Source organism: Triticum aestivum, chromosome 7B (assembly GCF_018294505.1).
Source record: "Triticum aestivum cultivar Chinese Spring chromosome 7B, IWGSC CS RefSeq v2.1, whole genome shotgun sequence".
NCBI classification, from domain to species: Eukaryota; Viridiplantae; Streptophyta; class Magnoliopsida; order Poales; family Poaceae; genus Triticum; species Triticum aestivum.
In genome coordinates, this window is record NC_057813.1 from 375,306,851 (window position 1) to 375,883,566 (window position 576,716).

At 45.5% G+C, this 576,716-nt stretch overlaps 1 protein-coding gene across 1 annotated transcript; it reads left to right on the top strand.

Moving 5' to 3' along the window:
* Window positions 1–390,010: 390,010 nt before the first annotated feature.
* Window positions 390,011–395,378, top strand: LOC123158545 (transaldolase). The gene is made up of 13 exons (XM_044576485.1): window positions 390,011–390,185; window positions 390,288–390,402; window positions 390,504–390,582; window positions 390,675–390,750; window positions 390,848–390,931; window positions 391,007–391,111; window positions 392,572–392,652; window positions 392,744–392,808; window positions 393,613–393,682; window positions 393,763–393,840; window positions 394,628–394,725; window positions 394,811–394,946; window positions 395,062–395,378. Exons 1-13 carry the CDS (start codon window positions 390,129–390,131, stop codon window positions 395,206–395,208), a joined length of 1,191 nt encoding a protein of 396 aa, XP_044432420.1. The 5' UTR covers window positions 390,011–390,128; the 3' UTR covers window positions 395,209–395,378.
* The last annotated feature ends 181,338 nt before the right edge of the window (window positions 395,379–576,716 follow it).

Genomic DNA, 576,716 nt, shown 5'->3' on the forward strand with positions numbered 1-576,716 from the left:
CGCTCAACAGATCAGTCCCGCTTAGGATGGATTTGACCCACCATGTCTAAAATGCATTGAGCGTGATAACGCTACATCTGTTGCTAAATGTTCCACTGCTGCTACTGTTTCATTGTCTTCACCTACTGATGTAGTTACTAACCCCTCTGCGGAGGATACCACTGCTATTGCTGTTGAAAATGCTATGTTGAAGACATTGCTTGAAACAGGGATGTATAAGAGTCTGAAAGGGCATCAGACATTCTGCGATGTCCTCAAAAAGCAGATTCTGAACCGAAACCCTAGGAAAGAGGGTGTTGGGTTCGAGAGGAAAATGAATGTTGATGGCTCGTACTGGAAGCCTGAGCAGTACCCCAAAACCACATGGGTTGCTGCAAAGGAACCTTTAGTAGATCCATCCACTTTATCTGGCTTTACCTGTGCTAATCCTATTATCATTGATGAATCCTTTGATGCAAATTATAAGCTGTTCAAGAATCAGAATGGTGAAGTGTTTGCCAGGTATATTGGTACTAACTGTAGGAATGGACCACCTATGAAGAAGATCTGGGTACCTAAGCAGTACATTGAGAGTCTTCCTGTGAATGTCGTCATGACACCACCAAGGAAGAAGACAAACCCCAGACCTATAGCTTCATATGGCCCAAAGGCTTCATACAGATACAGGACTCACTTGAGTCACCCTAACGCCAATGTTTTGCAGGGAAATCATGCTTAGACTTATGAATATGAGCGTGTGTCTTCGAACCGCTATGTTCATAGGACTAAGAACTTTTCTGCTTATTCATATGAGTATCATTCATCTCCTGCAAGGCTATTTGCTAGGGCTCCAAAGCCAAAATTCTCAGATGCTGCACTTAGACTCATTGCTTCTAAGCCACCCTTGAAGATGTGGGTGGCAAAGAAGAACTAACTTTATTTTGCAGAGTACGGTCTCCAGCCAGCAATCAATGGCGTCCGATACTATTGCCGGGGACCTAAAACACATTAAGGACGCATGATAAAATGTCTTACTATATACATCACATCTGAATCGCTTACCTGTCATACTCTGTATCCTAATCTTGATCTAAGCTGTGACAATCCCTATATGTGCCAAATGCTTATGCTTCACAGCACTCTTGTGAAGCCTATCCTCCTAACTGCACTGTAGGGTACATCACCAAAAGCTTCAGAATGGATTATGGACAGTGGATGCACAAATCATATGACTGGTGATCGAAGTCTTCTCATGGACTCAACCTTACGTCCATCCGACAAGAGTCACATCACGTTTGCTGACACTGGTAAAAGCAAGGTATTGGGTCTAGGTAGAGTTGCAATCTCAAAGGATCAACACATGGATAAAGTGATGCTTGTTGAATCCCTTGGTTTCAACTTAATGTCTGTCTCAATGCTTTGTGACTTGAACATGATTGTGCTATTCGGAAAATATCACTGCCTTGTGCTAATGGAGTCTGACAAGTCTATAGTCTTTGAAGGGTATCGAAAAGATGATCTATACATGGTAGATTTCTCAACAGGTCCACAACTTGCCGTGTGTCTTCTTACAAAAGCTTCAGAATGCTAGCTTCTGGCATCGAAGGCTAGGGCATGCTGGCATGAGGAACTTGCACTCACTCGTCAAGAAGAAGCATGTCATAGGCATCGAAGGTGTCAAGTTCAAGAAGGATCATCTGTGTGGTGCCTGCGAAGCTGGAAAGATGACAAGGGCAAAGCACCCCTCGAAGACAATCATGACAACATCTCAACCCTTCGAGCTGTTACACATGGACTTATTTGGACCTACTCACTACTCCACCCTCACAACAACTGCTTGTCTCTATGGCTTCGTCATTGTTGATGACTACTCAAGATACACATGGGTTCATATAATTCTCTACAAGACTGAAGTTCAAGATGTCTTCAGATGCTTCGCCAATCGAGCAATGAACAATTATGGTGTGAAGATCAAGCATATCAGAAGTGATAATGGCACTGAATTCAAGAACACCGGACTTGATCTTTATCTGGATACAATGGGAATCACTCATGAGTTCTCTGCTCCATACACACCTCAGCAAAATGGCATCGTTGAACGCAAGAACAGAACCCTCATTGAGATGGCTCGAAAAATGCTCGATGAATATAAGACACCAAGAAAGTTCTGGCCTGAAGCTATTGATACAACATGTCACATCATCAACCGTGTCTACATCCATAAGCTTCTGAACAAAACATCCTATGAGCTCCTCACTGGCAAGAAGCCAAATGTCAGTTACTTCAGGGTATTTGGAGCAAAGTGCTGGATCAAGGACCCCCATCACAAGTCAAAATTTGCACCTAAGGCTCACGAAGGCTTCATGCTTGGCTATGGAAAGGACTCACACTCCTACAGAGTCTTCAACCTCTATCTCTACAAAATCGTTGAAACTGTGGATGTGAGATTTGATGAAACCAATGGTTCACAAAGAGAACTCCTGCCAAGTACACTAGATGAAGCTCCTCCAAGCGAATCTATCAAGCTGATGGGAACTGGTGAAATCATGCCTTCTGAAGCACAGCCTGAAGAGGAACTTATCATCTCTGCACCAAATCAACCTGAAGACAATGCTCAGACCGAAGACAATCCTTCCAATGATGACAATGATCAGCAAGAGCAAAGTCTTCGTCCTGTTCATCCTCGTGTTGCAAATGAAGTACAAATTGAGAAGATAATTGACAGCATCAATGCGCCTGGTCCACTCACTCGCTCAAGAGCAACACAGTTAGCAAACTTCTATGGGCACTTTTCATTTGTGTCAATATCAGAACCCAAGAAGGTTGCTGAAGCTTTTATGGAACCTGAATGGATTCAAGCTATGCAAGAAGAACTTCAACAGTTCAAGCTGAACAATGTTTGGGAACTTGTCAAGCGACCTGACCCTTGCAAGCATAACATTATTGGAACAAAATGGATATATCGAAACAAGCAAGATGAGCATGGTCAAGTCATCAGAAGCAAAGCACGTCTTGTGGCTCAAGGATATACTCAAGTAGAAGGAATTGACTTCGATGAAACATTTGCTCCTATGGCTAGGCTTGAAGCTATTCGCATACTGCTAGCCTACGCTAATCATCACAACATCTTGCTATATCAAATGGATGTGAAGAGTGCATTTCTCAATGGCAAGATTGAAGAAGAAGTATATGTAGCTCAACCACCTGGCTTTGAAGATCCAAAACATCCTGATATGGTGTAAAAGCTAAACAAAGCACTGTATGGCCTCAAACAAGCTCCTCGCGCATGGTATGATACAATCAAAGACTTCCTGAAGAGCAAAGGCTTCAAACCAGGATCCCTCGATCCCACTCTCTTCACAAAGACATATGATGGTGAACTGTTTGTGTGCCAAATATATGTGGATGACATAATCTTCGGCTGCACCAACCAGAAGTATACTGATGAGTTTGGGTACATGATGCAAGAGCAATATCAGATGTCCATCATGGGTGAGCTGAAGTTCTTCCTTGGTCTTCAAATTCGTCAGCAAAGGAATGGCATCTTCAAATCTCAAGAAAAATACCTCAAAGATTGTCTGAAGAAGTTTGGAATGGAAGACTGCAAAGGTTACATGACGCCAATGCCAGCCAAACACCATCTTGGTCTCGACGACAATGGTAAAGAGTTCGATCAAAAGGTATACCGCTCCATGATTGGTTCTTTACTTTATCTATGTGCATCTAGGCCAGATATTATGCCTAGTGTTTGCATGTGTGCTCGATTCCAAGCGGTACCAAAGGAATCGCATCACTTAGCTGTGAAGCGAATTCTTTGATATTTGGCTTACACCCCAACACTCGGATTATGGTATCCCAAGGGCTCAAAATTTGATTTGGTTGGATTCTCGGATGCTGATTATGCTGGTGACAAGGTGGATCGCAAGTCTACATCAGGCACATGTCACTTTTTGGGTCGATCACTTGTCTGTTGGTCTTCAAAGAAGCAGAACTATGTATCACTCTCAACTGCTGAATCTGAATACATTGCTGCTGGATCCTGTTGTGCTCAGCTTCTATGGATGAAGCAAACTCTCAAGGACTATGGCATCAATCTGAAACAAGTACCTCTCTTCTGCGATAACGAAAGTGCCATCAAGATAGCCAACAATCTAGTTCAGCACTCGAAGACAAAGCACATTGAAATTCGTCATCACTTTCTCAGAGATCATGTCATGAAGAAAGATATCGATATCATTCATGTCAACACTGAATAGCAACTGGCAGGTATCTTCACAAAGCCCTTGGATGAGAAAAGGTTTTGCAAGTTACGGTGTGAGCTAAATATCTTGGAATCCTCAAATATCCTGTGATCAGGCACACATCCTAACACTTATGCATGTTGATGACTTAGATGTGCAACACACAAAGTAATGTATATCTTCAATCAATGAAGACTTACACTCTGAGTGTGAAAACATTAACGTGGAATATGACTTCGGAGCGCCACGATAATTGTGCGCCGTGTCTGGGTCTAATACTTCCTATACGGTGGGTAACACCACCACCAAATTTCTCTGTTTGAAGTGTTTCACTCATGGCGTTATTTTTGCAATGACTTCGCATTTGGTTTGTCTTCAGTTTCAATTTATCTTCATGATTTTCTTCACTATGATGATTTGATTGCTTTCTGATATATATATATACAAGTGTTCTGTCCTCTATAGCATTCACTTATAGCTATGTCTTCAAGTTGAATCTTTTGAACTAAGTGAATGTCATCGAACCCTAACCTCTCTATGCTTTCAATCTCAAACTCTATCTATCCAAATCATATGCATTCTATTGAAACTGTCGAATGTCTTCTCTGCGTCCTAGTCAGCAGAAGGCACAGAGACAAACATTAAGTTTGTTTTAAATATCTCCTCTTTATTGTTGAAATCCGGAGAAGCCGGAACAACCATCCGACATGCCTGGCGGACGTGGGAACGTGGGACAACTCTGAGTATGTTGCATGCTTGCCACGTGCCCCTCAGATGTGAACCGCCAGGGGCACCAGCGTAATTGCGCTGTGCTGCACACCTACTTATAACTACTTGTCCCCTGCGGTAAAGAAATCCTTCTTCCACCTCTCCACCTCGTCAAAACCCTAGCGCCACTGCTAGCTCTCGACGACGCCGGCGACGAAGCGCTTAGCTGCCGCGACTTCTTCGACGTCGTCCTCACGCCGGCCGCGGACATCGTCCTCTCCGCCGTCGCCGTAGGTGTCCTCCGTCGCCAAGTTAGGGCACGGTGGGCTGAACTGCTTGGTCTCCTATTCATCCCATCTAGCAGTTCTTCGTGCGGAAATTATAACTCTATTTTTACCACCTTTTTGATCTTCAAGATTCATCCTATTTACCGAAAGTGGTTTCTGCCTATACGATGTTAGATCTATTCTGTCTGCATCTCATACTGCCTAGTCAATTCACTTAGATTACATATCAAGTTTGATTCCTCACTTGTACTTATTCTCGGATTGGTACAAATCTGGAACCAACTCACCCCATATAAGTGAATGTCTTCGCATCATGAGGTCAATGTCTTCAAACTGATTTATCTTCAAAATCTTCTGAGAATGCATATGACCTCTTCCCCTTCCCTCACATCTCTAATGCTGTCACAGGTACATGTCCGTGGGAGAATCCCTTGGTTCTCATAGTCTGCATTCGTTTGCAGAATACTTACAACATCACATTAATTCTCCTGAAGCCAGTTCCTGTTTGACCAGCAAGCGTAAGTCTCTGAAGCCTTTGAACACATTGAAGCCATTCAGTTTGAAGTTCATGGCTATAGAAAAATCAGCAAGGAAGGGTGGCAGACAGCGCCGAGAGGGAACATCCAAAGATCTGCCTGATGACCTAGCAGAGCTCTACAAGACAGATCCTCAAGAGACTTATCATCAGCGCAAGACACGAATCCAATGGATTCGATGCTATTGGGCTAAAGAATGGTTCAAGTACAAATTCGTGACCAAGGAATATGCAGAGAAAAATGCTATCAAGAGTCCTTGGGGGGATATACTCTATCGTGGCCTTCAACCCAAGAACAGAGCTAAAGCTATTGCACAAGGCTTCTATCCTTGCATGGTCCGTGGACCTCAGCCTAAGAACGCCGATCCCACATCATTACTCTGGTGTCGTGATGATGCTCTCTTCAAGCGAAACTTTCAGCATGCCAAGGCTTCGGCCAAAGAAAACAAGAAGTCATTGGGATTAGACTTCAACCCTGGTCCCTCTGCTCCCCGTGCCGACGGCTCTCATGATGCAGAACCTAATGTCATCGGCCCCTTCTCCAACCTCGATGGCCTCATCACCTACATCTTGGTCCAAGGTGCCAGGGTAGATCATTCTGATAATGATGCTGATACTGATGAAGCCCCAGCTCGTCCTCCAAAGCTGCAGAAGCAAAAGAAGCTAAAGGCTTCTAAATCAGCACCTCCAAAAACTTTACGTGCAAAGCCTCTGGCCACTGCACCTCCTGAAGCCAGTGTGTAGTCTGAAGATCAATCCCGTATCTCCAAGAAGACGGAGAAGAAAAAGCAAATTGTCAGGCATACTGATCAAACCTTGACTCCTGCTGCCATTCTGCGTGAAGAACCCATTGATCTGTCCAGTGATGAAGATCTTGCAGATGATGCCCTTGAGCAACTGATCAAGAGCAAGGAAGAAGCAGAGATCTTCAACAACCTGCCTCTCTTCGATGTGGCAATCATCCATAACTTCATTGATGAGTGGTTTGACACACCAAATCTCAGCTTTGAAGATCTGCAGCTTCCCATTGGCCTCATCGTCTCTTTCAATGGCGCCATTGCTTCCGAGCTAGCTCTCGCTCAGCGCATCGTTGAGCTGAAGAACAAAATTGATTATGAGAAGGCTCAGTTCAAGAAGCATGTGGCGAAGCTTAGTGTGCAAGATGTCAGAAACTTCAAGGTCATGCTGCATGAGCTTAAAGAAGCCTTTCTCAAGAAGCGCCAAGAAGCCCAAGGCTCCCGCGAGCGTATGAAGAGTTTGGCTGACAAGTGTGTGCTTGCCTACAATCAGGCTGAGAAGCGCAAGTCACTTGGTCGTCCTGGCATTGACCCCAGGATGGCAGCAAAGAAGAAGAAGCTCTCTACTGCCCAGCCTGCATCTTCAAGCCAAGAAGCACCTTGCATTGTCTTCCCAAGCAGCATGACTGGCTCGAAGCCAAAGGTCACGACAACTGCTTCAGAACAGAAGAAGACGAGGCCTGCTGAGGGAGTCCTGGACCAGGGGGTGTCCGGATAGCCGAACTATCATTGTTGGCCGGACTCCAAGACTATGAAGATACAAGATTGAAGACTTCGTCCCGTGTTCGGATGGGACTTTCCTTGGCGTGGAAGGCAAGCTTGGCAATACGGATATGTAGATCTCCTACCATTGTAACCGACTCTGTGTAACCCTAGCCCTCTCTGGTGTCTATATAAACCGGAGGGTTTTAGTCCATAGGACGAACAACAATCATACCATAGGCTAACTTCTAGGGTTTAGCCTCCTTGATCTCGTGGTAGATCTACTCTTGTACTACCCATATCATCAATATCAATCAAGCAGGAGTAGGGTTTTACCTCCATCGAGAGGGCCCGAACCTGGGTAAAAACATCGTGTCCGTTGTCTCCTATTACCATCCGCCTAGACGCACAGTTCGGGACCCCCTACCCGAGATCCGCCGGTTTTGACACCGACATTGGTGCTTTCATTGAGAGTTCCTTTGTGTCCTCGCTTATAGGCCCGATGGCTCCTTCGATCATCAACAACAACACGGTCCAGGGTGATACTTTTCTCCCCGGACAGATCTTTGTATTCGGCGGCTTTGCACTGCAGGCCAATTCGCTTGGCCATCTGGAGCAGATCGAAAGCTACGCCCCTGGCCATCAGGTCAGATTTGGAAGTTTGAACTACACGGCCGACATCCGCGGAGACTTGATCTTCGACGGATTCGAGCCACAGCCGAGCGCGCCGCACTGTCTCGATGGGCATGATTTAGCTCTGCTGCTGGACAGTGCCCTGGAGGCCGCACGAGAGTCCGCTCCAACCCTTAATCCGGAGCCGACTGCGCAGATCGAGGATCGGTGGCTAGACACCGTCTCAGGGGCTGCTACCTCTACGGTGATGGAGCCGAATACCGACCCTGTCCCTTGTTAAGCTCGTGACTCTGAGGTGCCGGACTCCTCGCCGGACTCCGAACCTCCCGCGCCCCTACCAATCGAATCTGATTGGGCGCCAATCATGGAGTTCACCGCTGCGGACATCTTTCAGCACTCGCCTTTTGGCGACATCCTGAATTCGCTAAAGTATCTCTCGTTATCAGGAGAGCCCTGGACGGACTACGGTCAGGATGGTTGGGATGCGGACAACGAAGAAATTCAAAGCCCACCCACCACCCACTTTGTAGCCACTGTCGACGATCTAACCGACATGCTAGACTTCGACTCCGAAGACATCGACGATATAGACGACGATGCCGGAGACGACCAAGAACCAGCGCCTATGGGGCATTGGAAGGCCACCTTGTCATACGACATATACATGGTGGACACCCCAAAGGATGGGAATGGCGATGGAACAACGGAGGAAGACCCCTCCAGGAAACAGCCTAAGCGCCGACGTCAGCGGCGCCGCTCTAAATCCCGCCACAGCAAGAATGGAGATTCCGGCACCAGAGACAATAACACCCCTGATAGTGCTGAAGACAACCCCCTCTAGCAAGATTCAGCATAGGAGGATGAAGAAGCCAGCCCTCACGAGAGAGTGGCAGACAAAGAGGTAGAGGACGATGATTACATGCCTCCCTCCGGAGACGAGGCAAGCCTCGACGACGACGAATTCATCGTGCCTGAGGATCCCGTCGAGCAAGAGCGTTTTAAACGCAGGCTTATGGCCACGGCAAGCAGCCTCAAGAAAAAGCAACAACAGCTTAGAGATGATCAAGATTTGCTAGCCGACAGATGGACCGAAGTCCTTGCGGCCGAAGAGTACGAACTCGAACGCCCCTCCAAAAGCTACCCTAAACGCAAGCTGCTGCCCCGATTAGAGGAGGAAGCATATAAACCCACATCACCAGCGCATAACACGGCCGACCGGCCACCTCGTGGCCACGACAGAGAGGCCTCCAGGCCCTCCACTAAAGCCGTACCTCGGCATCACTCGAAAAGTACAAAGCCACAGGGGAATGCACTGGACTTGCGAGACATATTGGAGGATAAGGCAAGACAATCAAGATCGATCTACGGATCGCGTGGGCGCCCCACGATGCGCAACGATGACCGTCGCGCCGAATACAACAACTCCGGCCGGGCCGAACACAGTAGACAAAGCTCGCTTGAGCTACGTCGTGATATAGCCCAATATAGAGGCGCCGCACACCCACTATGCTTCACAGACAAAGTAATGGATCATCAAATCCCCGAAGGGTTCAAACCCGTGAACATTGAATCCTACGATGGCACAATAGACCCCGCGGTTTGGATCGAAGACTATCTCCTTCATATCCACATGGCCCGCAGTGATGATCTCCACGCCATCAAATACCTCCCACTCAAGCTTAAAGGACCAGCTCGGCATTGGCTTAACAGCTTGCCAGCAGAATCAACTGGGTGTTGGGAGGACCTGGAAGCCGCATTCCTTGATAACTTCCAGGGCACATATGTGCGACCACCAGACGCCGATGACCTAAGCCACATAATTCAGCAGCCAGACGAATCGGCCAGACAATTCTGGACATGGTTCTTAACAAAGAAAAATCAAATCGTCGACTGTCTGGATGCAGAGGCCCTTGCAGCCTTCAAGCATAACATCCGTGACGAGTGGCTTACCCAGCACCTAGGACAGGAAAAGCCGAAATCCATGGCAGCCCTCACATCACTCATGACCCGCTTCTGCGCGGGAGAGGACAACTGGCTACCCCGCAGTAACAACCTCAGCAAAAATTCTGGCAGTCCGGATACCAAGGACCGCAATGGCAGGTCGCGTCGCAACAAGAACAAACGCCGCGTTAACAGCGATAATACCGAGGATACGGCAAACAACGCCGGATTCAGAGGCTCCAAACCCGGTCAGCGGAAAAAGCCATTCAAAAGAACTACTCCGGGTCCGTCCAATTTGGACCAAATACTCAACTGCTCGTGCCAGATACACGGCACCCCCGAAAAGCCAGCTAATCACACCAACATGGATTGTTGGGTATTCAAGAAGGCAGGCAAGTTAATTGCCGAAAACAATGACAAGGGGCTGCATAGAGATGACAAGGAAGAGACCCGTCCGTCGAATAATAGAGGACAGAAGGGTTTCCCCCCACAAGTGCGGACGGTGAACATGATATACGCAACCCACATACCCAAAAGGGAGCGGAAGCATGCACTCAGGGACGTATATGCGATGGAGCCAGTCGCCCCAAAGTTCAATCCATGGTCCTCCTGCCCGATCACATTTGATCGAAGGGACCACCCCACCAGCATCCACCATGGCGGGTTCGCCGCATTGGTTCTAGACCCAATCGTCGACGAATTTCACCTCACTAGAGTCCTGATGGACGGCGGCAACAGCCTGAACCTGCTTTACCAGGACACAGTGCGCAAGATGGGCATAGACGTGTCAAGGATTAAACCCACAAAGACGACCTTCAAGGGCGTCATACCAGGTGTAGAGGCCAATTGTACAGGCTCAGTGACACTGGAAGTGGTCTTCGGATCCCCGGATAACTTCCGAAGCGAGGAGTTAATCTTCGACATAGTTCCGTTCTGCAGGGGCTATCATGCACTGCTCGGACGAACCGCGTTTGCAAAGTTCAATGCGGTGCCGCACTACGCGTACCTCAAGATCAAGATGCCAGGCCCTCGAGGAGTCATCACGGTCAACGGAAACACTGAACGCTCCCTCCGAACGGAGGAACACACAACGACTCTCGCGGCAGAAGTGCAGAGCAGCCTCTTAAGGCAATTCTCGAGTCCGGCCGTTAAGCGACCGGACACTGCTAAGCGCGCCCGGAGTAACCTACAACAAGACCACCTGGCACGTTCCGAGCACGCGTAGCAATGCGGCCCCAACCCCAGCCCTTGCAAAATTGCAAAACCAGTACCTCGCGTACATCACTACACTCTGGAAATACCATGGGCAAAGGGGGAGGGGCACGACCACGGCAGGCCTAGAGTGCGGCTCAACCACACCAGGGGCTCCCAAGTGTGTCATCCTTTTTTTTCTTATCCTCAGGACTCCATTTACCAGAGGCCCTGTCCGGCAGTAGACCTGCCGAACTCACGATGCAACAACCAGGGAAGGAGAAAAGCTACGACGAGTATCCAGGTGGTCTCCATTATGAGCATTATACCTGTTTTATACACCATTCCACAGCCTACCCCTGGAGGGGGACATGCTAAATAGTTCCACCCCTTGCTTATTGCACTATTTGTATCGTTCTGCACTCAAGGCAGTATTTTTTGAATAAACAATGCATCGCTTTTTGCCTATAATTGCATTCCTTTCTTATACATATGTTCATTTATGACATGTTGCATTCGTACACTTTGGTACGGCTAAATACACCAGGGGCTTAAGTTCCCCACATCATGGTGTGATAAGTCCGAACACTTTCACAAGTGCGGCACCCCGAACTTATAGCATTATATGCATCGGGTCCGAATCATGTCTTGGGTCAATAGTTGGGTTTGCCCGGCTCCCATGTTTTGGTACCTTACGTTCCGTTATATCGGCTAAGGTAGCGCTGGGAGAACCACTGCGATTGTGCCCCAGTTGAGCTGGGCGAGCACCTCAGTGGAGAAAGCTAAAACTGACCGTCATGATGGGGCGAGAGCCGGTCGCTATTCGAGAGGTTTCTTCGAGTCCCTAAAGACTTATGCCGCTTAGAGCGAGGAACCGGCTTTGTCCGGCCCAGGCGTGGATAGCGCCCCAAATTCGGCCTTCTGAACACTAGGGGCTTCGCCGAAATTTAAAATTATAGAATTCTATGGCTAAGTGAGAGTGTTCAAGCATTATAAGTCCGGTTGCCTTGTTCGTTGTGTTGAGCGCCTCCCTAGATGGACCCAAAAATGGGAACAAGAGCGCTCAAGTTTATCGGGAACACCCCAGCACTCGTGGGATGGGGGCTGAAGCCGACGACTTGCCATCTCTCAGATTTGATAAACGGTCGCACAGAAGGTAATATTTTAAATTAACAAGTGTTGCTTAGCGCATATGAACAAAGTTTTCAGCGCATAGGATAACAAAATGTGATTCTACTCAAATATTACATCTTTGGAGCACTCACCCGCAATAATGCGGGCACCCTTCAGGACACCCTTATAATACATCTCAGGTGTGCGATACTCCTTGCCCGGCGGTGGCGCGTCCGTCACAAGCTTCTCAGCATCCATCCTGCCCCAGTGCACTTTAGCACGGGCAAGGGCCCGACGGGCACCTTCAATGCAGGCGGAGTGCTTGATGACTTCAACCCAGGGACACGCATCCACCAGCCGCCGCACCAGGCCGAAGTAGCTCCCAGGCATGGCCTCTTTGGGCCATAGCCCAACTATAAGGCCCTTCATGGCTTGTTCGGCCACCTTGTGGAGCTCGACCAGCTGCTTCAGCTGGTCGCTAAGGGGCATCGGATGTCCAGCCTCAGCATACTGAGACCAGAACACCTTCTCTGTCGAGCTCCCCTCCTTGGCTCTGTAGAAAGCGGCAGCATCGAACACGCTGCGGGGCAGATTTGCGAACGCTCCTGGAGAGCTCCGAATTCGGGTAAGTAACAGGTAATTCACTTTTACATGCTTGCTTTGCATGAAGAATGCCTTATCCGCCGCTATCTTCTTCAATGCCTCGATTTCCTGGAGGGCCTTGTGGGCTTCGGCCTTAGCGGCTTTGGCACTCTCAAGAGCCGACGCAAGTTCGGACTCTCGAGTCTTCGAGTCACGCTCCAAATTCTCATGTTTTTCCACGAGAGCTTGGAGCTCTTGTTGTACCTCCGCCACCCGCGCCTCCTGCTTCTCTCGCCCGGCGCGTTCCGCAGCCGCATTGCGTTCGGCAGCGGACACCGCCTCCTTCAGGGTCGCCACCTCGTTCGTAGCCCCTAGAGTACCCACGTTATCCTTGTCATTTCTCTTGCAACCAAATCCTTTTCTGTAAGGTACAACTTTAATATGGTGTTACTCACCTTCCTTGTCCTCGAGCTGCTTCTTGGCACGGCCGAGCTCGCTCTCGGACCGCTCGAGGCTCTGCTTCAAGGCATTAACCTCCGCAGTCAGTGCGGCAGAGGTCAGCAGCGCAGCCTGCATTCCCATATTGACATATTTTTGTTAAGACTCCTGCGTATATCTTTTTAGATCCTCAGTCTGGCTTTTCTTTCTGAACACCGAACCGAGCATCAGGGGCTACTGTCTATGCGGTACTATTTTACATATCTTAAAATTCTTACCTCAAAGCCTCTTAAAAGGCTGCTGCAGGCCTCGGTCAGCCCGCTCTTGGCGAGATGAACCTTCTGAATCACCGCACTCATGACAGTGCGGTGTTCCTCTTCGATGGAAGCGCCATTGAGCGCCTCCAGCAAGTTATCCGGCGCCTCCGGTTGGACGGAGGCCGCCGGTGTCACAGTCTTGCCCTTCTTACGAAGGGGCCGCCCGCTGGACTCCGGAACCACTACAGGTTTCGGTGCGGAGTCCGGTCCAAAGTCCGGGAGGTTGCCCTGCGGCACCTCCGGGGCCTCCTCCTCCTGGTGGGTCCCTTCCCGGGATCCCACCTCGGCGTCGTCAGCAGATTGAACTTGTGTAAATATTATTCTCTCTACGGTGGTATGTGGAATTTATTTTGCAGAGCCGGACACTATCCTGGTGTTCACAATCTTCTATGAAATTATTCGGAGGAAGAACCCGCCTTGCAATGCCGAAGACAATATGCGCGCCGGACTCATCGTCATTGAAGCCTGGTTCAGGGGCTACTGAGGGAGTCCTGGACTAGGGGGTGTCCGGATAGCCGAACTATCATCGTTGGCCGGACTCCAAGAGTATGAAGATACAAGATTGAAGACTTCGTCCCGTGTCCGGATGGGACTTTCCTTGGCGTGGAAGGCAAGCTTGGCAATACGGATATGTAGATCTCCTACCATTGTAACCGACTCTATGTAACCCTAGCCCTCTCCGGTGTCTATATAAACCGGTGGGTTTTAGTCCATAGGACGAACAACAATCATACCATAGGCTAACTTCTAGGGTTTAGCCTCCTTGATCTCGTGGTAGATCTACTCTTGTACTACCCATATCATCAATATCAATCAAGTAGGAGTAGGGTTTTACCTCTATCGAGAGTGCCCGAACCTGGGTAAAAACATCGTGTCCGTTGTCTCCTGTTACCATCCGCCTAGACGCACAGTTCGGGACCCCCTACCCGAGATCTGCCGGTTTTGACACCGACAGCTGCCGAGGCTGAAGCCAGAAAGAGGAAGCATACTGAAGCCTCTGATGCCGCTCCCTCCAAGAAGAAGCGCAAGACCAAGAAGAATAGGGCTGCTCCCACAGAGCCCTTGGTTGTTGAACCCATTTCAGTGGTTCGCCCTGCGTCTGAACATCAAGAAAGAAGGATGATAGTTCATGAGCCTGCTCCCACAGAGGCTCATGAAGCTGAAGACATTCCAGAAGCTGAAGACATTCCAGCAGCTGAACCCACCACTGCTGAAGACATTGGTCATGATGACAATGTTGAAGATGATGAAGTTCTTCCTCAGATCGAACACAACGTGGTATCATCGGCTGTTCTCACGAACAACGAACTCATCAGCATTGGTTGTCCTCTGACGCCAACTGCTCAGGATGCATCGTGGGCTGATCACCCACAGCAACAAGACTCCCCCAGTACTCCCCAACAAAAACAACACGCTACACCACCCGTGCAAGAAGAAGATGAAGACTTTGAGGCCCAGCCAACTCCATCTCCAAAGGCGTTGCCAGCATTTCGCAGGCTTCACAAAGGACAAAGGCCTCAAGCCCCTCTGTCAAGCGTTCCAGAAGGAGAAGTGCAACACCAACCTGTTGCACGTCAAATATTTTCTGAACTCACTCCAACTGTGAATGTCTCCGCGTCTGAAGCCCAAGCTGCTGAAGACATTCCGGCTGCATCAGCCGATGAAAATCAAGAAGACGTACGTGTTCCTGCTCCTCCCGTTAATGAAGAAGCTGTTCCTGATGTGAACGTGCTAGTGTCCGACCCTCCAGCTCGTCAAGTGGAGGTTGAAAATGTTGAAGCTGCCACCACCAACGCCAATGAAGCCAATGACATAGTCATGGCTGAAGCTAATGTGGAGCTTGAACCAACCAGTGTGCCTGAAGCCAATGACGCCACTGTTCCTGAAGCACCTGCTATGCAGCCAGAAGCCTCAGCTGTTGCCACTGCTCCTGTTCCGCCACCAAGGCCCCATACAATAGAGCAAGCATACAGTCATGGTCAGCTAACCACTGTCCGATGGCCCATTCTGGTACCTCTGCCTACTGCCTCTGGACCTCAATTTGATTATCATGTTGAGCATAGGCCTCAGATCCAGAAACCAAAGCCAAGATTGCCAAGGTTTCCAGGTACTGCAAACTCTCCATGGTCCTTCAATGCTAATGGCTTCAAAAGCCACAATACCTTCTTTGACAGCGCCAAGAACCCCTACTCAAAGCCAAGGATATCATCTGATCGGTTCTGGAGTTATCAGCAGCGAAGCTATTACTCCTGCGTTCTGTATGATCAAGGGCGCATTTTCCCTCATATGCGCCTCGATACTGAAGCCATTGCTGGACTGCCGTGCTTAGAAGAAGCACTTGACTGTTTTTGTGATGCTGGTCTGCTCAGTTTTGTGACAGACAAAGAACATTGGAATGAAGAACTTCTGCTTCAATTCTATGCTACCCTCCACATTCGCGGCTACAACAGAGATATCAAAACATGGGTTCTCGAGTGGATGACTGGAAATGTTCATCATGAAGCCAAAGCTCTTGACATCATTGAGCTTACTGGCCTAGTCACTCCAGGAGAGCTATATGAACCTGATTGTCAACTACACCGCAATGCACTGGAGAGCATCTTCCACAAGCCCGAACCCAACATGAGCCAGGTGTTGAGCATGATGAAGCCTTTGCCATCTGACGCTGAATATCCAACGGAGTTCTTTGTTGATGACCTTGAGTATCTGCCTCGCACCATATATCATATCATCAAGCGAACTCTATGGCCTATCAAAGGACATTCATCAGCGGCCAAGCTTGAAGGAGCCATGAAGACTTTGGTCTTCTACATCCTCAATGGCATCAGCTTCAATACTCAAGAATTCTTCATTAGGCAACTTGCTGCTTCTGGATCTGACCTTTTTGGTCTGAAGTTCTATGCTCCATGGGTCATGCGCCTCATCAAGCGACACTCATCTGTCAACTATCAACCCTCTGCTCGCAATAATCTGATCTTTTTACCAGAGGTTGACATGTTAGTTGAAGCCATATACTCTGACCCTGCCAAGAAGCCTCTTTGTCTTCAGAATGTCGAGCACCAAAGCGTCACTCAACCCATCGAAGGCGTCCAAGCAGCAACACGAATCTATCCAATGGATGGAAATACTCGTCTGCCTCATCGTGCACCTACTGAAGCCACTGAAAGCACCATTACACAAAGGCCTAAGAAGCGCTCTTGTGTTCTCAATGACCGAGAACTTCTTGTGGCACTTCATCAGAAACAAGATAAGCATCACTATTGGCTCAAGAGACAGATGCAAAGCCTCTTGGTGGATGTCAATCACATTCGAAACCTTGCCACCAAGAATGCATTTGTTGCTCATGAGACCTGCCCGCGATCATGGAAGAGTTTGACGTTGCTTAGTGCTGAAGCAGATCTTCAAGATGATGGCTTCAATGAAAGATTCAAGTTTGACTCCACTCCTCCACGGACTGCTGTCCTACGTCAAACTCCATCCTTTGAAGACTCTGACTATTCTTCCTCCACGGCAACTGTGAATGCCAAAGTGATCGATGATGAAGATGATGCTACTTCACCACCTCCTACTACAGCACGCATCGACACTGCACCAAGTACGTCTGCACCGCCAACCAACAACGACAACCCTGCTGCTTCACCTACTCACAAGGACGAGTAGATGCTCTATGTCTTCAAACCTTTTTGGTCATTCCTGACAAAAGGGGGAGAAGCGTATGAGTTGATAGTCTTCAAGCGGGTTCATATGGGCGGTTGCATTATATTTGGCCTCGTGCTTACAACTCTTGCTTTTGAAACATTTGGTTCTTTGAGTTGTAACACTTAAACTCGATGGTCGTCTGCTACTTATTTGTTTTACCGTGATGCGATGATAAATTCCGCATGTGCGATGATAACTTCCGCACTTAGATCATTCTGCAGACGTCCATTTTTCATTATGCATGTCATTCTACTTGCTATATCATTTCATGCATGATGAATTATCTGCATAAGTTGAAGAGGATCTCCACAAATACAACCTGCCATGTGCATTTGCATTCCAAAAGCAAATTACTTATATGCACATCTTCAGGGGGAGCCCTTGCTACTTATGAAGACAATACCCTATCCTTTACAATTTCACATACTTTATCCCCGTTGAAAACTTCAACCAGTTTGTCATCAATCACCAAAAAGGGGGAGATTGTAAGTGCATCTAGTGCCACCCCTAGTTGGTTTTGGAGTATTGACGACAAAGTTGGTTGAGGGACTAATGCGTTTGTGAGAATTGCAGGATAACACAGGTAGTGTCCCTCATTGATTCGGTTTACCTACCGGAGATGACCCCTAAAAATGTATGATGACATTGAAGACAAAGGTGGTATGTGAAGATATTCATATTGAAGACTATGACAAGAGAAGACATTGAGTGAAGACTATGGAGCGCGAAGACTATGTGTTTTCGTTGTTTCCTTTTCTTCTTTGTTGAGTCATAGGAACCACCATACTGTTAAGTGGGGTCCAAGTGAACTAAGTCAGAGTGACTGAAGTGATGCTCAACCCAAATCCTATGTCTTCGAGCGAAGACAATGAGAGCAAATCTCATCCAGAGCTGGATGAGTCAGCTTTGCTTGTAGCCCAAGTAAAGTTGCCGTGTGTGTTTGAAATCTGACCGTTGGAACACATGTCAGTTCCTTAGTGACCCAGGGTCATTTCGGACATATCAGGTCGGGTTGCCTTGTGGCTATAAATAGCCCACCCCCTACACCATAAATTGGTGGCTGCTCAGAGTTAGTGCACGGCTTTTGTCGTTTGAGAGCAACCCACCTCGAAGTCTTTGAGAGAGAGAAATCCTTGCGAGGACAAAGCCCAAACACCCAGAGCCAAAGAGTGTTAGGCATCACTGAAGTCTTTCTGTCTGTGTGACCTGAAGACTTATTACACTTGAGGACTGTGAATCCTCCAGCCAGTTAGGCGTCGCGTTCTGAGCATCCAAGAGTCATTGTGGATTGCTGGTGAACGAAGTCTGTGAAGGTTTGGAAGTCTACCTTGAAGACTTACCAGAGTGATTGGGCGAGGACTGGGTGTCCTTAGCTCAAGGGGAATAAGGTGAAGACGCGGTCTTCTGAGTTGAATCTCAGCCTCCCTAACCAGACGTACAGTTGTCACAGCAACTGGAACTGGTCCAACAAATCCTGTGTCTTCAACAAGTGACTGGTTCTATCCTCTCCCCTCCTTTACTTAAGTTTGTCTTCATGAAGTCATTGCCTATCTGTCGTATCTGTTTGACTTCATTGCCTGACCACTACTGTTGATTGGCTTCATACTATCTTCCATCCCGATCCTTACTACTTAGCTGCTATTAGTCCTGTACTTTCACATCATTGCATACTTGACTATGGCTTGCTTATGGTAGTTTATCTTCCGCTGCATATCAACTAGGTCATTTCTGTTGTTTGTCTTCGAAACTTCCAAGTTTTGAAGACTTCCATAAAAATCGCCTATTCACCCCCCTCTAGTCGATACTAGCACTTTCACTTTGATCACTCCATCAAAGCGTATATTTTGACCCCGAGATGCTTGCTCTAGTCCATGGAAGGATCACTGGAGCTAGCATACCTTTTAGCATCCTTAGGATCGACAAAACCTTTCTGATTGTATCACATACAACCTTTCCTTACGAAAACTGGTAAGGAAACTTGTTTTGACATCCATCTGCCAGATTTCACAAATGCAGCTAATGCTAACATGATTCCGACTGACTTAAGCATCGCTACGGATGAGAAAAATCTCATCGTAGTCAACTCCTTGAACTTGTGAAAAAACTCTTCGCCACAAGTCGAGCTTCATAGATGGTGACATTACCGTCCACGTCCGTCTTCTTCTTAAAGATCCATTTATCTCAATGGCTTGCCGATCATCGGGCAAGTCCACCAAAGTCTATGCTTTATTCTGATACATGGATCCTATCTCGGATTTCATGGCTTCTAACCATTTGTCGGAATATGGGGCCACCATCGCTTCTCCATAGCTCGCAGGTTCATTGTTGTCTAGCAACATGACCTTCAAGACAGAATTACTGTACCACTCTGAAGTAGTACGCATCCTTGTCACCCTACGAGGTACGGTAGTGATTTGATCTGAAACTTCATGATCACTATCATAAGCTTCTACTTCAATTGGTGTGGGCGCCACAGGAACAACTTCCTGTGCCCTGCTACACACTAGTTGAAGTGACGGTTCAATAACCTCATCAAGTCTCCACCATGCTCCCACTCAACTTACCGAGACAAACTTTTCCTCGAGAAAGGACCCGATTCAAGAAACAATCCCTATTGCTTTCGGATCTGAATTAGGAGGTATACCCAACTGTTTTGGGTGTCCTATGAAGATGCATTTTATTTGCTTTGGGTTCGAGCTTATCAACCTGAAACTTTTTCACATAAGCGTCGCAGCCCCAAACTTTTAAGAAACGACAACTTATGTTTCTCCAAACCATAGTTCAAACGGTGTCGTCTCAACGGAATTACGTGGTGCCCTATTAAAGTGAGTGCGGTTGTCTCTAATGCCTAACCCATGAACGATAGTGGTAATTCGATAAGAGACATCATGGTATGCACCATATCCAATAGGGTGCAACTATGATGTTCAGACACACCATCACACTATGGTGTTCCAGGTGGTATTAATTGTGAAACAATTTCCACAATGTCTTAATTGCGTGCCAAAGCTCGTAACTCAGATACTCATCTCTATGATCATATCATAGACATTTTATCCTCTTGTCACGATGATCTTCAACTTCACTCCGAAATTACTTGAACCATTCAACAATTCAGACTTGTGTTTCATCAAGTAAATATACTCAATCTACTCAAATCATCCGTGAAGTAAGAACATAACGATATCCACTGCGTGCCTCAGCACTCATTGGACTGCACACATCAAAATGTATTACCTCCAACAAGTTGCTTTCTTGTTCCATTTTACTAAAAATGAGGCTTTCAGTCATCTTGCCCATGTGGTATGATTTGCATGTCTCAAGTGATTCAAAATCAAGTGAGTCCAAACAGTCCATTTGCATGGAGTTTCTTCATGCATATACACCAATAGACATGGTTCGCATGTCTCAAACTTTTCAAAAACGAGTGAGTCCAAAGATCCATCAACATGGAGCTTCTTCATGCGTTCTATACCAATATGACTTACATGGCAGTGCCACAAGTAGGTGGTACTATCATTACTATCTTATATCTTTTGGCATGAACATGTGTATCACTACGATCGAGATTCAATAAACCATTCATTTTGAGTGCAAGACCATTGAGGTATTATACAAATAAACAGAGTAACCATTATTCTCCTTAAATGAATAACTGTATTGCGATTGGCATAATCCAATCATGTCTATGCTCAACGCAAACACCAAATAACAATTATTTAGGTTTAACACCAATCTCGATGGTAGAGGGAGCATGCGATGCTTGATCACATCAACCTTGGAAACACTTCCAACACATATCGTCAGCTCACCTTTAGCTAGTCTCCGTTTATTCCGTAGCTTTTATTTCGAGTTACTAACACTTAGCAACCGAACCGGTATCTAATACCCTGGTGCTACTAGGAGTACTAGTAAAGTACACATTAACATAATGTATATCCAATATACTTCTATCGACCTTGCCAGCCTTCTCATCTACCAAGTATCTAGGGTAATTCTGCTCCAGTGACTGTTCCCCTTATTACAGAAGCACTTAGTCTCGGGTATGGGTTCAACCTTGGGTTTCTTCACTAGAGCAGCAGCTGATTTGTCGTTTCATGAAGTATCCCTTCTTGCCCTTGCCCTTCTTGAAACTACTGGTTTCACTAACCATCAACAATTGATGCTCCTTCTTGATTTCTACTTTCGCGGTGTCAAACATCGCGAATATTTCAAGGATCATCATATCTATCCATGATATGTTATAGTTCATCATGAAGCTCTAGCAGCTTGGTGGCAATGACTTTGGAGAAACATCACTATCTCATCTGGAAGATCAACTCCCACTTGATTCAAGTGATTTTTGTACTTAGACAATCTGAGCACAAGCTCAACGATTGAGCTTTTCTCCCTTAGTTTGCATGCTAAGAAATTCGTCAGAGGTCTTATACCTCTTGACGTGGGCACGAGCCTGAAATCCCAATTTCAGCCCTCGAAACATCTCATATGTTCCGCGACGCTTCGAAATCGTCTTTGGTGCCTCAACTCTAAACCGTTTAACTAAACTATCACGTAGTTATCAAACGTGTATGTCAGATGTTCGCAACATCCACAGACGACGTTCGAGGTTCAACACACTGAGCGGTGTATTAAGGACATAAGCCTTCTACGAAGCAACAAGGACAATCCTCAGTTTACGGACCTAGTCCGCATAATCGCTACTATCAACTTTCAGCTAAATTTTTCTCTAGGAACATATCTGAAACGGTAGAACTAAAGCGCGAGCATTACGACATAATTTGCAAAGACATTTTGACTATGTTCAGGATAATTGAGTTCATCTTATGAACTCCCACTTATATAGATATCCCTCTAGTCATCTAAGTGATTACATGATCCGAGTCAACTAAGCCATGTCCGATCATCACGTGAGACGGACTAGTCAACGTCAGTGAACATCTTCATGTTGATCGTATCTTCTATACGACTCATGCTCGATGTCGGTGTCAAAACCGGCGGATCTCGGGTAGGGGGTCCCGAACTGTGCGTCTAGGCGGATGGTAACAGGAGACAAGGGACACGATGTTTTTACCCAGGTTCGGGCCCTCTCGATGGAGGTAAAACCCTACTCCTGCTTGATTGATATTGATGATATGGGTAGTACAAGAGTGGATCTACCATGAGATCAAGGAGGCTAAACCCTAGAAGCTAGCCTATGGTATGATTGTTGTTGTGTCCTATGGACTAAAACCCTCCGGTTTATATAGACACCGGAGAGGGCTAGGGTTACACAGAGCCGGTTACAATGGTAGGAGATCTACATATCCGTATCGCCAAGCTTACCTTCCACGCCAAGGAAAGTCCCATCCGGACACGGGACGAAGTCTTCAATCTTGTATCTTCATAGTCTTGGAGTCCGGCCGATGATGATAGTTCGGCTATCCGGACACCCCCTAGTCCAGGACTCTCTCAGTAGCCCCTGAACCAGGCTTCAATGACGACAAGTCCGGCATGCATATTGTCTTCGACATTGCAAGGCGGGTTCCTCCTCCGAATAATTCATAGAAGATTGTGAACACCAGGATAGTGTCCGGCTCTGTAAAATAAGTTCCACGTACCACCATAGAGAGAATAATATTTACACAAGTTCAATCTGCTGGCATATTTTGTGGCGTGATGTCACACCACAACCAGGCCCTTACTCGAATCGTTTTTATTATACCACCTCGGCGTGTTTAGCGAAGCAGTTTCCTTGGCACGTCTTGTCGAAGCAGAGATCGTGTTCCCTTTATTCCGGGATTCCCATCAATACGGACGTGGGTAACCCAACCGCGCCCGTTGCCACGCCCCCTCCATCGAAGGCGAGTTGGTCACGGGGACGGCTCTTGGTATTCTCCCTCTTTATAATGAGACCAAGGCCCGTTCCTTTTCTTCAATCCTCAATCGAATCCGCCCCTCGCCCTGAGTTCCAACGCCGAAGGCTCCAGATTCGGGCACTTCGGGCCTTCGACAATGTCTGGTTCCGACCTACAGGGCCGGTGGATGCCCTCCTCCGTCACGGAAGAGGACGTGCTAAAGCTGAGAGAAGCCAGGTACTTAACCTACGAGATTTCGCATAGGTTGCCTGCCCAAGGGCAAGTCATTCCTACTCCCGAGCCTGGTGAGAGCGTCGTGTTCGTGTCTCACCTCCATCGGGGTTTAGGCTTCCCGATGGATCCCTTCGTGAGGGGGCTCATGTTTTACTATGGGTTGGAATTCGACGACTTGGCTCCGGAGTCCATCCTCCACATCTCATCATTTATTGTCGTCTGCGAAGCCTTTCTCCGCACTACCCCTCACTTCGGTTTGTGGCTCAAAACCTTCAATGTGGAGCCGAAGATGATTGAGGGGCATCAGGCAGAGTGCGGCGGGGTGGTTATAAGCAAGAGGGCCGATGCTCCATGGCCCGAGGGCTCTTTTCAGGAGGAGCTCGGCTTGTGGCAACATGAGTGGTTCTACATCACCGCTCCCAGGGGCAGCAGGCAGAGGCCGCCGCCCGCCTTTCGCTCGGGCCCTCCACAACGGCTGACATCATGGGTCAACAAAGGGCTTGACTGGGGGCCGTCCAAGGACGTACCCCTATTGCAGGGCCGGATTCGAGACCTCCAAGAGAGGGAGATCAAATTGGTCGTAGTGACGCAGGTTATGCTGATTCAGCGTCTTCTGCCCTGCAAACATCGCCCCCTCCGCCTATGGGAATTCAATCCGGAGGGACCACGAGTTCTCCAACACTTCATGGGTACGACACCCGTGGAGATGTACAAACTGTTCTTCGGATCACAAGAGATGTGTCCGGACTTGACCGAGGACGCCGGCCTAAGCTGCAATCGCCCGGATACTCAAGTAAGTAGTCCTATGTCTGGACATACCGTTCGTTTATTTATCATGGATTTGCCTTTTTAACCAGCTATCCCCTAAACAGGAGTGGATAGTGCAAGCAAAACTGATACGGTGTCCGGCCCCCCTCTCGGAGACCATGCCGGATCCGGTGTTAGTCAAGATGCTGGAGGTTGCGCCTTCAGATGAGGGCGAAGGGGAAAACAGGAAAATTAGTGCCTCTGCTAAGGAGGCTCTCAAAGAAGGGGGGATCGAGAACCCCTCCCTCCAGGGGGAGAAGAGGACCGCTTCCGAAGATCCGAAGGCCAAGGCCTCAAAGCGGGGGAAGAAATCTTCATTGGAGGGTTCTGCGCCAGGAGAAGCCCCGGCCGCACTATTTCCCCAAGGGAATCAACCCTCCAGCGAGCCGTAAGTAGAGAAGGGAGCTTTGTAATAAGGGATATCCCTGTTTTTATTTCTAAGGATAACTGGAGTTCTTACCTTGTAGTTCGGATCTCAGCCCTTCTCAGCAGAGCTCATCTTCGGGGGATCTTTGTCCGGAGATGATGGAGAGCGAAATGCCTCCATCTGCCGCTCCGTCAGGCGGGGCGGACGACCTTGAGGTGTCGTCACGGAGGGTCTCCCCGAGTCCGGCGGGGCCGGAGAGTTTGGCACCAACTGGTGTACGGCCGGGGGAGCTGAAGGATCTGCTCGAGAGGGCGTCTATCTCAGAAGATCACCGCACATTAATGAGTGTGACGCCCGGGTAATCAAGCTACAGTAACTCTCGGGTAATTATGCCACGTCACCTCGATTATTGTCGATAATCTCGCATTAGTTCAGAACTGATTCAAATTCAAATTCAAAATCAAATCAAATGGTAAAAGTTTCCAAACTTTAAAACTAAAATGTTTGAGTTATGCCAAATAAAGCAGAGGTAATTTTGGTGAAGAGACCACACTTTAAAAAAATGTTTAAATACTATAAAATGTATAAAACGCAGCGAGAACAATTATTTAAATGCTTTTAAATAATAAACAATTACAAACTAATTTATTTTAGGTGCCAAGTTGATTGTGGTGGTGGCATATTGGTTAAGACTAATATAGGTGCAACTAATGTATTTTATAAAACTAGTGTATTTAAAATGTAAAATTAAAACAGAAAAGAAAAAGAAATAAAAACAAAATCCAAAAATAAATGAAATGGGGGGAGATAAATACACCCCTCCGCCCCCACTGGACCCTTGGCCAAACTGGGCCATGGCCCAGCCAGGCCGGCCCACGCCTCTGGCCTACTTAGGCCTCCCCACCACCGAACCCTAACTCGTAACCCCACCGACACCTCCCACATCCCCCCACGACCCCCACTCTCCCTCGTTCCCTCCCTGGGCCGTCACCCACTCACCCATAGGAGGGGCGCCCCCTGTTCGATCCCCTCCACCCCGTCGCCGGCGCCCACTCTGACGCCGTCCTCCTCGCCTCCTCCCCCTCCCGATCTGGGAGCCCCAACGCCGCGCCTGACCTGCCATTCGCCGCCCGGAGACCCCCCCGCTTCGCCGGACGCCTCGCAGCTCATCCGTCAAGCCCCCGCCGCGTCCTCCTCGTAGGCCAACGCCTGCTGACGCTGCGCCCGTCGCTCGTCGACCGCGCTGACGCCGCCTCACCGCCGGGATGCAACCGTCCCCGTCCTCCTCCCAACGACGCCCCGACGCCAACGCCGTTCGCCGTCGCTGCCACCTCGCCCCGCCGTCGCGTACCCCCTGCATCGGGCCTTCCCTTCAACGCGGGTGAGCAACCCCCGGTCGTCCTCCTCTCTCCGTGAAGCAGCCACCGCATCCCGCGGCTCCCCCCACCATGGCCACGGCCTAGCTGCGCTCGTGCCGCGCCGGCCACGCCCGACGCGCGCGCCCGCGCATCGCCTCCCTCTCCGGCCGTGCTCACACTCGCCCGTGGCTGTGCCCGATCGGCCTCCCTGCTTCGCCCCCGTTAACCCGCGCCCGATCTCTGAGCCACTGACAAGAGGGCCCCCACCCCCTGAACGTATTTATAAAAATAAAAATAAAAATAATTAATTAATTAATTAGAGAAATAATTAACTTAATTAATTCTGTTTAATTAAACTAAATAACTAACTAAACTAATTAAACATTAGTTATCTAATTAACTTGGTTAGTTAATTAGTATGATAGTGGGGCCCACCCCTAATTAATTCTGATTAGATTAAATTAATTTTGGATAATTAACATGTGTCTCTGACCAGTGGGACCCACTGGTCAAGTTGACCAGTCAACTCTGTTGACTGCTGACGTCAGCATGACATCATGCTGATGTCATTATTCCATTTTTGAATTAATTTAAATAACTAATTAAATTCTAGAAATTAATAAAATCTTTAGAAAATCATAACTTTTAATCCGTAACTCGGATTAAATTATTTTCAACATGAAAGTTGCTCAAAACGACGAGACGAATCCGGATACGCAGCCCGTTCGTCCGCCACACACCCCTAACATATCAAACCCGCAACTTTCCCCCTCCGGTTCATCTGTCAGAAAACACGAAACACCGGGAATACTTTCCCGGGATGTTTTCCCCCCTTCACCGGTATCACCTACTACCGCGTTAGGGCACACCGAACACCGCGTATTGCCTTGTTATATTTTGTGATGCTTTGTTTGCTCTGTATTCATTATTTCTTCCCCCTCTTCTCTCCGGTAGACTACGAGACCGACGCTGCTGCTGACCAGTTCGACTACGGAGTTGACGACCCCTCTCTCTTGCCAGAGCAACCAGGCAAGCCCCCCCTTTGATCACCAGATATCGCCTACTCTTCTCTATACTGCTTGCATTAGAGTAGTGTAGCATGTTACTGCTTTCCGTTAATCCTATTCTGATGCATAGCCTGTCATTGCTGCTACAGTCATTGATACCTTACCCGCAATCCTAAATGCTTAGTATAGGATGCTAGTGTTCCATCAGTGGCCCTACACTCTTGTCCGTCTGCCATGCTATACTACTGGGCCGTGATCACTTCGGGAGGTGATCACGGGCATATACGATATACTTTACACAGTTAGATTACCTGTGATACTGTTCGGAGATGGGGGCTGAAGGGGCAGGTGGCTCCATCCCGGTAGAGGTGGGCCTGGGTTCCCGACGGCCCCCGACTGTTACTTTGTGGCGGAGCGACAGGGCAGGTTGAGACCACCTAGGAGAGAGGTGGGCCTGGCCCTGTTCGGCGTTCGCGGATACTTAACACGCTTAACGAGATCTTGGTATTTGATCTGAGTTGGCTACGAGCTTATACGCACTAACCATCTACGCGGGAGTAGTTATGGGTATCCCGACGTCGTGGTATCAGCCGAAGCACTTCAGACGTCAGCGACGGAGCGGCGCGCGCCGGATTGGAACGTAAGCCTACTCTTGTATTAAGGGGGCTAGTTCTGCTTTCGGCCGCGTACGCAACGTGCAGGTGTGCTATGGGCGATGGGCCCAGACCCCTGTGCGCTTAGGTTTAGACCGGCGTGCTGGCCTCTCTGTTGTGCCTAGGTGGGGCTGCGACGTGTTGATCTTCCGCGGCCGGGCATGACCCAGGAAAGTGTGTCCGGCCAAATGGGATCGAGCGTGTTGGGTAAGTTGGTGCACCCCTGCAGGGAAGTTAATCTATTCGAATAGCCGTGATCTTCGGTAACAGGACGACTTGGAGTTGTACCTTGACCTTATGACAACTAGAACCGGATACTTAATAAAACACACCCTTCCAAGTTCCACAGACAACCCGGTGATCGCTTTTCTACAGGGCGACGAGGAGAGGATCGCCGGGTAGGATTATGCTATGCGATGCTACTTGGAGATGCTACTTGGAGATGCTACTTGGAGATGCTACTTGGAGGACTTCAATCTACTCTCTTCTACATGCTGCAAGACGGAGGCTGCCAGAAGCGTAGTCTTCGATAGGACTAGCTATCCCCCTCTTATTCTGGCATTCTGCAGTTCAGTCCACTGATATGGCCTCCTTACACATATACCCATGCATATGTAGTGTAGTTCCTTGCTTGCGAGTACTTTGGATGAGTACTCACGGTTGCTTTTCTCCCTCTTTTCCCCTTTCCCTTCTACCTGGTTGTCGCAACCAGATGCTGGAGCCCTGGAGCCAGACGCCACCGTCGACGACGACCCCTACTACACCGGAGGTGCCTACTACTACGTGCAGGCCGCTGACGACGACCAGGAGTAGTTTAGGAGGATCCCAGGCAGGAGGCCTGCGCCTCTTTCGATCTGTATCCCAGTTTGTGCTAGCCTTCTTAAGGCAAACTTGTTTAACTTATGTCTGTACTCAGATATTGTTGCTTCCGCTGACTTGTCTATGATCGAGCACTTGTATTCGAGCCCTCGAGGCCCCTGGCTTGTATTATGATGCTTGTATGACTTATTTATGCTTTAGAGTTGTGTTGTGATATCTTCCCGTGAGTCCCTGATCTTGATCGTACACATTTGCGTGCATGATTAGTGTACGATTGAATCGGGGGCGTCACAAGTTGGTATCAGAGCCGACTGCCTGTAGGAATCCCCCTTCCACACTCCTTGGCCGAAGTCGAGTCTAGACATTGCAAAACTTTTACTAACTTGGCTGTGTGCCTTACGGGCCCACGTCGCCATCGGGTGGTACTAGGATCTTTTACTCCTCGACCTTTACTCTGGGATTCTGAACTCTCTTTTATTCGGGTTAAACGATTTTTACAAAAATCTAACATTAGGTTCTCGAAAATACTTTCTCCCGGAGAGGCCCTTCAGTCCAGATGATCACCAACTGCACCAGAAGATTTCGAAGATACTCTCCGATTTTCTCTTGAGACCTTGTGCCCGTTGCCTTTGCAATTCCCTACCACTGAAATATCCCTATGGATAAATACTTACACCTGTCGTGCTTACTTTTATTCTCAGTCGATCTTGTTATTACAAGATACCCTGAGAACATTTTGTGCCTACTGCCTTGCAGTTCTTTGCCACCTGAATACCCCTAAGAATAACTTCTCGCACCTTCCGAGTATCCGCTCATCCCAGTTGTTCAGGTGTTTCACAAAAGTCTTTGAAATACTATTCAATCCTCCGAAATCCTTAGCAGCTTTATTGCTCTGCAAATACTTGTCTACTAGCATTATGGATGCTTCCCATATATCTGGCAATATTCACTAGTATCTTTTGACACCGTCATTTTGATCCTATTGATTCAACATGTGTGCGAATGCACACAATCATCTATCAACCCTTCTAACTTATCTTTCCGACTGAGACATCATTTTTGAACATGAGCTGGTTCTCGACCAAACTATTTGTCGCCAATTGTGCCTCTGGTTTATCCAACTTATCCATCCTTGGTCAGAGCGACTGCTTCTGATCTTTTGTTTTGGAAATCATAATTCCTTTGTTATCTAAGCATCGAATTATTCCGATGTTCTATAATATGATGCCCGTGCATTCTTTCTGGAATACCGATACTCACCTCAACTCCGTTGTGGATCGCCCGATCCATTGTTGGATTGCTATCCGACAGTGTCCTTCATATTCAATCACCTTGTGAGTTCTTCCCCTGATACATAGTGCCTTTGGTAAATTGTATCATGTGCTTGGCCAACCATGCTCTGCTTTCGAGCTGGTGGTATTTACTATTGAAGTTTGTGGTATATGTTCCTAAGATGCCCTGATGGGTTGAACCTACGCCTTCCCTAATCCGTGTGAACCCGAAAGATTACACGGGTCATATTTATCTGGTATTGCACCAGGTAAAAAAAACACTTTCAACAACTAATGTCATTTTCGAAATACGAGAGGTGAATGAAAGGTTATGCATTGAAGAAGTGGGAGTCGACCTTGAACTTTGTGTTCATGCCCATGGACATGATGTAGATCATATCATTAAAGCTTCTCTTAAGTTAATTATTCCCTTGGTATAAGTTCTTATATCTGGGATTTGGCCTTTTGCAATCGTGGTTCCGACCATGATCTCCTTGAAATACCATTTCTCGTGCAAGTTTAAGCACTTACCTTCTTTAGAGCAATACCCCAGTCTAAGCTCTACTTTGGACTATCGTCGAGTATTACCCCCTGGTATCTCGAGATTATCTTGGAACTGCATAACTCCTTATGAGTTCTTCATCAAGTACTACATTCTCACTGATTACAATTTTTCATGGGCTCTGAGTTATTGAACACTCAAAGACACCGATAACTGAACCGAGTCCGCTCTACGGTTCAACAACTCTTCAGCAAGCTTCTATAAGTACGAGTTTGTTACCCGATCACGCCATTCCTAGCCTGTTTGGCTATATCGTTGTCGTGACGAATTCTAACGGGGCTACCTGGTCCTTATTTTCGGAGAACCAATTTTCGACGATGAACTAACCTTACGTCGATTGTCCTCGTCATACCCTTTCACCTTAAACAACAAGTTTGAGTTCGAGTTTGTGTCGTAACGGTGGTTCCAATAACCTCTTGCTTCATCATTCCTTTGACTTGATGTCGTCGCTGATTGACTACATCTGCATGAAATCTCTCGACAATTGTGTCGTGATCATCATCAACCTTATGAGCTCTTCCAGGAATTCAATTGAATTCATGATGGGTAATACCATCCTTGCCCCTCGATGATTCCTGTTCTCATCGACCACTTTATTGCCTTCCGTTCAACACAACTTGTTCGTGTTTGGTGTAAACCTTGAGATCACTGCTACCCAGCAGTCGATCTTCCTTACCTCGGTAGTATTACCATCTCTTTTTGTCAAGAATGTGGTGAGAATTTCACCACCTCTTAATAATTCTTCATAACATAATACTTCTTGCCATCTTCATTCATTCCTTGGTCCCCGTATTGTTTTCAACCGGAATACCGACAATGGAGCTATGACGTGTGAATTCAAAACTTCTAACAACCCTATTGCTTTGAAGTGAATGGGCAATAGTTCATTCTAAGTCCTTCGCTAATTGAATCACCATTCTGACATTGGTTGTGCAACCCAACCCATATTTCGGGCGCACCTTTCAACCAATGTTTAATTGTGTATGTTTTCCTCGAGCATACTTCCTTATATCATTTGATCTGACAAATGTTATCTCCTTGTTCACTTAATGGTGGAAATCCATCTTTTGGGAATCTCGGTGAATTGCCGTTGAGTTCACCAGACACCTCCTTGTCCTCTCCTTGGGTTAATGATGGACTCTTGATAACGGAAATCACTTCATAGTTCATTTCCCCGAGAATCTTACAATGTCATCTCGTCCATTTGCGTTGCACCTTTTCTTCTCAGGTATCCTAAGTCTGAGGTATCCTGACACCAATCGGATCTGAATCTCGGTCAGATATGATGGATGGGACAACTTTCCAGGAGTTATGTTGTTTGTCCTTTGATGACCCGGTAACATGATGTCATGCCTAGCACCCCCCCCGGCTGGAGGACCTATCATTATAGATTCCTTTTCAGCAAGGTTATCCGTTCATCCATGGGGAAATTGTAAGACTTATTCTACAAGTTATTCCTGACGGATCCTTCGTGTTTCCAAAGTTTGATCTTCACCTGAAGACCATGTCAATGCTACCTCGAAGCATGTCAATGGTACTCCGATTTTCAACAGGAACATTTGAAGCACGATGCTAAATTTTGTTTATCATTTATCCTAACACCGTTGTATGGGTAATATCATGAGATTCCTCCCCCCTTACCTAAATGGTTGTCTACTTTATATCCTGTCATGGATATCTTGCTCTGCTTGTCCTTGGGAAGGATATACCCCTGATATATGTGTTTAAACACATTTTCCTTTCCATTATTTGGTTTAACCTTTCTTGTGATCTATATAATCTAAGCAGTAATAATTCACTGCGTAGGTAAAACACCTCGGTGTACAACTCTGACAGTGAGACCCTGTTTCTATTGTTGATGGCATTTCGGTAACCGCCGATGGATGAGAACTTTGCCTCTTGGCCCGCCTCGTTCAACGAGCAGGAAAATAGTTCTCTTCGTCCCTCGCCCTTGGTATCGACGTTGTCGCCGACATAATCGACAGGCTACCCCCCTGACATGCCTTGCTTGCATGATCACGCAAGACGTCTCCGCCCTTCCTACTTCTAACCCACATGGTGGGCCCATAACCCACAGGTCCACTGGATCGAAACCTGACTCTCCTGTACGACCCTGTTTCTAGTGGTTATTCCCCACGCTTGGCTTCGTATTTAATTCATGGGCCACCTTCCTAGTGCTCTATTATGGTATCAGACGCAATATTTACTGTCGCTACTCTGAACCCCTTTCTCACTCTGGTTCGGACTTCGAGCAACCACCTATCCGCTTGGAACCTCTTATTGTACCTTCGTACCTTACTCTCGATGTATTTTATATGTTCAACTCGAGAGATAATCTTATGCTCATTCATGGGTTAACCCCAGATTGTTTCCCTCATAAGCATTATGTCGTAGCCGAGCTGCCCCTTACCTATTCGTAAGTACGATGGAGATCCTGAAGAAAGGATGCTGACTTCATCATGATGACTGGAAGAAGAGTAATGAAGACATCAATGTAATGGATCGATCTCTTCGAGAAGAGCAACCAAGACCGAGAAGATTCGTTAGAGTTTCGTAACCAGATCTCCCCCTTACTCTCCCTCTTAAATCTCGGGACGAGATTTCTTGTAGTAGAGGAGAATTGTGACGCCCGGGTAATCAAGCTACAGTAACTCTCGGGTAATTATGCCACGTCACCTCGATTATTGTCGATAATCTCGCGTTAGTTCAGAACTGATTCAAATTCAAATTCAAAATCAAATCAAACGGTAAAAGTTTCCAAACTTTAAAACTAAAATGTTTGAGTTATGCCAAATAAAGCAAAGGTAATTTTGGTGAAGAGACCACACTTTAAAAAAATTGTTTAAATACTATAAAATGTATAAAACGCAGCGAGAACAATTATTTAAATGCTTTTAAATAATAAACAATTACAAACTAATTTATTTTAGGTGCCAAGTTGATTGTGGTGGTGGCATATTGGTTAACACTAATTTAGGTGCAACTAATGTATTTTATAAAACTAGTGTATTTAAAATGTAAAATTAAAACAGAAAAGAAAAGAAATAAAAACAAAATCCAAAAATAAATGAAATGGGGGGAGATAAATACACCCCTCCCCCCCACTGGACCCTTGGCCCAACTGGGCCATGGCCCAGCCAGGCCGGCCCACGCCTCTGGCCTACTTAGGCCTCCCCATCACCGAACCCTAACCCGTAACCCCACCGACACCTCCCACATCCCCCCACGATCCCCACTCTCCCTCGTTCCCTCCCTGCGCCGTCACCCACTCACCCATAGGAGGGGCGCCCCCTGTTCGATCCCCTCCACCCGACACCCCGTCGCCGGCGCCCACTCTGACGCCGTCCTCCTCGCCTCCTCCCCCTCCCGATCTGGGAGCCCCAACGCCGCGCCTGACCTGCCATTCGCCGCCCGGAGACCCCCCCCGCTTCGCCGGACGCCTCGCAGCTCATCCGTCAAGCCCCCGCCGCGTCCTCCTCATAGGCCAACGCCTGCTGACGCTGCGCCCGTCGCTCGTCGACCGCGCTGACGCCGCCTCACCGCCGGGATGCAACCGTCCCCGTCCTCCTCCCCAACGACGCCCCAACGCCAACGCCGTTCGCCGTCGCTGCCACCTCGCCCCGCCGTCGCGTACCCCCTGCATCGGGCCTTCCCTTCAACGCGGGTGAGCAACCCCCGGTCGTCCTCCTCTCTCCGTGAAGCAGCCACCGCATCCCGCGGCTCCCCCCACCATGGCCACGGCCTAGCTGCGCTCGTGCCGCGCCGGCCACGCCCGACGCGCGTGCCCGCGCATCGCCTTCCTCTCCGGCCGTGCTCACACTCGCCCGTGGCTGTGCCCGATCGGCCTCCCTGCTTCGCCCCCGTTAACCCGCGCCCGATCTCTGAGCCACTGACAAGAGGGCCCCCACCCCCTGAACGTATTTATAAAAATAAAATAAAAATAATTAATTAATTAATTAGAGAAATAATTAACTTAATTAATTCTGTTTAATTAAACTAAGTAACTAACTAAACTAATTAAACATTGGTTATCTAATTAACTTGGTTAGTTAATTAGTATGATAGTGGGGCCCACCCCTAATTAATTCTGATTAGATTAAATTAATTTTGGATAATTAACATGTGTCTCTGACCAGTGGGACCCACTGGTCAAGTTGACCAGTCAACTCTGTTGACGCTGACGTCAGCATGACATCATGCTGATGTCATTATTCCATTTTTGAATTAATTTAAATAATTAATTAAATTCCAGAAATTAATAAAATCTTTAGAAAATCATATCTTTTAATCCGTAACTCGGATTAAAATATTTGCAACATGAAAGTTGCTCAGAACGGCGAGACGAACCCGGATACGTAGCCCGTTCGTCCACCACACACCCCTAACATATCAAACCCGCAACTTTCCCCCTCCGGTTCATCTGTCAGAAAACACGAAACACCGGGAATACTTTCCCGGATGTTTTCCCCCCTTCACCGGTATCACCTACTACCGCGTTAGGGCACACCGAACACCGCGTATTGCCTTGTTATATTTTATGATGCTTTGTTTGCTCTGTATTCATTATTTCTTCCCCCTCTTCTCTCCGGTAGACTACGAGACCGACGCTGCTACTGACCAGTTCGACTGCGGAGTTGACGACCCCTCTCTCTTGCCAGAGCAACCAGGCAAGCCCCCCCTTTTGATCACCAGATATCGCCTACTCTTCTCTATACTGCTTGCATTAGAGTAGTGTAGCATGTTACTGCTTTCCGTTAATCCTATTCTGATGCATAGCCTATCATTGCTGCTACAGTCATTGATACCTTACCCGCAATCCTAAATGCTTAGTATAGGATGCTAGTGTTCCATCAGTGGCCCTACACTCTTGTCCGTCTGCCATGCTATACTACTGGGATGTGATCACTTCGGGAGGTGATCACGTGCATATACTATATACTTTACACTGTTACATTACGTGATACTGTACGGAGTTGGGGGCTGAAAGGACTGGTGGCTCCATCCCGGTAGAGGTGGGCCTGGGTTCCCGACGGTCCCCGACGGTTACTTTGTGGCGGAGCGACAGGGCAGGTTGAGACCACCTAGGAGAGAGGTGGGCCTGGCCCTGTTCGGCGTTCGCGGATACTTAACACGCTTAACGAGATCTTGGTATTTGATCTGAGTTGGCTACGAGCTTATACGCACTAACTATCTACGCGGGAGTAGTTATGGGTATCCCGACGTCGTGGTATCAGCCGAAGCACTTCAGACGTCAGCGACGTAGCGGCGCGCGCCGGATTGGAACGTAAGCCTGCTCTTGTATTAAGGGGGCTAGTTCTGCTTCCGGCCGCCCTCGCAACGTGCAGGTGTGCTATGGGCGATGGGCCCAGACCCCTGTGCGCTTAGGTTTAGACCGGCGTGCTGGCCTCTCTGTTTTGCCTAGGTGGGGCTGCGACGTGTTGATCTTCCGAGGCCGGGCATGACCCAGGAAAGTGTGTCCGGCCAAATGGGATCGAGCGTGTTGGGCTATGTGGTGCACCCCTGCAGGGAAGTTAATCTATTCGAATAGCCGTGATCTTCGGTAACAGGACGACTTGGAGTTGTACCTTGACCTTATGACAACTAGAACCGGATACTTAATAAAACACACCCTTCCAAGTTCCACAGACAACCCGGTGATCGCTTTTCTACAGGGCGACGAGGAGAGGATCGCCGGGTAGGATTATGCTATGCGATGCTACTTGGAGATGCTACTTGGAGATGCTACTTGGAGATGCTACTTGGAGGACTTCAATCTACTCTCTTCTACATGCTGCAAGACGGAGGCTGCCAGAAGCGTAGTCTTCGATAGGACTAGCTATCCCCCTCTTATTCTGGCATTCTGCAGTTCAGTCCACTGATATGGCCTCCTTACACATATACCCATGCATATGTAGTGTAGTTCCTTGCTTGCGAGTACTTTGGATGAGTACTCACGGTTGCTTTTCTCCCTCTTTTCCCCTTTCCCTTCTACCTGGTTGTCGCAACCAGATGCTGGAGCCCTGGAGCCAGACGCCACCGTCGACGACGATCCCTACTACACTGGAGGTGCCTACTACTACGTGCAGGCCGCTGACGACGACCAGGAGTAGTTTAGGAGGATCCCAGGCAGGAGGCCTGCGCCTCTTTCGATCTGTATCCCAGTTTGTGCTAGCCATCTTATGGCAACTTGTTTAACTTATGTCTGTACTCAGATATTGTTGCTTCCGCTGACTTGTCTATGATCGAGCACTTGTATTCGAGCCCTCGAGGCCCCTGGCTTGTATTATGATGCTTGTATGACTTATTTATGCTTTAGAGTTGTGTTGTGATATCTTCCCGTGAGTCCCTGATCTTGATCGTACACATTTGCGTGCATGATTAGTGTACGATTGAATCGGGGGCGTCACAATGAGTACGGTGATTGAAAGGATCTTATCCGCCGAGAGCGGGTTGCATGAGGCCGTCAGAAGTTTACTGACGGGGTTTGAGCTACGCAAAAAATGACATACCTTTTGACAGTTTTGCACATAGAGTGCGCCCTGTATAGATAGTATCCCCTGAGACTCGGTATGTTGTCGAAAGCGACGGCATGCCGAGGATCATAATCTCAGTTATAAAATGTCGCCTTTCCTATGTAGGTGGCGGATCGTGCGGTGGCCAGCCGGACTGATAGAGTTGCCGAGCTGAAGCGGCAACTTGACGTTGCGGATGCGGACATCGCGCTGGTCAATAAACGACTTGATGAGTCACAAGGTAGGTGGTTTCTCCGTGGTCACCTAGTAAGGGAGCTGATGCCCACTCCTTACAACATGTATGCTTAATGCAGATGGTGCCGCTGCTGTGGAATACCTTTGGGCAGAGCTTGCTCGAGCCAAGGAGCAAGCCAGAAAAAGTGATGCTGCTGCCTCGAAGGCAGCGGAGGAGCTAAAAGCCGAAAAGGCTGCTCACTGCCGAAGCAGGGAGGAGATGGCCGGAATGGCCGTGAAACTAAAAGATGCTACCGACCGCTACGAGGTTCTTGAAAGAGAACGCCAAGCAGAGCAAGGGGACCTGAAGAAGGCCACCGCCGAAGCCAAGGATGCCCGTTCTGCAATGCGGGCTATAAAGGAGGAACTGCGTCAGGCCGAAGACACTGCGGCTGGAAAGCCCTGTCTGCTGCATAGGAAGTTCATGGATCCGAAGTATGCTCAGTTGGGCCAGTTGTGGGGTGCGGAGGATCCTTATCTGAATTTGGCGGCGAGTGCGGCGGACGCAGTCATGCACTTCCGAAGCCAGAACGATCACAAAATGGAAGAGCTTTTTTGGTCTCAATTCCATAGTCCGGAGCGTCCACTTCCGTTGACCGATCGGTTGGCTGAGTGGGCTGAGCTGAATAGATTGTCCGGATTTGCCATGACGGATGTGGTGGCTCATCTGTGGCCAGAAAGGCCCAAGCCAAGGAGTTATTTTGGCTTATTGTAGCAATTCCTTGGGGCGGTGCCGCATATCAAGGCGTTGAAGCGGTCGGCATGCATAGAGGGTGCACGGATGGCTCTCGCCCGTGTCAAAACATACTGGGCAGAGATGGATGCCGCCGATGTTGCATCCCGGGATTCGGATAGAAGCCGATTACCCGCCGAGCACTATTTTGAGGAAGTCCTGCGGGGCGCTCGTTTAATAGAGTCGCAGTGCTCGAAAAATGCTATGTTCAAATGACATGTATGATTTGTAAAACCATATTTATAATATAATGGCTTTTTATACTTGTGCGTTCAAGTATTGAAATTCCTCCTGTGCGGCCGTTAATGTATATGTATATATAACCTGAAAGATGGCAGTCTTCGGCTTCAGCCCCCACGCACATGGTGCGGGGGTGTTTGCAAAAAAGTGCATTTTCACACTTAATCCAACATCTTGGTCCTGTAAAGGAGGTGGTAGCGTAGCAAACGAGGCAACCGGACTATAAAGCTTTATCACTTTCACTTAGCCATAGGAGTTTGAAGGTGGAGCTATGATATAGCCCCTAGGGGCACCGCGCTCTCCGAATTCGGGGCACGTATGTGCCTGACCGGGAAATGGTCCTTCGTCAAAGTGGAGGAATTCTAGACATTCCGGTAGTCGATCGAGTGGTTGACCAGTCTCTCGCTATATTATGACAGTCAGTTTTCGGCTTTCTCTACTGAGGTGCTCGCCTGGCCGAACCGGGGCACAATCGCAGTAGTTCTCCTGGTGCCGCGTTAGCCGATAATACGGAATGTAAGGCAGCAAAACACAGGAGCCGGGCAAACCCAACATTTGACCAAAGACATGATTCGGAGCTGATGCATATAAGGCCTAACTCGATACGCCGAACACTCCCTAAGGTATTCGGTCTTTATGAAAAACGGGCCGAACGATGCCCTGAGCCCCTAGTGTCCAGGTACGCGTGGAATCTTCTGACGCGGCTGATGCCAAAACGTCAGCCTCCTCCTTGGTTATGATAAGAAACCGGGGGATGTATAGCAACAAGAGACAGTAAAAAAGGTTTACGCAGGGTCTTAATTTGAAAAGAATCCTTGTAACGGGTCCCTGCTGCACGTCTGCGCCTATGTCTCCGTTGTGCTATATCCTGGACGGGTGTAGCACGTTGTTCATCTATAAAAGAGAAGAACTTAGTTTGAAAAAATATCGTGCAAAAAATGTATTTAAAACAGAGTATGATTTGGAAGATGAATAAAGTTGAGCTTTATTGGCTCTCATTGTTCATACGTGCAGCCCCTTGTAAAGAGGTATGCGGCTGGGAAGCCCCTTGTTTATTTATACCGGACTCGCCTAACCGTGTCCGAGGTCTGAATGACCTGTTTTTAGGGGCTTTGATCAGCAAGGCCGGATTAATGTGTGGCTGTCAAGGCAGTCTCACGTTTTTCGTGGTCGAGGAACACTCGGAGTTACCCTTTAATGAGATTATGCCGCGTGGACCAGACATTTTAAGTGTAAGAGACGCGTAATGCGGTATTGCGTTAAAGCGGGCGAAAGCTTCGCGACCCAGTAGTGCTTGATGGCTACTTTTGAATGGGGCGATATGGAAGGTTAGCTTTTCGCGATGGAAGTTGTCGGATGAACCGAACACAACCTCTAGTAGTACAGAGCCTGTACAATTAGCATAAAGGCCTGGCATCACTCCTTTGAAGGAAGTGCTGCTATGGCGAATTTTGGTAGGGTCTATCCCCATTCTGCGGATGGTGTCCTGGTATATCAGGTTTATATCACTGCCGCCATCCATTAGGACTTGTGTGAATTGTAGTCCGTCGATTATGGGATCCAATATCAAAGTAGTCCCTCCTGCATTTCGAATACTTCTGGAGTAATCCTGATGGTCAAAAGTAATTGGTTTTGACATCCAATTTCGGGACTCCGCTGGGGTGGACCGTGCGGCGCGTGCCGCACTATTTTTCCTTGTTATCACATGAAGTGAGTTCACTGTTTTGACTCCTAGTGGGAAAATCTTCTGTTTTCCGGCGCGCTGCTTGTGGAGTTCGTCATCGTCTTCGCTTGGTGTGTCGAGCCCCTTGTGTTCGGCGTTAAGTCGGCTGGACTGCTTGAAGACCCAACAATCTCTGTGGGTCTGGTTTGCAGGCTTCCCGGGGGTACTGTGGATTTGACATATCCTATCCAAGATTTTGTTTAGGTTGGATAGCTCGTCACTGTTGTCCTTAAGGGGTAGTGTTTTATTATTCGGCCGAGGGCTTTTAAACCCGGCGTTGACCGCCGTGCTATTTGGGCCATTTTCCTTATTCCGGCGCTGATTTTTTCTGCGTCGTGATTTCTCATTTCCATCCCTGACCTCGGATGTACTCGGGTCGCTGGTGCTGCATCTTGCCAGCCAGCTATCTTCCCCCGTGCAAAAGCGGGTCATGAGGCTTGTTAGCGTGGCCATTGTTCTTGGTTTTTCCTGGCCGAGGTGTCTGGCAAGCCATTCGTCTCGGACGTTATGTTTAAAGGCTGCTAAGGCTTCGGCGTCCGGACAGTCGACTATTTGGTTCTTTTTTGTGAGGAACCTGTTCCAGAATTTGCGTGCTGACTCTCCGGGCTGTTGAGTTATGTGACTTAAATCGTCTGCATCCGGAGGGCGGACATAAGTCCCCTGAAAATTTGCTCGAAACGCATCCTCGAGCTCTTCCCAACTTCCAATGGTATTTTTTGGGCGGCTTTTGAGCCAATGCCGAGCTGGCCCTTTGAGCTTGAGGGGTAGGTATTTTATGGCGTGGAGATCGTCTCCTCTAGCCATATGTATGTGTAGGATATAATCCTCAATCCAGACTCCGGGGTCTGTTGTTCCGTCATATGCCTCTATGTTTACGGGTTTGAATCCCGCTGGAAATTCATGATCCAGTACCTCATCGGTGAAACATAGTGGGTGTGTGGCGCCCCTGTATTTAGGTGTGCCGTTATCTTCGAACACTCGGCGTGTTGTGTTGCTTCCTGGAGCCTTCTTTTTTGGGCCATAGATGGACCTAACCGGGCCATCCTTTTTGCGAGGATCCTTATGTGGATCGTGTGCCGACTTGTGTGCGGCGTCGCTTGCCGCTCTTAGCCTGTCATCTGGTCGCCTATCCGGCCAGGCGGCCTCTTCGTTTTTTGACTGTGGGGGCTCTACGGCCTCCTCGTCAAATTCGGGCAACAGCTTGCACTTCGGGTAGCTCTTTCCTTGGTGACTATCGCCGTATTTATCTGCGGTCTTGAGTACTTTGCTCCATCTCATTCTGAGTACGTCTTCCGCTGTTTTGAGCTTCCGCTTCTGCTTCTTCAAACTTCTTGTAGTGGCGACGAGCCTTTTGTGAAGGTTCTTATGCTCCGGTGATGTGTCCGGCGTGAGATTGTCTGGACTGTTGTTTTTGCTGGGGATGGGTTGTTCGTCCATTTCATCCTGTTCGGATGGTTGCTTGGTGGCATGTTCGTCGTCCACTGGTTCGCCCTTCTCTACGGCTGGGTCAGTATGGGTGTTGTTGTTATCGAGGCGGGACTTTGGGCGGCGCTTGCGTCGCCGTTTTGGTTGTTTTTCGGGGGAATTATCCTTCGCCGCGTCCCATTGTTCCTCGTTATCGCTTCCTTTTGGTGTATCCACCATGTATACATCGTGAGTTGAGGTGGCTTTCCAATGCCCAGTAGGCGCTGGTTCTTGGTCGTCTCCGGCATCGTCGTCCATACCGTCTATGTCTTCGGAGTCGAAGTCTAGCATGTCGGTTAGATCGTCGACAGTGGCTGAAAGATCGTGGATGTCGCCTAGAGGGGGGGGGGGTGAATAGGCGTTTTAAAATAATTACGGTAGAGGCTCGAACAAATGCGGAATAAACCTAGCGGTTAATTTGTCAAGCACAAAACCTACAACAACTAGGCTCACCTATGTGCACCAACAACTTATGCTAAGCAAGGTAAGCAACAAAGTGATAGCAAGATATATGACAAATAACAATATGGCTATCACAAAGTAAAGTGCATAAGTAAAGGGCTCGGGTAAGAGATAACCGAGGCACGAGGAGACGATGATGTATCCCGAAGTTCACACCCTTGCGGATGCTAATCTCCGTTTGGAGCGGTGTGGAGGCACAATGCTCCCCAAGAAGCCACTAGGGCCACCGTAATCTCCTCACGCCCTCGCACAATGCAAGATGCCGTGATTCCACTAAGGGACCCTTGAGGGCGGTCACCGAACCCGTACAAATGGCGACCCTTGGGGGCGGTCACCGAACCCGTACACTTTGGCAACCCTTGGGGGCGGTCACCGGTACCCGTCAAATTGCTCGGGGCGATCTCCACAACCTAATTGGAGACCCCGACGCTTGCCCGGAGCTTTACACCACAATGATTGAGCTCCGAACACCACCAACCGACTAGGGGGCCCAAGCACCCAAGATAAACAAGCTCAAGGGCACCAAGCACCCAAGAGTAATAAGCTTCTCAACTTGTAACTTCCACGTATCACGTGGAGAACTCAAACCGATGCACCAAATGCAATGGCAAGGGCACACGGAGTGCCCAAGTCCTTCTCTCTCAAATCCCACCGAAGCAACTAATGCTAGGGAGGAAAATGAGAGGAAGAACAAGAAGGAGAACACCAAGAACTCCAAGAACTAGATCCAAGGGGCTCCCCTCACATAGAGGAGAAAGTGATTGGTGGAAATGTGGATCTAGATCTCCTCTCTCTTTTCCCTCAAAAACTAGCAAGAATCCATGGAGGGATTGAGAGTTAGCAAGCTCGAAGAAGGTCAACAATGGGGGAAGAACACGAGCTCAAAGGATAAGGTTGAATGGGGAAGAAGACCCCCTTTTATAGGAGCTCCCGAATCCAACCGTTATGCTCACAGCCCGCACAGAGCGGTACTACCGCTCCGAGGAGCGGTACTACCGCTAGGGCGGTAGAACCCCTTCGAAACACAACAGCGAGGAGGCAAAAAGGCCAAAAGAACCTTCGGAGCGGTAGTACCGCTCGACCTCACGGTACTACCGCTCGACCTCACGGTACTACCGCAAATGGTAGCGGTACTACTGCTTACGAGCGGTACTAAAAAAATACTTCTGTGCCTACTTCCGCTGAGCAAAACACGAGATTTTGGTCCGGAGCGGTACTACCGCTTAGGAGCCGCGGTAGTACTGCTCTGGTGCGGTACTACCGCTCCGGAGCCGCGGTAGTACCGCTCTGGAGCGGTAGTAAAAAATTACATCCGCTCTAGTCGCGGTAGTACCGCTGCAGCCTTTACCAAAACAACCACAACTTTTGCATCCGGACTCCGAATTCGATGAAACCAAGTTTGTTGGAAAGCTAGCGACAAGGGCTAACACAATCTTGAAAGAAATACCAATAATAAGCAAATGAGAGAAGGCCCAAAAGAAAATGGTGAGAACCCTTTCTCGGATAAGACCGGTAAAACCTCCAACACCGAAAACATCATAGAAGACGTATGCAAACTCCGTTTTCGATGAACTCAAGCTTGTCATCAAGATGACCAACAGCTCCAAATCTCACAAGGAGAAGAACCAAACAAGAACCAATAAAGATGATGCAAGGATGCAATGGTTTGAGCTCTCTACGAACGATACGATCAAGCAACTCATCGAGAGCCCCCTTTGATAGTACGGCAATCGATCCTATAAATCGGTCTCCCACAACTACCATGAGACCGGTAAAATAGAAAACCTATCAAGGGCAAACCTTTGCCTTGCACAAAATCCACTTGAGCTAGATGATGACGATCTACTCCTCCTCAAGATGGACCACCTTTCTTGATTGCGTTGGCTCGATGAAGACTAGTTGATTGCTCCCCCATACTCCACTATGGATGAGCCACTCTTCCGCTCATCTTCACAAGTCCATTGTCACCACAATGGACGGCAAGCTTCAAGCACTTGATCTCTTCGTGATACATCACTTGAACTTGCACACCTAACCTAACCCCACAAAGAACTCTCACGAAGACCATGGGTTAGCACACAAAGCGTAATGGACAATGCTTACCACACCATGGGATCACTTGATCCCTCGGTACATCTTGTGCGCTTTGTGTGTTGAATCTATCCAACTCTCTTCATTTGGATGATGTCTTGAAGGTGGACATGAATGATCACACAATCTTATTCTTCAAGACATGCTTGCAATAAGCTCAACACTCACATGACCAATCTTTGGATAATTCCTTAATAACACCTTGGTCAACTCATAAACTCCTTGAAACCAACACATGGACTTCAAGAAAAGCCTATGGACAAAATCTTCAGATATAACTCAAGGCAACCATTAGTCCATAGAGATTGCCATCAATTACCAAAACCAAACATGGGGGCACCGCATGTTCTTTCAGTGGCTACTAAGTGGGTGGTGGGTGGGCTTTGAATTTCTTCGTCGTCCGCATCCCAACCGTCCTGACCGCAGTCCGGCCAGGGCTCTCCTGATAACGAGATATATTTTAACGAATTCAGGATGTCGCCGAAAGGTGAGTGCTGAAAGATGTCCGCAGCGGTGAACTCCATGATCGGCGCCCAATCGGATTCGATTGGTAGGGGCGCGAGGGGTTCGGAGTCCGGTGAGGAGTCCGACACCTCGGAGTCACGAGCTTCACAAGGGACAAGGTCAGTATTCGGCTCCATTGCCGTAGAGGTTGCAGCCCCCGAGGCGGTGTCTAGCCACCCGTCCTCGATCTGCGCAGCCGACTCCGAATTGAGGGTCAGAGCGGACTCGTGTGCGGCCTCCAGGGCACTGTCCGGTAGTAGAGCTAAATCATGCCCATCGTGACAGTGCGGAATGCTCGGCTATGGCTTGAATCCATCGAAGATCAAGTCTCCGCGGATGTCAGCCGTGAAGTTCAGACTTCCAAATATGACCTGACGGCCAGGGGCATAGCTTTCGATCTGCTCCAGATGGCCAAGCGAATTGGCCCGCAGTGCAAAGCCGTCGAATACGAAGATCTGTCCGGGGAGAAAAGTCTCACCCTGGACTGCGTCATTGTGGTTGATGATCGAAGGAGCCATCGAGCCTATCAGCGACGACACAGAGGAACTCTCAATGAAAGCACCAATGTCGGTGTCAAAACCGGCGGATCTCGGGTAGGGGGTCTCGAACTGTGCATCTAGGCGGATGGTAACAGGAGACAAGGGACACGATGTTTTTACCCAGGTTCGGGCCCTCTCGACGGAGGTAAAACCCTACTCCTGCTTGATTGCTATTGATGATATGGGTAGTACAAGAGTGGATCTACCACGAGATCAAGGAGGCTAAACCCTGGAAGCTAGCCTATGGTATGATTGTTGTTGTGTCCTATGGACTAAAACCCTCCGGTTTATATAAACACCGGAGAGGGCTAGGGTTACACAGAGTCGGTTACAATGGTAGGAGATCTACATATCCGTATCGCCAAGCTTGCCTTCCACGCCAAGGAAAGTCCCATCCGGACACGGGACGAAGTCTTCAATCTTGTATCTTCGTAGTCTTGGAGTCCGGCCGATGATGATAGTTCGGCTATCCGGACACCCCCTAGTCCAGGACTCCCTCACTCGACCTTTCGGTCTTCCGTGTTCCGAGGCCATGTCTGTACATGCTAGGCTCGTCAAGTCAACCTAAGTGTATTGCGTGTGTAAATCTGGCTTACACCCGTTGCATGTGAACGTTAGAATCTATCACACCCGATCATCACGTGGTGCTTCGAAACGACGAACTTTCGCAATGGTGCACAGTTAGGGGGAACACTTTCTTGAAATTTTAATGAGGTATCATCTTATTTACTACCGTCGTTCTAAGCAAATAAGATGCATAAACATGATAAACATCACATGCAATCAAAAAAGTGACATGATATGGCCAATATCATTTTGCTCCTTTTGATCTCCATCTTCGGGGCTCCATGATCATCATCGTCACCGGCATGACACCATGATCTCCATCATCGTGTCTCCATGAAGTTTTCTCGCCAACTATCACTTCTACTACTATGGCTAACGGTTTAGCAATAAAGTAAAGTAATTACATGGCGTTGTTCATTGACACGCAGGTCATACAATAAATTAAGACAACTCCTATGGCTCCTGCCGGTTGTCATATTCATCGACATGCAAGTCGTGATTCCTATTACAAGAACATGATCAATCTCATACATCACATATCATTCATCACATTCTTTTTGGCCATATCACATCACATAGCATACCCTGCAAAAACAAGTTAGACGTCCTCTAATTGTTGTTTGCATGTTTTACGTGGCTGCTATGGGTTTCTAGCAAGAACGTTTCTTACCTACGCAAAAACCACAACATGATATGCCAATTGCTATTTACCCTTCATAAGGACCCTTTTCATCGAATCCGATCCGACTAAAGTGGGAGAGACTGGCACCCGCTAGCCACCTTATGCAACAAGTGCATGTCAGTCGATGGAACCTGTCTCACGTAGAGTACGTGTAAGGTCGGTCCGGGCCGCTTCATCCCACAATGCCGCTGAATCAAGATTGGACTAGTAACGGTAAGCATATTGAACAAAAATCAACGCCAACAACAACTTGTGTTTTACTCGTGCATAGAAACTATGCATAGACCTAGCTCATGATGCCACTGTTGGGGAATGTAGCAGAAATTCAAAATTTTCTACGCATCACCAAGATCAATCTATGGAGATACTAGCAAGGAGAGAGACGGGAGTGCATCTTCATACCCTTGAAGATCACTAAGTGGAAGTGTTACAAGAACGTGGTTGATGGAGTCGTACTCGCGGCGATTCAAATCGCGGAAGATCCGATCTAGCGCCGAACGGACGGCGCCTCCGTGTTCAACACACGTACAGCCCGGGGACGTCTCCTCCTTCTTGATCTAGCAAGGGGAGAGGAGAAATTGAGGGAGAGCTCCGGCAGCACGACGGCGTGGTGGTGGAGCTTGCAATTCTCCGGCAGAGCTTCGCCAAGCACTACGGAGGAGGAGGAGGTGTTGGGGAGGGAGAGGGCTGCGCCAGGGGCAAGGGTGAAGCTCCCATGCGCCTCCCCACTATATATAGGGGTGGAGGGGGCTGGTTTCTTGCCCTCCAAGTTCATTGGGGCGTTGGCAAAGGTGGGAGGAAAGAAATCCCATCATCTCCTTCCCCACCATTGTTATCCCCTTTTTTAGGGATCTTGATCTTATCCCTTCGGGATATGATCTTATTCCTTCTAATGGGGGATCTTGGTGCGCCTTGACCAGGGGTGTGGGGCCTTGCCCCCAGTACCCACGTTCATGTGGGTCCCCCATGCAGGTGCGCCCCACTCCGGAACCTTCTAGAACCTTCCCGGCACAATACCAAAAAATCCCGAACATTTTCCAGTGGCCAAAATAGGACTTCCCATATATAAATCTTTACCTCCGGACCATTCCGGAACTCCTCGTGATGTACGGATCTCATCCGGGACTCCGAACAACATTCAGTAACTGCACACTAATTCCCATAACAACTCTAGCGTCACCGAACCTTAAGTGTGTAGACCCTACGGGTTCGGGAATCATGTAGACATGACCGAGACAGCTCTCTGGCCAATAACCAACAGCGGGATCTGGATACCCATGTTGGCTCCCACATGTTCCACGATGATCTCATCGGATGAACCACGATGTCAAGGATTCAAGCAACCCCGTATACAATTCCTTTTGTCTACCGGTATAGTACTTGCCCGAGATTCGATCGTCGATATCCCGATACCTTGTTCAATCTCGTTACCGGCAAGTCTCTTTACTCGTTCCGTAACACATCATCCTGTGATCAACCCCTTGGTCAGATTGTGCACATTATGATAATGTCCTACCGAGTGGGCCCAGAGATACCTCTCCGTCACACGGAGTGACAAATTCCAGTCTCGATTTGTGCCAACTCAACAGACACTTTCGGAGATACCCGTAGTGTACCTTTATAGCCACCCAGTTACGTTGTGATGTTTGGTACACCCAAAGTATTCCTACGACATCCGGGAGTTGCACGATCTCATGGTCTAAGGAAATGATACTTGACATTAGAAAAGCTTTAGCATACGAACTACATGATCTTTGTGCTAGGCTTAGGATTGGGTCTTGTCCATCACATCATTATCCTAATGATGTGATCCCGTTATCAACGATATCCAATGTCCATGGTCAGGAAACCGTAACCATCTATTGATCAACGAGCTAGTCAACTAGAGGCTTACTAGGGACATGATGTTGTCTATGTATCCACACATGTATCTAAGTTTCCTATCAATACAATTATAGCATGGATAATAAACGATTATCATGAACAAGGAAATATAATAATAATAACTAATTTATTATTGCCTCTAGGGCATATTTCCAACAGAAATATCATCATGTCGAAGTCCGATGGCGCCGAGGTAGAGGACACCCTCGCCAAATGAAGAGTTGATGAAGATTGTGACATCGTGCCGATGTAACCGGCATCCACACCAGGTGTGAAGTCGATGTAGGCATACGATGACGCGTTGATGTAGACATCGTCCTCGTCGGATGAAGAGTTGATGTAGTTGAATGACCGCCAAGCCTGATGTTGGTGACGACGACACTGGCGAGGTTGATGAAGATGTGAGGATGATGGGTAACTCCTCCTCCGTCTTCTTTGGTGGCATCGGCCGCTCAACTCCGGATGCACTGAAATGAGAGGAATAAAAAGAGAGAGATTAAGAGAAGATGGTGTGTGTAGGCATGCCATTGAAGAAGATGGATACCGTGATTTTGATCTTCCCTTGTTGAGGTAGATGATGGCACGGCCTTAGATGTGCGCCTCCTCCTCCTTGCTTGTAGGTGGCTACACTTGTTCTCCTAGAAGATTCACACACAAGTCCGTCCCCGACGCCAATATGCTTAGTGTCTCGGCACGTCGTCTACAATCTTCACGGGCGCGTGCCTGGTTGCTGCCATCTTGAGCCTTGTTGTAGCGCGTACTACGTCGCTGCCGCCAAGTGTCTCATCGACTACATAGAGATGGCATCGAAGCTTCTTCTTCATGTGTACGTGAATATCATTTGCCCAGCTCTTGGGCGCGATGTGTCGCCGCTCTCAACTATGGTGTAGGTTGATGTTGGCAGGATGGAGATGGCGTCAGGCTGTAGGCTGGCAGCTTCGACGTGGTGGTGGTGGCGTAGATGGCGCCGGCTACAGGCCGGCAGCTCTGACATCATCGTGGCGGTGGTGATGGAGATAGCATCGGGCTTCAGGCCGGCAGCTCCAGTATCGTTGTGGCGGTGGTGATGGAGCCGGGCCGCACGCCGACATGGTGGAGATGGCTCCTGGCTGCACGTCGGCAGCTCTAACGTTGTCATATACTTGTTTGTGCACACGTATTAACGCTATATTTTTATAATTGACATGCACAAAATTACGACAAAATGTCGTTGAACAAATGCCCCCCACCGAGTCGAGTTCGAGCGCGAAGCGAACCGGACTCGGGTCGGTGAAAATTCTCAGTTCTCCAAAAGGGCGCATCAAGGAATAATAACAATGCAGCCTTAAGAAAAGAAAGATCCGGGCGCCATAGGCTACCTCACAGTGGAGACTTTGCAATATCTGTTTCAAAAAGCTAGAGATATTCAAATTCTGTATGCCAACTCGGCGAGTGGTGCAGTGTGATGCGCACCGCAGCCTCACCAGAGCTAGTACAAAACTGGTTTTGTGTATGTTGGGCTTAAAAGATTAAGATAAATACTCCGCAACAGCTTACCCAAGAGCTCTCATGGCACGGAGTTGATGTTTGCGAGACAATCAACTCAGCAATTCATCCAACCATCAACATCTGCTGTGATTTTTTTAAAGAACTTGCTCTCGCAGCAGCGAGGCAAGAATCGCCAAGTATACTCAGCAAAATGGAGTCTCGTGTACTTTGTTTCTTCTTAACTAGCTCTGATGGGGACAACTAGGTAAGGAACAGTGGATAAACACGCAGTAGCATGAAATCAACTATGATTAACCTTCCTCAATGCTTCCTGCTGCTTGTTCTACCATCAAGGCCGAGGACCATGAGGCTTGCACAAGCAAGTATATGTATCTCTTCATCAGGGTAATGAAGGTAAATACTGATGTTGCACAGCGCCGCGCCAGCGAGTGTGTTCGGTTGGCGGCGGCCGCGAGAACCTTTGCGCCCGAGTAGACCAACAACCCTGGTGTCGAGATAGCATCAAAGTTAGTTGTAGAATTCCCATCACATGTGCTTGTAGAAGTTATGACGAGAGCGGCTGCATTATCTTGACATTGCTACCATGATTAATGAAGTCAGAACTTGCTTGTGCGTATGAGGCACGTGCACGTCCCAACTTCTCTTCAACTCATACAAGAAGGAAGCGTCTGCATACAATGAGGCCATGTACACATGTATCCTGACGTCCTTCTCTTGACAGCCGTGCGGCGTCCGAAGGTATCAGTGGCAAGGGCGCGTCTTAGCGGTCACATTGGCGATGGGCGCGTCTTAGCGGGGCCGTGTGTATTGGTGCGGTGCACCCATCACTCAGCGTTAATTAGAATACCTAGGAGGCACTCCAAATTATGGCCGAGGAAGTGGATCTTCCAACATAAAGATGAGACTATGTCGGAGTCATGTATTAAGAATAGCGCAAGTGAATTCACTTGCATGACGAGGAACCTTGTTGTGACCATGTAGCAGCTATGGTGCCAGCCAACAATACAACCTCTCTTTTTTCTTCATTTGACAGCGAAATACCAATGCCGTGCCCTGGAGTAAATTTATCAATCTAGCCGTGACCGCAGTTGTCATGGTGCCAGCCGACTAAATTGAAGGTTTTCACAGATTCACATTGGTCGCACTGGCGCGTTGCACTGCTCCCATGAAGTTGATGCGTTGATGTAGATGAGATACTAGAAAGCCATTGGTGGGTCACCTCGTAATCATTGAGGCAATACCAAGACATTGTGGTTGAGGTAGAAAAAAAGTTCTACACCGGAATGACATCGGCGTGACCATAACAGAGAGTGCCGGAATAGACATCGGCTCTCGTTGTTGTTGTTGAAGATAAGGGTGCCAGAGTGTCGCGACGGTGTTGTAGGTGCACGGGTGTTGCTGCTACCAGTGCTAACAACATATGTTGATGTAGACCAATAGTACGCCAGAAAATCATCAGTGACATGGTGGACGCACTGGTGTTGCTGCCCCCAGTGTTGGTGAAGTTTGTGGGTGTAGATGATTTAATGCCGAGGTGTTGTCGGCAATGTCTCGGACAATGGGTTCGCTGCCTCCAATATTGAAGACATGTGCTACCTCCTGAGAATGCGTTGGTTTTCCCTTGAAGAGGGAAGGGTGATGCAGAAAAGTAGTGTAAGTATTTCCCTCAGTTTTTGAGAACCAAGGTATCAATCCAGTAGGAGACTACACTCAAATCCCTCGTACCTGCACAAACAAATAAGAACCTTGCAACCAACGCGATAAAGGGGTTGTCAATCCCTTCATAGCCACTTGCAAAAGTGAGATCTGATAGAGATAATAAGATAAATATTTTTAGTATTTTTATGATATAGATTGAAAAATAAAGATTGCAAAATAAAATAGATCGGAAACTTATATGATGAAAAAATAGACCCGGGGGCCATAGGTTTCACTAGTGGCTTCTCTCAAGATAACATAAGTATTACGATGGGTGAACAAATTAATGTTGAGCAATTGATAGAAAAGCGTATAGTTATGAGAATATCTAGGCATGATCATGTATATAGGCATCACGTCCGCGACAAGTAGATCGAAACGATTCTGCATCTACTACTATTACTCCACACATCAGCCGCTATCCAGCATGCATCTAGAGTATTAAGTTCATAAGAACAGAGTAACGCATTAGGCAAGATGACATGATGTAGAGGGATAAACTCAAGCAATATGATATAAATCCCATCTTTTCTCCTCGATGGCAACAATACAATACGTGCCTTGCTGCCCCTGCTGTCACTGGGAAAGGACACCGCAAGATTGAACCCAAAGCTAAGCACTTCTCCCATTGCAAGAAAGATCAATCTAGTAGGCCAAACCAAACTGATAATTCGAAGAGACTTACAAATCATACATAAAAGAATTCGGATGATATTCAAATATTGTTCATAGATAATCTTGATCATAAACCCACAATTCATCGGATATCGACAAACACACCGCAAAAAGAATTACATCGAATAGATCTCCAAGAAGATCGAGGAGAACTTTGTATTGCGATCCAAAGAGAGAGAAGAAGCCATCTAGCTAATAACTATGGACCTGAAGGTCTGAGGTAACTACTCACACATCATCGAAGCGGCCATGGTGTTGATGTAGAAGCCCTCCGTGATTGATTCCCCCTCCGATGGAGCACCGGAAAAGGCCCCAAGATGGGATCTCACGGGTACAGAAGGTTGTAGCGGTGGAAATAGGGTTTCGTGGTGCTCTCGGATGTTTTCAGGGTACATGAGTATATATAGGCGAAAGAAGTCGGTCAGGGGAGCCACGAGGGGCCCACGAGGGTGGGGGCGCGCCTACCCCCCTGGGCGCGCCTCCATGCCTCGTGGCCGCCTCGTTGCTTCCTTGACGTCCACTCCAAGTCTCCTGGATTGCGTTTGTTCCAAAAATGACTCTCCCGAAGGTTTCATTCCGTTTGGACTCCGTTTGATATTCCTTTTCTGCGAAACACTGAAATAGGCAAAAAATATCAATTTGGACTGGGCCTCCGGTTAATAGGTTAGTCCCAAAAATAGTATAAAAGTGTATAATAAAGCCCATTAAACATCCAAAACAGATAATATAATAGCATGGAACAATAAAAAGTTATAGATACGTTGGAGACGTATCAAGCATCCCCAAGCTTAATTCCTGCTCATCCTCGAGTAGGTAAATGATAAAAACGCAATTTTTGATGTGGAATACTACCTAGCATAATTCTCAATGTAATTTTCTTTATTGTGGCATGACTGTTCAGATCTGAAAGGTTCAAGACAAAAATTTAATATTGACATAAGAGTAATAATACTTCAAGCATACTAACAAAGTAATCATGTCTTCTCAAAATAACATGGCCAAAAAAAGTTATCCCTACAAAATCATATAGTCTGGCTATGCTCTATTTTCATCACATAAAATATTTAAATCATGCACAACCCTGGTTTTAGCCAAGCAATTGTTTCATACTTTAGTATTCTCAAACTTTTTCAATCTTCACGCAATACATGAGCGTGAGCCATGGACATAGCACTATAGGTGGAATAGGATGGTGGTTGTGGAGAAGACAAAAAAGGAGAAGATAGTCTCACATCAACTAGGCGTATCAACGGGCTATGGAGATGCCCATTAATAGATATCAATGTGAGTGAGTAGGGATTGCCATGCAACGGATGCACTAGAGCTATAAGTGTATGAAAGCTCATCAAAAGAAACTAAGTGGGTGTGCATCCAACTTGCTTGCTCACGAAGACCTAGGGCAATTTGAGGAAGCCCATCATTGGAATATACAAGCCAAGTTCTATAATGAAAAATTCCCACTAGCATATGAAGGTGACAACATAGGAGACTCTCTATCATGAAGATCATGGTGCTACTTTGAAGCACAAGTGTGGTAAAAGGATAGTAACATTGTCCCTTCTCTCTTTTTCTCTCATTTTTTTGGTGGGCTTCTTTGGCCTCTTTTTTTATTTGGGCTTCTTTGGCCTCTTTTATTTTTCATAAAGTCCGGAGACTCATCCCAACTTGTGAGGGAATCATTGCTTCCATCATCCTTTCCTCACATGGGACAATACTCTAATAATGAAGATCATCACACTTTTATCTACTTACAACTCAAGAATCTTAGAACAAAATATGACTCTATGTGGATGCCTCCGGCGGTGTACCGGGATAATGAATCAAGAGTGACATGTATGAAAGAATTATGAATGGTGGCTTTGCCACAAATACGATGTCAACTACATGATCATGCAAAACAATATGACAATGGTGAAGCGTGTCATAATAAACGTAACGGTGGAAAGCTGCATGGCAATATATCTCAGAATGGCTATGGAAATGCCATAATAGGTAGGTGTGGTGGCTGTTTTTAGGAAGGTATATGGTGGGTGTATGATACCGGCGAAAGTTGCGCGGTACAAGAGAGGCTAGCAATGGTGGAAGGGTGAGAGTGCGTATAATCCATGGACTCAACATTAGTCATGAAGAACTCACATACTTATTGCAAAAATCTACAAGTTATAAAAACAAAGTACTACACGCATGCTCCTAGGGGAAGGGTTGGTAGGAGTTAACCATCGCGTGATCCCGACCTCCACACATAAGAAAGACAATCAATAAATAAATCATGCTCCAACTTCATTCACATAACGGTTCACCATACGTGCATGCTACGGGAATCACAAACTTTTAACACAAGTATTCCTCAAATTCACAACTACTCAACTAGCATGACCCTAATATTACCATCCTCATATCTCAAAACAATCATCAAGTATCAAACTTCTCATAGTATTCAATGCACTTTATATGATAGTTTTTATTATACCTATCTTGGATGTTCATCATATTAGGACTAAAATTTTAACCCAAGCAATTACCATGCTGTTCTCAAGGACTCTTAAAATAATATAAAAAAGTGAAGTATGAGAGATCAATAATTTCTATAAAATAAAACCACCGCCGTGCTCTAAAAAGATATAAGTGAAGTACTAGAGCAAAATTATCTAGCTCAGAAGATATAAGTTAAGCACATAGAGTGTTCTAATAAATTCTGATTCATGTGTGTCTCTCCCAAAAGTTGTGTATAGCAAGGATGATTGTGGTAAACTAAAAGGCAAAGACTCAAATCATACAAGACGCTCCAAGCAAAACACATATCATGTGGTGAATAAAAATATAGCATCAAGTAAAGTTACCGATGGACGAAGACAAAAGAGGGGATGCCTTCCGGGGCATCCCCAAGCTTAGGCTTTTGGTTGTCCTTGAATTTTACCTTGGGGTGCCTTGAGCATCCCCAATCTTAGGCTCTTGCCACTCCTTATTCCATAATCTATCAAATCTTTACCCAAAAGCTTGAAAACTTCACAACACAAAACTCAACAGAAAATCTCATGAGCTCCGTTAGCGAAATAAAACAAACCACCACTTTAAGGTAATGTAATGAAATCATTCTTTATTTACATTGGTGTTAAACCTACTGTATTCCAACTTCTCTATGGTTCATACCCCCCGATACTAGCCATAGATTCATCAAAATAAGCAAACAACACACGAAAAACAGAATCTGTCAAAAACAGAACAGTCTGTAGCAATCTGTAACTTTCGAATACTTCTGGAACCCCAAAAATTCTACCAAAATAGGAAGTCCTATATAAATTGTTTATTAATCTTCTGCAAAAATTATCAACTGAAAAAAACGTTTCTGTGATTTATGAAAATTATTCTCGTGCGTGCAAAAGTTTCTGTTTTTCAGCAAGATCAAATTAACTATCACCCAAGAAGATCCTATAGGTTTTACTTGGCACAAACACTAATTAAAACATAAAAACACATCTAACCAGAGGCTAGATAAATTATTTGTTACTAAACAGGAACCAAAAAACAAAGAACAAAAATGAAATTGGGTTGCCTCCCAACAAGTGCTATCGTTTAACGCCCCTAGCTAGGCATAAAAGAGAGAATAGATCTAACTATTGCCATCTTTGGTATTCAATTATTCAATAGAACACTTATAACACTTAGGAGTTTCCTTCTTTTTATTAATGATTAAACTCCTAGGCAAGAAATCAAGAAATTCGTTTGTAGCAAAAGGTTCCTTAATGATAGCGAAAAAGCTGGGGTGAACACTTATTGATTTGAGATCCGCATTTTCCTTACTAGAAGACTCACCCTTATTTTTAGGAACATACATTAATTTGGCAATTTTGTTAGTAGGAGGATTTGGAGTATTTTTCACGGATGAAAAGGCAGGCCCTAAGTTGGTAATAATATCCTCAAGTTTACCGATTCTTGTGGAATCTTGATCTATTCTTTCGTTAACTATAAGTTCCTTTTCTTTAAAAAAATTCAGAGTAACTCCAACCTTAGATCCATATTGGGTAATTTGGTTGTGGATCTTTTATCCAAATTTTCAATGAACTCTACAGTGGCTACTTTATTTTCAATAATTTCAAGCCTTTGCATCACATGTTCCAAAGTTAAAACAGTTCCACTAACCAAAAGAGGTGGTGGACCAAACAAATCTATCCTAGCATTATAAGAATCAAAAGTATGGCTACCCAAGCAATTCCCTACGGTCATGGTATCAAGAATATATCGGTTCCAAGGAGTAACGCCTACATAAAAATTGCAAAGAAGAATGGAAGTAGATTGCTTCCTAGTAGATCTATTCTGAGCATTGCAAATTTTATGCCAAGCATCTTTTAGATTTTCTCCCTCCCTTTGTTTAAAATTAAGAACTTCATGATCGGGAGTACTAACAATGATAGAAGGACTAGCCATCACGGCAAACGCCAACACAAGAAGCAAGCAAAAAAGAGGCGAATGGGAAAAATAGGGCGAATAAAACGGCAAGGGTGAAGTGGGGGAGAGGAAAACGAGAGGCAAATGGCAAATAATGTAATGCGAGGGATATGAGTTTGTGATGGGTACTTGGTATGTCTTGACTTGTGCGTAGACTCCCGGCAATGGCGCCAGAAATCCTTCTTGCTACCTCTTGAGTATGTGTTAGTTTTCCCTTGAAGAGGAAAGGATGATGCAGCAACGTAGCATAAGTATTTCCCTCAGTTTTTGAGAACCAAGGTATCAATCCAGTAGGACACTACACTCAAATCCCTCGTACCTGCACAAACAAATAAGAACTTTGCAACCAACGCGATGAAGGGGTTGCCAATCCCTTCGCGGCCAGTTGCAAAAGTGAGATCTGATAGAGATAATAAGATAAATATTTTGGTATTTTTATGATATAGATTGGAAAGTAAAGATTGCAAAATAAAATAGATCAGAAACTTATATGATGGAAAATAGACCCGGGGGCCATAGTTTTCACTAGTGGCTTCTCTCAAGATAGCATAAGTATTACGATGGGTGAACAAATTAATGTCGAGCAATTGATAGAAAAGTGCATAGTTATGAGGATATCTAGGCATGATCATGTATATAGGCATCACGTCCGCGACAAGTAGACCGAAACGATTCTGCATCTACTACTATTACTCCACACATCGACCGCTATCCAGCATGCATCTAGAGTATTAAGTTCATAAGAACAGAGTAACACATTAGGCAAGATGACATGATATAGAGGGATAAACTCAAGCAATATGATATAAGCCCCATCTTTTTATCCTCGATGTCAAGAATACAATACGTGCCTTGCTTCCCCTGCTGTCACCGGGAAAGGACACCGCAAGATTGAACCCAAAGCTAAGCACTTCTCCCATTGCAAGAAAGATCAATCTAGTAGGCCAAACCAAGCCGATAATTCGAAGAGACTTGCAAATCATACATAAAAGAATCCAGAGGAGATTCAAATATTGTTCATAGAAAATCTTGATCATAAACCCACAATTCATCGAATCTCGACAAACACACCGTAAAAAGAATTACATCGAATAGATCTCCAAGAAGATCGAGGAGAACTTTGTATTGAGATCCAAAGAGAGATAAGAAGCCATCTTTCCCCAATAATAAAGCACGGATTGAGTCTCTCGGGTTCACCGACGCACACGTTTTGCAAAAAGCCCCCTAAGGTATTAAGTAATTAACCCGCAGTCTAGTAAATAATCGCAAAAAACGCTTTGTAATTCTGCCCCACCCATGGACACATTTGACAAAAAAACACCCCTGAGTTGAGCGCCGCACCTCACACCCCGATCTAGATTCACCGCCTCCGCACCGCTGGCTCGGATCCTCCGCTGCGCTGTCCTCCCTGCACCCCGGCCTGCCTCCCCTCCTCCGTGCCCTCCTTCTCGCGCCGATCGAGTCCTTCGCGCGCGGTTCACCGACGGTGAGGCCCAGGCCGCCGCGCTCCCGGCTCGCACTGGTCGGCTCAAGCGTGCGCCGCCGACAATGAAGGGCTGCTCAATAGGCTCGCGAAGGCTCTGGCCGTGGCCGCCGCGCTCTATGCCCTGACCCTGCTCGTCAATTATCAAGTTGAATCCACACCATTCCCATATATAAAGTCCCTCGATCTGGCCAGGGCGTGCTCGGGACCTCGATCTCAATGCAAGCGGGGCCGAGGCTCGGGCTGGGGCCGGTCGGGGTTCGGGATGGCGTGCCTCGATCTGGTTGCATCGTTCTTGGGACCTCAATCTCGGTGCAGGAGGGGGCTCATGCCTACCTTGATTCCCCGCCACCTGACGGCAAGGCTGCTCCTCCATGCAGAAGTTGAGCTTCTCCCGTAGCTAACCCAACTCCTCTTTGCAACCCGGGTCTCGCTCCACCACTGCCCCAACATGTGCTCCTGCGCCACCTATTCTATCTACAATGGATCTACTGCTCCTGGTCATCAGCCTGGGCAGGTTGCTTACTTTCTCACGGACACAGCGCCCCGACCGCGGATGCATGCTGATTGTCTGCATTTTTCTTGTCGAGTTGTTGCCATTTCGACCCGATGTTCAGAGCTGCAAAATTGTTGTGTTTAGGCATCGCTTCAGTCTTTGCTCCGCATGGGTTGTCATTGTCTCGTGTTCAGGCGTAAAGTTCAGTCGGATATTATGGCTGATGTATGTAGTTGTGATGGCTTAGTTTCTTGGATGGATGGCAGTCTCTTGTTATGCCAGATTCGACCAATGTCACGATCTAGGAGGCCATGGACCAGGACCGTGTCCTCACGCTCCAGTTCGATGAAGCTGTGGAGCTCATGCGGTGGTGGTCACATAGTCGGCGTACGTCCTGCTCATCTCAAGAACACCGAGGGTGCAAACTGCGCCTACATGGATCCATCACTTCTGAGTCGAGGTTCTCTGTCCCCGTCCTTGTGGCTCCAGCAACCTGTTGTTCAGTCTGTGTGTTCTAAATGCTTTTCCAACATCGATCAAGACATTACATGTTGTGGTGACTGTTATGACCGGCCGGACCTACGGCTGCAGGAGGCCCACCGGGCAATCTTAGCCCACAAGATATCTTAGTTTCTTTTATTTCATATCGTTTCTATATATACGACTTGTAAGACTATTTTGAGATTCAAGCAATAAGACTATTTCTATTGCCCGACTCCCAGAGGAGCCGGAACCCTAAAACCCTAGCCGCCCCCTGCCTTCACCGCCGCCACACGTGCCAGGACGGCGCCACGCCGCCACCTGCCGCGCTCAAGCCCTCGCCCTTCTCCCTCCTTTCCCTACAGCCTATGGCCAAGACCGAGCAGAACCCTAGCTCCTAACACCTTGGTATCAGCTACCTGGGTTTCGACCATGTCAGCGCCACCACCAATTCCGTCGCCACCCCCACCGTCGCCGCTGCCCACCAACTCCCCCACCGCCATTGCCACCACCTCCACCACCGCTGCTACATCATCGCCAAGCGCCACGGCCTTGCTGACCCTCCCGTCGACGCCGTTCGCCCCCAACCCCGGCACAATGCCGGGCCAGCCACCGCCTCCCGTCCAAAATTCGCCACCATCTCCTCCCCCCATGCCGAACCAGTTCTCCCCGGAGGCCATGGCCGGCGTGCTCAATGATCTGGTGGTCGCAGTCCAGGGCATCCGTCTATATTTGGCTAGCCCGTATGGGCCGCCAACGCTGCTACCTCCGGCCGTTCCCTCGGGACAGCCGGCACTACCGTGGTACCCCGTCCCCACGGCCATCGCCGGGGGCTACTGATACGTCTCCAATGTATCTATAATTTTTGATTGTTCCATGCTATTATATTGCCCCTTTTGGATGTTTATGGGCTTTATTTTACATATTTATATCATTTTTGGGACTAACCTACTAACCGGAGGCCCAGCCCGTATTGCTGTTTTTTTGCCTATTTTAGTATTTCGAAGAAAAGGAATATCAAACGGAGTCCAAACGGAATGAAACCTTCGGGAGCGTGATTTTTGGAACGAACATGATCCAGAGGACTTGGAGTGCAAGTCAAGAAGCAATTGAGGCGGCCAAGAGATAGGAGGGCGCGCCCCTGTCTCCTGGGCCCCTCAGGCGGCCACCGACGTACTTCTTCCTCCTATATATACCCACGTACCCTGAAAACATCCATGGAGCCAACGAAAAACAATTTCCGCCACCGTAACCTTCTGTATCCGCAAGATCCCATCTTGGAGCCTTCGCCGGCGCTCCGCCGGAGGGGGAATCGACCACGGAGGGCTTCTACATCAACACCATAGCCCCTCCGATGAGTTGTGAGTAGTTTACCGCAGACCTTCGTGTCCATAGTTATTAGCTAGATGGCTTCTTCTCTCCTTTTGGATCTCAATACCATGTTCTCCCCCTCTCTTGTGGAGATCTATTCGATGTAAACTCTTTTTGCGGTGTGTTTGTCGAGATCCGATGAATTGTGGGTTTATGATCAAGTTTATCTATGACAAATATTTGAATCTTCTCTGAATTCTTTTATGTATGATTGAGTTATCTTTGCAAGTCTCTTCGAATTATCAGTTTGGTTTGGCCTACTAGATTGATCTTTCTTGCCATGGGAGAAGTGCTTAGCTTTGGGTTCAATCTTGCGGTGTCCGTACCTAGTGACAGCAGGGGTTGCAAGGCACGTATTGTATTGTTGCCATCGAGGATAAAAAGATGGGGTTTATATCATATTGCTTGAGTTTATCCCTCTACATCATGCCATCTTTCTTAATGTGTTACTCTATTCTTTATGAGCTTAATACTCTAGATGCATGCTGGATAGCGGTCGATGTGTGGAGTAATAGTAGTAGATGCAGGCAGGTGTCGGTCTACTTATCACAGACGTGATGCCTATATACATGATCATGCCTAGATAATCTCATAATTATTCGCTTTTCTATCAATTGCTCGACAGTAATTTGTTCACCCACCGTAATACTTATGCTATCTTGAGATAAGCCACTAGTGAAACCTATGGCCCCCGGGTCTATCTTTTATCATATAAGCTTCAATCTACTTTTATTTGCATCTTTACTTTTTTGCATCTATATTATAAAATACCAAAAATATATTTATCTTATCATACTATCTCTATCAGATCCCACTTTTGCAAGTGGCCGTGAAGGGATTGACAACCCCTTTATTGCGTTGGTTGTGAGTTCTTTGTTTGTTTGTGTAGGTGCGTGGGACTTTTGAGGAGCCTCCTATTGGATTGATACCTTGGTTCTCAAAAACTGAGGGAAATACTTACGCTACTTTGTTGCATCACCCTTTCCCTTTCATGGAAAACCAACGCAAGCTCAAGACGTAGCAGCTACCTGTAGCTTCAACACCGCCCTGGCCCCAGTGGCCGATGCCTGCGCTCGCGGTGCCACCCACGCCGCCAGTAGCCGCCCAGGGCCTGCAGTGGCCGGCCTGGCCCGCGCCGCCCCCCACCTCCACTATAAAAAAAGACACATCTGTGACATTTTGGGCCGAACGAATTTTTTTTCTGTCATACATATGACACTTCTATGATGATAATTGTGACAAAACCCGGTATCATCATAGATGTGGTGGGCTCCTACTTCTATGACAAAAAATCATGACAAGAAATGGGCTTTTCGTCCTGGGCAGGCCGGAGACGCAGCTGCATGACATTCTTTGGGCCGTCCATGACGGAAAAAACCTGGTAGAAGCGAGGGGGAGGAAAATTCCAGGGAGTTGCCGATTACGGTGGGAGGTCGGGGGCCGAGCGATGCGCGTTTCTCTCGTACACGTCCGCGCGTCTGTGCGAGGCATTGGTTCTAACTGAACCCGAGCGAGGCGTTGGGCTCTAACTAAACCCGAGCGATTGCACTGCAGGCTACGCGTTACTGAACCCGAGCGATCGATCGATGGCTGTTAACTGAACCTGATGGAGCGATTCCTTCGCTACGACTGCTAACTGAAGCCGATCGATTGGATGAACAGTGAGCGTTGCAGGGGGGGGGGGCTTGGATGAATAGTGAGCGGTGGCGTTGCCTCTGGATGAACAGGACCCCGTGGTGTGGAGGGCTGGATGAACAGTATACGATGGAGGGGTGGCCGTGGAGGGGTGGTTGAACAGGACCCCGTGGTGTGGATGGCTGGATGAACAGTAGACGGTGGAGTGGTGGCCATGGAGGGGTGGTTGAACAGGACCCCGTGGTGTGGAGGGCTGGATGAACAGTAGATGATGGAGGGGTGCTCGTGGAGGGGTGGTTGAACAGTAGCCGGTGGAGTAGCGCGCGGTGGAGGCTGGATGAACAGGAGCCCGTGGAGGCTGGAGGAGGTCGACGGTAGCCCGTGGAGGCTGGAGGAGGTCGACGGTGGAGATGAACAGTATCCCGTGGAGTCCTGTTTTGCGGTACGCCACACCCCTCACGATGAATAGGACCCCAGTTTCGACCGTAGCGCTCCAACACAAGTCCGTTTTGTCCGTTTTGCGGTACGCCACACCCCTCCCGATCAACAGGACCCCCATTTCGACCGTAGGAGGTCCGTTTCCTCCGTTTTGCGGTACGCCAGGCCCCTCCCGATCAACATGATCTTGTTTAGAATGTGGCCGGTCGAACACAAGGCCGTTTCCACTGTTGTGCGGTACGCCAGGCCTCGTTTCCATCGCCTGTTCTGTCCAAGCCCTCCCAATGAACACGACCACACATTTCGTTCTGACCCAGCCGGTTGGCTCCCCATGAACACGACGACAATGTTGTTTCTCCGTTCCAACCCAGCCATGTACATATGCGCGAGTAGGCGTTTGAGACCCTGCCCGTATGTACGTACGTGGCTGTATTTTCTTTCTTGCACCCTCGCGGCTGTATGTACGTGTACATGCTACGTGCGCGCCTCTACTACGACACGTGCGCGCCTCTACATCGACCAGTATGTACGTACACGTTCGCGACCAGAATGACAATGCTACGTACGCTTCGACCAGGTGGGTCCCGACTGTCAGACACTTCCTTGCCTGCGAAGATGTAGCTGGTGGGTCCCAGCAGTAAGGGGGGCGAGTCGTTTTGTTTTTTTGCCCGGACGCACTTCCTTGCGTGCGAAGATGTAGCTGGTGGGTCCCAGTAGTCAGGGGGGCGAATCATTTTTTTGCCCGGATGCACTTCCTTGCGTGCGAAGATGTAGCTGGTGGGTCCCAGCAGTCAGGGGAGCGAATTGTTTTTTGCCCGGACGCACTTCCTTGCGTGCAAAGATGTAGCTGGTGGGTCCCAGCAGTCAGGGGGGCGAATCGTTTTTTTCGGACGCACTTCCTTGCGTGCGAAGATGTAGCTAGTGGGTCCCAGCAGACAGGGGGAAATGTTTTTTTCGCGAAATACGGTGGCCCGTCCGGTGGGTCCCCGCTGTCAGGTGGAGGAATAATTATTTTGCGCGTAATAAGGAGGCACTTCCTTGCTGCGGCCGTGGACCCAACTGTCAGCCCCTCCATGTACAGTCCACGTCCGATGGAAGCAATTCCTTGACCACATTGACCACGCCGCGCCGAGAGCACTAGGGCGGTGGACGACGGCGAGGCCTAGGAAGGGGACGACGTGGAGCCGGGGAAGATGCGGCAGTGGATGCCCATGCGTAGTGGAGTATGAGGGTACACTCGTTCGGCTGCGGTGTGAGGCTGCCGTCGCCGCAGAATAACAGGGGTGTAGGTGCGTAGAGGGATGGCCTGGACAGCGGTGGGAGTAGTAGGGGGCGGTGAGGCCTCCGCGGCATCACAGCCGGCCACGGGCGGCAGGAGCAGGCGGCACGACCGGTGCTGCTTTGGGCGGCTGGAGCAAGAAGACCAGAGGTTGAAGAAGCACTACGGCCGTTGGATGGACATCGTACGGTCACTAGAGCTAGAATCGTTCATATATTGACTAAAGTTGACAAAGGCCTCCATCGCAGTCAACTTAGTAGGCCCACAAGTCAGCCTCCCACCAAGGTTGGTCCCAGCTAGCAGGGGGTATTCATTTTTTGTGCATAATAAGGAGGCACTTCCGGTGGGTCCGAGCTGACAGCGGGGGGAACGTTTTTTTCGCGAAATACGGTGGCCCATCCTATGGGTCCCAGCAGTCAAGGGAAACATTTTTTTCGTGAAATACTGGTGGCCCGTCCGGTGGGTCCGTGCTGTCAGGTGGAGGAATAATTATTTTCCGCGTAATAAGGAGGCACTTCCTTGCGGTTGCCGTGGACCCAGCTGTCAGCCTCTCCACGTATAGTACTCTTCCGATGGAAGTCGGTCATTGCCGCATTGACCACGCCGCGCCGAGAGCACCACATCGGTGGACGACGGCGAGGCCTAGGAAGGGGACGACATGGAGCCGGGGAAGACGCGGGAGTGGAAGCCCGCGCGGAGAGGAGTAGGAGGGTTCACCGGTTCGGCTGCGGTGTGAGGCTGCCGTCGCCGCAGAATAACATGGGGTGTGGGTGAGTAGAGGGATGCCCTGGCCAACGGTGGGAGTAGTAGGGGGCGCTGAGGCCTGCGCAGCAGCACAGCCGGCCACGGGAGGCGGGAGCAGATGGTCCCGCCGGCGCTGCTTTAGCGGCTGGAGCAAGAAGATCAGAGATTGAAGAAACACGACGGCCGTTGGATTGACATCCAACGGTTACGTCTGCTAGAATCGTTTGTTGACGTAGTATATAATAACTAAAAAATCTTGCATACGCGTCAACTAAACAGGCCCACAAGTTAGACCACTCCCTCTTTTTTTAATAATTTTTATATAGCTCATGGCAACTTCTTATGCAATTTATCGCAGTCATTTTTTTAGTTGGCCAGGGCCAATTTCGCATATTTCTGTGGGTTCCAAACTATTTTTAATACCGAAATGTCGAGCCAGATTTAAAGTACTTTGAAGATATATTTAAATTAGGTTAATGCCCAGTGAAATAGGAATCTAAAAATGTGAAAAAAAATCAGAAATTATAAAGTAATTGCCAATTTGTCATCTGTTTTTATATTTACAACCCATTTCATATTACTTTCAAGATTTGCAGGCGTCTTGAAAGAGTTGCAGCCCATCAGGGCGTAGAAAAATAAGTAGGCCTGGATTGGGTATTCTTTAGAAAAAATAAACTGGGCTCATTTTCACAAAGAAAAAATAGCTGGGCTGATCACATGGTGAACATAAAATATAAGCCTGGGCTAGACGGGCCACAGCCCAGTTCAAACCCTGCTCCGTCTCAACAATACCAAACAAAAAAAATACTGCTCGAGTAGCTACGTCCCAGGTGTCAGCCGATCTTGTGCTGTTCTCTAGTCTATTGACTATATACGCTCACAATGTCGTGGGTCCCAGATGTCAGGAAAACACTAGGAGGAAGCATTTTATTTTTCCATACGCTGACGTGGTGGGCCCCTACTGTCATCCTCTCCACGTACTTCTGCCGATTCCTGTTGTTTGTTGACCATGTTGACAACGCGAGAGGGTGGCGCCGCAGCGAGCGCACCAAAGCGCGCGGAGGACGTCGGCGTTAACGATTTAGGAGACGGTGGGGCGGCGATGCATGCGCTGAGGCGCAGCCAGCCGTGGGAGGCGGAAGCAGGCGGCCCCGCTGGCGCTAGTTTGGTTTTGGCGGCTCGAGGAAGACAGGACTGAAGAAACACGACAGATTGTAAAAGTAGCAGGAGTACTTAACAATCTTAACTGAAACCAGCAGGGGCACTTAACAACCAAAGCTGAAAGTGGTATGAGTACTTATACAGGTTCAACCGTACAAAGCACGCCTCGAACAGTGCTACTTTGCCTACAGTTAACCAAGGGTGAGGCCGCCAAGCCGCAGGACAAGTCCCAGGCGCCACCCCGCGCATCCACAACCTTCTGAAAGCGGCTTCATCTCGCAACGTGGTCAATAAACAGGATATTCGCTTTAGAGCCATGGAAAAGCATGAACATAATCTTCTGTCTTATTCTCCAAGATGGACGGGCCTTCATTATTTGAGACCACCCATGAATAAGTATCTTTTCACTTCCAAGGGGAATTGAGTAGGTCGACATAAACATCATGTTGTGACCAAGCGCAAGTCTGACCCGACCATGGTCAGGCATCTGTATAGGAACAATAGAACTCGGCAGTTCCTGTTTCAAGAAGATCACAGCTGTAAAACTATGTATAAGCAATAGTTTATGAACAACATATATAACAGAAAATAGCTCGTACCATAAGTTTCTCGACACAGTTGGACCTGTTCAACGAGTGCAGCAGTGGCACACATATCCCACGTGGCCTTCCACCATTGAAACGCCCCGCAAGGACCTCAAGACGATCAATAAAGTGTAGGAACTTGTGGATGTCGATCCAGTCAACTTCAGTGCCATTAGTAACATCCGAGTTATTACAGAGTAACAAATGAGCAGACTGCTTAACTCTGAAAAAACCTACACGTGCCACCAATTATAAGAAAATCTTTGTTAGAAGTAGCATCTTCGTGAGAGACTCGTTGCTACTTCTAAAGTTAAATTGTGATTAGTTAGACATAATAGGTGGATTAAGAAGTAATCGAGGCAACAAGCAAGAACCAGATACAAAACTAACATGGATGAACAATTGGAACGACGTCGGGGTGGAAGATCACAGTGAAGATGAGACCAGGTTCTGCTATTTCCATCAACATTCGTGCGCCAACTTTCAGTCCGTAACACTTGAGAAAGTTTATCCAAGTTTGGCCATAAAAAAAGCAGCGATCTTCTTGGTTCATGAACCCAGCTCGGAAGTAATATCCATGGCTTGTCTTCACTGTGACCATTAAACTAGTGTATTTAGTTATGGCAAGGCCGAGCATCTTGAGTACATGTGTTCTGCCAGAGCAAATAATACACTGCAGGAAAAATAATATGAGAACACAACATGTTCAAGAAAACCCCACCCTCCCGGATAGAGAAGAGGATTCTAGGAACATACTGTGCGCATTTCAAAATGCTATGTTAGGATGAGAAGGAACAAGTGTGGCGTCTCGCCGAGGGCGCATAAATCTATAGGGTACTCGCACTTTGGGCACTGCAACTGAAATACACTAGATTCAGTACGAAGAAAAATGCATCAACGGCGGCGGCTGCCATCCTAGGATTACCTGCGACCAAGGGGCTTGGATTTATCGGGGATGGATGAAGAATTCGTACCTGGTTCTCCATGAGAAAACCCTATGCAATCGCCGAGCGAGGGTTTTCTCTGAACAAGCAGACGAGGGAGAAGGGGATTCAGGCCCAGTGAAATAGTGCCGCTTCGTCCGTCCAGCTTACTGCTAAAGCTGGAAAGGGGGGTTGTGATTTAACGGCTCATTGGGCATTACTGCGGTGCTACGACCGCGGTGTGTCTACCGTGAAGTTGTGCACTCTAATTTGTGCATATGGCACGTGGACCCCGTTGCCGGTTGCCCCACATATCAGCGAAAGGAAGTAGAAAGACAGGAGTAACTAGTTACACATAAATATATTTTTTGACAGAGAGATACTCCCTCTATAAAGAAATATACAAATCTTTTATATCACAGGCTCACCTTGCCGAGAAATATACTCCCTCTGCAACGCACGGGCATTATGGGGGTTCAACTTTTTTTATGGGGGTTCAACTGAGAATATAATACTCAGATAGGCTCACGGTTCTGGACTTTGGGCCACAGGCTGACCCTGCATGTTTGGGGGCCCATGTGTTCTACCTCAGCGCTTTTATATTGCAAGCGATCGGTACTGTGCTGGTTTTAGATGCTGTCGCAAGGCGAATACACAAAATTGAATAAAGCACGACAACTGTTGGAATGAAATCGAACGATAGTTCCTAACCAGCAATCAGAGTTGCAATTCTATCAACGATATAACATGTGATAAATAATACTGTCGTACTACTTATACGCACAGGACACTTGTTTCGCCATGCCAGATTATTACATCAAAATCTATCGAAGGATAGATCAGTTCGGCAGTTGTGTGCTGCTACTGAAGAATTTCAAAGTTGATTTGGACCAGCTCTCCTTGCCGAGAAAGTTCGAATTTGACATCATCCCCTACCGCAAGATATGATTTAGATTTGAACCTTGACCATCCTTTAGCATCAATCATCATGAGACCATCCTTTGTACTTACGGTATATTGAGCAGGTTCATTCACACCAAGGCTGCATGTGGTAAGAGAAACTTGGCCGCGGTCGCCCAGATTATTGAACGACTCCCTCGTTGCTCTAGGAATTCTCTGTTTGCAAACAAGAAGACATACCCAAACAGTTAGATCAACACAGTGAATCATGTGAAACAACATGGAAAGAAAAAAGAACGAAGCACTTGGGCGGCCAATGCTTATCAAGAAGGTGGACATGTCAGTTTTTGTAAGGACTTTGGTATATGAAGTGTGAACCGCAGCCCAGTCTGTTGCCGGTGAAACTGCACGGGCCGGACCAGATGCAAGTGCATGTGTTGGTGCAGGTGCCGAAGCCGCTGCTGCTGCCGGAGATGGTGCTCCTTGTAGAGCTGGTGCCGGTGTCGATGCCCGATCCTCCGGTAGATCAGACTGATCCGCTGACGCGGTCGGTGCCCAATCCTCAGCTGGATTAGACTGAGCTGCTGCCGCTGTCAGTGCTAGAGCAACTACCGGTGCTCGATCTGTGCGAGACAGCAGCGATCGTGTCTGGTCTGCTATGATCAGCTTTCTAACTTGACTAGGATCCGTGACCGTGATCCAGTTTTTTCTTCATTTCTTTTAAACGCGAAAAGGATTAATTGTGGCATTTTTGTTAAACCAAACTGCAGTTCATCATATGGATTCAGCTTGTACTCAGACAACTGACTGATCCAATTTTCCCCAGTAATATAAGTGATGGACAGTGCCTTCATTACTGACACGACATAAGAAGTGAAACCTGCAAACATAGCCACCGTAGAGCAAACCAAACGGTTTATTCTGTGATGAATGTCACATGGCAAAACCTGCATCGTAAAATTGTAGGAAAAGAAAGAAAACATGACATTAAATCAATAAGATTTAGACAATAAATCAATAAGATTTACTTGATGTGACACGAGTGAATCCTTACCAGGAAATCACTATGTTGAAGGACTAAACAGAAGATTGATCGTCCAACTACTTGTGGCATGCAGGGGCCCCGCCTACTCCCACAAGCAGGACAGTCCAAAGGTCGTGACAAATCGTATGGACCGAACATCCATGGGACTGGAAATCCTGGTGGGTGCGATAAACCCTGCAATGCATACATATATTGGAGTGTAACCATAATTGATAAACCGTCCTCACAAAAAATATGATCTGGATACTTCAGAATGTACAGACTGAATTGAGTGGACAGACATTAACATAGACCGTTCTCAGGACTGACCACACACCAAAAGCGGTAGTACTAATAAACAATACAGGGTTCACAAACACAAATCAAGTACTGAACAATAGTACTTACTACAGACAAGCAAAGTTGCACTAACTAAACTCTACAGACTATTTCTTGCCACCGACCTACGGGATGAACCCCGCATAACCGACTAGGCCATGGACTTCATGTGAGATGTCTACATGCACCATCACCATCTTGTCAACCTTGGAGAACCTAACAGAGTGGTCTTTCCACTCATAAACATGATGATGAAGACAGGCCGCATCAGATTTGTTGGGAAGCTTTACAAGAACCACACCCTTCATAATCGAAGGCACAGCCAGGAAATTGTTGTAGTCAAGTACAGCTTCGAGAACATGCCTGACAACAATGCTACAGGAAAACACTAGTTCAGGACACGTGGCGACAAGGACACAACAGCTGGATAGTTCAGTAGTAGAACTCATCATCAGGTCTTCCAGTTCACACGGCATGACTTTGAGAACTTCATCTCCACCGCGGACCTGGTTCTAATTCAAACAGAAACCATATTTTATTACTACCTCCATTCAAAAATATAAGATGATTTTCGATATTATACTCCATATATGACTACATATACACACAGAAATGAGTGAACAAAGACACTAGAACATGTCTTCAAAGGCATGAGAGCAGAGGGATTACATGCAATATCCATAACACAAGTTACTGAGGCAAATATACCCTCTTAAAAGGTAGCATTGATGTTCATAAAGTACTCCCTTCGTCCCAAAATTCTTGTCTTAGATTTGTCTAGATACGGACATATCAAGTCACATTTTAGTATTAGATACATCAGTATCTAGACAAATCTAAGACAAGAAAGTTGGGACAAAGGGAGTAGTTGAAAGTAATCTATAAGAAATCAGTGTCAACCTCTCGCATGTTTTGGTCAAAAGAAGAATTTAAAACCGTCATTTGGCACACTAAAATCACATGCAAGATCACCCAGAAAGTTGTACTACCAGTACTAGTACTGCGTGTTAGATGGAAAACACGATCAAGATCGAGAAAAAGATCGTCAACAAGAGACATTACCTGGACTTGCTTAATGAGGGATCCCGGAGAGGGGGTGCTTGGACAAGGCGATGGCTTTGAGCTTGTCTGCGGTAGTCTCGGCGGGGTGCTTGCGCTTCTTCGTACCATGAGCCTGTCGGATTTCGGGTTCCGGCAGACCCTTGAGGTTCGAACACTGGGTGCGCGCGGAGATTCGACCCCCTACCGACTCGTTCCTCACCGAACCGCAGGGACCTAAACTACCAAACTGAACAACACAAGAGACACAAGATTTATACTGGTTCAGGCCACCATTGCGGTGTAATACCCTACTCCAGTGTGTGGTGTGGTGGATTGCCTCTAGGGCTGATGATGAACAATACAAGGAAGAACAACCTCGCGAGGGTCTGTTCTTGGTTGGTGCTACTTGGCTCTCGGTTCGGTCTAGCTCTCTCTGCCTTCTGGATGCCTCTACCCTGGGGGTGGCTAGTCCTTATAGGCAAAGGCCCTGGGCCTCTTCCCAAATATTGAGTGGGAAGGGCGCCAACAATTGGCCATTTTGAAGGGGAACAGTGGGTACACTTATCCTGACTAAAGTTGGTCCTCGCCTGTCAAAGGCTCTGGTGGTGACGCCGGCTTGGGCTCCACAATGACTCCCTTCCGGCCGTTGGGCTGGTCTTGGTCTTGTTGCACCGAAATGGACGCCTTTGTCCGACGCTCTCGCCTGCGCTTGCCCCCCTTGCACCAAAGAGGAAAGGAGGACACTGCGCGGGCTGGCACCCGACTGACGCCCTTGGTCGTCATGGCTTGCGTCATGGGCAGCTCACGAGGTACCCCACCTTGAACTCTCCGCCTCCTCATGAGCCAGCCTGACGAGGCCACGCCTGAGGAAGCTCCTTGTCGTCCGCCCCGCGAGGCTTGGCCCCTCGCGAGGGTCTCGAGCTTGTGTTGATGAAGGTGTGCCGCGCTGGGCCTCCCTCGAGCCACGCCGCAGGCCGCAGGCAGGCAAGTCTGGGGACCCCCGTTCCCAGAACACCGACAGTAGACCCCGGGGCCACGGCGCGCCCGAGCTTGGCCGAGCAGAGAGGCGAAAGGGCAAGTGCGAAGCGTCGCGGGCCCTAACAGCCTGCGGCCTTGGGCGCCGCGTGGCGGTCGATTGGTTGGGGGTGGCTCCGCTTCCCCGCAATGCCTTGGTAACCGCACGGATTCAACAAGTCCCTGCATGCAAAGCGGGTCATGATTACCTGCGATCGTGGAGGTCGACGGTTGGCCTTCGCCGACTATAAGTACGAAACGGCGTGCGCCCTTCCAGTCTATCCCTTCTTGCTCCTCCTTCTTCTCCATGGCTCCACCAAGGAAGTTTTCGGCCGCAGAGAAAGGGAAAGCATGCCAGGTCGAGTCTTCCTCTCCATCGCCCAAGCGTGGTCGTGGTCGTCCTCGCAAGCATCCTGTGGCCTCCACGGCGGTCCCCCGCGGTCGCGGGGGTGGCTCTCCACACGGCGATGAGAGGCTGGCTATGGCCGGCGGGCGGGCTCCGGCCGCGCGTCTCCCGTGGCCGCGCCTTCATTCTGTAGAGATGCTGCCGGAGTTCATTGTGTGGGTGGTGGAGCCGGCTGGGACCCGGCTTCAGCTCCCTCGCTTCCTCCTGGGTGATCTCCCGGCTGGTGCCTTGGGTGGCCTCTGGCTCCAGGTGGATGGCTGCTGCAGCCGGGCCTCGTGGGCTTCGCTGGAGGTCTCCGCTGCAGGGAACCTGGCCCTGACCCGCGGCTGGCAGACATTTGCTCGCGCGCGCGGTCTTCGCCGCCGGTGCTCTCTGCACTTCAAGTTCGATGGCAACGCCACCCTCTACGTGAGGGTGTTTGGGGAAGATAGCCGCCGCGCGGGGTGCTGCCCTGAAGACGACGACCGCGGCCGGGGACTCGGCCTCGGCGAGGACGGAGAGGGCAGCGCGCGGGCGGTTGGCGACGCCCGTGACTCCTTAAGCTTCACCAGCTCTTCTTCAGGTAGCGAGCCTTCTAGCAGTGGCCGCGGCCAGCCTCCGCGCCGCCGCGCCTGCTTGGAGGGTGGCAGCGGGTCTGCTCATCGTCGCGCCCCGATGAAGCGCGAGAGGGAGTCCACCTGAGCTTCGGAGGCGGCTCAAGTCTTCCAAGAGGTCCGGTGCGGGGCGTGCTTTGCCCGCTTTTGCTCTTTTCTTTCCTTTCTCCTGCGCAAAAAGACAACAATGTGTGGCCCCGTGGGGGCACGTTTGGGTTAATGGTGTTAATCACCGTACTGCTTTTGTTATCCCGATGTTGTTCCTTTCCGTCGTGCGCCCACTTCGTATGTAATCCCTAGCTTCGGACGCGGGGCGACCGGCCCAGGCCCTGTATTCGCGTCGCGATGCCCGTGAGGCATGGTCCGGAGGGATGCTCAGGTAGCGGACCCGGGCCGTGAGAACTTGAGTGATAAGGGCGGGAACACTCGCGAGGGCTCCCGAGGCTTCCGCCTCGCGAGCCCCCGTGTCAGAGAAACCGAGGCAGGAGAGCGGAAAAAGTCAAAGAACCACATGCAAAAAGGTGGTGATAGTTTCGATAAGAACTCTGAATGGGAATGAACTACCCAACTGCAGAAAGCAAATAAAAAAGCCACGTCCGGCACCTAGTCTAGTCTTCGACGTCTTCTCACCAGCGCGGAGCTAAGTGCTGCCACTGGGCGTGGGAGGGAGCCCCAGGGCCTGAGGCCGGCACCCCTGAGACTCCGGGGCGTGTACAACCCCAACTCATTATTACATGAGAGTGTCACGGGCGGCGAGCTTCACAGGCGTTGGCCTTCTTCACAGGCTTCGGGCCTTTCTTCGGGGAAGCGAGCTTCACAGGCATTGGCCTTCCTCACAGGCTCCGAGCCCTTTCCAAAACGCGACAACTTCACAGGCATTCGCCTTCTTCACAGGCTCTGGGCCTTTTCCAAAATGCGACAGCTTCACAGGCATTTGCCTTCTTCACAGGCTCTGGGCCTTTTCCAAAACGCGACAGCTTCACAGGCATTCGCCTTCTTCACAGGCTCTAGGCCTTTCCCAAAAGATGAGCTTCACAGGCATTCGCCTTCTTCACAGGCTCTGGGCCTTTTCCAAAACGCGACAGCTTCACAGGCATTTGCCTTCTTCACAGGCTCTGGGCCTTTCCCAAAAGATGAGCTTCACAGGCATTCGCCTTCTTCACAGGCTCTGGGCCTTTTCCAAAACGCGACAGCTTCACAGGCATTTGCCTTCTTCACAGGCTCTGGGCCTTCTCAGGGATAAAACCTCCAGAGGTGCTGGATATTCCACGCGTTCTGTACGGGTACTCCCTCCTGAGTCTCCAAGTGCACGGAGCCGGGCCTGGAAACATGAACAACCTTGAACGGGCCCTCCCACATAGGAGAGAGCTTATGCAGTCCCTCCCTGGAGAGGACCCGCTGGAGCACGAGGTCCCCTACCTCGAGAGTTTTGGGGCGGATGTTGCGGCAGTGGTATCGCTAGAGTGCCTGCTGGTACCTTGCCGCTCGCAGCGCAGCTTCTCGACGACGCTCCTTCCCCAGCACGAGGTCCGTCCCCCGCATGGCATCCTGCAGCGTCTCATCGAACGCCAGGACCCGCGCGGATCGACGCCTGACCTCGTGAGGGAGGACCGCTTCAGCTCCGTAGACCAGGAAGAAGGGGGTTTCCCCAGTCGGCTTGGTTGCGGTCGTGCGGATGGACCACAACACGGACTAAAGCTCGTCATACCAGCCCCTGCCGCAGGCCTCTAGTTTCTTCTTGAAGGTCCTGGTCTTGAGGCCCCTCAGAACCTCTGCGTTGGCCCGTTCGGCCTGGCCGTTGCTTCGGGGGTGCGCCATTGAAGCGTAGCATATCTGCTTCCCAAGGTTAGCGCAATATGTTTTAAAAAGGTTACTGGTGAACTGCGAACCGTTGTCAGTGATGATGTGGTTCGGCACTCCGAACCGGCTCACGATGCCCTTGATGAACTTGACCGCAGAGCCAGCAGGGATGGTGCGGACGGCCTCGACTTCGGCCCACTTGGTGAACTTGTCCACGGTGATGTAGAGGTAGCGATAGCCCCCTGGCGCCCGAGGGAAAGGGCCCAGGATGTCCAGCCCCCAGACCGCGAATGGCCACGTGAGGGGTATGGTTTGCAGACCTCCTGCTGGCTGATGGATCTGCTTGGCATGGAATTGGCAGGCCTCGCAAGCCTTCACAAGTTCAACAACGTCATTGAGCGCAGTGGGCCAATAGAAACCGCTGCGGAATGCCTTGCCGACGAGGGCCCGCGACGATGTATGATGCCCACAGTCTCCACCGTGTATATCTGCCAGTAGTTCCTTCCCTTGCTCCCTGGTGATGCAACGCAGGGCCACATCATTCGGTCATTTCCGGTAGAGCTCTCCATCCATGATGCAGTACGCCGTGGCTTGCTGCGCCACACGCTCTGCCTCCTCCTCCTTCTCCGGCAAGGTCCCTTGCATTAAGTAGCTCCTGAGCTCTGTGATCCAGCACCCCTCCTGAGGCTCCATCCCCAGGAGCAGGCGTGCTCCTGAAGCTGGGCCACAGGCTGGGGCCCCCAAGGCAGGTGGCTGAGGAAGCTCTACCCGAGGCTGTGCTATGCTCGACAATGGTGGCAGGGCCGAAGGCTTGAAGAGCCGTTCCTCGAAGACGCCCGGCTCCCGGGGCAACCGCCTGGAGGCCCGTTTGGCGATGTCGTCAGCCTCCTGATTAGTGCCGTGGGGCACATGCTGCAGCTCCAACCCCCAGAACTGCTTCTCCATCCTGCGGACCTCCGCAAGGTAGGCCTCCATGTGCTCATCTCTTGGCTCGTACACCTTATTGGAGAAATTGACAAGGAGCTGCGAATCACCCTTGATAGTAAGACGCTTCACTCCCAGGGCAGCGGCGGCCCTCAGGCCCGCTATCAATCCCTCGTACTCTGCTATGTTGTTGGAGACCTTCTCGCCTTGCTGGAAACAGAACTGCACGGTGTAGTAGAGCTTGTCCTGGGTGGGAGATATGAGCATCGCCCCAGCCCCAGCGCCCTGCCTGGAGAACGCTCCATCGAAGTACATGACCCATCCTTATGGCGCCTCGCCTCCTGGGGAAAGGGATCGATCCTCGCCGGCCCTGAGGCCCGGCGCCTCTGTCCATTCGGCCACGAAATCCGCCAGCGTGGCCCCCTTGATGAGTCTGGTTGTGCTGAATTCGAGCTGGAATGCTTGCAGTTCAATGTTCCACTCGGCAACCCTTCCGGCTGAGTTAGGGCTCCTGAGCACCCTTTCCAAGGGGTACGCCGAGACAACCTTGATAGGATGACCCTGGAAGTAGTGTCGCAGCTTGCGCGAAGCCACCAGCAGCGCGAGGAGGAGCTTCTGTGGCATGGGGTATCGTGCCCTCGCATCCCGTAATACCGTGCTGACAAAGTACACCGGGTGCTCGACGAGGCTTGGGGCGTCGGTGCTGGTGGTGTCCTCCTGAAGCCGTGGTGCCTCCTGAGATGGTGGAGCCTCCCGAGGCTGATTGCCTGGGGGAAGGGCCTCTCCCGCCCCTGGTGCGCTCCGCTGCGGCAGATGATCTTCCTCAGCCATGGTGGTGACTTCCGCGAGTCCCTTTTGATCCGACTTTGCCTTGGCTTGGGTGGCTGCTGGGGTCTTGGCCCGACGCTCCTCTCTAACTGCCACCAGAGCTGCGCTAGCAGAGTAGGGAGTGGCGGCGAGGTAGAGTACCAAGGGTTCTTGAGGGCGCGGGGCCACCATCACCGGAGGGCTGGTTAGGTATCTCTTGAGATCTTGGAACGCCTTGTCGGCCTCTTCAGTCCATTCAAAGGGCCCCTTTTTCTTCATCAGTTGGAAGAAAGGCAGCGCCCGTTCCCCCAATCGCGAGATGAAGCGCCCCAGCGCCGTCACGCGCCCCGTGAGTTTCTGCATTTCCCTGAGGGTTTTTGGTAGGCTCATATCCTCAACTGCCTTGACCTTTTCTGGGTTGGCCTCGATGCCCCGGTGGGACACGAGGAAGCCCAAGAGCTTGCCCGAGGGAACTCCAAACACGCACTTCTCTGGGTTGAGCCGCAGGCTTACTACGTCGAGGCTCGCGAAGGTTTCTTCCAGGTCTTGTATCAGGGTCTTGGCCTCGCGAGACTTCACTACGATGTCGTCGACGTAAGCCTCCACATTCTTCCCGAGCTGCGGGCCCAAGGTGATGTGCATGAGCCGCTGGAAGGTTGCCCCTGCGTTGCGCAGTCCGAATGGCATGCATGTATAGCAGTACACCCCGCACGGGGTTAGGAAGGCCGTCTTCTCCACATCTTCCACCGCCATCTTGATCTGGTGATATCCGGAGAAGGCATCCAAGAAGCACAACAGGTCACACTTAGCGGTGGAATCGACAATCTGGTCGATGCGAGGGAGCGGGAACGGATCTTGCGGGCATGCTTTGTTGAGGTTGGTGAAGTCGACGCACATGCGTTCCTTTCCTCCCTTCTTCGGCACAACCACGGGGTTGGCCAACCAATTCAGGTATCGGACCTCGCGAATGACCCCCGCGGCTTCTAGCTTGCGGGTCTCTTGGACGATGAAAGCCTGCTTTTCAGTGGACTACCTCCTCGCCTTCTGCTTCACGGGACGCACGTTGGGGCACATGTTGAGGTGGTGCTCGATTACGCCCCGTGGGATCCCTGCCAGCTGATCGGGCTCCCAGGCGAACACCTTCTTGTTTGCACGCAGGAATTTGACCAGGGCCTCCTCCTGCTCAGGCTCGAGGTTGGCGCCTGTGGTGAAAGTGGCGCTAGTGGACCCGTCCTCGTCGACAGGTACCTGCTTGGTTTCCGCCTTGACTTGGGTGAACAACTACTTCTTCTTGGTCGGCGCAGCCCCCTTGGGCTTGGAGGTTTCTGTGTCGGCGGGCCACGCCGCCACCGCCGTCTTGAGGGCGAGCTTGAGTACTCGTAGCGCATCTTCGGTGTCCCCGGGCACGGTGAGGACGCCGTTGCTCCCGGGCATCTTCATGAGGTTGTACCCCGGGTGAGTTGTGGCCATGAATTTGGCCAATGCTGGGTAGCCGAGGATGGCGTTGTAGGGGAGGCCGATGGGGTCGATGTCGAAATCGACCTGCTCCGTGCGGAAATTGTCATAGGTGCCAAAGGTTACCGGAAGCCGGATCTGCCCCAAGGAGCTGGCCGACCCGCCTCCGACGCCCGAGAAAGGCCGGCTGGGCTGCAGCCTCTCTTGGGGTATGCAGAGGAGGTTGAAGGCCTCAACTAAGAGCACATTGAGGCCCGCGCCACCGTCGATGAGGGTCCGGGTGATGGCCACCTGGCAGATGGTGGGCGTGCAGAGCATGGGGAGCGTGCCCGAGCAGACTGAGTTGGTGGGGTGGTCTTCAGAGTCGAAGGTCAGCCCGACCGACGGCTCCGTCCAGCTTAGGAGCCCCCTGCCTTGTGGAGGCGGTGCCAACCCGGCGGACGAATGGCTTGACGTGGCGGCTGGAGGGCGGCGCTTGCGAGCCGCCTAGGAGGGCCGCGACAACCGAGGAAGCCGGCGCGACGGGGTGGGAGAGGGAGGAGCTGCACGGCTCCTTCCTAGAGGTCACTGGGGAATGCTGGGATGATGCCTGCTGCCCGTTCCCTGCCGGGCCGGTGGTGGCGTTGACGGCGGGTGACGGGGAACGACGAGGGCGCTCGCCGACGGGAGCCATCTGGGCGACATGGAAAGCGAGGGCGGCTCGGCGCTCGGCGCAAGCCCGACGAGCGTCAGACATGGATGCGGTGGTCGGGAATGAGACGACGGAAGGCAAACTCCGGCGCACCCCTACCTGGTGCGCCAAATGTCGGATTTTGGGTTCCGGCAGACCCTTGAGGTTCGAACACTAGGTGCGCGCGGAGATTCGACCCCCTACCAACTCGTTCCTCACCGAACCGCAAGGACCTAAACTACCAAACTGAACAACACAAGAGACACAAGATTTATACTGGTTCAGGCCACCATTGCGGTGTAATACCCTACTCCAGTGTGTGGTGTGGTGGATTGCCTCTTGGGCTGATGATGAACAATAAGGAAGAACAGCCTCGCGAGGGTCTGTTCTTGGTTGGTGCTACTTGGCTCTCGGTTCGGTCTAGCTCTCTCTGCCTTCTGGATGCCTCTACCCTGGGGGTGGCTAGTCCTATTTATAGGCAAAGGCCCTGGGCCTCTTCCCAAATATTGAGCGGGAAGGGCGCCAACAATTGGCCATTTTGAAGGGGAACATCGGGTACACTTATCCTGACTAAAGTTGGTCCTCGCCTGTCAAAGGCTCTGGTGGTGACGCCAGCTTGGGCTCCATAATGACTCCCTTCCGGCCGTTGGGCTGGTCTTGGTCTTGTTGCACCGAAATGGACGCCTTTGTCTGACGCTCTCTCCTGCGCTTGCCCCCACCCTTTGCACCAAAGAGGAAAGGAGGACACTGCGCGGGCTGGCGCCCGACTGGCGCCCTTGGTCGTCATGGCTTGCGTCATGGGCACCTCACAAGGTATCCCGCCTTGAACTCTCTGCCTCCTCATGAGCCAGCCTGACGAGGCCGCGCCTGAGGAAGCTCCTTGTCGTCTGCCCCGCGAGGCTTGGCCCCTTGACAGGGTCTCGAGCTTGTGTTGATGAAGGCGGGCTGCGCTGGGCCTCCCTCGAGCCACGCCGCAGGCCGCAGGTAGGCAAGTCTGGGGACCCCCGTTCCTAGAACACCGACAGAGCCTCGACGGTTTTGGCCAGAGCCATAGACATCACGTCGGCCGGTGCTCCGGCGTCCATCCAAGAGAGGAAGCTGAGAGAGAAGAGTGAAAGGAGGAACAAGATGAGGGAGAAGCGAAGCGAGTGGGGGTTTACTTCAAGAGAGGAAGCTGAGAGAGAAGGGTGAAATGATGGTTGTTTCGTCTGTCCAACTTACTGCTGGAAAGGAGGGGGTTTTGTGATTTGATGGCTCATTGGGCATTACTGCAGTGGTTCGATCGGGGTAGTCTACCGTCACTCTACTACGGAGTAATTTAGTGCATGGCTGGTGGACCCAGGTGCTGGCTGTCCCACACGTTGGCGAAAGTGGGTAATTTAGTGCATGGCTGGAGGAGGATCCGCACGGTAGAGCGTGTCCATTGTTTTTCATTCTGAAGAAAAAAATGATTACAGCAAGCGTTTCCACTCTTACGACGGAGGAGTGCGAAACACGGCAGCCACTTGAACATACACAGTGCTCCTACTACTAGGCATGTGCGGTGGTTCATACGTCAGTACTACACAATCTTGTTTCTAGTGTAGTAAGATATGACGATAACAAATGATGTTGTGCGAATGTTGACTACTCCTATATGTAACATAGTACCGCTTTTTCGACTATTCGATCGAGAATGAACGGTGAGATCAATGTTAACAGAACTAGGTCCACATCGCATGGAGAGTACGGTGCTACAGTACTCCACGAAACATGAACCATATGAAGCACATCCAATAGTGTTAGACAAGGTGTATGAAGGGTGCACGGGATGGGAGCAAAAGTTCCCTTCTCGACCCACTTTTGGGTGTTTGGTGGAGTGCATGAAGGGTGCATGAGTCCACACTAGTAGGTTGACAAAAATACATGAAGAGGAAATAACTATATTGAGATGAGAATGCAACCAAACACACCCACATGCTTTGTGCTACAGTGACTGATCTGCACCGTCTGAGTTTGATCCAACGGTCATGTTGCGCCGAGACATGGATATGCCCATGCAGAGGGCGCCTAAACACCACCAAAGTCCCTCTGCTTCTCGAGGCGCACGACGTTGGTGAGGCACGGTGCAACCGCCCGTAGAGCCTGCTCCCGGTCGACGGGAGCCAGCTCGTCAAAGACGGCGTCCAATGGCACAATGGATTCCGGTGACAGAGCCGTGAAAGGATTCGCCCGGCAACGACGACGGCAGCCCACAACCCCTCCTTGTCCAGCTCAGCCCCCACCATCGCGCGGAGACGGCTCAGCTCCTCGGAGATATAGGTGAAGAAGGGGACCAGGTCAGGAAGCCGCAGCTCGTTGAAGTCGACCGGGTGGTCGAACGGGTTTAGCCCGATGACCGGAATCGTCACGCTGGCACGACGGTAGGCATCGCGCAGCCACAACACGTGCGTGGCAACTTGGTTCACCAAGTGGCTGAGGCGATCCTGGACCTCGTCACGATCGGCCCGCTCGCGCTCCAGCCGGCTCCCCTGACGGCCTATCGTATCTCCCGCTTTCTGCAGCAACACCGCCGACGCCTCGAGCATCTTTGTGGTGGACGCATGCCGCTTTTGAAGCTCCGTGAACTCCCGCACATAACAGAGGAGCATGGCACTCCTCTCCTCCTTGAGCTCACGGAGCTCCACGTCCTTGGCCCTGAGCTCCGCATCCTTGGCATGGAGCTCCTGTGTCAGGTGCCTCACCTCGGACTCCGTGATCTGCTGTGCCACCATGGCACCAGGTAGAAGCAATGGGGAGAGGAAGCAAAGGGGGCGAAACGGCTGAAAGGCAATGCAATCTACGGGAAGGCGGAGGGAGCCAGCCGAGGAGCGGGGAATCTTTTGGTTTTCACCACGGTAAAACACCAGTCGACGACTTCTCACATCAGGGAGCAGTGGGTTTTTATAGGCGGAGTCATCGTGACTAATTGCTGCCGCGCCTGCTCCCGTCAATCAAAAAATTAAAAATCCTGCCGCGCCTGCTCCCATCAATCAAAAAATTAAAAATCCTACCACACCCAAACACCAGAGCAACGCCGCGGTGGATATTTAAATTTACCTGCCGGCAAGTAGATAAAAAAGGGGTGAAAAAACAAATGTGGTGGCGGCCTAGCTAATCGGTCGAACTAGCCCAACTAGCTAGCCACCGTGCTTCACTGATGTACTCGGCGGGAAAGGTGGTCTTTCATGATTTGACGACTCATTTACTTGCTTCGGCGCTACGACCGAGGAGGACCCAGAAAACGCGCGATAGGGCGTCCCACGTCAGGAAGAATATATGTGTGCACCACCCGGGAGGACCTCGAAACCGCGCGGTAGGGTGTGCCACGTCTCGACACGGAGGAAAAATGTGCGTGTAAAAATATACTGTATCAGATGTAGTACCTATGGTTCGACCTCGGGACCCAGCCAGTCGGTCGAAAACACCCCACTAGCCACACAACTTCATGATGCAAACGTGGCACGGTTAGCTCCGTCTCGACCAGCCACAACGTCTCTTGTTCTAGGCAATTCTTCTATTTTCCAAGCTTTTTTTAGTTGTAATAACACCACGGCAAGCTAGCGCCGCTCTTCGTGTGTGCCCGTGCAAAGGTTAGACGATGGAGAGAAGAGAGATTGAGATCGCAGACCTGGGACCCACCAGTAAGTGAGACAACGGTCATGCACGTGTTGACGAGGCACTCCCTCTACTCTACTCAACGCAAGCGTACTGTATAAAATCAAGTTATGGGACAAAGCCAACAACCGTTCGTTTTTTCAGGCTATCGACTTATGCTTTGTAGTCCAGGTTGCCAGTTCGAATCTCGTCTTTCAGATTTGTTAGTTTTAGGTCCAAATTTGGTTAATGACAAGTGGGACCCCGTGTGTTATTCTGATATTTTAGTGTAGGATGGTTTTTTTGAACAAACACTTTGCGCGGTTAGACAAGTAACGGCATTAGTTACACGTATTTTGCAAGTTTACGAACAAAAATGATAGCGGCATAGAATATCACATCCACCCCGCAGCTTACATACTATGGTGATACGAGTTTTTACACCGTTGGAAGTGAGATCCAATGGCTTGGGAGTAGTCTTTGTAATTATGCGCAATTTCCAAACTCTCCAAAGGTTTTTTTTGCAAATAAAACATTCAGGCCTCGTGTGTGCCGCTGCATCTTCGATCCAACGGCTCCCCGGTGCTCATATTAGGTGCTCCCCGTAGCTTAATTACCCACTACGGTGATATGAGCATCTAGGTCGTATGATCAGTGATCAGATAGCACATGCATAGTACTTGTACTTTCTGAGCATTTCCCAAACTCTATCAGCCATATATTGCAAAAACATTCAAACCTCCTACTGTGGGCCATTAGATCTCAGTGAACTCGTATCACCATAGAATCTACGGTGCGGGAGCACCTCATACTCTCCCGTGCGAGAAAACATAAGGTGCTATCGCAGCTTGGATGCTACGGTGATACGAGCTTGGAGGTCGTTTGATCTGAGATCCAACGGCATATGAGCAGTCTTTGTGCTTGTAAGCAGTGGCCGAACTCTTTTGGGGCTTTTCTGCAAAAAAACATTCGAACCACCGAGGAGGTGTTGGGTCACAAATCCAACGCCTCCGAAGAGCTTGTATCACCAAAGCATCTAAGGTGTGGTAGCACATGATGTTCTTACATACAAGAGAATATGATGTCCTCCTTCATCTTAGATGCTACGGTGATACGAGCTTTGAGGTCGTTGGATATGGGATCAAAGGGCATCTAAGTAGTTTTTGTACAAATTGTGTGCAATTCTCAAACTCATCAAGGTTTCCTGCAAAAAAATTAAGACACATCATGTGAGCTGCTATATCTCAGATCTACAAGCTCCAAGCAACTCGTATCAGCATATAGCATCTAAGGTATGTGGGCACATGATATTCTCCTGGGGAGGAGGGGTGGGGGGTGCACAACTAATCGGTGGTTGGGAAGGTGGGGACAAATATAATCTAAACAACCCTAAACAGAGCTCCACAATTTTATCTAAGGTCGAGGGGTTGACCCCCGACAATCATAGCTCCGCCTAAACACAACATTTGCATGTACTGTAGTACTAGACTTAATATTCATGTTTCAGTTTCATGTTCATTCTAAATATTGAACTGAGGACCATGGATGTCTTACATTTTACTCCCTTCGTTCCTAAATATTAGTCTTTTTAGAGGCTTCAAATGGACTGGCACATACGGATGTATATAGACATATTTTAGAGTTCACTCATTTTGCTCCGTATGTAGTCACTTGTTGAACTCTCTAAAAGACTAATATTTAGGAATAGAAGGAGTATTTTTGAATTCGTGTCATACATGCATGGTTTGGAAAAATAGATGCACTATACTTATTGGATTGTTGTTGTGTTCGTGCGTGTGTGTCTCTGTGTGTGTGTGTGTGGTCATATGCTTGATACATACAAAGTTTTCTCACCTCCATATTGTTCATCTTTTAAATTTGAATTTGCATTGGAAAACTTACTAGGGATACCATGAAATGTGAAATCCACGTTGAGATCACTATATCACAAACTCACTCTAATTCAACAACTCGTCATAAATCAATTACCATGTTGAGATTAGTATTTGCAAGGAAAATATGGGTATTGTAATACACATAGATTCGTTCGGCAATTTAATAGGTTCCTTTCGTATTCTTGAATGGTAGGACCCAACGGCGTACCAGCTAGACCTTGGCTCGTGTTGACCCTAAAAAAATGGGCTCGTGTCCTTCGGTGGCGTGCGTGGTACGCACATTAGGCAACCCCAACCAGTCGAGCCTCAGCGTTTCAAGTCGAAATATCTGGCGGCCAGAATTCCAGCCCTAGGAAATTCCCCTCATGTCCCCTGTCCATAATGACTATCGATGAACAACGGAGGGATGCTTTAGTAACTAGAAAACGTTACCTACCGTGCCGAGCACGGTTCAATTCCCTCGGTCGCCGCTCGTCAAGGTCACCCGTCAACTGCATTGCCTAGTACACTACTACTACTACACCAAGATGAGCACAGAATTGAGCCCGTTTGTTCGTGCCTAGTACTTGAGTTAATATATCAGGCAATGCACTGGTACGGAGGGATTATCCTTTTACTCCCTCCTTTCCGGTTTATAGGGCTTATCTCAAAATTTTAGCTTTCCCATTTTATAAGTCTCAATTTGGTTGTTCCCCATCACATGTTCAGATTTCAAGGTGCAATAAATCATTACATGCAAGTATTAAGAGAAAATTGACCAATGCATGTACTTTATGCATGCATGCATTGCAATTAATGCATTCGTAAACACAATTTTTGAGGAAAACAAGCGCATTAATTGAGTGGTTTTGCAAACTACAACAATTGTTCCACCACTCACTATCTACCTTGGTTGGTGAGATTTTTGAATTGAGCCCTATAAACCAGAAAGGAGGTTTAACTAAGCAAAATGTTTAACCAAATCCTTTCTTAAGAAATACAACAGGACAGATGTACGGCTTGAAAATTTATTGCATGATGCAGGTTATGATATTGTTTCGAATCCCGGATCTTAAATTTCAGAAAATCCAAAAGTGAGCATAAATTCTTGAAACTGAGCATGGTCACGTGATATGGCACAAATATTACTTCGTAAGTTTTTTCTTCAATTCGAGACAAGCTGCTTATGACAAGTTGCACAAATGAAGAGCCAAGGTATTTTGGAACAAAGACCTGTCACGTTAAGGCGAACGCTTTCACTATTGAAACCGTGGGCGTTTACGTGCCGCCACGAGTCCCCGCTTCTCATCGGCAGGTGCCGTCCCAGCAAGCGTGTGAGTCGACGGGAGGCGTGCGAGCAGACCGCTGCGCCGGCTGTCAGGGAGGCGTGCGAGCAGACCGCTGTGCAGACTCACCGGGAGGCGAGCCCTTTGACCAGGCTCCGCCGCCCACCGTCGTCCCAACTGCTCCCACTTTTAATGTCGCCGGCGCCGCAGTTTAAAATCAACCCCGCACTACCCGGTATCGCTACAATCCTCTCTCTTCCTCTCCGATTCTCCTGTCGTCTACCTCCAACTAGCCTGACCTAAACGTACGCCATGCCGCATCACGATGGTCTGCCCTTAGTGTTCCAGTTTCATGAGGAAGACACCCAGCCGGAGTCTCAAGAACATAAGGCGCTTTGGGACGAGCTTGAACTGGCCTTGCGGGAAGACGCCGCGCCTGTCCCCGCTCCCGTTCCGGCTCCCGTCGCCCCGACTGCGCCAGCGCCCATCCCCGTGGCATTGATGGGCTGGGAGCCGCACATTGTCGCCGAGCTTGATGCCACGGGGTTCCACGAGGTCCCCGCCGACTTTCACGCGCCCGTGCACCTGCCAGCGCATGCGCCTGCGCGTGCACTGACGCGCACGCCCGTGCCGGTGCCCGTGCACCTGCCAGCGCATGCGCCTGCGCGTGCACTGACGTGCGCGCCCGTGCCGGTGCCCGTGCACACGAATGTCTCCGCCGCGCCGTTGACAGCGCCTGTCCCCGCGCGGGTGCCAGTGCCCCCCTCAGCGGCATGGATGGCCGCCGTCGACCGCTTCCTTGCACCAACGCCAGTCGCCTCCTCCCGCCAGTTGACTCGCTCCGAAGTCCAGAACATTTTGGCCTTCCTTGAAGCTAGGCCAACGTCCAGGAGTACGCCAACAACGGCGCAAGACGCCGCCGTCGCCGTCGGTCAGTGGCCCGACGACACACAGAGCACGGCAGAGGAGCCGCTTCCCACCGCGAGACGCCCCCGCCGCCGCCGCGTAATCTAAATTTGCCATGAAAAACGTTCGGATTGCCATGCTTAAAATCCGAACGTTTATCATTTCCGTTTATTTTATATCGATCGTCGTATAATTTAAAGTCGGAGTCAGACTGAACGAAATGTATGGTTTGATCGATTGAATGTTCTGCTAGAGCCGTATCAAATTAAATATAAAACGTCATCAAGCCACATGTATTCCTTGTCATCCAACGACCTAGACTGCTTCAATGTCGAGCGCTCAACACGTTTAGCGTGCAGTTAATTTCATGCCAAAAATAGTGCTAATCACATGACAACACGCAAATAATATCCTAGTAGTTAATATCCGCATGCACTTAATATACTTCCAAATTAACGTGCATTGCACGTACACACTGACTAGTGCTGCTAGTACGTGAAACTGGTGCCGTGACTTGTGAACGCGTCCAGATATGGTCAACGGCAACATCGCCCGCGAGTTCTTCCTGTTTGCCCGTGCGTCTAAACGCAGAAGGGGAGGAGAGAGAGAGAGCACACATGGAACCCACCAGTAAGTGAAGGCGAATAGTACTAAAAATAATATTACATGTTATCCATTAATTAGGCTGTGGTAATATAAAAACATTATGTGAACAAAGGGGGTACAACAAACATTGCTATTCTACGTATGTTGCCTATTGACGTGCGGCTTGAAGGCCCGGTCGCATGTTCGATCCTCGTCCTTTATTTTTTAATTTGTATATGGGTCCAAATTTGTTTCATGACATGTGGGCCCCTCGGTGTGTAGTTTGTAGCACTTTAATTTGTGGGTCGAAATTTGTTCCATTCCAAGTGGACTATCGGTGTGTAGTTTTGTAGCTTATTTATAATAATTAAAGAGAACAACATAGTTTTTTCAATAATACCATGGTGCGACGTTGAAGGCGAGAAAGGACGTGCGAGAGAGCGATGACCGAGCCAGAGGGAAATCAACTAGGGGAGTTGCGTGGGTTGCAACGGTGTTTGGAGTAGTTGTGGGCCGAATGCTACGAAAATATAATCTAAACCGACCGGAATAAATGCCTACACAAATTAATCCAAGGTTGGAGTGCCCCTCGCAATGTAAATAGCTCCGGCTTTGCGAGGGATGGAGAGGTAGTAGCTTCAACGCGTGGAAGATACGGTGTGAGAAAGCGAGGTCAATCGAGAGACATATAGATAGAGAGACAAAGTGAGTGTGGTCCGACATTCATTGAACAAATATATATGCTCCGGAGAGATATTGTCCGATTGAGCTTTTGGCAAGGGTGAGGGCTGTAAGATAGAGCTTGAGAGATGATCCAGTCACAGACGTGTAGATATATTTTGTGCGTGGGAGGAAGCAAGGTCAACCGATCACATAGGGTCGCCGTGCGATCGAAAGAGTGAGACGGGTTGGAGAGAGTGACCTAGATAGACGATGTGCGTGAGAGAGTATACAATGTGAATAGGTCGAATTGGGCTCAAACATGGTGATATATCGTTTTTGTCCGAGAAAGAGCGAGGTCAATCGAGACATACAAGAGAGAGAGAGAGAGAGAGAGAGAGAGAGATTGAGTGAGCGTGGCCCACCATGAGGTCGAAAGAGTGGCGGCGGCTTGGATGGACTGACCTAGATAGACAATCTGCGTGAGAGAGTATAGAGTGTGTCGATCGAGGCCCGAACAGGGAGATATATCATTTGTGTGTGAAAGAAAACGAGGTTAAACGAGACTCAGATAAAGAGAGCGAGATTGAGCGAGTGTGGCCCGCCGTGCGGAAGAAAGAGTGAGACAGTCTCGAGGGAGTGACCTAGATATACAACGTGCGTGCGTGCGCACGAGAGGTTGGGGGGGCTAGATAGGCAATGCATGTATTTAGCGCGAGAGGGTGAGAGGGAGAGGGGGGAGAGAGAGAGAGCTCGGCATGGGGTGCAATGGCGGGTGTGTGAGGTAAATACATTTGGTAACAGGAGTGGAAAAAGGGGTTGTGTAGTTGAGAGACTTAGAGATCGAAACATGGAGAGAAAGAATGAACGTGTGTTGGAAACCGATAGCTTGCTAAGGTGGTTAGGAGAGGAAGATTGACCGATACAGGAAGTATGTAGCATTTGTGCGCGGGGGGGGGGGGCTAAAAACAACATTTGAATGTACATAGTACGAGACTTAATATCGATGTTTCAATTCGGTGTACATTGTAAGATTTGAACCGAGGACCAGGCATACGGGTAATTATTTCGAATTCGTGCCATACTAAGTTTCGAAAAGTTGACATTGACTCAATTTGTTGTGCTATTTTGTAGGTCATATGTTTGAATCCATCCAAAAGTTTTCTCACTACCATGGTGTTCATCATATACATATGAATTTGTATTAAAAAAGTAGCGTGGATACAGTGAAATGCGAAATCCACGTTAGAATTGGAGATCGCTACGTGACACACACTCTAATTCAAATAACTAACTACGTGACACACACTCTAATTCAAATAACTAATTATGTGACACACTCTAATCCACGTTAGCGTGGGTACCGTTTCGATTTTTTTCAAATAACTCCTCATTAATTAATTTATAGTACTCCCTCTGTTCACTTTTATAAGACCTTGAAGACATTTCAGACAATGTGCAAAACAGTTCATTTTAAGTTGTCTGAAACGACTTACAAAAGTGAACGGATGGAGTATCTCGTTTCGAATGACTAATTATTGCAAGGAAAACACGGGCATGGTAATACATACAGATTCGTTTGCAAATGAAAGAAGATTCGTTTGCATTCTCAAATGTAGGCGCACCAGGCAGACCAGGGTCGTGTCGGGGTGGACGCTGCTTCGGTGCCTTAAAGGCAACTGCCCTTGGGTGACTGACATGTGGGCCAGCCACCTGTTGGGCCCACATGTCATGGACACAAAGGCAGGTGCCTTAAGGCACCGAAGCATAGTCCTGTCGGGGTGGTCGCGTGTGTCGGACGGACGCGTAGCACCCAGCCACCCACCCCCTCCCCCCCCAAAAAAGGACGACGACAATATAAGTTCGCGCTTCCACGTTTCGGATTGAAATATCTGGCGGCCCCAATTCCAGCCCTGCAAAATCTCTCTTCTCCACCGTCCCCTTCCGCGCCCAGATTGCTCAAATCCCTAATTCGCCGCCATCCCTCGAATCGCCCCTCGTCTCGTCTCTTTCCCCACCGTTCCCCACCTCTGTGCCGGACGACGACGACGAAGACGACGGTCGCGCTTCACCACCGCACCGGAGCTACCTCATCTACGCCCTCGTCCACCGCACCGGGTGGTCCACCGACAACGTCGGCCGCCGCAACCGACGTGCCTCACAGACACCGAGTTCCACCGCATCAGGTGCGCTTCACCGACGCCGTCTCCCAGCTCACCGGGGCTACTTCACCGAGCACATCGTCGCACCTCCGCCCCCCGAGGCCGTTGGGGCTTCACCAACGGTCTCGTCCACCGCATCGTAGCGCTCCGCTGCCACTCAAGATCTGCATCCGTGCGCGGCCAGCCAACGCCAGCGCATCACCCTCAACGGCTCTGAAGTGACCCGCACTCTAGCTAGGCGAGCATGCCCAAACGCCGGCCCGAACTAGGTATCCACACATCACTCCCTTGTGCACTGTTTCCGACGATGTTTGGATATCCTTTCACTGCTCTCTTAGCTTACACGCCTATGCAACTCTGACTTTAACTCTTATTTCTTCTGGAGATATCATCTGAAACAAGCAAATCCATTTTTTAGCGAAGCATGACGGCGCTACGGGATCTGGTACACATCCTGCACACCCGTATAACCTTGTAAGTATCTGTCCTCCGGTACAACATCAAGGTCGATTCCTCTTATTTGATCAACCATTCGCCGTGTCAAAAATGCAGAGGGGGATGCAAGGAGCACAAGGCCTGCACATCCAAGCAAGTGGTAACATGGACTTGTACATGGAACATCCCAAGCGCAAGCAGAGCTGCAGTGAGCCTGTACAACGAGCTAGCGTAAGTCCCTGCATTTCATTTAATTCGTACTGGCATTCGTGTATGATTTGTGTGCAGTGGCTGATCCACGAATTCAAGTTACCAGGGGCGAACATTTAACTTAAAAAATACGAAGGCACTTGCACTCCGGAAATCAACATAACTTGAGAAATGTGAAGCTACATGCACTTTGAAAACCAGCTAATGATCCAAAGTAGTTCAGATTATAAACACTAAATGATGCAAGCACCAAAAAACACAAAATGCAACATGGTGTACAAGGACTACAAACATGGTCTGTACCTGCTTGAATTATTCGTTCTCTGGCTGAAAATATCGAAGTGTAATTGCACGTATAACCAGTGCGCAAACTGCATATCAATATATCTATCCTGCACAAGTATGCCAATAGTTTCAAACAACAGATTAGAAAAGTATTTATGCTATGTTGTCATGATACGGGGACTTTCTGGTAGATGGCCTCGACGTTTCCTCAAGCTATGAAAATGCACTATAATTTGCTTGTCATCAATGCCTGCAAATCTCTGTCTCTCTCAACATAGTAGATCATCATTAGACACTAAATCCTTCAATGAGCTTGCAAAATGCTTGCATTAGATCCCTCATTAGACACTATATGTTCATCACCAGGAGCATGTAAAATGTTTGCATCAAATCCTTCATTAGCAGTCTGTTCATTAGACACTTCAGGCTCAAGAACAACATGAGCTTGTATGTTTGCACCGGAAACTTGATTAGATACATCAGATTCAGTCAGTTCAGTATTGATTGGGGGAGTTATAAAATAAGTAGAAATTGGTTTCATTTTCTCATAGATTCCCTACATACAAGCAGTTTTACAACACCGTCAGGTTTAACTATTGGCCAGAAATTGAAGAGTTGAATTAGATATAATCAGGGATGTGATGTACCTGCTCGTTGCGCATGCTACTCTTGCAAGCTGCGACTGTCCGTTTGCGCAAGCTCGATGCCATGCCCGTGCTGCCGCCGCTGCCTCCCACGCAGGCTACACCCAGGGTTGGATCTTCATCTTCTTGTCCTTCCGTTCGCTTGAAGCCCGGCGACCGCCCTCCAACGAGGGCGCGAGGAAGTGCTGTGTCGGTCTGTCCAGCGGCGGCTAGGTTAGGAGCGAACCAGACTGGAGGCTGGAGCGAATGAATTGGGATTTTTCCTGCTGTCGATCGATATGGGAGGCGCTCGTTTGGGCCGCGAGCCTGCTATAGGGCCTGCCTTGCACTTATGTTATTGGCCCATCCAAATTGAAACATTTTTCTTCATTTTTTACATTGCCTGCTCGTGCGTTGGGACGAACAAAACTAGCGTGGGCCAACCTGGACGACTCAAACTAGGTGCACACTTTCCAGCCACCTGAGGCGGCCGCCCATACCAGCCCCTATGGTGGCGTCGCCCCTTTTTGCGTGTATGATTGGATAGTGAAAAATATTCCAGTGGCGCTTTTGATTTACCCACAGAATGGTTGAATTGCTTGTTTCTATGAACTGAGTTCGCCAATAATGTGAAGGATGCCAGTCTTTTCATCCTATTGTAGATTGCTTAGATCTCGATATGCCAAAAGTAATCGCATGAAATATACAGTAAAAGCCAGTGTGATGTGTTTGGCTACAACTAGTCTGACTACACGTCCTCATATAACATATCAAGGACGCACCATCTTACCAGATTAACCATTCGACTTACCCATGCAGTGTGGGAAGAAAGAAGTATTGGGACTGCGTATCCAAGCAATTGATGCCATGGACTCCTTTGTACAACCTTGTAAGCGAAAAAGAAGTTGCAGTGTGCCTGTACAAAGAACTAGCGTAAGTTCAGTTACCTGCTTCTCGGAATTTTAGTTAGCCACTTATTGCAAAATTGTTCAATTATGTTGCTTGGCTTAATTTAGTTTGCTACTGATTACATAATGGCACAGCCTGTTAATCATATTGTAGACTGCGCCTATCTATGTGTTTGATACTTACTGTTAAGAATTACCTGTTTGCCTTAACTTAAATATCTACTTGTTTGTTTAACTGCTTTGCTGCTGCAACAGCGGGTTACAATGATGTTAATAACTACTTTTCAGCATCCAATTGAAACTCTTTAATTCCTTGTTTGTTTAACTGGTTTGCTGTTATAACTCCCAGTTGAGATGTTTTGCTAACTTCAACTTTTCTGAATCCAATCGGAACTTTAATGGCAAAACAGGTTAGCCCAAGATCAAAGAGCGAGGTCCCCATGGACGTTGCATCATCCCACAGCAGTGGCACCGGCCCAATCGTGCATTATGAATTGCCAACTGCTGATGCTCTAGAGGCTAAACTAGTGGTAGAAAGAGATTCTGCTTCTGCACTTAGAGATGAAGTTGACATGTTGAGGAAGCAAACAGCACAATCACAAGCAGTACTCAAGACAACCATTAAATATTTGGTGGATTTCAAAACGAAGCAAGCTGAGACTGACCAGATTGTTAAGGTCCTGAAGGAAAAAAGGAAATTAAATTCCTACTTGGTAAATCATAGGTGAAATGTTCTTTCCATAGTTGAATAACCTTTGTGTTGTCTGTTCATGTAATCAATCAAACCATTTGTTTTAGAGATCATGTAATAATTGTTTTTTTGTTTTTTGGTTTGTAATTTTATTTGAGCACAAGTCTGTATTAATTGATAAGACTCGGAGACATTTCATTTGGATTGCTGTGCCAGACCTACAAATATGCCAATCGGGCTGAATGTGCATTCAGCAATAGTAGTAGTATAGATGGACCATAAGTGGCACGCATCGGAAAGGGCCAAGATGCTGGCTAAAAAAAGGATGCTGTTGTAGCCAAAAAAAAGTACAGCGGCCTGGCTTATGTATGTTAGTTGATATTATTGATCCATATACTCTATAAGTGTTTATATGTCTGTTAGTTCTGTACATTCTTGGTTGATTGACTCGGTATTTGAATCTTGATACATCGCTTGTGTACATATCTAAATGGGAGTACACATTATGCTGCGTGTGACATTTGAGTTGGACATGAAGTGTTCCAAATATTCGAATTCACCTTAAACTGGATTCTAGTTTCTGAATTTGAGTATCGGCATTTGTAAACCATATTCATATATGACAGTGGAATACATCTTTGTCGTCCTTTTGAAGATATATAAAAACACATAGAATGATTTATAAAGATTCATATAGGAATACAAAATGGATTCGAATTTAGTTGCCAGGGTAAACGTGGATGCTTATTGTCCCAAAATTCGAAAGAAGCAGCAAAATGTCCACTCCCACGTCGGCTGCCCGAAGCCAAGTGTTTGGGAGATGGAAATTACTGTCTACCCATTACACGGACAATCCATCGGCCCGATTTCCACTGCTCTAAATAGGGGTAGGTTAGTAACTTCAATTAGACGTGACACGACCGCCTCTGAGCCCATTCCGACACGGTGGGCGTCAAACATGGGCGGCAAAACACATTTGATTCAAGCTCGTCCGAAAGACCTCTGTTTCTCCCTCCATTCCCCATTCATACACGGTGGGCGGCAAAACAAACTCGACTCGGCCGAAATCGATGTAGGCAAATATTTTCAATAGGGGCAGGTTTGTAACTTCACTCAGACGTGACACAACCGCCCTACCTGTCAGCCCCGTTCATACACCGTGGGCGCCAACCATGGGCGCCAACCACCCTCTCCTCGCCCGAAATCGCTCTGGGCAAATATTGGCGAGATGCGAGATTACCGTCCTATCCCCAACCGACGAGACGTCCAAATTTTAAACGGGGGCTAAGTTCGTAACTTTCCCATATTTCAGACAGGCGCGTCCCAAAAACATGGTTCCCCGTACCTCTCCCTCCATTTTCCCATTCATACACCGTCCGCGCTAGAACACCCCATCCCCACACCAGCCTCCGTCCGCCACCCCATCCATCGCCGCCGTCCTCCACCACATCCATCGCCACCGTCCTCCACCATGCCGGAGCGCCTACCAAGACCGCGTCGTCCACTGCTAGAGATGGACGTTTCTCATCCACGGCGACGGACCAATAGCCTTGCATCGCGTCCTCTCGCTTCATCGGCGCCGTCGTCCTCTTTGCCGGGGCCGCTCACACGACCTTCTCTTCCACCGCAACGGGACTTATCCCCCGATGCACCCGTCTACCATCGCAGATCTGCTTCAACGCCACCGACAGCCATCGCACCCCCGATGCCTACACGGCGCCGCAAGAGAGGTGGTACTTCATATCTCCTCAACTTTTTGATCTCAACCAGAAAATAGATCTTAACTTGGTTACTCTACTTTCTTTTCAGCTCTTAGAATTTAGTTCTTAGTTCGAAGCAAACAATGGATGCTAAATATCATTTCTCCGGTTTGCAGCTTCAAATCTGCCATGGCACAACCATAATACGGTTTAATTGATCATGCTTAGGGTTTAATTGATCATGTTGGTTCCGTGGTGGTTTCTTTAATAGAAATCGGAGGGGAAACCCTCTTTTGCTAAAAAAATATGCTTAGAGTTTCCCCCTTTTATGATCACTATACGATCAGAATACGTGCTTCGTGTCATAATAACACTGCTCCACCCATCAAGCTAAACAAGCTTAGATGTTCAAATACGAATCTGATATTATTAAAACAGAGTTGTTTAATTGGTCAGCTAAATGTTCCTAAATTAGTTTCGAAAATGCATGTTCGCCGCTCGGGTGTGTATCTCTACAGGGTGCCCACGGTTGGCCGGCCCACCCTGGGATTTTGGGTCGTCCCAGGCCCCGATTCCCCTCTGTTCTGCTGCGCGCTTCCGATCTCTACTCGCCCCCAGCCGCCTGCCTCGCCGGCGACTTGCCGTCCCCGGACGGCATGACTCTAGGAGGAGACGCCGGACTAACAGGAGGCCAGGAGCCGCTCGCCCAACAGCGTCACCGCTGCCCGGGCGCGCCGCCGTGCCTACCTTCCCAGTCCGTTCAGGGCTCAGGCGTGCAGCACCCACCAAGCCAACCCGATTTATCCTGAGATACGTCCTCAACACTCAGCAGCCACTCCTCATCACCCATTTTCTAATTGATTCATTACTCATTAGGCAGGACTGTCATTAGGGTTTGTTGTGTGCTCAGTGCTACCTACACTTAATGGTTCAGATGTATTTCGGTAATCTTTAGTACCTCTAAAGTTCACAGGGTTTTCAAAATTCCGGCCCTCGGAACAGAAACTAGTCATTTTGGATTGTTGGTCGTAGTGACATTGACCCAGATTACTACTGCAAGCCAGGTTTGTTGACAATTTTACTTGTCTTTCTTACTCATTCGATATAATATCCAATTATTCACGTCGATTAGTTGCAAACAATAAGTGCTAGACAAACTTCTTCATTCAGATTTTGGACGGTCTCTTACTGCAGTTACAATTCTGCATACTTGTCCTAATAAGCTCACAAGTAAATGATTGATTCACTACATCTATGCTTGCCTTGTCATATTTGTTGTCAATATTCTTTTAGGGTGGACCACCCTGTTTCTAAATACTGGAACCGTAGACATGAGTGAATAGTATTTCTCTATGTGATCTCTTCCATCATGTGTGGGTAACGAACACTGCATTGTATAGAAAGAAAGTGTCATTTCCAGCTTTTACATAGGTTTCGATCTTTTACATGGAATACAATCTGCCTACTTGCTTTGTGTCGCACTACCAACACTCCACCCTTGAAGCTAAACATTACGCCACTCATAATTGCTTAGTTTATTTGTTCAAATACGAATTTCATATGATTCTAATGTTCCTACTTCAGTTTTGAAATGTGTGCCTGCCTGTTATAGAGACATAAGGGGTTTGTATTTCTGTGTGTGGTCTGGTCAGCACGGTTGGGGAGGTGAACTTTGCATATGCAGGGGTTTATAGGGAGACACTCTCCGAGTTGAATCCGCAATGCATTCCATAGATAATCTGACTACTTTTTATGTTTTCATGAATCTCAGATTCTGAACAGCATCATAATGATTATGAGCTTGCGCGCATGAAAAGAATAAAGCAGAACAATGCCATGGCTGTCAAACTTGGCATTAAGGGACTGAAATCAAGTCTGGATGCAATGCAATGCAAACGCTCTCCACCTACAGATTCATGCTCAGAATATGATCCTAACAGTGATTCTGAGCTAGAGGGAGACCTAAGTCAATGTAGCTCCCTAGTGGAGGAGTCAGAGGAAGATGCCCTATCTTATTCACCCATCAAGGTACTTGCTCTAACTTTCCAAGGTTACATTGCTCGCACATATCTTGCAACTGATGCTTTGCATTGCTTCTACTTTGTTGAACTGCCATTAGCTTAGTTTACACATCGTGTATGTGAATACGCCCTGCCTATCCATTTTCAGTACATATTCCATCTGTCATCATACCATATTTATCCATTCAAATGTTGTTCTTGTGTATCAGACGTTCAAAAGGAAGAGGGCGATTGCTGATCATGGAGGAGCACAAGCAAAGTATTTGGAAAAGGTAGTGGCACCTGATAAATCAAATAGCCCATTAGGTGTAGTTGCAATATCACCTGACCCACAAAATACCCCAACTCTAGCAGACTCTAGCCCTACTACACTGGTCATTTCTGATGCCCCAACTCAGCAGACCCCAACTGCAGCAAACAGTATGATTATGCCAGTTGACATAGCACCAGCTGTACGATGCAAAACCCCCATTCCAGCAAAGAGTACACCAAATCCAGTTGCCAAATCCCTTTTCGAACCAGAGAGAGCCCCAATTGCAGCAAATAGGACCCCTGTTCCATTTCTTCCCAGTTTAGAAGACGAAGCTTATGTTGTTGTCAGGAACTTTGTGCGCATCTTTCCTTCATGGAAAGATTATACCGCAGACACAGAACAATTTCCAGTCTTCCTCCGCAACTTACGCGTAAGTAATGTACTAATGTTATTCATGGTCATTACTGCATATGTTTCTGCTGACAGAAGACACAAGATTTCATTCTTTTAAATAGGCGAGGAGCAAACTGGATTGTGATGACGAGCAAGAGTTGGTTGCGCTTTTCAAGCACTCGTTGATGAAGTATCGTTCCTACCTGAGGCAAGCGCACTTCGATGGCAAGCCTCTGAACGAAATTTCTGTAAAGTCTCCGGTGCTACATTTATCCGACGGTGACTGGAATAATCTTGTTACACATTGGTCTCGGCTGCAGCGTAAGGTACTGTCTATGATATCACATCACAATTTGAACTACATTTCTGCATTTGCCTTAATGTCTCACTTGTACGAAAACTGTTAGCAGAAGAACATTCGTTCTCAAGGGACCACAGAATCTCGCAACTATACTGCACACTGCATTGCTCTTGTGAGTACCTCTTGCCCTGTATGACCATACTTACTTTCATAGCTATTTGATTATGTAGCATCACTGCACATGTTAGCCTCGTAATCGTCCATTTGGTGGACATTATAAGATCCGTATGGACTCTTACACAAATTTAGAATCAACCCAATGCTTTTGAAGAGGTTTAGTTCCGCGGTCCTCTTGTAAGGAGTGAACATGGTCTATCATTGTACTTACATTAACAGCTACTTCCTCCGTCCCATAATATAAGAACGTTTTGTACAGTACACCAGTGTTCAAAACACTCTTGTATTATGGGAAGAGGGATTGGTTCATTTTGTAGCATTCTGCATCTTATCTCCCTCGCCCACCATTTACTAAAAAAGATCAGATCTATATTTAATCTTACCAACAAGTAGAATACACAGACAATGCCAGTGCAGAAGTGTAGCCCATTGCTCTTGTCAGTACATTTTGTCCTGTAATGCTTGTACTTCCAGGGATTGGTAGTTGATTATGTAGCATCAATCTGCATCTTATCTTCATTATCCTCTATCCCTTCCAGTATTATCATATCTATAATTACTCTCTACAAAATGTAGAGTACAAGCAATGCTTATGAAGAAGATTCTATGCTGAAATTCTTGAGTTATCCTTCCCTTGACATGGAGAAGGGGATTATAAAGCCGGTGTTAACTGTTAATGTAAGTCAGTCCTTCTAAAGCCTTTATCCTCAACTGCTGTTTAATTTGCTCATACTCCCTATCATTTACTGTTGTTTAGTTTGTTGTTTCTACCAAAATGCATGTTCGTAAGAACCGTAAGTTCTAAGTTTTACTTGTAAAACCAAATTCCTTATTCATACCATGCACATTACTTAATACTCCCTATATGTATGCTTGGTTTTGTGGATCTATAATCTAGTGTGTGGTGAAGCAGCCCACGTTTGCACCTTGTCATCTCCTGTTTTATCTTACTGATGTGGCTGATGATATGAACAACATGCCATGCACATCATCCAAAATAGATACAATGATTTTCTTTGCCCTTCATCTATGCTTGTTATGTTGACATGGTAATCTAGTAGTGTGGTGAAGCTCCCCGCATTATGAACAATGCCAAATTATGCTATTGATATTTTGAACTTACTCTTTATTTTCTAATTTGAAATTGGATAGAATTGACAAAACAGTTATCATCTTTGTTTATACACGTGCAAAACCTGTCATCTCTCTGCTTTGTTTCAGGGTGATATGCCTGATGGCATGCACAAGTCTGCTGAAGGCTATGAGACAAACAAAACATATATTGCAACAAAGAAGGCAAAACATCTTGAAGATAGCGAGACAACCCCAAATTCTTGTCTTGATGCAGTGTTCAAGTTACTTGAGACTAACAGTCAAACAAGCTCACAGAATTCGTTGTCTGAATCAGTTCGACTTCTTCAGTCCCAAGTTCTAGCAGAAAGGCATTCTACAACTCAACTTCGACTTGAAATCCTATCTCTAAGAAAGATTGCGGAGAACACCAATGAGAACCTCATCGCTAAACAGCTACACCTGGAAGCTATGACCGACATGCTAGGCCAGTCTCACAGCCTTGCTCAGCAGCTTGCGCAACAGTTCCCCCGCAAGGCTAACCTTTCTTGAACTATCTTGGAAGTGGTCTCAGTTCAGTATTATTTTGTTACGCTGCAATGGTGCCCAGTTTTTGTAATCTGCTTCTTCGTTGCGCTTTATGATCACTGGTGGCGAACTTAAATCCTTAAATCCTTTATTGTATAGTGTAGGTTTATTCTTAGTTACTATGTCATAATTTCTTTATTGTATAGAGTAGGTTTGTTCTTAATTCCTACTAGTTACTGCCATCATTCGCTATTTGAAAAAAAATCAGATGTAGTCGACCGGGTCGAAACATTCGACTCTAACGGGCCAGGTTTTTAGCGGGCCACAATTGGGCCGGCCTGCGTCTTTCTTGGGCCCAAATGATTGGGGCCTTCACACATTGTGCCAGGCCCAAACTTACACCGACCTATATTTTAGTTGGGCCTTTTGTCGACCCAGTGCTTAGTTTGGCCCAGGTAGCATTGGGCCATTAATAGGCTGAATATTGTACTGGCCTGTTATGGCCGAGATGAAACCATGGGCCTTTAGCAGGCCAAAATGCATGTTGGGCCTCAATTTTCACTAGTCGTCGACGGGCCTTCAGCAGGCCGAAATGTAGACCGTGCCGTTTTGGGCCCAGTTAGCTCACGGGCCATTACCAGGCCGAAACATATCTCGGGCCTTAGTTGGCCCACTGATATCATGGGCCTTTAAGAGGCCGAAAGCTTAGTACAGGCATCAACGGGCCGAATTACGCGACAGGCCTTTAACAGGCCCAAAGTCACATTGGGCTTAACCGTTGCCACCTTTAGCACGAGCCGTTAGTGGGCCCGATGTCCCGTCGGATCATATATGGCCCATGGGCAGCACGGGCCATTCCCAGGCCGAAAGTCACACCGGGATGAAATGGGCCCATGTCTACATCAGGCCTCTAATAGGCCGAAAGTCACTGGGCTGTAGTTGGGCCCAAATATTCGATGAACAATTAACGGGCCAGATCTGGCTTCGGGCGGCAAATGGGCCCAATTATTGGGTGAATAATTAATGGGCCAGATCTGGCTTCGGGCCGTAAATGGGCCCAAATATTAGGCGAACAATTAACGGGCCAGATCTGGCTTCGGGCCGTAAATGGGCCTTTATTAAGCAGGCCGTTATTGGGCTGGACCACTAGTACCTGATTAAGTTCTACGGGCCTTTGACTGGGCCAACCTTTTTAACCTATATGGGCCTCTGTTGGGACCAACCACGTGTCGATGTATCATAGGCATATCTCCTCCAATGGACGGGCGACATCTGGCCCACTGACGAGCTGACAGGTGTTCCCTTCGGCCAATCAGAATTTTACACGTGGAAATTTCCCATTGGTCGGGGCTGTTAACGGGTTATCGGATCCAAAATCCGACCGATAGCTTAACAGTGTTCCGTTACGGTGGATCCACGTGTCGGTCACCCTTAACGAAAGCACTTCTGTGACGCGCGATTTATCGTCATGGAAGTGGACACTTCTGTGATGATAATTTTGGTAATGTCATAGAACACTTCTACGACAGCACAGGTATGACTATCTTGATTCTGTCATAAATTTGTCATGGATGTACATGCATGACAAAAAACGCGACCTACTGTGACAAACACGTATCATCATGGAAGTGTATTTTTTTGTATTGCTCGCCGTCCCTACCGGCGGCCACACTGCAGGTTCCGCCGCCGCCGCCGCCTAGCCCTAGCCTAGGCCGGTTCACGCCGGGCGGTCTTCCGATGCAGGAGGTCCGGTTCCTATCGTCACCATCTCCGCTTCCGGTCTGGCTCAGCGGGACATCGCCTCCGCTGGTTTACACAGAGGTCCGGGAGCCGTCGGGTTCCCAGTTGCAGCTCGGGGCGTCAGGCTCCACGGGGGCCTACGGCGGCCTTCTCACCCTAGGCTGAGCACCGTCATCAGCTCTCCGCATTGCTGAGGCGGTGGGCCATGGCGCGCCAAACCAGCAGCCGCCCCAGTTCGCCAAGATCAACTTTGCCACTTATGACGGCTCGGATGACCCGCTTAACTGGCTCAACCAGTGTGACCAGTTCTTCCGTGGGCAGCGCACGCCCGCGTCAGAGCGCACTTGGCTGGCTTCCTACCATCTCCGCGGGGCCGCACAGACATGGTACTATGCCCTCGAGCAGGACAAGGGCGGCATGCCCCCGTGGGAGCGCTTCCGCGAGCTGTGCCTTCTTCGCTTCGGACCGCCATTACACGGGAGCCGACTGGCCGAGTTGGACCGCCTGCCTTTCACCTCCATGGTGCAGGATTTCACCGACCACTTCCAGGCCCTGGCGTGTCACGCGCCAGGTGTGATGGCCCTACAGCGGGCTGAACTCTTCGTCGGCGGCCTTCCCGACCACATCCGCGTGGACGTCGGGATGAAGGGGCCCCAAGACCTTCATACGGCCATGTACTATGCTCGGGCATTCGAGCAGTGCGCCCAGGCCTTGACGCGGCCATCCGTGCCTCGTAGGGGCCGACAACCCCCCGGCCGCCTCTGATGGCACCTGCATCGTCGACCGCAGCCCCGACACGGCCGTTCAGGCGCCTTACTCAGGCGGAGCAGCTCGAGCGCCGGCGCTTGGGACTTTGCTTCAAATGTGATGCGCCCTATGCCCCGGGCCATGTCTGCCGACGTCTCTTCTACTTGGAGACGACGGACGAGACCGAGGATGACACACCGGAGGATGGCCACGGCGCCCCAGCCGTCGCGGAGCCCGCACCGGCACCCGCGCCCGCTCCGGCCACTGCCCTCGTTGTCTCGCTTCACGCGCTGGCTGGCATCCGTGATGAACGGACGATGCTCTTACCGGTCATGATCCATGGCGAGTGCCTGGTGGCCCTCCTGGACACAAGTTCCACGCATAACTTCCTGTCGGAGACCACCATGCGGCGCCTCGCGTTATAGCCGACAGATGGGTAGCAGTTGCGGGTCACTGTCGCTAATGGCGACCGTCTATGCTGCCATGGGCTCGCCCGCGACGTGCCCATCACTATCGGCGACGAGCACTTCACCATCACCTGCGCCGGCATCGACTTGGGCTGTTTCGACTTCATCCTCGGTGTTGACTTCTTGCAGACTCTCGGTCCCATCCTTTGGGACTTCGATGCCCTGACGATGACCTTCTGGCGTCTCGGTCGCCACATCCGCTGGGAGGGCATTGGAGGCACCCCGGCGACGCACCCGCTCCAGCTAGCGGCGGCCACCACCGAGGCCGAGCATCCGCTATTGGACAACCTCCTGTAGCAGCACCGGGATCTCTTTGAGGAGCCGCAGGGCCTTTCGCCGACCCGGATCTATGACCACCGTATTCACCTCCTTCCGGGGTCGGCCCCTGTGGCCATACGACCCTACCGGTATCCTCAGCTGCATAAGGACGAGTTGGAGCGGAAGTGTGCGCTCATGCTTGCCGCGGGCATCATCCATATCTCCACATCGCCATTCATGGCGCCGGTCCTCCTCATTCGCAAGTCGGACGACACATGGCATTTCTGCATCGACTACCGCGCCCTTAATGCTCTCACACCGAAGGACAAGTTTCCTATCCCGGTGGTCGATGAGCTTCTCGACGAGCTGCACGGGGCGCGCTTCTTCACCAAGCTGGATCTCCCGTCGGGGTATCATCAGGTGCGCATGCGCCCGCATGACATCGCCAAGACGGCATTTCGGACTCACCACGGCCACTTTGAGTTCTTGGTGATGCCTTTTGGCCTCTCCAATGCCCCGACGACCTTTCAGGCCTTGATGACGATGTCCTCCGGCCCTACTTACGTTGGTTTATGCTCGTTTTCTTTGATGACATTCTTATCTATAGCGCCTCTTGGGCAAAGCACCTCCAGCATGTGGCCGTCGTCTTCAACGAGCTTCGGGCGCATCATCTTCATCTTAAGCGCTCGAAGTGCTCGTTCGGGACGCCTTCTGTCGCTTACCTAGGCCACGTCATCTCGGTCGAGGGGGTGGCCATGGACGCCGACAAGGTGGCGGCCGTCGCCGCCTGGCCGATCTCGCAGTCTCCGCGGGATCTTCGCGGCTTCCTGGGCCTCACGGGGTACTACCGGAAGTTCATCCGGGAGTTTGGCCTCATCGCGGCCCCGACGCGCCTTCTCCGTCGCGACGCCTTCTCTTGGGATGAGGAGGCCACTACAGCATTCGAGGCCCTCAAGGGGACCCTCACGACGGGCCCCGTCCTACAGATGCCTGATTTTGACCTCCCGTTCACCGTCGACTACGACGCCTCCGGTGCGGGGTTCAGTGCGGTCCTTCATCAGGGCGATGGACCCCTCACCTTCTTCAGCCGCCCCTTTGCCGCACACCATCTTAAGCTGGCGGCTTATGAGCGCGAGCTCATTGGGTTGGTGCAGGCAGTGCGCCATTGGCGGCCATATCTTTGGGGTCGCTCCTTCCGGATCCGCACGGACCATTACAGCCTCAAATTCATGCTGGATCAGAGGCTCTCCCACGTGCCGCAGCACCAGTGGATCAGTAAACTCTTCGGGTTTGACTTCACCGTCGAGTACCGGCCGGGTCGCCTTAACACCGTCGCCGACGCCCTATGTCGGCGTGATGTCGATGTGGATGATGGTGCGGCTAAGGGGGCGGCCTTCTGCATCATCACCGGGCCCTCCTTCGCCCTCTATGCCGACATCCGGCGGGCGACCGCTGCCGCGGCCGACTCTCTCCTCCTTCAGCAGCAGCTGGCGGCAGGGGAGCTGGAGGAGCTGTGGCACCTCACCGATGGCCTACTCCTCCATGGGTGCCGGGTTTTCGTTCTGGCACACGACGATCTTCGTCATCAGGTGTTGCGCCTCGCCCACTCGACGGGCCATGAGGGTGTGCAGAAGACACTCCATCATGTCCGCGCTGACTTCTACATTCCAGGTGATCGTGCCCTGGTCCGTGACTTGGTACTGTCTTGTGTGACGTGCCAGCGTAACAAAACGGAGACTCTACGGCTGGCTGGCATGCTTCAGCCTTTGGAGGTGCCATCCCAGGTCTGGGTGGACATCTCCATGGACTTCATCGAGGGCCTCCCCAAGGTGGGCGGCAAGTCCGTCATTCTCACGGTGGTCGATCGCTTCTCCAAGTATGCTCACTTCATCGCGCTCGGCCATCCCTACACAACAGCGTCTGTCGCTCGGGCCTTCTTCGATGGCATTGTCCGTCTCCACGGGTTCCCTTCTTCGATCATTAGTGATCGGGACCCTGTGTTCACGGGACATGTGTGGCACGACCTCTTTCGGCTGGCGGGCGTGAAGCTCCGCCTGAGCACCGCCTTCCACCCTCAGACGGACGGCCAACCCGAGATTGTTAACAAGGTGATTGCCATGTATTTGCATTGTGTTACAGGTGATCGACCTCGCGCATGGGTGGACTGGCTATCATGGGCGGAGTACTGCTACAACACCTCTTATCACTCCGCCCTCCGTGCTACGCCTTTTGAGGTGGTTTATGGCCGGCCACCCCCGCCGATTCTTCTGGTTGCTCCGGCCTTGGCGCGGACCGAGGCGGCCGGTGCTCTTTTGAGGAACCGTGATGAGATGCTGGCAGAAGTCCGGCAACGCCTCCTTCAGGCCCAGCAGTTGGCCAAACATTACTATGACAGCCACCATCGTGAGGCGGAGTTTGCGGTGGGTGATTGGGTCCGGCTGCATCTACTTCATCGCTCTACGCAGTCCTTGGACCCACGCGCGAAGAGAAAGCTGGGTCCCCGCTATGCCGGTCCCTTGCTATCCTGGAACACATTGGGAAGGTGGCTTACCGTCTTCAGCTTCCGGCAGGCGCGCGGATCCATGATGTCTTCCATGTGGGGCTGCTCAAGCCGTTCCGCGGAGAGCCACCCGCGGCCCCACCAGCGCTACCACCGATCATGGACGGGCGTGTCCTTCCTTAGCTAGAGAAGGCGTTGAAGGCTCAGCTGCGTCGCGACTCCTGGTACGTGTTGATTCAGTGGGCTGGACTGCCAGAGGAGGATGCTACTTGGGAGCAGCGCGAGGAGTTCCACCAGCACTACCCCGACTTTTAGCTCGAGGACGAGCTGTTTGCGCAGGCGGGAAGAGATGTTATGACCGGCCGGACCTACGGCCGCAGGAGGCCCACCGGGCAATCTTAGCCCACAAGTTATCTTAGTTTTTTTATTTCACATCGTGTTTATATATACGACTTGTAAGACTATTTTGAGATTCAAGCAATAAGGCTATTTCTATTGCCCGGCTCCCACAGGAGCCGGAACCCTAAAACCCTAGCCGCCCCTGCCTTCGCCGCCGCCACACGCGCCAGGACGGCGCTGATGACCCACACGTGTAGGGGGTAAATCGTAGTCCTTTCGATAAGTAAGAGTGTCGAACCCAACAAGGAGCAGAAGGAAATGATAAGCGGTTTTCAGTAAGGTTTTCTCTGCAAGCACTGAAATTGTAGGTGATAGATAGTTTTGTGATAAGATAAATAGTAAGGAGCAACAAGTAAATAAAGTAAATAAAGTGCAGCAAGGTGGCCCAATCCTTTATGTAGCAAAGGATAAGCCTGGACAATTTCTAATAATGATAAAGGAGCTCCCGAGGACACATTGGGAATTATCGTCAAGCTAGTTTTCATCACGTTCATAAGATTCGCGTTCGGTACTTTGATAATTTGATATGTGGGTGGACCAGTACTTGGGTACTGCCCTAACTTGGACAAGCATCCCACTTATGATTAACCCCTATTACAAGAATCCGCAACTACAAAAGAAGTATTAAGGTAAACCTAACCACAACATTAAGAATATGGATCCATATCAGCCGCTAACGAAGCAACGCATAAACTAGGGTTTAAGCTTCTGTCACTCTAGCAACCCATCATCTACTTATTACTTCCCCATGCCTTCCTCTAGGCCCAAATAATGGTGAAGTGTCATGTAGTCGATGTTCACATAACACCACTAGAGGAAAAGACAACATACATCTCATCAAAATATCAAACGAATACCAGATTCACATGACTACTAATAGCAAGACTTCACCCATGTCCTCAGGAACAACGTAACTACTCACAAAGCATATTCATGTTCATAATCAGAGGAGTAATACTATGCATAAAGGATCTGAACATATGATCTTCCACCAAGTAAACCAATTAGCATCAACTACAAGGAGTAATCAACACTACTAGCAACCCACAGGTACCAATTTGTGGTTTTGATACAAGATTGGATACAAGAGATGAACTAGGGTTTTGAGAGGAGATGGTGCTGGTGAAGATGTTGATGGAGATTGACCCCCTCCCGATGACAGGATCGTTGATGATGAAGTTGGTGATGATTTCCCCCTCCCGGAGGGAAGTGTCCCCGGCAGAACAGCTCCGCCAGAGCCCTAGATTGATTCCGCCAAGGTTCCGCCTCGTGGCGGCGGAGTTTCGTCCCGTAAGCTTGCCCGCGATTTTTTCCAGGGTAAAAGTGATGATATAGCAGAAGATGGATGCCGGAGGCCCACCAGGGGGCCCAGGAGATAGGAGGGCGTGCCCTATAGGGGGCGGGGCGCCCCCCTGTCTCCTGGATAGGGTGTGGGCCCCCGAGCCTATTTCTTTCACTCAGAAATTCTTATTAAATCCAAAAAGTTGTTTCGTGGAGTTTCAGGACTTTTGGAGCTGTGCAGAATAGGTTTCCAACGTTTGCTCCTTTTCCAGCCAGAATTCCAGCTGCCGGCATTCCCCCTCTTCATGGTAAACCTTGTAAAATAAGAGAGAATAGCCATAAGTATTGAGATATAATGTGTAATAACAGCCCATAATGCAATAAATATTGATGTAAAAGCATGATGCAAAATGGACATATCAACTCCCCCAAGCTTAGACCTCGCTTGTCCTCAAGCGGAAGCCGAAATCGAAAAATATGTCCACATGTTTAGAGATAGAGGTGTCGATAAAAATAAAATACGGACATGAGGGCATCATGATCATTCTAATAACAGCAACATATATAGATTTTGTCATATGATTTCCTATGCTCAAGTAACAAGCAATTCACAATGTCAAGTATGGTTCAAAAACTTCATTGGGAACTAACAAACTATAATCTCAGTCATTGAAGGAATTGCAATTTATCGTAACATCAGAAAGAGTCAACAATAGAGCTTTTCAGCAAGCTCACATACTCAACTATCTGTAGTCTTCTATAATTGCTAACACTCACGCAATACTTGTGGTTATGAGTTTCAGCCGGACACTGAGAAAGATAGGGGCTTATTGTGTTGCCTCCCAACGTATTCACCTTTAGGTGATGTCAACAATAATAGCCCATGCTAACTTACATCCAATTGGAATATATATATATCATGATCTTTCAAACACGAGGAGCTTGCCAAAGGATAAAATGAAAAAGGGAAAGGTGAGGATCACCTTGACTCAAGCATAAAGTAAAAACATAAAGTAAAAGATAGGCCCTTCGCAGAGGGAAGCAGAGGTTGTCATGCGCGTTTAGGGTTGATGCACAAAATCTTAATGCAAAAGAACGTCACTTTATATTGCCCCTTGTATGTGGACCTTTATTATGCAGTCCGTCGCTTTTATTACTTCCACAACAAGTTCGTACAAAGCTTATTTTCTCTGCACTAATAAGTCATACATATTTAGAGAGCAATTTTTATTGCTTGCACCGATGACAACTTACTTGAAGGATCTTACTCAATCCATAGGTAGGTATGGTGGACTCTCATGGCAAAACTGGGTTTAAGGATATTTGGAAGCACAAGTAGTATCTCTACTTGGTGCAAGGAATTTGGCTAGCATGAGGGGGAAAGGCAAGCTCAACATGTTTGGAAGGTCAATGACAATATACTTTAACTGAGATGTCGGAAAACATAAACCATTACGTTGTCTTCCTTGTCCAACGTCAACTCTTTTAGCATGTCATACTTAATGAGTGCTTCACAATCATAAAAGGTGTCCAAGATAATATATTTATATGTGAACCCCTCTTTCCTTATCACTTTCTGTTAATTGCAACGATGACCAAGGCTATGTTCATCAACTCTCAACGATTTTTATGCCTCATACTTTCTATGTGTGAAGTTATCACTATCCATAAGATCAATATGAACTCTTTATTCTTTCTACTTTCTCAAGATCATAGCAACATAGCAAAACCCTTGACTCAACACTAATCTTTATTATAGATAGCACACGGACTCGATTACAAAAAGAGATCACAAAGCAAAACTCAAAACTACTTGATATCAAAACTTCAATCTACTAGATCAAGATACTACTAAAAGGATCGAACTAAATAAAGCGGTAAAGATAGGAGTGTGATGGTGATACGATACCGGGGCACCTCCCCCAAGCTTGGCAGTTGCCAAGGGGATTGCCCATACCCATGTGATTATGTCCTCGGAGGTGATGGAGGAGTTGTTGATGATGTAGGCTTGTCGTCCGTCTTCCAAGGCATAGGCTCTCCATCATAGAAGGATGATCGAGTCTCCGGGATCCTTAAATTTGCAGCCAAACTCATCCTCTTAAATCTATATTCATACTCACAGTTCTGGTTTTGCAGGTCATAGATCTGGGCTTGGAGGTGCTCGATTTTCTCTTGAAGCTTGAAGATGGTCTCCCCAATGACTTTGTCATCTAGCTTGTGGTTGTTGGTGAACTCCATGATCATCATCTGGTTGGCATTGAGTCCACGCTCCACCATCCCTTGACACTTGAAAACTTCTTGCTCCACGGTTTCGAGCTTTGTCTACACGCTCCCGGTACGCCTTGGTCCCTCCACATCCCGGATGTGCAGCACCCCCTCATGCATCTCAATGGTTTGAGGGTGTTTCAGCACCTCCGCGAGATAGGGGTTGATAACCCTCTCGAAAAACTTGTCCTTGGGAGCGCTTGGAGACGCCGTGATGCTCTAGATCTGAAACAGAAACAGCTCGAAACGAAAACAGAGGATATTTGCGTGATACGGTGGTCAAAACCTTCGGGAGTATATATAATGAATTTTTACCGACCAAAATACGTAACATACAAGAAAACGGAGTCCGGGAGGCACACGAGGTGCTCACGAGACAGGGGGGCGGGCCCTACAGGGGGGCGCCCTCCTCTCTCGTGGGAGCCTTGTGTCCCTTTCGGACTACTTATTTCTTCCTAAAATTCTTAAATAATCAAAAACTAAAAATTGCCATTAGAGTTGTTTTGGAGTCGGTTTACTTACCGTACCACATACCTATACCTTTTCAGAGTCTGGAACGTTCTGGAAAGTGTCCCTTATGTATTCCTTAGGGGTTACGGTTTCATTAATAGGATTACCTGAAATATAATGTTTAATTCTTTGACCGTTTACCACCCTCAGATTTGTGCCTTCGAAGTTGTTGATTTTTATAGCACCAGAACGATAGACCTCCTCGATAACGTAGGGACCTTCCCATTTTGAGAGAAGTTTTCCTGCAAAAAATCTTAAACGAGAGTTGAATAATAACACATAATCTCCTACGTTAAACTCACGGTTTTGTATCCTCTTATCATGCCAGCGTTTGACTTTTTCTTTGAAAAGCTTGGCATTCTCATAGGCTTGGGTTCTCCATTCATCAAGTGAGCTAATATCAAACAACCTCTTCTCACCGGCAAGTTTGAAGTCATAATTGAGCTCTTTAATAGCCCAATATGCCTTATGTTCAAGTTCAAGAGGTAAATGACACGCTTTTCCATAAACCATCTTATAAGGAGACATACCCATAGGATTTTTGTATGCAGTTCTATAGGCCCATAATGCATCATCAAGTTTTTTGGACCAATTCTTTCTAGATCTATTCACAGTCTTTTGCAAAATTAATTTGAGCTCTCTATTGCTCAACTCTACTTGACCACTAGACTGCGGATGATAAGGAGATGCTATTCTATGATTGACATCATACTTAGCAAGCATCTTACGGAAAGCACCATGAATAAAATGTGAACCACCATCAGTCATAAGATATCTAGGGACTCCAAACCTCGGAAAAATAACTTCTTTAAGCATTTTAATAGAAGTGTTATGATCAGCACTACTAGTTGGAATAGCTTCTACCCACTTAGTAACGTAATCAACAACAACTAAAATATGTGTATAACCATTAGAGGCAGGAAAAGGTCCCATATAATCAAAGCCCCAAACATCAAACGGTTCAATAACAAGAGAATAATTCATAGGCATTTCTTGACGTCTACTAATGTTACCTATTCTTTGACATTCATCACAAGATAAGACAAACTTACGAGCATCTTTGAAGAGAGTAGGCCAATAAAAACCAGATTGTAGTACCTTGTGTGCAGTTCTATCTCCAGCGTGGTGTCCTCCATAAGATTCAGAGTGACACTTACGTAGAATCTGTTCCTGTTCATGCTCAGGCACACAACGTCTAATAACACCATCTACTCCTTCTTTATAAAGGTGTGGATCATCCCAGAAGTAATGTCTTAAATCATAAAAGAACTTTTTCTTTTGCTGGTATGTGAAACTAGGCGGTATATATTTAGCAACAATGTAATTAGCATAATCAGCATACCAAGGAGCAGTACGAGAAGCATTGACGACCGCTAATTGTTCATCAGGAAAGCTATCATTAATAGGCAGTGGGTCATCAAGAACATTCTCTAACCTAGACAAGTTATCTGCAACGGGGTTCTCAGCTCCCTTTCTATCAATAATATGCAAGTCAAATTCTTGGAGCAAGAGAACCCATCTAATGAGTCTAGGCTTAGCATCTTTCTTTTCCATAAGATATTTAATAGCAGCATGATCAGTGTGAATAGTAACTTTGGAATCAACAATATAAGGTCTAAACTTATCACATGCAAACACAACTGCTAAGAACTCTTTTTCAGTAGTAGCATAATTTCTCTGGGCAGTATCAAGAGTCTTACTAGCATACTGGATAACATTCAATTTCTTATCGACTCTTTGCCCTAAAACAGCACCTACAGCATAATCACTAGCATCGCACATAATTTCAAAAGGTAAATTCCAATCAGGTGGCTGAACAATAGGTGCAGTGATCAAAGCTTTCTTAAGTACTTCAAATGCTTCTACACAATCATCATCAAAGACAAAAGGAATATCTTTTTGCAATAAATTAGTCAGAGGCCTAGAGATTTTAGAAAAGTCCTTAATGAACCTCCTATAAAAACCGGCATGACCAAGGAAACTTCTTATACCTTTTATGTCCTTGGGACATGGCATCTTTTCAATAGCATCAACTTTGGCTTTATCAACTTCAATACCTCTCTCGGAGATCTTGTGCCCCAAGACAATGCCTTCATTAACCATAAAGTGACACTTTTCCCAATTCAGGACGAGACTAGTGTCTTCGCATCTCTGCAAAACTCGATCAAGGTTGCTCAAACAATCATCAAAAGAGGATCCATAGACGGAGAAGTCATCCATGAATACCTCACAAATCTTTTCACAAAAATCAGAGAATATAGCCATCATGCATCTTTGAAAGGTAGCAGGTGCATTACATAAACCAAAAGGCATACGTCTATAAGCAAAAGTACCAAAAGGGCAAGTAAAAGTAGTTTTAGATTGATCCTTCGCTGACACAGGTATCTGAGAGAAACCAGAATAACCATCTAGAAAGCAAAAATGTGTGTGTTTGGATAGCCTTTCTAGCATTTGATCAATAAAAGGTAAAGGGTAATGATCTTTCTTAGTAGCTTTATTTAACTTACGGAAATCAATTACCATCCTATAACCTGTAATAATTCTTTGCGGGATCAATTCATCTTTATCATTAGGAACAACGGTAATACCTCCCTTTTTAGGGACACAATGGACAGGGCTTACCCATTCACTATCAGCAACGGGATAAATAATACCTGCCTCAAGGAGCTTTAGTATCTCCTTTCTTACCACTTCCTTCATCTTGGGATTTAATCGTCTTTGAGGATCTCTAACTGGTTTGGCATCTTTCTCCACTGAAATTTTGTGTTGACATAATGTGGGACTAATGCCCTTAAGATCATCCAGAGTATATCCAATAGCTGCTCGGTGCTTCTTCAGAGTTTTCAATAATCTTTCTTCTTCTTTCTCTGAAAGGTTAGCACTAATAATAACAGGATATATTTCTTTTTCATCAAGATAAGCATACTTAAGATTATCAGGTAATGGTTTGAGTTCAAACACGGGATCACCCTTGGGTGGAGGGGGATCCCCAAGAATTTCAACGGGAAGGTTATGTTTCAGCATAGGTTCCTGTTTAAGGAACACTTCATCTATTTCTTCCCTTTCCTTCATAAACATATCGTTTTCATGGTCTAGCAAATATTGTTCTAACGGATCAGTTGGAGGAACAGCAATGGAAGCAAGACCAATAATCTCATCCTTACTAGGTGGTTCCCTTTCACGAGGTTGTCTACTAAACTTAGCAAAATTAAACTCATGAGACATACCATCTATGCCAACAGTGACAATATTCTTTTCACAATTAATCTTAGCACTAGCAGTATTCAAGAAGGGTCTACCAAAAATAATGGGACAAAAATCATCTTGTGGGGAACCAAGAACAAGAAAATCAGCAGGGTATTTAACCTTCCCACACAAAACTTCAACATCTCTAACAATCCCAATAGGTTTAATGGTATCCCTATTAGCAAGCTTAATAGTAACATCAATGTCTTCTAATTCAACGGGTGCAATGTCGTGCATAATTTCTTTATAAAGATCATAAGGTATCGCACTAGCACTAGCACCCATATCACATAAGCCATGATAACAATGATCTCCTATTTTAACAGAAATAACAGGCATGCCTACGACAGGTCTACGTGTCTTAGTATCAGGTCTAGCAATATTAGCAGTCTCACCCAAGAAAGAAATAACATGCCCATCTAAGTCCTCATCCAAGAGATCTTTAACCATAGCAATACTAGGTTCAACATTAATTTGCTCAGGAGGTGTATAAGTCCTAGTATTACTCTTACGAACAACAGTCGAAGCTTTAGCATGATCCTTTATCCTAACAGGAAAAGGAGGTTTTTCAACATAAGCAGTAGGAACAATAGGATCACTATAGGTAATAGTCTTTTCTTCGACTGTAATAGGTGCAACTACTTTCACTTCAACAGGAGGATTATATTTAAACCACTTCTCTTTAGGGAGATCAACGTGAGTAGCAAAAGATTCACAAAAAGTAGCTACTATCTCAGAGTCAAGTCCATACTTAGCGCTAAATCCACGAAAAGCATCGGTATCCATAAAAGATTTAACACAATCGAACTTAGGTGTCATACCTGACTCCTTACCATCGTCGGAACCCCAATCTTCAGAGTTGCGTTTAATTCTTTCCAATAAGTCCCATTTGAAATCAATAGTCTTCAGCATATAAGAACCAGCACAGGAAGTATCGAGCAGGTTGCGATTATCAAGAGAAAGCCGAGCATAAAAATTCTGAATAATCATTTCCCGAGAGAGCTCATGATTGGGGCATGAATATAACATTGACTTAAGCCTCCCCCAAGCTTGAGCGATGCTTTCTCCTTCGCGAGGCCAGAAATTATATATGTAATTACGATCACGATGAACAAGATGCATAGGATAGAACTTCTGGTGAAATTCCAACTTCAATCGCTTATAATTCCAAGATCTCGTATCATCACATAGCCTATACCATGTCAATGCATCTCCCTTCAAAGATAAAGGGAAGACCTTCCTTTTGACAACATCATCGGGAATACCTGCAAGCTTAAATAATCCACAAACTTCATCCACAAAGATAAGGTGTAAATCGGGATGCAATGTTCCATCTCCTGCAAATGGATTAGCTAGCAGTTTCTCTATCATACCCGAAGGAATCTCAAAGTAAATATTTTCATAAAGTTCAGTAGGTTGAGGAGCAACTCTTTGCTCTTCTGGTTGGGGTGAAGATACCCCAAACAAGCCCCTCAAAGGATTAGTTTCCATAGTGACAAGTAACAGAAAATTTCAGCACACTATATAAATGTTTCCTTACCAAGTTCCACTCACCAAAAGCGCTACACTCCCGGCAACGGCGCCAGAAAAGAGTCTTGATGACCCACAAGTGTAGGGAATCTATCAAAGTCCTTTTGATAAGTAAGAGTGTCGAACCCAATGAGGAGCAGAAGGAAATGATAAGCGGTTTTCAGTAAGGTTTTCTCTGCAAGCACTGAAATTGTAGGTGATAGATAGTTTTGTGATAAGATAAATAGTAACGAGCAACAAGTAAATAAAGTAAATAAAGTGCAACAAGGTGGCCCAATCCTTTATGTAGCAAAGGATAAGCCTGGACAATTTCTAATAATGATAAAGGAGCTCCCGAGGACACATTGGGAATTATCGTCAAGCTAGTTTTCATCACGTTCATATGATTCGCGTTCGGTACTTTGATAATTTGATATGTGGGTGGACCGGTACTTGGGTACTGCCCTAACTTGGACAAGCATCCCACTTATGATTAACCCCTATTGCAAGCATCCGCAACTACAAAAGAAGTATTAAGGTAAACCTAACCACATCATTAAACATATGGATCCATATCAGCCCCTAACGAAGCAACGCATAAACTAGGGTTTAAGCTTCTGTCACTCTAGCAACCCATCATCTACTTATTACTTCCCCATGCCTTCCTCTAGGCCCAAATAATGGTGAAGTGTCATGTAGTCGACGTTCACATAACACCACTAGAGGAAAAGACAACATACATCTCATCAAAATATCGAACGAATACCAAATTCACATGACTACTAATAGCAAGACTTCACCCATGTCCTCAGGAACAAACGTAACTACTCACAAAGCATATTCATGTTCATAATCAGAGGAGTAATAATATGCATAAAGGATCTGAACATATGATCTTCCACCAAGTAAACCAATTAGCATCAACTACAAGGAGTAATCAACACTACTAGCAACCCACAGGTACCAATTTGTGGTTTTGATACAAGATTGGATACAAGAGATGAACTAGGGTTTTGAGAGGAGATGGTGTTGGTGAAGATGTTGATGGAGATTGACCCCCTCCCGATGAGAGGATCGTTGGTGATGACGTTGGTGATGATTTCCCCCTCCCGGAGGGAAGTGTCCCCGGCAGAATAGCTCCGCCAGAGCCCTAGATTGATTCCGCCAAGGTTCCGCCTCGTGGCGGCGGAGTTTCGTCCCGTAAGCTTGCCCACAATTTTTTCCAGGGTAAAAGTGATGATATAGCAGAAGATGGACGCCGGAGGCCCACCAGGGGGCCAAGGAGATAGGGGGCGCCCTATAGGGGGCGCGCCCCCTGTCTCCTGGACAGGGTGTGGGCCCCCCTGGCCTATTTCTTTCACTCAGAAATTCTTATTAAATCCAAAAAGTTGTATCGTGGAGTTTCGGGACTTTTGGAGCTGTGCAAAATAGGTTTCCCATGTTTGCTCCTTTTCCAGCCAGAATTCCAGCTACCGGCATTCCCCCTCTTCATGGTAAACCTTGTAAAATAAGAGAGAATAGCCATAAGTATTGAGATATAATGTGAAATAACAACCCATAATGCAATAAATATTGATATAAAAGCATGATGCAAAATGGACGTATCAGGCGCCACACCGCCGCCCGCCGCGCTCAAGCCCTCGCCCTTCTCCCTCCTTCCCCTACAGCCTACGACCAAGACCAGGCAGAACCCTAGCTCCTAACAGTGACACCACAATCACCTAAGTTGGGCATCAATACATAGTGCTAATGATTCCATCTAGAGTCAAACTGTGTATTTTTTCTTTGAGATGACCTGAAGTTCTTACTGATTTAACCAATCTGTTGTCAAACAGGACTTATGAGCACACTGGAAATCTCGACAAGTTCTGGCATGAGGTCAGTTCCATTGATGTGTGCAGTTACACATTAACCTGATGACCTTCTATGTCTTTCGAGGGGTGTCCAAAAATTCTTCCTCGCGAGTGTGCAACAATTCTGACAAAGCTGGTGACTGTATTAAGCATGGGAAGTATCACATCAGTCACAGTTGAACTCCAAGTTGAAACTGTGGCTGGTGATAGCTACCATTTGTAATGTAATGTTTTGTTGTTGGCTCTAATACAACAGCGGGCCTGGATGCAAACTGCTAAGAATGGTTCCCCTTGTGTGTATTAGACTATTAATTAGTGATTATGATTTAGTATAAATAAACATATAATTTAATTGGTCACTTTTCAATTCTTTTGTGCTAGATTAAACAAAAAGTTGAAGCTCAACAGGTTTGTGTCACTTTTCAGGATGACGGCTGCAGACATCTGGTACGCTGCAACCCGAGCCAACTAGGCAACTATGGAGAAGGAAGGTGTCACCGCCGGTCAATAGTAGCCACGTTGGCTACCCACATCGGTTGTAGCCATGTCGGAGGTGCCGGTCGGTAGTTGCCAAGGGAGTTAAGGGCTTCAGGTGTGACCATGAAGGCACTAGCTGACCTAGAAGATATAGGCAGCAGTAGAGTCAAATAACAAAGTTCAAGCCGTAGCAACACACATGCATTTGTGCTAGTCTAGCTAATAACTATGGACCAGAAGGTCTGAGTAACTACTCACACATCATCGGAGAGGCCATGGTGTTGATGTAGAAGCCCTCCATGATCGATTCCCCCTCCGACGGAGCGCCAGAAAAGTCCCCAAGATGGGATCTCACGGGTATAGAAGGTTGCGGCGGTGGAAATAGGGTTTCGTGGTGCCCTCGGATGTTTTCAGGGTATATGAGTATATATATAGGTGAAAGAAGTCGGTCAGGGGAGCTACGAGGGTGGGGGCACGCCTACCCCTCTGGGCACGCCTCCCTGCCTCGTGGCCGCCTTGTTGCTTCCTTGACGTCCACTCCAAGTCTCCTGGATTGCGTTTGTTCCAAAAATGACTCTCCCGAAGGTTTCATTCCGTTTAGACTCCGTTTGATATTCCTTTTCTGCGAAACACTGAAATAGGCAAAAAAACAACAACAATTTGGACTGGGCCTCCGGTTAATAGGTTAGTCCCAAAAATAGTATAAATGTGTATAATAAAGCCCATTAAACATCCAAAACAGATAATATAATAGCATGGAACAATCAAAGATTATAGATAAGTTGGAGACATATCAACATGTGTTGGTGTAGAAAGTTCTATGCCAAGATGTCGTAGAGGATATCATGGACACACGGGTTCATTGTTCCCAGCGCCCGACGTATGTCGGGGCAGATGGTTAAACGTCGGGGTGCTGCCGACGACGTCGTGGACGCACTGGTGCAATTACCCCCAATGTTGATGGAGTATGTTGTTGTAGATAGCTTGATGCCAGGATGTCGTCGGCGATGTCGTGGACACAAGGGTTCACTGCCCCAATGTCCAAAATACGTCAAAGTAGATGATTGAACGTCATGATGTCGTCGGTGATGTCATGGGCACACTGGGTTTGCTGCCCCCAAAGCCTGACATATGTCAGAGTAGATGAAGGAATGCTGAGATGTCGTCGACAACATCATGGGCACATAGAGTTTGCTGCCCCTAGTGCCCGACGTATGTCGAAGGAAATGATTGACCACCGGGATGTCATCGACGGTGTCATAGACACACAGGTTTGCTACCCTTAGTGTCCAACTTATGTTGGAGGAGATGATTGAACGCCGGGATGTCGTCGGCAACGTCATGGGCACACGAGGGTTGCTGCCCCCAGTGCTCGATGTATGTTGGAGTAGATGGTGGAACACCGGGATGTCATCGGTGTCATGGACACACAGGTTTGCTACCCCCAGTGTCCAACTCATGTAGGAGGAGATGATTGAATTCCGGCACACAATCGGAGGTATCATGGAGACAATCTTGTTGTTGTCCAAGTAGCCATCTGAAAGTGCACAATCCTTGGGTGGTTTTGGTAATGATTAACAACATATAACTCATTGAACTAATGCTATTTCAAGATGAATATTTAAGGAAAATTCAATGATTGGCATGGCATGTATTAGGAATGTGGACCCCTCAAAATGCTAAGGACAAAGGATTGGCTCAAGCTCTAAAAGCTCAAGACTCTACATTTTAGTTTTAGCGATCCAAGATCACATTGAGTCTATAGGAAAAGCCAATACTACTAAAAGGGGATGAGGTGTTGCTTAACAGCTTGCTTGCTCAAAATGCTTACTGATATGCTCCCAAAGCCCACAACCACTTACTCATATCCACATATGTCCCAACCCAAAAGTCAAACTCGGCCCCACCGATTTGATCCATCCGGCGTCACCGAGTTCATTTGACATAGCCACTGCTAGAAACCCTAGTCACTTTGGTCCCACTGATAGGGATCTCGGTCTCACCGGGATGGGATTGCAAACTCTCTGTTTCCCTTCATAACGTTTCGTTCCAACCGAGATGAGTGATCGGTCCCACCGAGTTCGCAATGAAAACTCCTGGTTTCCCTTTCATAACGTTCCGGTCCCACCGAAATGAGCGAATCGGTCCCACCGAGTTTGCTTGACCAACTCTCTGGTTAGCTTACTGCCAAAGTCGGTCCCACCGAGTTTGTATAATTGGTCTCACCGAGATTACATTATGCCCTAACCCTAACAAAATCGGTTCCACCGAGTTGACGTGTCGGTCCCACCGAAAATGCCTAACGGTCACATTATGAACTAAATCGGTCCGACCGAGTTTTATGATTCGGTCCCACCGAGTTTGGTAAATTGTGTGTAACGGTTAGATTTTGTGTGGAGACTATATATACCCCTCCAACCTCTCCTCATTCGTGGGGGAAGCCATCAGAACATGCCTACACTTCCAACATTCATTTTCTGAGAGAGAACCACCTACTCATGTGTTGAGGCCAAGTTATTCCAATCCAACCATATGAATCTTGATCTCTAGACTTCCCCAAGTTGCTTTCCACTCAAAATCATCTTTCCGCCAGATCCAATCCTAAGAGAGAGTTGAGTGTTGGGGAGACTATCATTTGAAGCACAAGAGCAAGGAGTTCATCAATAACACACCATCTATTACCTTTTGGAGAGTGGTGTCTCCTAGATTGGTTAGGTGTCACTTGGGAGCCTCCGTCAAGATTGTGGAGTTGAACCAAGGAGTTTGTACGGGCAAGGAGATCGCCTACTTTGTGAAGATCTACCCTAGTGAGGCAAGTCCTTCGTGGGCGATGGACATGGAGGGATATACAAGGTTGCTTCTTCGTGGACCCTTCGTGGGTGGAGCCCTCCGTGGACTCGCGCAGCCGTTACCCTTCGTGGGTTGAAGTCTCCATCAACGTGGATGTACGATAGCACCACCTATCGGAACCACACCAAAAATCTCTGTGTCAACATTGCATTTGCTCCCTCTAAACTCCTTCCCTTACCTTCATATGCAATGATTTACATTCCGCTGCGGTACTCTTAGAATTGCATGTGTAGGTTGATTGCTTGACTTGTGCTAAGTTGCTAAAATCTACCAAGAACTAAAATTGGGAAAAGGCTAGATTTTTATTTGGTCAAGTAGTCTAATCACCCCCTTCTAGACATACTTTCGATCCTACAAGTGGTATCAGAGCTACAGTCTCCATTCACCTTGATTTCCATAGCTTTGGGTGATCATAGCCTTGGTTTCACAACCTAGGAGAGTATGGCATCTAACGAGGGAAATTACCACCGTAGAGGTCCTTACTTTGATGGTACTAGTTTTGCTAATTGGAAGCATAATATGAAAATGCATATTCTTGGACATAACCCCGCCGTTTGGGCTATTGTATGTATTGGCTTGCAAGGTGAATTCTTCGATGGGAGAGAACCGAACCGTGAAGCTACCGCGGAAGAGTTGAAGATGCTGCAATACAATGCTCAAGCTTGTGATATCCTCTTCAATGGATTGTGCCCCGAAGAATTCAAAAAAATCAACCGCCTTGATAATGCGAAGGAAATTTGGGATACTTTGATTGATGTGCAGGAAGGTACCAAATCTGTCAAGGAATCCAAATTGGATGTGCTTCAAAGTCAACTTGACAAGTTCAAAATTGTCGGTGTACAAAAGTAGGGGCTCTGCTTTTGACCCCTTTACTTGTGCACGGGCAGTCAGAGCCTCCCGCCATGGCCACGCATAACAAGGCAGGAAAGGGAAGCCGGAGAGAAGCCAAAGGCACAAGACAAACAAAGCAACAACAAGGACCAAGGCCACAAAGTGCAGATGGGCGAAGCAGGTTTCCCCAGCAAGACCCTTGCCGGGGCAGCCTCCGCGGCCCCGACAAGACCCTTGCCGGGGCAGCTCGCCCACACCAGCTGAGCGAGCCACCTTTGAGCCCACCAACGCTAGACAGACGCATTGGGATAGGGCTCGGGAGGCACCTCCGTGGTGGCATGCAGATCTTTGTGAAGACAAAGAATAATCAAGATCAAATGAGGATAGGAAGGCAACAATCCTCGGCAGGGTTCTTGCTAAGGAAGCCCACGAGGATGATGGCGTGCCACGACAAGACCCTTGTCGGGCCACCCGGCAAGGCCCTCGCCAAGCGCGCCAGCAGGGCCACTGCCAGGCCCACGCCAGCCAAGTCTCCACCGCTGTTTGCATGCAGCTGCTGACCCAACCAGCTGGGTAGGCACCTGCGTGGCAACATGCATCCCTTCGTGGAGGCTCCACCACCGCACCACCTCAGCTGCCTGCCTGCCTACATGGCACCGCATGCATCGCTAGCAAGGGTGCGTGTCAAAGCAAGGAGGAGCGGCGACGGACGGGACGGGCCTCGCTCCCGTCCCCGATAAAGTGAAGGGACACCTAAGCCTCACATTAAATGCACTTTGTCCTGTAATACCAGCAATAAGCTCACAACGATGTAGCACTTTCCACCTCCTGTGTGCCACTTTGGCAGCCCCTTTCGCCTGTAAAAGGAGGCCCATGGCGCACTGGAGAAGGATTCGGCTCTTTTGGACCTAGCAGCACCCAGAGCTAGTTCAAGAGCTCAAGAACACTAAATTCATCCACCAAAGCAGGATCGTAGGGTTTTACGCATCTTTGTGGCCCGAACCTGGGTAAATCCCCTTTGTGCTATCTGCTAGTCCTGCTCTTCTCACGATCCCTGTGCCCCGCAACCGTAGTAGGGATTCCAGTGATCCCATAGGTGTCGTTTCCCACCGACAAAAATGAAGGATGGTGAAGGTGTCGCTGAACTGTACTCTAGGCTTGCTCTCATAACAAATGAGATTGCCAGCTTAGGAAGTGAAGAGATGACCGATAGATTCATCATCAAGAAGATCCTAAGAGCCTTGGATGGAAAATATGATACCGTGTGCACATTGATCCAAATGATGCCCAATTACAAAGATCTCAAGCCAACATAAGTCATTGGAAGAATTGTTGCTCATGAGATGTCACTCAAGGATAAGGAAGAGCTTCACAACAAGTCAAGTGGTGCTTACAAAGCCTCATGTGATGCTCCTACATCATCAAGTGAGAAACAAACCTTCAATGAAGAATTGAGCCTAATGGTGAAGAACTTCAACAAATTCTACAAGAGTAGAAGCAAGAAAAGAAGTTCCAAGTCAAGATCCTACAATGACAAAAGATCTTTGAGTCGTGAACGTAATTGCTACAATTGTGGAAGACCCGGACACTACTCCGATGAGTGTATGGCTCCTTACAAGAGAAGAGAAGATTCACCTAAAAGAAGAGGTAGAAGAGAAGAATCACCACCAAGAGAGAGGAGTAGAGATGATCGTTATGAACAAAGAACCTCCTGGAGAAGCACGGATTCGGAAAGTAAGGACAAATCATCAAAGAGCTACACAAAGAGAAGACATCAAGCTCACGTTGGTTAATGGGTATCCGGCTCCGTATCCGACCATCACTCCTAAAGAAGCTATCACTCCGACTCCGAATATACTCAGGATGAAGGCATTGTCGGTCTAGCACTTGTGTCAACCAACTCCTACGACATATTTGACTCACCAAATGAAGGAATTGGAAGATGCTTCATGGATAATGGCCCAAAGGTATCACACCCCGAGTATGTTGATTTCGATAGTGATGAAGATGATTTGTTAGGTGATGATTATTTACTTGTTGACAACTCTAGTGATGAATACTATGATGAAACATCAATTAATCATGCTAATCAAGATAAAACGAATGATAATGATATGGATAAGATTGAGCGTCTAACTAAAGAACTAAACACTCTTAAGTTAGCTCATGAAACTACCTTGGAAGATCATCGAGAACTTTTAAAGACTCATGAGAAGTTACGCTTTGAAAGCTCAACCCTGAGCAAGAACATGAGTTTTTAAAGGCAATCAATGATGATCTTCTTAAGAAAAGTTCTTCTTACATTGCCAAGTGTTTACTCTTGTCTACTTGCATGCCACAAGTAAAATCTAGCAACAAGAGTAAGAAAGATTCTTCCTCTAGTAGTAACAATAATCATGCTAAATCCAATGTTGTTGCTTCTAGTAGTTCTCTTGACTCCACTAATGATTCTCTTAGCCAAGTTACACTTGAGCAAGAAAATAGCTTATTGAAGGGAATTATAGAGAAAGGTGTTTACAGGAGCCTTGCTGGAAGTAAGCAATTTGAGGAAATTGTACGCAAGCAAGGAAGGCACCAGAAGAATCAAGGTGTTGGTTTTGAACGAAAGTTCAAGTCCAATGGAGTTGAGTGGGAAGAAGATCAATACCCCAAGAAAGTTTGTTCCTCAACAAGAGAAGTACGATCCTACTTCTTTCCAAGGGACACAAGCTCAAGATGATCTTCCACCACAAGACCACAAGCAAAAAGGCAAGGATAAGCTTCAAGAGGAGATTGATGCATTTGAAGAAGCTCCTAAGGCCTTGGTCAAGTGGGTTCCCAAGACTACATCAAGTTCTACTTCATCAAGTACGATTACAACCCCAAGGATTCCCATCAAGATGATGTGGATCCCGAAGAAGAAGAACTAGAGAGTTCTTGAGGGTGACTCCGCCAACACACTTCACTCATATTATTTTGGCAAGAACAAGTGCAAACTACTTCCACATCTTGAACTAGTTCAAGGAGTCATTAACCCTCTTGTCGGTAAGACAAGGGACAAGGTAACCTAATGCTTTCATGGACATCATCTTGTGTGTGCATCATTCTATGTCTATGGATATCCTTGTTTGTTCCTTGTGGGACTAACCCGTGTAGGTACTGAAAGTGCAACTCACTCCAATGGATAGCTCCGAATGATCTACATCAACATAGGGCATCCACATCTTTAACACCTACATGAAGTCATCATCGACAAAACCCAAGGTTAGTTCATCCCTCTTAGGGAGGATATCACATCTAGGGGGAGATTTACTCTAAGACTTGAGCTAAAGCAACTCTAATGGTGTGAACATAACAATGCTTTATGTAAAATTGGTAACCCCACTCGTGCTTAAACGATGAGTATGACCTATGATCAAATGTTCTCATTTGACTCTAAGTCAATATACTCATATATAGATGACCTAGTCATCGCAAATTGCTTGATAGATGCTAGAGGGATTGTGCATGCTTTGCCACATACTTCATTTGCCATTTTATTGTGTGAGCATGTTGGTTGCATATTTTACTCATTCGAGGACATCCACTTGTTGTTTCGATTGTTTGGATCTTTCTCTCTTTGCCAAGTGGATGGACAAGAATGCCTAAGAACCTTCTCTAGCTATCTATACTTTTCTTGTCTCAAACTCTATTCATGTTACATCACAAAGGTTGATCAAGTCAGATTCGAACCACTCTATGTGAGGAGCACTCGGAGTCCCCTATTTGTCATAGACTTAAACTTCCAAAACCTCTTTGTGCATTTAGGTCTGACCGAGTCATCCATTTCGGTCAAACCGAGTTCACTAAGTTGATCTAGGTTTTCATCTCGGTGCAACCGGTTTGAACACTTCGGTCACACCGAGTTGCAGTAACTGCTTGCGATTCTGCAATCTCGGTGCCACCGAGTTGTTCTACTCGGTCGCACCGACAGGGTCGGGATATATATACCCACGGGTGAGATTTTGGAAAATTCTTCAAAACCCCTCAATCCACGCGTGTCCTGCTCTGCCTCCTCGGGTCTCCGGATCGCCTCCTCCCCACCAGCGACCTCCCGCCACTGGTTTCTGCCGCCGTTGACGGAATCTGCTCCGCTGTCGCCGCCGTAGCGAACACCCGCCGAACTAGGGTATGTGTTCGACCCCTTGTGCTCTTTATTTAACTCCGATTCCTAGCACGAGGACAATGCCATGATTCTTGCCACGAATGAAATCGATCTATCCAGCTATATCTTCCTTAGGCTTAGTTTGATTCGAAAATTTTAGGGTTAGCTCTTCGCAAAACTCATCTCGGACCAACTGAATTGTAGAAATCGGTCTCATCGATTTGGCTTAGGCCATTGCACATGCGCTTTTCGGTCTGACCGAAAACTGCAAATCGGTGTGACCGAGTTCAATTCTCTGTGAAACCCTAGCAATCTCGGTGCCACCAAACTATGACTCGGTCTGACCGAGCTCACTAGTTTAGGTTCCAAATGTTGCTTCGGTATCACCGAGTTTATCAATTCGGTAGCTCCGAGATCATTTCTGTAGAGAACTAAAACTAAGATTTTTGACTCATTTGTTTTGCAAATTCTCTGTACTTTGTGATGCTCATCCACTCTACCTCATCTATAATCTATTCACAGGATTTGCTGTCAGTTTGCCTGCCAAGATGTCTGACCAAAGTGATAGTCAGAATAAGTCTGAAGAGCAAGTGCAAATGAGTGAGGGCACTAGTACCTCAAGCATCTATGATGAGGGCAGCAGGAGCACACCTAGTAACTTGCCCAAGGCAGCCACTAGAGCAACGAAGAAGAGAACCTCAGATTTTGAAGATGAGGATTATGTTGCAGCTGAGGATGAGGCTATCTCAAAGAGGAAAGTAGTGAAGAAGGAGTTTAGCACTGCTGCATCTACAAAGCCTGGCATGAACAAGAAGACACCAGCTAGGAGAATCCCAACATCCAAGCCAAGAAAAGTTGCCACAGGAGAAACCATGAAATTCACAATTGAATTAGATGAAGATGAAGCAGATGGTGATGACAACAAGAAGAAGAGGGCAAGAACCACTACTGCTAAAGTTCTTGGAAAGTCAACCATGGTGAGAGATTCTGAAGAAGAAGAGGAAGAGGATGTTGCTCCAGCACCCAAGTCCCAAAAGCTTATGGGAGATGCAATAAAGTTAGGGGCTGCTCCAACCTGCTCCCAAAGCTGCTGCTCCAGCCACCAAGTCTGCACCCAAGAGAAGCACAAGAAACATCCCTGCTGAAGAGAAGAACAAGGCCCCAGTGCCTGAAGCTGAAGAAGAAGAAGCTGAATCCCAAGTGCTGAGAAAGCTCAAACAAAAGATCCCAGACCACAATGACACTCATCGAGTGGCAGAGGACATGAGCATCAGGAAGGATGCAGGTCTGAGACTTTGGAGGAAAAGTGATCCTTATGCTATGAGAAGGAGAACTGTTGTGGATTACAGGTTCCACACGAAGGATTAACAAGACTTCTATGAGACCATTCTGCTTGACAAGAAGCCAATTGTCTGTGACATGAGATGGGTTGACTGGACATACATCATAGAGAATGAAGATCACTTCCCAGGTGTATATGATAGTTTCAAGGCTTGTGGAGTTGACAAGTTTGTTGGCTAGAAGCTCACTAAGTGGAATGATGAGCTGATCATGCAATTCTACTCCACTGCTCATTTCTATCTAGATGGTAAGATAGTATGGATGTCAGAAGGTACTAGGTACCAATCAACTGTTGATGAATGGGCCAAGTTGATAAATGCCCGACCATATCATGAGGATGACTTGGATGTGTATGCCAAGAAGAAGAAAGACCACAACTCAATGGCAAGTATGTACAAGGAAATTCCTGATGAAGCCCTGGAAACTCATAAGTTGGGCTCAGTGAAGTTTCTGTTGTCGGTTTGCCTACTATTAACACCATCCCGAGGCATACTGTTTTGCCCAACTCTGGAGATCACAGGATGATAAGAGGACATTCAATCACTTGCTGCACATTTTTTATGTTCCTCAGAAATTCAAGGTGATGAGTCTGATTGTAGAAACAATCAAGAGGACAGCTGCTGATCAGAAGAGGTCTTGTTGGTATGCTCCACAAATTCAGGTGCTCATCAACTCAAAGATGGGCATAGGCACTTATTTGTTGGACAATGAGCACTTAGCTCTCAAGCCAGATTTTGAGGATAACACAGTTGTGATGGATGAGAATGACCCTTCATCAGTGCAAGCAAATGAGAAGAGAGCAAAGGCAAGGGCAGGGAAAGCTGCAAAGATGCCAAGTGCTGAAGAGGCATCTCAGGTGTTCTTGAAGAGCAAACAAGATCAACTTGGATTTCTGATCCAATCCACCTTGTGGATTGAGAAGGGCCTGGCCACCCTGACTCAGAATCAGGAGAGTTTGGAGCGAATCATTGAGCAAAAATTCTATGATCTTGATGTAAAAGTAACTGAGATTCAGTCAATAATTGAGCAGTTCCAGGAGGAAGCAGAGGAGCAGAAGGGCAAGGCAACTACATAAGCTTTTCAATATGTGCTAAGAGTTCAGGGGTCTGCTGAAGTGCCAGTCCCAGATACACGAGCTACTACATTTGCACCAGCGGCCACAGCTTCAATGCCACCTCCAGTAGCCACTCCAGCAACTCCAGCCACATCAACTGAAGCCTTCATCCTTGGAGTCATCACTGCCCCACCTCATGGAGACCAAGCCTGAGAGATGCATAACACTATGCATATTTGAACTTTTTGGTAACTTGTTGCCAAAGGGGGAGAAATATGTATAGATCATAGTCTTCGAGAGAGAGAGTGTTGCTTTTTTGTCTCTCTTGCACTTTATTTGGTTGAACTTTAATGTGTGTTTGCTTGTCTCGGTGTACTAAAGTAGGGGCGCTCCTTTGTACCCCTTATTTGTGCACGGGCAGTCAGAGCCGCGCCGCGACCACACTTAAGCAGGGCGAAGACGGGACATCAAAGCCACGGGCGGCCGAAGCCACGCCAAGACAGAGGCATAAAGATCAAGAAGGCAAGGTGGTTTGCCCTGGCAAGACCCTTGCCGGGGCAGCTTACCTGACGCCAGCAGGGTGCACCACGCTTGAGCCCCAGTTCCTCCAGCATCAGCAACCTCATTGGGACCAAGGCTCGAGAGGTGCCTCCGTGATGGCATGCAGATCTTTGTGAAGACAAGAACACTTCGAATAAAAAGAGTAGAAGACGACGGACCTCGGCGAGATCCTTGCCGAGGAGACCCACAAGATCCCCGGCAAGACCCTTGCCAGGGACGACCGCAGATCTTGCCGGGGCCCCGGCAAGGCCCTTGCCGGGGACGTTCGCGAGGCCACAACTGATACATCTCCAACGTATCTATAATTTATGAAGCATTCATGCTATATTACTATCTGTTTTGAATGATTATGGGTTTTATTATACACTTTTATATTACTTTTGGGACTAACCTACTAACCGGAGGCCCAACCCATATTGCTGTTTTATTGCCTGTTTTAGTATTTTGAGGAAAAGGAATATCAAACGGAGTCCAAACGGAATGAAACCTTCGGCATCGTGATTTTTTGGAAGAATATCATCCTGGAGGCTTGGAGATCAAGTCGGAAGAGCCTTGAGGAGCCCAGGAGATAGGGGGGCGCCCCCCTACAGGGTGCGGCCCCCTGTCTCATGGACCCCTCGAGCACCACCCGACCGACTTCTTTCGCCTATATAACCCTACGTACCCTAAAACTATTGAAATAAAGATAGATCGGGAGTTCCGCCACTGCAAGCCTCTATAGCCACCAAAAACCTCTTGGGAGTCCATTCGGGCACCCTGCCGGAGGGGGAATCCATTACCGGTGGCCATCTTCATCACCCCAGCGCTCTCCATGACGTGGAGGGAGTAGTTCACCCTCGGGGCTGAGGGTATGTACCAGTAGCTATGTGTTTGATCTCTCTCTCTCTCTCTCTCTCGTGTTCTCTCTCGTGTTCCCTCTATGGCACGATCTTGATGTATCCTGAGCTTTCCTATTGTAGTTGGATCTTATGATGTTTTTCCCCCTCTACTCTCTTGTGATGAATTGAGTTTCCCCTTTGAAGTTATCTTATCGGATTGAGTCTTTTATGAGAACACTTGATGTATGTCTTGCTGTGTTTATCTGTGGTGACAATGGGATATCATGTGCCTCTTGATGTATGTTTTGGCGACCAACTTGTGGGTTCCGCCCATGAACTTATGCATAGGGGTTGGCACACGTTTTCTTGACTCTCCGGTAGAAACTTTGGGGCACTCTTTGAAGTACTTTTATGTTGGTTGGATGAATCTGAGATTGTGTGATGCTTATCGTATAATCATGCCCACGGATACTTGAGGTGACAATGGAGTATCTAGGTGACATTAGGGTTTTGGTTGATTTGTGTCTTAAGGTGTTATTCTAGTATGAACTCTTTTATATATCGATCCGAAAGAATAACTTTGAGGTGGTTTCATACCCTACCATAATCTCTACGTTTGTTCTCTGCTATTAGTGGCTTTGGAGTGACTCCTTGTTGCATGTTGAGGGATTGTTATATGATCTATCTATGTTATTATTGTTGAGAGAACTTGCACTAGTGAAAGTATGAACCCTAGGCCTTGTTTCCTATCATTGCAATACCGTTTACGCTCACTTTTATCATTAGTTACCTTGCTGTTTTTATATTTTCAGATTACAAAAACCTATATCTACCATCCATATTGCACTTGTATCACCATCTCTTCGCCTAACTAGTGCACCTATACAATTTACCATTGTATTGGTGTGTTGGGGACACAAGAGACTCTTTGCTATTTGGTTGCAGGGTTGTTTGAGAGAGACCATCTTCATCCTACGGCTCCCACGGATTGATAAACCTTAGGTCATCCACTTGTGGGAAATTTGCTACTGTCCTACAAACCTGTGCACTTGCAGGCCCAACAACGTCTACAAGAAGAAGGTTGTGTAGTAGACATCAAGCTCTTTTCTGGCGCCGTTGCCGGGGAGGCTAGGTAAGCGGCACTCACTCACACCCCGTCAACTAAGCTCTTTTCTGGCGCCGTTGCCGGGGAGGTGAGTGCTTGAAGGTATATCTTTAGATCTTGCAACTGAGTCTTTTTGTTTCTTGTTTTATCACTAGTTTAGTTTATAAAAGAAAACTACAAAGAAATGGAATTAAGTTTGTCTCATACGCTTCATCTTTTTAATATCTTTCGTGAGTATAATGAAAAGGAAAATTGTGCTCAAGTGTTAGAAGAAGAGATCTATAGAATGTTTGATGCTAGATCTTTGTGTGATGAGCATGATTGCAATGTTGTTAGTATGACTTCCTTGAATATCCATGATGCTAATGATATGCAAAGCCACAAGCTTGGGGAAGCTATGTTTGATGAATATGATATTTTTAGTCCCCCAAGTTTAGATGAGAATATTTATTATGATGAAAGCATGCCTCCCATTTATGATGATTATATTGATGAAAGTGGGTTTGGAAGAGTGTCAACTTTAGGAAGTAGTGATCCCACTATTTTGGAGGATGTTGAATCTTATTGTGATGAACATGAAAGTAGATTTGGAAGAGTGTCAACTTTATTTAGTGATGATTGCACTATTTCGGAAGAGGTTCCAATTGATTATGAGAACAAAGTTGCTATATATGATGATTATTGTGATGACTTATATGCTATTAAGAATAATGATAACCATGAAACTTGTCATCATGATTTTAGTTTTCAATTGGATTATGCCTCACATGATAATTATTTTGTTGAGTTTGCTCCCACTACTATTCATGAGAAGAATTTTGCTTATGTGGAGAGTACTAAATTTTCTATGCTTGTAGATCATGAAAAGAATGCTTTAGTTGCTGGTTATATTGTTGAATTCATTCATGATGCTACTGAAAATTATTATGAGGGAGGAATATATGCTTGTAAGAATTGCAATAATGTCAAGTTTCCTCTCTATATGCTTCAAGTTTTGAACTTATGCTTGTTCTACCTTCCTATGCTAGTCGATTATTGTTCCCAAAAGTTGTTTGCTCGCAAAATACCTATGTATAGGAAGTGGGTTATACTTAAATGTGTGCTAGTCATATGCTTCATGATGCTCCCGTTATGTTTCAATTCTTATCTTTTATGTGAGCATCATTGTCATCATCATGCCTAGCTAGAAAGGCATTAAAGAAAAGCGCTTGTTGGGAGACAACCCAATATTTATCTTTACTGTTTTTGTGTGTCCACATGATTATACTACTGTAGTAATCATGTTTTATATCTTTTGTTTCAATAAAGTGCCAAGTAAGACCTTTAGGATAGCTTACGATGATAGTTGTGTTGATCCTGCTGAAAATCAGAAACTTTTGCACCCAGTAAATTAGTTTTGTTAATTCACATAAACGTGTTTTTCATCTTATTCTTTTTTCTATGGATTGGTACACAAATTTCTTAGGACTTCCTAATTTGGTAGGATGTTTGGAGTTCCAGAAGTATACGTTTGATACAGATTACTACATACTGTTCTGTTTTTAACATATTCTGTTTTTCGTGTGTTGTTTGCTTATTTTGATGTATCTACGGCTAGTATTAAGTGGTATGAACCATAGATAAGTTGGAGTAAAGTAGATATTACACCAATATGAATTTAGAATGAGTTCATTACAGTATCTAAGTGGTGGTTTTATTTTCTTATACTAACGGAGCTTACGAGTTTTCTGTTGAGTTTTGTGTTGTGGAGTTTTCAAGTTTTGGGTGAAGATTCGATGGACTATGGAATAAGGAGTGGTAAGAGCCTAAGATTGGGGATGCAAAAGGCACCCCAAGGTAATATTCAAGGATAGCCAAAAGCCTAAGCTTGGGGATGCCCCGGGAAGGTATCCCCTCTTTCGTCCTCGTTCATTGGTAACTTTACTTGGAGCTATATTTTTATTCACCACATGATATTTGTTTTGCTTGGAGAGTCATTTTATTTTGTTAGTATTTGTTTGCTGTTAGTTATAATAATGTTTTTTATCTTTATTTTCAATAAAAATGTCAAGGATAGCCTTTGCCATGCTTATTTTGCTAGTATACACGTTGCTGTTTGAAAACAGAAAGTTTATCGCTGTTGCAAAAATTCCCTAGAAAAGTCAGAGCATGATATAATGTTGAAACCTTTTGAATGGTGATCTATGATAAATTTATTACAGTGGGAATTTTATTTCATAATTTTTGGAGTTAGGGAAGCATGATGAATCTTGCATTCTTTATAGACTGTACTGTTTTGGCAGATTGCTGTTATGTTTGCATTGTTTGCATATGTTTGCTTGTTTAATGATTCTATTTGAGGATAGGAGTATTAAATATGCAGAGGCATTTAGTATTAAATGTTGAATAATAATTTTATTGATTTGTTACAGTAGAATATTATAAGGTTTTGCATTGGTTTATACTAACCTACCTCACGAGTTCTTGTTGAGTTTGGTGTGGATGAAGCTTTTGAGAAATAGAGAAACCATGATATGAGAGGAATTAAGGAGACACAAAAGTTCAAGCTTGGGGATGCCCAAGGCACCCCAAGATAATATTTCAAGAAGTCTCAAGCATCTAAGCTTGGGGATGCCCCGATAGGCATCCCACCTTTCTTCTTCAACAACTATCGGTTAGTATCGGTTGAGCCTAAGTTTTTGCTTCTTCACATGAGTTGTGCTATCCTTGCATTGTCATTTTCTTTTGTTTTGTTTGCTGTTTGAATAAGATACCAAGATCTGAAATTCTTAAACGGGAGAGAGTCTTCATATAGCTACATAATTATTTAGCTACTCATTGATCTTCGCTTATATCTTTTTGGAGTGGTTTGTCATTTACTCGTGTGCTTCACTTATATCCTATGAGTAAATTGTTGAATGAGTTGATTTTCATGAATCTGAGATTATATATGCCTCATTTGCTTATCCCATGGGGAGTAATGACTTCACATCTAAGAAGTAGAGGTTGTAAATTTATTGGAGGTTAGCAAGCATTGTATCGGTCATTTGAAACAATTCATGAAAGAATATTGAAGGAAGAGAGATTTCATATATAAATATACTATTATAGACATATTTTATAGTTGGGAGCACTCATTAAGTATGACATGCTAAAGAGTTGACGTTGGACAAGGAAGACAACGTAATGGTTTATGTTTTCCGACATCTCAGTTAAAGTATATTGTCATGGATCATTCAAACATGTTGAGCTTGCCTTTCCCCCTCATGCTAGCCAAAATTCCTTGCACCAAGTAGAGATACTACTTGTGCTCCCAAATATCCTTAAACCCAGTTTTGCCATGAGAGTCCACCATACCTACCTATGGACTGAGTAAGATCCTTCAAGTAAGTTGTCATCGGTGCAAGCAATAAAAATTGCTCTCTAAATATGCATGACTTATTAGTGCGGAGGAAATAAGCTTTGTACGAACTTGTTATGGAAGCAATAAAAGCGACGGACTGCATAACAAAGGTCCATATTCAAGGGGCAATATAAAGTGACGTTCTTTCGCATTAAGATTTTGTGTATCCAACCCTAAAAGCGCATGACAACCTCTGCTTCCCTCTGCGAAGGGCCTATCTTTTACTTTATGTCTTTTACTTTTATGCTTGAGTCAAGGTGATCTTCACCTTTCCCTTTTCATTTTATCCTTTGGCAAGCACTTCGTGTTGGGGTGATATCCAATTGGATGTAAGTTAGCATGAACTATTATTGTTGACATCACCCAAAGGTGAATACGTTTGGAGGCAACATTATAAGCCCCAATCTTTCTCTGTGTCTGATTAAAACTCCATAACCATTAGTATTGTGTGAGTGTTAGCAATTGTAGGAGACTATATAATAGTTGAGTATGTGGAGTTTGATATTCCTGAAAATAAGATGGATTGCAATTGTTTGAATGACTGAGAATGAAGTTTGCTAGTTTTCAAGAAAGTTTATGGTCTATGCTTTGACATGTGAATTGCTTGTTACTTTATCGTGAGAAGTTTTATGAGATGAACTACTGTTATGACATATTATCATGCTAGAAAAGGTGATTGAAATTATCATTGATCAAACTTATGCACCTTCTAGCATTCACACTTCATAAATACTTTCTTTATCATTTAACTACTCGAGGACGAGTAGGAATTAAGCTTGGGGATGCTGATACGTCTCCAACGTATCTATAATTTATGAAGCATTCATGCTATATTACTATATGTTTTGAATGATTATGGGCTTTATTATACACTTTTATATTACTTTTGGGACTAACCTACTAACCGGAGGCCCAACCCATATTGCTGTTTTATTGCCTGTTTCAGTATTTCGAGGAAAAGGAATATCAAACGGAGTCCAAACGGGATGAAACCTTCGGCATCGTGATTTTTTGGAAGAATATCATCCTGGAGGCTTGGAGATCAAGTCAGAAGAGCCTCGAGAAGCCCAGGAGATTGGGGGGCGCGCCCCCCCTACAGGGCGCGGCCCCCTGTCTCGTGGACCCCTCGAGCACCCCCCGACCGACTTCTTTCACCTATATAACCCTACGTACCCTAAAACTATCAAAAATCAAGATAGATCGGGAGTTCCGCCACCGCAAGCCTCTGTAGCCACCAAAAACCTCTCGGGAGTCTGTAGGCACCCTACCGGAGGGGGAATCCATCACCGGTGGCCATCTTCATCATCCCGTCGCTCTCCATGACGAGGAGGGAGTAGTTCACCCTCGGGGCCGAGGGTATGTACCAGTAGCTATGTGTTTGATCTCTCTCTCTCTCGTGTTCTCTCTCGTGTTCCCTCTATGGCACGATCTTGATGTATCCCGAGCTTTGCTATTGTAGTTGGATCTTATGATGTTTCTCCCCCTCTACTTTCTTGTGATGAATTGAGTTTCCCCTTTGAAGTTATCTTATCGGATTGAGTCTTTTATGAGAACACTTGATGTATGTCTTGCCGTGTTTATCTGTGGTGACAATGGGATATCATGTGCCTCTTGATGTATGTTTTGGTGACCAACTTGCGGGTTCCGCCCATGAACTTATGCATAGGGGTTGGCACACGTTTTCTTGACTCCCCGGTAGAAACTTTGGGGCACTCTTTGAAGTACTTTTATGTTGGTTGGATGAATTTGAGATTGTGTGATGCTTATCGTATAAGCATGCCCACGGATACTTGAGGTGACAATGGAGTATCTAGGTGACATTAGGGTTTTGGTTGATTTGTGTCTTAAGGTGTTATTCTAGTACGAACTCTTTTATAGATCGATCCGAAAGAATAACTTTGAGGTGGTTTCGTACCCTACCATAATCTCTACGTTTGTTCTCTGCTATTAGTGGCTTTGGAGTGACTCTTTGTTGCATGTTGAGGGATTGTTATATGATCTATCTATGTTATTATTGTTGAGAGAACTTGCACTAGTGAAAGCATGAACCCTAGGCCTTGTTTCCTATCATTGCAATACCGTTTACGCTCACTTTTATCATTAGTTACCTTGCTGTTTTTATATTTTCAGATTACAAAAACCTATATCTACCATCCATATTGCACTTGTATCACCATCTCTTCGCCGAACTAGTGCACCTATACAATTTACCATTGTATTGGGTGTGTTGGGGACACAAGAGACTCTTTGCTATTTGGTTGCAGGGTTGTTTGAGAGAGACCATCTTCATCCTACGCCTCCCACGGATTGATAAACCTTAGGTCATCCACTTGAGGGAAATTTGCTACTGTCCTACAAACCTGTGCACTTGCAGGCCCAACAACGTCTACAAGAAGAAGGTTGTGTAGTAGACATCAACAGCGAGGCCCGCACCTGCCAAGTTTCCATCACCACTCCCATGCAGCTGCCAGCCCACCAGCTGGGTAGGCGCCTGCGTGTCGACATGAGGCTTCTCGGCCAACTCAGCGCATGCCTACGTGGTGGCATGCAAATCGTCATGAAAGCCCTACCATCGCGCCACCTCAACAGCCTGCAAGCCTACATGGCACCATCGCCTCGTTGGCCCAAGCGCGTGTCGAGGCAGGGCGAAGCGGCGGTAAAGTGAATGGACACGTCAGGGGCGCATTAAATGCACTTTGTCCCGTAATGGCAAGGGATAGGCTTAATCACAGTACCTCGATGCCACCTCTTGGGTGCCACTGTGGCGATCCCCTTGCCAATAAAAGGAGGCCCAAGGCATCCAGGAGAAGGATTCGGACTTTTGGACAAGTTATGCTCATTGTAGCTAGCTCAAGAACCTCAAGAACACAAATACACACATCAAAGCAGGACTAGGGTATTACGCATCCCTGCGGCCCGAACCTGGGTAAACGACCCACGTGCTCATACTGACTGCTGATCCTGCTCTCCTCACAACCCAGTGCCCCGCAACCGTAGTAGGGATCCTTGTGATCCCATAGGTGTTGTTTCGCATCGACATCTTTGGCGCGCCAGGTAGGGGGCGCATTAGTGAGCATCTTGTTTAGCAGCTAGTAGCACAGTTCTTCACTGCCATGGCTTCCAAGGAAGAAGGCGACCAAGCTAGCGGTTCCGTCGACGAATGTGGCAAGCGTTCACGCAACGACAAAGAAAAGCTAGGTCATGCGAAACTTGGAGTATTTCTTTCTTACATAAGGTTGTCCCCCTCGGAGATCGTTCCTTTGTACGAGAAGCCTGCACGCAGTAGGGCCCGCCCATAACTGGCAACGCCCTTGGTCTATTTCGAGTCCACTAAACAGATCGGGCGGCTGCATCGAGAACGGCAGGGTAGCCTTCTGTTATTGGCAACACCCTGGTTCTGTCTCGAGTCCACTCTACAATTCGAGCGGCCGCCCTGAAAACGAAAAGGTAGTTTGCACGGCAGCAAGTATACCCTGCCAGCCATTAAAGGATCCGTCCTTCAAAGCGTTGTGGTTTGGGTTCGCGCGCCGGTAGGCTAGCCCGATTGGCGTAGGGTGGAAAAGCGGGGAAGGGTTGAACAAGGGAATAACATGCATCAAATTTAAACTACTGCAGAGTTATATTACATCAATTGTTGCCGCGGTTCTAACTAAAGATATGAATTGTCTTGGTAGTGAACCGGCAGCGGGAACAAGGAACGGGGCGCCTAGTCCCGGCGCTGGCCCTTCAACCTCTGGATTCCGCCAACGTGGCTGATGATGGGCTAGATGCGCTCCTTGATCCCCGAGAGATCTGCATCACCCGACAAGTTGTCCAGTGCGGCATCAAAGTCGAGGTCGGGGTTCCAGTATGCCAGCTTGGTGAGAACCTTGGTCATGGCACCCTGGCAAATTATCCGGGACTCGTTGGCCAAGGAGCTTGCCCGGTTGGAGTCGAGCCGTTCCAGGGCACCAAGGACGTCCTCAAAGAACAAGGTCAGCTTGGCGTGGGGGCTCGTGCCCGGCTCCAGGGCATACCTCACCCCCGGCATCTTCATGTCGGCCAACTGCTTGGTGATCCTGTTGGCGACATCGGCGAGGCAGCTGATCCACATGTTCTCGCCCTTCACGTAATCTGTGTGATTGGCGGCGTCGTTCCTCCGCTGCTGCCTCTCCTCTGCCAGGGTTTTGGTCAGGGCTCCCTCCCGGGCTGTGGCCTCCGTGAGCGTCTTCTCAAGACCCTCTAGCTTCCGCTTCAGGTCATCAATGGAGTCGTTGGCGCGGGAGAGCTGCTCGGCCTTGGCCAGGTTCTCGTCCTGCGCCCCCAACAAAGTGCAGCGGGTCGAATCCCTATCCTCCACCAGCTGATCGGCCCTGGCCTTCAAGCCATCCCGCTCCACCTCCAGCTCCTTCACCTTGTTGCCGTGGGCCAAGGCCTGGGCATCGAGCGCCTCCTTGTGCCTGAGCTCCAGCTCTTGGATCTGCGCCGCGGCAAGCTTTTCGACCTCCTCATCCTTGCTGCGGAGTGCGGCACGGTCGATAAGATCCTCCTCCTGGGAGTTCAGCTCGGCCTGGCGCTGGGACCGAACGACCTCGGCTTTGGAGGCCTCCTCCCTCGCCTTCTCCTGGGCCTTCTCGATGTCGGCCTGCTTCAGGAGGAGTTCCAGCTCGCGTCGCGCCAGCTGGCTCTGGGCAGCTCTCAGCTCCTCGTGGGCCTGCTGGAACCAGACTTGCGCCTCGGCAACGCGCTTCTCGATGTTCGCCTCCACCCGGCCTGCCACCGTCTCCCTAGACTTGGCTTTGTCCAGGCGAGCGCGATGGAGCGCCTGCAGCTTCCAGAAGCTGGCGCCCATGGCCTAGAGAAGCTCCTCCTCCTGGGTGCCACGACCACCGACGCTTGGCTCCTCGATGACCTTGAGCCCGGTGGCGGCGAGCACTTCATCGTCGAACACCTCCCCCTTGGCCGGTGCCCTGGTGCTGGCAGTCCCTGGGAGGTGGACGAACATGTCGTCGCTCACCTTCAGGTACTTGCCTGAGCCGAAGGCAGCAGATGAGGAGGGTTGGTCGTCAACCACCTCATCCTCGGCAGAGGCCTTGCCGGCCTCGTCCTCGGCAGCACTCTTGACAGCCTCCTGCTCGGCAGTGCCCTCGCCGGCCTCTCCGGCAAGCCCCTTGGTGGCATCCACAGCCGCGGTCTCGGCGGCCTCCTTGGCAGCGGCCTTGTCAACCTCAGCTGCGGCGTCCGTAGTGGCCTCCTTTATGGTGTCGGTGTCCTCCTGGTCCGCCAGGGGGGAACCTGGGTGCCGAAGGAGAAAATGAGGCAGGGCCAAAACCAAAACAATTTAAGAGAAGAGCAAGGGAGAGCAAAGGACTCACTCGCGTCGAGCTGGGAAGAGGTGGCCCCCTCCCCGCCGACATCTGTTGCCGGGACGGGGTCGCCAGTGCCCAAGTTCACCTCCTCCTCCTCCATGCGCATGGGCTCGGTGTCAGGCACCCTTGCCGGGGACGCCCCTCGGGGCGGCGTGGTCGATGGGGGCGGCATGGTGGGAGTGGCCTTTGGTGGCTCCTCCTCTTGCTACTGTCCTCCTCCTGCACCTACGGCAAGGTCAGTACCTAGAAATCATGCCCTGGCTCATGTTGATAGGAGGCAGGTGGTGAACACACGCTGGGGGCTGAGCCAGGGGCTGCGCCCTGGGCTGCTGTCCGGGCTGCTCTCCACCACCAGTGGCGCCTTTGAAGTACCCAGCGGGGGCGGGCTGCCCATTGAGGCTTTGGCCCTCTTTGCTGCCCGCTGGGCCGGCGTCTCCGTCTCCCTGCAAGAACAAGTCAAATCAAGGGGGGCGACATGATTCGTAAAGGTGGAAACAGCGAGGGACAGAGCGCTTACTCGTCCTCCTCCTCCTCCTCTGCTGCCTTCCTCTCCCCCTCGGACTGAGGGACGAGAAGTCGAAGCCGGTATCCGTGCCGGCGCCTGCGGGGCGAGGGGGAGGCGAGGGAGTCCGGAAGCGTTTGGATGAAGAAGAGGCGGTCGTCTTCTTCTTCGCCACCGCTACTTTATCTACTGTTTTGGACTATAATTTTTGATTGCTCCATGCTACTTTATCTACTGTTTTGGACTATATTGGGCTTTATTTTCCACTTTTATATTATTTTTGGGACTAACCTATTAACCGGAGGCCCAGCCCAGAATTGCTGTTTTTTGCCTATTTCAATGTTTCGAAGAAACAGAATATCAAATGGAGTACAAACAGAATGAAACCTTCGGGAACGTGATTTTCTCACCGAACGTGATCCAGGAGACTTGGACCCTACTCCAAGATGTAACAGAGGCGGTCACGAGGGTGGGGGGCACCCCCCCTAGGGTGTGCCCCCTGCCTCATGGCCCCCCTGTTGCTCCACCGATGTACTCCTTCCTCCTATATATACCTACGTATCCCCAAACGATCAGAACAGGAGCCAAAAACCTAATTCCACCGCCACAACCTTCTGTATCCATGAGATCCCATCTTGGGGCCTGTTCCGGAGCTTCGCCGGAGGGGGCATCCACCACGGAGGGCTACTACATCAACACCATAGCCCCTCCGATGAATTGTGAGTAGTTTACTTCAGACCTTCGGGTCCATAGCTAGTAGCTAGATGGCTTCTTCTCTCTTTTTGGATCTCAATACAATGTTCTCCCCCTCTCTCATGGAGATCTATTCGATGTAATCTTCTTTTTGCGGTGTGTTTGTTGATACCGATGAATTGTGGGTTTATGATCTAGCTTATCTATGAACAATATTTGAATCTTCTCTGAATTCTTTTATGTATGATTGAGTTATCTTTGCAAGTCTCTTCGAATTATCCTTTTGGTTTGGACAATTAGATTGGTAGTTCTTGCAATGGGAGAAGTGCTTAGCTTTGGCTTCAATCTTGCGGTGTTCTTTCCCAGTGATAGAAGGGGCAGCAAGGCACGTATTGTATTGTTGCCATCGAGGATATCAAGATCGGGTTTTTATCATATTGCATGAATTTATCCCTCTACATCATGTCATCTTGCTTAAGGCGTTACTCTGTTTTTAACTTAATACTCTAGATGCATGCTGGATAGCGGTCGATGAGTGGAGTAGTAGTAGTAGATGCATAATCGTTTCGATCTACTTGTCTCGGACGTGATGCCTATATACATGATCATACCTAGATATACTCATAACTATGCTCAATTCTGTCAATTGCTCAACAGTAATTTGTTCACCCATCGTAGAATATCTATGCTCTTGAGAGAAGCCACTAGTGAAACCTATGGCCCCCGGGTCTATTCTCATCATATCAATCTCCATTACTTTATTACTAGCTTTGTTTTTACTTTGCCTTTTACTTTTCACTTTGCATCTATGTATCAAAAATACCAAAAAATATTATTTATCATCTCTACCAGATCTCACTCTCGTAAGTGACCGTGAAGGGATTGACAACCCCTAATCGCGTTGGTTGCGAGGAGGTATCGTTTTGTGTAGGTACGAGGGACTTGTGCGTGGTCTCCTACTGGATTGATACCTTGGTTCTCAAAAACTGAGGGAAATACTTACGCTCCTTTGCTGCATCATCCTCTCCTCTTCGGGGAAATCCAACACAGTGCTCAAGAGGTAACAGTCACGTGCGCGGTCTCCTCCGGAGCCCCTTGACCCGCCTCAGCCCCGACGGGCTGGACCGGCTCGCCAGAGCTGGCCCCACGCAGGACGCGCCTCTTTTGCATAGCCGGGGGCTCGCCGGCCTCGGCCTCCTCCTCGGATGACCCTTCGCCCATGCCCTCGGCAGGGGGGGCTCGTTGCTGGCACCGCCCACCTCCTTGACGGACTTCACCCACGCGGCGAGCTCCTCCTCCTCTATGGCCGTGGCGGCTTCATTCTCCATGCCGCCGGCCTCGCTGGCAAGCCTGACGAGCTCTGCCTCCATCGCCCTGGCTGCTATGTAGTTCAGATCCTCCTGGGTGGTGTCCTGGATGAGCCGCGGTTCATCGTGGTCGAGTTCTTCGACCAAATTGGCGAAGAACTCCTCCACCTCGTGTGCCGGGGGCTCGACCCAGGCCGGGTCGAGACCGTGCACGTTGAAGGGCGGCATCATGGCCAGGATTTCGGCCTGCCGGGAGTTGTTGCTCAATGGGACCACTCCCCGGCGGCAGGCCGAACAAAGGCCCCTTGACGACCTTGCCGGACTTCTCGGCCTTGCCGGTCATCTCCACCCTGCCGTCGGTGAACTGTTTGAGCTGGAAAAGCCTCCGGCAATACCAGGAGTGCCCCAGCACCGTGAAGTTGTTCTGCAGGCCGGTGTGGAGCCTCATGATGTCGGCCGCGTTCCTGAAATCCCAGGCCGGCCTCCCCTTCTTGTGCAGCGGAGTGATTCGGCGGCGGATGAAATCCGCCGGGATCATCTCGAGGGTGAGCCCGGCCTCGGTGAGGCAGCGGATCCTGACGGTGGCAATCGAAAACTTCTTGTCGTCAGGGTCGAGGTCACCCCAGTCCGCGCCACGGGGCAGCGGCTCCTGACGAACGCCCCGGCAGAACTCCGGCGGGTTTTCCTCCAGGACCCAGCACCACCAGGACCACCATTCCTCCCATCTTTCCTTTACGGCGCCTTCCGGATACACGCCTCTCTCTTGGCTCCTCGGGATCCAGGCGACGGTTCCAAAAAGGGCGCCGTCGGGCTGGGCACGGGGGTAAAAGTAATGGCGGAAGAGCGCCGTGCTAGGCACCACTCCGGCGAAACCCTCGCAAAGATGGGTGAAATACGCCAGATATGCCATGAAATTCGGTGTAAGATCCAGCAGGTGCAAGCCGAAGGTACGCATGATGTCGTTGAAGAAGTCGGAAAAAGGGGGGCAGAGCCCGCAGTAGAAGAAATCAAAGAAAAAGGGGTACCGTTTCTGGTCGCCCCTTTTGCAATCCGCATGGAGGGCGCGTGTGGTGGGATGCGACGGCGTCACCGCCCCCCACAAGGGCTTGAAGAATTCCCTGAGCTCGAGGGCGTCGACGGGATGAAATAGGCGGCATGCACCCGTCGCGCCGCCGCCTTGCTCTCCGGCATCTCCTTCTCCCTCGTGTCCTTGGTCACGCCATTGCCCTTGCCGGATTTAGGCACCATAGTGGCTGGGGAAAGAGCGAGGGGTTGGAGGCAGCAGGAAGCACAACAACAGCGAGCAAGAGCTTGAGGAAGAAGAAGATGGGGATGGCGATGGCGAGATTGGGGAAAGCACAGGGGGTAAATGAGCCGCGCACCTGCGGTTATTCCTTTTTATGCGGAAGACGCGGGCCGCCTCTTTCCCATTTATTGCGACATGACGCATGCCTGCTGTGACCGCCCCACGCATGCCCCCCATGTCACGCACGACCCCCGCGTCGCACGTTCAATGGTCTTCATGGGGAAGCGCAGCGGACGGAAAGTTACCGTGGTAAAAACCACCCCGCCTGCCCGCGCACCTTTTTGGGCCTGGCCCAACAATGTGTGGCGCTTATGTGTGGCCCAGGCCCGGGGGCTCCTGTCGGTGTACTAAAGTAGGGGCGCTCCTTTGTACCCCTTATTTGTGCACGGGGAGTCAGAGCCGCGCCCGCGACCACACTTAAGCAGGGCGAAGACGGGACATGAAAGCCATGGGCGGCCGAAGCCACACCAAGACAGAGGCATAAAGAGCAAGAAGGCAAGGTGATTTCCCCCGGCAAGACCCTTGCCGGGGTGGCCTCCACGGCCCCGGCAAGGGCCTTGCCGGGGCAGCTTACCTGACGCCAGCAGGGTGCACCACCCTTGAGCCCCAGTTCCTCCAGCGTCACGAACCGCATTGGGACCAAGGCTCAAGAGGCGCCTCCATGATGGCATGCAGATCTCTGTGAAGACAAGAACACTTCGAATCAAAAGAGTAGAAGACGACGGACCTTAGCGAGATCCTTGCCGACGAGACCCACAAGACCCCCGGCAAGACCCTTGCCGGGGACGACCGCAACACCGCGGCAAGACCTTCCCGGGGCCCGGGCAAGGCCCTTGCCAGGAATGTTCGCGAGGCCACAGCCAGGCCCGCACCCACCAAGTTTCCATCACCACTCCCATGCAGCTGCCAGCCCACCAGCTGGGCAGGCACCTGCGTGTCGACGTGAGGCTTCTCGGCCAACTCAGCGCATGCCTACATGGTGGCATGCAAATCTTCGTGAAAGCCCTACCATCGCACCACCTCAGCAGCCTGCCAGCCTACATGGCACCATCGCCTCGCTGGCCCAGGCGCGTGTCGAGGCAGGGCGAAGTGGCGGTAAAGTGAATGGAACATGTCAGGGGCGCATTAAATGCACTTTGTCCCGTAATGGCAAGGGATATGCTTAATCACAGTACCCCGATGCCACCTCCTGGGTGCCACTGTGGCGATGCCCTTGCCTATAAAAGGAGGCCCAAGGCATCCAGGAGAAGGATTCAGACTTTTGGACAAGTTATGCTCATTGTAGCTAGCTCAAGAACCTCAAGAACACAAATACACACATCAAAGCAGGACTAGGGTATTATGCATCCCTGCGGCCCGAACCTGGGTAAACGACCCGTGTGCTCATACTGACTGCTGATCCTGCTCTCGTCACAACCCAGCGCCCCGTAACCGTAGTAGGGACCCTTGTGATCCCATAGGTGTCGTTTCACACCGACAACTTGATACATTATGCCTTTTGTGAGATACTTGGATGATCATGTGTTTGATCATATGCTACAGTGCTTGAATGACATTATCTCTTATATCCGTATATGATCATTCACTTTGCTTGGTGATGAGTGCATGCTTTTAATTGTTCTCATTTTGAGCGCTCCACCAAGATGTATGTGACATGGAAGAGTAACCCATGATGCTAATTGTTTGTGCATTTGCATTCAAAAGCAAATCTTAAATAATGCACAAATTTAGGGGGAGCTCTTGCTTATCACATACTTCTCAAAGCGACGATGTATTCCAATCTTAGTATCATTTGTTGAAGATTTGATCTATATGTTGTCATCAATTACCAAAAAGGGGGAGATTGAAAGTGCAACTATCCCTGGGTGGTTTTGATAATGATTAACAACATATAGCTGATTGAACTAATGCTATTTCAAGATGAATATTTCAGGAAAGTTCAATGATTGGCATGGCATGGATTAGGAATGTGGACCCCTCAAAATGCTAAGGACAAAGGATTGGCTCAAGCTCTAAAAGCTCAAGACTCTATATTTTACTTTTAGTGATCCAAGATCACATTGAGTCTATAGGAAAAGCCAATACTATTAAATGGGGATGAGGTATTGCTAAATGGCTTGCTTGCTCAAAATGCTTAGTGATATGCTCCAAAAGACCTTAACCACTTTCTCATATCGACATATGTCCCAAACCAAAAGTCAAACTCGGCCGCACCAATTTGATCCATCCGGCGCCACCGAGTTCATTTGACATAGCCACTACCAGAAACCCTAGTCACTTCGGTCCTACTGATAGGGATCTCGGTCTCACCGAGATGGGATTGCAAACTCTCTGTTTCCCTTCGTAACATTTCGGTCCAACTGAGATGAGCGGTTGGTCCCACCGAGTTTGCAATGCAAACTCCCTGTTTCCCTTTTGTAATGTTTCGGTCCCACCAAAATGAGCGAGTCGATCCCACCGAGTTTGCCTGACCAACTCTCTGGTTAGCTTATTACCAAAGTCAGTCCCACCGAGTTTGTGTAATCGGCCTCACTGAGATTACGTTGTGCCCTAACCCTAACAAAATCGATTCCACCGAGTTGACGTGTCGGTCCCACCGAAAATGCCTAACGGTCACATTATGAACTAAATCGGTTTGACCAAGTTTTATGATTCGGTCCCACCGAGTTTGGTATATTATGTGTAACAGTTAGATTTTGTGTCGAGGCTATATATACCCCTCCACCCTCTCCTCATTCGTGTAGGAAGCCATCAGAACATGCCTACACTTCCAGCATTCATTTTCTGAGAGAGAACCACCTACTCATGTGTTGAGACCAAGATATTCCAATCCAACCATATGAATCTTGATCTCTAGTGTTCCCCAAGTTGCTTTCCACTCAAGTAATCTTTCCACAAAATCCAATCCTATGAGAGAGAGTTGAATATTGGGGAGACTATCATTTGAAGCACAAGAGAAGGGAGTTCATCAATAACACACCAACTATTACCTTTTGGAGAGTGGTGTCTCCTAGGTTGGCTAGGTGTCACTTGGGAGGCTCCGTCAAGATTGTGGAGTTGAACCAAGGAGTTTGTACGGGCAAGGAGATCGCCTACTTTGTGAAGATCTACCCTAGTGAGGCAAGTCCTTCGTGGGCGATGGCCATGGTGGGATAGACAAGGTTGCTTCTTCGTGGACCCTTCGTGGGTGGAGCCCTCCGTGGACTTGCACAGCCGTTACCCTTCGTGGGTTGAAGTATCCATCAACATGGATGTACGATAGCACCACCTATCAGAACCACGCCAAAAATATTCGTGTTAACATTGCGTTTGCTCCCTCTAAACTCCTCCCCTTTACCTTCATACACAATGATTTACATTCCGCTACTATACTCTTAGAATTGCATGTGTAGGTTGATTGCTTGACTTGTGCTAAGTTGTTAAAATCTGCCAAGAACTAAAATTGGGAAAAGGCTAGATTTTTATTTGGTCAAATTGTCTAATCACCCCCCATCTAGGCATACTTCCGATCCTACACCATCTTGTTGGCGCAGGCTCAACATGTGCGGCATTAACTGAACGCGGCTGCACTAATGATGAAAAAAGAGAGTGCATGCAAGCATATTTATATTATGAGATGTGTAAGAAAATGAAGCACTTTTCAGATTGTATGAAGATGTTGGCCCTCCTAATAATCACTAGCTATAAAGGTGTCATCAAAAAAGACTATTGAAGGGCTTGTCATCAAGGATTGTCGAAAGGACCATGACAGTTGCTAGTCAACAATTGAATAAGCTTTGGTGTATGTGTATGAAGACGACGTGCTTCAGAGATGCTTCTGAAAGGCAGTTGAAAATCATACCCTAGCCCATCATAGTATCAAGAAACCCCAACAACTCGATCATGCCCCCTGTGCAATGCCTCAAGAACCCTGAGACTTAGGTGAGGTTGATTAGGGTGATGGTTTTGGGAGAACAACTTGGCTATTTTGTTCATGCCTTAATGGGGGGTGGTGAATGTCTATCTTCCGCCTTCTTTCCAGTGGTTCCCCTACTGCTTCGGATCACTGGACTCGCTTCTTGGCATTTGGAGAATTTTCCTCTTCTGAGGTTTGCTTCTTGGAACTTCAGGAGATTTCCTCCTTTGTGAGAATTGCTTGTACGGGCCGACTGCATGGCCCTAGACTTCATGAGTATTTTTTTATTTTGGATATTTGCTTGCACTTCTTGGGGGAACACTTTCCACACTTGCTCGGGGACCCACCTTGAGAACTTGGAAGACAACCATTCACCTCTGTGTACTAAGAACACCCTCTAGCGCTTTATCTGGGGCTTTTGGTGGCACGCCCCAGGGTTGCCATGTGGCTACACACCAAATCCAACTTGTGTTGGGTCAGGTAGCCTTTTCACGATCTTTTCCTATAGTCTTCCGTGAGGCGTTAGCCTCTATGAACCTGAGACATGCCGGGAAACATGATGGGCATGGGATCTGATAATAGAAGTGCCCAAGTAGTCTTCTTTACTGCTTCCAGAAGCATGCAGTTGGCATGTGTGGTGCATTATGGGTGTGGGAGTCGCTTCACTTGCAACATGGCACATTGTGCCGCCCATCAACAAGCCCTCGGGTAGCCAATTTCTAAAGCACTAGCGTGGAATTGTGAGGAAATCCAGTATTTATGCTCGGAATTGCCTCCAATCATGCAAACATGTGAAATAAATGTGATGGGTGTGGTGTAAATTGAAAATAGAATGCAATGTGAAAAGAGAAGACTATATATGCCATAACTCTTCAAGTTGAACCTGTGCTTGGTGAATATGTCCGCTCGAAGTTTTGCCATCACATCAAGGCATGAGTTGGTTGGAGGAGATGGGCCAATCATGTTGGCTACTATTGAGCGTTTGCTGAGGATGAATTCTTTACACATGAAAGACCATCTCAATTTTTATAGGCTTCGCCGACTGGAGCTTATAGTCAAGATTAACGAAGCCCCTTCACGTAGTGGCCACCTCAAGAAATGCCCCCAGCACATTGGGCGCGAGGTCGAGGTTGGCGAAGCCCACGATAATACATGATTATGTGTTCATCCACCGAGAATGCCTCCAAGATAAATGCAAGGTCTTGGGTACTTGAAGTGAATTGCAGCGCCTTCTTGACATGGCCGTGAAATATTGGAGGAAACCGTTGATCAGGGCATATTGAAATTGCACCCGTGGATCTCCCACAAAATAGTAATCCAAATTGGATCACCAAAGGGATAACTAAAGCCATCGTAAACGATAGGGCCTTAGTGAGAATAACCTGAGGCAGTAAATATCCACACCATATCGAAATAGAATCATAAGACGAATTCGACAACCATTGTTGCACAGCAAAGATGGGAGGAGAACCATGTCCCACCGGATGTGCCATTTGTTTGACACGAGAAATAACGAAACTAAAGATGTTTATCATCTTATTATATCTCTACGCGCTAGGGGAAGTGAATATGCGGGCGTGCCAGTGTACTAGTAAACAAATAAAAGATAGGGAAAGTTGCACTTTAGTAATCTCTCATCGGAGAAACAAAATTACAAGCTTCCATTACATAGCGCTTTGTGGCCTGCTAGCGCGGCCGATATAACTTGGGCGATTGTGAAGTTCTCGTTCATGAGGCCTCGGAAGGCTCCCGCTTAATTACGTCCACAAGTCAAAGTCGCGGTCCACCTCCGATTAAGCTGCTACAATGGTAGTCGTCTTCAAGTCTCGTCTTCTCCAAGTGCTCGGTGTAGACGATGATAATGATGGGGCGGAATAGAAGGATGGAGCGGTACGTCCATCACTCCGGCGATGCTTAGCCATATCCCTCCAGCTCGTCGATGTTTGATGATGAAGATGTCTAGCCTCGTCAGCTCAGACAGATGGGTGGCCTTCGCCTCGTTGGTGCCCGACCTGGTGGTGTCCACCTCGTCGGTGTCGGACTGGGTGTCTTGCCTTCGCCTTGTTGGTGCCCGGCAGGATAGGGGTAGCTTCATAGAAAAAGGACATGTCGGTGAAGTGGCTTCACCTCGTCAAAGCTTGGACGATGTTGGGGAAGGGTGTTGATGTAGAGGATGAAGTAGACTTGAGTGTCACCGTATAGCATGCGGCGTCGCTTGAAGATGACAAGCTTGTTGATGTAGAACTCGAGGTGTTGCATTTACGGTGATGACCTCCACACGGTGTAGGCAGTTGGAGTAAAAGAATGGCGGCGTGCCGGTGGAGTCGGCATCCTTGCCAAGCGATAAATCAAAGAAGATGGCAATATCATCATGTCAAAGTCCGGTGGTGCCGAGGTAAAGGACATCCTCGCCAAATGAAGAGTTGATGAAGATTGTGATGCCGTGCCGATGTAACCGGCATCCACGCTGGGTCTGAAGTCGATGTAGGCATACGACGACGCGTTGATGCAGACGTCGTCCTCGTCGGATGAAGAGTTAATGTAGTTGAATGACCATCGAGCCTGATGTTGGTGATGACGACACTGGCGAGGTTGATGAAGATGTGAGGACGATGGGTAACTCTTCCTCCGTCTTCTTTGGTTGCATCGGACGAGCTCTAATCATCCGGCCATCATCTCCGTAGTGTAGGCATGACATTGAAGAAGATGGATGCCGTGATTTTGATCTTCCCTTGTTGAGGTAGATGATGGCACGGCCTTAGATGTGCGCCTCCTCCTCCTTGCTTGTAGGTGGCTACACTTGTTCTCCTAGAAGATTCACACACAAGTCCGTCCCCGACGCCAATATGCTTAGTGTCTCGGCACGTCGTCTACAATCTTCACGGGCGCGTGCCTGGTTGCTGCCATCTTGAGCCTTGTTGTAGCGCGTACTACATCGCTGCCGCCAAGTGTCTCATCGACTACATAGAGATGGCATCGAAGCTTCTTCTTCATGTGTACGTGAATATCATTTGCCCAGCTCTTGGGCGCGATGTGTCGCCGCTCTCAACTATGGTGTAGGTTGATGTTGGCAGGATGGAGATGGCGTCAGGCTGTAGGCTGGCAGCTTTGACGTGGTGGTGGTGGCGTAGATGGCGCCGGCTACAGGCCGGCAGCTCTGACATCATCGTGGCGGTGGTGATGGAGATAGCATCGGGCTTCAGGCCGGCAGCTCCAGTATCGTTGTGGCGGTGGTGATGGAGCCGGGCCGCACGCCGACATGGTGGAGACGGCTCCTGGCTGCACGTCGGCAGCTCTAACGTTGTCATATACTTGTTTGTGCACACGTATTAACGCTATATTTTTATAATTGACATGCACAAAATTACGACAAAATGTCGTTGAACAAATGCCCCCCACCGAGTCGAGTTCGAGCGCGAAGCGAACCGGACTCGGGACGGTGAAAATTCTCAGTTCTCCAAAAGGGCGCATCAAGGAATAATAACAATGCAGCCTTAAGAAAAGAAAGATCCGGGCGCCATAGGCTACCTCACAGTGGAGACTTTGCAATATCTGTTTCAAAAAGCTAGAGATATTCAAATTCTGTATGCCAACTCGGCGAGTGGTGCAGTGTGATGCGCACCGCCGATATGCTTAGTGTCTCAGCGCGTCATCTACAGTCTTCATGGGCGCGCACCTGGTTGCTGCCATCTTGAGCCTTGTTGTAGCGCGTACTACGTCGCTGCCGCGGAGTGTCTCATCGACTACATGGAGACGGCATTAAAGCTTCTTCTTCATGTGTACATGAATATCATTTGCCCAGCTCTTTGTAAGACAATAGGTTTAGGGAACTGGCTCAACCCTCTAGGGGTGGCCTATCTCATATATATATAACAAGGGGGTACAACGTTACATCGTACGTATTCATATACGTACACATATACAGGAGCTATACAGTCTAACACCCTCCCTCAATCTTAGCCACTTCCTAAAGAATCTAGAAGGGTAAGATTGCGCCGACAATGCTCAAACTGTGGAAGAGGTAACGGCTTGGTGAAGATGTCTGCAAGTTGATCTTTGGAGGAGATGAACTTGATCTGTAGTTGCTTCTGAGATACCCGTTCCCGTACAAAATGATAGTCCACTTTGATGTGTTTCGTTCGGGCATGAAATACTGGATTAGCAGATAGGTATGTAGCACCGATGTTATCACACCAAAGAATAGGAGACTGTGATTGAGATATACCCAACTCCTGAAGTAAAGACTGCACCCAGATAATCTCTGCAGTTGCATTAGCCACAGCCTTATACTCAGCTTCAGTACTGCTACGTGAAACAGTAGCTTGTTTCCGAGCACTCCAGGCGATCAAAGTAGAGCCAAAGAACACATCATAGCCCCCCGTGGATCGCCTGTCATCTGGACTGCCAGCCCAATCCGCATCAGAATATGCTGAAATGATCCCAGAGGGATTCGGCCGAATGTGTAATCCATAGGACAATGTGAAACGAATGTAACGCAAGATGCGCTTAACTGCAGACCAATGAGCATCACGTGGTGCATGGAGATACTGACATACTCTGTTGACAGCAAATGAAATATCTGGACGGGTGATCGTCAAGTACTGCAACCCACCAACAATACTTCTGTACTGTGTCGCATCAGCAGAGGGAAGGAGCTCACCATCTATAGCAGTAATCCTGTCAGTAGCAGACATAGGTGTAGTAGTTGGTTTGCACTTAAGCATTCCAGCTCGCTGCAGCAAGTCCAAACAGTACTTCTTTTGTGTCATAACAACACCATCAGAGAGAGAAGCGACTTCCACACCAAGAAAGTAGTGAAGCTTCCCAAGATCTTTGACTGCAAAATCAGCACCAAGGGACCGAACAAGAGCAGAAGCAGCCGACTGAGAAGAACTGACAAGTATAATATCATCCACATAGACCAGCAGATACATGATAACTTGGGGTCTTTGGAGAAGAAATAACGAAGAGTCAGCAGCCGAGGATGCAAAACCATGAGCACGGAGAGCTGTCGCAAGACGAGCATGCCAAGCACGGGGAGCCTGCTTCAAACCATAGAGTGCTTTCGTAAGACGACACAGATAATCAGGACGATCAGGATCAGAGAACCCTGGTGGCTGCCGCATATAGACCTCCTCCTCCAGGACACCACGCAGAAAAGCATTCTGCACATCAAGCTGACGAAGAAACCATCCCCGAGTAACTGCAAGAGAGAGAAGAAGCCTGATGGTAGTCGGTTTAACAACTGGGCTGAAGGTGTCATCATAATCAAGACCATAACGCTGCCGAAATCCTTGAGCAACCAGCCGCGCCTTGTAGCGCTCAATAGAACCATCAGAATGCTTCTTCACTTTGAAAACCCATTTGGAATCGATGACATTAACTCGGGGTGGTGGAGGAACAAGGGTCCATGTCTTGTTACGAAGAAGAGCATGATACTCCTGTTCCATAGCCTCTCGCCAATGAGGTATGCTGAGAGCAGCTTGATACGCACGAGGCTCAGAGGTAGGATCCGCACGGATGGCAGCCAGGCATGCAGCCAACCAGGCAACCGTACCATCAGTACGCTGTTTGGGCTGAAATACTCCACTGCGACTCCGTGTATGTGGTCGTTGAGGAGCCACAGGAGGCACAGGTGGCGGTGATGGCGACGCCTCAGAGTGTACAGACGGCGAAGCAGGCGATGACGATGATGGAGAGGCCTCGACCACCGATGGGGATGCCTCAAGGAGCAACGGCGACTGGACTCCAGGGGCAGGTGAGCTCAGGCCAGGCAAGCACGGCCCAGGCGAGCACGGCCCAGCCGCACCAGACCGAGTGGGTGACGAGGTCGGCGTGATGGTGGGCCGAGAGAACGGCGAGGCCTCCTGGCGAAGCGGCGAGGCCGACTCAGCAGACGTGGTGACAGGCCGAGACGACGAAACCTCCTGGCGAAACAATGAGGCCGGTGCAGAAACTGACTCCGGTCCCATGGGCGACGAAGATGGCCCGGTGATCAAGGGCGCCGGTCCAGAGGCCGGGGACGCTGAAGCAGTCAGCGTAGGCGGAGGTTCGGCCCGATGTGCATGAGCACGATCGCCGAGGCCATGCAGGGACACCTCACGATCATCAGGAGGAGATGGCCCGGTGATCAAGGGCGCCGGTCCAGAGGCCGGGGACGCTGAAGCAGTCAGCGTAGGCGGAGGTTCGGCCCGATGTGCATGAGCACGATCGCCGAGGCCATGCAGGGACACCTCACGATCATCAGGAGGAGACGATGGCTCCTCCAAAATCTCCAACCGAGCCCCACGTCCAGTGCCTGCACCATGGTTAGGCAGCAAAATAGGAGAGTATGCAATATCATCAAATTGGTCAGATGCAACGGAGGATGAATGCAAAGGCAATGGTTCAGCAGTGGACATAGGAAGCTTCGCAAAAGGAAAGACTTGCTCATCAAACACAACATCCCGAGATATGTAGACACGATTTGTGGGAGCATGAAGACATTTGTAACCTTTATGAAGAGAGCTATAACCAAGAAAAACACACTTCTTGGAACGAAACTCAAGCTTGCGTTTGTTATAAGGACGGAGATGTGGCCAACAAGCACACCCAAAAACCTTAAAGAAGGTATAATCAGGTTGTTCGTTAAGGAGAACTTCGAGTGGAGTCTTCATATTCAAAACACGAGTGGGAGTGCGGTTTATGAGAAAACATGCAGTGGTAAGAGCATCACTCCAGAACCGAAACGGAACCGATGCATGGGCCAAAAGAGTAAGACCAGTTTCAACAATGTGACGATGCTTACGTTCCACAGAACCGTTCTGTTGATGTGTATGTGGACATGCTAAACGGTGAGCGATCCCAAGCGACTGAAAGAAGGAGTTGAGGTTGCGATACTCACCCCCCCCCCCCAGTCCGATTGGACATGAACAATTTTGTGCTTGAGAAGGCGTTCAACATGTTTTTGGAACTGAACAACAATGTCAAACACATCAGATTTGCATTTAATAAGGTAAAGCCAGGTAAAGCGACTATAAGCATCAACAAAACTGATATAATAATTGTGACCACTGACAGAAGTCTGAGCAGGACCCCATACATCAGAGAAAACAAGTTCTAAAGGATGTTTAACCTCACGACTGGACTCTGAAAAAGGAAGTTGATGACTTTTCCCTTGCTGACAAGCATCACACACTGCTACATCTTTATTACTAGACATGCTAGGAAGCTCATGACGACGCAAAACATGACGAACGATAGGTGTGGCCGGATGACCAAGACGAGCATGCCACTGTGACGGAGATACCCGAACTCCACTGAACACGCGAGCGACACCAGGATGCTCCAAATGATAGAGGCCCTGGCACAACCGCCCGCTAAGAAGAATGTCCCTCGTGCCCCGATCCTTAATAAAAATATCAAAAGGATGAAATTCACAAAGCACATTATTATCACGTGTGAGTTTAGGAACAGAAAGAAGATTACGTGTCACAGAGGGAACTCTAAGCACATTACGAAGCTGAAGACTCCTATTTGCATGCCTAGTAAGAATAGATGCTTGACCAATATGAGATATATGCATACCTGCTCCATTGGCGGTGTGGATTTTGTCGGAGCCATGGTAGGGTTCGCGAGTATGGAGCTTGCCCATCTCACTCGTCAGATGCTCCGTTGCCCCGGAGTCCATGTACCAGTGAGGATCAACAGAGTAGGACTGAGTGTGCCCTTGCTGCTTTGTGGCCGTCGGTTTTTATGCCATGGCCACTTGGCGCGCAAAGTTGCGTGTCCTTGCCATCATTGCCGAGGCCCAGAAAACTCTTCTGAAAGCGCTTGTGACACTTAGAGGCCCAGTGTCCATCACGACCACAAAGCTGACACACACGAGGACCGCTAGCCCCCGGTAATGTTGCAGTAGGAGGGGGGGCCGAAGTGGGCGGTGGTGGCAGCCCCGAAGGGGCCCGAGATGATGAAGATGCGCGGCCACCCTTCGTGGCGGTGTTGGCCGAGAGGGAGCCGCTGCTCCTGGAGCGACGCGTCTCAACCCGTTGCTCAGTGAGAAGGAGACGGGAAAAGACCTCGTGCACCATCATGGGTGTGGAGTTGCCCCGCTCGTTAATGATCTCGACTAAGGCATCATACTCCTCATCAAGACCATTGACAATAAACGAGTTGAACTCGGAGTCAGTAAGGGGCTGTCCAATAGAAGCCAGCGTGTCGGCGAGGCCCTTGACCTTGTTGTAGAACTCGGTGGCAGTGGAGTCAAGTTTCTGACACTCCCCAAGTTGACGATGGAGCGAGGAGACACGAGCCTGCGACTGTGCTGCAAAGGAGCGCTCAAGGATGGTCCAAGCCTCATGAGACGTCTTGGCGAAGACAACAAGACCGGCAACGGCCGGAGTGAGCGACCCCTGGATGGAGGAGAGATTCGCTTGGTCCTGCCCCATCCAAACACGGTGCGCCGGATTGTAGACCGGGCCGTGCACGCTGTCAATAAGCGCAGGAGGACAGGGGAGAGAACCGTCGACGTAGCCAAGCAGGTAATGACTCCCAAGAAGCGGGAGGACCTGCGCACGCCAGAAGATGTAGTTGTCCGCCGACAACTTGATGGTGATAAGGTTTACGAAGTGAAACGGCGGCGGCGGTAGAGAACCCGTGGAGACTGCCGGAGGCAAAGGCGCCATAGGGGCAGTGGCGACAGGCACAGCCGCGGAGATTGATGGCGCAGGAGCCGCGCCCGACGCGGCGAGACCGGCCATCAGGGCCGAGGTAGAGGCCTCCATCGGGGCAACAGCGTTGGCGCTGGCGAAGGCGGGCAGGGAGTCGCCCGTCGTGGCGCTGGAAGTGCGGACCACCAGCGTGGTTCCCGGCGACGAGGAGAAGAAGGAGCCGACGCTCCTCGTCCCGATCGGGAGTGAAGCAGCCGCGGCGGAGTCGAGGGGCCGGGAGAGGAGGGCCGCCAGGGAGGCCGGCAGATAGCTGGCCGTGGAGGGGCCCGAGGTGGCGGATCCCGACATGGTGGCGGCGGCGCGATCGAAGATGGCGACGGCGCGACGTGGGGCGGCGGCGGCTTGGGGTGTAGCGGAAGCGTAGACCTAGTTTGATACCATGTAAGACAATAGGTTTAGGGAACTGGCTCAACCCTCTAGGGGTGGCCTATCTCATATATATATAACAAGGGGGTACAACGTTACATCGTACGTATTCATATACGTACACATATACAGGAGCTATACAGTCTAACATTCTTGGGCGCGATGTGTCGCCGTTCCCAACTATGGTGCAGGTTAATGTTGGCAGGATGGAGATGGTGTCAGGCTGTAGGCCGATAGCTTCGACGTCGTGGTGTGGCGTAGATGGCGCCAGGCTTCAGGCCGACAGCTGTGACATCATCATGGCGGTGGTGATGGAGATAGCGTCGGGCTTCAGGCCGGCAACTCCAGTATCGTCGTGGTAGCGGTGATGGAGTCGGGCCGCACGCCGGCATGGTGGAGATGGCTCCTGGCTACACATCGGCAGCTCTGGCGTTGTCATGGTGGTGTGAATCGTGGCGGTCTGCACACCGGCAGCCCTCCGATGTCGTCGACGAGGTGAAGTTGGCGCCGAGCTACCCGCCGGCAGCCCTGCCACCGTCGCCGTAGAAACACACATGGAAGAAGACGCCGCCGTCAAGCTCTCCAGTGGATGTCTATCGATATCATGGCGCATCCATGGAGTTGCATTAAGGCGTCTGGTATTAGTGTAGATGGGAGAAGGCACGACCGACTACTTCAGGATGCAAGCGGTGGTGCAGGTTGAAGGGAGCTTTGCCGATTCATTCTCCGGCATGCGTTGTTGTTGCCGTGGTACGTGCAGTGTGTCGTGACCGTCGTTGGGTCATTGGCGACCGTGTGTCCCGGCTAACGCCTGTGCCTATGACAGGGTCCTCCTCGGCACAGTGCTCACGACCTCGATTAGCGCATGTGGTCGCTGCCCTTTGGCTCTGCGCGTGTGTTTCTCCTTGGACGCATGCTGCGCTGCTGCTCCTAAATGCCCGTCTTCCACCACATCAGCTTCACGATGTGGATGGCGGGCAGCGTCATGGCGATGAACTCGCCTCCGTCATCCACTCGGCTTGATGATGTAGGTGGCAGGCGGCATCATGGAAATGAGCTCCAGGTCTCCCTCCTCCATGGTGATGGCTTGACCATATGGGTGGCGGGCCACGTCAGGGCGAAAGAGCTCCGCATCCTCATCTTTGGAAGCCGATGTCATCGTGGCATGATGAAGTAGGCGATGGACAGGTAGCATGCTCCACACCCTTGGCATCTAGTCCGACCAAGAGGTTGAGAGTCTGGCATCATCGACTGGCATGGTATGTGTGGATGTAGCCGGCAGCGGGATGCATTGTTGGCGTGCTCTAGCTACGCCCGAGTCAAGGGTGGCATGGGCACGAGAGGATGAGGGGCTTGGTGAAGAGTGCAAATAGACAGAGTACAAGCTGCGCCGTCGGTGAGATTCGACAACGTGCGGACGTTGTCTCTGTATCCTCGCCAAGCCTCTTGCTCCTTGTGCAGACGGACGAGTCCACCACAACCGTGTTCTGCATGCATGAAGGATGAGAGATCTACTTAATAATTTTACCTACCGGGAACGTTAGCTAGTCGTCCATGGCCGTCGATGTCCGCCATGCACCTCGCGCCTCGGTGTGCTTGACGTTCTTTCCTTCTTCGCCGGATGTTCATGTATTTTGGCTTCAGGTGCGTCGTGGCTTGCCTGCCGGCCGCCGCCGCACGTCCTTTGTCACTGTCGGACAGGGCCAGGGGCGTGTGTGTTGCCCAGCAAGCTGGCCGCTGTCGTGGACGCATCTCAATCACCTCAACGCCGCCCCATGAGCGCGTCTCCTCCTGGCCGCGGTCTGCCTGCTTCTGTGCGACACCGTCTCGGGCGCACCGCCGTCGCCTCCTTGGGTGCCTCCAGTTTCTTGTGTGGGTCTTCTCAGCTAACCACGCATGCACCTCCGTGTAACCTGAGAGATTAGGAATGGAAAGAACGAGATATATGTATATACAGATAAATCATGAAGTAAGAAGAAGTGCATCGTGATCGATCGGTTGTGTTCTTCACAGTTCCGCGCCGTCGCCGCCGCTATGGCCGCCACCGCCACGGGCTGCGTACATCTCCCGATAGGGCGCATTGTTCACAACCTCGCACCTTGGCTCACTGAAGCGTCTACCTTTTGGGTTCTCATGGCATCATGTACGATATGATCGCTTTTGCCTCCGGGTTCTCCACGCCGCTGCCGCCACGGGCGCGTCTCTTCTATCCGTTTCCCCCTTTTGTGGCTGTTGCTTCAGCCTTTATATAGGCCAGCGTCATGGCAATGGATAGCTATGAGATACGCGGACGTTGCGGAAGACTTGTTCAGAGGTGCTATTCTCATGGAGAAGATAAGCACGTTATCTCTTTGAAGCTTATCCTCTGTGCGTGCGGTGCATGGTCACGGCTGGCACGTTCGGCCTGGCCTGATGGGCCTGCACCGGTAGTCAAGCCAACTAGCCCCTCTACTTAGAGAACTAGCAAGTAGCCACATGCACGCATGGGATTTCCATCATATCATGTACGTACGTGAGTGTGTGCATAGCTCTCTGCATGCACATGTCCATCAGCTTGCTAGTTAATTTTCATTAGATCATGTATGTGTAGGCATAACTAAATAATGCACTACCCGTCTTGATGACCCTGTGATAAAAAATCAACATGTTTGTCACTGCCATATACTCCCTCCGTAAACTAATATAAGAGTGTTTAGATCACTATTTTAGTGATTCAAACGCTCTTATATTAGTTTACAGAGGGAGTACTTGTTTGTGCACACGTATTAACACTATATTTTTATAATTGACACGCACAAAATTACGACAAAATGTTGTTGAACAGATTTAACTACCAAGAATCTATAAGCGTTGTTATTATGTGCATAGCCCAAAAAGATATAATCAACAATTTAGGTCCCAATATTCATTTCTTGCATACATGTACGTTAACCCTGGCTAAACAGCCCCAAGCACATAAGAAACGTATAGTTAGTTTGTGTCCTTTCCATCCTTCATATGGAGTTATATCTCCTTTTGATGAAGGAACTCTGTTGAGAGTGTAACATGCAGCCATAGCAGCCTCTCCCCACCATGACTTAGCTAAACCGGCACTGTCCAACATGGCGTTCACCATGTCCTTAATTGTTCGGTTTTTACGTCCAACCACTCCATTTGATTGGGAAGAGTAGGGAGGGGTTACCTAATGGATAATTCCAGGTTCCGCACAGAATTTAGCAAACTCATGTGAGACATACTCTCCTCCTCTGTCAAATCGTAAGCATTTGATCTTCTTCTCTAGTTGGTTTTCTACTTCAACTTTGCAGATCTTAAAGCAATTCAATGCCTCATCTTTCGTTTTTACTAGATAAATATAACACCACTTAGTCACATAATCTATCAATGTCATCATATATCTTTTTCATGCCTTAGTCCAAACTCGATTCATCTCACATAGATATGAATGGATTAAATCTAGAGGTGAAAGGGTGAAAGGCTTTTCTCCCCGATTGGCTTAAATAGCTATTGGGGTTGCTTTGCTTGCACAAAAGCCTGGCACTTAGATCCGCGGATATGGAAACATTTAGAATTAAATTAAGCTTGCACAATCGAACAATGCGATCAAAGTTAATATGATATAAAATGAGAGTGCCAAACACCAACATCTCCAACATTCATTCCAGAATACGAAGAACAAGAAAAATTGTTTAGGACATTACAATCCTCTAGAATAGAAAGGCGGAATAAGCCTCCGCTGTTATAGCCTTTTCCAATAAACAAACCAAATTTCAAAATAACAAATTTATTTGACTCAAAGACCAGCTTGTAGCCATCACGGGGCACAACAGCGAATCAGAAAGCAGGTTCCTATTTATTCTTGGGACATGCCAGATGTTCTTCAGCAACAAAGTCTTCCCTGAGGTAAGCCTCAAGTCAACTCTATCGGTTCCACGAATAGCTGCCCTTGTCTCGTTCCCCATCACGATTGTGGAACCGCTGCAAGTGTGATAAGAAGAAAACAAGTTGTAAACAACACAGACATACATATTAGCTCCATATCTACCAACCAATCAGTGGATTGACATGCAAGAATGACACTAGGAACATACCCAGATCCTCCCCCGCCTTGATAATGGTGACATTAGCAGATGGCTGACCACTTTCCTTCCTGCCTTTACGCATGCGGCACTTCTTGGCTATGTGCCCAGGCTCACCACACACGAAGCAGTTGAAGTCACCCTTTTCTTTCTTTCTTCTTCTTCTTAAAACTGGCGCTTTGTTTTGCCTTCCCTTTGTTATCATATTCTTTGCACCGGAACTGCCAGCCCCACTTTGCTGACATTCGCATTGAGAATCGACTGGGGAGAAACTTTTTCCGCGTCTTTTGCTCTGGCCTTTTCCTCAACATCAAGAGTGGAGATGAGACTTTGGACAGTCATCACCTCCCTCACATGTTTGAGAGTAGTGGCAAAGATCCTCCAAGATGGAGGTAACTTGGCAATAGTGCCCCCACCACAAACTTGTCAAGTAGAACGACTCTCTTCTTCTTCTTCTTCTTCTTAAAACTGGCGCTTTGTTTTGCCTTCCCTTTGTTATCATATTCTTTGCACCGGAACTGCCATCCCCACTTTGTTGACATTGACATTGAGAATCGACTGGGGAGAAACTTTTTCCGTGTCTTTCGCTCTGGCCTTTTCCTCAACATCAAGAGTGGAGATGAGACTTTGGACAGTCATCACCTCCCTCACATGTTTGAGAGTAGTGGCAAAGATCCTCCAAGATGGAGGTAACTTGGCAATAATGCCCCCACCACAAACTTCTCAAGTAGAACGACTCCAGAACCAGCGAGTTCCCCATGAGAAGCTGGATCTCATGGGCTTGTGTCACAATGGAATTATTATCAGCCATCTTAAAATTGTGATACAACTCATTAACATATCATTCACGCCCAGCATCTGACTCTCCATATTTCCTGTCGAGTGCTTACACTACAAAAAATACACTTTCGTGATGATACGTGTTTGTCGCAGTAGGTCGCATTTTTTGTCATGCATGCACATCCATGACGATTTTATGACAGAATCAAGATAGTCATACCTGTGCTGTCGTAGAAGTGTTCCATGACATTACCAAAATTATCATCATGGAAGTGTCCACTTCCATGACGATAAATCACGCGTCACAGAAGTGCTTTCGTCAAGGTGATCGACACATGGCATCCACCATAACGGGACACCGTTAAGCTATCGGGTCGGGTTTTGGATCTGATAACCCGTTAACAGCCCAGACCAATGGGAAATTTCCATGTGTAAAATTCTGATTGGCCGGAGGAAACACGTGTCAGCTCGTCAGTGGGTCAGATAGGCGCCTATGATATGTCGACACGTGCGACGGCCCACCACTGGCCCATTTAGCTTACAAAGCCGGCCCGTTTGACTTGGTCAAAAGTTAGCGGGCTGGCCCATGAAAAGCCTGTTAACGGTCTCTTCGCAAATAGCCCATTTTACGGCCCGGTAACTCACGGCCCGTTAGGGCCTAACGGAAATCGGCCCAACAACGTCATGTGGGCCGTCGAATATAACACCAGCCCGTTTCACTTTCGGCCCATGTATGGCCCACGACGTCTTTCGGCCCATATGAGGCCTTCGTATCTTTAGGCCCTTTAGAGGCCCACGGTGACTCTAGCCCATAATGAACAGTAAATTTCTTTGTACCCGTTAACGGCCCATGATTCACATGGGCCGTTTCCAGCCCGTGTTAGCTTTCGGCCTATTGACGGCCCATACGTTCTTGGGCTCCTTTCCGGCCCTCGATTACTTCCGGCCCGTTACTGGCCTGTTCCCCTAATGGGCCAAATTCGGCCCGTGGCAAGAGTCGGCCCGTTTCTGGCCTGTTAACCCGTTGCGCCGTTTCCAGCCCGTCCTATATTCTGGCCCATTAACGACCCGTTATGCCTGTGACAGAATTAAGCCTTTGCTGTCCTCCGGCCTGTTAACGGCCCGTTACCGTGCTGGGCCGATACCAATTACGCCCGTTTACGGCCCATGTAGACCCATTTATCCGACGGCCCGAGGCCCACCGATTCTACGGCCCTGTTGGAGGCCCATTTATCGACGGCCCGTAGGAGACCCATGGATCCTACGGCCCGTAGCAGGGTCAAGGTTACCACGGTCCGTATATGGCCCATGGTTGTTGCGGCCACTAGCAAACCAGGGAAAAAGAAGACTAGGAAATAAATAAGCCCGAAACTAACGCTAGGCTATTAAGGCGATTGCACAGATTACATCCACTCGGCATCAAAGATCGCCACCAGTGCAAATATAGGGAACACCCTACACTATACAAAAATGACTTGTTGTTTTCTTCAGCCGGTGGCTGCACGTTAAGAACAAATTTTGTATCGCACCAAAACAAATTACAACTATAAAACAAAAGGAAGGTTGGCATAAAAGTTAACAGTCTAGCAGATAAATGCACCACCAGAAGTTCAGAAGCTCAGTTCATTTGACCTGACTATTATGTTTTCATGTTGTATTGTCCGATGGAGCACCATAACCTTCGCCTTCATTTCTCCTAGGCTCCTGAACAACATAGCAAATGTCTGATAGTCTGGTTTCAAAACCATGCATATCTTGACGACATCGAACAATGTCTCTCCTTGTTTCACAAAGGGTCTCTGTTAGGGAATGGACTTGTGTCTGGAGCGCAGATATAACATTGTTTTGAGCTTGCATATCTTGATCATGAGGCAGTTTGGACGAGATTGCCTTAACAACCAACCCAGTATTACGCAGGAACGTGCTTTTGGCACTGTTAGTGGACAGGTACTGACCCACTGCAGCAAGAGCTGACATTGCGGTTATAGTTGCCTCGCCACCTTCAGAAGGTGGCGGTTCCACCATTTTTTTCATAGCTTGCTGAAAAGATGAGTTTTAACATTAGTAGTACCAGAACAGAAGATATTAAGGAGGCAGCAAAACCAAACAAAATAGCTTTGGTCTATATACAGAACTTATTCTGGTGAACCCATGTAAAATATTTAGTTGTATTTTATTGCAAAGTACATAATAAAACCAGGTTCCAAACATATGACCATGTACCATCGCTAATGTATTGTCTATTTCTTCACATTGTATTGACAGGCTAAGGATAAAGAGACGAAGTTTATAATACGGTAAGCATAGTATGACATCATTCATATCACAAAACAACTGAGAACAGACAAACAGGCAATTGTAACGTTGTGTGGGCAAGTCCAGCACGGAACTAGATTACAGGTCAAGATCAAAGGAACATCACTCCTCTCTTTTAAACCTTGTAAGGTGCAATGATACGCTAAGACAATTGTGTATAAAATTGAAAAGAGTAATAGACATTGGCTGCAAACCATGCAGTTCAAGGCACAAGTCAGAGTAAGTAGTAGTTAAAAGGCATGAGGATTAAGGACTTACAACAGCGGCTTTGACTGGTGTAGTCATGCCCTTCTTCTTGCTGGTGTGACAGTCCTTGAAGATTTCCACAGCATTTGGTTCAGGTACTTTTTGGTCCTTGCGGGCTTTCCTCTGCATTTGGAACAAGTCAATATAGATCTGATAATATGGTACAGCGAAAAGAGTGAAACAACAGCTAATTACAAGAGCCTCGCAGTGTGCAATATAGCTACGAGATCCTGTCGTCTGTTGGAATTTCACTTTCGTACGGTTGGCCTTGTTCTTTGAACAGTTCACCTACAAGAAGATAGATTTGTGTGGCACATGCGTAAATAGGACTTCAACATGTGATCTGATCACATATATATAATGTACCTGATACTTCGGATCAGACCAGTGTTTAACGAGGCCTCTCCAGTCTTCATCCGATATATTTTCCACTGGAGATGTTTGGGCAAGTTCACTGTTAGCCTTGCCTTCAAAGTGAGTTTTCCTCAAGTTATACCGATACTGTCGCAGAGCAGACTTGAAAACATGGGTGCAAGCTTGTCTGGTTGCATCATCTTGGCTATCCAACTTGAACCTCATCTGTTGAAAATTATGGGAGTCTCATTATCAGCAACCTAGAAAGTATGGGACAGAGCAAGACGATATTACTAGTTTCCATACATAACCATACTTACAGATAAATGGTCGAGGAAGGTGTTGAACTGGGTTTCGTCTTTGTCATTCCTGTACTGAATCCATGTTGGGAGGATACGTACATGACACCTAACGGCAACCGCTGCCTCTGATACTAACTTGGCTGACTCTGTAGCATCACGTGGCCTTTTTAAACCTTCCTCAAAACGGATCTCCATTCTTCCTCCTCTAGATTTAGTTAACCTATCGAGCATTATCCCTGATGTTTGTTTCCTCTTGCGCCTAGGTGCTAGTCCAACAACGAACATAGGAAGTGTTAGTGTACATCAAAGTGTGAGACTACATATAAAGAAGCATGCAACTGTAACTTGACTCCAGCAACTACCTTCTTGCTGTTGAAGGTCACAAGGTTCATCTGATCTTGCCAACTCGTCTTGTGTCAAGAGTGCTTGGGAAGTAGTGTTAGGTGGCAAGGGAGCTTGGGAACATGCTGCTAGCTCAGTTGACGCACGAGTAACTCATGCAGCTGGTAGTACTGTGGAAGGTGTTGCAACAACTAGGGTTGTCTCCGCTTGTTTGGTGGCAGCTAATTGTTTCTGTTTGGCTTGTTCTGCAGCTCGTGTAGCACGGGATACCCTGTTTGTAGAATTTTCCGCTGGACTTTGACCTTCTATTGCACCATCAGTACCAGCAGAATCAGCAGGATTCTTCTGCTTCCCATTCCCTGTCATTCTGTGTTGCTTCCTCTTTCTCTGTGCCATGTTAAGTCAAGCCAACAAGAAAAACGAATAACAATTTAGTTCTTCAAAACAAATTGATGCGTGATACAGATGAATTGAACTTTGATGTTAGACAACCACATGATAGGAGGATGTAATATGTACGAAAAACAGGACGGAAGAGATAACCAGAACTATGATGTGTAAACTAAGCAGAAGACATTTCACTAAATTAGAAGCAATGCAATGGAATGTAGACACCATATGAAAGATGCTACAAATATCGCTCTGCCAAGTTAACAGTGTCTCATCATAAATGGCGTTTAAACAAATGTGAAGCAGTACAAGAAATAAATCATATGCAAGATGCAAACAACATCACACTACCAAGTTAGAGGTCTCTCGTCATTAGTGCCATTGCATATTCACAGCTTATGATGTGTAAACTAAGGAGAAGGCATTTCAACAAATTAGAAGCAATGAAAGCTAGACACCATATGAAAGATGCAACGAATATCACTCTACCAAGTTAAAACTGTCTCGTCATAAGTGCCATTTCAACAAATTAGTAGTACAAGCTAGAAAAGAATGCGAGATGTAACCTATATCACACTCCCAAGTAAAACGTGTCTTATGATAAGTGATTGTTGCAGGTTACACAACAGTAGTAATTTGATGTAAGAACATGGTGTGATAGACAGATATTGTATGTTCTAGAAACAGGAACACATGTCTTATTCACAAGTATAATGTGTAAAGTAAGCAGATGGAATTCAACAAAATTAGAAGCAATACAAGCTAGACATCACACATAACATGCAACCACATATAACAGTGCCAAGTTAGAGGGAGCACCTGTGATGGTGCACTAGGGGAGACGTGCTCATCATCAACACAGCTACGTTGAGTGTCTATGCATGTGTTGTCTTGCAAATCATCTTGGGGGGATGGAGGAGTAGAATCTGTAGAGGCCCTCCGTTTGGAAGGAGCACCTTTATCCGCTGCCTTGCTAACTTCCTTCCGCTTTATTGATTTTGAATTGTCAAGTAAAACCGACAAGAAAAAGCAATAAAATTCTCTCTTCAGAACTCATTCGTGCATGATACTGACAATCACTACTTTGATGTAAGGCAAACACATGATACCAGGATGGAATATGTACGAAAAACAGGACGGCATGGCATGTTCACAACTGTTTGTGTAAACTAAGCAGAAACCATTCCAACAAATAAGAAGCAATGCAAGCTAGACACCACATGAAAGATGCAACGAATATGACTCTGCCAAGTTAAAAGCGTCCCATCATAAATGGCATTTCAACAAATTAGAAGCAGCGCATGCTATAAATCATATGAAAGATGCAACTAATATCGCACTGCATATACTAAAGGTGTCTCGTCATATTGATTGATGCGGGATACAAAAAAACAATAGTTTTATGTAAGGACATGCTTAATAGACAGATGTACTATGTACTAAATACAGGAAGGCATGTCACATTAACATGTATAATGTATAAGCTAAGCAGAATAGCACATGTAGTTTAACCAGATTGGAAGAATTACAATCTAGACACCATATGCAACATGCAACCACATATCACGCTGCCAAGTTAGAGCAAGCACCTGCGATGCTAGTGTAGGGGAAATGCGGTAATCAACTACAGAGCTACGTTCACTATCTTCATCTAGCCTTGCTGTTTCTTGAGAATCATGTCGGGAGGTTGACGCTGCATTCTTTAAATGAGGATCTTTACTCACAGTAGTCCACTTGACTGCCTTCCTCATCATAAGTGATTGATGAGGGATATGCAAGAACATTAGTTTGATGTAAGAACATGGTTAATAGACAAATGTACTAGTACGTACCAAAAACAGAAAGGCATGTCATATTCAAAGGTATAATGTGTAAGCTAAGAAGATGCAATTTAACCAAACTGGAAGCAATACAAGCTAGACATCCGGCTGGAGTGTGAGCATGATCATCTAGGACCTAAGAGCCTGGTGGGAGGCGGGCTGCTTCGCCACCATCGTGGCTTTTTAGTTGGCTTCCAGGTGATGCCTATCTGTGCTGGGCTTGTCACTGGCTCGGCCAGTGCCCTGACTAGCTATTTGTCTTCTGGTGCTCACGTGATGGTGGTTCATGTAAAAATATCTTTCCTTATCTTAACAAAGACCGACTTCGGCCTTTCAAATACAAGCTAGACACCATATGGAACATGCAACCACATATGACACCACGAAGTTAAAGCAAGTACCTGGGATGGTGGTTCATTGCGAGCGAGGTCATCAACTCCAGAGTTATGTTTACCGTATCCATCTACTAACACTGCACCCTTTATAGCGCTGTAACGTGTCTTGCCTACCCGCATACAAAGCTGGAGCGACTTCTCTCTTTTCTTTTCTGCTTCTCTCAAGGCAGAGTCTGAAATACTCTTGCATAAAAACACAATAGTGAGAGTATGGGTGAAGTGTGCGCATAACTAGTGCACTCTAAAAGTAGCAGATAGCAGTTGGCTGAAAAATAAATGACAGGAGACATATGATAGCTGTACAACATTGCATGGCAAACAAAAGTAGATTATACTCCGTATGATTTTGTAATATATGAGCACAGGAAATGCAGGTACTCCTCCAGCACACCACCACATGTGGTCATATCAAGATAATAGTCGACTGAAAATAAATAGGTCAGTCGATTTTTTATGAACCATCCGATCTATAAGGAACGGGAAGACGACCTTCGTCTACCTCCCGCCAGTCACTGTTGACGATCTGCTCGAACCGCCAGTGACCACCAGCCCAGACCCCTGCCTCCGCTGCCCCGCCCTCCCCTCGACCTCACACCACCGCCGTGCTTGGCAGCGCCCCCAGGCCATCCCTTTAATCCCGGCTGACCTCCAGATCGGGCGCCAGCAGCTCTAGGCCCCACATGCCCCTAACATAAACACCGAGGCGCCGCTTCCCCGGTGTAATAAGCGGACTAGCGCTTGTTACGCCGGGGAATGCTTCCGTTAATTGGGAATCAACTGACTAGGAATTGAAATCCAGGGGGGCGACGGACCTCTAGCTAAGGTGAAATTGTATATGAGGAGAAACCTTGTGCATTGCGAGTTACTAGGAACGTCTAGTATCAAGAAGAAGCAGTCAACTAGTGTCTTCTGTGGGTTGAATACCGTGCAAGCAAACACGTAAGATTTGCACGAATAAGGGAAGAGGAGTACCATTTCCGGTTGCTAGTGTGGTCTCCTCCATATGTCGCGGTGATCTTCTTTTTTCTCCCGGGGGAACCGATGTTTTGGAATCCATGGACAAATTGTTGACTATGTTGCCGTGGACATATATTGGCAGAGGGGAAGCAAATCCACGGCGGCGAAGGACGGCATAGCAGGAACAACTCCAGTGCGGTGGACGGTGGCGAAGTTGGAGCGACAGCGGTGAGTCGTAGGACGACGTGGTTGAACTGGCTCGGGTACGGACGGCTCGACCTTGGCTTTAACTACTAGCCGTGGAGGGAGTTGCGGTTGAGTTTGCGGTGGACGACGACGTCAGGGTATCGGCTCCAGTGTGATGGAGGAGGGCGGTGGTTGATGGGTGGGATGGGGTGGCGGGCGGAGGACGCTGGGGTTTCACGGCTGGTGGAGAGGTAGTTTTTGCACCCATGGAGTACGAATGGGGAATCAGACGGGTGGGCGGGGGTGGAGGGGGGAGCTAAGGGAGAACCATGTTTCGGTCTGGGACGCGCTTGTTTTTGGCTTTTTTGAATAGATGGACACGCTTGTTTGAAATTTGGGGAAAGTACAAACTTTGCCCCCCTCTTAAATTTCGGACCTACTGCGGGTCGGGGGTAGTATGGTAATCCCAGGTGTCCCAAATAGTGGGCGGGAGCGATTTCAGCTGCGCGCATGTGTGCTTAGGCAGCCATTGTGTATGAATGTTTTTCAGAGGTGGTTGCGTGGCGTCTAGATGAAGCTACAAACCTACCCCGGTTTAGACCTTTGGACGTCGGGCCGGTAGGTTTCATGGGTCGGAGTTATTAGAAAAGTAATTTCCTTGTACTACCAAACATTGGTCTCACGCGGTTTCGGGCGAGTAGAGGCTCTTTTGGCGCTTCGTTCGAAATTTTGAAACACAAGCATTCACGTTTAGAGTACTCTTGAACTTTGAGGATTGACCTAAATAGACAACGTTAAATTTGACCTTGTATGTTTGAAAACCTCATTAAATTATCCGCTTCTTTTTGAAATTTTGACACTTGAAAATCCTATAACTACGATTATTTTGGAATGGAGGAGCTAAATTTGAATCTATTTTGTACACGACTACATATGCTATTATGTACAAAATCAGAGCAAAGATTGGTGCCCCCATAATTTAGGTATGATTTACAAATGCCATGATATCAAATTCAAATAATTGAATGGACTTCATGTTGAATTCGATTTTTTTAAACCACCTTAAGTTGAATTCAAATGTATGCTAGTTCATAGGTAGCTATTTATAATGTTCATTGTGTAACTTTCGTATGTATAATGTGCTTTACACACACAACATGAACTATACTCACGTTTATATTCGATTGCTAAAGCGATGCATTGTCTGGAGTTCAAAATACTAACTATGTGGATCAATTATGTCGAATAATAACATAGACATGCTCAAATTCGATAGAATCTAGATGTCTGATGGATCAATGACCGTTCCTTACGCGAATTGCAAAAATCATGATCCCATCCTATTATTTGGATACAGTTTGTATATTTAATCAATGTGTACATCAGTCTTTTACGTGTAGTTTCACTCTCCATCGGTGGTCTCTCACACATGCTCACACACTCTCTCCCGAGGTGTCTTTCTCGCAGACATGCTCTTGATATAACCCTCCCTCCCTCTCGTAACCATTTACGACTGTTTTCACTAACTTTTATCACAAGCAATCTTCCTCTCACAAGCATACACACGCACAATCCCCATCGACCCTTTCTATAAACATAGACTTGCCTACGTGTCTCCTATACACACATTATCATTAGGCCTGTCTCTCACACATTGTCTCACACCTCTCTTCCTAATCGACTAGTATGACTCTAGCAGAGCATTCTGTAGGATGCCCCTTAAAGTTAGGTAGGATGAATAGTAATATCAGAGATAAGGGGTTACCTTAGTCCTAGAACCTAGGGTTACAAATCCTAGCCGGCTTTGTCAGTGGACAGAGAGTCCTTCACAATTCTGCTATCTTTGTCTTGTACGACTAGTCATCCATGGGTCCCCTAAATGCGTCACGGGCCGACCAATGTGGTACAGGACGGAACCGAATGAAGGGACTCATCTCGACCCACCGGACCTCACGCAGTGACACACCCTCTGCCCCCATGTCTTGTTATCTTCTCACACCCACACATACCAACACAGACACCACACAATTTTTTTTTTCTCCTGGTGCCTCTATCCCCTCCCCCATGCATATACACACTCAAGGGAATCTCTCGCCGTGACATCATATTGTTCTCTCTCTCTAGACCACTCTCATTTCTCGTACTATCTCCCCCCCCCCCCGTCGGCCCCTCTATCCATGCCTCTCTCGAATACGTTATACACACACAAACCTCTCTAGGCCCTGCCAAATACATCAACTACACATTCACACATGTTACATCACGTACCCCATTGATCTAAAAAGCCCTCTATTCACGTTTATTTCGCATACAACATTCCTTTTGAATAAAGTGCGGCCAAAAAATTATTTTGGAATACATATATACAACATTACAAAGTTATATGGAGGAGTGTGATCGCTAATTTTCATTGCATGGTGCCCACAATGATATTTATCCCGCACTGTGAATTTGTATATTTTTATACTATATATAAAGTTAGTCATACTAAAGAGAAACGAAGAGCATCTCTCTCTCTCCATCGCATACCCCCCCTCTACGCCCCTTTCACGTACGCACACAAACTATCTCCAGGTCCTCTAAAAGTAAACCCCCAGCACATTCACACATGTTTCATCTTTCTCTCGTGATATATACATTGACAATCATTGTATTTGAAGCGAAAGCACGATACATACATTGGACTTCAAAATCCACTCATTACGGTCACCATTTACGTCTTGTGGTTATTATATAGTCACGGGCTCACTATACAGCTCTGTATTTGCTCATGACACGACTAGTTGACCATTTAAACGCTCCACGTGGCACCTCTAGTGTTGCATCACATTATCTCACTACCATTGGGCCCACCCATCGGCTTGTATCTACTCTACATCTACACTATTATAAAAAACAGAGTTGGTGATGATGGTGTGCCTGCTATCCTGCAATATAGGCCATCCGATTTATATCTGAGGGATAGGAAGGAAACTATCGCAATTTTGCAAAAAGGTACCCACACACCTCTCCACATTTGCAAATAAGGCCTTCCCTCGTTCATCCTTTTCTCTCGCAAGATAAACTATTCATACAAATGCATCTTGATGTTACGTGCAACGCATGGGCATCTTGCTAGTAAGAATGAAAACAAACGACAAAAAAATATTGGACGGTGGTTCGAAGTCATGACCGCAGGCACATCGGACAAGGTGGCCTTGTATTGGTATGCTGGACAGTCTGTTTAGCACACAGGAGCTGGTGTGGTGATTATACACACACGCACGCATGAACACAAACTGCATGCATGCAACACTCACACGAACACATGCAACCATGCACGCATGCAACACTCACACGTACACACGCAGCCACACACGCATGCAACACTCACACGCAGACACGCACGCATGCATGTACACACCAGTACACCACACGACCAACACACACTCTCATGCTCAAGTGCTCAACCTACACATGCATGCGCACACATTAGGCCCTGACAGACACATACACAACGAGGTGATTCCCACGCACGGGTTGGAGTCTTGTCGCGCCTGCATAAATTTGTGTTTATCTGACCTTTTCCCTATGCGAACGTACAGGTGGGACCCACAAGGAACATGGTCAATTTAACTAGTCAACATGGTGCCATGCAGACTATTTGGCCGGTCAACAGAGTGGAATCCGATGCTGAACCGTGAGCAAGTGACCATATAATTACCTCAAAACATATATAGTGACCATAATCAGCTTATTTTGAAGTCCGGTGACCATATTATGCTTTTCTCTCTGTAGGCCCTCCAAAACTACATATCTGCACGTTCTCGCATGTTACATCTAACAACTATGCAATATAACACTACTACTACACTCTAACACAATAAATCATATGTGTTTTTTTGCGGTTGAAATCATATGTGTTTTTAGTTTTACTACATATCATATTGTTACTTAATTATTCAGTCTGCATACATTAAAATTGCCTTTGAAATGTATGGCCAGTATCATCTACCGCGCGGGAAAAATCCCGCCCTTTCCTGTTTAATCGGGTTTGTATTGACGTGCGAAACAACAAAACTATTGTACTATACAGTACAAGTGACAGTTCATTGGGCCGCCGTGTCGTGTACTCCTCCGTCGTAAGAGTGGAGCGCTCGCTTTCATAAATCTTCTAGTCCCTTTCACCGACATGTGGGACATCAAACTACCGGGTCCACATGCCATACCAAAATACAGTGCAAAGCAGCCGGGGTGAAGCACCCCGGTCATGGCGCCGGCACAGTAATGAGCAATGAGGCATCAAATCACAAAGCTGCACCTTTCCCGCAGTTAAGTTGGAGGGACGAAGTAATAATGCTAAAAAAAAGAAGTTGGAGGGACGAAGCAACCATCATTTCACTCGTTGCTGAATCCGATTCTCCCTCATCTTCTTCAAGTTAACCACGTGTTGCTTCTGCCATTGTTCTGCCTCATGTGGGACGCAGATCGGCTTGGTAAAGCACTGACACATGGGACCCATGTTAGCAAACTGCCAGGACAACGTCCTCTAAAAATAAGAAACCTCCCCCGCCATCCGCGCGGCAAAATCACCTCCTTTTTACTAATCTTGATTCTATAATTTTTTAGATCAATATAATTGAGATTTGTATAGATAGCACATAGGAGCAAAACCAGGTGGTATGGTTAAGGGCATCCACAATGTGTAGCCAAATGTGAAAATATCTTTTGGCATCGTGGGAACCACTGTGGACGATGCTGCCAAAGCCAAAAAGATGGAACCGAAGCTCCTTGATTGATTGATTGAAGGAATAGAAAAATGTAACGTATCTCCTCTCTCTCCCGTGCTTGGACACATTTACAGTATAGAGCACAGAGTCTACTCCCCTGTCCCTTCTATCACAAATCACAAAGCAGTGAGGCATCAAATCACAAAGCACGGACGAAGCAACCATCATTTCACTCTTCGCTGACTCCGCTTCTCCATCGTCTTCTTCGAGAAACCACCTCACCGCACTAAACTGGACGGTCGACGCTATTGTGTACCAGTAGTACTAGTACATTTACGAGTCCTTTGGTTCAACAAACTTCCTGGATGCAAATAAGGCAGTTGTCTCGGCTTGCAGGTGGCACTTGTGAACGACTAACCATGGTCTCCCTCAATGGTGTTCTCCGTTGAACGCACTTCGCCAAACCACAACATTCGAGATATTGTCGACGTCACCGCAATGGGGAAGGAAGTCAAATATAGTTACTACATCCATTTTTTTGTACACAAGGCCAGTATATCAAAATTACAATTTGCAAAAGGCCACTAACACTAATCGAGGCAAAATTGATGGGGTTTGCCTCATACTAGCAACCAAGGACACTAATATACCCTTGCATGCATGCGGAAGTGAGAAGGTTGGTTTGCATGGCACTGCATTAATCAAGAGATGAGGAGTGAGATGGTTAGCTCTTTGGGCTTTGGAGAAAAAATATGCATTAATTGACATGTCAAACGAGGATTTGTATCGATTAATCCCGTGAAGGAAAACCTCGCCTTTCTTTTTTAACATTAGTACTCCTAGTATGTATGTACTTATCCTGTTTGGGTCTAGGCCTTGCATTGCCATACTTCACCACACATTTTTGCCAAGCTTGCCTAAAGTTTTCAGAATGAAAAGGAGGTACACTTGCGCATGGCTATCGCGGTCGCACCGCACCCTCACATAGTCGCTCCTGCACGCCGCAAACCCAACCAAGGGAACGCACCCTCACTGACACGTGCTATCGCATGTGAAAAAACCAAACTTAGCCATCCTACCGCTGACACATAATTTTTGTTCATACAGTATGTTTATCCAACTGCATGTTGGGGAGGATCCGTATGGCCCGTGCGGCGGTCTGTTGGGGAAGAAGAAGAGGTGAGGAAGAAGGGTTAGGAGACGTAGGATATTCATCCAACCGCCTGAAATGGTAGACTGACCCAAATGATCAAACTCGGGCGACTTGCATAACAATATATGTTTTTACATAGCAAAAGATCCATAAAAACAACAACATAAAGAAAAACTATCACTGCTCGTGGAACGAGACGGCCTCGTCGTCTTTGGCTGCCGGTGCGAACCAGCCGTAGCTGCCGACGTGTGTCTCTGCACCGTGGTTGTCCTCGGCCTCTAGCTACTCGTTCACGTGGAGCATGCGAGCGCTCTGCATGGACGAGAGCACCGCCCGGTTCAAGTCGAGGACGTACGGTTCCGCCTACAGGAGGGCCTCGATGGCAGGGCATCCGCGCGCTCCGCGTCTAGTTGAGCCTCCGCCGCCTGGTTCAAGTCTATGACGTCCGGTTCTGCCTGCAGGAGGGCCTCGATGACAGCGGCATCCGTGTGCTCCACGTCGAGTTGAGTCTCTGCCGCCCGGTTCAAGTCGAGGACGTCCGGTTCCGCCTATAGGAGGGCCTCGATGGCAGCGGCATCCGCACGCTCCGCCTCAAGTTGAGCCTCCGCCGCCCGGTTCACATCCACGTCATCCAATTCCGCCTGTAGGAGAGCCTCGATGGCAGCGGCATGCGCGCACTCCGTGTCAAGTTGAGCCTCTGCCTCCCGGTCCTCCTTTAGTATCTCCAGGTTGAACCGCTGGTCCGCCTGCACCATGGGGGACTTGGACGCCGGCACGAAGTCGACGTCCATCGTCTCATACCCATCGGGGGCCTTCTGCGCCGTGACCTCCGCCATGAACATTGGATCGGCGTTGGCTCCAGAGAACTTGGGGATTGGCCCGCTGCAAAGCAAGCTTGGGAACGGAGGTCTATGGCGCCGACCACCGCCGCGATTTCTGCGCAGCGCTCCGGTGTCAGCATCTTGTAGTACGTGATCTTGCGGCACACCATGGCTTTCCGGCGAACTAGGGGACACTTGATGCGGGCTAGGGGATCGAAAGGTGGGGGAATGGACTGGAGATTAGGTGTGTTTTGGGGCAGTGGCTGGCGTAGGCCAAGCAGCGAAGGTTCTGGTGTGAATAGTGGTTCCGGTGACGACCGGTCAATCAGTTTTGACCATACATCGCTCTTGTCGCGTTCGCATTGCACCCCGACACGCTGGACCCTCCATGTCGCTCACCGAATGGCACACGCTTCGTCTTGCGTTTTCGCTCACTTGTGGGACCGCAGTTGAGAGCAAACTGACGTCCCTCCCCCTCCCCCGCCCGTGTCATTTATGCTACCACTCCCTCCGTTTTATGCGGAGTAAATAAAAACAGAGGGAGTATACTACGGATGAGGATCCCCTGACGTGGCCGAACCCATTGAGTAACTCACATGCGGGCCCTAGCAAGCATGGGGTCTGCCAGTAAGTGACCGAAAGGGAGGGTAAGGCAGGGATACCTATGTCAGAGGATCCACTTCCACTACTACTCCCTCCTTCCATTTACTATACAGGGCCTAATGCGTTTTTCGAGGCTAACTTGGACCAAATGTTAGAGTAATAATATATTACATGCAACTTACACAAAGCATACGGTCAAATTCGTATGTGAAAGGAGCTTCCAATGATATAATTTTCACATTATACATCTCATGTACTATTAATCTTGTCAATAGTCAAATGCGGTTTTGAAAAATGCATTAGAGCATGGTTAATAATATAGCCGGCCGATGGCTATAAGGAACTGCCACGTCATCTATAGCCATCATCTATATGCACTCATACAGTAGTGTGGGCTATAAGGTTGGCTATTTCCCACAAAAAAATGAAATAAGGTTGCCTATTGTATTAGTACTTTTTTCCATCTCCTCTCTATCTCTTTCTTCATATTTATTGTATTTAACTAGGAATGGGTATATAGCTAGGCTCTTGCAGGAGAGCTCACTCCCCTTACTTTTTCACATCTCTCTCCTCCACATAGGCCCTATATAAATGGAAGGAGGGAGTACTACTATGAGCACTTCATACTCTAGTACAGATGTTGTTAGTACTCCACTAGTACTATTGGACAGGGAGCTTAAAAAAGTTACTATTGGACTGGCTATACGTGGCGAAATCCTAGTAGGAAGAGCATGCGCGAGAACAAGCACATTCACGTGGTTGAAACAAATTGGAAACCATCTCTGTGTGAATACAAATCTAGGAGTACGTACGAATCTAACAATATTGATTGGGCGTTGTTGAATGTTGATACTTTTTTTGTAAGTTTGATCAAAGTAGAGATACTTTGACTACACATAAAGCTTATATGTAAACTAGAAAGGATCGGAGGGAGTATATTGTACGTCAAAAAATGAAACGAACATTGATTACCCTTTATATATGATTTGCGGATGCTATGATCACCGGTTCAAAATTTTGAATCCGCCTTAGGTATCACACATGCCTCCACTCGTTCTCTCTCGATTTCATCTCGGGGTCCGGAGATCGATTGAAAGAGGACTAGGGTGGGTACAATACGTTTGTTTCACTTATGAACGTACAATATACTCCCTCTGATCCCCACAGACCACCCCCCCGCGGGTCATTTCTATCATAGAAACAAACCAAACCTTTATCTCCTTGCACGACACACAGTTGATCTCTCAACATCAATCGATCTCGTCAACATGTGTCGGGGCATGAACCGAATGGGATGCCAAAACTAAGATGCAAAGCGACACGTAGTGGAGGCAAAGTGTAACTTTAAACAAACCGTTTGTTTGTATGCATGTCGGACAAATTACAATATTGTAAATACAAGCATGGTCTCTAGGCCCACATGCGAATGATACTCGGCAGAATGTTCAAATGAGGCATGCGGGAGGATGGACTCGACCGGAGGGCGGCATGATCGATGGAGAAGAGGGTTGGAGAGGAATGAGAAATAAGCAAACTCCACATGATTATACTTGAACGGCTCAAATAAACAATAAGTTGTCTCGCTTGGCCTACATAGTGAAAGGCCTAATGCACAACGCAGAGCACTGACGCTCGAATATGGCCGAGAAAACAGGGAAACCGACATGTGGGCCAGACCTGTCGGGACAACATAGCGCAAACTAGTCCAATGGAGGAGATGGCCCACGACCTCCTCGCCACCAGCAACCATTCATGTGGGTCATGGGGGCCAGCAATGTGGCGCAGCTCCAGTACCGCCTCTGGACACGGCGACCGAGGTGAGCGACACGCTCATCATCGCTGGACACGATCGATTTCAGTGTGCCGAGGGTGGCGTTAGCGTTGTGGCACGACCAGCAGATCAAGGGTATGTTTGGTTTGTGCCCAAGATTGCCCCATCAAAGCATTGGCTAGCCAAAATTTTGATTCAGGTTTTGGTTGCCCATGATTTGGCCGACATTGGAAAGAAAAATGAACTAGAGTTGGCTAGAGTTCATTGGCATGCCAAAAAAATGGCAACCATCCAAACAAAGACCAATCTTTGCGTCATGACCAAAATTTTGGTAAGGTGCACTTTGGCCACAATCCAAACACACCCCAACACCCGGCTCGTCGAGGATGCACGGGGCGCCGCAACGCGTTCGCGGAGTGGTGTAGCGTGGCCAAGTGCATCCCAAGGACCTGAGACCATGCCGGGTCGTCTTGCTTTTTCAATGACATGTGGGGATCGCATGTGAGCAAAGGGCATCTCCAACGTTGCCACGCCCGCAGCTGACTACCCTGGCACACCAAAAACCCTTGTCCCTCGCACCATCGCGCGGTGCATTCCCAGCTGCGCCAGCTGCCCGCATTCATATCGTCTGTCCGTATGCCTTTGTTAAGAGGCTCGGTGCCCGAGGAACCAACTCCGGCAAATTAATGACGCACCCGGACACTTGGCCTCACCGGAATGTGCTACTTAAAGCGGCAACGCCGAGCTAACCTCCACACCATAACACATCATCCTGCTAGCAGGCACCACATCCACCATGACCGTGAGCGCGAATGCTCTGTGGGAGAGCTTTTCTTCGGGGATGAAGCTCGAGGTCGCCACCCTCGCTCAAGTCAGCTCTCGCGACGCAATAGTGGCGTAGTCGGACGCGGACGCGACCGCACAAGCGGTGGCCACGCTAGCGGCCGACAATGGGAGCACCGTCAGCCACGCGTCCTACTTGCCGCTGTCCAACGTCCGGCACCGCCGAGGTCAGGGACTCCTCCAAGGATGAATAGGGCATGCAAGGCGGCAAGGCATGGTGTGCCAACTGGCCGGTCCATATCCCGTGTTCTTCTCTTCCTCGCCGGAGACCGCACCTTCACTTCACGGGTCTTGAACCCCGCCCCCGTACATAGATTTTGCAGATGGAGGACGTCGATCGCCACCGTAGAATAGGTTTAGGGTTGGGTTTATTTTATTTTTCTATCCTATAAAAGTTCGAAATGAAATGAAAATCTGCCATGTTTGCATTAATCTCGGCCGGTGTATATGAAATTTCACAATAATGTAGTATATTGTAGGAGTACTAGCAAGATGCCCGTGCATTGCATGGAACATCAAGATCTTGTGGGAGAAAAGGATGAACGAGGGAAGGCCTTATCTACAAATGTGGAGAGGAGTGCGGGTAAATTGTCATAGTTTCCTTACTATCCGTTAGATATAGATCGGACGGCCTATATTGCAGGATGACAGTCACACCATCATCACCAACTCTGCTTTTTATTGAACCGAGACAAAGCTAACATGCGAAGTAAATAAACACATAGGGTCTATACATACACAATTTATCTTAGGCACTCCAATAGTACGTCCACTACACATTCACACATTTCACATCTTTCTACATCTACGGGAACCTACGAAAGGGTTAACGTAAATTACCTCTTTCTCTCCTCCCCTGATTTTCATGGTGGTGGGCCCCTCCCTCCCCCCAATCTACAATCAACAACTCACACGTTTCACATTATGTTAATTACATAACTGGGATTACGTAGGTGTAGCATTACTCGTCCTAAAAAACCCAACTAAGCCAACCTCCCAGCATACCGCGCGGGAAAAGACCCGGCCACGCCGTTTTAGTCGGGATTACCGGATTACTAGTAGTAGTATCGATGGATCGCGCGAAGCACCAAGTTTTTTTTTGAGGGGGCGAAGCACCTAGTTTAAAAGGAAAAAAGGTGGTACACTCACAACACCCCTGTCGCGGTCACATTGCACCCCACACACGTTCGGTCCCGCACACAGCTCACACAAACGGAACACGCTTCGACTTGCCTCTTCACTGACACATGGGACTGCACTTGGAGAAACCGACCATGCGCCAAACTCCCCCCGCCCACCGCGCGAATATCCTACCCCCCCCCCCAATTCCCCCCAAATCCTAAATTCAACCGCCCTTCGGCCAACTAGCCAATAATATTCCCCAACCCACCCCCCCCCCCGTCCCCCTCCACTCCATTTGCTTCGCCAAAGCCGCCCTTCCCGCCACGCCGATACGTTGGCGCCGTGGTTCATCGAGGGGATGCACGGCGATCCTCTCGCTCCCATAGTACGCTCTTGTGGACTACCGTCCTCTAGCCGCCACCGCTAGCGACATTCTTGTGGAGGCGCATGGCGGTCAGCGCCGCCACCGCTCGCGACGTTCGTGTGGAGACGCACGACGGTCAGCTTCTCCCACGGTATGCGCATTCTAGACTGAGGCCCCGTGCATGTCGGTGTAGCGCTGAATGTTAGCTGATAGACGCTGTTAATCTCACTATTTGCTGAAGTAGTTTACAGTCAATATGTTGTGCTTAAGAAGCTTCCTTGCCTTGTTCTGCACTCAATCTGCTTAGCTGAGATGGCATGCCAAGGCCGATTAGTTGCTGAAATATCCTGCCATATATTTATTGTGACGTAGATTGCCATGGTCTAGTAGCCAATCTGTTAGGTGAAATAGCTCTACACCGTTTTATACTCGATCTTTGTTGCTGCGATGGGCTTCGATAGTTTGATGGATGTGTTCTCGGCCTCATTGACTACTGAAATAGCCTGCCATAATTTAGCACTCAAATCTGTTTGCCGAATTTGCTTTACATCTATTTCGTTACTTAAATCTTCTCGTCCAAATATCTTGCCATAGCTTTAGACATCGACCTATGTATTTTTTCTGGACTTCATAAAAAAGCATATATACTTTTCCTGTAATATCGAGTAGAAGAACTAATTTGTATGTCTAACAGATGGACATGACCTGGATAACTTCTACTCTAAGATTCTCCGCTGCATATGTCGAGGGGGTTGAAAACTTCATGAACTTTATCAGAGCTAAGTACGGTGGTCTGAAATCAGATGTGCTCTGCCCTTGTAGCAGTTGTATGAATTCAGTTACAAGACCACAGTCAGCTGTGCAAAATCATCTACACTTGTATGGGATGTCGGTCACATATACTAGGTGGGTTCATCATGGTGAAGCTGTGAACGTCAATGTTATTGACTACGTGGAAGCAGCAGATCACCATCTTGATCTGCCTGATGCTCAGGTGGAAGAGGAGGAGGAGGTGGTGGTGGCGGAGCCAGTGAGTTTGACCAATATTGAAACAATGCTACGAAATGCTCGTGCATTTTGTGAACTTTCACCTACAGAAGAAAAACGGTGGGCCCGCATGTTGGAACAATGCAACGTGGCTGTCACCCCAGGAAATAAGCTATCGGTATTCTCAGCTATGGTCACTTTTCTTCAGGTGAAGACATCTGAGTGGATGACCAACAAATCATTCGATGCGATGTTGGCTGCTTTCCGCATATCTTTCCCGGATTCATGTGAGCTGCCACACACCTACAGTAAAATGAAGAATTTCCTTCGTGTAGGTGGAATTGGATATGATATGATCCATGTTTGTAAGAATAATTGTGTTCTGTTTCGGAAGGATAATGCCAACTTAAGTAAATGCCCGAAATGCAAATCATCAAGATGGAAAGATGGCGATGCTGTGAAGAGGGTTCCTCATAATGTTCTGAGACATTTTCTAATTATACCAAGATTGTAGAGGTTGGTTCATGATGCTGAAACAAGAGAGGATGTACTGCGGCATTCTAGGAACCAGGAGTACAGAGATAAGAATGTAATGAGCCATCCAACTCATGGTAGTGAGTGGAAAAACTTCAATAATAAACACAAAAAGTTTGCTACTGACCCGAGAAACATTAGACTTGTCTTAGCTTCAGATGGATTTAACCCATTTGGCCACCAGAGCGCCACATATAGCATGTGGCTAGTGCTTGTTATCCCTTACAACATGCCTCCAAATGTCTGCACCAACGAATCAAACTACATGATGGCCTTGCTCATTCCAGGCCCAAAAAGTCCTGGAAATGATTTTGATTTATTCCTGGAGCCTCTTGTGGAGGAACTTCAACAACTATGGAGGGGTGCTCTCACTCGAGACCTGTATAGCAGCCCACCAGCTGATTTCTTTCTGCGTGCTGTTATAATTTGGTGCATCCATGATTATCCAGCTTTGGGCACTATGTCAGGGCGAACGACACATGATTAAAATGCATGTGTTCGCTGTGACAGGAATCCGCTGTCATACACAATACTTAGCAAGATCTGTTACATTGGACACCGCCATTTCCTACCCAAGGAAAAGCCACATCCTAGAAAATACCGAAGACATGTGTTCAATGCAAATCATGAAAACCGTGATGCGCCAAAGAGGCTCACCGCCAATGAGTTGCAAGTGGAATTAGAGAAGGTCAGGCATATTACACCAGGCAACCATCCTGGTAATGGTAGCGGGAAAAGAAGCGTGGCAGGGCAGAAGAGAGATTATTGTTTACCCGCAGGTCCACTTTGTGGGACTTAGAGTATTGGAAAGAATTGGATCTGCGGCATAATCTTGATGTGATGCACATCGAGAAAAATATATGTGACAACATTATCGACACCCTTCTTAATATTGAAGGCAAGATGAAAGATACCTTAAAATCTAGGATTGATTTGACACACCTGGGTATCAGACAGGATTTGCAGGTGCAAGATGAAGGTAAACCACGGGATATGGCACCATCTGTGTACGTCTTGGACAAGGTAAAAAGAAAAGAATTCTGCGAGGTCCTATCACGTGTGAGATTCCCACATGGATTTGCTTCCAACCCTGAAAGGAGAGTCAATGCAGATGGAAACAAGGTACAAGGGTTGAAAAGTCATGACTGCCACGCCCTACTTCAAAAGGTTTTACCTATTATCCTTAGAGAATTGGGCCGCTGATACGTCTCCAACGTATCTACTTTTCCAAACACTTTTGCCCTTGTTTTGGACTCTAACTTGCATGATTTGAATGAAACTAACCCGGATTGACGCTGTTTTCAGCAGAACTGCCATGATATTGTTTTATATGTAGAAAAGAAAAGTTCTCGGATTATCCTGGAAATCCAGGGAGGCACTTTTTGGAATTAATAAGAATGTCTGGGTGAAAGAAATACACCAGGGGGCCCACGGCCTGTCCACGAGACAGGGGGGCGCGCCCCCCTATCTCGTGCCCCCTGGACCTCCACCGACCTCAACTCCAACTCCATATATTCACGTTCGGGGAGAAAAAATCAGAGAGAAAGTTTCATCATGTTTTACGACACGGAGCCGCCGCCAAGCCCTAATCTCTCTCGGGAGGGCTGATCTGGAGTCCATTCGGGGCTCCGGAGGGGGGATTCGTCGCCGTCGTCATCATCAACCATCCTCCATCACCAATTTCATGATGCTCACCGCCGTGCGTGAGTAATTCCATCGTAGGCTTGCTAGACGGTGATGGGTTGGATGAGATTTACCATGTAATCAAGTTAGTTTTGTTAGGGTTTGATCCCTAGTATCCACTATGTTCTGAGATTGATGTTGCTATGACTTTGCTATGCTTAATGCTTGCCACTAGGGCCCGAGTGCCATGATTTCAGATCTGAACCTATTATGTTTTCATGAATATATGTGTGTTCTTCATCCTATCTTGCAAGTCTATAGTCACCTATTATGTGTTATGATCCGACAACCCCGAAGTGACAATAATCGGGATACTTCTCGGTGATGACCGTAGTTTGAGGAGTTCATGTATTCACTATGTGCTAATGCTTTGTTCCGCTTCTCTATTAAAAGGAGGCCTTAATATCCCTTAGTTTCCACTAGGACCCCGCTGCCACGGGAGGGTAGGACAAAAGATCTCATGCAAGTTCTTTTCCATAAGCACGTATGACTATTTACGGAATACATGCCTACATTACATTGATGAACTGGAGCTAGTTCTGTGTGACCCTATGTTATATCTATTACATGAGGAATCGCATCTGGCATAATTATCCATCACTGATCCATTGCCTACGAGCTTTTCATATATTGTTCTTCGCTTATTTACTTTTCCATTGCTACTGTTACAACTACTACAAAAACCCAAAAACTATTATCTTTACTTTTGCCACCGTTACCTTTATTATCATACTACTTTGCTACTAAATACTTTGCTGCAGATACTAAGTTATCCAGGTGTGGTTGAATTGACAACTCAACTGCTAATACTCAAGAATATTCTTTGGCTCCCCTTGTGTCGAATCAATAAATTTGGGTTGAATAGTTTACCCTCAAAAGCTGTTGCGATCCCCTACACTTGTGGGTTATCAAGACTAATTTCTGGCGCTGTTGCCAGGGAGCATAGCTCTATTCTCTGAGTCACTTGGGATTTATATCTGTTGATCACTATGAAGAACTTGAAAGACGACATAACTACGCTCTATCCCTCAACTACGAGGGGAGGTAAGGAACTGCCATCTAGCTCTGCACTAGATTCTCCTTCTGTTATTAGTAAGCTTGCGACACCTAAACCTGCTACTGCTATGAATTCTGATATGTCGCATGTTATTGATGATGCCACTTCTGCTATGCATGATGAAACTACTTCTGTGCGTGATACTACTTTGCCATTAGGTGAATTTCTTGATGAACAACTTGCTAGAGTTAGGGGGAATGAAATTATTGAAGATGCTATTATTGATGATAGTGATGATGAAAGTTCTCCCAATGATTATGTATTGCCTGTTGTTCCTGAGGGTTATGTTATGAATGAAGAAGTTGATAGGGAAATCTTTGCTTGCAATGATAGATATGATCTAAAGAAATTATTAGCTAAATGGAAGCAGCAGTCTCTTAATGCTAGAATGAAACCTGACCCTGCTTTTGCTACTTCACCTATCTGTGTTATTGATAAGGATTATGAATTCTCCATTGATCCTGGGATTATTACTTTAGTTGAATCTGATCCTTTTTATGGCCTTGAATCTGAAACTGTTGTGGCACATCTTACCAAGTTAAATGATATAGCCACCCTGTTTACTAATGATGAGAAGTCTCGCTATTATTATATTCTTAAGATATTTCCGTTCTCACTAAAAGGTGATGCTAAGACTTGGTATAATTCTCTTGCTCCTGGTTGTGTGCGTAGTCCCCAGGATATGATTTATTACTTCTCTGCTAAATACAGGCTGCCTTGCGGGAAATATATAATTTTGTGCAAATCAAAGAAGAGAGTCTCCCACAAGCTTGGGGGAGGCTTCTCCGGTTACTTAATGCTTTGCCTGATCATCCTCTCAAGAAAAACGAAATACTTGATATCTTTTATAATGGACTAACCGATGCTTCCAAGGTCTACTTGGATAGTTGTGCTGGTTGTGTTTTCAGGGAAAGAACAGTCGACGAAGCTAAAATATTATTGAATAATATGTTGACTAATGAAAATAATTGGACTCTTCCTGAGCCAATTCCTGAAGCAATTCCTGAACCAATTGAGCCAACTCTTGAGACTATTCCTAAACCCACTCCGAAGAAGAGAGGTGTTTTATTTCTCAGTCCTGAAGATATGCAAGAGGCAGAGAAATCAATGAAAGAAAAAGGTATTAAAGCTAAAGATGTTAAGAATTTACCTCCTATTGAAGAAATACATGGTCTTAATATACCGCGTGCTGAAGAACCACATTGTCTTGATAACCCGACACAGGTAGTAAAGGTAAATTCTCTCTATAGATATGATAAAGTTGAACTCCCCTCTACTAAATTTCATAGCCCATGCTTAGATGAATTTGATGACTTTATGGCTAGACAAGAAAGTTTTAATGCTTATGTTGGTAGAGAGTTAAAGAATAATGCTTTCGAGATAGGACGTGTAAGCGATAATCTAGCTAGAGTTAAAGATGAACTCAAACTCGTTAGCAAATATGCTTCTATGGTTGCTACTCAAGATGAGCAAGTACTTAAAGCCCAGAATGATTTTCTTGATGAATTAAATAATAAAAATGACTTTGCTGTTAGAGTGGCTACTGGAACTGGTAGAATGACTCACGAACCTTTGTATCCTGAAGGCCACCCTAAGAGAATCGAGCAGGATTCTCAGAGAAACAATTTAGAGGCACCTAGTTCTTCTAAAAAGAAGAAAAAGAAAAACGATAGGACTTTGCATGCTTCTAGTGAACCTACTTTAGACACACCAGAGAATCCCAATGATATTTCTATCTCTGATGCTGAAACTCAATCAGGTGATGAACATGAACCTAGTGATAATGTTAATGATAATGTTCATGTTGATGCTCAACCTAGCAAAAACAATGACGTAGAGATTGAGCCTGCTGTTGATCTTGATAACCCACAATAAAATAATCAACATTATGATAAGAGGGATTTTGTTGCTAGGAAGCACGGTAGAGAAAGAGAACCATGGGTTCAGAAACCCATGCCCTTTCCTCCTAAACCATCCAAGACAAAGGGTGATGAGGATTTTGAGCGCTTTGCTGAAATGATTAGACCTATTTTCTTACGTATGCGCTTAACTGATATGCTTAAAGTAAATCCTTATGCTAAGTATATGATGGATATCATTGCAAATAAAAGAAAGATACCGGAAGCTGAAATTTCCACCATGCTTGCTAATTACACTTTTAAGGGTGTAATACCAAAGAAACTTGGAGATCCGGGTGTACCAACTATGCCATGCTCCATTAAAAGAAATTATGTTAGAACTGCTTTATGTGATCTTGGAGCCGGTGTTAGTGTTATGCCTCTCTCTTTATATCGTAGACTTGATTTGAATAAGTTGACACCTACTGAAATATCTTTGCAAATGGCTAATAAATCAACTGCCATGCCTGTAGGTATTTGTGAGGATGTGCCTGTTGTGGTTGCAAATGTCACTATCTTAACAGACTTTTTCATTCTTGATATTCCTGAGGACGATAGTATGTCTATTATCCTTGGTAGACCTTTTTTGAACACTGCAGGGGCTGTTATTGATTGCAACAAAGGCAATGTCACTTTTCATGTTAATGGTAATGAGCATACGGTACACTTTCCGAGGAAAGAATCTCAAGTTCATAGCATCAATTCTATTGGAAAAGTTCCAACTATTATTATTGGAGGTTTTGAATTTCCTCTCCCTACTGTCAAGAAAAAGTATGATATTCTTATTGTTGGGGATTTTCACATCCCTGTTGAGGTAACTTAGTGTTATTCGAAATTTCTCCGGTTTCGTGTTATTCGGAATGAGTTTGTTAACAAGACTTGATCAACCTTGTTAGTGGATTCATTTTGATGATCATGAGATGGATGAAACTAGAAGGCACAACCTTCTGTACCCTCTTTTTACTTTCTGTTATTTAGAATAAATAAAGCAAAAATAGTATTATCCCTCTATTTTATGAATTATCCATGCATTAAAAAAATATCCCGAAAATAAAAGTGCTCCAAATGCCCTGCAAATTTGGTATGATTTTTTCTGGATTATTTGAGGATTTTAGGCACTGAAATCACTGCAGGAGGGGCAAGCACCAGGCCACGAGAGTGGAGGTTGCGCCCCCTGTCTCGTGGGCCCCTAGTGGCCCCTCTCCACTTATGCCAGCACCCACACACTCCATCGTCTACCCAAAAAAATCCCCATCCAGCTCAAGCACGAGTTCTAGCTCATTTTGCTGCGATTTTCGATCTCCTTGCTCAAAGCTCCATTCACAAAACTGCTTTGGGAGATTGTTGCTTGGTATGTGACTCCTCCATAGGTCAATTAGTCTTTGTTCTAGTGCTTTATTCATTGCAAAGTTTTGCTACATAGGTGACCATGTTCTTGAGCTTGCATGTTAAATTTATGAGGTCCTAAGCAATTCTAATGCATGATATAGGCTCTAGGCACTTGTAGGAGTAGTTGCTACCAATCTTGTTTAGTTTTATTCAATTTTATTTTGAAGTTACTAAAATTTCAGAAATTTTCAGAAAAAGAATTATGTCTAGGAGAATGTACCAAGGTGGTTCCTCGGCAAAGAAAGGGCCAAGGATTGCTATACATGAGCAAGATGTTGAATTGCCGAGGGACACGGATGTACGAGCTTGTGAGTGTCCATCCGATGATTTTATGGTTGAAGCAGGCTTCAAGGAGGAATTTGACGCGTATGTGCGTAATGCTGAGTTGGAGGACTTCTTACAAGATAAGTGTCCTCAGTACTATCAATTGACTGATTCCTTTGTGCGGAGGTTCAAATATAACTGTGCGCGCAATTCTCCTAGTGTCAAATTTGATATTTATGATACATCTTATACCATGGATTTAGAGGATTTCACAACTGCTTGCAAACTCCCGCAGTGGGGTAATATTAATGATCCTCACAAATCTGAATTTAGAGATTTTCTTGCTAGTATTACTATGGGAGAATCTTGGGACATAGCACAAGCTACCATAGGGAGCATTCATTTTCCTGCTATACATTATTTTGCTCTCTTTATTGGTAGATGCATTAACGGTAAATACGAAGCATGTCACATGTGTGTTCCTGATCTATGTGTCCTCAATAGTGTTGTGTTAGGTTATAAAGGTTATAACTTGCGGGCAATAGTTGCACGTAGGTTAGAGAATAATAGTAGAAAGGGAATTTTATTTGGAGGAATTTATGCAACCAATGTGGCTAATTATCTTAATATAGCCCCACGAGAAGGGGATATGATTTTACCTCCTGTTTATTTGGATAAAGAAGCTTGTTCAATCATCAATTTCTTGCAAGGAATGAACAATTCCTCCATTATCAACTAATCTATGACAGACGCAACGTCGTCCATGTTACTCTTCCTGCTCCCTACCTTTTTGATTATCAGGCAAAAGGAAGATATGTTGTCACCAGGGAGGAAGCAGCTGAATAGGAGAGGAGAGCAGAGGCAGCTCGCCAACACGCTGCAGCTTAGGAGGCGGTTCCCGCTGCATCTCAGTACGACCCCGGTTTCACTTATGGATATCATCCAGGCGGTCCTTGGTACTAGACCAACTTAGGCCAAAAGCCTAAGCTTGGGAGAGTACGTATTTCTCACCGACTTTACATTCATGTTCACACACTAGTTGTCGGTGCTCATACTCTTTCATTGTATTATTCATGCTAGTTTAAATTTCCTTTTCTAGCTTTCTTCTTGTGTGTTTGATAAACCTTAAGAAAAACCAAAAAAAATAGTTAGATTAATTTCCATGCTTGTAGTAGAAATTAAAATGAAAACCCAAAAAGATTTCTAGTTCTTCTTCTTACTTGTTGGGAGCTTTCCCATGTAAATAGTTTTATTTTATTTTCTTTCCTTTGGGGGTCGAGAAGACCATATTGAAAATGTTTAGTGGCTCTCATATGCATGATTGTTTATTTAACTTAGTGCCCATATTACTTGTGTTCTCTTTTGAGTTGAATGCTTGCAGATTCCAGCTTAGTCCAATGCACGTGCACTCTTATTATTATACACATCGTTCGGTCATGCAAGTGAAAGGAAATAATGACGATATATGATGGACTTACTGGGATAAGAAAAGCTGGTATGAACTCGAGCTCTCTTGTTTTTGTAAATATGATGAGTTCATCGTTTCTGATTCAGCCTATTATGAGGTAAACATATTTGCAATGACATTTAGAGATTATAGTTGCTTGTGCCATGCTTGATTAGCTATGAGTTATAATGGTTTACCTTGCGTGCCAACATGCTATTAGAATGATTATGATGTGGTATGATGGGATGGTATCCTCCTTTGAATGAATTGAGTGACTCGACTTGGCACATGTTCACGCATGTAGTTGAAACAAATCAACATAGCCTTCATGATATTTATGTTCATGGTAGATTATATCCTACTCATGCTTGTACTTGGTGTAAATTAATTTTAATGCATGTTTATGACTGTTGTCGCTCTCTCAGTTGGTCGCTTCCCAGTCTTTTGCTAGTCTTCACCAGTACTAAGCGGGAATACAGCTTGTGCATCCAAACTCCTTAAACGCCAAAGTTGTTCCATATGAGTCCACTATACCTTCCTATATGCGGTATTTACCTGCCGTTCCAAGTAAATTTGTATGTGCCAAACTCCAAACCTTCAAATGAAATTCTGTTTTGTATGCTCGAGCAGCTAATATTTCGACTAGGGCTGCCTATATCTTCCATGCTAGGTGGGTTATTCTCAATAGGAGTGGACTCCGCTCCTCATTCACGAGAAAGGGATGGTAACCGAGATGCCTAGTCCCATGATCCAAAAAGATCAAAGCAAATCAAAATAATTAAACAAAACTCCCCCAGGGCTTTTATTAGTTGGAGGCACTCGGTGTTTCGAGCAAGCCATGGATTGATGCTTGTTGGTAGTTGGGGGAGTATAAACCTTTACCATTCTGTTTGGGAACTGCCTATGATGCATGTAGTATGGAAGATACAACCATCTCACAGTTGTTGCGTTGACAGTGAAAGTATGCCGCTCAAAATGTTATTCAATCTCTATTTTAAAATCGAGCTCTAGCACCTCTACAAATCCCTGCTTCCCTCTACGAAGGGCCTATCTATTTACTTTTATGTTGAGTCATCACCCTTCTTATTAAAAAGCACCCGCTGGAGAGCACACTGTCATTTGCATTCATTACTATTGGTTTATATTGGGTATGACTTGACTGGATCTCTTTTACCATGAATTACAATGTTTAGTCAGTCCTTGATCTTTAAAGGTGCTCTGCATTTATGTTTTGCGGTCTCAGAAAGGGCTAGCAAGATACAATTTTGTTATATCATGTTATGATTGTTTTGAGAAGGTGTTGTCATCCAAGTTTTATTATTATGGCTCGCTAGCTGATTATGCTATTGATATGAGTAATTTGTGAGACCTAAGTGTTATTGTGAGTATGGTTAGTTCATAGTATTTGCTGAAACTTGAATGCTGGCTTTTCATGTTTACAACAACAAGAGCAAACAGAGTTTGTAAAAGTTTTTCTTTATCACTTTCAGTTTGTCAACTGAATTGCTTGAGGACAAGCAAAGGTTTTAGCTTGGGGGAGTTGATACGTCTCCAACGTATCTACTTTTCCAAACACTTTTGCCCTTGTTTTGGACTCTAACTTGCATGATTTGAATGAAACTAACCTGGACTGATGCTGTTTTCAGCAGAACTGCCATGATGTTGTTTTATGTGTAGAAAAGGAAAGTTCTCGGAATGTCCTGGAAATCCACGGAGGCACTTTTTGGAATTAATAAGAATTTCTGGGCGAAAGAAATACACCAGGGGGCCCATGTCCTGTCCACGAGACAGGGGGGTGCCCCGCCTATAGGGCGCGCCCCCTATCTTGTGGGCCCCCTGGACCTCCACCGACCTCAACTCCAACTCCATATATTCACGTTCGGGGAGAAAAAAATCAGAGAGAAAGTTTCATCATGTTTTACGACACGGAGCCGCCGCCAAGCCCTAATATCTCTCGGGAGGGCTGATCTGGAGTCCGTTTGGGGCTCCGGAGAGGGGGATTCGTCGCCGTCGTCATCATCAACCATCCTCCATCACTAATTTCATGATGCTCACCGCCGTGCGTGAGTAATTCCATCGTAGGCTTGCTGGACGGTGATGGGTTGGATGAGATTTACCATGTAATCAAGTTAGTTTTGTTAGGGTTTGATCCCTAGTATCCACTATGTTCTGAGATTGATGTTGCTATGACTTTGCTATGCTTAATGCTTGCCACTAGGGCCCGAGTGCCATGATTTCAGATCTGAACCTATTATGTTTTCATGAATATATGTGTGTTCTTGATCCTATCTTGCAAGTCTATAGTCACCTATTATGTGTTATGATCTGATAACCCCGAAGTGACAATAATCGGGATACTTCTCGGTGATGACCGTAGTTTGAGGAGTTCATGTATTCACTATGTGCTAACGCTTTGTTTCGGTTCTCTATTAAAAGGAGGCCTTAATATCGCTTAGCTTCCGCTAGGACCCCGCTGCCACGGGAGGGTAGGACAAAAGATGTCATGCAAGTTCTTTTCCATAAGCACGTATGACTATCTACGGAATACATGCCTACATTAAATTGATGAACTGGAGCTAGTTCTGTGTCACCCTATGTTATAACTATTACATGAGGAATCATGTCCGGCATAATTATCCATCACTGATCCATTGCCTACGAGCTTTTCATATATTGTTCTTCGCTTATTTACTTTTCCGTTGCTACTGTTACAACTACTACAAAAACCCAAAAACTATTATCTTTACTTTTGCCACCGTTACCTTTATTATCATACTACTTTGCTACTAAATACTTTGCTGCAGATACTAAGTTATCTAGGTGTGGTTGAATTGACAACTCAACTGCTAATACTCAAGAATATTCTTTGGCTCCCCTTGTGTCGAATCAATAAATTTGGGTTGAATACTTTACCCTCGAAAGCTGTTGCGATCCCCTACACTTGTGGGTTATCAGCCGCCCTCACTTATACTAAGAGTTGCATAGTTGGGACAATTCTTCACGGAACTCTGCAGTAGAAATATCAGGATAGATGCTTTGGAGCGTCTTAGAGACAAGATACAAACTATCCTATGCGACCTTGAGAATAAATATCCTCCAGCCTTCTTTGATGTGATGGTGCATTTGGATGTTCATCTACCTAATGAGGCACTCCTTAGAGGTCCAGTATAGTATGGCTGGATGTACCCTATTGAAAGGCGACTAGGCACTTTTAAGGGCTTTGTTAGGAATAGAGCTAGACCCGAGGGTTCCATTGCAGAGGCCTACATTGCTACAGAAGCGTTGACATTCTGCTGAAAATACATTGAAACAGTTGATCAGCTTAGCAAAGAGGTGGGTGAAGACAATCCCAGGCTCAATGTTTTCGATTATTCTGTTCGAGTTACAGGGAAGAGCCGACAAGAGGACAAACCTAAAGATTTGGACAAAATGGTTTGGTATGTGTTGAATAACTTTCCTGAGATACTACCTTATATCAAGTAAGTGCTAAGTACTGCAGCTTGTACATCATAATCTACTAAACCTGCAGCACATTCTTATACATTTAGATGTTTGACGCGATCACTATATTGTGCAGCATCTACAAAAAGGAGTTACTGCCGCAAAATCCAAGAAACATTGACAAACGGGTTATGGTAGGATTTGCGAAATGGTTCAAGAGCCATGTAGCTTTTGAATTGCACTTTTAGTTTTTTTAACATACTGAGTACATAAGAGGATCAGCTTGTCTATTTTCTAACCATAGGTTAAGAAGATGCGGGAGGATGGGCAGGCAGTTGATGATGCCCTTTACTCACTAGCAATGGGTCCTGATACTCGGGTAAGACATTATGAATCTTGCATTGTTGGAGATATGCACTACAACACCCTTGCACGCAACAAAGGCAGGAAGACACAAAATAGTGCCATCATGAGCACGAATACGTATGAGAAAGAGACAACTGAAATGTATGCTAACATAACAGACATTGTCCAGTTGTAGTATATCTCCAGTTTCGAGGATCATCGGTGTGTGGTTCTGTTGTGCTGTCGTTGGTATAACCTATTTTCCAAGATCGCAAAACCTAGAGTTGATGATTATTTCAAATCCATCAATGTCAAGGCGGCGTACCAGACCAACGAGCCTTTTATTTTGGAAAATCAAGCAACACAGATATTTTTCTTGGAAGACACATTTGCATGTAGCGATGACTGGAAAGAATTGCAAAGGTTTGAGCAGAGGAATTCGTTTAATGAAGTTGCACAACAAGATAATGCTTACACTGCTCCTGATGTGTAAGATAACACAAATGTTCCTAATATCTTTGAGAACCATCACGTCAATGACGTCGGCGAAAAGATTGCCTGTCGTGTTGTGGACATACAAGAGTTGATCAAGAAGAAGCCAATGTTTGAGGACATTGAGGATGAAGAAGAAGATGACACCATGGGGAATTACGATTCATACTGATACACATGGCGAAGATGTTGACGATGCTGCTGCGCATGATGATTAGATTGCTTTTGTCGTATTTGCCTGTCAGAAGACGTTTTTTATCTACCATGTGAAATTGTGTTTGCTATGACAACTGAAACATGATGAACATGTTGTTTAGTATTTTGCTGTGAGAACATCACTTGTTATGTATGCTGATTTGTGTCGGTGATTGTATGATGACTAAAACATGATGACATTGTTGTTTAGTTGTACTCATATTTGGCTGTGAAACTTGAATCTGATGACATAGTTTGCTGTTGGACTGCAATTTGCTCGACGTCTTCGAATGGGAACAAAGCTGATCTGACAGGGCCTCTGCTAATTTATTTATTTATTACCAAAGGGGCCTCTGCTATTTATTTATTTATGAGCAAAAGGGGATACCCCCTGATTTCCGTTAATAGAAATCATTAGATGTTCACAACACTACGCCCAGCCTACTACACAGGTTTCATTCATTACTAGTTTCAGCAAAGTGCTCATGTCATAGCCACTGAATACATCACGAGTGCTACATACACTGCAAATAAAGAGATAATCTTCCTACAGAGCACATCGATTTTGCCCATTATCTTCACAAGCTCTTTCATCGCCTCATTGCTATCAAGGCCGTTCAGCAGCTGTTGCTTGGCCATGATAAGAGGAACTGCATCTTTCACCTTCAGCTTTGCATCTTCCTCTTCTGCCGTTCCTTCAGTTACTTGTCCAACACCCCAACCTGCTGGTATTGGGATTCCTCGGCTAACCAAATAATCAACGTAGTTGCATTCCCCCACATCAGCAACTTCCTAGAAATACAAATCACACGAATCTTCCCTTTTCTGCATGAATCAAATTGGAAGATCATCAACCAAACATTTAAAAAATTAGCAACTGAAAGCAGCAGAACAACACTTAAACATATTATTACCCCATGATTCGGGCATTTGTAGAAGACTCGGCCAGGGTTGAGGATTGTGGTTGAGAAGCGACAGATGACTTTGCATGATTTGCAGCAGTGGCACCACACCAACGGCTACGAGTTGCGATGAGCAACTGGCTGCGGTGTGTGTGCCGGCGGGGGTGTGATGAGACCCACAGGCGATGGTACGAGTGGTGACTTGGCGCATATTTGGTTGTTGCCTGCTGAAGAGCAGGTGGACGAGCAGTCAGCGGACATGGTTGCTGCGGCCAGAGGTTTTGATGCTAGGCAGAGTAAGTAGAGAAGAGGAGAAGTCAATGTTGGATATGTCAGTTTCATTACTTACAGAGTAGCATAGCACCATATATAGTCATAGTCTAGGTTTGGATTCGAACCAGCTACAGGAGCACGTCTCTCTTTTTTCTAAAACTCAGCAACGTCTCTTTACTGGTACACTAGCTTGTTCTGTTTGCCTTCTCAAGTCTTTGATTTTCTTTCTTTTTTTGCGAGGAAGGAAGGAGGACAAAATTGAGGGTTCCTGGGACTCGAACCCAAGACCTCTCGGTTGAAAACCAAGGGTGCTAGTCACTTATGTGGCGAACGTTCCCTAGGAGGAGGACGGCAAACGAACGCATTTTCCTCGCACTTTTAGTTGCAACACAAGATCGAACGGGCGCAGTTTCAGGAATGTTATCAGGCGAATGAGCCTAGTTTTTATTTTCTTCCTATATATAAAAAAGTATGCTACTTGGTGTCGTCTTAGTCAACAAACGGTTGTGCCAACATTGACCATTGGATTTATATTCAACGTCCATCATGTTTCTTCAGTCTCTTCTTCCTCCAGCCGCCAAAGCCAAACCAGCACCGGCGGGACCGCCTGCTCGCGCCTCCCATGGCTGGCTGTGCTACCGCGCATGCATCATGGCCACATCGCACCCTAAAACTTTGTGCATCTTCCCCGGCTCCTGTTTGTTCCCGTCCGAGGCCTCACCATCATCCTCCGCCTTGGTTCGCTCGCCACGGTGCCGCCCTCTGGTGTTGTCAACATGGTCAACAACCAAGAGGAATAAGGAGATGACTGTACATGGTGAGGATGATAGTAGGGACCCAGCAGCGTGATAACCCACAAGTATATGGGATCGCAACAGTTTTCGAGGGTAGAGTATTCAACCCAAATTTATTGATTCGACACAAGGGGAGCCAAAGAATATTCTCAAGTATTAGCAACTGAGTTGTCAATTCAACCACAGCTGGAAACTTAGTATCTCCAGCAAAGTGTTTAGTAGCAAAGTAATATGATAGTGGTGGTAACGGTAACAAAAGTAAAGACAACAAAAGTAATGTTTTTGGTATTTTGTAGTGATTGTAACAGTAGCAACGGAAAAGTAAATAAGCGAGAACCAGTATATGGAAAACTCGTAGGCACCGGATTAGCGATGGATAATTATGCCGGATGCGGTTCGGCATGTAACAGTCATAACATAGGGTGACATAGAACTAGCTCCAGTTCATTAATGTAATGTAGGCATGTATTCCGTATATAGTCATACATGCTTATGGAAAAGAACTTGCGTGACATCTTTTGTCCAACCCTCCCATGGCAGCGGGGTCCTATTGGAAACTAAGGGATATTAAGGCCTCCTTTTAATAGAGAACCGGAACAAAGCATTAGCACGTAGTGAATACATGAACTCCTCAAACTATGGTCATCACCGGGAGTGGTCCCGATTATTGTCACTTTGGGGTTGCCGGATCATAACACATAGTAAGTGACTATAGACTTGCAAGATAGGATCAAGAACACACATATATTCATGAAAACATAATAGGTTCAGATCTGAAATCATGGCACTCGGGCCCTAGTGACAAGCATTAAGCATAGCAAAGTCATAGCAACATCAATCTCAGAACGTAATGGATACTAGGGATCAAACCGTAATAAAACTAAATCGATTACATGATAAATCTCATCCAATCCATCACCGTCCAGCAAGCCTACGATGCAATTACTCACGCATGGCGGTGAGCATCATGAAATTGTTGATGGAGGATGGTTGATGATGCCGACGGCGATGAATCCCCCTCTCCGGAGCCCCTAACGGACTCCAGATCAGCCCTCCCGAGAGAGATTAGGGCTTGGCGGCGGCTCCGTATCGTAAAACACGATGATTTCTTCTCTCTGATTTTTTCTCCTCGAAAGCCAATATATGGAGTTGGAGTTGGCGTCGGAGGGCCACCAGGGGGCCCACGAGGTAGGGGGCGCGCCCAGGGGGGCGCGCCCTCCATCCTCGTGGACAGGGTGTGGGCCCCCTGGTCTTCATCTTTTGCAAGGATTTTTTATTGTTTTTTCTAATGTGTTCCGTGGAGTTTCAGGTCATTCCGAGAACTTTTATTTTCTGCACATAAAACAACACCATGGCAATTCTGCTGAAAACATCGTCAGTCCGGGTTAGTTCCATTCAAATCATACAAGTTAGAGTCCGAAACAAGGGCAAAAGTGTTTGGAAAAGTAGATACGACGGAGACGTATCAACTCCCCCAAGCTTAAACCCTTGCTTGTCCTCAAGCAATTCAGTTGACAAACTGAAAGAGAAAAAGAAAAACTTTTACAAACTCTGTTTGCTCTTGTTGTTGTAAACATGAAAAGCCAGCATTCATGTTTCAGCAAATATTATGAACTAACCATACTCACAATAACACGTAGGTCTCACAATTATTCATATCAATAGCATAATCAGCTAGCGAGCCATAATAATAAAACTCGGATGACAACACTTTCTCAAAATAATCATAACATGATATAACAAAATGGTATCTCGCTAGCCCTTTCTGAGACCGCAAAACATAAATGCAGAGCACCTTTAAAGATCAAGGACTGACTAAACATTGTAATTCATGGTAAAAGAGATCCAGTCAAGTCATACCCAATATAAACCAATAATAATGAATGCAAACGACAGTGTGCTCTCCAGCGGGTGCTTTTTAATAAGAAGGGTGATGACTCAACATAAAAGTAAATAGATAGGCCCTACGCAGAGGGAAGCAGGGATTTGTAGAGGTGCCAGAGCTCGGTTTTGAAATAGAGATAAATTATATTTTGAGCGGCATACTTTCATTGTCAACATAACAACTAAAAGACGACGATATCTTCCATGCTAAATAGATTATAGGCGGTTCCCAAATAGAATGGTAGAGTTTATACTCCCCCTCCTCCACAAGCATCAATCCATGGCTTGCTCGAAACAACGAGTGCCTCCAACATTCAACGGGTCCTAGGGGGAGTTTTGTTTGCAGTTATTTTGATTTAGTTTGCATAAAGCATGGGACTGGGCATCCCGGATACCAGCCATTTTCTCGTGAATGAGGAGCGGAGTCCACTCCTCTTGAGAATAACCCGCCTAACACGGAAGATAAGGGCAGCTCTAGTTGACAAATGAGCTATTCGAGCATGCAAAACAGAATGTTTATTTGAAGGTTTAGAGTTTGGCACATACAAATTTACTTGGAATGCCAGGTAAATAACGCATATAGGAAGGTATAGTGGACTCATATGGAACAAGTTTGGGGTTTAAGGAGTTTAGATGCACAAGCAGTATTCCCGCTTAGTACAGGTGAAGGCTAGCAAAAGACTGGGAAGCGACTAGCTGAGAGAGCGACAACAGTCGAAACATGCATTAAAATTAATTTACACTGAACACAAGCATGAGTAGGATATAATCCACCACGAACATAAATATCATTAAGGCTATGTTGATTTGATTTAAAGGAGGATACCATCCCATCATACCACATCATAATCATTCTAATAGCATGTTGGCACGCAAGGTAAACCATTATAACTCATATCTAATCAAGCATGACACAAGCAACTATAATATCTAAATGTCATTGCAAATATGTTTACTTCATAATAGCTGACTCAGGAACGATGAATCATCATATTTACAAAAACAAGAGAGGTCGAGTTCATACCGGCTTTTCTTATCCCAATAAGTCCATCATATATCATCATTATTGCCTTTCACTTGCACGATCGAACGGTGTGTATAATAATAAGAGTGCACGTGCATTGGACTAAGCTGGAATCTGCAAGCATTCAACTCAAGAGAAGACAAGTAATATGGGCTCGAAGTTAAATAAACAATCATGCATATAAAGCCACTAAGCATTTTCAATATAGTCTTCTCGACCCAAAGAAAAGAAAATAAATAAACACTATTTACACAGGAAAGCTCCCAACAAGTAAAAGAAGAACGGGAAATATTTTTGGGTTTTCTTTTTAATTACTACAGCAAAGAAATAAACTAATACTATTTTTTTGGTTTTTTTCTTAAGGTTTATTAAACACACAAGAAGAAAGCAGGAAAAAGAAATTTAAACTAACATGGATATTACAGTGAAAAAGTATGAGCACCGACATCTAGCAATGAGTGTGTGTGAACATGAATGTAATGTCGGTGGGAAATACGTACTCCCCCAAGCTTAGGCTTTTGGCCTAAGTTGGTCTATTGGCAGGGATAGCCTGGCGGATACCCGTAGGTGTAGCTGGGGTCGTAGTGTGATGAAGAAGACTCTGACTGCCACTGGCTGGCAGCCTCCTCTGGATCCCAAGAATAAACAGATAGTCGTGGAGGCTTGTCGGTGTCAAAACCGGCGGATCTCGGGTAGGGGGTCCCGAACTGTGCGTCTAGGCGGATGGTAACAGGAGACAAGGGAGATGATGTTTTACCCAGGTTCGGGCCCTCTTGATGGAGGTAAAACCCTACGTCCTGCTTGATTAATATTGATGATGTGTGTTACAAGAGTGGATCTACCACGAGATCAATGAGGTTAAACCCTAGAAGCTAGCCTATGGTATGATTGTTGTTCGTCCTATGGACTACAGCCATCCGGTTTATATAGACACCGGAGAGGGCTAGGGTTACACAAAGTCGGTTACAATGGTAGGAGATCTACATATCCGTATCGCCAAGCTTGCCTTCCACGCCAAGGAAAGTCCCATCCGGACACGGGACGAAGTCTTCAATCTTGTATCTTCATAGTCTTGGAGTCCGGCCGATGATGATAGTTTGGCTCTCTGGACACCCCCTAGTCCGGGACTCCCTCAGTAGCCCCCGAACCGGGCTTCAGCGATGACGAGTCCGGCGCGTATATGGTCTTCGGCGTTGCAAGGTGGGTTCTCCTTCAAACTTCATGTTCCTGTTGAATAGTGTCCGGCTTCCTTATAAATGTTGCGCTCCTTGGCTTCTACGCCCAATAATGGCCCTCTTCCACGTGTCGTACGAATGCGAAAAGCTAGGGCATTTTTACATTTTACCCCCTAGCCGTGCGAACGAGCCGCCTATAAGAGAGGCGAGGATCTAGATCCCACTCACACCATCCTCCGTCCGCAAGTTCTCATCGAAGCGCCTCTGACAAAAATCCATTCCATCATGTATAGTCGACGCGGCTCCTCCTCTCGCACTCCCAGCCCTAAGCCAGGAGATTGGGGGAGATGCTCAGTTCCACACAGCGAGCTGGTGGCGCTCCAAACCGAGGGATATCTTCCCCCAGCCTTCATGGTTCCAGTTCGAGCCGGACTGGCCACCTTTAGGGGCGGAAAACAGGCGGAGAGCGTCCCCAACCCTTCCAAAGGAGAGCGGGTATGCTTCGTCCCTTATCAAATAAGAGGACTCGGATTTCCCATACATCCGTTTCTCCGGGGGCTCCTGGAGTTCTACGGACTCCAACTTCACCACCTCACCCCTGCCTCCATTTTGCACATCGCAGGCTTTGTAGCTCTGTGCGAGCTATTCTTGGGCATCGAGCCCCATTTTGCGCTGTGGAAGAGATTGTTTTGCCTCGTACCCCGTTCTCACGAGGGGTCGATATATCTAGTGGGCGGAACTGAAATATGGCGCATCGCCGGGACCGGATATCTATCCGGCAACCCGAAGAAGGCGACCGAAGACTGGCCTTCGGAATGATTCTACATGGAGGACGCCCCTCTGCCGGATCCAGTTTGGATCGGCCTCCCGGTGTTCAGCAATGCTCCCTTGATGAAACGCCTGAGTTGGCGCCCGCGGAGCCCTCAACGGGAAGATGATAGGAGCGTCCATTATCTGATGGGCCGGATTAGGTTACTGGCCCACTCCGGATTGACCATGATTGGAGTCATGGCCACGTGCATTATGCGAGGGGTGCAACCACTCCAATATAGGGGCCACCCTATGTGGGATTTCAACGGGGAAGACGACACCACCCGTCATGGCCGCAGAGGGCCGAGCTCGGCAGCCGATCTGGCAAAGATCCTGTCCGGCTTGTACAAGGGGGAGGAGGAGCACTTTCTCCGCACGAATCCCTTGAACGGATTCTCCATGAATAACCCTCGGAGCTGGGTAAGCGGACGTTTATTTACCCGATCCATACTTCTAGAGTCAAGTATTTTACTTTGTGATTTTGATGCAGGAGTTGCGCCGGGACGTGGAGGGCATACGAAGCCTAACTCCACAGCCCGAGGATCCGGAACGTTCCCTTGATCCGACCTCCGAAGAGGATCTGGACATAAAGGTGGAGCTGATTGACGGGGTGTTCCACCAACTTAGCATGGACAATACCCTAGTCACCATTACGGCTGACTACCCCGGTTTGTTTCCGGCCTCCCAGGTGACTACGACCGAGGTCTTGACACCATTATTTGATCCGTTCTCGGTTCTGACCATCTTATACTGATGGTGCATCGCAGGAGGTGCCTTTAAGGCGGGAAGCCGAACCTGTAGCGGCTGACCAGCAAGGGTCAGTTTGGCCCAGCAGGCGGAAAAGGAGTCGACGCGAATCGAGACGTCGCTGCAATGGTACGGTGTACCGCTGTTTTTAAGGGAAGGATCCCTAGGAGGTATATTAATGCTCATAACTTTTCTAGGAGGAAGAGCGCTCACCGGACAGAGTCCGGAGAGGTTGCCAATCAAGCCTCCGCCAGCCATGCTCCATCGTGTGGTCCGGAAGGGGAGGCTAACACAAGGCATGAGCTGGACGCTCCTCGAACGGAGGATGCCGACAGGCTGTCCGCCACCCGATCTGAGGTGGAGAGCGCCATGAATCACAGGCGTCGCCGGGCAGTTCTTCGTGACGCGTGTTTCTCCCCGGAGGCATTAAATGCCTTTGATGCAGGAAACGCGCAACTCCGTGCCACTGAAGATGGTTTAACCAGAGCCACGGAGCAGTATGTGAAAGACATACGGGTAAGTAATTTTAATAGTTAGATATGCCAGTAGCCCCCGAGACTTAAAATAGTTAAAATAACTGATTTAAGGATCAATTATTATGCAGGTTCTTACGGAGAAGAATAACCATCTGTCCCAGGAGCTCCAAGAGTGCAAGGCCCAACTTGAGGCCGCACTGGCCACCATAGGGGGAGCCACAAAGACCCCCGCTGGTAAGACGTACTTCGAAAAGATAAGTAATTAACAAAGTGCGGCATGTGCGTAAATCTGACAATAATATTGCAGAGGGCGCCGGACTAGATCCGGACAAGCAACAGCTACTACGTCAGCTAAAGGCCGGCGAGAGGGTGCTGATGAAGGTGCAACAGGAGAGGAACAAGCTCCAGGATGCCCACATCCAGCTAGGAGAAGAGCTGAAAGATGTTCGGTCCCAGCTGTCTGGCTCCGTGAAGGAGAATCAGCGGCTTCGTCACGGCATTTATAGTAAGTGCTTGAGCAAATTCCTTTGAAAATAAGAATTTGGCGAGGAAGTCGATTGACAGAAATGTGTCTTTAGGTGTGCTCATAGGTCGCCATGCGGAGGAAATGCCTGGTTCAACGGGTGACCAACTTCCCGAGCTGGTGCAACTGCTCGAACGTGTTCGGCAGGCGATGAGTGGCGTCGTTCAGGCCTTATGGCCTTCCGTCTCCCTACCCGAGGGCCTTGGAGGGCTTGTTGAGAAGCTTCAGGGAGCACGGCGACGCCTCCGTTTGTGGAAGATATCGGCCTGCCGTCAAGGCGCCAGGGAGGCCTGGGCCATGGTGAAGACGCGGTACCCGAAGGCTGACCCAAACCACATGGCCGAGGTCGGACCTGCGGGGCCTAATGGGAAGGAGATCCCTGTGAGCTTGATGTACGGCCAAGTAGAGCTGGCCGCGAAATATTCCCAACAGGACTGTAAATTAGGCAGCCTGTTAGATGGGATTGAAGAGGAGTACAATCAGTCAGTTTGACGATGGAATTTTTCTTTAAAATGACATGTAGAATGCCTTCTAGCCGGATTGTAGATCGTTTGTCTTTGTGGACCGTTTCGCTTCAACCTCGGGACCCAACAGTCTGGAGTGTGTTCGAATACCCTTACGGTTATAAAAGAACCGGGGCATGCATGGAGACAAGGCGTCGGGGTCATAATTGCTTTATCAGACAAGTCCCCAACTAGCTATGTTATATTACACGGTTAGTAAGAAACATCTTCCAGGGAGAATAGTTCCGTTAAGGTTTCCTTCCCTGGGAGGCATGCCTTAAAGTGCAATGCTGGACTGCGAAAATAGCAGAAAGAGCATCTGGGGGCAGATAAATAAGTAAGTAATAAATCATCTTTCAAGTCACCGACCGAATATTCTCTTAAGAACGCTAGCTTTCGGCTTCACCCAGTCTGAGGTACACATCCGGCTGACCCGGCAGTAACAATCAGGTGCTCCCTTTACCTCCTAGCCGAACAATCGGGAATGTAGGGGTAAGCACAGGAGCCAGGCAACCCATCTTGGCCAAAACTTAAGTCATATCGATGCATATAATGGTGAATAAAAGGTACATGCGGAAGTATGACACATGTATTGGGCATGAAGCCCGTATGAATAAGCTTCTATTAAAGAAGCCCCCAGGTATAATGAGTGCTAGGAGCACATCAAGTGTGTGCGAACAAAGCGCAAATCAGCCTATAAAAGTTATTGAAAAAAAGTGGGAAGAAGGAGGGGGACAAGAGATAGTAAAAAATATAAAAAGGTGGACGGGGAGTGAGACGAACTCTGAGTCCGGCGTTAGGCGTAGAATCTTCGGAGACGGGCTGCGTTCCATGGGTTCGGCTCGAGTCGGTTGTCAGATGCGTTACGTAGACAGTATGCTCCGCCGGTCAGGACTTGGTCGATGATGAAGGGACCTTCCCACTTGGGCTTAATTTTGTCCTTTTTCTTGTCCGGCAGGCGTAGAACAAGTTCGCCAACATTGTAAGTTTTGGCCCGTACTTCTCTGCTTTGATTTCTTCGAGCCTGCTGCTGATAAAAAGCGGAACGAGCCTTTGCCACGTCCCGCTCCTCCTCTAAGGCATCCAAACTGTCCTGCCGATCCAACTCGGCTTCTCTTTCTTCGTACATGCGCACACGAGGTGAGTCATGAATTATATCACAGGGCAGAACTGCGTCTGCGCTGTATACCATGAAAAATGGTGTGAATCCAGTGGTTCGGTTTGGCGTGGTCCGCAGTCCCCAGAGTACGGAGTCGAGCTCCTCTACCCAGTGCGTGTTAGATTCCTTGAGGGACCGCACTAGTCTGGGTTTGATGCCGCTCATGATTAGACCATTTGCTCGCTCGACTTGACCGTTAGTTTGGGGGTGATAGACTGAAGAGTAATCGAGCTTGATGCCCATGTTTTTGCACCAGAGTTTAACCTCGTCGGCCGTGAAATTGGTGCCATTATCAGTGATGATGCTGTGGGGGACGCCGAAACGGTGTACTACCCCGGATATGAAGTCTATCACAGGTCCGGATTCTGCCGTTTTAACCGGCTTGGCCACAATCCATTTGGTGAATTTGTCCACCATGACCAATAAGTATTTTTGCTTGTGGGTTCCCCCTTTAAGGGGTCCAACCATGTCAAGCCCCCAGACCGCGAACGGCCAGGTGATGGGTATAGTTTTGAGGGCGGTGGGTGGCATGTGGCTCTGATTAGCAAAAAGCTGGCAACCGACGCATCGTTGGACTAAGTCCTGAGCATCTGCCCGGGCTGTTGGCCAATAAAATCCTGTGCGGAAGGCCTTGCCTACAAGGGCCCGGGCTGCAGCGTGGTGCCCGCCAAGTCCGGCGTGAATTTCAGCCAGGAGATTTCGCCCTTCCTCTTCGGAGATACACCTTTGAAGGACTCCGATTGTGCTTTTCTTATAAAGTTCTCCCTCATGGACCTTGTAGGCTTTAGATCGCCGAACTATGCAGCGGGCCTCATTTTGGTCTTTGGGAAGTTCCTGCCGGATTAAGTAGGCTAGGAATGGTTCTGTCCACGGGGCAATTACTGCCATTATTTCGTGGGCTGAAGGTGTTATTTCATTGGCTGAGCCGCCAATTGTGTCAGAATGGTTTGAGTTAGGTGATGCATTTGGCTCCGGATTGTTATTTCTGGACTCCTCTTCCCATAATACGGATGGCTTAAAGAGCCGTTCCAGGAAGATGTTTGGAGGAACGACGTCTCGTTTCGCGCCGATGAGTGCTAACTTGTCTGCTGCCTGGTTATTATCCTGGGCTATATGGTGGAATTCGAGTCCTTCGAACCGAGCTGACATTTTTAGGACAGTGTTGCGGTGAGCTGCCATTTTTGGATCTTTGGCGTCAAAGTCTCCATTTACTTGGGATATTGCGAGGTTTGAATCCCCGCACACCTCTAGGCGTTGAATGCCCATGGAGATTGCCATCCGGAGGCCATGTAGAAGGGCCTCGTATTCGGCTGCGTTGTTGGAGTCCATGTACATTATTTGAAGTACGTATTGGATTGTGTCTCCAGTTGGGGACGTCAAGACGACGCCAGCCCCAAGCCAGCCAACATTTTGGATCCGTCGAAATGCATGATCCAGTTGGAGTACGCGCCGTACTCTTTAGGGAGTTCGGCTTCGGTCCATTCGGTGACGAAGTCAGCCAGAACCTCCGACTTTATAGCTCGTCGTGGTTTGTAGGTTATGTCAAATGGTAAGAGCTCAATAGCCCATTTTGCAATCCTACTCGTTGCGTCACGATTGTTTATAATATCGTTGAGAGGTACTTCGGAGGCCACCGTTATGGAGCACTCTTGAAAGTAGTGTCGCAGCTTCCGGGATGCCATGAACACCGCATACACTATCTTTTGATAATGTGGGTATCAGGACTTGCATGGAGTTAGAACAGTGGATACGTAGTACACTGGTTTTTGAAGAGGGAATCTGTGCCCTTCTGTTTCTCGTTCGACGACGAGTACCGCGCTGACAACTTGATGTGTTGCTGTGATATATAATAGCATAGGTTCGCCCAAGTTGGGCATGGCCAGGACCGGATTTGTTGCCAGTATGGCCTTTATTTCTTCGAGTCCGGCTGTGGCAGCATCCGTCCATTCGAAATGTTCGGTGCGCCGGAGGAGGCGGTAGAGGGGCAGAGCCTTTTCTCCCAAACTGGAGATGAAGCGACTTAAGGCCGCTATGCATCCGGTTAGTTTTTGTATTTGCTTGAGATCTTTTGGAATATCCAATTGTGATAGAGCTCGGATCTTGGCCGGGTTTGCTTCAATTCCTCTACCGGATACAATGAAGCCCAAGAGCTTTCCGGCTGGTACTCCGAAAACGCATTTTTCCGGATTGAGCTTAATGTCATATGCTCAGAGGTTGTCGAATGTCACCCTCAAGTCTTGTACTAGAGTTTCGACATGTTTGGTCTTGACGACCACATCGTCTACGTATGCCTCTACTGTTTTGCCTATCTGGGTAGCCAGACATGTTTGAATCATGCACTGATATGTTGCGCCGACGTTTTTGAGTCCGAATGGCATTGTGTTTAAGCAGAATGGTCCATATGGCGTAATGAATGCCGTTGCGGCCTGGTCTTTCTCCGCCATCTTGATTTGATGGTATCCGGAGTATGCGTCGAGGAAGCACAATGAATCGTGCCCTGTGGTAGCATCGATGATTTGGTCGATGCGAGGGAGAGGGAAAGGGTCCTTTGGACAGGCCTTGTTAAGGTCTTTAAAATCGACGCAGAGGCGCCAGGATTTGTCCTTTTTTGGTACCATTACTAGATTGGCTAGCCAGTCCGGATGTTTTATATCTCTGATGAATCCGGCTTCTAAGAGTTTGGCTAGCTCCTCTCCCATTGCCTGTCTTTTGGGTTCGGAAAATCTCCGAAGAGCTTGTTTGACTAGCTTGAATCCTTTTAGGATATTTAGGCTGTGCTCTGCTAGCCTGCGTGGGATTCCTGGCATGTCTGAAGGGTGCCAGGCAAAAATGTCCCAATTTTCCCGAAGGAATTCTCGTAGTGCGGCTTCGACATCAGGACTTAATTGTGCCCCAATGGAGGCCGTCTTTGTGGGGTCCGTTGGATGGACCTGAAATTTGACTATTTCGTCTGCTGGTTTAAAAGAGGTGGACTTGGACTTCTTATCGAGTATCACATCGTCCCTATCCACCATGGAGCGCAGCGCAGTTAGTTCCTCAGCCGCTAGGGCTTCGGACAATGCCTCTAGGGCCAGTGCGGCTGTCTTATTTTCAGCGCGGAGTGCTGTATCTGGATCACTGGCGAGAGTGATTATTCCATTGGGTCCGGGCATTTTGAGCTTCATGTAACCGTAATGGGGTATAGCTTGGAAGATTGTGAATGCCTCTCGCCCTAACAAAGCGTGATATCCGCTGCCGAATGGGGCCACTTGGAACGTGACCTCTTCGGACCTGTAATTGTCCGGTGAGCCGAACACTACATCTAGTGTGATTTTTCCTGTGCAGCGTACTTCTCGAATAGGGATTATTCCTCTGAAGGTTGTGTTGCTTCGCTCAATGCGGCTCCAGTCAATTTTCATTTTTTGAAGGGTTTCCTCATAGATGAGGTTTAATCCGCTGCCGCCATCCATGAGTACCTTAGTAAGACGGAAACCGTCCACTATCGGACTGAGGACCAATGCGGCTGGTGCTCTAGTTGTTCGGAATTTAGGTTCGTCGCTGGCATTGAAGGTGATAGCCGTGTCGCTCCATGGATTTGTTGTTGCTACTTGGTAGACTTCGGCGAGGCTGCAGATTGTTCGTTTCCGCATGTTATTTGATGCGAAAGTCTCGAAGACTGTTAATACCGTACTGGTACTGCTGGGTTGGTTGCCCGGGGCTAAAAAGCCTACGCCACTTTTGGCCACCTGCCGTAGTATCCAACATGCTTGAAGGCTATGTGTTGGAGTGGCACCCTCCGTACTGTGGATTTTGCAGGGTCCGTTGAGCCATCCCTCCAGTACGGTTCCGTACCCTTTAGGGGGTTTTTGCTTTTTGGTTTTTACCCCAGGTGCTTGAGTATGACGCACCCTTTTATTTCGGACTGGGGTTGTATTCAGGGCCGGATTGTCCCAAAACCTAGTTTCGGTTTTCCAGGCACTCTACATCGCGCAGTATTTTTGTACAATGGTCGCTAGGTCGGCGAAGCGTGTCACTTCGCAACGACTGATGGCGTTTATGATTCCCTTATCCGTGCAATTGTTGCAGAAGATTGAAATCGCGCTTTCTTCACGGCAGTCCTTTATCCTGTTCATAACCAGGAGGAATCCGGCCCAGTAATGATGTACTGTTTCATCGGGCTCTTGCCGTATTTGAGATAGATCGCTTGTGTTTGGGTGGGCGGGTGGAATCAAGTCCGGAACCCCGCCCGATCTGAGGCTCAAAGGCCAAGAAGCTTCCGGATTCAGAAGCTTGGTTTGCTGGACGCTTTCCAACAAATCTGGTCCGATGCCTGACTTTAAGTTCAGTATTTGATTAGCGTCCGTCCCTCCGCGGAAATCCGGCTTGGAGGGATCGGGAATCCGGACATAGTTGGTTTTTAACATAGAAGAAGAGTCGCCGCATTGTTCCTCTACCACAACAACGTGGTGGGTAACCTGGGGAGAGTTAATTTCTCTCAGATTGGTTTTAAGCCCAATCTGATCGTAGTCGGTAGCGACTCCCAGGGCGGCGATGCGATCTAAGAGCTCGTTTACGGAGGAGAGCTCAATCGGATCTAGCTGCTCGGCGAATTCCGAGCTGACGTGAAGATCGCTTTTAATGACCTGAGAGGTCATTGTCGGAGCGGCGGCCGAACAGGTTGTCATAAGAAAACCGCCTAGCCAGATAGTTTGGCCAGCGGCCAAAGCTCCCTTGACGATAGTGCCGTCTTTAAAGACGGGAAAGGGCATCCTTCCTGATGGTGACGGCACAGAGGAACTCTCAATGAAAGCACCAATGTCGGTGTCAAAACCGGCGGATCTCGGGTAGGGGGTCCCGAACTGTGCGTCTAGGCGGATGGTAACAGGAGACAAGGGACACGATGTTTTACCCAGGTTCGGGCCCTCTTGATGGAGGTAAAACCCTACGTCTTGCTTGATTAATATTGATGATGTGTGTTACAAGAGTGGATCTACCACGAGATCAATGAGGCTAAACCCTAGAAGCTAGTCTATGGTATGATTGTTGTTCGTCCTATGGACTGCATCCATCTGGTTTATATAGACACCGGAGAGGGCTAGGGTTACAAAAAGTCGGTTACAATGGTAGGAGATCTACATATCTGTATCGCCAAGCTTGCCTTCCACGCCAAGGAAAGTCCCATCCGGACACGGGACGAAGTCTTCAATCTTGTATCTTCATAGTCTTGGAGTCCGGCCGATGATGATAGTTCGGCTCTCCGGACACCCCCTAGTCCGGGACTCCCTCAAGGCTCATCTTGTGGCTCCGGTTTCGGGGCTGGTGCAGGATTCCGATAGTCTTGAACAGCCGACCACGGAACGGTGTGAGGTTCTGCAGACAAGTTAAAAAACAAGAAGCGGGCAAAGTAATAGTCTTAGGGTGATGTTTATCAAAGTATAATTTGTATTTGAGCTCCCCTTCGCGACTCTGAACAAGAAAGTCTTGCGCTATCATACTCTTATAATCTAAATAAACACGGGGCAGCGTTGTTTCTTCTTTCTCCTTATGCCTAATAGGTATTTCAAAATGTTCAGCTAGGCGTGAAGCATAAATGCCTCCAAAGATGGGGCCCTTAGTACGATTCAGACTTAACCGTCTAGCAACAATTCCACCCATACTAATAGAGTTATTGCGGTATAAACCATGCAGCAAAATAATAATATCAGGAATACTAAGGTTCCCACAGTTCCCGCGTCCAATCAAGCAACGACTAGCAAATAAAGCAAATTAGCGTAAAACATGAAAATGTATGCTAGTGATCCTTGCATCAGAAACCTTCCTGGTTTCTCCCACCGTAATGGTGTTGATAAAAGCTTATACTTCATTATGGTGGGGTTCATCTAAGGTGCCCTCAAAGGGTATTCTGCAAACCTCGCAGAATTCAGCTAATGTCATCTCTTTAACAACGTCATATAAATGAAACTCTACTGTTGGAGGTGATTTCTTAGGGAAAAAGTAGAAGTTTTGCACAAAAGTATTTGTGGGTAAGAGATATTGATGACGTTGGTCGTGGAGGAAGTTGGTGTGGCCAGCATTCTCAATCAATAAATAGAAATCCTCATAAATCCCGGCTCTCCTCAAGAAGTCATCGGAAGGCCATTCATATGGCCGGACCTCCGCGGGCGGGGCAAATTGAATTTGGGCTTATCCTCTTCTTCCTTTTGTTTTTCCTTAGAGCTTCGGCTCGACGAGCCCCACAAAAATTTCTTCATTATTTCTGAAACAATCTGAAATTTTTAGTAACTTCAAATAAAAGTGAACCAACTTCAATAAAATTGATAGCAACAACTCCCATAAGTGCCTAGAGCCTATATAAAGCATTGGAACTACTTGAAACCATATAAATTTGACATGCAAGCTCAAGAACATGGTCACCTATGCAGCAGAAATTTGCAATGAATAAAGAACTAGAACAAAAACTAATTGGACCAATGGAGGAGTCACATACCAAGGAACAATCTCCCCAAGCAGTTTTGCGAGAGGTGCTTTGAGCAAGGAGCTCCAAAATCACAGCAACGGGGGCTGGAACTCGTGCTTGAGTTGATTTTTCGTGTTTGTGTGAGGCAGAGGAAGAAGATGGGTGCAGGGATAAGTGGAGGAGGGCCACCGTGGGCCCACGAGGCAGGGGGCGCGCCCAGGGGGGTTGGGCACGCCCTCCACCCTCGTGGCCAAGTGGCAGCTCCTGCCGCGGTAATTTTTGCACAGTAAATCCTCAAATATTCCTGAAAAAATAATATTAAATTGGCATGGCATTCTGAGGACTTTTATTTTGGGATATTTTTATATTGCACGGGTAAGTCAGGAGACAGACAAAAAATACTATTTTACTTTATTTCTACTAAATAACAGAAAATATAAAGAGGGTACAGAAGGTTGTGCTTCTAGTTTCATCCATCTCGTGATCATCAAAATGAACCCACTAACAAGGTTGATCAAGTCTTGTTAACAAACTCATTCCGAATAATCATGGAACTGGAGAAATTTCAAATGACACTAAGTTACCTCAACGGGGATATGAAAATCCCCAACAATAAAAATATCATACTTTTTCTTGACAGTAGGGAGAGGGAATTCAAAACCTCCAAATATAATCGATGGAATTTTTCCAATAGAATTGATACTATAAACTTGAGGTTGTTTTCTCGGAAAGTGTATCGTGTTCTCATTGCCATTAACATGAAAAGTGACATTGCCTTTGGTGCAATCAATAACAGCCCCTGCAGTATTAAGGAAAGGTCTTCCAAGAATAATAGACATACTATCATCCTCGGGAATATCAAGAATAACAAAGTCCGTTAACATAGTAACGTTTGCAACCACAACAGGCACATCCTCACAAATACCGACAGGTATAGCAGTTGATTTATCAGCCATTTGCAAAGATATTTTAGTAGGTGTCAACTTATTCAAGTCAAGTCTACGATATAAAGAGAGAGGCAGAACACTAACACCGGCTCCAAGATCACATAAAGCAGTTTTAACATAATTTCTCTTAATGGAGCATGGTATAGTAGGTACTCCTGGATCTCCAAGTTTCTTTGGTATTCCACCCTTAAAAGTATAATTAGCAAGCATGGTGGAAATTTCAGCTTCAGGTATCTTTCTTTTATTAGTAATAATATCCTTCATATACTTAGCATAAGGATTTGTTTTGAGCACATCAGTTAATCGCAGACGCAAAAAGATGGGTCTAATCGTTTCAGCAAAGCGCTCAAAATCCTCATCATCCTTTTTCTTGGATGGTTTCGGAGGAAAAGGCATGGGTTTCTGAACCCATGGTTCCCTTTCTTTACCATGTTTCCTAGCAACAAAGTCTCTTTTATCATAACGTTGATTCCTTGATTGTGGGTTATCAAGATCAACAGCAGGTTCAACTTCTACATCATTATCATTACTAGGTTGAGCATCAACATGAACATTATCATTAACATTATCACTAGGTTTGTGTTCATCACCAGATTGTGTTTCAGCATCAGAAATAGAGATATCATTTGGATTCTCAGGTGGTTCAGCAATAGGTTCACTAGAAGTTTGCAAAGTCCTATCATTTTTCTTTTTCTTCCTCTTAGAAGAACTAGGTACATCAATATTATTTCTCTGAGAATCTTGCTCGATTCTCTTAGGGTGTCCTTCAGGATACAAAGGTTCCTGAGTCATTCTACCAGTTCTAGTAGCCACTCTAACAGCATAATCATTTTTCTTACTATTCATTTCATCAAGCGCTTCTTTCTGATCTTTAAGTACTTGTTCTACTTGAGTGGTGACCATAGAAGCATGTTTGCTAACAAGTTCAAGTTCACCTCTAATATCCGCCATATAATCACCCAAGCGTTTAATCATAAAGGTATTCTATTTTAATTGTCTACCAAAATAAGCATTAAAGTCATCTTGCTTAAACATAAAGTCATCAAACTCATCCAAGCACTGACTAGCAATTTTAGTAGGAGGGACTTCAGCTTTATCATATCTATAGAGAGAATTTACCTTTACTACCTGTGTCAGGATATCGGGAGGTTCTTCATTAAATAAGTAATTGAGATCATATACTTCTTCAATAGGCGGTAAATTAAGACCATGTATTTCTTCAATAGGAGGTAAATTCTTAACATCTTCAGCTTTACTACCTTTTTCTTTCATACATTTCTTTGCCTCTTGCATAGCTTCGGGACTGAGAAATAGAACACCTCTCTTCCTCGGAGTTGGTTTAGGAATAGGCTCAGCAATTGGCTCTGGAGCTGGCTCTGGAGCTGGCTCTGGAGGTGCCCAATTATTTTCATTTGCCAACATATTATTCAATAGAATTTCTGCTTAATCCGGTGTTCTTTCCCTGAAAAGAGAACCAGCACAACTATCTAGGTAATCTCTGGAAGCATCGGTTAGTCCATTATAAAAGATATCGAATATTTCAGGTTTCTTAAGAGGATGATCAGGCAAAGTATTAAGTAACTTGAGAAGCCTCCCCCAAGCTTGTGGGAGACTGTCTTCTTCAATTTGCACGAAGTTATATATTTCCCTCAAAGCATCTTGTTTCTTATGAGCTGGGAAATATTTAGCAGAGAAGTAATAAATCATATCCTGGGGACTTTGCACACAACCAGGATCAAGAGAATTAAACCATATCTTAGCATCACCCTTTAATGAGAATGTAAATATTTTGAGTAAATAAAGGTAGCGCGATCTCTCATTATTAGTAAACAGGGCAGCTATATCATTTAACTTAGTAAGATGTGCCACAACAGTTTCAGATTCATAGCCATAAAAAGGATCAGACTCAACCAAAGTAATTATATCTGGATCAATAGAAAAATCATAATAATCCTTATCAGGAACACAAATAGGTGAAGTAGCAAAAGCAGGGTCGGGTCTCATCCTATCTCTAAAAGATTCTTTACTCCATTTAACTAGCAACCTCTTAAGTTCATATCTATCCTGGCAAGCAAGAATAGCTGCAGAAGATTCAAAGGTAACCCTCAGGAATAGCAGGCATATTTTCATCCTCACTAACATCATCGTATTCAGGTTCAATAATTTCTCTTTCCCTAGACCTAGCAATTTGCTCATGAAGAAATTCACCTAGGGGCAAAGTAGTATCAAGCATAGAAGTAGTTTCATCACAAGTATCATGCATAGCAGAAGTGGCATCATAAATAACATGCGACATATCAGAATTCATAGCAGTAGTAGGTTTAGGTGTCGCTAGCTTACTCATAACAGAAGGAGAATCTAGTGCAAGGCTAGATGGCAGTTCCTTACCTCCCCTCGTAGTTGAGGGCAAAATAGTAGTTCGATCATCTTTCAAGTTCCTCATAGTGTCCAGCAGATATAAATCCCAAGTGACTCAAAGAATAGAGCTATGCTCCCCAGCAATGGCGCCAGAAAAAGGTCTTGATAACCCACAAGTATAGGGGATCGCAACAGTTTTCGAGGGTAGAGTATTCAACCCAAATTTATTGATTCAACACAAGGGGAGCCAAAGAATATTCTCAAGTATTAGCAGCTGAGTTGTCAATTCAACCACACCTGGAAACTTAGTATCTGCAGCAAAGTGTTTAGTAGCAAAGTAATATGATAGTGGTGGTAACGGTAACAAAAGTAAAGACAGCAAAAGTAATGTTTTTGGTATTTTGTAGTGATTGTAACAGTAGCAACGGAAAAGTAAATAAGCGAGAACCAGTTTATGGAAAACTCGTAGGCATCGGATTAGCGATGGATAATTGTGCCGGATGCGGTTCGTCATGTAACAGTCATAACATAGGGTGACACAGAACTAGCTCCAGTTCATTAATGTAATGTAGGCATGTATTCCGTATATAGTCATACGTGCTTATGGAAAAGAACTTGCATGACATCTTTTGTCCTACCCTCCCGTGGCAGCAGGGTCCTATTGGAAACTAAGGGATATTAAGGCCTCCTTTTAATAGAGAAATGGCACAAAGCATTAGCACATAGTGAATACATGAACTCCTCAAACTATGGTCATCACCGGGAGTGGTCCCGATTATTGTCACTTCGGGGTTGCCGGATCATAACACATAGTAAGTGACTATAGACTTGCAAGATAGGATCAAGAACACACATATATTCATGAAAACATAATAGGTTCAGATCTGAAATCATGGCACTCGGGCCCTAGTGACAAGCATTAAGCATAGCAAAGTCATAGCAACATCAATCTCAGAACATAATGGATACTAGGGATCAAACCCTAACAAAACTAACTCGATTACATGATAAATCTCATCCAACCCATCACCGTCCAGCAAGCCTACGATGCAATTACTCATGCACGGCGGTGAGCATCATGAAATTGGTGATGGAGGATGGTTGATGATGACGACGGCGACGAATCCCCCTCTCCAGAGCCCAGAACGGACTCCAGATCAGCCCTCCCGAGAGAGATTAGGTCTTGGCGGCGGCTCCGTGTCGTAAAACGCGATGATTTCTTCTCTCTGATTTTTTTCTCCCCGAAAGCCAATATATGGAGTTGGGGTTGGCGTCGGAGGGCCACCAGGGGGCCCACGAGGTAGGGGGCGCGCCCAGGGGGCGCCCTCCACCCTCATGGACAGGGTGTGGGCCCCCTGGTCTTCATCTTTTGCGAGGATTTTTTATTGTTTTTTCTAAGGTGTTCCGTGGAGTTTCAGGTCATTCCGAGAACTTTTATTTTCTGCACATAAAACAACACCATGGCAATTCTGCTGAAAACAGAGTCAGTCTGGGTTAGTTCCATTCAGATCATACAAGTTAGAGTCCAAAACAAGGGCAAAAGTGTTTGGAAAAGTAGATACGACGGAGACGTATCACAGCGCGCGCAGTAATTTTGTTTTTTCGGGACGGAGAAGGGTATCAACTGGGTTGTGCGGGAGGTGTGGCCCGTCTAGCCCAGGCTTTTATTTCATATGTTTAGCACAAGACCAGCCCAGTTTGTTTTTTTCCTTTCTGAAAATGGCTAGCCAGCTATTTTGTTTTTTGCAGAATAACCAACGTAGGCCTACTTGCTTTTCTACGCCCTACTGGGCCGGAAATCTTCCAAGACGAGGAGGGATGCATTTTGCCCAGAAAATGGGCTATAAGTAATAAGAAATGGGCTATAATTAACAAGCAATTAGTTCCAAAATACTTTTTTATTTCGAATTTTGATATTTTAAATTTCATTTTTTTGTGCAGGTAAAATTTCATTGAATTTAAATTAAGGTATACTTAGTTTTAAAATTAATTTGAATCTGGCTAGAAATTTCGGGCTGGATGCTGTCTGGGATAGATTTGGAGGCTGAGTTGTGGGTCTACTAAGTTGACGAGTACGAAAGGCTTTGTCAACTTAGTCCACAAACGAATCTAGCAGCAGTGACCGTTGGATGTTAATCCAACAGTCGTGCTGCTTCTTCAATATTTGATCTTCTTGCTCCAGCCGCCCAAACCAGAGCCGGTGGGACTGCCTGCTCCCGCCTCCCATGGCCGGCTGTGCTGCCGCACATGCCGCACCGCCCCACGCTACTCCATTGCTGGCCAGGCCATTCCTCTACTCACCCACAGCTCCTGTTATTTTCCGGCGATGGCAGCCGGACTAGTAAACCCTCGTACTCCCCACCGCGTGGGCAACCACTGCCGAGTCTTCCCCGGCTCCATATTGTTCCCTTCGTAGGCCTCTCCGTCGTCCACCTCCATGGTGCTCTCGGCGCGGCCTGGTCAACATGGTCAACGAAAGACATCCATCGGATATGGACTGTACGTGGAGAGGCTGACAGCTGGGTCCATGACCGCACACAAGGAAATGCCTCCTTATTACACGGAAAATAATGATTCATCCACCTGACATCTGGGACCCACCGGAAGGACCTCTGTATTTCACGAAAAAAAACATGCCCCCTCTGACCGGTCGGACCCACCAGCTATATCTTCGCACGCAAGGAAGTGCCTCCTTATTACGCACAAAAAAATACCCCCCTGCTAGCTGGAACCCAGCATAGTGGGAGGCTGACTTGTGGGCCTACTAAGTTGACGGGGACGGAGGGCTTTTTCAACTTAGTCAATATGAACGATTCTAGCTCCATTTACCATACGATGTTCATCCAACGGCCGTAGTGCTTCTTCAACCTCTGGTCTTCTTGCTCCAGCCGCCCAAACCAGCGTCGGTCGTGCCGCGTGCTCCTGCCTCCCGTGGACGGCTGTGGTGCCGCGAAGGCCTCACCGCCCCCTACTACTCCCACCGCTGGCCAGGCCATCCCTCTACTCACCCACATCCCCTGTTATTCTGTGGCGATGGCAGCCTTACACCGCAGCCGAACCAATGAACCCTCGTACTCCTCTCCGCATGGGCATCCACTTCTGCATCTTCCCCAGCTCCGTGTCGTCCCCTTCCTAGGCCTCGCCGTTGTCCATCGCCTTGGTGCTCTCAGCGCGGCGTGGTCAACATGGTCAATGACCGACTTCCATCGGAAGAGCACTGTACGTGGAGAGGCTGACTGCTAGGTCCACGGTCGCAACAAGGAAGTGCCTCCTTATTACACAGAAAATAATGATTCCTCCACCTGACAGCAGGGACCCACCGGATGAGCCACCATATTTTGCGAAAAAATGTTTCCCCCCTGACTGCTGGGACCCACTAGCTACATCTTCGCACGCAAGGAAGTGCGTCCATATTACAAGAAAAAACCGATTCGCCCCCTGACTGCTAGGACCCACCAGCTACATCTTCGCATGCAAGGAAGTGCCTGATAGTTGGGACCCACCTGGTCGAAGCGTACGTAGCGTTGTCATTCTGGTCGCGAACATGTACGTACATACTGGTCGATGTAGAGGCGTGCACGTGTCGTAGTAGAGGCGCGCACGTGTCATAGTAGAGGCGCGCACGTAGCATGTACACGTACGTACAACGGCCAGGGTGAAAGAAAGAAAATACGGCCACATACGTACATATGGGTGGGGTCTCGAACGCCTACTCGCGCATACATACAGCCAGGGCTCGTGTACATGGCTGGGTCGGAACGGAGAAACTGCGTCATTGTCGTGTTCATGGGGAGTCAACGGAATGCGTCGTGTTCATCGGGAGGCAACGGAACGCGTGGGAGCCAACCGGCTTGGACGGAACAACCGATGGAAAAGAGGCCTGGCGTACCGCAGAACGGAGGAAACGGCCTTGTGTTCGACCGGCCACGATCGAAACAGGATCCTGTTCATCGGGAGGGGTCTGGCGTATCACAAAACGGAGGAAACGAACTTTTGTTGGACCTCCTATGGTCAAAACGGGGTCTTGTTGATCGGGAGGGGTGTGGCGTACCACAAAACGGAGGAAACGGACTTGTGTTGGAGCGCTATGGTCGAAACAGGGGTCCTGTTCATCGCGGGGGGGGGGGGTGGTGTACCGCAAAACGGGACTCCACGGGATATTGTTCATCTCAACCGTCGACGTCCTCCAGCCTCCATGGGCTACTGTTCATCCATCGTCGACCTCCTCCAGCCTCCACATGTGACTGTTCATCCATGGGCTCCTGTTCTCATCCAGCCTCCACCGTGTGCTACTCCACCGGCTACTGTTCAACCAGCCCTGTCCACTGGCTCCTGTTTAACTACCCCTCCATGGGCTACTATTCATCCAGCCCTCCACCGGCTACTGTTCAACCAGCCCTCCATCGGCTACTGTTCAACCTTCCCTCCACGGGGTCCTATTCATCCAGCCCTCCACGGGGTCCTGTTCATCCACGCCCAACCGGCTCGATCGATCGGGGTCCTGTTCATCCAGCGGCAACACCACGGGGTCCTGTTCATCCAACCCCCACCAGGAACTGTTCATCCAACCCCCCAGCAACGCCCATTGTTCATCCAGAGGCAGCATTGATCTGCTTCAATTAGCAGCAGTAGCGAAGGAATCTCTCGATCGCCCGGGTTCAGTTAGGCGACGCCTAGCAGCAGTGCAATCGCTTGCTAGGTCAAGGCGTCGCTTAGGAGGCCAGAAGAGCCAGGGTGAGCCACAAGCTCACAGGGCATGCCCAAGGGGGGTAGGGGCGCCCCTTGAGATTGTGGCCCCACCGTAGCACCCCTTGACCTAATTCCACCTCTATAAATTCCAAAATATCCTCAAACCAATAGAGAGCCACCAGAAATATCCCATCTAGAGGCCTTTCCCGGTACTCTGTCGGAAAGGGACTCGATCACGGAGGGCTTCTACATCATCCTTGCTGCCTACCAATGATGTGTGAGTAGATCACCATAGACCTATGAGTCCATAGCTAATAGCTAGATGGCTTCTTCTCTTTCTTTGATCTTCAATACAATGTTCTCCTCGATGTTCTTGGAGTTCATTCTGATGTAATCTTCTTTTACGGTGTGTTTGTTGGGATCTGATGAATTGTGGGTTCATGATCTGAATATTTGTGAGAAGTAATTGAGAATTTTCTAGACTTTATTATGCATGATTATTATAGCTTTGTATTTCTCTCTGATCTACCCATTTGGTTCGGCCAACTAGATTGATTTATCTTTAGTGGTAGAGGTGCTTTGTGATGGGTTCAATCTTGCGGTGCTCTATATCCGAGTGACAGAAGGCGACAAGACACTTATTTGTATTGTTGCCATTAAGGGTAAAACGATGGGGTTTATTCATATTGATTGGGTTTACTTTGTCTACATCATGTCATCTTGTTTAAGGCGTTACTCCATTTTTCATGAACTTAATACACAAGATGCATGCTAGATAATGGTCGATTGGTGGAGTAATAGTAGTAGATGTAGGCAGGAGTCGGTCTACTTATCTCGGACGTGATACCTATATACATAATCATTGCCTTGGATATCATCATAACTATGCGGTTCTCTACCAATTGCCCAACAGTAATTTGTTCACCCACCGCATGCTATGTGTTCTTCGAGAGAGAAGCCTCTAGTGAAAACTATGCCCCCCGGGTCTACTTTAATCATGTTATAAAAACCAAAATTCCTTTGTTGTGATTTTATTTCTTTTATTTTTTGCAATTTATCCATCTACCTATACAGGATTTGATCCTTGCAAATAACGAGTTTAAGTGGATTGACAACCCTCTTGCCCGCGTTGGGTGCAAGTATTTGCTTTTTTCTATGCATGTGCTATTCACGAGGCTTTGCGTCGTTCTCCTATTGGTTCGATAAACCTTGGTTCTCACTTAGGAAAAAACTTATCTCTACTGTACTACATATCCCCTCCTCTTCGGGGAAGATCCAAATGCAGCTCACAAGTAGCACTGCACGACACGGAGAGGATCAGTGCAAGTCGACAGCGGTGACTCGAAAGAGAACGGTTTAGGGTTGTGTATATGTAATCTCTTTCTGAGAAGGACGTCTCCCTCTTATAGACTCGGATGGATAACCCCCACGCAACATGGTCTACCTATATCCTAGGATCCACCCTCCTGGGATATCTCCATCATGAACAAACCTTTAACTGCATGTAAACGTGTGAGTTTATCTTTGGTTCGTGCATGAGACAAACGTGGGTGGATAAGAGTAAAAGTCGAGCGATGAAAATTAGAAAATGCATTTTCTTCCACCACGGCCGCGATCGCCTCGCCAAAGCCCGAAGTCACACATAATTAAACGCGGATAAATGTGAAATGCGAGTGAGCACGTGTGATAACCCACAAGTATAGGGGATCAATTGTAGCCTTTCTCGATAAGTAAGAGCGTTGAACCCAACGAAGAGCTAAAAGTAGAATATATGTTCTCTTGAATTTCTATCGTCCACCGATACAACTCTACGCACACTTAACGTTCGCTTTACCTAGAACAAGTATGAAACTATTTTGCGGGGATAAAACTATAACCACTTTGCAAGAATAAAACTAGGAGTACTTTGTGAGATAATAAAAGTTAGTTGTTTAGTAGAAAGATTTTGTAACACAAGAAAAAGATTTGTCCCTAGGCAATTGATAACTAGACCGATAATCATTATTGCAATTTCATATGAGGAAGAGGCATGAGCTAACATACTTTCCGTACTTGGATCACATGCACTTATGATTGGTACTCTAGCAAGCATCCACAACTACAAAAGATTATTTAGGTAAAACTCAACCATAGAATTAATTAACAAGTCCTCTTTACTCCCATACACAACAACCCCTTACTCGGGTATAAGAATCTATCACTCTCGCCACCCACTATAAGAAAATTATGAATGTATTGCAACACCCTACAGCGGTAATCCCACATGCTTGCACGACACAGAGGGCACCATAGGACAACACCAAAATAAAACATACAATTCAAACAAATCACGATCATCAATCAACCCATAGGACGAAAGAAATCTACTCAAACATCATACGATAGCAACACATCATTGGATAATATATGTAGCATTAAGCACCATGTTTAAGTAGAGATTACAGCGGGGAGAAGAGGTGTTACACCGTGATACGTCTCCAACGTATCTACTTTTCCTAATGCTTTTCCTCTTGTTTTGGACTCTAATTTGCATGATTTGAATGAAACTAACCCCGGACTAACACTATTTTCAGCATCACTACCATGGTGTGTTTTTGTGCAGAAATAAAAGTTCTCGGAATGGAACGAAACTTTGTGAGGATTTCTTATATCAAATAAGAGAATTTCTGGAGCCAGGAGGCACCTGAGGGGGGAACCTAGGTGGGAAGCACCCACCAGGGCGCGCCTGCCCCCACCCCCCCAGGCGCGCCTAGGTGGGTGATGCCCACCTGGTGGCCCCGCTGACCCTGAAACCACCGGTATAAAATCCCATTATTCCAGAAAAAATCAGGGAGAAAGAATTATTACGTTTCATGAGATGGAGCCGTCGCCGTCTCCTGTTCTGCATCAGGAGGCTAGATCTGCAGTCCGTTTGGGGCTCTGGAGAGGGGGATCCTCGATCTTCGTCATCGCCAACACATCTCCATCGTCAATTCCATGATGCTCCCCACCGGGAGTGAGTAATTCCTTTGTAGTCTCACTGGTCGGTGAGGAGTTGGATGAGATTCATCATGTAATTGAGTTACTTTTGTTAGGACCTGATCCCTAGTATCCATTATGTTCTGAGATTGAAGTTGCTATGACTTTGCCATGCTTAATGCTTGTCACTTTGGTCCTGGGTGCCATGATTTCAGATCTGAACCGTTTATGTTATCGCCATTATATCCATGTTCTAGATCCGATCTTGCAAGTTATAGTCACCTACTACGTGTTATGATCCGGCAACCCCAGAATGATAATAGCCGGGACCACTCCCGGTGATGACCGTAGTTTGAGGAGTTCATGTATTCACTGTGTGCTAATGCTTTGTTCCGGTTCTCTATTGAAACGAGGCCTTAATATCGCTTAGTTCCAATAGGACCCCGCTGCCACGGGAGGGTAGGACAAAAGATGTCATGCAAGTTCTTTCCATAAGCATGTATGACTATTTACGAAATACATGCCTACATTATATTTATGAACTAGAGCTAGTGCCGTATCACCCTAGGTTATAACTATCTCATGATGAATATCATCCAACGAGTCACGGATCCAATGCCTATGAATTTGTCTTATATTGTTCTTGCTAAGTTACTACTGCGGCTACTGCTATCGTTGCTGCTACAATATAACTGATATCACTGTTACCGTTACTATTGTTGTTGCTACTATCATCAAAACTATCATACTACTGTGCTACTAATCACTTTGTTGTAGATAATTAATCTCCAGGTGTGGTTGAATTGACAACTCAACTGCTAATACGTTCAAATATTCTTTGGCTCCCCTTGTGTCGAATCTATAAATTTGGGTTGAATACTCTACCCTCGAAAACTGTTGCGATCCCCTATACTTGTGGGTTATCAAGACCTTTTTCTGGCGCCATTGCCGGGGAGCATGGCTATATTTGTTGATTCACTTGGGATTATTATCATATGATCACTATGAAGAATCTGAAGGATGCTAGGACTAAGATTTTTCCCTCAAAGACGAGGGGAGGTAAGGAACTGCCATCCAGCTCCGCTTTAGATTCACCTTCTGTTATAAGTAAACTTGCAACACCACCACATGCTATTAATTATGATATGTCACAAGTTATTGATGATGCTACTTCTGCTATGAATGCTACTCATGATGATGCTAGTACCTTGCTTGATGATGATGTGCCACTAGGTGAATTTCTTGATGAACAAATTGCTAAAGTAAGACAACATGATATTGTTGACTCTGATGATGAACTTGAAACTGAAAATCTTGAAACACCTACTAGAACTAGTCCTCCTAGATATGAATTGCCAAATGTACCGGAAGGTTATACTATGAGTGAGGAGGAAATTAGAGATATTCTTGCTTGTAAGGATAGAGATGATCTGGAGAAATTATTATGCAAGTACAAAGAAAGACCTCTGAATGCTAAAATGAAATGTGATCCTGATTTTGCTAATTCACCTATTGTTGGTGATGATAAGGATTATGAATTCTCTGTCGAACCAGAGTTAATCACTTTGGATGAATCTGATCCTTTCCATGGTTATGATACTGAAACTGTTGTGGCACATCTTACTAAGTTGAATGATATAGACACCCTTTTTGCTCATGATGAGAAGATTCACTATTACTATATCCTCAAGTTATCTCCGTTCTCATTAAAGGGTGATGCTAAAGCTTGGTACAATACTCTTGCTCCTGGTTGTGCGCGTAGTCCCTAGGATATGATCTATTACTTCTTTGAAAAATATTTCCCTGCTCATAAGAAACAAGCTGCCTTGCAGGAAATATTTAACTTTGTGCGAATTGAAGAAGAGAGTCTCCCACAAGCTTGGGAGAGGATTCTCCAATTGCTTAATGCTTTGCCTGATCATCCTCTTAAGAAAAATGAAATACTTGATATCTTCTATAATGGACTAACCGATGCTTCTAGGGATTTTCTCGATAGTTGTGTTGGTTGTGTTTTCACGGAACAAACTATTGGGCAAGCTGAAGAATTATTGAATAACATATTGAAAAATTATGATGATTGGACTCCTCCTGAAACACCGATTAAATCCACTCCGAAGAAGAGGGGTATCTTATATCTTAGTCCTGAAGATATGCACGAGGCAGAGAAATCTATGAAGGAAAAAGGTATTAAGGCTGAGGATGTTAAAAATTTACCACCTACTGAAGAAATACATGGGCTTGAAGTACCACCACCACCTAAGGTGGTCGAGGTAAAATCTTTAATGAAATTCAATGATAGTGATGATCCGCGAAATAAAGATCCTAGTCAATGCCTTTATGAGTTTGATAATTACATTAGAAAGCAAGATCACTTCAATGCAAATGTTATGAAACAATTGAAATACAACTCTGGTATGATTGCTCACTTAAGTGACTTATTGTTTAGAATCTCAAATGATGTTAGAGGTGTAGGAAAGCATGGCTCTATGGTTCAAACTCAATTAGAACAAGTTGCTAAATCTCAAAGAGAGTTACTTGATGAAATGAACAATAATATAAGTGACTTTGCTGTTACAGTAGAAACTAGAGGGGGTAAAATGACTCAGGAGCCACTTTATCCCGAGGGACACCCAAAGAGAATTGAACAAGATTCACAAAGGAACAACACCACTACATGTCGGGAAACTGATCCACGAACACCTATGGGGCCGGCGGACCGAGCCCCTTTCGGTTCGGCGGGGGGGCGGAGGTCGCACGAAGAGCAGATCGAGGCGAGGCACACGAACAGTTTACCCAGCTTCGGAGCTCTCCGGAGAGATAATACTCCTACTGCTGCTTGTCTGATTGTATTGTGTTCTTGCTCGAGTGCGCTGAGTGCTACAGTACACACGAGGCCGAGCGTGAGTGTTCTCTGGTTCCCAACCGAAGTGAACCCCCCCTACATTGCGCATGGGCCTCCTTTTATATGCTCAAGGGGTCACCGACAGGTGGCAATGCAGAGAAGGGTAAAAGTGGAAAAGGGGTTGCAGTTGGTACAACCACCTGCACAGTGCATCCTACCTAACCCTGATGGCAGGGGACAAAGGCATTGAATGCCCATCTGTGTCGCCCAAACAGTGTAAAAAGGGACCGTCAGGGGCGCCACCGCTCGCCACGATGGCAGCCTTGTCAGCTTCGCATGCCACCGCGCACCGCTGGCTGCACAGCCTCTCGCCACACGCGCTTGGAAAGGCCCCCAGGGCGACACGTTGGTGGATGTGCTGGAGCGTGGGTACAGAGTGGTAGCCTGCCGCGGCAAGCGCCTTGCCGCAGCTGTTGTCTTGTCGGGTCCGGAAGCTTGTCGCTCACCGGGCCTTGCCGGGACGCGCGGCGCGTCGTGGCAAGTTCCTTGAAATGCCTTGGTTGGCCTTCCCGACAAGCTCCTCTTGCCGGGGCCTTGTCTCCTGAGCTTAAATACTTTGTTCTTGAATGGCTCCAAAGGAACCACGGAGGACCTTGGCGGTCACCCGGCAAGCCTTGCCGCGGGGTGCTGCAACTGCCTGTGCACAAGTTCGGGATACTAGGGTACCCCTACTCTAGTACACCAATAGGAGCCCCCGGGCCTGGGCCACACACGGTGCCGAGCGTTGTTGGGCCAGGCCCAAAACAGGGCACGGGCACACGCGGCCTGGGTTACGCCGAATCTTACTCTGTATCCACCGCGCCCTCCCCGAACGGCACGCGTTGAATGCGGCATCGTGGGAGAGATCGTGGGTGGTTTCTTTATTCGGAAGGGCGAAACGTCCGCCCCTTCCCTCTTTATAAGCAGGGGAAACAGGGGCAGTTCGCCCACTTCGCCGGTTGCTACTCCATTCTCGTAAATCTCCGCCGCTCCCCTCCTTCTTCTCAAAGCCGAAAGAGAGCAGCGCTCCGCCCCTCATTGCCACCGACGCCACCGACACCGTTGATCTCCCTCGCCACCTCCGCCATGGCTCCGAAAGCCGACAAGGGGAAGGGCGTGAAATCAGTCGAGGCACAGCGGCTCGCGGCGCTGCGGAAGGAGCGGGCTGTCTCCCCCCCTCAGCTTGACGCAAAAGAGCTGAGGGAGTACTACTACCTCTTCTGGTCGACGGAGACGCGAGCGCATCCGTGCACGAAGGTACTCCCGGCCACCTCTTCGAGATTAGCTCCGAACGGGTACCCCTTCTTCGCGCTATTCTTCTACTGTGGGCTCTGCCCGCCCTTTTCTGAATTCTTCTGTGACATCATGAACACCTACGGGTTCCGCCTCCTTGACTTCACCCCCAATGCCGTTCTGACCATGGCAGTTTTCGCACATCTGTGCGAAAACTTTGTCGGAGTCCACCCAAACGTAGCCCTCTTCCGCCACTTCTTCATGCCCCGGGTCAAGAGAGGAGAGCCCCTTGCCGGAGGAATCGCTTGGATCTCGAGGACTGGCAAGAAGGACGCCTATCTGGAGGGAGAGCTCCGCAGCAAATGGGAAGAGTGGAGGGCAGAGTGGTGCTGGATCGTCGAGGAGAACCCGCAGCCTTTCACCGCCCTGCGCCAAGCCCCAATAGTGCACGACAATGATTGGAGCAATGTGGCCCCGGAGGACGACATGCTGAAGATTGCCGTCACCCGGATCCTTCGCCTCAGGCTTGCCGGGCTCACTGTAGGCGCAGTTGGCGCAGACTTTCTTCGCCGCCGCATCGCCCCCCTGCAAGAGAGGAGGAGACCAGCCTGGGAGTTCCAAAACTCAGCAGATATCATGAGGCTGCGCCCGGGCCTCAATTTTGCAGTATCCTCTTTAGCGGAAAACGAGTGACGACTATGATCTCATGTGCTTGGAAGTAATGGCGCAGCTTTCTCGAGGCCATGAGGAGGCCGAAAAGCAATTTCTGCAGACCAGAGTACCTTGATCTAGCCCCCTGCAGAAGGGAACTGACAAAGTAAACTGGGCGCTGCACCATTCTCTTCTGCATCTTCTCATGCTCCTGCGCAGATCCATCCTTGTCGGGACCAGAGCTTGCCGGTGAAGTCCCTTGCTTGTCGCTGGATGCACCTGCCGTGGTTGCTGGCTCATCATCCGCCTCCCTCTCCGCCACTAACGCAGCACTAACCACTTGATTGGTTGCCGCTATATACAACAGCAACTTCTCTTGTGGTTTAGGTGCGACAAGTGTTGGAGTGGAGGACAGGTATCTCTTCAAGTCCTGCAGCGCAGCCTCCGCCTCCGGAGTCCATTTCATTGGACCTGCCTTTTTCAAAATTTTGAAAAATGGCAGGACGCGCTCAGCAGACCTAAAGATAAACCTACTGAGAGCAGCTACGCAACCGGCAAGTCTTCGTACATCCTTGACGCGCTTTGGTGCTTCAATCTGCTCAATGGCCTTGATCTTGTCGGGATTGGCTTCAATTCCCCGCTGAGACACGAAGAACCCGAGAAGCTTGCCGGAAGGGACTCCAAACACACACTTCTCGGGGTTAAGCTTGAGGTTGATCTTGCGCAGATTTGCAAAGGTTTCGTCTAAATCTTGAATCAGAGTTGCTTTGCCCTTGCTCTTGACCACTATGTCATCCATGTAGGCTTCCACATTTCTGTGCATTTGCGGTTCAAAAGCGTCATGGACTACCCTTGCAAATGTTGAACCAGCATTCTTTAAACCGAAGGGCATCCGTACGAAACAGTATGTGCCACATGGGGTGATGAATGCGGTCTTCTCCTCATCCTCTTCTGCCATGAAGATCTGATGATATCCTGAGTACACATCAAGAAATGAAAGCAAGTCACATCCGGCCGTGGAGTCAACAATCTGGTCGATGCGCGGCAAGGGAAATGGGTCTTTGGGGCAAGCTTTATTAACATCGGTAAAGTCAATACAAAGCCTCCATTTCTCGTTTGCCTTACGCACGACTACAGGATTGGCCAACCACGTAGGATGGAGCACTCCTCTGACAAGGCCTGCTGCTTCCAATTTCTTGATTTCTTCTGCAATGAATTCTTGGCGCTCCAATGCATGTTTCCTGACTTTCTGCCTGACGGGTCGTGCATGAGGACAAACGGCAAGATGGTGCTCGATTACTTTCCTGGGAACATCGGGGATGTCAGACGGTTGCCATGCAAACACGTCGACGTTTGCCCGTAGGAAAGCAACGAGCGCGCTTTCCTATTTAGGGTCGAGAGTGGCGCTGATGGTGAAGGTACCACCAGTGCCGTCCTCCTTGGCGGACACCTTCTTGGTTTCTGGTGGAGCTGCCATTGTCTTCTTACACTTGCCGGTGGAGCTCGATGGTGCATCCTCGACGGTAGCGCAGCACTCCGAAGAGGTGCGCTTGCCGGAGTGGGCATCAGAGCTCTTGCCGGACTTGGTCTTCTTCTTCGCCCCGGGAGCTTCAGCGGCAAGTGACTTGCGATCTATTGCGGCTGCTGCTTCCCGGTAGATCTTGTCGGCGCAGATAAGGGCATCCTTCTTGTCGCCAGGGACGGAGATGACACTTATCGGGCCTGGCATCTTCAGTACATTGTATGCATAGTGAGAGGCTGCCATGAACTTGGCGAGTGCTGGACGGCCAAGTATCCCATTGTAAGGCAATGGAAAGTCAGCAACGTCAAAAGTGATCCTCTCAGTTCTGAAGTTCAACTCGCTGCCAAATGTTACTGGTAATGTGATTTTTCCCTTCGACTTGCTCCTCCCCGGATTGATTCCATGGAACGTGCCGGTCTCTTCGAGCTCGCTATCAGGGATCTGGAGTTTCTGGAGCACCGCAGAGGAGATCAGGTTCAAGCCGGCCCCGCCGTCAACTAGCATCTTGGTGACCTTGAGGTTGCGGATAGTTGGTGAAACCAACATCGGCAAGCACCCGACCGCAGTTATGCGATCAGAGTGGTCCTAATTATCAAAGATGATAGGCGTGCTGGACCATTTCAGAGGCTTGCGTGACTCGATGGGTGGTTCTGCTGCATTGACTTCCCGCACCCACTGCTTGAGCTGACGGTGTGAAGTATGCAGAGAAGCACCACCGTCAACGCACAGGACCTCTGTGGCTTTCTGGAACTCCTGCTCATCGGTCTCATCTTCATCCATATCTTCATCGTTGTTGTCATCTTCATCCTTGTCGCAGCCGCGGGGAGGTCTATCTCCTTGCCGCTGCTTGGCCTTGCCGCGGCGTCCTCCTCGGCCGGGACGTTTCTTGCTAGCTCCTCCAGCACCTTCATGGGCTTTCTCCTTGTCGCGCCGCTCATATTCAGCCTTTTGCTGCTCAACAAGCTGCTCGACCTTCTTGTAGCTCTGGAGGTCATGGCCCTTGGTGCGGTGGATCTTGTAGTATTGCTTGTTGCTGCCGTCCTGCTTGTCGGCGACCGCCACATCTGCGGTAACCTCCTTGCCGGAGCTACCAGATTTGGGCTTCTTGCCGGACTGCTCAACGACCAGCACCTCTTTGCCTCTCTTCTTCCGGTTGTTCCGCCGCCGGTTCTTCCTTGCCGGGGCAGTCTCCTCACTATCAGATCCTGCTGCTCCTGTATTCTCTCCAGGGAGTTTCCTCCCTTCTTCAGCACGTGCACACTTGTCGGCCAGGGCATATAGCTCACTGACATCTCGGATCTTGCACATCGCCATCTCCTCCCGCATCCTGCGGTTTCGCACGTTCTGATGGAACGCGCTGATTACCGCAGCAGGGTGGACATCTGGGATGTTGTGCTGTACACGGCTGAATCTCTGAATGTACTTGCGCAGGGGCTCTCCTTCCTTCTGGGCGAGCAGATGAAGGTCACTCTCTTGGCCATGAGGCTTGTGGCCACCTGTAAAGGCGCCGACAAACTGATGGCATAGATCTGCCCAGGAGGATATGGAGTTGTCCGGCAAGTGCATGAGCCAGGATCTGACATTGGGCTTGAGCACCAGCAGGAAGTAGTTGGCAAGGATCTTGTCGTCCCGCCCCCCAGCAGCTTGCACCGCGATGGTGTAGATGCTGAGGAACTCCGACGGATGCGACTTGCCGTCGTACTTCTCTGGTACATCTGGCTTGAAATTCTTCGTACTGGACCACTGGACTTACCGCAGCTCACGAGTGAACGCAGGGCAACCTACCGCATATGGCAAGTCGCCTGGTTCCCTTGGCGCATGCACGTCAACAAAGGGCCCAGCGCGCTTGTCGGATTGACGTCGCGCTTCTCTCCGGCGCTCGATGCGAGTACGAGCGTCTTCTTGCTGTCGTTCGTGAAGAACTTGGCGCTGATCGCGACGAGCTCGTGGATCTGATGATGCGGTGGAGTCGCTGTCGAGGTGGATCCGACGAGTCGGCGATCTTGGCCTTCGGGATGGAGAGTGCATGGTGGTCGCACCCCCACCGGTTTCGTCGCCACCGGCTCGTGCCTGGCAGTCCTGCCGTGGCCGCGATGCACTTGGCTGCCGCGGAGTGTCGCCGTTGGCAAAGCCGATGAGACTCTGAATGGTGGCCCTCCATTGGTCGATCTTGTCTTCCGCTGGAGGGTAATCCAGGAGCAGTTGAGCTCACGCCAAAGCTTCTGCTGGAGTGGTGGGCGGCAGTGGCGAACGGTGCGAGGAGCGGGATATGCTCGGACTTCTAACTATGTTAGAAGGAGCAGCATCCCGTCCAGGCGACCGTGTCTCGCTCGTGCCAGCATGTTGGCGTTCATGCTGGTCTTGAGCACCCCGAGATCCACCAGCTCGATCTTGGCCCAACAAACGTATGGTACTGCGAGTACCATGACGCTGTCGGTCCTGTGCCTCCTGAGATGGGCGAGGAACATGTACGGACGCTGAGGTCTGTGCAGCCTTGTCCTTGGACCTGGCAGCATCGTAAGCTTCCTCGTCGACGTCCGTTCTTCCGCCGGCGTCCACTCCACCACCCGTTTGCTCCAGTGGTGGTGGAAGTGACGTGGACGGAGCAGCTACCGCCGAAGTCTTCTTCTTCAGTGGCATGTCGATGAAGAGAATGAAGATCTAGCTTGTGTGGACGCCGGATCAGGTTCACACAACCTCGACGCCCCCTACCTGGCGCGCCAAAGATGTCGGGGAAACTGATCCACGAACACCTATGGGGCCGGCGGACCGAGCCCCTTTCGGTTCGGCGGGGGCGGAGGTTGCGCGAAGAGCAGATCGAGGCAAGGCACACGAGCAGTTTACCCAGCTTCGGAGCTCTCTGGAGAGATAATACTCCTACTGCTGCTTGTCTGATTGTATTGTGTTCTTGCTCGAGTGCGCTGAGTGCTACAGTACACACGAGGCCGAGCGTGAGTGTTCTCTGGTTCCCAACCGAAGCGAACCCCCCCTACGTTGCGCATGGGCCTCCTTTTATATGCTCAAGGGGTCACCGGCAGGTGGCAACGCAGAGAAGGGTAAAAGTGGAAAAGGGGTTGCGGTTGGTACAACCACCTGCCCAGTGCATCCTACCTAACCCTGACGGCAGGGGACAAAGGCATTGTATGCCCGTCTGCGTCACCCAAACAGTGTAAAAAGGGACCGTCAGGGGCGCCACCGCTCGCCATGATGGCAGTCTTGTCAGCTTCGCATGCCACCGCGCACCGCTGGCTGCACAGCCTCTCGCCACGCGCGCCTGGAAAGGCCCCCAGGGCGACACGTTGGTGGATGTGCTGGAGCGTGGGTACAAAGTGGTAGCCTGCCCCGGCAAGCGCCTTGCCGCGACCGTTGTCTTGTCGGGTCCGGAAGCTTGTCGCTCACCGGGCCTTGCCGGGACGCGCGGCGCGTCGCGGCAAGTTCCTTGAAATGCCTTGGTTGGCCTTCCCGGCAAGCTCCTCTTGCCGGGGCCTTGTTTGCTAAGCTTAAATACTTTGTTCTTGAATGGCTCCAAAGGAACCACGGAGGACCTTGGTGGTCACCCGGCAAGCCTTGCCGCGGGGTGCTGCAACTGCCTGTGCACAAGTTCGGGATACTAGGGTACTTCTACTCTAGTACACCGACACTACACCTAGTCCTTCTAAAAAGAAAAAGAAGAATAAAAATGATAGGACTTTGCCTGCCTCTAGTGAACCTGAAATGGAAAAACCTCTTGATAATGATAATGAAGTATCTATCTCTGATGCTGAAACTCAATCTGGTAATGAACACTCACCTTCTGATAATGAAAAAGATAATGATGAGGTTCATGAAGATACTCTACCAAATGATAAAGAACCAAATAATGATGTTCAGATAGAACCAGCTGTTGATCTTGATAACCAACAATCTAAGAATAAAAGATATGATAAAAGAGACTTTGTTGCTAGAAAACATGGAAAGGAAAGAGAACCATGGGTTCAAAAGCCTATGCCCTTTCCACCTAAGTCAACTAAAAAGAAAGATGATGAAGAATTTGAACACTTTGCTGAAATGCTGAGGCCAGTCTTTTTGCGAACTCGCTTAACTGGTATCTTAAAAATGCCTCCTTATGCAAAGTATATGAAAGACATCATCACTAATAAGAGAAAAATACCGGAAGCTAAAATATCCACTATGCTTGCTAATTACACTTTTAAAGATGGAGTACCTAAAAAACCTGGAGATCCGGGAATACCAACTATACCTTGTTCCATAAAAAGAAATTATGTGAAAAATGCTTTATGTGATTTGGGAGCTGGTGTTAGTGTTATGCCTTTATCTTTTATATAAAAGACTTGATTTGAAACTCACACCTACCAAATATCTTTGCAAATGGTTGACAAATCAACTGCCATACCTATCGGTATTTCTGAGGATGTGCCCGTTGTTGGTGCTAATGTTACTATTTTGACTGACTTTGTTATACTTGAGATGCCCGAGGACGACAACATGTCAATTATCCTTGGTAGACCCTTCTCGAATACTGCAAGAGTTGTTACTGATTGCAAGAAAAGCAAGGTCACTTTTCATATCAATGGTAATGAGCATACGATGCACTTTCCAAAGAAACAATTCCAAGTGAATGGTATTAATGTTATTGAAAAATCTTCATCAATCACTATTGGAAGTTTTCAATTACCTCTACCTACTGTCAAAAAGAAATATGAAATGCTTATTGTTGGGGACATTCATATCCCCATTGAGGTAACTTAGTGATTTACGAAAGTTCTTCGGTTTCATGCTAATCGAAAGTGGTTGTTAATAAGACCCGATCAACCTTATTAATGGATATTTTGAGAGGTATGAAGTTGATGAATTTAGTAAGCACTACCTTTTGTCCCTACCTTTTGTTTTCTGTTTTTCTTAGTTAAATAAAATAAAATGCCATGCTTTGTCTGTTTTCTGCTTTTTTCCGTGCAATAAAAAATGACCCAAAAATAAAAGTTCTCAGAATGCCCTGAAAATTTTACCTGATTTTTTTCTGAATATTTCTGAATTTCTAGTGCAAATAATATCAGAGGGAGGTGCACCAGGTGGGCACAATCCACCTGGGCGCGCCAGGACCCCCAAGCGCTCCCTGGTGGGTTGTGGTCCCCAGATGGGCCCCCCTCACTTACTTCTTCCCACATCACTCCATTCACCCAGAAAAAAATCACTACCACTCTCTCTCTCTCTCTCGTGTTCTTGCTCCCGAAACCGTGGATTTCAATATCTTTGCTCGAAGCTCCATTTTCGAAACTTTTTCGGAGATTTGTTGCTTGGTATGTGACTCCTCCATGTGGCCAATTAGTTTTTGTTTTAGCGGTTTATATTAAGAATAATTAGCTACTCATGGTGCTGCTGTAGATGAGCTTGCATGTTGAATTCTTAGAATTCTAAGTAGTTTGAATGCTTGTTATGGCCTCTACACATCTCTATGAGTAGTTGCTATCAATTTTGTGAAGTTTTGTTGAGAAAAATTTTGTGGACTAAAAATTTCAGAATTTTGTTCATAGGAAAAAAGATGAGTTTCTTTAGGAAGTTTGTTCCAAGAAGAACTCCAAGGGGGTTATTGAGCAGTCATCTGACAATGATATCCATACCCCGAGTTTGGCGGAGCTACGACCATACGAGTGGACGCATAATGTGTTCATGGAAGAGGTCGGAATCCTCCAAGAGTTCAACCAATATGCTGCTAATGCTGGCCTCACTACTTCATCGCAGCTGAATGCAAATAGTATCATCTCCTCACAAACTCCTTTGTGCAAAACTTTCAGTTTCATCCTGGGAATAATCCCCCTAAGGTGTCATTTAACTTATATACTGAACACCGCCTGATCCCACTTACTAAATTTTGTGACATATGCATGCTTCCTTCTGATGGGGGTTTGGTAGAGCCTAGGCCCTTAGAGTTTGATGGTTTTTTCCGTACTCTGATAGTGGGGGATGAGAGAGGAGTATCAGGCACCACTGCCGTTAGCTTGTAGTTTCCCGCTGTGCATTATTTTGCCTTATTTATTGTAAAGTGCTTGGTAGCAAGAGAGAAGGTGGGTTCACTTAGCGCCCAGACTTTGCTGTCTCGTGTCGCGCACTTTATGGCGACAACACTTATAGCTTGGGAGCCATTGTGGCACGTCGCCTTCACCTTAACAGATTCAAGGGTAAAATACATGGGGGCATTTACGCTACTCGCTTGGCGACTCACTTCAATGTGCAGATACACCAGCATTATCACCCCTTGACCAAGGTTTACCTAGATAGAGCAGGTATGAAGGACCATCAGATCCTTACTGCTGACTACCCTGATATTGACTTGCCTTATAATTTAGTTTTTAGTGAGACTACTTGTGATATTATCCCCTTGCCTACACCTGCTTTGTTTGATCATGTTGCCAGGAATGGATACAAGATTTTGCCTGAGGACATTGTCGCTTACTGGAAGAACCTGGCGGCGGCACATGTGGAGCCTCAGCAGTGGGACCCTATGGTGCCTGCTCCTCGGCACTTTGGACCTCATAGATTCTACGACTGGTGATTACCGAGTTAGGACAAAAGCCTAAGCTTGGGGGAGCACGTATTCCCATCGACATTACATTCATGTTCACACATTTCATTCCAGTTGTCGGTGTTCACACTTTTTCATTGTATCATCCATGTTTAATTTATTTTCTCGCTTTCTTCTTGTGTGTTTGAAAAACTTTGAGAAAATCCAAAAGTATGTTTCTTGCTTCTTTTTGTTTTTTCTTCCTAGTTTAAATTGTTGTAGTACTAAAAAGAAAACCCAAAAATATTTCCTTGTTCTTCTTTTACTTGTTGGGAGCTTTCCCGTGTAAATAGTTTTTCTCGTTTTTGCTTTTCCCTTTTTCGTTTGCTTGCTTTCGAAAAAACCAAAAACTCCAAAAATATTTCAGTGTGTTTCTCTGAATTTCTTTTTCTTTTATCGAGTCATACCGAGGAGAAGACCACGATGAAAATGTTGAGTGGCTCTCATTTGCATTATTGTTGATCTAACAAAGAGCCCATATTACCTTCTCTTCTCCTCTTGAATAAAATGTTTGTAGATTCCAGCTTGGTCCACGACACTCTTGCACTATTATTATTTTGAATCGTTCGTTCATGCAAGTGAAAGGCAATAATGACGATATTAGATGAACTGGCCGTGGCAGAGAGAAACGGGTATGAACTCGACTTGTTCTGTTTTTGTAAATATGTTTAACCTAGTATCCATGATTCATCCTATTATGATCAAACATGTTTGCAATGACAATTAGAGATTATAGCTTCTCATGCCATGCATGAGTAGCTAGGAGTGAATAATGACTTATCTTGGATATCAACATTGTGTTAAAATGATTGTGATGTAGTATGATGATATGGTATCCTCCTCTGAATGTTCGAGTGGCTTGACTTGGCACATGTTCATGCATATAGTTGAATCAAAACCAACATAGCCTCTATGATATTTATGTTCATGGTGTTCATATCCTACTCATGCTAGTATCCAATGTTACTTATGCATAATGCACGTTCATGACCATTGTTGCTCTCTAGCTGGCCGCTTCTCAACTTATTTGCTAGCCTTTGCCTGTACTAAGTGGGAACTCTGCTTGTACATCAAAAACCTGAAACCCAAGTTATTCCAGATGAGTCCACCATACCTAACTATATGCGGTATTACCCTACCGTCCTAAGTAAATTTGCATGTGCCATCTCTAAAAACTTCAAATAAATATCCTTTTTGTGTGCCTGGATTGTTCATGGAACAACAGGAGGTAGTCAGTATCTTCCATGCTAAGCGGGTTACTCTCAGGTCGAGTGTTTATTCACTCGCCATCGCATGAGAAAAGGGCGGTAATAGGGATGCCCAGTCCCAAACTGCAAAAAGAAAAGAGATTACAAATAATCAAACAAAAACTCCCAGTGGAGTCATAACATTTACATTTCCGCTTGGGAACCGCCACTAGCGTGTTTAGCATGGAAGATGTTGATAACTGATGGTCGTGAAGTAAATGAGAAGGGTGCATGTCTCAAAATATCATTTACCTCTGTTTTAAAAACTTGAGCTCTGGCACGTCTGCAAATCACTGCTTCCCTCTGCGGAGGGACTATCTATTTACTTTTATGTTGTGCCATCACCTTCTCAAATAAGCGCTAGAACCTGAGAGCACTGTTGTCATGCTGATGCATTGTTTCTAGCTAATGTTGGGTGCATCATGAATGTAATTTTTCTACCATGAATTAAAATGTTTAGTCACTGCTTGAACTTTGGGGATGCTCTGCATTTATGTTTTGCGGTCTGAGAAAGGGCTAGCAAGATACCACTATTGTCATATTATATCATGGTTGTTTTGACAACGTGTTGCTATTTGAGATATCTTATTATTGCTCTCTAGTTGTTTATGTCGTTGATATGAGTTAATATAATTTGTAAGAGTTATTGTCGACATGGTTAGTTATAATCCTTGCCGAAAACCTCGGTGTTGTTTAAGCATATTTATGAAAGAAGAGCAAAAGAGTTCGTAAAAGTTTTTCTTTATCACTTTCAGTTTATCAACTGAATTGCTTGAGGACAAGCAAATGTTTAAGCTTGGGGGACTTGATACGTCTCCAACGTATCTACTTTTACTAACGCTTTTCCTCTTGTTTTAGACTCTAATTTGCATGATTTGAATGAAACTAACCCCGGACTGACGCTGTTTTCAGGAGAACTACCATGGTTTTGTTTTTGTGCAGAAATAAAAGTTCTCGAAATGGAACGAAACTTTGCGAGGATTTTTTATATCAAATAAGAGAATTTAAGGAGTCAGGAGGTACCTTAGGGGGGCACCTAGGTGGGCACAACCCACCAGGGCGCGCCTGCCTCCCCAGGCGCGCCCAGGTGGGTGCTGCCCACCTGGTGGTCCCACTGACCCTGAGATCGGCACTATAAAATCCCATTATTCCAGAAAAAATTAGGGATAAAGAATTATTGCATTTCACGAGATGGAGCCGCTGCCATCTCCTGTTCTTCATCGGGAGGCCAGATCTGGAGTCCGTTTGGGGCTCCATAGAGGGGGATCTTCGACCATCGTCATCACCAACACATCTCCATCGCCAATTCCATGATGCTCCCCACCGGGAGTGAGTAATTCCTTCGTAGGCTCGCTGGTCAGTGAGGAGTTGGATGACATTCATCATGTAATCGAGTTAGTTTTGTTAGGGCATGATCCCTAGTATCCACTATGTTCTGAGATTGATGTTGCTATGACTTTGCCATGCTTAATGCTTGTCACTTTGGGACTGGGTGCCATGATTACATATCTGAACCGTTTACGTTATCACCATTATATCCATGTTCTAGATCCGATCTTGCAAGTTATAGTCACCTACTACGTGTTATGATCCAGCAACCCCGGAGTGACAATAGTCGGGACCACTCCCGGTGATGAACGTAGTTTGAGGAGTTCATGTATTCACCGTGTGCTAATGCTTTGTTCCGGTTCTCTATTAAAAGGAGGCCTTAATATCCCTTAGTTTCCAATAGGACCCCGCTGCCACGGGAGGGTAGGACAAAAGATGCCATGCAAGTTCTTTCCATAAGCACGTATGACTATTTACGGAATACATGCCTACATTATATTTACGAACTGAAGCTAGTGCCATATTGCCCTTGGTTATAATTGTCTCATGATGAGTATCATCCAACGAGTCACGATCCAATGCCTACGAATTTATCTTATATTGTTCTTGCTAAGTTACTACTGCTGCTACTGCTACCGTTACTGCTACAATATCACTGCTATCACTGTTACCGTTACTGTTGTTGCTGCTACTACCATCAAAACTATCATACTACTGTGCTACTAATCACTTTGTTGCAGATAATTAATCTCCAGGTGTGGTTGATTTGACAACTCAACTGCTAATACGTTCAAATATTCTTTGGCTCCCCTTGTGTCGAATCAATAAATTTGGGTTGAATACTCTACCCACGAAAACTGTCGTGATCCCCTATACTTGTGGGTAGTTGTTGTTCCATGGCCTACTTCCAAGTACTTGATCACACATAGGGCCTTTGCTTGAGGTAGCATCCATGTCTCATCTGTGGAGAGTGGTAGTTCGGAGAGGAGCGAGTTCACCTTATCTTCGATAGCCTTTGCTCGAGCTGTTGTCATTGGTCCAAGTGGTGTCATGGGAGACGTAGGTAGGTCCATGGGGATGACCTTGGGATGCTCCGCATCATCTCCCCCCCCCCTGGGAAAGATCCGACTTCAGATCGAAAGCCTCATCACCGTGGTAGGGAGAGAGATCCTTGATGTTGAAGACGTTGCTCACGTTGTACTTGTCGCGTGGGAGACAGATCTTGTATGCATTGTTGTTGTAGCGTGCTAGCTCCTTGAAGGGTCCGTCGGCTCGAGGTTGAAGCTTGGACTTGCATTCATTGGGGAAGCATTCCTTGCAAAGTTGTAGCCACACAAGATCTCCAACGTTGAATATCATGGGTTGCTTGTTGATGTTGAGCTTGGTTGCGAGACGTTGTACTTGGCGCTCGATGGTGTGCCTAGTATCTTCACGCATCTTCTTGAGGTAGCTCACTCATGCACTCGCGTCCAGGTTGATGCGCTCTTGTAGTGGTAGACGAAGAATATCCAATGGGGACAATAAGTTGAAACCGTAGACGACTTTGAAAGGGGACTTGCCGGTAGTTGAATGTCTTGCTCGGTTGTAGGCGTACTCGGCAATGGGTAGACACTCCTCCCACTCCTTGAGGTTCCTCTTGATCAACACATCTAGTAGAGTGGAGAGCGTTCGGTTCATCACCTCCGTTTGGCTGTCAGTTTGAGGATGGTATGCCGAGGAAAACAATAGCTTGATTCCGAGCTTGGCGCATAAGGTCTTCCAAAAGTAGCTCAAAAACTTGATGTCGCGGTCCGAGACAATACTCTTTGGTACTCCATGGAGGCGCAAGATTTCTCTACAAAAAAGATTTGCAATATGTGAAGCATCATCTATCTTGTTGCATGGGATGAAATGAGCCATCTTAGAGAATCGGCCCACAACAACAAACACATAATCTTTGACATTTCTAGTTCTAGGCAAACCAAGCACAAAATCCATGCTAATATCTTCGCATGGGTGATATGGAATTGGGAGTGGCATATATAGACCATGGGATTGAGCTTTTGACTTATCTTTGCGACATGTAGAGCATCAGTTGGTGAAGCGTGAGACGTCGTGGAACATATTGGGACAAAAGTAGTTCTTGGAGAGCGTGGCGAATGTCTTGTCACGGCCAAAGTGTCCCATTAGTCCTCCTCCATGAGCCTCTTGCAAAAGTAAAATGAAGAGAAGACTCAGGGATACATAGTTTGTTAGCTCTCATAAGATAATCATCCTTGAGGTAATAGCGTTCCCAAGATGTATGTGTCAAACATTTAGCATAAGGAATAGAAAAAGTAGGATCATGCGCAGATAAGTCTTTTATGTGCTCAAAGCCAATGACATTCACAAGCATCATTTGCGGGAAAGCACATCTGCTACAATATTCTCTTTGCCCTTAAGGTACTTGATGACATAAGGAAAAGACTATGAATTCACTCCACTTAGCATGACGCTTGTTCAACTTAGTTTGACCCTTAAGATACTTGAGAGTTTCATGGTCGGTATGAATGATGAATTCATGAGGGCGAAGATAATGTTCCCACTCGCGTAAAACTCGCACTAAAGCATAAAGCTCTTTGTCATATATGGGATAATTGAGTTGCGCTCCAGAAAGTTTCTCACTAAAGTAAGCTATGGGGCGCTTCTCTTGCATTAACACACCTCATATGTCGTACCCACTAGCATCGCAATGGATCTCGAATGGTTTATTAAAGTTGGGTAATGCAAGCAAAGGAGCATGTGTAAGCAAATTTTTGAGCTCATTAAATGTGGTATCTTGTGATGGTCCCTAAACAAAAGGTGCATTCTTCTTACTCAAAGCATGTAAAGGAGAAGCAATGGTGCTAAAGTCATTAACGAATCTATGATAGAAACCGGCTAGGCCAAGGAAACTTCACACTTGTTGCAAGTTGGTTGGTTGTGGCCAAGTTTTAATAGCATTGATCTTAGATTCATCTACATGCACACCCTTAGAAGATACCACAAAACCTAAGAAAACAAGCTTATCAACACCGAAAGGCATTTGTCCATATTAGCATAAAGTCGCTCTTTCCTAAGGGTTTGCAACACGGTTCTAAGATGGGTGACATGATCTTTGAGGGATTTTCTAAAGACAAGGATATCATCGAAATAGACCACAACAAATACACCAATGTATGGCCTAAGAACAAAATAAATGACTTTCATGAAAGTACCAGGTGCTTCGGATAAACCCATTGGCATAACTAGCCACTCATATAAGCCAAATTTGGTCTTAAATGCGGTTTTCCATTCATCACCTTCTTGTATGCGTATTTGGTAGTAGCCACTCTTAAGATCAATCTTGGAGAAAATGGTGGCTCCGCTAAGCTCATCTAGCATATTGTCTAAGCGTGGAATAGGGTAACGATATCTAACGGTGATAACACTGATGGGACGACAATCGGAACACATGCGATAGGTGCCATCTTTCTTAGGAACAAGGATTACCAGTACAGCACACGGGCTCAAGCTCTCTCGTACATGGCCATTGTCGAAGAGTTGTTGTACTTGCCATTGGATCTCCTTGGTTTCCTCGGGTTGACGCAGTAGGGAGCCTTGTTAGGAAGTGGTGCTCCGCGAATGAGCTCGATGCGGTGTTCGATGCCTCAAAGAGGGGGTAGACCCGAAAGTAGCTCGTCGGGGAAAACATCTTGGAATTCCTGCAAAAGATAAGACAACACTAGAGGTAGATTGTGTGAGGTGTTAATTTTAGGTGCCTCGTCCTTGCACAAGAGGACATGCATGACAATTGATGGGTTCTCAAACACCTCTCTCATGTCACTTTTGGTGGAAAAAATGACTAGATTTTTCTTATCGCTCATCGTGGAGGCACTTGATTTTGGCTTGTGGCACTCACTCTCTTTTTGGTGGTTCACCCTCTCACTATTCTCATGGGTGGCTTGCTTGTCGGCGATCACCTGACTTGGAGACATAGGTCGTAGGACGTACTCATTTCCTTTCATATTGAAGCTATAGTGATTGGTCCGTCCGTTGTGGATGACGCCTTGGTCGAATTGCCATGGATGTCCAAGAAGGAGGTGGCAAACGGACTCAAAACAACATCACACTCCAAATTGTCTTTGTATACTCCGATCTTGAAGGAAACTTGTACCATATGCTCGACTTGGATAGTGCTGGAGTCGCTTAGCCATTGGACCTTGTAGGGATGCGGGTGCTTCATCTTGACCAATTGGAGCTTGGAGCATAGCTCTTCAGTCGCTAAGTTATAGCAACTCCCTCCATCGATGATGACCTTCACAGACCTTCCATTGACACAGGCCTTGGTGTGGAAGATATGGCATCTTTGGTCTTCGTCTTGTTGATGTTGAAGGGTCAAAACCTTGGAGACATCAAGAGCGGGGCTCGAATCTTCGTCACAAAAGACTTGATCATCTTCATCTTCATTCACTTGCTGGTGCATGTCCACTTGCTCAAGGGCTTCCATCTCCACTTCACTCATGGAGTCATTGGTTCCGTCGTCGTTGAGGATCATGGCGCACTTGTTGGTGCATTCAAAGGACTTGTGGCCTCGGCCGCCGCATGTGAAGCACTTGACGGAACTTGTCTTGATGGTCTCATCGGTTGGAGTAGATGATGATGATGCTCTCGGCTTGAAGTTTCTTGTAGTAGGAGAATGACTTGAAGTTGTCGAAGTCTTCTTGTAAGTTGACTTGTCGCCGTTGCTTGGTGACGCTTTTGTCAAGATAGGAGTCGTTGTAGTTGTTGAACCTTGGTTGTTGGATAAACTGTAGCTCTTGGAAGAGTACTTGGCGTACTTGAAGTCATCTTGCACTTGACATTCCGCTTTGGTAGCTTGATGCACTAGCTCGATGAGGTTGGAATAGGGTTGGAAGTCGGCAATCTTCTTGATAGGATGATTGAGTCCATTCAAGAAATGAGCCATAGTTTGCTCATCATCTTCCATGACATTGGCTCTTATCATGGCAATCTCCATTTCCTTTAGTATTGTTCAACGATCTTTGTTCCTCGCATGAGGAGTTGGAGTTTCTTGAAGAGGTCGCGGTTGTAGTATGTTGGCACAAAGCATGCTCTCATGACATCCTTCATTTGATCCCATGTGGTGATTGTTGGTTCACCTCTTGCTTCTCGTCGCTCAAGGACTTGTTCCCACCAAATGAGTACGTAGTCTTGGAACTCAAGGGATGCCATGGCGATTTTCTTCTCTTCCTCGTAGTTGTGCAAACAAAAGATCTTGCCTACCTTCAATGCCCATTGAAGGTGCAGTTCGGGATCATTACTTCCGGTGAACTTGGGCATGGTGAACTTGATCTTGGTGTAGCGTTGCTCTTCATTGTGTTGTGGTCGAGGGTGATGATGTCGCCCTTCACGTGGAGGATTGTTGATGTCTGCTATAACTACGTCGGTATTTCCCCAAAGAGGAAGGGATGATGCAGCACTGCAACGATAGGTATTTCCCTCAGAAGTGAGACCAAGGTTATCGAACTAGTCGGAGAACCACGCAACACAAGGTAAATAGCCCCTACACACAAATAATAAATACAAGCAACCCGACATGTTAAAGGGGTTGTCAATCCCTTTCGGGTAACGACGCCACAAATTGGCAAGGAGACGGGGTAAAGTTGTAATAGATAGGACAAATGGAGCGCAAATAAAATAAAGTGCAGCAAGGTATTTTTGTATTTTTTGTTTAATAGAACTGAAAATAAAAGAAAAGGAAAATAGATTGCAAAGGCAAATATGATAAGAAGAGACCCAGGGGCCGTAGGTTTCACTATGGCTTCTCTTGAGAAAAATAGCAAACGGTGGGAAAACAATTACTGTTGGGCAATTGATAGAACTTCAAATAATCATGATGATATCCAAGTGATACGTCCATTTTGCATGCTTTTATATCAATATTTATTGCATTATGGGCTGTTACTATACATTATGTCACAATACTTATGCCTTTTCTCTCTTATTTTATAAGGTTTACACAAAGAGGGAGAATGCTCAGCAGTTGGAATTCTGGGCTGGAAAAGGAGCAAATATTACAGACCTATTCTGCACAACTCCAAAAGTCTTGAAACTCCACGAAAGTCAGTTTTGGAATATATTAAAAATATTGGGCGAACAAAGCACCAGAGGGGGGCCACCCACCAGCCACAAGGGTGGAGGGCACGCACTACCCCCTTGGGCGTGCCCCCTGCCTCGTGGGCCATCTGGAATGCCCCCAATGCCCATCTTCTTCTATATGGTGTCTTTTTCCTTGGAAAAAATCACAAGGAAGCTTTCGGGACGAAGCACCGCCGTCTCAAGGCGGAACCTGGGCAGGACCAATCTAGGGCTCCGGCAGAGCTATTCTGCCGGGGAAACATCCCTTTGAGAGGGGGAAATCACCGACATCATCATCACTATCGATCCTCTCATTGAGAGGGGGTCAATCTCCATCAACATCTTCACCAGCACCATCTCCTCTCAAACCCTAGTCCATCTCTTGAATCCGATCTTTGTCTCAAAACCTCAGATTGGTACCTGCGGGTTGCTGTAGTGTTGATTACTCCTTGTAGTTGATTCTAGTTGGTTTATTCGGTGGAAGATCATATGTTCAGATCCTTAATGCTATTCAATACCCCTCTGATTATGAACATGAATATGATTTGTGAGTAGTTGTGTTTGTTCCTGAGGACATGGGAGAAGTCTTGTTATAGGTAGTCATGTGAATTTGGCATTCGTTTGATCTTTTGATGAGATGTATGTTGTCTATCCTATAGTGGTTTTATGTGAACATCAACTACATGACACTTCACCATGATTTGGTCCTAGGGGAAGGCATTGGGAAGTAATAAGTAGATGATGTATTGCTAGAGTGACAGAAACTTAAACCCTAGTTTATGCGTTGCTTCATAAGGGGCTGATTTGGATCCTTATGTTTCATGCTATGGTTAGGTTTACCTTCATTCTTCTTTCGTAGTTGCGGATGCTTGCGAGAGGGGTTAACAATAAGTGGGATGCTTGTCCAAGGAAGGTCAATACCCAAGCACCGGTCCACTCACATATCAAATTATCAAAGTAACGAACGCGAATCACATGAGCATGATGAAAACTAGTTTTACAGAAATTCCCATGTGTCCTCGGGAGCGCTTTGCTTTATATAAGAGTTTGTCCAGGCTTGTCCTTCGTTACAAAAAGGATTGGGCCACCTTGCTGCACCTTAGTTGCTTTTGTTACTTGTTAGCCGTTACGAATTACCTTATCACAAAGCTATCTGTTACTGATAATTTCAGTGCTTGCAGAGAATACCTTAATGAAAACCGCTTGTCATTTACTTCTGATCCTCGTTGGGTTCGACACTCTTACTTATCAAAAGGACTAGGATAGATCCCCTATACTTGTGGGTCATCAAGACTCTTTTTTGGCGTCGTTGCCGGGGAGTGAAGCGCCTTTGGTAGGTGGAATTTGGTAAAGAAACATTTATATAGTGTGCTGAAATTTACTATCACTTGTTACTATCGAAAATAATCCTTTGAGGGGCTTGTTCGGGGTATCTTCACCCCGACCAGAAGTGCAAAGAGTTGCTCCTCAACCTACTGAACCTACTGAAAATATTTACTTTGAAATTCCTTCGGGTATGATAGAAAAACTGCTAGCTAATCCTTATACAAGAGATGGAACATTACATCCCTATATGCACCTAATCTATGTGGATGAACTTTGTGGATTATTTAAGCCTGCACGTATGCCTGAGGATGTTGTCAAGAAGAAGGTCTTCCCTTTATCTTTGAAGGGAAAGGCATTGATATTGTATAAGCTATGTGATGATATTGGATCATGGAACTACAACCGACTGAAATTGGAATTTCATCAGAAGTTTTATCCTATGCATTTGGTTTATCCTATACAGACGGTCTATTCTGCTAATATTATCATAATAACTATTCTGATAACACTTCAGCACTGCACGCTCAACGCAAGTGCACCTCATTCTTTGAACGAATTGTGCTGCAGTACTCACACGAGTGAACTTTTCGTCGAAAAAACTGCACGTGTTGTTTTTTCGGTACTGATTTCGCTCTAGTTTTTTAACCGTTTATCGGAATGAGACGTGTAATATATCGTTGAAAAGCTATGGATTAGGCGCAACTTCGACCTGTTGAACACTTTTCGAGATTCCACACGGTTTAAGAGCAGTATTGAAAATGGTGCGGCCCATGACGAGTGGCAGCGAGCGTGTTTTCGCGATTTCTTCTAAATCGCTCGTCAGAACAAAGCAAACGATACACTGTTGGAAAGATATCATCGAAGCGCATCTTTTGCATATATATCATTTTCTCTAATTCATTACGATTTAAGAGCAGTTTCAAATTCACTAAATCGCGGAATTCTGTTTTTCAATTTTTTTAAAAAATTTTGGTACTGTTTTCGCTCTAGTTTTTTAACCTTTTGTCGAAACTAGGAGTGTAAAATACCATTGAAAAGCTATGGACGAGGCGCAACTTTCATATGTTGAAATGTTTTTGAGATTGCTTACGGTTTTAAGTTAATTTTGAAAATCGTGTGGCGGGCGATGAGTGGCAGCGGCCGTTTTTTGCGAAATTTTTACAAACCGTTTGTCGAAATGATTCAAATGATATGCCATTGGAAAGATATCGACGAGACGCAACTTTTTCATGTAGAACACTCTCTCTAATTTGTTACGGTTTAAGAGCAGTTTTAAATTTACCAAAAGGCGGACACTCCGTTTTTCGCGACACCCAAATCGACGTGGGTACTTCATCCGACTGAAAACCGCACTGCATCGGACGAAAATCTGCACTGCATCAGACGTGTAACAGAACTACATGGTTTCCTTTTTGTGGGACGTATATTTTTGAAGATGAGGAAGAAAATCGCACTGCGTTTAGATTGAAAACCGCACTCCATCAGACGAATTAGCGGACTGCATGATTTCTTTTTTGTGGGACGTAAATTTTTGAAGACAAGGAAGAAAACCGCACTGCTTTTAAAGTGAAAAGCGCACTGCATCAAACAGTCAAGTGAACTTCATAATTTCTTTCATCATTTTATAAAAAAATATTTTCTTTTGACTTTTTTTCTAACAAGTGGACCGCAGAGACTGGCCGAGTGAACTACATCTGATAAGAAGCGAACTTCTTCGAGATGTTTTGGTTTTTGTCAAATTTTTTTAGTCTCATCTGGACTACATGGTCAATGTTTAGTGAGATGCATGAAAGGGGCAAATGGGTTGCATTAAAAATTACATTGCATCAAAAGAATGTTACCTCCCACCAACATTATTTTTGATTTTTTTAAAGAACAAGTGAACTGCATAAAAACACAAAGTATTGCATGATCGAGCCAACCAAACTGCACGCACACTTTCTGTTTTATGCCACTGCCTATGGTCGCTGATGATGTCCATGGGCACAATACATCGATCAATTGTTTTACACAGCCACACACACATACATACACACAAAATCAGCACTAGCACCTGCCAGAGCTGCAATAGAGGATCAGCAGAACTGTATTTGGGGACCAACCGAGCTGCACAAAATCAGGAACCTGCAAAACTTGCAAGAAACCTACCAAAATTGTCATAATTCCGATGATGATTTCCTCACAGTACAGAAGTGCACTGCATGGCAACTCAATGATGGCTGCCTCCGCTTGTTGTGTGGACTACTCCAAGAGACCTTGCGCTGCTCATCCTGGAGAGGAGGAATGGGGGAGTCGCCAACGATGGGGTTGAAGTGAGCTGCAGTTCAACAAAAAAAATTACCATGTGTGAAGAAATGAGCTACAGTTGTACATGCACACTAACGAACTACACGTGCATACATACTTAACTACACAACAAAGACCGGTGAACCTCGTCTCCAACTTTGGTGTAGATGTTGCCTGACAGGCATGCAGGAATGCCAGGGAGGAGGTGATTGCACGCACGCCACGTTGGGACTGCATGCAAGCCGTATTGCACTGCACCTCCAGGGGTCCGATCACACCCGTTTTTGCTCTGAATCGTACTGTGCCTCTTGCACATATTCAGCATTTATCACCTGTCCAACTGCAATTTGAGGACAAGCAATTTTTGTTATAATGAACTGTAATCCTCATGCACCACCAAATTTTGGGTTTGCCAGACTGCAAGAACCTTGCAACAAAAAAAGGAGTCGCAAGCAGTGCGCACCAAACTGCACCACTGAATCCGCTCGACGGGGACTGGAAAATCCAAAATCTGCAAAAAAAAAGAGAGCAAAAAAACCTTTTTATGAAATGCACACGGGCAGCTAGTACTCTTCTAGTGCATTGTCGCCGTCGTTGACCAAACCACGCCGCAGCTGGAAATACTGCACTTTCAGGGGCATTTTCTACTGCATTGAGATTTTATTAAACTGCATTAGAGAATTTTTTAATACGAACGAGCTGCATGGGCTGGAAATATGGACTGCAGGGCGACCTCTGGCAGCGTGGACTCTACCGATATATATACAACTGGTCTATTCTGCTAATATTAGCAGAATAGTTATTCTGATAACACTTCCGCACTGCACGCTCAACGCAAGGGCACTGCATCCCTATCAAACGAGCACTGCAATGTCATCAGAAAAAACTGCATGTATTTTTTCGGCATTGTTTTTGCTCCAGTTTCTAGACCGTTAATCGGAACGAGGCATATAGTATACCGGTGGATAGCTATGGAAAATGCGCAGCCTCGTCATGTTGAACACTTTTCGAGATCCATCGCGGTTTAAGAGCAGTTTGAAAAACAGTGCGCGCATGACGGGGTGCAGCGAGCGTATTTTCGTGATTTTTTCTAAACCGCACATCGGAATGAAGCAAACGACACGGCGTTGGAAAAATATCGTCAAGCCTCATATTTTTCATATGTATTATTTTCTCTATTTATTTACTGTTTAAGAGCAGTTTTAAATTTAGTAAATCGCGGAATTATGTTTTTTCGATTTTTTTTCAATTTTGTACTGTTTTCGCTCCAATTTTCGAACCATTTGTCTAAACGAGTCATGTGATATGCCGTTGGAAAGCTACGAACGAGGTGCAACTTTCATGTGTTGAAATATTTTTGGGATTCCTTACAGTTTTTAGTTAATTTTGAAAATCGTGCAGCTGACGACGAGAGGCCGCGGCCTTTTTCATGAAATTTTCACAAACCGTCGGTCGAAATGATTCAAATTATAGGCCGTTGGAAAGATATCGACGAGACGCAACTTTTTCATGTAGAACACTTCCGCTAATTCCTTACGGTTTAAGAGCAGTTTTGATTTTACTGAAATGCGGACACTCTGTTTTTCGTGAACCCAAAATCGACAAAGGGAACTGCATCGGACAGAAAACCGCGCTACTTTGGATTGAAAACCACATTGCATCAGACGAGCAAGTGCACTGCATGTTTTTTGTTTTTCCTAGTTGTTTTGATGTTCTCCCAAAACATGTAATGAATGTAAATGTGTACCGCGAGGATGAAGTGAGCGAACTGCATTGTTTGTGTTACAATTTTTGTTTTTTCTCTAAAAGCAGAACATCATGTTGTCCATTTTTTAAAAGGCAAATTGGACCACAATAATAGACGATAGCGTACTGCAAACTGTACCCCCAATAACATACTGTAAACACACTTTGAATTCTTCTCAGAGAAACAACACACTGTACCGCCAAGGGACCTCACGAGTTTAATCACCCGCCCATTCTGTTTTCTGCAACATTTCAGGGGAAGAACTGCATGGAGTTTCGCGGGCGTATTGCACAAGACGGGCCCACTGGCCTCCAATCAAGCCCGCACCAAGTAGCTAGGCGAACCGTCTTGCCCACCTCCTGATGTCGTGGTGGTGCGGCCATCGTCTATGTTGACTGCTCCTTGGAACCGCCACGCACCCACCCGGTTGAACTCCCCAGGTGCCTGCGAGCTGCAAGCAAACCACCAAAGAGCTGCATGCAAAAACAATATAGCAAAACAGAAAAACATTGTACAACCAAATTGCAAGATTCACTGAATTGCAGAAAAATTGACCAAAAATCACAAAATTTGCACAACCAGGAGAACTGCACCCATTTGAATACTAGTTGCACTAGCTCAAACAGCATCACATCTACATGCCATGATCATGCATCATATTGTTGCATATGCTTGTGTTTTGATTGTCGACACCGTTCCTTCTCGATAGGTCCTGCTCCGGAGAGTGTTCCAGAGTACCTGTCTAAGGAGCAGTGCCTTCCTTGTTGATCTACCAGGCAAGCAAACCCCCTTGTTCATTCCGATACAATCCTACTCTCTCGCTCCTGATCTCAGTTATTGCATTAGGACAACAATGATTCATCTGCTACTTTGTGCTGCGGTAGTTGAACCCATTCCTCTGCATGACCTGTCATTGCCACAGTAAATAGTTGAAACCCACTAGCATGTGTAGGAGTTGATTGAGCCACTACCATGCTATGCCTACTATAGTTAGTGACTAAACTAACTGTCAGGGTTAATTAACACTAATCTAAATCTAACTAAGGGTTAACATAGATGGGCCCGCACGTCAGTGACCGTGGGGGGGTCAAAACCCAGGTCAAACCCCAGGTCAAACGGGTCAACCTCGCCGGACTTGGTCCATGGCTCGTCGCGGGCGATGCTAGAGATGGTGGAGGTGCTCGGAATCGCAGCTCAGGCGACCAAACGAGCGGCAGAAAGGCTCTACGAGACGCCGAGGCTCGCGCGCATCCATTGCGGCCAGCGGCAGCAGCTGGGGTGCACTACAGCGACGTCGGCGATGGCAAGTGCGGCGGCCGGAGCTACGGGTTCGAGCGGGGTGAGGCCACAGTGGACGGGAGGGCTGGCTAAGGGGCTCACCGAGCTCCTGAAGTGTGAGAAAATGTAATAGCATGAAGAATAAAAGGGGGTTGCCCCCGTGAGAGAAATGAACTACACATAAATTTCATAGCCAAACGAACTAGACGAACAGGGGATGATAGAAGTGCACTGGCCGTGGGCTATGGTCAATGGCAGCACTGTGGTTACTGAACTACACGTGCCCATTGATTGAGCTGCACGCCCCTGTGGGCAGAGCTGCACGCCTAATGCAGTCAGCACAGGGAGCCTTGTCGTGGCCTCTGATGGGGATAGGTGGAGGCGAAGCCGTGCCGCGAGATGGTGCTGGGAGGAGGCCGCCCATGAATGGTTGCCTGACAGTAGGAGGGAGGATGGGGCTGCAGGATCCATTTCCGGTGGGCGATGGCGACGGTTCCGGCCACAATCTCACGGATCCGGCAGGGGGTGGTGATGCCCGGTGCTCCCATCCAGGAGAGGAAATAGGGGGGAGGGGGCCGCCGAGTCCGACGACAAAGGAGGTCACAGGACCGACAGATCCACCCACGATGGTTGGCAGAGGTGGCCGCGGGGGACACTCCCTGCCATCTCCGGCATGCAGAACCTCGCCGGCCCTCCCATTCAGCCACCACATGTGGGAGGGCGCGGATCCGTGGGTGGAGGGGCCGCGCTGCTTCTGTGCTCTTGGTGTTGGAACTCGGTGGCTGCAACCTGGAGCGGCATCACGCAAAGGAAGGAAGGGGTTGTTGGGGAGCTGCGGATCGGGATTCACCGAGAGGTGCTCTATTGGGGAGAGGCGAGTTGGATCCGTTAATGGTGGGAGTTGGACGGGCACTGGGGCGGCACCAGCAGTGAAAGGTGGAGGATAGGTGGCAGGAGGAAGAAGGTGGGAGGGAGGGGGGTCGGGCCGGTCCAGGGCGCCAGCGCGGCGCCGGAGGAAGGAGGTGGTGGGGCAGGGACGAAGCGGCGACGCCAAAGGAAGGAGGTAGTGCGGCGGGGCCCGAGCGGCGGCACCAGAGAAGGTGGAGGAGGGCACGGGAGTGGAGGAGGCGGGCGTACGGCAGTGGGGGGATTGGGATTTGGTTAGTGGAGAGAGAGGGGCGATTGGTTTTTCACGTGCTTGCTGTTTCGGTTCGGTCTGCACACGCGATTAGATAGGGGCATGTCGCAGTTCATTTTTGCTAGCAGAATAAGCGTTTTTGTTAGCAGAATAAGGTCCTAAGGGGTGTTATTAGAATAGACCCACCCTATATATATATATATAAATTTCAGCCTCGTGAAGGAGAAAGTATCGCTCTAGCTTGGGGGAGGCTTAAGTCAATGTTATATTCATGCCCCAATCATGAGCTCTCAAGAGAAATTATTATTCAAAATTTGTATGCTAAGCTTTCTCATAATGATCGCTCCATGCTCGATACTTCTTGTACTAGTTCTTTTATGATGAAGACTATTGAATTCAAATGGGATTTATTGGAAATAATTAAACACAACTCTGAAGATTGGGAACTCGATGAAGGTAAGGAGTCAGGTATAACCCCTAAGTTTGATTGTGTTAAATCTTTTATGGATACCGATGCTTTTCGTGAATTTAGCACTAAATATGGACTTGACTCTGAGATAGTAGCTTCTTTCTGTGAATCATTTGCTACTCATATTGATCTCCCTATGTAGAAGCGGTTTAAATCTCATCCTCCCATTGAAGTGAAAGTAGTAGAACCTATAAAATTGCAGAAAAAACTATTACTTATAATGTTGATCCTATTGTTCCTGCCGCTTATATTGAGAAACCACCTTTCCCTGTTAGAATAAAGGATCATGCTAAAGCTTCAACTGTGGTTCAAAAGAGTAATACTAGAACACCTACACCCCCTGAACAAATTAAAGTCGAACCTAGTATTGCTATGGTCAAAGATCTCTTGCTTGATAATATCGATGGGCAGGTTATTTATTTCTAGGATGAAGCTGCTAGAATTGCTAGACCCGATACTAAAAATAAACATAGACCTTGGCATGCCTGTTGTTTCTGTTAAAATAGGAGATCATTGTTATCATGGTTTATGTGATATGGGTGCTACTGTGACTGCAATACCTCATTCCTTATACAAAGAAATTATGCATGATATTGCGCCTACTGAAATAGAAGGTATTGATGTTACTATTACTAGAAGAATGCCCATGCATTGCAACGGGGCCACATTAACTTTAAGAGTTCAATATGAATATTCTCATACATATCAAGTTTGGCGACCTTTTTTACCATCAAATCCTCTCACACACACACACTCTCCCTCCCTCTTCATCACCCCCCTCTCTTTCTCTCTAACACACACACACACATCCATCTTATTGGGTACGGGACCATAATCCATTTATTTCACACACACACATGCTAGTGCATAACAATATGGATTATGTGTATTATATTTTCCACCACAACTGAGGGAATTAATTTCATGTAAATCGGCCAGCCACGGCTCCAACAATACGCGGAGGAGGTGGCCCGGGTCGGCGTCGGCGCCATCCGGCGCGGGCCACGGGCCTGCTTCCAAGTGCGTCTGCGCGCCGGCAACCCACGCCGGGTCTTTCAAGTGCTGATTTCACCGCACCAACTCCCAGGGCCACGGCCACGGCCAGGGCCAGGGAAGCCGCCCTTCTTCGCCCCCTTCACCGGTCACGGCCAACGCGGTGCCGCGGTACTCGGCCTCGCTGTCCTCGTCCGCCGGCACCGTAGCGACCCAGTGACGCAGCCCAAGCATCGGCCTCGAGAATCAAGAACGCTCGACAACGGAGAGGGAAGAGAAGATCATATACATGTCATAATAAAGAGAGTTTATTTACTGCTCCCTCGATGTATTGTTTCCTTTGTTTGGAGATTGATTACTATCCCTGAGTTAAGGTAAGGTTAATGTGATTGAGCGATATTTCTGAAAATCAATTATTTGTTTTCTAATTAATGTGATTGAGTGATTTAAGGTAAGGTTAATTAATTTAGATTTGATCTTTAGAGATTGTTCGTGATTGATTCTATATTACTAAATAACTTGTGCATGTATGGAAAATTCTGATCTATTTATATTTCTTTCGAGGGTGACGCGAAAATAAACCGATGAAGTTGGGGGAGGGGACGAAAAAAATCTACAAGAAAACCATCAAAGGTGGGAGGAGGTACCAAAATAAACCATGGGAGGTGGGACGAAAAAAACCTGGAAGCGAGACTACCAACTGCTCCATTAGGAGTAGAGATAAGCTTGCCCATAGAGACACTATTTCACCAATTGGGATTGTTAGAGATGTTGAAGTCTCGTGTGGGAAAATTAAATATCCTACTGATTTTCTTGTTCATGGTTCCCCACAAGATGACTTTTGTCCCATTATATTTGGTAGACCCTTCTTGAATACTGTTAATGCTAAGATAGACTGCAAAAAGGATATTGTTACTGTTGGTTTAGGGGATATGTCTCATGATTTTAGTTTTGCTAAACTTCGCAGGCAACCCCATGATAAAGAATTGCCTAGTAAAGATGGAATTATTGGTCTCCCTTCTATTGTCGTGCCTCCTAATGATCCTTTAGAACAATATTTGCTCGATCATGAAAATGATATGTTTATGAATGAAAGAAGGGAAATAGATGAAGTATTCTTTAATCAGGAACCTATTTTGAAACACAACTTGCCTGTTGAAATCCTAGGGGATCCTCCTCCACCCAAGGGTGATCCCGTGTTTGAGCTTAAACAATTACCTGATACTCTTAAGTATGCTTATCTTGATGAAAATAAGATATATAATGTTATTATTAGTGCTAACCTTTCAGAGCATGAAGAAGAAAAATTATTGAAAACTCTAAAGAAGCACCGTGCAGCTATTGGATATACTCTTGATGATCTTAAGGGCATTAGTCCCACTCTATGCCAACACAAAATAAAACTGGAGAAATATGCTAAACCAGTTGTTAATCATCAACGACGGTTAAATCCTAAGATGAAAGAAGTGGTAAGAAATAAAATACTAAAGCTTCTGGAGGCAGGTATAATTTATCCTGTCGCTGATAGTCAGTGGGTAAGTCCTGTCCATTGTGTCCCTAAGAAGGGATGTATTACTATTGTTCCTAATGATAAGGATGAATTGATCCCACAAAGAATTTTTATGGGTTATAGAATGGTAATTGATTTCCGCAAATTAAATAAAGCTACTAGAAAAGATCATTACCCTCTACCTTTTATTGATAAAATGCTAGAAAGACTATCCAAACATACACATTTTTGCTTTCTAGATGGTTATTCTGGTTTCTCTCAAATACTTGTGTCTAAAGAGGATCAGGAAAAGACCACTTTTACTTGCCCTTTCAGTACCTTTGCGTATAGACGTATGCCTTTTGGTTTATGCAATGCACCTGCTGCCTTTCAAAGATGTATGACTGCTATATTCTCTGACTTTTGTGAAAAGATTGTTGAGGTTTTCATGGATGATTTCTTTGTTTACGTAACTTCTTTTGATGATTGCTTAAGCAATTTCGATCGAGTTTTGCAGAGATGTGAAGAAACTACTCTTGTCTTGAATTGAGAGAAGTGCCACTTTAAGGTTAATGAAGGTATTGTATTGGGGCATAAAATTTCTGAAAGAGGTATTGAAGTTGATAAAGCTAATGTAGATGCTATTGAAAAGATGATGTGTCCTAAAGATATCAAAGGTATAAGAAGTTTCCTTGGTCATGCTGGCTTCTATAGGAGGTTTATTAAAGACATCTCTAAAATTTCTAGGCCTCTCACTAATCTCTTGCAAAAAGATGTTCCTTTTGTTTTTGATGATGATTGTGTAGAAGCATTTGAAATACTTAAGAAAGCCTTGATTTCTGCACCTATTGTTCAGCCACCTGATTGGAATTTACCCTTTCAAATTATGTGTGATGCTACTGATTATGTTGTTGGTGCTGTTATAGGACAAAGAGCCGATAAGAAATTAAATGTTATCCAATATGCTAGTAAAACTCTAGACAGTGCCCAGAGAAATTATGCTACTACTAAAAAATAATTTTTAGCAATCGTATTTGCTTGTGATAGGTTCAGACCATATATTGTTGATTCCAAAGTAACTGTTCACACTGATCATGATGCTATTAAATATCTTATGGAAAAGAAAGATGCTAAACCTATACTAATTAGATGGGTTCTCTTGGTACAAGAATTTGATTTGCATATTATTGATAGAAAAGGAGCTGAGAACCCCGTTGCAGACAACTTGTCTAGGTTAGAGAATGTTCTGGATGACCCACTACCTATTAATGATAGCTTTCTTGATGAACAATTAGATATGAAAAATGCTTCTCGTACTGCTCCATGGTATGCTAATTATGCTAATTACATTGTTGCTAAATTTATACCACCTAGTTTCACATACCAGCAAAAGAAAAAGTTTTTCTATGATTTAAGACATTACTTTTGGGATGACCCACACCTTTATAAAGAAGGAGTAGATGGTGTTATTAGACGTTGTGTACCTGAGAATGAACATGAACAGATCCTACGCAAGTGTCACTCCAAGGCTTACGGAGGACACCATGCTGGAGATAGAACTGCACATAAGGTATTGCAATCCGGTTTTTATTGACCCACTCTTTTCAAAGATGCTCGTAAGTTTGTCTTGTCTTGTCATGAATGCCAAAGAATTGGTAATATTAGTAGACGTCAGAAAATGCATATGAATTATTCACTTGTTATTGAACCATTTGATGTTTGGGGCTTTGATTATATGGGACCTTTTCCTTCCTCTAACGGGTATACACATATTTTCGTTGTTTTTGATTATGACTAAGTGGGTAGAAGCTATTACAACTAGTAGTGCTGATCATAACACTTCTATTAAGATGCTTAAATAAGTTATTTTTCCGAGGTTTGGAGTCCCAGATATTTAATGACTGATGGTGGTTCACATTTTATTCATGGTGCTTTTCGTAAAATGCTTGCTAAGTATGATGTTAATCATAGAATTGCATCTCCATACCATCCTCAGTCTAGTGGTCTAGTAGAATTGAGTAATAGAGAGACTAAATTGATTCTGCAAAAGACTGTTGATAGATCTAGAAAGAATTGGTCCAAGAAACTTGATGATGCATTATGGGCCTATAGAACTGCATATAAAAATCCTATGGGTATGTCTCCGTATAAAATGGTTTATGAAAAAGCATGTCACTTACCTCTCGAACTAGAACATAAGCCGTATTGGGCTATTAAAGAGTCAATTATGATCTCAAACTTCCCGGTGAGAAGAGGCTATTTGACATTACCTCACCTGATGTCACATCCCTAGCTGCTGGTAGTGCTCTAGGCTAGCTTCATGTGTGCATCATGTCTATATTTTCGAAACTTGAACTGAGGAATTTTGGAAGCCTCAAAAACTTAAATAAAAGAAGGGCAAAAACCCTAAAATCTCATTCATTGCTCCAAAATGCTCTCCTTAGATGTTTAATATTTTTGGCAAGGGTTTTGATCCAAACCAAGAATGATGAACATTTTAAAAGGATTTATTTTTGGGACTTTGAATTTAAATCATTACTTATTTGCATTTGGGCATTTAAATACTATAAAATATTTTAAATGCTCAAATAATCCCAAACTGAAATGTTTACTGTAGGATATATTTCTAACAGTGGTCATGAGCAGTTGCATGATTTTTGGGATTGATTTAGTATTTTTAATAAAGCCACAAAGTTGCAGAAAAAAATAGAAAACAATAAGTAAAAGACAGAGCAGAGAAAACTTACCCGACGCTTACCTGAGGCCCACCCACCTGGTGGCCCAGCAGAAGCCGGCCCAGCCCACCACTGCAGCCCTCCGTCATCTTCCTCCCCTCGCCCCGAAGCAGCTGCGTGCTCGCACGCGCACGGCCGCGCGGCCACCTCCTGCTTGCCGACGAGCCCCTGGCCACGTGGACGACTCCCGCAGGCCGTCCCGATCCCGCTGACCGTTTCGCTCACTCTCCCCCCTCGACCCTCCCTCCTCTGCTCCCTCTCTCCCGCCTGGACCGAACGGAGCCGCCGTCACCGACGAGCTCCCTCGCGGCCACAGCCACCCCCTCGCTCCCTCTCCACACCCCTGAGCTCCGTCCCGACCCCATGAAGCTCCACCACGACGCATGCGACGCCGGGTGCCCTGTAGCCACGCCATCACCGCCATCTTCATCGCCACGGCCGGCAATCGCCGCCGTTCGATTCGCCGCCGACAGGACGTCCCCGAGCCCACTTAGCGTCTCGTCCGACTCCCCGTGAGCTCCTCTTCTCTTCCCCTCACTCCCCGCACCTGATTTCGTCCCCTAGCTCCTTCTTCCACCACGGCCGAAGCTCGCCGCCGCCGTGCCTCGTCGCCGTCGTGGCCAGAGCCACTGGAGCTCCCACCTGAGTGCACCATCGTGCTCAGAACGTCTCCACGAGCCCGTTGCCTGCCGCAGCTCGCTCTCTCGTGCCCCCTAGTGGTCGCCTGTGTCTCACCCGAGCTCCGGCGGCCGCAACCGAGCTCGCCGCCATCGACTCCGGCCACCCCAGGCCCGGAGACCACGACCATCCGACGCGCCATCGCGCCAGCTCCCCGTAGAGCCAAAGGGCGCACCGAACGGTGCAGTATAGACGAAACCCGAGCCACCCCGGTGCGTCTCCGCCGTGTTTTGGGTCGTCGCCGGCGAAACTCCGGCGACTGCCGACGTGGCACGCTTAATTAGCGCTAATGACGCCCTAACCAACCCCCTAGGCCACTGACTGTGGGCCCCACCCCTGGTCAAACCTCAGTTAGCGCTGGGTTTGACCGGGATTAGCTCATGTGTCACTGACGTGTGGCCCCCACACGTCAGGTTTGACCTGGGGCGCCCAGTTGACCCTGCTGACGTCACTGTGACGTGGGGCTGACGCAATAAGTATTTTCTGGATTTAAAAATAATCAGGAAATTCCAGAAAATAGCTAAAACTTCAATAAATCATAGAAATTCAACCGTAACTCCAAATTAAATAATTTATATATGAAAAATTATCAGAAAAATTCAAGGAATCCATCTGTACTATTTTCATGCATGTTAGAACAACTTATAACTGCTGTTTAGCACAAATCATTTAAATGGCATTTGAATAATCACATATGGAGTTCGAATTTGAATCTTGTATTCAAACCAACTTCATTTAATCTGTTGCTAGTTGCATTAGCCCAAAACACATTCATTTTGCCATGTCATGATCATGCATCATATTGTGCATTGCATTGATTGTGTTCCCTTCTGTGTTGCCGGTAATTGTCCCCTCTCGATAGACGTGATACCGATGATGTGATCGTTGACACTAATGAAGACTCAATGCTACCTTCAGAAGTGCCAGGCAAGCAAAACCCCCTTGGTCATTCCGATACAATCCTACTCTCTCGCTCCTGCTCTCTTTTACTGCATTAGGACAACACCGATTCATCTGTTACTTGCTGCGGTAGCTGAACCCCTTTATCCTTTGCATGACCTGTCATTGCCACAGTAAATAGATGAAACCCACTAGCATGAGTAGGAGTTGTTTGAGCCCTGTTGTGCCTACTCATTCATGTTTGTTTGTCATGCCTGCTACTGCTTAGAGTTGAGTCAGGTCTGATTCATCGGGGATGAATCAGAGGTGTGTGAACATGTCCTACTATGTGTGAGCTAAGTGTGTGAACACGATTTGGTAAAGGTAGCGGTGAGAGGCCATGTAGGAGTACATGGTGGGTTGTCTCATTGAAGCCGTCCTTAGGAACTGAGTTCTGTGTTTGTGATCCATGATTCAGCTACTACCATGCATTGGGCCCTGAAATATGACCCCGCTCGACTTCTTATTCACCCTAGTCCTCTGTCCAGGAGTTGCAAGTAGTTTCTGGTGTTTGTAGCTTACTGGAGGCCGTGGACAGCGCTGACCGTAGGGGTGGGCTGTGATGCGGTAGGTACGTGGCACGGTGTACCGGATGCCCGTTTGGTATCTCGGGAACCCTGTTCACATCGTTTGGGGCTGTGAGCGAAACTCCGGCCGGATCTCCTCATGGATGGAACCCGAATAGGCGATAAACCTGGACTAGAGACTTGAGTGTTTAGGTAGGTCGTGGTCTACACCCACGTCGGCTTTCGCTTGAAGTCTGCCGAGCACATGTCGTGTGCAGACGCTAAGTGGTGGAAACATGTATGAAGAAGTACACCCCTGCAGGGTTAACATCATCTATTCGAATAGCCGTGTCCGCGGAAAAGGACTTCTGGGTTGCTTATATCAGTTCATAGACAAGTGAAAGTGGATACTCTAAAATACGCAAGATAAGCGTGAGTGCTATGGATGGCGTTCTCGTAGGGAGACGGGAGCGGATCCATAGTGGTGTATTGATATGGTGAATATGTGGACTCGTGTGCGCCACCTCAAAAGAGTCGCTTGCAGTCGTAGTTTAGGATAGCCACCGAGTCAAAGCTGGCTTGCTGCAGTTAAACCCCACCATCCCCTTGTTGATAATGATGCATATGTAGTTAGTTCTGATGTAAGTCTTGCTGGGTACATTTGTACTCACGTTTGCCTATTTTATGTTTTTGCAGAGAGACTTCAGTCTCACTAGTAGTTCCACGTGGACTTCGACGTTTAGCTTGTTACCTCAGCTACGATCTTGTGCCCTCGGCAGGATCTGGTAGATAGTCAGGCTTCTCAGCCTTTTTCATTTATAGATGTCTGTACCCAGACATGATAGCTTCCGCTTGTGCTTTGACTTGTATGCTCTGATTGTTGGGTCATGAGACCCATGTTTGTAATATCTCGCTCCTCGGAGCCTATTGAATAAATTACTTGAGTCGTAGAGTCATGTTGTGATGCCATGTTGTATTTGCACATATCGAGCATATTGTGTGTATGTTATTGAAATGCTTGGTATGTGTGGGATCTGACCATCTAGTTGTTTATCTTTAGTAGCCTCTCTTACCGGGAAATGTCTCCTAGTGTTTCCACCGAGCCATGGTAGCTTGCTACTGCTCCGGAACACTTAGGCTGGCCGGCATGTGTCCTTCTTCGTTCCTGTGTCTGTCCCTTCGGGGAAATGTCACGCGATGAATACCGGAGTCCTGTTAGCCCGCTACAGCCCGGTTCACCGGAGTCCTGCTAGCCCAGTGCTACAGCCTGGATTCACTCGCTGATGACCGACACGTTCGATGCTGGGTCATGGATGCCTGTCCCTGTAAGTCTGTGCCACTTTGGGTTTACGACTAGCCATGTCAGCCCGGGCTCCTTATCATATGGATGCTAGCGACACTGTCATATACGTGTGCCAAAAGGCGCAAACGGTCCCGGGCTAAAGGTAAGGCGACACCCGTGGGAATACCGTGCGTGAGGCCGCAAAGTGATATGAGGTGTTACATGCTAGATCGATGTGGCATTGAGTCGGGGTCCTGACAGCGTTGGTATCAGAGCTTGACTGCCTGTAGGATTACCAAGCCAAACTGGTCGAAGTTGAGTCTAGAAATTCTTTAGTTATATAAGGGAATTGATTGTGGGATGGAACGTAAGGCTCTTTTTACTCCTTATACCTCATGGCCTTCTGATCTGAGTCATCATCTTCTCTTCTACGGGGATTAAGAACTAGGCTATCTCTTCTTTCTATTAGGATCACGTGTTACTAATCAGTAGACTTATAAGATTGTTGGATTTAAGTCTCAGTTCAGTTCCTACTACTTCCGTATGTTAATTGTTGATCTCGGAACCTTGATATTGTGCTTCTGAGTGGTTATGCCACCATTTTGTAGTATGTCTCAAATCTTTCTAAGCATTTACAGCCGTTATGCTGTCCGAGTCATCCCAGGTTTCTAAGTAGTCTGATGCAATTGCAAATCCTTTCTTTTCGTTTCAATGTTCCCATGGGCCAGACTAACCACACTAATCAGTGAGTTGAGGTACTCTGTTACCTTGACATATATGTTGGAGATATTATTATGACCCTAGGTGTCTTAGGGGATCACCTAGTAATCTAGCAATGTTTTATGTTCCCAGTGTGAAGATTCCGGCCATCATTCTCGTAAGCATCCCGTGATGCCACTTAGTTAGTAGGCATTTCACTTCTGGGTTTTCGACCCGAGATTCACTCTACCTACTTCATGTTGATAGTAATTGCCAGTGCCTTTAGGATATTAGTAACCTTTGCGATAGTCCTTGAAGTCCGTGGTATCTTCTTCTTCCAAATACCATGAACTACTTATGGCAGAAGTTCCTCGTTGAACTGAAATATCACAACAAGATTATTCTTGATGAGTTCTCCATGCTATATTGTGACTCTGCCAGCTCAACCTTTCTGCATGGGTTATCCGAAAGAATTATGTTGAACTTTGTTCGGCATACCAACCCATGTATCCACAACTCAGAAAGTTATATGTTCCTTTGAGTTGTCCCTCTTTAGTTGTCTACTGACTTCGTCTATCAATTGATAGTCAAGAGTATGCGTGCAATCGTTCATCGATACCTATTGCTCTTGTGGTCCATCAAGCCATTCTATCGCGGAATGACTAGGAGAAACAAACTCCAGTACCTCATCCATATCTAGGATTGGGTCAAAGAAGTTGTGCTCCGTAGAACAAATTGCTAATCCAGCTTTTGCTCTGTTCTACCTTGGAGTATTACCATCTTTTATATCGGGATTGTTATAGGAATTGCACACCATCCTATGAACTCTTGGTACAGTGATACTTCTCGCCATCATTACTCATTCCTCGGTTCCGTGTGGTTATAACCGGAATGTCGACAAGTGAATCGTGATGTGTGAAATCAATACTCCTAGCAACCTTGTTGCTTGGTAGTTAAAGGACAATAATTTCATTCTTAGTGTGTTGGTTATTGAATCATCATTCTAAGATTGATCGTGCTACCTAGTCCATTCTCCTGGTTCACTCCTCGATCGATGAGTTAGGATTATTTCAAATCCTTGCTCTATTGATCATATCGCCTTGCCCTGAAAAGCAAGATTGTTCTCGAGCTTAGTAACATACCGGTGGTTCGTGATTTTCTGAATATCTTCTCAGAAGTATCACCAGGTTGTCACCTGACCGCTATGTTGAGTTCGTGATCAAGTTGGTTTATTCCTGTAAACCACCCCTTCTCCAAGAATCCGTGTTGGATACCCTGAGCTAGTTGGATAAGCTAAACAACAACTTGGAGAGTTGGAAGATAAAAGCTTGTCCGACTTAGTTCATGTTAAGGGATATCTTTTTGTGTGTGTGTGTGTGTGTTGAAGAAAGATGATATCTTCATCAATTGGTCCTTGTGAACAATTGTTGGATCTATTGTCTTACCCAAACCTTTGATTGAGTATGGGCTATCATCCAATCAGACCAGAACCAACGATATTCGTAATGTTGTCTTACTCGTGGTTGATCCCTCGAGCATACACCATTATATCTTTTGGGTCTGACCAATGCTATCACTTGTTCACTTAACTATGGAATTCCTTTTAAAAGGAAACCCAGATGAATTGTTGTTGTGCCCATTGACAACATCCTTGTCTTCCCCCTAATTTTGCTGAACATTAAGCTAGTGTTGGAAACTTTTGAAAGCATTTGTTCATGCTAGCTCATGAAGCATATGTTCGGATGTAAGAAGTGACTTCCTCTAGTTCATGTGCATTTGATGCAAGTTGCCGCCGTGGACTCGAGAAAGTCAATGTTGCTTCTTTGGAATCATTCCAAATCAGTCATGCACACGTGCGAAGAATGCTGTGGTTTGAAGACTTGCAACCTTCAATCTATATGTATCCCTAGCACACCAAGCCACTGATTGATTTGTTCAAGGAGAAGGAGTTCCTTCATAAGAGCTAATCCGGACTTATGTAAGGACTTCGATACCCTCGTTGATGGTTCCCCCTCCTGAACTTGGTAGTGTTTTATTGTAAGACTACCATGTGGGCATGCTTGTCTTGGACAACGTGTTCACATGTTTGTAGCAGAACCAGCTCATGTTTTGGAGCTTGCTATCGTAGTTCATCTCCCAAGAATCCCGCAACGTCATCTCGTCGATTTGTGTTGCAAACTTTCATTTTTCTTCCTAGACTCGATGAGCCTGGAATATCCTGACACCAACCAGATCTAAATCTCAGGCAGATATGATGGTTGGAACATTTCCCCAAGATCTATAATATCGGTCCCTCGAAAACCGGTAAAGTGGATGTCGTGGCCAACACACCCAGCCGGAAGACCTGTTATTATAATATCTTGATTGAGGAAGTTGGCCACCTCCCCATAGGGATTTCGTAGGATTTACTCCCTAGTTGCCCCTATGGATTTTGTGATCCCGAAGTCCGACCTTTTACTTGATGTTCTAGATATCAAACCATATCTATGAATGGGTTACACTAGCACATCAAGGAGAACATTAGAAGCGGAGTGCTAAATGTCTATCGGTCGATCATCCAGATTCTATCTCCTTGGCCCTGTCAAGGGTAAAATCTGAGAAGGTGTTATCTTTCTTTGCATCTGCATCCTCCATCACCATTCATCATGGTAGCAAGTTGTGTTGCCAGGATCCTTGACACGGATGTTGGTAAAACCTTGATGATTATGGAATTGCTCAAGTTCTTGAGAGCACGCGCAAGTCCTAGGTTTGATCGTCGGCATTAACTGTATAGCGCTCTCAGTTTCCTCGGTTATGCTATAACCATTCCAATAGTGGAATAACTCTCTACTGTTGAGCCTCTCCCCAGTTACCAGAATCATTCCCAGCATTTGCATTTTGTTCCCAGCTTGCACCGCCAATGTGTCATTCTACCATGGGTCTCTTCCATTTCCGGTGATAAGCAAATTCATCCATTACGTTGTCTTCAACAAGGTAATCCACATCATCCAAGTTTGACTATGCCATTCTACCGACCCCCTCCAAACGATCGCTCGAGAATTGTCTTAGGCTGGTTTAAAGAGTTTCAATGATCTCTGAATCAAAAAGTAATTCTTTTTGCCACTTAAGGGAATATCTCTACGAGTCACCTTCCCTAAGGTGTATCGTTATGGTATCATGGCAACTCAACTCCTCGCTACGTTGACAATCGTTTACCACCTTCTTAAGCGTGAAATTGTTGTCTACCTAGTGAACCTTCGTCATCTGCCTCACTCCATTCTTATGGATGTGTGCTTCGTCCCTCAACTCGAGAGATGTTGCTATGTATCATTCCGTGAGTTAACCTGAGTTGTTCGACCTTCGAGAAGAACGATTCTTTTAGGGTCTTTCCTTTCCTCTCGTTGTCATGTTAGTTGGAGTTCTCAGAACAAGACGACAAGACAAAGATGGTGATTGAATCAACGCTCTTATGAAGTGCACTCTGGATCATGAAGATTATACTAGTTTGCGTTTTCCCTTCACCTTACCCTACGCTTGAATCTCGGGACGAGATTCTTGTTTAGTGGGGGTGAGTTGTCACATCCCTAGCTGCTGGTAGTGCTCTAGGCTAGCTTCATGTGTGCATCATGTTTAAATTTTGAAACTTGAACTGAGGAATATTGGAAGCCTCAAAACCCTAAATAAAAGAAGGGCAAAAACCCTAAAATCTCATTCATTGCTCCAAAATGCTCTCCTTAGATGTTTAATATTTTTGGCAAGGGTTTTGATCCAAACCAAAAATGATGAACATTTTAAACGGATTTATTTTTGGGACTTTGAATTTAAATCATTACTTATTTGCATTTGGGCATTTAAATACTATAAAATATTTTAAATGCTCAAATAATCCCAAACTGAAATGTTTACTGTAGGATATATTTCTAACAGTGGTCATGAGCAGTTGCATGATTTTTGGGATTGATTTAGTATTTTTAATAAAGCCACAAAGCTGCAGAAAAAATAGAAAACAATAAGTAAAAGACAGAGCAGAGAAAACTTACCCGACGCTTACCTGAGGCCCACCCACCTGGTGGCCCAGCAGAAGCCGGCCCAGCCCACCACTGCAGCCCTCCGTCGTCTTCCTCCCCTCGCCCCGAAGCAGCTGCGTGCTCGCACGCGCACGGCCGCGCGGCCACCTCCTGCTTGCCGACGAGCCCCTGGCCGCGTGGACGACTCCCGCAGGCCGTCCCGATCCCGCTGACCGTTTCGCTCACTCTCCCCCCTCGACCCTCCCTCCTCTGCTCCCTCTCTCCCGCCTGGACCGAACGGAGCCGCCGTCACCGACGAGCTCCCTCGCGGCCACAGCCACCCCCTCGCTCCCTCTCCACACCCCTGAGCTCCGTCCCGACCCCATGAAGCTCCACCACGACGCATGCGACGCCGGGTGCCCTGTAGCCACGCCATCACCGCCATCTTCATCGCCACGGCCGGCAATCGCCGCCGTTCGATTCGCCGCCGACAGGACGTCCCCGAGCCCACTTAGCGTCTCGTCCGACTCCCCGTGAGCTCCTCTTCTCTTCCCCTCACTCCCCGCACCTGATTTCGTCCCCTAGCTCCTTCTTCCACCACGGCCGAAGCTCGCCGCCGCCGTGCCTCGTCGCCGTCGTGGCCAGAGCCACTGGAGCTCCCACCTGAGTGCACCATCGTGCTCAGAACGTCTCCACGAGCCCGTTGCCTGCCGCAGCTCGCCCTCTCGTGCCCCCTAGTGGTCGCCTGTGTCTCACCCGAGCTCCGGCGGCCGCAACCGAGCTCGCCGCCGTCGACTCCGGCCACCCCAGGCCCGGAGACCACGACCATCCGACGCGCCATCGCGCCAGCTCCCCGTAGAGCCAAAGGGCGCACCGAACGGTGCAGTATAGACGAAACCCGAGCCACCCCGGTGCGTCTCCGCCGCGTTTTGGGTCGTCGCCGGCGAAACTCCGGCGACTGCCGACGTGGCACGCTTAATTAGCGCTAATGACGCCCTAACCAACCCCCTAGGCCACTGACTGTGGGCCCCACCCCTGGTCAAACCTCAGTTAGCGCTGGGTTTGACCGGGATTAGCTCCTGTGTCACTGACGTGTGGCCCCCACACGTCAGGTTTGACCTGGGGCGCCCAGTTGACCCTGCTGACGTCACTGTGACGTGGGGCTGACGCAATAAGTATTTTCTGGATTTAAAAATAATCAGGAAATTCCAGAAAATAGCTAAAACTTCAATAAATCATAGAAATTCAACCGTAACTCCAAATTAAATAATTTATATATGAAAAATTATCAGAAAAATTCAAGGAATCCATCTGTACCATTTTCATGCATGTTAGAACAACTTATAGCTGCTGTTTAGCACAAATCATTTAAATGGCATTTGAATAATCACATATGGAGTTTGAATTTGAATCTTGTATTCAAACCAACTTCATTTAATCTGTTGCTAGTTGCATTAGCCCAAAACACATTCATTTTGCCATGTCATGATCATGCATCATATTGTGCATTGCATTGATTGTGTTCCCTTCTGTGTTGCCGGTATTTGTCCCCTCTCGATAGACGTGATACCGATGATGTGATCGTTGACACTGATGAAGACTCAATGTTATCTTCAGAAGTGCCAGGCAAGCAAAACCCCCTTGTTCATTCCGATACAATCCCACTCTCTCGCTCCTGCTCTCTTTTACTGCATTAGGACAACACCGATTCATCTGTTACTTGCTGCGGTAGCTGAACCCCTTTATCCTTTGCATGACCTGTCATTGCCACAGTAAATAGATGAAACCCACTAGCATGAGTAGGAGTTGTTTGAGCCCTGTTGTGCCTACTCATTCATGCTTGTTTGTCATGCCTGCTACTGCTTAGAGTTGAGTCAGGTCTGATTCATCGGGGATGAATCAGAGGTGTGTGAACATGTCCTACTGTGTGTGAGCTAAGTGTGTGAACACGATTTGGTAAAGGTAGCGGTGAGAGGCCATGTAGGAGTACATGGTGGGTTGTCTCATTGCAGCCGTCCTCAGGAACTGAGTTCTGTGTTTGTGATCCATGATTCAGCTACTACCATGCATTGGGCCCTGAAATATGACCCCGCTCGACTTCTTATTCACCCTTGTCCTCTGTCCAGGAGTTGCAAGTAGTTTCTGGTGTTTGTAGCTTACTGGAGGCCGTGGACAGCGCTGACCGTAGGGGTGGGCTGTGATGCGGTAGGCACGTGGCACGGTGTACCGGATGCCCGTTTGGTGTCTCGGGAACCCTGTTCACATCGTTTGGGGCTGTGAGCGAAACTCCGGCCGGATCTCCTCATGGATGGAACCCGAATAGGCGATAAACCTGGACTAGAGACTTGAGTGTTTAGGTAGGTCGTGGTCTACACCCACGTCGGCTTTCGCTTGAAGTCTGCCGAGCACATGTCGTGTGCAGACGCTAAGTGGTGGAAACATGTATGAAGAAGTACACCCCTGCAGGGTTAACATCATCTATTCGAATAGCCGTGTCCGCGGAAAAGGACTTCTGGGTTGCTTATATCAGTTCATAGACAAGTGAAAGTGGATACTCTAAAATACGCAAGATAAGCGTGAGTGCTATGGATGGCGTTCTCGTAGGGAGACGGGAGCGGATCCATAGTGGTGTATTGATATGGTGAATATGTGGACTCGTGTGCGCCACCTCAAAAGAGTCGCTTGCAGTCGTAGTTTAGGATAGCCACCGAGTCAAAGCTGGCTTGCTGCAGTTAAACCCCACCATCCCCTTTGTTGATAATGATGCATATGTAGTTAGTTCTGATGTAAGTCTTGCTGGGTACATTTGTACTCACGTTTGCCTATTTTATGTTTTTGCAGAGAGACTTCAGTCTCACTAGTAGTTTCACGTGGTCTTCGACGTTTAGCTTGTTACCTCAGCTACGATCTTGTGCCCTCGGCAGGATCTGGTAGATAGTCAGGCTTCTCAGCCTTTTCAGTTATAGATGTCTGTACCCAGACATGATAGCTTCCGCTTGTGCTTTGACTTGTATGCTCTGATTGTTGGGTCATGAGACCCATGTTTGTAATATCTCGCTCCTCGGAGCCTATTGAATAAATTACTTGAGTCGTAGAGTCATGTTGTGATGCCATGTTGTATTTGCACATATCGAGCATATTGTGTGTATGCTATTGAAATGCTTGGTATGTGTGGGATCTGACCATCTAGTTGTTTATCTTTAGTAGCCTCTCTTACCGGGAAATGTCTCCTAGTGTTTCCACCGAGCCATGGTAGCTTGCTACTGCTCCGGAACACTTAGGCTGGCCGGCATGTGTCCTTCTTCGTTCCTGTGTCTGTCCCTTCGGGGAAATGTCACGCGATGAATATCGGAGTCCTGTTAGCCGCTACAACCCGGTTCACCGGAGTCCTGCTAGCCCAGTGCTACAGCCTGGATTCACTCGCTGATGACCGACACGTTCGATGCTGGGTCATGAATGCCTGTCCCTATAAGTCTGTGCCACTTTGGGTTTACGACTAGCCATGTCAGCCCGGGCTCCTTATCATATGGATGCTAGCGACACCGTCATATACGTGTGCCAAAAGGCGCAAACGGTCCCGGGCTAAGGTAAGGCGACACCCGTGGGAATACCGTGCGTGAGGCCGCAAAGTGATATGAGGTGTTACATGCTAGATCGATGTGGCATTGAGTCGGGGTCCTGACACCTGATGAATGGAGAACCCAGGCCTATGAGAACGCCAAATTGTTTAAAGAAAAAGTTAAAAGATGACATGACAAAAGGATACAAAAGCGTGAGTTCAATGTAGGTGATTATGTTTTGCTATACAACTCTCGTTTAAGATTTTTTGCAGGAAAACTTCTCTCTAAATGGTAAGGTCCTTACATTATCGAGGAGGTCTATCATTCCGGTGCATTCAAAATCAACAACGCCGAAGGCACAAATCCCATAAATGTTGAAACCAATGTTATTGACACCGTAACCCCGGAGCAGTACATAAAGGAAACTTTCCAGAACGTTTCAGACTCCTAAAAGGAATAGGTATGTGGTACGGTAAGTAAACCGACTCCAAAACTGTTCAAATAGCAATTTTTCTCTATTTTGGAATATTTTAAAAATTAGGAAAATTAAAAGTAGTCCGAAATAGACATGAGGCATCCACGAGGGTGGAGGGCGTGCCCTACCACCCTGGGCGTGCCCCCTGCCTCGTGGACAGCTCGTGTGCCCTCCGGACTCCATTTTCTTGCACGATACTTCTGATGCTCCGTAGAATTCATTATATAATCTCCCAAAGGTTTTGACCACTGTACCACGACAAAATCCTCTACTTTTGTTTCGAGCTATTTTTCTGACAGATCTAGATCACCATGACGTCTCCAAGTGCCCCCTCCAAGGGAAGGTGGAACACGGACTCAACGCCAATCACATGATGATCGTGGAGTTCACCAACAACCACAAGCTAGATGCCAAGAACATCGGGGAGGCCATCTTCAAGCTTCACGAGAAAATCGAGCACCTCCAAGCCCAGATCTATGACCTGCAAAACCAAAACTGTGAGTATGAATATAGATTCAAGAGGATGAGTTTGGCTACAGATTTGAGGATCCCGGAGAATTGTTCATCCTTCTACGATGGTGAGCCTATGCCTTGGAAGATGGACGACAAGCCTATATCAACAATAACTCCATCATCACCACGTCCGAAGAAAGAGACATAAATACATGGGTATGGGCACTCCCCTTGGAAACTGCCAAGCTTGGGGAAGGTGCCCCGGTATCGTATCACCATCACACTTTTATCTTTACCATTTTTCTTAGTTTGATCCTTTTAGTTATATCTTGATCTAGTAGAATAAAGTTTTAGTATGATCTAGCTTTGAGTTTTGTTTTGATATCTATCTATGTAACCAAGTCAATGAGTTATATAATAAAGATAAGTTTTGAGTTGAGGGCTTTGCTATCTTGCTATGATCTTGTGGGAATTAAAGAAAGAATAGAAAGAAATAAAAAGATCATATTGATCTTATGGAGAGTAATGACTTCACATATAAAGAGTATGATGAATAAAAGTTGTTGAGAGTTGACAAACATAGTTTTGGTCATCATTGCAATTAATAGGAAGTAATAAAGAAAGAGAGGTTTTCACATATAAATATACTATCTTGGACATCTTTTATGATTGTGAGCACTCATTAAAATATGACATGCTAAGAGGTTGACGTTGGACAAGGAAGACAATGTAATGAGTTATGTTTGCTTATATCCGAAAAAGCTATATTGTCATGGATTATCCAACATGTTGAGCTTGCCTTTCCCCCTCATGCTAGCCAAACTCTTTGCACCAAGTAGAGATACTACTTATGCTTCCAAACATCCCTAAAACCAGTTTTGCGATGAGAGTCCACCATACCTACCTATGGATTGAGTAAGATCCTTCAAGTAAATTGTCATTAGTGCAAGCAATAAAAATTGCTCTCTAAATAGGTATGATCTCTTAGTGTGAAGAAAATAAGCTTGATAAGATCTTGTGAAATAAAAGCGACAGACTGCATAATAAAGGTCCCTATCACAAGTGGCAATATTAAGTGACGTTCTTTTGCATTAAGATTTTGTGCATCCAACCATAAAAGCGCATGACAACCTCTGCTTCCCTCTACGAATGGCCTATCTTTTATTTTTACCTTCTACCTTCATACAAGAGTCATGGTATCTTCACCTTTCCCTTTTTACACTTTATCCTTTGGAAATCACTATGTGCTGGAAAGATCCTGATATATATATATCCACTTGGATGTAGGTTTTCATAAATTATTATTGTTGACATTACCCTTGAGGTAAAAGGTTGGGAGGTGAAACTATAAGCCCCTATCTTTCTCTATGTCCAATTGAAACTTTGTACCCATGAGTATTGTGTGAGTGTTAGCAATTGTGAAGGACTAAATGATAGTTGAGTATGTGGACTTGCTGAAAAGCTCTAATATTGACTCTTTTCGATGTTATGATAAATTGCAATTGCTTCAATTACTGAGATTATAGTTTGGTAGTTTTCAACGAAGTTTCTAATTCATACTTTGCATTGTGAATAGATTGTTATTTTAGCATAAGAAATCATATGACAATATATATGTTATTGTTCTAAGAATGATCATGATGCCCTCATGTCCGTATTTTATTTTATCGACACCTCTATCTCTAAACATGTGGACATATTTTTCGACATCGGCATTCGCTTGAGGACAAGCGAGGTCTAAGCTTGGAGGAGTTGATAGGTCCATTTTGCATCATGCTTTTATATCAATATTTATTGCATTATGGGTTGTTACTACACATTATGTCACGATACTTATGCCTTTTCTCTCTTATTTTATAAGGTTTACACGAAGAGGGAGAATGTTGGCAGCTGGAATTGTGGGCTGGAAAAGGAGCAAATATTACAGACCTATTCTGCACAACTCCAAAATTCCTGAAACTCCACGAAAGTCAGTTTTGGAATATATTAAAAATATTGGGCGAAGAAAGCACCAGAGGGGGGCCACCCACCAGCAACGAGGGTGGAGGGCGCGCCCTACCCCCCTAGGCGCGCCCCTTGCCTCGTGGGCCATCTGGCTGGCCCCCGATGCCTATCTTCTGCTATATGGTGTCTTTTGCCTTGGAAAAAATCATAAGGAAGCTTTCTTGGAGAAGCGCTGCCATCTCGAGGCGAAACCTGGGCAGGACCAATCTAGGGCTCCGGCGGAGCTGTTCTGTCAGCGAAACATCCCTCCAAGAGGGGGAAATCACCGCCATCGTCATCACCATCGATCCTCTCATCGAGAGGGGGTCAATCTCCATAAACATCTTCACCAACACCATCTCCTCTCAAACCCTAGTTCATCTCTTGTATCCGACCTTTGTCTCAAAACCTCACATTGGTACCTATGGGTTGCTAGTAGTGTTGATTACTCCTTGTAGTTGATGCTAGTTGGTTTATTCGGTGGAAGATCATATGTTCAGATCCTTAATGCTATTAAATACCCCTCTAATTATGAACACGAATATGATTTGTGAGTAGTTACGTTTGTTCCTGAGGACATGGTAGAAGTCTTGTTATAAGTAGTCATGTGAATTTGGTATTCGTTCGATATTTTGATGAGATGTGTGTTGTCTATCCTCTAGTGGTGTTATGTGAACGTCAACTACATGACACTTCACCATGATTTGGGCCTAGGGGAAGGCATTGGTAAGTAATAAGTAGATGATGGGTTGCTAGAGTGACAGAAGCTTAAACCCTAGTTTATGTGTTGCTTCGTAAGGGGCTGATTTGGATCCATATGTTTCATGCTATGGTTAGGTTTACCTTACTTCTTCTTTCGTAGTTGCAGATGCTTGCGAGAGGGGTTAATCATAAGTGGGATGCTTGTCCAAGGAAGGGCAGTACCCAAGCACCGGTCCACCCACATATCAAATTATCAAAGGAACGAACGTGAATCACATGAGCATAATGAAAACTAGCTTGACAGAAATTCCCATGGGTCCTCGGGAGCGCTTTGCTTTATATAAGAGTTTGTCCAGGCTTGTCCTTTGTTACAAAAAGGATTGGGACACCTTGCTGCACCTTAGTTACTTTTGTTACTTGTTACACGTTACGAATTACCTTATCACAAAGCTATCTGTTATCGATAATTTCGGCGCTTGCAGAGAATACCTTACTGAAAACCGCTTGTCATTTCCTTCTGCTCCTCGTTGGGTTCAACACTCTTATTTATCGGAAGTACTATGATAGATGCCCTATACTTGTGGGTCATCACTAGGCAATGATCATTATATAGGCATGACGTCCAAGATTAGTAGACCGACTCCTGTCTGCATCTACTACTATTATTCCACACATCGACCGCTATCCAACATGCATCTAGTGTATTAAGTTCATGGAAAAATGGAGTGATGCAATAAGAATGATGACATGATGTAGACAAAATTTATTTATGTAGAAATAGACCCCATTTTGTTATCCTTAATAGCAACGATACATATGTGCCGTTTCCCCTTCTGTCACTGGGATCAAGCATTGTAAGATCGAACCCATCACAAAGCACCTCTTCCCATTGCAAGATAAATAGATCAAGTTGGCCAAACAAAACCCAAATATCGGAGAAGAAATGCGAGGCTATAATCAATCATGCATATAAGAGATCAAGAGAAGACCCAAATAACTTTCATGGATAAAAACATAGATCTGATCATAAACTCAAAGTTTATCGGATCCCAACAAACACAGCGCAGAAAGACTTACATCATATGGATCTCCAAGAGACCATTGTATTGAGAATCAAGAGAGAGATGAAGCCATATAGCTACTAACTACGGACCCGTAGGTCTACAAAGAACTACTCACGCATCATCGGAGAGGCACCAATGGACATGATGAACCCCTATGTGATGGTGTCTAGATTGGATCTGCTGTTCCTGGAACATGCTGCGGCTGGAATTGATTTTCGTCGCCTCGCCTAGGGTTTCTGGAATATTGGGATATTTATATAGCAAAGAGGCGGTGTGAGAGGCCAGTGAGGTGGGCACAACCCACCTGGGCGCGCCAGGGGCCCAGGCGTGCCCTGGTGGGTTGTGCTCCCTCGGAGCACCCCTCAGGTACTTTCTTGGCCCATATGGTGTCTTTTGGTCTAGAAAAAAATCCACAAAAAGTTCCACTGCATTTGAACTCCGTTTGGTATTGATTTCTTGCGATGTAAAAAACAGCAGAAAACAACAACTGGCACTAGGCACTATGTCAATAGGTTAGTACCAAAAAATGATATAAAATGACTATAAAATGATTGTAAAACATCCAAGAATGATAATATAACACCATGGAACAATAAAAAATTATTGATGTTGGAGACGTATCAGCATCCCCAAGCTTAATTCCTACTCGTCCTCGAGTAGGTAAATGATAAAAACAGAATTTTTGATGTGGAATGCTGCCTAACATATTCACCACAAAAGCAATTTTGACATGAAGACTTCAATACTCAAGCATACCAACAAACAACCATGTCTTTCAAAATATCAACACTAAAGCAAGTTATCCCTAGCCCATTATGCTCAATCATTGATCCATTCATGAAACACACTCGAATATTAGCTACACCCAACGCTCAAATATGATCATAGTGCCCCTTAGTTGCTGCTTTATAAGAGAAGATGGAGACTCAAGTTCAAAAATAAAAATTGCATAAAGTAAAAGAAGGGACCTTCACAGAGGGAAGTAGGGATTTGTAGAGGTGCCGGAGCTCAAAGCGAAAATTGAGATATAAAAACATTTTGGGAGGCATACTTTTCCCACCAACGAAAATGACTTAGAGCTCCCAACACTTTCCATGCTAGATATATCATAGGCGGTTCCCAAATAGAAAATAAAGTTCATTCCTTTTTCCACCATACTTTCACTTTCCATCGCTTATCCGTATCCACGGGTGCCCTCCATACCAACACTTTCCAAGAATTTTTTTATTTGACAACATAAAGTAAATTTATTTTTTTCATTTCGGGACTGGGCATCCCTAATACCTTTGTCGTACTCTCATGAAATGACAAGTGAATAAACACTCATAGTGAGAATAACACATCTAGCATGGAAAATATTGGCCACCCTTCACCGCCTCGCAAGCGGTACGAGCACTCAAAAGAGAAATTTATTCTGAAAATTAGAGATGGCACATACAAATTTTCTTAGAATGGCACGGAAATACCGCATATAGGTAGGTATAGTGGACTCATATGACAAAACTGGTTTAAAGGGTTTTGGATGCACAAGTAGTGATCATACTTATTGCAAAATGAAGGCTAGCAAAACGATTGAGAAGCATCCAACCAAGAAATGAAAAATCTCGTACCCAAGCATTAAGCATAAGTAACACCGAATAATGCACCATAAGTAGGATGTAAATTCATTGCATAACTATTGACTTTCGTGCTTGCATAGGGAATCACAAACCTTAACACCAATATTCTTACTAAAACATAATTACTCATCAACATGACTCACATATCATATCGCCATATCGCAAAACCATTACTAAGAACCAAGTTTATTTTGTCCAACGATCTTCATGAAAGTTTTTATTATATCCTCCTTGGATATCTATCACTTTGGGACTAATTTCATATGTTGCTTTTAATAAGCTCCAACGAATATAAGTGAAAAACATGAGCATAATATTTCTTTCTCTCAAAATAATCTAAGTGAAGCAAGAGAGAGTTTCTTAAAAAATTTACTAACTCCCAAATAAATCTAAGTGAAGCATGAGAGCATTTCTTTAAAAATAACATAGCACACCGTACTCAAAAAGATATAAGTGAAGCACTAGAGCAATTCCATGGCTCTAAAAATTTAAGTGAAGCATGGGAGCAAGCATAGCATAATTTTTGGCTCTCTCAAAAATGTGTGTCTAGCAAGGATTCAAGACTTAAAACACAAAGAAAAAGAAGAAAAGACTCATATCATACAAGTCGCTCCAAGCAAAACTCATAATATGCGACGAATAAAAATATAGCTTCAAGTAAAATAGCGATGGTTCTTAGAAGAAAGAGGGGATGCCACTCGGGGGCATCCCCAAGCTTAGTTGCTTGCTACTTCTTGAATATTATCTTGGGGTGCCTCGGTCATCCCCAAGCTTAGCCTTTTGCTAATCCTTATTCCTTCATCCATCGTAAGATCACCCAAAACTTAAAAACTTCAATCACACAAAACTCAACAAAACCTTCGTGAGATCTGTTAGTATAAGAAAGCAAACCACTACTATAAGTATTGTTGCAAACCTATTCATATTTTATTGTTGCATTATATCTACTGTATTCCAATTTTTCGATGGCAAAAACTCATCAAAGAATACCATAGAATCATCAAAACAAGCACACAATGCAAAGAAAACAGAATCTGTCAAAAACAGAACAGACTGTAGCAATCTGAGTACTTCGAATACTACTGTAACTCCAAAAATTCCGAAAAATTAGGAAGACATGAATAATTTGTTTATTAATCTTCTGCAGAAAGAATCAACTCAAAAGAACTCTTATTATAAAAACTAAAAATATTTTCGTTAGTGCAAAAGTTTCTGTTTTTCAGCAAGATCAAATCAACTCTCACCCAAATCATCCCAAAGGCCTTGCTTGGCACAAACACTAATTTAACCACAAAAACACATCTAATCAGAGGCATAATTGGGTATTTTATTGAAAACAGCAAGAAAACCAAAAATCAAAAATATACAAGTTGGGTTGCCTCCCAACAAGCGCTATCATTTTACGCCCCTAGCTAGGCATAACGCGTAGGATCTAAGTTTTGTCATCTTCGTCCTCCAACTCTTCGATCAAACACTTAGAATTTTTCAAGGATTTAGCATATAAATTCTCAACAACAATACTTCTAGGCACGAGATTGAAAAATTCATTTTTGCAAATAGGGTCTCTTATAACTTCAATAAAATTAGGATGGATACTAATCATCTTAAGATCTCCTTTATCATTACTAGAAGTTGCACCCTTGTTTTTAGTAACTTGAGCAGTCTTACCAATTTTAACGGGAGTTTTGGCAGAAGCGAAAGCCGTACTTAGATTAGTAAAAATTTCTTCCAATTTATCAATCCTAGACGGGCTTTCTTCAATTCCTTCATGAATTACAGTCCCCTTTTTCTTTAACAACTTAAAAACTTCTCCCGCTTTTGACCCAATTTTAGTAGCAAAATTTTGCATCTTTCTATCCAAATTTTCAATATGTTCTTCGGTAAGCATTTTCTTTTCAATAGCATCTAGCCTTTCCAGAACATGCTCGAGGGTCAAAATTGTTTCATTTATCATGAGCTGTGGAGAAGCCACTAAATTTCCCAAAGCATTAAAAGCATCAAGAGAAGGACACATCAAGAAATTTCCACCGGTAATCGTATCTAGGACGAATCTATACCAAGTGGTGATGCCCACATAAAAACAGCAAATAAGGACAATGGTAGATTGCTTACGCATAGATCTATTATGAGCATTGCAAATCCTATATCAAGCATCTTTTAAATTCTCCCCTCCACTCTGTTTAAAATTAAGAACTTCGTTCTCGGGGGTGCACGCAATAGAGAAAGAACTATCCATAACGACAAAAAGTGGTCAACAAGATTGCACACAAAAACAGATCTGACGAGAAAACGGCGAACGAAAAAGAGGGCGAATAAGACGGCAATTTTTTGTGAAGTGGGGGAGAGGAAAACGAAAGGCAAATGGCAAATAATGTAAATTGCGAGGAGATGGGATTTGTGATTAGGAACCTGGTTGATGTTGATGATCCTTGCCGGCAACGGTGCTAGAAATTCCTTTCGATGTCTGCTAGAACTACGCCGATATTTCCCCAAAGAGGAAGGGATGGTGCAGCACAACAACAATAGGTATTTCCCTCAGTGATGATACCAAGGTTATCAAACCAGTAGGAGAACCAGGCAACACAACGGTAAACATCCCATGCACACAAATAACAGATACTCACAACCCGACGTGTTAAAGGGGTTGTCAATCCCTTTCGGAAACAATGCCTCAAGTTGGCGAGAAGACATGATAAAGTTGTGATAGATAGGATAAATAGATCACAAAATAAATAAAATGCAGCAAGGTATTTTTGTATTTTTGGTTTAATAGATCTGAAAATAAAAGCAAATAAAAATATATCGCAAAGGCAAATGTGATGAGAAGAGACCCGGGGGCCGTAAGTTTCACTAGTGGCTTCTCTCGAGAAAAATAGCAAACGGTGGGAAAACAATTACTGTTGGGCAATTGATAGAACTTCAAATAATCATGACGATATCCAGGCAATGATCTTTATATAGGCATCACGTCCAAGATTAGTAGACCGACTCCTGCCTGCATCTACTACTATTACTCCACACATCGACCGCTATCCAACATGCATCTAGTGTATTAAGTTCATGAAAAAGACGGAGTAATGCAATAAGAATGATGACATGGTGTAGACAAGATCTATTTATCTAGAAATAGACCCCATCTTGTTATTCTTAACAACAACAATGCATATGTGTCGTTTCCCCTTCTGTCACTGGGATCAAGCACCGTAAGATCAAACCCATCACAAAGCACATTTTCCCATTGCAAGATAGATAGATCAACTTGGCCAAACAAACCCAAATATCGGAGAAGAAATACGAGGCTATAATAAATCATGCATATAAGAGATCAAAGAAGACTCAAATAACATTCATGGATAAAAACATAGATCTGATGATAAACTCAAAGTTCATCAGATCCCAACAAACACAATGCAAAAAGACTTACATCATATGGATCTCCAAGAGACCATTGTATTGTGAATCAAGAGAGAGAGAGGAAGCTATCTAGCTACTAAGTACGGACCCGTAGGTCTACAAATAAGTACTCACGCATCATCTGAGAGGCACCAATGGACATGATGAACCCCTCCGTGATAATGTCAAGATTGGATCTGGTGTTTCTGGAACTTGCGGCGGCTGGAATTGATTTCCGTCGACTTCCCTAGAGTTTCTGGAATATTGGGGTATTTATAGAGCAAAGAGGCGGTGCGGGAGGCCACCGAGGTGGGCACAACCCACCTGGGCGCGCCTGTGGGGCCCATGCGCGCCTAGGTGGGTTATGCTCCCCCCGGAGCACCCCTCAGGTACTTTCTTGGCCCATACGGTGTCTTCTGGTCCAGAAAAAATCCACAAAAAGTTTCGCTACGTTCGTACTCCGTTTGGTATTGATTTCCTGCGGTGTAAAAATCAAGCAGAAAACAGCAACTGGCACTGGGCACTATGTCAATAGGTTAGTACCAAAAATTATATAAAATGACTATAAAATAATTGTAAAACATCTAAGAATGATAATATAACAGCATGGAACAATAAAAATTATAGATATGTTGGAGACGTATCAATTGTCAACCTCATTTTGCTCTTGGCGTGGAGGATTCCCATTGTCTTGTTGCTCTTGATGAACTTGAGGTTCTTGTCGAGCTTGTGGGTCTTGTCGATTCAATCATGCTTGATAGTTCCTCTCTTGGACTTCTTCATGAAGTGCTTCTTCTTGTTCGTGCATATGTCAATTGCGGTCGGCGATGGCGCGACTCGCATTTTGGATGGCACACTTCGCCTCAAGTGCTTGTGCTTCACGCTGTTGTTGTTGTTGATAGGCAGCCTCGAGTGCCTTGCTCGTCTTAGTGTTGACCTGCGCACTCTTCCTCTTGCTGGCGTAGATGTTGCCTTTCTTGTGCTTGCACGAAGGTAGCGTGATTTCGACAATGTCGATGTTCTTGCGCTAGACGTTGCTCTTGAGGATCGATTCCATGTAGAGGATTGTGATTTGCTTGACGGTCTTGGCGCACGACTCGACGTAGTGTGTTCGATGTTGGTGTACTTGAGCCGAAGATGGTGTCGTTGGAGTGTCGACTCGAGCGGCTCCGTCTTGAGTAGGGCGACGAGGTAGAAGAGCGGTTGACCAACAAGGCACAAATCTCGTCCATTCTTGCGTTGTTCTCTTGTTTGTGTTTGTCGAGCTTGTTGTCGAAGTAGTCCCTTGTGCGTTGCTCGGAGAGTCGCAAGTCGGCGGCGAGATTGTCGATGCGGTCGCTCATTGCTTGTTATTCTTGATGCCAAGCTCATTGTGCACCGAAGAGGTGGCTCTTGGTGACATAGGAGGTCATGTCATCATCTTGCTCGATGAAGACTGGGTTGGTAGAAGAACTTGGCCTATCCATCATCCCAAGCAAATACTTAAGTGGGAGAAAGAGAAGAACCTATACCAAATGTACCTTGACTGATGTTGAAGATGGATCAATGATCACTAAAATGTGTAACAAGGATATATCACAATTGGTACCAATTCTTGTTGGTTCTCACACCTACACAAGTAAATCTTATGGTGGAGCTCGGTTAGGATGGTGGCACAAAATTTGATGCAATTGTTAGTAAGACTCAATAATGTTGAAAAAGATTCGCAATTTGCAATTGCAACAAATAGACCAATAGCAATATGTGGCACACGGAAACACACACGCAAATAGATAAATGGGGTCGTGCAACCAAAAATGAGCTCAAAATGTGGGATCCATGGAAAATGCACTTGTTGCAAAACACTAGAGAGACGCTATCACGATTGCACCATAGGCGGATACGAAACTTGTGCACAACCTACTAAGCAAAAATGCAACGACTTCTATTCCAAGTATGCTATATATATGGTATTCCGATGATATGATCCAAGATGATCGAGTATGACAATCTTAATGTTGTATGATGCTATGGTTCTTGCTTAAACGCTCTTTGCTTATCTTTTCCTCTTTTGCTTAAAAGCTTGTTTGGCTCTTCCTCTTTTGAGCTCTTTTGATGAAAACTTATGTAAAACTTCACGAACCAAGCTAGCAATTGTGTATTGATGCCTGCTTGAACTATGTCGGTATTTCCCCAAAGAGGAAGAGATGATGCAGCACAACGATGGTAGGTATTTCCCTCAGTGATGAGACCAAGGTTATCGAACCAGTAGGAGAACCAAGCAACACAATGTAAACAACCCCTGCACACAAATAACAAATACTCGCAACTCGATGTGTTAAAGGGGTTGTCCATCCATTTCGGGTAACGATGCCTCAAGTTGGCGAGAAGACGTGATAAAGTTGTGATAGATAGGATAAATAGATCGTAAAATAAATAAAGTGCAGCAAGGTGTTTTTGTATTTTTGGTTTAATAGATCTGAAAATAAAAGCAAATAAAAATAGATCGCAACGGCAAATATGATGAGAAGAGCCCCGGGGGCCGTACGTTTCACTAGTGGCTTCTCTTGAGAAAAATAGCAAATGGTGGGAAAACAGTTACTATTGGGTAATTAATAGAACTTCAAATAATCATGACGATATCCAGGCAATGATCATTATATACGCATCACGTCCAAGATTAGTAGACCGACTCTTGCCTCCATCTACTACTATTACTCCACACATCGACCGCTATCCAGCATGCATCTAGTGTATTAAGTTCATGAAAAAATGGAGTAATGCAATAAGAACGATGACATGATGTAGACAAGATCTATTTATGTAGAAATAGATCCCATCTTGTTGTCCTTAATAGCAACAATACATACGTGTTGCTTCCCCTTCTGTCACTGGGATCAAGCACCGTAAGATCGAACCCATCACAAATCACCTCTTCCCATTGCAAGATAAATAGATTAAGTTGGCCAAACAAAACCCAAATATTGGAGAAGAAATACGATGCTATAATCAGTCATGCATATAAGAGATCAAAGAAGACTCAAATAACGTTCATGGATAAAAACATAGATCTAATCAGAAACTCAAAGTTCATCGGATCCCAACAAACACACCGCAAAAAGACTTACATCATATGGATCTCCAAGAGACCATTTTATTGATAATCAAGAGAGAGAGAGAGAGGAAGCCATCTAGCTACTAACTACGGACCCGTAGGTCTACAAAGAACTACTCACACATCATTGGAGAGGCACCAATGGACATGATGAATCCCTTCAAGATGGTGTCTAGATTGGATCTGGTGTTTCTGGAACATGCGGCGACTGGAATTGATTTTCGTCGCCTCCCCTAGGGTTTCTGGAATATTGGGGTATTTATAGAGCAAAGAGGTGGTGCGAGAGGCCACCGAGGTGGGCACAACCCACCTGGGCGCGCCTGGGGGCCCAGGCGCGCCCTGGTGGGTTGTGCTCCCCTCGGAGCACCCCTGAGGTACTTTCTTGGCCCACATGGTGTCTTCTGGTTCAGAAAAAATCCTCAAAAAGTTTTGCTGCATTTGGACTCCGTTTGGTAGTGATTTCCTGCGATGTAAAAAAACATGCAGAAAACAGCAACTGGCACTGGGCACTACGTCAATAGGTTAGTACCAAAAAATGATATAAAATGACTATAAAATGATTGTAAAACATCCAAGAATGATAATATAACAGCATGGAACAATCACAAAATATTGGAGACTATCAGCATCCCCAAGCTTAATTCCTGCTCGTCCTCGAGTAGGTAAATGATAAAAACAGAATTTTTGATGTGGAATGCTGGCTAACATGTTCATTACATTTTCTTTTCTTTGTAGCATGGACATTTGAACTTTTATATGGTTCAAAGAAATAATCTCATTTTGACATGAAGACTTTAATACTCAAGCATACCAACTAGCAACCATGTCTTTCAAAATATCAACACTAAAGCAAGTTATCCCTAGCCCATTATGCTCAATCATTGATCCATTCGTGAAACACACTGGAATATTAGCTACACCCAATGCTCAAATATGATCATAGTGCCCCTTAGTTGGCGCTTTATAAGAGAAGATGGAGACTCAAATTCAAAATAAAAATTTCATAAAGTAAAAGAAAGGCCCTTCATAGAGGGAAGTAGGGATTTGTAGAGGTGCCAGAGCTCAAAGTGAAAATTGAGAGATAAACATTTTGGGAGGCATACTTTTCCCACCAAATTAAATGACTTAGAGATCCCAACACTTTCCGTGCTAGATACATCATAGGCGGTTCCCAAACAGAAAATAAAGTTTATTCCTTTTTCCACCATTACTTTCACTTCCCATGGCTAACCGTATCCACGGGTGCCCTCCATACCAACACTTTCCAAAGAATTTATTATTTGACAACATATAGTAAATTCATTTTTTCATTTCGGGACTGGGCATCCCTAATACCTTTGACGTACTCTCGTGCAACGACAAGTGAAAAAACACTCATTGTTAGAATAACACATCTAGCATGGAAAATATTGTCCACCCCTCACCGCCTCGCGAGCGGTACGAGCACACAAAGGAGAAATCTATTTTGAAAATTAGAGATGGCACATGCAAATTTGCTTAGAGTGGCACGGAAATACCGCATATAGGTAGATATAGTGGACTCATATGGCAAAAGTGGTTTAAAGGGTTTTGGATGCACAAGTAGTGATCATACTTAGTGCAAAATGAAGGCTAGCAAAAAGATTGAGAAGTGAATGACCAAGAAACAAAAAATCTCATACCCAAGCATTAAGCATAAGTAACACCAAATAATGCAGCACAAGTAGGATATAAATTCCATTGCATAACTATTGACTCTGGTGCTTGCATAGGGATCACAAACCTTAACATCAATATTCTTACTAAAGCACAATTACTCATCAACATAACTCACATATCATATCATCGTATCTCAAAACCATTACTAAGAATCAAGTTTATTTTGTCCAATGATCTTCATGAAAGTTTTTATTATATCCTCCTTGGATATCTATCACTTTGGAACTATTTTCATGTGTTGCTTTTGATAAGCTCAGAAAATTTAAGTGAAGAACATGAGCACAATATTTCTTTCTCTCAAAATAATCTAAGTGAAGCAAGAGAGAATTTCTTAAAAAATTTACTAACTCCCAAATAAATCAAAGTGAAGCATGAGAGCATTTCTTCAAAAAATAGCAAACCACACCGTGCTCAAAAAGATATAAGTGAAGCACTAGTGCAATTCCATGGCTCTAAAAATATTTAAGTGAAGCATGGGAGCAAGCATAACATAATTTTTGGCTCTCTCAATAAGGTGTGTCCAACAAGGATTCAAGACTTAAAACATAAAGCAAAACAAGAAAAGACTCATATCACACAAGACGCTCCAAGCAAAACTGATAATATGTGACGAATAAAAATATAGCTTCAAGTAAAATGCCGATGGTTGTTAGAAGAAAGAGGGGATGCCACTCGGGGCATCCCCAAGCTTAGTTGCTTGCTAATTCTTGAATATTATATTGGGGTGACTCAGGCATCCCCAAGCTTAGCCTTTTGCTAATCCTTATTCCTTCATCCATCATAAGATCACCCAAAACTTGAAAACTTCAATCACACAAAACTCAACAAAACCTTCATGAGATGTGTTAGTATAAGAAAGCAAACCACTACTATAAGTACTGTTGAAAACCCATTCATATTTTATTTTTGCATTATATATACTGTATTCCAAATTTTCTATTCAAAAACTCTTCAAAGAAAACCATATAATCAGCAAAACAAGAACACAATGCAAAGAAAACAGAATCTGTCAAAAACAGAACAGTCTGTAGCAATCTGACTACCTCGAATACTTTTGTAACTCCAAAAATTCTGAAAAATTAGGACGACGTGAATAATTCATTTATTAAACTTCTGCAAAGATAGTTAACTCAAAATCACTCTTCTGGTAAAAATTAAAATTAGTTTGTGAGTGCAAAAGTTTCTGTTTTTCTGCAACATCAAATCAACTCTCACCCAAATCATCCCAAAGTCCTTGCTTGGCACAAACACTAATTTAAACCACAAAAACACATCTAACCAGAGGCATAATTGTGTATTTTATTGAAAACAATAAGAAAACCAAAAAGAAAAAAAGATACAAGTTGGTTTGCCTCCCAACGAGCGTTATCGTTTTACGCCCCTAGCTAGGCATAAGATTTCAATGATGCTCACATGAAAGACAAGAATTGAAGCATAAAGAGAGCATCGTAAAACTTGTGACAAACACATTTAAGTCTAACATGCTTCCTATGCATATAAATTTTGTAGGCAAACAAATTATCAAGACAAGAAATATTTAGCATATGCAAGGAAGAAGAAAGAAACAATAGTAATCTCAACATAACGAGAGGTAATTTAGTAACATAGAAAATTCCACCACAATATTTTCCTCTCTCATAGTAATTACATGTGGGATCATAATAAAATTTAACACTATAGCTATCATATAAAATTTTCTCTTCATGATCCACATGCATAAAAGATTTATAATCTTCCAAGATAGTGGGATTAACATCAACTAAAGTCATGACCTCTCCAAACCCACTTTCATAAAAAAATTCATAAGATTGAACACTCTCCAAGTATGTGGGATTACTTTTACCTAAAGTTGACATTCTTACAAACCCACTTTCAATATTATTGCAAATAACATATTCATCATCAGGCTTAAATAAATTTTCAAGATCATAAGAAGAATCACCCCAATCATGATCATTACAATAAGTAGTGGACATAGCAAAATTAGCATCCCCAAGCTTGGGGTTTTGAATCTTAATAGCACAATTGACATTAATAGAATTTATAGTAAAATCATCACAATCATGCTTTTCATTCAAGGAGTTGTCATGAATCACTTCATAAATTTCTTCATCGCAGATTTTAGATTCATAAATCTCAAGCAAAACTTCATAAAGATATTCTAGTGAACTCAATTCACTAGAAATTGGTTCATCATAATTGGATATTTTAAAAAGATTAGCAAGTGGATGAGGATCCATATCAATATATTTATAGCAAGCAAAGATGCAAGCAAATAGAAGACACATGGCAAGATAAGCAAAGATCACACACAAAAAGATAGATCTGGCGTGAAAATGGCGAACGAAAAAGAGGAGAATAAAATGACAAATTTTTGTGAAGTGGGGGAGAGGAAAACGAGAGGCAAATGACAAATAATGTAAATTGCAAGGAGATGAGATTTGTGATTAGGAACCTGGCTGATGTTGAAGATCCTCCTAGGCAACGGTGCCAGGAATTCCTTTTGATGCCTTCTTGAACTACGTTGGTATTTCCCCAAAGAGGAAGGGATGATGCAGCACAACGACGGTAGGTATTTCCCTCAGTGATGACAACAAGGTTATCGAACCAGTGGGAGAACCAAGCAACACAACGTAAACAATCCCAGCACACAAATAACAAATACTCGCAACCTAACGTGTTAAAGGAGTTGTTAATCACTTTCGGGTAACGATGCCTCAAGTTAGCGAGAAGACGTGATAAAGTTGTGATAGATAGTATAAATAGATCACAAAATAAATAAAGTGCAACAAGGTATTTCTGCATTTTTGGTTTAATAGATCTGAAAATAAAAGCAAATAAAAATAGATCGCAAAGGCAAATATGATGAGAAGAGACCTGGGGCCCGTAGGGTTCACAAGTGGCTTCTCTCGAGAAAAATAGCAAATGGTGGGAAAACAATTACTGTTGGGCAATTGATAGAACTTCAAATAATCATGACGATATCCAGCCAATGATCATTATATAGGCATCACGTCCAAGATTAGTAGACCGACTCCTGCCTGCATCTACTACTATTACTCCACACATCGACCGCTATCCAGCATGCATCTAGTGTATTAAGTTCATGGAAAAATGGAGTAATGCAATAAGAACAATGACATGATGTAGACAAGATCTATTTATGTAGAAATAGACCCCATCTTGTTATCCTTAATAGCAACGATACATACGTGCCGTTTCCCCTTCTGTCACTGGGATCAAGCAACGTAAGATCGAACCCATCACAAAGCATCTCTTCCCATTGCAAGATAAATAGATCAAGTTGACGAAACAAAACCCAAATATTAGAGAAGAAATACGAGGCTATAATCAATCATGCATATAAGAGATCAAAGAAGACTCAAATAACTTTCATGGATAAAAACATAGATCTGATCATAAACTCAAAGTTCATCGGATCCCAACAAACACACCACAAAAAGACTTACATCATATGGATCTCCAAGAGACCATTGTATTGATAATCAAGAGGGAGAGACAGAGGAAGCCATCTTGATCCTAACTACGGACCCGTAGGTCTACAAAGAACTACTCACGCATCATCGGAGAGGCACCAATGGACATGATGAACCCCTCCGTGATGGTGTCTAGATTGGATCTGGTGTTTCTGGAACTTGCGGTGGCTGGAATTGATTTTTGTCGCCTCCCCTAGGGTTTCTAGAATATTGGGGTATTCAAAGAGCAAAGAGGTGGTGCGGGAGGCCAACGAGGTGGGCACAACCCACAACGAGGTGGTGCGCGCCCTGGTGGGTTGTGCTCCCCTCGGAGCTCTCCTCAGGTACTTTCTTGGCCCACTGGATGTCTTCTGGTCCAAAAAAATCCACAAAAAGTTTCACTGTTTTTGGACTCCATTTGGTATTGATTTCTTGCGGTGTAAAAATCAAACAAAAAACAACAACTGGCACTGGGCACTATGTTAATAGCTTAGTACCAAAAAATGATATAAAAGACTATAAAATGATTGTAAAACATCCAAGAATGATAATATAACAGCATGGAACAATCAAAAATTATAGATACGTTGGAGACGTATCATGTATATGCGTTGACAACCTTGTGACACAAGAGATGATACCAAGATATTAACACCACGATGATGATATATGCTATGATCACTAATGTGCGCAAGTAACTTTGTTGACAATACTCAAATGGCTATTCTCGATAGGAAAGGTACACAAAAATGGGCTAAGGGGTGATTAATGTAATGGCAAGGATGTACCATGAAAGGATACCATGATACCAATATGATATAGAGGTTACCGTTCTTGCTTACGGTCGAGGTGTCAAAATTGTGTAGTGGTCGACATTGATGATGAATATGAGTAGCGGTGATGTCTTTGAACCGTCCCTAAGTAGTCGAACCACGTTAGGAAACGGAAACCGCAACTCAAATCTCAAAGATGAAAATGTGGCAAAATTTGTCGGAGTGCAAAACGGGTGAGAGATGGTGGTTTGGTAGGTAGTATTGAGGTGCGGATGTGGAATGGGAGTGCTTATGCGGAAATGGAGTGGAATGGTGGCGGTGGATGATGACCCACAAGTATATGGAAATGACAAGTGGTTCTCAGCAAGGTAATGTCTGCAAGTGCTAAAATTGTAAGTAACAGAGTAGTTTGGTAGCAAGATAATTTGTAATGAGCAAGTAACAGTAGTAGTAACAAAAGTTCAGCAAGGTAGCCCAATCCTTTTGAGTCAAAGGACAGGCCAAAACGGTCTCTTATGATAAGAAAAGTGTTCTTGAGGGTACACGGGAATTTCATCTAGTCACTTTCATCATGTTGGTTCGATTCATGTTCGCTACTTTGATAATTTGGTATGTGGGTGGACCGGTGCTCAGGTGATGTTCTTACTTGAACAAACCTCCTACTTATGATTAACCCCCTCGCAAGCATCCGCAACTACGAGAAAAGTATTAAGAATAAATTCTAACCATAGCATTAAACTTTTGGATCCAATCGGTCCCTTATGGAATAGCGCATAAACTAGGGTTTAAGCTTCTATCACTCTCACAACCCATCTTCTAATAACTATTCCACAATGCATTCCCTTAGGCCCAAATATGGTGAAGTGTCATGTAGTCGACATTCACATGACACCACTAAGGGAATCACAACATACATATCATCAAAATATCGAACACATATCAAGTTCACATGATTACTTGCAACATGATTTCTCCCGTGACCTCAAGAACAAAAGTAACTACTCACAAATGATAATCATGCTCAAGATCAAAGGGGTATTAAATAGCATAATGGATCTGAACATATAATCTTCCACCAAATAAACCATATAGTAATCAACTACAAGATGTAATCAACACTAATAGTCACCCACAAGCACCAATCTATAGCTCTGGTACAAAGATTCAACACAAGAGATGAACTAGAGTTTGAGAGGAGTTGGTGCTATTGGAGATGTTGATGGAGATAGCCCTCCCCAATATGGGAGAGTTGTTGGTGATGATGATCACGATGATTTCCCCCTCCGGGAGGGAAGTTCCCCCGGCGGAATCGCTTTGCCGGAGGGCAAAAGTGCTCATGCCCAGGTTCCGCCTCGAGACGGCGGTGCTTCTTCATGAAAGTCCTCTCCTTATTTTTTCTAGGTCAAAATCACTTATGTACCAGAAGAGGGGCACCGGAGGTGGGCCTGGGTGAGCACAACCCACTAGGGCGCGCCTGGGCTCCCCTGCGCGCCCAGGTGGGTTGTGCCCACCTGGTGGGCCCCCTCTAGTACTTATTGACTTCAAAAATTCTCATTTTATTCCATAAAAAATCTTCGTGAAGTTTCAGCTCATTTGGAGTTGTGCAGAATAGGTAGCCTGGCGTAGCTTTTTCAGGTCCAGATTTCCAGCTGCCAGAATTCTCCCCTTTTGTGTGTACCTTGCATATCATGAGAGAAAACGCATTAGAATTACACCAAAAAGCATTATTATGCAATAAAACAACATAAATAACAATACGTAAACATCATGCAAAATGGACATATCAACTCCCTCAAGCTTAGACCTCGCTTTTCCTCAAGCGAAAACCGAAATCGAAAAACATGTCCACGTGCTTAGAGAGAAAGGTGTCAATAAAAACAAAAATACGGACATAGCAGCATCATGCAACTTATTATAACAACAACAAACTTTAGCATAAAACTTTTATCACAGACTTCTCATGAATAAGTAACAGTCCATCATAACATCGAAGTATAAAGTACAAACTCTATTGGAAACCAACAAACTATGTTCTCAGTCAACTTTGCAACTACAATTCATCATCTTTTCAGGAAGGGTCACGTATCGGAGCCTTTAGGCAAGTCCACATACTCAACTATCATTTAGTCTTATATGATTGCTAACACTCACCGCGTACACACGAGTAAGACGTTTCAACCGGACACATAGAAAGATAGGGGCTTATAGTTTCGCCTCCCAATGAATTCACCTCATGGGTGATGTCAACAATAATAATTCATGCTACCCATATTCAACTGGATATATGTGCCTAGATCTTTCCTCGCCACATGATGCTTGCCAAAGGAGAAAATAAAAAGGAATAGAGAGAAGAACTTTGACTCTTGCATGAATGTAAATACATAAAAGTAAAAGATAGGCCCTTCGTAGAGGGAAGCAGAGGTTTCCATGCGCTTTTTGTTTGTATGCTCAACCCCTTAGTGCAATAGAACGTCAGGTTATATTGCCCCTTATGATGGCAACCTTTATTATGCAGTCTGTCGCTTTTATTCTTCTCCATCACAAGTTAGTACAACACTCAATTTTCTCTTACACTAAATGATCTAACACTTTTAGAAGCAATTTTTATTGCCTTTTTGCACCGATGACAACTTACTTGAGGGATCTTACTCAATCCATAGGTAGGTATGGTGGACTTTCAAACAAGATTTTGGTTTAAGGGTTTTGAATGGACAAGTAGTATCACTACTTAGTGCAGAGTCTTTTGGCTAGCAAAGATGGGGGCAAACACCACATGTTAAAAGATCTATGACAATATAGCTTCTATGTGAATATGAACAAACATAAATCATTACGTTGTCTTCCTTGTCCAACGTCAACAATTTTGGCATATAGTATTTTGATGGGTGCTCACAATCACAAAAGATTTCCAGGATAGTGTATTTGCATGTGAATCTTCTCTTCCCTTATTAATTCTTTCATGAGTTGCATCATTGACTAATGCTATGTTTGTCAATCTACAATAAAGTTTACTACGTATACTATGTAATGTCATCACTTACCATAAGATTAACATATGATCTTTTTCATTTATTTCCTTTCTTTTTATTGAGACATGAAAGTAAAAGAGGCAAAACTCAAACTAAACTTTATTATATAACTCGCACACGATTACAAAGATAGATCACTAAACAAACTCTCGAAAAGAAAGGATCGAAATAAACTTTTATTCATCTAAAGCGAAAGATAACTATGGACCGAACTAAGAAAAGTAAAGGCAAAAGATAGTGGAGGTTATATGATACTGGGGCACCTCCCCCAAGCTTGGCGAAAGCCAAGGGGAGTGCCCATACCCGATACTCAATTTTCATTTGGTGATGAAGAAGGAGGTGGTGATGATGAAGTAGTAGCGATCTTGTCCTCGGGTTTCCATGGCAGAGGTTCACCATCATAAGAGGAAGAGTGTGTCTCTCGGGTCCTGCAACTGGCAGCCAAACTCATACCTTTATACCTTGCCTCATATTCAAAGACTTGGTTTTGAAGGTCGTAGATCTGGCTCTGGAGGAAGTTGATTTGCTCATTGAAGGAGAAGACGATGTCCTTCATGGACTTGCCATCCACCTTGAGATCACGGGTGTGGTACGCGATCATGAGGTGATTGGCATTGAGTCCACGTTCCACCATCCCCTTGCACCGGAAGACTTCCTGCTCCATAGCTTCCAGCCTGGCCTCCACGGATCTAGTTTCCTTGGGTCCTTGCACATCGCGGATGTGGAGCACCCCATAACGCATCGGGATAGCTTGAGGCTGCTGCACCACCTCCTGCAGATATGGGTTGACGACGTTCTCGAAGAACTTGTCCTTGGAGGAGCTTGAAGCGGACATGGTGGATTAGATCTAACAGAAAACAGCAAGAAAAGAAAACAGGAGATTTCTCCATGATACGGAGGTCAACAGGTTCGAGGAGTATATAAAGATTTTTTATCTTGGGAAACAAGCAAACAAAAGAAAAACGGAGTCCGAAAGGTAGCCGAGGTGGGCACAACCCACAGCCCTGGTGTCTTGTGCCCACCAGGGTCACCTTCCTGGTAGTTTCTTATTTTCCTAATTTTTTAAATATTCCAAAACTAACAAAAAAAATTGCGGATTTTTTGGAGTCCGTTTACTTACCGTATCACATGCCTCCTCTTTTTCACGATTCTGGATTGTTCCAAAAGGTTTCTTTTATGTGTTCTTCCGGTGTCATAGTTTGGATAATATTTCTTTCAACATTAATGGGCGTACCTGATATATAATGTTTTATTTGTTGCCCATTAACAACCTTCGGGTTAGTGCCTTCGGCATTATTTATTTTGATAGCTCCAGAACGATAAACCTCCTTGATAACATAGGGTCCTTCCCATTTGGAGAGGAGTTTTCCTGCAAAGAATCTGAAATGAGAGTTGTACAAAAGAACATATTCTCCAACTTTGAACTCATGCTTTTGGATTCTTTTGTCATGCCATCTTTTAACTTTTTCTTTGAATAACTTTGCATTTTCATATGCTTGGGTCTCCATTCATCTAATGAGCTAATATCAAATAACCTCTTTTCACCAGCAAGTTTGAAATCATAGTTGAGTTCTTTAATTGCCCAATATGCTTTATGTTCTAAATCAAGAGGTAAATGACAAGCTTTTCCATAAACCATTTTATAAGGAGACATGCCATAGGATTTTTATATGTTGTTCTATATGCCCAAAGTGCATCATCTAATTTCTTAGACCGATTTTTCCGGGACCCCTATTGACAGTCTTTTGTAAAATTAGTTTTATTTCTCTATTGCTAAGTTCAACTTGACCACTAGACCTAGGATGATAGGGTGATGCAATTCTATGGTTAACATCATACTTCGCAAGCATTTTACAGAAAGCACCATGAATAAAGTGTGAACCACCATCAGTCATTAAATATCTAGGGACTCCAAACCTTGGGAAAATAACTTCCTTAAGCATTTTAATAGAGGTGTTGTGATCGACACTACTAGTTGGAATAGCTTTTACCCACTTAGTAACATAATCAACAACAACCGAAATATGAGTATACCCATTAGAGGAAGGAAAAGGTCCCATGAAATCAAATCCCCAAACATCAAATGGTTCAACAACAAGTGAATAATTCATAGGCATTTCTTGACGCCTACCGATATTACCTATTCTTTGACATTCATCACAAGATAAGACAAACTTACAAGCATCCTTGAAGAGAGTAGGCCAATAAAACCCAGATTGCAATACCTTATGAGCAGTTCTGTCTCCCACATGATGTCCTCCATAAGCTTCAGAGTGACATTTACGTAGGATGTGTTCCTGTTCATGCTCAGGTACACAACGTCTAATAATACCATCTACTCCTTCCTTATAAAGATGTGGGTCATCCCAAAAGTAATGTCTTAAATCATAGAAGAATTATTTCTTTTGTTGGTATGTAAAGCTAGGTGGTATGTATTTAGCAACAATATAATTAGCATAGTCATCATACCAAGGTGTACTATTAGAAACATTTATTGCAGCTAGTTATTCATCAGGAAATCTATCATTAATAGGTTGTGGGTCATCAAGAATATTTTCAAGCCTAGACAAGTTATCAGCTACGGGGTTCTCTCCTCCTTTTCTATCAGTGATATGCAAATCAAATTCGTGTAGTAGAAGAACCCACCTAATGAGTCTAGGTTTAGCATCTTTCTTTTCCATAAGATATTTTATAGCAGCATGATCGGTGTGAATGGTCACTTTGGAATCAACAATGTAGGATCTAAATTTATCACAAACAAACACCATTGCAAAGAATTCTTTTTCAGTAGTAGCATAATTTTGTTGAGCACTGTCTAAGGTTTTACTAGCATAATGGGTAAAATTTAATTTCTTATCAACTCTTTGTCCTAGAACAGCACCAACAACATAATCACTAGCATCACACATAATCTCAAAAGGCAAGTTCCAATCAGGTGGTTGAACAACAGGTGCAGAAATTAAGGCTTTCTCGAGTGTTTCGAAGGCTTCCAAACAACCGTCATAAAAAACAAAAGTAATATACTTTTGCAAAAGATTTGTAAGAGGCCTAAAATTTTTCGAGAAATCTTCGATAAATCTCCTATAGAAACCAACATGACCAAGCGAACTATGAATACCTTTGATATCTTTAGTACATGGCATTTTCTCAATTGCATCAACCTTGGCTTTGTCCACCTCAATGCCTCTTTCAGAAATTTTATGGCCCAAAACAATACCTTCGTTAACCATGAAGTGGCACTTCTCCCAATTCAAGACAAGATTTGTTGGTTCATATCTCTGCAAAACTCGATCAACATTGCTTAAACAATCATCAAAAGACTTCCCATAAACAGAAAAGTCAGCCATGAAAACCTCAACAATATTTTCACAAAAATAAGAGAATATAGCAGTCATACATCTTTGAAAGGTATCAGGTGCATTACATAGACCAAAAGGCATACGTCTATAAGCATAAGTTCCAAAAGGGCAAGTAAAAGTGGTCTTTTCTTGATCAGGTTGAGAAACAGGTATTTGTGAAAAACCAGAATATCCATCAAGGAAGCAAAAATGTGTGTGCTTAGATAATCTTTCTAGTATTTTATCAATAAAAGGTAGAGCATAATGATCTTTTCTCATTGCTTTGTTTAATTTTCTAAAATCAATTACCATTCTATAGCATGTGACAATTATTTGTGGAATAAGTTCATTCTTATCGTTAGGAACAACAGTTATACCTCCCTTCTTAGGGACACAATGAACATGACTTACCCTTCTACTATCAGCTATAGGATAGATTATACCTGCTTCCAGAAGTTTCAATATTTCCGTTCTTACCACGTCTTTCGTCTTTGGATTTAACCAACATTGGTGATCAACAACAGGTTTAGCATCAGGTTCCATATTAATCTTGTGCCGAGAGTGGGACTAATGTCGTTCAAATCATCAAGAGTATATCCAATAGCAGCTCGGTGCTTCCTTAGAACTTTCAATAATCTTTTTCTTCATGTTCTAAAGGTTAGCACTAATAATAACAGGATATATCTTTTTCTCATCAAGATAAGCATATTTCAACGTGTCTGGCAATTGTTTTAATTCAAACACAGGGTTACTTTTAGGTGGAGGAGGACCTCCTAGAGTTTTAATAGGCAGATTGTGTTTAAGAAATGGTTGTTGTTCGAACAAGATTCTATCAATTTCATTTCTTTCATGCATATGCAAATCATTTTCATGGTCTAGCAAATATTGTTCTAAGGGATCAGTAGGAGGTACAACAATAGAAGCAAGACCAATAATTTCATCCTTACTAGGCAAATCTTTCTTATGAGGTTTTCTACTAAACTTAAAAAATAAAACTCATGAGATTCATCACCACAGCTAACACCGACAGTTTGTTTCTCACAATCTATTTTAGCATTAACGGTGTTCAGGAAAGGTCTACCAAAGATAATGGGACAAAAGTCATCTTGTGGGGAACGAAGAACAAGAAAATTAGTAGGGTATTTTATTTTCCCACACAAGACTTCAACATCTATAACAATCCCAATTGGTCATATAGTATCTCTATTAGCAAGCTTAATAGTAACATCTATGTCTTCTATTTCAGCGGGTGCTATATCATTCATAATTTCTTGATATAAGAAAAAGGAATAGCACTCGCACTAGCACCTAAGTCACATAAACCATGATAACTGTGATCTCCTATCTTAACTGAGACAACAGGCATGCCAACAACTGGTCTATATTTATCTTTTTCATCGGGTTTAGCAATTCTAGCAGCTTCAGCACATCAATAAATAACATACCCATCAATATTATCGACCAAGAGATATTTAACCATAGAAACACTAGGTTCTACTTTGATTTGTTCAACTGGTTTAGGTGTTCTAATATAACTTTCGTTGACCACAGTTGAAACTTTAGCATGTTCCTTCATCCTAATAGGGAAAGGTGGTTTTTCAATATAAGCAGTGGGAACAAATGGATCAACATTATAAATGATAGTTTCTTCTTTAGCTTTTACCGGTTCTTTAATTTCTTCTTTAATTGGTGGGTGATATTTGAACCACTTCTCTTTAGGAAGATCAACATGAGTAGCAAAAGATTCTCAAAAGGAAGCTACTATCTCAGAGTCAAGTCCATACTTAGTGCTAAACTTTTGAAAAGCATCGGTATTCATAAAAGATTTAACACAATCAAACTTAGGCTCAATACCTGACTCTTTACCTTTGTCGAGTTACCAAGCTTCAGAGTTGCATTTAATTCTTTCTAAAATACCCCACCGGAATTCAATAGTCTTCTTCATAAAAGAACCAGTCCAAGAAGTATCGAGCATGCATTGATCGTTACGAGAAAGCCAAGCATAAAAATTCTGAATAATAATTTCTCTCGAGAGCTCACGATTGGGGCATGAATATAACATTGACTTAAGCCTCCCCCAAGCTAGAGCGATACTTTCTCCTTAACGATGCCAAAATTTATATATATATATATATATAAAATTCTGATGATGAACTAGATGCATAGGATAATTTTTTTGGTGGAATTCCAATTTCAACCGATTCCAGTTCCAAGATCCAATATCATCGCATAGCCTATGCCATGTCAATGCCTTTCCCTTCAAAGATAAATTTAAAACCTTATTCTTAGCTTCATCTCCTGGTAATACAAGCTTAAACAATCCACAAATTTCATCCACATATATCAAGTGCATATCATGATGTTCGGTTCCATCTCCTACATAAGGATTAGCTAGCGGTTGTCCTACCATACCCGAAGGAATTTCATATTCAATATTTTCAGTAGGTGGAGTAGGTTGAGGGGCAACTAATTGTGGTTCTGGTCGAGGTGAAGATACCCCGAACAAACCCCTCAAAGGACTGTTTTCCATAGTAACAAGTGACAGTAAATTTCAGCACGTAGTAAAAAAATTTCCCTACCAATTTCCACTTACCAAGAGCGCTTCATTCCCCAGCAACGGCGCCAAAAAATAGCCTTGATGACCCACAAGTATATGGGGTCAATTGTAGCCTTTTCGGGCACCAAGAGAGTGGCCCCTCCCCGGCAACCAGGAGGCCGGTGATGATGGTGCCGAGAAGGGAGAGGAAGAGCAGAAAGACGAGGTGGCAGGTCACCAAAACGAGACGAAGGCGTCGGTGCCATCGTACTCCAACCTGACGCCCTGCCACTCGCCTTCTCCGTCCTCCCTCGTTTTCTCTCCATCACCACCACTCCAGGGAGATGCCAGACCCCCGGCCCATCACCTTCCCCGGAGAAGCGGATGACGGCTAAGATGGCCAGGGAGTGCGAGGGGCACCGCTCCCCACCTTGGCGGGCAGGAAGGCGCCCCTTTCTTCAGCATCGACCCCGGTTCCGCTGGAAGGAGCAGTGCTAGGATTACCAATGATCCCGAGCCCTACGCCCCAGACAGACGTCGGAGGCTCCAAGGGCCCGGCCGCTAGGCGATGACCTGCGACAGCTTGTGAGAAGATCCAACACTCCCCACCAGGCGATCGACCCGAGCAGAGGAGACAAGCATCCCACAATAGAGGGAAAGCTTGGTATCTCCTGCGCTATGAGCAGCTCGCTTGCCATGTCTTCTCGAGGGCTAGAAAAGACTCACTCCCCAAGCGTCGACACGAGCATTCGACATCACCAACCTCAAGCTAGGGCCTAAGGCCTGCCCCCGGGCTCTCCCTTTCGGCATAACCAGAAGAAAGCAGAGATAGGAGGAGGAGGGGTGTGTGGATGAATGCTCCTACTCCTCCCCCGCCCTTCCTTTTATAAACGGACTGGGGCTGGGGGCTGATCCCCCGGTGGGTAACCGCCGTCCTCCTCCACCAATCCAAGAAGGTCGGGCCCCTACCTTGACGCTCTCCCGCACCATGTGCCTCTGTTACCTACCCCACTCAATGCATGCGGCATACGTGGCTAAGGATAAGAGTGTGGTGAGAAGAGTGAATTGGCTGTTACTCACCCGTGTGTTAAAGTCATTCACGGGACATTACAAAGGTAGCCCCACTACAATTGGCATTACATGGCGTGTGGGAGAACCGGAAACTGACCTGGGTTCAGGTTAATGAAGAAGCAAAGAAAACCTCAAGGGACAAGCAACTGATGCTTGCCTGCCTATGCACTGGTTAGGGCTACCCCAATGACGCCCGGCAGCATATTCGGGCCAGGCCCGGGGGCTCCTGTCGGTGCAACAAACACTGGGTCTCTTGCCCAGACTGTGCACAGGCCTAAGATCAAGACTGCAACAGCCAAGACCAAACCAAGCAAGAGGGGTCAGCTCTTTGAAAGATCAAGAGGACGGATCAAGAAGACCAAGTAACGCCAAAGGAGGCAAGATATCACTAAGGGGAAAGCCTCCCTTGCTGGGCAAGCAAGCCTGGCGAGGCCAGGATTGCCCCAAAGACAAGACTCCAGACTACCCTGGTAGGCCTGCCGGGCACGACAACGGCGAACTACCCTACCAAGGCTTCAGCGCTCCAACTCACAGTAATGCAGGTCACCGATCGGTGCGGTGTCAAGCCCCCAAGTGACTAAGTGGTTGTTTCTTGCCACATGGCAGCCACTTCCTACAGGAATCATCTCCAAATGACACTCGTCCAGAGATGTGTCAAACAGGCAGGCGCGAAGCTGGCAAGGCAGCTCGGCAAGGCTTGTCGGGCACACCATGATGTGACACTAAGCGGCGCATTTAATGCACTCTGTCCCGCCTGCAGAGTTAGGTATGATAGCACTATTTGCTATCTAATCAGTACACAATGACTGATTTGCCACTTTGGTGACCCCTTGATCTATAAAAGGAGGCCCATGGCAACCATAGAAAGGATTCAGACCCTCGCATACTCATACGCGCGTAGCCGCTCTCACCCCGAGGCAACCCTGCTGGGCAAAGGCGTTGCATGTTCCACCATAATCCACCATCAATCCACCAAAGTAGGAGTAGGGCTTTACGCCTCATGGCCGCCCGAACATAGGTAAAACTGCCCGTGTGATCTTTGTCATGCTGTGCTATGCTTCTCCGCTCTTTGCGCGACGTGCTCATCCTGCCACCGAACGAAAAAGGGGCTCATGGCCCCATAGGTGGCCATGGTTTCCCACGACACACCTTCATTTGGCTGCATGTTTCTGTTGTTTTGCCTCATCACAAACAGTTTATCCGAGTGAACTGTATGTTGTATATCGCACACACCTTCATCTGGCTGCCCATTTCTGTTGTTCTGCCTCATCACAAATAGTTCATTGGAGTGAACCGTATGCCACGCATCGCACACGTAACTATAATGTGAATCGTGTTTGATGTCTCCGCCATCGCAAATGTATCTTATCATTTTTTATGGTTTTATTACATCACTATTTGCGATTAATGCATCGCACACAGTTTCGTTGAAGGGTCTCTGATTGTAGTGTCGCGTTAGCAACATCCTGCAGTAGTGTATGCCCTTGAGAGAGATACCTCTAGTAAAAGCTATGGCCCTGGGTCCATTTAAATCATATTGCTAAAACCCTAAACACCTTGTTGTACTTTATTTACATCTATTTAGTCTTGCAATTTATATATTTCCCACTATCATAATTAATCCTTGCAATTAACGACTACAAGGGGATTGACAACCCTCTTGCCTGCGTTGGGTGCAAGTATTTGTTTATGTGTGTGTGCAGGTACTCCTAAAGGTCATTTGTTGGATCTCCTATTGGTTCGATAAACCTTGGTTCTTAATTGAGGTAAATACTTTCTTCTACTATACTACTTCACCCTTCCTCTTTAGGGAAATCCCAACGCCTATCACTAGTAGAAACGAGTCTCTCTCACATCGATCGGGTTCAGTAAGTAGCAAAGGGATCACTTGGATTCAGTGAACAACGAAGGGATCGCTCGGGTTCAATAGTAGTGCAAGGTATCACTTGAGTTTAGTACAAAGTGCGAGAGACCGACCACTCGGGTTCAGCATGCTCAATCGCTTAGCTTTTGTGGTGTGAGGGATCGCTCGAGTTCAGTGTAGTGCAATGGATTGATCTCTCGGGTTCAATAAGGCGAGGGATCGATCGATCGGATTTAGTAAGCTAGAGGCTCGCCCAGGTTCAGTTAGTGAAGGGTTCGCACACGCGTGCGTATGAGAGAAATGCGTAAACCACACTACATCCCTCGGGCCCGACCACCACCGATTGCCCACCATATACCGGTAAAACCTAAAAATTTCTCGCCCACACTTCTAGCATGACTTTTAATGTTATGGACGACCCAAAGAACGTCATGTAGGCCCCCCTGGCCCACCCAGGTCAAAAGCCCATTTTATGTTATATCATTTTGTCATAGAAGTAGATCCCACCACATCTATGATGATACATATTTTTTGCATTCATCGTCATGGAAGTGTCACTTCCATGATAGAAAACACTTTCGTTCGGGCCATAATGTCACAGATGTGTGTTTTTTCTGTAGTGCTAGTCCCAGAATCACTGCTCATGAGAGAATAAAATGGATCTACCATGTTTTGTCCAAAAATCATTTTACAAAGATTTAATGAGGCCACCACATTTTCCGCATGAACATCGGCCACAAGACCACAAACCCTAGCGTGTTCACTACCTGAATGATTAAGATCCACTCCCACCACAGGTTATTTTCATTTTTCGACATCAATTTGAGCACCCGAATGTGAAACAAGAAAATGAGACAACTTAACCCAATAAATACGAGAACAAATATTGGTGGATTGAGTTTTGGATTGTTGGGATCTCTTACCTCGCTCACCAGGCCACGGATGGGGCTCAAGATTGCGGCAAAGCGGAGGCTTCCGCCGCCACCTCAAGCAACTAACATTAGCGGGCCCCCTGCACAACGCTTCGCCGGGGAGCAGCGGAAGAAGTTTTGTGGGATCTGGCCTTGTGATGATCATCCGAGGCAGACTCCTTGTGTAACATCCCAAATTTTCAATTTAGAATGTTATACATTAGATCATCATTGCATATCATGTTTTATTGCATTTTGAGTCGATCCTAGAAATTCTATGCAACTCAAGGAACCACGGAGAGAGTTGGGGATTTCGTTATTAACATATTTGAGTTTTCTCAAAATTTGCAAAGAGGATCAGTTGATTTTAATTATTTTCTCTTCGAATATTTATTTTATGAAAATAAAAGAGAGGGGATAAAATGACTTTCCCAAAATAAATAAATATTGGAGGTTAAATATTAAAATCAAATAAGAATTTTATTCGGAGTTTTATCGTTATTTTATTTGAATTAGGAAAAATATGCGTTTTTCAAAATTGCATTAGAGGCCCAAATAAATGTTCTCTTTGTTCGCCATATTTTTAGAGGACGAGGAAAATTTATATCAGGATTTTTGGAGTCCGTTTAGTATTTCTTTTATTTGTTTTTCTGCGTGCCAAATTATTTACAAAAAAGTCCACCGACCCCGACTAGGACTCGCCCGACGGCCTTTATAACCAGCGAGGCCCGACCCGGCCAAACCCTAGCACCAGCCCCGCCGCCGCCGCCGCGAGCCGCCACCGCCGCCTCGCCTCGCACCCGCCGCACGCAGCGCCGCCGCCGCCCCGACTTGCCGCCCGATCCCGCCGCCCCGCCGCCGGAGTTGACCGCCGCCGCCGCCGGAGTTGACCGCCGCTGCCGCCGCCGTCTCGATATACGAGGTAGCCGTCGGTTTATTAATAAAAACTGTTCGATTTTTTTTGAACCCGCGGTTATTTTTTAGGTCGGTTTTATTTTTGTTCCCGGATTAGTTATTTAGCGAACGCCCGTTCATACGTTCGTTTTATCGAACGGTTTTCACCGGTTAATCGCAGACAGCGAACGTTCGTTTGTTAGCCTGTTCGTCAGTTTTTCTTTTTCCAAGGATTTTCGGCGATTATTTTCGATTGAGATTTCTGCCCTGATTTTCGTTTTAGTTTATCTTTTTGCTCGTTTATCGGAATCAGGCGATTCAAGCGCCTAGATCTTCATCTCGAAGCCCTCTTTCTGTTTAACCAACTTGAACAAGATTTTGGTACTGTAAAATTTGACTTTAGTCTAGATTAGTAAATGGATCTTGTTTCTTTCACAGTTTGACTTTCGTTGCTTCGTTTGATTTGATTCTTTTTGCAAACCGGAGTTCTTAAGTTGAACTTTCTTGTTAGATCTTTTATTTGAGTTTTACCCGTGCTTCTAGTTGAGTGCTTACTGTATGCTTGTTTGTTTGCGATAGAGTACCCTGAGTGCGAAGCGTGCTACTACGAGTCTCTAGGTTTTACGGATCATCAGCAAGGCAAGTAACACTTTGATCATACCTTTTTACTACCCAGTTTTATTGCATTAGATCAATACTCAAACAATTGCATGGTTAGGATCTGTTTAACATGTGGGTTCTGGGAAGTAGATGAGGTAGTACCTATTTACATGTTTATTATCAAACCTTTGAGAGTTACTTCTACATTTCTTATATTGTTATGCTATGCTCGTAGACGTGGTTTGGTTCGAGTGATTCATGACAGATGTGAGTATTGTTATTTAATGGTTGAACTAAGGTGGCTACTTAAATACACATCTGGGTGGATTGCTTGAAGGCACCCTGGAGTACCCAGTGGTTGTCAGGGCACCTGGAGAATCCAGTGTTGTCCTAGGATATCCCGGAGTACCCGTGTGATCATCCTACGGTCCGCCACCCAGGCTCAAAGGGATCATAAGATTATTCATGCTAGAAACTTCCGTGTGCAGCCACAAGCTAATATGGGCTCTAGCATAGTTGAGTAAGTTGCGTGAAGCTCTTGAAGAGGTAGACTAGCAGATGTAGTGGGTTGTAGGTGGTACTGTCTATCCAGAGTAGAGAGTTAATGCTTCAGAAAGACTGTGTCTCGAATCTTCGATCATGGATGTATTTGAGTCTTTTGGGGAAAGTGCGCAAACCTCTACAGACTGTATAAACTAATCATGGTTAGTCGTGTCCCCGGTTATGGACGTCTTGAGTATCTAGTTCTTGGATTATCATGTTGATCTCATCACTCTTAATATAATTTGATTGAGTTTAATGATGATGTTTAATTGGGATTGAGTTGGAGGAACCTTCTCAATGTTTAACAACCACCATGATAGTTAAATGAAATTTATTCCTTTGTTGTAGGGAAAATTGGCTTTATGCAAAACTGTAACCATATAGCTTGCCACCAGCCATATATGCATGTAGTGATAGCAATTATTCTGTTCATTCCTCTATGTGTTACATTGCCAGCATATTCCATGTGCTGACCCGTTTCGGGCTACAACGTTCATGCTGCAGACTTTTAAGACAATGAGTAAGGTGCCATAGGTCGTTGTCTTTCACTCTGTGATGCCATTGGAGTTTATGGAATCACTTTATCTTCCAAGCCTTCCGTTGTTATCGATTTTAGATGGCCTTAAGCCATATTATAGTAATAAGTTCTCTTTTGAGACATTCGATGTAATAAGTGTGTGATTGCTACTCTGTAATAAATCATCAAGTACTATACATGTCAGCATTACCGATCCAGGGATGACACTGATGCACAGAGATCAGACTGTTTGAGGTATGGTCGCTACAAGATGGTATCAGAGCACATGCTGAATGTAGGACACGACCACTAAGCTAAAGCCCTAGATCACTACTCTCTTCTCATTTCTGACTCCTCTCCCTTTTCTACTCTTTAGGATGGAGGATGCAAGGAACAAGTTCGCGCAGCCGGATGAAGATACACCTTTTGGATGACACTTGAAGAAAGTCACTAGATACCTGAACATCGGAATACCAAGCTTAACCGGAACCTACATCGCCACTTTACCAGAAGAGGAGCGTTGGATGATTCGAGTTCAAGTTCCAGGAAGGACGTTCATGCCAGTCACTGAGCCCATAGAGTTTTCCTTTGATGCACCAACCTGGAGTCTAGGAAAGAGCATGGCAGCCCACATCACCATGGGACGCATTGGAGAAATTTACCACAAGGATCTCAAGGATATTATCTACCAGATATGTGGGCGCTGAGATGAGCAATGGGAGATGATCAACACCAGGAAGGATAGATCTATTGCAGCTTTCATCCAGGAGTTAAACTAGCACATTCGTCGCCAGGAGAACCAGATGTGTGCCAGCATGATAGATCTGAAGAAGGAAATGACTAGGATCATGGAGCTAGAAGAAGAACTCAAGTCTACACACGATGGATATGAGGAGGAAATGATGATACTCATGGAGAAGAATGATGATTTGACGAGGAAGCTAGGAGTATTCATGGGAGACCCTGTGCCAGGACGAGAAGACAACGATTCCACTTGCCCGGATAACTACATCATCATCGACGACACTGACTCGAACCCTGATGATAGTGATGATGACTATGTTGATGAAGCTGGAGCAGATATCATGGAGTCTTCCTCCGATCAATTTTTTTAGTCGACCGCCATATCAGTAGTAGTATTCCCCCATGTATATAGTATAGTCCGAGCACTTTTGTAGCGATAGTTAGATCGATTTATGCCCTTGTTTGAATTGACTGAAGTGATATGTTTGTGTTTTTCTCATGTGCATATGGGTAGTGTTTTCCGTCTAGACCTCATTCTATTCTATTTGCTCATCTTTTCTAAACCCTCAGATGCCTCCGAGATGCGACAATGGATTTGCTTTCCCACCAGAGCTCACTCAGTTGATCCAGCAGAAGAATGCATTGATGCAGATACTAGTCCAGAATCGGAACCAGGGGAACAACAACAACAACAACCCGCCACCACCACCACCTGTTGATCACTTAGCCCGTTTCTTAAGGTTGAATCCATCGGTGTTCTCTAGTAGCACCGAGCCGATTGTTGCAGATGATTGGCTCAGCAATATTGGAAGGGAGTTGACCACTGCAGGTTGCACAGATGCGGAGAGAGTGCGATTTGCCGCACATCAGCTTGATGGACCCGCAGCATCTTGGTGGGAGAATTTCACAGCCACTTACCCCATCGACACTGTCACATGGGACCAGTTTCAGCAGGCTTTTTGTATTGCCCATGTTTCAGCAGGAGCTATGGCCATGAAGAAGCGCAAGTTCCGCAACTTGTGCCAGGGAGGACGCACAGTGGGCCAGTATGTGGATGATTTTAGTAAGTTAGCATGTTATGCCCGAGATGACGTTGTTACGGATGTAGATAAGCAGGAGAAGTTTATGGAAGGACTAAATGATGAGTTGAGCATGCAGTTGATGGTGGCAACCTTCAACAACTACCAGGAGTTGGTAGATAGAGCTCTCATGATAGAAGGGAAGCAGCAGCAGATTGACAACCGCAAGAGGAAGTATGGACAAGGGAAGTGTAATTTTGGAGCTCAGCAGAGACCCTATTTTACCCCGAACTCGGGAGGACCCCTTTGACATAACCATGGAGGTCGCGATCACAATGGAGGAAGTTCGCACAACCATAGTGGCCCCAAGAATGGGAATGGTAATGGAGGAAGCAACGGCCAGAACCATTCCAACCCAGCAACGCCCGCCAAGAAGGATCTAAGTCACATTACTTGTTTCAAGTGCGGGAAGAATGGACATTACACCACGGAGTGTTCTGAAGCAAAGAATGGAAATGCCAATGGAAGCTCTGGGAAGAAGCACAACCCTTTCAACAGGGGACAAGTGAACCACATTAGAGTGGAGGAGGTTAAAGCGCAACCCGATGCAGTAATAGGTAAGTTTTTGGTTAATTCATTTACTACATATGTTCTTTTTGATACTGGTGCATCGCATTCATACATATCAAGGGGATTTGTGGATAAGTTTAACTTGCCAACTCAAGCCCTTAGGTCACCCATGTTAGTAACCTCGCCAGGAGCAGAGTATATGGCTAGTCTATGGTGTGATCGGTTACCATTAAGGATTGGTAACTACTTGTTTCCCTCAGACCTAATAGTAATGGAGTCACAAGGACTGGATGCGATATTAGGCATGGATTGGTTATCGAAGTATGGAGGGAACACTGACTGCGCCAGTAAGTCGATTTTACTCACCACCCCATAAGGAAGAAGGATCAAGTATGTATCTCGGCATGTGTCGAAGAGGACTCAAGTGAATTCCTTATCAGGAGTTGTACAGGAGGAAGTACCAGTGGTGAAGGATTTCCCTGATCTATTTCCAGAAGAGTTGTCAGGCATGCCACTGGATAGAGACATCGAGTTTTTGATTGAGCTTTTGCCAGGCACAGGGCCAATATCTAAGAGATCGTACAGGATGCCCGCAAAGGATTTGGAGGAAATTAAGAAACAGATTAAGGAGTTAGTGGATAAAGGCTATATTTGCCCAAGTTCATCACCTTGGGGATCACCAGTACTTCTAGTGGAGAGGAAGGATGGATTGTTGAGAATGGTTGTTGATTATCGTGGATTGAATGAAGTGACAATCAAGAATAATGTACCCACTACCAATGATCAATGATCTGTTTGACCAACTGCAAGGAGCTAAATTATTTTCCAAGATCGATCTGCGATCTAGATACCATCAACTGAAGATTCGTGAGCAGGATATACCTAAGACAGCTTTTACTACAAGGTGCAGGCTATATGAGTATACCGTTATGTCATTTGGTCTGACTAACCCACGTGCATATTTCATGAACATGATGAACAAGGAGACAGTTTACGAAGTCGGAGACAGAGTGTATCTTCGTGTGTTCCCACTTCGAGGAGTTAAGCGATTTGGAGTTAAGGGAAAGTTAGCACCACGTTTTGTGCGACCATACAAAGTTTTGGAACGTATGGGAGAAGTTGCTTACAAGTTGGAGTTGCCCGAAGGATTGTCATGAGTTCACGATATGTTCCACATTTCCCAGTTGAAGAAGTGCCACGCAGAGATGGTTGATATCCCTCTGAGAGATACAGTGTCGCTGGAAGCGATTCAATTGGATAGCGATTTGACCTACGAGGAGAAACCAGTGAAGATTCTCGAGTTTGCCAGCCGGATCACACGCAGCAAGATTATCAAGTTTTGCAAAGTTCAATGGAGCCACCATACCGAGGATGAAGCCACCTGGTAACGAGAGGAATACCTACAGAAGGATCACCCTCACCTATTTTCTAGCCAACCCAAATCTCGAGGGCGAGATTCATCTTAAGGGGGTTAGGTTTGTAACATCCCAAATTTTCAATTTGGAATGTTATACATTAGATCATCATTGCATATCATATTTTACTGCATTTTGAGTCGATCCTAGAAATTCTATGCAACTCAAGGACCCACGGAGAGAGTTGGGGATTTCGTTATTTTCATATTTGAGTTTTCTCAAAATTTGAAAAGAGGATTGTTTGATTTTAATTATTTTCTCTTTGAATAATTCTTTTATGAAAATAAAAGAGAGGGGCTAAAATGGCGTTCCCAAAATAAAGAAATATTGGAGATTAATTATTAAAATCAAATAAGAATTTTATTCGGAGTTTTATCATAATTTTATTTGAATTAGGAAAAATATGCATTTTTCAAAATTGCAGTAGAGGCCCAGATAAGTGTTCGCTTTGTCCGCTATGTTTTTAGAGGACGGGGAAAATTTATTTTAGGATTTTTGGAGTCTGTTTAGTATTTCTTTTATTTGTTTTTCTACGCGCGGAATTATTTAAAAAAAAGTCCACCGACCTAGCCGGGCCGTGCCCGACTAGGACTCGCCCGGCCAGCCTTTATAACCAGCGAGGCCCGACCCGGCCAAACCCTAGCGCCAGCCCCGCCGCTGCCACCGCGAGGCGCCGCCACCGCCTCGCCTCGCAGCCGCCGCACGCAGCGCCGCCGCGCCCCGACTCGCCGCGCGATCCCGCTGCCCCGCAGCCGGAGTTGACCGTCGCCCCGCCGCCGAAGTTGACCGTCGCCCCGCCGCCGGAGTTGACCGCCGCTGCCGCCGCCCTCTCGATCTACGAGGTAGCCGTTGGTTTATTAATAAAAACCGTTCGGTTTTTTTAGAACCCGCGGTTATTTTTTTAGATCGGTTTTATTTTTTCCCTAGTTTAGTTATTTAGCGAACGCCCGTTCGTACGTTCGTTTTAACAAACGGTTTTCACTGGTTAATCACAGACAGCGACTATTCGTTCTTTAGCCTGTTCGTCAGTTTTTCTTTTTCCAAGGATTTTCCGCGATTATTTTCGATCGCAGTTCCTGCCCTAATTTTTGTTTTAGTTTATCTTTTTGCTCGTTTATCGGAATCAGGCGATTCAAGCGCCTAGATCTTCGTCTCGAAGCCCTCTTTCTTTGTAACCAGCTTGAACAAGATTTTCGTACTGTAAAAGTTGACTTTAGTCCAGATTAGTAAATGGATCCTTGTTTCTTTTGCAGTGTGAGTTTCGTTGCTTCGTTTGATTTGATCCTTTTTGCAAACCGGAGTTCTTAAGTTGAACTTTCTGGTTAGATCTTTAATTTGAGTTTTATCTGTGCTTCTAGTTGACTGCTTATGTATGCTTGTTTGTTTGCGATAGAGTACCCGTAGTGCGAAGCGTGCTACTACGAGTCTCTAGGTTTCACGGATCATCAGCAAGGCAAGTAACACTTTGATCATACCTTTTTACTACCCAGTTTTATTGCATTAGATCAATCCTCAAACAATTGCATGGTTAGAATCTGTTTAACATGTGGGTTCTGGGAAGTAGATGAGGTAGTACCTATTTACCTGTTTATTATCAAACCATTGGGAGTTACTTCTACGTTGCTTATATTGCTATGCTATGCTCGTAGACGTGGTTTGGTTCGAGTGATTCATGAAAGATGTGAGTATTGTTATTTAATGGTTGAACTAAGGTGGCTACTTAAATACACATCTGGGTGGATTGCTTGAAGGCACCCTGGAGTACCCAGTGGTTGCCAGGGCACCTGGAGAATCCAGTGTTGTCCTAGGATATCCCGGAGTACCCGTGTGATCATCCTATGGTCCGCCACCCAGGCTCAAAGGGATCATAAGATTATTCATGCTAGAAACTTCCGTGTGCAGCCACAAGCCAATATGGGCTCTAGCATAGTTGAGTAAGTTGCGTGAAGCTCTTGAAGAGGTAGACTGGCAGATGTAGTGGTTTGTAGGTGGTACTATCTATCCAGAGTAGAGATTTAATGCTTCAGAAAAATTGTGTCTCGAATCTCCGATCATGGATGTATTCTAGTCTTGTGGGGAAAAGTGTGCAAAACTCTGCAGAGTGTATAAACTAATCATGGTTAGCTGTGTCCCCAGTTATGGACGTCTTAAGTATCTAGTTCTTGGATTATCATGTTGATCTCATCACTCTTAATATAATTTGATTGGGTTTAATGATAATGTTTAATTGGGATTGAGTTGGAGGAACCTTCTCAATGTTTAACAACCACCATGATAGTTAAATGAAATTTATTCCTTTGTTGTAGGGAAAAATTAGCTTTATGCAAAACTGTAACCATAGAGCTTTCCACCAGCCATATATGCATGTAATGATAGCAATTATTCTGTTCATTACTCTATGTGTTACATTGCCAGCATATTCCATGTGCTGACCCGTTTCGGGCTGCAACATTCATGTTGTAGACTTTTCAGACGACGAGTAAGGCGCCATAGGCCGTTGTCTTTCACTTTGTGATGCCGTTGGAGTTGATGGATTCACTTTATCTTCCAAGCTTTTCGTTGTTGTCGATTTTAGATGGCCTTAAGCCATATTATTGTAATAAGTTCTCTTTTGAGACATTCGATGTAATAAGTGTGTGATTGCTACTCTGTTATAAATCCTCAAGTACTGTGCGTGTCAGCATTACCGATCCAGGGATGACACTGATGTACAGAGACCAGACTGTTTGAGGTCTGGTCACTACACCTTGCCTTGAAGCCGCTCTAGAGCGCTGCTGAAAACCCACAAGTATAGGGGATCGCAACAGTTTTCGAGGGTAGACTATTCCACCCAAATTTATAGATTTGACACAAGGGGAGCCAAAGAATATTTGTAGGTATTAGCAGTTGAGTTGTCAATTCAACCACAACTAGAGATTAAATATCTGCAGCAGAGTGAGTAGTAGCACAATAATATGATAGTTTTGATAGCAGTGGTAATAGTAGTAGTAACAGTAGCAGTGATAGCAATGAGTTTGTAGCAAGTATAATAGCAACAACAACAGTAGTAACTTAGCCGAAACAATATGCGGAAAACTCATAGGCATTGGATCGGTGAATTCGTTCGACGATATTCATCATTAACAGTCACAAGCTAGGGCAGAACAAAATTAGCTTCAGTTCATAAATATACTGTAGGCATGTATTCCGTAAATAGTCATACGTGCTTATGGAAAATAACTTGCATATCATCTTTTGAAATACCCTCCCGTGGCAGCGGGGTGCATAAGGAAACTAAGGGATATTAAGGCCTACTTCTAATAGAGAACTAGAACAAACGTTAACACATGGGGAATACATGAACTCCTCAAACTACGGTCATCACCGGAAAGTATCCCAATTACTGTCACCCCAGGGTTTACGGATCATAACACGTCGCAGGTGCATATAACCTGTAAGTTCAAATATAGAACATAGATATAATGGTGAAAACAAAAATGGTTCAGATCTAAAATCTTGGCACTTGGGCCCTAGTGAAAAGCATAAAGCATGGCAAAGTCATAGCAACATCATTCTCATAACATAGTGGATACTAGGGATCAAGCTCTAAAAAATAACTCGATTACATGATGAATCTCATCCAACTCCTCACCGACCAGCGAGCCTACAAAGGAATTACTCACTACCGGTGGGGAGTATCATGGAATTGGCAATGAAGGAGGGTTGATGATGACGAAGACCGAAGATCCCCCTCTCCGGAGCCCCAAACGTGCTCCGGATCTGGCCTCCCGATGTAACATACCGATTTTCAATTTGGATGTTATACATAGATCATCATATGCATATCATATTTAGTTTTGCATTTGGTTGAGATTCTAGAAACATTAAGCAACTCAAGGACCCAAGGAGAGAGTTGGAGGTTTTACAAAAATTCATATTTGAATTTAGTTCAAATTTGAAGAAAGGATCAATTTGATTTTATTATTTTTCTCTCTAATAATTTCCAATATTAAAAATAAGTGAGAGAAGATAATATGACTTCTTCAAATTAAGAGAAATATTGGAGAAAGAATTTTAAAATCAAATTATAGTTTATTTGTATTTTAATTGCTATTTTATTTGAATTAGAAAAATATGCATTTTTGAAAATTGCATTCTTAGGCCAGAAAAATGTTCACTTTGTTCTAAATATTTTATTTAGACGGTGAAAATTGTTTTTGGCATTTTTAGATTTTTTTTATATTTTATTAGAATTTTTTCTTCGGGCGAAATTATCTAAAAAAACGCTTCGTCGCCCGACTTGGCCGAAGGCCCAGCCGAGCCAGGCCGGCCCGCGCCACCGCCACCAACTTCGCCGGTGTGGCCAAGCCAGAGTCCTTCTCCGACTTCGACCCGGCTGCCCTCTCCCACAAGTCGCGCCACCGCCTCCCCCTCCCCTTATAAGCCGACCTGGGGCCCCCTTGGAGCCCCAAGTCGCCGCTGCCGCCCGCCCTTGCCAGCGCTGCCGCCGCCCGCCCTCGCCAGCATCGCCGCCGCCTGCCCTCGCCAGCACCGCCGCCGCTGCCGCAACCCGCGCCGGCCTGCCGCTGCCTACCGCCACCCCCGCATCGCGCCGCCCCGTGCCGATGCCGCTGTGTCGTCGTTCGCCAACGCCGCCGCCGCCGTTGACCCAGCCATCACCGCCGGTTTTCTTGAACCGGTACGAACCGGACCGCCCGATTTTTTTGGTTTTCGCGGTTTTGTTGATTAGATCGGTTTTTTCGTTCAGTTTATTTTAATTAGCGGGCATTCATCCTTCGTTCGTTTTAACGAACGTTTTTCGTCGGATTAGTTCAGACAGCGAACGTTCGTTCGATAGTCTTTTTCTTTTTAGTTTATTTTCAGCCAGGGACTTATCCGTGATTATTTTTATCGTGATTTAGCCCCTGATCTTTAATCTAGCATAACTTTTTACTCGTTTATCCAACTTAGATGAAACCAGCGCCAAAATCTTCGTTTCGTTCTATCCTTTCCGGTTAACCAACTTGAACATGATTCTGGTACTGTAAATATTGAGTTTAGTACAGATTAGTAAATGATCTTGTTTCTTTCGTATTTTGAGTTTCGTTGCTTCATCTGAGTTGAATCTTTTTGCAAATCGTAGCTAGTTACTTGTACCTACTGTTAAGATCTAATTCACATGTTAATAATGCTGTTAGGTTTTGACTCTTGTTAGTTTAAGCCATTGCTTGATTCATGTTTGATTTGGATCTTTTCTCGATTTTTCTCGTGTTTCGATTGAGTGATTGCTTATGTATGCTATCGTTTGTGTACGCTAGATTACCCAGAGTGCAAAGCTTGTTCCTACGAATCTCTAGAGTTTGCAGATCGTCAGCAAGGCAAGTTACACTTTTATCATACTCTTTTATACCTAGTTTTTACTATGCATTAGTATAGCCCTCAAATATTTGCATGAGTAGGATTGGGAACATGTGGTTTTGGTTATAGTGCTTGAGGTAGGAACCTAATACCTATTGATCACCCCGGGAATATACGTTATCCTTATTATTGCTTAGCCATGCTCGTAGACGGGGATTGGATCGTGATTCACACATGGAAGTTTGAGAGTTATTTAATCATGGATAACATTAAGGTGGCAACTTTAATATACATCTGGGTGGATTGGTTGAGGCACCTGGGGAACCCAGTGTTGCTTATTTTCGGAAATCCCGGAGTACCCGTGTGATTATCCTATGGAATGCCACCCAAGCTCAAAGGGATCATAAGATTATTCATGCTAGAAACTTCCGTGTGCAGCCACAAGCAATTATGGGCTCTGGCATAGTTGAGTAAGTTGTGTGAGCTCTTGAAGAGGTAGACCAGCAGATGTAGGGATGTAGGTGGTACTGTCTACCCGGAGTAGAGAGTTAATGCTTCAGAAAGGCTATGTCTCGACCATCCTATCATGGATGCGGTCGAGTCTTGTGGGGAAAAGTGCGCAAACCTCTGCAGAGTGTATAAACTAATCATGGTTAGCCGTGTCCAAGGTTATGGACGTCTTGAGTATCTAGTACTTGAATCTATTGATGTGATCTCATCATGTTAGTATAATTAAATTTATTTGGGTTAATGATGATACTTTTAATTGGGATTTGAGTTAGGGTTACCTTCTCAAATAATGGGCAACTTGGGAGTAGTTGAATAAATTTTATTCCTTTGTTGTAGGGAAAACTAGCTTTATGCAAAACCATGAAACTTACAGCCTCCACCAGCTAAATATTGCATGTAGATATAGTTCTTGCATTTCATTGCTTTACAGTGTAACTATGCCAGCATATTCCATGTGTTGTCCCGTTTCAGGCTACAATGTCTTATGTTGCAGACTACTCAGACGACGAATAAGGTGTGATAGGTCGTTGTTTTGCACTCAGCTATGTCGTTGGAGTTGATGGACTCATTTACCTTCGAAGCTTCCACAGTTATCTAGTTTAGATGGCCTTCAGCCATGATAATTTTTGTAATCATACTCTTTATGAGGACTTGATGTAATAAGTGTGTGATTGAAACTCTGCTATAATTCCTCGAGTACTGTGCGTGTCGGCATTACCGATCCAGGGATGACACTGATGCACAGAGACTTGACCGTTTGAGGTCTGGTCGCTACAAGATGGTATCAGAGCCCACGCTGACTGTAGGACACGACCACTAGAATGAGCCATAGGATTTCTCTTCTCTACTCATTTCTAATTGTCCTCTCTTTCTACTCTATAGATGGCAGATCCAGGAACAAGTTCACTCAACGTGATGACGACACCCCTTTCAGAAAGCACTTGAAGGAAGTCACTAAGTATTTGAACATAGGACTACCAAGCTTCACGGGGACTTTCTCTACATCTGTACCGGAAGAGGAGCGTTGGAAGATCAAAGTCTGGCTACCTGGGAGGACCTTTGCGGCAACAACGGAGCCTATTGATTTCTACCTAGATGCACCAAGCTGGAGTATAGGAAAGAGCATGGCCGCACATATCACCCTTGGACGCATATGTGAGATGTATCACAAGGAGCTAGAGAATACCATTTACTAGATATGTGGCCACTGAGATGTCAAATGGGAGATGATTTGCACCAGGAGGGATGGATCAATTGCAGCTTACATTCAAGAGATGGGAGATCATATTCGTCGATAGGAGAATCAACAAATTATCCACATGAAGAAGATCAAGAAATTGGTGAGGAGAAACATCGAGCTGGAGAAGGAAATCAAGTCTACACGCGATGGATACGAGGAAGAGATTGTTGTACTACTTGAGAAGAATGAAGACCTGAAAAAGAAGCTAGGAGTATTCATGGGAGACCCTGCGCCAAGGGAGAATAACCACCAAGAAGACTACATCATCATTGACGACACCGACTCCGACCCTGACAGTGATGACGACTACGTTAATGAAGCTGGAGCAGATATCATGGAGTCTTCCTCTGATGAAAAATTCTAGGCGACCATCATTGTAAGTAGTAGTATTTCCCTCCAAGTAGTTAGCAATGATCGAGTTTGTAATCATAGGCTAGACTGCTTTGTGTGATCTTGTGTGCTATTGATTAAAGTGAAATTGATTGTGTTTGTCTCATGAGCATTATGGGTAGTGAGTCTCTCTTAGACCCCAATTCTATTCTGTTTTCTCACCCTTTCTAAACCCATCAGATGCCTCTAAGACGTGACAATGGATTTGCCTTCCCACCGGAGCTCACTCAGTTGATCCAGCAGCAGAATGCCTTGATGCAGATATTAGTTCAGAATCAGAACCAAGGCAACAACAACAACAACCCACCATGACCACCCCCTATTGATCACCTAGCCCGCTTTCCAAGGTTGAATCCGCCGGTGTTCTCTAGTAGCACCGAGCCGATTGTTGCAGATGATTGGCTCCGCAAGATTGGAAGAGAGCTGACCACTACAGGATGCACAGATGCGGAGAGAGTGCATTTTGCCGCACATCAGCTTGATGGACTCGCAGCATCATGGTGGGAGAATGTCACTGCCACTTACCCCATTGACACTGTTACATGGGATCTGTTTCAGCAGGCTTTCCGCACTGCCCATGTGTCAGCAGGAGCTATGAGCATGAAGAAGCATGAGTTTCGCAACTTGCGCCAAGGAGGACGTACAGTGGGCTAGTATGTGGATGAGTTTAGCAAGTTAGCACGCTATGCCTCTGATGACATAGCTACAGATGCCGCTAAGCAGGAAAAGTTTCTGGAATGACTGAATGATGATCTGATTATGCAGTTGATGGTGGCAACATTCAACAACTACTAGGAGTTGGTAGATAGGGCTCTTATGATTGAAGGCAAACAGCAACAGATTGATAATCGCAAGAGGAAGTATGGACAGGGGAGGTATACTTCAGGAGCTCAGCAGAAGCCCCGCTATTCCCCGTACTCAGGAGGACATACCCACAACCATGGAGGACACACGCACAATGGAGCAAGTTCGCACAACCACAGTGGCTCCAAGAATGGCAATGAGAATGGAGGAAGGAGCAGCCAGAACCGTTCCAATCCTTCAACACCAACCAAGAGGGATTTGAGCCACGTTACCTGTTTCAAGTTCCAGAAGACTGGACATTATGCCAATGAGTGTCCTGAAGTGAAGAATGGAAATGGCAATGGAGGTTCTGCCAAGAAGCCCAACCCCTTCACCAAAGGTCAGGTGAATCACATCAGCGTGGAGGAGATTGAGGATCAAGCCGATGCAGTTGTCGGTAAGTTTCTGATTAATGCATTTACCGCCCTTGTTCTTTTCGATACTGGTGCATCGCATTCATACATATCAAGGGGATTTGTGGACAAGTTTAAGTTGCCAACCCTAGCCCTTAGGTCACCCATGCTAGTAAGCTCGCCAGGAGTAGAGTATATGGCCAGCCGATGGAGTGATCGGTTACCCTTAACTATTGGTAGCCATGTGTTTCCCTCTGACCTAATAATTTTGGAGTCACAAGGATTGGATATAATACTAGGTATGGATTGGTTATCGAAGTATGGAGGAAACATTGATTGTGCTAGTAAGTCGATATTTCTCATCACCCCAGAAGGAAAGAGGATTAAGTATGTATCCTGGCATGTGTCGAAGAGGACTCAAGTGAATTCCTTATCAGGAGTTGTACAGGAGAAAGTACCAGTGGTGAAGGATTACCCCGACGTATTTCCAAAGGAGTTACCAGGCATGCCACCGGATCGAGACATTGAGTTTTTGATTGAGCTATTGCCAGGATTCAGACCAATATCAAAGAGACCATATTGGATGCTCGCACAAGATTTTGAGGAAATTAAGAAGCAGGTTAAGGAGCTACTAGATAAAGGTTACATTCGACCAAGTTCATCACCTTGGGGAGCCCAGTGCTTCTAGTGGAGAAGAAGGGCGGATCTTTAAGGATGGTTGTTGATTATCGTGCATTTAACAAGGTGACGATCAAGAACAAATACCCTCTGCCGATGATCAATGATTTGTTTGACAAGTTGCAAGGAGCGAAAGTTTTCTCTAAGATTGATCTTTGATTAGGTTATCACCAGTTGAAGATCCGAGAGAAGGATATACCTAAGACAACTTTTACCACAAGGTACGGGCTATATGAGTATACCGTTATGTCATTTGGTATGACTAACGCGCCTGCCTATTTCATGAACATGATGAACAAAGTGTTTATGGAGTTTTTGGATAAGTTCGTTGTGTTATTCATTGATGATATATTGGTCTACTCGAAGAATGAAGAGGAACATAAGGAGCATTTGCGTTTGGTTCTTGAGAAGCTCAGAGAACATCAGTTGTATGCCAAGTTCAGCAAATGTGAGCTTTGGTTAAAGGAAGTTGGATTTCTCGGACATGTTATATCCGGAGAAGGAATAGTAGTAGACCCTACCAAGGTTGCTTCTATGACTAAATGGGTGGCACCCACATCAGTTGGATAGATCAGAAGTTTTCTTGGACCCACAGGCTATTATCGGAGGTTCATTGAGAATTTCTCCAGGATTGCAAAGTCCATGACAGAGTTATTGAAGAAGGACACCAAGTTTAAATGGACCGAGGAATGTGAAGCTAGTTTCCAAGAATTGAAGAAACGTTTGGTTACAGCCCTAGTGCTGATTCTCCCAGACCAACGCAAGGATTATCAAGTGTATTGCGACGCTTCACGACGAGGACTTGGAGTTGTGCTTATGCATGAAGGGAGAGTTGTATCATATGCCTCACGACAGCTTAAAGCTCATGATATGAATTATGCTACCCATGATTTGGAGTTAGCAGCCGTAGTGCATGCGTTGAAGACAAGGAGACATTTTCTCATTGGAAACCATTGTGAGGTATACACGGATCATAAGAGTTTGAAATATATCTTCATGCAGAAGGAGTTAAACCTCGGGCAAAGGAGATGGTTGGAGCTCATCAAGGATTATGATATGAAATTGCACTATCATCCGGAAAGGCCAATGTCGTAGCAGATGCATTGAGCCACAAGAGTTATGTTAACACTCTCATGACCGGAGAATTACCTAAGGAGTTAGCAGATGATCTTCGAGAGCTACGTTTGGAGATAGTTCCGAGAGGTTATGTTGCAGCAATGGAAATTAAGCCCAGTCTTTTGGGTAAGATCAGAGAAGCCCAGAAGACTGATAAGGAGATTGCCGAGATAAAGGAAAGGATGAGCAAAGGAAAGGCTAAAGGATTTCGTGAGGATGAGCATGATACTTTATGGTTTGAGGATCGCGTTTATGTGCCTAATGACCCCGAGATCAGGAAGTTGATTCTACAGGAGGCCCATGATTTTCCATATTCAATTCACCCAGGAAGCACTAAGATGTATCTGGATTTGAAGGAAAGTTTCTGGTGGACAGGAATGAAGAAGGACATAGCCGAGTATGTAGCAGTATGTGATGTTTGTCAGAGAGTTAAGGCAGAGCATCAGAAGCCTGCTGGATTGCTACAGCCATTGCCGATACCCGAATGGAAGTGGGATAAACTTGGCATTGATTTTATCACTGGATTACCCAGGACTCGTTCAGGTTATGACTCTATCTGGGTTGTAGTCGATCGTTTGACGAAAGTAGCTCATTTCATCCCTGTGAAGACCACTTATACAAGTGCTAATTTGGCAAAGATATATATGACCAGGATCGTATGTCTGCACGGAGTTCCAAGGACCATTGTATTAGATAGAGGAACCCAGTTCACTTCAAAGTTTTGGAATCAGTTGCATGAAACTTTGGGTACCAGGCTAGAGTTTAGTACAACCTTTCATCCACAGACAGATGGACAGACCGAGAGAGTCAATCAGATTCTGGAGGACATGTTGAGAGCTTGTGCGCTAGATTATGGATATAGTTGGGACGACAATTTACCGTATACAGAGTTCTCTTATAACAATAGTTATCAAGCCAGTTTGAAGATGGCCCCTTTCGAAGCTTTGTACGGAAGGAGGTGCAGGACACCGCTATCATGGGATGAAGTTGGAGATCGAAAGTTGTTCAGACTAGATTTAATAAAAGACTCTGAAGAGAAGGTTAAGTTGATTCGAGACAGACTCAAGGTAGCCCAGTCCAGGTAGAAGAGTTATGCGAATACTAAACGAAGGAGATAGTTTACGAAGTCAGAGACAGAGCATATTTTCGGGTGTCCCCGCTTCAAGGAGTTAAGTGTTTTGGAGTCAAGGGAAAGCTAGCACCATGTTTTGTGGGACCATATAGAGTTTTGGAACGCATGGGAGAAGTTACCTACAAGCTGGAATTGCTAGAAGGATTGTCAGGAGTTCACGATGTGTTTCATGTTTCCCAATTGAAGAAGTGCCACACAGCGATGGCCGATATTCCTCTGAGAGATACAGTGCCACTAGAAGCAATTCAGTTAGACAGTGATTTGACTTATGAAGAGAAGATAGTCAAGATTCTCTAGTTTTCCAGCCGATTTACTCGCAGCAAGGTTATCAAGTTTTGAAAAGTTCAGTGGAGCCACCATACCGAGGAGGAAGCCACCTGGGAGTGAGAAGAAGACCTCCATAGAGACCACCCTAACCTTTTTGCTGACCAACCCGAATCTCGAGGGCGAGATTCATCTTTAGGGAGGGTAGGTTTGTAACATCCCAATTTTCAATTTGGATGTTATACATAGATCATCATATGCATATCATATTTATTTTTGCATTTGGTTGAGATCCTAGAAACCTTAAGCAACTCAAGGACCCAAGGAGAGAGTTGGAGGTTTCACAAAAAATCATATTTGAATTTAGTTCAAATTTGAAGAAAGGATCAATTTGATTTTATTATTTTTCTCTCCAATAATTTCCAATATTAAAAATAAATGAGAGAAGATAATATGACTTCTTCAAATTAAGAGAAATATTGGAGAAAGAATTTTAAAATCAAATTATAATTTATTTGTATTTTAATTGCTATTTTATTTGAATTAGAAAAATATGCATTTTTGAAAATTGCATTCTTAGGCCAGAAAAATGTTCACTTTGTTCTAAATATTTTATTTAGACGGTGGAAATTGTTTTTGGCATTTTTAGAATTTTTTTATATTTTATTAGGAATTTTTCTTCGGGAGAAATTATTTAAAAAAACGCTTCTCCGACTCCGCGCCGAGCCAGGCCGCCCCGCGCCGCCGCCATCGACTTCGTCGGCCTGGCCGAGCCGGAATCCTTCTCCGACTCTGACCCGACTGCCCTTCCCGCAAGCTGCGCCGCCGCCTCCCCTCCCCTTATAAGTCGACCCGGGGCCCCCTGGAGCCCCAAGTCGCCATCGCCGCCCGCCCTCGCCAGCGCCGCCGCTGCCCATCGCCGCTGCCCCGCATCGCGCCGCCCCACGCCGCCGCCACCGCGTCGTCGTTCGCCAACGCCGCCGCAGCCGTTGACCCCGCCGCCGCCGCCGGTTTTCTCGAACCGGTATGAACCGAACTGCCAGTTTTTTTTTGTTTTCGTGGTTTTATTGATTAGATCGGTTCTTCATTCGGTTTATTTTAATTAGCGGACGTTCGTCCGTTCGTTCGTTTTAACGAACATTTTTCGTCAGATTAGTTCAGACAGCGAACGTTCGTTCGATAGTCTTTTTCTTTTTAGTTTATTTTCGTCCAGGGACTTATCCGCGATTATTGTTATCGCGATTTAGCCCTTGATCTTTAAACTAGCATAATTTTTTACTCGTTTATCCAAATTAGATGAAACCATCGCCAAAATCTTCGTTTCGTTCTGTCCTTTCCGGTAAACCAACTTCAACATGATTTTGGTACTGTAAAAATTGAGTTTAGTCTATATTAGTAAACGATCTTGTTTCTTTCGTATTTCGAGTTTCGTTGCTTCGTTTGAGTTGAATCTTTTTGCAAATCGTAGCTAGTCACTTGTACCTACTGTTAAGATTTAATTCACATGTTAATAATGCTGTTAGGTTTTGACTCTTGTTAGTTTAAGCCGTTGCTTGATTCGTGTTTGATTTGGATCTTTTCTCGATTTTTCTCATGTTTCGATTGAGTGATTGCTTATGTATGCTATTGTTTGTCTATGCTAGATTACCCGGAGTGCGAAGCTTGTTACTACGCATCTCTAGAGTTTGTATATCGTCAGCAAGGCAAGTTACACTTTGATCATACTCTTTTATACCCAGTTTTTACTATGCATTAGTATTGCCCCCAAATATTTGCATGAGTAGGATTGGTAACATGTGGTTTTGGTTGTAGTGCTTGAGGTAGGAACCTAATAGCTATTGATCACCCCGGGAATATACGTTATGCTTATTATTGCTTAGCCATGCTCGTAGACGGGGATTGGATCGTGATTCACACATGGAAGTTTGAGAGTTATTTAATCATGGATAACATTAAGGTGGCAACTTTAATATACATCTGGGTGGATTGGTTGAGGCACCTGGGGAACCCAGTGTTGCCTATTTTCGGAAATCCCGGAGTACCCGTGTGATTATCCTATGGAATGCCACCCAGGCTCAAAGGGATCATAAGATTATTCATGCTAGAAACTTCCGTGTGCAGCCACAAGCCGTTATGGGCTCTGGCATAGTTGAGTAAGTTGTGTGACCTCTTTCAGTGGTAGTCTAGCAGATGTAGAGGAATGTAGGTGGTACTGTCTACCCGGAGTAGAGAGTTAATGCTTCAGAAAGGCTATGTCTCGATCATCCGATCATGGATGCGGTCGAGTCTTGTGGGGAAAAGTGCGCAAACCTCTGCAGAGTGTATAAACTAATCATGGTTAGCCGTATCCCCGGTTATGGATGTCTTGAGTATCTAGTACTTGAATCTATTGATGTGATCTCATCACGTTACTATAATTAAATTGATTTGGGTTAATGATGCTACTATTAATTGGGATTTGAGTTGGGGTTACCTTATCAAATAATGGGCAACTTGGGAGTAGTTAAATGAATTGTATTCCTTTGTTGTAGGGAAAAACTAGTTTTATGCAAAACCATGAAACTTACAGCCTCCAACAGCCAAATATTGCACGTAGATATAGTTCTTGCATTTTATTGCTTTACAGTGTAACTATGCCAGCATATTCCATGTGCTGACCCGTTTAGGGTTGCAACGTCTTATGTTGCAGACTACTCAGACGACAAATAAGGTGTGATAGGTCATTGTTTTACACTTAGCTATGCCGTTGGAGTTGATGGACTCATTTACCTTCGAAGCTTCCGCAGTTATCTAGTTTAGATGGCCTTCAGCCATGATAGTTTTTGTAATCATACTCTTTATGAGGACTCGATGTAATAAGTGTGTAATTGAAACTTTGTTATAATTCCTCGAGTATTGTGTGCGTCAGCATTACCGATCCAGGGATGACACTGATGTACAGAGACTTGACTGTTTGAGGTCTGGTTGCTACACCCGATGAAGAACAGGAGGCGGCTCTATAATGTGAAATGCGATGAAACTTCCCCCTGATTATTTTCTCCGAAAATAGGATTTTATAGCATCGGAGTTAGGGTCTGCGGGGCCACCAACCCATGTGGGCACGCTTGGAGGGGGGCATGCCCTGGTGGGTTGTGCTCAACCAGGGGGGCCCCTCTAGTGGTTCTTGGCTCCAATAATTTTCTTTTATTGTAAAATAGTTCTCCAAAAAGTTTCGTTCCATTCCGAGAACTTTTATTTCTGCACAAAAACAACACCACGGTAGTTCTGTTGAAAACAACCTCAGTCCAGGTTAGTTTCATTCAAATCATGCAAATTAGAGTCCAAAACAAGAGCAAAATCATTATGAAAAGTAGATACGACAGAGACGTATCAACTCCCCCAAGCTTAAACCTTTGCTTGTCCTCAAGCAATTCAGTTGATAAACTGAAAGTGAAAAAGAAAAACTTTTACGAACTCTTTTGTTCTTATTTACATAAATAAGCTTAAGTAACACCCAGATTTTCAGCAAAGATCATGACTAACCATGTCAACAATAACTCTTAAAATTATATTAACTCATATCAATAGCATAAGAAACTAGCGAGCAATAATAAGATATCTCAAATGGCACGACTTAGTCAAAATAGGCATGATATAATATGACAATAGTGGTATCTCGCTAGCCCTTTCTGAGACCGCAAAACATAAATGCAGAGCACCTCCAAAGTTCAAGAAGAGACTAAACATTGTAATTCATGGTAGAAAAGATCCAGTCATGATGCATTCAACATTAACTATACACAATGCCTGAGGATGACAATAGTGCTATCAGATCTGGCGCTTATTTGAGAAGGTGATGACACGACATAAAATTAAATAGATAGTCCCTTCAAAGAGGGAAGCAGGGAATTGCAGAGGTGCCAGAGCTCGAAGCTTAAAACAGAGATAAATGAAATTTTGGGAAATGCACCCTTCATGTTGATGTCACGACCAAGAGTTATAAATATATTCCATGCTAGAGCAATTAGTGGCGGTTCCCAGGCGATAACAGTACAGGTTTACTCCCCCTCCACCAACAAACACACTCCCGGCTAGCCAAATCCACAGGTACCGTCCATACCACCAACAATCCTGGGGGAGTTTTGTTTAATTATTTGCAATTTTTTATTTCGGGACTGGGAATCCCTATTACTGCCCCTCTCGTGCAAGGACGAGTGAATAAACACTCATCATGAGAATAACCCGCTTAGCATGGAAGATACTGACTACTCCTTGTTGCTCTATGAACAATCCAGGCACACAAATACAGATGTTCATTTGAAATTTTAGAGGTGGCACATGCAAATTTACTTAGAACGACAGGGTAATACCGCATATAGGTAGATATGGTGGACTCATGTGGAATAACTTTAGGTTTTAGGATTTTAATGCACAAGCAGTAATTTCGCTTAGTACACGCGAAGGCTAGCAAATAGGTTGAGAAGCGGCCAGCTAGAGAGCGGAAATGGTCATGAACATGCATTATGCATAATAAACATTGAATACTAGCATGAGTAGGATATGAACACCATGAACATAAATATCATAGAGGCTATGTTGGTTTTGTTTCAACTACATGCATGAACATGTGCCAAGTCAAGCCACTTGAAACATTCATAGGAGGTTACCATATCATCATATGACATCACAATCATTTTAATGAATGTTGATATCCAAGATAAATCATTATCCACTCCTAGCTACTTAAGCATGGCATGAGGAACTATATTCTCTAATTTTCATTGCAAACATGTTTGATCATAATATGCTAAATCATGAATACTAGGTTAAACATATTGACAAAAACAGAACAAGTTGAGATCATACCTGTTTCTCTCTACCACGGTCACTTCATCAAATATCATCATTATTGCCTTTCACTTGCACGACTGAATAATATGAAAATGATAATAGTGCAAGAGTGCCATGGACTAAGCTGGAATCTGCAAACATTTTATTCAAAGGGAGAAGACAAGGTAATATGGCCTCTTTGTTAGATCAACAGTAATGCATATGAGAGCCACTCAACATTGTCATCATGGTCCTCTCCTCGGTAAGACTCAACAAAAGAAAAGAAATTCAGAAGAACACACTGAAATATTTTTGGAGTTTTTAGTTTTTCTTGAAGGAAACAAATTAAAGAAATGAAAACGAAAAAATGAAAAAAAAACTATTTACACGGGAAAGCTCCCAACAAACAAAAGAAGAATTGAGAAATCTTTTGGGGTTTTCTTTTACTACAACTAATTAAACTGGAAAGAAAAACCGAAAAGAAACAAGGAACATTTTTTTGGAATTTCTCAAAGTTTTTCAAACACCCCAGAAGAAAGCGAGAAAATAAATTTAGCATGGATAATACAACGAAAAAGTGTGAACACCGACAACTGGAATGAAATGTGTGAACGTGAATGTAATGTCAGTGGAAATACGTACTCCCCCAAGCTTAGTCTTTTGGCCTAGCTTGGTAATCACCACTCGTAGTAGCCCTCTGGTCCCATGTTGAAGTACTGTGGTGCGAGTACCTGAGCGTCCCACTCCTAAGGTTCCTCCTCAGCCGCTGCCTGGTTGTTCTGATAAGATATAATGTCCTCAGGCATGATCCTGTATCCGCCCTGGCAATAGAATCAAACAAAGTAGGTGCAGGCAACAAGATAACGTCACGGGAATCCACACTGAAAACCAAGTTATAAAGAATATTATGAAGAGAGTCAGCATTATCAGTAAAATGTTGAGCCACCATCGCCTGGTCATCTACGTAGACTCAGATCAATGGATAATCATGTTGGCGTATCTGAACGTTAAAGTGACTCACTAAGCGAGTATCGTAAATACCACCATGAATTTTGCCCTTGTTTCTATTAAGATGCAGACGGTGTGCAATAATAGCCCCTAAACTATATGTGCGGTCATTGTGTAGTGCACGGCGTAAAATGGTTAAGTCCGGAGCACGGAGTGCACCGACCTTCTCTCTAGAAGTTAAACACTTAGCGATGAATAGAGCAAAGTAATGCATAGAAGGAAACTGCAAACTAGTGGCAGTGACACTCGATTCGCCTCTCTCATCTCCCAATGACAGAGTATGACAAAAGTCCTCAAACTCTACAGCTCTAGGCTCTCTTATATCCCCATCAGAAGGGATCAAGCATGTATCACAAAAGTCAGTAGGTGGTATCTAACGGGTTTCAGCATATAAATTAAACTACACCTCAGGAGGATTATTCCTACTTAGAAAATGGAAATTTTGCACAAAGGAATTTGTAAGGAGGTGGTATTGATCACACTCAGCCGTGATGAATTTGGCACCTCCGCTCTTCTCGGAGTGTTGAGGTCAGTGTCCGTGGATTCCCCAATGACTCCTTTAGCATTCTTCTTGGGGGCAAACTTCCTAAAGAAACTCATTTTATTCCTATAGATAAAAATCCAAAAAGAATTAGTCCACACAATTTTTGTCAACGAAACTTCACAAGATTGATAGCAACTACTCATAAGGATGCATAGAGGCTATACTAAGCATTCAAACTACTTAGAACTCTATGAATTCCAACATGCAAGCTCATCTACAGCAGCACCAAGAGTAGATAATTATTCAAAATGTAAACCACTAAAGAAAAAACTAATTGGAACAATGGAGGAGTCACATACCAAGGAACAATCCCCCATAACAGTTTCAAAAATGGAGCTTCGAGCAAAGAGATCAAAATTCGTGGGTTTGAGAGCAAGAACATGAGAGAGAGAGAGAGAGCTATGGTGATTTTTTTCTGGAGGTAGGAGAAGGAATGGGCTGAAGAGATAAGTGAGGGGACCCACGTGGGGACCACAACCCACCAGGGCGCGCCTGGGGTTGCTGGCGCGCCTTGGTGTCTTGTGGTCACCAGGTGCACCCCCTCTGAAGTTATTTGCACCGAAAATTAAGAAATATTCAAAAATAGTCGTATTGAATTTTCATAGCATTTTGAGAACTTTTATTTTTGGGTCATTTTTTATTTCACTGGAAATTCAGAAAACAAACAAACACATGGCATTTTATTTTATTTAACTAAGAAGAACAGAAAACAAAAGTTGGGAGCATAAGGTTGTGTCTACTAAATTCATCAACTTCATACCTCTCAAAAATGATCCATTAATAGGGTTGATCAAGTCTTATTAACAACCACCTTTGATTAGCATGAAACTGAAGAACTTTCATAAAACACTAAGTTACCTCAACGGGGATATGCATGTCCCCAACAATAAGCATTTCATATTTGTTTTTGGCAGTAGGTAGAGGTAGTTGAAAACTTCCAATAGTGAGTGTCAGGGATTTCTCAATAACATTAATATCAGTCACTTGGAAATTTTTTCCGTATGCTCATTACCATTGATATGAAAAATGACCTTTCTTTTATTGCAATCAATAACATCCCCTACGTACAAAAAGGGTCTACCAAGGATAATCGACATACTGTCGTCCTCGGGCATCTCAAGTATAACAAAGTCTATTAAGATAGTAACATTTGCAACAACAACAACGGGCACATCCTCACAAACACCGATAAGTGCGGCAGTTGATTTCTCAGCCATTTGCAACAGATATTTCAGTAGGTGTGAGTTTATTCAAATCAAGTCTGTTATTCAAAGAGAAAGGCATAACACTAACACCAGCTCCTAAATCACATAAAGCAGTTTTAACATAATTTCTTTTGATGGAGCAAGGTATAGTTGCTATTCCTAGATCTCCAGGTTTTTTAGGCACTCCATCCTTAAAAGAATAATTAGCAAGCATGGTGGATATTTTAGCTTCAGGTATCTTTCTTTTATTAGTGATGATGTCTTTCATGTATTTTGCATAAGGGGCCATCTTTAAGATATCAGTCAAGCGAGTGCGCAAAAAGACTGCCCTAAGCATTTCAGCAAAGCGTTCAAATTCTTCTTCATCTGTTTTCTTAGTTGATTTAGGTGGAAAGGGTATGGGTTTCTGAACCCATGGTTCTCTTTCTCTTCCATGTTTCCTAGAAACAAAGTCTCTTTTATCATATCTTTTAGTTTTAGGTTGTGGGTTATCAAGATCAACAGTAGGTTCTATTTCAACATCATTATTTTGTTACTTATCATTGTCTGGTTGAGTGTCTTCATGAACATCATCATTTTATTTTTCATTATCACTAGCTGAATGTTCATTGCCAGATTGAGTTTACGCATCAGAAATAGAGACATCATTATCGGTGTCAAAACCGGCAGATCTTGGGTAGGGGGGGGGGCAAGCTGTGTGTCTGAGGATCAATGGCAACTATGGAGAAGGGACACAGTGTTTACCCAGGTTTGGGCCCTATTGATGGAGGTAAAACCCTACTCCTGCTTGATTATATTTGAGGGTATAGGGGTTACAAGAGTAGATCTACCTCGAGATCGATTCGGCTAACCCTAAAAGGCTAGCAATGTTGTGATCCTGCCTCCGATCTAACTCTTCGGTTTATATTGACACCGAAGAGGCTTAGCGTTGTACAAAGTTGGCTTTACAGAAAGGAATAACATATCCGGACACCTAAACTTGCCATCCACGCATGTGAGAGTCTCCACCGGACACGAGAGATAATCTTACATCTTGTATCTTGACGGCCCATCAGTCCGGCCCACATCAATAGACCGAACGCACGAGGACCCCCTAATCCAGGACTCCCACGGTAGCCCCTGAACTAGTCTTCAATGATGATATATTCGGTGCTCAAATTGTCTTCAGCATTGCAAGGCTGGTTCCTTAAAGAATACACATCGGCTTTCCTCTGTAAAAGAATTGTATCCGGCTTTCCATAATAAACACAACGCTTAGCCGCGAAGGCAGGATATATATAAAAATAAGAATAGTGTCTTTTACTGACAACTTTTTCGATGAAGCGTCAAACTTGACCCTTCGGTGTTTTGAACCATTTTCACACCCCGCGCTCCATGTTTCGAGGCCACCCCTCATTGTAACGTCCTGTCAAAACAGAGATCACGCCACTTAATACGGGATTGCATATCAATGATATTTGGGTAATCCAACCGTTTGCGGCGCACGCCTTCATTGGGAATAGGCGAGATTCAAGGCACGTGTGGGGGCGGTTAGCATTTTTTACTTCGTATTAGAGGGCAAGGGACCCCCACTTTCCTCCCCACGCCTTCACATCTCCTCAGCCTTCCAATCTCCCAAGCTCTCTGCGCCCGCAAAGTCTTCGTCTTTCTCGCTGCCACCAAAACCTATTCCGACCATGGCCAGAGCTGGCTCCAAAGGCAAAAGGGAGGCCTCCTTTGTGATGGAGAAGGATATAACAGATCTCCGTAGTGCGGGGTACCTCGCCGCCGATATCAAGCATCGGCTTCCCCCTGAAGCTCAAGTCATTCCCACTCCAGAGCCCGGCGAATGGGTCGTCTTCCTTCCCCACTTCCTTAGAGGGTTAGGTTTTCCACTGCACCTATTCGTCCCCGGACTCATGTACTACTACGGGCTAGATTTCCACGATCTAGCCCTGACCTCATTCCTCCACATATCAGCATTCATAGTCGTGTGTGAGGCTCTCCTCTGCGTCCACCCACACTTCAGCCTATTGCTCAAGGTCTTCAATGTGAAGCCGAAGGTGGTCGACGGGCAGAACGCAGACTTTGGCGGAGCTATGATTAGCAAGCTGCCGAACACCACATGGCCAAAGGGCGGACTGCAACAGGAGTGGTTCTATATAACCGAGCAGCGCCGCACTAAGTGGGCAGCCATTCTGAAGTTCAGATCTGGACCCCCCATGAGGCTCACCTCCTAGAACACGAAGGGCCTCGACTGGGGGTCCCAGACGAAGGTGTTGGCGCTGCAGACGCGCATTACCAACGTGCTAGGGAAGAACGTTGGTCTAACCAACATGGTCCAGATCATGCTCTTCCGCCGCATTCTCCCCTGCCAATGCCGGACTTCCCCCATGTGGGAATTCAAGCCAGAGGATTCGCGGAGGCTACAGTACTTCCTCGGCACCACGCACAAGGGAATGTGGAAACTGCTTTTCAAGGCACAGAAGAGCAGCTGGCCCATGGAGACCGAAGACATCAGCATCAACGTCGCGTATCCGGCCTCTCCAGTAGTATTCAATATCTCCAAAGACATATCTAGTTATATATATATATATATATATATATATATATATTCGGTCTATGCCGAACTCATCAACTCGTCTTTCGTTGCAGGGTTGGATCAAGAAGTCGGAGCGGATCAAGTGTCCGGCTCCACTACCTGAAAACCCAGTCACTCCTCAACTGAGGATATGCTGGTTCCGGCACCTTATCAGCCGCTGGAGAAGAAGGCCAAGAAGAAGAGCAAGGGGCCCAAGAACGGGCCCCGCTGCAAAGGCCCTCCGGAAGCTATGTCCGGAGAGACCAAGCCCGTCTCCTCCCACGAGGAAAACGAGGACGAAGAAGAGGGGGAGGATGATGATGAAGAAGCGGAGAGTGACTCCCTCCTCAAGATGAGGAGGGGAAAAGGATAGCCTCCGGGAACCTAGAGGGGGCGACGCTGAAGAAAGGGCGGGTGGTGCTCTCAGACAGTTCGGGCTCAGAGTCCGAACACAGCCTGGCGCGGGTCCAAAGGGAGAAGCCCCTGGCCGAAACGTAAGTATTAGAAACTCACTCGTTCAATTATCTCTTTAATCTGCCTTCGTCATGCTCAACTTCCGTTATGCTTTTTAACCCTCCGCGCGAGATTCCGATCCCCTCTTCTTCGACGGGGAACTCTTTATCCCCTGGGGAGGCAGAGAGTGACAGCCCATCTCGCGCCCTCTCTCCCCCTGCCATGAAGGACACTGAGGTGTGATCCCAAAGGCCATCTCCTGCCAGGGAGGAGCGGACGAGACAGTCCGGAAGGTGCCCAAGGACAACACCTCGGACGTTGCAGAGCGGGGCATGGCAACCCCCACAATCGTCGAGGGTGGAGGGCTTCAGCAGTCCGAGTCCTTGCCGAACACCATCCCAAAGACCAGTACGGCACTGAGTTCGGATCAACATCCCCCTTCGAAGGAGGGTGGAGGAGTAGGAGCTCTGTCGGCGGCCTCTGTAATTCTGGAGGCCGCTGACACTATGTGGGAGGCACTGGAACATGCCTCCATCGTAGAGGAACACCGCACCCTTATGGGTGCGGCTATGGAGAAGGTTCAGTCTGTGAAGAGCAGACTGACCGAAGCCTTCCACAGCCTACTGACAGGCTTCGATGTAAGTGGCGTAATATTTTTCATGAGTATTATATATATATATATATGTGTGTGTGTGTGTGTGTGTGTGTGTGTGTCTGTGTGTGTGTGTGTGAGGCGAAGCCATGTGTAGACAGTAGCCCCTGAGACTCTGTCCGGATTAGAACAATCCGAACAGAGGATCATCAACAAGTATATAATGCATTTTATTTTGTATTTGATAGGCTTCGAAGCTAGCGGCTACTGCCCAGGCCGCAAAAATTGCCGAGCTCATCGGAAGCTTCGGCTATCTGATGAGGAACTCGACCGTACCAACAAGCGATTCGACGAAACCATAGGTATGCAGTATTTCAGTATATCCGAAAAAATATTCGTGTGTAGTCTGTTTGAAACTGACTAAGAATGTTATGAATATACTCGCAGTTGGCACAGTCGAGGTCGAGTCCCTCAAGAGCGCCCTTGCCAAAGCCAAGAAGGAGGCAAAGGAGAGCAAGGTGGCCATGGACAAGGCGGCCAAGGCTCTAGAGGAAGACCAAACCACCCGCCAAAAACACGAGGCACGGCTGGGGGAAGTAGAGCAGGAGCTCAAGGACGCCATCGCAAGGTGCGAGTCCTTGGAGCAGAAGAGTTCGGAGCAGGACTCACCAAAGCTCTTGAGAACCTGAAGGAGGCCCGGGTTGATGCCCAGGGCGATCGCTAGGAGATACAAGAGGCGAAGCAGATTGCGGCTGGTAAGGCCTTTATCATGTAGAGTAGATATAGTAGTAAGAGATATATTGTATTGACCAGAGTTTGGAGTTCTCTAGGCGCCTTTGCTGATCTGTCAGGGAGTATTGCGGATGCCACCGCATTCTTCCGAGCCGAAGAGGGGAGCTCGATAGAGAAATTATTCTGGTCGCAGTACCTTGCGCTGGAACTTCCCGTGCCCCTAAGCGACCAGCTGAAGCGACTGTCCGAGCTGCACAGGGTGGCCGGACTGGCCATGAAGGATGTTATAATCCGCTTGTGGCTGGCCAACTCCATCCCTAATAGTCACTTCGGGCTCATTAAGAGGCTAGTGGAGGCGCTTCCTCAGATCGATTCCCTCAAGCGGTCGTCCTGCATTGAAGGTGCCCGGATGGCCTTTGCCTGTGTCAAGGTGCAATGGGCAAAGATGAATGCCACCGAAATTGCTACCGCAGGGCCGCCTGAAGGGAAAGAGCACTGGCGGCCGGAGAAGTACTTTGATGAGGTCCTCGAGGGAGCTCGCATTGTGGAGGGCCAGTGTTCGAAGGACGTCAACTTTGAGTAGTTGAGTCTGGTTTGTAAGAGTCGTGTAACGAGCTCATGGTGTATGATATTTATGATTATGCTTTATTATTTGTTTATCCTCCTATTTTGCTATTTATATGTCTGAAAGTTTACCAGTCGTCGGCTTCAGCCCCCACGTAGATATTACAGGGGTGTTCGGGAACGCATGACCGCACTTTATCCAACATCTTGGTCCGATGTAGGAGGCATCTTGCAAGGTGAACTAGGCAATCGGACTATGCGGCTTTAGTACTTTCATTTAGTCATAAGAGTCCATTGGTGGCGCTAAGCACTAGCCCCTTGTTGTGTGATCAGCAATCCGGAGTGTGGCGCCTTTGCAACGCGGCTGGTCAAAAAACCCAACCCCTCATATAACACGGCATAAATCGTGAACGATTCGCAGTATAACACTAAGTCACTGGATTGCTGACCTACTCTCGCCTATCATGACAGTCAGTTTTCAGCTTTCTCTACTGAGGTACTTAATCGGACGAACCGGAAATACAATCACAGTAGTTATCCCTTTACTACCTTAGCCGAACTTGCGGAACGTAAGGTGGCAAACACAGGAGCTGCGCAACCCAACTATAGACCAAAGACATGATTCAGAGTTGATGCATATAATGCCATATCCAGGACGCCAAAGAATTCCCTATAGGTGTTTGGACTTAAGAATTTTGCGAGGCCGAATACAGCCCCTGGTCTGAAGACCGTGTCGAGCCACGTATGCCAGCCGAACATAAGGGGGAGCGCAGATGACAAGGAAAAAAATCCAAAACCCAACCAAGAAGTTGATAATCATCTGTGCCCTTTATATCTTTATTGATATGTCGATGACAGACAATGTCGTTCAATATTAGGGTCATATTACATGCTCAAAGAAAAAAGGAAATATTTTACATAAGGGAAAATCTAACATAGGGCCTAAAAATCATAGTTCGGAAAAGAAACTCCAACGATGCCCTACCGCACGTCTGTTCCTTTTCTCCTTAGTAGTGAGTCTTTTGAGAGGAGTATTTGATGGTTCGAAATGCACCAGCCTTAAAAGGATCTCCTGCGACAACCATCTTGCAAGTAGGGCTCTGGATGAACCTGCGTTAAAAGGAAAAGGATATATGCGGTCCAATTATGGTCAAGCCGTGTAGTGGACCTATAATGCAGTGTGCCTCCAGCGTCGTCGAAGGTATTTTTAGTGCGTAATTATGTACGCGTGGTACATAAGCCGCAACCTAATAGGGTGGTCGGCGGAGGCCGAACTAGTAATCAATGTCCGGTTCCATTGATTTATCGCTATTATGCACGGACCAGACTCGTTTGGATACGTCGTAGGCTTTATTGGCCGGTGAACTGTTCGGCTTGATCAGGCTGCTATACACTTCGGCTGTAAGGGCTGCGGTGTGTTCTTCAGTATAGAGTGAGCGCTCCATATTACCATTCACTGTAATAACGCCACGAGGTCCAGGCATTTTGAGCTTAAAGTAAGCATAGTGCGGGACTATGTTAAAGCGGGTGAAAGCAGTTCGTCCGACCAGTGCATGGTAACCACTGCGGAAAGGGACGATGTCGAAGTTTAACTCTTCGCTAAGAAAGTTATCTGGGGAGCCGAATACTACCTCCAGTGTGATTGAGCCCGTACAGCGGGCCTCCACTCCTGGTATCACGCCTTTAAAGGTAGTGTTACTAGGCTTGATTCGTGATGGGTCGATCCACATCTTACGGACAGTATCTTGATAGATCAAGTTTAGACTGCTTCCTCCGTCCATAAGGAATCTAGTGAGGTGGTATCCGTCAATGATTGGATAAAGAATCAGGGCGGCCGAACCCCCATAACGGATATTGGTTGGGTGGTCCCTGCGATCAAAGGTGATCGAAAATGCTGACCATGGGTTAAACTTGGGGGCGACAGGCTCTATGGCATGGATGTCCTGTAGTGCGCGTTTGCGCTCCCTTTTGGGTATATGAGTGACATATATCAGGTTCACTGTCTTCACCTCGCGGGGAAATTGCTTCTGACCCCCAGTGTTCGGCTGACGGGGCTCATCATTGTCTTTGCTTGGGGGCCCTTTTCCCCTATGTTTGGTATTTAACTTACCGGCCTGTTTGAAAACCCAACAGTTCCTGTTGGTATGATTTGCAGGCTTATCGGGTGTGCCATGAATCTGACAGGGCCTCTCGAGGATTTTGTCAAAGCTAGATTGCCCGTCTTTGCTGCCTTTGAAAGGTTTCTTTCGCTGATCGGACTTAGGACTGCTGAATCCGGCATTGACTATCATATCGTCTGCATCATCATTGTTGTTATTCCTACATTTGTTTTTATTGCGTCAAGGTTTACCATTGCCGTCCCGCACTTCAGAGGTGCCGGGGGCGCCTGAGCTATTGCTTCTACGAGCCAACCAGTTGTCTTCGCCCACATAGAAGCGGGTCATGAGTGCTGTTAAGGCTGCCATTGTCTTCGGCTTTTCCTACCCAAGGTGTCGGCCGAGCCATTCGTCGCGGACACTGTGTTTAAAGGCCGCTAAGGCTTCGGCATCCGGACAGTCTACGATCTGGTTCTTTTTAGTTATGAACCGATTCCAAAGCTTGCGAGCTGATTCGCCTGGCTGCTGAATTATGTGACTCAAGTCGTCAACATCCGTTGGTTGGACATAAGTGCCCTGAAAGTTAACCCTAAAAGCATCTTCCAAGTCTTCCCAGGTTCCAATGGAGTTTTCTGGGAGGTTGTTTACCCAATGTCGTGCTGGTCCTTTCAGCTTTAGAGGAAGATATTTAATGGCGTGGAGATCATCTCCTTGGGCCCTATGAATGTGGAGAAGGAAATCTTCGATTCAGAACACCGGATCCGTCATTCCATCATATTGTTCAATGTTTACGGGTTTAAATCCTTCCGAAAATTGATGCTCCATGACCTCATTGATACGTCTCCAACGTATCTATAATTTTTTATTGTTCCATGCTATTATATTATCTGTTTTGGATGTTTAATGGGATTTATTATACACTTTTATACTGTTTTTGGGACTAACCTATTAACCGGAGGCCCAGTCCGAATTGCTAATTTTTTTGCCTATTTCAGTGTTTCACAGAAAAGGAATATCAAACGGAATCCAAATGGAATGAAACCTTCAGGAGAGTGATTTTTGGAGCAAACGTGATCCAGAGGACTTGGAGTGGACGTCAAGACAGAAGCGAGGAGGCCATGAGGCAGCGAGGCGCGCTTGCCCCCCTGGGCGCGCCCCCACCCTCGTGGGCCCCTCGCAGCTCCACCGACCTATTTCTTCCTCCTATATATACCCATATACCCCGAAAACATCTAGGAGCACCATAGATCGGGACTTCCACCGTCGCAAGCCTCTGTAGCCACCAAAAACTAATCGGTACCCTATTTCGGCACCCTGCCGGAGGGGGGGATCCCTCACCGGTGGCCATCTTCATCATCCCGGCGCTCTCCATGACGAGGAGGGAGTAGTTCACCCTCGGGGCTGAGGGTATGTACCAGTAGCTATGTGTTTGATCTCTCTCTCTCACGTGTTCTTGATTTGGCACGATCTTGATGTATCGCGAGCTTTGCTATTATAGTTGGATCTTATGATGTTTCTCCCCCTCTACTCTCTTGTAATGGATTGAGTTTTCCCTTTGAAGTTATCTTATCGGATTGAGTCTTTAAGGATTTGAGAACACTTGATGTATGTCTTGCATGTGCTTATCTGTGGTGACAATGGGACATCACGTGATCTACTTGATGTACGTTTTGGTGATCAACTTGCGGGTTCAGTGACCTTGTGAACTTATGCATATGGGTTGGCACACGTTTTCTTCTTGACTCTTTGATAGAAACTTTGGGGCACTCTTTGAAGTACTTTATGTTGGTTGAATAGATGAATCTGAGATTGTGTGATGTATATCGTATAACCATGCCCACGGGTACTTGAGGTGACATTGGAGTATCTAGGTGACATTAGGGTTTTGGTTGATTTGTGTCTTAAGGTGTTATTCTAGTATGAACTCTATGATAGATCGAACGGAAAGAATAGCTTCGTGTTATTTTACCACGGACTCTTGAATAGATCGATCAGAAAGGATAACTTTAAGGTGGTTTCATACCCTACAATAATCTCTTCGTTTGTTCTCCGCTATTAGTGACTTTGGAGTGACTCTTTGTTGCATGTTGAGGGACAGTTATATGATCCAGTTATGTTATTATTGTCGAGAGAACTTGCACTAGTGAAAGTATGAACCTTAGGCCTTGTTTCCTAGCACTGCAATACCGTTTCCGCTCACTTTTATCATTAGACCTTTCTGTTTTTATAATTTAGGATTACAAGAACCTATATCTATCATCCATATTGCACTTGTATCACCATCTCTTCACCGAACTAGTGCACCTATACAATTCACCATTGTATTGGGTGTGTTGGGGACACAAGAGACTCTTTGTTATTTGGTTGCGGGGTTGTTTGAGAGAGACCATCTTCATCCTATGCCTCCCACGGATTGATAAACCTTAGATCATCCACTTGAGGGAAATTTGCTACTGTCCTACAAACCTCTGCACTTGGAGGCCCAACAACGTCTACAAGAAGAAGGTTGTGTAGTAGACATCAATCTCTTTTCTGGCGTCGTTGCCGGGGAGGTGAGTGCTTGAAGGTATGTCTTTACATCTTGCAATCGAATCTTTTAGTTTCTTGTTTTATCACTAGTTTAGTTTATAAAATAAAACTACAAAAAATGGAATTGAGGGTGCCTCATATGCTTCATCTTTTTAATATCTTTCGTGAAAATAAGGATTCCGATAATTGTGCCAAAGTGTTAGAAGAAGAATGCATTAGAGTGTTCACCACTAAATCTTTGAATGATGAGCATGATTGCAATGTTGTTAGTATGAACTCTTTGAATATCCATAGTACTAATGATGATTGCACTAGTCATGATGAAAAGGTCTCTTATAAGCATGTCAATTTTTGTGGAGTGCATAGAGTTTGCATGTACACACCAAATAGGGAAGATAGATTTTGCAAAAGGCATAAGTATTTAGAAACCAAATGGTTGCAAGAAAGGCTATATGTGTGTGCTAAAAATTTAAATTTTCTTAATCATCCTTGTGAACTTTGCAATGAACGTGGTCATTTAAATATCCAATGCAAATTGTTTCATGATCGTATCATGTCCCAAAATTGTGATGACTTGATTTCCCTTGCACATCATAATGAACTTAGTTTGCTTTTGGGTTATGAAGAAGTGAAACATATAACTAAGGATATGCCAGAATTTGTCCTTGATAAAGTTCTTGATTTTGGTCTAGAAGAAATTTTTATGTATTGCGCGGTAAATTGCATTGAAAATCCTTATATTGCCAATTACATAAAGAACAGAAAACAAATAGAAGATGAAGAGAATACTAATGAAAGGGAAGAGACTTCCCAATATCCTCCTATTATTTCTTATGATGAATCAGGTAACGAGGAGGAGCTTTCTATTCAACCAATATCATTAATAAGGAGCTCAAAAAAGAGGGTTAAACCCACACATGATGTGAAGAAGAAAAAGAAAAGATGGAGAAGCAAAGGTAGAAAGGTATCCCTCCCAAATGATGTTGCTCCTATTACTCATTGTGATGATGATAATTGCTATAGTATTAGTGCTATCCATACTATTAATGATGAGAGTGATTATCCTTATGATATGAAAAGGCCCAAGCTTGGGGATGCAATGTTTGACAAGAATGACATGTTTTATCATATATTTTCTATAATTAATGTTTGTCCCAAGCTTGGGGATGCTATGTTTAATGAAGACGATATTTTTAGCCTCCCAAGTTTTGATGAGCAAATTTATTATGATGATAGCATGCCTCCTATTTATGATGATTATTGTGATGACACTTATGCTATAAAAAGTAGTGATGATTATACTTATAAAACTTGTCATGATTATGATTACCCTTTTTCTGAACATTACTCTTTTAATGTGGAAACAATTTATAGTATTCGAGTCTCTTATGATACTCCCACTATTCCGAATGAGAAGAATTTTGCTTATGTGAAGAGTAATAAAATTTCTACGCTTGTAGATCATGAAAAGAATGCTTTAGGTGATGGTTATATCGTTGAATTTATTCATGATGCTACTGAAAATTATGATGAGGGAGGAATATATGCTTGTAGGAATTGCAATAATATCAAGTTTCCTCACTATGTGCTTAAAATCTTAAAATTATGCTTGTTTTGCTTTCCTGTGCTAGTTGATTCTTGTCCCCATAAATTGTTCGATCACAAAATCCCTATGCATAGGAAGTGGGTTAGACTTAAATGTGCTAGTCATATTCTTAATGATGCTCTCTTTATGTTTCAATTCTTATCTTCTATGTGAGCATCATTGAAATCATCATGCCTAGCTAGGGGTGTTAAACGTTAGAGCTTGTTGGGAGGCAACCCAATTTTATTTTTGTTCTTTGCTTTTGATACTGTTTAGTACTAAATAATTAATCTAGCCTCTGTTTAGATGTGGTTTTATGTTTTAGTTAGTGTTTGTGCCAAGTAGAACCTTTGGGAAGACATGGGTGAAGTCTATGCGATCTTGATGTAAAAAACAGAAACTGTTGCACTCACGAGATTAGCTGCCATTTGTTACTGGAGAGTGATTTTAGGTTTATTATTTTTGAATATGATTAATAGAAAAATTCCTCAGGTCCACAAATTTATTTCAGATTTTTTGGAGTTACATAAGTATTCGAATGATACAGCTTACTACAGACTGTTCTGTTTTTGACACATTCTGTTTTCTATGTGTTGTTTTCTTATTTTGATGAATCTATGAGTAATATCGGAGGGTATGAGCCATAGATAAGTTGGAATACAGTAGATATTACACCAATATGAATTTAGAATGGGTACACAATAGTACCAAAAGTGGTGATTTATTTTCTTATACTAACGGAGCTTACGAGTTTTTTGTTGAGTTTTGTGTTGTGAAGTTTTCAAGTTTTGGGTAAAGATTCGATGGACTATGGAATAAGGAGTGGCAAGAGCCTAAGCTTGGGGATGCCCAAGGCACCCCAATGTAATATTCAAGGACAACCAAGAGCCTAAGATTGGGGATGCCCCGGATGGCATCCCCTCTTTCGTCTTCGTTCATCGGTAACTTTACCTGGAGCTATATTTTTATTCACCACATGATAAGTGTTTTGCTTGGAGCGTCATTTATTTTATTTTGTTTTGCTTGATGTTTGAATAAAATACCAAGATATGAAATTCTTAAATGTTAGAGAGTCTTCACATAGTTACATAATTATTCAACTACTCATTGATCTTCACTTATATCTTTCAGAGTAGTTTGTCGTTTGCTCTAGTGCTTCACTTATATCTTTTTAGAGCACAGTGGTGGTTTTATTTTATAGAAATTATTGATCTCTCATGCTTCACTTATATTATTTTGAGAGTCTTTAGAACAGCATGGTAATTTTCTTTGGTTATAAAATTAGTCCTAATATGATGGGCATCCAAGTTGGGTAAAATAAAAACTTTCATATGAGTGCATTAAACACTATGATAAATTTTATACTTGATAATTGTTTTGAGATATAAAGGTGGTAATGTTAGAGTCATGCTAGTTGGGTAATTATGAAATTGAGAAATACTTGTGTTAAAGTTGGCAAGTCCCGTAGCATGCACGTATGGAGAACGTTGTGTGACAAATTTGAAGCATTGGGTGTTCTTTGATTGCCTTCCTTATGAGTGGAGGTCGGGTTCGCGTGATGGTTAACTCCTACCAACCCTTCCCCTAGGAGCATGCGTAGTAGTACTTTGCTTCGAGGGCTAATAAACTGTTGCAATAAGTATATGAGTTCTTTATGACTAATGTGAGTCCATGGATTATACGCACTCTTACCCTTCCGCAATTTGCTAGCCTCTACGGTACCGTGCATTGCCCTTTCTCACCTTGAGAGTTGGTGCAAACTTCGCCGGTGCATCCAAACCCCGTGATATGATATGCTCTATCACACATAAACCTCATTATATCTTCCTCAAAATTTTTGCATGATATATTGCCACGCTCCGTTTATTATGACACGCTCCATTTATTATGCCATGCAACTTTCCACCGTTCCGTTTATTATGACACGCTCCATCATTGTCATATTGCTTTTGCATGATCATGTAGTTGACATCGTATTTGTGGCAAAGCCACCTTTATAATTCTTTCATACATGTCACTCTTGATTCATTGCATATCCCGGTACACCGCCGGAGGCATTCACATAGAGTCATATTTTGTTCTAAGCATTGAGTTGTAAATAAATAGAAGTGTGATGATCTTCATTATCAGAGCATTGTCCCAAGTGAGGAAAGGATGATGGAGACTATGATTCCCCCACAAGTCGGGATGAGACTCTGGACTTTATGAAAAATAAAAGAGGCCAAAGAAACCCCAAAAAAAGATGCCAAAGAAGCCCACCAAAATAAAAAAATAAAAAAATGAGAGAAAAAGAGAGAAGGGACAATGTTACTATCCTTTTTTCACACTTGTGCTTCAAAGTAGCACCATGATCTTCATGATAGAGAGTCTCTTATTTTGTCACTTTCATATACTAGTGGAAATTTTTCATTATAGAACTTGGCTTGTATATTCCAATGATGGGCTTCCTCAAAATGCCCTAGGTCTTCGTGAGCAGGAAAGTTGGATGCACACCCACTTAGTTTCTTTTTGATGAGCTTTCATACATTTATAGCTCTAGTGCATCCGTTGCATGGCAATCCCTACTCCTCATATTGACATCAATTGATGGGCATCTCCATAGCCCGTTGATTAGCCACGTCAATGTGAGACTTTCTCCTTTTTTTGTTTTCTCACATAATCCCTATCATCATACTCTACTCCACCCATAGTGCTATGTCCATGGCTTACGCTCATGTATTGCATGAGGGTTGAAAAGGCTGAAGCGCGTTAAAAAGTATGAACCAATTGGTTGGCTGAAACCGGGGTTGTGCATGATGGGAGCATTTTGTGTGACGAAAATGAAGCATGGCCAAACTATATGACTTTGTAGAGATAAGCTTTCTTTGGCTATGTTATTTTTCTAAGACATAAACTGCATGGTTAGCATGCTTGAAGTATTCCTATTTTTATGTCAATATTAAACTTTTATCTTGAATCTTATGGATCTGAATATTCTTGCCACAATAAAGAAGATTACATTGATAAATATGTTAGGTAGCATTCCACATCAAAAATTCTGTTTTTATCATTTACCTACTCGAGGACGAGCAGGAATTAAGCTTGGGGATGCTTGATACGTCTCCAACGTATCTATAATTTTTGATTGTTCCATGCTATTATATTATCTGTTTTGGATGTTTAATGGGATTTATTATACACTTTTATACTATTTTTGGGACTAACCTATTAACCGGAGGCCTAGTCCGAATTGTTGTTTTTTGCCTATTTTAGTGTTCCGCAGAAAAGGAATATCAAACGGAATCCAAACGGAAGGAAACCTTCGAGAGAGTGATTTTTTGAACAAACATGATCCAGAGGACTTGGAGTGGACGTTAAGAAAGAAGCAAGGAGGCCACGAGGCAGGGAGGCGCGCCTGCCCCCCTGGGCGCACCCCCACCCTCGTGGGCCCCTCGCAGCTCCACCGACCTACTTCTTCCTCCTATATACACCCATATAACCCGAAAACATCCAGGAGCACCATAGATCGGGAATTCCGCCACCGCAAGCCTTTGTAGCCACCAAAAACCAATCGGGACACTATTCTGGCACCTTGCCGGAGGGGGGATCCCTCACCGGTGGCCATCTTCATCATCCCGGCGCTCTCCATGACGAGGAGGAAGTATTCCACCCTCGGGGCTGAGGGTATGTACTAGTAGCTATGTCTTTGATCTCTCTCTCTCTCTCTCTCTCTCTCTCTTGTTCTTGATTTGGCATGATCTTGATGTATCGCGAGCTTTGCTATTATAGTTGGATCTTATGATGTTTCTCCCCCTCTACTCTCTTGTAATGGATTGAGTTTTCCCTTTGAAGTTATCTTATCGGATTGAGTCTTTAAGGATTTGAGAACACTTGATGTATGTCTTGCATGTGCTTATCTGTGGTGACAATGGGACATCATGTGATCTACTTGATGTACATTTTGGTGATCAACTTGCGGGTTCAGTGACCTTGTGAACTTATGCATAGGGGTTGGCACATGTTTTCGTCTTGACTCTTCGGTAAAAACTTTGGGGCACTCTTGAAGTACTTTGTGTTGGTCGAATAGATGAATCTGAGATTGTGTGATGCATATCGTATAACCATGCCCACGGATAGTTGAGGTGACATTGGAGTATCTAGGTGACATTAGGGTTTTGGTTGATTTGTGTCTTAAGGTGTTATTCTAGTACGAACTCTATGATAGATTGAACGGAAAGAATGGCTTCATGTTATGTTACTATGGATTCTTGAATAGATCGATCAGAAAGGATAACTTTGAGGTGGTTTCGTACCCTACAATAATCTCTTTGTTTGTTCTCTGCTATTAGTGACTTTGGAGTGACTCTTTGTTGCATGTTGAGGGATAGTTATATGATCCAGTTATGTTATTATTGTTGGGAGAACTTGCACTAGTGAAAGTATGAACCTTAGGCCTTGTTTCCTAACATTGCAATACCGTTTTCACTCACTTTTATCATTAGTTACTTTGCTGTTTTTATAATTTCAGATTGCAAAAACCTATATCTATCATCCATATTGCACTTGTATCACCATCTCTTTGCCGAACTAGTGCACCTATACAATTCACCATTGTATTGGGTGTGTTGGGGACACAAGAGACTCTTTATTATTTGGTTGCAGGGTTGTTTGAGAGAGACCATCTTCATCCTACACCTCCCACGGATTGATAAACCTTAGGTCATCCAATTGAGGGAAATTTGCTACTGTCCTACAAACCTCTGCACTTGGAGGCCCAACAACGTCTACAAGAAGGTTGTGTAGTAGACATCACTCATCAGTGAAGCATAGGGGGTGTGCGGCCCCTCTATATCGCGCAATGTTGCGGCGGAGATCGGCTGACATCTGAGTTCGGTTCTGATCCCGAACATAGTAACGGTCGTCACACCGGGCTTCATAGCCATTGTCTCACACCGGGGCACGGCCCCTTGATCCGTAGATTGATCTAGTCTGACCAGCTTTATTGGCTAGGTCGCGTTGCAAGTCGTACGTGTATCCTGCGGCTGCCGTCTCCCCGCCTCTTCCGCGAGGGGGTGCGGGTTGGTGTTCGGCCTAATATGCCATTTTATCCCGTCCACGCGGTGGTCGGTCTGGTTGGTCTGCCTGATTATACTTCGATGGTATTGGCTCGAGGGCTTGAACGTCGAATTGTGGCAGCAGCTTGCGCCTAGGGTAACTTTTAACAGGTCGCCCGTGGTCGTATTCTTCAGCGGCCAGGACCTTAGTCCACCTTTCATTCATCGTATCTTGCTTGGCTTTAAGCTGCTGCTGCTTCTTCTTCAGGCTCCGGGCTATAGCAATGAGCTGTCACTTAAAGCGTTCTTGGTCGAGGGGTTCTTCTAGGACAATGAAATCTTCGTCACCAAGGCTAACCTCCTCTCCGGATTCTGGCATATAGTTGTTGTCCTCCGCATCTTTGTTGTCAGCGTGTCCAGGTCTATATTTTCCCTCTTCCCTTTCATCTTGTTTGGACATGGGCTTGACGGGGTATTCGGGATCTTCAGCATCGTCTGGAGTCTCATTATCTCTGGTGCCGGTATTGCTATACATTGCCCGATGCAATCTTGAGCGGCGCCACTGACGTCGGCGCTTTGGTGGTTTATCGACGGGTTTGTCCTCATCTGGGCTCACGCTATCCTCGTTGTTCTTTGGAGTGTCCACCATGTACACATCATAGGTTGAGGTGGCCGTCCAACGCCCCATGATGGTGGGACTTGGCTTGGTTCGGCGTTGGCATCGTCGTCCATGTCATCGATGTCTTCGGACACATAGTCCAACATGTCGGTTAAGTCCTCGATTGTGGCTATTAAGTGGGTGGTGGGTGGGGCATAAAATTCTCCGCTTTCAGCCCCTAGTCCGAGCTGGGTACAGTTCAGAGGTATGGCCTCCGTGATGGCGAGAGACTGCATCAAACCTAGTGCTTCATCTAAGAGTGGAAGTGGGACCGGAAACTGCAGATCTGTTGGGCTGAGTTCGGCATGGGACGCCTGATCGGACCCACTGAGTGTAGACCTCGGCAGTTCGAGATGATTACCCAGAGTTAAGTCTAAGATTGCATCTGGGTCTTCGGTCGAGAGTTCCACAAGGGGAAGAAGTCCGGTGGGGCTCACGCTCCCGTCTTCGGAGGATGAGACCTGCCCCAGATCTAAGGCCGAGGTGGGTACGAGTGTTGACCCCTGGACGGGATCTAGCAGGGGATCCGAAGAGTCTTCTTAGCAGGGACATGAAGCGGTGGCAGAGGCCGCAAACCCGTCAAAGACTAGGTCTCCTCGGATGTCAGCAACATAGTTCAGGTTTCCAAACCTGATCTGGTGGCCGGGGGCGTAACTGTGGACCTTCTCGAGGCAGCCGATCGAGTCGGCACAAAGCACAAAGCTACCAAACACAAAAACTTGTCCAAGAAGAAAGGTCTCCAAGGATGCAGCGTAATTGTTGACGAAGAGGTGAGCCATCGATCCTTCTGTCAATGATACAGCGGAGCTCTCAATGAAAGCACCAATGTCGATGTCAAAACCGGCAGATCTCGGGTAGGGGGGGGCAAACTGTGTGTCTGATGATCAATGGTAACTATGGAGAAGGGATACAGTGTTTACCCAGGTTCGGGCCCTCTTGATGGAGGTAAAACCCTACTCCTGCTTCATTATATTTGAGGGCATAGGGGTTAAAAGAGTTGATCTACCTCGAGATCGATTCGGCTAACCCTAGAAAGCTAGCCTAGAAATGTTGTGATCCTGCCTCCGATCTAACTCTCTGGTTTATATAGACACCGGAGAGGCTTAGGGTTGTACAAAGTCAGTTTTATAGAATGGAATAACATATCCGGACACCTAAACTTGCCATCCACACATGTGAGAGTCTCCACCAGACACGAGAGATAATCTTCCGTCTTATATCTTGACGGCCCATCAGTCCGGCCCACATCAATAGATAGGACGCCCAAGGACCCCCTAATCCAGGACTCCCACAGTAGCCCCTGAACCAGTCTTCAATGATGATATATTTGGCGCTCAGATTGTCTTCGGCATTGCAAGGCGGGTTCCTTAAAGAATACATATCAGCTTTCCTTTGTAAAAGAATTGTATCTGGCTTTCCATAATAAAAACAACCCTTAGCCGCGAAGGCGGGATATATATAAAAAATAAGAATAGTGTCTTTTACTGACAACTTTTTCGACGAAGCGTCGAACTTGACCCTTCGGCGTTTTGAACCGTTTTCACACCCCCGCATTCTGTGTTTCGAGGCCACGCCTCATTGGAACGTCCTGTCAAAATAGAGATCACGCCCACTTAATACGGGATTGCATATCAATGATATTTGGGTAATCGAACAGTTTGCGGCGCATGCCTTCATTGGGAATAGGTGAGATTCAAGGCACGAGTGGGGCGGTTGTTATTTTTACTGCCTATAAGAGGGCAAGGGACCCCCACTTTCCTCCCCACGCCTTCACATCTCCTCAGCCTTCCAATCTCCCAAGATCTCTGCGCCCGTAAAGTCTCCGTCTTTCTCGCCACCACCACCACCTACTTCGACCATGACTAGAGCTGGCTCCAAAGGCAAATGGGAGGCCTCCTCCGTGACGGAGAAGGAGATAACAGATCTCCGGAGTGTGGGGTACCTCGTCGCCGATATCAAGCACCGGCTTCCCCCTGAAGGTCAAGTCATTCCCACTCCGGAGCTCGGCGAATGGGTCGTCTTCCTTCCCCACTTCCTTAAGGGGTTAGGTTTTCCACTCCACTCATTCATCCGCGGACTCATGTACTACTATGGACTAGATTTCCACGATCTAGCCACAAACTCATTCCTCCACATATCAGCATTCATAGTCGTGTGTGAGGCTCTCCTCTACGTCCACCCACACTTTGGTCTATGGCACAAGCTCTTCAACGTGAAGCCGAAGCTGGTCGACGGGCAGCACGCGGACTGCAGAGGAGCTATGATTAGCAAGCTGCTGGACACCACATGGCCAAAGGGGGCCTTTGTGGAGACCGTGAAGATCTGACAACAGGAGTGGTTCTATATCACCGAGCCGCGCCGCGCTAAGTGGGCGGCCCGAAGTTCAGATCCGGAACCCCCATGAGGCTCACCTCCTGGAACGCGAAGGGCCTCGACTGGGGGTCCCAAATGGAGGTGCTGGCGCTGCAGACGTGCATTACAAACATGTTGGGGAAGAACGTTGGTCTAACCAACATGGTCCAGATCATGCTCTTCTGCCGCATTCTCCCCTGCCAGTGCCGGACTTCCCCCATGTGGGAATTCAAGCCGGAGGATCCACGGACACTACAACACTTCCTCGGCACCATGCACGAGGGAATGTGGAAACTGCTTTAAGGCGCAGAAGAGCAGCTGGCCCATGGAGACTGAAGACATCGGCATCAACGTCGCGTATCCGGCCTCTCCAGTAAGTATTCGATATCTCCGAAGACATACCTAGTTATATATATATTCGGTCTATGCCGAACTCATCAACCCATCTTTCATTGCAGGGTTGGACCAAGAAGTCAGAGCGGATCAAGTGTCTGGCTCCATTGCCCGAAAACACAGTCACTCCTCAACTAGAGGAGATGCTGGTTCCAGCGCGTTATCAGCCACCGGAGAAGAAAGCCAAGAAGAAGAGCAAGGGGCCCAAGAACGGGCCCCACCGCAAAGGCCCTCCGGCAGCTGTGTCTGGAGAGACTAAGCCCGTCTCCTACCATGAGGAAGACGAGGACGAAGAAGAGGGGGAGGAGGAGGATGAAGAAGTGGAGAGCGACTCCCCCCTCAAGACAAGGAGGGGAAAAAGGACAGCCTCCGGGAACCTAGAGGGGGCGATGCTGAAGAAAGGGCGGGTGGTCCTCTTGGACAGTTCGAGCTCGGAGTCCGAACATAGCCCGACGTGGGTCCAAAGGGAGAAGCCCCTGGCCGAAACGTAAGTATTAGAAACTCACTCGTTCAATTATCTCTTTAATCTGCCTTCGTCATGCTCCACTTCCTTTATGCTTTTTAGCCCTCCGCATGAGATCCCGATCCCCTCTTCTTCGACGGGGAGTTCTTTAGCCCCTGGGGAGGCAGAGAGTGACGGCCCATCTCGCGCCCTCTCTCCCCCTGCCATGGAGGACACCGAGGTGTCATCCCAAAGGCCATCTCCTGGCCGGGGAGGGGCGGACGAGATAGTCTGGAAGGCGCCCGAGGACAACACCTCGGATGTTGTAGAGTGGGGCACGGAGACCCCCACAACTGTCGAGGTTGCAGGGCTTCAGGAGTCTGGGCCCTCACCGAACACCGTCCTGGAGACCAGTACAGCACCGGGTTTGGATCAACATCCCCCTTCGAAGGAGGGTGGAGGAGCAGGAGCTCCGTCGGTGGCCTTTGTCAATCCGGAGGCCGCTGACACTATGTGAGAGACACTGGAACGTGCCTCCATCATAGAGGAACACCGCACCCTTACGGGTGCGACTATGGAGAAGGTGTAGTCCGCGAAGAGCGTACTGACCGAAGCCTTCCACAACCTACTGATAGGCTTCGAGGTAACCGACGTAATATTCTTCATGAGTATTCTATATATGTGTGTGTGTGTGCGAGAGAGAGAGGTGAAGCCCATGTGTAGACAGTAGGCCCTAAGACTCTGTCCAGATTGGAACAATCCAAACAGAGGATCATCAACAAGTATAAAATGCACTGTATTTTGTATTTGAGAAGTTAAATATTTCCTGCAAGGCAGCTTGTTTCTTATGAGCGGGAAATATTTTTCAGAGAACTAGTAAATCATGTCCTGGTGACTACACACACAACCAGGAGCTAGAGTATTGTACCATATCTTAGCATCACCCTTTAATGAGAACAGAAATAACATTAGAATATATTAGGAGCAATTTTTCTCATCGTGAGCAAAAAGGCTGGCTATATCATTTAACATAGTAAGATGTGCCACAACAGTTTCAGTTTCATAACCATGGAAAGGATCAGATTCAGCTAGAGTAATTAACTCCGGATTGACAGAGAATTCATAATCATTATTGGTAACAAAGATAAGTGAAGTACCAAACTGGGGATCACATTTCATTCTAGCATTCAAAGATTTTTGTTTCAGTTTGCATAATAATTTCTTAAGATCATCTCTATCATTGCAAGCAAGAAAGTCTCTAGCTATCTCCTCATCCATAACATAACCTTCAGGCGTCTTAGGCAATTCATATCTAGGAGAGCTAAGTCTAACATGTGTTTCAAGATTTTCAGTTTCAAGTACTTCATCAGTTTTAGTGATTTCATTTTCTTTATCTCTAGGAATTTGTTCATCAAGAAATCAGCTAATGGCACATTATCAGAAAGTGTAGTACTAGCATCATCATAAGCATCATTCATAGTAGAAGCATCATCATCAATAACTTGCGACATATCAGGATTAATAGCATGTGGTGGTGTTGCAAGTTCGTTCAAAACAGAAGGTGAATCGAGTGCAGAGTGTGATGGCAGTTCCTTACCTCCCCTCGTTCTAGAGGGAACGATCTTGGTTTTGGTTTCCTTCAGATTCTTCATAGTGATAAATAGATAATAATCCCAAGTGACTCAACAAATACAGCTATGCTCCCCGGCAATGGCGCCAGAAAATGGTCTTGATAACCCACAAGTATAGGTGATCACAACAATTTTTGAGGGTAGAGTATTCAACCCAAATTTATAGATTTGACACAAGAGGAGCCAAAGAATATTTGTAGGTATTAGCAGTTGAGTTGTCAATTCAACCACACTTGGAGATTAAATATCTGCAGCAGAGTGATCAGTAGCACAACAATATGATAGTTTTGATAGCAGTGGTAACAGTAGTAGTAACAGTAACAGTGATAGCAATGATTTTGTAGCAAGTATAAAAGAAACAGCATCAGTAGTAAATTAGAAAAAACAATATGTGGACAACTCGTAGGCACTGGATCGGTGAATTCTTTGGATGATATTCATCATATAGCAGTCATAACACAGGGCGATACAAAACTAGCTCCAGTTCATAAATATAACATAGTCATGTATTCCCTAAATAGTCATACATGCTTATGGAAAAGAACTTCCATGCCATCTTTTGTCCTACCCTCCCGTGACAGTGGGGTCCATAAGGAAACTAAGGGATATTAAGGCCTCCTTTTAATAGAGAACCGGAACAAAGCATTAACACATAGTGAATACATGAACTCCTCAAACTACGGTCATCACCAAAAAGTATCCCAATTACTGTCACCCCAGGGTTTACGTATCATAACACGTAGCAGGTGCAGATAACTTGCAAGATCGGATCTAGAACATAGATATAATGGTGAAAACATAAACGGTTCAGTTCTGAAATCATGGCACTCGGGCCATAGTGACAAGCATTAAGCATGGCAAAGTCATAGCAACATCAATCTCAGAACATAGTGGATACTAGGGATCAAGCCCTAACAAAACTAACTTGATTACATGATGAATATGATCCAATTCCTCACCGACCAGTGAGCCTACGAAGGAATTGCTCACTCCCGGTGGGGAGCATCATGGAATTAGTGATGAAGGAGGGTTGATAGTGACGAAGACCAAAGATTCCCCTCTCTAGAGCCCCAAATAGGCCCCAGATTTCGCCTCCTGATGAAGAACAGGAGGCGGCGATGGCTCCGTATTGTGAAACACGATGAAACTTCCTCCCTGATTTTTTCTCCGAAAGTAGGATTTTATAGCGTCAGATTTAGGGTCTGCAGGGCAACCAGGTGGGCACAACCCACCAAGGCACGCTAGGAGGGGGCACACTGGTGACTTGTGCTCAACCAGGGGCCCCCTCTGGTGGTTCTTGGCTCCAGTAATTTTCTTTTATTGTAAAATAATTCTCCAAGAAGTTTTGTTCCATTCCAAGCACTTTTATATTTGCACAAAAACAACACCATGGTAGTTCTGCTGAAAACAGCGTCAGTCCGGGTTAGTTTCATTCAAATCATGCAAATTAGAGTCCAAAACAAGAGCAAAAGCGTTAGGAAAAGTAGATACGACGGAGACATATCAGCTGCCTGCACTGGAGCCGGTGAGTTGGCCTCCATCATCGCCTAGAAAATCATCTCCATGGTGGTGCATCCATCTTTCCCGGTGAACCGCAACTTCTCCAATGATGAGCGGCGGATGATGCGCATGCATCCATTCACCCACTCCGACGGATATGGAAAGGTGGACCAAACCACCCTCCCCATCTCCCAATCTGTCTCCGCGGAGAGCCGATTCACCACTTGCATCGGAGCGGGAGCCGACGCCACCACCACAGGTGGAACCGTCACCCTCCTCACCCTCATCATGCACCGATTGGTTGCCATGGATGGGAATGAGAGGGGGCTTGGAGCTCATAGAATGGTGGATGAAGGGGGCGAGGGCGTGGTGTGAGTCACCAAATCGCCTCCCAAGATGGCTCATGGGTCGCTGATACGTCTCCAATGTATCTATATTTTTTATTGATCCATGTTGTTATATTATCATTATTCGATGCTTTACATTCATTTTATAGCAACTTTATGTCATTTTCTGGGACTAGCCTATTGACATAGTGCCCAGTGCCAGTTGGTGTTTTTTGCGTGTTTTTTACTTCACAGAATATCAGTACCAAACAAAGTCCAAATGCCACGAAACTTTTTGGAGAACTTTTTATGCGCAGAAGACAACTTGGGAGCCAAGGTAGTGCACGAGGGGAGGCCTATGGGGCCCACCACCCACCTAGGCGCGCCAGAGGCCCCTGGCGCACCCTGATGGGTGGTGGGGCCCATGGAGGTCCTTTCCACCGCCTCTCAGCTCTGTCAATACCCAAATATTTCAAAAACCCTAGGGGAGTCGATGAAACAAAATTCCAGCCGCCGCAAGTTCCAGAACCACGAGATCCAATCTAGATCCCTATTCCGACACCTTGCTAGAGGGGAACACGATCACGAAGGGGTTCATCATCCTCATCGGTGCTCCTCCGATGATGCGTGAGTAGTTTACCACAGACCTACGGGTCCGTAGGCAGTAGCTAGATGGCTTCTTCTCTCTTTTTGATTCTCAATATAATGTTCTCCTCGATGTTCTTGGAGATCTATTTGATGTAATGACTTTTTGCGGCATGTTCCTTGGGATCCGATGAATTTTTAGTTTATGATCAGTTCTATCCATGAATATTATATGAGTCTTCTTTGATCTCTTATATGCATGATTATTATAGCCTCGTATCTCTTCTCCAAAACTTTGGTTTGGTTTGGCCAAGTAGATTGACTTTTCTTGCAATGGGAAGAGGTGCTTTGTGATGGGTTTGATCTTGTGGTGTTCTCACCTAGTGACAGAAGGGGTAGCGAGGCACGCATTATCATTTCTATTAAGGATAAAAAGATGGAGTCTATTCCTACATGAATAGATCTTGTCTACATCATGTCATCGTTCTTATTGCATTACTCCATTTCTCCATGAACTTAATACACTAGATGCATGCTGGATAGCGATCGATGTGTCGAGTAATAGTAGTAGATGCAGGCAGGAGGCGGTCTACTAATCTTGGACGTGATGCCTATATATTTATCATTGCTTTGGATATCGTCAAAATTATTCTCTCTTCTATCAATTGCCCAACAGTAATTTGTTTACCCATCGTATGCTATTTTCGCGAGAGAAACCACTAGTGAAATCTACGGCCTCGGGTCTATTTTCTATCATATTGTTTTCAGATCTATTATTCCAAAAACCAAAAAATACCTTGCTACACTTTTTCTTTATTTATTTTATTTTGTGTTTTTGTCAGATCTATTTATCCAATCTCATACAATTTAATCTATGTTTTTACTGCGGAGGGATTGACAACCCCTCTTACACATTGGGTTGCAAGTATTTGTTATATGTGTGCAGGTATCGCTTACATAGTGTTGCTTGGTTCTCCTACTAGATTGATAACCTTGGTTTCATAACTGAGGGAAATACTTACCGTTGCTATGCTGCATCATCCTCTCCTCTTCGGGGAAATACCAACGCATATACAAGCAATCAGGAAGAACTTCTGGCACCGTTGTCGGGGAGAAATCATCAACATCTATCACGTTCCTAATGACAAACCTCATCCTGTTGCAATTTACATTATTTTCCATTTGCCTCTCGTTTTCATCTCCCCCACTTCTAAAATGTTTTTGCGAAAAGCATAAAAATAGATGCATTTTATTTGCCTCTTTGTTCGTTTGATCCTTTGTTTTCTTGTGTTACCATGTGCCTTTTATTTGCTTGCATATTTGCTTGCTAAGGATCTATTGATATGGATCCTAATCCACTTGTTAATCTTTTCAAAATATCCAATTATGATGAACCAATTACTAGTGAATTGAGTTCACTAGATTGTCTTTATGAAGTTTTTGCTTGAGATTCGTGAATCTAAAAATTGTGATGAAGTGTTAAACAAAGAAATTTATAATTTTTTTATTATATCTCCTTGAATGAAAAGCATGATTGCAATGATGTTGTTATAAATTCTATTAATGTCAATTGTGCTAATAATATGCAAAACTACAAGCTTGGCGATGATGATATTGTTATATCCACTACTTATTGCAATGATCATGATTGGGGTGATAATGCTATTTGGAGAGTGTTCAATCTTATGAAATTTTTGATAAAAGTGGGATTGGAGATGTCATGACTTTATTTGATGATAATCCCACTATTTCGGAAGAGTGTCAACTTTGCATGCATGTGGATCATATAGAGAATATGTTACGTGATAGCTATATTGTTGAATTTGAATATGATCCCACATGTAATTATTATGAGAGAGGGAAATATGGTTGTAGAAATTTCCATGCTCCTAAATTACCTCTCTTCGTGTTGAGATTGCTATTGTTTCTTTATTCTTCCTTGCATATGCTAGATTTTGCTTGTCTTGATAATTTGTTTTCCTATAAAATGCATATGCATAGGAAGTATGTTAGACTTAAATGTGTTTTTCACATGTTCTATAATGCTCTCTTTGTGCTTAAATTCTTGTCTTTTGTGTGAGCATCATTAATATCCCAAGCTTATCTTAATGGCTATAAAGAAAGAGCTTGTTGGGAGGCAACCCAGTGAATAAAATGTATTTTCGTATTTTTCTTTCTATTCCCGAGTGTTTGGACAATTATGCTACTGTTATGGTTGTGTTTTTATGCTTTACTTAGTGTTTGTGACAAGTGAAGACTTTAGGATCATTTTGGGTGATAGTTGATTTGATCTTGTTGAAAAATAGAAACTTTTGCGCCTAGTAGTAGAATTGTTAATAATCACACAAGTGTGATAAAATTCTGAATTTTTACACAAGATACAAATTCCCTATGTTGTCCTAATTTTTCAGAATTTTTGGAGTTATAGAAGTATGGTAAAAGTCCATATTACTACAGACTGTCATGTTTTTGACAGCTTCTGTTTTCGTTGCATTGTGTGCTTATTTTGATGAATCTATGGACTATGTCGGGGGGTATAAGCCATTGTAAAGTTAGAATACAATAGGTATAATGCAATAATAAAATATGAATGGGTTTGCAATAGTACTTAAAGTGGTGATTTGCTTTATTATACTAACGGATCTCACGAAGGTTTTTGTTGAGTTTTGTGTGATTGAAGTTTTCAAGTTTTGGGTCAGATCATGATGGATGAAGGAATAAGGAGTGAAAAAGAGCCTAAGCTTGGGGATGGCACCCCAAGGTAATATTCAAGGAGAACCAAGCCACTAAGCTTGGGGATGCCCCGGAAGGCATCTGCTCTTTCTTCTAAGAACCATCGGTAATTTTACTTGGAGCTATACTTTTATTCATCACATACCATGAGTTTTGCTTGGAGTATATTGTATTATATGAGTCTTTGCTTGATTTTCTTTTTAGTTTGTCACAATCATCCTTGCTGGACACACCTATTTGAGAAAGCCGTAATGATGCTATGATTTGTTAGAATTTCTCTATGTGCTTCACTTAAATTTTTTGAGCCATGGAATTGCTCTAGTGCTTCATTTACATGTTTTTAGCACGGTGGTGCTTTAATTTGTTGAAGAAATACTCTCATGCTTCACTTAGATTTATTTTAGAGTTAGTAATTTTCTGAATAAATTCTTTGATGCTTCACTTATATTATTCTAAGAGATGAAAATTTTTATGCTCATGTTCTTCACTTAAATTTGTTTGAGCTTGTTGTAAGCAATGGTGATATTTGAAACTATTCCCAAAGTGATATATATTCAAGAGATATATAATAAAAAATTCATGAAGATCATTGGACAATATAAACTTGATTCTTTGTAATGGTTTTGAGATAATATGTGGGTCATGTTGGTGAATAATTATGCTTTAGTAAGAATATTGGTGTTAAGGTTTGTGATTCCCTATGCAAGCACGAAAGTCAATAGTTATACAATGAAATTACTTATGGTGCATTATTCGGTGTTAGTTATGCTTAATGCTCGTTTATGAGAATTTTTGTTTCTTGGTTGGTTGCTTCTCAATCTATGTGCTAGCCTCCACTTGTACTAAGTAGGAATACTACTTGTGCATCCAAAATCCTTAAACCAAGTTTTGCCATATGAGTCCACCATACCTACCTATATGCGGTATTTCCATGCCGTTTCAAGTAAATTTGTATGTGCCAACTCTTTTTCTCAAAATAAATTTTCCTTTTTGTGTGCCCATACCACTTATGAAGCGGCAGGGGGTGGCCAATATTTTTCCATGCTAGATGTGTTATTCTCAAGATGAGTGTTTATTCACTTGTCATTGCACGGGGGTGTGGCGGTAATAGGGATGCCCAGTCCCGAAATGAAAAAGAAATTCACTTTATGTTGTCAAATAATAAATTCCTTGGAAAGTGTTGGTATGGAAGGCACCCATGGATACGGCTAGCCATGGATTGTGAAAGAATGGTGGAAAAGGAATAAACTTTATTTTATTTTTGGGAACCACCTATGATGTATCTAGCATGGAAAGTATTGGGAGTTCTCGGTCGTTTTTGTTGACGGGAAAAGTATGCCTCTTGAATTTTTTTTATCTCTCAATTTAAGCTTTGAGCTCTAGCACCTCTACAAATCTCTGCTTACCACTGCGAAGGGCCTATCTATTTAGTTTTATGCAATCGTTAGTTTTATTTGAGTCTCCATCTTCTCTTATAAGCACCAACTAGGGAGCACTACGATCATATTTGTGCATTGGATGTAGAGAATATTCGAGTGTGTTTCATGAATGGATCAATGATTGAGCATGATGGGCTAGGGATAACTTTCTTTTGTCTTGATATTTTGAAAGACATGGTTGCTTGTTGATATGCTTGAATATTGAAGTCTTCATGTCAAATATAGAATATTGCTTTGAATCATCTAAAAGTCCAAATATCCACGGTACAAAAGAAAAGAATATTTGATGAACATGTTAGGCAACATTCCACATCAAAAATTCTGTTTTTATCATTTAACTACTCGAGGACGAGTAGTAATTCAGCTTGGGGATGCTGATACGTCTCCAATGTATCTATAGTTCTTTATTGCTCGGTGCTGTTATATTATCATTCTTGGATGTTTTACATTCGTTTTATAGCAACTTTATATCATTTTTTGGGACTAACCTATTAACATAGTGCCCAGTGCCAGTTGCTGTTTTTTGCTTTTTTTACTTTGCAGAATATCAGTACCAAACGAAGTCCAAATGCATGAAAGTTTTTGGAGATTTTTTTCTGCCCAGAAGACAATTTGGGAGCCAAGGCAGTGCACGAGGGGAGGCCCATGGGGACCACCACCCACCTGGGCGCGCTAGAGACCCCTGGCACGCCCTGATGGGTGGTGGGGCTCATAGAAGTCCTTTCCACCACCTCTCAGCTCTATAAATACCCAAATACTCCAGAAACCCTACAGGAGTCGACGAAACACAATTCTAGCCGTCGCAAGTTCCAGAACCACGAGATCCAATCTAGAGCCCTATTCCGGCACCTTGCCGGAGGGGAACACGATCACGAAGGGGTTCATCATCCTCATCGGTGCTCCTCCGATGATGCGTGAGTAGTTTACCACAGACCTACGGTTCCGTAGGCAGTAGCTAGATGGCTTCTTCTCTCTTTTTGATTCTCAATATAATGTTCTCCTCGATGTTCTTGGAGATCTATTTGATGTAATGACTTTATGTGGCATGTTTCTTGGGATCCGATGAATTGTGAGTTTATGATCAGTTCTATCCATGAATATTATATGAGTCTTCTTTGATCTCTTATATGCATGATTATTATAGCCTCGTATTTCTTGTTCGAAACATGTGTTGGTTTGGCCAACTAGATTGTTTTTTCTTGCAATTGGAAGAGGTGCTTTGTGATGGGTTCGATCTTGCGGTGTTCTCACCCAGTGACAGAAGGGGTAGTGAAGCACTCATGTATCGTTTCTATTAAGGATAAAAAGATGGGGTCTATTCCTACATGAATAGATCTTGTCTACATCATGTCATCGTTCTGATTGCATTACTTCGTTTCTCCATGAACTTAATACACTAGATGCATGCTGGATAGCGGTCGATGTGTGGAGTAATAGTAGTAGATGCAGGCAGGAGTCGGTCTACTAATCTTGGATGTGATGCCTATATACATGATCATTGCCTTGGATATCTTCATAATTATTTGCTCTTCTATCAATTGCACAACCGTAATTTGTTTACCCACCGTATGCTATTTTCTCGAGACAAGACACTAGTGAAATCTACGGCCCCCGAGTCTATTTTCTATCATATTGTTTACAGATCTATTATTCCAAAAACCCAAAAATACCTTGCTGCACCTTTTTCTTTCTTTATTTTATTTTGTCTTTTTGTCAGATCTATTTATCCAATATCATACAATTTAATCTATCTTTTTACCATCGAGGGATTGACAACCCCTCTTACACGTTGGGTTGCAAGTATTCATTATTTGTGTGCAGGTATCGCTTACATAGTGTTGCTTGGTTCTCCTACTGGATTGATAACCTTTTTTTCATAACTGAGGGAAATACTTACCATTGTTGTGCTGCATCATCCTCAACTCTTCGGGGAAATACCAACGCAGATACACACAATCAGTCACTCATCCAACTCTGAAGGTTTGCTTACTTCACATTGATCAAAGGTTCTCAGGCCTAGATTTCTGATAGCAGTTCATTGATCGGGCTGTAACTTTCGCATACGACCTCAGATTAAGACAATTTATTTTATCAAATTTTTTGTTTTGGCCAGATGAACAAGTTTAAAGTGGACAAATTTTTGATCTGGGGCCATCTTGAGGGGGTTTCGCATTGTTTTCTAACATCTGTAGCAGAAAATGTTGTCTGGACATCGGACTCTTATCTGGATTGTACGACCACCACTTAGTTTCAAGGACTTCATCAGTTTCAGTGATCTCATCAGTTTCAGTAATTTCATTCTCTTTAGCTCTTGCAATTTGTTTATCAAGAAATTCACCTAGTGGCGCGTTATCATCAAGCAAAGTACTAACATAATCATGTGTATCATTCATAGCAGAAATAGCATCATCAATAACTTGCGACATATCAGGACTAATAGCATGTGGTGGTGTTGCAAGTTCACTCAAAACAGAAGGTGAATCAAGTGCGGAATCTGATGGCAAATCCTTACCTTCCCTCGTCTTAGAGGGAATGATCTTGGTTTTAGTATCCTTCAAATTCTTCATAGTGATAAATATAAATACCAAGTGACTCAACAAATATAGCTATCTCCCCGGCAATGGCGCCAGAAAAAGGTCTTGATAATCCACAAGTATAGGGGATCGCAATAGTTTTCGAGGGTAGATTATTCAACCCAAATTTATAGATTTGACATAAGGGGAGCCAAAGAATATTTGCAAGTATTAGCAGTTGAGTTGTCTATTCAACCACACCTGGAGATGATATATCTACAGCAAAGTGATCAGTAGCACAGTAGTATGATAGTTTTGATAGCAGCAGTAACGATAGCAGTGGTAACAGTAACAGTGATAACAATAGTTTTGTAGCAAGTGTAATAGTAACAGCAGCAGTAGTAACTTAGCAGGAACAATATGTGGAAAACTCGTGACATTTAACAGTCATAACCGAGGGTGAAAGTGCAACTAATCCCTGGGTGGTTTTGGTAATTCATAACAACATATAGCTCATTGAACTAATATTCTTTCAAGATCGATGTTTCAGGAAGTTCATTGATTGGTATGGCATGGACTAGAGATGTGAACACCTCAAAATGCTAAGGACACATATTGGCAAAATCTCAAGACTCTACATTTTCATTTTAGTGATCCAAGATCACATTGAGTCCATAGGAAAAGCCAAAACTACTAAAAGGGGATGAGGTGTTGTTTAATGGCTTGCTTGCTTAGAATGCTTAGTGATATGCTCCAAAATCCCTCAACCACTTCCTCATTTCCACATATGTCCTAAACCTAAAGTCAAAATCGGCCCCACCGATTTGACCTATCTGGCGCCATTGAGTTCACTTGACATAGCCATATCCAGAAACCCTAATCAGTTCGCTCTTACCGATAGGGGTCTCAGTCTCACCGACATGGGATTGCAAACTCTCAGTTTCCCTTCATAACGTTTCGGTCTAACCGAGATGAGCGATCGGTCCCACCGAGTTCAAAGTGCAAACTCTCTGTTTCCTTTTTGTAACATTTCGGTCTCACCGAAATGAGCAATTGGTCCCACCGAGTTTGCCTGACCAAGTCTCTGTTTGCTTATTACTGAAATCGGTCTCACCGAGTTCATGTGATCGGTCTCGCCGAGATGAGGTTTTGCCCCAATCCTAGTGCATCGGTCTCACCGAGTTGATATTGTCGTCCCACCAAAAAGCCTAACGTTCACATTTTGAACCAAGTTGGTCTCACCGAGTTTCACTATTCGGTCCCACCGAGTTTGGTATAGTGTGTAATGGATAGATTTTGTGTGAAGGCTATATATACCACTCCACCCCCTTCTCCATTTGAGAGAGCCATCAGAAGGTGCCTACACTTCCACTACTCATTTTTGGAGAGAGAACGACCTACTCATGTGTTGAGACCAAGACATTCCAATCCAACCACAAGAATCTTGATCTCTAGCCTTCCCCAAGTTGCTTTCCACTCAAGTCATCTTTCCACCATATCCAAATCTGTGAGAGAGAGTTGAGTGTTGGGGAGACTATCATTTGAAGCACAAGAGCAAGGAGTTCATCATCAACACACCATCTATTACCTTTTGGAGAGTGCTGTCTCCTAGATTGGTTAGGTGTCACTTGGGAGCCTCCATCAAGATTGTGGAGTTGAACTAGGAAGTTTGTAAGGGCAAGGAGATCGCCTACTTCATGAAGATCTACCCAAGTGAGGCAAGTTCTTCGTGGGCAATGGCCGTGGTGGGATAGACAAGGTTGCTTCTTCGTGTACCCTTCGTGGGTGGAGCCCTCCGTGGACTCACACAATCGTTACCCTTCAAGGGTTGAAGTCTCCATCAACGTGGATGTACGATAGCACCACCTATCGGAACCACGCCAAAAATCTCTGTGTCTACATTGTGTTTGCTTCCTCCAAACTCCTCCCCTTTACCTTCATATGCAATGATTTACATTCCACTGCTATACTCTTAGAATTTCATGTGTAGGTTGATTGCTTGACTTGTGTTAAGTTTCTAAAATCTGCTAAGACTTAAAATTAGGAAAAGGCTAGATTTTTATTTGGTCAAGTAGTCTAATAACCCCCCCCCCTCTAGACATACTTTTGATCCTTCAAGTGGTACCAAAGCTTTGATCTCCATTTGCCTTGATTTCCATAGCTTTGGTGATCATAACCTTGGTTTCACAACTTAGGAGAGTATGACGTCTAGCGAGGGAAATTACCACCGTAGATGTCCTTACTTTGATGGTACTAATTTTGCTAGTTGGAAGGATAAGATGAAAATGCATATTCTTGGACATAACCCCGCCGTTTGGGCTATTGTGTGTATTGGTTTGCTAGGTGAATATTTCAATGAGAGACTCAAATCATGAAGCAACTATGGAAGAGTTGAAGATGCTGCAATACAATGCTCAAGCTTGCGATATCCTCTTCAATGGATTGTGCCCCTAAGAATTCAACAAAATCAGCCTTCTTGAGAATGCAAAGGAAATTTGGGATACTTTGATTGATATGCACGAAGGTAATGAGTCCGTCAAGGAATCCAAGTTGGATGTGCTTCAAAGTCAACTTGACAAGTTCAAAATGAAGGATGGTGAAGGTGTCGCTGAAATGTACTCTAGGCTTGATCTCATCACAAATGAGATTGCCGGCTTAGGAAGTGAAGAGATGACTGACAGATTCATCAGCAAGAAGATCCTAAGAGCCTTGGATGGAAAATATGTGCATATTGATCCAAATGATGCCCAATTACAAAGATCTCAAGCCAACGGAAGTCATTGGAAGAATTTTTGCTCATGAGATGTCACTCAAGGATAAATAAGAGCTTCACAACAAGTCTAGTGGTGCTTATAAAGCCTCATGTGATGCTTCTGCCACATCAAGTGAAAAACAAGTCTTCAATGAGTAATTGAGCTTAATGGTGAAGAACTTCAACAAATTCTACAAGAGTAGAAGAAAAGAGAGAAGCTCCAAGTCAAGATCCTACCATGACAAAAGATCTTCTAGTTGTGAACGTAATTGCTACAATTGTGGAAGACCCGGACACTACTCCAATGGGTGTACGGCTCCCTACAAAAGAAGAGAAGACTCACCTAAAAGAAGAAGTAGAAGAGAAGAATCACCTCCAAGAGAGAGAAGGAGTAGAGATGATCATTATGAATGAAGAACCTCTTGCAGAAGCAAGGATTCAAAAAGGAGGGACAAGTCATCAAGGAGCTACACAAAACGAAGACATTAAGCTCATGTTGGTGAATGGGTATCCGGTTCTGACTCCGACCACCACTCCGAGAGAAGTTATCACTCCGACTCCGAATATACTCAAGATGAAGGTGTTGCCGGTCTTGCACTTGTGTCAACCAACTCCTACGACATATTTGACTCACCAAATGAAGGAATTGGAAGATTCTTCATGGCTAAATGCCCCAAGGTATCACACCCCGAGTATATCGATTTCAATAGTGATGAAGATGATTTGCTAGGTGATGATGAGTTACTTGTTGACAATGCTAGTGATGAAAACTATGATGAAACTGTTATTAATCATGCTAATCAAGATGAAATGAATGACAATGATAAGAAGGAGACTGAGCGCCTAACTAAAGAACTAAACACTCTTAAGTTAGCTCATGAAACTACTTTAGAAGATCATCGAGAACTTTTAAAACCTCATGAGAAGCTACGCTTTGAGAAGCTCAACCTAGAGCAAGAACATGGGTTCTTAAAAGCCATCAATGATGATCTTCGGAAGAAAAGTTCTTCTTACATTGCCAAGCATTTATTCTTGTCTACTTACATGCCACAAGTAATATCTAGCAACAAGAGTAAGAAAGATTCTTCTTCTAGTAGTAACAATAATGATGCTAAATCCAATATTGTTGCTTCTAGTAGTTTTCTTGATTACACTAATGATTCTCTTAGCCAAGTTACACTTGAGCAAGAAAATAGCTTATTGAAGGGAATTATAGAGAAAGGTGTTTACAAGAGCCTTGTCGGAAGTAAGCAATTTGAGGAAATTGTACGCAAGCAAGGAAGGCACCGGAAGAATCAAGGTGTTGGTTTTGAATGAAAGTTCAATGCCAATGGAGTTGAGTGGGAAGAAGATCAATACCCCAAGACGAAGTTTGTTCCTCAACAAGAGAAGTATGATCCTACTTCCTTCAAGGGGACACAAGCTCAAGATGATCTTCCACCACAAGACCACAAGCTAAAAGGCAAGGACAAGCTTCAAGAGGAGATTGATGCATTTGAAGAAGCTCCAAAGGCCTTGGTCAAGTGGGTTCCCAAGTCTACCTCAAGTTCTACTTCATCAAGTACATCTACAACTCCAAGGATTCCTATCAAGATGATGTGGATCCCGAAGAAGAAGAACTAGAAAGTTCTTGAGGGTGACTCCGCCAACACACTTCACTCATATTCATATTGGCAAGAACAAGTGCAATCAACTTCCACATCTTGCACTAGTTCAAGGAGTCACAAACCCTCTTGTTAGTAAGTCAAGGGACAAGATAACCTAATGCTTTCATGGACATCATCTTGTGTGTACTTCACTCTATGTCTATGGATATCCTTGTTTGTTCCTTGTGGGACTAACCCATGTAGGTATTGAAAGTGCAACTCACTCCAATGGATTGCTCCAAATGATCTACATCAACATTGAGCATCCACATCTTCAACATGTACATGAAGTCATCATCGACAAAACCCAAGGCTAGTTCATCCCTCTAAAAGGGGATATCACATCTAGGGGGAGCTTTACTCTAGGATTGAGCTAAAGCAACTCTAATGGTATGAACACAACAATGCTTTATGTAAAAGTGGTAACCCCACTTGTGCTTAAACGATGAGTATGGCCTATGATCAAATGTTCTCATTTGACTCCTAAGTCAATATACTCATATATAGATGACCTGGTTATCGCCAATTGCTTGATAGATGCTAGAGTGTTTGTGCATGTTTTGCCACATATTTCATTTGCTATATTATTGTGTGAGCATGTTGGTTGCATAATTTTCTTCATTCGAGGACATCCATTTGTTGTATTGATTGTTTGGTCTTTTCTTTTGCCAAATGGATGGACAAGAATGCCTAAGTACTCCCTTTAGCTATCTATGCTTTTTCTCGTCTCAAACTCTATTCATGCTACATCACAAAGTTTGATCAAGTCAGATTTGAACCCTCTGGGTGAGGAGCACCCGGAGCCATTGATTTGTCATAGACTTAAACTTCCAAAACCTCTTGATGTATTTCAGTCTGACCGATTCATTCCTTTCGGTCATACCGAGTTCATTAAGTTGATCTAGGTTTCAATCTTGGTGTAACCAACTTGAACACTTCGGTCTCACCGAGTTGCAGTAACCGCTTGCAATTCTGCATCTTGGTGTCACCGAGTTTCTCAACTCGGTCACACCGACAGGGTCTGGATATAAATACCCATGGGTCAAATTTTGGAAATTTCCTCGAAACCCTTCGCCCGCGTTGTCCAGCTCTACCGACTCGAGGTCTCCGGATCGTCTCTGCCATCGCCAGCGACCTCCTACCGCTGGTCCCCGCCGCCATCAACAGATTCTTCGCCGCCGTTGTCGCCGTAGCGAGCTCACCGCTGAGTTAAGGTATAAGCTCGAACCCTATGTGCAATCTTTACCACTGATTCCTGCACTTAGGTTAATGCCATGAATCTTACCAAGTTTGGAACACTTCTATCCAATCAAAAACTCTGTTAGATTAGTTTTGATTTGAAAACTTAGGGTTAGGTTTCCGCCGAACTCATCTTGGACCGACCGAGTTGTAGAAGTCGGTCTCACCGATTTGGCCTAGGCCATTGCACTTGTGATTTTCGCTCTGACCGAAACTTACAAATCAGTGTGACCGAGTTCAGATCTCAGTGAAACCCTAGCAATCTCGGAGTCACCGTACTGTGTCTCGGTCTGACTGATATCACCAGTTTAGACTCTAACATTGCTTTGGTGTCACCGAGTTCAACAAATCAGTAGCTCTGAAATGACTTATGTAGAAAACTAAAACTAAGTTTTTGGCTCATTTATTTTGCAAAATCTCTGCACTTTGTGATGCTCATCCACTCTGTCTCAACTATATCTATTCACAGGGTCAGCCTTCAACTTTCAGCAATGTCTGACAACAGTGATAGCTGGAACTAGTCTGAGGAACAGGTTCATTTGAGTGAGGGCACTAGTCCCTCTGACAGCTATGATGATGGGAGCATAAGTACTCCTAGCAACCTGCCTAAGGTTGCAACTAGGCAGAGGAAGAAGAGGACATCTGATTCTGAAGATGAGGATTTTATGGTTGATGAGGAAGTCACTTCCAAAAAGAAAGTTGCCAAGAAAGAGTTTGGCACTGCTGCAACCACCAAGCCAGGGATGAAGAAGAAAGCTCCTGCCAGAAGGATTCCAATGTCCGAAGCTAGAGCCTCAACCCAGGAAACAATGGAGTTCACTCTTGAACCAAAAGAGACTGGTGAGGGCAAGAAGAGGAAGGAGAGGGTCAAGAAGACCATGGCCAGAGTAATTGGCAGATCTTCTATGATCAGAGACTCAGATGAGGAGGAGGAAGAGCAAGATGCACCTCCTACCAAAACTCAGAAGTTGATGGGGATGCCATCAAGTCAGGGCTGCTCCATCAAAGCCCAAGACTGCCCCCAAGACTGATGTTGCCGCTGCTCAAACTTCTAAGCCTATAGCACCCAAGAGGTCAACTAGGAACATTCCAGCAGCTGAGAAGAATAAGGCCCCAGTGCCTGAAGTAGAAGAAGAGGAAGCCCAAGTGCTTAGGAAATTGAAGCCCAAGATCCCTGATCATGATGACACACATCCTGTGGCTGAGAACATGAAGCTAAGGAAGGATGCATGTCCCAAGCTATGGAGGCAGACATACCCATATGCCACAAGAAGGAGGACTGTTGTGGACTACAGGTTCCATACAAAGGAACAACAAGACTTCTATGAGACTATGCTCCTGGACAAGAAGCCCATTGAGGGAGTCCTGGACTAGGGGGTGTCCGGATAGCCGAACTATCACCATCGAATGGACTCCAAGACTATGAAGATACAAGATTGAAGACTTTGTCCCGTGTCTGGATGGGACTTTCCTTGGCGTGGAAGGCAAGCTTGGCGATACGGATATGTAGATCTCCTACCATTGTAACCGACTCTGTGTAACCCTAGCCCTCTCCGGTGTCTATATAAACCGGATGGCTTTAGTCCGTAGGACGAACAACAATCATACCATAGGCTAGCTTCTAGGGTTTAGCCTCCCTGATCTCGTGGTAGATCTACTCTTGTAACACATACATCATCAATATTAATCAAGCAGGACATAGGGTTTTACCTCCATCAAGAGGGCCCGAACCTGGGTAAAACATCGTGTCCCTTGTCTCCTGTTACCATCCGCCTAGACGCACAGTTCGGGACCCCCTACCCGAGATCCGCCGGTTTTGACACCGACATTGGTGCTTTCATTGAGAGTTCCTCTGTGTCGTCATTGATAGGCTCGATGGCTTCTTCGATCATCAACAACGACGCAGTCCAGGGTGAGACCTTCCTCCCCGGACAGATCTTCGTATTCGGCGGCTTTGCACTGCGGGCCAACTCGCTTGGCCATCTGGAGCAGATCGAAAGCTACGCCCCTGGCCGTCAGGTCAGATTTGGAAGTTTGAACTTCACGGCTGACATCCGCGGGGACTTGATCTTCGATGGATTCGAGCCACAGCCAAGCGCGCCGCACTGTCACGACGGGCATGATTTAGCTCTGCAGCCGGACAGTACCCTGGAGGCCGCACTCGAGCCCGCTCCGATCTTCAATTCGGAGCCGGCTGCGCAGATCGAGGACGGATGGCTAGACACCGCCTCGGGGGCTGCAACCTCTACGGCGATAGAGCCGAACACTGACCTTGTCCCTCACAAAGCTCGTGACTCCAAGGTGCCGGACTCCTTGCCGGACTCCGAACCTCCCGCGCCCCCTCCAATCGAATCCGATTGGGCGCCGGTCATGGAATTCACCGCTGCGGACATCTTTCAACACTCACCTTTCGGCGACATCTTGAGTTCGCTAAAGTATCTCTCGCTATCAGGAGAGCCCTGGCCGGACTGCGGTCAGGACGGTTGGGATGCGGACGACGAAGAAATTCAAAGCCCACCCACCACCCACTTAGTAGCCACTGTCGACGATCTAACCGACATGCTAGACTACGACTCCGAAGACATCGACGGTATGGACGACGATGCCGGAGACGACCAAGAACCAGCGCCTACCGGGCACTGGAAAGCCACCTCATCATATGACATATACATGGTGGATATCCCAAAGGATGGGAATGGCGAAGGAACAGCGGAGGATGACCCCTCCAAGAAACAGCCCAAGCGCCGGTGTCAGCGGCGCCGCTCTAAATCCCGCCACAGCAAGAATGAAGATTCCGGCACCGGAGACAATAACACCCCAGACAGTGCCGAAGACAACCCACTCCAGCAAGATTCAGCACAGGAGGACGGAGACGCCAGCCCTCATGAGAGAGCGGCAGAAGAAGAGGTAGAGGATTATATGCCTCCCTCCGGAGACGAGGCAAGCCTCGACGACGACGAATTCGTCGTGCCTGAGGATCCCGTCGAACAAGAGCGTTTTAAACGCAGGCTTATGGCCACGGCAAACAGCCTCAAGAAAAAGCAGCAACAGCTTAGAGCTGATCAAGATCTGCTAGCCGACAGATGGACTGAAGTCCTCGCGGCCGAAGAGCATGAGCTCGAACGCCCCTCCAAAAGCTACCCTAAACGCAAGCTGCTCCCCCGATTAGAGGAGGAGGCGTATGAACCTGCATCACCAGCAGACAATACGGCTGACCGACCACCCCGTGGTCGCGACAGAGAGGCCTCTAGGCCCTTCACTAGAACCGTACCCCGGCATCGCTCGAAAAGCACAAGGCCACAGGGGAACGCTCCGGACTTGCGAGATATATTGGAGGATAAGGCAAGACAATCAAGATCAATCTATGGATCGCGTGGGCGCCCCATGATACGTGACGACAACCGTCGCGCCGGACACAGTAAGTCCGGCCGGGCCGAACAAAATAGACAAAGCTCTTTTGAGCTCCGTCGTGATATCGCCCAGTACAGAGGCGCCGCACACCCACTATGCTTCACAGATGAAGTAATGGATCATCAAATCCCCGAAGGGTTTAAACCCGTGAATATTGAATCTTACGATGGCACAACAGACCCCGCGGTTTGGATCGAAGACTATCTCCTTCACATCCACATGGCCCGCGGTGACGATCTTCACGCCATCAAATATCTCCCCCTCAAGCTTAAAGGACCAGCCCGGCATTGGCTTAACAGCTTGCCAGCAGAGTCAATTGGGAGTTGGGAAGACCTGGAAGCCGCATTCCTCGATAACTTCCAAGGCACGTATGTGCGACCACCAGACGCTGATGACCTAAGCCACATAATTCAGCAGCCAGACGAATCGGCCAGACAATTCTGGACACGGTTCTTAACCAAGAAAAACCAAATCGTCGACTGTCCGGATGCGGAGGCCCTCGCGGCCTTCAAGCATAACATCCGCGACGAGTGGCTTGCCCGGCACCTGGGACAGGAAAAGCCGAAATCCATGGCAGCCCTCACATCACTCATGACCCGCTTCTGCGCGGGTGAGGACAGCTGGCTAGCACGCAGCAACAACCTCAGCAAAAATTCTGGCAGTCCGGATATCAAGGACCGTAATGGCAGGTCGCGTCGCAACAAAAACAAACGCCGCATTAACGGCGATAATAGTGAAGATACGGCAGTCAATGCCGGATTCAGAGGCTCTAAACCCGGTCAGCGGAAAAAGCCATTCAAAAGAACTACTCCGGGTCCGTCCAATTTGGACCGAATACTCGACCGCTCGTGCCAGATACACGGCACCCCCGAAAAGCCAGCCAACCACACCAACAGGGACTGTTGGGTATTCAAGCAGGCAGGCAAGTTAATTGCCGAAAACAATGACAAGGGGCTGCATAGCGATGACGAGGAAGAGACCCGACCGCCGAACAATAGAGGACAGAAGGGTTTCCCCCCACAGGTGCGGACGGTGAACATGATATACGCAACGCACATACCCAAAAGGGAGCGGAAGCGTGCACTCAGGGATGTATACGCGATGGAGCCAGTTGCCCCGAAGTTCAATCCATGGTCCTCCTGCCCGATCACTTTTGACCGAAGGGACCACCCCACCAGCATCCGCCACGGCGGATTCGCCGCATTGGTTTTAGACCCAATCGTCGATGGATTTCACCTCACCAGAGTCCTGATGGACGGCGGCAGCAGCCTGAACCTGCTTTATCAGGATACAGTGCGCAAAATGGGCATAGACCCCTCAAGGATTAAACCTACCAAGACGACCTTTAAAGGCGTCATACCAGGTGTAGAAGCCAATTGTACAGGCTCAGTTACACTGGAAGTGGTCTTCGGATCCCCGGATAACTTCCGAAGCGAGGAGTTAATCTTCGACATAGTTCCGTTCCGCAGCGGCTATCATGCCCTGCTCGGATGTACCGCGTTTGCAAAGTTCAACGCGGTGTCGCACTATGCATACCTCAAGCTCAAGATGCCAGGCCCTCGAGGAGTTATCATGGTCAATGGAAACACTGAACGCTCTCTCCGGACGGAGGAACATACAGCGGCTCTCGCGGCAGAAGTACAATGCAGCCTCTTAAGGCAATTCTCAAGTCCGGCCGTTAAGCGGCCGGACAACGCTAAACGCGCCTGGAGTAACCTACAATAAGACCACCTGGCATGTTCCGAGCACGCGTAGCACTGCGGCCCCAACCCCAGCCCCTGCAAAATGTCAAGACAGGTCCTTCGCGTACACCATTACGCTCTGAAGATACCATGGGGCATGGGGAGAAGGGCACGACCACGATATGCCCAGAATGCGGATCAACCACACCAGGGGCTCTCAAGTGTGTTGTTCTTTGTTTTCTTTTTTCTTTTTATTTTCACCCACAGGACTCCGTTTGTTCGAGGCCCTGTCCGGCAGCAGACCTGCCGAACTCATGATGCAACAGCCAGGGAAGGAGAAAGGCTACAATGAATATCCAGGTGGTCTCCATTATGAGCATTAAATCTGTTTTATGCACCATTCCGTAGCCTACCCCTAGAGGGGGACATGTTTAATAGTCCGATCCCTTACTTATCCCACCATTTGTATCGTTCTGCATTTACAGCAGTTTTTTTTCTTGAATAAGTAATGCAGCACCTTTTTTTCAATCGCATTTCTTTCTTATACATATGTTCATTTATGACATGTTGCATCCGTACATTTTGATACGGCTAAATACACCAGGGGCTTATGTTTCCCGCATCATGGTGTGATAAGTCCGAACACTTTCACAAGTGCGGCACCCCAAACTTATAGCATTATATGCATCGGCTCCGAATCATGTCTTGGGTCAATAGTTGGGTTTGCCCGGCTCCCATGTTTTGGTACCTTACGTTCTGTTGTATCGGCTAAGGTAGCACTGGGAGAACCACTGCGATTGCGCCCCAGTTAAGCTGGGCGAGCGCCTCAGTGGAAAAAGCTAAAACTGACCGTCATGATGAGGCGAGAGCCGGTCGCTGTTCGAGAGGTTTTTTGCGAGTCCCTAAAGACTTATGCCGCTTAGAGCGAGGAGCCGGCTTTTGTCCGGCCCAGGCGTGGATAGCGCCCCAAATTCGGCCTTCCGAAGACTAGGGGCTTCGCCGAAATTTAAAATTATAGAATTCTATGGCTAAGTGAGAGTGTTCAAGCATTATAAGTCCGGTTGCCTTGTTCGCTGTGTTGAGCGCCTCCCTAGATGGACCCAAAAATGGGAACAAGAGTGCTCAAGTTTATCCCGAACACCCCAGCACTCGTGGCATGGGGGCTGAAGCCGACGACTTGCCATCTCTCAGATTTGATAAACAGCCGCACAGAAGGTAATATTTTAAATTAACAAGCGTTGCTTAGCGCATATGAACTAAGTTTTCAGCGCACAGGATAACAAAATGCGAGTCTACTCAAATATTACATCTTTGGAGCACTCACCCGCAATAATGCGGGCACCCTTCAGGACACTCTTATAATACATCTCGGGCGTGCGATGCTCCTTGCCCTGCGGTGGCGGGTCCGTCACAAGCTTCTGGGCATCCATCTTGCCAAGTGCACCTTTGCGCGGGCAAGGGCCCGACGGGCACCTTCAATACGGGCGGAGTGCTTGATGACTTCAACCCACGGGCACGCATCCACCAGCCACCGCACCAGGCCGAAGTAGCTCCCAGGCATGGCCTCCTTAGGCCACAGCCGAACTATGAGGCCCTTCATGGCCTGTTCGGCCACCTTGTGGAGCTCGACCAGCTGCTTCAGCTGGTCGCTAAGGGGCACCGGATGTCCGGCCTCAGCATACTGAGACCAGAAGACCTTCTCCGTCGAGCTCCCCTCCTCGGCCCTGTAGAAAGCGGCAGCATCAGACACGCTACAAGGCAGATCTGCGAACGCTCCTGGAGAGCTCCGAATTCGGGTAAGTGATATGTAATTCACACTCACATGCTTACTTTGCATGAAAAACGCCTTACCCGCCGCTATTTTCTTCAACGCCTCGACTTCCTGGAGGGAATTATAGGCTTCGGCCTTAGCGGCTTTGGCACTCTCAAGAGCCATCGCAAGCTCGGACTCTCGAGTCTTCGAGTCATGCTCCAAACTCTCATGTTTTTCCATGAGAGCCTGGAGCTCTTGCTGTACCTCCGCCACCCGTGCCTCCTGCTTCTCTCGCTCGGTGCGTTCCATGGCCACATTACGTTCGGCCACGGACACCGCCTCCTTCAGGGTCGCCACCTCGTTAGTGGCCCCTGCAATACCCGCGTTATCCTTGTCATTCTTCTTGCAACCAAAATCCTTTTCTGTAAGGTACAATTTTCATAAGGTGTTACTCACCTTCCTTGTCCTCGAGCTGCTTCTTGGCACGGCCGAGCTCGTTCTCGGACCGCTCGAGGCTTTGCTTCAAAGCATTGACCTCCGCAGTCAATGCGGCAGAGGTCAGCAGCGCAGCCTGCAATCCCATATTGACATATTTTTTATGACTCCTGCGTATATCTTTTTAGATCCTCAGTCCGGCTTTTCTTTCCGAACACCGAACCGAGCATCAGGGGCTACTGTCTATGCGGTACTATTTTACATATATCAAAATTCTTACCTCAAAGCCTGTTAGAAGGCTGCTGCAGGCTTCGGTCAGCCCGCTCTTGGCGAGCTGAACCTTCTGAATCACCGCACTCATAACAGTGCGGTGTTCCTCTTCGATAGAGGCGCCATTGAGCGCCTCCAACAAGCTATCCGGCGCCTCTGGTTGGACGGAAGCTGCCGGTGTCACGGTCTTGCCCTTCTTACGAAGGGGCCGCCCGCCGGACTCCGGAGCCACTATGGGTTCCGGGGCCGAGTCCGGTGCAAAGTCCGGGAGGTTGTTCTGCGACACCTCCGGGGCCTCCTCCTCCTGGCGGGTCCCTTCCCGGGATCCCACCTCGGCATCGTCCGCATCACGGGGGGTGGAGGCGGTCGGAAGAGAATCCATATCCGACGCACCCAAGGACCCGCTCGACGAAGTAGGAAGATCATCCTTGGGCGGACTGTAGGGTTGTATGTAGCATTAGAAACACACTACATGGCGAAAATAAAAACCATGAAGTTATTCGGGAGTCCGGATACTTATGATCTCGCCAGGGGCTTGGCCCTTGGAGGCCAGTCCTCGTCGTCGTCGCTGGCGTTGGCAGAGCAGTCCGAGAAAGAGTTTTTCCCTTTTTGGACCCTTCGGCCCCCCTCGTTGGGGAGGCCTTCCTTTTCTTCCCGCCCCCCGCTGGGGGAGGGGCTTTCTTCTTCTCCTCCTCACCTTTGTGAGAGGAGTCTGCCTCGGAGTCATCATCCGATAGCACCTGAAAACGGGAACTCTTCTGAGTGCCCGTGGCCTTCTTCTTGGCCTTCTTCTCCGGCACCACGTGGGGTGTCGGAGCCAGCAGCCCCGTTAAGCGGGCGTCCGTTGGGTCCTCTGGTAATGGGGCCGGACAGATAGTCTGTTCGGCCTTCTTCAGCCAGCCTTGTCAAAGGAAAGGGAGTTTAGATCCCGCATAGAGTCAAACTATGGAAAACAAACGTCCCGTAAAGGACAAAATCACTTACCTCGTCAGCCGGACGCTGCGAGCTGAATCCGCGATCTTCGGTAGCGGATGCGGGAGCCTCGGCGCCCTTGAACAGCACCTTCCAGACATCTTCGTACGTAGTGTCGAAGAGCCCGCTCAAAGTCTGGTGCTGCGCCGGATCGAACTCCCACATGTTGAAGCCCCGTCGTTGGCATGGGAGAATCCGGCGGATGAGCATGACCTGGACTACGTTGACAAGCTTGAGCTTCTTGTCCACTAGCTTTTGGATGCAGGCTTGGAGTCCGGTCAGCTCCTCCGAATCACCCCATGTCCGGCCGCTCTCTTTCCAGGAGGTGAGCCGTGTGGGGATGCCAGATCTAAATTCGGGGGCCGCTGCCCATTCAGGGTCACGCGGCTCGGTGATGTAGAACCACCCCGATTGCCACCCCTTAATGGTTTCCACAAAAGTGCCTTCAAGCCAAGTAACGTGGGACATCCTGCCCACCATGGCGCCTCCGCACTCCGCTTGACTGCCCTTCACAACCTTCGGTTTGATATTGAAGGTCTTGAGCCACAAGCCGAAGTGGGGCTGGATGCAGAGGAAGGCCTCACACACGACGATAAACGCCGAGATGTTGAGGATGAAATTCGGGGCCAGATCATGGAAATTCAGGCCGTAGTAGAACATGAGCCCCCGGACAAAGGGATGGAGTGGGAAGCCCAGTCCGCGGAGGAAATGGGGAAGAAATACTACCCTCTCATGGGGCCTGGGGGTGGGGATGAGCTCTCCCTTGTCGGGGAGCCAATGCGCGATGTTGCTGGACAAATATCCGGCGCTGCGCAGCTTCTGGATGTGCCCTGACGGAGGAGGCCATCCACTTGCCTCCCGCTCCGGACATAGTTGGAGGAGGTTGAGGTGAGATGTGCGGACATGGGCACTGGAGCTCGAGTTCGCGGAGATGGATAAGCCAAGGAGGAAGAAGGCGCAGGTAAAAGGGTTGGATCTTTATCCCCTTATATGGGCGAACAAAAACATGTGTCCCCACCAGCCTGATAAAACTCGCTTATCTCCCAAGCGCCGCAATCAATGGCACAGTTGGGTTACCCACGTCCGTATTGATGGGAATCCCAGAATAAGGGGAACATGATCTCTGCTTCGACAAGACGTGCCAAGGAAACCGCTTCGCTAAACGCGCTGGGGTGGTACAATAAAAACAATTCGAGTAAAGCTTGGTAGTGGTGTGACGTCACGCCACCAAATACGTCAGCAGATTGAACTTGTGTAAATATTATTCTCTCTACGGTGGTGCATGGAATTTATTTTGCAGAGCCGGACACTATCCTGGTGTTCACAATCTTCCATAAATTATTCGGAGGAGGAACCCGCCTTGTAATGCCGAAGACAATATGTGCGCCGGACTCGTCGTCATTGAAGCCTGGTTCAGGGGCTACTGAGGGAGTCCTGGACTAGGGGGTGTCCGGATAGCCGAACTATCACCATCGACCGGACTCCAAGACTATGAATATACAAGATTGAAGACTTCGTCCCGTGTCCGGATGGGACTTTCCTTGGCGTCGAAGGCAAGCTTGGCGATACGAATATGTAGATCTCCTACCATTGTAACCGACTCTGTGTAACCCTAGCCCTCTCTGGTGTCTATATAAACCGGATGGCTTTAGTCCGTAGGACGAACAACAATCATACCATAGGCTAGCTTCTAGGGTTTAGCCTCCCTGATCTCGTGGTAGATCTACTCTTGTAACACACACATCATCAATATTAATCAAGCAGGACGTAGGGTTTTACCTCCATCAAGAGGGCCCGAACCTGGGTAAAACATCATGTCCCTTGTCTCCTGTTACCATCTGCCTAGACGCACAGTTCGGGACCCCCTACCCGAGATCCGCCGGTTTTGACACCGACACCCATAGTAAGTGATATGAGATGGGTTGACTGGAACTTCATTGACAATAATGCTGATTATTTCCCAGGAGTTCATGAGAGTTTCAGATCAACAGGAGTTGACACATTTGTTGGTCAAAAATTGACTAAATGAATGATGAGTTGATCATGCAGTTTTACTCTACAACACACTTTTACCCTGATGGTAAAATTGTTTGGATGACTGAGGGTACTAGGTACCAATCTTTTGTTGTTGAGTGGGCAAAGCTGATCAATGCCCCAGAAGAGCATGAGGATGACATTGATGTGTATGCCAATCCCAAAAAAGGACATGACTCCATGGCACACATGTACAAGGAGATTCCAGATGCTGCCTTGGACACTCATAAGTTTGGCTCAGTATACTATCTACTGTCAGGGCTGCCAACAATCAACACTATTCTCAGGCACACATTGTTGCCCAAGACTGGAGATGACAGGATGATTAGAGGGCATTCAATAAATTTGCTGCATCAGTAGAGGCTCGGGAGAAGAAGGAAAAAGGCATGTATCTTTTGGACAAGGAGCATCTTCCCCTGTTGCCTGAATTTGAAGATAATATGGTTGTCATGGATCCATCACATCCCACATCAGTAGAGGCTCAGGAGAAGAAGGAAAAAGCAAAAGCAGAGAAGGCAGCCAAGACACCAAGTGCTGAAGAGGTATCCCACACATTTCTAAAGTCCAAGCAAGATCAACTTGGTTATCTCATTCAGGCTACTTTGAGGATTGAGAAAGGGTTGGCTACCCTGACTCAAAATCAAGAGAGTCTTGAGAGGATAATTGAAACAAAAATACATGATCTAGCTGTGAAGGTCACAAAAATACAGTCAACTGTGGAGAAAATTCAAGAAGAGGTTGACGACAGGGATGAGGGACCTACAACAAATGCTTTTCAGTAAGTCCCAAGGGGACCAAGGTCATCAATTGTGCCAGTTGCTACTGATCCCAGACCTACAGTGTCAGCACCTGCGGCTACAACTTCACTTGCTCCTCCAGTTGCAACTCCACCAGCTCCTCATACCTCTTTAGATGCATTCGTTGTAGGCTCCTCTCCATGCCACCTTTGCACTCTGGAGCTCCCAGAGATCATGCTCAGAGAGCCGCATAGCACTATGCATTTTCAAGCTTTTTGGTAACTTGTTGCCAAAGGGGGAGAAAGTGTATAGATCATAGGCTGAGAGAGAGAGAGAGAGTGTGTGTGTGTGTGTGTGTGTCTTGCTTCTTTTGTCTCTCTTGCTACTATTTTCTTGCTTGTTTGGGTGATACATTATTTATGCTTGTGTGTGAGATACTTCTATGATCATGTGTTTGATCATATCATACTTTAATGCTTGTGCTTGAATGATGATATTCTATCTCTTATGTATGATTTCATATCTTGTCTTGGTGATGAGTGCATATTTCATATTCCATCATTTTAAGCGCTCCTCCAAGATGTATGTGACATGCAAGAGTGACTCACAATCCTAATCGATTGTGCATTTGCATTCAAAAGCAAATTTTAAATAATGCACAAATTTAGGGGGAGCTCTTGCTTACCACATACTTCTCAAAGCGATGATGTACCTCATTTATATTATCATTTCTCGAAGATTTGATCTATATGTTGTCATCAATTACCAAAAAGGGGGAGCCTGAAAGTGCAACTAATCACTGGGTGGTTTTGGTAATTCATAACAACATAGCTCATTGAACTAATATTCTTTCAAGATCGATGTTTCAGAAAGTTCAATGATTGGTATGGCATGGACTAGAGATATGGACCCCTCAAAATGCTAAGGACACATATTGGCAAAAGCTCAAGACTCTACATTTTCATTTTAGTGATCCAAGATCACATTGAGTCCATAGGAAAAGACAATACTATTAAAAGGGGATGAGGTGTTGTTTAATGGCTTGCTTGCTCAAAATGCTTAGTGATATGCTCCAACAGCCCTCAACCACTTTCTCATTTCCACATATGTCCCAAACCTAAAGTCAAACTCGGCCCCACCGATTTGACCTATCCGGCGCCACCGAGTTCACTTGACATAGCCATATCCATAAACCCTAATTAGTTCCGTCTTACTGATAGGGATCTTGGTCTCACCGAGATGGGATTGCAAACTCTCTGTTTCCCTTTGTACCGTTTCAGTCTAACCGAGATGAGTGATCGGTCCCAACAAGTTTGCAGTGCAAACTCTCTGTTTCCTTTTCGTAAAATTTTGGTCTCACCGGAATGAGCGAATGGTCCCACCGAGTTTGCCTGACCAAGTCTATGTTTTCTTATTACTGAAATCGGCCTCATCGAGTTCATGTGATCGGTCTCACCGAGATGAGGTTTTGCCCCAACCCTAGTGCATCGGTCTCACCGAGTTGATATTGTCGGTCCCACTGAAAAACCTAACGTTCACATTTTGAACCAAGTCGGTCTCACCGAGTTTCCATTTCGGTCCCACCGAGTTTGGTAAATTGTGTGTAACGGTTAGATTTTGTGTGGAGGCTATATATACCCCTCCACCCCCTTCTCCATTTGAGAGAGAGCCATCAGAATGTGCCTACACTTCCACTACTCATTTTCTGAGAGAGAACCACCTACTCATGTGTTGAGACTAAGACATTCCAATCCGGCCACAAGAATCTAGATCTCTAGCCTTCCCCAAGTTGCTTTCCACACAAATCATCTTTCCACCATATCTAAATCTGTGAAAGAGAGTTGAGTGTTGGGGAGACTATCATTTGAAGCACAAGAGCAAGGAGTTCATCATCAACACACCATCTATTACCTTTTGGAGAGTGGTGTCTCCTAGATTGGTTAGGTGTCACTTGGGAGCCTCCGTCAAGATTGTGGAGTTGAACCAAGGAGTTTGTAAGGGCAAGGAGATTGCCTACTACGTGAAGATCTACCCAAGTGAGGCAAGTCCTTTGTGGGTGATGGCCATGGTGGGATAGACAAGGTTTCTTCTTCGTGGACCCTTCGTGGGTGGAGCCCTCCTTGGACTCGCGCAACCGTTACCCTTAGTGGGTTGAAGTCTCCATCAACGTGGATGTATGATAGCACCACCTATCAGAACCACACCAAAAATCTCCGTGTCTACATTGTGTTTGCTCCCTCTAAACTCCTCCCCTTTACCTTCATATGCAATGATTTACATTTCGCTGCTATACTCTTAGAATTGCATGTGTAGGTTGATTGCTTGACTTGTGTTAAGTTGCTAAAATCTGCCAAGACTTTAAATTGGGAAAAGGCTAGATTTTTATTTGGTCAAGTAGTCTAATCACCCCCCCCCCTCTAGAGATACTTTCGATCCTACATAGGGCAACACAGAACTAGCTCTAGTTCATAAATATAATGTAGGCATGTATTCCGTAAATAGTCATATGTGCTTATGGAAAATAACTTGCATGACATGTTTTGTCCTACCCTCCCGTGGCAGCGGGGTCCATAAGGAAACTAAGGGATATTAAGGCCTCGTTTTAATAGAGAACCGAAACTAAGCATTAACACATAGTAAATACATGAACTCCTCAAAGTATGGTCGTCACCGGAAAGTATCTCAATTACTGCCACCCTGGGATTTAGGGATCATAACACGTAGTAGGTGCACATGACTAGCAAGATCGGATCTAGAACATAGATATAATGGTGAAAACATAAACGGTTCAAATCTGAAATCATGGTACTCGGGCCTAGTGACAAGCATTAAGCGTAGCCAAGTCATAGCAACATCAATCTCAGAACATGGTGGATACTATGGATCAAGCCCTAACAAAACTAACTTGATTACATGATGAATCTCATCCAACTCCTCATCGACCAGCGAGCCTCCAAAGCAATTACTCACTCCTGGTGGCGAGCATCATCGAATTCGCGATGAAGGAGGTTGGTGATGACGAAGACCGGAGATTCCCCTCTCCAGAGCCCTGAACGGACTCCAGATCTGGCCTCCCGATGATGAACAGGAGGAGGCGGCGGCTCCGTATCATGAAACGCGATGATACTTCCTCTCCTATTTTTTCTCCAAAAATAGGAATTTATAGTGTTGGAATTAGGATCAGCGGAGCCCCGAGAGCCCCACAACCCACTGGGGCGCGCTTGGAGGGGGTGTCACGCCCTGGTGTCTTGTGGGCACCCAGCCCCCCTCAGAAGGTTCTTGGCTCCAGTATTTTTTATTTATTGTAAAATAATTATCCAAAAAGTTCTGTTCCATTTCGATAACTTTTATTTCTGCACAAAAACAATACCATGGTAGTTCTGCTGAAAACAGCGTTAGTCCGGGTTAGTTTCACTCAAATCATGCAAATTAGAGTCCAAAACAAGAGCAAAAGCTTTAGGAAAAGTTGATACGACTGAGACGTCTCACGGGGGTTACTGTCACGGCCCGTTTCCTTGTTGTTCTTGCAGCGGTGCCATCCATCTCTTGTTGGGAAAAAAGTCACGAAGGTTGCCTCAATGCTTACAAGCCTCGTGGAGGTCTCAGCTGCCACCTCCCCTCTCCTCCCCTTGCCTATGTTTTTTGCCTCCTCCACCATGGTTGAAAACTTTGCTGCCTCGTCCTCTCTGTGAGCTTGCCTAACACGTCGTCTTCTACCCCTAGGTTGACATAGAATGTCTTGATTTGGCGCCGCCTCGACAAGAGCAATGTATGCTCCAATCGTCCAACAAGATGGATTGGCCTACCCGGTGAGCCCTCTGATTCCACTTTCCTCTCTACATACTCAAACAAGTCATGTGTTCATCGGCGGAGGAAACAAAGTGGTTCTGAAGCTACTATGATCCAGTCATATGCAGGTGGTAGACGATTCTAGTACACATCTAAATCTGGCAACTAGGGATTGCAACCACCGGGTTTGAGTAAGAGTGAAGACACCCCATACCCTTACTCAGCCCCTTGAGCTTACCCTTCACCTGTACCCATACCCTTCAACGGGTACAATTTTTGTCATATCCTCGACTCGATAGGGTAAACCAATACCCGCGGGTAAAAATACCCATGTTTGCAACACATCAACTTGGAAACACATAGTCATAAACAAAAATACATAGTCATAATTTATAAACAAAAACACATACTTATAAACAACACTTACTTATAAACAACAACACATCGAGCATCAATACATAGTCATACATTTTGAGTCCACAAACTCATGATAAAGTAGAGGCAATTTCTCCAGGGCGCCTAGCGGAATTAGGCAAATAATGGGTTAGGTATGTGGGTGAATAATGTAGGAGACCCACTTGTATTATATATGGGTACATGGGTATGTGGGTATGGCTTAGATGATCTCATACCCATACCCGCTCTATGACATGGGTTTGAAATTTCTCTATTTATATAACCATGGGTGATCTTTTGTCTCATACCCTTACCCTAATAGGGGTTTTACCCGTTGGTACGTGGGTAATGGGTACACATTGCCATCCCTACTTTCAACAAGTGCATGTGATGATTCATTATACTTCTAGTGTACATACGAATCTTGCAAAAGAATCAAAGTGCAACCTTTAAATTTCAAAGTGCAAGGATAGGATAGCCGAAAATTCTATTTTCCATTTACAAAATTGTTGTATGCTAGCTTCAATTTTTCAACTTATATATTTTACATGTCCTATTATTTCTTCCTACAAGCATTCATGTATCTTCTATTGTTGGTGGGCTTCAACTGATTGGTGTATCTTCTAGTGACAATCTCGAACTTGAGGTACGATGACCCTTTCTTAGTTTTTATAGGTGACTCAAGCATCCTCAGGTTTGTGTTCTCCCATATATAATCTGGTCATACTTCTATAATATTGTTCCTATTGATTATAATTTTGTTAGTAGAATAATTATATTGTGGTAAGTCAATGTACGATTTACTGGAGATTGCATAATGTACACTATTATGATTTACTTTTGCAATTGGTTAGAGTGAGATGAGTTCATTAGTTTTTGTTGAGACCAGATTTTTGCATGGACAAAAACAAAATTAAGATGACCTCAAATGAAAAAGGTTTCAACATAAATTTCTTCGTCTTGTTGAAATGGATGATTTTGATATAAAAATTGTCTTAATCCGATATCGTATGCAAAAGTTAGAGGCAAAACTGCACGCTGTTGCACTTCATGGCTGGACCATCCAGGCTGGGATCTGGATCATCCGGCCGAAGGCAGGATGAACCACCCAAACGTCCGAGCTATCATTCAGGTCGACAACAAAAGCTTGATTTTCTGGTCCACTGAAGTTAGATGATCTGGGTGGCACCTAGATGATCCGGGTGGAGGCCGGATGATCCGGGAAAGAGTTCGAACATCCAGACAATGTTTTCGGTTGCAAATGTTAGAAAACAACACGAAATCCCCTAAAGATGGCCTCAGATCAGAAGTGTTCAACTTCAAAGTTGTTCGTCTCACTGAAACTGATGATCTTGGTATAAAAATCATCTTAATCTGAGGTCATGTGCAAAAGTTGTTGTCAGGTCCCCGACTCAATGCCACACCGATCTAGCATGTAACACCTCATATCACTTTGTGGCCTCACGCACGGTATTCCCATGTATGTGGCCTTACCTTTCCCTGGACCGTTTGCGCCTTTTGGCACACGTATATGATAGTGTTGCTAGCATCCATATGATAAGGAGCCCGGGCTGACATGGCTAGTCGTGAACCCAAAGTGGCACTAACTCACAGGGACAGGCATACATGACCCAGCAACGAACGTGTCGGTCATCAACGAGTGAATCCGGGCTGTAGCAACTGGGCTAGCATGACTCCGGTAAACCGAGCTGTAGTAGGCTAACAGGACTCCGGTAGTCATCGCGTGACATTTCCCTGTAGGGACAGACACAGGAACGAAGAAGGACACATGCCGGCCAGCCTAAGTGTTCCGGAGCAGTAGCAAGCTACCAGGGCTCAGTGGAAGCACTAGGAGACATTTCTCAGTAAGAGAGGCTACCAAGGATAAACAACTAGATAGTCAGATCCCACACATACCAAGCATTTCAATCATACACACAATATGCTCGATATGTGCACATACAACATGGCATCACAACATGACTCTACAATTCAAGTACTTTATTTAAAGGCTCAGAGAGCCATACATATCATACACACAAGTATGGGTCGCACGACCCAGCATTCAAGTCATACAAACATGCAAGCCAACAGCGGAAGTAACATGTCTGAGTACAGACATCTAGAAAATAAAAGAGGCTTGAGGAAGCCTGGCTATCCTATACGGTCCATCGTGAGCTCAGTATCACCACCTGGGCTTCAACCTAGTTGTCGACATCAACGTCTATGAAGAACCCATCAGAAGGGGTTGCAACGTCTTCTATAAAACGTAAATTGAGCAAACATGAGTACAAAGGTACTCAGCAAGACTTACATCAGATCCTACATACATGCACATTATCAAGAAGGAATGGTGGGGTTATTGCAGCAAGCCAGCTTTGACTCTTGTCTAAGCTATCTTACGAGACACCAACTTGTAATTGTTTTGCGCACTCGAGTCCACTACTCACCACTTCAATACACTACCGAGGATCCACCTCCGTCATCCTACGGAAGAGCCATCCTCGGCACTCATGCTTATCTTGAAGCTTTTAGTAGCATCCATTTACTTGTTTATGAACTATATAGGCAACCAAGTAGTCCTTTACCGCGGACATGGCTATTCGAATAGATGATGTTAGCCCTGCAGGGGTGTACTTCTTCATACATGTTTCCACCACTTAGCGTCTGCACACGACATGTTCTCGGCAGACTTCAAGCGAAAGCCGATGTGGGTGTAGACCATGACCTACCTAAACAGCTAAGTCTCTAGTCCAGGTTTGCCTATTCAGGTTCCATCCGCAGGGAGTCCGGCCGAGGTTTCCACATACGGCTCCGAACGATGTGTATAGGGTTCCGAGACACCTAACGGGTGCCCGGCATGCCCGACCACGTACGTACCGCATCATAGCCCACCCCAAGGGTCAGTGCTGCCCACGGCCTCCAGTAAGCTACAAACACCAGAAACTACTTGAAACTCCTAGACAGAGGACTAGGGTGGATAAGAAGTCGAGCGGGGTCATATTTTAGGGCTCAATGCATGGTACTAGCTAAATCTTAAATCACACATACAGATCTTAGTGCTTAAGGACGGTTCCAATGAAACAACCCACCATGTACTCCTACATGGCCTCTCATCGATACCTTTACCAAATCGTGTTCAACACATCACTCTCATTATCGACATGATCATTCACTCTAGCCCATCACCCAGATGAACCAGACCTGACACAACTCTAAGCATAGCAGGCATAGCAAGGTAGGAAACACATACACATGGCTCAAACAACTCCTACACATGCTAGTGGGTTTCATCTAGTTACTGTGGCAATGACAGGTCATGCAGAGGAAATGGGTCCAACTACCGTAGCACACAGCAGTTTGAAACACGTTGTCTTAAATGCAGTAAAAGAGAGCAGAAGCGGGAACATGGGATTGTATCGATATGATCAAATGGTTGGTTGCTTGCCTTGTGGGTCTGTAGTCTGATATTGCTCCTCGTTTGGATACTCGCGATACTCTTCCGGGGCAGAACCTGCCGCAGAGAGCACCGATATACAATCAACACCAAACAAAGTGCAACACTATGATGCATGCATGAGACATGGCAAAATGAGTGTATTGGGCTAATGCAACTATGACCAGATGAGTTTGAGCCATTTTGAACCAAAGATTCAAATTCCAAACTCATATGTGATCTTAAATATTGCTTTATCATGTTTTGCACTAAACAGCAAGTTAACTTGTTTAAACATGCATGAAACTAGTACATATGGATAGATTGGATTTTTCTGATCATTTTTCATATATAACACTTTGCATTTGGAGTTACAGATTAATTTCTATGATTTTTTGAAGTTTGCACTATTTTCTGGAATTTCCTGAATAAGAATAAATCCAGAAAAAGGAGTTACTGCATCAGCATTGCGTCAACATTGCATCAGCAGGTCAACAGGGGCTCCCAGGTCAAACCTGGCCAGTGGGACCCACTGGTCACTGTCTTTGTTAACTAATTAAGTTAATTAGGATTAGCCTATTATTAATCTAGGTTTGACCAGGAGGTAGGGCCCACATGTCAGTGCCTCAAGGGAGTCAAACACGTGGTCAAACCACACTGACTCACCGGCGTTTAGCCGCCGGCGACGTCCAGATGCGGGGGAGGCTGCGGGATTTGCCCTCCGGCGACTAAATGGATGGCGGAGACCATCTACGGGTAGCTGGGAGTGAGCCGCGTCGAGTGGTGGTGGTGGTTGAGCTCCAGGTCGCCGGAAACAACGCCGGCAATGAGCTGTGCGGCTGTCGGAGTTCGGGTGAGGTCGAACTCGTCGTTGTGGTGCTCTTGGAGGCTCAAGGTCAGCTCCTACGTGGTCTACGTGACGCAGCGAACTCGTTGGACATGGTGGCGTGGCTGTTAGATGGCCGGAGCATCGTCAGCGACGATCTCAGGTGGTGGCGCATGCGGTGCGGCTCGTTGTAGTCGAAGCAGTGGGCGGCAGTGAGAACGAGAGGGATGGGAAGGGGCAGAAGCTCACGACGAACACGATGAGCTAGGCCGCGCGGTCGAGGATGAGCTGCTACTGCTGTGACGGCGAAGGGGATCTCCGGCGGTGGCGGAGTCGGGCGAGGTTGATGCAGTGGCTTCAGGGCAAGCGAGCGCTCAGGACTCGGCCTGCTCGATGGAGAGGACGACGGCGAAGCTGCTGGACACGGTGAGGCAGCACAGAGACGGTGGTGGCTACGTCTACGACGGCAAGGTGGCAGCGGCTGCAGCGGCCATGGCGGAGGGAGGCGAGGGAGAAGCACTGGGGGAGAATGGATGTGTCCAGGGGGTCGAGGGGGAGACGTGGAGGTCGACCAGCTCGTCCAGGGGCGAAGTGGCAAGCAGGTGGCGCCGTGGTGAGCTTGCGCTCGTCGGCGTCACCTCCATGCCTGCCTGGCGGGGACGAAGCAGCTGGCTGGCATGGGCCAGCATAGTGTTGGGCCGCCGGGTGGGCTGGGTGGTGGGTTCGGCCAGGTAAGTGGGTTTTTCCATTTATTTCTGTTTTGCTTTATTCTGTAGGTTTGTGGCATTTCTAAAAATATTAGACATCTTCAAAAAACACCAAACTGCACATGGCCACTGTTTGGAATATATCCAACATGGAACATTTTAGTTTGGGATTATTTGAGCATTTGAAATATTTTATAATATTTAAATGCCCAAATTCAAATAACTAATTATTTAATCCAGTGACCTTAGGATGACCTAGAAATTTGTGCATCAATTTTGGCAGTGGTTTAAGACCAAGGCAAAGATGATGAACATTTTAGAAGGGCATTTCAGGTTCATTGAAAATATTTTTAGTAAACCCTAGTTGGTTTCAGGGGGTGCTGGGGGTTCTGTCATCCCCATTTCAAGTTTCTGATGAAATATAAACATGATTCAAGCACTCTAGTGCATGAACTAGCTAGGGTGTGACAGTTGTAGGCCGAGCAATGAACCGTTGTCAGAAATCTGGGCTTGGACAGATTATCCGGGTTGCCAACCGGACATCCAGCCCGAAGGTCGTGAAAAGTCTGTGTTATGTTAAATTTTGATGATTTGAACAACAAGGCAAGTCCCTTTCTTGTACATGAAGTCCATCGGCCTCTCATATAGACAAGACGTGATGGCTGACTGAACAACAACACACGATCACAAAACCCATCTACTTTTTACTGTAGTTTTACATCTCCCACTTGTTCATTCTCGCTTGCTCTTCGTTCATTCATGTTGAAGGGCAGCGATCCTCGAGGCTCTAGCACGAGCGAATCGACCTGGGGCAGCCCATAGTCGCCGCGCGTCAAGACAGGGTCACTCTCGGGCGCGTGGGGTTTCGGGTCTACAAAGGCACCCGTCGGATTACTTGCGTATCGTGCTTCCGGTCGGGTCTCCTTTGATGTGAGATGCGGTGCATCACCCCCAACATCAAGGGTACAGTGAAGTGTTCATGCGCAAACACGCTTTTTGGCAACTGAACCAGGGACGAAAGATCAAAATCATTGTCAACCACGTCTAATCTCCTCAGGCCCTCAGAAGTTGATGCCTATAACATCATTAAGCCCAGTCTTGATGAACTATCGCAGGAACATCACCAAGCCTATGAAGCGCACAAGAAGCAGCATGAAGAGGCATATGAGGCGTTCAAGAAGAAGCGCAAGGAGGAGGATTTGCAAGTCTTTCTTGCAAATTTCAAGAAGGATCGTCAAGGCAACATCATTCCGGTTGGAAACATCAATTTCCCTCCTCTCATTGACGAATTGAGTGGGGTAAAAATTCAACAAGATATTATATTGTTGTTTCATAGGAGGAGCCGATGAAATAGGTAAAGTTGGACTAAGGTTTTTAGATATACCAACAGTACCACTAGATGACAGAGGCATAATTTTCTTAGCATTAGCATTTGCCACAAAATGATTGTACATCGTCACATTGCCCTTACTAACAAGACTTTTAGTTGCAGCCACTTGCTTTGGAGAAAAAACTTCACTCACAATGATTTCATCTTGTTTTTCAATAGGGATGGCAATGGGTACCCATTACCGGTGTACCTTGCGGGTAAAAACCCGGGGGGAGACTTGTGTGAGATCTCATATTAGGTGAGATCAGTTTTTTTGAAAAAAAAATGACATGTTCAAACATTCTCATAAATATTGTAGACACACATCAATGGTTGATGTTCATTCTCAAAAAGTTTCAGCTCCTTATTCGACCTAGACATGATTAGTTCTACTTTCATTAATAAGTAAAAGTGCGTACAAACAAAGCAACAGAAAGAAAACTTCAACCTATGCCAGTACTATAAAACATCGACATCAGATTATAGGTTCTGCTCTACCCAACTACGAATCTTTTCTGCTTTGTTTTGCTTTGCTTTGATCTGAGTAGCCCACGGTCCTTCTTGTAAGTAATGGATCCAACCCTGAATGTGCGGAGTAGCCAATATGAAGATCTTGTCATTTCTGATGGATCAAATTCCCAGCATCCTATCATTAAAATGTCCAATGCAATATGTTGTGGCAGATGAAGAAGGGCAAGATGGAATTCATCAAATACCGATATACCTCTTTGCCTAAGCGGAATGATGATGTCCTAGCACAACAGCCCAAATGGGCAATTCGAGAAGAGGTCCAGAAGTGTTTCTTCTGTGTTGTCTTCACATAGGGCACAATTATAATTTTCCAGGTGGATGGACTTTCTGTTGGGTAGATCCCTTGTGTTGACCCTATCATGTAGAAGGAGCCAGAGGAAGATCTTGTGCCTCAATCTACGAGATGTTTTCCAGATGTAGTTGAACATAGAGTGCACTATACTAGGCCCCATCATATGATGATACATTTTGATGGAAGAGTACCCTCTAGTTGATCATTTCATTATCCATTCATTTGTGGCATTAGTAGTTGGTCTCTCTAGCAGGTGCTCCTGGAAGAGATTATACTAGTGAAATGCTTGCTCGGACATTGGAGTGTGAAAATGTTCTGATAGATCCCGTGAACTGATAATCTGATGCAAAGCCACAGTGTTGTTGATGGAGTAGGAACTATTCATCCAAAGTTACCACTATTCACATTCAATTTTTTTAATCTCCAAATGTACATCGAGTTTTGAGCTGATTTTTCTGGAGTTGTAGACATACCCCACATGGATGATGTCAAATAATTTCAGATTTTTTAAAAATGTTTAAATATAAAATTTTGGGGTTAATCTCACGATCTCACCTAATGTGAGATCTCATACAAGTCTCCTTCTAAAAACCCTATTATGGTAAGGGTATGGGACAAAAAGTTACTCATGGGTATATAAATAGGGAAATCTGAAACCCATCGGGTAGAGTGGGTACGGGTATGAGATCATATAACTCATACCCACATACCCATATAAAATCTATGTGAACTCAAAATTATATTTGCACTTTGTTGTGAATTCGTGAACTCAAAACGTATGACTATGTGTTGTTGTTTATTGTTGTTCATGACTATGTAATGTTGTTTTGACGTGTTGTTGTTTATGAGAAAGGGATGTTATTTAATAAATGTGTTGTTTTTATGACGTGTTGTTGTTTATAAGTATGTGTTGTTTCTATAATCTGTTGTTATTTATAATTATATTATATGTTGATGTTTATGACTATTAGTTGTTTAAATTGATGCTTTGCAAATTGGGTAATTTTATCCGCGGGTACTCGTCTACCCTGTTGGGTAACGGGTATGGAAAATATTGTACTCGTTGATGGGTATGGATAAGGGTGATGGACAAGCTCAGCGGATACGGATAAGAGTATGGGGTGGCTTCACCCGTACCCAAACCCTGCGGGTGCCATCCCTACGTGGAACGGAGCAGAATCAACAGGGATTGAAGGGGCTAGGACCTCCTAATTGGCGCTTCTTGCATGGACCATAGCTCCAGCGCTCACGCGCAACTCGGTTTGGGCAGTCCCATTAGCACTTTGCACCGCTCGATCGCTACCTGCACGCCTAGACCGACTAGCTTTTGAAAAAGACAAAAAAAAACCATAAATTAGAAAAATTAAAATTATATTTAGTAAAACACAATTTTGAAAAAGTTCATAAATTTGAAAAAAAATCATAAGTATTGAAAAATACCGCAAAATTTGATTAGTTCATGAAGTTGAAAAAACCATGATTATGAAAAAAGTTCACGAATTTGAGAATAAATCACAAAATTTGGAAATTTATTTTGAAAAAATCACATATTTGAAAGAACACGGACACAAAAATGTTCATGAGTTAAAAAAACTTTTGAATTTGAAAAATAAAAAAAGAAATGAACAATGAATAATGAAAAAAGAAAAAGAAAAAAGGACGAAAACCGGGTAAAAAACAAACCAAAAATCTGAGGGAACCACGTTTTTGGGCGGCCCATATATAACTATTAAAGAAAAACATGTAGATGCCAACTAGGAGAAAACAGTTTAACTAGCGAAACAGATGGTAAATACAGAAATCACTAATTAAGGAGCACTTTTTGCAAAGGCCACTCTCACCTCCTTAGATTGCGATAAGTGACACACTATATGTGCACCACTTCTCGCAACCTGGGAATTTTCCCTTTTTTGTAGATCCGTTTATTCAAAATGTTTTATCTTGTAAACCGTGTGATCTTTAACCATTTTCATCATTTGATTCCTCATGTCGAGATCTTTAAAATTAGATGCCATATTGACAGTTTTTGATAAAATTTCTTTCACAAAAAAACCGTATGAAAAAACCGAACCAGAGCACGTTTTTTCCCTTTCGAAAGAGACATGATTGTGCCTCTCACGGAAGCAAATCCATGTCTCCACGAGTAAACCCGTGCCTCGCGACAGAAAAAAAGAGAACACGTTTGTTTTTCGTTTCCGAGAGGCATAGCATGCCTCTTGCGGAAGCAAATCCGTGCCTTTCGCGGAAGGGGAAAAAGAAAACACGTCTTTTTTGTTTCCAAGAGGCACGACCATGTCTCGCGTGGAAGCAAATCCAAGCCTCTCATGGGAGCAAAACCGAGATTCTCGCGGAAGCAAATCTGTGTCTCTTGCGTAAGAAAAAAAGAAAATGTGTTTTTTTCCTGTTTTTGAGAGCCACGGCCGTGCCTCTTGCGGAAGCAAAATTGTGCTTCTTTTCCGTTTCCGAGCTCTCGCAGAAGCAAATCCATGCCTCTCACGAAAGCAAAGCCGTGCCTCCCGCGAAAGAAAAAAAGAAAGAAAACACATTTTTCGCAAAAAGAACTTTTTTTCAAAAAAAATTGTCCAAAGGCTAAGAAAGACATGTGAAAAAACAGAAAGCCAAAAAAACCCATCTAAAAATCCGAAAATGCGAAAAAATAATATAAAACCAAAATTTAAAGAGAGCGCCCAGAACGCGACACGTGACGACTAAGAGCACGCCTTGTGGCACACTCTCAATTCACCCCAAGTGACCCTTGAAAAGCTCCCGAAGAAGCACTCCTCAATTAATTTTTTTAGGCAACGCCACAAAGCTTTTGTTGATTTGTCACAATGAGCACTCTTCAAATAGTTGATTTCAGTAAATAAGGAGCGTGTAATGGGCTGGCCCAGTATTTGCCGAGGCCATTCCGGGGATTTTGTGGGCTCCAAGAGGGATAATCCTCTCAAATCCCTTCCAAGCTTGTGTACCAAACCAGGCCTTAACGTTTTAATCTCTGCCATCTTAAAAGAATCTAATGTTGGAAAATGCTATTGGACGCACATTGCGTCAAACTGCCGGCGCTTCGCACAGGGGAGCGACCGAGCAGCGACGCAATCGGCTGGACCAGTGCATCTACAACGCCGGCCGGTTTTGGAAGCTTTCTAGAAGGTTCCCTGAACCGCTTTTATTTTCTTTTACCGGTTTTTACGTTTCTGTTCCTTTTTCTACTTTCTTCTTTCTTTTATTTTTTCGTTTTCGTTTTTTAGTTCTTTTTTAAGCTTATTTTATATTTTAAAACTAAGTACATATTCAGATTTTGGTCTTAATTTTCGAAAAAATTTCCTGCTTTGAAAAAACGTTCAAAATTTCAAAAAATCATGGTTTTCAAAATCTGTTCATAAATTCAAAAAATGTTCAGGATTTTCCAAAATGTTCTTGTTTTTCAAAAAATATTGTGAAAGCTTTTATACAAAATTTTCAAAAAATGTTCAGGCATTAAAAAAATATTGCTGTTTTAGAAAATTGTTCGCAAATTGCACAAAATGTTCATGTTTTCATTTCCTCTGGAGTTTCAAAAAATGTCCCAGTTTCATAAATTGTTCACAAGTTTCAAAAAATGGTTGTGTCTTCAAATTTTGTTCAGGAGTTTCGAAATATGTCGGCTTCTCCAAATTTATTATGGAATTTGGAAATATGTTCCTGTTTCAAGAAATTTCCATGATTCCAAACAATGATCCTGTTTGTGAAAATGTTATAGTTTTTGGAAAATTTGTTCAGAAATTTTGCTAAATGTTCCTGTTTTCAGATTTTTCCAAAAATGCATAAATGTTAATGTTTTAAAAAATTGGTCGTAAATAAAAAAATGGTCGGATAATTTGATAAAATTTCTCGTTTTGAATAATTGTTTGTGTTTTCAAAATATGTTCTCTGTTTCTTTTTCGTTTTTATTTTTCTTTCCTTTTTTTTGTTATTTTTCTCGTTTCTTTTGATTGAAAATTTCAAATATTTGTTCTCAATTCAAAAAAATTCTCATGTTCAAAATTTGAAAAAATGTTCGTGTTTCAATTCTGGAATTTTAAAATGTTCTTGTTTACGATTTCAGAAAATTGCTAGTAATTCAAAAAAATGTTATAGTTTTCAAAATACGTTCACGCTTTAAAAAAAATTCATGTTCGTCCTTTTGAAAATTCATTAGCTACAGTGTTCCTACAGTACCAATAGCATGTCCGTACGGGTACACAGTTCTTAAAAGACTGCGCTGCTTATATGTTACCGAAACATTGATTGGTGGTCATATGGCTATCGTCGCGTGCACAACAGCGTGAGGGCCAGGGTTCGGTTCCTTGTAAGCGGTTACTTTTCTTTATATTTCAATTCCGTGATACACTGCGCATCCCCGCGTCCGACCCCGTCCTTCCAATAGGCTTTTTTCGCTAAGTCGTATCTCTAATTATTATTCCTCAATCTCTACTTACTTTCATGTTTGAAAAAAACAATTCACCACACCTTCGCCTAAATTTTTCTGTATGATAATCAGTCATCTTACTTTACGGAGCAACGAAAGTTTTCTCTGACCTAGCCGCCAGGAGCGGCGACCAGGCAGGCGACCAGCCTACCACCGATCTTCACCGGTGAGATCGTTGGTCCCCTCTCTCTCCGTCTGCTGCTCCGACGGCGGGAGCGTGCATTTACTTTTTTTATATTTCAATTCCGTGATACACTGCGCATCCCCACGTCCGACCCCGTCCTTCCCATAGGCTTTTCTCGCTACGTCGTATCTCTAATTATTATTCCCCAATCTCTACTTACTTTCATGTTTGAAAAAAACAATTCACCACACCTTCGTCTAAATTTCTCTGTATGATAATCAGTCATCTTACTTTACGGAGCAACGAAAGTTTTCCCTGACCTAGCCGCCAGGAGCGGCGACCAGGCAGGCGACCAGCCTACCACCGATCTTCACCGCGAGATCGTTGGTCCCCTCTTCCTCCGTCTACTGCTCCGGCGGCGGGAGGGAGGGGGGACCCCGTTCCTCCGTTCTGTAGTTAGGTTTTGGTTTTGTATGTCGTGGTGCGTCGTTGGGGTGATGGGTGCGGCGTCCGGACGAATAAACCAGCCTACCACCGATCTTCATCGGCGAGATCGTTGGTCCCCTCTCCCTCCGTCTACTGCTCCGGCAACGGGAGGGAGGGGGGACCCCGTTCCTCCGCTCTGTAGTTAGGTTTTGGTTTTGTATGTCGTGGTGGGTGCGGCGTCCGGACGAATAAATCTGTCTCAGCTCCACTCCCACACCGGCAGTGTCCTTCATGGCGGCGTCTCGGAGTTGATGGCATCGTGTGTTTGTCGATCCTTCAGATCGGCGAAGTTAGGGTTCATGGATGGCGTCGATGAGGCGGTGGTGGCGACTCCATCAGGTGTGTCTCTCCTTCTGCTCTGTCCCCGTTGCTGTGGCGTTGTCTTCGACGTCATGGTGGGGTAGGGAGGTTTTGTCGTCCGGGAGTACGCGCAGACGGCGGCCTGCGCAGTTGACAGCTGAAAGATGGTGCATCCTATGCTGGGTGTGTGGTTGGAGGCTGACAGCTCTGGTTTTCTCCTCCGATGTTGTAGTCGTGCGGGGATGTCAGGTCTGGAGTTCGATTGCGTGTTCGGGGACACGTTGCACCGGTCTGATTCTTTCAACGGCAATGATTTTGCTTTCGGCAAACTACTTTCGAGGTCCGTAAAGCTGCGGATCAGCGATGGAGCCGCGTCGAGCTCGGGTGAAGAGGTGATTTGTCTTCTCTCTTTTGATGATCGCTTCGGTGATGCCGAAGGAAAGGAACAGGCGCTGGTTTTTGTGTACGATTATCCTATCCTTTCAGTACTGTAATGTCGGTGATTACGTGTCTTGTAACCGGATCTTTATTTTATGAATGAGAAACGTATTACCTTAAAAAAAAAGTCATCTTACTTTACGTACCTTCCAGACCAGTTTTATTTTAATCTCATGCTTTGGTACTACCACATTATCCTTGGAAAACAAGTGTAACATCGATCCTGTCGATCCAATCATTCTCAAACTGATCGTGTATCCGAAACGCAAAAGACAACGCAAAAAACCAAAAATAGACTAGTTGCACTATCCAAATCCAGGAGCGCGTCATCACATGAGCAAAGCTCTATCCAAATCCTCCTCGCTCGCGCTCGAGCCTCGGTGGTATCGAAACCTCTATGCGTCAGCCCCGCACGGAGCTAAGCGAATAAACTAAACCCCAATGGAGAACAGATCGATGCTAACCAAGTAATTAGCCATCGTCCCGATTACCAAACTAGCCATGCTTTGCTTTTGCATCCGGATGTCACGTGGATGCGAAATCGGAACCATTTTCATATTTTTCTATGCAACTTCTATCGCCAACCTGACACCTACTCCCTCCGTTACTAAATATAAGTCTTTTTAGTAATTTCAAATGAACTACAACATACGGATGTATATAGACATATTTTAGAGTGTAGATTCATTCATTTTACTCCGTACGTAGTTTCTTATTAAAATCTCTAAAAAGACTTATATCTAGAAATGGAGGGAGTACAATTTAAGTAGGGAAATACTCAACCCCATCCAGGGAATACCCTTAGCTCTTGGGTGTATTTAAATCTGAGAAAAAAAGTTATAGTAGTAACTAGTAGAAAAAGTCAAAAAAAAACTTTCTTTAAATAAACATGACCTTCTTTTGTACTTGTATAAAAAGTTTCGTGAAGAAAAAACCGTCAACTTCAAGGAAAAAAACCAAATTTTAAGGACAAAAATGTGAATAGTAACTTGTACATATATAGTATTTTTTTCCACCAAGAATACCATGAAAGTCATTCCTTGGCCATTTTTTATATGAATACAGTAGAAGGTCAAGTTTATTTATTTTTACCCACAGAAAAATTTACTTGTTTTTTGGATTTTTTATAATTACTTTTTTTCGTATAGGGTGTATATTCACCCTAGATCCAAACACGCTAGTGCGCCACAACCAACTGATTTTTGTGCGTGTCTTGAGCGCACATAGCCTTTCTTCTTTTTTGCCTTATTTCCTTCCTTCTTCACATGAATTTTTTGAACCCCTTCGTTTGTCTTTTTCTCCCCGCCGAATATCGTCATGTCTGATGTCTCCATCGCCGTGAAATTAGACACTCGTGTGCTACTGGAGAGGGAAGACCACACACACCGTCACCCGCTGTTGCGACAACCGTTGTGTTGCAAAGCAACCGCGAATACCATCCAGTTGCAAGGCTACCTTGTCGCCGCACGTTGCCCCTGCAACAACCACCTTGTTGCAAGTGGAATACCATCCAGTTGCAAGGCTACCCTACTGTCACCGCAACATCTACCATGTTGTTGGACGACCATACGAGACCACCATGTCGCAATACTCGTCACCGTGACCGACATGCAACATCCATCTTTTTACAAGCAACCGCATTGTCAAACACCATCGTGTTGCAAGCCACTCATTCAAATTTGAATGGGACTGGTTACACTTAGATGACTTTGCAAATATTATTAACAATGTGCATGAGAGAGAATGGTCAAAATTAATGGTGTTCAATCTTTCTGTTAAGCAACCAGTGTGGCCACAAAATGCCTGACCGCGATACTAATCAGTATTGTCCTAAAACCTGAAACCTGAATCTCAAAGATTCATTCTTCATGGATTCGAGCCTTGGCAAAGCACTCCTGTTACAAGGTTCCATAAACATGCTTAATTTGTATGTCGATATATCTGAATTGACTAGGCATAAAATAGATATATTTATTATGTTGTTTCTTATTAAGGTGAATAGTGTCCCATTTTTTACTTTAATAATTAACAAAAAGTAAAGATGTTTATTAGATCTCCCTCCTGGAATGAGCTACACCTATCGGTTATTCTTCTCATATCAAATAAATATATCTGTAAAGACACACTTTTATCTATGGACATCTATTGTGGTGGCTGAATTGATGTATCGGAGATTACCTTCAAGAGGATTAAAGAAATATGAATACGAGCATGTTAATATATGCCTTTAAATGTAATCGTGATCTTGCCAGGGATATAATTGGGAAATGCCATTGCGCTTATCATAAGTAGATGCACCTAAAGCAAGCAGAAGCAATGGTTCATCGACATGGTCGCCGGGGAAACACTTGCTAACATGTTTTTCACGCACTTCCTTTGTGTAGTCAAATTGTAAATCTAGAGATATTGTTGGACATGCTGGAACAAATTTTATTTGGAGTAATAAGACATCGATGGTCAAGTTTATTCTACAAAATTGCTAAAGTTAAATAAGGTTTCTAAATGATATCGAAAGAAAGAAAGAAGACAAGAGGACAGGTGTTTTTTTATTTCATGACAATGCACGGGATTAAGTTAGTCACTAGAAGTCTAGAATATGTATATTTCCGTTGCAATTAGTTAGGACAGTGAAAAAACAGCAAGTGCCGGATCTTAAAAAAAAACTCAAACTTGGGGCGCACATAGAGAAATGAGCCATCGACTCATCCGAGGGCAAAATCGTCACATCCATAAATTGATGAACTAACCCCAAAGGGCGAGCTAATTTATACGACTTGCGATCGTGTAAATATACGCTCTCACTCCACTTCCTCCGATCCAAGCTCCACCCATGGCGCTCTCCATTTCCGCACCCACCTCGTCTCCCTTCCTCCCCGCCCCCCGCCAGGTACACTCTCTCGCTCACGTTCTTCATCCTCCGTCCGACGAGCTCCCATTTACTCGATTTGGCCGCTTGCGCGGTCTGACCCGTTCTTGATCGCCGCTCCAGGTCGGCAGGTGGAGCTCGTCACCAAGCTCGGCTAAGCCCGCGGTTTTTAGCCTACGGAGGCCGGTTGTGGTGGCACGGGCCGCCGCCGGCAACGCGCCCTCTTCCCCCGCAGGCGGTACTGGGTCTCTCTTGGTTTCCTTCCTGCCCCCCAGCCTGTTATGATGTGCGGTGTACTTGAGTCTTGATCCGCGCTACCTGCTTGTGGGTTGCTTGCAGCGGTCGTAACTGAGTTCGACGTGGTCTCCAGCTTCAGCGAGATCGTGCCGGACACAGTCGTGTTCGATGATTTTGAGAAGTAACTGCTCCGCTCTTTGCTCCTGTACTTCCGCTGAATGAATCTGGTTGGGGCGATGGTCAGTGATACATCATACTGCTGGTCAATTGCAGGTTTGCACCGACGGCGGCCACCGTGAGCTCTTCACTGTTGCTTGGGATCGCAGGGCTCCCGGATACCAAGTTCAAGGTGAGCAATTATTACTGCCATGTTTAACTGGCAGATGGTGAACACTGAACAGAGGAAGGGTCACATGACTAGTGCTCGGGCTGCGTGTTTTTTGTAGAGTGCCATAGATACCGCATTGGTAGATGGTGAATGTAACACAATGGAGAAGCCCGGGGACCGGATGTCCTGTTACCTTACCAAGGTGCACATTGCATTTCGGTTTCAGTATCACCTGTTCTGTTCATCTGAGGAGTTGATTTGATAAGAAATTTGGCAGGCCCTGGGGAATGTTGGAGCTGAGCTGGCTCATCAAGTTCCTGGAAGAGTGTCCACGGAAATAGATGCTCGATTGGCTTACAATACCCAAGGAATCGTCCAGAGGGTATGCGCTTCTTCCTTCTTTTGTTGTTCTCGTGTTGCGTAACTGAATTGTGTACCCAAAGTACCCACATTGTGATTTGCATAGATGGTTATTAACTTAAGTATTTTTACTAGCATACCGTGAACGTGAAGTATTTACCAAGACCATCATTTATTTGAATCTACTTTCAGTTTAATTAGTCCATTATTTTGTGTGTTCTCAATGATGACAAGTTATTTTGATGTGGGCAAAACATCAATCTGTAGACCATAGTAGCTTATTTTCATCACATTGATGATGCTTAAGTATGCATGAGTAAGTAATCAGTTAGTTTTAGTAATCAAAACTAAAGTATATTTGAAAATTTCCATGAAAAAAGGATTTGTTTACTTCTAATGGGCTAAACTGAATATTGAGCAAAATAACCACTAACATCAACATAAGTTTGATATATTACATACCGTACACAGAATTAGGATATCTATGTTTCGCCCCACTAGCTAGACATTAATTGATAGAACAATTTTTTTTTGACAAAAATGCTGAATCGGCTTTTCATTCATTAGGGGGAGAGAGTACAGGGTGTGTAGTACACGGTTACAAGAGGATTTTAGTTGCATATGGCTCATGCAGGCAACGGCAACCACAGCTCCATAACTATTCTAATCAGGCTCTCTGGGTCTTTGTATGAGTTGATCGATTCTGATCCTCTTTGCGGCTGTCCAATTAGCCAGCTCATATTTTAAGCAGTAGAATGTGGTAGTTGTTGTTGATGCCTTATTTGTGAAGAGCACGTTGCGTTCCTTCCAAACGTGCCACCACACAAGCTGCACCAGTGAGCTCCATGCATGCGATGGTGCGGGCACCATCTTCCCACGACTGAAGAAGTGAGCTTGTAGATTAGGCAGGAGCCAGTGTCATCGGGAGATGGCACAGCTGCAAGGCCCGGCGCCATAGCGCAGCGGTGAAGAGGCAGGTGCCAGCAGATGCACAGCATCCTCTGAAGTATTCCAGCAGAGCGAGCAGATTGGGTCGTGGTTCCATCCTTGTTTGGCCAAATCTTTACTATTAGCTCCGGAGTGAATATTTTCTCTCTCCAAATTGATAACAGATTTGGCAATCATATCGTTCTTTTTTGATTGCTTTGAGTTCTTTTCATCACTATCATATTCAATTTGTCAACATTGATGAACATATTGAATATCTTCTGCTTCACTTCCAATATTCCCACAAATCATACCTTAGTCGTGATGGTGCTATTTAACTGCAAGTGTCCGTTTGATGTCTGTAATATCTTTTCCTAAAGTTAAGGCTGGGAGCATGTGTAGTTACTTATTATCTAAGTTTTGGCATATACTTTTTACTCATAGCCTTGTCTGGCTGATGCTTCAGAGTAAAGCATGTGTGCTGTTGGCTGATATCATTTGAAGAAACAAAAAGAACTTATGTTTGATGAAAAATTTTGATATTTCTATGTTCAGGTGCATGAACTGTTGCAGATATACAATGAACATGATATCCCATCAGAACGTCTGTTATTCAAAATTCCTGCTACATGGCAAGTAAGTTTGCACTGCATTAATCTCTTAAGTGTGGTCTTGTTCATACCTGCTGACTATGCATTTTTGTCGTCAACTTGTTTACAATCGTCAGGGTATAGAAGCGTCAAGATTACTTGAATCTGAAGGAACTCAAACACATCTAACATTCGTTTACAGGTACGTACGTGCACTTTGCTTAATTTGGTCCCAACCATATTTCTTGTAGTGGGGAGTTGTATGAATGTTTTTCCCTCTCTTCTTTAATGTTACAATGCTTTGGTGCCTGAAACTTCTTTCTTGTCGCAATTTGGAACCACAGAACTGTCTTTAAATTACTTAGCGTGGGACTTGTAGAAAGCTGAAGAGGGCTAAATGGCTACAGTATCCCATTTTTTGCCTGTCGGCAACATAAATACCTATTGTGCTTTGGTGTTAGCACAAGGAGAGGTTGTCAGTCCAATCTGTCCTGTAACTTATACGTGAAGTACTCATCTCACATGATGAGTAATTGTGGGATTGTCCTCGAAGGTCCTCAAAGTGCAATAAGTGTGTACATATGTGGCACCTCTAAAATGGTTCGAGGACTTACATGACACCTCTAAATAGTTTGAGGACCTGGATGCCACACATATTGCACTTCGGGGACCTGAATGACACTTTTCATAGTTCGAGGACCTGTGTGACACCTCTGAAATAGTTTGAGGACCTACAATGCACTTCACACAAAGATTTTCATATCTTTGTGAGGGTTAGCACCCCTTTGTATAAGAGGCTCCACAAGACAATTCAACAGGCCTTACTAGTTATTGAGACGAACATGTTTACTACGAAAAGACATGCACTATTGTAGGTGCACTTACATAGACTTTCAATTTATGTAAGATGGTAAGGCAATTTTGGAAAGATATTTTTTCTCTGTAGAATTTGTAACTTTGACCTGATAGTTAAGAACTGAAGCCTTGTGTGTATCTTTTTCTTAAGTTTTGCACAAGCAGCAGCTGCAGCGCAAGCTGGTGCATCCGTCGTACAAATATTTGTGGGGCGTATTCGGGTAAATTTACCATGTTCTGTTTTCATTACCTCGCGCTAAAATGTAGATGTTATGCTGACCAATGACCATAAACTATACAGGATTGGGCAAAGAATCACTCTGGTGACCCAGAGATTGATGAAGCTTTAAAGAAGGGAGAAGATGCTGGCCTTGCCTTGGTTAGCATCAGTTACCATTTCATTTTTGTGTTTATCAGCATAAGCTAATATCTGGAAACAGGGCTTCTTTACTCTGCAATTCTGCAATTTTTAATGTTCCTGGCATCGCTTTCCCCAGTACTCTTCTGTAGCTGTGTTTTGTGCTAAAAAGTGAAAATTTCAAAAGTTTTGTGGTCACTACCAGCAAGTAATAGCACTGACTATTATTTTCAAATTCCATTTGATTCGCACCATCTCTTGAAAGCCAAACTGCGATCATGTGCTCAGTAGCAGCACGCCTCATTCAAGACGACATTAGCCTCCTTGTAGAGGGGTCTGGCCCATGAACAGGGCTCCCTTTACAGCGAAAATGTGCTGACCATTTCCAGTCCTTTCTGTTGTTGTTGTTGTGTTCTCTGTCCTGGGTACTTTGCCCATTTTGTACTGTTTCCTTTTACTTGATGCAAAATTCTCATCATCAATTTCTTTTAGCACATCATATGCTGGTTTGCCATGCTATATCATAACTAGCGTTAATGACAGTTGCAAGGGAACTAGGGTTGAATGGCAGTACACTTATACTGTTTTTTGGTGAGAATAGATTAATCGAACAATTAATGAAAATAATAAGGAAAGTTTGAATGAACAAGAGTAGGGTTATTCAGGAGCTCGTGTCTGCCCAATTAGATGCTGAAGGTAACACGGCGTCGAGTCGAGTTTTCCATATTTGCAGTGGATTACATAATATGCTGTGCTACTTACTTGGCTAGGAGTTGGACTTTATATATGATTCTGATCTGGATTTCAGGTGAAGAAAGCGTATGTGTACATTCACAAGAATGGGTACAAGACAAAGTTGATGGCCGCTGCCGTGCGCAACAAGCAAGACGTGTTTAGCCTTCTGGGGTAAATACTTGCCTTTTTCCCCTTAGTATAGACTGTGGACCTGAATTGGTAGGTACTGTACTAATTAATGTTTTTAAATATTTAGGATCGACTACATCATCGCGCCCCTGAAGATACTGCAGTCCTTGGATGAATCTGTGACCTATTCCGATGAAAAGTACGGTTATGTCCAGAGGCTGACTCCTTCGCTTGACAAGATGTACAACTTCAGCCAAGAGGAGGTTCGTTCGTTCGTTCGCTCGTTAGTTTGGCTTGTTCACATCTTATGTGAACAGAACAGAAGTGTACTTTTGATGTGGTATTTGTGCGCTAAGTGGGTAGTTGCGATGAACGCAGCTTGTGAAGTGGGACCAGCTGAGCCTGGCTGCGGCGATGGGGCCAGCGGCGGAGGAGCTGCTTGCTTCTGGGCTGGAGGGGTACGCAAACCAGGCGCGGCGCGTGGAGGAGCTCTTCGCCAAGATCTGGCCACCCCCCAATGTTTGAACTTCAACTTGAAGCCGTTTCTTCTTTCTTAATATATTTTCGTTCCAACAAAGGGTGTTTTGTTTGTTCCTGTCAACATGTTTACTTTTGTCCTTGGAGTGTCAGCCGGACTTGAAATCTGAATCGTTTTGTGGAAATATGAATGCATTTTGTGCCGACAGTTACTTTTATGCTCCGGGTGGTTCAAACATCATCTTTTTAATTTTTATGATGTGTGAGAATCTCACATTTGAGATGGTCACAGTGATGAGTGACTGTGTCACGAGCTAGCTATGTACCACAAGTTTTTTATTGCTCATAGACCACATTAAGTGGGATACAAAAAAGATCATGGAGCTCCAAATACCACAAGTGTCTACCCCGATTCAATGAATGTGCAAACTTGGCTAACCTATCGGCATCGCTATTAGCAGCTCTGCCTTCAAAAGTAAAATTACAATTGAAAAGTAATGAATGTTGCCTAATCTCCATTATAATTGCTCCGTTTGCTTGTTGTCTTGATATCATTGACTACTTGCTTGGAGTCCGAGGCTATGACAAAATCATTCAGCAATAGATCTTGTGCAAGTGCTAGACCTTCCCTGCATGCAATAGCTTCGAAAGTTGCAACATTTGTTATTCCATGTATCACCAATGCCGAGCTGCCCATGAAGTTGCCATCCGAGCCTCTGCACACCGCCGCCGCAACGCCTCGGTTATGTATTTTTGACACTGTCGCGTCCACGTGGATTTTAGCATAACCCACATTGCGCGTCCACGTGGATTTTACCATAACCCGCAGGGTGGGCCCTTGGGCACAGTACACTGCACCTCGGCGCAGGCAGGTACTTCTCCGGACTCTTTGGAAGAAGTTCCAAATCTGCTATGAATCTTTGTATGAACTCATGGGTTGCTGAAGGACTCTGATAGGTTTGTTCGTGTATGGCCTTTCTTCGAGCCCACCATATTGCCCATATTGTTACCGCCAGCCTGATGAAAGATTCATGGGATAAAATGTCGATCATGGAGAAGATCCACTGCTTTGCACTAGGCTCAGTGGTTTCACATAAATGTTCTGCCAACTCGCCACCCACCAATGCCCAAACACATCTAGCCATATAACACTCCAACATAGAATGCCTCCACGAGTCCTCTGCGCCACATAAGCCGCACACACTAGACGTCGACATGTTCCTGTGAGCGCGAACATCCTCGGTGGGTAAAGAGTGTTTTGCTAATCTCCATAAGAACATCCGGATCTTGTTCGGTACTGAAGTTTCCATAAGCTTTTCCAGGACTTGGCGTCATGGTCCGAGCTTGAAGAACCTGCAGCCCCATCTAGCCATGCCCCCCTTCTGAACTTTTTGTCGACCATTATTTGGTAGGCTGACCTAACCGAGAAACTGCCGTTTTTCTCAAAGTTCCGGGACCAGGAATCTTGTAAATCAAAGTACACAAGGATATTCTCAGTATTGCGGGAATGTCAATTAGGAGACAAGACTTCTGATAGTTTGGCAATGTCCCAAGCAGCCGAGGTATGATCAATCAGTTCGGACACTTTTTGCGGCGGATCATTAGATAAACTACCAAATGATCTCATCATTTCAGCCCTGGGTAGCCAATTAATTATCAGCCCATATGTTGGTGCTTTCTCCATTCCCAATAGTTTCGACGAGACCCTGTTTTAACACATCACGACTATCAATAACAGTCCTCCATATTTGGCTTGGATGACTACCAATCTCTGCATCAAGAATCGAATAGTTTGGGAAATAAACGCTCTTAAGAATTCTGGCACTCAGCCCTGGACATTGAAGGATTCTCCGAGCTTGCTTCGCCAATAGTGCCAGGTTGAACAACTCAAAGTCTTTGAAGCTCAAACCACCCATGCTTTTTGGTTGGGTCATTGACTCCCATTAAACCCAACTAGGTTTACGGTGGGCGTCCTTACTTTCCCACCAGAATTTTCTGATCAACATGTTTAAGTGCTCACACAAGCCCCTAGGCAGTTTAAAACATGACATGGAAAAGACCGGAACAGCTTGGGCAACAGATTTTACAAACACTTCCTTTCTTGCTGAAGACAATGATTTTTCAATCCACCCTTGCACCTTACTCCACAAATAATCCTTTAGATATTTGAAGGCACCATTTTTTGAAGCACCAACTTCTGTTGGCATTCCCAGATATTTTGCTGACAAAGCTTCGGTTGGAACCTGCAACAAACCCTTTATTTCTGTTCTGATATTTTCTGGACATCCCTTACTGAAGAATATAGATGACTTATCATAATTAATACGTTGCCCCAACACCTGACAATAAGTATGCAACAACTAGTTCACCTCATTTGCCCATTTGTATTTGCCTTGAAGAACAGCAGGCTGTCATCTACAAATAGTAAATGGTTTACTGGCGGAGCCGAAGGAGCTACGTGTATTCCATTCATGTTGGATGACTCGTCCATGGATTTTAAAAGGCACGAAAGGCCCTCTGCTGCTATCAAGAATAAATATGAGAAATTGGGTCTCCATGTCGTATGCCACGAGAGTGTTAAACTCTTGTAATTTCTTATCATGAAAATTTAACTGTCCTAACCAGGTTCAAGACAATGTGAACCCAGTTTTATGTAAAGCCCAGTTTCAGCATTATTGCTTCCAGGTAATCCCACTCAATCCTGTCATAGGCTTTCATCATATCCAACTTCAGTGCACAATATCTATTTCTTATTGCTTTGTTCCTCTTCATAAAATGTAAACACTCATAAGCAGTGATTATGTTATCCGTTATCAGCCTGCCTGGAACAAAAGCAGACTGTTCCTCTGAGATGATTTCAGGAAGAACAACTTTCAACCTATTGGCTATGACCTTGGATGCAATTTTGTATTAAACATTACACAAAGATATGGGTCTGAACTGTGTCAAAGACGTGGGGCCTTTTACCTTTGGGACAATACCAACATCGTCTCGTTAATGCACTCTGTCGACTCAGTTCCATTAATAATGCGTAGCACTGCTTTAGTTACTTCAGGACCACAAATGTCCCAATGGCGCTGAAAGAAATGTGCTAGGAATCGATCAGGACCTGGCACCTTGGTTGGAAACACTTGAAATAGTGTTGATTTAGTTTCCTCTTGGGTATACGGTGCATTCAGAGTCTCATTCATGGCTGGGGTTACTTTAGTTGGGATAGTTTGTAGGACTTGATTGGTGTCTTGGACTCCCTTTGATGCATACAAGTTGTTATAAAAATTTGTTGCCATCTCCTCCATCTCTCATATATCCTCGGTCATCCTACCGTCAGGCAATTGTAATGATTTAATTTGATTTTTCCGTCGCCGTCGGCTAGCAAGCAGATGGAAAAAATAAATGTTCTTGTCCCCATGCACAAGCCAATCAATTTGTGCCCTCTGGTGCCACATTATCTCTTCCCGATGGAACAGTTCCACAAGTTGGTCAACCATCTTTGTCTCCTTGCGCGATGGGCCAGATCTTCCTGGGATCTCCTGCAAAAGCTGCAGTTCATTTTTAAATCTAGCAATTTCCCGCCTAACGCTGCCAAAGTGTGTCCCGTCCCAGGTGGAAAGGTCGGTCGACATCGACGGGAGCTTGTTGCGCACTGATTCCAGAGAATCTCCATTAGTGGGTTCTCCCAAACCTCCTTCACTACTGATGATAGCGTTAGGTCTCGTTCCAGCAAAGCTCGTATTTAAAGGGCCATGGGGGCCGCCTACATGCATGCACTACGTCCAGCCAGAGGAGGAGTGGTACGTGGTCATTTGTCACTGTCGTTTTGTGTTCCAAAATCGCCGACGGATAGGCTAGGGTCCATGCAGGGTTAGCCACACATCTGTCTAGCCTGACTCTCGTGTATGTCCCTCCAGCGACTTTTTTCTCGAACGTCCAATTTGTCCCAATATATCCTATATCAAAGAGGCCACATGTGTCAAGTGCGTCAAGGAAACCATCTATTTGCGCCTGGCTCCGGTTACCCACTCCATCATGCTCATGTTCGTGTAACACTTCATTGAAATCACCCATTACCATCCATGGGCCACTCCCCGTTCCTGTAATTCGATGCAACATGTCCCATGTCTTATGTCGCTGATTCACTTGAGCTTCCGCATACACAAAAGATATACGGGTCTCTATTGGTGTCAACTCTTTCACCATACATCAATATGATATTCCGAATAACCAATAACTTCAAGCTTTATTTCTCATTCCAAAATATACCAAGCCCACCACTACAATCAAAGCTACTCACAGCGAACTTTTATTAAAACCTAAAGTACCTACCAAATTCTCAGCACGAGGACCCTCTATCTGTGTTCCAAGGATACAAACTATAGAGGGGGCAAATTGCCTCGTGAGGTCACGAAGCTCTCGAACTATCGCGGGTTTGCCGGCCCTGCGGTAGATCCAACATAGTAGACTCAATGCGCTAGGTGCGATCCCTCTGGGAGGCCCGCCAAATGCGCATTGTTGTTTTTTGGTAGGTTGTTGTTCTTTGGATGGGTCTTGTCAATCGGAAGCTGGCTAGATCTGACCCACTTTGGCTCCTACTTTAGAGATGGACTAGGGGGCACCGTTGGAGGCGAAAGAGCTAGTACCGAGGTGTCGGTTGTTGCCACAGGTAGAGCATCCTGTGGTAACTTTTCAATATTTTATGCTGCCGTTCTCTTACGAGATTTATTTGCATCTTCCATAGCTGTGCCCCCTTGGTTCTCCTCAGTCATATCATACTCCTCAGACCACCCCTATTGATGCTGTGATGTTCCTCGACCCAGACCTCTGCCCGAACGGCCTCTGCCTCTACCACCCGGCTTGTCCTTCCTTCACCAGGTCCACGTCCTAGACCTTTGAACCAGCCTGCTCTCAGATCCTTGAAAACGAGCACCTGTGGAGGGTGCACACCATCACCACATTCCTTAAGTAAGTGTCACAAGTGACCACAAACAGCACAACAATCTGACAGCCTTTCTCACCTGACAACCAAAATCTCTCTCTTCTTATTCTTTACGAGCGATGTACCAATCCAGCAGCCCTAGCTTTGTACCTGAAGCGATGTAGGTGAAAAGGAGAAAAGATGAACCCCAAAAATAGAGGGAGGCCCAGTTAGCAAGCAAACACAAGAGCAAAGGGAAGCAGCCCATGAACAAGGGCCCAGACACAATAGCTAAATAGGTGAGAGCGGCATGGGCATGAGGGCATCGAAGAATGCGAGACACTGTCTCCGCCTACCTCCCCCTTTCCTTCCTCTTAAACTTGCAGTGCGAGTCTTCTCTCCCAGCGTGACACTGTGGAAATTGTATTAGACCCCCTACTACTGTCTGAGTAATAAAGTACTAGCACATCCATTTTTAGCGGACCATTTTCTTTTTGTGAGAAAACTTCCAATCTATTTATCTTCAATCATAACAGTACAAAGAACACCAGAAATAATAAAAATTACATTTAGATCTATGAACACCTAGCAACGACTACAAGCAGAGAAGCAAGCCGAAGGCGTGCCACTTTCATCGCCCCTCCCTCGCCGGAGTCGGGCACAACTTGTTAGTTAACAGTCGAGCACCAGCGGAGCTTCTTTTTCCCTGACGAAGGCTAGGGTTTACAACTCACCTACAAGCACCAGCAGCTAACCCATGGATTCATCTCCCTTCTGCCTACCACTCTGGCGGCCGATGGCAGGGAGGAGAGTCCTGATGTCTACTACACGACCTTCTTCTTGTAGACGTTGTTGGGCCTGCAAGTGCACAGGTTTGTAGGACAGTAGAAAATTTCCCTCAAGTGGATGACCTAAGGTTTATCAATCCGAGGGACGCGTAGGATGAAGATGGTCTCTCTCAAACAACCCTGCAACCAAATAACAAAGAGTTTCTTGTGTCCCCAACACACCCAATACAATGGTAAATTGTATAGGTGCACTAGTTCGTCGAAGACATGGTGATACAAGTGCAATATGGATGGTAGATAAAGGTATTTGTAATCTGAAAATATAAAAACAGCAAGGTAACTAATTATAAAAGTGAGCTTAAACGGTATTGCAATGATAGGAAACAAGGCATAGGGTTCATACTTTCACTAGTGCAAGTTATCTCAACAATAATAACATAGATAGATCATATAACAATCCCTCAACATGCAACAAAGAGTCACTCCAAAGCCACTAATAGCAGAGAACAAACGAAGAGATTATGGTAGGGTACGAAACCACCTCAAAGTTATTCTTTCGGATCAATCTATTCAAGAGTTCGTACTAGAATAACACCTTAAGACACAAATCAACCAAAACCCTAATGTCACCTAGATACTCCATTGTCACCTCAAGTATCCGTTGGCATGATTATACGATATGCATCACACAATCTCAGATTCATCTATCCAACCAACACAAAGTACTTCAAAGAGTGCCCCAAAGTTTCTACCGGAGAGTCAAGACGAAAACGTGTGCCAACCCCTATGCATAGGTTCATGGGCGGAACCCGCAAGTTGATCACCAAAACATACATCAAGTGGCACGTGATATCCCATTGTCACCACAGATAAGCACGGCAAGACATACATCAAGTGTTCTCAAATCATTAAAGACTCAATCCGACAAGATAACTTCAAAGGGAAAACTCAATCCATTACAAGAGAGTAGAGGGGGAAGAAACATCATAAGATCCAAATATAATAGCAAAGCTCACGATACATCAAGATCGTGCCATAGAGAGAACACGAGAGAGAAAGAGAGAGAGAGAGATCAAACACATAGCTACTGGTACATACCCTCAGCCCCGAGGGTGAACTGCCCCCTCCTCATCATGGATAGCGCCGGGATGATGAGGATGGCCACCGGTGATGGGTTCCCCCTCCGGCAGGGTGCCAGAACGGGCTCCCGAGAGGTTTTTGGTGGCTATAGAGGCTTGCGGCAGCGGAATTGCCGATCTATCTTCTGTTTTGATGTTTTTAGGGTATATGGGAATATATAGGCGAAAGAAGTCGGTCGGGGGAGCCTCGAGGGGCCCACGAGAGGGTAGGGCGCGCCCAGGGGGGTGGGTGCGCCCCCCTGCTACGTCTTGAGCTTGCGTTGGTTTTCCTTGAAGAGGAAAGGGTGATGCAGCAATAGTAGCGTAAGTATTTCCCTCAGTTTTTGAGAACCAAGGTATCAATCCAGTAGGAGGCTCCTCAAAAGTCCCACACACCTACACAAACAAACAAAGAACTCGCAACCAACGCAATAAAGGGGTTGTCAATCCCTTCACGGCCACTTGCGAAGTGAGATCTAATAGAGATAGTATGATAAGATAAATATATTTTTGGTATTTTATAAGATAGATGCAAAAAGTAAAGATGCAAATAAAAGTAGATTGGAAGAAAATATGATAAGAAATAGACCCGGGGGCCATAGGTTTCACTAGAGGCTTCTCTCAAGATAGCATAAGTATTACGGTGGGTGAACAAATTACTGTCGAGCAATTGATAGAAAAGCGAATAATTATGAGATTATCTAGGCATGATCATGTGTATAGGCATCACGTCCGCAACAAGTAGATCGACTCCTGCCTGCATCTACTACTATTACTCCACACATCGGTCGACTCCTGCCTGCATCTAGAGTATTAAGTTCATAAAGAACAGAGTAACGCATTAAGCAAGATGACATGATGTAGAGGGATAAACTCATGCAATATGATATAAACCCCATCTTTTTATCCTCGATGGCAACAATACAATACGTGCCTTGCAACCCCTGCTGTCACTGGGTAAGGACACCGCAAGATTGAACCCAAAGCTAAGCACTTCTCCCGTGGCAAGAAAGATCAATCTAGTAGGCCAAACCAAACTGATAATTCAAAGAGACTTGCAAAGATAACTCAATCATACATAAAAGAATTCAGAGGAGATTCAAATATTTCTCATAGATAAACTTGATCATAAACCCACAATTCATCGGATCTTGACAAACACACCGCAAAAAGAGTTTACATCGAATAGATCTCCACAAGAGAGGGGGAGAACATTGTATTGAGATCCAAAAAGAGAGAAGAAGCCATCTAGCTAATAACTATGGACCCGAAGGTCTGTGGTAAACTACTCACAACTCATCGGAGGGGCTATGGTGTTGATGTAGAAGCCCTCCATGGCCGATTCCCCCTCCGGCGGAGCACCGACGAAGGCTCCAAGATGGGATCTCACGGATACAGAAGGTTACGGTGGTGGAAATTGTGTTTTGTTGGCTCCCTGGATGTTCCCGGGGTACGTAGGCTTATATAGGAGGAAGAAGTACGTCGGTGGCCGCCCGTGGGGCCCACGAGACAGGGGGGTGCGCCCTATAAAGGGGGGGCGCCCTACCCTCTCGTGGCCGCCTCGGCTGCTTCTTGACTTGCACTCCAAGTCCTCTGGATCACATTCGTTCCAAAAATCACGCTCCCAAAGGTTTCATTCCATTTGGACTCCGTTTGATATTCCTTTTCTTCGAAATACTGAAATAGGCAAAAAAACAACAATACGGGCTGGGCCTCCGGTTAGTAGGTTAGTCCCAAAAATGATATAAATGTGTAAAATAAAGCCCATAAACATCCAAAGGGGTAATATAATAGCATGAACAATAAGAAATTATAGATACATTGGAGACGTATCACCCCCTGTCTCGTGGCTTCCTCGATGCTCCCCTGGCTTGCACTCCAAGTCTCCTGGATCATAATCTTTGCAAAAATCACGCTGCCAAAGGTTTCATTCCGTTTAGACTCTGTTTGATATTCCTTTTCTTCGAAATACTGAAACAGGCAATAAAACAACAATATGGGCTGGGCCTCCGGTTAATAGGTTAGTCCCAAAAATGATATAAAAGTGTATAATAAAGCCCGTAATCATTCAAAACAGATAATAAAATAGCATGAATGCTTCATAAATTATAGATACGTTGGAGATGTATCAGCATCCCCAAGCTTAATTCCTGCTCGTCCTCGAGTAGGTAAATGATAAAAGAAAGAATTTATGAAGTGTGAATGCTAGCAGGTGCACAAGTTTGATCAATGATAATTTCAATCACCTTTTCTACCATGATTATATGTCATAATAGTAGTTCATCTCATAAAACTTTTCACGAACAAGCAACAAGCAATTCACATGTTAAAGCATAGACCATAAACTTTCTTGAAAGCTAGCAAACTTCATTCTCAGTCATCAAACAATTACAATTCATCTTATTTTCAGGAATAGCAAACTCCACATACTCAACTATCATATAGTCTTCTACAATTGCTAACACTCACGCAATACTAATGGTTATGGAGTTTTAATCAGACTGAGAAAGATAGGGGCTTATAGTATTGCCTCCCAACGTATTCACATTTGGGTGATGTCAACAATATAGTTCATGCTAACTTACATCCAATTGGATATATATATCAGGATCTTCCCAACACGAGGTGCTTGCCAAAGGATAAAATGAAAAAGGGAAAGGTGAAGATCACCTTGACTCAAGCAAAAAGTAAAAGACATAAAGTAAAAGATATGCCCTTCGTAGAGGGAAGCAGAGCTTGTCATGCGCTTTTAAGGTTGGATGCACAAAATCTTAATGCGAAAAAATGTCACTTTATATTGCCACTTGTATATGGACCTTTATTATGCAGTCCGTCGCTTTTATTGCTTCCATAACAAGATCGTATAAAGCTGTTTTCTTCACACCAAAAGATCATACATATTTAGAGAGCATTTTTTATTGCTTGCACCGATGACAACTTACTTGAAGGATCTTACTTGGTGCAAGGAATTTGGCTAGCATGAGGGGGAAAGGCAAGCTCAACATGTTTGAATGATCATGACAATATACTTTAACTGAGATGTGCGAAAACATAACCCATTACGTTGTCTTCCTTGTCCAACATCAACTCTTTAGCATGTCATACTTAATGAGTGATCCCAATTATAAAAGATGTCTAGGATAGTATATTTACGTGTGGAATCTCTCTTCCTTCAATATTCTTTCATGAATTGTTCAAATGACTAATACAATGCTTGCTAACCTTCAATAAATTTACAACCTCTACTTTTTAGACGTGAAGTCATTACTCCCCATGGGATAAGAAAATGAGACATATATAATTTCAGATTTATGACGTCAACTCATTCAACAATTTACTCATGGGATATAAGTGAAGCACACGAGTGAAAGAAAAACTACTCCAAAAAGATATAAGTGAAGATCAATGAGTAGCTAAATAATTATGTAACTATGTGAAGACTCTCTCTCATTAAGGAATTTCAGATCTTGGTATTGTATTCAAACAACAAGCAAAGCAAAACAAAATGACATTGCAAGGATATCACAACTCATGTGAAGAAGCAAAAACTTAGGTTCAACCGATACTAACCGATAGTTGTTGAAGAAGAAAGGTGGGATGCCTACCGGGGCATCCCCAAGCTTAGATGCTTGAGACTTCTTGAAATATTATCTTGGGGTGCCTTGGGCATCCCCAAGCTTGAACTTTTGTGTCTCCTTAATTCCTCTCATATCATGGTTTCTCTATTTCTCAAAAGCTTCATCCACAACAAACTCAACAAGAACTCGTGAGATAAGTTAGTATAAACCAATGAAAAACCTTATCATTTTCTACTGTAAAAAATCACTAAAATTATTATTCAACATTGCATACTAAATGTCTCTGCATATTTAATACTCCTATCCTCAAATAGAATCATTAAACAAGCAAACATATGCAAACAATGCAACCATAACAGCAATCTGCCAAAACAGTATAGTCTGTAAAGAATGCAAGAGTATCAATACTTCCCTAACTCCAAAAATTATGAGAGAAAATTCCCACTGTAGTAAATTTTTCAGAGCTCATTATTCAAAAGGTTTCATCATTATATCATGCTCTGGCTTTTCTAGGGAATTTTTGCAACAGCGGTAAACTTTCTGTTTTCAAACAGCAACATGCATACTAGCAAAATAAGCATGGTAAAGGCTATCCTTGACATTTTTATTGAAACTAAAGATGCGAAACTTATTCTATATAACAGAAATCAAATAATAACAAAATAAAATGACGCTCCAAGCAAAACACATATCATATGGTGAATAAAAATATAGCTCCAAGTAAAGTTACCGATGAACGAAGACGAAAGAGGGGATGCCTTCCGGGGGCATCCCCAAGCTTAGGCTTTTGGCTGCCACTCCTTATTCCATAGTCCATCGAATCTTCACCCAAAACTTGAAAACTTCACAACACAAAACTCAACGGAAAACTCGTAAGCTCCGTTAGTATAAGAAAATAAAACCACCACTTAGGTACTGTAATGAACTCATTCTAAATTCATATTGGTGTAATATCTAATGTATTCTAACTTATGTATGGTTCATACCCTCCGATACTACTCATAGATTTATCAAAATAAGCAAACAACACATAGAAAACAGAATCTGTCAAAAACAGAACAATGTAGTAATCTGTATCAAACGTATACTTCTGGAACTCCAAAAATCCTACCAAATTAGGAAGTCCTAAGTAATTCGTCTACCAATCCAGAGCAAAAAGAATCAGATCAAGAGCACGTTTATGAGAATTAACAAAACTAATTTACTGGGTGCAAAAGTTCCTGATTTTCAGCAGGATCAACACAACTATAACCAAAAGCCATCCTAAAGGTCTTACTTGGCACTTTATTGAAACAAAAGCTATAAGACATGATTACTACAGTAGCATAATCATGTGGACACACAAAAATAGTAAGGATAAATATTGGGTTGTCTCCCAACAAGCGCTTTTCTTTAATGCCTTTCTAGCTAGGCATGATGATGACACTGATGCTCACATAAAAGATAAGAATTGAAACATAACGGGAGCATCATGAAGCATATGACTAACACATTTAAGCCTAACCCACTTCCTATGCACAAGGATTTTGTGAGCAAACAACTTATGGGAACAATAATCAAGAAGCATAGGAAGGTAAAACAAGCATAGCTTCAAGATTTTCAACACATAGAGAGGAAACTTGATATTATTGCAATTCCTACAAGCATATGTTCCTCCCTCATAATAATTTTCAGTAGCATCATGAATGAATTCAACAATATAACCAGCACCTAAAGCATTCTTTTCATGATCTACAAGCATAGAAAATTTACTACTCTCCACATAAGAAAAATTCTTCTCATCCGGAATAGTGGAAGCAAAATCAACAAGATAATTATCATGTGAGGCATAATCCAATTGAAAACTAAAATCATGATGACAAGTTTCATGGTTATCATTATTCTTAATAGCATACAAGTCATCACAATAATCATCATAGATAGCAACTTTGTTCTCATAATCAATTGGAACCTCTTCCGAAATAGTGGAATCATCACTAAATAAAGTTGACACTCTTCCAAACCCACTTTCATAAATATAATCATCATAAATAGGAGGCATGCTTTCATAATAATAAATATTCTCATCAAAACTTGGGGGACAAAAAAATATCATCTTCATCAAACATAGCTTCCCCAAGCTTGTGGTTTGCATATCATTAGCATCATGGATATTCAAGGAATTCATACTAACAACATTGCAATCATGCTCATCATTCAAAGATTTAGTATCAAACATTCTATAGATTTCTTCTTCTAGCACTTGAGCACAATTTTCCTTTTCATCATACTCACGAAAGATATTAAAAAGATGAAGCATATGAGACAAGCTTAACTCCATTTTTTTGTAGTTTTCTTTTATAAACTAAACTAGTGATAAAACAAGAAACAAAAAGATTCGATTACAAGATCTAAAGATATACCTTCAAGCACTCACCTCCCCGGCAACGGCGCCAGAAAAGATCTTGATGTCTACTACACGACCTTCTTCTTGTAGACGTTGTTGGTCCTACAAGTGCATAGGTTTGTAGGACAGTAGCAAATTTCCCTCAAGTGGATGACCTAAGGTTTATCAATCCGTGGGAGGTGTAGGATGAAGATGGTCTTTCTCAAACGACCCTGCAACCAAATAACAAAGAGTCTCTTGTGTCCCCAACACACCCAATACAATGGTAAATTGTATAGGTGCACTAGTTCGGCGAAGACATGGTGATACAAGTGCAATATGGATGGTAGATAAAGGTATTTGTAATCTGAAAATATAAAAACAGCAAGGTAACTAATGATAAAAGTGAGCGTAAACGGTATTGCAATGATAGGAAACAAGGCATAGGGTTCATACTTTCACTAGTGCAAGTTCTCTCAACAATAATAACATAGATAGATCATATAACAATCCCTCAATATGCAACAAAGAGTCACTCGAAAGCCACTAATAGCGGAGAACAAACGAAGAGATTATGGTAGGGTACGAAACCACCTCAAAGTTATTCTTTCGGATCAATCTATTCAAGAGTTCGTACTAGAATAACACCTTAAGACACAAATCAACCAAAACCCTAATGTCACCTACATACTCCATTGTCACCTCAAGTATCTGTGGGCATGATTATACGATATGCATCACACAATCTCAGATTCATCTATCCAACCAACACAAAGTACTTCAAAGAGTGCTCCTAAGTTTCTACCGGAGAGTTAAGACGAAAACGTGTGCCAACCCCTATGGATAGGTTCATGGGCGGAACCCGCATGTTGATCACCAAAACATACATCAAGTGGCACGTGATATCCCATTGTCACCATAGATAAGAACGACAAGACATACATCAAGTGTTCTCAAATCATTAAAGACTCAATCCGACAAGATAACTTCAAAGGGAAAACTCAATCCATTACAAGAGAGTAGAGAGGGGAGAAACATCATAAGATCCAAATATAATAGCAAAGCTCGTGATACATCAAGATCGTGCCATAGAGAGAACACGAGAGAGAGAGAGAGAGAGAGAGAGAGATCAAACACATAGCTACTGGTACATACCCTCAGCCCCGAGGGTGAACTACTCCCTCCTCGTCATGGATAGCGCCGGGATGATGAAGATGGTCACCGGTGATGGGTTCCCCCTCCGACAGGGTGCCAGAACTGGCTCCCGAGAGGTTTTTTGGTGGATACAGAGGCTTGCGGTTGCGGAACTCCCGATCTATCTTCTGTTTTGATGTTTTTAGGGTATATGGGAATATATAGGCGAAAGAAGTCGATCGGGGGAGCCTCGAGGGGCCCAAGAGAGGGTAGGGCGCGCCTAGGGGGGTGGGCGCGCCCCCTGTCTAGTGGCTTCCTTGATGCTCCCCTGGCTTGCACTCCAAGTCTCCTGGATCATAATCTTTCCAAAAATCACGCTGCCGAAGGTTTCATTTCGTTTGGACTCCATTTGATATTCCTTTTCTTCGAAATACTGAAACAGGCAATAAAACAGCAATATGGGCTGGGCCTCCGGTTAATAGGTTAGTCCCAAAATTGATATAAAAGTGTATAATAAAGCCCGTAATCATTCAAAACAGATAATAAAATAGCATGAATGCTTCATAAATTATAGATACGTTGGAGACGTATCAAGTCCCAGTGCCTCTGCTTTGGCTAGTAGTTTAAGTTAGGATTTTTTTAGTCCTCACAGGGTGGCATTTGGGCGAATGACAACGCATCTTTGTCGAGTTGGTTTTTTGGGCTCCGATCCTCTCCTCGAGTTCATCATTTGAACGGAATCGACAGAGCTCCGGCGTATATTCCTCTAGTTGTCGGGTTCAGGGCTCCGCAGACCCAAGAAAAGGTTCGAACTCTGGGGCATGTGCGAAGAACTCAACCTCTCCACCCAACCACTTCGTCACCCCCACGGCCTAGCTCGACGAACAAATAAGATGGACACGACAGTTTACCCAGGTTCGGGCCACCTTGCGGTGTAAGACCCTAGTCCTGCTTTGGTGTGGATTAGCCTCACGAGGGGCTGATGATGAAATAGTACAAGGGAAGAACAACCTTGCGAGGTCTGCTCCAGTGTGGATGTGAGCTGAAGGGATTCAACCGTCTCCCTTGCTATGGTGGTGGCTAGCCTATATTTATAGTGGCCTTGGTCCTCTTCCCCCAAAACGTAGGCGGGAAGGGATCACACAGTGGCCAATTTGAAAGGGTACAAGTAGTACATCTTATCCTGACAAAAGGTGGTCTTCTCCTGCAAAGGTCCTGGTCGTGACGCTGCGGTGGGCTCGGCAATGACATCCGTCCTGCTGTCCTGGCGGTCTTGGTCTTGTTGCACGGGAATGGAAACCTTTGGGCGATTCCTCGGGACCCCGCGCCTGCGCTTGCCTCCTTAGCACCAAAGAGGAAACCTGCACTCTGCGCTCGCTCGCGCCCACCTGGCCTTGGTCGTCATGGCTTGCGTCACCGCAACCTCATGAGGTTGAGCACCTGCATAGAAATCTCCGCTCCTCAGGAGTCAGACTTGGGAGTCTGCTCCCTCCGTGGGTCTTGATGTCGCCCGCCTCGCGAGGCTTGGCCCCTCACGAGGGTCTTGCCTTGCTGGTGCTGTAGATGGGCCATACCAGGCTGTTGATGGACCCATGCCACGGGCCGCAGGCAGGCAAGTCTGGGTACCCTGGTTCCCAGAACACCGACAATAGCCCCCAGGCCCAAGGCGCGCTCGGACTTGGCTTCGAGGCGAAGCCAAAGGGCAAGGGCGAAGCGCCATGGGCCCCAATCGCCTGCGGACCAGGTCAATGCGTGGCACTTGATGGGGCGTAGGCGTCTCCATGCTGCCTCTGCAACTGCCCAACTTGACAACTGCTTGGTGCAGAAAAACCATCATTACCTAGAATCGTGAGAGGCCGGCGGTCGGCCTTCTTCCAGCTGTAAATGGGGAAGGGGCGGATCCCCCAACCTATCTTCAACTTCATGCCACTCGCTTCTCCTTCTTATTTGTCTCATCATCTCGCCAGAGCATCCATGGCACCAGTGAGGAGGTTCTCCGCCGCGGAGAAGGGAAAGGCCCCCAAGGAGGGGCCGGACTCGCCGCCGCCCAAGAGGGGGCGCAGCTATCCCCGCAAGTATGCTGCTACACCGGCGGTGGCTCCCCGAGGGCATGCACTCATCCCCTCAAAGGCCGGCACTAGCTCCTGCGGCCATGGGGGTGGACCTTCCCGCGGCAGGGGTTACCGTGGCCGGGGCAGTCACAACGAAGATGGGAGGCGCGCAGTGGCTGTTCGGCCACCACGCCCAGGGTCCCACTCGGCCGACGCATCCCCGAAGTTCGTGGTGTGGGCGGAGAGGCCTGCAGGTGTCTGTTTCCAGCTTCCACGCTTCTTTGCGGGTACGCTACCTGTAACGCCCGGATAATTAAGCTACAGTAATTCCATGCTAATGATGCCATGTCATCACTTTTACTGTTGTTAGGTCCCACGTTGGTTCAAACCAATTCAAATTTCAAATTTAAAATAAAGTCAAACAACGAAAGTTTTTCAAATGTCAAAAATAAAATGTTCAAAGTGGCAAATATTCCGTAACCAATTATGGTGCTGACCCAACATTTTTGTAAAGGACAGTGCTAACTTCCACACGTACTGAAGTTAAGCAATAGATTCGCACGATTCCTCCCTAGCTTGCATGCATGCATTAGCTTCATCTTATTTATTTTTCTTTTTTTCTGTGCGTGTCCACTATCCATTAGCAGTTAATTAGCAGTTACTAGTCATATACATACAGAAAAACCGAAATTGATGATGTCATCAATGATTCTTCCCAATGCAAAAATTTAAAATATTTTGTAGCTCAAACCATTGGTCCGATTGAAAAAATGTTTTCACATAAAAGATTCGTCGCGACGAGACCTTCGAAACTAGATCCCATGAAAAAAGCTGAGTTGCACGATGTAGTAGAGCTTGTCCTGGGTAGGCGAGATGAGCATGGCTCCAGCCCCTGCGCCCTGGCACGCGAACGCGCCATCGAAGTACATGACCCAACCGTATGGTGCTTCATCTCCGGGTGTGAGGGAACAATCCTCACCCACCCCTCAGTCAAGGGCATCAGTCCACTCCGCCACAAAGTCAGTGAGGGCCGCGCCCTTGATGACTCTGGTGGTGCTGAACTCCAACTGGAACGCCTGCAGCTCGATGTTCCACTCAGCAACCCTTCTCGCGGCGTTGCGGCTCCGGGGCACCTTCTCCTGGGGGTATGCGGAGACGACCTTGATAGGGTTACCTTGGAAGTAGTGGCACAGCTTCCTGGAGGCGATAAGGAGCGCGAGCAGGAGCTTCTGTGGCATGGGGGTAGTGTGAACGCCCGTCACGCAACACCATGCTGACGAAGTACATGGGATGCTTGACGAAGGAGGGAGCGTTGACGGCATCCCGCCCCTCCTAAGATGAGGGAGCCTCGGGAGGCTTGCCATCCGGTGGGGCAGCCGGGGCCTCTGGGGCGTCGTCCTGAGGCTGCAGTGTCGTGGCCGGGCACGGAGTGCTACGCCGCCCACCCGCACCCGCGCGCTCTTCCTGGACTGCCACGAGTGCCGCTCTGGCTGAGTGGGGTGTGGTGGCCAGGTAAAGCACCTGGGGCTAAGAGGACGAGGTGCTACCATCACTGGTGGGCTGGTGACTTATCTCTTCAGGTCTTGGAAAGCCGCCTCGGCCTCCGGAGTCCATTCGAACGGGCCCTTCTTCATCAGTTTGAAGAACGGAAGGGCGCGCTCACCTAGCTTGAAGATGAAGCGCCCCAATGAAGTCATGCAGCCCGTGAGCTTCTGCATCTCCTTGAGAGTTTGCGGCGGGCTCATCCTTTCTATTGCCTTGATCTTCTCTGGGTTAGCCTTGGTCCCTCTGTGTGACACAAGAAAACCCAGCAGCTTGTCAGACGGGACACCGAACACGCACTTATTCGATTGAGCCGCAGGTTCACCTTGCGTAAATTGGTGATTGTTTCTTCCAAATCCCCGATGAGGGTCTTCGCCTCCCATGTCTTGGCCACTTTGTCGTCGACATATGCCTTGGCGTTTCTCCCGAGCTGCCGGCCAAGGGCAATGTGCATCAATCGCTGGAAGGTCGCGCCGGCATTGGGCAGCCCGAACGGCATGCAGGTGTAGTACACCCTGCCTGGGGTCAAGAAAATCGTCTTCTCAACATCCTGCACCGCCATCTTGATTTGGTGGTAGCCCGAGAAAGCGTCCAGGAAGCACAGCAAGTCGCACTCGGTGGTGGAGTCGACGATCTGGTCGATGCATGGAAGAGGGAAAGGGTCCTGAGGGCAGACCTTGTTGAGGCTCGTGAAGTTGACGCACATGCACTCCTTCCCGCCCTTCTTTGGGACAATGACCGGGTTGGCCAGCCAATCCAAATGCCGCACCTCTCAAATGACGCCAGTCGCTTGCAGTTTGTGAACCTCCTGGACAATGAACGATTGCTTCTCCGGGGCTTGCCGCCGCGCCTTCTGCTTCACGGGGCGTGCGTCAGGGCACACCATCAGGTGGTGTTCGATCACCCCTCGCGGGATGCCGACCAAGTCCATTGCCTCCCATGCAAACACGTCCGTGTTTGCATGGAGGAAGCTGGCCAATGCCTCTTCCTGGTTCGGGGGGGGGGGGAGGTCGTTGCCTATGATGAATGTGGGCCCTGATTCCCTGTTGTCATCGACTGGCACCTGCTTTGTCTCGGCCCGGTCCTGGGAGAACAGCTGCCTTTTCTTCGCCGGCGCAGCCTTCGGGATCTCTGGAGCACCCTCCATGTTCGGTCGCGCAGCCTCCGCGGCCTTGAAATCGAATCTGAGGGCCATGATCACGTCCTTGGTGTCCCCTGCCATGGTGAGGACACCGCTGCTCCCCGACATCTTCATGATGTTGTAGCCGGGGTGAGTCGCTGCCATGAACTTGGCGAGGGCCGGATATCCGAGAATGACATTATAAGGGAGGCTGATGCAGGCGACGTCGAAGTCGATGAGCTCGGTGCGGTAGTTGTTGCGCGTGCCGAAGGTGACGAGGAGGCGGACCTGCACCAGAGGGGAAGTGGAGCCGTTGGCCACCCCTGAGAAAGGCTTTGTGAGGAGGAGCCGGTCATATGGCACATGAAGCAGATCGAAGGCTTCCACAGAGAGAATGTTGAGATCGGCGCCGCCATCGATGAGGGTCCTGGTGACTGCAACGTTGCAGATGGTGGGGATGCAGAGCATGGGGAGTGCGCCGGCACCGACCGTCGTCCGGGGGTGATCGCTGGAGTCGAAGACGAGGTCGGCCTGGGGCGCTGCCCAGCCCGGGGGAGCTGCTTGCTGCAGTCGGACGACCCCCACTCGCCGGAAGAGCTGCTTGGCGTGGCAGCTTGATGCCGGTGCCTGCGACCCGCCGAGGATGGCCGCAATGATGTGGAGCGTCGGTGTCGCGAAGCGCGTGATGAAGAGATCCCGCAACTCTTCCCAGGAGGTCACTGAAGACTCCTGCAGGTTGAGTAACCACAAGTAAGGCATGCCTGTGAGAGCCATAGGGAGCCATTTTTCCATGACCTTGTTGTTGCCGCCCGCCGCTTAGATGGCCTTCACGTACACCCGGAGGAACCCCGCGGGATCCGCCGCGCCGTTGTACCACGGTGGCAACTCTGGCTGAACTTGGCTGGCCACTGCACCTGCCGCAAGGCGGGGAAGAAAGCTCATAGGCCCTGCGATGCCTCCGAATGCGCCTGTCGGCCCGGCGGATGGACCAACACCTGCCATGGAAACCACACGGCATGGGGGAAGCGCGGCTGATGGGGAAGCAGATCTTTGACACACGCCCCTACTTGGCGCGCCAAATGTCGGATTCAGGGCTCCGCAGACCCAAGAAAAGGTTCAAACACTGGGGCGTGTGCGAAGAACTCAGCCTCTCCAGCCAACCACTTCGTCATCCCCACGGCCTAGCTCGACAAACAAACAAGAAGATGGACACGACAGTTTACCCATGTTCAGGCAACCTTGCGGTGTAAGACCCTACTCCTGCTTTGGGGTGGATTAGCCTCACGAGGGGCTGAGGATGAATTAGTACAAGGGAAGAACAACCTCGCGAGGTCTACTTCAGTGTGGATTGGAGCTGGAGGGATTCGACCGTCTCCCTTCCTATGATGGTGGCTAGCCTATATTTATAGTGGCCTTGGACCTCTTCCCCCAAAACGTAGGCGGGAAGGGATCCCACAATGGCTAATTTAAAAGGGGACAAGTAGTACATTTTATCCTGACAAAAGGTGGTATTCTCCTGCAAAGCTCCTGGTCGTGACGCTGCGGTGGGCTCGGCGATAACAACCGTCCTGCTGTCCTATCAGTCTTGGTCTTGTTGCATGAAAATGGAAACCTTTGGGAGATTCCTCGGGACCCTGCGCCTGCGCTTGCCTCCTTAGCACCAAAGAGGAAACCTACCGCTCTGCGCCCGCTGGCGCCCGCCTGACCTTGGTCGTCATGGCTTGCGTCACCGCAACCTCATGAGGTTGAGCACCTACATAGAAATTTCCGCTCCTCAGGAGGCAGCCTGGGAAGGCCGCTCCCTCCGGGGGTCTTGATGTCGCCCGTCTCGCGAGACTTGGCCCCTCGCGAGGGTCTTGTCTTGCTGGTGCTGTAGATGGGCCGTATCAGGCCGTTGATGGACCCACACCGCGGGCCACAGGCAGGCAAATCTAGATACCCTGGTTCCCAGAACGCCGACAACAGTCTCCTCGCCGTGGTGAGATTAGAGTTTCTCGTCATGCGTGTGCGGCGGCGAGTTATGGTGTCAGGCATTTCAGAACGATTTAAGGGTTCAACGACGACGACTGCGGCTCCAGGGCACTTGTCCTTAAGGACAGATGCATGAAGACTTTTCGGCTGTCATCGACAAGGTCAGATCGGCCCCAGTATGGGAGCGGCGACAACGGCGCGTCAGCGGCTCATTCGCGGTAGTATTTGTAGTTTGGTGGTCTAAGTATCCGCTTCATGTTTATAATGAAGTTTTATAAGAGATCTCGATGCTTTTTTTTTTAAAATAGAAGCCGTAGTATTTTATTTTCAGTGCAAATGACTCGTGGCAAGTGACGACCCGTTGAGAAGAAAGCTAAAAAGAAAAGAAAGCTAATTTTGTCCTTTGAGGACTCTAGACGCAAGGATCTCACATACTGCTAAATTCCAATCTCGCCTTTCTTTATCCTTTTTGGACGGAGAATATATTTATCTTGGCACGTGTACTGAATGGTACAGTATAATTCATGATGACGACAATGACGATCCATAAATGGCTCCGAGTATATGAATCAACGGATTTATGTGGATGCTTACCAATCGGCAGGGAGAAGAATGAGGCACAATATTTGCGTGGCCTAGCCATGCGTGCAACGTTGCACAGTTTTCACGTACAGCATGCAAATGCAATGTAGACAGGGGGTAGAATCGGTTACCATTCCATGGTTTGGTTCCGGTGGATTGATCACGCCACCCACACCCATACCCATAACCATACGTGCTCGCGCTCTCATTTCTATACCCAAACCCCAGCTCAGTTTACTAACTTGGTACTAGATACATCTATTTAAAAGACAAGCTTTTTCAGCCAGAGGAAGTATATACACTAAATAATTAACCCTAGTTTGTATAATTTCCGGCGGCCGTCATTTTATTATTTATTATTATTTTTACTACAAAATAATTGAAGTTCTACCTTGCTGCTAAGTCAAACCTCATTAAATTGGACCAAATCTATATAAAAATGTAGGAATATTTGAAACACCAAATTTTGTTAACTAGATTCATTACGAAATAATATTTACACATTATATATATTTAAAATGCCGAGTTGGGATCGTGGGGCGAGCAGGAGTTTGGCAACCTATAAAAAAAGCACATAAACTCCAACAGTGCCTCGATGCCTAAGATATTTCTTGATTGGTCGTGGGCTGTCGGAGGAGGAGAAGGTGGTAGCAATACAACTGCATGAAGCACTTTGTCAGGAAGAGGTGTGGCTTAAACAACGCTCATGCGTGCTATGGTTAAAAGAGGGTGACCTAAATATGGGTTATTTCCGAGCGCAGGCTGCCCATCGAAAGAGGATTCATAGGATCACCTCACTGGAGGAAGGAGACGGACGAATATGTATTGAACCAGATGATGTGAAAGAGGAGATTACAAGTTTTTATGAGACGTTGTACCAAACACATGGATATAGGAAGATGGATGAGCTGCTCAATTGTGTGGTACCCCGTGTTAAGGTATGAACGAGTTGCTTGAAAAAGCTTAAACGACCGAGGAAGTCAAAAAGGCCATATTTGATATGGCACCTTCAAAGGTTCCGGATATTGACGGTTTCAAGGCTGGATTTTTTCAAAGGCATTGGGATGTTTTGCGTGGTGATACTACTCATGTCGTTCTGGAGTTCCGGAATAGTGGAGAACTACCTGTAGGGCTGAATGACACTACAATCACATTAACCCCCAAGGTACATAACCCACATAAAATTTTGTAGTTTTGTCCTATTGCTTTGTGATACGTCTCCGTTGTATCTACTTTTCCAAACACTTTTGCTCTTGTTTTGGACTTTAATTTGCATGATTTGAATGAAACTAACCTGGGCTGACGATGTTTTCAGCAGAACTATCATGGTGTTGTTTTTGTGCAGAAATAAAAGTTCTCGAAATCGGACGAAACTTTTTGGAGATTTATTTTGGAATAAAAGAAAAAAATGGAGTAAAGACCTACTTGACGTGGGGGGGGGGCTGCTACCCACTAGGCAACCGGGCGCGCCAACCTCCCCTGGTGCGCCATGGTGGGTAGTGGGCCCCTCGAGGCTCCGCCGACCCTTATCTGGATACTATAAATTCCTATTTCCTGAGAAAAAAATCAAGGATAAAGTTTCATTGCATTTGACAATACGGAGCCGCCGCCACCTCCTGTTCTTCATCGAGAGGCCAGATCGGGGCTCCGGAGAGGGGGATCTTCGGTCTTCATCATCATCAACCATCCTCCATCACCAATTTCATGATGCTCATCACCGAGAGTGAGTAAGTCCTTCGTAAGCTTACTGGACGGTGATGGGTTGGATGAGATTCATCATGTTATCGAGTTAGTTTTGTTAGGGCTTGATCCCTAGTATCCACCGTGTTCCGAGATTGATGTTGCGATGGCGTTGCTATGCCTAATGCTTGCCACTAGAGCTTGAGTGCCATGATTTTAGATCTGAACCGTCTATGTTTTCACCAGCATATTTATGTTCTTGATCCGATCTTGCAAGTTATATGCACCTACTACGTGTTATGATCCGCATACCCCAAGGTGATAATAATTGGGATTTTTTCCGGTGATTACCGTAGTTTGAGGAGTTCATGTATTCACTATATGTTAATTCTTTGTTCCGGTTCTCTATTAAAAGGATGCCTTAATATCCCCTAGTTTCCTTATGGACCCCGCTGCCATGGGAGGGTAGGACAAAAAATGTCATGCAAGTTCCATAAGCACGTATGACTATTTATGGAATACATGCCTACATTATATTGATGAATTGGAGCTAGTTTTGTGTTGCTCTAGTTTATGACTGTTATATGATGAATAATATCCAACGTTATCACCGATCCAATGCCTACGAGTTTTTTTACATATTCTTGCTAAGTTACTATTGCTGTTGCTACTGTTACAACTGCTACGAAACTACTGCTATTACTATTACTGTTACTATCATTGCTACTGCTATCAAACTATCATACTACTATGCTACTAACCACGCTACTGCAGATATTTAGTCTCCAGGTGAGGTTGAATTGACAACTCAACTGCTAATACTTACAAGTATTCTTTGGCTCCCCTTGTGTCAAATCAATAAATTTGGGTTGAATACTCTACCCTAAAAACTATTCGATCCCCTATACTTGTGGCTTATCACTTTGTCTAGCATTGTACAAAATTGCAGTAAAGGCGGTGGCCAAGCGAGTGAGAGTAATTTTGGATGGGGTAATAGGAGAGGAACATAATGTTTTTCCCTAGGCTTTTGATTACAGATAATGTGCTCGTTGCATGTGAAAGTATACATGCTACTAGAAGGCGGAAAAGGGCAAGAATTCATGCTGCACTGCCAAACTTGATATGCTCAAGGCCTATGATAGAGTGGAGTGGCACTATCTTGATACCATCTTATATAAGTTGGGCTTCAATGATTGTTTCACCAAATTGGTGATGAAGTGTGTGACCTCAGTTAGGTTCACAATCAAGGTGAATGGGGAACTCCTTCCATACTTTACTCCTTCTAGAGGACTTCGCCAAGGGGGGCCCTTCTCACCTTATTTGTTTCTCATTTGTGCTCAAGCGTCAAGTCTTTTTATTTGTCAGAGTACAAATTAACAAAGGTATCAAGGCGTCACGTATTTTTATTTGTCAGAGTACAAATTGACAAAGGTATTCGGGTTAGTGTCCATGCACCCTGGGTTAATCACTTATTATTTGCTGATGATAGTTCGATCTTTCTCGGTGCTGATTATAATAATAACACATCATCATCATCCTTAGTCATATAACAACTCATCATCCGTAGTCATATATATAATAACTCATCATCATTCTAGCACATGACAAGTAGTATGACCTCCTCCTCATCATCTTAGTCATATAATAACTCATCATCCATAGTCATATAATAACTCACCATGAATATAGCACATGACAAGTTAATCGATATTAAATAATGGTTATCATCCTAGGTAATAACTCATAATCATTCTAGCACATGACAAGTACTAGCTAGGACCTACTTCTCTCTCTAAGGTAAAATAGCATAAAACGGGATAGCCCCTCCATCTCCATTATGGAGAGTAGAGATCCACATGTAATAAGCTGAAGAACATAACACGTATTGTTGTCATGTGCCTGAATAGTACTTGTCATGTGCTAGAATGATGATGAGTTTTTGTTGAAGAACATAATAATAACATAGTTACACCAATGTAGTTTAGCTTAAGAAGAATGTATGCAAAAGATGCACTAGTGAAACAATAGTAAAACATCTTACCATGCTATTTCCATGGATGTTATCGTAGTTCAACACATGGAATAGTGGCACGTACTAAGCATAATTTTGGTTAGTTTCATAATTGTTCTTGAAAGTCTCAAGAACATTAATAAATAAAACAAAATATTTTTTCTCCTACAAGTTCGTTCTGAACTATAACTGTAGTAGGTATTGTCTACTACCTTCCGTATAGTTCTTAGAGAATGGAAATGAACTGTCAATGGAAATAAGTTGTCAACTGTTTTCAAATAAGCAATATAAACTACTTCAGAAATTTCTTTGACAAACTCACATAGAGGTAGAACTGGGGGCATATCCACATCCACCCAAATGCCGATATTATCTTCAATATCATCTTCAAGACGAACATTGAAGTTCATTTTCATATCCTCCTGAAATCCATAGGCCTTACATAGTGCTCTCCAATTTGAGCAACCAAAATGTGAGTGATTTACTGCATTGTAGAGCTTAACTTGAAAAGGTAACCATGTTGAGTCCTAAGGTGAGCTATCTTCGTCTTCATATTCTCACTATCTTCGAAACCAAGCTTTTCCAAGACATACCGTCTTGCATGGCAGGGGATGGACTACTCGAATTGTAAAAAATGAAAATTATACATTGAAGCAAAGAAGCACAAGTCATGCTTAATTAAGAAAAAAAATACTTGTCATTGTTACATACCATAAAACTTCGAAGGTCTCGTCCAGCTTGATGGTGAAGAACCTATCGTTTCCCAGGTGAGGCCTGTCGCACATACCCCGATCGTCACTGCAATAACCACACTCAGGGATCCTATCGTCGTCAGACATTTCCTGTGTTCATAATTGAAAGATTAAAAATCAATGGCAATTACAAGGAACTCAACACGCAGATCACTATTCAGCATGGGTTGACTTTTAGCCCATCGAGTCTTCCTTGAAAACTCTCATCTCACGTGGTGTATATGGTGGGCACTCCCTCCTTGATATATTTGACTATCGGTGATGGTCGCTCCTCCCTTCGCTCCTGAGTGCATTACGCCAAAATGTCTAGCACACGGGAACGAAGGAGAAGCGACCACCACGACAACAGTCAGGATTCTTCCTCTCTCATATATGGTGGACACTCCCTCATAGATTTTTTGACCATCGATGATGGTCACTGCTCCTCCTTCTCCTAGTGCATTACAAAGGTCTAGGACAAGGATAAGAAGGAGAAGCGACTTCCATGTCAACATTCAGGATTCTTCCTCTCTCATATATCGACCGTCGGTGATGGTTGCTACTCCTCCTTCCCCTAGTGCATTATGAAGGTCTATCACAAAGAGAAGAAGGAGAAGCGACCCCCACGATAACAGTCGGAATTCTTCCTTCAAGAACAAATTGAAAGTCACACAAGGAGCCCCGATAGAATGAAAGTCAACCGTCACATATATCGAGTAATGATATAAAAAATGACCTATGTTTTGCCAGAATGTTGTTTAATTCCCTTTCAGGCAAATCCAGGGCACTAGATATTTCCTATATTCTAGTGCAAGTCATGCCAAAATTCATAGAAAATTTCAGCATGCCCTTTGCTAAAAACAAGACATATCTAGCACCTGAAATTTGCAGGAATGGAAATGAATCAACATTCCGACAAAACATAGGCCACTCGGAAGTCCCCTGCAAACAAGAGCACCATGGTATGTCCATTTTGCATCATGTTTTCTTACTGTTATTTATAATGTTTTTATGCATAATAATGCTTTATGGAGTAATTCTAATGCTTTTTCTCTCATAGTATGCAAGGATTACACAAAGAGGAAGAATACCGACAGCTGGAATTCTGGACCTGGAAAAGCTATGTCAGAGATACCTATTCTGCACATCTCCAAATGAGTTGAAATTTTACGGAGAATTATTTTGTAAAATTTAATAATTATTGGAGAAAAGAACTACCGTAGGGGGGGCCACCTAGTGCCCACAAGACACCAGGGCGCGCCAGGCCCCCCAGGCGCGCCCTGGTGGGTGGTGGGTAGCCCAGCCGACCTCCGGTGCCCATCTTCAAAAATATGAGGTTTCTTGACCTAGAAAAAAATAAGGGGAGAACTTTCGGGATGGAGCGCCGCTGTCTCAAGGCGGAACTTGGGCAGGAGCACTTTTGCCCTCCCGTGGAGCGATTCCGCCAGGGGAACTTCCCTCCCGGAGGGGGAAATTGAAGCCATCATTATCACCAACAACCCTCTCATCTTTGGGAGGCCAAACTCCATGAACATCTTCAACATCACCATCTCATCTCAAACCCTAGTTCATCTCTTGTGTTCTATCTTTGTACCGGAACCTCATATTGGTACCCGTGGGTGACTAGTAGTGTTGATTACATCTTGTAGTTGATTACTATATGGTTTATTTGGTGGAAGATTATATGTTAAGATCCATTATGCTATTTAATACCCCTCTGATATTGAGCATGGATATCATTTGTGAGTAGTTACCTTTGTTCTTGAGGTCACGGGAGAAGTCATGTTGCAACTAATCATGTGAATTTGATATGTCTTTGATATTTTGATGATATTTATATTGTGATTCCCTTAATGGTGTCATGTGAATGTCGACTACAGGACACTTCACCATCTTTGGGACTAAGGGAATGCATTGTGGAGTAGTTATTAGATGATGGGTTGCTAGAGTGATAGAAGTTTAAACCCTAGTTTATGCGCTACTTCGTAAGGGATTGATTTGGATCCATATGTTTAATGCTATGGTTAGATTTTATCTTAATACTTTTCTCGTAGTTGCGGATGCTTGCAAGGGGGTTAATCATAAGTGGGAGTGTTGTTCAATTAAGAACAACACCCAAGCACTGGTCCACCCACATATCAAATTATCAAAGTAGCGAACGCGAATCAAACCAACATGATGAAAGTGACTAGATGAAATTCCTGTGTGCCCTCAGGAATGCTTTGCTTATTATACAAGACCATTTTGGCATGTCCTTTGCTAAAAAAAGGATTGGTATACCTTGCTCCAATTTATTTACCGTTACTTGTCCATTACAAATTATCTTGCTATCAAACTACTTGTTATCGACAATTTCAGTGTTTGCAGAAATTACGTTGCTGAAAACCACTTGCCATTTCCATCTACTCCACGACACTCTTACTTATGTAAAGGGCTATGATTGATCCCCTATACTTGTGGGTCATTAGGAGCCTTTTCTGGTGCCATTGCCGGGGAGTGAAGCGCTCCTGGTAAGTGGAAATCGGTAAGGAAAAAATCTATATTACGTGCTGAAATTTATTGTCACTTGTTACTATGGAAAACTATCCTTTGAGGGGCTTGTTCGGTGTATCTTCAGCACGACCGGAAACACAAAGAGTTGCCCATCAACCTACTTCTTATATATTGGGCATCAAGATCTATAGGGATAGATCGAGACGCTTAATAGGATTTTCACAAAGCACATACATTGACAAAGTTCTGAAGACGTTCAAAATGGAACAGTCAAAGAAAGGGTTCTTGCTTGTGTTGCAAGGTGGTAAATTGAATCAGACTCGATGTCCGACCACAATAGAAGATAGAGAGAAAATGGAAGTCAATCCCTATGCCTCAGCCATATGTTCTATTATGTATGCAATGTTGTGTACCAGGCCTGATGTGTGCCTTGCCATAAGTTTGGTAGGGAGGTACCAAAGTAATCTAGGAGTGGATTACTGGACAATAGTCAAGGATATCCTGAAGTACCTGAAAAGGACTAAGGATATGTTTCTCATTTATGGAGGTGACGAAGAGCTTGTCGTGAAGGGTTACGTCGATGCTAGCTTCGACACAGATCCGGATGACTCTAAGTCACAAATCGAATATGTATTTATATTGAATGGCCGAGTTGTCAGTTGGTGCAGTTCAAGCAGAGCATCATGGCGGGATCTACGTGTGAAGCGGAGTACATAGCTGCTTCGGAAGCAACACATGAAGGAGTCTGGATGAAGGAGTTCATATCTGATCTGGGTGTAATACCCAGTGCATCGGGTCCAATGACAATCTTTTATGACAACACTGGAGCAATTGCCTTAGTGAAGGAATCCAGGTTTCACAAGAGAACCAAACACATCAAGAGACGCTTCAACTCCATTTGTGAAATGGTCAAGGATGGAAACATGGAAATTTGCAAAGTACATAGGGATCTGAATGTGGCAGACCCGTTGACTAAACCTCTTCCGCGGGCAAAACATGATCAGAACCAAGACTCCATGGGTGTTAGATTCATCACTATGTAATCTAGATTATTGACTCTAGTGCAAGTGGGAGACTGTTAGAAATATGCCCTAGAGGCAATAATAAAGTGGTATTATTATATTTCCTTATTCATGATAAAATTTTATTATTCATGAGATAATTGTATTGACCGGAAACTTAAATACATGTCTGGATACATAAACAAATACCGTGTCCCTAGTAAGCCTCTACTAGACTAGCTCATTGATTGAAATATGGTTAAGGTCTCTGGACCATAGACATGAGTTTTCATTTAATAACGGGATCACATCATTAGGAGAATTATGTGATGGACAAGACCCATCCGTTAGCATAGCATATGACCGTACAGTTTATTGCTACTGCTTTCTTAATGTTAAATACATATTCCTTCAACCATGAGATCATGCAACTCCCGGTTACCTGAGGAATACCTTATGTGCTATCAAATGTCACAACGTAACTGGGTGATCATAAAGATGCTCTACAGGTATCTCCGAAGGTGTCTGTTGAGTTGGCCTGAATCAACATTGGGATTTGTCACTCCATATGATGGAGAGGTATCTTTGGGCCCTCTCGGTAATAGAGAATCACAAGATGCTTGCAAGAAAAATGACTAAGGAGTTAGTTACGAGATGATGTATTACGGAATGAGCAAAAAGACTTGCCGGTAACGATATTGAATCTCGAGCAAGTAACATACCGACAGACAAAGGGAACTACGTATGTTGTCATAAAGATTCGACCGATAAAAATCTTCTTAGAATATGTAGGAACCAATATGGGCATCCAGGTCCCGCTATTGGTTATTGACCGGAGAAGCGTCTCGGTCATGCCTACATCATTCTCGAACCCGTAGGGTTCGCATGCTTAACGTTTGTTGACGTTATAGTATTATATGAGTTATGTGAGTTGGTGACCGAATGTTGTTCAGAGTCCCGAATGAGATCAGGACATGATGCAGAGCTCCGGAATGGCTCCGGAAGAGTTTCAGAATGCACCGGGTATTTATCGGATCACCGGAAGGGGTTCCTGAAGGAAATATGCCCTAGAGGCAATAATAAAGTTATTATTTATTTCCTCATATCATGATAAATGTTTATTATTCATGCTATAATTGTATTAACCGGAAACATAATACATGTGTGAATACATAGACAAACTTGATGTCACTAGTATGCCTCTACTTGACTAGCTCATTAATCAAAGATGGTTATGTTTCCTAGCCATAGACATGTGTTGTCATTTGATTAACGGGATCACATCATTAGGAGAATGATTTGATTGACTTGACCCATTCTGTTAGCTTAGCACTTGATCGTTTAGTATGTTGCTATTGCTTTCTTCATGACTTATACAAAGTTCCTATAACTATGAGATTATGCAACTCCCGTTTACCGGAGGAACACTTTGTGTGCTACCAAACATCACAACATAACTGGGTGATTATAAAGGAGCTCTACAAGTGTCTCCAAAGGTACATGTTGAGTTGGCGTATTTCAAGATTAGGTTTTGTCACTCCGATTGTCGGAGAGGTATCTCTGGGCCCTCTCGGTAATGTACATCACTATAAGCCTTGCAAGCAATGTAGCTAATGAGTTAGTTACGGAATGATGCATTATGTAACGAGTAAAGAGACTTGCCGGTAACGAGATTGAACTAGGTATTGGATACCGACGATCGAATCTCGGGCAAGTAACATACCGATGACAAAGGGAACAACGCATGTTGTTATGCGGTTTGACCGATAAAGATCTTCGTAGAATATGTAGGAGCCAATCTGAGCATCCAGGTTCCGCTATTGGTTATTGACCGGAAACAGTTCTAAGTCATGTCTACATAGTTCTCGAACCCGTAGGGTCCACACGCTTAACGTTACTATGACAGTTTTATTATGAGTTTATGAGTTTTGATGTACCGAAGGTTGTTCGGAGTCCCGTATGTGATCACGGATATGACGAGGAGTCTCGAAATGGTCGAGACATAAAGATCGATATATTGGACGACTATATTTGGACACCGGAAAGGTTCCGGGTGAGATTGGGACAATACCGGATCTCCGGGAGGTTACTGGAACCCCCCGGGAGGTATATGGGCCTTATTGGGCCTTAGTGGAAAGTAGGGAGAAGGAGCAAAGGAGGGGGCGCCCCCCCAAGCCCAATCCGAATTGGGAGGGGGGCCGGGCCCCCCTTTCCTTCTTCCCTCCCCCCTCTTCCTTCCCTCTCCTACTCCTAATAGGAAAGGGGGGAGTCCTACTCCCGGTTGGGGTTGGACTCCCCCCTAGGGCGCGCCACCCCCTTGGCCAACCCCCTCTCCTCCCTCCTTTATATACGGGGGCAGGGGGGCACCCCATGACACACAAGTTGATCTTCATGATCGTTCCTTAGCTGTGTGCGGTGCCCTCCTCCACCATATTCCACCTCGGTCATATCGTAGCGGTGCTTAGGCGAAGCCCTGCGTCGGTAGAACATCATCACCCGTCACCACGCCATCGTGCTGACGGAACTCTTCCCCGACACTCTGCTGGATCAGAGTCCGGGGATCGTCATCGAGCTGAACGTGTGCTGAACTCGGAGGTGCCGTACGTTCGGTGCTTGGATCGGTCGGATCATGAAGACGTACGACTACATCAACCGCATTGTTCTAACGCTTCCGCTTACGGTCTACAAGGGTACGTGGAAAACACTCTCCCCTCTCGTTGCTATGCATCACCATGATCTTGCGTGTGCGTAGGATTTTTTTTGAAATTACTACGTTCCCCAACAGTGGCATCCGAGCCTGGTTTTATGCGTAGATGTCATATGCACGAGTAGAGCACAAGTGAGTTGTGGGTGATACAAGTCATACTGCTTACCAGCATGTCATACTTTGGTTCTGCGGTATTGTGAGATGAAGCGGCCCGGACCGACATTACGCGTACGCTTACGCGAGACTGGTTTCACCGTTACGAGCACTCGTGCTTAAAGGTGACTGGCGGGTGTCTGTCTCTCTCACTTTAGTTGAATCGAGTGTGGCTACGCCCGGTCCTTGCGAAGGTTAAAACAACACTAACTTGACGAACTATCGTTGTGGTTTTGATGCGTAGGTAAGAACGGTTCTTGCTCAGCCCGTAGCAGCCACGTAAAATTTGCAACAACAAAGTAGAGGACGTCTAACTTGTTTTTGCAGGGCATGTTGTGATGTGATATGGTCAAGACGTGATGCTATATTTTATTGTATGAGATGATCATGTTTTGTAACCGAAGTTATCGGCAATTGGCAGGAGCCATATGGTTGTCTCTTTATTGTATGAAATGCAAACACCCTGTAATTGCTTTACTTTATCACTAAGCGGTAGCGATAGTCGTAGAAGCAATAGATGGCGTAAACGACAACGATGCTACGATGGAGATCAAGGTGCCGCGCCGGTGACAATGGTGATCACAACGGTGCTTCGGAGATGGAGATCACAAGCATAAGATGATGATGGCCATATCATATCACTTATATTGATTGCATGTGATGTTTATCCTTTATGCATCTTATCTTGCTTTAGTTGACGATAGCATTTTAAGATGATCTCTCACTAAATTATCAAGAAGTGTTCTCCCTGAGTATGCACCATTGCGAAAGTTCTTCGTGCTGAGTCACCACGTGATGATCGGGTGTGATAGGCTCTACGTTCAAGTACAACGGGTGCAAAACAGTTGCACACGCGGAATACTTAGGTTAAACTTGACGGGCCTAGCATATACAGATATGGCCTCGGAACACGGAGACCGCAAGGTCGAACGTGAATCATATAGTAGATATGAACAACATAGTGATGTTCACTATTGAAGCTACTCCATCTCACGTGATGATCGGACATGGTTTAGTTGATTTGGATCACGTGATCACTTAGATGACTAGAGAGATGTCTGTCTAAGTGGGAGTTCTTAATTAATATGATTAATTGAACTTAAATTTATCATGAACTTAGTACCTGATAGTATTTTGCTTGTCTATGTTTGTTGTAGATAGATGGCTCGTGCTGTTGTTCCGTTGAATTTTAATGCGTTCCTTGAGAAAGCTAAGTTGAAATATGATGGTAGCAATTACACGGACTGGGTCCGTAACCTGAGGATTATCCTCATTACTGCACAGAAGAATTACGTCCTGGAAGCACCGCTAGGTGCTAGGCCTGCTGCAGATGCAACTGACGACGTTAAGAACGTCTGGCAGAGCAAAGCTGATGACTACTCGATAGTTCAGTGTGCCATGCTTTACGGCTTGGAACCGGGTCTTCAACGACGTTTTGAACGTCATGGAGCATATGAGATGTTCCAGGAGTTGAAGTTAATATTTCAAGCAAATGCCCGGATTGAGAGATATGAAGTCTCCAATAAGTTCTATAGCTGTAAGATGGAGGAGAATAGTTCTATCAGTGAACATATACTCAAAATGTCTGGGTATAATAATCACTTGATTCAACTGGGAGTTAATCTTCCTGATGATAGTGTCATTGACAGAATTCTCCAATCACTGCCACCAAGCTACAAGAGCTTCGTGATGAACTATAATATGCAAGTGATGGACAAGACTATTCCCGAGCTCTTCGCAATGCTAAAAGCTGCGGAGGTAGAAATCAAGAAGGAGCATCAAGTGTTGATGGTCAATAAGACCACCAGTTTCAAGAAAAAGGGTAAAGGGAAGAAGAAGGGGAACTTCAAGAAGAACAGCAAGCAAGTTGCTGCTCAAGAGAAGAAACCCAAATCTGGACCTAAGCCTGAGACTGAGTGCTTCTACTGCAAGCAGACTGGACACTGGAAGCGGAACTGCCCCAAGTATTTGGCAGATAAGAAGGATGGCAAAGTGAACAAACGTATATGTGATATACATGTTATTGATGTGTACCTTACTAATGCTCGTAGTAGCACCTGGGTATTTGATACTGGTTCTGTTGCTAATATTTGCAACTCGAAATAGGGACTACAGATTAAGCGAAGATTAGCTAAGGACGAGGTGACGATGCGCGTGGGAAATGGTTCCAAAGTCGATGTGATCGCAATCGGCACGCTACCTCTACATCTACCATCGGGATTAGTTTTAGACCTAAATAATTGTTATTTGGTGCCAGCATTAAGCATGAACATTATATCTGGATCTTGTTTGATGCGAGACGGTTATTCATTTAAATCAGAGAATAATGGTTGTTCTATTTATATGAGTAATATCTTTTATGATCATGCACCCTTGAAGAGTGGTCTATTTTTATTGAATCTTGATAGTAGTGATACACATATTCATAATGTTGAAGACAAAAGATGCAGAGTTGATAATGATAGTGCAACTTATTTGTGGCACTGCCATTTAGGTCATATCGGTGTAAACCGCATGAAGAAACTCCATACTGATGGACTTCTGGAATCACTTGGTACTTGCGAACCGTGCCTCATGGGCAAGATGACTAAAACGCCGTTCTCCGGAACTATGGAGCGAGCAACTGATTTATTGGAAATCATACATACTGATGTATGTGGTCCAATGAATATTGAAGCTCGCGGCGGGTATCGTTATTTTCTCACCTTCACAGATGATTTGAGAAGATATGTGTATATCTACTTGATGAAACACAAGTCTGAAACATTTGAAAAGTTCAACAAATTTCAAAGTGAAGTGGAAAATCATCGTAACAAGAAAATAAATTTCTACGATCTGATCATGGAGGAGAATATTTGAGTTACGAGTTTGGTTTACATTTGAAACAATGCGGAATAGTTTTGCAACTCACGCCACCGGGAACACCACAACGAAATGGTGTGTCCGAACGTCGTAATCGTACTTTACTAGATATGGTGCGATCTATGATGTCTCTTACTAATTTACCGCTATCGTTTTGGGGTTGTGCTTTAGAGATGGCCACATTCACGTTAAACAGGGCACCATCAAAATCCATTGAGACGACACCTTATGAACTGTGGTTTGGCGAGAAACCAAAGTTGTCGTTTCTTAAAGTTTGGGGTTGCGATGCTTATGTGAAGAAACTTGAACCAGATAAGCTCGAACCCAAATCGGAGAAATGTGTCTTCATAGGATACCCAAAAGAGACTATTGGGTACACCTTCTATCATAGATCTGAAGGCAAGATTTTTGTTGCTAAATTCGGATCCTGTCTAGAGAAGGAGTTTCTCTCGAAAGAAGTGAGTGAAAGGAAAGTAGAACTAGATGAGGTAACTGTACCTGCTCCCTTGTTGGAAAGTAGTTCATCACAAGAACTGGTTCCTGTGACAACTACACCAATCAGTGAGGAAGCTAATGATATTGATCATGAAACTTCAGATCGAGTTGCTACTGAACCTCGTAGGTCTACCAGAGTAAGATCCACACCAGAGTGGTATGGTAATCCTATTCTGGAAGTCATGTTACTTGACCATGGCGAACCTACGAACTATGAGGAAGCGATGATGAGCCCAGATTCTGCAAAATGGCTTGAAGCCATGAAATCTGAGATGGGATCCATGTATGAGAACAAAGTATGGACTTTGGTTGACTTGCCCGATGATTGGCAAGCCATCGAGAATAAATGGATCTTCAAGAAGAAGACTGACGCTGATGGTAATGTAACTGTCTACAAAGATCGACTTGTTGCGAAAGGTTTTCGACAAGTTCAAGGGGTTGACTACGATGAGACTTTCTCACCCGTAGCGATGCTTAAGTCTGTCCGAATCATGTTAGCAATTGCCGCATTTTATGATTATGAAATTTGGCAAATGGATGTCAAAACTGCATTCCTGAATGGATTTCTGGAAGAAGAGTTGTATATGATGCAACCGGAAGGTTTTGTCGATCCAAAAGGTGCTAACAAAGTGTGCAAGCTCCAGCGATCCATTTATGGACTGGTGCAAGCATCTCGGAGTTAAAATAAACGCTTTGATAGTGTGATCAAAGCATATGGTTTTATACAAACTTTTGGAGAAGCCTGTATTTACAAGAAAGTGAGTGGGAGCTCTATAGCATTTCTGATATTATATGCAGATGACATATTATTAATTGGAAATGATATAGGATTTTTGGATAGCATAAAGGGATACTTGAATAAAAGTTTTTCAATGAAATACCTCGGTGAAGCTGCTTACATATTGGGCATCAAGATCTATAGAGATAGATCAAGATGCTTAATTGGACTTTCACAAAGCACATACCTTGATAAAGTTTTGAAAAAGTTCAAAATGGATCAGGCAAAGAAAGGGTTCTTGCCTGTATTACAAGGTGTGAAGTTGAGTCAGACTCAATGCCCGACCACAGCAGAAGATAGAGAGAAAATGAAAGATGTTCCCTATGCTTCTGCCATAGGCTCTATCATGTATGCAATGCTGTGTACCAGACCTGATGTATGCTTAGCAATAAGTTTAGCAGGGAGGTACCAAAGTAATACAGGAGTGGATCACTGGACATCGGTCAAGAATATCCTAAAATACCTAAAAAGGACTAAGGATATGTTTCTCGTTTATGGAGGTGACAAAGAGCTAGTCGTAAATGGTTACGTTGATGCAAGCTTTGACACTGATCCAGACGATTCTAAATCGCAAACCGGATATGTGTTTATATTGAATGGTGGAGCTGTCAGTTGGTGCAGTTCTAAACAAAGCGTCGTGGCGGGATCTACATGCAAAGCGGAGTACATAGCTGCTTCGGAAGCAGCAAATGAAGGAGTCTGGATGAAGGAGTTCATTTCTGATCTAGGTGTCATACCTAGTGCATCGGGACCAATGAAGATCTTCTATGACAATACTGGTGCAATTGCCTTGGCAAAGGAATCCAGATTTCACAAGAGGACCAAGCATATCAAGAGACGCTTCAATTCCATCCGGGACCAAGTCCATGTGGGAGACATAGAGATTTGCAAGATACATACGGATCTGAATGTTGCAGACCCGTTGACTAAGCCTCTTCCACGAGCAAAACATGATCAGCACCAAGACTCCATTGGTGTTAGAATCATTACTGTGTAATCTAGATTATTGACTCTAGTGCAAGTGGGAGACTGAAGGAAATATGCCCTAGAGGCAATAATAAAGTTATTATTTATTTCCTCGTATCATGATAAATGTTTATTATTCATGCTATAATTGTATTAACCGGAAACATAATACATGTGTGAATACATAGACAAATTTGATGTCACTAGTATGCCTCTACTTGACTAGCTCATTAATCAAAGATGGTTATGTTTCCTAGCCATAGACATGTGTTGTCATTTGGTTAACGAGATCACATCATTAGGAGAATGATTTGATTGACTTGACCCATTCCGTTAGCTTAGCACTTGATCGTTTAGTATGTTGCTATTGCTTTCTTCATGACTTATACAAAGTTCCTATAACTATGAGATTATGCAACTCCCGTTTACCGGAGGAACACTTTGTGTGCTACCAAACGTCACAACGTAACTGGGTGATTATAAAGGAGCTCTACAGGTGTCTCCAAAGGTACATGTTGAGTTGGCGTATTTCGAGATTAGGTTTTGTCACTCCGATTGTCGGAGAGGTATCTCTGGGCCCTCTCGGTAATGCACATCACTATAAGCCTTGCAAGCAATGTAGCTAATGAGTTAGTTACAGAATGATGCATTACGTAACGAGTAAAGAGACTTGTCGGTAACGAGATTGAACTAGGTATTGGATACCGACGATCGAATCTCGGGCAAGTAACATACCGATGACAAAGGGAACAACGTATGTTGTTTTGTGGTTTGACCGATAAAGATCTTCGTAGAATATGTAGGAGCCTATATGCGCATCCAGGTATCCAGGTTCCGCTATTGGTTATTGACTGTAAACAGTTCTAATTCATGTCTACATAGTTCTCGAACCCGTAGGGTCCGCATGCTTAACGTCACGATGACAGTTTTATTACGAGTTTATGAGTTTTGATGTACCAAAGGTTGTTCGGAGTCCCGGATGTGATCACGGACATGACGAGGAGTCTCGAAATGGTTGAGACATAGAGATCAATATATTGGACGACTATATTTGGACACCGGAAAGGTTCCGGGTGAGATTGGGACAATACCGGATCTCCGGGAGGTTACTGGAACCCCCCGGGAGGTATATGGGCGTTATTGGGCCTTAGTGGAAAGGAGGGAGAAGGAGCAAAGGAGGGGGCGCACCCCCCAAGCCCAATCCGAATTGGGAGGGGGGCCGGCCCCCCCTTTCCTTCTTCCCTCCCCCCTCTTCCTTCCCTCTCCTACTCCTAATAGGAAAGGGGGGGGGGTCCTACTCCCGGTTGGGGTTGGACTCCCCCATAGGGCGCGCCACCCCCTTGGCCGACCCCCTCTCCTCCCTGCTTTATATACGGGGGCAGGGGGCACCCCATGACACACAAGTTGATCTTCGTGATCATTCCTTAGCCGTGTGCGGTGCCCCCCTCCACCATATTCCACCTCGGTCATATCGTAGCGGTGCTTAGGCAAAGCCCTGCATCGGTAGAACATCATCATCATCACCACACTGTCGTGCTGATGGAACTCTTCCCCGACACCCTGCTGGATCGGAGTCTGGGGATCGTCATCGAGATGAACGTGTGCTGAACTCGAAGGTGCCGTACGTTCGGTGCTTGGATCGGTCGGATCGTGAAGACGTACGACTACATCAACCGCGTTGTTCTAACGCTTCCGCTTTCGGTCTACGAGGGTACGTGGACAACACTCTCCCCTCTCGTTGCTATGCATCACCATGATCTTGCATGTGCGTAGGAATTTTTTTGAAATTACTACGTTCCCCAACAGTTCCGGGAGGCCACATGGAGTTATTGGGCTTAATGGGCCAAGAAGAGGGGGGCACACCAGCCCACAAGGGGCTGGTGCGCCCCGCACGGTGCCTGCCCTAGGGAAGGAAGGGAAGAGGGATGGCCCCCTCTTACCTTCTCTTCCACGTGAGAAAGATGAAGGGGGGCGCCTCCCCTCCTACCTTCTCCCCTGCGCCATAGGAAGGAAAGGGGGCGCACCTAGGGCAGCAGCCCAGGGCGGCCGCCGGCACCCTTGGGGGCGCCCCTAGGGCTTCTCCCCTCGCCCCACCTATATATATATATGTGTGTGTGTGAGGAGAGGAGGGGGCAACACACACCATGATTCCCAAGCCGTGTGTAGCGCCCTCTATCCCTCTAGTTCTAGTTCCTCCTCCGTCCACATCTGTTGTGCTTGGCAAAGCCCTATGGAATAGTTTCACCAACACCATCACCACACCGTCGTGCTGCAGGAACTCATCTACTACTTCGCCTCTCTTGCTGGATCGAGAAGGCGAGGACGTCATCGAGCTGAACGTGTGCTGAACGCGGATGTGCCATACATTTGGTACTTGATCGGGACGGATCGTGAAGGTGTACGGCTACATCAACCGCGTTGATAAACGCTTCTGCTTAGCGATCTACAAGGGTATGTACATGCTCTCCCCCTCTCGTAGCTATGCGTCTCCACGGATAGATCTTGCATGTGCATAGAATTTTTTTGTTTTCCATGCAATGTTCCCCAACAGTGGCATCGTGAGCCGGGCCAATGCGTATATGATATGCATGAGTAGAACACAAAGGAGTTGTGGGCGGTGATGTTCTTATTGCTTCCCACCAATGTCTTATTTTTGATTCAGCGGTATTGTGGGATGAAGCGGCTTGGACCAACCTTACATGTCCATGCGCATGAGACAGGTTCCACCGACTAATATGCAACTTGTTTTGCATAAAGGTGGTTGGCGGGTGTTTGTTTCTCCTACTTTAGTCGAATCTTATTTGACTACAGCGGTCCTTGCAGAAGGTTAAATAGCAACTTGATAATCACCATTGTGGTTTTGCGTAGGTAAGAACAGTTCCTCCTAGTTACCCGTAGCAGCCACGTAAAACTTGCAACAATAAAGTAGAGGACGTCTAACTTGTTTTTGCAGGGCATGTTGTGATGTGATATGGTCAAGATATGATGTGATATATGTTGATGTATGAGATGATCATGTTTTGTAATAACTTTATGACTTGCATGTCGATGAGTACGACAACCGGCAGGAGCCTTAGGGCTATCTTTAATTACTATATGACCTGCGTGGCAATCACTTAAGCGCCATGTAATTGCTTTACTTTATCGCTATGCATTAGCAATAGTTGTAGAAGCAATAGTTGGCAAGACAACCCCGATGCAACGATGGAGATCAAGGTGTCATGCCGATGATGATGGGGATCACGCTGATGCTTTGGAGATGGAGATCAAAAGCACAAGATGATGATGGCCATATCATGTCACATATTTTTGATTGCATGTGATGTTTATCCTTTATGCATCTTATTTTGCTTAGAACGACGGTAGCATTATAAGATGATCCATTCACTTAATTTCAAGATAAAGATGTTCTCCCCGAGTATGCACCGTCGCTAAAGTTCGTCGTTTCAAAGCACCTCATGATGATTGGATGTGATAGACTGTACATTCACATACAACGGGTGTAAGACAATTTTGCACATGCAGAATACTTGGGTTAAACTTGGCGAGCCTAGAATGTACATACATGGTTTCGGAACACTGGAGACCGAAAGGTCAAACATGAGTCATATAGTAGATATTATCAACTTAGAGATGTTCACCATTGAAGACTACCCCATATCACGTGATGATCGGACATGGATTAGTTGATTTGGATCATGTATCACTTAGATAACTCGAGGGATGTTGATTTAAGTTGGAGTTCATTAGTAATTTGATTATTTGAACTAAAATTTATCATGAACTTAGTCTTAATAGTTTTTGCATATCTATGTCATAGATCAATGGCCCGTGCTACCATTCCCTTGAATTTTAATGTGTTCCTAGAGAAAGCTAAGTTGAAAGATGATGGTAGCAACTACACGGACTGGGTCCGAAACTTGAGGATTATCCTCATTGCTGCATAGAAGAATTATGTCCTTGATGCACCACTAGGTGACAGACCTGCTGCAGGAGCTGAAGCAGATGTTATGCATGTCTGGCAAGCTCGATCTGATGACTACTCGATAGTTCAGTGTGCCATGCTTTACGACTTAGAAAAGGGACTTCAAAAGCGTTTTGAACGCCATGGAGCATATGAGATGTTCCAAGAGCTGAAGTTTATATTTCAAGCAAATGCCCGAGTCGAGAGATATGAAGTCTCCAAGAAGTTCTTTAGTTGTAAGATGGAGGAGAATAGTTTTGTCAGTGAAACATACTCAAAATGTCTGGGTGTCATAACCACTTGACTCGGCCGGGTATTGATCTTCCAGTTGAGAGTGTTATTGACAGAGTTCTTCAGTCATTGCCACCAAGCTACAAAGGCTTTGTGATGAACTATAATATGCAAGGGATGACAAAAACGATTTCCGAGCTCTTCGCGATGCTAAAATCAGCGGAGGTACAAATCAAGAAGGAGCATCCAAGTGTTGATGGTTAACAAGACCAATAGTTTCAAGAAAAGGGGCAAGGGGAAGAAAGGGAACTTAAAAAAGAATGGCAAGCAAGTTGCCGCTCCCATGAAGAAGCCCAAAGCTGGACCCAAGCCTGAAACTGAGTGCGTCTACTACAAAGGAAATGGTCACTAGAAGCGGTACTGCCCCAAGTACTTGGCAGATAAGAAGGATGGCAAATTGAACAAAGGTATATTTGATATACATGTTATTGTTGTGTTCCTTACTAATGCTCGTAGTAGCGCCTGGGTATTTGATACTGGTTCAGTTACTCATATTTGTAACTCGAAATAGGGGCTGCGGGATAAATGAAGATTGGCTAAGGACGAGGTGACAATGCTCGTCGGGAATGGTTCCAATGTCGATGTGATCGCCGTTGGCACACTACCTCTACATCTACCTTCAGGATTAGTTTAGACCTCAATAATTGTTATTTGGTGCTAGCGTTGAGCATGAACATTATATCTGGATCTTGTTTATTGCGAGATGGTTATTCATTTAAGTCAGAGAAGAATGGTTGTTCTATTTTATGAGTAATATCTTTTATGGTCATGCACCTTTAGTGAATGGTCTATTCTTGTTGAATCTCGATCGTTGTGATACACATATTCGTAATATTGATGCCAAAAGATGCAAAGTTGATAATGATAGTGCAACATACTTGTGGCACTGCCATTTAGGTCATATTGGTGTAAAGCACATGAAGAAACTCCATGTGGATGGACTTTTGGATTCACTTGACACTTGCGAACCATGCCTCATGGGTGAGATGACTAAAACTCCGTTCTCTGGAACAATGGAGCGAGCTAATGACTTATTGGAAATAATACATACCAATGTATTAGGTCCGATGAGTATTGAAGCATGTGGCGGGTATCTTTATTTTCTAGGCGGACGCTACCAATCATCCGGCTGATCCCCGCGTGGGATCAGCCTGGTCGCTAGCCGCTCGATCGTCCGGCCTGCCCCATATTATAAGCCGTTCAATCCACCAAGTCAACCCTTTCAATTTAATTTTTTTGGTGGGTGCTGGTCACAGACGGTTCCTTCACACCCTACATCCCCATGCTACTGGCGGTGTAACTTGTATGACGTGCAGCGAGTATAAAACTCAGCTGGTTGTTGCGACAACGCACACATGACCCAGTGAGGTGCTTCTAGTTCAGGAAGTAGCAAAGTCATTCATGGTCTAAAAAAGCAAGGCAACCATGCTCAGGCAGCGACACAAGCTGCTTTAAAGACTAGAGGCGGAGTGGCTGCTACGTACGAGGGTATACGCATTGCAAGTCGAGACAACGATGCCATGGGCGGTGGTCTGACTATTGCGGACGTAGTGTGAGGGCGTCAATAGTGCTGCTTCGCTGGACGGCAGTCTCTCTGACCCGATTGCGTTAATGGCGGCGGCGATGCTATGAGGCATGTTGTGATGAAAGCCCGTCCACTTCAACGATGTTACAATGAAATGTTGCAATGATCGTGGTGATGGCGTGACGGCATGCTTCAGCAGCTGCGGTGATGCTGGCATGCTTTGACGACCAGATTGTGCTTTGATGGTTGCAGTGATGCTACGATGACAAGTTGTCCGTTTCAATGGTGTAGCGATGGCGTACTTTGATGACCCCGGCAGGTGCTTCGACAAACACGGTGATGCTATGATGAAAACCTGACTGCTTCGATTATGTTGCGACATCATGCTTCGACAGCCGCAGCGATGCTATGACAACAACCCTACTATTTAGATGATGTTCCGCGTGCTTCGACTTTGACGGCGGGTGCTTCGACAACCACGGCGATGCTATGATAACAACCCAGCTGCTTCGATGATGTCGCGATGGCATGCTTCAACAACCACGGGCGATGCTACGACGACAACCCATCTGCTTCGATGATGTCGTGACAGCATGCTTTGACAACCATGGCGATGTTGCGATGAACCACGAGGGCGACATGCTTTGAATAGTCACGGCGATGTTGTGATGACGTGCTTCCATGACCATGGCGATGCTCTGATGAATTGCATCGATGATGCTGTGATGACACTATTCCTGGTAATTGCAGTGTTGGGACGATGGCATGACTGTTTCAACAATGCTACGACGGTAGCCCGGATGCTCTAATGCTGATGTGATATTACATATGTTTCGACGACCACGACAACGGCAGAGGTGTCAAGGACTCCAATCAACGTCAAGAATATGTTGGACTCCTCGTTTAATGCTTGCTACAGTTTTCTTGTGAGAGTATTTGTAGCATCACGTATACATGTATAGGTGCGTGGCTAAGCACTACGTGCGAAAGTTAAAGTAAAAGGAAGGAATAGTTAAACATGACAAGGATCACTCAGCTTCAGTCTTCATGCGTGACGATTTGTGGGATTTCACGTGGGAGACATAGGGACGATCTTTGCCAGAAGATCGCGCGTGCGATCGCATGGCACATGAGGTGGCTGACAAAGCCAACAATCATCCAACTGATTTTAAATGTTTTCCTATTTTCTAACCTTCACATATGATTTAAGTAGGTATGGATATATCTACTTAGAGAAACACAAGTCTGAAACATTTGAAAAGTTCAAAGAATTCCAGAGTGAAGTGGAGAATCATTGTAACAAGAAAGTAAAGTCCCTACGATCTGATCGCGGAGGCGGATATTTGAGTTACAAGTTTGGCCTTCATTTAAAACAATGTGGAATTGTTTTACAACTCATGCCACTTGGAACACCATAGCGTAATGGTGTGCCCGAACATCGTAACCGTAATTTATTAGATATGGTATGTTCAATGATGTCTCTCACCGATTTTCCTTTATCATTTCGGGGTTATGCATTAGAGACAGCCACATTCACGTTAAATAGGGCACCATCTAAATCCGCTGAGACAACACCATATGAACTATGGTTTGTCAAGAAACCTAAGCTATCGTTTCTTATGTCAAAAGGATTCAACCTGATAAGCTCGAACCCAAAGCGGAGAAATGCATCTTCATAGGATACCCTAAAGAAACTATTGGGTATACCTTCTACCATAGATCGAAAGGCAAGATCTTTGTTGCTAAGAATGGGTCATTTCTAGAGAAGGAGTTTCTCTCGAAAGAAGTGAGTGGGAGAAAAGTAGAACTTGATGAGGTAATTGTACCTTCTCTCGAATTGGAAAGTAGAACATCAGAGAAAAACGTTCCCATGATGCCTACACCAACTAGAGCGGAAGCTAATGATGATGATCATTAAACTTTAGGTCAAGTTACTACTGAACCTCATAGGTCAACCAGAACACGTACCACACCAGAGTGGTAAGGTAATCATGTCCTGGAAGTCACGTTGTTAGACAACAACGAACCTATGAACTATGAAGAAGCTATGATGAGCCCAAATTCTGGCAAATGGCTTGAGGCCATGAAATCTGAGATAGGGTCCATCTATGAGAACAAAGTATGGACTTTGGTGGACTTGCCCGATGATCGGCAAGCCATTGAAAATAAATGGATCTTCAAGGGGAAGACGGACGCTGATGGTAATTTCATTGTCTACAAAGCTCGACTTGTTGCAAAAGGTTTTAGACACGTTCAAGGGGTTGACTACGATGAGACTTTCTCACCCGTAGCGATGCTTAAGTCTGTCCGAATCATGTTAGCAATTGCCGCATTTTATGATTACGAAATCTAGCAAATGGACGTCAAAACTGCATTCCTTAACGGATTTCTTAAAGAATAGTTGTATATCATGCAACCAGAAGGTTTTGTCGATCCTGAAGGAGCTAACAAAGTGTGCAAACTCCAGCGATCCATCTATGGACTGGTGCATGTATCTCGGAGTTGGAATATACACTTTGATGAGATGACCAAAGCATATGGTTTTATACAGACTCACGGTGAAACCTGTATTTACAAGAAAGTGATCGAGAGCTCTGTAGCATTTCTGATATTATATGTGGATGACATATTGTTGATTGGAAATTATATGGAATTTGTGGATAGCATAAAAGGATACTTGAATAAGATTTTTTCAATGAAAGACCTCAGTGAAGCTGCTTATATACTGGGCATCAAGATTTATAAGGATAGATCGAGACACTTAATAGGACTTCCATAAAGCACATACCTTGACAAAGTTCTGAACACATTCAAAATGGAATAGTCAAAGAAAGGGTTCTTGCCTGTGTTGCATGGTGTGAAATTGAGTCAGACTCAAAGTCCGACCATGGCAGAAGATAGAGAGAAAATGGAACTCATTCCCTATGCCTCAGCCATAGGTTCTATTATGTATGCAATGCTGTGTACCAGACCTGATGTGTGCCTTGCTAAGTTTGGCAAGGAGGTACCAAAGTAATCCAGGAGTGGATCACCGGACATCAGTCAAGAATATCTAGAAGTACCTGAAAAGGACCAAGGATATGTTTCTCATTTATGGAAGAGACGAAGAGCTCGTCGTAAAGGGTTACATCGATGCTAGCTTCGACACAGATCTGGATGACTCTAAGTCACAAACCAGATACATATTTATATTGAATGGTGGAGCTGTCAGTTGGCGCAGTTCCAAGCAGAGCGTCATGGAGGGATCTACGTGTGAAGTGAAGTACATAGCTTCTTAGGAAGCATCGCATGAAGGAGTCTGGATGGAGGAGTTCATATCCGATCTGGTGTAATACCCAGTGCATCGGGTCCAATGACAATCTTTTGTGACAACACTGGAGCAATTGCCTTGGCAAAGGATTCTAGGTTTCATAAGAGAACAAAACACATCAAGAGACGCCTCAACTCCCTTCGTGAAAAGGTCAAGGATGGAGACATAGAAATTTGCAAAGTACATACAGACATGAATGTGGCAGACCCATTGACTAAACCTCTTCCGCGGGCAAAACATGATCAACATCAAGACTCCATGGGTGTTAGATTCATTAATATGTAATCTAGAATATTGACTCTAGTGCAAGTGGGAGACTATTGGAAATATGCCCTAGAGGAAATAATAAACTGGTTATTATTATATTTCCTTAATCATGATAAAAGTTTATTATTCATGCTAGAATTGTATTGACCGAAAACTTAAATACATGTGTGGGTACATAAACAAATACCATGTCCCTAGTAAGCCTCTATTAGACTAGCTCGTTGGTCAAAATATGGTTAAGGTTTCCTAATGATAGACATGCGTTGTCATTTGATAATAGGATCACATCATTAGGAGAATGATGTGATGGACAAGACCCTTCTGTTAGCATAGTATATGATCGTTCAGTTTATTTTTACTGCTTTCTTAAAGTCAAATACATATTCCTTCGACCATGAGATCATGCAACTCCCGGACACCGGAGGAATACCTTGTGTGCTATCAAACGTCACAACGTAACTGAGTGATCATAAAGATGCTCTACAGGTATCTTCGAAGGTGTCTGTTGAGTTAGCGTGAATCAAGTAAAACCTAGTGTATCAAGCGTGGTTCACAAAAGTAATATTAAAGCACCTAAACCCTGTGAACAAATTCAAGTAGAACCTAGTGTTGCCACGGTTAAAGATCTCTTGGTGGAAAATATTGATGGGCATGTTATTTATTTTCGTGATGAAGCTGCTAGAATTGCCAAACCCGATGAAAAAGATAAACATAGACCTGTAGTTGGCATGCCTGTTGTCTAAGCTAAAATAGGAGATCATTGCTATCATGGTGTATGTGACTTAGGTGCTAGTGTGAGTGCTATTCTTTTTACCTTATACCAAGAAATTATGAATGACATAGCACTAGCTGAAATAGAAGACATATGTGTCACTATTAAACTTGCAAACAGAGACACCATCACACCACTTGGGATTGTTAGAGATGTTGAAGTCTTGTGTGGGAAAATAAAATATCCTACTGATTTTCTAGTTCTTGGTTCCCCACAAGATGACTTTTGTCCCATGATTTTTGGTAGACCTTTCTTGAACACTGTCAATGCTACGATAGATTGCCATAAAGAAGCTGTCAGTGTTAGCTTTGGTGATGAGTCTCATGAGTTTAGTTTTTCTAAGTTTCATAGACAACCTCATAATAAAGAATCACCTAGTAGAGATGAAATAAGTGGTCTTGCTTCTATTGCCGTACCTCCTACTAACCCACTGATACGTCTCCAACGTATCTATAATTTATGAAGTATTCATGCTATTATATTATCCATCTATGATGTTTTATAAGCATTTATATGATTTTTGCCAGTTTGTGTTTTCTCCTTGTTTTTGTATTTTACAAAAAAGGATACCTAACGGAGTCCAATTGACGTGCCAATTTTTGAGGATTTTTTATGGACCAAAAGAAGACCACGGAGCATCGGAGTTGGGCCAGAAGAGTCCCGGGCTTCCCACGAGAGTGGGGGCTGTGCCCCCCTAGGGCGCGGCCCCCTATCTCGTGGACTGCCCGGAGACCCCCCCTGACGTGAAACCAACGCCAAAAATTCCTATAAATACAGAAACCTTCGGGAATTAACCTAGATCGGAAGTTCCGCCGCCGCAAGCCTCGGTAGCCACGAGAAATCAATCTAGGCCCTCTCTGGCACCCTGCCGGAGGGGGCCATCATCACCGGAGGCCATGGAGGAGGATCTCGGAGGGCCCATCATCACCATTAAGACCAAGGACCAGAGGGGGAAAACCATGGAGGAGGAAGCACAAGGGGGAGAACCTCTCCTCCTCTCTCTTGGTGGCACCGGAGTGCCACCGGGAGGGGAATCATCGCCGCGGTGATCGTCTTCACCAACATCACCATCATCATCACCAGCCTCATCTCTTTTACGCGGTCCACTCTCCCGCACCCCACTGTAATCCCTACTTGAACATGGTGCTTTATGTTACATAATATGATCCAATGATGTGTTGCCATCTTATGATGTTTTGAGTAGATATCTTTTGTCTTTGAGTTGATTGATGATCTAGATTGGTACACGTTGTATGTTTTATTTTGGTGCTGTCCTATGGTGCCCTCCGTGTCGCGCAAGCGTGAGGGATTCCCGCTGTAGGGTGTTGCAATACGTGCATGATTCACTTATAGTGGGTTGCTAGAGTGACAGAAGCTTAAACCCGAGTAAGGGGGTTGTTGCGTATGGGATAAAAGGGGACTTGACGCTTTAATGCTATGGTTGGGTTTTACCTTAATGGATCTTTAGTATTTGTGGATGCTTGCTAGAGTTCCAATCATAAGAGCATATGATCGAAGTAGGAAAAATATGTTAGTTTATGCCTCTCCCTCATATGAAATTGCAATGACGACTATCGATCTTGTTAACAATTGCTTAGGACAATTCCGCACACCGATCCACCATTATTCCACACTCTCTATTTATATTATTTATTAATATATTCTAACTTTATGATAACAGCACCTACTTTTATATTTTAGCTCTCCGATATCATACAAAGTTATCCTCTTTATACCCACAACACGGTTTTATTTCTTATTTCTAGTTGGAAGCAAACGTTCGGTGCATGTAGAGTCGTACCAGTGGCAGATAGGGCTTGAGAGAATATTGATCTTACCTTTAGCTCCTTTTGAGTTCGACACTCCATACTTATCACTTCCACCTTTGGGAATTGCTATGATGATTCCCTGCACATGGGGATTATCAAGCTCTTTTCTGGCGCCGTTGCCGGGGAGCAATAGCATGGGGTTGATATTCTCGTGTGTGCTTGTTTGCTTTCTTTACTTAGTAGATTTTGTTTTTCCTTTTGTTTCTGTTTAGTTGTGGGTGAAACATAAACTTTTTTAAAAAAATAATGAAAATACTAAAAAAATATTTACTTTCTTCTCATCCTAAAAAAGTTTTTCAAAAAGAGAAGTGATTGGAAAGTTATGCATTGAAGAAGTGAGGGTCGACCTTGAGCACTTGTGTTCATGCTCACGGAAACAATGTATAATTTTTCATGGAAGTTTCTCTGTAAATAATTATCCCCTTGTATATATTAATTGTATTATAAAAATAATGTACCAAGCTTTGGTTGTAGGATGATAAAATAGCTTGCTTACTATGTGCAGAACAAAAAGAGAAACTTTGGATGTAGTGCATGAATTTACGTTTTTTACTGGAAAGTCAAATGGGTCTGAAACTTTTTGCACATTACTTCTGTAAAAATTGTTCAAATTTTAAAATTTATTTCATAATTTTTGGAGTCACAGAAGTTTACTAAACTTCCAGATTACTACAGACTGCCCTGTTCTTAACAAATTCTGTTTTTCGAGTGTTGTTTGCTTATTTTGTTGCATCTATGGCTAGTATATAGGGTATGAACCACAGAGAAGTTGGAATACAGTAGGTTTAACACCAATATAAACAAAGAATGAGTTAATTACAGTACCTTAAAGTGGTAGTTTGCTTTATTACACTAAAGGATCTCACAAAGTTTTTGTTTAAGTTTTTGTGAATGAAGTGTTTGAAGAACGAGGAGTCACCAATGTGAGAAGAATAAAGAGAGACAAGAGTTCAAGATTGGGGATTCCCAAGGCACCCCAAGTAAATATTTCAAAGGATACTCAAGCATCTAAGCTTGGGGATGCCCCGGTTGACATCCCATCTTTCTTCTTCAACAAATATCGGTATACCTCGGTTTTTGTTTTGTTCACATGATTTGTGTCCTTTGTGTTTTTGTTTTTCTTTAAGAATCATGCTAGTATGAGATAGATCTTCATTCATTTATATAATACTTCATTTGATTCACTTATATCTTTTAAGTATGGTCTTATAGAATTGCTCTTTGTGCTTCACTTAAATCGTTTGAGTATGGTTTTATATAATGCTTCGTACGCTTCACTTATATATTTTGAGCTTGGATATTGGTTAGTCTATATTAATTAAAGAATGCTCCAGGAACTTCACTTATATCTTTTGGAGTATGAATAATACTATAATTTAAAGCGGGTTTGGAAGAGTGTCAACTTTAGGAATTAGTGATCCCACTATCTTGGAGGGTGTTGAATCTTTGTACGATATTTATGAAAGTGGATTTGGAAGAGTGTCAATTTTAGTTAGTATTACACTATTTTGGAAGAGGTTCCAATTGATTATGAGAACAAAGTAGCTATCCATGATGCTACTGAAAATTATTATGAGGGAGGAATATGTGCTTGTAGGAGTTGCAATAATGTCAAGTTTCCTCTCTATGTGCTTAAAGTTTTAAGGTTATACTTGTTTTGCCTTCCTATGCTAGTTGAATTTTGTTCCTATAAATTGTGTGCTCACAAAATCCCTAGACATAGGAAGTGAGTTAGATTTAAATGTGCTAGTCATATTCTTCATGATGCTCTCTTTGTGTTTCAAATCTTTCCTTTTATGCGAGCATCATTGAAATCATCATGCCTAGCTAAAAGGCATTAAAGAAAAGCGCTTGTTGGGAGATAACCCAATATTTACCCTTACTGTTTTTTTGTGTCTACATGATTAATCTACTGTAGTAATCATGTTTTATAGCTTTTGTTTCAATAAATTTCCAAGTAAGACCTTTGGGAAGACTTGGGTGAGAGTTAATGTGATCTTGCTGTAAAAAACAAAAACAATGCGCTCACGAGATTAGCTGCCATGTTTTACAGAAGAGTGATTTTGAGTTGATTATTTTTGCAGAAGATTAAAAGACAAATTCCTCACGTCCACCAATTTATTTCATAATTTTTGGAGTAGCAGAAGTATGGTTATTGTTCAGATCATTATAGACTGTTCTGTTTCTGACAGATTCTGTTTTCATCACATAGTTTGCTTGTTTTCTAGTTTCTATGGCTTATATTTCTCAATATAAATGGTAGAAATGATATGGTACAGTAGTCATTATGTGAAAACAATTATGAATCTTGTCTTTTACAATACCAAAGTGCATGGTTTACTCTTTATCATACTAACCTATCTCACGAAGTTCCATTATGTTTTGTGTGATTGAAGTTTTCAAGTTTTGGGTGAGATATCGATATGAGGAGAATAAGGAGTGGAAAGACCCCAAGCTTGGGGATGCCCAAGGAGACCCAAGGTAATATTCAAGGAAGACTCAAGCGCCTAAGCTTGGGGATGCCCCGGAAGGCATCCCCTCTTTCGTCTTCAAAACTACCGGTACATCTTACTCGGAGCTATATTTTTATTCGTCACATGATATGTGTTTTACTTGGAGCGTCATTTTCTTTTGTTAGTATTAGCTTGTTGTTATTTAGAATAGTGTTTTGTATCTTTAATTTCAATAAATGTCAAGGATATCCTTTACCATGTTTACTTTGCTAGTATACATGTTGCTGTTTGAAAACAGAAAGTTTACCGCTGTTGTAAAAATTCCCTAGCAAAGTCAGAGCATGATATAATGTTGAAACTTTTTGCATAATGAGATCTGATAAATATACTACAGTGGGAATTTTCTATCATAACTTTTGGAGTTAGGGAAGTATTGATACTCTTGCATTCTTTACAGGCTGTACTGTTTTGACAGATTGCTGTTATGTTTGCATTGTTTGCATATGTTTGCTTGTTTAATGATTCTATTTGAGGATAGGAGTATTAAATATGCAGAGGCATTTAGTATGAAATGGTGAATAATAATTCTAGTGATTTGTTACAGTAGAAAACGATAAGGTTTTGTATTGGTTTATACTAACCTATCTCACGAGTTCTTGTTGAGTTTTGTGTGGATGAAGCTTTTGATAAAAAGAGAAACCATGATATGAGAAGAATTAAGGAGACACAAAAAGTTCAAGCTTGGGGATACCCAAGGCACCCCAAGATAATATTCCAAGAAGTCTCAAGCATCTAAGCTTGGGGATGCCCCGTTAGGCATCCCACCTTTCTTCTTCAACAACTATCGGTTAGTATCGGTTGAACCTAAGTTTTTGCTTCTTCACATGAGTTGTGCTATCCTTGCAATGTCATTTTTTTACTTGCTGTTTGAATAAAATCATTGGATTTGAAATTTTGAATAGAAAAGGAACCCTCCCATGGCTAGTTAATTATTTGACTACTCAGTGTCTTTCACTCATATCTTTTAGAGTAGTTTGTCATTTACTCATGTGCTTCATGTATATCCTATGAGTAAATGGGGGGAATGAATTGAATGTCATAAATCTGAATTTATATATATGTTTGATATGCTTATAACATGGTTAGTGATGACTTCACACATAGAAATTATGAGGCATAAAAGTTGTTGACAGTTGGCAAACGTAGTTTTGGTCATCGTTGCAATTAATAGGAAGTAATAAGGAAAGAGATGTTCATATACAAATATATTATCTTGGACATCTTTTATGATTGTGGAGCACTCATTAAGTATGACATGCTAAAAGAGTTGACGTTGGACAAGGAAGACAATGTAATGGTTTATGTTTTCCGACATCTCAGTTAAAGTATATTGTCATGAACCTTCCAAACATGTTGAGCTTGCCTTTCTCCGTCATGCTAGCCAAATTCCTTGCACCAAGTAGAGATACTACTTGTGCTTCCAAATACCCTTAAACCCAGTTTTTCCATGAGAGTGCACCATACCTACCTCTGGATTGAGTAAGATCCTTCAAGTAAATTGTCATCGGTGCAAGCAATAAAAAATGCTCTCTAAATATGTATGACTTATTAGTGCAGAGAAAATAAGCTTTGTAAGAACTTGTTGTGGAAGTAATAAAAGCGACGGACTGCATAATAAAGGTCCACATACAAGGGGCAATATAAAGTGACGTTCTTTTGCATTAAGATTTTGTGCATCAACCCTAAACGCGCATGACAACCTCTGCTTCCCTCTGCGAAGGGCCTATATTTTACTTTATGTTTTTACTTTATGCTTGAGTCAAGGTGATCCTCACCTTTCCCCTTCTCATTTTATCCTTTGGCAAGCTCCTTGTGTTTGAAAGATCATGATATATATATATATATATATATCCAATTGTATGTAAGTTAGCATGGGCTATTATTGTTGACATCACCTAAAGGTGAATACGTTGGGAGGCAACACAATAAGCCCCTATCTTTCTGAGTGTCCGGCTGAAACTCCATAACCACAAGTATTGCGTGAGTGTTAGCAATTGTAGAAGACTATATGATAGTTGAGTAGGTGGACTTGCTGAAAAGCTCCATTCTTGACTCTTTCTGATGTTATGATAAATTGCAATTGCTTCAATGACTGAGATTATAGTTTGTTAGTTCTCAATGAAGTTTCTGAACCATGCTTGACATTGTGAATAGATTGTTACTTGATCATGAAAAGTTTTATGAGATAAGCTACTATTATGACACATATTGATGCTAGAAAAGGTGATTGAAATTATCATTGATCAAATTTGTGCACCTTCTAGCATTCACAATTCATAAATTATTTCTTTTATCATTTACCAACTCAAGGACGAGCAGGAATTAAGCTTGGGGATGCTGATACGTCTCCAACGTATCTATAATTTAAGAAGTATTCAAGCTATTATATTATCCATCTATGATGTTTTATAAGCATTTATATGTCATTTTATATGATTTTTGGGACTAACCTATTAACCTAGAGCCCAGTGCCAGTTTCTGTTTTCTCCTTGTATTTGTATTTTACAGAAAAGGGATACCAAACGGAGTCCAATGGACGTGCCAATTTTTGAGGATTTTTTATGGACCAAAAGAAGACCACGGAGCATCGGAGTTGGGCCAGAAGAGTCCCGGGCTGCCCACGAGAGTGGGGGCCGTGCCCCCCCCCTAGGGCGCGACCCCCTATCTCGTGGACAGCCCGGAGACCCCCTGACATGAAACCAACGCCAAAAATTCCTATAAATACAGAAACCTTCGGGAATTAACCTAGATCGGATGTTCCGCCGCCGCAAGCCTCTGTAGCCACGAGAAATCAAGCTAGGCCCTCTCTGGCACCCTGCCGGAGGGGGCCATCATCATCGGAGGCCATGGAGGAGGATCTCGGAGGGGCCATCATCACCATGAAGGCCAAGGACCAGAGGGGGAAAGCCATGGAGGAGGAAGCACAAGGGGGAGAACCTCTCCTCCTCTCTCTTGGTGGCACCGGAGTGCCATCGGGAGGGGAATCATCGCCGCGGTGATCGTCTTCATCAACATCACCATCATCATCACCATCCTCATCTCTTTTACGCGGTCTACTCTCCCGCACCCCGCTATAATCCCTACTTGAACATGGTGCTTTATGCTACATATTATGATCCAATGATGTGTTGCCATCTTATGATGTTTTGAGTAGATATCTTTTGTCCTTGAGTTGATTGATGATCTAGATTGGTACGAGTTGTATGTTTTATTTTGGTGCTGTCCTATGGTGCCCTCCGTGTCGCGCAAGCGTGAGGGATTCCCGCTGTAGGGTGTTGCAATACGTACATGATTCACTTATAGTGGGTTGCTAGAGTGACAGAAGCTTAAACCCGAGTAAGGGGGTTGTTGCGTATGGGATAAAAGGGGACTTGATGCTTTAATGCTATGGTTGGGTTTTACCTTAATGAATCTTTAGTATTTGCGGATGCTTGCTAGAGTTCCAATCATAAGAGCATATGATCCAAGTAGGAAAAGTATGTTAGTTTATGCCTCTCCCTCATATGAAATTGCAATGACGACTATCGATCTTGTTAACAATTGCTTAGGACAATTCTGCACACTGAGCCACCATTATTCCACACTCGCTATTTATATTATTTAGTAATATATTCTAACTTTATGATAACAACACCTACTTTTATATTTTATCTCTCCGATACCATACAAAGTTATCCTCTTTATACCCACAACACAGTTTTATTTCTTATTTCTAGTTGGAAGCAAACGTTCGGTGCACGTAGAGTCGTATCAGTGGCAGATAGGGCTTGAGAGAATATTGATCTTACCTTTAGCTCCTTGTGGGTTCGACACTCCATACTTATCACTTCCACCTTTGGGAATTGCTACGATGATTCCCTGCACTTGGGGATTATCAAGCTCTTTTCTGGCGCCGTTGCCGGGGAGCAATAGCGTGGGGTTGATATTCTCGTGTGTGCTTGTTTGCTTTCTTCACTAAGTAGATTTTGTTTTTCCTTTTTGTTTCTGTTTAGTTGTGGGTGAAACATACAAAAAATTTAAAAGAATGAAAATACCAAAAAATATTTACTTGCCTCTCATGCCTAAAAAGTTTTTCAAAAAGAGAAGTGATTGGAAAGTTATGCATTGAAGAAGTGAGGGTCGACCTTGAGCACTTGTGTTCATGCTCACGGAAACAATGTAGAATTTTTCATGGAAGTTTCTCTGTAAATAATTATCCCCTTGTATATATTCGTTGTATTATAAAAATAATGTACCAAGCTTTGGTTGTAGGATGATAAAATAGCTTGCTAACTATGTGCAGAACAAAAACAGAAACTTTGGCTCTAGTGCATGAATTTAAATTTTTTACTGGAAAGTCAAATAGGTCTGAAACTTTTTGCACATTACTTCTGTACAAATGTTTCAAATTTTCAAATTTATTTCATAATTTGTGGAGTTACAGAAGTTTACTAAACTTCCAGATTACTACAGACTATCCTGTTCTTAACAGATTCTGTTTTTCGTGTGTTGTTTGCTTATTTTGTTGCATCTATGGCTAGTATATAGGGTATGAACCATAGATAGGTTTGAATACACTAGGTTTAACACCAATATAAAGAAAGAATGAGTTAATTACAGTACCTTAAAGTGGTAGTTTGCTTTATTACACTAACGGATCTCACAAAGTTTTTGTTTAAGTTTTTGTGAATGAAGTGTTTGAAGAACGAGGAGTCACCGATGTGAGAAGAATAAAGAGAGACAAGAGTTCAAGCTTGGGGATGCCCAAGGCAACCCAAGTAAATATTTCAAAGGATACTCAAGCATCTAAGCTTGGGGATGCCCCGGTTGGCATCCCATCTTTCTTCTTCAACAAATATCGGTATACCTCGGTTTTTGTTTTGTTCACATTGTTTGTGCCCTTTGTGTTTTTGTTTTTCTTTAAGAATCATGCTAGTATGAGATAGGTCTTCATTGATTTATAGAATACTTCATGTGCTTCACTTATATCTTTTAAGTATGGTCATAGAGAATTGCTCTTTGTGCTTCACTTAAATCGTTTGAGTATGGTTTTGTAAATTGCTTCGTACGCTTCACTTATATATTTTGAGCTTGGATATTGGCTAGTCTATATTAATTGTAGAATGCTCTGGGAACTTCACTTATATCTTTTGGAGTATGAATAATACTATAATTTAAATTGGGTTTGGAAGAGTGTCAACTTTAGGAATTAGTGATCCCACTATCTTAGAGGGTGTTGAATCTTCGTACGATATTTATGAAAATGGATTTGGAAGAGTGTCAATTTTAGTTAGTATTCCACTATTTCGGAAGAGGTTCCAATTAAGTATGAGAACAAAGTAGGTATCCGTGATGCTACTGAAAATTATTATGAGGGAGGAATATGTGCTTGTAGGAGTTGCAATAATGTGAAGTTTCCTCTCTATGTGCTTAAAGTTTTGAGGTTATACTTGTTTTGCCTTCCTATGCTAGTTGACTTTTGTTCCTATAAATTGTGTGCTCACAAAATCCCTAGGCATAGGAAGTGAGTTAGATTTAAATGTGCTAGTCATATTCGTCATGATTCTCTCTTTGTGTTTCAAATCTTTCCTTTTATGCGAGCATCATTGAAACCATCATGCCTAGCTAAAAGGCATTAAAGAAAAGCGCTTGTTGGGAGACAACCCAATATTTACCCTTACTGTTTTTGTGTGTCTATATGATTAAGATACTGTAGTAATCATGTTTTATAGCTTTTGTTTCAAATAAAGTGCCAAGTAAGACCTTTGGGAAGACTTGGGTGAGAGTTAATGTGATCTTCTTGTAAAAAACAAAAAATTTGCGCTCACGAGATTAGCTGTCATTTTTTACACAAGAGTTCTTTTGAGTTGATTCTTTTTGCAGAAGATTAATAGACAAATTCCTCACGTCCACCAATTTATTTCATAATTTTTGGAGTAGCAGAAGTATGGTTATTGTTCAGATCATTACAGACTGTTCTGTTTCTGACAGATTCTGTTTTCATCGCATAGTTTGCTTGTTTTCTAGTTTCTATGGCTTATATAAATGGTAGAAATGATATGGTACAGTAGGCATTATGTGAAAACAATTATGAACCTTGTCTTTTACAGTACCAAAGTGCATGGTTTACTCTTTATCATACTAACCTATCTCACGAAGTTCCATTAAGTTTTGTGTGATTGAAGTTTTCAAGTTTTGGGTGAGATATCGATATGAGGAGAATAAGGAGTGGAAAGACCCTAAGCTTGGGGATGCCCAAGGCACCCCAAGGTAATATTCAAGGAAGACTCAAGCGCCTAAGCTTGGGGATGCCCCGGAAGGCATCCCCTCTTTCGTCTTCAAAACTATCGGTACATCTTACTCGGAGCTATATTTTTATTCGTCACATGATATGTGTTTTACTTGGAGCGTCATTTTCTTTTGTTAGTATTAGCTTTCTGTTATTTAGAATAGTGTTTTGCATCTTTATTTTCAATAAAAATGTCAAGGATAGCCTTTACCATGTTTATTTTGCTAGTATACATGTTGCTGTTTGAAAACAGAAAGTTTACCGCTGTTGCAAAAATTCCCTAGAAAAGTCAGAGCATGATATAATGTTGAAACTTTTTGCATAATGAGCTCTGATAAATATACTACAGTGGGAATTTTCTCTCATAATTTTTGGAGTTAGGGAAGTATTGATACTCTTGCATTCTTTACAGGCTGTACTGTTTTGACAGATTGCTGTTATGTTTGCATTGTTTGCATATGTTTGCTTGTTTAATGATTCTATTTGAGGATAGGAGTATTAAATATGCAGAGGCATTTAGTATGCAATGTTGAATAATAATTCTAGTGATTTGTTACAGTAGAAAATGATAAGGTTTTGCATTGGTTTATACTAACCTATCTCACGAGTTCTTGTTGAGTTTGGTGTGGATGAAGCTTTTGATAAAAAGAGAAACCATGATATGAGAAGAATTAAGGAGACACAAAAAGTTCAAGCTTGGGGATGCCCAAGGCACCCCAAGATAATATTCCAAGAAGTCTCAAGCATCTAAGCTTGGGGATGCCCCGTTAGGCATCCCACCTTTCTTCTTCAACAACTATCGGTTAGTATCGGTTGAACCTAAGTTTTTGCTTCTTCACATGAGTTGTGCTATCCTTGCAATGTCATTTTATTTTGTTTTACTTTCTGTTTGAATAAAATCATTGGATCTGAAATTTTGAATAGAAAAGGAACCCTCCCATGGCTAGTTAATTATTTGACTACTCAGTGTCCTTCACTCATATCTTTTGGAGTAGTTTGTCATTTACTCATGTGCTTCATGTATATCCTATGAGTAAATGGGGGAATGAATTGAATGTCATAAATCTGAATTTATATATGTTTCATATGCTTATAACATGGTTAGTGATGACTTCACACATAGAAAGTATGAGGCATAAAAGTTGTTGAGAGTTGGCAAATGTAGTTTTGGTCATCGTTGCAATTAATAGGAAGTAATAAGGAAAGAGAGGTTCACATACAAATATATTATCTTGGACATATTTTATGATTGTGAAGCACTCATTAAGTATGACATGCTAAAAGAGTTGACGTTGGACAAGGAAGACAACATAATGGTTTATGTTTTCCGACATCTCAGTTAAAGTATATTGTCATTAACCTTCCAAACATGTTGAGCTTGCCTTTCTCCGTCATGCTAGCCAAATTCCTTGCACCAAGTAGAGATACTACTTGTGCTTCCAAATACCCTTAAACCCAGTTTTGCCATGAGAGTCCACCACACCTACCTATGGATTGAGTATGATCCTTCAAGTAAGTTGTCATCGGTGCAAGCAATAAAAATTGCTCTCTAAATATGTATGACTTATTAGTGCAGAGAAAATAAGCTTTGTACGAACTTGTTGTGGAAGTAATAAAAGCGACGGACTGCATAATAAAGGTCCACATACAAGGGGCAATATAAAGTGACGTTCTTTTGCATTAAGATTTTGTGCATCAACCCTAAACGCGCATGACAACCTCTGCTTCCCTCTGCGAAGGGCCTATCTTTTACTTTATGTTTTTACTTTATGCTTGAGTCAAGGTGATCCTCACCTTTCCCTTTTTCATTTTATCCTTTGGCAAGCTCCTCGTGTTTGAAAGATCATGATATATATATATATATATATATATATATCCAATTGGATGTAAGTTAGCATGGGCTATTATTGTTGACATCACCTAAAGGTGAATACGTTGGGAGGCAACACAATAAGCCCCTATCTTTCTCAGTGTCCGGCTGAAACTCCATAACCACAAGTATTGCGTGAGTGTTAGCAATTGTAGAAGACTATATGATAGTTGAGTAGGTGGACTTGCTGAAAAGCTCTATTCTTGACTCTTTCTGATGTTATGATAAATTGCAATTGCTTCAATGACTGAGATTATAGTTTGTTAGTTCTCAATGAAGTTTCTGAACCATGCTTGACATTGTGACTAGATTGTTACATGATCATGAAAAGTTTTATGAGATAAGCTACTATTATGACACATATTGATGCTAGAAAAGGTGATTGAAATTATCATTGATCAAACTTGTGCACCTTCTAGCATTCACACTTCATAAATTATTTCTTTTATCATTTACCTACTCGAGGACGAGCAGGAATTAAGCTTGGGGATGCTGATACGTCTCCAACGTATCTATAATTTATGAAGTATTCATGCTATTATATTATCCATCTATGATGTTTTATATGCATTTATATGTCATTTTATATGATTTTTGGGACTAACCTATTAACCTAGAGCCCAGTGCCAGTTTCTGTTTTCTCCTTGTTTTTGTGTTTTACAGAAAAGGGATACCAAACGGAGTCCAATTGACGTGCCAATTTTTGAGGATTTTTTATGGACCAAAAGAAGACCACGGAGCATCGGAGTTGGGCCAGAAGAGTCCCGGGCTGCCCACGAGAGTGGGGGCCGCGCCCCCCCTAGGGCGCGGCCCCCTATCTCGTGGACAGCCCGGAGACCCCCCTGACGTGAAACCAACGCCAAAAATTCCTATAAATACAGAAACCTTCGGGAATTAACCTAGATCGGAAGTTCCGCCGCCGCAAGCCTCTGTAGCCACGAGAAATCAATCTAGGCCCTCTCTGGCACCCTGCCGGAGGGGGCCATCATCACCGGAGGCCATGGAGGAGGATCTCGGAGGGGCCATCATCGCCATGAAGGCCAAGGACCAGAGGGGGAAAGCCATGGAGGAGGAAGCACAAGGGGGAGAACCTCTCCTCCTCTCTCTTGGTGGCACCGGAGTGCCATCGGGAGGGGAATCATCGCCGCGGTGATCGTCTTCATCAACATCACCATCATCATCACCATCCTCATCTCTTTTACGCGGTCCACTCTCTCGCACCCTGCTGTAATCCCTACTTGAACATGGTGCTTTATGCTACATATTATGATCCAATGATGTGTTGCCATCTTATGATGTTTTGAGTAGATATCTTTTGTCTTTGAGTTGATTGATGATCTAGATTGGTGCAAGTTGTATGTTTTATTTTGGTGCTGTCCTATGGTGCCCTCCGTGTCGTGAAAGCGTGAGGGATTCCCGCTGTAGGGTGTTGCAATACGTGCATCATTCACTTATAGTGGGTTGCTAGAGTGATAAAAGCTTAAACGCGAGTAAGGGGGTTGTTGCGTATGGGATAAAAGGGGATTTGATGCTTTAATGCTATGGTTGGGTTTTACCTTAATGAATCTTTGGTATTTGCGGATGCTTGCTAGAGTTCCAATCGTAAGAGCATATGATCGAAGTAGGAAAAATATGTTAGTTTATGCCTCTCCCTCATATGAAATTGCAATGACGACTATAGATCTTGCTACAATTGCTTAGGACAATTCCGGACACCGATCCACCATTATTCCACACTCGCTATTTATATTATTTAGCAATATATTCTAAATTTATGATAACAGCACCTACTTTTATATTTTAGCTCTCCGATATCATACAAAGTTATCCTCTTTATACCCACAACACGGTTTTATTTCTTGTTTCTAGTTGGAAGCAAACGTTCGGTGCACGTACAGTCGTATCAGTGGCAGATAGGGCTTGAGAGAATATTGATCTTACGTTTAGCTCCTTGTGGGTTCGACACTCCATACTTATCACTTCCACATTTGGGAATTGCTACGATGATTCCCTGCACTTGGGGATTATCACCCACTAGAACAATATTTGCTATATCCTGAAAATGATATGCACTTGCATGAAAGAAATGAAATAGATAAAATATTCTTTGAACAACAACCTCTCCTTAAACAAAATTTGCATATTGAAATTCTAGGAGGTCCTCCTCCACCTATAGGTGATCCTGTGTTTGAATTAAAACAATTGCTAGACACTGTTAAATATGTTTATCTTGACGAGGAAAAAGATATATCCTATTATTATTAGTGCTAACCTTTCATAACATGAAGAAGAGAGATTACTAAAAATTCTGAGGAAGCACCATGCTACTATTGGATATACGCTTGATGATCTTAAGGACATTAGTCCCGCTCTATGTCAGCACAAGACTAATATGGAGCCTGATGCTAAATCTGTTGTTGATCACTAACGACGGTTGAATCCTAAGATGAAAGAAGTGGTAAGAACTGAAATACTAAAGCTTCTGGAAGCAGGTATAATCTATCCCATAGCTGATAGTAGATGGGTAAGTCATGTTCATTGTGTCCCTAAGAAAGGACGTATTACTGTTGTTCCTAATGATAAAAATGAACTTGTCCCACAAAGAATTGTTACTGGCTATAGAATGGTAATTGATTTTAGAAAATTAAATAAAGCTAGTAGAAAACATCATTACCCTCAACCTTTTATTGATCAAATGCTAGAAAGATTATCTAAGCACACACACTTTGTTTTCTAGATGGATATTCTGGTTTTTCTCAAATACCTGTTTGCAACCCGATCAAGAGAAAACCACTTTTACTTGCCCTTTTGGAACTTGTTCTTATAGACGTATGCCTTTTGGTTTTTGCAATGCACCTGCTACCTTTCAAAGATGTATGGCTGCTATATTCTCTGATTTTTGTGAAAAGCTGTTGAGGTTTTCATTGATGAATTTTCCATTTATGGAACTTCTTTTGATGGTTGCCTTGATCGAGTTTTGCAGAGATGTGACCAAACTAATCTTGTCTTGAATTGATAGAATTGCCACTTTATGGTTAATGAAGGCATTGTCTTGGCACATAAAATTTCTGAACGAGGTATTGAGCTCAATAAATCTAAAGTTGATGCAATTGAGAAAATGCCATGTCCTAAGGACGTCAAAGGTATTCGTTGTTTGCTTGGTCATGCTAGTTTCTATAGGAGGTTTATTAAAGACTTCTCTGAAATTTCTAGGCCTCTTCCTAATCTTGTACAAAAGGATGTTCCATTTGTTTTTGATGATGATTGTGTAGAAGCCTTTGAAACAATTAAGAAAGCCTTAACTTCTACACCAATTGTTCAACCACCTATTGGAACTTGCCTTTTGAAATTATGTGTGATGCTATTGATTATGTTATTGGTGTTGTTATAGGACAAAGAGTTGATAAGAAATTAAATGTTATCCATTATGCTAATAAAACTCTAAACTGTGCCCAAATAAATTATGCTACTACTGAGAAAGAATTTTAGCAGTTGTGTTTGCTTGTGACAAATTCAGATCTTAAATTGTTGATTCCAAAGTAGTTGTTCACACTGATCATGTTGCTATAAAATATCTTATGGAAAAGAAAGATGCTAAACCTAGACTCATTAGGTGGGTTCTCTTACTACAAGAATTTGACTTACACGTCACTAATAGGAAAGGAGCTGAGAACCCCGTAGCTGATAACTTGTCTAGGTTAGAAAATATTCTTGACGACCCACTACCTATTGATGATAGCTTTCCTGATGAACAACTAGCTATAATAAATGCTTCTCATAACACTCCTTGGTATACTGACTATGCTAATTATATCGTTGCTAAATTTATACCACCTAGTCTCACATACCAACAAAAGAAAAAAAATATCTTCTATGACTTAAGACATTACTTTTGGGATGACCCACATCTTTATAAAGAGGGAGTAGATGGTATTATTAGATGTTGTGTACCTGAGCATGAACAGGAACAAATCCTACGGAAATGTCACTCTGAAGCTTATGGAGGGCATCATGGTGGAGACAGAACTGCTCATAAGGTATTAGAATCTGGTTTTTATTGGCCAACTCTTTTCAAGGATGCCCATAAGTTTGTCTTATCTTGTGATGAATGCCAAAGAATAGGTAATGTCGGTAAGCGTCGGGAAATGCCTATGAATTATTCACTTGTTGTTGAACCATTTGATGTTTGGGGTTTTGACTATATGTGACCTTTTCCTACCTCTAATGGGTATACACGTATTTTGGTTGCTGTTGATTATGTCACTAAGTGGGTAGAAGCTATTCCAACTAGCAGTGTTGATCATGACACCTCCGTTAAAATGCTTAAAGAAGTTTTTTCCCAAGGTTTGGAGTCCCTAGATATTTAATGACCGATGGTGGTTCACACTTTATTCATGGTTCTTTCCGTAAAATGCTTGCTAAATATGATGTTAACCATAGAATTGCATCGCATTATCATCCTCAATCTAGTGGTCAAGTTGAACTTAGCAATAGACAAATAAAATTAATATTAAAAAAATTGTCAATAGGTCCCGAGAGAATTGGTCTAAGAAATTAGATGATGCACTTTGGGCCTATAGAACAACTTATACAAATCCTATAGGTATGTCTCCATATAAAATGGTTTATGGAAAAGCTTGCCATTTTCCTCTTGAATTAGAACATAAAGTATATTGGGCAACCAAAGAGCTCAACTATGATTTAAAACTTGCCAGTGAAAAGAGGTTATTTGATATTAGCTCACTAGATGAATGGAGAATCCAAGCTTATGAAAATGCCAAACTATTTAAAGAAAAAGTTAAAAGGTGGCATGACAAAAGAATCCAAAAGTGGGAATTCAAAGTGGGTGAATATGTTCTATTGTACAACTCTCATTTTAGAACTTTTGCAGTAAAACTTCTTTCCAAATGGGAAGGACAATATATTATCAAAGAAGTTTATTGCTCTAAAGCTATCAAGATTAATAATGCCGATGGTACTAACCCGAAGGTGGTCAATGGAAAAAGAATTAAACACTATTATCTCAGGTACACCTATTAATGTTGAAAGCAATATTATCCAAACAATGACACCAGAGGAACACATAAAAGAAACTTTCCAGAACACTCCAGGACCCTAAAAAGGAAGAGGTACGTGATATGGTAAGTAAACGGACTCCAAAAAATCCACAAAAATATTTTCTGTCTGTTTTGGAATATTAGAAAAAACAGGAAAAAAAGAAACAACCAAGAAGGCAACCCAGGTGCCCACAAGACACCAGGGTGCGTCTTCCCCACCTGGCGCGCCCTGGTGGGTGGTGGGCCCCTCGGGTACCCTGCCGACTTTGTTTTTCTTCCATACGCTTGTTTCCCAAGATAAAAAATCTTTATATATACTCCCGGACGATTTGACCATCGTATCACGAAGAAATCCTCTGTTCTTTTTTCTTGTTGTTTTCCTATCAGATCTAGATCGTCATGGCTCCACCAAGTTCCTCCAAGGACAAGTTCCTTCGAGAAGGTCATCAACCCATACTTGTCAGAGGTGATGAAGCACCCTCAAGCCATTGAGATGCGTGATGGGGTGCTCCACATCTGAGATGTTCAGGGGCCCAAGAGGACGGGGAGCATGGAGGCCAGGCTCGAGGTGGTGGAACAAGACATCTTCAAGTACCAAGGGATGGTAGGGCCTGGACTCAGCGCCAATCACTCCATGATCAGGAATTCACCCATGATCACATGGTGGATGGCCGGTCTATGAAGGACATCGTCTTCACCTTCAACGAGCAAATTAATTTTCTGCAAAGCCAAATCTATGATCTTCAAAACCAAGTTTTTGAGTATGAAGCTTGATTTAAAGGTATGAGTTTAGCTGCCAGTTGCAGGACTCGGGAGACTCGTGCATCCTCTTTTGATGGTGAGCTCCTTCCCTAGAAGCCAGAGGACAAACTTACTACCTCATCACCACCACCTGCATCATCTTCCCCACCAAAGGAGACTTGAGTACACGGGTATGGGCACTCCCCTTGGCTCGTGCCAAGCTTGGGGGAGATTCCCTGGTATCTTATCACCATCACTTTTATTACCTTTACCTATTTTAGTTCGATCCTTACCTATTTCGTGATTTAGTTGAATAAAAGTTTAGTATGATCTATTTCCGGGTGCTAGTTTCATGATCTATCTATGTAATTGAGTGAGAGTTATAGAATAAAGTTTAGTTTTAGTTTTTGCTTCTTTACTTTTATGTTTCAATCGAAATAAAAGAAAAAAATGAAAAAAAAATCATATGCTAATCTTATGTTAAGTAGTTACATCACATAAGGAAAGTGTAAGTGGTAAAATTTGTTGGAAGTTGACAAACATAACATTCGTCGATAATGCAATTCATGAAAGAATTAATAAGGGAAGAGAAGATTCACATGCAAATACACTATATTGGACATCTTTTATTATTGTGAGTCCCCATTAAATATTATATGCCAAAACTATTGACATTGGACAAGGAAGACAACATGATTTATGTTTGTTCATATTCGCATAGAAGTTATATTGTCATAGATCCTTCAACATGTGGTGCTTGCTCCATATCTTTGCTAGCCAAAAATCCGCACTAAGTAGAGATACTACTTGTTCATCCAAAAACCTTAAACCAAACTCATGTTTTGAGAGTCCACCATACCTACCTATGTATTGAGTAAGATCCTTCAAGTAAGTTGTCATCGGTGCAATAAGGCAATAAAAATTGCTTCTAAATGTGTTTGATCATTTAGTGTAAGAGAAATTAAGCGTTGTACGAACTTGTGATGGCAAAGTAATAAAAGCGACAGACTGCATAATAAAGGTTGCTATCATAAGGGGCAATATAACATGCCGTTCTTTTGCATTAAGAGATTGTGCATACAAAACCAAAAAGCGCATGACAACCTCTGCTTCCCTCTACGAAATGCCTATATTTTACTTTTATGTATTTACTTTTTATGCAAGATTTAAAGTATTCTCCTCTATTCTTTTTATTTTTCTCTTTGGCAAGCATCATGTGGTGGGGAAAGATCTAGGCACATATACCCATTTGGATATGAGTAAGCATGAGTTATTGTTGTTAACATCACCCTTGAGGTGAATAAGTTGGGAGGCGAAACTATAAGCCCTTATCTTTCTATGTGTCCAGTTGAAACTTTTTGCTCATATGTATGCTGAGTGTTAGCAATTATAGAATATTAAATGATGGTTGAGTATGTGGACTTGCCAAAGGGCTCCGATATGAGACCCTTCCTAAAAATATGATGAATTGTAGTTGCAAAGTTGACTGAGAACATAGTTTGTAGTTTTGCCTGCCAAACATTTTATTGACTTCTTCTTCTAAATTCTTTGAATATCCATGATGCTAATGATATGCAAAGCCATATGCTTGGGGATGCTATGTTTGATGAAGATGATATTTTTTGTCCCCCAAGTTTTGATGATCAAATTTATTATGATGATAGCATGCCTCCTATTTATGATGATTATGTTGATGAAAGTGGGTTTGGAAGAGTGTCAACTCTAGTTAATGATCCCACTATTTTGGAGGGTGTTGAATCTTTTCACAATATTGCTAAAAGTGCATTTGGAGAGGTCAGGACTTTATTTAGTGATGAATCCACTATTTTGGAAGAGGTTTCAATTGACTATGAGAACAAAGTTTCTATCTATGATGATTATTGTGATGATATGTGTGAAATAAAGAATAATGATATCCATGAAACTTGTCATCGTGATTTTAATGCTCAAAATGATTATATAAATCAAGTATCACATGATAGTTATTTCATTGAATTTTGTTGGCGTTCTGGGAACCAGGGTACCCAGACTTGATTGCCTGTGGCCCATGGCGTGGCTCCATTGACGGCCTGGCACGGTCCATCTTCAGCATCAACAAGGCAAGACCCTCGCAAGGGGCCAAGCCTCGCGAGGCGGACGACACCAAGACCTCCGGAGGGAGCGGCCTCCCCAAGCCCCCCCCCCCCCCCCGAGGAGTGGAGATTCCTATGCAAGCGCTCACCTCCTGAGGGTGAGATGACGCAAGCCATGACGACCAAGGCCAGGCGGGCGCCAGCGAGCGCAGAGCTGCAGGTTTCCTCTTTGGTGCTAAGGAAGCAAGCGTAGGTGCTGGGTCCCGAGAAATCAGCCAAAGGTTTCCATTCCCGTGTAACAAGACCAAGGCCGCCAGGATGGCAGGACAAATGTCATCGCCAAGGCCACCATGGTGTCACTACCAGAAGCTTTGCAGGTGAAGACCACCTTTTGTCAGGATAGGATGTACTACTTGTCCCCCTTCAAAATCGGCCACTATGGGATCCCTTCCCGCCTTCGTTTTGGAGGAAGAGGACCGAGGCCACTATAAATATAGCTTAGCCACCACCGTAGGAAGGGGGGACCTCCGAAGCTAACACCAACACAAGAACAAACCTCTTGAGGTAGTTCTTCCTCTGTACAAGTTCATCCTCAGCCCCTCGCGAGGCCAATCCACCACAAAGCAGGAGTAGGGTCTTACACCGCAAGGTGGCCCGAACCTGGGTAACTCCCGCGTCCATTTCCTTTCCTGTTCATCGAGATAGGCCGTGAGAGCAGAGCATTGGCTGGCTGGGGAGGTTGAGTTCTTCGCACACGCCCTAGAGTTCAAACCTTCCTTGGGTCTGCGGAGCCCTGAATCCGACATTTGGCGCGCCAGGTAGTGTGTCGAGGTTTCCCCTCTATCCTTGCCCAGCGCCCGTTGTCCCCATGGTGGAAGTCCCCCAAGCCGATGCTGAGCATTGTGTCACTCGCACCACCCAGGCAGCACCTCCTGGCCACGAGGTTCATCATCACCCCTTGCTCCCTGCGGTTGGTGCGGGTACTGGTCACAACCACCACCAGTGCCGTGGGCCGCTCCCACCCCCTCCCACTCAGCATCGCGATCGAGCCACCGTGCGGTCCTTCGGCTATGCCGCGGTGTTGTCCCTACACACTCGCTGAGAGCCGGCAAACACGCAAGCCGCGCTCATCGTGGTGCGCGAGTTGCTGCGATGCAGGTTAGCTGAAGGTGGCCGTGATGCCTTGCTCTCCTACATCGTTGAGCTGCTCGACGCTGCTTGCGAGGGCGCGACACCTTTCCGCATCATGCCAACTTCGTGGGCACCTCAGGGGTCTCGCGCCCGCCCTGTTTGCGTCCACTCGTCCCTTCGGGAGGAGCCCCGGGGGGGGGGGGGGAGGCAGCCCGGCATATGGCGCCGCCCGCCTGACTCAAGAGGCGCCCCCCCAGGGAGCAGCCAGGGCAGGCAGTCTCCACCTCGACAATAGCGAGGAGTCAATTTCGGGCTGGCAAGACAGGACATCGGAGGTGGTGGACAATGGAGCACAGGGCCCGGGGGCTGGTATGAGGACACTGGCCCCTGGGGCCTTAGTACCCCTGATGGCGTGTGCGTCGCACGAGCAAGGAAGAAGCTCGTACATGCTTCCCCCGCTGGCCCGAATGTCAGGATTGCTAAGGTCACGAGAAGCAGGGGCCCCTTACGAGCCAGCTCAGCGCCCCTCCAGCACCTTCGACGTTAACGACCACTGGTTATGATACGTCTCCAACGTATCTATAATTTTTTTATTGTTCCATGCTATTATATTACCTGTTTTGGATGTTTATGGGCTTTACTTTACACTTTTATATCATTTTTGGGACTAACCTACTAACCGGAGGCCAAGCCCAAATTGCTGTTTTTTTGCCTATTTCAGTGTTTCGAAGAAAAGGAATATCACACGGAGTCCAAATGGAATGAAACCTTCGGGAGCAGTTTATTTTTTGGATAGAAGCATCCAGGAGACTTGGAGTAGACGTCAGGTGAAGCAACGAGGAAGCCACGAGGCAGGGAGGGCCGCCCCTCCCCCTGGGCACACCCCCCACCCTCGTGGGGACCCTCGTGGCTCCCCTGACCGACTTCTTTCGCCTATATATATTCATATACCCTAAAAACATCGAGGAGCCACCAATAGATCGGCGAGTTCCGCCGCCGGGAAGCCCTTTGGTAGCCACCCAAAACCAATCGGCGGCCCTATTCCGGCAGTCTAGCCGAAGGGGGGATTCCTCACTGCGTGGCCATCTTCATCATCCCGACGCTCGTCCATTACGAGGAGGGAGTAGTCACCCTCGGGGCTGAGGGTATGTACCAGTAGCTATGTGGTTTGATCTCTCTCCCTTGTGTCTTGAGGTGATACGGATCTTGATGTATCACGAGCTTTGCTATTATAGTTGGATCTTACGATGTTTCTTCCCCTCTACTCTCTTGTGATGAATTGAGTTTTCCCCTTGAAGTTGTCTTGTCGGATTGAGTCTTTAAGGATTTGAGAACACTTGATGTATGTCTTGCCATGCTTATCTCTTGTGACAATGGGATATTCACGTGATCTACTTGATGTATGTTTTGGTGATCAACTTGCGGGTTCAATGAACTTATGCATAGGGGTTGGCACACGTTTTCGTCTTGACTCTCCGGTAGAAACTTTGGGGCACTCTTTGAACTACTTTATGTTGGTTTGAATAGATGAATCTGAGATTGTGTGATGCATATCATATAATCATGCCCACGGATACTTGAGGTGACATTGGAGTATCTAGGTGACATTAGGGTTTTGGTTGATTTGTGTCTTAAGGTGTTATTCTAGTACGAACTCTATGATAGATCGAACGGAAAGAATAGCTTCGTGTTATTTTACTACTGACTCTTGAATAGATCGATCAGAAAGGATAACTTTGAGGTGGTTTCGTACCCTACCATAATCTCTTCGTTTGTTCTCTGCTATTAGTGACTTTGGTGTGACTCTTTGTTGCATGTTGAGGGATAGTTATATGATCCATGTATGTTATTATTATTGAGAGAACTTGCACTAGTGAAAGTATGAACCCTAGGCCTTGTTTTCTAGCATTGCAATACCATTTACGCTCACTTTTATGATTAGTTACCTTGCTGTTTTTATATTTTCAGATTACAAATACTCATATCTACCATCCATATTGCACTTGTATCACCATCTCTTTGCCGAACTAGTGCACCTATACAATTTACCATTGTATTAGGTGTGTTGGGAACACAAGAGACTCTTTGTTATTTGGTTGCAGGGTTGCTTGAGAGAGACCATCTTCATCCTACGCCTCCCATGGATTGATAAACATTAGGTCATCCACTTGAGGGAAATTTGCTACTGTCCTACAAACCTCTGCACTTGGAGGCCCAACAACGTCTACAAGAAGAAGGTTGCGTAGTAGACATCAAGCTCTTTTCTAGCGCCGTTGCCGGGGAGGTGAGTGCTTGAAGGTATATCTTTAGATCTTGCAATCGAATCTTTTTGTTTCTTGTTTTATCACTTGTTTAGTTTATAAAAGAAAACTACATAAAAAATGGAATTGAATTTGCCTCATACGCTTCATCTTTTTAATATCTTTCATGAGAATGATGGAAAGGAAAATTGTGCTCGAGTGCTAGAAGAAGAAGTCTATAAAATGTTTGGCACTAAATCTTTGAATGATGAGCATGATTGCAATGTTGTTAGTATGAACTCTTTGAATATCCATAGTACTAATGATGATTGCACTAGTCATGATGAAATGTTCTTATAAGCATGTCAACTTTTGTGGAATACATAGAGCTTGCAAGTATACACCAAATAGGGAAGATAGATTTTGCAAGAGGCATAAGTATTTGGACCTAAATGGTTGCAAGAAAGGCTAGATGATTGTGCTGAAAGATTCAATATTTATCGCCATCCTTGTGAACTTTGCAATGAACGTGGTCATTTAAATCTCCAATGCAAATTGTTTCATGATCGATTGTGTCCAAAAATTGGATAACTTGATTACCCTTGAGCATCATAAAGAGCTTAGTCTTCTTTTGGGGTATCAAGAAATGAAATGTATAACTGAGGGTATTCCAAAATTTAATCTTGATAGATTTCTTGATTTTGATCTAGAAGAAATTTGTATGTATTGTGCGGTGAATTGCATTGAAAATCCTTATATTGCCAATTACATAAAGAAAATAAAGCAAATAGAAGAAGAAGAGAATACTAATGAAAGGGAAGAGACCTCCCAATATCCTCTTATTATTTCTTATGATGAATCAGGTAACGAGGAGGAGCTTTCTATTCAACCAATCTCATTGAGGGAGTCCTGGATTAGGGGGTGTCCAGATGGCCGGAATATAGCCTTTGGCCGGACTCCTGGACTATGAAGATACAAGATTGAAGACTTTGTCCCGTGTCCGGATGGGACTTTCCTTGGCGTGGAAGGCAAGCTTGGCGATACGGATATGTAGATCTCCTACCATTGTAACCGACTCTGTGTAACCCTAACCCTCTTCGGTGCCTATATAAACTGGAGGGTTTTAGTCCGTAGGACGAACAACAATCATACCATAGGCTAGCTTCTAGGGTTTAGCCTCTCTGATCTCGTGGTAGATCTACTCTTGTACTACCCATATCATCAATATCAATCAAGCAGGAGTAGGGTTTTACCTCCATCGAGAGGGCCCGAACCTGGGTAAAAACATCGTGTCCCTTGTCTCCTGTTACCATCCGCCTAGACGCACAGTTCGGGACCCCCTACCCGAGATCCGCCGGTTTTGACACCGACATTGGTGCTTTTCATTGAGAGTCCCTCTGTGTCGTCATCTTTAGGCCCGATGGCTCCTCCGATCATCAACAACGATGTGGTCTAGGGTGAGACTTTTCTCCCCGGACAGATCTTCGTATTCGGCGGCTTTGCACTGCGGGCCAATTCGCTTGGCCATCTGGAGCAGATTGAAAGCTACGCCCCTGGCCATCAGGTCAGATTTGGAAGTTTGAACTACACGGCTGACGTCCGCGGAGACTTGATCTTCGACGGGTTCGAGCCACAGCCAAGCGCGCCGCACTGTCACGATGGGCATGATCTAGCTCTGCCGCCGAACAGTGCCCTGGAGGCCGCACCAGTGTCCGCTCCGACCCTTAGCTCGGAGCCGACTGCGCCGATCGAGGACGGGTGGCTGGACACCGCCTCGGGGGCTGCTATCTCTACGGCGATTGAGCCGAACACCAACCCTGTCCTTTGCGAAGCTCGTGCTCCAAGGTGCCGGACTCCTCTCCGGACTCCGAACCTTCCGCGCTCCTGCCAATCGAATCCGATTGGGCGCCGATCATGGAGTTCACCGCCGCGGACATCTTTCAGCACTCGCCCTTTGGCGACATCCTGAATTCACTAAAGTCTCTCTCTTTATCAGGAGAGCCCTGGCCGGATTATGGTCAGGAAGGTTGGGATGCGGACGACGAAGAAATTCAAAGCCCACCCACCACCCACTTCGTAGCCACTGTCGAAAGTTTAAACGACGTGCTCGACTTCGACTCCGAAGACATCGACGGTATGGACGACGATGTAGGAGATAAACATGAACCAGCACCTATAAGGCACTGGACAGCCACCTCATCTCACGATGTATACATGGTGGACACACCTAAAGGAAGCGACGACGAGGAACAACGGGACGCCACGAGGGATCATTCCCTCGAAAAGCAGTCAAAACGGCGACGTAAGCGCCGCTCAAAATCCCACCTCGACAAAGACAACAGCCATACAGACCCAGCCATAGAGCAGGGCGAACCGGTGGACGACGAACATGCTATCGAGCAACCGTCCGAACAGGACAATATGGATAAACAATCCGTCCCCGGCGAAGATAACAGTCCGGACGATCTCACGCCGGACAAGTTGCTGGAGCAGAAGAACCTCCACAAAAGGCTCGTCGCCACTGCGCGTAGCCTGAAAAAGCAGAAGCGGAAGCTCAAAACAGCGGAAGATGCGCTCAGAATCAGATGGAGCAAAGTACTCAACACCGCAGACAAATACGGCGACAGTCGCCGAACAAAGAGCTACCCGAAGCGAAAACTACTGCCCGAATTTGATGAGGAGGCCGTAGAGCCCCCGCAATCAAAGAACAAGGAGACCACCCGGTCGGATAGACGACCCCATGGCAAACATAGAGCGGCAAACGGCGCCGCACACAAGCCGGCACGCGATCCGCACACGGATTCGCATCAAAAAGATGGCCCAGTTAGATCTATCTACGGGCCAAGAAAGCAAGCTCTAGTAAGCAATGCAACACATCAAGTATCCGAATATTACGGTACACCTAAATATAGGGGTGCCGCACACCCCTATGTTTCACCGATGAGGTTCTGGATTATGAATTTCCAGCGGGATTCAAGCCCGTAAACATAGAGGCATACGACGGAACAACAGACCCTGGAGTCTGGATTGAGGATTACATCCTCCACATACACATGGCTAGAGGAGATGACCTCCACGCCATAAAATACTTACCCCTCAAGCTCAAAGGGCCAGCCCGGCATTGGCTCAAAAGCCTCCCCGAAAACACCATTGGAAGTTGGGAAGAGCTCGAGGATGCTTTTCGGGCAAATTTTCAAGGGACCTATGTCCGACCTCCGGATGCAGACGATTTAAGTCACATAACTCAACAACCCGGAGAGTCAGCCCGAAAATTCTGGAACAGATTCCTTACTAAAAAGAACCAAATAGTCGACTGTCCGGACGCCGAAGCCTTAGCAGCTTTCAAACACAACGTCCGAGACGAATGGCTCGCCAGACACCTCGGCCAAGAAAAGCCAAGAACAATGGCCGCATTAACAAGCCTCATGACCCGCTTTTGCGCGGGAGAGGATAGCTGGCTGGCAAGATGCAGTACCAGCGACCCAAGTACATCCGAAGTCAGGGATGGAAACGGGAAACCGCGACGCAGCAAGGACCAGCGCCGGACCAAGGGAAACAGCCCGAAGAGCACGGCAGTCAACGCCGGATTCAAAAGCTCACGGCAGAATCATAAAAAACTGCCCCTAAGGATAACAGGGACGAGCTATCTAACTTAAACAAAATCTTGGACAAGATATGCCAAATCCACAGTACTCCCGGGAAGCCTGCAAACCATACCCACAGAGATTGTTGGGTCTTCAAGCAGTCCGGCAAACTCAACGCCGAACACAAGGGGCTCGACACACCAAGCGAGGACGATGACGAACCCCACAAGCAGAGCACCGGAAAACAAAAGAATTTCCCACAAGAAGTCAAAACAGTAAACTCACTTTACGTGACAAAAGGGAAAAACAGAATGGCGCCCATAGAGATACGCGCCATACGGCCTATCCCAGAGGAGTCCCGCCACTGGTTGTTAAAACCAATCACCTTCGACCATCAGGATTACTCTAGAAGTATCCGGAATGCAGGATGGACTGCCTTGATATTAGATCCGATAATCGACGGACTCCAATTTACACAAGTCCTAATGGACGGCGGCAGTGATCTAAACCTGCTATATCAGGACACAATCCGCAAAATGGGGATAGACCCAACCAAAATTCGCCATAGCAACACTTCCTTTCAAGGGGTAATGCCAGGCCCATATGCCCATTGTACGGGCTCTCTACTGCTAGAAGTTGTGTTCGGCTCACCCGACAACTTCCGCCGCGAAAAGTTAACCTTCCACCTCGCCCCATTTACAAGTAGCTACCAAGCACTACTGGGACGCGAAGCTTTCGCCCGCTTTAACGCAATACCGCATTATGCATCCCTTACACTTAAAATGCCCGGTCCGCGAGGCATCATCTCCTTAAAGGGAAATATCGAGTGTTCCTCGAGCGCGGAAGATTGTGTGACTGCCTTGACAGCCACACACTAAACCGGCTTCACTAATCAAAGCACCTAAACAGGTCGTTCAGACCCCGGACACGGTTAGACGAGTCCGGCGTAAACATACAAGGGCTTACTAGCCGCATACCCCCGCACAAGGGGCTCCGCGCATGTACAACAAGAGACAATAAAGCTCAATTTTATTCATTTTTTGAATTGTACTCTATTTATTTAACATAACGTATACTTTCGCACGATCTTTTTCAACTAAGTTCCTCACTTTTACAGATGAACACCATGCTACACCCGTCCAGGATATGGCACAACGGAGACACAGGCGCAGACGTGCAGTAGGGACCCATTGCAAGGATTCTTTTCAGATTAAGACCCTGCGTAAACCTTTTTTACTGTCTCTTGTTGATACACATCCCCTAGTTTCTTGCTATAACCGAGGAGGAGGCTGGCGTTTCGGCATGGGCCACGTCAGAATTTTGCGCGTACCTGGACACCAGGGGCTTATTACCAAGGGCGTTGTTCGGCCCGTTTTCATAAAGACCGAATACCTTAGGGAGTGTTCGGCGTCTCGAGTTAGGCCTTATATGCATCAGCTCCGAATCATGTCTTTGGTCAAATGTTGGGTTTGCCCGGCTCCTGTGTTTTGCTGCCTTACGTTCCGCTCTATCGGCTAACGCGGCACCAGGAGAACTACTGCGATTGTGCCCCGGTTCGTCCAGGCGAGCACCTCAGTAGAGAAAGCCGAAAACTGACTGTCATGATATAGCGTGAGACTGGTCAACCACTCGATGACCCGCCGGAATCTATAGGATTCCTCCGCATTGACGAAGGGCCGTTTCCCGGTCAGGCACATACGCGCCCCGAATTCGGGTGAGCGCGGTGCCCCTAGGGGCTATATAGTAGCCCCACTGTCAAACTCCTATGGCTAAGTGAAAGTGATAAAGCATTATAGTCCGGTTGCCTAGTTTGTTGCACTACCACCTCCTTTATAGGACCAAGACGTTGGATCAAGTGTGAAAATGCGCCTTGTGCAAACACCCCCGCATTATATGCGTGGGGGCTGAAGCCGAAGACTGCCATCTTTCAGGTTATATACACATATACATTAACGGCCGCACAGGAGGCATTTTAATTCTTGAAGGCACAAGTATAAAAAGCTTTTATATTTCATCGAAACATTGTTTCACAATAATACATGTTATTCGAACATAATATCCTTCGAGCACTGCGTCTCTATTAAACAAGCGCCCTGCAGAACTTCCTGAAAATATTGCTCGACAGGTACTCGGCTTCCGTCCAAATCTTGGGATGCAACATCGGTGGCCTTCATCTCCGCCCAGTATGTCTTGACACGGGCAAGAGCCATCCGCGCACCCTCTATGCATGCTGACCTCCTCATTGCATTGATATGCGGCACCGCACCAAGGAACTACTGCACCAAGCCAAAATAACTCTTCCGCTCGGGCCTTTTCGGCCACAAAAGACTCACGACATCCTTCATGGCAAGTCCGGATAACCTATTCAGCTCCGCCCATTCGGCCAAGCGATCGGTTAATGGAAGAGGGCGCTCTGGATTATGGAACTGCAACCAAAAAACCTTTTCCATTTCGTGATCCTTTTGATCTCGGAAGTGTTCGGCCGCGTCCGCGCACTTGCCGCCAAGTCCAGATAAGCATCCTCCGAACTCCACAGCTGGTCCAACTGAGCATATTTAGGATCCATGAACTTCCTCCGCAGCAGGAAGGGATTTCCAGCCGCGATATCTCCGGCCTGACGCAGGTCCTCCTTCATAGCTCTAATCGCAGAGCGAGCATCCTTGGCCTCGGTAGTGGCCTTCTTCAGGTCCTATTGTACCGCTCGATCTTCTTCTTCAAGAAGCTTGCAGCGGTCGGCAGCATTCTTCAACTCCACGACCATCTCAGCCATTTCCTTCTTGCTTCGGCAGTGAGCGGCCTGTTCGGATTTTAGCTCTTCGGCCGCCTTTAAGGCAGCTGCGTCACTCTTTCTGGCCTGCTCCTTGGCTCGGGCGAGCTCCGCCCGCAGGTTCTCCATGGCAGTGGCACCATCTGCGTCAAGCATACTTGTTGTAAGGCACGGGCATCAAGCTCCCTCACCAGGTGTCCGTGGGGAAATTGCATACCTTGTGACTCGTCAAGTCGCCTATTGACAAGCGCGATGTCGACATCTGCCATGTCAAGTTGCCGCTTTAGTTCGGCAAATTCATCAGTACGGCTAGCCACTGGACCCTTCGCCACCTGCATAGGAAGGACAACACATTATACCTGGGATTATGATGCTCGGCGCGCTGTCATTTTTGACAACACACCGTGCCTCAGGGGCTACTATCTACACAGGGCGCATTTTATATGCGGAACTGTCAGAAGGTACATCATTTTGCGTACCTCAAAACCTGTCAGTAAACTTCTGACGGCTTTCGTGCAATCCGCTCTCAGCGGATGAAATCCTTTCAATCACCGTACCCATTAACGCACGGTGATCTTCTGAGATAGATGCTCGCCCGAGCAGATCCTTCAGCTCCTCCGACCGTACACCAGGTGGTGCCGGACTCGTCCGATGGCGTTTTTCGAAGGCCGGACACGGAGGGCTTTGAGGGGAAATACGACTGTCTTCCGGCCCCGCAGGACTCGGAGAAACCCTCCGTGACGACACCTCAGGGTCACCCGCCTCGCAAGACGGTACGGCAGGGGGAGGCGTTTTGCTCTCTATCATCTCCGGACAAAGATCCCCCGAAGATGAGCTCTGCTGAGAAGGGCTGAGATCCGAACTACAAGGTAAAACTTCGGTTATCTTCATCAGAAATAGGGCAAGGATATCCTTTATTTTAAAAACTCCCTTTTTACTTACGGCTCGGTGGAGGGCTGATCCCCTTGGGGGCATAATGCGGCCGAGGCATCTCTCGGCGCAGGACCCTCTGACGAAGATTCCTTCCCCCGCTTTGAGACCATGGTCTCCGGGTCTTCAGAGGCGGTCCTCTTCTTCCCTTGGATGGAGGGATTCTCGATCCCTCCTTTCCTGGCAGCCTCCTTCGCGGAGGCGGTAGCTTCCTTGTTCCCCCCTTCACCTTCTTTTGAAGGCGCAACCTCCAGCATCCTGGTTAACACGGGATCCGGCGTGGTCTCAGGGAGGGGGGCCGGACACCTGATTAACTTTGCTTTCGCTATCCACTCCTGTTCAAGGGACAGCTCTTTTAAAGGGCAAGTTTGTGATAAATATGGGATAGCGTGTCCGGGTACAGGGCTACTTACTTGAGTATCCGGGCGATTGCAGCTCAGACCTGCGTCCTCGGTCAAGTCCGGACACATCTCTTGTGATCCGAAGAAAAGCTTGTACATCTCCACGGGCGTCGCGCCCATAAAATGTTGGAGAGCTCGTGGTCCCTCCGGGTTAAATTCCCATAGGCGAAGGGGGCGATGTTTGCAGGGCAGGATGCGACGAATCAGCATGATCTGCGCTACTATGACCAGAGTGATCTCTCTCTCTAGGAGGTCTCGAATGCGGCCCTGCAACAAGGGCACGTCCTTGGACGGCCCCCAGTCAAGTCCTTTATTGACCCATGACGCCAGCCGCGGTGGAGGACCCGAGCGAAAGGCAGGTGGCGCCACCCATTTGGTGCCCCTGGGATCTGTGATATAAAACCACTCTTGTTGCCATAGGCTGAGCTCCTCTTGAAAAGAGCCCTCGGGCCACGGAGCATCAGCATTCTTGCTTATAACAGCCCCTCCGCACTCTGCCTGTTGCCCCTTGATCATCTTCGGCTCCACTTTGAAGGTCTTGAGCCACAATCCGAAGTGAGGGGTAATGCGGAGGAAGGCTTCGCATACGACAATGAACGATGAGATGTGGAGGATGGACTCCGGATCCAAGTCATGAAATTCCAACCCATAGTAAAACATGAGCCCCCTCACGAAGGGGTCCGTCGGGAAGCTTAGCCCCCGAAGGAAGTGAGACGCGAACACCACGCTTTCACCAGGCTTGGGAGTGGGAATAACCTGCCCTTGGGCAGGCAGCCTATGCGAAATTTCGCCGGTTAGATACCTGGCATCTCTTAGCTTTAGCACGTCTTCTTCCGTAACGGAGGAAGGCATCCACCGGCCTTGCAGGTCGGAGCCGGACATCATCAAAGGTCCGAAGCGCCTGAATCTGGAGCTTTGGGTGTTGGAACTCGAGGCGAAGGGCGGATTCGATTGAGATTGAAAGAAAGGAGTGGAGCCTTGGTCTCTTTAAAAAGAGGTTGAATACCAAGAGCCTTCCCCGTGACCGTTCGGGACTCGCCTTCGATAGAGGAGACGTGCCAACGGGCACGACTGGGTTACCCACGCCCGTATTAATGAGAATCCCGGAATAAGGGGACACGATCTCTGCTTTGACAAGACGTGCCAAGGAAACCGCCTCGCTAAACGCGCTGAGGTGGGACAGTAAAAACGATTCGAATAAAGGCTTGGCCGTGGTGTGATGTCACGCCACGGAATACGTCAGCAGATTGAATTTGTGTAAATATTATTCTCTCTACGGTGGTATGTGGAACTTATTTTGCAGAGCCGGACACTATCCTTGTGTTCAAAATCTTCTATGAAGTATTCGGAGGAGGAACCCGCCTTGCAATGCCGAAGACAATATGCGCGCCGGACTCGTCGTCATTGAAGCCTGGTTCAGGGGCTACTGAGGGAGTCCTGGATTAGGGGGTGTCCGGATAGCCGAACTATACCTTTGGCCGGACTCCTGGACTATGAAGATACAAGATTGAAGACTTCGTCCCGTGTCCGGATGGGACTTTCCTTGGCGTGGAAGGCAAGCTTGGCGATACGGATATGTAGATCTCCTACCATTGTAACCGACTCTGTGTAACCCTAACCCTCTTCGGTGCCTATATAAACCGGAGGGTTTTAGTCCGTAGGACGAACAACAATCATACCATAGGCTAGCTTCTAGGGTTTAGCCTCTCTGATCTCGTGGTAGATCTACTCTTGTACTACCCATATCATCAATATCAATCAAGCAGGAGTAGGGTTTTACCTCCATCGAGAGGGCCCGAACCTGGGTAAAAACATCATGTCCCTTGTCTCCTGTTACCATCCGCCTAGACGCACAGTTCGGGACCCCCTACCCGAGATCCGCCGGTTTTGACACCGACACTCATTAATAAGGAGCTCAAAAAAGAGGGTTAAACCCACACATGATGTGAAGAAGAAAAAGAAAAGACGGAGAAGCAAAGTTAGAAAGGTATCCCTCCCAAATGATGTTTCTCCTATTACTCATTGTCATGATGATAATTGCTATACTATTGGTGCTATCCATACTATTAATGATGAGAGTGATTGTGCTTATGATATGAAAAGGCCCAAGCTTGGGGATGCTATGTTTGATGAGAATGACATGTTTGAGAATATATTTGCTGCAATTAATGTTTGTCCTAAGCTTGGGGATGCTACGTTTAATGAAGATGATATTTTTAGCCTCCCAAGTTTTGAGGAGCAAATTTATTATGATGATAGCATGCCTCCTATTTATGATGGTTATACTGATGAAAGTGGGTTTGGAAGAGTGTCAACTTTACGAAGTAATGATCCCGCTATTTTGGAGGGTGTTGAATCTTATAATATTTATGAAAGTGGATTTGGAGAGGTCATGACTTTATTTAGTGATGAATCCACTATTTTGGAAGAGGTTTCAATTGATTATGATGAGAACAAAGTTGCTACTTATGATGATTATTGTGATGAAACTTATGCTATAAAAAGTAGTGATGATTATATTTATAAAAAATTTCATGATCATGATTACCCTTTTTCTGAACATTACTCTTTTAATGTGGAAACAATTTATAGTATTCGAGTCTCTTATGATACTCCCACTATTCTGAATGACAAGAATTTTGCTTATGTGGAGAGTAATAAAAATTCTATGCTTCTAGAGCATGAAAAGAATGCTTTATGTGATGGTTATATTATTGAATTCATTCATGATGCTACTGAAAATTATTATGAGGGAGGAAAATATGCTTGTAGGAATTGCAATAATATCAAGTTTCCTCTCTATGTGCTTATAATCTTGAAGTTATGCTTGTTTTTCCTTTCTATGCTAGTTGATTATTGTTCCCATAAGTTGTTTGCTCACAAAATCCATAAGCATAGGAAGTGGGTTAGGCTTAAATGTGCTAGTCATATGCTTCACGATGCTCCCGTTATGTTTCAATTCTTATCTTTTATGTGAGCATCATTGTCATCATCATGCCTAGCTAGAAAGGCATTAAAGAAAAGCGCTTGTTGGGAGACAACCCAATATTTACCCTTGCTTTTTTCGTGTGTCCACATGATTATGCTACTGTAGTAATACTGTTTTAAAGCTTCTGTTTCAATAAAGTGCCAAGTAAGACCTTTAGGATAGCTTACAGTGATAGTTGTGTTGATCCTGCTGAAAATCAGAAACTTTTGCGCCCAGTAAATTAGTTTTGATAATTCACAGAAATGTGATTTTGATCTGATTCCTTTTTATCTGGATTTGCACACAAATTTCTCAGGTTTTCCTAATGTGGTAGGATTTTTAGAGTTCTAGAAGTATACGTTTTATACAGATTACTACAGACTGTTCTGTTTAGACAGATTCTGTTTTCTATGTGTTGTTTGCTTATTTTGACGAATCTATGAGTAGTATCGGAGGGTATGAACCATAAAAAAGTTGGAATACAGTAAATATTACACCAATATGAATTTAGAATGAGTTCACAACAGTACCTAAGTGGTGATTTATTTTCTTATACTAACGGAGCTTACGAGTTTTCTGTTGAGTTTTGTGTTGTGAAGTTTTCAAGTTTTGGGTAAAGATTCGATGGACTATGGAATAAGGAGTGGCAAGAGCCTAAGCTTGGGGATGCCCAAGGCACCCCAAGATAATATTCAAGGACAACCAAGAGCCTAAGCTTGGGGATGCCCCGAATGACATCCCCTCTTTTGTCTTCGTTCATCGGTAACTTTACTTGGAGCTATATCTTTATTCACCACATGATATGTGTTTTGCTTGGAGCATCTTGTATGATATGATTCTTTGCTTTTTAATTTACCACAATCATCCTTGCTGTACACACCTTTTGGGAGAGACACAACATGATTCAGAATTTATTAGATACTCTGTGTGCTTCACTTATATCTTTTGACCTATATAATTTTGCTCTAGTGCTTCACTTATATCTTTTAGAGCACTGCGGTGGTTTTATTTTGTAGAAATTGTTGAGCTCTCATGCTTCACTTATATTATTTTGAGAGTCTCGTAGAAATTGTTGAGATCTCATGCTTCACTTATATTATTTGCTATGGTTATAAAATTGGTCCTAGAATGATGGGCATCCAAGTTGGGCATAATAAAAACAATCATAGAAAGTGAACTGGATGCTATGATCAATTTGATGCTTGATAAATGTTTTCAGATATAGAGGTGGTGATATTTGAGTTATGCTAGTTGGGTAGTTATGAAATTGAGAAATACTTGTGTTGAAGTTGGCAACTCCCGTAGCATGCACGTACGGTAAAAGTTGTGTAACAAATTTGTTGCATGAGGTGATCTTTTGATTGCCTTCCTTATGTGTGGAGGTCGGGATCGCGCGATGGTTAACTCCTACCAACCCTTCCGCATAGTAGTAGTTTGCTTCGAGGGCTAATAAAACTTTTTCAATAAGTATATCAGTTCTTTATGACTAATGTGAGTCCATGGATTATACGCACTCTTACCCTTCCATCATTGCTAGCCTCTTCGGTACCGTGCATTGCCCTTTCTCACCTTGAGATTTGGTGCAAACTTCGCCGGTGCATCCAAACCCCGTGATACGATACACTCTATCACACATAAACCTCCTTATATCTTCCCCAAAACAGCCACCATACCTACCTATTATGGCATTTCCATAGCCATTCTGAGATATATTGCCATGCAACTTTCCATCGTTCTGTTCCTCATGACACGTTTTATCATTGTCATATTGCTTTTGCATGATCATGTAGTTGGCATCGTATTTGTGGCAAGGCCACCTTCATAATTTTTCATACATGTTGCTCTTGATTCATCGCATATCCCGGTACACCGCCGGAGGCATTCATATAGAGTCATATTCTGTTCTAGCATCGAGTTGTAATTCATGAGTTGTAAATAAATAGAAGTGTGATGATCATCATTATTAGAGCATTGTACCCTAGAAAAATAAAGGCCAAAAAAAGGCCCAAAAAAAGGGGACAATGTTACTATCTTTTTCCACACTTGTGCTTCAAAGTAGCACCATATTCTTCATATAGAGAGTCTTCCATGTTGTCACTTTCATATACTAGTGGGAATTTTTCATTATAGAGCTTGGCTTGTATATCCCAACGATGGGCTTCCTCAAAATGCCCTAGGTCTTCGTGAGCAAGCAAGTTGGATGCACACCCACTTAGTTTGTTTTGTTGAGCTTTCATACATTTATAGCTCTAGTGCATCCGTTGCATGGCAATCCCTACTCCTCCTGTTGACATCAATTGATGGGCATCTCCATAGCCCATTGATTAGCCTCGTCAACGTGAGACTTTCTCCTTTTTTGTCTTCTCCACACAACCTCCATCATCATATTCTATTCCACCCATAGTGCTATATCCATGGCTCGCGCTCATGTATTGCGTGAGAGTGAAAAAAGCCGAAGCGCGTTAAAAAGTATGAACCAATTGCTTGGCTGTAACCGGGTTTGTGCATGATGGGAGTATTTTGTGTGACAAAAATGAAACATGGCCTAACTTTCTTTGGCCATGTTATTTTGATAAGACATGATTACTTGTTAGTATGCTTGAAGTATTATTATTCTTATGTCAATATGAACTTTTATGTTGAATCTTATGGATTTGAATATTCATGCCAGAATAAAGAGAATTACATTGAGAATTATGTTAGGTAGCATTCCACATCAAAAATTTTGTTTTTATCATTTACCTACTCGAGGACGAGTAGGAATTAAGCTTGGGGATGCTTGATACGTCTCCAACGTATCTATAATTTTTGATTGTTCCATGCTATTATATTACCTGTTTTGGATGTTTACGGGCTTTACTTTACACTTTTATATCATTTTTGGGACTAACCTACTAACCGGAGGCCCAACCCAAATTGCTGTTTTTTGCCTATTTCAGTGTTTCGAAGAAAAGGAATATCAAACGGAGTCCAAACGGAATGAAACCTTTGGGAGAGTTATTTTTGGAATGAAAGCAATCCAGGAGACTTGAAGTAGACGTCAGGGAAGCAACGAGGAAGCCATGAGGTTGGGAGGCGCGCCCTACCCCCTGGGCACGCCCCCCACCCTCGTGGGCCCCTCGTGGCTCCCCTAGCCGACTTCTTTCGCCTATATATATATCCATATATCCTAATAACATCGAGGAGCACAATAGATCGGGAGTTCCGCCACCGCAAGCCTCTGTAGCCACCAAAAACCAATTGGGGCACTGTTCCGGCACCTTGCCGGAGGGGGGATCCCTCATGGTCATCTTCATCAACCCGACGCTCTCCATGAAGAGGAGGGAGTAGTTCACCCTCGGGGCTGAGGGTATGTACCCGTAGCTATGTGTTTAATCTCTCTCTCTCATGTTCTTTAGGTGACACTATCTTGATGTATCGCGAGCTGTGCTATTATAGTTGGATCTTATGATGTTTCTCCCCCTCTACTCTCTTGTGATGAATTGAGTTTTCCCCTTGAAGTTGTCTTGTCGGATTGAGTCTTTAAGGATTTGAGAACACTTGATGTATGTCTTGTCATGCTTATCTGTGGTGACAATGGGATATTCACGTGATCTACTTGATGTATGTTTTGGTGATCAACTTGCAGGTTCAATGAACTTATGCATAGGGGTTGGCACACGTTTTCGTCTTGACTCTCCGGTAGAAACTCTGGGCCACTCTTTGATGTACTTTGTTTTGGTTTGAATAGATGAATCTGAGATTGTGTGATGCATATCCTGTAATCATGCCCACGGATACTTGAGGTGACATTGGAGTATCTAGGTGACATTAGGGTTTTGGTTGATTTGTGTCTTAAGGTGTTATTTTAGTATGAACTCTATGATAGATCGAACAGAAAAAATAGCTTTGTGTTATTTTACTACAAACTCTTGAATAGATAGATTAGAAAGGATAACTTTGAGGTGGTTTCGTACCCTACCATAATCTCTTCGTTTGTTCTCCGCTATTAGTGACTTTGGAGTGACTCTTTGTTGCATGTTGAGGGATAGTTATATGATCCAAGTACGTTATTATTGTTAAGAGAACTTGCACTAGTGAAAGTATGAACCCTAGGCCTTGTTTCCTAGCATTGCAATACCGTTTATGCTCACTTTTATCATTAGTTACCTTGCTGTTTTTATATTTTCAGATTACAAATACTCATATCTACCATCCATATTGCACTTGTATCACCATCTCTTCGTCGAACTAGTTCACCTATACAATTTACCATTGTATTGGGTGTATTGGGGACACAAGAGACTCTTTGATATTTGGTTGCAGGGTTGCTTGAGAGAGGCCATCTTCATCCTACGCCTCCCACGGGTTGATAAACCTTAGGTCATCCACTTGAGGGAAATTTGCTACTATCTTACAAACCTGTGCACTTGGAGGCCCAACAACGTCTACAAGAAGAAGGTTGCGTAGTATACATCAGGTTACAAAAATTTATTTCGGACACGATTGACTAACCTTGGATCGCAGGTGAACCACGCCACGACCATATACCTGAGGATGTCGGCCCTGCCTCAGGCAGGTGGAATGCACTGGGGGCTGCACGGGGGAGCCCAACGCTAGAGCTTCCTTCGTGCCCCGCAGCGCAGGGCATCACCATGACGGTGGGGCATGCCGTCAAGAGGTAGGTCCTCTGCTGGGGAAGGCGCCAGCGAGCCCTTCCCCCGGTAGAGGGCCTGCGATCGCAAAACCACTGCCAACGTAGACCCTTGCACCTTGGTCTCATCCTTGGTTTTCGGACGCCCCAACGGTGGTAACGGGATGCGCTAGGCAGGGTCGTCACCAAGAGCAAGGAGTGCCCGTGAAGATCTCCGCTCGTGACACTCTCACGTAATAATGAGTTGGGTTGTACACACCCCGGAGTCTCCTGAGTGTCGGGGGCTCCCACCCACATCCAAGTGAAAGCACCGTGCTCCGTGCTGGCAGTCGACACTGTCCCCCAATGACTATGCCCACGCCCAGTGGAAGCACTGAGCTCCGCACTGGTGAGAAGACTAGCATAGGTGCCGGACGCATATGTTTCCTTTTGCCCTTCTTTTGTAACCCAATTTGCTATCTTTGAAATGAAATTTTGAGTCTCGCATGCTTATTAAAAGAAAAAGCTCGCGGTGTTCTTTGCTCTTTGGTTTATGGCTGGAAAGCATGGCTCCCGCGTGTTGCCCCCTCCGTGAGCGGGGGCTGGGTGTGGTGTGCATGCTTGGGTTAACCTGAGAAGCGTCAAGGCCCCCTCGGGGCCAAGGACATCACTGCCGCAGGCCTGCCTGCGTACACACCTTGCCAAAGCTTTGGCGTTTGTCTCCTCGCGTGGCGCCCTCGAGCAGGCTAACAAGCATGCCAGGAGCCTTTTTAAGCCCTCACGAGCCCCCGGAGGGCTCGCCCCAGGAGGAATGTGTCTATGCGATACAGGAACCCGCCCATGGCAACGAACATGAAAGGGAAGTCACGCCATCTACTCTAGTCAAGAGCCCTCCAGCTCACGACGACACGTTCAAAAATTAACCTAGAGGGCATATCATCATTCCATACATTACAGGGGAGCGCCCCCCCCCCAAATGCTTTCAGCCCCGCGGGGACGTGTTCGAAATCTTTGCAGGAAGGGCAGGGAAGTACAAGCCTAGCGGGATGCATTATCGCCCACGTCGCTGTCATCGTCATCATCATCGGCTCCACCCTCTTCGGTCGTGAGTGCAGCCACATCGTCGGCTAGTGTGAATTCCTTGATCAAGTCGTCCACATGGTCGTCCACCCAGCTTGCCAGGTCACCCTGGGTTACCCTGGGCACGAGGGCTATCACGGCGTTGAAGTCGAAATCAGGATCCATGCTAAGGAGGTAGCTGAAGACGTGTGAGAATGCACGCCCAAGGATATCCCGGCTCTTCTGTTTGATGAGCTGGCGTGCCCTCATGGCCCTGCCTTTGAGGCAGGTCACGATTTGGGTGAAGAAGAGGAGGTAGCCGGCATCGTCGGCTTCGTATGGACAGGTGACGTTCCCCTCGCAGATGGTGTCCAAGGCACGGTTGGCCCTAACCTTGCGGTCTTCGAGCATCGAGGAACGCTCACGCTGCAGATGGTGTCCAAGGCACGGTTGGTTCTAACCCAAAGCCCTTACCACAAGGGACGTGACGCCCGTGACCTGCCGCTGAAGCGAGGATAGCTCGGCCTCGGCGACGACCCGGGCTTCTTCGGCGGCCTTCCCGCGCCATTCCGTCGCGGCCAGCTTCACCTTGAGAGCATCGTCCTTGCCCTGTAGCTCGACCTACCGTTGTTTGAAGCGGGTCTCCTAGAGCCCCAACTTTTGGCAATATTCCTCGACGAGGGACTTGTGCACCTCCCACCTTCTGGTCAGCCTCCAGCCAAATTCTCGCCTCCCAAGAGGCAAGGGCTTCCTCGGCCGAAACTACTTGGCGCTCCATCACCTCCAATCGCTCGCGCTGCAAGCTCCGCTCCAACGCCTCAAGCGCCAACACCTCCTCATGAGCCTGAACCCCCGCTGCATCTGCGGGGGTCCTGCCTAGTGGCGCTGTGAGGGCGGCTCTGCGCACTTGGATCTGCCGTTCAAGGGCGGCATTCAAGGCTTGAAGTTCCCTCTCGCGCTCCTCGGCCACCTCGCGATGCTGGTCCGTGGCCCGGGCCTCCTCTAGAGAATGGGTGCAGGCCTCACGAGAAGCTGCAAGGGACCCCTCGGCCTCCGCGGGGGCGCGCTCATGCTGCCAGTGCCCAAGGTTGATGGCGACCTTCAGTTGATGCCACTCACGCTCCAGGCGGAAATTTTCCACCTCAAGGCGTGACTCGACGTCCGCAAGCTCTGCCCTGAGCCGGCCTAGCGCACCTGCCACTTCCTGGAAAAGGCTGTGGTGGACGACGCTACGCCCGCGCGCGAGATCCAGCGCTCATCCAGGCCTTTCTCCCTTGTCCTGGTCTACCGAAGGGGCGCGAGATGACTCACTCGTCTTCGGCAGGGGCTCGGTGGTCGGAGCCCCTCCGGCCACTCCCCAAACTTAGGGCGGGGTGTGGCGTGGTGCAGTTCCACCGCTCGAAGATGAAGCCGCTGCATGGGGCACCCAACCACCGGGAAGAACCAATGGGGGGGGGGGGCTCAGCCCGACCTCCGCGCCACGGGGGGTTGCTCTGGTGGAAGGATGCTAGGAGAACAGGCTCGGGGTCCCCCACCAACGGCCTTGACTCATGGGTCGGCACCACCTCCCGTGCAGCTGTCTGCTTCGAGGGGCTTGGGTCCACGGTCGGACCTAAATACTCTGGAGGTCGTGCCAAGAGCGGGCTCACTGTTGAGACAGAAGGGAGCCTGAAGAGCAAATGTCAGAGGGGAACGCATCATGCAAGAATTCAAAAGGGCGAGGTACTTACTCATCCACGACTATCCATTTCCTCTATTTGAGGGCCCGTGGGGCGACGCCACAACAACTCCCGAACCCTTTCCTCTTGCGGGGTGCACCGGTGTCTGGAGGGGGTACGCTGAAGGAGGGAACGCTGCCCCTGGTGACAGGGGCGGTGATCGCAGCCACGGAACGGGTTCCCCCCGTGATGTCCTCAGGGCCGCGCGCGGCCGCCTCAGGAGGATCTGGTAGCGCCTGCCCTCCAGGGGCCACCTCAGGAGCAGTCCCCCCCCCCCCGCGACCATCGGAGGGGCGCATGCCACCGGATCGACGAACACGGGAGCCACGAAGATGGGGTTCTCGCGAGGCCCCCTATGGCCCACAGGGAGCAGCCCCCACTCGTCGAAGCACGACATCTGCTCGACGAAGGCCTCTCCGTTTGAGCAGATATACAAGAGACACCCCTAGGCGGGGAGTGCAGCAGGTGCCGGATCATCCATCAGGAGCTCAAGCACGGTACACAATGTCTTGGAAGGGATCAAAGGCACCTGAAGACTCATGGGATCGTTGGGGCCGATGAAGGCCCACATTGGGCGAGAATGGCGCTGGAGCGGGGCGATGCACCGCCGGACGAACTTCCTCGCCACCATCGACATCGTTGATACGTCTCCAACGTATCTATAATTTTTGATTGTTCCATGCTATTATATTATATATCTTGGATGTTTTATATGCATTTATATGATTTTTGGGACTAACCTATTAACCTAGAGCCCAGAGCCTGTTTCTGTTTTTTCCCTTGTTTATGAGTCCAAATGACCTGAAAATTTACGGTGATTTTTTATGGACCAGAAGAAGCCCCCAAAGTAAAAGATTTGGGCCAGAAGAGTCCCGAGTCAACCACACGGGTGGAGGGCGGGTGCTCCGATCTTGTCGTTGACTCGTGGACCCCCCTGACACGAAAGACGCCAAAAATTCCTATAAATACAAAAAAACCCGAAAAGAAACCTAGATCGGGAGTTCAGCCGCCGCAAGCCTCTGTAGCCGCAAAAAACCAATCGGGACCCTGTTCCGGCACCCTGCCAGAGGGGTAATCCATCATCGGTGGCCATCTTCATCATCCCGACGCTCTCCATGATGAGGAGGGAGTAGTTCACCCTCAGGGCTGAGGGTATGTACGAGTAGCTATGTGTTTGATCTCTTTCTCGCGCATGTTCTTGATTTGGCACGATCTTGATGTACCGCGAGCTTTGCTATTATAGTTGGATCTTATGATGTTTCTCCCCCTCTACCTTCTTGTAATGGATTGAGTTTTCCCCTTGAAGTTATCTTATCAGATTGAGTCTGTAAGGATTTGAGAACACTTGATGTATGTCTTGCATGTGCTTATGTGTGGTGACAATGGGATATTCACGTGATCCACTTGATGCAAGTTTTGGTGATCAACTTGCGGGTTCTATGACCTTGTGAACTTATGCATAGGGGTTGGCACACGTTTTTGTCTTGACTCTCTGGTATATACTTTGGGGTACTCTTTGAAGTTCTTTGTGTTGGTTTGAATAGATGAATCTAAGATTGTGTGATGCATATCGTATAATCAAACCCGCAGATACTTGTGGTGACATTGGAGTATCTAGGTGACTGTCGGCGTTCTGGGAACGGGGTCCCCAGACTGCCAGCCTGCGGCCTGCGGCGTGGCTCAAGCGAAGGCCCAGTGTAGCCCAACTTCATCAGCTCGAGCTCAAGACCCTCACAAGGGGCCAAGCCTCGTGGGGTGGACGACAGGAAGCTTCCTCAGGAGCAGCCTCATCAGGTAGGCTCGCGAGGAGGCGGAGAGATCAAGGCAGGGCACCTCGCAAGAAGCCCGTGATGCAAGCCATGACGATCGAGACCAGGCGGGCGCCTGGCGGGCGCCGGCCTGCGCAGTGTCCTTGTTTCCCCTTTGGTGCAAAGGGGGCAAGCACATGCCAAGGCATCAGGCAAAGGTTACCGCATTGGTGCAACAAGACCAAGACCAGCAGAGCAGCGGGATGGAGGTCACCTGGAGCCCAGGACGACGTCACCATCAGGGTCTTTGGCAGTCGAGGACCAACTTTAGTCAGGATAAGTGTACTAGATGTTCCCCTTCAAAATGGCCAATTGTTGGCGCCCTTCCCACTCATTATTTGGGAAGAGGCCCAGGGCCTCTATAAAGAGGACTAGCCACCACAGTAGAGAGAAAACCGAATCCAGATCGCGCATAGACTAGAGAGAGAGAGGCGACTGAACTCACACAAGTAGTTCATCGCACCAGCTCAGGAACAGCCCCTCGCGAGGTTGTTCTCCCTTTGTATTGTTCATCATCAGCCCCTGAGGCAATCCACCACACCACACACTGGAGTAGGGTCACCACAATTGTGGCCTGAACCAGTATAAACCTCGTGTCCCTTGTGTGTGCTTCCTTCTAGCCTAGATTCCTTGCGAGGCTTCGAGACGTGAGTTGGTAGGGGAAAGATCTTCGTGCGCACCCCAGAGTTCGAACCTCAAGGGTCTTCCGTCGACCCGCTCTCCATCTACATCGTGCTTCGCCCTCATGGCGGACAGCGCGCCGCCCGCTCCGGCAGCCGATGCCAGCACTGGGGCGAGGGGGCTCCGAGCCTTGGCCCCCGCCTTGTGACAGGTGTAGTGGCCGCGCAAGTTCAAGCCAGAGATGTTGCCGCGCTACAACAGCGCAACGGATCCGCTAGCTTTCCTGCTGGCGTATGAGGAGGCCGTCCTCAAGGCCGGGGGCGATGACAGGGTGATGGCCAACTGGTTTCCCATGGCCCTCGCCGGCGTTCCGCGCATGTGGCTGCTCCACCTACCGACGGCCTCTGTGACCCAAAAACTCCTCCTCGCACTATTAGTGGCCTCGCGCAAGCTGCGGCACTACTTTCAAGGCCATCCCATCAAGGTCGTCTCAGCCTACCCCTTGGAAAGGGTACTCAGGAGCCCCAACTCAGCTGGGAGGGTCGCCGAATGGAACATCGAACAACAAGCGTTCCAGCTAGAATTCAGCACGACCAGGGTCATTAAGGGAGCTGCGCTTGTAGATTTCATGGCGGAATGGATAGAGGCACCGGGGCTCAAAACGGGCGAGGACCGGTCGCTTTCCTCGGGAAGTGAAGCGCCGGACGGCTGGGTCATGTACTTCGATGGAGCATTCTCACGGCAGGGTGCGGGGGCTGGCGCAGTGCTCATATCCCCCACTCGGGACAAGCTTTACTATGCCATGTAGCTCTGCTGCCAGCATGGAGAGAAGGTCTCCAACAACATAGCAGAGTACGAGGGCCTGATAGCGGGCTTGAAGGCTGCCATCGCCTTGGGGGTAAAGCGAATCACCATCAAGGGCGATTCGCAACTCGTCGTCAACTTCTCCAACAAAGTATACGAGCCGAAGGACGAGCACATGGAAGCGTATCTCGCGGAGGTCCGCAGGATGGAGAAACAGTTTTGGGGGTTGGAGTTGCAGCACATGCCTCGCGGCACCAACCAAGAGGCTGATGACATCGCCAAGAGGGCATCCAGGCAGCTGCCTCAGGAGCCTGGCATCTTCGAGGAGCGACTCTTCAAACCTTCGGCGGCACCATCACTATCAAGCACGGCACAACCTAGGGAGGAGCTCCCTCAGCCGCCTACCTCGGGAGCCCCGGCCTGTGGCCCGGCCTCAGGGGCACGCTTGCTCCTGGCGCTGGAACCTCAGGAAGGATGCTGGACCGCAGAGTTCAAGGACTACTTGACGCAAGGGACCCTGCTGGAGAAGGAGGAGGACACGGAGCGTGTGGCGCGGCAGGCCACGGCCTACTGCATCAAGGACGGAGAGCTCTACCGGAAGCGACCAAACGACATGTCCTTACGTTGCATTTCCAGGGAGCAAGGGAGGGAGCTGTTGGCAGACATACACGGTGGAGACTGTGGGCACCACTCGTCATCATGAACCCTCGTTGGGAAGGCGTTCCGTAGCGGGTTCTACTGGCCCACAACACTCAACGACGCCGTCGAGCTGGTGAAGGCTTGTGAATCCTGCCAATTCCATGCCAAGCAAATCCATCAGCCAGCTCAGGGCCTGTAGACCATACCCCTCTCATGGCCGTTCACGGTTTGGGGGCTGGACATTCTGGGCCCATTCCCACGGGCGCCAGGGGGCTATCGCTACCTCTATGTTGCCGTGCACAAGTTCACCAAGTGGGCTGAGGTGGAAGCTGTCCGCACCATTCCAGCAGGCTCCGCAGTCAAGTTCATCAGGGGTCTCGTGAGCCAATTCGGGGTGCCTAACCGCATCATCACCGACAACAGTTCACAATTCACCAGCAATCTCTTCAAAACGTACTGTGCTAACCTTGGAACGCAGATATGCTACGCTTCGGTAGCACACCCCCGGAGCAACGGCCAGGCTGAGCGAGCCAACGCGGAAGTCCCGAGGAGCCTCAAAACCCGAACCTTCAAGAAGAAGCTGGAGGCCTGCGGCAGGGGCTGGTACGACGAGCTCCAGTCTGTGATGTGGTCTATCCGCACGACCGCGACCAAGTCGACTTGCAAAACCCCGTTCTTCCTCATCTATGGAGCTGAGGCCGTCCTCCCTCACGAGGTTAGGCGTCATTCCGCACGAGTCCTGGCATTCGATGAGGCGCAGCAGGACGCCGTGCGGGGGATGGATCTCGTGCTGGGGGAGGAACACCATCGAGAGGCCGTGCTGCGGGCGGCAAGGTATCAACAGGCGCTGCAACGATACCACTGCCGCAACATCCGCCCAGAACCCTTGAGGTAGGGGATCTCGTGCTCAGACGGGTCCTCTCCAAGGAGGGGTTGCACAAGCTCTCTCCCATGTGGGAGGGCCCATTCAAGGTTGTTCATGTTTCTAGGCCCGGCTCCGCATGCTTGGAGACCCAGGAGGGGGTGCCCATCCAGAACGCGTGGAACATTCAACATCTCCGAAGGTTCTACCCCTGAGCGAGGCCCAGTGCCTATGGAAAGGCCCAGAGCCTGTGAAGAAGGCCAATGCCTCCGAAGCTGCCGCTTTTTGGAAAAGGCCCAGTGCCTGTAAAGAAGGCCAATGCCTGTGAAGCTGCCGCTTTTTGGAAAAGGCCCGGTGCCTGTGAAGCTCGCTTCCCCCCCTCAAGAAAAGGCCCGATGCCTGTGAAGAAGGCCAATGCATATGAAGCTCGCCGCCCGTGACACTCTCACGTAATAATGAGTGGGGCTGTACACGCCCCGGAGTCTCCGGAGTGCTGCCCTCGGGCCTCGGGGGCTCCCGCCCACGCCCAGTGGCAGCACTTAGCTCCGCGCTGGTGAGAAGACGTCGAAGACTAGATTAGGTGCTGGACGCGGCTTTTTCATTTGCTTTCTGCAGTTGGCTTGTTCGTTCCTATTTGAAGTTTTATTGGAGTTGTTGTCGCCCCTAGCTTGTGACTCCTTGTCTTTTTCGCTCACTTGCCTCGTTTTCTCTCACGCAAGTCTCGCGAGGGAGCTAGGCGGGCACCCTCGCGAGTGTTTTCTGCCCCGGTCGTTTGAAGCTTTCCTATCTAAGTCCGCTATGGGAGCACCCCTCCCAGTCCGTACCCCACGGGCGTCACGACGCGAACACAGGACCTGGGTCGGTCGCCTCCACAACCGTGACCGGAAGCTACCCCTCCTGACTAATCCTTGCAGGACATGAAGCGCACGGCGAGGCCTCAGCCTCGGGAAGCGAAGACCACGACAAGTCTCTCCGAGCTAAGTAATTCCCGCACATAGGCATGCGGCACGAGAACACACCACAGAAATAGCGGAAACAACATGATAATTAACACCAACAGTTCAACACACCCCCGCGGGGCCCTATACTACTTTCTCTTTGTGCATGGAAGGAAGAAAAACAAAATAGGCATGACTTGCTCGGCACCAACTCGTGGCGAGGGCTCGTACTGCCTCCGGAGCTCAGTCAGATTCCTCCTCGCGCTTCACCAAGGCACGACGGTGGACTGACCCGCCACCTTCCCCCAGGCGGGCGTGACGGCGCGGGGGCTGGTCGCGGCCACCGTTGGAGGAGCTGCTGTCCGAAGGAGAGTCGCCGAAGCTTGGCGAGCCCCGAGCGCCGCGGACCACGCGCCTACCGACATCTTCATCCCGATCAACGCCGGGGATGGGTACACGGTCGCGGTCATCGTCTTCGGGGCAGCACCCAGCACGGCGACCATCTTCCCCGAACACCCTCACGTAGAGGGTGGCATCGCCGTCGAACTTGAAGTGCTGGGTGCACCGCTGGCTCAGGCCACGCGCGCGGGCAAACGTTTGCCAGCCGCGGGTCAGGGCCGCATTCCCGGCGACAGAGATCTCCAGCAAAGCCCAGGAGGCCCTGCTGTAGCAACCGTCTGCCTGGAGCCAGAGGCTGCCCAGAGTGCCGGCCGGAAGTTCACCTACAAAGAAGCGGGGAAGCTGGAGCCAGGTGCTGGTCGGGTCCGCCGACCACACGACGAACTCCGGCAGCACCACCGCTGAGTGAAAGCGCGGCCTAGGGGGTCGTGCATCCATGACGCGCCTCCCATCGGCAACCGGGCACCCATCACCGTGCAGGGGACCGCCTCCACGATCGCGGGAAGCCACTACGGGGGCCATAGGATGCTTGCGAGGACGGCCTCGGCCGCGCTTGGCCGGAGGAGAGTCAGGCCCTTCCTGACGAGCCTTTCCCTTCTCCGCGGCCGAGAACCTTTTCGGCGGCGCCATGGGGATGGAGAGTAGCCGGGATGGAGAGAAAGGAGGAAGCAAGGAGGGAGACACGCAGCAGAGGCCTGCGCGCTCCTGCACCTATAGCCGGAGAAGGCCAACCGTCGGCCACCACGATCGCAGGTAATCATGACCCATTTTTGCATGCAAGGACTTGTCAAGCCATGCGGTTGCCGCGGCATCGTGGGGAAGCGGGGACGCCCACGTCCAATCAACCGCCATGCGGCGCCCAAGGCACAGGCTATTGGTGCCCGCGGCGCTTCGCACTTGCCCCTTCGCTTCTCTGCTAAGCCAAGTCCAGGCGCGCCTTGGGCCCGGGGGCTACTGTCGGCATTCTGGGAACGGGGGTCCCCAGAATTGCCTGCCTGCGGCCTGCGGCGTGGCTCAACCGAAGGCCCAGTGCAGCCCAGCTTCATCAGGTCGAGCTCAAGACCCTCGCGAGGGGACAAGCCTCATGGGGCGGACAACAGGAAGCTTCCTCAGGAGCAGCCTCATCAGGAAGGCTCGCGAGGAGGCAGAGAGATCAAGGCAGGGTACCTCGCGAGAAGCCCGTGACGCAAGCTATGACGATCGAGACCAGGCGGGCGCCAAGCGGGCGCCGGCCTGCGCAGTGTCCTTGTTTCCCTTTGGTGCAAAGGGGGCAAGCACAGGCCAAGGCATTAGGCAAAGGTTACCGCATCGGTGCAACAAGACCAAGACCAGCAGAGCGGCAGGAGGGAGGTCACCATGGAGCCCAGGACGGCGTCACCATCAGGGTCTTTGGCAGTCGAAGACCAACTTTAGTCAGGATAAGTGTACTAGATGTTCCCCTTCAAAATGGCCAATTGTTGGCGCCCTTCCCGCTCATTATTTGGGAAGAGGCCCAGGGCCTCTATAAAGAGGACTAGCCACCACAGTAGAGAGAAAATCGAATCCAGATCGCGCATAGACTAGAGAGAGAGAGAGAGAGGCGACTGAACTCACCCAATCAGTTCATTGCACCAGCTCAAGAACAGCCCCTCGCGAGGCTGTTCTCCCTTTGTATTGTTCATCATCATCCCCTGAGGCAATCCACCACACCACACATTGGAGTAGGGTATTACACCACAATGGTGGCCTGAACCAGTATAAACCTCGTGTCCCTTGTGTGTGCTTCCTTCTAGCCTAGATTCCTTGCGAGGCTTCGAGACATGAGTTGGTAGGGGAAAGATCTTCGTGCGCACCCCAGAGTTCGAACCTCAAGGGTCTGCTGGAACCCGAAATCCGATAGTGACATTAGGGTTTGGTTGATGTGTGTCTTAAGGTGTTATTTTAGTATGAACTCTAGGGCTGTCTGTGATACTTATAGGAATAGCTCAATAGATTGATCAGAAAGAATAACTTTGAGGTGGTTTCGTACCCTACAATAATCTCTTCGTTTGTTCCCTGCTATTAGTGACTTTGGAGTGACTCTTTGTTGCACGTTGAGGCATTGTTATATGATCCAATTATGTTATCATTGTTGAGAGAACTTGCACTAGTGAAAGTAGGCCTTGTTTCTAAGCATTGCAGTACCGTTTTCGCTCACTTTTGCTACTTGCTACCTTGCTGTTTTTATATTTTCAGATTACAAAAGCCTCTATCTACCATCCATATTTCACTTGTATCACTATCTCTTCGCTGAACTAGTGCACCTATACAATTTACCATTCTATTGGGTTTGTTGGGTACACAAGAGACTCTTTGTTATTTGGTTGCAAGGTTGTTTGAGAGAGACCATCTTCATCCTACTCCCACGGATTGATAAACCTTAGATCATCCACCTGAGGGAAATTTGCTACTGTCCTACACAACTCTGCGCTTGGAGGCCCAACACGAGTCTAGAATAAGAAGGTTCCGTAGTATACGTCAAACTCTTTTCTGGCGCCGTTGCCGGGGACATGAGTGCTTGAAGGTATATCTTTAGATCTTGCAATCAAATCTTTTAGTTTCTTGTTTTATCACTAGTTTAGTCTATAAAAGGAAACTACAAAAAATGGAATTGAGGTTGCCTCATATGCTTCATCTTTTTAATTTCTATCGTAAAAATAATGGAAAGGAAAATTGTGCTCAAGTGCTAGAAGAAGAAGTAAATAAAATGTTTGGCATAAAAGCTTTGTATGATGAGCATGTTTGCAATGTTGCTACTGTGAATTCCTTGAATATCTATGATGCTAATGAAATGCAAATGCACAAGCTTGGGGATGCTATGTTTGATGAAGATGATGTTTTTTGTCCCCCAAGTTTTGATGAGCAAATTTATTATGATGAAAGCATGCCTCCTATCTATGATGATTATATTGATGAAAGTGGGTTTGGAAGAGTGTCAAATTTAGGAAGTAATGATCCCACTATTTTGGAGGGTGTTGAATCTTATTGTGATAATTATGAAAGTGGATTTGGAGAGGTCATGACTTTATTTAGTGATGAATCCACTATTTCGGAAGAGGTTCCAATTGATTATGAGAACAAAGTTGCTATCTATGATAATTATTGTGATGACATGTATGCTATAAAGAATAATGATAACCATGAAACTTGTCATCTTGATTTTAATTTTCAATTGGATTATTCCTCACATGATAGTTATTTTGTTGAGTTTGCTCCCACTACTATTCATGAGAAGGAATTTGCTTGTGTGGAGAGTAATAAAAATTATATGCTTATGCATCATGAAAAGAGTGATTTATGTGATAGTTATATTGATGAATTCATTCATGATGCTACTGAAAATTACAATGAGGGAGGAATATATGCTTGTAGGAATTGCAATAATATCAAGTTTTCTCTATATGTGTTGAAAATCTTGAAAGTTTTGCTTGTTTTACCTTCCTATGCTAGTTGATTCTTGTTACCATAAGTTGTTTGCTCACACAATCCCTATGCATAAGAAGTGGGTTAGACTTAAATGTGTTAGTCATATGCTTCATGATTCTCCCATTATGTTTCAATTCTTATTTTATGTGAGCATCATTGAAATCATCATGCCTAGCTAAAAAGGCATTAAAGAAAAGAGCTTGTTGGGAGACAACTCTACATTTACTCTTACTGTTTTTATGTGTTCACATGATTATGCTACTGTAGTAGTCATGTTTTATATCTTTTGTTTCAATAAATTGCCAAGTAAAGCCTTTGGGATAATGTGGATGATAGTTGACTTGATTCTGTGCAAAAACAGAAACTTTTGCGCTCAGTCCAAGAATTTTGCAAATTCACTGGAACGTGCTTTTTATATGAAGTTTATACACATGATAGATATTCTAATTGCCTACGTTGTCCTAATTTTTCAGAATTTTTGGAGTTAAAGAATTATACGAAGTCTCTAGATTACTTCAGACTGTTCTGTTTTTGACAGATTCTGTTTTCATTGTGTTGTTTGCTTTTTTTGATGAATCTATTAGTAGTGTCAGAGGGTATGAACCATGGAGAAGTTGGAATACATTAGATATAACACCAATATGAATTTACAATGAGTTCACAACAGTATCTAAGTGGTGATTTTTTTTCTTATACTAACGGAGCTTACGAGTTTTCTATTGAGTTTTGTGTTGTGAAGTTTTCAAATTTTGGGTAAAGATTCGACGGACTATGGAATAAGGAGTGGCAAGAGCCTAAGCTTGGGGATGCCCAAGGCACCCCAAGGTAATATTCAAGTACAACCAATTACCTAAGCTTCACTACTAGGAAAAGGCTTATACATAGAAGTTTACCAGTAGCGTGTGTTCTAGACCCCACGCTACTGATAATTACCAGTAGCGTCTGTTAGAAAGCGCACTACTGGTACAACATAGCAGCAGTGTGGGTTTTTGGTGGCCACGCTACCGGTAAGTTTGCCACAGCACACCACCCGACCAAAAAATATTAGCAGCATTTGTAGTTTAACCAGCGCCTGTTAAGAAAATAGCCGTAGCGCCTGTGCACCTAGACGCGCTACTGCTATTTCTTCTATGGGTAAACTTATACCAGTAGCATGGTTTTTGTACAAGCGCTATAGCTAGTTTTAGTTACTAGTAGATATATTTGCTGGCACTCATAGCAGTAGCATGCTTTGGCACCCCGCGCTACTGCTATGGTTGCCAGCCACCTACCACCTTTCCCCTCCTTCCTCCCCTTTCTTCTTCCTCTCCCCTTCCTTTCTCCCCCTTTTCTTGCACCTTGCTTGTTCCAATGCTCCCCCTCCACCACCCCTACATTAGAGCCTCCCTTCTTTTCTTCTTTTCCCTTCCACCACCCCCCTCTTCTTTGCCCCTCCACCACACCCCTCCATTCCCATATCCCTCTTCTTTGCCTTCCACCACCCCCCTCTTCTTTGCCCCTCCACCACACCCCTCCATTAGAGCCCTCCCATCCCCCTCTTCTTTGCCATCCACCCCCCTCTTTCTTTGCCCTCCACCACCACCCCTCCATTAATTCCCTCCCTCTCCCTCTTCTTTGCCCTCCATCACCCCTTCCATTAATGCCTTCCCTCTTCTCCTCTCTCCCTCTCCTCCCACTCCCCCTAGCTCTCTCTCCCTAGCTAGCTAGCTAGCTAGCTAGTTAGAGCTATATATATATATATCTAGAGCTACTAGGTAATTAAGAAGAAAGGTGCTCGATATCCCTCACGACACATAGGTGAGCAAAAAGAAGTGTTTGTGTGGATATGACCGAAACTATATATATGGGCGATATGGGAATATACCGAATTGTGTGTGGCATAATTTGAGTTGCCTACATTGTGTATTTGATGAAATAATGTGGCTGACATGAGTTGCCTATGTTTTGCTGAAATGTCGATTCAATTCCGTTTCGGTGAATTTCAGGCAAACTCAATATGTCCTATGTTTAGGGAAGGTCATGCTGAAATTTTGCATGAATTTGATACATCCATGCATATATACGTGGTTATAATATTTGCTCCGTGCACAGGTGATCATGAAGGTCAATGGAAGGATGGTGGAAAGATACTGGCAATCCGTTGTGGACGACATGTATGAAAAAAGACTGAAGGATGTTTTATGTCTATGTCGAATATGCAAAGGAATAGTCAGGCTCGACCCCTTTGAGGGTGGTACATTCAAGGCGCACCTGCTCATGCATGGTTTCATGCATGGCCATGCTCAGTGGATAAGTGAAGATGATCATGATGATGAGGAGGACGTTGATGGGGCAGGAAATAATGACATGAGGCCACCAGACGAAGAGATGACAGATGATACGTCCATTTTGCATCATGCTTTTATATCAATATTTATTGCATTATGGGCTGTTATTACACATTATGTCTCAATACTTATGGCTATTATCTATTATTTTACAAGGTTTACCATGAAGAGGGGGAATGCCAACAGCTAGAATTCTGGCTGGAAAAGGAGCAAATATTGGAAACCTATTCTGCACAGCTCCAAAAATCCTGAAACTCCACGGAAGTCATTTTTGGAATTAATAAGAATTATTGAGCGAAGAAAACACCAGAGGGGGCCCACACCCTAGCCAGGAGGGTGGGGGGCGCTCCCACCCCTATTAGGCACACCCCCTGTCTCCTGGGCCCCCTGGTGGCCCTCCGGTGCCCATCTTCTGCTATATGAAGGATTTTACCCTGAAAAAAACCATAAGCAAGCTTATGGGATGAAACTCCGCCGCCACGAGGCGGAACCTTGGCGGAACCAATCTAGGGCTCCGGCGGAGCTATTCTGCCAGGGAAACTTCCCTCCAGGAGGGGGAAATCATCACCATCGTCATCACCAACGATCCTCTCATCGGGAGGGGGTCAATCTCCATCAACATCTTCACCAGCACCATCTCCTCTCAAATCCCTAGTTCATCTCTTGTATCCAATCTTGTATCAAAACCACAAATTGGTACCTGTGGGTTGCTAGTAGTGTTGATTACTCCTTGTAGTTGATGCTAATGGGTTTACTTGGTGGAAGATCATATGTTTAGATCCTTAATGCATATTAATACTCCTCTGATTATGAACATGAATACGCTTTGTGAGTAGTTACATTTGTTCCTGAGGACATGGGTGAAGTCTTGCTACTAGTAGTCATGTGAATTTGGTATCCGTTCGATATTTTGATGAGATGTATGTTGTCTCTCCTCTAGTGGTGTTATGTGAACGTATACTACATGCCACTTCACCGTTATTTGGGCCTAGAGGAAGGCATTGGGAAGTAATAAGTAGATGATGGGTTGCTAGAGTGACAGAAGCTTAAACCCTAGTTTATTCGTTGCTTCGTAAGGGGATGATTTGGATCCATATGTCTAATGTTGTGGTTAGGTTTACCTTAATACTTCTTTTGTAGTTGCGGATGCTTGCAATAGGGGTTAATCATAAGTGGGATGATTGTCCAAGTAAGGGCAGTACCTAAGCACCGGTCCACCCACATATCAAATTATCAAAGTACCGAACGCGAATCATGTGAGCGTGATGAAAACTAGCTTGACGATAATTCCCATGTGTCCTCGGGAGCACTTTTCTCATTATAAGAAGTTGTCTAGGCTTGTCCTTTTCTACAAAAAGGATTGGGCCACCTTGCTGCACTTTATTTACTTTCATTTCTTGTTACCCGTTACAAATTATCTTATCACAAAACTATCTGTTACCTACAATTTCAGTGCTTGCAGAGAAAACCTGACTGAAAACCGCTTGTCATTTCCTTATGCTCCTCGTTGGGTTCGACACTCTTACTTATCGAAAGGACTACGATAGTTCCCCTATACTTGTGAGTCATCAAGACTCTTTTCTGGCGCCATTGCCGGGGAGCGAAGCGCCTTTGGTGAGTGGAATTTGGTAAGGAAACATTTATATAGTGTGCTGAAATTTTCTGTCACTTGTTACTATGGAAACTAATACTTTGAGGGGCTTGTTCGGGGTATCTTCAACCTGACCAATAGATCAAAGAGTTGCTCCTCAACCTACTGAACCTACTAAAAATATTTACTTTGAGATTCCTTCGGGTATGACAGAGAAACTGCTAGCTAATCCCTTTGCAGGAGATGGAACATTGCATCCCAATTTACACCTTATCTTTGTGGATGAAGTTTGTGGATTATTTAAGCTTGCCGGTATCCCCGATGATGTTGTCAAAAGGAAGGTCTTCCCTTTATCTTTGAAGGGATATGCATTGACATGGTATAGGCTATGTGATGATACGGGATCTTGGAATTATAAACGATTGAAGTTGGAATTTCACCAGAAGTTCTATCCTATGCACCTTGTTCATCGTGATCGTAACTACATATATAATTTCTGGCCTCGCGAAGGAGAAAGCATCGCTCAAGATTGGGGGAGGCTTAAGTCAATGTTATATTCATGCCCCAATCATGAGCTCTCAAGAGAAATGTTTATTCAAAAAATTTATGCTCGGCTTTCTCTAATGATCGCACCATGCTCGATGCTTCCTATGCTGGTTCTTATATGCCGAAGACTACTGAATTCAAGTGGGATTTATTGGAAAGAATTAAACGCAACTCTGAAGATTGGGGTTCCAATGATGATAAGGAGTCAGGTATAACACCTAAGTTTGATTGTGTTAAATCTTTTATGGATACCGATGCTTTTCGTGGATTTAGCGCTAAATATGGATTTGACTCTGAGATAGTAGCTGCTTTTTGTGAATATTTTGCTACTCACCTTGATCTCCCTAAGGAGAAGTGGTTTAAATATATTCCTCCCATTGAAGTAAAAGTAGTTGCACATATTACAGTTGAAGAAAAGACTGTCACTTATAATGATCCTATTGTTCCTACTAGTTATGTTGAGAAACCTCCTTTTCCTGTTAGGATAAAGGATCATGCTAAAACTTCACTGTTGTTCGGAAGAGTAATACTGGAACTTATACACCTCCTGAGCAAATCAAAGTTGAACCTAGTATTGCTATGGTTAAAGATCTCTTGGATGATAATATAGATGGGCATGTTATTTACTTCTGTGAACAGGCTGCTAATATTGCTAGACCCGATGCTAAGATACATAGACCTGTTGTAGGCATGCCTGTTATTTCTGTTAAAATAGGAGAAGATTGTTATCATGGATTATGTGATATGGGTGCTAGTGCTAGTGCAATACCTCATTCCTTATATGAAGAAATTATGCATGATATCGCACCCGCTGAGTTAGAAGGTATTGATGTTACAATTAAGCTTGCCAATAGAGCTACTATTTCACCAGTTGGGATTGTTAGAGTTGTTGAAGTCTTGTGTGGGAAGGTTAAATATCCTGCTGATTATCTTGTTCTTGCTTTCCCACAAGATGACTTTTGTCCCATTATATTTGGTAGACCCTTCTTGAATACTGTTAATGCTAGGATTGATTGTGAAAAGGATACTATTACAATTGGCTTAGGGGATATGTCTCATGAGTTTAATTTTGCTAAGTTTCGTAGACAACCCCGTGATAAAGAATCACCTAGTAAGGATGAGATTATTGGTCTTGCTTCTATTGTTGTGCCTCCTCCTGATCCGTTAGAACAATATTTGCTACACCACGAAAATGATATGTTTATGGATGAAAGAAGGGAAATAGATAAAGTATTCCTTCAACAGGGTCCTATTCTGAAACACAACTTGCCTGTTGAAATCCTAGGGGATCCCCCTCCACCCAAGGGTGATCCCGTGTTTGATCTCAAACCTTTACCCGATAATCTTAAGTATGCTTATCTTGATGAAAAGAAAATATATCCTGTTATTATCAGTGCTAACCTTTCACAGCAAGAAGAAGAAAGATTACTGAAAACTCTGAAGAAGCACTGTGCTGCTATTGGATATACTCTGGATGATCTTAAGGGAATTAGTCCCACTCTATGCCAACACGAAATTAAAGTGGAGAAAGATGCCAAACCAGTTAGAGATCCTCAACGACGATTGAATCCTAAGATGAAAGAAGTGGTAAGAAAGGAGATACTAAAGCTCCTTGAGGCAGGTATAATTTATCCCATTGCTGATAGTGAATGGGTAAGTCCTGTCCATTGCGTTCCTAAAAAGGAAGGTATTACTGTCGTTCCCAATGATAAAGATGAATTGATCCCACAAAGAATTATTACAGGTTATAGGATGGTAATTGATTTTCGTAAATTAAATAAAGCTACTAAGAAAGATCATTACCCTTTACCTTTTATTGATCAAATGATAGAAAGACTATCCAAACACACACATTTCTGCTTTCTAAATGGTTATTCTGGTTTCTCTCAAATACCTGTGTCAGCGGAGGATCAATCAAAAACTACTTTTACTTGCCCTTTCGGTACTTTTGCTTATAGACGTATGCCTTTTGGTTTATGTAATGCACCTGCTACCTTTCAAAGATGCATGATGGCTATATTCTCTAACTTTTGTGAAAGGATTTGTGAGGTATTCATGGATGATTTCTCCGTTTATGGATCCTCTTTTGATGATTGCTTGAGCAACCTTGATTGAGTTTTGAAGAGATATGAAGACACTAGTCTCGTCTTGAATTGGGAAAAGTGCCACTTTATGGTTAATGAAGGCATTGTCTTGGGGTATAAGATTTCCGAGAGAGGTATTGAAGTTGATAAAGCTAAAGTTGATGCTATTGAAAAGATGCCATGTCCCAAGGACATAAAAGGTATAAGAAGTCTCCTTGATCATGCCAGTTTTTATAGGAGGTTCGTTAAGGACTTTTCTAAAATCCCTAGGACTCTGACTAATTTATTACAAAAAGATATTCCTTTTGTCTTTGATGATGATTGTGTAGAAGCATTTGAAATACTTAAGGAAGCTTTGATCACTGCACCTAGTATTCAGCCACCTGATTGGAATTTACCCTTTGAAATTATGTGTGATGCTAGTGATTATGCTGTAGGTGTTGTTCTAGGTCAAAGAGTTGATAAGAGATTGAATGTTATCCAGTATGCTAGTAAAACTCTTGATACTTCCCAGAGAAATTATGCTACTACTGAAAAAGAGTTCTTAACAGTGGTGTTTGCATGTGATAAGCTTAGACCTTATATTGTTGATTCTAAAGTTACTATTCACACTGATCATGCTGCTATTAAATATCTTACGGAAAAGAAAGATGCTAAGCCTAGACTTATTAGATGGGTTCTCTTTCTTCAAGAATTTGATTTGCATATTGTTGATAGAAAGGGAGCTGAGAACCCCGTTGCAAACAACTTGTCTAGGTAAGAGAATGTTCTTGATGACCCACTACCTATTGATGATAGCTTTCCTGATGAACAATTAGCATTCATTAATGCTTCTCGTACTGCTCCTTGGTATGCTGATTATGCTAATTACATTGTTGCTAAATTTATACCACCTAGTTTCACATACCAGCAAAAGAAAAAGTTCTTTTATGATTTAAGACATTACTTCTGGGATGACCCACACCTTTATAAAGAAGGAGTAGATGGTGTTATTAGACGTTGTGTACCTGAGAATGAACAGGAACAGATCCTACGCAAGTGTCACTCTGAATCATATGGAGGACACCACGCTAGAGATAGAACTGCATATAAGGTATTGCAATCCAGTTTTTATTGGCCTACTCTCTTCAAAGATGCTCATAAGTTTGTCTTGTCTTGTGATGAATGTCAAAGAATTGGTAATATTAGTAGACGTCAAGAAATGCCTATGAATTATTCTGTTGTTATTGAACCATTTGAGGTTTGGGGCTTTGATTATATGGGACATTTTTCTGCCTCTAATGGTTACACACATATTTTAGTTGTTGTTGATTACATTACTAAGTGGGTAGAAGCTATTCCAACTAGTAGTGCTGATCATAACACTTCTATTAAAATGCTTAAAGAAGTTATTTTTCCGAGGTTTGGAGTCCCTAGATATCTTATGACTGATGGTGGTTCACATTTTATTCATGGTGCTTAACGTAAGATGCTTGCTAAGTATGATGTTAATCATAGAATCACATCTCTTTATCACCCACGGTCTAGTGGTCAAGTAGAGTTGAGCAATAGAGAGCTCAAATTAATTTTGCAAAAGACTGTCAATAGATCTAGAAAGAACTGGTCCAAAAAACTTGATGATGCATTATGGGCCTATAGAACTGCATATAAAAATCCTATGGGTATGTCTCCGTATAAGAAGGTTTATGGAAAAGCATGTCACTTACCTCTTGAACTTGAACATAAAGCATATTGGGCTATTAAAGAGCTCAACTATGACTTCAAACTTGCCGGTGAGAATAGGTTATTTGATATTAGCTCACTTGATGAATGGAGAACCCAAGCCTATGAGAATGACAAGCTGTTCAAAGAAAAAGTTAAAAGATGGCATGACAAAAGGATACAAAAGCGAGAATTTAACGTAGGTGATTATGTGTTATTATTCAACTCTCGTTTAAGATTTTTTGCAGGAAAACTTCTCTCTAAATGGGAAGGTCCTTACGTTATCGAGGAGGTCTATCATTCCGGTGCCATAAAAATCAACAACTTCGAAGGCACAAGTCTAAGGGTGGTGAACGGTCAAAGAATCAAACATTATATCTCAGGTAATCCTATCAATGTTGAAGCTAATATTGTTGAGACTGTAACCCTGGAGGAATACATAAGGGACACTTTCCAGAATGTTTCACACTCCGAAAAGGAATAGGTATGTGGTACGGTAAGTAAACCGACTCCAAAACAGTTCTAATGGCAATTTTTCTCCGTTTTGGAATATTTAAGAATTTTGGAAAGAAAGAAGTAATCTGGGAAGTAGACGAGGCGTCCACGAGGGTGGAGGGCGCGCCCACCCTTACTGGGCATGCCGCCTGTCTCGTGGACACCTCGTGTGCCTCCCGGACTCCGTTTTCTTGCACGTTACGTATTTTGGTCAGTAAAAATTCATTATATAATCTCCCGAAGGTTTTGACCACTGATACGTCTCCAACGCATCTATAATTTTTGATTTCTCCATGCTACTTTATCTACTGTTTTGGACTATATTGGGCTTTATTTTCCAGTTTTATATTATTTTTGGGACTAACCTATTAACCGGAGGCCTAGGCCAGAATTGCTGTTTTTTGCCTATTTCAGTGTTTCGAGGAAACAGAATATCAAACAGAGTCCAAACGGAATGAAACCTTCGGGAACGTGATCTTCTCACCGAACATGATCCAGGAGACTTGGACCCTACTCCAAGAAGCTTCCGAGGAGGTCACGAGGGTGGAGGGCGCCCCCCTAGGCGCGCCCCTACCTCATGGGCCCCTCGGAGCTCCACCGACATACTCCTTCCTCCTATATATACCTACGTATCCCCAATAGACCAGGGGGAGCAAAAAAACCTAATTCCACCACCGCAACCTTCTGTATCCACGAGATCCCATCTTGGGGCCTGTTCCGGATCTCCGCCGGAGGGGGCATCCACCACGGAGGGCTTCTAGATCAACACCATAGCCCCTCCGATGAAGTGTGAGTAGTTTACTTCAGACCTTCGGGTCCATAGCTAGTAGCTAGATGGCTTCTTCTCTCTTTTTGGATCTCAATACAATGTTCTCCCCCTCTCTCGTGGAGATCTATTCGATGTAATCTTCTTTTTGCGGTGTGTTTGTTGAGACCGATGAATTGTGGGTTTATGATCCAACTTATCTATGAATAATATTTGAATCTTCTCTGAATTCTTTTATGTATGATTGAGTTATCTTTGCAAGTCTCTTCGAATTATCCGTTTGGTTTGGCCAACTAGATTGGTAGTTCTTGCAGTGGGAGAAGTGCATGGCTTTGGGTTCAATCTTGCGGTGTCCTTACTCAGTGACAGATAGAGTTGCAAGGCACGTATTGTATTGTTTCCATCGAGGATAACAAGATGGGTTTTTATCATATTGCATGAATTTATCCCTCTACATCATGTCATCTTGCTTAAGGCGTTACTCTGTTTTTAACTTAATACTCTAGATGCATGCTGGATAGCGGTCGATGAGTGGAGTAATAGTAGTAGATGCAGAATCGTTGCGATCTACTTGTCTCGGACGTGATGCCTATATACATGATCATACCTAGATAACCTCATAACTATGCTCAATTCTATCAATTGCTCAACAGTAATTTGTTCACCCACCATAAAATACTTATGCTCTTGAGAGAAGCCACTAGTGAAACCTATGGCCCCCGGGTCTATTCTCATCATATCAATCTCCATCACTTTATTTACTTGCTTTGCCTTTTACTTTTTACTTTGCATCTTTATAACAAAAATACCAAAAATATTATCTCTATCAGATCTCACTCTCGTAAGTGACCGTGAAGGGATTGACAACCCCTAAGCGTTGGTTGCGAGTTGCTATCGTTTTGTGCAGGTACGAGGGACTTGCGCGCGACCTCCTACTGGATTGATACCTTGGTTCTCAAAAACTGACGGAAATACTTATGCTACTGCGCTGCATCACCCCCTCCTCTTCGGGGAAAACCAACACAAGCTCGAGACGTAGCAACCACCGTATCACGCAAATATCCTCTATTTTCATTTCGAGCTGTTTTACTAACAGATCTAGAGCACCATGACGTCTCCAAGCGCTCCCAAGGACAAGTTTTTCGAGAGGGTTATCAACCCCTATCTCGCGGAGGTGCTGCAACACCCTCAAACCATTGAGATGTGTGAGGGGGTGCTGCACATCCGTGATGTGGAGGGACCTAGGCGTACCGGAAGCGTGGAGACAAAGCTCGAAGCCATGGAGCAACAAGTTTTCAAGTGCCAAGGGATGGTGGAGCGTGGACTCAACGCCAACCAGATGATGATCACGGAGTTCACAAACAACCACAAGCTGGATGCCAAGATCATTGGGGAGACCATCTTTAAGCTTCAAGAGAAAATCGAGCACCTCCAAGCCCAGATCTATGACCTGCAAATCCAAAACTGTGAGTATGAATATAGATTCAAGAGGATGAATTTGGCTGCAGATTTGAGGATCCCGGAGACTTGATCATCCTTCTATGATGGTGAGCCTATGCCTTGGAAGATGGAAGACAAGCCTACATCATCAACAATTCCTACTTCACCACCTCCGAAGACATAATCACATGGGTATGGGCACTCCCCTTGGCAATTGCCAAGCTTGGGGGAGGTGCCCCGGTATCGTATCACCATCACACTTCTATCTTTACCGTTTTACTTAGTTCGATCCTTTTAGTAATATCTTGATCTAGTAGGTTGAAGTTTTGGTATCAAGTAGTTTTGAGTTTTGCTTTGTGATCTCTTTATGTAATCGAGTCCGTGAGCTATCTATAATAAAGATTAGTGTTGAGTCAAGGGCTTTGCTATCTTGCTATGATCCTGAGGAAGTAGAAAGAATAAAAAGAATAAAAGAGTTCATATTGATCTTATGGATAGTAATGACTTCACACATAAAAAGTATGAGGCATAAAAGTTGTTGAGAGTTGACAAACATAGTTTTGGTCAACGTTGCAATTAATAGGAAGTAATAAGGAAAGATAGGTTTTCACATATAAATATACTATCTTGGACATCTTTTATGATTGTGAGCACTCATTAAGTATGACATGCTAAAAGAGTTGATGTTGGACAAGGAAGACAACGTAATGGTTTATGTTTTCTCACATCTCAGTTAAAGTATATTGTCATTGATCTTCCCAACATGTTGAGCTTGCCTTTCCCCCTCATGCTAGCCAAAATTCCTTGCACCAAGTAGAGATACTACTTGTGCTTCCAAATATCCTTAAACCCAATTTTGCCATGAGAGTCCACCATACCTACCTACGGATTGAGTAAGATCCTTCAAGTAAGTTGTCATGTTGCAAGCAATAAAAATTGCTCTCTAAATATGTATGACTTATTAGTGCGGAGAAAATAAGCTTTATATGATCGTGTGATATGGAAGTAATAAAAGCGACAGACTGCATAATAAAGGTTCATATCACAAGTGGCAATATAAAGTGACGTTCTTTTGCATTAAGATTTTGTGCATCCAACCCTAAAAGCACATGACAACCTCTGCTTCCCTCTGCGAAGGGCCTATCTTTTACTTTATGTTTTTTACTTTATGCTTGAGTCAAGGTGATCTTCACCTTTCCCTTTTTCATTTTATCCTTTGGCGAGCTCCTCGTGTTTGAAAGATGCTGATATCTATATCCAATTGGATGTAAGTTAGCATGAATTATTATTGTTGACATCACCCAAAGGTGAATATGTTGGGAGGCAACACAATAAGCCCCTATCTTTCTCAGTGTCCGATTAAAACTCCGTAAACACAAGTATTGCGTGAGTGTTAGCAATTGTAGAAGTCTATATGATAGTTGAGTGTGTGGACTTGCTGAAAGGCTCTATTCTTGACTCTTTCTAATGTTATGATAAATTGCAATTGCTTCAATGACTGAGATTATAGTTTGTTAGTTCTCAATGAAGTTTCTGAACCATACTTGACATTGTGAATTGATTGTTACTAGAGCATAAGAAATCATATGATAAAATCTATATATGTTGCTGTTATAAGAATGATTATGCTGCCCTTATGTCCCTATTTTATTTTTATCGACACCTCTATCTCTAAACATGTGGACATATTTTTCTATTTCGGCTTCCGCTTGAGGACAAGCGAGGTCTAAGCTTGGGGGAGTTGATACGTCCATTTTGCATCATGCTTTTATATCAATATTTATTGCATTATGGGCTGTTATTACACATTATGTATCAATACTTATGGCTATTCTCTCTTATTTTACAAGGTTTACCATGAAGAGGGGGAATGCCGGCAGCTGGAATTCTGGCTGGAAAAGGAGCAAATATTGGAAACCTATTCTGCACAGCTCCAAAAATCCTAAAACTCCACGGAAGTCATTTTTGGAATTAATAAGAATTATTGAGCGAAGAAAACACCAGAGGGGGCCCACACCCTGGCCAAGAGGGTGGGGGGGCGCCCACCCCTACTGGGCGTGCCCCCTGTCTCCTGGGCCCCCTGGTGGCCCTCCGGTGCCCATCTTCTGCTATATGAAGGCTTTTACCCTGGAAAAAAAATCATAAGCAAGCTTACGGGATGAAACTCCGCTGCCACGAGGCGGAACCTTGGCGGAACCAATCTAGGGCTCCGGCAGAGCTGTTCTGCCGGGGAAACTTCCCTCCGGGAGGGGGAAATCATCACCATCATCATCACCAACGATCCTCTCATCGGGAGGGGGTCAATCTCCATCAACATCTTCACCAGCACCATCTCCTCTCAAAACCCTAGTTCATCTCTTGTATCCAATCTTGTATCAAAACCACAAATTGGTACATGTAGGTTGCTAGTAGTGTTGATTACTCCTTGTAGTTGATGCTAATTGGTTTACTTGGTGGACGATCATATGTTCAGATCCTTAATGCATATTAATACTCCTCTGATTATGAACATGAATATGCTTTGTGAGTAGTTACGTTTGTTCCTGAGGACATGGGTGAAGTCTTTCTATTAGTAGTCATGTGAATTTGGTATTCGTTCGATATTTTGATGAGATGTATGTTGTCTCTCCTCTAGTGGTGTTATGTGAACGTCGACTACATGACACTTCACCATTATTTGGGCCTAGAGGAAGGCATTGGGAAGTAATAAGTAGATGATGGGTTGCTAGAGTGATAGAAGCTTAAACCCTAGTTTATGTGTTGCTTCGCAAGGGGCTGATTTGGATCCATATGTCTAATGTTGTGGTTAGGTTTACCTTAATACTTCTTTTGTAGTTGCGGATGCTTGCAATAGGGGTTAATCATAAGTGGGATGCTTGTCAAAGTAAGGGCAGTACCCAAGCACCGGTCCACCCACATATCAAATTATCAAAGTACCGAACGCGAATCATATGAGCGTGATGAAAACTAGCTTGACGATAATTCCCATGTGTCATCGGGAGCACTTTTCTCATTATAAGAAATTGTCCAGGCTTGTCCATTGCTACAAAAAGGATTGGGCCACCTTACTGCACTTTATTTACTTTCATTGCTTGTTACCCGATACAAATTATCTTATCACAAAACTATCTGTTACCTACAATTTCAGTGCTTCCAGAGAAAACCTTACTGAAAACTGCTTGTCATTTCCTTCTGTTCCTTGTTGGGTTCGACACTCTCACTTATCGAAAGGACTACAATAGATCCCCTATACTTGTGGGTCATCAACCGATTATGTGCCCGAAGAGGAAGACGGACTCAGAAATGTCAATGGCGAAGAGGCAGTTCAAGGCGGAGAAGACGCAGACATGCCGCCGTCTTTGTCGCTACTAAGTTCTGCCATGCGGGACCCGCATGTTAGAGACCTGCTTCGCAAGAAGACGACTAGCGACGGAGCTGCTTCTAGAGAGGAGGCCAAACTGGCGCAACTGGGGGTAGACTCGATGACTCCTTTGTATGATGGTTGCAATCCCGAGGTGACCCGCTTGATTTTCACACTAGAACTTCTAAAGATGAAGGCAAAAAACAAATGGACAGATGCAAGCCTATATGAACTTCTGAAGTATCTAAAGAAGGTTCTTCCTGCGGGAAGCCTGTGTCCTACTAGTGTCGAGGAGGCAAGTAACATCGTGTGCCCTCTTGATCTGCCACACATTAGATAACACACATGCATCAATGATTGCATCATATATCGGAACGAGCATGCGGAAAAAACCATCTGTCCAAAGTGCAATGCTTCATGATATAAAAAGGCCGGAAAGAAAGCTCCACAGAAAGTTGTATGGTACTTTATGATCACTCCACGTCTACAACGGTATTTCTTAGATCCTAAGGAAGCAATGCTTATGCGCTGCCACACGGATATGGTGAAGCCAGATGACGGAGATGAGCCGAAGCTGAGACACCTCACAGATGCTAGCCAGTGGAGAGCATTAAATGCTGAATTTGATTTTTTTGCAAATGATCCAAGGAACATCGTGCTTGGCGCTAGTAGTGATGGCATGAATCCATTTGGCAACCAGAACACCAATCATAGCACATGGCCCGTGTTTGTATGGATGTACAACCTCCCTTGGTTGTGCATGAAGGAAAAATAGATACACATGGCTATGCTTATTCAAGGGCCGAGACAACCGGGAAATGATATAAATTTGTATCTCGGATTACTGAAAGAGGAGCTATAGACCTTATGGACAACGCCGGCCAAGGCATGGGATGCAAGCAAAGGAGAGTATTTCTACATGAGAGCCGCGCTGATCACGAGGGTGCAGGACTATCTTGGTTACGGCTATCTCTCCAGCCAGGTGTGCCACAGATATTGCGGATGCACGAGGTGCATGGATGATACAACTTCTCTGCAGCTATCGAAAGATGGCGGGTCTCCGAAAATCGTGTACATGGGGCATCGAAGATGGCTCGAGAAGGATGACCCATGGAGAAAGCATGGAGATCTATCCAATAGTAAGGCTGAGCGTCGAGGTCCTCCACGTAAGCGTAGCAGTGTAGAAATATATGAGTTATTGAAGAACTGGGAAGAGTGCCCCTCGCCGGGACAGATGAAGAAAAAGGCATCGGAGCGCCTGCTGAAGGTATGGAAGATGAGATCTATCTTCTGGGACTTGGAATACGGGCTCATACTCGACATGCCTCATAGCCTTGATCAAATGCATATCACAAATAATATCCTTGAGAGTTTGCTTGGAACATTGATGAACATGCCGGAGAGGACCAAGGATGGGACAAAGGCAAGAAAAGACTTGGAATTTTTGAATATCAGGAAAGATCTCCAAATGCTCGGTAAAAGGTCATCAGAGGAGACCGAGACAGAGATGAATACGGAAGATAGGGGCAAAAAAGTAAAGAAGAAGGAAGAACAATATTGCCCCCCCCTCTTGCTTCACCTTATATCCGAACGAGGTCGATCAATTGTTCAAGTGCCTTACCGGAATCAAAGTTAGTTTAGGATACTGTGGGAAGATAAGCAGATATCTGGTTACTAAGAAAAAAAAGTTCAGTGGGATGAAGTCTCACGACTGTCATGTGATGATGACGTAGTTACTCCCGGTTGCACTTAGAGGGATTATGGACACACATGTGCGTGAGACGCTTACTGACCTATGCCACTTTTTTGGTGCCATCTCTCAAAAGTCAATCAGTGTGAAGCAACTCCATAGGCTACAGGAAGATATCGTTGTCATACTGAATGAGCTAGAGATGTACTTCCCGCCCATGTTCTTTGATGTCATGGTGCATCTATGTGTCCACATCATGGACGACATCATCGACCTAGGGCCGACATTCCTGCACAGCATGATGCCGTTCGAGAGGATGAATGGGGTCATCAAAGGATTCGTTTGTAACATGTCTTGTCCAGATGGAAGCACAGCCCAAGGATATCTGACCAAAGAGTGCATCTCTTTCTGTGAGAGTTATCTAGTAGGCACCGGAGAACTTGTTGTTGGTTTGCCCGTCAACAAGCACTGTGGAAGGCTCGAAGGCGAAGGTCACACCAACGGTCATAGGGATGTGAATGTGTTATGCTCGGCCGACAAAACGACCTTGACAGGGGAAACTTAATAGTGCTACAACACCTAGATGTGCTAGAAGATTTCATGACACTCCACAAAGAGACCATCGCAAAGAAGTACCGTGACCGTGGGGTGCACAGGACGGACGCTGAAGTTATTAGAGAGCACAACTCCACTTTCTTGCGATGGTTCAAAGAGCGAGTTCTGGCTAATCCCCCAGAAGAGGGATGCCCGAACGGAATGCTCATATATGCCTTAGCACATGGCCCCTCGACCAATCTCGCGACTTATAAAGCATACAATATCAACGGATACACGTTCTACACGGAGGAGAAAGATATAAATAGTGATGACCAAAAGTCAGGGGTGACGATGGAAGCCATGACTGGGAATGTAATTGAAAGATATTACTGAAGGGGCGAAGAGATATGGGAACTACTCTGGATTGCATAGCGTGACGATGTTCCGTGTCAGATGGGAAAAGAATGTACAAAGAGAAAACCGACATTTCACTACCATGTGTATACCCGACTCCGATAGCGGTACCATCAACGCCATCACCAAAAATGAGCCATGGATACACGTGACACAATGTTTCTTCATAACTGTTCCGATCAATCCCAGCCATGTTGTCGTGAGGAGAAGCAAAAGGAGCATCGCAGGAATGGATGGAGTCGCCAACGAGGAAGACTACGACTAATACAGTGATCCGATGAGGGAAGATGATGCTGATGACGATGAAACATACGTCAAAAGAAGAATGAAGACTAAATTACCTATGAAAGGTCGTAATCCCTGGAGAAGCAAAAGTCATGACCATGGGCTCAATTATTCGACAACGAACAAAAGAGGGAAGAAGATCAGCCTGAAGTGTCGTCGTCGCCCAAGCTGACAAACTAATCCACAAACTTTGTGTGTGTCTATTTTGTATACCGCCATTAGCGGTCAAATGATGTAATATATATTTTACAAATTATTATCCGGAGGGTAACAGTGGTATTGCTCCAACGACAGACCAAATTAAAGGAAGGAAAGTGCAAAAGAAAGATAAGAGAAAGAAAAGTGCAAATGAAAGAAAAAGAAAAAGAAAAGGAAAGGAAGTGTTGCAAAATGAAATGAAAGAAAAAGAAAAAGGAACTAATAAGTTGTGGAAAATGAAATGAAAGAAAAATAAAAAGAAAAAGGAAGGAAGTTTGTGGAATATGAAAAAGAAAAAGAAAAATAAAAAGAAAAAGGATAATAAAAATAAAAAGAGAAATAAAAATAAAATAAAAAGGAAGGAAGTTTGTGGAATATGAAAAAGAAAAAGAAAAAGAATAATATAAATAAAAGAGAAATAAAAATAAAATAAATATGAAGGAAGTTTGTGGAATATGAAAAAAAGTTAGCAGTAGCGCGTTTTGGTGCCCCGTGCTATAGCTAACTTAGCTATAGCGCATTTTGCTGCCTCGCGCTATAGCTAACTTAGCTATAGCGCGTTTTGCTGCCCCGCGCTATAGCTAAGTCGCCTACGCAACCACACATCTCTTTCCTCTCTCTCACTCCCGCTAGATCCGATCCCCTTTCTGCCCCGCGCCACCGCCGATGCTGCACCCGCGCGCTCCCGCGTCCGTCGACGCGTGCCGCATCCGACCCCTCCCCCCGTGTCGCCCCTCCCTCGTGCCATCGGCCGCCCGTCACCCCCCTCCCCCTGTGGCGCCGCCAGCCCCTCCCCCGGTTTCGCTGCTCCCCCGTGCAGTCCCCACCACCGGCGCCATTCTCTCCGCCGGCAGGTCTCTCTCTCTCTCTCTCTCTCTCTCTGACCAAATTTGCTCTCTGCAGATCGATAATGCTCAGCCAGGAGGAGAAGGACGCCCTCAATGCCCTCAGCCCCGACGACCCCGACCACGACGCTGACATCCTCAACCCCGATGCCACCCCCTCAGCCCCGGCAACGCTGACCTTGACGCGCGGTGTGCCACCCCCTTCCTCTCCTCTGTCTCTATGCAAACTGCTCACTCATGCATACATGCTCTGTTTCTTTCTTTCGCTTGCAGAAAACAATGCTCATTGTTGATTACTAAGGTTGTAGATGCCACTCTAGCTAGCTAGCATCATTGCAAAAAACAATGCTCAAAAAATAAAAATAAAATGCTCATGGGTTCAGCAGTCAGACTATAATTATGACCAGAACAGAGGAACAAATATCATGGTTAGTGTAATGTATTTTTTTTCAGAAAATGGAGTTACCCACTTGAAGTTACTGTAGTTACTCACTTGAAGTTACTGTCGTTACTCACTTGGAGTAAAAATTTAGAAAAGAAGTTGCTGAGTATTTTTACTGTTTGCAGCAAAAAAATTATCAGTGTCCACAGAATTTCAGTCAAAGAGGCATATCCTTTTCAAAAACATCAAGAATCCAAAATCTAGGAGACAAATTTTTTGTAAAACATTCTGAATTTTTACACAGTCTAAACATGTCACAATATTTATGAAATCAACTTGAAGCTTCTTGCATCTTAATTTTGCATTGAACTTATTTGTCATACTTAGCCTCATTTATAAATCAGAAACTAAAACTGTTGAAACTTGGAACTGAAAATATGCGGTGATCAATTTCTGTTTTTTCTGCCACTGAAGATTAGTGGAAACGGAAGATTGTTTTTTGTATTAAGCCACAAGTAGTTTTTGTATTGGCAGCAAGTAGTTGGCAAAAAGTATTGTTAGTGAAAATATGTCGTGATATTTTTTGCATTTCTGTTTTTTGTATTAGCCACAAGTAGTTGTTGTATTGGCAGCAATGCTTCATTCATTGATATGTTTTTTGTTATATGCTATGGGCAGTAGCTTCACTTTTGCAGCACTGTAGAAAATGAAAATTAGCCAGTGAAGCTTCACTTTGGGCAGTAAGCTTCACTTTTGAAGTTAAAAAAGAAGATTTTTCACTTTGGGCAGTAAGCTTCACTTTGGACAGTAAGCTTCACTTTGGGTTGCATCTCGGTGATTGTTAGTGAAATGCTACTTCAGCACATAGTGCTTATTGTCATTTGCAGGGAAATCGATTGCAGGTGACCTATGTTTTGCCGAAAATGTTGATTCATTTCCATTCCGGCAAATTTCAGGCGCTCTATATGTGCACTTTCTAACAAAGGTCATGCCGAAATTTTTTGTGAATTTCGGCGTGACTTGTGCTAGAAAGTTGGACACATCAAGTGCTCGAGATTTGTCGCGATGGGAATGAAACGACATTTCCGGCAAAACAAAGGTCACATTTTTTGACATTATTCACTTTATTATATAAAGCTCGATAATGAAACGACTACCACTACAAAAAAAGACACATCTGTGACATTTTGGGCCGAATGAAATTTTTTCTGTCATACTTATGACACTTCTATGACGATAATTGTGACAAAACCCGGTATCATCATAGATGTGGTGGGCTCCTACTTCTATGACAAAAAATGAAGACAGAAAATGGGCTTTTTGTCCTGGGCGGACCGGAGACGCAGCTGCATGACATTCTTTGGGCCGTCCATGACGGAAAAAACCGTGGTAGAAGCGAGGGTGAGGAAAATTTTGGCGAGTTCCAGGTTACGATGGGTGGTCGGAGGCCGAGCGATGGGCGTTTCTCTTGTACATGTACGCGCTTGTGTGCGAGGCGTTGGGCTCTAACTGAACCCGAGTGAGGCGTCACCTAACTGAACCCGAGCTATTGCACTACAGGCTATGCGTGACTGAACCTGAGTGATCGATCGATGGCCTTTAACTGAACCCGATCAAGCGATTCCTTCGCTACTGCTGCTAACTGAAGTCGATCGGTGCTGCCTCTGGATGAACAGTGAGCAATGCACGCGGGGGGGGGGGGGGGTTGGATGAACTGTGAGCAATGGGGGTGGATGAACATCCCGTGGTGTTGCCTTTGGATGAACAGGACCCCGATCGATAGAGCCGGTTGGGGCTGGATGAACAGGACCCCGTGGAGGGCTGGATGAACAGGACGACCCCGTGGAGGGCTGGATGAACAATTGACGGTGGAGGGGTGGATGAACAGTAGCCCGAGGAGGGGTGGTTGAACAGGAGCCCATGGAGAGGGGTGGTTGAACAGTAGCCGATGGAGTAGCGCGCGGTGGTGGCTGGATGAACAGGAGCCCGTGGATGAACAGTCGCATGTGGAGGCTGGAGTAGGTTGATGGTGGATGAACAGTAGCCCGTGGAGGCTGGAGGAGGTCGATGGTGGAGATGAACAGTCTCCCGTGGAGTCCCATTTTGCGGTACGCCACACCCCTCCCGATGAACAGGACCCCCGTTTCGACCGTAGAGCTCCAACACAAGTTCGTTTCGTCCATTTTGCGGTACGCCACACCCCTCCTGATCAACAGCACCCCGTTTCGACCGTAGGAGGTCCAACACAAGTCTGTTTCCTCTGTTTTGCGGTATGCCAGACCCCTCCTGATGAACAGGATCCCGTTTCGAACGTGTCCGGTCGAACACAAGGCCGTTTCCTCTGTTCTGCGGTACGCCAGGCCTCGTTTCCATCGCTTGTTCCATCCAAGCCCTCCCATGAACACGATGATGCATTCTGTTCTGACCCAGCCGGTTGGCTCCCGATGAACACGACGACGACGCAGTTTCTCCGTTCCGACCCAGCCATGTACACAAGCCCTGGCCGTACGTATGTGCGAGTAGGCGTTCGAGACCCAGCCCATATGTACGTACGTGGCCGTATTTTCTTTCTTGCACACTGGCTGTTGTACGTATGTGTACATGCTACGTGCGCGCCTCTACTACGACACGTGCGCGCCTCTACATCCACCAGTATGTACGTACACGTTCGCGACTAGAATGACAACGCTTCGTACGCTTCGACCAGGTGAGTCCCGACTCTCAGGCACTTCCTTGCATCCGAAGATGTAGATGGTGGGTCCCAACTGTCAGGTGGGCGAATTGTTTTTTTATTTTTGCCTGGACGCACTTCCTTGCGTGCGAAGATGTAGCTGGTGGGTCCCAGCAGTCAGGGGGTGAATCGTTTTTTTTCGGACGCACTTCCTTGCGTGCGAAGATGTAGCTGGTGGGTCCCAGCAGTCAGGGGGGAAACGTTTTTTTGCAAAATAAGGTGGCCCGTTCGGTGGGTCCCTGCTGTTAGGTGGAGGAATAATTATTTTGCACGTAATAAGGATGCACTTCCTAGCGGCCGCCATGGACCCAGTTGTCAGCCTCTCCACGTACAGTACTCTTCCGATGGAAGTCATTCCTTAACCACATTAACCACACCGCGCGGTGGACGACGGCGAGGCCTAGGAAGGGGACGACATGGAGCCGGGGAAGACGCCGCAGTGGATGACCACGCGTAGAGGAGTATGAGGGTTCACTCGTTCGGCTGTGGTGTGAGGCTGCCATTGCCACAGAATAACAGGGGGTGTGGGTGAGTAGAGGGATGGCCAGGCCAATGGCGGGAGTAGTAGGGGGCGGTGAGGCCTCCGCGGCATCACAGCCGGCCACGGGAGGCAGGAGCACGCGGCACGACCGGCGCTGCTTTGGGCGGCTGGAGCAAGAAGACCAGAGGTTGAAGAAGCACTACGGCCGTTGGATGGACATCGTACAGTCACTAGAGCTAGAATCGTTCATATTGACTACGTTGACAAAGACCTCCATCCCCGTCAACTTAGTGGGCCCACAAGTCAGCCTCCCACCAAGGTGGGTCCTAGCTAGCAGGGGGAGTATTCATTTTTTTCTGCTTAATAAGGAGGCACTTCTGGTGGGTCCGAGCTGACAGCGGGGGGGAACATTCTTTTTCGTGAAATACGGTGGCCCGTCAGGTGGGTCCCAACAGTCAGGGGGGAAACGTTTTTTCACAAAATATGGTGGCCCCTCCAGTGGGTCCCTGCTATCAGGTGGAGGAATCATTATTTTCTGCGTAATAAGGAAGCACTTCCTTGTTGCGGCCATGGACCCAACTATCAGCCTCTCCACGTGCAGTACACTTCTGATGGAAGTCGTTCCTTGACCACGTGGACCACGCCGCGTTCCGTTGCATGCATGCGTCCATGGGCATGGTGCGTCCCCACTGTCAGCCTCTCACGTACAGTAATCTTCCGATGACTCTCGGTTGCTGACCACGTTGACCACACCCTGCCGAGCGCACCAAGGCCGGTGGACGACGACGAGGCCCCAGGCTGGAACGACCCGGAGATGGGGAAGACGGGGCAGTGGAGTCGCAGATGGAGAGGAGCGGGAAACTTGATTGGTTCGGGTGCGCGGTAGCACAGGTGCGGTGCCGCCCACGGGAGACCGGAGCAAGAACAGAGGTTGAAGAAGGAGCACGGCTGTTGGATTAACATCCAATGGTCCAGCTGCTAGAATCATTTGTTGATTAAGTTGACAAAGTCCTACGTACACGTCCGCTTAGTAGTCCCACAAGTCAGCCACCAAATCTGATGGGTCCCAGCTGTCAACAAGATGAATAATTTTTTTTGCAAAACAAGGAGGCACTTCCTTCCGTGCGAAGATACAACCGGTGGGTCCCAACTGTCAGGTGGAGGAAACATTTTTGTCAGCTTAATAAGGAGGAACTTTCCTTGCGTGCGACCATGGACCTCGTGGTTCCGAACCGTCAGGCTCTCCATGTACAGTCCTGTTCCAATGACTCTCGTTTGTTGACCACGCCGCACCAAGCACAGCGAGGCGGTGGACGACGGCGAGGCCCCGGACGGGAACGACTCGGAGATGGGAAGACGCGGCAGTGGAGTCGCAGATTGAGAGGAGGAGAAGGGTTATAACTGGTTCTGGTGCGGCGTGGGGCTGCAGTCGGTGGAGAATAACAGGAGGTGTGGAGGGGTGGAGGGATAGCCTGGCCGGCGGTGGGGTAGCACTTCGGAGCGATGCGTGCTAAGCAGAGCCGCTAGCCGCCGGAGGCCGGACCAGGCGGTCCCGGTGACGTTGGAGGAAGAAGACGAGACACTAAAGGTGCATGCCGGCCGTTGGATATAAATCCAATGGCTGTGGATGTCACAATCATTTGTTGACCAGGTTGACAACGCCCTGCGTAGGCTTTGACCTATTGGCCCACATGTCAGCCGGCAAAAATGTGGCATATATTTAACCCATGTTTTCTAGAATGTACAGTCCATTTGCTGGGCTGGGTGAACAAATAATTTCGCGTCACTTAGGCCCATTTATATTTTCTAAGAAATCCTAGCCCATTTGCACTTCCTTGAAATACACAAATTAGTTGGGCTCGTTATGTATATATATATATATATATATATATATATAATGTTATGTTAGAAGGAGCAATTAATATCAAAGAATAAACCGGAGAGGCACATTTTTTATATATATAATTAACAAATTAGCGAGTTATTGCTCAAAATAAAAATGAGTGCATTATTATTAACTTGGTCCTTAAAATCTCTGGAAGCTTTTGTACGCAATCACCAGGATTTTCCTTGCCTGTGAGTCAAAAACAACCAGGATTTTCCTTGTCAACTTCTGTTAAACATTTACTTTTATATGTTAATAACATGTGGGATGTTTTTATAATGTATATATAAGTCTCTATAAATAATAGTAATAATATAAATATATATAATGTGGTTAGAAGCGAAAACATAAATTGGACACAACATTATTATTCTTATATACAGATAAATAGAACAGAGACCTGCGTTTTATTAAAAAAATACATTGGGCTGCCGATCTTTAAGAAAAAGCCCATAGGCTGGTATGGACCTCAAAAAATAAGTTGAAACCACTGTCTCCGTATGTCGTGGGCTACGCATGTTAAAATACAAATCCTAGGCCTAGCTGATATTTGTTCGCCCTCTGGAAAAAAATGATACCAGATCCCCGAGCGAACTGGATTAAAGAGGGGGCCGGCGGCACGACTGAAGAAGCACATCAGGAGCGATTTTTTTTCTTCGGTGGATGGCTCTCGATAGCATTTTTTACTTGCCTATGCACCATACAACTTGTATTTTGAGCCTCCCGGTCCGTCGTGGTGGACCAGCAGCCCATTTGCTGGGCGGGCCAACCTACAGAAACCAGCACTCGATTTTTCATCAAGTCCCAAAAACAACGCAGTACTATGTTTGTTTCGAGGCCGAAAACATTACGACAGGGGTTGAGCGGGGGAGAGGGGAAGACAGAGTAATAAAAAGATTAAAAAGAGCTGATGCGTCATTGCTACCCTAACAAAGCAGGTGCAATTCTTCTCGGGAAGAAGGTGTGCCGTTAACACACACACGTCACATACCCCACAGTAGGCATACTTGCAAGTTCACACACAAATACAACAGAAAAGGTAAACATTCGTATCAAACTCAGGTTCACGGGACACGTTCATATTCATAGCCAATATTCACTATCAACAACTCAAAAGATTCATATATACACAAGCTCAACATATCTATGCATCCAAATGATTGATAGATCACACGACAATATTCACACATAATTCACAAAAAGATTCAGATATACACATGTTCAGTATGTTTATGCATCCAAATGATTGAGATCACAACCAATACGATCCGTGGACGAACTTTAATTACCTAGGGTACAGACTGGTAAATGGTGTTCAGTCGGAGGTACTTCTTGCTAAAATTAATTCGTGTACGAGTAAATTTTCGAGTACATAAGAGGCGGCACAGACAATCTGAACTTTGCTTGTAGGTTTATCCTCAAACAGTGGCCTCGTGCCGAGCGAGGTTTGAGCAACTTGGCCACTACTTTCATCCAACTAGTTTACTAGCTCATCTTGGTCCTGTAGATCGCCAAAATTCTACATTGCAGACGAGAAAGGAGGCGGTTGAGAAAATGAACCACCCAAATTTTTTTGTGCAGTTCAACTGAAATGGAGCATCCCTGGCGTGCAGACTGATTAAGTGCCAGATGAATATACGCGTCAACCAACTTGTCTGGAATCTTTAGACTCCATGCCATACAGTTCGCTACCATATCTGCCGATAACCAAAAGGCACAAGTTGGGACCAAAGACTGGACTGTGTTCTTCTGGGCTATGCGCCAAGCAATATTTTTGGCGTTCACTCTCCTAATACTTGGGAGTTTGACAACTGGTTGACGCCGGTTGATACTCGGATGAATATAGGCAGTTCTTGTCAACATCGATGCTTGTCTAAGTGAACTTTCGAGTACATAGCAGCAGCATAAGTATCTGTCCATCTGATCATTTTGTGCGGTTCTACTGAAATCACCCAATGCAATGATTTGCATGCGATTTCAGGCTCCAAGTTACTCCTTTATAAAATCGGGAAACAGTAGCACAATACGAAATTACCAATACATGACAAGCACAATAATCTGGATAAAGACCAATACCAACCTGTGTGAGGTAGCATATCAATTACTATTTCCTTTGACTGGAAGCTGAGATAAGCGAAGCGACTGACAGCGAAGGAAGAAAGCAAGCCGAGATTAGCGACTGGCAGGAAAGGACGGAAGCTGTCGAGGCAATGAAGCACCCAAAGTTTTTGTGCAGCTCCACCAAAATCGAGCATCCCTGTTGGCACATATATTGAGAGAGTGAGATTACTGTAATAGTGGGACTAGTTGATGAAACATACACTAACAAATAGAAGCAACCTCATTATCTTAATGGATAAAGTTAGCAACATAGTAGTCTTGCTTAAAGAGAGGTATTAGTTTATTTAATCAGTGCCAATTAGCTCAACACTCAAAGCATTGCCATTTATCATAGGTTGCAAAACTTTAACGTGCAAAGATAAAGGAGTTTCTCATGATAGTAGCACGATACAAATAGAGATGACAGCAAACTAATATGGATGAAGGCCTTAGGCCCGTACCAACCTGAGAAAAAAAGCTTATTCATGTAGTCCCATAAGAGATGATAAAGCACTCACTAGAATCACTCAATAGTATATATTTTTGTGCACTTCAAATGTATGGTTGAAATCACTCTTGTTTACCAGTGCTGAGATTTTATCGAAAGATTATCAAGAACTTCCAGCAGAGTTAAAGCACTGGCTGGGATACAGTTCATTGTATTGTCTTGTGTAGTTCCACTAAAATGTATGATTGGCACAACATGATCCCTGTTTGCACAAGTAGGAACAAGGTGAAACCTTCATTAGCTTAGTGAGAAAGGATAGGAAGACATTAGCCTCCATATACAAACATACACATGTACATGATTCAACATAGGGTCCTACTAAAGATTTGTTTAACTCCGATAGGAAAATTAGGCAGCAATAAATTAGTGGTACTTGAGTACTCCTAATTAATTAAGTGAGACAGCAAAAGTGGAAGGGCTCCCTGGAGGATCGTCTCACATGTAAGGTAGTCGTTGCCGGAGCCCTTGAATGGCCTCGACTTAGGCCTCTGCCTTCAGCAAGATCGCCTTGGCACTGTTTATTCTTCTTCTTCTTCCTCTTCATGCTCTGTTTCTCTTTCTCCTCACCAGTTGGTGAAACCAAGTACATGATTGGCCTTCTATTTCAGAATTGGTTTTGTCAGTGAGGGAGTACAAGTGTACTAGTAAAAAATAGCATTATTTTCTTATGGCAGTCGGAAAATAGAGATGAACACATGCATTAAATATCATTCTTACCTAAAGGAAGGTTATGGCGCCAATATGGATGATGAGGATTGGAACACAGATCTCCCTTTGTGCAGTTCCACCAAAATGAACCAGCTGTTCCATTCTGACATTCCAGTTAAACAACACAAAAGTCACTTCTTTTAAGAAGAATTTTGTGCAGTGCACCAAAAGGTCACAACAACAACCAGGCGAATTGGATATCCATGTTTGCACAAAATGGTACAGAGGAAACAGTCAGAGTCTCAAACAATTACAGGCAAAAACATTTGGCTAAACTTGTCATGGCTTATAACAGTGGCATGGCTTCATTTTTACCAGGGACATTAGATTAAGAATAGCTAAATATTTGGTATAAGGGCATGGGACAGTGGGTGCACTAGCAGTCCAGCACCATGTACATAAACAGGGGCATAATGTGGTGATTCATAGTTTGTTGCCTCGAGAAACAAACATCCAAGAAACATATCTGGGTTGGTCCCATTTTTCTTCACTCTAGCCACCTACTCCTATGTGTGGATAGCAAATCTAGTCCTGGTCATACCACTGTGTACAGCGTTACCCCTATATTTCCCTTTTCAACCAAGAGACCGGTTGGATGACCAGTCTATACTACTTTCACCCCCTTTCCTTCTTGTTTGTACCAAGTCCGATGTACATACTAAATTCCCCCACCCCCACTTTATTTCTTGTTTGAACCAAGTACTCCCTCCGTCCGGAATTACTTGTCATCAAAACGGATGTGTCTAGAACTAAAGTACATCTAGATACATCCATTTCAATGACAAGTATTTCCGGACGGAGGGAGTACAAGATTCGACTCCACGAAGTAGCTTTACCTCTAACAATAGAAGAAGAAAAAATAGGTGACGTTGGACCATCTGATCGAGAGGGGCTGAGAGGTAGAAAACGATGCACATGCAGCAACATAGCGAGTTGGGGAAGTAGAGCTAAGGCGGTTTCAAACAAAGATATACCTGAAGGTCATCGGGATGTGGATAGGTGGCCGGCGGGAGTCCGGATCCGCCCACAGGCAACAATGAAGGGATCGGAGGACCTCCCGCACCGGCGCTCGGCCAGATATAACGGTGCGGCCGACAGTGGGTCTCCTCCCTCACTGTCGATGACGACCTAAACGCTGCCCCTCCTCCCCTTCACCGGCGGAGGGGGATACATCCGGATCTGTAACCAGCGGTGAGGATAGAAAGACAGTGTTTTTTGAAGGGAGAAAGACAATGTTACCACCCCAATCTTGTTTAGATCTAGAGAGGATGAGAGTGTGTGAATAGAGCAACCCTAGCAAGCAAGCGCGGAGGCTCCAGCCTATATATACGTAGTGGGGTAGTTTTCCTTTTTCACTCCATCAAAACAATCATTTAAAACTGTGTACTACATGCCAGGTCGCGGTTTTTTTTAGTTGTTGATTGTTTTTTGAGATAGCTACCCGCTTGTTCCAAGTGGTGTTACGGTGTGCCAGGTCGCACTTTGTATCGTTCAAGTCTGGTACTACAAGTCCCTCCATTAAATGAACAACCACCCCCTCAAAAAAATTGTGAACAAGCCCACGGCTAAAATTTGCGGAAACGTTGGTTGCCCCAACATGCATTATTATTTATATTTTCTACTCCCTCCGTTCCTAAATATAAGTCTTTTTTATTAGCCACACCTAAGACAAGAATTTTTTTATTAGCAGTGAACCCCACATGTCATAGACACAAAAATTGTGGCAAGATTCCCTTAGGCAAGCCAAAGTGTGTCTAACAATTTGAGCAACTCAAGTTAGGCAGGTGTGGCAAGTGTGGGAAAAATAATGTGGCAACATAAGACAAACAAAGTCACAATCCAAACAGCCCCGTAATTTTTTGTGACATGCATGAAAATTTGGTTAGTTAAATTTATAGTCAAATTTTGGCAAGGTGCATCAAATCAATACATGCAAGTATCAAAAGGAAAGTCATGGCATGCATGCATGCGTTGTACTCCCTCAGTTTCCAAATATAAGTCTTTTTAGAGATTGCAACAAGTGACTACATACGAAGCAGAATATGTCTACATGCATCTATATGTTGTAGTCCATTTGAAATGTGTAAAAAGACTTATATCGAGTGCAGTGCTTTGATGTGTCGCGTCAACACATACAAGACTGAGAATTTTGATTACTACAACGCCCTCTCCCTCGCGGACTGAGCTCCGGTGCCTTAACTGCACCTGCATTTGGCTGCATGACAGGAGGGCCAACCACCTGTTGGGCCCACCTGTCATAGACGCAGGCAGGAGCAGTAAGTAGAAGCTTTCGCTACACGCTATCCCTCCCGCACGAGATGGACGGACATGCAGCAGTGGGTTTGATACTGTAGAAGTAGGAGTAACATCATTGCTCGTCTTCTCAAAGAGGCGAAGAGCCAAGCGCAACCCGAACGTGGCAGTTGCGAACGCTCGCGTGGTGCGGTGCCTTGGAGCACGCATATAGTAGCCAGGCTCTTGCATGAGACAAAATTGCTCTTTGATCCCACTATTGTAGTACTACTAGTACTTGCTACTCCCTCCGTCTAGGTGAGTAGAGGGTGCTTGGATCCAAGGGACTTATTTTAGTCTGACTAAAAATAGTCTCTTTAAGAGGCTAAAGTTCCAAACACCCTTGACTAAAGAGGGGCTAAAACTAGTCTTGAGACTAAATTTTTTTAGTCAGGGGTACCCCTACTAAAATATGGATTAGTCCTCTCTCTCCTCATTTAACTCCTCTCCTTTACCATAGGCGAATTCTGGATTGTAGAGTTTGGAGGATAATAAATGCTCATTAACTTGATTTTAGTCTCTTTAGTATTTGGATCCAAGCATGGGTGAGGCTAGCAAGTTTTAGTCCCACTACTTTTAGTCATAGGAATAAAACGTATCCAAGCATCCTCTAAGTCATTGAATTTGTAGCTAAGCTTCCCTCATTGAATTGTTTAACAATTAAACTCCATCATCCATTGGCTGATACTCATTCTTCATAGGTCCACACGCTTAGCACCGTTTCCTCCCGGGGTCACCAATGTTTATTTGCTAATTAATAGCATTCCATGCAATGAACTAGCCACTGCATGTCGTGTTTGGTAGTTTCTAGTCATTAAAAGCATGCACACCTCTCATCTCTTATTGGTTGACATGTCAAGAAACAAGAAACAAGGTAGAATTTAATGCATCGCACCTAAGTGTTTTGGGACTACATACCTAGACGGAGGGAGTACTCCCTCCCTTCCGGTTTATAGGGCTCAAATCTCAAATCTCATGAACCAAGGCATTTTGCGATTGGAGGAATGTATCTCGTACTTTACAAAACTACCCTAATTAAACTCATGTATTAATTACGTAGTTCTCTCATTTTCCTCTCCGCCTTGGTCGCGGTGCACAATATTGAGCACTCCTATATGACTAGCCACTCTATCTACATGTGGGACATCAAAGCATCTGGGTCCGCATGCCATCCACCAAATCACAACGAGGTGCTACAGTCGAGACTCACCTGTCACCCCGGTGTGGCCGTCATGACCCATCATATCACAAAACCCACACCTTTACCAGTAGTGGTAAGGTGGCCTTCAAGTTGAACTGGACGAAGCAACCATCATTTCACAGGAATTCTCGTTGAAGCTCTTTCTTCCCTTTCTTGAAGAAAACCTCACTCCAAGCTACTCACTTTTGCCATTTTTCTTCTGTACCGACGAAGGAAAGGTGGGCGAATCAGTTATGCTACTATATTTTCATTCCAAGAATCTTCTTTTTGTGAAGCATCGACTGATTCTCATAGCCTATTCTTTTCCCGTTTTCATTGCGATTGTGGTTTCCTTTTGATTACTTTTTGTTTGTCAATTCGTAGATGGATCCTGGAGCACTAGGCAAAGAATTGCCGGCGGACAACCCACTGGAGACAGCGATCTCCAGGAAGCGAGCACCGACCAATGAGTTGACCATGTTGGCGGGCCAACCCATGGAGACGAAGAACTCTAAGAAACAAGCACTGTCCAAAGAGTTGACGATGTTGGCGGACGAACTCCTCGAAGAAAGTTGGAAGAACAGCAAGGGCCCCACCGTGCCTACCCCAGAAACTCTGATGGCCACCTATGCGAGGCTCAAGGCCGAGTTTGAGGAGATATTCGCTATTGAGAAGCAGTATTCCCCTAGCAAGGTGATGGCCCCCATCAAGGACGAGGAGATGGCCCCCGGAGGGATGAGATCCCCCGGTGAGCTGCACAAGGTACAAAATAATGCCTTATTACCATAGTTGTGGTTTTTGATTATTTGCCATGTGCTTGCTAATATGTTAGGGTTGTGCAGGAGTCGGTGGACGTCCTTGATGATTCCGATGTCGCGGCCCGTCCTGTGGACAACGCCCCAGAGATCGTTTTCGATGTCGCGGTCCGTCCTGTTGGCATTGCCCCGGAGATTGATTCCGATGTTACTGTCCATCTTGTGGACATCGCCCCAGAGATCGATTCCGATGTCGCGGCCAATCCTGTGGACATCGCCCCAAAGATCGATTCCCATGCCATTATCCGTGTTGTGGTCATTGACCGAGAGATCAATGACAAGAAATAGTTGGTCGCGCTAATCCTTCAGGGTAGTTTGCATTGCCTTGTGTTTAATTACCAGAACGATGGCTAGTGCACTATCTTGTGTGGGCGGTACTTGCTACTTTTGTTTGATAGTGAATCATGCGAACGCTCTCCGAGTTATGGAAATAGATGTATCCTCACCAGCTTTTGATGTAATATATGGCATGCTTAGATGTAAGTTTAAATTGTTTATCATATCAGCAGGGCTTGTTTGATGATTCTTGGTGTGAGTAGGCTAGCTACAGTGCGAGCTATAGTACTTGCAAAACACTCCCCGAAGAGAAATGTTGGGGCTGATGAGCTCGTGGTACGCTTATACTTATCCATCGTCGATCGACCAATAGCCCTAAGCTCCTAAAATTGTAGGCTTAGCAATCGATCAGACAATAGTCGACACAGATACATTCAGGCCTCATTTGGTTCATAGGGTAGGAAAATCGTAGCAAAAGTACAGAGACGTACAACACAAAATCATAGCAGTGCAGAGACGTACTCCCTCCGTTCCAAAATAGATGACCTAGGCGGGCTAGTTTGGCCTAGTGGGTTTCAGTGATATGACGTGGTACAGTGCCGTCCAGTCTTCGCGTGTGGTAGCAGTATTGCGGGTACAGTAAGTTTTCTTGAAGAAGCGGAATTCAACGAAGTCATGATGGTTCCTTCGTCTGAACAACTTACAGTGGGAAAGGTTGGGCCTGCGATACGACCGGGTAGACTATGATAATTTTGTGCATGGCAGGTGGACCAGGATGGTCGATGTCCCACATGTCAGAAAATGAAAGTATTCTTTCCGATATAGAGGATGAGCAACGAGTATTCATTGTTTATTTTTGATAAAAGCTATTGTATCCACTGTTACGACGGAGGAGTGTGAAACACGGCAGCCCAGTGAACTTGTCCTTCCTCATGTAATGCTACCATACTGTTGACTATAAGGTTACAACTTTTTCTCACTTCCTCACAATTGTTTTTATTCCTTTTTTAGAATTATATTTTTATACCTAGGAGCACATGTAGAGACGGGCTCTTGCAGAGCCCACTCCTTGACTTTGTCAATGCCTCTCTCTCCTCCACATAAGCGAGCTTATAGCCTAGTTTTTTACTGGTACTACTTGCTATGCATGCATGCGGCGGGCAGCTGGCATCTTGAGGGGCCAGGAAGGTCAAAGCAGGCTCCAGAAGTGGTCCAAACTCCAGCATGGCCCACCTCGCATTATCACCATATATTTCTTGGAGTCCGTGCGCGGCGGGCGGGCGATCTCTTCTCCCTCCCCGTTTCTCTCTTCTCAGCCGACGCCCGCCGAGCGATTAGATTTTGGCTATCGACGGTTTATTCAATTACAGTCCCACATGTCAGTGAAATTGCAAGACAACGCGTGTCCCCTTTGGTGAGCGGTGTGCGAGCCAGACTGTCGAGGGTGCGACACGTACGAGTCGTAAGTGTGCCATCTTTTCCTTTAGAACTTGCGAAGCATAACATTTTCGCGCGATCGATCGATAGAAATCCAGAACAAAATGACGAGGGCGGTGCTTTCCCGCTCATTAGGCGGGCTAGTTTGAGTGATATGATGTGCTACAGTGTCGTCCACTTGCTCCATTTTTATGTAAGCAAGAGTTTACACTCTTACGCGGGAGGAGTGCGAAACACCGCGGATCTGATTTTGATCGAGGGATAAATGTTCCTTGCCAAATAATGGAGTACTGTTAGCGATTATAGCATGATAGTTAGGGCATCTCCAGCACTGGCCCACAAATTTACACCGGCATCTGTCCGAGGACACTGATGGATGCCATCCGATGCTGCCCGTATACCTTTCGACAACTATATGAACTAACTGGACAAAATTCATGCAAACAAAGCAAATTTCAAATTAACCAGATGAAATTCATTACATTTTGAAAAAAATTCCTACAAACTAGACGAAGTTCATTACATATTTCGCACAAAACATACTAAAACCTACTGTAAACCTAATCTAAACGACTGTCGGCGCCTGACCACCATGTCCGGCCATGAACCCGAGAAAGCCGGCCATTGCCTTTGCCTCCTCCTCATCTGCCTTGATAACCTCCTCCTCCTCCTCCAGAGCACAAGGTTCTGAAGATTTTCGCCTCCACCTCGCTATCAAGCGGCTAATCGGCCGTCGATGTTTACCCCACCAAGCTTGGCATCGACTGAGTGGAGTAGCGGTGGCCTTCCTGCGACCAGAGCGGCGGCGACCTACCGTGTACTACTCTTCCTCGCTGCCGGCTGCGCTAGCGCACGTGCACCGGCTTCGTGGTCGTGGCGGCGGAGGGCGGCCGGGAGGGTGCCGGCGATCTCCTTTGTTTGCTCCTGCGACAGTACGTCGAAGAGAGCTTTAGAGCGCGCCCGGAGTGGAGCCGCCGATGTCCCTCGTCTGCTCCTGCGATAGTACATCCAAGAGAGCTTTGGAGTGCCAAGAGGCCATGGTTGGAGTGGTGCCGACAGAAGGACGGGATCGGAGGAGAATAAGTGTGGGTCTTTGGCTATGGCTGGGAGCTGGGGCTCAAGTTAACATAGCGGGCGAATGGCAATGAGCCGCGGCAGACGGATGGACAACTGGCAGCGGAGTAGGTTCATCGGGCGTGAATGCGGACGTTGCTTCAGTGACTTAGCTACAGATGTGTTGGGTTACTGACATGTGGGCCCAACAGGCATCTGGCCCGCATGTGAGTGACACACCAATTGCACCTGCAGTTAAGTCTGGTTAATGCGGCATTGACGTTCTGGAGAGACAGTGACCGTTTCAGGCGGGAAGCGCGCTATCAATGGAAGGGGTTTTGGTAGGCCAGGGCGGTCCAAAGCTGGCATGGTGGTAAAGTGTGAACTCATGGATGACGAGCCTTTGAAGCATATGCGGCACGTATTTACAACCACTTTTGTCGCCAGCTAGCCTTCGACGACCACCATAGACACCACACAACCATGCATAACTTATGAATAATGGACGAATCGATCAGACACACACTCGTGTGCAGTGGCACTAAGATCGGTTGCTCACGATAATACATACTCCGTACCATAGTACCCTCTTTAGCTAGGCTGTTTTATAGATTGTCATTGTGATGGATGATATACATGAGCAAGGCGCTCCGAGTATGACCGTTGGTGTTGAGCCAGGTGAATACATGCTCGGCGTTTGCGTAGGCCTCCATCAAACATCTAAACAGTAATGTCAGGCACCGCCAGGGCGCGCAGGTGATGGGCTCGCCGTTTGCATTGCGCCATGAGCAGTACTTTGATTTAGAGGGTGACGTGCATGCATTAGCATGCTTTGACAGCGTGAGTGTCTGACGCGAAGTATTGCATTTTCATTTGGCTGACGAGGGTGCGTTGCAGCAACGAGTCCATGGTTTGATTCCCCACATACGCATAATTTTGGTTTTTATAGTATTTCTTTCTCCATTGACAGGTAGGCCCGCATAGATAGATAAAGAACACGAGCTGATGAGGCGCATGCAGACTGTTTGATTGGTCAACCAGACAAATACGGAGCTATACGCTGAGCCAGTGACCGTATAATCACCATATCTCGGATACAATGATCAAAGTGACCTATCAAGACAAGTTCGATGACCGCCAATGCATTTTACTCGGTAATAAGTGACCAGGATTGAAGGGGAATCCAAATTTCCTTCGTATTCTGTCCTTGAGCTCTTGACAAACCAATGCACTATACGGTCTTCCGGCCACTCCACCCCAGAGCTCTCACCAAGCGTCGTTCATGCCACCGCGCCGCACACTAACCGGTAAGGCAGCGATGGCATCCCGCCGCACCGAGTTCCTCGCCGCCCACGACCGCACACAAAATGGTAGGGAAGCGATGGCATCTCGCCGTGCCAAGTTCATCGCTGCTCGCGACCTCACACCTATGTGGGAGGAATTTGAAGATGCCAAGGCCGAATGGGCGGTAGAGCAAGAGGCGGCCAAAGCCGCATAGAGGGAGCGGAAAAGTCAGAAAGCACTCAAGAAAAGAGAGGCCTGCTGCCACAGGAAAGAAGAGGATGCACGCGTTGTTGCAGAGAGGTCGGCGGAGATCAAGCACAGTGGGGTGTCGCCGACTAATCCAGGAAGGAGAATGACGGTGTCTGGCCAGCATGTGAGAAGTAGTAGTATTAGTAGTTAGTGTATGTGTCTGTGTCTGAGTATGAGCATGTACCAGTACTACTAGTTACTACTGTAGTTTTTAGAGCAAATTACTAGTACATTAGCCTAGACTAAATGGAAAAATTCTTATCCTATGCATCAAATGGCATCTCTTTCTCTATAGGAATTGAGATGCATGTCATCTCACTTCCTATGATTTTCATATTCCTATAAAATTCCTATTCTATGAACGAAAGGAGGCCTCTGTTGGAGTAACTAATGTATCTAGCTGTACTGCTAGTACAGTAGTTTTCTTCAAGAAGCGGAATTCAACGAAGTCATGATGGTTCCTTCGTCCGAGCAACTTCAAAGTGGGAAGTGGGCCTATGATTTGACGGCTCATTAGTCATTGTTACTGCGGCGCGACGACCGGGGTGACTCTCCCTTGGATTTCTGCGCGCATGGCAAGTGGACCAGGATGGTCGACGTCCCACATGTTGGCAAACGGAAGTATTCTTTCCGATATCGAGGAGCAAGGAAACCACGTGGTATAGTATCACTGCTGATTGGTTCTCAAAAAAATAGTATCACTTCTGATTTATAATTATTTTTTATTTCCAATGAATGCTAGCGTTTCAACTCTTACGACAAAGAGTGCCAAACACGGCATGTGCTGGATGTCCCACACGTCAGCGAAAGGAGTGGGACATGAACAACGTGGTAGAGCCCATCCCAAAAAAACAGCGTGGTAGAGCATCTCCACTTCTTCCACTTCTGGGTCGGAGACCACACGTAGTAGTACTTAGTGGTATGAACGATACAAAGTGCGACCTGGAGAGAAAGACATGTCTGGTTGGAAGGTCTCGGGGCATACACGTAAACAAATATAAAAGTTAATATGTGCCTCCAACTAATATAGTAGTAGTAGAGTACTTAGGCACGTACTCCATAACATCACCGTGCATTGCACGTACAACATTTAGTGGTAGTACGTAGTAAGAGACAAATGCCGCCCAAGAGTTCCCTTCTCGACCCACTTTTGGGTGTTTGGTAGAGTGTATGGAGGGTGCATGAGTCCACACTAGTTTAGCACAAATACACTAGAAGCATGCATGAAGAGAGCATGCATGAAGAGGGGTGTTGAGTTGAGCATGCATGAAGAGGGAACAACTATGCTGAGATGAGAACGCAACCAAACACACCCTATATGCCACGCATGTTCATACCATTTGTGCCTTTCTACTTCACTTACTGCGCTACATTACTCAGGTTCGTACGTCCACTCCTGGGTACATGTCCATCTCGTAGTTCCAGTCCCACGTGTTCTTCATATAGATGGAATGATCCTTGCATAACACGTGCACCTTGATGCTAGATGTCTCGCGTGTTGGCAAAAGGATGAACAAAGCTCACGTAAAAAAATAGAGTGGAAGAACATAGATTCCCGACGACCGAGAAGGAGCAAGGAACCTCGTGGTGGAGCGTCTGCGCTCATAATATTTAATATTATTCAGCAATATAAAATCAACCAATCATCTCCACAGTGGACTGGAAGAGTACGAAACATGGCAGCCCAGTGTAGTTACATCATACTAGTACTACATGGCTAACCCACGCTATCACCATATTTCTTGGCTTCCGTGCGACACCTATCTCTAGTAATCCAGCAGCCTGTATCGCTTCTCCCTCCTCGTCTCTCTCAAAGTGCGGCGGGCTGGCGTTTTTGCCGTCTATTGAGGTCGGTTAACTCATCACATATTAGCGACATGCCAAGAGCATTCTAAAAAAATTCCTTTCACGTTCCGTGTTCAAAAAGAAAAAAATCCTTTCACGTACGAATTTGACTGTATGCTTTGAGCAACTTGCATGTCCTATACTGCTCCTGTTTGATACTCTAACTTAGCTAGAGGTTAGACTAACTCATGACTAACCCTGAACTAACTGTAGCCAAAGAGGTGTTTGGGTGACAGGGTTAGATTGACAATAAATGCACTTGGTGGAGAAAGAAAAGTGATTTTCAGTAGTCCCATTGAGAAATGTCTCCAGTTAGCAACTCTTGGGTGGGATATTTTTTTGGTGGGTTCGGTGCAACTTGCTCCAATTTAAACCCTCGTGCTTGGATACTTTAGGGCTACTTGAGCCCCAAATAGCTCAAACTAACTCTAACCCATGATCCAAACAGGGCCTATGGCCAGTCTCGATGTAGAGCAGTCACGTGCATCGGGAAAAGCGCTCTCTCGGCCGTCGCGCCACTTCAAAGCCGGCGCCAGTGAGAGGTCGCCTCCGCTCTGGCCGGGCATTAATGCGGCACTGACGCTCTAGGGCAACGCTGACCATTTCACACGGGAAGCGCGCGCTGGCAAGGGAGTATAGGTTTTGAATTGTTTCAGGTGTAGTACTCGTAGTTTGCAAAACCTTATTGCACTCAGTTTCCTAAGAAATTGTGGTAAAAAACGTTACTCTATAGCTCGCTTCCCTTCTCCTTCCTCTTCCACCGCCCGCGCACGTCCGCGGGAAGCGACCGGTCAACCCTTATATAGGAGTGCTAGCACAAAAAGATGCATGCATGACCACTAAAATTTCCATATTAAAGCGCCGCTCCGGTGGGAGTATGGTATATGTTGTTACCTTCGGCCGGGCCATGGCTACTGGGCGACGGCGACCAGAGAAGCAGCGGCTTGAGGGGAATGAATGCAGCTACTGTTTGGGTTCGCCTTCCGGCTTAAATAAATGCGCAGCATCACGTGTACCCGCGGATGCACAAATTGTAACATACGTGTCTGCTTAAGTGGGCGTCACGTAACTGGTGTGTGTGTGTGTGTGAGAGAGAGAGATTTCAGAGACAGAGTGTGTGTGTGACTCTACTCTTCGGACATGTACTCAACCTTTTGCATCGGGATATAAGTATAATGGTATTTACTTTAGCTAGTGATTTACGTGGCCATGTTAACGTGGTTGTGTAAAAAAATGCCACTTCCTGCTCGTGATTTGCGTTATATAATTACAAGCAAGATCCTCGTGCATTGCACGGAACATCAATATGCATTTTTTTTACAAAACACCTGTTGTGATTGACCCATGCAGGAGTAATCCCATGTGTAAAAACTAATGATATCTCGAGAATTTTATCGGAAAACTGGTATCTCGAGAATGTCATCGAAAAAATGAAAGATGAGAGATAAGGTGAGGAGGAGTGGAGCATGGTGGTGACTGGTTGTCGGAATGGGCGGAGGCATGGGGATGGACGGCGCCGACAGGCGGCAGCGGCCACCATGCTAGATTGTTCCAAAGACTTCCTTTTTTAATTGTTGAGAAATGAGGTTATGGGAGATAAGGATGTGGAGAGAGGTGCGGGTATATTTTGTAAAATTATCATAGTTTGCTTTTTATCCGTCAGATATAGATCAGGCGGTCTATATTACAAGCTGGCAGGCACACCATCATCGCCAACTCGTTTTTTATAAGGGCACAGATGATAAGTTTGCTGACTACTAAAGTAAAGTGGAATTTGTCCATGTTATACAAGTAAATTAAGGTGATTGTTTATCATACGGGTAAGGTTGGATGAAGGGTGGTAGGAACAAATGCTCCGCCTAGAGCATGTGTGTGAGAGATGGAGTCTTAGTGTGTGTGTTGTGTGTGTGTGTGTGCATGTGTGAGAGAGAGAGATGGAGTCTTAGTGTGTGTGTGTGTGTGAGAGAGATGGAGTCTTAGTGTGTGTGTGTGTATGTGTGTGTGGGTGGGTGGGTGTGCGTGCGTGCATGCGTGCGTGCGTGTGTGTGTGTGTATATTTGTGTGTGTGTGTGTGTGTATGAGAGAGAGATGGAGTCTTAGTGTGTGTGGGGGTGGGTGGGTGGGTGGGTGTGCGTGCGTGTGTGTGTGTGTGTGTTTGTGTGTGTGTGTGTGTGTCGCGGGGTCCTCGGTGGCGGATGTAATTTAAGTGTACATGGCTTCATCATAGAGAGGTGATGTGTATGGCAGAGGCCACCAACGATGGGTGCGAGAGAGAAAATACTCGTAGAGAGGGAAGAGAAGGTGTGTGCACGTGAGAGGAGTCGACATCGAGAGAACGTGTTTTTTCGAGAGACACCGAGGAAGACTACTATATATCGATGGTGCATGCAGGCGGGAATTAAACAAAGGGATGGTCTTATTGGTTTCGAGGATATAGGGGAAGAGTGAGAGGGGTAGCTAGAAGGGGATTGTTAAGTGTGAGTGTGTGTTTTACCCATCCAGGCGGAAGTTATGTGCACACAAGAGGAGAACGATTCGATGTGGCATTAGGGTTGAGGGTAATTAAGTACGTATGGAGACATAGAGACCTTGAACGTGCATGTGTGAGAGGTATACATGTATACATGGGATGTATGTGTGTGCGTGCGCACATGATCGAGATAAAAGAAAGAAGACATAAGTCATAAGATCAACGACATGGGAGAGATGGATCGGTATGACAATATGCATGCATGTGAGAATGCAGGGAAGAAGGCCCGACAATTGAGCATGTGTTTTTGTCTTTAAGAGATAGTGGTGTGGGCTGGAGCATGCATCTATGGCGAGCAGAGGGAGTGAGGCACAACGATTGTGCAAAAGAGATCAACCTATAAATGCATATGTATGGAGAGACATATATAGTGTGGGTGATAGGAAGCAAGACTCCGTGCAAGAAAGAAATGTTGACGGAGAAACTACAGATATATACAGAGATGGAGATGCTAGCTAGAGGGACATCCGCTAGTTTGAGTGTTGGAGATGACCGCCGGGTGGTTCAGAGGGTGAAGTTATATATGTGTGTGAGAGAGAAAGATAAAAAGAGGTCACTTGACTGCATGTAGAGAGAAACATATGTAGTGTCCGTGATAGGAAGCAAGAGTGAGGGCGAGAAAGAACGTTGATGGAGAAACAGATAAATAGAAAGATAAAGATGCTAGCTACTATGCGTTGGAGATAGGAGTCGAGTGGATCAGAAGGCTGAGTTATGTGTGTGGGTGTGAGAGAGATAGAGAGAGGGTGCATGTGAGTCACATACACACAGATATCAGAGAGAAATGAGATCTCGAGAGATGGAGTTTTGTGTCTGCGAGAGAGAAAGATATTTCACAACAAGAGTGATAGCTAGAGAGACATATGAGGGAATGCAAGATATCTCTAGGGAGAGAGAGTGTGTGTGAGTGACATACAAGAGAACAGTGGAGAAATATGAGACCCTGGGAGACAGAGTTTGTGTTTGTGTGTGAGAAAGAGATATTTAAGAGGAAGAGGCGTAGGTTCTCATATCTAACGAGCGAAAGACATCTCTGTATGAGGGGTGTGCGAGTGGCACACATGGGAATAATAGAGAGAAATGAGACCCCGGGAGACAAAGTTTTGTGTTTGTGTGAGAGAAATAGATTCCACATGGAGAATCATAGTTAGAGACACATAGCGGGGAGCGAGTTATACTTAGAGAGAGATAGAGTGATGAAGGTCGAGGGAGAGAGTACCATCAGTGTGTTGCAAAGATAAAAGATCATTGTCGACATACAAGTAGCACGAGAGATACCTGAGAGACGATGAACGCGTATAGGTCCAGAGAGATAGTCCTATATAAGCATGAGTGATAGCTATATGAGACGAATATCTGGATTAAAGGGGATTCAAATATTTAAACTGGATATCACGACATCGATAATATCATAACGCAAATAGGTGTATCAAACATGCATATTCATTTGAATTTGGGCACACATGTAATGTTATATAGTTTATCAATATTGGTGATCCATAGATTCTTTAATTACAAACAATGCATGGTTTATATACAATTAATGTCTAAACGGGATTACACTACATGTTGCGTGTGTGACACACATTATACATGTTTGAGAAGTAAAAAAACCCGCATGAAACACACATTAATTGGAGACAGTTAGCGAGGAATGCATACATTGGATTTCAACATAAAGTGGTTTCAAATATTTGAAAATCCAAATTGATGGATACAACCTTATGAAACTGAGATCATGCCATTTGTAAACCATATTTATGTATAAATGGTGTTGTGCTTTTGAAAGTATATATAAAAAAATGATGTATATAGCCAAATTGAAAATGGATCCCGCCCGAAAAAAATAGAATACAAACGGGATACGAATTGAGTTGGCACGGTAAACATGCACTCTGCAAATTTTGCATGAAGCTTGGAAAGTCGCAGTAACTGCCCGAAACCAATATCTACGAGATGGAAATTACTACTGCCTATCCCTGCCACGCAAAGCCTATCTGCTGGATTTCTATAGGTTCCGATAGGGGTAGGTTTGTAATATCACCCAAACGTTACGTAACCGCCTCTCACCCGGATTCATACACGGTGGGCGCCAAAAGACAGTGTGTCCTCGGTCGAAATCGACTCCCCCCCTGATTCATATTCATACACGGTGGGCACCAAAAACAAACTCTCGTCGGCAAATATTCGGTGTATGCGAGATTACCACCCTATCCCCAACCGACTAATATTGTTGTGATGTAGGAAATTTGAAACGGGGGCTAAGTCTATAAATTTCCTCGCATTTGAGACAAGCCCACCCTGAATACATGGTTCCCCCCTTCCTCTCTACCTCCCTTTTCCCCATTCATACTCCGTGGGCGCCAAAACACCCTCTCCACCCCAGCCTCCTCCGTCCACCGCCATCCGCCACCCCATCCACCGCTGTCCTCCTCCACCATGTCGGAGCTGATACCCCGACGCCGCCGTCCATTACAAGAGATCGACCTCTCTCATCCACGGCTTCGGACCGGGATCCTTGCATCCCCTCCTCTCGCTTCATCCCCGCCGCCGTCCACCTTGCCGGCACTGCTCCTGCGACTGTCTCGTCCATCGCGCCCCGCCGCCACCGTCTACCCTCCTAGATTTGCTTCCATGCTGACGACAGCCATCGCTACTGCAGCACCGTCAAATTCTCAGCAGATGCATACACGGCGCCGCACCAGAGGCGGTACTCTTTCGTATCTACTCAACTTATTTATCGTAGCAAGAAAATAGATCGCCACTGCTTTACTCTGATTTCTTGTCTTGGTTGCGAAGTTGCATTTGTCCGGTTTGCACCTTCAGATCCGCCATGGCACGCTCAACACTATACTCCTAATGCTTATGGTTTTCCCCTTTTATATTCCACACTAGTTAAATCACAGTAGACTAAATTTCAAACCTGGGTCAGTCAATTTTTCAGAGCTCGCCGGAGTTCGTCGGTGCGAACAAAGGGGCTCGGGTGGTTGTGGGGCCTCACTGAATGAAGAAAACTCGACACGGGTGGGGGCGGGGTGGGGGTGGGGTGGCGGAGGAACACAGGCGGTGGGGGCCGGCGGCCCGTGAGGTGTTTTGTATGGGAAGAATCAGAGACGAGGAAGAAGAAGGGTTAGGAGACATAGGATCTTCATCCAACCGCCTGAAATGGTCGAGAGACAGCTGGGAGTTGCATTCTTAATGCGCTCTGGTTCATCATGTGTGGGCACTGCGCAACCAACATTTTATTATCCAAAATCTGCTTGCTCTTCTTTACCATGTTCCTCTTCCGTTCTTCTTTAACATGTACTCTCTCCGTTCCTAAATACAAGTCTTTGAATAGATTCCACCATGGACTACATATGGAGCAAAATGAGTGAATCTACACTCTAAAATGTATCTGGATACATCTGTATGTGATCCATAGTGGAAATCTCTATCAAGACTTATATTTTGGAACGGAGGGACTATGATAGTAGTACAGTATGTTCCTTGTACTGAAGATGAGCAGGGACATTTGTAGTGTAGAGGTCTATACGATCGGTTGTGATGGACACTTTGAGCCTCTTTGATTCGTAGCATTTTGTAAACATAGGAATAGGATTTGTAGTGACCTGCCCACTTGAATCCTATAAGAATAGCAAGGAAATGCAGGGAGTTGTTTTGCCTTTGAGAGTTACACTGATATTAATAGTACCGCACCTTTAGTTGAAGAGAACTGGTATCCGAAGCTTTTCTAGCCGTACCGGCAGTACTAGCACATATATTCCAGCAAGTTCCACTTTGCTGATTTTAGTCTGATGCTTACTGTTTTCCCCGTTATATCTACACTATGATCTGTGTAGCTGCTTTGTGTCGCACTAGCAGCAGTCCACTCTTGAAGCTAAACACTGCAATGACTTACAAAATTGGCACCAAGGCATTGAGTGCCATTCTGGATGCAATGAAACTCATACGCTCCCCACCTGTTGATTCCTGTTCGGAATATGATCCTAATGACTATTCTAACCTTGAGGAGTCAAAGGCAGATGGCTTGCCCTGTTTACCCATCAAGGTGCCTGTTCTAATTTGGCAAGGTTTTATTGATTGCACGTATCTTGCATATGTTGTCTTGCATTTCTTCTACTTTGTTGCACCACCATCTGCTTAGTTTACTCATCATATATGTCGAGATGCCATGCCCATCCATTATCAATACATATTCCATCTGTCATCATATATACCATGTTTTTTCACTCAAATGTTTTTTTCTGCATCAGACATCAAAAAGGAAGAGGGTGATTGCCGAACCTGAAGGAGCACCAGCAAAGTCCTTGAAAAACGTGGTGGTGCCGGAGAAATCAGACAACACCCCACTTATGTTGGCTGTACAACCAGTGACACAAAACGTAGGACCGACTCCAGCAGACTGTACCCATACTTCACTGGCCACGCCACTAGCCCCACCACACAGGACCTGCACTCCAGCAAAAGGTATGACGATTTCATTGCCATAGCACCAGCCGTACCACAGAAAAATCCCACTCCAGCAAAAAGTACAGCAAGTCCACCGGCCGAAGACCTATCCCAACTGTAGAGACGGCCAATTCCTGCAGATTGGAACCCCATTCCATTTATTCCCAGTTTAAAAGACAATGCTTTCAATGTTGTTAGGGACTACATGCATATATTCCCATCATGGGAAGATTATAGTGAAGACAAACACCATTTTCACATCTTCCTGTCCAACTTACGTGTAAGTGCTATTATTCATGGTTATTATTTTCCTTTTTTCTGTTGATTGAACACATCAATGATTTACATTACATTGTTGTAACTAGGCGAGGGTCAATCTGGATAGTCATGACGAGCAAAGCTTGCTTGTGCTTTTCAAGGAAGCATTGCAGCAGTATCGGTGTTACCTGAGGAAATCACACTTTGATGGCAAGTCTATAAACGAATTTCCGGTGAAGTCTCCTGTGCTAAATTTAGAAGACATTGAATGGAAAAACCTTGTTATGCACTGGTCTCGTTCCCAGGATGAGGTACTGTCTATGAAATCACATGACAATTTGAACTTCTACTTTTCCGCATGTGCCTTACGGATCTTTTTTGCAGGAAATCTGCTCGAAGAAGAATTCTGGTTTGAAAAGAACGACAGGATATCGCAAATATGTTGCCCGCTGCTTTGCTCTTGTTAGTACTTGTTGTCCTGTATCACTGTACTTGCATACATACCTGGTTCATTATGTGACAGCAGTATGCATGATAGCTTGCTTATCAATTGTTCGCTCCAAATTATCTGATCTGTATGAATGGTTACATTAGTGTAGAATATATCCAATGCCAATGATTTTTTAGCTCTGCATTGTTCTTGTAAGTACATGTTGTCCTTTATCAGTGTACTTATATTGACAGGTAGTTGTTCATGTACCATCACTCTGCAGCTTATTTTCCTTTGCCCTCCATTTTCTACACATCAGATCTATATTTACTCTTACCATAAGGTTGGTACTGAAGAAGTTTAGCTGTGCATAGCTCTTGGCTATACCTTTTGCCTGTATCGCTGCACTTACATTTATAGCTACTTGGTTATGTAGCATCACTCTTCATCTTATCTTAAATATTCTCCATTTTTTCGTATATTATCACATCTATATTTACTCTTAACAAAATGTAGAATAAAGGCAATGCTTATGAAGAAGATTCTGTGGTAAACTTCTTGAATTGCCCCCCCCCCCATCAGCATGGACAAGGGCTTTATAGAGCATGTCTTCACCAATAATGTAAGTTTGTCCTTCTCAAGCCTTCAAACTTTGTTGTGTATATTTGGTTAGGCATGACTGCAACAGCTGTTTATTTTTGGTGTTTGCATCAAATTGCATGTTTAAAGTTTATTATGTAGTTCATAAACAAAAGTTTGTCCTTCTCAATTTAAGTTTTCAGTTGTACAACCAAGTTCCTTCTTCATACCATGTAAATTAAACTATACAGAGCAAGTGATCTTCTTTTGCACTGCATGTATGCTTCTGTTCTTCATCCGTAATCCAGTGGTGTGGTGAACCTACCCACTACAGCACAATGTCATATTCTGCAATGTCTTAACTATGAACAATGTCATATCATTCTACTATTATTTAAACCGTCTCTTTATTTGCCAATCTGAAATGGGATAAATTGATAGCACACTAACCATTGATACTTATGAGTTCTTGATCTGTAATCCAGTGGTGTCGTGAAGCTGCCAACTCCTTCACAATGTCATTTCCTGCCATGTCTTGACCTGAACAATACCAAGTGTTAATGCAATTTTAAATTGTGTCACTTTATTCATCAGTAAGAAATGTGATGAATTGTCAGCACTGATACTTTTATGTGCAAAACGTGTCATCTATCTGCTTGTTTATCTTTCAGCATGAGGAAGATATAAGTGTTGAACAAGCGCAGTCTCATCAGCTTGCTCAGCTGTTTGCGCTGCAGCTCCCCAGTGGGGCTAACCTTTCTTGAACTCTATTGAAGTGCTGTCGGTTTGTATATTATTTTGTCGACATGTTTATTTGCACTGGTGGCGATCTTTGATGCCCAGTGTATGTAATATGCTGTCTGCTTGTGCTTTATTATCATAGTGGCGAACTTTGATGCCCAGTGGATGTAATATGACGTAATTTATTTATTGTATAATCTAGGTTTTTTCTTATTCTCGATGCTGCAATTATTTTACTTTATATATCATGTCTTTGCAGTAAACCGGCCAAACCGTAAAATTACAGTACATAATCGGGCCGTCATGCAATCATGATGTATGACCCGCATCATGGGCCCCATCATCTTGGTCCGTTAAAAGGCCAAAAGTAAACTGGCCCACTAGTAGATTCAGGCCTTTAATAGGCCGAGTAACACCCGTCCCTCCTTTCGCAAGAAAACTCAATGGGCTTTTAGGAGGCTGAGAAGTAGGTTGGGCCTGAAATGTGCCGAACAGCTCACGGGCCGGCAGTAGCCTGAAATGGACCCCGACCCATGATTGTGCAAATCAAATCATGGGCTTTTAACAAGCCAAAATTGTCTCGGTCCTTGTTTGGCCCAATTAGATATCGGCTGCGAGCAGGCGGGATGCAAACCGGGCCATAGTTAGGCCCAACTATATGACGGGCTTTTAACAGGCCGAAATTAATATAGGGCCGAAATGTTAAACGGGCCCTTAACAGGCCAAAACTAATAGCGGGCCGAGTTACTAAATCGGCCGCTAGCAAGTGGGCCCAAAAGCATAGCGTCCAGTTGACGGGCCGAATCTGATATGGGCCATAATTTAGCCCAAAGACTCTTAAAGGGTCGGACCTGATCTGGGCCGTAATTTGGCCCAGAATGTGGTAGGCTTTTAACGGGCCGGATCTCATATGGGCCATTATTTGGCCCAGAACTTGGCAGGCCATTAATGGACCGGATCAAATATGGGCTGGCATTTGGCCCAAAACATGGCATCCAGTTAATGGGCCGGGCTACTAGGGTCCTCAAAATCTTGTGGGCATACAACTGGGCCAGCCCATTAATGTCGGCGAAATCTTGTGGGCCGTTAGCTGGGCCAGCCCATTATGATCCGCAAGAATCTTGTGGGGCTTTACCTTGGTCGGCCCATTATGGCCCGCAAAATCTTGTGGGCCTTTACCTGGGCCAGCCCATTATGGCCCGCAAAATCTCGTTAGCCTTTAGCTGGGCCGGCCCATTATGGTTCGCAAAATCTCGTGGGCCTTTAGCTCGGTCGGCCCATTATGGTCCGCAAAATCTTGTGGGCCTTAAGTTGGACTGGCCCATTTAAACTTTATGGGCCGGTCCACGTGTCAACATATCATAGGCGCGTCTCGCCCATTGGATGAGTGACACCTATGCCAACACGGAGCTGACACGTGTCTCCTCCAGCCAATGATGATTTTACACGTGGAAAATCCCCATTGGTCCGGGCTGTTAACGGGTTATGGGATCCAAAACCGGACCCGATAGCTTACGGTGTTCCGTTATGGTGGATGCCCATGTGTCGGTCACCCTTGACGAAAGCACTTCTGTGACACGCGATTTATCGTCATGGAAGTGGACACTTCCGTGATGATATTTTGGTAATGTCATGGAACACTTCTACGACAGCACATGTATGACTATCTTATTCTGTATAAATTTGTCATGGATGTACATGCATGACAGAAAACGCGACCTACTGTGACAAACACGTATCATCATGGAAGTGTATTTCTTTTGTAGTGTCAGTATGACCACACCGATATTCTTGCTGATTCTTCATGAAGAGATCATTCTGACGGAGGCCACGTGGTGGGGCGCGTACATGTACAACGCACGGATGCAGATTGCAATAAAGGAAGGTGGGACCTCCCAAGCCAGTGAGGGAAAGAAGGAAAAGAGGACATGGCATCCAAATGAGCTCGACACCGGAAGACTCGTGGTCACGGCGGTGCACCCTGGCAAGTTCGAGCCAATAGAGCCGCGGGAAGTGGCAGCGTGTTACGGGAACCAACTAGCATGCATACTACAGGATACCGCTAACATCAACACCAGAAAAATATGAAAGAATGAACATTTGAAGAAGCTGCTCCTAACTAGGTTGCACGCAAGATTCCTGCTCCCAAGTCAGAATGACGATGTCAACCCATGGGATGATGATGCCATGAAAAAAATCAACAACAAAGCCCTCAGCAACGCATTGAGTGCTTGGAAAACTAGGGTGAAAAAGGCGATTGAAGTAGACCATGAAACCTACGCCAAGATTGTTGCAGTCAATCCGAAAATTACGATAGAGGACTTTGAAAAGTTCAAGGAGACTTGCAATGAAGAAGCTGCCAAGGCCAGGTCGGAGAGAGACAAGCAGCTGCAGGCAAAGAACATGGGGAACCACAACCTTGGAAGTCGTGGTTACACGGGAAAGATGCCCGTGTGGGCTAAGGAGGACGCAGAACATGAACATCAGGGGATCCGACACCCATTGGCTGAGTTCACCTGCCAGCAGGAGCACGACTTCATCAGGGTCCGATTCTCGTGGGACCCCCAAAAAAGATTTTTTTCACCAACGGGCTGACTAGGAAATTCATGAGATTACTGGTAATTATCCTTTTACCACCTTAAATATTAGCTTCTGATCAATGAAGTCTACTACATTCTAGTCGCATTTGTAAATGATTCACGGTCCATTTTGCAGAGAGAGCAACACAAGCTTGCGGCCGAAAGTGACTCGTCGACTCAGTCGTCGGCGAAGTACAAGTGGGACACTCCTTTCAACCGGGCCATTAACATAATGATGGGACACCCGCCGGGCCAGCGGCCGCAATATGGACGTATGCACGCCGCCGGGGATGGTGCTACGTGGAAGTACTATTATAACAAGGACCCCAAGACTAAAAGACAGAGAAAGAAGTTTAGTCAAGTGACTATCGACGAGAAGGTGGCGCGGGCGATGGAGAAAACTAAATTTGAGACCAAAGGTGAGGCAATCCAGGAAGCGGTAGCTACCTATAGACATGATATGGTGGCTCCCTTTACAAGCTTGATTCCAACTGTGGTCACCTGGGTGCAACAAAATCCAAACGCGGCACCAACTGATTTTCCCATGCCCAGCTTCACCGGGAGCAACTCAATGAACACAGGTACCGCACCCATACCCCGTACCTAGTATGGCAACCGCACCCGCACCTACTCCCGCACCTGCTCCTGCACCCAACTCTCACAGCAGCCCCAGCTCCATCTCTGGCTTGAATGTCGGGTCGTCGATGTTGGCTAAGCTAGATGCCCTCACGGTAAATACGAGTCGAACCCTCATCAACTCAACTAATTAATTAATCTTTAGTTGACATTCTTTTTGGATCTCTGACGCGCACGTATATCCTGTGTAGGCCCAATCCACTGTGCACCCTCCTCTGAAGGGCGGGTTGGATGTGCGGTGAAGGGTACTAAGTGAAGCTCCATGGACGTATTGCGTTCACGCCAGGCATCATGCTGTAAGCCTTAAAGTCTCCATGCAGTCGTGACAACGGACGGGCTAGGGTTTCCTTCCGTACAACCGCAAAGGATATGAGACCGGCACGCTTGGCCAAGCAACAATTATCGTATGACCGACAACAACGGCCATAGAGGTCCAAGCAAAAAGTACAACATCGTATGCCGAGATGAGACACGAGGAATATGTCGTGTCAAAATTGTGGGATCTTGGGTAGGGGTCCCGACTGTGCGTCTAAGGCTAATGGTAACAGGAGGCGGGGGACACAATGTTTACCCAGGTTCGGGCCCTCTCTATGGAGGTAATACCCTACTTCCTGCTTGATTGTTCTTGATGAATATGAGTATTACAAGAGTTGATTTACCACGAGATCATAATGGCTAAACCCTAGAAGTCTAGCCTATGAGGTTATGATTGTTGTCCTAGGACAAAACCCTCTGGTTTATATAGACACCGGAGGGGGCTAGGGTTACACAAAGTCGGTTACAGAGAAAGGAATCTACATATCCGAATCACCAAGCTTACCTTCCACGCAAAGGAGAGTCCCATCTGATCACGGGAATAAGTCTTCTATCTTCTATCTGCATAATCCAACAGTCCGATAAAGTATATAGTCCGGTTGTCCAAGGACCCCCTAGTCCAGAACTCCCTCAGTAGCCCCTGAACTAGGCTTCAATGACGATGAGTCCAGCGCGCAGATTGTCTTCGGCATTTCCAGGAGGGTGCCTTCTCCGAATACTTCAAAGTACCTGACTTAAGAGCGGTATCCGGCTTTCCATTTAAAGTCGCGCTCCCTGGCTTCTGCACCTTCACGATTTCAGTTTCCACGTGTCGAGCGAATGCGAGAGGTCAAGGCATTTTTGCACTTACCACCCCGACCATGAGAAAATTGTCTATTTAAAGAGATCGGGATCTTCAGATCTAATCCACACCATCTCCCCCAAACAAGGAATACTCGAAGCTTGCTTGCTGAAACCACCCCAACATGGCTAGCGCTCCCAGCTCCTCCTCATGCCCTCACGGCGCCAAACAGGGTGATTGGGAAAAGTGTTTCGTATCCAACGGCCAACTGGTGAAGCTGCAGACCCAGGAATTCCTTCCTCCCGCAGATCTAGTCCCTGTATGAACCGGATTGGCTTCCTTCAATGGTGGAGAACAGGCGGAGAAGTTCCCCAACCCATCCAGGGGGGACGAGTATGTTTTGTTCCCTATTTGTTGAGAGGCGTTGGATTTCCAATGCATCCATTCCTCCGAGGGCTTCTGGAGTACTATGGCCTCCAATTGCACAACTTCACACCTGCCTCCATTCTGCATATTGCGGGTTACGTTGCTCTTTGTGAGCTATTTCTGGGTTGTGAGGCCCATTTTGAGTTATGGAAGAAGTTGTTTTGCCTCATCCCTCGTAATCAGGAGGGACGATATTCCAAGTGGGCGGAGCCGAGATATGGCGCATCGCCGAAACCGGATACCTATCCGGCGTGCCGAAGAAGGCATCCGAAGAATGGCCTTCCGAATGGTTTTATGTTGAAGACGTTTCCCTTCCTGACCAAATCCGGAGGGGTCTTCCCGGATATTCAAGTACTCCATTGAAGAAGCGCCTCAACTGGCATCCTCGGAGCCCTAAGGAGGAGGATAGTATGGAAGTCCACCAACTGATGAGCAAGATAAAGACACTCGCTTAATCCGGATTGTCAATAGTTGAGGTTATAGCGATATCCATAATGCGAGGGGTTCAGCCACTCCAATACCAAGGGTGCCCTATGTGGCACTTCAATGGAGAAGATGATGCCACCCGCTATGGTCGGAAGGGTACGGACACTTTTGCCGTTTTGGTGAAAATACCATCCGGTTTATACAAGGGGGAGGAGGAGTAGTTCACCCATATTAAGCCCAGGGATGGATTTTCCATGTACAACCCTCCCAGCTGGGTGAGTTTCTATCCCACTGCTCTACTCCATCAACTCCCTGAATCCTTTATCATAAATATTAATCCATCATTTATAACAAGACTGGCAGAAAGTCACCAGGGAGATCCACAGCCCCGCACCATAGCCAGAGGACCACAACCAGGCCCTTGATCCCGGATTTGAAGAGGATCCGGATATATTCGTGGAGCTCGGGGAAGGGGTGTTTTACCAGGCGAGCTGTGACGGCACCGAAGTAGCCATCATTGCTGACTATCCCGGTGTACTCCCTGATTCGCATGTAAGTAATTAGGAGACTTGTCCTTTGGGAGAATTTCCCCCTTCCACCTTACCCACCGCATTATATTATGCTCTAAAGTGGAGGCGGTCGGTGCGCCGTGCAGCACCTGAGGCGACGTGCAAGAAGGCGGCGCCTACGACGGGTAGACCTTCGAAGAGGCAAATAGTGATATGGCGGAGCCTTCATTGAAGAGGTATGGCTTTAAATATGCCCCACGGTCGTCATCTTAAAGTATGACACTATCCTCTGTGTCTTATAAGGGAAAAACATTCGCCGGACTGTGTCCGGGGATCCTGCCGGTCATGCCTCTACTAGCCGGATTCCGGACCCTGTCACAAGGACTGAGGCTAACACGGGAGTGACACCGGATTGTCCTTCCGCGGAGGATTCGGATAAAGTATCAGCCACAAACTCCGAAGTGGAAAGCGCCATGAATCATCGGCGCCGGTGGGCCACTCTTCACGACCCTGGTTTTTCAAAAGAGGCCTTCAATGCCTTCAACTCGGGTGATGCATACATCTGAGCTGCTCGAGATGGGCTTTCCAGAGCCATAGATCAGTATTTGAAGGATGTGCGGGTAAGTTCATACTTGCACAATTCTGATAATTATATACCAGTAGCCCCCGAGACTTGAAGCAGTTTAAGCAACTGATTTAAGGATCATTGTATACCCAGGTGCTCAAAGAGAAGAACAACATGTTGTCTCAAGAGATGAAGGAGTGTCAAGCCCAGCTAACTGCTGCTACCACCGAACTGGAGAATCCCAAGAAGGTAGCGTCTGGTAATGTTCCCATCTATTGAGAAAACATGATCGTATATCAGGAGTATTAATACAGGTGCAAATCTTGTGACAAAGGCATCGGAAGTCGCACGAGCAGGAAATCCAGGAGCTCAAAGGCAACTGGCTGCGGGCGAATGTATACTGACAAAAGTCAGGGTGGAGAAGAACAAATTGCAAGATGCCAACACCAAGCTCGGTGAAGAGCTAAAAGATGTGCGGGCCCAGCTAGCTGACTCTATGAAGGAGAATAAGAAGCTGCGGGGCGGCATATTCAGTATGTGTTCGGACTTACCTTTAAACAGTTCGGCAAGGAAAGAAACTGACAATAATTATGTCTGTAGGTATATTGACAGGCCGTCCCGAAGAGGAGGTGTCCGGATCGTCGAGAGATCTGCTACGAGAGTTGTCGCAAATGCATGAGCGAGCTCGGCATGCGATGCAAAGTATGGCCATCCGACTCTCCTCCAGGAAGTATGGAGGGGCTTGTACATCTATTCAAGGGATCGCGGTGGCGCTTCCAATTATGGAAGATATCGGCCTGCCGGGAAGGTGCACGAGAAGCCTGGGCAATGGTGAAAACTCGATATACCAAGCTTGACCCGAATCACATGGCCCGGGTCGGACCTGTAGGGTCAAATGGAGAAGAAATTCCCGTCAGCTTGGTATATGACCAAGTACAACTAGCCACCAAGTATTCCCAACAGGATTGTAGGCTAGATGGCTTGTTGGATGGCATAGAGGAAGAAGTGTTTGAGTCTAAGTGACTATGTACTTCATTTGACAAATTATGTCTCTAGTTGAATGGTAAAAACGCTTGTCATGGCAGACCTTTTCGCTTCAACCTCTGGACCCGAAGGTACGGAGTGCTTCCGAATACCCGCTCAGTAATATAAACCGGGGTATGCGTGGAAACCAGGCATAGGGGTCATAGTTGCTTGAATAGACAAGTATCCAGCTAGTTATGTTATATTACATTTTGATAGTAAGAAAAATCTTCCAGAGAGAATAGTTCCGTTAAGCGTTCCTTTCCCTGGGTGGACATGCATTTAACGTGCACGTCCGGACTATGATTGAGAAAACCACAGCATACATAACATCTGGGGGTTCATAATGTGACAAATAAAAACAACTTTAGTCCGCCGACCGAATATTCCCGTAAGAACGCTAGCTTTTGGCTTCACCCGGTCTGAGGTACACATCCGGATGACCCGGCAGTAACAATCGTAGAGGTGCTCCCTTTATACCCTAGCCGAACTAACAGGAACGTAGTGCATAAGCACAGGAGCCAGGCAACCCATCTTGGCCAAAACTTAAGTCATATCGATGCATATAATGGTGAAGAAAAGGTACATACGTGGAAAAGACACATATGTGGTGAGCTTGATGCTCGAAAAATAATAATAAGCTTCTGTACAAGAAGCCCCCAGGTATAATTGACATACATAAAGAATTGTATGCGTCGTAGGTGTACGGTTTAGCCGTACAAAAGCTTTATAGCTCTAAAAAAGAAAGGTGAGAAGAGAGAGAAAATAAATAATGGAAACAAAAAAGGGGAGAAAAGGGGACGAACGAAGAGTCCGGCGCTAGGCACAGAATCTTCGGAGTCTGGCCATGTTCCATGGGTTCGGCTCCAGGCGGTTGTCTGATGCATCACGCAGGCGGTACGCTCCTCCAGTGAGAACTTCGTCAATGATAGGGACCCTCCCACTTGGGCTTGAGTTTGTCCTTTCTCTTTTCCGGCAAGCGTAGAACGAGTTCGCCAACATTATAAGTCTTGGCCCTTACTTCTCTGCTTTGATATCTGCGGGCCTGTTGTTGGTAGAATGTGGAATGGGCTTTTGCGACATCGTGCTCCTCCTCCAGGGCATCTAAGCCATCCTGCCGATCAAGCTCGGCTTCTCTCTCTTCGTACATGCGCACTTGAGGTGAGTCATGAACAATGTCACAGGGCAACACGGCCTCTGCGCTGTACACCATGAAGAAAGGTGTATATCTAGTTGAACGATTGGGCGTGCTTCGCAGCCCCCAGAGTACGGAGTCGAGCTCCTCGACCCAGTGCTTGTCTAATTCCATCAAAGACCGCACTAGCCTGGTTTAATGCCGCTCATAATAAGACCATTGGTGCGTTCGACCTGACCGTTGGTTTGTGGGTGATAGACAGAGGCGTAGTCGAGCTTGATGCCCAGATTGGCACACCAGGCCTTCACCTCATTGGCTGTGAAATTAGAGTCGTTGTCGGTGATGATGCTGTGTGGAACACCATAACGGTGCACAACACCGGATATAAAGTCTACCACTGGCCCGGCTTCAGCCGTTTTAACTGGTTTGGCCTCTATCCACTTAGTGAATTGATCCACCATTACCAACAGATATTTTTTCTTATGGCTTCCTCCTTTAAGGGGTCCGACCATATCAAGCCCCCAGATCGCAAAAGGCCAGGTTATAGGGATTGTTTGTAAAGCGGTGTGTGGCATATGGCTTTGGTTTGCGAAAAGCTGGCATCCGACGCAATGTTGGACAAGGTCATGTGCGTCTGCTCGGGCCGCCGGCCAATAGAAACCTGTACGGAAGGCCTTGCTTACAAGGGCCCGAGCCGCGGCGTGGTGACCGCCGAGGCCGGCGTGAGTTCAGCCAAGAGATGCCGCCCTCTTCCTCGGAGATACATCTTTGAAGTACTCCGGTAGCGCTTTTCTTTTAAAGTTCTCCGTCGTGAACCTTGTAGGCTTTAGAGCGCTGCACGATGCAGCGTGCCTCATTCTGGTCCTTAGGAAGTTCTCACCTATTAAGGTAGGCCAGGAAGGGTTCGGTCCATGGGGTGATGACAACCATGATGAGATGGGCCGATGGTGTAATTTCGGTAGCTGAGCCCCCGATGACGTCGGTGTGTTCGGAATCTGGGGTTGTATTTGGATCCGGATTGGTATTGGTGCTCTCCCCTTGCCACACCATGGATGGCTTGAAGAGCCTTTCCAAAAAGATATTAGGTGGGATGGGGTCGCGCTAGGCACCGATGTGAGCAAGGACATCCGCCGCTTGATTGCTTTCTCGAGCCACATGGTGAAACTCGAGCCCCTCAAACCAAGCCGACATTTTGAGAACGGCGTTACGGTAAGCCGCCATCGTCAGATCTTTGGCATCGAAATCTCCATTTATTTGATATATTGCAAGCTTTGAATCCCCGCGCACTTCCAGGCATTGTATGCCCATGGAGACGGCCATCCAAAGACCATGCAATAAGGCTTTGTATTCGGCTGCATTGTTGGAGTCCGTGAATAATATTTGTTGGACGTACTGAACAGTGTCTCCCATGGGGGATGTTAGGACAACGCCTGCCCCTAGGCCTGCTAGCATTTTGGAGCCGTCGAAGTGCATGATCCAGTTGGAATATGTGTTGTACTCTTTAGGGAGTTCAGCCTCTGTCCATTCGGCGACGAAGTCGGCCAATACTTGAGATTTGATGGCCCGGTGCGGTTTGTATGATATGTCAAATGGGAGGAGCTCAATGGCCCACTTGGCAATCCGGCCCGTAGCATCACGGTTGTTTATTATGTTGTTGAGAGGTACTTCAGAGGCTACCGTTATTGAGCACTCTTGAAAGTAGTGGTGTAGCTTCCGGGATGCCATGAAGACCGCGTATGCTATTTTTTGGTAATGAGGGTACCGGGATTTGCATGGTGTGAGGACAGTGGATACGTAGTATACCGGCTTCTGAAGCGGGAATTTGTGTCCGTCCTCCTCTTGTTCGACGACGAGTACCGCACTCACAACTTGGTGTGTGGACGATATGTATAATAACATGGGTTCGCTGACGTTTGGCGCAGCCAAGATTGGGTTGCTTACTAGAAGAGCTTTTATTTCTTCCAATCCGGCCGTTGCCACGTCCATCCACTCGAAGTGATTCGTGCGTCGAAGAAGGCGATAGAGTGGCAATGCCTTTATCCTAGTCTGGAGATAAAGCGGCTCAAAGCTACCACACATCCGGATAGTTTTTGGACTTGTTTGAGGTATGTTGGCGTAGCCAACTGTGACAAAGCTCGGATTTTAGTTGGGTTTGCCTCAATTCCTCTATTGGAAACGATAAAGCCCAGAAGCTTTCCGGCGGGGACGCCGAAGACACATTTTTCCGGATTGAGCTTGATGTCGTATGTTCGGAGGTTGTCGAATGTAAGACGCAGATCGTCTATTAATGACTTGACATGTCTAGTTTTAATGACTACGTCATCCACATATGCTTCAACTGTCTTGCCGATTTGTTTCTCCAGGCATGTTTGAATCATACGTTGATAGGTGGCACCGGCGTTTTTAAGCCCGAAAGGCATGGTGTTGAAGCAGAAAGGCCCGTATGGGGTGATAAATGCCGTTGCGGCTTGATCGGACTCCTTCATCTTGATTTGATGGTATCCGAAGTATGCATCGAGGAAACACAGTGAGTCGTGTCCTGCAGTAGCATCGATGATCTGATCAATGCAGGGGAGGGGAAAAGGATCCTTGGGGCAAGCCTTGTTGAGGTCTTTGAAATTGACACATAGGCGCCAGGATTTATCCTTCTTTGGTACCATCACCAGGTTTGCTAGCCAGTCTGGGTGTTTTATCTCTCTGATGAATCCAGCCTCGATTAACTTGGCTAGCTCCTCTCCCATGGCATGTTGTTTGGGTTCGAAAAAGCATCGTAATGTTTGCTTGACCGGCCTGTATCCTTTCAATATGTTTAGGCTATGCTCGGCCAGCCTGCGTGGGATTCCTGGGCATATCAGAAGGGTGCCAGGCAAATATGTCCTAGTTTTCAGGTAGGAACGCCCGCAGTGCAGCATCGGCCGTGGGGTCCAGCTGTGCCCCGGTGGATGCTGTCTTCGTGGAGTCCGTTGGATGGACCTGGGATTTGACTATTTCATCTGCTGGTTTAAAGGAGGTGGATTTGGATCGCTTATCAAGTATCACGTCGTCCCTATCCACCATGGAGCACAATGCGGTTAATTCTTCGGCTGCGAGGGCTTCGGACAATGCCTCGAGGGCCAAGGCGGCGGTTTTGTTTTTGGCATGGAGTGCTATGTCCGGATCACTGTCAAGAGTGATGATTCCATTGGGCCCGGGCATCTTGAGCTTCATGTAACCATAATATGGTATAGCTTGGAAGCTTGCAAATGCGTCTCGCCCTAACAGGGTGTGATATCCACTGTTGAAAGGGGCCACTTGAAAGGTTATCTCTTCGGACTGATAATTCTCTGGCGTGCCGAATACCACATTGAGTGTGATTTTTCCCGCACATTGCGCCTCCTGACTAGGAATAATTCCTCAGAAGGTTGTATTACTTTGCTCAATGCGGCTCCTGTCTATTTCCATTTCGTTGAGAGTTTCCTCGTAAATGAGGTTTAGTCCGCTGCCGCCGTCCCTGAGCACTTTGGTAAGCCGAAAGCCGTCCACAATTGGACTGAGGACCAATGCGGCAGGTGCCCAGACTGTTCTGAATGTTGGTTTGTCACTGGCGTTGAAAGTTATGGCCATGTCGTTCCAGGGGTTTATTGCTGCAACTTGGCAGACTTCAGCGAGGCCACGGAATGCCCTTTTGCGCCTACTGTTCGAGGCGAAAGTCTCGAAGACTGTCAATACTGTAGTCTTTTTGTCTTTCGTGGGATGTTGCTCTGCGGTACTTTTGGTGAGGAGGCCCTCGCCGCTCGTGGCAACCTGCCAGAGTATCCAACATGCTCTAAGGTTGTGGGTTGGTATGGTATCCGGTGTTGTGTGTATCTTGCATGGCCTATCGAGCCATCCCTCCAGAACGGTTCCGCGCCCTGTAATGGGCTTTGATTTTTTTGTTATTGGATCGAGCGACCGACGAGGGTGCATCCTTTTTGTCTGGACGAGGGGTTTAGTGGAAACCTATGGCTCGCAAGAGGCTACCTGAGTTTTCCAGGCTCTTTCCATTGCGCAGTACTTCTGTACTATGGTTGCCAAGTCAGCAAAGTGTGATACGTGACGACGATTGATTGCATTGAGGATTCGCTCATCCGTGCAATTTTTACAGAATAATGAGATTGCGTCTTCATCGCGGCAGTATTTGATCTTGTCCTTGAAAAGGAGGAATCTGGCCCAGAAGTGATGGACCGTTTCCTGGACTGCTGTCTGATGTAGGTAAGATCGCTTATGACTGGTTGGGTGGGTGGATTTAAGTCCGAACCCTAACCAAATCTGGGATCCAGAGCTTGAAAAACTTTTGAGCTTAACAGTTTGGACTCCGGGATATCAACCAGCTTTTCAGGCCCACGGTCCAATTCTAAGTTCGGAATACGGGGCATCTCTTTCCACGGGCAAGTATCCGGCTCTGCGAGCTCGGATATCCGAACATAGTTCGCCCTTAGCATAGGGGGAGATTCGTCGTGTTGCTCCTCCACTACCGCTATCTGATGGGTGATCGGTGGAGATTCAATTTCTCTCTGGTCGGGTTTAATCCCAATCCGATCATAGTCCGTAGCGACTCCCAAGGCGGCCATGCGATCCATGAGTTCGTTTAAAGATTACAATTTTGTCGGATCCATCTGTTCGGAGTATTCTGAGCTGACGCGGAGGCGATTTTTGATGACTCGAGAGGTCATCATTGGCCCAACGGCCGAACGGGCGGCCATGATAAAGCCGCCCAGCCGGAGGGTTTGGCCTGAGGCTAGGGCTCCCCTGGAGGTGATGTTGTCCTTGATAACAAGGCGAGCCATCAAGCCTATCTTCGACATCACAGTGGAGCTCTCAATGAAAGCACCAATGTCGGTGTCAAAACCGGCGGATCTCAAGTAGGGGGTCCCGGACTATGCTTCTATGGCTAATGGTAACAGGAGGCAGAGGACACAAAGTTTACCCAGGTTCGGGACCTCTCTATGGAGGTAATACCCTACTTCCTGCTTGATTGATCTTGATGAATATGAGTATTACAAGACTTGATCTACCACGAGATCGTAATGGCTAAACCCTAGAAGTCTAGCCTATGAGGTTATGATTGTTATCCTACGGACTAAACCCTCCAGTTTATATAGACACCGGAGGGGGCTAGGGTTACACAAAGTCGATTACAAAGAAAGGAATCTACATATTCGAATCGCCAAGCTTGCCTTCCACGCAAAGGAGAGTCCCATCCGAACACGGGAAGAAGTCTTCTATCTTGTATCTTCATAATCCAACGGTCCTGCCAAAGTATATAGTCCGGCTGTGCGAGCACCCCCTAGTCCAGGACTCCCTCAAGGGCCAACCATTCCAGCAGATGATGCCATCTGCCCCATGCAAGAGGATATGGATCATGACATGGAGGAGACCAATGATGACCCTGACCAGTATTTCACTACTAGATATGACAACGAAGTAACAATGAGTCAACCATATGAATATGAGATGCATGTACCAGAGCCGAAACATCCTCGGGAGTGCAAGAAGTCTTTGTTCTTGCAATCCTCGCAGGACACGCCTCCAGATGTCGGTTCCACCCAAGCTCAACTAATTAGCCAGAGTCATCCAATGTTGAGCCCGACAACACTAGGGGTGGTGCTCAGGGAGGGTCTGACAGACCCACCAGCACCTCAGCCCACCAAGAAGAAGCAAAGGAAGAGACCAACGGCGAGAAAATCCAATAAAGCTGGCAATGTTGGTTCTAGCAGCCAGCTGCCTTCGACCAAGGTTGGCAGTGTACCGATGAAACATGCGCCATTAATCCATGTCATGGGAGAGCCAATGGTACCGGCGAATGCACTAGCTAGAATAACAGGGGATCTCAGGAGACTCCATGACCATGTGCTTTCGAAAGAGAGAAGCCTCCTCGCCTCGGATGATCCAGGATACCCACTTTATATGGTTCATGTGCCAAGAAGTTGCAAGATGTACGTCCACACATGCCCCGCGGACCTCTTCTTCCTGAGGTTTGATTACATCTTCCAGATGTTTCAAATGAGGACACTCTATTTTATGTTCGTTCGCATGTATGCGCTGCACATGAACTACATCGTCAGGAGAGAGCAAGTCACCGGCCTTGCGGTCGCGGACCCATACTACATGCATGAGGGCTTCTTGTCAATCAACGACGCCAACCATCAATATGCGAGTCAGTACATTGAAGAATTCTTGGTCAGCAATAAGGACAAACAAATGATTCTCCTACCTTATCATCCCGGGTAAGTCATCCGCGGATAGCACTATAACACATACATCCTTTCGTGCATTTCAATAATTACTTTGCACGCATGGAGGCTAACTTGATCGTGTATTTTGCGCAGCGGGGGGTGACGTGCCGTTCTTATCGTTCTTTACCTGTGTTACTCCCGCACTCTATATTTGGACCCGTCGAAGAACATACATAAGAAAGATTACACACACATAAAGTATGTTCTGGACAGAGCTATGTTGGGCTTCAGCATGCGGGGTGGCTACATCCAATGCAAAAAAACAAATAAGGCCGGGCTCTGTTTCGGCCACAAGACCGACTTCTGTTGCATTCAGCAACCATCAAGAAGTGAGAATGATGGATTCTACTTCATCCATCTAATGATGGAGTGCAGAAGGGATGTGCAATCACTTTGCATGAAATCTTCATCTGATACCCATATCCAGAGATGGGCCGAAGCACTTGGAGCCGTGCCGGATAATCGACTTCGAAATGATTTCTACCGGATCTAGCAGGAAATTGCGTCCATCATCACGAAAGATGTCCTCGAAGAGAATGGGATGTTCTACGGTGGCCCAATATCGCGAGCTGACGTCCGAACCCGCATTGCCCTACAGCGTCAGGACATGACGCCTTTCACTAGGCTTGGGTCCATCCTCCCGGATATGGATAGATGGGAAGAGTGCACTGCTTAAAAACAATGTGTCTGTTTAGTTACTTGTTACTTTCTGTATGACAAAACTTCGAATGTCTCAGTACGACGAAACTATTAGATGTATGGTGCCGCGCTCTAGTTAATTAAATTCGGTACGATGAAATTTGTTAACTATGTTTACTATATATGTTGCTTCTATTTCATAATTGTTTTGTTGAATTCGCTTCATGATATATATATATATGTGTGTGTGTGTGTGTGTGTGTGCGCATCTCTGACAGGTATATAGATCAAAGATGGCGAGGAAGTGGTATGCCGTGTATGTAGGGCATGTTCTGGGCGTGTATGATAAGTGGCCAGAGTGTCAGGCCCAAGTCTCTGGCTTCTCTGGCGGAAGCCAGAAAGGGTTTGATAGTAGAGCGGAAGCCGAAGCTAGTTACTTGAGATTCATAGCACAGCAGGGGATTCAGAACCAGCGCCACAAAAACTACTACATACTGCCGCTTTTGATCATCGTGATCGCTCTTATCTTCTATGCGGTCACATCAGAGTCTACATAGATGATGAAACATGAGTATGTGGCCATGTAGTTGCATGTATTGGGAACTTGTAATGACTTGTAACGCTATTTCAAGACATGTGTTCGACCATGATTGATGATGATGAGATACTTGAGACATGTCGAGACTTCTAATAACTTTGGCTCATCGATGACTCACTTGCTTTTCACTGAATATGCATGTTATTGTATAAATGGTGGATCTGTTTAAATGTGTACAGAGCCAAAACCCAAAAAAAACTACAAAAGTTAGCAATGGTGTGGGGGTAAAGTTTAGCAGTAGCACTCAAATAATAGTAGCGTTGGCTAGCTACAAGTGCTGCAGATAAGTATCAGTAGCGCTGAAGGGAACAGCTCTACTGCTAGCTTCAGTTACTACTAGCGCTGGGAATAACAAGCACTACTGCTAAAAAATAGTTGTAGTGCCGTAGCAGTAGCGCGTCTGCAAGCGCTACTAATAGCAAAAAAACCAGCGCTACTAGTAAGGGTTTTCCTAGTAGTGCTTGGGGATGCCCCGGATGGCATCCCCTCTTTCGTCTTCGTTTATCGATAACTTTACTTTAGGCTATATTTTTATTCACCACATGATATGTGTTTTGCTTGGGGCGTCGTTTTCTTTTGTTTATATTTGCTTGTTGTTATTCAGAGACATGTTTTCTATCATTTAGTCCAATAAAAATGTCAAGTATAGCCTTTACCATGCTTATTTTGCAAGTCTTTATGTTGCTGTTTGAAAACAGAAAGTTTGCTGTTATGTTTTGAATATTGGTGAATAGTTAGAACATGATAAAATCTTGAAATTTTTACACAGTAAGGTACAACAAATTTTCTACAGTGTGGTAATTTTTTCATAATTTTTGGAGTAAGGGAAGTATGATTCCTCTCGCATTCTTTACAGACTGTTCTTTAGACAGATTGCTGTTATGTTTGCATTGTTTTTCATATGTTTGCCTATTTAATGATTATATTTGAGGATAGGAGTATTAAATATGCAGAGGCATTTATTAGGCAATATCAAATAATAATTTTTAGTGATTTTCTACAGTAAAGAATGATAAGGTTTTGCATTGATTTATACTAACTTATCTCACGAGTTCTTGTTGAGTTTTGTGTGGATGAAGTTTTAAAGATTTAGGGAAACTGTGATATGAGAGGAACTAAGGAGGCACAAAAGCTCAAGCTTGGGGATTCCCAAGGCATCCCTAATTAATATTTCAAGAAGTCTCAAGCTTCTAAGCTTGGGGATGCCCCGGTTGGCATCCCACCTTTCTTCTTCAACAACTATCGGTCAGTTTTGGTTGAGCCTAAGATTTTGCTTCTTCACATGATATGTGCTATTCTTGCAATGTCATTTTATTTTGTTTTGCTTGCTGTTTGAATAAAGTACAATATATCTGAAATACTTTAATGAGAGAGAGAGTCCTCACATAGCTAAATAATTATTTGACTACTCATTGATCTTCACTATTATCTTTTTGGAATAGTTTGTCATTTACTCGTTCTTCACTTATATCCCATGAGTAAATGGTTGAATGAATTGAATATCATAAATCTGAATTTATATATGTTTCATATGCTTATACCATGGGGAGTAATGACTGCATATAATAAGTAGAGGTGTAAATTTATTGAAAGTTAGCAAACATATTACTGGTCACTTGAGTAATTCATGAAAGAATATTGAAGGAAGAGAGATTTCACATATAAATATACTATCTTGGACATCTTCTACGATTGTAAGCCCCATTAAATATTTTCAAACCTGAGAAAATTAGTTGAAGTTGGATAAGGAAGACAACATAATGAGTTATGCTTGGGTATATTTGTATAGAAGTTATATTATTATGGATCCTCCAACATGTGGTGTTTGCTATTTAGAATCTTTTGCTAGCCAAAACTTCGGTACTAAGCGGGAATACTGCTTGTGCATCCAAAATCCTTGAACCAAGTTTCTTCCATGAGTGTCAACCATATCTACCTATATGCGGTATTTACCTACCGTTCCAAGTAAATTTTCATGTGCCAAACTCTAAACCTTCAAATAATAATCTGTTTTGTATGCCCGAATCGCTCATGTAGCTACTAGGGGTTGTCGGTATCTTCCATGCTAGGTGGGTTATTCTCACGATGAGTGGACTCTGCTCATCATTCACGAGAAAATGGATGGTAACAGGGATGCCCAGTTCCATGCTCAAATCAAATCAAATATAATTGCAAACAAAACTCCCCCAGGATTGTAGATAGTTGGACGATACCTGTTGTTTTGGACCAGCCGTGGAATGTGCTTGTTGGTGGTGGGGGAGTAAAAACTTTAACATTCTGTTTGGGAACCGCCTATAACGTATATAGAATGGAAGATATTGGGAACTCTTGGTTGTTATGTTGACAATGAAAGCATACCTCTCAAAATTATTTCCATCTCTGTTTTAAAAGCTTCGAGCTCTGGCACCTGTGCAAATCCCTGCTTCCCTCTGCGAAGGGCCTATCTTTTACTTTTATGCAAGAGTCAGTAGTATTCCTTCTCATTCCAACCTACTCTTTAGTTGGCAAGCGTCATGTGATGGGTAAAGATCTAAGCATATATGGCCATTCAAATATATTTGATCATGAATCATTATTGTTGACAATTATCTATATGATAAATAAGTTGGGAGGCGAAGCATTAAGCCCCTATCTTTCTCTGTGGTTCAATGGATGTTATTTGTTCTAAAAATATGCTTTGAGTGGTAGCAATCATGGAAGACTATATGATAGTTGAGTATGTGGGATTTGCTAAATCAAAGCTCTTACATAGACCCTTCCTGGAAATAAATGAATTGCAATTGTTTGATGACTGAGAGAATAGTTTGATATTTTTCAAGAAAGTTTATGGTCTATGCTTTAACATGTGAACAACTTGTTACTTGATCATGAGAAGCTTTATGATATGAGCTACTATTATGATATAGAATGATGCTAGAAAAAGTGATTGAAATTATCTTTGATCGACCTTGCGCACTTGCTAGCATTCCACATCAAAACTTCTGTTTTTATCATTTACCTACTCGAGGACGAGCATGAATTAAGGTTGGGGATGCTTGATACGTCTCCAACGTATCTATGATTTTTTATTGTTCCATGCTATTATATTATCTGTCTTGGATGTTTTATATGCTATTTTATATGATTTTTGGGACTAACCTATTAACCTAGAGCCCAGTGCCAGTTTCTGTTTTCCCTTGTTTTTGAGTTTTACAAAAAAGGAATACCAAACAGAGTCCAAATGACCTAAAAATTTACAGTGATTTTCTATGGACCAGAAGAAGCCCCCGAAGCAAAAGATTTGGGCCAGAAGGTCCCGAGTCAACCACAAGGGTGGAGGGCACGCCGTACCCCCGGGCGGGTGCTCCGGTATTGTCATTGACTCATGCACCCCCCTGACATGAAACCGACGCCAAAAATTCCTATAAATACAGAAACCCCCAAAAAGAAACCTAGATCGAGAGTTCCGCCGCCGCAAGCCTCTGTAGCCACAAAAAAACAATCAGGACCTTGTTCTTGCACCCTACCGGAAGGGGAATCCATCACCAGTGGCCATATTCATCATCTTGGCGCTCTCCATGACGAGGAGGGAGTAGTACAACCTGGGGGCTGAGGGTATTGTTGGGGAACGTAGTAATAATTCAAAAAAAATCCCACATGTCATCAAGATCAATCTAGGAGATTCTAGCAACGAGAGAGAGGGAGTGCATCTTCATACCCTTCAAGATCGCTAAGTGGAAGCGTTACAAGAACATGGTTGATGGAGTTGTACTCGCGGCGATTCAAATCGCAGAAGATCCGATCCAAGCGCTGAACAGACGACGCCTTCGCGTTCAACACATGTACAGCCCGGGGACGTCTCCTCCTTCTTGATCCAGCAAGGGGGAGGAGAAGTTGAGGGAGAACTCCCGCAGCATGACGGCATGGTGGCGATGGAGCTCGTGGTTCTCCGGCAGAGCTTCGCTAAGCAATACGGAGGAGGAAGAGGTGTAGGAAGGAGAGGAAGGGCAGCACCAGGGCATGTCAGGGTGCGGCTTCCCTCTCTCTCCCTCACTATATATAGGGGAAGGGGCAGGAGGAGGCATCTTAGGGTTTCCCCTAGGGGGCGGTGGCTAAGGCAGATTGGATCTCCCTATGGAATTCTAGGGAGACTTGCCCCCCCAAGCCAAGCAGGTGGAAGCTTGCCTCCCAAGCCAGGTGGAGGCGCCCCACCAACCCAAGCAACATGGGAAAAGTTGTGGGTGCGCACAACCCCTTAGTGGGCTGGTTTGCCCCCCTCCCCTTGGCCCATGAGGCCCCACAGCACTTGTTGGGGCCCCCGAAAACACCTTTTGGTCATGCTGGCCATAGCCCGGTACCCCCGGAACACTTTCGGACTCCAATACCCTTCGTACAATATATTTATATTCACCTCCGGACCATTCCGGAGTTCCTCATCACATCTGGGATCTCATCCGGGACTCTGAACAACCTTCCGTAACCACATACTATTCCCATTACAATTCTAGCGTTACCAAACCTTAAGTGTGTAGACCCTACGGGTTCGAAAACCATGCAGACATGACCGAGATACCTCTCTGGCCAATAACCAATAGCGGGATCTGGATACCCATATTGGCTCCCACATGTTCCATGATGATCTCATCGGATGAACCACGATGTCGGGGATTCAATCAATCCCGTATACAATTCCCTTTGTCCATCAGTATGTTACTTGCCCGAGATTTGATCGTCGGTATCCCTGTACCTCATTCAATCTCTTTACTGGCAAGTCTCTTTACTCGTTCTGTAACGCATGATCTCGTGGCTAACTCCTTAGTCACATTGAGCTCATTATGATGATGCATTACCGAGTGGGCCTAGAGATACCTCTCCGTCATACGGAGTGACAAATCCCAGTCTCGATTCGTGCCAACCCAACAGACACTTTCGAAGATACCTGTAGTGCACCTTTATAGTCACCCAGTAACGTGTGGCGTTTGATACACCCAAAGCATTCATGTGGTATCCAGGAGTTGCACAATCTCATGGTCTAAGGAAATGATACTTGACATTAGAAAAGCTCTAGCAAATGAACTACACAATCTTGTGCTATGCTTAGGATTGGGTCTTGTCCATCACATCATTCTCCTAATGATGTGATCCAGTTATCAATGACACCCAATGTCCATGGTCAGGAAACCACAACCATCTAATCAAAGATCTAGTCAACTAAAGTCTCACTAGGGACATGTTGTGGTCTATGTATTCACACATGTATTACGGTTTCTGGTTAATACAATTATAGCATGAACAATAGACAATTATCATGAACAAGGAAATATAATAATAACCTTTTTTATTGTCTCTAGGGCATATTTCCAACAGTCTCCTACTTGCACTAGAGTCAATAATCTAGTTACATTGTGATGAATTGAACACCCATAGAGTTCTGATGTTGATCATGTTTTGCTCGCGAAAGAGGTTTAGTCAACGGACCTGCGACATTCAGATCCGTATGCACTTTACAAATGTCTATGTCCCCATCTTGAATATATTCACAGATGGAGTTGAAGCGATGCTTGATGTGCCTGGTCTTCTTGTGAAACCTGGGCTCTTTGGCAAGGGCAATAGCTCCAGTGTTGTCGCAGAAGAGAGTGATCGGGCCCGACACATTGGGAATCACTCCTAGGTCGGTGATAAACTCCTTCATCCAGACTGCCTCATGTGCTGCTTCCGAAGCAGCTATGTACTTTGCTTCACATGTAGATCCCGCCATGACGCTTTGCTTGCAACTGCACCAGTTGACTACCCCACCATTCAAGATATACACGTATCCGATTTGTGACTTGGAGTCATCCGGATCTGTGTTAAAGCTAGCATCGGTGTAACCCTTTACGACGAGCTCTTCGGCACCTCCATAAACGAGAAACATATCCTTAGTCCTTCTCACGCACTTCAAGATATTCTTGACCGCTGTCTAGTGTTCCATTCCGGGACCACTTTGGTACATCCCTACCAAACTTATGGCAAGGTTCAAATCAGGTCTGGTACACAGCATGGCAAACATAATAGAGCCTTTGGCTGAGGCATAGGGGATGACATTCACCTTTTGTCTATCTTCTGCCGAGGTCGGGCATTGAGCTATGCTCAATCTCACACCTTGCAATACAGGCAATAACCCCTTCTTGGAGCGATCCATATTGAACTTCTTCAATATCTTGTCAAGGTATGTGCTTTGTGAAAGACCAATGAGGCGTCTCGATCTATCTCTATAGATCTTGATGCCTAATATGTAAGCATCTTCTCCAAGGTCCTTCATAGAAAAACAATTATTCAAGTAGGCCTTTATGCTTTCCAAAAGTTATATATCATTTCCCATCAATAGTATGTCATCCACATATAATATGAGAAAAGCTATAGAGCTCCCACTCACTTTCTTGTAAATACAAGCTTCTCCATAAGTTTGTATAAACCCAAACGCTTTGGTCACATCATTAAATTGAATGTTCCAACTCCGAGATGCTTGCACCAGCCCATAGATGGAGGGCTGGAGCTTGCATACCTTGTCAGCATTCTTAGGATCGACAAAACCTTCCAGCTGCATCATATACAATTCTTCCTTAAGGAAACTGTTAAGGAATGTGGTTTTGATGTCCATTTGCCAGATCTTGTAATCAATGAATGCGGCAATTACTAACATGATTCGGATGGACTTCAGCATCGCTACGGGTGAGAAGGCCTCATTGTTGTCAACTCCTTGAACTTGTCGATAACCCTTAGCAACAAGACGAGTCTTATAGATGGTCACATTACCATCCGCGTCAGTCTTCTTCTTAAAGATCCACTTATTCTCTATGGCTTGCCGATCATCGGGCAGATCCACCAAAGTCCATACTTTGTTCTCATACATGGATCCTATCTCGGATTTCATGGCTCCAAGCCATTTGTTGGAATCCGGGCCCGCCATTGCTTCTTCATAGTTCAAAGGTTCGCCGTTGTCTAACAACATGATTTCCAGGACAGGGTTGCCATAACATTCTAGTGTGGAACATGTCCTTGTGGACCTACGAAGTTCAGTAGTAACTTGATCCGAAGTTCCATGATCATCATCATTAACTTCCTCTCTAGTCGGTGCAGGCACCACAGAAACATCTTCCTAAGTTGTGCTACTTTCTGGTTCAAGAGGGGTTACCTCATCAAGTTCTACTTTCCTCCCACTTACTTCTTTCGAGGGAAACTCTTTCTCCAGAAAGGATCCATTCTTGGGAACAAAGATCTTGCCCTCAGATCTGAGGTAGAAGGTATACCTAATAGTTTCCTTAGGGTATTTTATGAATATGCATTTTTCTGATTTGGGTTCGAGCTTTTCAGGTTGAAGTTTCTTAACATAAGCATCGCATCCCCAAACTTTCAGAAACGACAGCTTAGGTTTTTTCCCAAACCATAATTCATATCGTGTTGTCTCAATGGATTTAGACAGTGCCCTATTTAAAGTGAATGAGGAAGTCTCTAAAGCATAACCCAAAATGATAGCGGTAGATCGGTAAGAGACATCATAGATCACACCATATCCAATAGAGTGCGATTACAACGTTCGGACACACCATTTCGCTGAGGTGTTCCAGGCGGTGTGAGTTGTGAAACAATTCCACATTTCCTTAAGTGCATGCCAAATTCGTGACTCAAATATTCTCCTCCACGATCTGATCGTAAGAACTTTATTTTCCTGTCATGTTGATTTTCTACCTCGCTCTAAAATTCCTTGAACTTTTCAAAGGTCTCGGACTTGTGTTTCACTAAGTAGACATACCCATATCTATTTAAGTCATCAGTGAGGGTGAGAACATAATGATAGCCACTGCAAGCCTCAACGCTCATTGGACTGCATACATCAGTATGTATTATTTTCAACAAGTTGGTTGGTCGCTCCATTGTTCCTGAGAATGGAGTCTTCTTCATTTTGCCCATGAGGCATGGTTCGCACATGTCAAATGATTCATAATCAAGAGACTCTAAAAGCCCATCTGCATGGAGTTTCTTCATGCGTTTGACACCAATGTGAGCAAGGCGGCAGTGCCACAAGTATGTGGGACTATCATTATCAACCTTACATCTTTTGGTATTCACACTATGAATATGTGTAACATCATGCTCAAGATTTACTAAAAATAAACCATTGACTAGCAGGGCATGACCATAAAACATATCTCTCATATAAATAGAACAACCATTATTCTCGGATTTAAATGAGTAGCCATCTCGCATCAAATGAGATCCAGATACAATGTTCATGCTCAAAGCTGGTACTAAATAACAATTATTAAGGTTTAAAACTAATACCGGAGGTATATGTAGAGGTAGCGTGCCGATGGCGATCACATCGACCTTGGAACCATTCCCAACGCGCATCGTCACCTCGTCCTTCGCCAGTCTCCGCTTATTCTGCAGCTCCTGTTTTGAGTTACGAATGTGAGCAGCCACACCGGTACCAAATACCCAGGAGCTACTACGAGCGCTGGTAAGGTACACATCAATAACATGTATATCATATATACCTTTGGTGTTGCCAGCCTTCTTATCCGCTAAGTACTTGGGGCAGTTCCGCTTCCAGTGACCATTTCCCTTGCAATAAAAGCACTCAGTCTCAGGCTTGGGTCCATTCTTTGGCTTCTTCTCGGCAACTGACTTACCAGGCGCGGCAACTCCATTGCCGTCCTTCTTGAAGTTCTTCTTTCCCTTGCCTTTCTTGAAACTAGTGGTCTTATTCACCATCAACACTTGATGTTCCTTTTTGATCTCCACCTCCGCTAATTTCAGCATCGAATACAACTCAGGAATGGACTTGTCCATCACTTGCATATTGTAGTTCATCACAAAGCTCTTGTAGCTAGGTTGAGGCGATTGGAGGATTCTGTCAATGACCGAGTCATCTGGAAGATTAACTCCCAGTTGAGACAAGCGGTTGTGCAACCCAGACATTTTGAGTATATGCTCGCTGACAGGACTGTTTTCCTCCATCTTACAACTATAGAACTTGTTGGAGACTTCATATCTCTCGACCCGGGCACGAGCTTGGAAAACCATTTTCAGCTCTTGGAACATCTCATATGCTCGGTGTTGCTCAAAATGCTTTTGTAGCCCCGATTCCAAGCTGCAAAGCATGCCGCACTGAACCAGGGAGTAATCATCACTACGCGACTCCCAGGCGTTCATAACGTCTTGAGTTGCTTGGAAAATGGGTGTGTCACCTATCGGTGCTTCAAGGACATATGCTTTCTTGGTAGCTATGAGGATGATCCTCAAGTTACGGAACCAATCCGTATAGTTGCTTCCATCGTCTTTCAGCTTGGTTTTCTCTAGGAATGCATTGAAGTTGAGGGCAACATTAGCGTGGGCCATTGGATCTACAGGATAGATTGTAAAGACAATTTTAGACTAAGTTCATGATTGAAAGAACATGCGGTGCCCCCATGTTTGGTATTAGTAATTGATGACAATCTCTATGGACTAATGGTTGTCTTGAGTTATATTTGAAGGATTTGTCCATATGCTTTTCTTGAAGTCCATTTATTGGTTTCAAGGAGTTTGTGAGTTGACCAAGGTGCTATTAAGGAATTATCCAAAGATTGGCCATGTGAGTGTTAAGCTTATAGCAAGCATGTCTTGAAGAAGAAGATTGTGCGATCATTCATGTTTACCTTCAAGATATCATCCAAATGAAGAGAGTTGGAAAGAATCAAGGTTGATCAAGACTAAGTCAAAGAGTGAATCAAGTTGATCGACACACAAAGCATAGAAGATGTACCGAGAGGGATCAAGCGATCCCATGGTATGGTAAGCACTGTCAATTACGCTTTGTGTACTAACCCATGATCTTCGTGAGAGTTCTTTGTGGGGTTAGGTTGTGGTGTGCAAGTTCAAGTGAAGCATCACGAAGAGATCAAATGCTTGAATCTTGTCATCCATTGTGGTGACAATGGACTTGTGAAGATGTGCGGAAGAGTGGCTCACCCATAGTGGAGTATGGGGGAGCAATCAACTAGTCTTCATCGAGCCAACACAATCAAGAAAGGTGGTACATCTTGAGGGAGTCAAGATCGTCATCATCTAGCTCAAGTGGATCTTGTGCAAGGCAAATGTTTGCCCTTGATAGGTCTTCTATTTTACCGGTCTCATGGTAGTTGTGGGAGACCGGGTTATAGGATCGATTGCCATAATATCAAGGGGGGCTCTCCATGAGTATCTTAATCGTATCGTTCGTAGATAGCTCAAACCATTGCATCCTTGCATCTTCTTGTTGGTTCTTGTTTGGTTCTTCTCCTTTTGAGTTTTGGAGCTTATGGTCATTTTTATGACAAGCTCGAGTTCATCGAAACGGAGTTCACATGCATCTTCTATGATGTTTTCGATGTTGGAGGGTATGTCGGTTCTTCTCTATTGGAGGTGTCAATCCTTTGTGTGCTAAGCATACCTCCCCTGCCTCTTCTTACAATAACCAATCAAGCTTGAGTTTGCTCAATTCAGAGCTCATTTGCAGAAGTTATAGCAGTTCTGGTTTTCCTTGGAGTATTCTTTGTTTTCGCGGTAGTGGCATAAAGTTGGCGCCAGCGGTAGTACCGCTGGGCTAGAGCGGTAGTACTGCTTATCACCACAAGCGATAGTACCGCTGTCCCACAGCGGTAGTACCGCCCATGGCCATAAGCGGTAGTACGGCTCCGGTTCCGCGTTGGTACCGCCTCGACTCAAGACGTGGTTTTCTCGTGTCGGGTTCAGCGGCAGTAGAAGTGGCAGTAGGAGCGGTAGTACCGCTCGTGAGCGGTAGTACCGCTGGGGTGAGCGGTAGTACCACTTATATGCGGTAGTACCGCTTATATGCGGTACTACCGCTTATATGCGGTACTACCGCCCCAAGGTTCATGTTGTGTTGCTCATTTTCCGTGCTTCTTCCGCCCAAGCGGTAGTACCGCTCGTGGAGCGGTAGTACCGCTCGTGTGCGAGCTGAGCACATAACAGTTGGATTTTCCCCCTCCTATAAAAGGGGGTCTTCTTCCCCAATGAGCCTTATCCTTTTGAGCTCGTGTTCTTCCCCCATTGTTGACCTTCTTCGAGCTTGCTAACTCTCAATCCCTCCATGGATTCTTGCTAGTTTTTGAGGGGAAAGAGAGAGGAGATCTAGATCCACATTTCCACCAATCACTTTCTCCTCTATGTGAGGGGAACCCCTTGGATCTAGATCTTGGAGTTCTTGGTGTTCTCCTTCTTGTTCTTCCTCTCATTTTCCTCCCTAGCATTAGTTACTTCGGTGGGATTTGGGAGAGAAGGACTTGGGTACTCTGTGTGCCCTTGCCATTGCATTTTGTGCATCGGTTTGAGTTCTCCACAGTGATACGTGGAAGTTACAAGTTGAGAAGCTTATTACTCTTGGGTGCTTGGTGCCCTTGAGCTTGTTCCTCTTGGGTGCTTGGGCGCCCTAGACGGTTGGTGGTGTTCGGAGCTCAATCATTGTGGTGTAAAGCTCCGGGCAACCGTCGGGGTCTCCAATTAAGTTGTGGAGATCGCCCCGAGCAATTTGTCGGGTACCGGTGACCGCCCCCAAGGGTTGCCAAAGTGTACGGGTTCGGTGACCGCCCCAAGGGTCGCCATTTGTACGGGTTCGGTGACCGCCCTCAAGGGGCCCTTAGTGGAATCACAGCATCTTGCATTGTGCGAGGGCGTGAGGAGATTACGGTGGCCCTAGTGGTTCTTGGGGAGCATTGTGCCTCCACACCGCTCCAAATGGAGATTAGCATCCACAAGGGTGTGAACTTCGGGATACATCATCGTCTCCGCGTGCCTCGGTTATCTCTTACCCGAGCCACTTACTTATGCACTTTACTTTGTGATAGCCATACTATTCTTTGTCATATCTCTTGCTATCACATAGTTGCTTACCTTGCTTAGCATAAGTTGTTGGTGCACATAGGTGATCCTAGTTGTTGTAGGTTTTGTGCTTGACAAATTAACCGTTAGGTTTATTCCGCATTTCTTCAAGCCTAAACCGTAATTATTTTAAAACGCCTATTCACCCCCCCTCTAGGCGACATCCACGATCTTTCAATGATAATTAAGTTCATCTAGTCAAATTATTTAATGAACTCCCACTCAGATAGACATCCCTCTAGTCATCTAAGTGATACATGATCCGAATCGACTAAGCCATGTCCGATCATCACGTGAGATGGACTAGTCATCAATGATGAACATCTCCATGTTGACCGCATCTACCATACGACTCATGTTCAACCTTTTGGTCTCTCATGTTCCGAGGCCATGTCTGTACATGCTAGGCTTGTCAAGTCAACCTAAGTGTTTCGCATCTGTAAATCTGGCTTACACCCATTGTATGGGAACGTTAGAATCTATCACACCTGATCATCACGTGGTGCTTCGAAACAACGAACCTTCGCAATGGTGCACAGTTAGGGGGAACACATTTCTTGAAATTTTAGTGAGGGATCATCTTATTTATGCTACCGCTGTTCTAAGCAAACAAAATGTAAACATGACATGCAAATCATAAAGTGACATGATATGGCCAATATCATCTTGCGCTTTTGATCTCCATCTTTGAGGCGCGGCATGATCACCATCGTCACCGGCATGACACCATGATCTCCATCACCGTGTCTTCCTGAAGTTCTCTTGCCAATTATTACTTCTACTACTATGGCTAATGGTTAGCAATAAAGTAAAGTAATTACATGGCGCTTATATTGACTCGCAGGTCATACAATAAATTAAGACATCTCCTATGGCTCCTGCCGGTTGTCATACTCATTGACATGCAAGTCGTGGTTCCTATTTCAAGAACATGATCAATCTCATACATCACATATATAATTCATCACATCCTTTTGGCCATATCAAATCACATAGCATACCCTGCAAAAACAAGTTAGACATCCTCTAATTGTTATTGCATGTTTTACGTGGCTGCTATGGGTTTCTAGCAAGAATGTTTCTTACCTAGGAAAAAGCCACAACGGTGATATTCCAATTGCTATTTACCCTTCATAAGGACCCTCTTCATCGAATCCGGTCTGACTAAAGTGCGAGAGACAGACACCTGCTAGCCACCTTATGCAACAAGTGCATGTCAGTCGGTGGAACCTGTCTCACGTTAGCGGACGTGTAAGGTCAGTCGGGCTGCTTCATCCCACAATGCCGCCGAATCAAGATAGGACTAGTAATAGTAAGCAAATTTACCAAATCATCGCCCACAACTACTTGTGTTCTACTCGTGCAAAGAACCTACACATAGACCTAGCTCTGATACCACTGTTGGGGAACGTAGTAATAATTCAAAAAAATTACTACGTGCCACTAGGATCAGTCTAGGAGATGCTAGCAACAAGAGAGAGGGAGTGCATCTTCATACCCTTGAAGATCGCTAAGCGGAAGCATTACAAGAACGCGGTTGATGGAGCGGTACTCGCGGCAATTCAAATCATGGAAGATCCAATCCAAGCGCCGAACGGACGGCGCCTCCGTGTTCAACACACGTACAGCCCGGGGACGTCTCATCCTTCTTGATCCAGAAAGGGGGGAGAAGACATTGAGGGAGAACTCCGGCAGCACGACGGCGTGGTGGTGATGGAGCTTGTGGTTCTCCGGCAGAGCTTCGCTAAGCACTGCGGAGGAGGAAGAGGTGTAGGAAGGAGAGGAACGGCAGCACCAGGGCGTGTCAGGGTGCGGCTGCCCTCTCTCTCCCTCACTATATATAGGGGAAGGGGCAGGAGGAGGCGCCCTAGGGTTTCCCCTAGGGGGGCGGCGGCTAAGGCGGATTGAATTTCCCTAGGGAAACCCTAGGGAGACTTGCCCCCCAAGCCAAGCAGGTGGAGGCGCCCCACCTCCCCAAGCAATGTGGGAATGGGTGTGGGGCGCACAACCCCTTAGTGGGCTGGTTTGCCCCCTCCCCTTGGCCCATGAGGCCCTGCAACACTTGTTGGGGCCCCCAAAAACACCTTTCGATCATGCTAGCCATAGCCCGGTACCCCCGAAACACTTCCGGACTCCAATACCCTTCGTCCATTATATCGATCTTCACCTCCGGACCATTCCGAAGTTCCTCGTCATGTCCGGGATCTCATTTGGGACTCCGAACAACCTTCGGTAACCACATACCAATAAAACTCTAGAGTCACTGAACCTTAAGTGTGTAGACCCTATGGGTTCGGGAACCATGCAGACATGACCGAGATACCTCTCCGGCCAATAACCAATAGCGGGATCTAGATACCCATATTGGCTCCCACATGTTCCACGATGATCTCATCGGATGAACCACGATGTCGGGGATTCAATCAATCCCGTATACAATTCCCTTTGTCCATCGGTATGTTACTTGCCCGAGATTCAATCATCGGTATCCCCGTACCTCGTTCAATCTCGTTACTGGCAAGTCTCTGTACTCATTCTATAACACATGATCCCGTGGCTAACTCTTTAGTCACATTGAGCTAATTATGATGATGCATTACCGAGTGAGCCCAGAGATACCTCTCTGTTATACGGAGTGACAAATCCTAGTCTCTATTCGTGCCAACCCAACAGACACTTTCGGAGATACCTGTAGTGCACCTTTATAGTCACCCAGTTACGTTGTGACGTTTGATACACCCAAAGCATTCCTACGGTATCCGGGAGTTGCACAATCTCATGGTCTAAGGAAATGGTACTTGACATTAGAAAAGCTCTAGCAAACGAACTATACGATCATGTGCTATGCTTAGGATTGGGTCTTGTCCATCTGAAAGGATCGAGAAGAGGTGTCTAGAGGGGGGTGGTTAGACACTAAGTATAAAAAGTTACAGCTTTTCATTTCTTTAAGTTTAAGCGGAGTTTTGGCACAAGTTTAACAATCACAATACCTAACAAGCAAGCATGCAAAGAGTATATGAGCAGCGAAAAGTAAAGCATGCAACTTGCAAGAATGTAAAGGGATGGGATTGGAGTGTGCAAACGCAATTGAAGACATGGATGTTTTTGTCGTGGTTCCGATAGGTGGTGCTATCGTACATCCACGTTGATGGAGACTTCAACCCACGAAGGTTAACGGCTGCGCGAGTCCATGGAGGGCTCCACCCACGAAAGGTCCACGAAGAAGCAACCTTGTCTATCCCACCATGGTCGTCGCCCACGAAGGACTTGCCTCACTAGTGGTAGATCTACACGAAGTAGGTGATCTCCTTGCCCTTACAAACTCCTTGGTTCAACTCCACAATCTTGTCGGAGGCTCCCAAGTGACACCTAGCCAATCTAGGAGACACCACTCTCCAAGAATTAACAAATGGTGTGTTGATGATGAACTCCTTGCTCTTGTGCTTCAAATGATAGTCTCCCCAACACTCAACTCTCTCTTGCAGGATTTGGATTTGGTGGAGAGAAGATTTGAGTGGAAAGCAACTTGGGGAAGGCTAGAGATCAAGATTCATATGGTAGGAATGAAATATCTTGGCCTCAACACAAGTGTAGGTGGTTTTCTCCCAGAAAATATAAGTTGGAAGTGTAGGTTCGTTCTGATGGCTCTCTCCACAAATGAACAGGAGGTGGAGGGGCATATATAGCCTCCACACAAGATCTAACCGTTACACACAACTTGCCAACCTCGGTGGGACCGAATTGAGAAACTCGGTCGGACCGATTCAGCAAATCTAGTGACCCTTAGGGTTTTTGGTGGGACCGACATGCAACTCGGTAGGACCGATATGGTTAGGGTTAGGGCATAACGTAATCTCGGAGAGACAGATTACACAAACTCGGTGAGACCGATTTTGGTAATAAGCTAACAAGAGAGTTGGTCAGGCAAACTCGGTGAGACCAATTCGCTCATCTCGGTGAGACCGAAATGTTACGAAAAGGAGACAGAGAGTTTACATTGCAATCTCGGTAGGAACGATTACGCAAACTCAGTGAGACCGATTTTGGTAATAGATACACATAGAGAGATTGCAATCCCATCTCGGTGAGACCGATATCCCTATTGGTGAGACCGATTTGCCTAGGGTTTGTGGCAGTGGCTATGACATCTGAACTCGGTGGCGCTGGATAGAAAGAATCGGTGGGGCCGAGTTTGACTTTTGGTTTAGGTCATATGTGGATGTGAGAAGGTAGTTGAGGGCTTTGGAGCATATCACTAAGCACTTTGAGCAAGCAAGCTATTAAACAACACCTCATATCCTCTTGATAGTATTGGCTTTTCCTATAGACTCAATGTGATCATGGATGACTAAAATAGAAAGAGTAGAGTCTTGTGCCTGGAGCTTGAGACAATCCTTTGTCCTTAGCATCTTGGAGGGGTTCCACATCCTCTAGTCCATGCCACTTCATTGTTGAACTTATCTAAAACATACTAGATAAAAGTGTTAGTCCAACAAGAGATATGTTGACATTAATTACCAAAATCACCCAGGGAGCACTTGTGCTTTCAATCTCCCCCTTTTTGGTAATTGATGACAACCTACATCAAAGCTTTATATAAATATATAGAGAATAGCAAGTAAAGCTTTGGAAAGACATGTAACATGCATAGGCTCCCCCTACATGTATGCAATCATGTGAATATGGAATATAGGAGCATGTGAATGCATAAACATGATAGAGTAAGCAATGTGTTACATGTATCTTGGCTATATGCATGAGAGCAAAAGATGTGAATATGGGAATGTACCTTCATGCTCATGAGTCCTTCTTGCAAACAGTATGTACATCAGCAAGAATTTCTCATACACATGACTGTGATGCATATACTTACCTTGTGGTCTTGAGTTGGCTTAGGATGGAATGAACCTGCGTAAGCAAGGTCAGATAACACAGATACACCTACTGGCCAGAGCAAACAAAAGAAACCACAAGAGTACCAAGACTGGGATGACATGTAGAGTGAGTACTAAGTACCACATTGGATATAGACATATCCCCAAAGGTAAAGATGTGCAAAGAATTTAAGGACTTCCTTCCCGTAGATGTCTTGCTCCCCCTGAATCTAGTATGGGATACTGGGAGAAGATAGGGAACAGAAAATCAGAGCTCGAAGAAAATAAACAGAGCTAATGCAAACAAGAAAATATGAACATGTCTTTCCCCTCTTGAAGACATGTGACTTCTCTCCTCTTGAACACCAAGCATCTGGGGTCCTTGATGATTACTCTTTCTCCTTGAGTATTCTCTCCCCCTATAGATATGATTAAGCTTTGATGTGATCTCTCTCTCGCCCTTTGACATCAATTTCCAAGAAGGGTTCTTCTGGATTTTTGTCATGATGGGTTTGGTCCCTGAGTCACAGAACAAAGCAGTAAGTTGAATGTGATGCTGGTCGAGGACAAGATTCATTGAGTGGAGCTGGATCAAAACGAATGCAGAAACAAGTGGCAAGCTATCTTTCCTGTAGTGACATCGGTGGCACCGAGTTGTATGTTTTGGTTGTACCGAAAGGATTCGGTTGGACCGAAGGCATCAAATCGGTGAGACCGAGTTCATCGCAGAGAAAACACTTGTCACCTCAGCTCACTAGACAAGTAAGATCTCACAAGGATTTGCAAGAAATTAACTGAAAGATTTGCAAAGAATTGGATGCAGGGAATGCAGAACAAACAGAAACAGAAGAAATCTAGATGAAGTTTTTTTTGATTGAAAGGGGAAACAAATATGCATGAGACAAATGCAAGAGCATAGAAAAGAACACAATAGAACTTCATCTAGAATTGGTCGGCGACAATGTCACCTATGTTAGAGTATATTGACTTAGGAGTAGTGAGATCACTTGATCATAGGTCATACTCATCGTTTAAGCTCAAAATGGGGTTACCATTTTTCATTTAAGCATCTTGATGTATTCACATCTTGTCAAGTTGCTTTGACTCGTGACTTGGAGTAAAGCTTCTCTAAGATGGAATAACATACCTTGGGTGGTGGTGTTGATCGTGATCATGTAGTTGAACTTATGTGGGTTGCTCAAGGTTGATGTAGCTCATCAAGAGTTGGGAGCACCACTAGGAATTTGAGTTCATCTACCTACATGAGTTATTTTTTGCAAGGAAGAGCACTTGCGTATCCAAAATGACAATCATGAATTTCAATAATAAATTTGTCAAAGGATATGTTTGAATGGTTCTGTGCTTCCTTGTCTTCAACCACCATTGTGTAGAGACTTTGTGATATAGAGATCGCTCAAGATGTGAATGAGTTGCAATCTCATAGTTTTAGATTCATCCAAGTTCCTATAAGGGTTAAATAACATGCAAGGTGCAAATATATCCAAGACATAAGATAGTCATCATAAGAGAAATATCGAGGATTAGTCATAACTCATGCCTTGCATGTATCAAATGGAGTTCCTACTCCAAGTTTGAGGCATCAATGATGTTCAATTCACCTCTTAACCTGCAAAACACTTTCTCATCAAGTGGTTTAGTGAAAATATCTGCTAATTGATTTTCGGTGCGAACATGCTTAAGATTAATGTCCCCTTTGGCAACATGATTTCGAATGAAATGATGACGAACTTCAATATGCTTAGTTCGAGAATGTTGCACGGGATCGTGAGCAATCTTGATATCACTTTCATTGTCACAAAGTAATGGAACATGTTTCACATATATCCCATAATCTTTAAGAGTTTGGGTCATCCAAAGCAATTGAGCACAACATGAACCAGCGGCAATGTATTCCGCTTCAGCAGTGGACAAGGATACCGAGTTTTGTTTCTTGGAAGACCAAGATACAAGAGATCTACCAAGAAATTGACAAGTACCCGAAGTGGACTTTCTATCAACCTTGTCACCAGCATAGTCTGAGTCGGAGTAGCCAACAAGATCGAAAGAGGGCCCCTTTGGATACCAAATGCCAAAGTTTGGTGTATGGATTAAGTATCTCACTATCCTTTTCACGGCCTTAAAATGGCATTCTTTAGGAGCAGCTTGATATCGTGCACACATGCACACACTTAGCATAATATTGGGACGTGAAGCACACAGACATAACAATGAACCAATCATAAAGCGATAAACCTTTTGATCGACCGGTTCACCATCTTTGGTCAAATCAAGATGTCCACTAGTAGGCATGGGTGTAGTCATACCTTTGCATTCTTGCATATTGAACTTCTTGAATAAGTCCTTGGTGTACTTTGTTTGAGAGAAAAAGGTACCTTCCTTAGTTTGCTTGATTTGCAAACCAAGAAAGAATTTGAGTTCACTCATCATAGACATTTCAAACTTCTCTGACATGAGCTTTCCAAACTTTTCACTAAAATGAGGGTTAGTTGAACCAAATATAATATCATCAACATAGATTTGGCACACAAATAGTTCTACATTAACCCTTTTAGTAAAAAGAGTAGAATCAATTTTTCCAATTTCAAAGCCTTTTTCAATAAGGAACTTGGTCAAGCATTTATACCACACTCTAGGAGCTTGTTTAAGACCATAAAGGGCTTTGTGAAGTTTGTAAACATGATTAGGTTTCTTAGGATTGACAAAGCTGGGAGGTTGCTTGACATAAACTTCCTCCTCTATTTCACCATTTAGAAAAGCACTTTTAATGTCCATTTGGTACAAGGTGATATCATGGTGATTAGCATAGGCAAGTAAGATGCGAATGGACTCAAGTGTAGCAATGGGAGCATAAGTCTCACCATAGTCCATACCTTCGACTTGAGTGTAGCCTTGGGCGACGAGACGTGCTTTGTTGCGAACTACTTGTCCATCTTCATCTTGCTTGTTGCGAAACACCCATTTGGTACCGATGATGTTGTGGTTGTTGTCGGGCTTCTCAACTAATGTCCAAACTTGATTTCTCTCAAAGTTGTGTAGCTCTTCATGCATGGCATTTATCCAATCCGGATCTTCCAATGCTTCTTCAACCTTCATAGGTTCAATGCTAGAGATGAATGAATAGTGTTCACAAAAGTTAGCTAAACGAGTTTTTGAGCGAGTGATTCTCCCGGTTTGGATATCGTTGTTGATTTGCTCGACGGGATGGTCTTTAGCAATTTTTGCTCGAACTCGTGAAAGATTTTGCTTGGATCTTGGTTGAACATCTTCTTCGTCTTGTTCTTCTTCTTGGCCTTCTTCGTTGTTGACGTTGTCATTCTCTTGACGTGGTGGAGAAGGAGGTTGTTGGCGTTCATCTTGGTGCACTTCCTCGTTCTCTTCATCTTGGTGTGTCCCACTTGTGGATGCTTCCGTATCAACTCTTGGTTCACCTTGTCGTGAGGTAGAAGCTTCCACTTGGACGGACGAGGTACTCTCCTTCACCTCCATTGGACGAATCTTGCCAATAGACAAGTCTTGGATTGCTTCCGAGGGGTCTTTGTCTCCTACATCAATTGGCAATTGCTCTACTTGCGAGCCGTTAGATTCATCAAACTTCACATCTACCGTTTCTTCAACCTATCGGTTGAAATTGTTGTAGACACGGTATGTGTGAGAGTTTGAGCCATAACCAAGTAGGAAACCTTCATGAGACTTAGGAGAAAATTTAGAACGACGATGCTTATCAAGAATGTAGAACTTTGAGCCGAATACTCAAAAGTATCCAACTTGGGGTTTGTTACCGATGAGGAGCTCGTATGCCATCTTGCCGAGTAGCTTGTGAAGATACAAGCGATTTGTTGCGTGACAAGTTGTCTCAACCGCTTTCGCCCAAAAGTGCTTCGGCCTCTTGTACTCATCAAGCATCATTCTTGCCATTTCGATGAGCGTCTAGTTCTTCCTCTCAACAACTCCATTTTG

Bases quoted from the DNA above. Each gene is read 5' to 3' on its own strand.
- LOC123158545 (XM_044576485.1), top strand. From the start codon at position 390,129: ATGGCGCTCTCCATTTCCGCACCCACCTCGTCTCCCTTCCTCCCCGCC. The intron at 390,583-390,674 runs GTAACTGCTCCG...GGTCAATTGCAG, and splicing joins GTGTTCGATGATTTTGAGAA to GTTTGCACCGACGGCGGCCA. The intron at 394,947-395,061 runs GTTCGTTCGTTC...CGATGAACGCAG, and splicing joins ACAACTTCAGCCAAGAGGAG to CTTGTGAAGTGGGACCAGCT.